At 45.9% G+C, this 423,323-nt stretch overlaps 26 protein-coding genes, 2 long non-coding RNA genes and 3 other non-coding genes across 75 annotated transcripts; 15 read left to right on the top strand and 16 right to left on the bottom strand.

Moving 5' to 3' along the window:
* The first annotated feature begins 5,939 nt into the window (after positions 1-5,939).
* On the top strand, positions 5,940-18,953 carry FAM163B (family with sequence similarity 163 member B). 2 transcript variants are annotated; one of them, XM_090121371.1, is made up of 3 exons: positions 5,940-6,066; positions 18,273-18,388; positions 18,495-18,953. In XM_090121371.1, exons 2-3 carry the CDS (start codon positions 18,296-18,298, stop codon positions 18,882-18,884), a joined length of 483 nt encoding a protein of 160 aa, XP_089977497.1. In that variant the 5' UTR covers positions 5,940-6,066; positions 18,273-18,295; the 3' UTR covers positions 18,885-18,953. The 2 variants fall into 2 exon arrangements, with proteins under 2 accessions (XP_089977497.1, XP_031457273.1); XM_031601413.2 differs by lacking the exon at positions 5,940-6,066 and adding an exon at positions 11,148-11,303.
* A 1,923-nt stretch (positions 18,954-20,876) lies between these two features.
* On the bottom strand, positions 20,877-41,174 carry ADAMTSL2 (ADAMTS like 2). 4 transcript variants are annotated; one of them, XM_090121157.1, is made up of 19 exons: positions 40,822-41,169; positions 39,590-39,799; positions 38,858-39,000; positions 38,223-38,298; positions 37,741-37,843; positions 36,132-36,277; positions 35,910-36,033; positions 35,288-35,368; positions 34,230-34,405; positions 33,405-33,744; positions 32,350-32,731; positions 28,418-28,521; positions 27,067-27,193; positions 26,029-26,242; positions 24,824-24,979; positions 24,060-24,230; positions 23,814-23,990; positions 22,677-22,821; positions 20,877-21,615 (listed from the first exon to the last, which is right to left on the bottom strand). In XM_090121157.1, the coding sequence occupies exons 1-19, from the start codon at positions 40,825-40,827 to the stop codon at positions 21,497-21,499; spliced, it is 3,000 nt and encodes a 999-aa protein (XP_089977283.1). In that variant the 5' UTR covers positions 40,828-41,169; the 3' UTR covers positions 20,877-21,496. The 4 variants fall into 4 exon arrangements, 3 of the variants coding, with proteins under 3 accessions (XP_089977283.1, XP_089977284.1, XP_089977285.1); XM_090121158.1 differs by having other exon boundaries at positions 33,483-33,744; XM_090121159.1 differs by having other exon boundaries at positions 39,590-39,701.
* Positions 41,175-47,140: 5,966 nt separating this feature from the next.
* MYMK (myomaker, myoblast fusion factor) lies at positions 47,141-54,326 on the top strand. Of its 2 annotated transcripts, none has more exons than XM_031601412.2 (5): positions 47,141-47,480; positions 49,665-49,779; positions 51,696-51,844; positions 52,449-52,565; positions 53,163-54,326. In XM_031601412.2, the coding sequence occupies exons 1-5, from the start codon at positions 47,346-47,348 to the stop codon at positions 53,307-53,309; spliced, it is 663 nt and encodes a 220-aa protein (XP_031457272.2). In that variant the 5' UTR covers positions 47,141-47,345; the 3' UTR covers positions 53,310-54,326. The 2 variants fall into 2 exon arrangements, with proteins under 2 accessions (XP_031457272.2, XP_089977390.1); XM_090121264.1 differs by lacking the exon at positions 47,141-47,480 and adding an exon at positions 49,437-49,610.
* A 16,297-nt stretch (positions 54,327-70,623) lies between these two features.
* SLC2A6 (solute carrier family 2 member 6) lies at positions 70,624-74,994 on the top strand. 2 transcript variants are annotated; one of them, XM_031601812.2, is made up of 11 exons: positions 70,624-70,710; positions 70,798-71,001; positions 71,382-71,544; positions 71,626-71,832; positions 72,404-72,503; positions 72,729-72,940; positions 73,076-73,228; positions 73,384-73,492; positions 73,702-73,875; positions 74,136-74,281; positions 74,367-74,994. In XM_031601812.2, exons 1-11 carry the CDS (start codon positions 70,628-70,630, stop codon positions 74,532-74,534), a joined length of 1,719 nt encoding a protein of 572 aa, XP_031457672.2. In that variant the 5' UTR covers positions 70,624-70,627; the 3' UTR covers positions 74,535-74,994. The 2 variants fall into 2 exon arrangements, with proteins under 2 accessions (XP_031457672.2, XP_089977282.1); XM_090121156.1 differs by lacking the exon at positions 70,624-70,710 and having other exon boundaries at positions 70,986-71,001; positions 71,264-71,544.
* A 113-nt stretch (positions 74,995-75,107) lies between these two features.
* CACFD1 (calcium channel flower domain containing 1) lies at positions 75,108-84,888 on the bottom strand. The gene is made up of 5 exons (XM_031601813.2): positions 84,486-84,888; positions 80,422-80,494; positions 79,950-80,075; positions 79,758-79,865; positions 75,108-79,341 (listed from the first exon to the last, which is right to left on the bottom strand). The coding sequence occupies exons 1-5, from the start codon at positions 84,607-84,609 to the stop codon at positions 79,248-79,250; spliced, it is 525 nt and encodes a 174-aa protein (XP_031457673.1). The 5' UTR covers positions 84,610-84,888; the 3' UTR covers positions 75,108-79,247.
* Positions 84,889-86,160: 1,272 nt separating this feature from the next.
* On the bottom strand, positions 86,161-105,388 carry ADAMTS13 (ADAM metallopeptidase with thrombospondin type 1 motif 13). 2 transcript variants are annotated; one of them, XM_090121597.1, is made up of 30 exons: positions 105,088-105,388; positions 104,718-104,784; positions 103,603-103,883; positions 103,259-103,400; positions 102,741-102,880; positions 102,248-102,331; positions 102,037-102,161; positions 101,551-101,697; positions 101,099-101,233; positions 100,399-100,549; positions 99,638-99,742; positions 99,070-99,221; positions 98,888-98,951; positions 98,220-98,346; positions 97,855-98,000; positions 96,862-96,982; positions 96,091-96,171; positions 95,663-95,844; positions 95,095-95,230; positions 93,319-93,448; positions 92,927-93,116; positions 92,087-92,204; positions 91,604-91,733; positions 90,829-91,008; positions 90,069-90,273; positions 89,441-89,753; positions 88,956-89,102; positions 88,306-88,482; positions 87,783-87,967; positions 86,161-87,507 (listed from the first exon to the last, which is right to left on the bottom strand). In XM_090121597.1, the coding sequence occupies exons 1-30, from the start codon at positions 105,160-105,162 to the stop codon at positions 87,349-87,351; spliced, it is 4,395 nt and encodes a 1,464-aa protein (XP_089977723.1). In that variant the 5' UTR covers positions 105,163-105,388; the 3' UTR covers positions 86,161-87,348. The 2 variants fall into 2 exon arrangements, with proteins under 2 accessions (XP_089977723.1, XP_089977724.1); XM_090121598.1 differs by having other exon boundaries at positions 92,087-92,201.
* Positions 105,389-105,709: 321 nt separating this feature from the next.
* On the top strand, positions 105,710-110,064 carry REXO4 (RNA exonuclease 4). The gene is made up of 8 exons (XM_031601804.2): positions 105,710-105,963; positions 106,188-106,645; positions 106,931-107,086; positions 107,282-107,475; positions 107,627-107,715; positions 108,006-108,080; positions 108,752-108,826; positions 109,568-110,064. Exons 1-8 carry the CDS (start codon positions 105,784-105,786, stop codon positions 109,658-109,660), a joined length of 1,320 nt encoding a protein of 439 aa, XP_031457664.2. The 5' UTR covers positions 105,710-105,783; the 3' UTR covers positions 109,661-110,064.
* Positions 110,065-110,191: 127 nt separating this feature from the next.
* STKLD1 (serine/threonine kinase like domain containing 1) lies at positions 110,192-121,267 on the bottom strand. 5 transcript variants are annotated; one of them, XM_031601800.2, is made up of 19 exons: positions 121,033-121,265; positions 120,863-120,955; positions 120,365-120,409; positions 119,975-120,049; positions 119,218-119,322; positions 118,721-118,791; positions 118,412-118,527; positions 117,810-117,922; positions 117,549-117,709; positions 116,938-117,068; positions 116,212-116,295; positions 115,137-115,253; positions 114,444-114,578; positions 113,696-113,824; positions 113,209-113,337; positions 112,217-112,345; positions 111,589-111,726; positions 111,175-111,254; positions 110,192-110,281 (listed from the first exon to the last, which is right to left on the bottom strand). In XM_031601800.2, exons 1-19 carry the CDS (start codon positions 121,045-121,047, stop codon positions 110,234-110,236), a joined length of 1,914 nt encoding a protein of 637 aa, XP_031457660.2. In that variant the 5' UTR covers positions 121,048-121,265; the 3' UTR covers positions 110,192-110,233. The 5 variants fall into 5 exon arrangements, with proteins under 5 accessions (XP_031457660.2, XP_089977726.1, XP_031457661.2 ...); XM_090121600.1 differs by lacking the exon at positions 115,137-115,253; XM_031601801.2 differs by having other exon boundaries at positions 120,786-121,264.
* An 88-nt stretch (positions 121,268-121,355) lies between these two features.
* On the top strand, positions 121,356-134,828 carry SURF4 (surfeit 4). Its single transcript, XM_031601810.2, has 6 exons — positions 121,356-121,975; positions 128,533-128,719; positions 129,846-129,922; positions 130,533-130,576; positions 131,476-131,662; positions 131,951-134,828. Exons 1-6 carry the CDS (start codon positions 121,928-121,930, stop codon positions 132,215-132,217), a joined length of 810 nt encoding a protein of 269 aa, XP_031457670.1. The 5' UTR covers positions 121,356-121,927; the 3' UTR covers positions 132,218-134,828.
* A 92-nt stretch (positions 134,829-134,920) lies between these two features.
* Positions 134,921-139,029, bottom strand: SURF2 (surfeit 2). The gene is made up of 6 exons (XM_031601806.2): positions 138,883-139,029; positions 138,471-138,625; positions 138,195-138,298; positions 136,729-136,932; positions 135,974-136,143; positions 134,921-135,197 (listed from the first exon to the last, which is right to left on the bottom strand). Exons 1-6 carry the CDS (start codon positions 138,967-138,969, stop codon positions 135,114-135,116), a joined length of 804 nt encoding a protein of 267 aa, XP_031457666.1. The 5' UTR covers positions 138,970-139,029; the 3' UTR covers positions 134,921-135,113.
* Positions 139,030-139,044: 15 nt separating this feature from the next.
* On the top strand, positions 139,045-142,590 carry SURF1 (SURF1 cytochrome c oxidase assembly factor). Its single transcript, XM_031601807.2, has 9 exons — positions 139,045-139,202; positions 139,483-139,561; positions 139,680-139,807; positions 140,180-140,262; positions 140,354-140,545; positions 141,044-141,116; positions 141,426-141,588; positions 141,871-141,952; positions 142,246-142,590. The coding sequence occupies exons 1-9, from the start codon at positions 139,140-139,142 to the stop codon at positions 142,310-142,312; spliced, it is 930 nt and encodes a 309-aa protein (XP_031457667.1). The 5' UTR covers positions 139,045-139,139; the 3' UTR covers positions 142,313-142,590.
* An 812-nt stretch (positions 142,591-143,402) lies between these two features.
* On the bottom strand, positions 143,403-147,131 carry RPL7A (ribosomal protein L7a). Its single transcript, XM_031601811.2, has 8 exons — positions 147,031-147,131; positions 146,460-146,580; positions 145,882-146,031; positions 145,383-145,523; positions 144,954-145,033; positions 144,508-144,638; positions 144,034-144,103; positions 143,403-143,572 (listed from the first exon to the last, which is right to left on the bottom strand). The coding sequence occupies exons 1-8, from the start codon at positions 147,031-147,033 to the stop codon at positions 143,468-143,470; spliced, it is 801 nt and encodes a 266-aa protein (XP_031457671.1). The 5' UTR covers positions 147,034-147,131; the 3' UTR covers positions 143,403-143,467.
* LOC116234444 (small nucleolar RNA SNORD36) lies at positions 144,715-144,787 on the bottom strand. The gene has a single exon (XR_004168122.1). It is a non-coding gene; the product is annotated as a small nucleolar RNA SNORD36 (small nucleolar RNA).
* Positions 145,194-145,270, bottom strand: LOC116234449 (small nucleolar RNA SNORD36). Its single transcript, XR_004168127.1, has one exon. It is a non-coding gene; the product is annotated as a small nucleolar RNA SNORD36 (small nucleolar RNA).
* On the bottom strand, positions 146,100-146,174 carry LOC116234451 (small nucleolar RNA SNORD24). Its single transcript, XR_004168128.1, has one exon. It is a non-coding gene; the product is annotated as a small nucleolar RNA SNORD24 (small nucleolar RNA).
* Positions 147,132-147,213: 82 nt separating the features above from the next.
* Positions 147,214-153,138, top strand: MED22 (mediator complex subunit 22). 2 transcript variants are annotated; one of them, XM_031601799.2, is made up of 4 exons: positions 147,214-147,399; positions 147,606-147,686; positions 148,039-148,247; positions 151,800-153,138. In XM_031601799.2, the coding sequence occupies exons 1-4, from the start codon at positions 147,277-147,279 to the stop codon at positions 151,990-151,992; spliced, it is 606 nt and encodes a 201-aa protein (XP_031457659.1). In that variant the 5' UTR covers positions 147,214-147,276; the 3' UTR covers positions 151,993-153,138. The 2 variants fall into 2 exon arrangements, with proteins under 2 accessions (XP_031457659.1, XP_031457658.1); XM_031601798.2 differs by having other exon boundaries at positions 151,794-153,138.
* Positions 153,139-153,554: 416 nt separating this feature from the next.
* Positions 153,555-156,296, top strand: SURF6 (surfeit 6). Its single transcript, XM_031601797.2, has 4 exons — positions 153,555-153,753; positions 154,097-154,306; positions 154,913-155,004; positions 155,449-156,296. The coding sequence occupies exons 1-4, from the start codon at positions 153,660-153,662 to the stop codon at positions 156,115-156,117; spliced, it is 1,065 nt and encodes a 354-aa protein (XP_031457657.1). The 5' UTR covers positions 153,555-153,659; the 3' UTR covers positions 156,118-156,296.
* A 128-nt stretch (positions 156,297-156,424) lies between these two features.
* CCDC180 (coiled-coil domain containing 180) lies at positions 156,425-175,071 on the top strand. 2 transcript variants are annotated; one of them, XM_031601794.2, is made up of 37 exons: positions 156,425-156,680; positions 157,043-157,182; positions 158,288-158,370; positions 158,728-158,840; positions 158,938-159,066; positions 159,223-159,333; positions 159,591-159,686; positions 159,947-160,110; positions 160,339-160,458; positions 161,219-161,298; positions 161,450-161,538; positions 162,070-162,192; positions 162,776-162,949; positions 163,197-163,312; positions 164,039-164,165; positions 164,322-164,361; positions 164,465-164,700; positions 165,606-165,823; positions 166,285-166,460; positions 166,922-167,102; positions 167,520-167,666; positions 168,111-168,255; positions 168,479-168,595; positions 168,906-168,992; positions 169,130-169,243; positions 169,564-169,748; positions 170,040-170,104; positions 170,420-170,552; positions 171,044-171,109; positions 171,311-171,377; positions 171,979-172,120; positions 172,433-172,593; positions 172,814-172,951; positions 173,752-173,863; positions 174,014-174,119; positions 174,419-174,557; positions 174,823-175,071. In XM_031601794.2, exons 1-37 carry the CDS (start codon positions 156,594-156,596, stop codon positions 174,952-174,954), a joined length of 4,659 nt encoding a protein of 1,552 aa, XP_031457654.2. In that variant the 5' UTR covers positions 156,425-156,593; the 3' UTR covers positions 174,955-175,071. The 2 variants fall into 2 exon arrangements, with proteins under 2 accessions (XP_031457654.2, XP_089977274.1); XM_090121148.1 differs by lacking the exons at positions 156,425-156,680; positions 157,043-157,182 and adding an exon at positions 157,584-157,755.
* Positions 175,072-175,168: 97 nt separating this feature from the next.
* GBGT1 (globoside alpha-1,3-N-acetylgalactosaminyltransferase 1 (FORS blood group)) lies at positions 175,169-183,321 on the top strand. The gene is made up of 6 exons (XM_031601796.2): positions 175,169-176,104; positions 176,825-176,887; positions 177,712-177,762; positions 177,850-177,885; positions 179,813-179,947; positions 180,488-183,321. The coding sequence occupies exons 1-6, from the start codon at positions 175,809-175,811 to the stop codon at positions 181,170-181,172; spliced, it is 1,266 nt and encodes a 421-aa protein (XP_031457656.1). The 5' UTR covers positions 175,169-175,808; the 3' UTR covers positions 181,173-183,321.
* Positions 183,322-185,637: 2,316 nt separating this feature from the next.
* On the top strand, positions 185,638-225,104 carry RALGDS (ral guanine nucleotide dissociation stimulator). 9 transcript variants are annotated; one of them, XM_090121646.1, is made up of 18 exons: positions 185,638-185,786; positions 217,681-217,791; positions 218,128-218,321; positions 218,446-218,520; positions 218,636-218,829; positions 219,143-219,264; positions 219,382-219,597; positions 219,709-219,812; positions 220,134-220,218; positions 220,795-220,872; positions 220,959-221,045; positions 221,418-221,450; positions 221,632-221,753; positions 221,833-221,928; positions 222,034-222,235; positions 222,432-222,758; positions 222,897-223,011; positions 223,099-225,104. In XM_090121646.1, exons 1-18 carry the CDS (start codon positions 185,766-185,768, stop codon positions 223,272-223,274), a joined length of 2,358 nt encoding a protein of 785 aa, XP_089977772.1. In that variant the 5' UTR covers positions 185,638-185,765; the 3' UTR covers positions 223,275-225,104. The 9 variants fall into 9 exon arrangements, with proteins under 9 accessions (XP_089977772.1, XP_089977769.1, XP_089977770.1 ...); XM_090121643.1 differs by lacking the exon at positions 185,638-185,786 and adding an exon at positions 194,275-194,892 and having other exon boundaries at positions 218,125-218,321; XM_090121644.1 differs by lacking the exon at positions 185,638-185,786 and adding an exon at positions 194,519-194,892.
* Positions 224,200-233,882, bottom strand: GTF3C5 (general transcription factor IIIC subunit 5). Of its 2 annotated transcripts, none has more exons than XM_031601789.2 (11): positions 233,483-233,882; positions 233,032-233,242; positions 231,987-232,185; positions 230,835-231,027; positions 230,263-230,367; positions 229,654-229,768; positions 228,931-229,011; positions 228,542-228,639; positions 227,884-227,966; positions 227,454-227,596; positions 224,200-226,731 (listed from the first exon to the last, which is right to left on the bottom strand). In XM_031601789.2, exons 2-11 carry the CDS (start codon positions 233,144-233,146, stop codon positions 226,574-226,576), a joined length of 1,290 nt encoding a protein of 429 aa, XP_031457649.2. In that variant the 5' UTR covers positions 233,147-233,242; positions 233,483-233,882; the 3' UTR covers positions 224,200-226,573. The 2 variants fall into 2 exon arrangements, with proteins under 2 accessions (XP_031457649.2, XP_031457648.2); XM_031601788.2 differs by having other exon boundaries at positions 233,404-233,876.
* A 1,271-nt stretch (positions 233,883-235,153) lies between these two features.
* CEL (carboxyl ester lipase) lies at positions 235,154-241,522 on the bottom strand. The gene is made up of 11 exons (XM_090121327.1): positions 241,155-241,522; positions 239,947-240,097; positions 239,598-239,720; positions 238,844-239,041; positions 238,622-238,752; positions 238,216-238,323; positions 237,768-237,885; positions 237,152-237,338; positions 236,426-236,629; positions 236,066-236,263; positions 235,154-235,599 (listed from the first exon to the last, which is right to left on the bottom strand). The coding sequence occupies exons 1-11, from the start codon at positions 241,185-241,187 to the stop codon at positions 235,413-235,415; spliced, it is 1,638 nt and encodes a 545-aa protein (XP_089977453.1). The 5' UTR covers positions 241,188-241,522; the 3' UTR covers positions 235,154-235,412.
* A 1,067-nt stretch (positions 241,523-242,589) lies between these two features.
* On the top strand, positions 242,590-262,957 carry LOC116234285 (uncharacterized). 4 transcript variants are annotated; one of them, XR_016458830.1, is made up of 5 exons: positions 242,650-242,733; positions 247,783-248,003; positions 254,776-254,946; positions 257,653-257,784; positions 261,643-262,957. It is a non-coding gene; the product is annotated as an uncharacterized LOC116234285 (long non-coding RNA). The 4 variants fall into 4 exon arrangements; XR_004168103.2 differs by lacking the exon at positions 261,643-262,957 and adding an exon at positions 257,874-260,231 and having other exon boundaries at positions 247,783-248,303; XR_016458833.1 differs by lacking the exons at positions 242,650-242,733; positions 247,783-248,003 and adding an exon at positions 242,590-242,649.
* On the bottom strand, positions 249,054-260,555 carry GFI1B (growth factor independent 1B transcriptional repressor). Of its 2 annotated transcripts, none has more exons than XM_090121333.1 (7): positions 260,257-260,555; positions 255,674-255,802; positions 254,042-254,194; positions 253,326-253,516; positions 253,014-253,151; positions 252,448-252,613; positions 249,054-252,076 (listed from the first exon to the last, which is right to left on the bottom strand). In XM_090121333.1, the coding sequence occupies exons 2-7, from the start codon at positions 255,786-255,788 to the stop codon at positions 251,898-251,900; spliced, it is 942 nt and encodes a 313-aa protein (XP_089977459.1). In that variant the 5' UTR covers positions 255,789-255,802; positions 260,257-260,555; the 3' UTR covers positions 249,054-251,897. The 2 variants fall into 2 exon arrangements, with proteins under 2 accessions (XP_089977459.1, XP_031457647.1); XM_031601787.2 differs by having other exon boundaries at positions 249,057-252,076; positions 253,326-253,588; positions 260,257-260,552.
* Positions 262,958-264,283: 1,326 nt separating the features above from the next.
* Positions 264,284-291,272, top strand: TSC1 (TSC complex subunit 1). Of its 9 annotated transcripts, XM_090121324.1 has the most exons (24): positions 264,764-267,366; positions 269,167-269,431; positions 271,099-271,161; positions 272,168-272,341; positions 273,141-273,244; positions 273,889-274,041; positions 275,376-275,520; positions 276,514-276,668; positions 277,000-277,073; positions 278,520-278,698; positions 279,146-279,255; positions 279,486-279,609; positions 279,999-280,111; positions 280,439-280,511; positions 281,810-281,908; positions 282,601-283,171; positions 283,843-283,886; positions 284,008-284,174; positions 284,958-285,140; positions 285,517-285,627; positions 286,142-286,264; positions 287,221-287,408; positions 287,527-287,685; positions 288,234-291,272. In XM_090121324.1, the coding sequence occupies exons 4-24, from the start codon at positions 272,236-272,238 to the stop codon at positions 288,727-288,729; spliced, it is 3,477 nt and encodes a 1,158-aa protein (XP_089977450.1). In that variant the 5' UTR covers positions 264,764-267,366; positions 269,167-269,431; positions 271,099-271,161; positions 272,168-272,235; the 3' UTR covers positions 288,730-291,272. The 9 variants fall into 9 exon arrangements, with proteins under 9 accessions (XP_089977452.1, XP_089977449.1, XP_031457640.2 ...); XM_090121326.1 differs by lacking the exons at positions 264,764-267,366; positions 269,167-269,431 and adding an exon at positions 264,284-264,338; XM_090121323.1 differs by lacking the exons at positions 264,764-267,366; positions 269,167-269,431 and adding an exon at positions 264,328-264,453.
* Positions 272,211-285,483, bottom strand: LOC116234283 (uncharacterized). 2 transcript variants are annotated; one of them, XR_004168101.2, is made up of 3 exons: positions 285,426-285,483; positions 274,866-275,010; positions 272,211-272,298 (listed from the first exon to the last, which is right to left on the bottom strand). It is a non-coding gene; the product is annotated as an uncharacterized LOC116234283 (long non-coding RNA). The 2 variants fall into 2 exon arrangements; XR_004168102.2 differs by having other exon boundaries at positions 274,926-275,010.
* Positions 291,273-293,328: 2,056 nt separating the features above from the next.
* SPACA9 (sperm acrosome associated 9) lies at positions 293,329-298,544 on the bottom strand. Of its 3 annotated transcripts, XM_031601784.2 has the most exons (5): positions 298,407-298,538; positions 297,789-297,951; positions 295,139-295,341; positions 294,605-294,752; positions 293,329-293,394 (listed from the first exon to the last, which is right to left on the bottom strand). In XM_031601784.2, exons 2-5 carry the CDS (start codon positions 297,930-297,932, stop codon positions 293,386-293,388), a joined length of 504 nt encoding a protein of 167 aa, XP_031457644.1. In that variant the 5' UTR covers positions 297,933-297,951; positions 298,407-298,538; the 3' UTR covers positions 293,329-293,385. The 3 variants fall into 3 exon arrangements, with proteins under 3 accessions (XP_031457644.1, XP_031457643.2, XP_031457642.2); XM_031601783.2 differs by lacking the exon at positions 293,329-293,394 and having other exon boundaries at positions 294,275-294,752; positions 298,356-298,443; XM_031601782.2 differs by lacking the exon at positions 293,329-293,394 and having other exon boundaries at positions 294,293-294,752; positions 298,407-298,544.
* A 26-nt stretch (positions 298,545-298,570) lies between these two features.
* AK8 (adenylate kinase 8) lies at positions 298,571-361,539 on the top strand. 5 transcript variants are annotated; one of them, XM_031601786.2, is made up of 13 exons: positions 298,571-298,732; positions 299,826-299,910; positions 303,856-303,905; positions 304,553-304,666; positions 309,627-309,695; positions 316,241-316,322; positions 317,947-318,018; positions 318,540-318,737; positions 321,491-321,622; positions 323,365-323,454; positions 336,276-336,417; positions 359,177-359,257; positions 361,285-361,539. In XM_031601786.2, the coding sequence occupies exons 1-13, from the start codon at positions 298,655-298,657 to the stop codon at positions 361,529-361,531; spliced, it is 1,440 nt and encodes a 479-aa protein (XP_031457646.1). In that variant the 5' UTR covers positions 298,571-298,654; the 3' UTR covers positions 361,532-361,539. The 5 variants fall into 5 exon arrangements, with proteins under 5 accessions (XP_031457646.1, XP_089977455.1, XP_089977454.1 ...); XM_090121329.1 differs by lacking the exons at positions 359,177-359,257; positions 361,285-361,539 and adding an exon at positions 350,337-350,611; XM_090121328.1 differs by lacking the exons at positions 359,177-359,257; positions 361,285-361,539 and adding an exon at positions 346,266-346,474.
* On the bottom strand, positions 336,438-341,781 carry LOC116234282 (uncharacterized). 2 transcript variants are annotated; one of them, XM_090121334.1, is made up of 4 exons: positions 341,366-341,781; positions 339,194-339,277; positions 338,673-338,808; positions 336,438-337,215 (listed from the first exon to the last, which is right to left on the bottom strand). In XM_090121334.1, exons 1-4 carry the CDS (start codon positions 341,415-341,417, stop codon positions 337,146-337,148), a joined length of 342 nt encoding a protein of 113 aa, XP_089977460.1. In that variant the 5' UTR covers positions 341,418-341,781; the 3' UTR covers positions 336,438-337,145. The 2 variants fall into 2 exon arrangements, 1 of the variants encoding a protein (XP_089977460.1); XR_004168100.2 differs by lacking the exon at positions 338,673-338,808 and having other exon boundaries at positions 341,366-341,767.
* A 4,355-nt stretch (positions 361,540-365,894) lies between the features above and the next one.
* Positions 365,895-375,252, bottom strand: GTF3C4 (general transcription factor IIIC subunit 4). Its single transcript, XM_090121332.1, has 7 exons — positions 375,114-375,252; positions 373,822-374,775; positions 372,281-372,411; positions 371,274-371,362; positions 369,924-370,377; positions 367,902-368,060; positions 365,895-365,995 (listed from the first exon to the last, which is right to left on the bottom strand). Exons 2-5 carry the CDS (start codon positions 374,713-374,715, stop codon positions 370,313-370,315), a joined length of 1,179 nt encoding a protein of 392 aa, XP_089977458.1. The 5' UTR covers positions 374,716-374,775; positions 375,114-375,252; the 3' UTR covers positions 365,895-365,995; positions 367,902-368,060; positions 369,924-370,312.
* Positions 375,253-375,840: 588 nt separating this feature from the next.
* On the top strand, positions 375,841-419,105 carry DDX31 (DEAD-box helicase 31). Of its 3 annotated transcripts, XR_004168098.2 has the most exons (21): positions 375,841-376,904; positions 377,835-378,091; positions 378,251-378,326; positions 378,789-378,832; positions 379,284-379,354; positions 379,958-380,022; positions 380,808-380,852; positions 382,328-382,369; positions 383,871-383,935; positions 384,685-384,804; positions 385,175-385,281; positions 385,893-386,128; positions 386,419-386,595; positions 388,689-388,748; positions 394,641-394,691; positions 396,432-396,571; positions 401,279-401,360; positions 406,873-406,984; positions 410,752-410,932; positions 418,672-418,882; positions 418,982-419,105. XR_004168098.2 is itself a non-coding variant. In XM_031601770.2 (20 exons), the coding sequence occupies exons 1-20, from the start codon at positions 376,458-376,460 to the stop codon at positions 418,826-418,828; spliced, it is 2,535 nt and encodes an 844-aa protein (XP_031457630.2). In that variant the 5' UTR covers positions 375,842-376,457; the 3' UTR covers positions 418,829-419,105. The 3 variants fall into 3 exon arrangements, 2 of the variants coding, with proteins under 2 accessions (XP_031457630.2, XP_031457631.2); XM_031601770.2 differs by having other exon boundaries at positions 375,842-376,904; positions 418,672-419,105; XM_031601771.2 differs by having other exon boundaries at positions 376,776-376,904; positions 377,838-378,091; positions 418,672-419,105.
* The last annotated feature ends 4,218 nt before the right edge of the window (positions 419,106-423,323 follow it).

The following is a 423,323-nucleotide window of genomic DNA, read 5'->3' as shown; positions in this document are numbered from 1 at the left end:
ACCCCAGCATGGCTCTATCTTTGTTACTTCTTTGCTTAAAGATACTTTTTGTGCCCCATTTCTTGCTTCTCTTTAGGTTATTATTTTTTCCACATTAACCACCTCAAGCTCTCAGATTCACACACACACTGCCTTCATTTGGACTCAGAGTTTGTGGTCCTTTTCTACTGATGCTGGCTCCTACAACCAGCGATGCTCTCCGTGCTGCTCAGGATCCCCTCCATCTCCTCACAGCTCAGGTTTCACTCATGCTCCTCGCAGCAAAGTCACTGGGGCAGCTCTGCATTTCCCAGCTCCGAGGGGAAACAGATCGAGCTCAGTCCCCAGGTGTTTTAATGGATCATCAATGTGTGCCCATTGGTCATGCTTGGTGATGTTTCACACAACTGTGACACAGGAGGAGAGGAGCTCCAAGGGGCTGCATCCCTCCTGTGGCACAGCTCAACCCAGCTCAGCTCAGCTCGGCTGCATGCTACAGTTGGAAGCAGCATCCCCACTGTGCTCAAAGCTCCTGGCCTCAGTCCTGGACGTGCTGTGCTCTGAGATCCTCAGCAGAAAGCATCAGATGGATGCTCCTCTTGTGCCAGCCCTGGCTCCTCGGGTGGATGTCTGGCTGCGAGAACAGATCGGTGCCTTGCCCCATTTCTAACCTCCAAGCACAGCCTTATTGGCTTCATCTCCTCTCTTGGCTTTGTTTCCTAATTCTAAGGGGAAAGAAGCTGAGCTGTCAGCACGGCAGGAAGAAAAATGATCCTCATTGGGGGGTGGGATGGGGTCTTTAGCTAACGAGTTCTATTGGAGATGAAACTCCAGGCTGCTGGCAAATGGAGTGCCTGAGCCTTCCTGTACAGAAGGAATTTGCAATGGAACAGGCAGGCAGGTCAGCTTGAAAACAGCTGAACTTTGGAGATAAGCAATGAGAATTTAGTTAAAGAGAAGGAAAAATATGTATATATCTCTCCCTTCTTTAGTTTGTCCCAGGTTGCTGCCCATAAATCCAGGCAGAGAGCAAGGATTCAGTCTTCTGTGTCTTGCTCTGGGGGATAATTTAAGACTCAAGCTAGAGGTAGCAATGCCAGTTTGCTGAGTTCAGCACCTGGACTGCTTGGGGCAATCTCAGAGCAGCTCCCATATGTCAGTTGGTGAGAGGGACACTGGAGGGCTGCATGTTCAGCCCCTATCCTCAAAGCAGAGCACAGAGAGAGCAGCTTTCCTCCAGTGCTGAGCTCTTGCTGGAGCTCATACAGCACTGCTGCACTGATACTACCATAGCAGTATGTTGTATCCTCCACAGAGCTCCTCTATTCTGCTCCATCCACCCCATCAAGAACTAAGAGAGCAGTACTGCACAGAGGATACCTGCGTAATGCCTTGAGCCCCTGGAGAAGGGTTCTTTTTAATGGACAGTCCCTTAGACACCAGCTGAGCCATGCTAGGTGCTGTCTGAACCCAGCAGCAGTTCTGCTTACAGGTAAGCAGGCTTAAGCACAACTGATGTGCTGAATTAGGGATTGAAGCAGGCAGCACCCCTCCGGGCTATAATCCATTGCCTTGCTAACACAGATGTAAATTCGATTAGGGTGAGGGAGGGCACAGAGGGAAGGCTGCTGTCTGCTCCTGCTGTGCTGGGCTGCAGCACGCACACAGCATCCCGTGCCCTGGGGCTCTGTCCGTGGCCAGATCCTGCCCTGTGCCATTGCCCTGATCAGATTTCCTGGGTACTGATGAGGTTAAGCAGCCTCTGACTCAGGCTGGCTCTGATGGGGTGGCAGAGAGGTCTGGCACATAGGAAAGATGCTCACAGGGGTGAGGAGGGTCCCAGGGATTTCTGCTTGATTCCCCTCTCTGGACAGACCCACCTCTTGCCCTTGGGTTTGTATCGTACCATTGCCAGAGGCAGTCATTATTTAACTCAAAAGCTCACGTGGGTGCTGGCTGAGGCAGGATGCTCAGAGGAGCCCATAACCCATCAGGAGTGGGTGAGAAAAGGCATTTCCTCCTCCTGGTGCATGTCTGTGTCCTACAGCATGAGGGCTGCAAATGAGAGCATCACCTTTGCCGAGGCTTTGCTCTTCCCAGCTTCCTGCCTTCTCCTAAGGTGTTTCCCTTTTTTTCCCTATTTTTATTTTTTATTTTCCTCAGGACCAAATGTACTCTCTCTTGCACCACTGGAGTAGTCTCCCCAGACTGGAGGCAGAAATGAACCTCAGCTTCGTGGCTCCCGTTGGAGGATCCTGAGCAGCTTGGGTGAACACCTGCGGCTCTTTGCAGCATGAAAGGTGAGGAGGATGAGTTGCAATGAGCACCACAGCATGGTGATGGGGTGATGTGGGAGCAGGGACAGGCCACAGCTAGCCAAAAAAGAGCAGCATTTCCCCTTGGGATGTGGGTGGGCAGCCAGGTCCCTGAACCAGAGAGACATTCCATCTCCGCTGCTCCCCCCAAACACTGCCAGAGCCGAGCCGCCTAATGAAATCCTACTTGCCTGTGCATGCTATATTAGGGTTACCATGGATATGGTGCCATAAACACTGGGCTGTGGCTTTGTTATATAAACAGGAGAGATTGCCACAAATACCCAAAATATCTGAGAAGGACAGGAAGAGACAAAAGCATTTGCCGGGTTTGTTTATACAGGGTTGTGCGATGCGATGGATGGTGCCAGTGGGAGGTGGGAGAGATTTGAGCTGGATCTGAGAACTGGAGCATAACCGAGCTGACATCATGGTGGTCTCAGGCTCCGTAGCTCTTGGAGATTCCCTCTGGGCTGTGCTCCCCGCAGACCATGGTGTGAACTGTGCCTTTCTCCATGCTCAAGCATGTCTGAGCTGAATGCTGTGCAGCTGTATTGCTGCCTTATGGGATGGGATTCTGCTGCCTGCAGAGGGAGGGGAACAGGACTGGTGATGCTGGAGACCTGCACTCAGCTGCTGGAGTTCTCCTCACCCAGCAAGGCTGAGCCATGCCAGGTACAGCAAGTCCCTTTGTGCAGCTGGAGAAATTGTGTAATTCAGAGCAAAAACGGCTCTAGAAATGGAGGTGGAATGTAAGGGAGATAGAGACATCACAGTGGCTAAAATTGTATTGCACTCCCACTCCCCTGCCAATAAAAGCACCATAAATAAAGTGGCTTTGCAATACCCATCTCCACGCATTGTAACACAGATTCACGTGTCCCTGCAAAAGATGCTCCAGGCAGGATCAGACGAGTTTCCATTCTCCATCCTTGGCCCTCTCCCGTGGTCACCTCACTTCCAGCTCCCTTCCCTGAAGCCCCAAAGTACTTCTGCATGGCTCTGCTCCCTGCTGCCAGCCCTCCTCACAGCTTTTCCCATAGCCATTGGTATCTGTAACAGGAGAGTTAGGAGAAGGTATAATAAAGAGTAGATTAGTGGATAAATATTAAATACATGAATAAATTAATGTGGCTCCAGTACAGACCTGTCCTATTTGGCTTCAGCTGTATCCAGCTTTTGTTCTGGTTGGTGGCCACATAATCCAAGGATCAAATGGAGCCACGTTTGGAAGGAAGATGTCACTCGTGTCACAGGCTTGAGCCTGCTCCTCCCTGATGGCAGCACATTGTGAGCAGTAATTTGGGGAAAAAAGCCTGGTTCAGATGCTGAATGATGCAGATCAAGTGATATTCCTGGGCAGTTTGATCCCAAACCCTGTGGCAGGTATGGGGAAACAAGAACGTGTGGATGCAGCAGGGCACTTATGCTGTGCATACACCAACGGAGGCATTGGGGGGAAGCAGCTGCTTACAACATTTGCACCTTACTTAAAGCCTACAAATGGTTTGGCTCCTGGCTGCTGCTGCTCTGTTTATCCCACAGCCTTGGCAGGCACAGGACCCCTTCCAAATGGCAAGGAGAGCCAATGGAAGTTGTCACTGGCCTGTGGCCAGCTCTCGAGGCTTGCGACTGGCTCCCATGCTGCAGCTCCTCATTAGCACTTCCCTTCTGCAAAAATGTCTGTTGCAAAGTCTGTGGGATTACAGCTCTTTGCACCCTGTTCTTGTTCAGTCCCTGGCACAGTGAGGCTGTGCTCACAACAGACTACAGAAATATGTCATAAAAACCTTTCTCTCCTTCGCAGGTTCGATAGCTGATCTCCGCAGGGCTGCTTTTAGAGTAAATGGATCTGGTGTTCGAGTTCCACAAAATAAGATCTATACTTGCTGAAGGCGGCTCAAGTATTCGCTAAGTCCTTGCTGTAACATTGCTTTTCCTTGCTGCTGTCCTGGGTTCAGATCAGTGAAGAATCACTTTGACATATTCGTTATAAAAGCAGTTTGGGAAGAAAGGAGGCTGTTTATTTCCATGCTGGGATACGAGCACCGAAACTGAAATGAATGGCCCAAAAACGAACCTCTATCTTTCACATTTCCAAACAAAGATACAGTGATAAATTGCTAGACAATGACGTTTGACCCATAAAAGTAATAAAAAGCTAAAACGGTGTTTTCTTGGCATAGCTTTCCAATACGTACTGCGCAAAGTCCAAGCAACCTTGAAGCAGAGCTGAAAAGGAACCATGATACGGACTGCTCAGTGCTAACCAATGCGGTCTGTGATAATTAAACAGTGATGGTCTGAGGAGGACCTTCCAAAGCTGAACTATTTGTTGTCCCCTTGCTTTCATTTCTCGCCATCAGACTTGTGCTCAGATCCCTGCTCAGGCGTTTGAACTGCGTGCAAAGTGTGCTGAAATTACCGGCGGTAATTAGTTTATTTAGGGAGCAATTAATTAAACGCAACTGTTTCCCTCTCTATAGATTAAAAGAGTGCTATAAGCGATAGCATCTTAAAAAGAGCAGATGTGCTCTGAGAGGACCAGAGACCGATTGTTCCATCAGTTGAGGAGGACAGGACAAGTAGCAGAGGGCCAAAAGGAAATACGAAGTTCAGTGTTAGGGACAGCAGTGCCAATAGCTTGGGGGGGGGGGCTCACCTGCTTGAGGAGTGGCCCCAAGCCACAGCTTTTCTCTGTTACCAAATGCTTTTGTTTTTTTGGCTTTGGGACACAAGAACCTTTTCCCTCTCCGTTCTGCGATGACCACTCGGATGAGGATGTAATTCTGTGCCACCTTTGCTCGTGCAGAGCGCGGTGTGCTCAGAGCCACAGTGCCGGGGGGGGTCTGCGGATGGGGCTGCCCGAGTCGCTGGGGTGGTGCTGGGAAGGGAAACGGGAAGGAGCGGCTCTTAACCAAACTCAGTGTTAACTCCTAGTGAATGGCACACGGGACAAAGCCGTGTAACGTGTGAGAAGCCACGGGATGCTTGTGGGGGTAAGGGGGGGCAGAGGGGTTGATCCGGGTGTTTTTCCCTTTCTGGGTATAGAGGGGTTAGGATGTGCCAGCAGTGGGGATGAAGGCTCCGTGCGGGACCACCGTGCTCTGTGCGGAGGCATCGAGCTCTGCAGGGGGGTTCTCGTCTCTATGAACCGAGGGCTTCCATCCCTGTGTATCCAACCCCCGTCCCCCCGCAGCGAGGTGAGGAGGAGGAGGAGGACCCGGCGGCGGCGGCGTGCGGTGGAAGAAGGGAGCACCGCGTTCACGCGCCTCAACCCGTGCATCCCCGGTGCGGGGCTTTGGGAAAGAAGGGGGAGAAGCGGAGAAGGAGGGGTGGGGGGGGGGCCGCGCTGCTCCGCACCGCCCTCATTGGCGGCCCCGTTGGCGCCGGGGCGCGGGGCGGGGAGGGAGCGGCTCCCCCGCACCGCCGCGGCTGCTGCCGGCACCGGCCATGTGCCGACAGGATCCCCGCTGCCGGTTCTCCCGCTCGGTTCCTTGAGCTGGCATCGGCCTTCTGTCTTGTTTATCATTCACTTTATTTATAACCCTCCCCCCGTCCCCTCCTCACAAATCACTGTTATTATTATTTTTTTTCAATTTATTATTTTTATTTGTTTATTTATTTATTTATTTCTACTCTTCTCTCTTTTTTTTTTTTCTCTTTTTTTCTTTTTTTTTTTCATTCCCGCATTGATGCGTTCCGAGCTGGAGTCTTCAGGAGACGACGCGGTCCTCACCTGAGCGATCCGGCACCATTCCCCCGCTTGAAGGTAAGAGGGGAGGAAAAGGAGAGAGCACCGACGCTGCACTCCTTCTCCATGCCCTCATTCTTTGCTCCGGGGGGGTCCTCAGCAGTGATTTTCCCCTGCTTATTTCTCTTCCCCCCCTTCCCCCCTCCTCTTCCTGGAGTGCTGGGGTAGTCCTGGGAGAATGCCTGCAAGGGGAGAACAGAGGACGAGCTCTAGCTGCAGGCTGGGGCTGGTGGGGGCTTGGAGGGGGGAGGTGGACATGGAGAATTGCACAGCATCTGTTCCCCGATAGCCTCTCCTGGGGAGAGTGGTCCAGCCAATGCTTTAGCCCAGGATGATAAACACCGGGATGCTCCAAGCTTGGTGCTGCTGGTTCCTACAGCATCTTTAGTTCTAAAGCTGTATCTACAAAGGAGGATGTGACAGCATCTCTCGGGGCTGGGGTGGGATGCTTTCCTCCACCTGAGCACTCAGGTCATGTCCTTGGCCGCTGTGGGGACAGCTTGTTCTCATTGCATGTGTGGTCTGGGGACAAAGCTGGCCTCTCTCAGGGCATTCACCCACAGCCATGCGGCCAACACCAGGGTCCTTCCTATCTGTTGTCCTGCTTCCAAAGGACATAGGAACCCCCTGCGTTGTCTGGGTCAGACAGCAGAGCAGCCCCAGAGCAGTGGGAATGGAGAGAGATCCAGGGTTGAATGCAAGGAAGGTGACAGCAGGATGATCTGCTGCTTTGAGCACTATCTGGTTAATACAGCAGCTGGCTGGGGCTGAGCACATGGACGGTGTTTGTTCTGCAGGATGGGGGGGCTGTGGGGGAGAGAAATCCCCCGAGGGAAGATGGCTTTTCATTTCCCCCTATCGAGCGGTTTCAGACAGGATTATTTATATTTGACATAACAGATCACCAAACTTGGAAGGTAGTGGGGGTGTGCTCATACTCATTAAGGTAGACAGTTTTCTGACAGAATAAATTAAGGGTAAGAGAAGACTGCACTCTGAGGTTCAACAGATTGTCTTCCAGCCTAAAAACGAGCAGTGAAATCAGCATAAAGCCTCGATGGTAAAATCGTGCTCTTCCATGATGGATGGCTGTCATTTTAGGAAACCTGGCTGACATCCCGATGCTTAGAGTGCAGACAGTGCTCCTGGGTGACCTCACTGGAGCATCCGTACCGCTATGACTGGGGTTTCTGTCATTGCATCTGATGTCCTCACTGAGTAAGCAGCTAAATTATAATGCAGTTAAGGGAAGTGAGTTTATGTAAATTGTGCATAAACTCAGTGCACGACTTGTCCTCACAGCTGCCTTTAGTTGCTGGCCCTGTTGTGGTGGTGTGTGAGTAACAGAATGCTGTTGGCAGCCTTTTATGGCTGTTTCTCTTCTCATCTGGAATCAGCAGCAAAATGCACTGTGGCTGTCAGTCGGTGAAAAGAGATTTCAAACACCTTAAAGACCGTGCAGCTGTAATTAAAGCTGTAACCTCCTTCCTCTGCATGTCAGTGTTCCTGTGCAGAGCAGTGACGAGGAGTCTTAGGAAACTGCTGGTGCTCCAAAGAGATAAAGAACGACAGCAAAATCCCCCCAAAGTGACTGATGCTGATTTATCACCCCGTAGCTGGGGGCATGGCCAGCCAAGAGGTATTTGTATCTGGCAGTGCTCCTGATGTGACAATGCTGAGAAAGAGCAGGGGAGGGATGGAGGAGAGGGAGCAGGTGTTGGGTTGAGCTTGCCGCTCATTCCTGTTCTAATTTACACTTTTCCCCACGTCGTTGTCTATCTCCTTCTCTCCTCGTGATCTAATTCATTACAGTTGGCAGGATTTGTTCACCTTTTGTTAAAAAAAAAATCATGTTCCAACATTGCAGTTTGGCAGAGAGACTAAAAATATGTAGGGTGATGGACTCTGACCCTGCCCAGACCTTTCAGCCCCATTGGAATCACAGCGGGGGCCAATCCAAACAAGAGACATCAGCAACCTCCAAGCCCCGCGATCCCTGCAGGAGCAGCCTGGAGCAGAGGTCAGCTGCAAAGGTTGGAGGAAGATGAAAAGTCGTGACAGCATTTTGAATCATCCTCAGACAGCTTAACAAGGGCCGTGACCCATTTAGGGCAGCTCTGAGCACCAGGGGAGGACCTGGCTGCCATGGATGGTGCGGGTCGCAATGTGCCCATGTCAGACACGGCGTGGGGACAGGGAATGGGGCTGAATCAGGCTGAAGTCACAAGGGCTGGCTCTGCAGAGGACTGGCGATGTGTTTTCAGCTGATGATGCTTGTTGGAGAAGTCATCCATCCGTGGGAAGGCCGATGCTGAGGAGCGGTGACGAAGCCACTCCTGGGGATGGGCTGCTCAGCACCCAGGTGCTCCTGGCTCCCAGCTCCTCTTCTGTTAGAGGAGGATTTTGGGGTTCGGCAGTGCCAGCACAGCTGATGTCACGCCATCCCTGGCCATGTGCTGATGCTGCACAGTGCAGACCTGAAGTGAGTCAGGCGTGGAGCTTTGGTCTCCCTCTCCCTTCAGATAGGGATCACACCCGCAATGAGGCAGAGCTGGTGCTCATCTTCATCCAGGCTGAGCCAAGGCTTGCTCCCCAAGCCCCCGCCGGCTGTCCCCAGTGCTTCTCTCTGCATTCCTTTTCCCCAACACCGAAGCCATTCACAGTGACAAACACCAATCCAAGCAGTCTATGAGCTCACCAAGCTGTGCTGGGCAGGAACACACGCATTGTCCCCCATCTGCAGAGCATGAGCTGACAGTACCTGCCCAGTACTGCTCAGGAAAGGAGCAGGGCTGCGTCCCACCACCCTGGGGCACACCACTGTGCTTTTATCACAGAGATGGAGACTTGTCATATTCTCTCTGTGACATTATCCAGGCAATCCGCCCTTGGTGCGTTTCCAGAAATAGTCAGGTCCACAGTAGACACGAGTGACATCTGGATGCATTACTGTTGAGTTTGGAAACATTCAGTACACAAGACAGGATCTATTGTTTAAAGGTTATTTCGAAAGACTCCGGGCGATTTATCCGGCCATGCAATGAGGAAAGCCTTAATGGCACTGTGATAATTGCCTTTTTCTAAGGGACCTTTCAGAAGAAAGTTAGCAGAAACCCGAAAGAAAGTCTTAGCCTGTCCTCGGGACGTGATCCAAACAGAAAATATGTGGATTTGTTTCTGTTTGCTTCAGTGCTGTTGGATCAAGGCTCAGCAGTGTGTGCCTGACTGCTGGCTCCTTACCTCGCCCTGAGGGCACTCTGCAGGGGATGAAGGTGATGATATCCCCATCAGCAGGGATGGAGCCTTCTGCACCACCAGCTGTAGGGATGGCTTTAGGCCACACCGTGGCTCTGCCCTTGGGCACAAGCTCATCACAGGGTCTGAGCTACAGAAGCCCATAAAACTCATTACTATGTGAATTGCAAGCGATGGACGCTCTGCATGGCTGAGATTTCCTAACTCTGTGCTGGAGGGGAGCGAGCTGGGAGGAAAAGTCTTTTGTCATTTTATATTTCCCTGGGCAGAGCAGTCCCTTATTCTTCTGCAGCCTGAGCATCTCAGCTGGACCGTAATGGAGCCAAGTGGCCCCTGGTAGCACTGCCCATTCCTCCTGCACCTGCAGAGCTGGCACCACGCTGCCCCTTTACCCACCAAGAGGTTCAGGCTGAGTTTAAAGCTTTAATGAAAGCAAACACCTGTGGTGAGACAAAAAGCTGGAGGGTGCACAGGGGATGCCTACAGCTTGCGATGGGCTCAGCCATCCCTGTGCCCCAGATCTTGTCCGAACTCAGCTTTCCCCTAGGAAATAGTGTGTGCACTGAGCTGATGTGCTGAGCTGCTTCAAGCTCCCGAGCGAGCATCCCCCTTTGAGCCAAGCATGCTGCACTGGCTTTGCCCTGCACTTTACATCCGTATCCCTTTTGCTCTTGGAGTGGATTTGGATTCATTTCAAGCTCTGTTGTGGGTTTTCCTGCCCGAACTCTGGCAAACTATTAACTCTCGTTTTTCTGTTTCTGTTGTCTGCCTTTCCAGCCAGACTGCAAGCTGCTGTGTGCAGGGAATCCCCCACCCCGGGCTGCCTGCAGTCCCACAGTGACCCTGTAGTGGTTACCCCTGCTTTTCCATCACCCCTCGCCCCCAGCAGATGCTGCCCAAGGTGCGGATGCCCGAGCTCTGCTCGCATCCCTCTAGCGGTAGCCACACTGCTCCACCAGCGCTGGGGATATTATGGGTTATATGGTGAAGGCTGGGTTGTCTTAGGGAAAACCCGGCCAGACCTTCACTGTTTAGGTTGATGAACACTCAGTAGCAGCTCTGCTTTGATATAAATAGTTGCTGCGATTTGATTCTGCTGCATCTTCAGTTGTAGAAATCACTCACGGTACAATGGAGCGCATATTGCTGCCCTTTAGTTAACAGAATATACGTGTGTTACATTGCAAGATACAGTGCCTTTAGTGGAAATGCAAGCCAGGCTCCCTCAGGGGAAAAAACCACAGTATTGATGCTGCTGGAGACTCAGCTTTGAGCAGGGATTTGAGATTTTGGTGCCCTGGGTGCTGGAGAGGCTCAGGAGATACACGGCCTCGAGGGTTGCGCAGTGCCTGCAAGCAGGGATTGGCAGGAATGCCATTTGGAATGCTCTCATGTGGAAGGAAAAGGATCTCTCTCCTTCTGATGGCTTTGCCTGCCGGGTAGCTCAGCCCTGGGAAGATCAGCAGTGGGATCTGGGGGAAAATAGCCGTGCTGCCTGCGTGGGAGTGGAGGTGGGAGCAGGAGGATAATGAACGTTGATTGGGGCTTGCCATTAGGCAGACTTCGTGGCTGGGTTGTGATTTTGCTGTTATTCCCCTGGTTGTCTCTGGAGGACTGATTTGCAACAGTTTAGCATTGCTGACAGCCCAAGAGTTATTCCCGATTCTCACAGTGGCTGGTGGGATTCAGCCCATAGAAAGTGGGGTTTTCTCGGTGGCATTTATTTTCCCTTGAGTTTCTGGCATCAGACTTTTGTTTTTGTTCTATGCTGAAATAAAACAGGGTAGGTTAGCGTAGCAGAAATGCTAAGTCAGGGCTTGAAGCAGTGATTGAGCACCTGGTGGAAAGGCAGGGCCAAGCCAGGGCAGCTCAGGTGTTTGCAATGCACTGAGTGACCAGAAGGAGCCAGGATCCACCCCTGCCCAGACCTCATTTAAGGGTTGGCAGTGGAGATGTGGGTACCTTTTTGGAGGTCCCTGCACACTTGAGGCTTTCTAAAGGTAAGCAAATTTTCCTCTTTTGTTTTTGTGTTCGTATCTACTGTGCTTGGAGTTGTCCTCATTTGTTGCAGCTGCAGACTTTGCCACCCTGATATTATTGCTGTGCTTTCCATCATGTTATAGCATTGAACTTACAGAAAATGCAAGCCTTTGATACCAGATTCTGAGAAACCAAGCACTGATCTCACTTGCTCTCTGGGTGCCTTTGTAAATAGTCAGAGGGCAGCTGGACTATTGTCTGAGATCATAGAATCATCTGAGCAGGAAGGAGCCCTTCAAGGCCATCTGGTCCCATTCCCTGCCGTGATCAGGAGCACCCACAGCTCCACCAGGTGCTCAGATCCCCTGACCTTGGGTGTCTACAGGGATGGGGCACTGCCATCTCTCTGGGCAAGCTGTGGTAGTGCCTTCACCACTTGACTGGAAGCAAATAAAGCCATAAATACTGCTGGGTTGTGGCAGCACTGTTGTCTGTGGAGTATTGGAGTTCTAAAGCTTAGAAATGGGTAAACCTTTAAATGCTGAAATGCTGTACCCAGGGCTTCTGTTTTGCTCAAAAACAGAGATTTGCAGATGTTTGGATGCTCAGGGGTCACTGGTGGACACCCATCCTTGGGCCTGAGAAAAGCCATCCCCAGCTCAGCCCACTTTGGCTCTGGGGATGTGGGGAGGATGCACGGGGAGCACTGCTGCATCGCTCTCCAGGGCTTCTCTGGATCAAGGAGTCATTTCAAAGGCAGTGCTTGCATCGTTCCAGTGCTGATGCCAGGCAAAAAGATACATCGCATGTGTTTTGATTTCTGAAAGATGCCATCCCTGGGAACAGTCGATATTTCAAACATTTGATCTCAGCAGCTCTGCTAAGCCCACGTGCTTTTAAGTAGAGCACTTTATGTGAAGGTTTTCCCTGCTCCTTTCTTCGCCTAATGATGGTTTTCAGCTGAGGTCTATGAATTACTTTATCACTTCTGCTTTTTTGATTGCGGTGGGTTTTCTCCCTCTGATCTCTCAGAAAAAGCTGTAGCAGAAGTAAGAAGAGGGAAATAAACGGGAAATTTACTGAAAACGGTTCAGCAGAGTTGCCAGCAGTCTGGAAATTACCCTCTCAGACGACGGTCTGTATTAATTCCCCTGATGCAGCAAAGATAAATCCCTATTAGAAATGAGAACATAAGGAGATTTTACTGCCCATAAGGAAACTCCTGATCACAAGCCATGAGGAAGCACATTGCCTTCTTTTCTCTCTGTTGATTCATGCACCATGCTAACTTGCTGGGCTGGAGTGGGAAAAACACCCTGCTTGCTTTCCCTTGCATGGGTTCAGCCTGAGCTTTTGTGTGAGCAGTGTAAGGCTGTAGCTATGGAAACTCCCTACGTCTTTTTTTTTTTTTTTTTGTGGGGTTTTGGTGTTGTTTTTAAGGCAAAAAGGTGTGTATATCTCTGTGGAAATCCCAGGTGCTGCTGCTCAAGCAGCCCTGGAGGTACATCCATGGCTGCTGCTCATCTCTCTGGGGCAGCCAAGATCAGCTCCCCTGTCCATGACACCCAGCGGAGACCCTACATGGGGTAACTCACTAAATGGGGTGAAAGCCCTTTCCTGTAGCTGGACAGAGGATGCTCCTTGGAGCTCCCAGCTTGCATCATTTAGTGAGCCCCAAGGAAACAGTGCTTCCTGCTGTCCCCAACCCATGGGCCCATTGGTCCTGAGCAAACAAGGCTCAATTGAGCTGTTCGTAGATCTTTTGCAGAACACCTTCCTGTCCTTCTGAGCTGCGCTCTCACCTTGTGGAAATGCAAAGCTGAGCGGATTTACTGCTTTGTGGAATTGTACCCTGTGTGCATCCTTCCTTCCTTCTTTTCCCCATCCTGATGGAGGGCTGAGCCTCAGCACCTGTACGGTCCTGGATGAGGTGGGACTCTTTGCTCCCCCCCCCGGCATTGTCACATAGAGGAGCACAGAGCTCACCACAGCTCAAGGAATCACTGTGACCTGGTGATGTGCTGCTGTGTGACAGCCTTCCTACTGCCTGGGCCATCCTGGCTGCGGTGTCACAATTCCTCAGAGCTTTGCCCTTGTCCTCTGCGTCAGCATCAGTCACTTGGTGAGAACTGCTGAAGACAGCTCCTGCTCCCAGCCAGGTGCTGTCCTCTGCCAGCAGCATCACACTCTCTGGGCAGCATTTGCAGAAGGACAAATCCCCCTTTTTTCCAACTTCGGTGCTCAGTTTTCTGCTCGCTGGGTCTTTGTAACCTTTCAGCTGCTCTATGCTGGGTTATGATGGAGATGGAGCAGTCCCCACTGGAACAGAAAGAAGTGGAAATCGAGGCAGAGATGGATGGCCAGGAGCAGCTCCTTGCTAGGAGCTCTCCCCACCCTCTCTCTTATTTCCCCCTTAGCACTGACTGCAGCTTATCTCAAGCTGCTAATACCAAAACCTGCTCTCTGATGCTAATATCTCAGGCGGACTAAGCCGCAGTTCAAGAGGAGATTAAATGATGCAGGGTGGAAAGACAGCCTGTCTTGCTTTTTGTTTTTTCCTTTCTGAAGGAGTTCAGACAGCTTAGGAGTGTTCTGGATGACAGCGGATGTATGGAAATAATTCTTGGTGCTTATGCAGAGCAGGGTTGTTTGGGCAGGGACAGATGGGATTGAGGAGGGCGAAGCTTTCCAGTGTGGCTTACCCTGCTTTATTCCAGGTGTGCTGGAGCAGCTGCCAACTCCTTCCCTGTTCCCTTTAATATGGAGTTGGCAACACCTTGAGAAGATCCCAGGGCACTGCAATGGCACCAGGTGGTGTTCCTCCTGCCCCCCCACAGCAGCACCACTGCTCTCCTTTTTGCAGCTGCAATTGCTGACATCCACGCCTGGAGTTGTGCTCCCTAAGCCTCAGTGCTGCTTTGATGAGCTGTGCAAATATTATTTTAACATCAGGTGTGATTTAGTTGTATTGAACAACATTATTGCTTCTTTATTGCTGCGTGCGTGTTCCCTCTTGCTCTGTGCTGGGGCTGGCATCCCCTGAATTGATTTGCTTGTGGGCATTCAGAAGTGAGCATTCAGAAGGCTCTCTGAGCTGGTTTCTGTTTTAAATCCTAATTAGGGTGGGGGGATCCCAAACTGTCCTATGATTGCCTGGTTGTTGCAAACTTTCCTGTGATATCTGGTGTAGAAAAACCCAAAACTCGGAGTGGCTGTAATGTATGTTATGTTTTGGGCATGCTGTGCTGGGTTCTGCTCTGATGTGTCACTTGTGGGGATGCAAACTCACAGCGTATGGAGAAGTCTTCCATCTCAGGATGGAAGGAACATCAGGAACACAGTGGCTTTTCTGTCAGTTTTGGGTCTGCTGTGTAACATTTAACAAAGTGCTTTGGGATATAAAATGGTGCAGGATGATAATGAGAACAGGCAGAAGGAGTGTGATGTTTGACTGTCCCCATTGCCCCAGTGTTGGCATTGCTCTGGGAGCATTAACCCTAAGAAGGGGCAGAGCAGAGAGGAGCAATCCTGGGGCACGGAGGACCATACTGTGAGCTATGATAGATGCAGTCTTTATGCCTGTGTTATCCTGAGCATGCAGGAGTGGTGCAGCCCTGTGCTCTGGGTGCTTTGCAGCTGGGGAGCCTCGTTCTCTGCCCGTATTGCTGGCAGCTGCCTGGTCCATTGGCTCCCTGTGTGCAAAGCCTTGTGCTGGCACTCTGCCCTGCTGCTCTGAGCAGCCCAGCTCTCGTTCATTGACTGGGTAGGATTACAGGAACTAGGAGAAATGCAGGAATCAGGCTGCGTTGGCCACCAAACGTATTTGAGCTGCTGCTTCCCCTTTTGGGTTCACCCTCTGGCAAAACCAAGGCACAGGCAGGGTGTCCCACGTTCCTCCTTTTTCCCCCTTGCTGATCTCTTTCCCTTTCTTCCAAAATGGGGTGTAATCAGAAGGATTGGCATCAGGATGTGCATGGAAGAGCTGGAAAATGGCTGCTCTGTGGGTTGGGTGTGCTGCAGAGGAGCAGATCTCAAGCTGGCAGGAGATGCAGGGAGCGTGCTGCAATAAAACAGGCCATGGGCTTACCTGTGTGTGGGTGAGGTGCAGTGTCTTTATGACTGGAACCAGTGTTCCCATCTGAGGTTCAGTTTTGGAGGCTTGCTGTCACGGCACCCCAAGGCTTTGGGGTGACTGTTGTGATGGGATGGGAAAGAATGGGATAGGGTGCAATGAGTGTAGACTCTGCTCATGGAAAGTCCTGATCGGAAGGCTTTTCCTGCCACAAATCCCACAGTCTGGTTTAACCAGAACTTGAGGATCTCCTAAAGAAATCTCAGTGTGCTCACCCTAGCAGTCCCCAGCTGTCTTCCTGCAGGTAGCAGCAGAGTCCAGTATCCAGCTGTGTCTGCAGCATTGCAACATCTGGAGCAAGGGAAGAAGCCATCGGTCAGGGGTTGGAGCCAGTGAGAGCTCTACTTCTTCCTTCTCCAAGCTGCAAGGAACACAGAAGCCCATTTTTCTCTTGCATCGAACTCTCTATCTGCTGCAGGCTGAAACTACTCAGACATAGATATCCCAGGCAAGTGGCACAGGGTTGTGCCTGCAGCAAAACAGCCTGGAGCAGCTGTGCAGGAAGGTAGCTTAGGTTTGAAGGGGGGCTCAGGTATCCTCCATAGCTTGAGGGCTCCTCACCTTCCCCAAGGACATGGAAGGAGCCAAGTGGCTGTAGACACGTCTGCTGGTGCCTGCGTTCCTCATAGTGAGGCTCCTGCATACCTTCCCCAAGACCACAGCGGAGCTGCAAAGCACTTCCTTTTACCAAGATATTTATTACTGAATATATGAACCTGGGAGCCTGCAGAGCGTGAAATTAGGAACAAATGTAAAAAGGAGGTCTAGACAGGAATTGTTCTGCTTATGGGCTTTTTTTCCCCCCCCCCCCCTCCTTCCTTTGCACGCTGGAGAGTTTAATGCTTCCAGGTACATGGTTTTAAGCAGACAAGTATGTTACGGGAGGAAAAATATTGTGATGCAAATGGTGTTGCTCCAAGTGGAGCATTGGCTGTCATGCCATGCATGGCTAACCACAGGGCATCAGGGCTTGGGAGGGAGGAATGCAGAGAAAACTGCTGTGTGCTCCCCTTGCTTGCCCCTGGGGCATGCAACCTTTAATTCATGGTGAGATAGCAGATGGGAGCAGCAAAGGTCCCAGGACTGGAGCACCAGGTGTGCTGCCTCATGCCCTTCCCTGAGCAGCTGATGCTTGCACATCGCTGCTGAAGTTTTGGAAGACTTGTTGTCTCCCTACTCTGAATCCCCACAGGGTTTTCATCCCAGGGATAGGGCAGGATTTGGCAGGGCTCTTACCCTGTGGCCGTACAAGAAGCTCTCAGCCATAACACAGCAGCACAAATTCCCCTGCTCCTACAGCTCTGCTCAGCAGCAGCATAAAATGTGATACTGCTTTATCCATTCAGTACTTACCCAACTTTAGCAGGACATTAAGCACCTGAAAATATGCCACAGATTTATTTTCTTTGGAAGCAAGTTAAATCCCTGACAGATACGGTTGCTTTTCCTCAGGTGCTGAAGTAATTTGGGTTTGGGGAAGCTGGTTTTTTGGTTTAACCTGATATCACGAGCTGGAGGCCAGCTTTGTTAAAGCACTTGTCGGGTAGGTGGTCACAGTTCGCTCCCTCTGTCAATTTATGTCACTTATCCCAATCTCAGACTGATGCCTGCAGCTCTTGGGCTATGAAGTGATGCTGCTGCAAGGAGGGATGTGTGTGCAGCTGTGACTGTCCCCATTTCCCCCCCCCCCCCCCCCTGGGTAAAGAGTTTGGCATTATTCTGCACAGGATGGTGGGAATTTCAAGCTTTTGGGATAGGGATGCTCAGAGCAAGCACTGCAGGGCTTGTGCTCATCTTGCACTGTGCATCTGCTCAGCTCAGGACCTGGGAGCCTCACACCTTTGTCATATCTGTGCTAGAACCTAGTTTCCCCTGTGGATGCTTTAGGGGGAGGGAGATGCTACTCCCAGACACAAGCGTGGGACTGCAGTGTCCCTGTGATGCTCTGGCCACAGCACTGGCTGCGATGCAGCTTTCAGAAGCATCATCTCATGTACCACCACGCTCCCTTGATTTCATCTTGGCCACAGCAAAGCAAGGAGACTGCACTGTGCAGCTTCATCCCATGCTGCTGCTTTGTGGGGGAGAGGAGTGCCTGGCCCTGCACTCCTTAAAGGCTCACTTAGCAGCTCCAGTTATTCCAAATTAAAATACCACATTGTTTTCATGAGGAAAATGGATTATAAGCTCAGAGAAAAAATGTGCACGGCTCCAACCCCCCACTTGCTGTGAAGCTCCAAGCAGGAGCCAGGCACGTGCCATAGGCAAGTCCCCATCCCCAACATGGAGCCAAGGGGCTGTGAGGCTCATGGCCAAACCTCATGCTGGCATCATGCAGGTTTTACTTCCCTGGGCCTCCCTCATGCATGCAGAGTAGCTTGGTGATGCCCAGACTGGTTGGCCAGGATGGGGTTTTTACATTGCAGGACCATTTGTACAACTCCCATAGAGTGCTGCTGCTGCTGCTCACTCTCAGCATCAATGTGCAGTCACTGGAGCTCAATTACTCAGCCCACCTGTGGGCTGCAATAACACTTAGCAAAGTTCTTCTGGGCTTTTTCCATCCTCCTCCAGCTGTCAGGTGGCACTGGGAGGTGTTGGGAGTTCCCCTGATGGCTTTCACAGTACTGGCATCCAGCCTGATCTCTTGCAGGAGGGAGACAAACCCCTCTGCTTGCAGCGTGCAGGCAGACCCAGTGGGATCTCTCTGCAAATGGTGGCAAAGTATCTCATCCTTTCCAGTCCAATCCCATCTTCCAACTCATCCAGTCCCATTCCAACCCTTCCCATCCAGTCCAATCCCATCTCCTCTTATCCCCTATCCCAACCCCATCACCCCATGTGCTCTCTGTTGCAGGCTGTTAATGGAGAAGAGGGCGAATGACAGCCGGGACCGTGGTCATCACAGGTGGAATATTAGCAACTGTCATTTTACTCTGTATCATCGCTGTCCTCTGCTACTGTAGGCTCCAGGTAAGGCAGGGTGATGTGGTGGGGATGGGATAGGCTAAACCAATCCCATCTCCCATGCATGATGTGGGAGCATTGGGATCCCAGCTGAGCCCCATCCCCATTCCAGTACTACTGCTGCAAGAAGGATGAATCCGAGGAGGATGAGGAGGAGCCCGACTTCGCCGTGCACTCCCACATCCCTCCGCTCCACTGCAACCGCAACGTAGTGCTGACCAACGGGCCATCCCTCTACAGCTCCTCACCCTTCAGCAAGAAGGCAACGCCGAGTCGCAGCGGCTGCCCGGGCTGCGGGCAGTATGAGCCCCCAACCTTCTTCTTGCAGGAGCCTCCCGAGGAGCTGCACAACGGCGGGGACCGGGTCAGTTTCCAGACCGTCAGCCAGGAGGAGCTCGACCTGCCGGTGAGCGTGGGTAACCTGCAGGCTCTCAACCCCAACCGGCTCTCAGCCATGCGTGAAGCCTTCTCCCGCAGTCGCAGCATCAGCACCGACGTGTGAGCCTGGCGCTGCACGGAGGACTTCTTATAATCCATCACAGTGTTTTAAAATAAAATTAAAAAAAAAAAAAAAAAAAAAAGCGGAGTTGGGGGTGGGGGGGGAGGGGGAAAAGTTGAATGTAATGTAATCTGCTGCATAGGCAGAGAGGAGCTAAACTTCAGTATAATGGAAGGGGAAGTGAGGGTGGCTTGGTGGCAGCTGGGACATGAGGTTTTCTAGTGCTGCGTTGCATTTCTTTTTTTCTTTTATAAAGAGGATTTTGATATTGTGCATCCTTTTATACAGAGAAAAATGCCCGTCATCCACAAGTGGCTGGGGGGCTGAGCTGGGAGGCTGCAAAGCTGCTGTGCTGTAGGGATATGTGGCACCTGGGGGCTGCTGGCCCTGGTGTGCAAACACACCCAGCCAGCACCATCCCCTGGCAAAGCTGGGCTGCTGCTGCCCATCCTTCTGCCACTGCTCTGTGCTGCAGCCCTGCACATCCCATCTCTTGCTCCTCCCATTCCTGTCCTAATGGGGCAGGAGCAGTGGGCGCAGACCTGGCCCTGCTGATAGAGATGGGTTATCAATCAACTTACTTAGGGCAGGGAGGGAAGAATGATTCCAGATGGAGGAATGCACCCGCAGCTGCCCTCTCCAAATAATGAGCCTCCCCTCTCCAAATGGTGCCATATGCTACTTCTAATCTAGGGAGCTGAGTGCTGGCAGAGCGGGAGTGCACCCATGTATGTGCACACACGCCCCTGCATGCACATTTCTACTTTAATTTTGAAGATTACCATAAGCATTACTTCCCATTATTATTAATTTATTTTTCAAATAGAAGCAGTCACAGCATCCTACCCAGCCAGGGACATGGCAGAACACTTCATTCCCTCCTTGCTGTCCCCTGTGTACAATATCTCTTGCACAACACCCTATGGCCCCAGGTTGGGCATTATTCAGGTTAAAAGCATCACCCTGCACTGGGGCAGGGCTTGCTGCTGCAGAGGAGGGGTGGCTACAAATCGACCCTAACAGCCTCAGTGCTGTGCTTGGGGGCCAGGCTTTGTTTTTAGAGATGCAATGAGAAGGAAGCGCTGCTGTTCCATAGCCCTCAGCATACACACGCTGTGTGCAGCCCATCTGGAGATGTTGCTTTCAGCTGTGAGGGCTTTTAATTCCCCCAGGAAACCTTGCAAAGCACAAGTCAGCCTCTGCAATCCAGTACCTTTGATAGGTTGGGGTTTCTGTTGGGGGATTGGGGCTTGGGTTTGGCCACGCTGAATGGCAGCACCTACTCCAGGCAGCAGGACCACGGCTGTACAGAGCTCACATCACTTTGTTTGAATGCATTCAGCCTTTGAGTTCTTTGCCTTTCTTGTGGACATTTTCTTGTTCCAGCTTTCCCCCATTTCCTGTTCTATTTTTGGGGGGGTTTTTCCTTCCGTTGTAGCTTGGAAACTAAGCAAGTGATTGACATTCTCTAACCTTCACCTGGTGAACTGTTGTACAGGACTTGGGGAATCATTGAAGAAGAAAAAAGAAAGCAAAAAAATAAACTACTTTACTTTGACACAGGCTTTGCTGCTGACCTTTGTGTACCCACATTGTGAAACAGAGGGCAGTGGTTGCAGAAGTGCCACAGGGGTGCAGGATCTCCTCATTGTGAGATGCTCAATGAACAAGAGAGGTACAAGCCTGGGTTTGGGCAAAGGCATCAAGGGGGGGATGCTCAGTGAGTCCTACCCATAGGGCTACAGAACCATAACCATCTTCAGATCTCCTTTTTTCACTAGTTCCCTTTCAAACCTCTTTGCATTCAGGCTCCTTTAGAAGCTTGCAGTCCCTCAATCAATGCACATCACCCCAAATCCCACAGCAATAGGTCAGGAAGGACCCAACTCAGGGACTTTTTCTCTTACATCCAGAGCTGCTGTGCTGCCTGAGGAATAGGCTCAGCACACAGCAACACCCACCCACTACAAACTGGAGAATAAAACAAGATACCACCATAAATATGACAACTTTATTAAAATATACATATGAGTACAAATTAATGATTACATGGATAAAGTTCACTGTCTGTAAACAAATATATTAAAAAAGAGCACGTCTTTTTTGTGATATAAAGTGCAGTAATGTTTCCATATTATATACAATATGTCAGCATTCAGGGGAGGAGGGGGGTTGTAAGGACTACAGCACTAACATTTGGTTACAAGATAAAATCCTCTGAAAAAGTATACACCTCCATATTACAAAAGAGGGCTTGGGCTTGAGTTCATTTAGCAAATGAAAAATCTGCTTCCCACCACGTTAAATGTGAAAAAGCATTGAGGATAAAGCAGGGAGGAGGCACTCACCCCCTCTGCTAGGGAACACACCTGTGCTTTCACTCCCATGGGTCCGTGCCCACCCCACACTTGCATAGGCAAAAGAAAACAAAAGGACAAGACCTTGTGAAACTACGTGAATGTCTGCTGTTGGGGGAAATCAAATATACACGATCCTATGTACAGCTCTGATAACCAATGTACAGCAGCTCTGAAAGCAAGCCGTGCCAGCGGAATGAGGAAAGGGAACATCCATCCCCAATGCTCACCAGCAGGGCTCTGGGCCCCAGCCCTGCACTACGAGTGGGGGGTGCGGCAGGAGCGGCAGCAGGCTTTGCTGTAGTACCAGTGGCTGCACAGGTTCACCTTGATGGCCAAAGCACAGTTGGTTCCTGCCTGGTCCTGGCAGCTGTCGTCTGTAGGGGAGAGAAGAAGATAAGCATGGATATGGAAGGAATAAAACACAAGTTCATACGATTCCCTTTGGCACCACACATGGCCCAATGTGTGGCTGTGCAAAACATCACCCCATCTGTCACCACCATGTCCCTATTACCAGGCAGAGCAGCCATGTGCTTTCTCTATGAATATTATCATCCAGCCAAGCCAAGGTTCACATCCCATCACACACAGTCTGACCCAGGGAGCCTCCTCGCTTGGTCCCACTCTGCAACTCAGACTCTTCCTTAAGGAACAGAGCTGCCCAGAGATCACCAAAGCCACTGAGGAATACTGGACTGAGCTGTCCCTAAGCAGAGGGGCTCCCATGGGAGCACAGAGGATAACCTCAGCACACAGCTCCTGTCCAAAAATCCTATTTGAGCTATTTGGGGCAGATGGAGAGAGGGAAGAAAGCAAAAACCACTATAACACACATCCAGCTCCCTCCAGAGTAGTATTTTGCTTCAAGTCCGTATATAAGTTGTAATTTTTGCATCGTATCCATAGGAAGCACAAGAACAGTCTGCTCTGGGGGGACCATGGGAGGACTCCAAAGTCCCACACCACATTCCTGACCCACAGGCTGAGCCAGGAGCTGCCCCAGGCCTGCCTGCTGTCTTCCTGCTCTTCTCCCACCTCAGCCTTATTCTCAAATCCTATTAAACATATTAGAACCTCGTGTTTGCTAAAGATCACAGGGGCTTTGAGCCAGCAGACGAGTCAGATAATGAGACAGTTACAAATCCCGCAGGACATTTGGAGACCAAAAATCATTAAAATAATGGCACAGACGAAAAACTTCCTAGACACGAGCTGGAATCACACAGAAGCACCACCCGATAGCTCCCTTTTTTCTTAAGGTCAGAACACGTTGCTTGTGAGCTCTCCCCTTTATTTAATGGCCATGTATAGAGACACACAATGGTACAGCACACAGTGCCGTTATTGGGGCATAGAGAGGGCAGATCCCAGGATGACCATCAACATAGCAGTGAAAAATGAAAGCTAAAGGTGTGCTGCTGAGGAGGGGGCTCACCTGGGGGCTCGGTGGGGCAGGGCTGCAGGTCACAGGTCTGCTTGCCTACCGGCTTCACCAGGGGGTCGCAGCCACGGACGATGTCCTTCCCCTGGTAGCACTTGACATCCCGCATCCTCACACCGATGCCGCAGGTTTTAGTGCACTGGGGAACAGAGAGTGGGGTGAGGTGAGAACCCCCACAGCACAGGGGGCTGTGCTGTGCGAGAAAAAACAACAACAACAAAAAAAAAAACACTGCAGCAGCTGGGGGCATGGCTGAGCACTGCCCTTTACTGAGCACTGTGTCCACACACCGCTCTGCTGGCCCCTCACTGCCTCACTGCTGCCAGCAGCAGCAGACGTCTGCAGCAGACTGACTGCTATCCATGGATGTGCTCCCACCCCTGGGGCTGCACTCCTCCCTCCTCCTGCTGCTCTCTGCAAAGGGCCACGGCTGAGCTGCGTGGCTCAGACACTGCTTATTGCCACCGGGGGGGCTGCGACCCTATAGCTTATAGGGTGCGGGCACTGGGTTTGGTGCCTGTGCAATGTGTCTAGGGGGGTTTTGCAGAGCAACTCACGGGCTGTGCTTGCTGCCTGCTGCCCTTTGGCCGCCTCTTCGTGTGGGGATTACTGCAGGGTTTCTTGGGCTAATTATAGGCTGCCACGACAGTTTTCAAGACTAAACAAAATGAGCTCCAGGCAGACAAAAGGGGCTGCATTGGGGAGCTCTTATGGGGAGCTGCGAGCAGCTCTGCAGCTCCTCGCAGAACTGGGGCATCCCATATCAGCCCAGCCTGGCCCCAGCATCACTCCCCAGCTTCCAGAGCCCCAGCTCTGCTCCCTGCCAACCTGCAGGGCAGCATCCATGTGCTGCTGGAAAAAGGTGGTGAAAAAAGGAGAAAAAAAAAAGAGGGAAAGAAAAAGCCGAAGCTAACCCCAAATAGCTCTTATTCCTGATCTGTACAATGAAGCAAGTCCTGTCTGCATTTTGTCAGAGCTGCTATAGCAAAACAAAGGGGCCCCTCTCTGTGCTCCCTTGCAAAGTTTCAGCCAGCTCCACGAGGTATTTTGCAGGTGTGCAGCCTTTGGTACAAGGCCACGTGCTCAAAGAAAGCATTTTCCTAGAGCTGTATCCCCTCTACCCCCACCTACCTCTGACCAGGGGGTGGTGTACCACTTGAAGCACGGCCGCTCAAAGCACGTCGTCTCCTCCACAGGCTTCTTGGCCACATCACAGTCAGAGGGGTTGTGAGTCTTGATCTTGCCATTAACAATCTCCAGGCAGAGCACAATCCTCTTCTTCACACCCCGGCCGCACGTGGTGTTGCACTGCAGGGTTCCCCACCATAAGCATCCTCCATTGCCACCGCCACGCATCACCCCATCCCCAGTCCTTACCCGCTCCCAGTCCTGTGCCAACCAGTGTGACGGGCAGTTCTTGTCCCCGCAGGGGTGGATGGCCAGAGGTTTTGTCTCCAGGTTGCACTGCGACTCCGGCACCACGCGCCCATCGCTGGTTTTGCAGTACACGTGTCGGATCATCCTGCCCTGCCCGCAGCCACCACTGCACTGAAACCACAGTGGGCACAGCAGGCGGTCACAGTGCAGTCCCAGCTCCACAGATAGGGAGCAACAACGCCTGCATCCTCCCCGCCCACCTCATCCAGGGATGCTTGGGGTTGCAATAAGAAAGCAAATGCCCACTTCGTTTCCTCTCGTAGGGAGCCAAAGCATCCCCATGGCAGCAAAACGGGCAGAAAGGAAAGTGCCACAAACAGAGAATCACAGGGCAGTTTTCAAAGAGTCTGAGTGAGGGGCTCTGGATGTCCCCCCCTTTGCTGCCCTACACCTTGGGGGGAGCAGCAGCCACTCCAGGCGAAGTGTACGGAGCTTCACAGCACCGCTGCTGCCATGGAAACTGCTTATTTTTAGCCACAGGATAAAAGCTGGGTAAAAATAGCTTGGGACAGAAAGGGTCTCTGTAGCAGAAGCATGCAGGAAGGGAAAACGGGGTGAAAAGGGAAAAAGGGTCATCATCTAGGTTCTGAGCATCAGTACTGCTAAGCTCAAGACCTCAGGCCCACCAAACCCCAGCGCTGCCACCACACGCTTAAAGCCACAGCATGACCCAGGTGGTGCCACCCATCCCTCCCCAGGCTCACCGGTCCCCAGTCAGACACGGTCCACTGGCGGTCGCAGGGTGGCCCTGTGCAGTTCTTCTCAGCCAGGGGTCGGGCACTGGCATCACACAGCTTCTCCTCTTCCGAGCAGCGGATGTCCCGCGTCACCACGCTGCGCTCACCGCACCGCGCAGAGCACTGTTGAGGACAGAGGGGACACACAGGATGGGTATGGGGTGATGGGAACTGGGAGATGCTTTTGAGGGTTTCGCATTTTTAGCCTGGAACGCTCTACAAACACATGATGAAACCACAGAGCTGAGACTTTTTTATCCTGCGGATAAGAGTTGGCACCGCACAGCCCAGTGACATTATTTAGAACCAGGGTTGAGTTACTGCAGTCCACCATGCACACGGTTGCTCTGTGCATGCTGTAAAGCAGGGAAGAGTGTCAACAGCACAGTGCTCAGACGCACCGTGCTGATATGTTAATCCTCAGATCTCCAAAACGTGCTTTTTTGGGGGCTTGTTTCCAAAGCCAACTTGGCACCCAGCTTCAGATGAGATCCAAATTAGATTAGCTCTGCTGCTGGCGCAGAGTGAGCGGCTCCAGGGTTGTCTCAAGCAATCTGTCCCTGACACATGCTGGAGGTGTAGAGGGGTTCTGGTAAAATAAGCAGCTCTAGTTCTCTCTGCCAGTCAAAATATTGCGAGAGCACGTGTGCAGGGAGCTTTGCTCTCCTGGATTGAGAAAGTCAAAACATCCTGCAACAGCAGAAAGGAGCAATCCTCCATCAGCAGCATGATGGAAATGGCTCACCCAGCCTGAAGAGGGAAGCAGATGGGGAATGATGACCAGTAATGGCTTTGGAAGGCTCTGGGAGGAAGGGGTTTCATTCATTCTACATGGGTTTCATTCTTCTTGTGGTGTGGTGCAACGGGAGGTGAGGAAAAGGTGCTGATGGCAACACTGTTTCCATGCCAACCTCATTCCTACTTCCCTGTGCACCAAAGGGGCAATGCACATCAGTCTCAGGGGCAACACCAGCACCGTGCGTGCTGGATTAATAAAATAAAGTGATTTATAGTGGTGGCTGCCTCATCCTGGATGAGATTTTCCATTATAAGGGAAAAAAATATATATGTTATTAACCAGTGTGCATTGGTCCAAAGACAACCATCACTACCAAAGTCCTAAGAGGTTCCCCTCTAATGACCACAGGTCATTCCAAAGCCCCAGAGCTTACCTCTGACCACTCAGACATCTCCCATTGTGGCCCACAGGCTGGGTTCTTGCAGACTTTGCGTTCGTCGGGCCGGGTGATGTCAGCTGACTCACAGAGGTCGCTGTAGACAGAGCTGTCAAAGCCTGGAGAGATCATCTTCCAGCAGCGCACGATGCGGAACTGGTAGCCCTCACCGCAGGTACGGGAGCACTCACTCCAGCTGCTTGTCTCCCACCTGTGGGAGAGCCAGAGAAAGGATGCAGTCAGCTGGAGGGGTGCAGGCAGCCTTTGGGGTGCTACAATCAGCCTCCAGGAGGGGCTGCGCTGAGCCCATTTGGAAGGGCTTCCTTCATTCCCCCCAACCTGCTGGGGTCACACAGCAGCTCCTCTCAGTGCTTGGGCTTGTGGAATGGGACCAGCCCTACTACTGATCTCCATGCTAGGAAATGATTAGGTTAATGCAAACAGAGTGTGAAATCCCCATAGTGTGTCCAGGATAAGGGAGCAGCACCATCCCCCTTCCCTGTGCTCTTCTTGCCTGCACTGGCACTTGATCTGGTTTTCAGCCTTAATGTGCAGAGCTCAGTGAGATCTTACACCCCAAACATTCATCCCCTCTTCCCTCCCCAGCACGGCTAGCCACACACTGCCATCAACCAAGCTGGAAAACAAGCACTCTGCATTTTCACAGGGCTATAACCAGCCCCTGGGATCACCCCACTCTTGCTTTGCACTGTGGATGAAGTCATTGCAGAGCGTGCACCAGGCTGTTCTACTTCTCTCTTTGCACTGCTCATGGTCTGACACTGTCACAGCCCTCCCCTTCAACAGACACCAAGCACTGCTGCTCCCTACAACAAGCACATCTCTGCCGTACACAAGTCACACATTTCCATTCAGGAGTGCAATCCAAATCATCCTTTTTTAGATAAAATGCTGCATCAGAAGGGACTCCAGCACACATTCCATCCCTCCCAACATCTCACACTTCTCCCTGAGCACAAGCAAACCTCAGTCATGTTTAGGATGCTGAAGAGGGCAGAGGGATGGGTCCCATACCTTGGCTGGCACTCTCTCCCAGCACAGAACTCATGGACGGGCTCAGGGCGGGTCATGGCATCACAGTACGTATCGTCCACTTCGATCCCATCATAGCGGACACACATAGCATACGTGGACATCACTCCTAGTTTCAAAGAGAATACACATACAAAAAAACTTCTAAGTCATGCTTTCAGCTGCATTTTCTAAAGCTTCCTCCTGAAGGAAAGCAGCAAGCCAGCCTTTATGCCCATGGGGAGGATGCTGGCCAGCAAGAAGGGCCATGGTGGCCACCAGAGCCAACCTAAGCAAGGTCTGAGGCTGGAAGTGGGTCCAACTGTTGTGCTCAGCACCAGTAACAACACACAACCATTGTGTTCACATAGAAAATGCTCAGGGTCTGCTGGGGTGCTCCCCACTTCCAGGCTGGTGGATGAGATGACATGGAAACAGCCAAGTCCCAACCATTTCCATGTCACCTCCAGCACTGGCGCAAAGAGAGCCTGGCTGCAGCCTAGCCTGAGGGACAGAATGTTATCTAGTCTTTCATCGGCTTTTGGGGACCAGCAGGCTGCTCTGGCTGCAGGAAACTGCAGATGCAGCGCTCAGAAATATATGATTTGCATGAAACTGAAAGACATCTACAGCTCCTGACATTGCATGGTTCCTCTGCAATATGTCATTAGGAAAAGGTAACAAGAAAAGCAAGTTTTAAATAAAACCTTCCCCTGCTAGCTGAAAACTGGGCATCCCTAGGATTGCAGTCTCCTCTTCACCCCTTGATTCTAATGCCAGAATCCCCATAGTGTCAGGATTATTCCTGAGACCACACTGGTGAGCAGTGTGGCACTATGGGACAGAGCAGGGTCCCTCCTTTCACCTGGGAGCCAAGGAGGAGGGAAAGCAGCGTCCTGGAGACAAAAAAGGGGAATTTAAGGAGCAGGGCCAGATTGGGGCAGGCATGTTGCTGTTCCAGGCTCAGTGTCACAGCTGACATCAGGCACAGCAGCAGCAGGAGTGGGAAACCAAATGAAAAAGCCAAATGCCACTTTGTTTCCTGCCAGAGCAGAAATATCTTTCTAACTCTGCTCTGTCAGAAAGAAGCTGAGATTTTCAAAGCCTTCTGAGCGCACAAAAGGGGAAGGAAAATAAAAGATGATGTGAGAGGGAAAGCAGGAGCCCGGCAGCAAGGATTTCAAGTTGCTCAGGTTGAAGGAGGCAAAACCCAGCACGAGCACCAGGACCCTGCAGGGCTGGTAAATGCTACGTGGGACTGAAAGATGGAGAAATCCCCTGTGCATCACCAGGTCCTTCCCATCCCTACCAGACACAGCGCGACTCACACAGCTGGGGCTGTTCTCGTAACTACCTGTGGTGCATGTAGAGCTGCAGGGTTCATGGGAGGAAAGCTTCCACCTGTACATGTCAGCAGCACTCACACCTTGGCCCTTTCTTAACAACTTCAATCTGTTTCTAGCGACAAGCACAAAAAAGAATAAAATAGTGTTTACAAGGAGAGCCGTGATATGCCACGTCAGAGAGACACATCTGCGAGCAGGTTGGGTTTGGGAGGGGATTGGCTTTGTTTGTCGGTTCGGGTTTGGTTGCTCTGATTTTTGGGGTTTGTTGGTTTGAATTGTTTCATTTCGTTTCACAACATACCTGTCCTGAGCCCCAAGTAGAATCCCCAGCCCGGTTAGAGGCAGAGCTTCCACTGTCTAGAAATAGAGAGAATGGGATAAAAATACCCACAAGTAGAAACAGTTCAGAATTTCACAAAAGTTTGCATTTTCTGCTCAAATACACCTGGCCCTCGGCGTACAGCGGCTAAAGGCGCAGCATCTCCTCCCGGCGCTGCTGGGCTCGGGCTGCTCCCAGCTCCTGCCTCGGGGTCTCAGCAGCCTGACGCTTTGCTTTGGGACACGAAGGCATGCCGCTCGCCTACCTGCTGCCTCGGCCACTCTCGCTGGGTTGTTTTGGTTTTGGATGCGCGATTCGCATCGCTCACGTTCACGCTACGGTCAAACGCGTAACGGCATTGAGGGGGGGAAGGGAGAACAGATTCAGCCTGGTGCGTGAAAAAGCAGCGTCAAACCAAGAACAACGGCTTCTCAGTGCGTCGTACATCCCGGAATGTTGTAACACGTCAGGGATACGGCACCTTCCCAACAGAAGGCTTCGGTCCTCAGACCTTTGTCCAGACCCTGGAGGTGCCTACGCTGATTGGAACAGGGGACAAGGCTGTATCCTGACATCCAGCTGTCTCTGGCCTGGCAAGATACACAGCTTTATGATTTCTAGGCAGCAGAAGCTCTGGGATTGCCTTATTTAGTTGTTCGTAAGTTCACATCCAGCCTATCCAATCCACTCTGACACTGAGAATCCAAACGTTCCCTTCCAGACCCACCCTCCTTCCAGCCATCCTCCAGGAGGATTACACGCAGTTCTCCTCTCCCCTGGTTATTTTGCCTCTCATTTTGGCAGAACAGTCATTTCCTGCATTCAAAAGGAGAACTGAAACAAACGTGGCTATTTTTGCCCCCCTCCTCCCCACAAAATAACCACCTTGACTTGCTATACATAGTGCTTCATCTCGCCAAGCAGCTCTGCCACCACCAGCCCTGACACAGCCACCAGGATAGTGTTCAGAAGAGCCATGGGAACAGACATCTGGGTTTTATATTGCAGTTTGCCTGGAAAAGGGGCAGGGACCTCACTCCACTGCTTTAAGGACCAACGCCAGCATCATGTTGCCCTGGGAGTAAGGCATCCTTGCCCAGCTTCGCAAGGGGAAAATAAAATAAGCATCTCAGGGCAGAAAATCCATCAGCACTGCCCCTTTCACATGATCTTAAAGGGCTTCTACATGTAATGAGGTCACAGGGATAAGTTCTTTCTGGATAAGTCAGACATTTGGTCACAGGTCAGTGCTCAGCTCTCGTCATTTCCAGAAAGACAAAACATGCTTTTGCTCTCTAAATGCCAACAGCAGCACATCATCCTGTAAACAACATGGGTGGGTTTTTCCTATTTATTACAAGCACTGTGATAACGTTTTCTTCCATGACTGCACTTTACTTCTGCTTTTCATGCAGGAGCAGCACCAGGCCATTAGTGCCAGGTGCAGGTCAGCCCTTGCTGCTGCTTTCTAGTGAAGCTCTTTCACAGGGCAGCAGAAACAAACGCCCCTTTTGGCAGCAACTGGTGCTCTGGCTGCCTGTCCTCCCAAAGCCAGCCTTGTAGCAGGAAGAGAAATCCTAAGAAGTGCAGCTGAAGAGGAGATAACTCCTGGAGCACAACAAGCCCCCGCTCCTGCTGGAGGAACAGGTCTGGTCCCTGTGCTACTCTTTCCACACCTTGTGCTCCAGCATCCTGCCCATGGCTGGGGAGATGGGGAGTAAGAGCCCCCCACTCTACTTTCACATTTTGTTTCCATACACACGCTCCACAGGGCAGCACAGGTTGCTAAGGGGCTTCCTGGATGGCTGGAGGGTGAGGCCCTGTTAAAGCACTTTTTTTTTTTTGGATGATGCTCCCAAATTCAGAAATCTAACAGCTTTTTCAGCCGTTATCATTTAGATCTGAAAAATTTGTTTCATTCCAGAGAGTGGTGAGAAGTAACATTGCAGAGCAGAGCCAAGGGAGGAATGGGAAGAAAAGCACAATGCTTGGTACTTCCACTGAACATGCTTAAATCCCTGAGCTGTGCCTCTGCACCTCTGATAGAGATGGTTGAGAATAATAAGAGAGTTGATGGTTTGCTTTGCTTAGCACAGGTAACTGCACTCAAGTGCAGTCAGTCTATTGGGGGCTACCCTGCAACAGTCAGTTGCTCTGAGTTTCAAAGCATGTGCAGTTCCTCCTGGGGAGGCTGGAAAGCATCAGCCACATTTAACAGCTCCTGGAACAGAGGCATAGGTTACAGGGTGCTGCCCAAGGCCACCCAGGGAGGGTGCAGGGAGCAGGGCAGGCTCCTGCTGGCCCCAGAGAGCAGCACTGCAGGGAGCTGAGGCGCTGCTCTCGCTTGTCAGAATGCTAACAAAGTGCTTACTTTGGCAGCAGAGGCAGGGTTTCCAAGCCAAGCCACAAGAAGAGATGATAGACAAGCCCGTGGCAATGTGTAAGTGTTCTTATCATTAAGAAGTCTGTTGATATGTTTGGCTGCACGGACATTTTCTTTAGCATAAGCTAGCATAAGTTCTAGATAAATACAGCTAACTATAACCAGAGAGCATTTGTGCTGTGCTTTTCATCTCCTGAAGTTCAGCATCCCAACCTACATTTTACCAGTGGGAAGTAGCACAGAAAGGAGCTGTGCACTCAACCAAGCCAGGAGGGACCCAAACCCATGGCTGTGCCTTTGATACCTGGATGGCCCCCGGGGCCATATTTCAGCCCAAGCTCCCCAAGGAATCTATGGCTTCATGCAAAGACTGCTAATTGCTGCTCTGCCCCATGCTGGGAACATGCTGCTGAGAGCCCTGCGGCACCTCAAGAGGTGTCCTCATGTCCATGCTGAAGAAGTACTGTCCTGAGACTTTCACACAGCCTTGTCCAAGTGAATTATGCTGCTAGAGACAGATTACGCTTCCTTTTTAAGCTTCCCCATTGCACTTTTGTAATGCTACCACTCAAAGCCAGCCATCAAAGGGATCCTGAAGTGCCAGTTCTATTATCAACCACTTTAAGCTGCCAACTGAGTGCTTTTGATGTTCTTATCAGAGCAGTGATTAATTGCACTGTTTCTTCCTCCATTAAGGCAACAAACCCAGGCTATTTCTGTAGGCCCTGCACAAAAGCTCTTGCTCTGCTGTGCCTCTGCAGCAGCAGAGAAGCAGCAGGATCAGCCCAGGGGAGGAGGACCATGAGCAGCAGTCAATGGGGTGCATAGAAAGGGCCCAGAATCAACTTCTGCTGCATCAGAACTAGGAGGAAAGTGCCCAGGGAAATCAAAGTGGGACACCAAAACAAGAAGTTTTGCTTGTTTTTATGAACTCTGATGATGTTCTATGACAGAGCAATAGGCAAGCTGACAGCCACCACTGTGGCCTCACCAACAGCCCCACTGAGGAGGGCAAGTTTTCCTCTCGCTCAGAGGTTTTCTCTCAGCTTTCTACTCAAACCATTGGCCCTTCCTTTCAGGTCAATCCTTAGTGGGAAGCTTTTGTGACATTCTACTCCCACTTACCTTCTGGCTTCCAAAGAAGATACAAATTATGCAATGGGTCTGTATTGCGTACAGTGCTATTATGAGTTGAAAACAACAATAGATAGGATTGACTATAAAGATATGTCTCCTACCTTGCTTTGTGAGTTCTGTTCCCTTGAGAGCTGGTCATGGTGACAGTGGCATTTGAAAACGGTGTCTCTGCAGATGAATTGATGGCTTTGCCATTGCTGAGCTCCATGTAGGTGCCATTGATGGTATAGGTCACAATGCCATCAGTGTCCTCGTAGTCAACGTAGAGGCTGTCGATGTGGGACCCCACAGAGTTGATTGGGTCTCCCTGGGCAAAGATGCTGTTCATGGTCATGTTGAGTACCAACTCCTTGGAGTCAGAGGCCTTGTCCAGCAGTTTGTCTGTGATGGCATTCTCCGAAAGGAATTCCCTGGAGGTGAACCTGGGGTCGAAGTCTCTGTCGTCATGGTCTGTCTGGTAAGTAGACCTGGTTACGTTTGAATCTAGATTGGAGCCAACAGGGGAAACAACAGTGACAACCACAAAATGCATTTGGGCTGGGAGGTGAAAGCAGCCCCGAGCAGCAGGGATACACCAGAGCTTGAGCAGCCATGTCAGGGGCAAGTAGAAGAAGTAGGGGCCTTGGGGCAGGAACCCCTGGAGTTGTGCCCACTTGGAAAGAGTCCCTGTGGGCCTCATCTTGCAGTTGTGTGGCCCAAGGAGGAGAGCCCAGCACACAGCAGCAGGGTCCCAAGCAATAGCAGAGGTAAGAATGGTGCCCAATGGTCCCAAGCCCACAAGCCATGCAGGGGAGGCCCCCAGGGCAGCTTGGTAATGGGATACCCAAGGGACTGGGGAGGAGAGGAGCTTGTTGGCGCTGTGGAAGAGTGGAAAGTGAGAAAGGAGGCTGTGATGGGGAGATTGGCACACCTACAGCTCCCTCCCTTCAGCATTAGGCAAAGCATCATGGAGCATCAGTGGGACAGCTTACCCACGGCATCCCCCACCCACCAGAAACCAGAACCTGAAGGGCAAAGAGGATTTATGAGCAGAGATGTTTTAAAAGAACTTTCCGAGGTTTCCAAACAAACCAGCAGGATCACTAGAGTTAGAAACAGAGCGTTTCTCCACAAGAGCTCTGAGAGCAGAACAGTGAGGCCCAAGTCTCCTCCTTACCTTTGGGTTGTTTGCCCTTCAGTTTTGGCTCACAGTCAATTGTTTCTGCTCTTTCATAGACCTCATTGGTTTCCTGACCTTTGCTCAAGTTTAAATCTTCCTCCGTGTCCTGTCTTCCAAACACCTGGTTCTCCAAGTCTATCCTTTCCCTGGAGATTTTCCCAAAATAGGTTGCGTTGTGTTGGATAAAACCCAATGGCACGTCTCCATCAAACTCCCTGCTCTCTTCGCTATCTGACTCAGAAAAGGTGTAGTAGATGGGCTGGAGATTTGAGTGTGGCTTCCTCAAAAGAGTGTATTCAAACGTGATGGATGGATTTTTGCCATTCTGATTCCAGACCTAGCAAACAGGACATTATTAACGGATGCAGCGAATATATGGCACGCAAAGTTTGAGATTCATCTTGGACTTGACAGTTGGTGAGTATCTACCTCACTGTTTCCAATCTGCTTTCCATCACATTGCCAGCTTCATACAATTGAAGCCCACAGTTTTCCAAGGGTTAGTATGCAACACGCAAATTCACAAGCAGCTCCCACCCAGCAGCTGAGCAACTGCTGAGGCTTGGGAGAGCTGTCTTCATGTGCACAAACCTCCTTTTTGAGGCATTACGGGGAAATGAGGAGCAGGTGACTAGGTAACCATCCCTTCCCTTACAGGCTAGCCCATGGACACAATGAAGATGGCAGGAGGGCGGGTGGGTGGGCACCAGTTGGTTGCCCAGAAACAAATATCTGGTTTTAGATGGTTTGCCCCTTCCTCCACCCGACACAGCTTCTCCCCCCCCCACTTCAGTCTCACGTACTTGAAAAGACAAAGCTCACCATTATGTTCAATCCTTGGTTTGTTGGTCCTTGTGCAACAATATACTCTATGCCAGTCTCATAGACGTCCATGGGCCGGCGGTACTTGAACACCGTGCCTGCAATGTTGAAGTTCTTTGGGCTGTCAACTTTGTAATTCCCATTGAAGAAATAGTACCCAGCTTCGTCAGCCACAGCTTAAGACAAGAGAAACAAAACAAAATCAGTTCCAAAGGCGAGATGTAACGTTGCCATTTGTTTGCTCAGACTATAAAGTTATTGGAGTGTCACAGTAATGAGACGTGTTTTCTCCTACACTCTAATGCATTTGGCAGATGTTGTGTTCCCAACATACATCCTGCAGGTAAATGCCCAGAACCCTGGGCTATGTTTTCCTTCACAGTGCAAGCTCCCAGGCACATCAGCTGACAGCACCAGCACAGCATAAACACAAAACAAGAACAGTTCTGCAGACAACAAGCAGATTGACAGAGGCTGCAGGTGGAGATGCCTCTCCAGGAGCCCTGAGCTGACTACGTCTCACCCAGCTCTGTCCCAGGACTCATCCAGAGTTATCCAGGACCTGTCCTTAATAAAGCCTGTTTGCTCTTGTGAATGGCCGTGAGCCTCTGAGACAGCAGCAGAGCACAACAGCAAACACGTGCCTCCATTGGGCAAGCCTAGGTTCTCAAACAACCCTACAGAACATCTATACCCTCTCCAACTCTGAGATCAGCCTGTGAGCCATCCCCATGGTGCTGTCAGGTGGCTTTTACTCACTGCCCAAGCTAGGAGAGATGGAAGGCATCACAGGAGAGGTGAGGTCACTTGATTGTCACCAGCCTATTCAAACTACACTGCAGCAGCAATGATAGCAACCAACAATTCTGCACTAAAGCAATCAGAACGCAGAAATACACAGGTGCTCAGGCTGAAGTGAGGAGAAATACACAGCTGTGATTTACACCAATGGATCTGGCTTGAGTCTGCAATAAAGCTACATTCATACAGACACTGAAAAAAAAATATATTAGCTAGCACACATGCATTCTAGGGAAGTACCAAGAGGTTATACACACCCAGAACATCTGCAGATTTTTTCCGTTCCACTATCTGGATATCCCTTGCTCCAGCAGGAATGTGCGTTACCAGGGAATAGCCTATGGGAAACTACAGATTAATGAAAGGAGAACTTTGTAACGAGTTATCTGAACACAGTGCTCAGCAGACAACGCTGTGATTCGTGAGCAGATGGGACAAATCCTGCTAGCAGCACTGCAGCTCACTCTGTCTCAAACTGATCTCCAGAGAGCACTACTCATGCCTGAATTTGGGAGCTGTATTTGGGACCAGTAGCTTCCGTTGCTTTACACTAATTTTGGAAATCCTGGTCTTTCAAAACATCCTCACTTCCTGTTATTACAGTGCATTTATTGCTAGTTTTAGCGGGTCATGGGTAAGCAAACAAACCTCTTGCATAACTATGCTGCTCCATTCAGAGAGCTCAGATTCCTGAGAAGGGTCATGGAAAGGGACTGTTTTTGCAGAAGGGTTTCCCTGCCCAAATCTGCAAGTGCATCAGCATAGAGGACACATGGGAAAAGGTGATGGAGGACACTCAGTGGGAGCCTGAAGCAGTTTACTGAAGAAATAAACGCAGCTAAAAACACAAATAAAGCAAAAGGACCCTTGGAGCCTTACCCAGATGAGAGTTTCCTTTCCTGTAACTCCCCGTCACATGAGTGCAGCTGCTCCCATCTCCTTGGCAAACTCCACATTTATCCAAGGTGTGGGTGGAAAAGAGAATGCCATCGCAGCCAATTGGCTAGAAAAGGCACAGAGTACTGCGGGTCAGGCAAATATTGCACCCCTTGTACCACTCTGAATGCTACTAACAATATTTTTGCTATAATGTTTAACAACCTCACATTTTCCAGACACGCAAACCCCTCGGAAATCAGTGTATTTGCAGGATGTTCCATCCCGAGCCTGAACCATTAATTGTCTCTGACCATCCACAGTGGTGCAATGGAGGTCACAGGGCTTGCTAGAAATGTGAACATAGTCATCTAAGGGGAAAGGATATAGAGACACATTCAAAACAGCAGAAACACAATAACTTTCATCCTACCAATGTCAATGAATCTCTGCCAAGCTAAACAACAGCAACACAAATTGCACAGCAGGAGCCACAACCTCTTGTGCCTGCAGGTTGGACAGGAGATTGTGCTCCTGGCAGCCTGCTGCTGCATGCCTCTGCACAGCTCCAGTGCTGGAATGAGATGCACCTGCTGCTGGCAAAGGTACCACCAGCATCACAGCCTCTGTGCTGTACAAGGGCGTGCAGCCACATAATACATATTACACATATGCACATTCTATATCAATATTTAATACATACATTAGTCGTTATAAACAGACATACAAGGCTATTCAAAAAGCTTATAACTCAAGATCTCTCCCATTTACGTTCTCCCAAGTGAGGCTCAGTTTGCCCCTTGCTTTCTGCAGATTCTTTACAATACCCACAGGAAGCAAGAGACAAATCCATGCGTGCAGCAGAGCCCTGTGCCAAGCGTTGCACTCCACAAGGAGGGAGCAGTGATATACCCACTGGCCCAAGGCAGCATCAATGGCAAAACATTATCCTGCCAATCCCCCAGGAGACACGTGAGCGCCTGCTAAAAAACAAAACAATTCACTGTCACTATTCTGGTGAATCATCATCTTGAAGGGTGAATACGTTCATAGAAATTGTCCCCCTCCTATGGCAAGGTGACAAGGCTGAGCAGAGCTAACCACATCCCAGCACACAGCCCTGCCATGGGGATGCAGGCAGGGGCTGGTGTCACTTGAAGGGAAGCAACAAGGAATATTATGAAGCATAACTGTTGGTTAGCATCTACAGACACCCAAGCAAGAAAATTCTGCCAGATCCTCTATTTTCAGACACCTAAGTTCCCAAAGGGAATCCCAGTATCCCCTGGCATTGGCTGGGATTTTCTTAAAGCTTGGTTTCAGTGGGAGTTAGGTGCCTAAAAATACACTTACAGTATATATATCCCAGTCTGACTCCTCAGTTATCCCTGCTGTTTCGTGTCGCTCACCCTATATGACCGAACTGACTCCATCTCAGTGACATTTGGCAGAGCCCACACATTGTGTGGGAGTGAGCAAACGTCACAGGAATGCACTGCAGCCAGCAGCAGCCCCAGCTCACCACACACTGGATGAGGTGGACGCTCCCTGCCAGCACAGAGCATCACCCCATGTCCTCATCCTCCAGCCTGCCTTTCTTGGGAACAATGACCAAAACAAGCTGGAGGATACTGTCACAAATATGTTTTGTTATTTTTTAGGTAACCCCGCAGCTGGAAAGCCCTCCTTTGAACCTGGGAGGCAGCTGATTGCATCCCTGAAAAAAAAATCACTTTAAAACAGCAGAGGAGGGGCCTTCCTGAACTCCATAGCATCATAACTATCAAAATATTTTGGCTAAGCATTATGAAACACACAAAGAATGTCTTGTTACCAGGGTATAAAGGTTTCCATTGATACGTTCTTCCATTATACACATGGGAGTTAAAGGATGAACACTGCTCCTCTCGAAAGCTCCTTCCGTTTGCAGGGCACTCCTAGAATGGGATGCATTAACATCCTGATGAAAATCAAATGTGGGAGAGGCTCCTGGCACACAGCACCCCATGCAAGGAGCACTTCTTCCATCACCTGCCCCATCCAGAGCCACATCCTCCTCCTCCCACTGTGGGGACAGCCAGGGAAGCCCCAAAGCAGATGGCACAAGAAGGATCCCACTGGGTTTTATGGCCCCCAACAGCAGGGATAGCAGCTAGAGAAGGGAACTCCAGCTGCTAGAGGGGCAATATGGGGGGCTGCTGCAGAAGTGGAGCAGCACCTCCACTCCAAGGGACTCAGGAATGCCATCATGTGAAGCAAGCATGACTTCCCAGTTTTTCCATCAAACATCACCAGCAAGAAAAAGGATATCCTTACTTGTACTTTGCAGAGCTGATATCTTTTGGATGTTCCAGTGCAAGTTTTATTAGCCAGCCCACTCACTGACTTTCGTCTGAATAAAGAAATAATGGTTAAACAGGGATCAGAAATACTTTTCTCTAAAGGAGCCATTTTTCCCTGCTTCTTCAAGACCTCACATAGCAAAGCCACACCTGAAGGAGAAACCTTGGGACCAGCACAGAGCATCTCACCTCCCAGGTAACAGCGACAGGGCAAGAGGTGATGGCCCCACACAGTGCCAGGGGAGGTTCAGGTTGGATATCAGGAAAAACAGCTTCTCAGAGCAGTGATGCAATGGCACAGCTGCCCAAGGAGTGGTGAACTCACCATCCCTGAAGGTGCTCCAGAACCGTGGAGACGTGGCACTGAGGAACACAGCCAGTGGGCATGGTGGGGGTGGGGGATCTTAGTGGTCCTTCCCAATCTTAATGGGAATTCTTTTCCTAATGGGGAGGACGCAGCCCCTCACAACACCACGCTCCAGCCACACTCACCTTCTGCTCACACAGGGTTTGCCAGCTGACCCCTCTCTACTTGCACTCACCCACTGAGCAACGACCTGGACCAGACCCACTCGGTGTGCACACACCAGGGTCTTCCCACCTGCATACCTCTGCCGCAGGCAGTGCCTCTCCTGGGACTTCACACCTCCACCACAGCTCCTCGTGCACGCCGTCCACTTGGTCCACTCACCCCACCAGTATGCAGTGACATCTGCACCCTCCTCCAGGCTGTTGGAGGTCTGAGGCAGGTCCTGCAAGCACCGGGGGGTTTGAGAGAGAAGCAGCATTCAGTACTCATTGCAGAGCCCATCCAGCCCCTGCTGTGACATCCCAGGGCATTTTCTTCCCATCTGAGGTCAAGTCTGGGATTCCCATTCTTGCAAGAAATTCTGCTTTCTCAATTGTGTTTTCATTACAAATTGGAATGAAACTGCAATATTTGGGATTCCTCGGGAAAGGAAATGTTCATTGTTTAGCCCAGTTGGCAAAACCAAGCTCCCATACAACCCACAAGTTCTGGCTCTTGCTCCACCACAAACCCAGAGAACCGATGAGCCGGCGGCAGCTGAGAGCTGAAGCAAAGCCCTGCAGAGCCACCCCACAGAGGCACAGCACACCCACAGCAGGCTGCACGAGTCCAGGTGCTCCCATTACAAACACCACCAGGTTTGTCACTTCAGGAGGATCCCACACCTCCCCCACTGTTGCAACCCACACCTTGGGGACAACGAGCTGCTCCAGAAGCAGCATCACCACCAACAGGTACCACAGAGGTTCCCATCCTTTTCCCAACCCCAGGACATTCACCAGAGATCGCCCCCCCAATAAGGTGACACTTACCTGAGCTATCACAAAGGCCATGTTGCCCACGACGAGAAGGGTCAGGGCAGCCCTCAGCCAGGACCATACACTGACAGAGACCCTGCTCCACCTCCACCTGAGCATCTTCATCCTACGGAGCAACCACGCCGTGCTGAGCAAGACCCCATGCAGCCCTACGGGAGGACCCCCACCACCAGTGACTGCAAGGGCTTGATCCAGAGGTGGTACCTGATTAAAGGAAACATCAACATGGCACAGGTTCCCATCCCATCTCAGCTGCTATCTGCCAACCCACACCTCTGCATTGGTTCCCAGTGGCTGCACTGGATGTCATCAGCGTGCCTGGCTTTTAGAAGACTTGTATATTTCAGTCTCACCAAGTATTCAATACAATTAACAGTGATTATTTTTCCTTTTCATTTATTCTATTCTAATTCCCAGCAATTTCTTGAAGCCTGCTCTTATAGAGAAGAAACAACATGCAACTGAAGTGCAGAAACACGGCATCCCAACTGTCAGCCTTCCACCTCTTTCTCCATTTGCCTCACGAAAGAGAATAACCCAGAATGGCATTTTCTTAATTAAAACCCAGCTCAAAGCCACAACATATTTCACTGTGAGAGCCAGAAACAGGCAAGCTTCAGGAAGTCATGCTTCCAAGCAATCAAAGCAGCTCTCATCTGCAAGAAAAAGCAGTGTAGAGAAGAACTTATGCTAACACCCCTTGAAGGGCAACTAGGCAATGCCTTTGGGAAACGGGGAGGTGGGAGAGAGGCTGCAGAGCAGCAGCACAGAGGCTTCTCTGCTCCTTTTGCTTCCTGCAATGGCTCTCGTGCAGCTGTGGAAGCGCAGACGTGCTGGCAGTGCCTGCACAGCTTTGGGATCTGCCTCGCACAGATCCCCATCGGGGCTCCCGGCTCCCAGCTCAGCTCCACTCTCGCCCCACGCATTGCTCCAGGGCACAGACGCGTTCCAAATCGCGGATCCATTGATTAATTGAAGCGCAGAGCTCTTGGCCAGGGATGCCGGGGACAGGTGGCTGAGCCTTGCCTTACACTTGGTTTTCATTAAGACTTCCAGACACTTCTGATTCCAAGCCAATAAAAGAGCTTGCTCAGAGTTTATCCTAGATCCAGCGAAAGAGCTTCACGCTTAAATAAAAGAAAGGGAAAAGAAAGGAAAGGGAAAGAGGCGGGGGGGAAGCCACCAGCGAACACTTCGGAACCGGGAGAGGAGGAAAACATACAGACCTGCATACAGAGCCGCCCGCCGCGGGGGGATACGGTCGGAGGAGCGCCGTCCGCACGGGGACAGCGGGGACCCCTCGGGCCGGGCCGGGCGGTGCAGCGGAGGCGGTATCGGTATCGGGCGGCGCGGAGCAGCGGAGCAGCAGCAGCAGCAGCCGCTCCTTCCGACTTCAAAGCGCTGCCGGGCGCTGGGCTCGCAGCGAGGAGAAGCCGCAGTGGCTCCCCCCAGCCCGAGCCGACAGCTCTTATAGCAAAGGGGGGAAGACGGGGCGGGGGGGAGCGGGCGGAATTCACACCTCTCGGCCCGGGATGCCCCCACCCCGGTTAACCCCTCGCCTCCCCCGGCGCCGGCCCGCGGCCGCCAGCCGGTTTCCTGGTTTCCTGCGGGGAGGCCGGGCGGGGGGGGGGGGGGGGGGGGGGAAGCGGCACGCATGCGTCCCCATCTCGGTTTTTTTCACCCCCCCCTCCCTCACGGGCAGGGTTGTGGATGGGCTTCTCAGCTGGAACGGGGTTTTCTCCTGCAAAAAGAGAATAAAATTCCTCTAAGCTGCGTTTATCGGTGCGATTTATTGGAAATCAGCGTCGTTCGCTCTGCTTCTGCCACGCCAAAGAAAGGCGATGGGAATAAGGTGGGCTCGATGCACCGCGGGGACCACGGCCCCCACCTCCCCCCCCCCACTTCCCACTCCATCCCCGGCTCGGTGACAGCCGTGCACGTGGCAGAGAGAAGCCAGAGGAGCACAGCAGCACGTGGGGACGTGATGTATGGAACCACGACACACGGTTCCCTGGGCTCAGTGTGGCCGATGACACAGCTGAGGGTGACATGTGGCTGCGTGCACATTCCCTGCACGCACAGTGGGGATATCTCATTGTGGAACCCACCTGAAGGATCTCCTGCTCCCAAATTCAAGGGGTGCTTCATCACCGAGTGCCATCCATGTGTCACCCAGCAGCTGTGGGGTGCAGAACCCCCAGGGGCAGCCACACCTCTTGTCCTTGTAAATTTGGACCCGGGGATGGCAGTGAGGAGCTGAGGAATCTGTCCCAAAAAATTTACATGGGAAATGAAGTCTCCTTTTTCTGTTTGGTTAAACGTCTGCCAGCCTGCTTTAATTCATCCAGCCAGGTTGATTTGCAACTTTTAGTTTTCCGTCGGTTGGCTGTGACCAGGACACTGGGAAAATTTAGCACTTGAGTTCACCCAGCTTCTGCGTTTCAAAATATCCCAGCTCGAGACACGCAGGAGGAAACCCTTTCCGTTTCGGAACAACCAGGAGGGAAAAGTCTGAACATGAGAGATTTTTAACAGCATCAAAATATTTCACATTGAAGACGCCAGCTCAGCTCAGCTCTGTGCGAGCTGCTGTGCGCCCAAAGCTTGTCCTGATCCTGCACCCCGTGGGTGGGACCCCAACCCAATGGGACCCCAATCCTGCATGACCCCATCCCACTGCAGTGACAAGCAGAGCTGGGGAGCACTGGGGTGAGGGACAGCTGTCCCCATGCAGGCGCTGGAGGTGCCAGCAGCAGGCGAGACACACTCGGTTTCCATACTTCACCAAAAGCCCACCGAAGCCAAAGGACTTTACTTTTTTTTCTTTCTTTTTTTTTTTTTTTTTTCTTTTCTTTACGAAACAGTTGAGATGACTCAGCGGTTTCTGACGCAATCCCCGTTTCATCGGAAAATTCCTAACCAGCTCCTAGTGGCAACTGATCGCTCCCATAAATCACGCCGTGTTATCCCTGGCCGCAGCAGAGCGGCTTACGCAGCCCCGGCCCCTCTGCGCGAAATCAGCAGGAGCGATGCCATCGCGTCACCGGGAGCAAAAGCAGCCCTGAAAGCAAAACGCGGCACAGAACAGATCCAAAGCACCACCCCAAAGCCGGGGGACGCGGTGCTGCTGCCGAGGCTGCCGGCAGGTCCAGCATTAATCATCGGCAGCCGGGCTCAGACGACAGGGTTTTTTATCTCCTGGTTTTTGGCGTGAGCGTTAGAAATGATTTGCAGATGTTATTGACTGCTTTTTGGGGCTGGAGTAAATTGAGACAAGATGCACCTGCGTGGAGGGTGAAAAGCACTCTCAACCTGGGGGTGGGTGCAGTGTGCTTGCAGAGGACGTTCCCAGAAAAGTCCAGGACTGAGCCATGGGAAGATGGAGCACCAGCCCCATACACAGCACAGTGCATGTGGGGCAAATCTCAGCAGGGGTGGGGCTCAAATGGTGCAGATGGCCGAATCTGCAGGAAAAGCTCCAGCTAACCCTAACCCGAACCTTAAACCTAACCCTAACCCTGTGCTTCGCTTTCCCTGAGGCCAGTTTTTCCATTCCAAATCCGTGCCTCGCACAACTCACAGTACAAATAAATGGAGCAACAGATGCTCCAGAATGTTCTCCTCCTGGAGCGGTGACCCTGGAGCAAGGAGCCTGGAGCAGGACCTGCTTCTGGTGGACTGAGCCACATCTTGGCCACAGGATGCATCCTGCACCACTTTTCAGGCAAAATTGTCCCTTTTTTGGCCCCAGTGCCATGTGGTGTGCTGCAGCATTGCTGTTCCCAGTCCCATTAAAACATCCAGGATGGAGGAGCGTGGTATGGTGTGTGCTGGTCCAGGACCTTGGCAGCTTTGGATTCACTCAAGGGTGACACATCTCCCAGACTTTCTTCTTTTCTAGGGCTGTCTTCAAAACTGACCCTCTTATTCCACAATTCTGCAGAGCTACAAGCAGTAAATACAGCTGTAAGGCAGTCACAGAGTGGGGTGGGAGCCCTGCACGGCCAGGACTTTGCCAGGGGGATCAAAATGTGACAAAGCCCCAACAAATGCCCTGGCAGACAGCCCTAGCTTCTTCTCCAGAGCTGTGGCTATGGCCTACCACTGTGCAACTGAACCAAGCAAGAGGAGACCAACAGTTGTCCTTTGGAGACACTCCCAGTCCCTTGCAGAGTGACCTACGGCTCAGTGTTAGGCAAGGCACTTAAGCTCTGCGTGCTTGCATGAAATGTGGACAACAGTGATTTATGTCGTGTTAGCATGAGGGTTTCATCCGTGGATATTTGCAATATGCTCAGTCAAACCAACAAGCCACCAAGCTGCTCTCGCCATCAGGTTCCTATTAAAAATGCCTCTGGGAAGTCTGAAAGCCACAAGTGATCGTAGTGTTCCCAGGTATGGTCATAGCCGTAGGGTTTTAATGCCTTTAAAACCACTTTTTTTTCTTTTGCTTTAGTTCTATCTGTCCCCAAAGGGCGTATATTCCTGCAGGAACCTGGAGGAGCCTTCAGACCCATCACGCTTGGTTGGAAATTTAAGCTATGCAAAGATTAAAAGGCAAAATTACAAAGCTTTTTCTTTTGGTGGAATGAGCCTTGCATGGAGGTTGTGTGGTATTGTGCTGAGGAACACAAGCTATGCAGCATTGCCAACCACAGGCATTCGAAAGTCATGAGTCAGACTCCCCCAAATCCTAAGATTGGTTTCATTCCCTTCTGGCTTCTGAGCCTTTAGACATCACAGATTCAAACTTTTCTCTTCAGAAAATAAGATTTTTGGCCAGGGGGGGCTGGAGCTGAGACCTTCCCATTGCCACTGTGCTCCAGCAGCTGCGAGTGCAACAAAACCCTTATGCCCCATGAAACCAGCAATAAACACCACTGCAAGACCCCCACCTATTTCCACTTCTGGCATCCAAGCAGCCCACCCTGAAGCAGAAGCAGAGGGGTGAGAGCAACAAACAACAAACAGGTGATAAAACATACATCCTCATCACTAATGGTGACATTGCAATGGGCAGTGACCAGGTAGAGGAGCAGGGAAGGGTGGAAAACCCAAAGGAAAAAAGCAAAGGTATCAGTGAGGACCACATACAACTGGAGACGAGAAGCAGGAATCATTAAGGGCAAGCACTAAGCTAAAATGGGGCCCGGCCTCACAGAGAACAGACATTTTAAGTGGCAATTTATTTCACTAATAAGGCTGCAGGTGCAGAAGGGAGTGGGTGGGCACTGCCCCATAGCCAGGAGCATGCCTGGAGGGGCCTTTCCCCACACCTGTGAGCTGCAGACCTATAGAAAGGATTGTGGTTCTATCAAAAGCTCTCTTTGCATTCATTCAGTGGCTCTGACAAAGGTGGTGGGAGGGAAAAATCCCTATGCTCTTCTCACTCCTGCTCCTTGGGGTAGGGAAGGCGGCTCCTTCACTCACCCAAAGGAGAATAAATTCTTCATATTCAATACTGGCATCCATCCCCACTCCTCTTTCGGTGCATTCTACACTCAACCTATCACCCTCACATTAAAAATAACACAAAACTCTCTGTGTCTCCTTTCCCCTCTGCAACGTCTGAGCTGAAACAGTAGAAGTGCTCACAGAGAGCCATGGTTAGTGTTACTCTGGAAGGATCCAGGCCGGCATACCAGAACCTGGTTTTGGCATCTGGGAACCACTTTTCAGCCATATATATCACCGTTCTTGTGTGCACTCTGGTCCACACAAAATTAGCCCTGTGGAATGTGAATGTGAAATTTGCTTTCCAGAAGCACTTAAAATGCAGGAGCTAAAATTTGCTCTTTCTAGATTTCCTACCTGTTTAAGAGTGCAGGAACAGAATTCTGGCCCTTTGTCCCTTGGGTTCCTTCCCTGGAAGATGTGCAAAGCCCATGTCTAGCACCGTGTGTTGAAACAAAGACCCCGAGGTGAGCTGCCACCTGCCCTGCACACTTTGCTTTGGGCTCTCTTGTTCAATCAGTGCTGGAACACGTGTGCAAACCAGGGGTGTTTTTTTTTTTCCTCCATGCCTACAGTGCTGGCTGCAAATCAAGCACCAGCCCAGGGCGTGCAGCTGGGAGAGACAAAACCCAAAGCACCTGAGGAATGTTTTCTTGCTCCTAAGAGCTCCAGCACTTACTGCCCAGGGCTGGCACGCACTGCAGCCAGCAGCCAGCTGGGTTTCCCTTCCCCTGGGCTCCAGCTGCGTTTTGGGCAAAGGAATGAGGGGGGTTCATGTGACAACGGCTTGATCAGGTTTTGAAGCTGTTGCATGCAAACGCCACAGTGCTTGCAAACGGTCCCAAGGGGCTGCCATGCACACAGTTGTGGACATGTGTCCACTTTGCTCCAGTTCCCACTCAGGAGAAGTTGGGTAGCTCCGTGCTGGCTTGAGGTGAGAGATTTTCATGGTGTAAAGGGATCACAGAGCTTTTCACTATTTATTTGCAGTTTTGCAGGGATTTGTGCTAAGCTTGTGCAGGCGGGAGGGCAGCTGAAGACGTGCATTGAGCAGCGCCCTGTGAAGGGATGCTCACCTGCAGACCTGACCAGTTACAGAACCACAGAATCATTCAGGTTGGAAAAGACCTCTCAGATCCCCAACCCACCCCACCATGCCCACGGATCTGTCCCTCAGTGCCACATCTCCACGGTTCTGGAATGGTAACCCCATCACTGCCTGGGCAGCCTGTGCCACCACATCACCACTCTTTCAGAACAGCAGTTTTTCATAACATCCAACCTGAGATATCCTGTAGAACAGGACCCCTACTCATCCCATCACACTGTGCCTGGAGGAAGGCTGCCAGCAAACCCTCCTGTGCCTACACCTTGATACTACTGGGCCATCCTGATTGCACCCAAGTGACTCTTCCTCCCTTTCCAGCCTGGCTGGAGGCTTTCACAGAGCCTTTTTCTCCATGCATGCCTGCGTTCCCATCAGAGGCATGGGCAAACCCATGCTATAGAGCTCACACACAGCCGGTGGCTCCCAGCAGCCCACAGCCCCCTCCCAACCCCACCAGCACAAAGGCGCTTGCTCAAGCTCAGCATTCCTGCTCCCTGCTCATGAGAACAGCTGGACCGAAAGGATGCTGAGAATCCCTGCAAGGCTCCAAGGAAAAGATATTAACCTAGGAGGAGAGCAGCAGTGATATAATAAAAAGGCATAATAAAAGAGAGAAGCCACTGAGTGGATTAGCAGCCCAAACTTTGCTTGGCTTTTGGTCTCCTTCCCTCCCACACCGCCCAGTGATCTGCTCCTATTCCTCTCTGCAGAGGGAAAGCTCAGTTCTTGAATTTCCATGGGGTTGAGTTTCACCCTTCCTGAGCACCCAAGCACACGCGTGGATAGGCAGCATTTCATACCAGATAGGATGCTGGCTCAGATTTGATGCTGCTCCCGTGTTTGTTGCACCCCAACGCCTCTCCTCCAGGGATAAAAGCCAGATTCAGAGCTCCATGGGTGTGTGCAATAAACGCATGTGCATTACAGCCAGCATTAAGCAAACCACAGCCGTCAAAAGGCACAAACAGCTGGGGCATTGCAGGGCATGGAGCATTTGCTGCCCCAAGAATTTTGTTATCCAAGAGGGAATGGAGTGCTTGGGTGGCTCAGCTGTGCCACAGCCCGCAGCTGTTCCCTGCCTGCAGCTCTCCGGACATTTAAAGTTTAAAGCCTTCTCTCTACGTCTGTTTTCTCCTCCATCTCCAGCAGCTCACACGGACCTAGGAGTCACCGGCCCACCAGGCACCCATGGGCTCACTGGTGGCCAAACTCCTCCTGCCCACCCTCAGCACTTTGGTTTTTCTCCCCACCATCAGCATCGCGGCCAAGCGGCGCTTCCACATGGAAGCCATGGTCTACTTCTTCACCATGTTCTTCGTGGCGGTAAGAGTGCATGTGTGTTTCCTCCCTCCCAGTGTCAGGAACAGGGGGGGTCTTCGTGGGGGTGAGTGGGGATGTCACCAAGTGACCACCAGAATGCCCAATTTCATCTATCTCCCACCGTGTGCAGTGCGTTCTTGAACGTCTCCATCCTTGGAGACACCCAAGGTCAGGCTGGGTGGGGATATGAGCACCAGATTGAGCTGTAAGCGTCCCAGTTCAGTGCAGGGAGTTGGACCAGATGGCATTTGAGGGTCCCTTCTGACTCAAACGATTCTATAATTCTATGGCTCTGGATTCTTTGGGTGGATGTGCTGAGGGCTGTCCTTAAGGGGACGTAGTGGTGTTTCATGGTGAATTTAGGAAGGGTCTGGATGTGAAACAGTGATTCATCACAGTGTTCTGGAGCGAATCCTCTCTTTGTTTTACAGCTGGGAAATAGCCACGCTGGACTGAGGGTTTAAATGCCATTCAGAGTATCTCACTATGCTTCTGTCCTCGTAGCCAGAAGCACACAGTCAAGTTCTTGATTTTGCAATTGCTAAGTAGTGGTGTGAGCCATGCTGGAGTCAGGGACTTTTGTAGGGGGGAAGGAAAGGCTAAAATATGCTGCTGAGCTATCGGGGAAAATAAGTTTTACCCCTCCACTGTGGCAGTGGTGTGAAAGCCAGCACCTCCTGCCTCCCTCTTGTTCGTTTCTCACCACCCATCCTAAGGCATTTCATGGAGCAATCTGTGCCCCCCACAGGGACACAGAGACAGTGGGTAGCGAGGCATCTTCCTGGTGCAAACAGCTCTTCTGCAGCAGAACTGAGGGTAAAGCCCTCTATACTTTTATTCCTGAGGATCCACCATTTAAAGCACAATGCAGGGGAAAACTTCTGCCAGTTCCATAAAGACCCCAGGAGCAGTCAATAAACCCATCCCCACCGAGCACCCCCTCTCCCCTCCCCTCCCCCAGCTCCCTCCCAGCTCCCCGGGGAAGCCAGACATCTACGATTTCATTTTGCACCGCTTCTGTGTCTGCTCCACCTTCCCCAGAAACCCGTCGGAAAATTGGCGTATGCCTGGAGGGGAGGCGGGACTGATCCTGACCGCGGAGCCGAAATCCTCGCGTGGGGAAGGGACTGCAGCTGCCACCCGGATGGGGCAGGGGGTGACAGCTGCTGCCGTCCCCATTCTTGTCACATCCCCTCCTGGGTTGCATGTGGCCGTGCCCAACAAGTGTCACGATGCCGGCCAGAAAGCCACTCTTTCTCCTTCAGCCCTTCTCCCCCCTGATCTCCAAACACAGCCTGAAGCAGAGAGAAGAACAATGGCCATCATGCTATCATTTCTAGAAAACACGGTGAGCCAAAGGGCTCAGAGTGATACCCATGATACAGAATGGCAGCATCCCTGCTCTGCATGGCAGTGGGGCTGCCCCAAAGGCACGGGGCCAAGCAGAGCAGTACTGGGACCTTTCCAGTGCTATGGTGCTTGTGTTGGGAAGTGAGTAGGGCTGGGAGCAGATAGGGAAAGGTGAGCACCAGGCAGGAGCATTGCTCTGATCGCTCTGCAGAATTTCTCTTGGCTTGGTCTGCATCTGTGTTGCGTGACAGTGATTCTTTGCAAATATCCCAATCGATGAGCAACATGCAGTGGGCAGGAACCAGCAGACATTAAGGGAAGGCACTAATGAGTGAGTTCCCCAGTATCCAGACTGGCCATAGGAATCCTAATTAGCCCATACAGTGATCTGGCATCTAGATATGTTTCATTGGGAAACTCATTAGGAATTCTTTTACAAGAATCTTTTGCAATTAGAATCAAAACTGTCTGAGCCCTGCCTTCTGCTGGAAGAAGGCAGCTGTGGGTCCCTGCACACAACAGCAGTGTGGTCATCACAGTGCAAATTCTGGCAGTGCCTGGAAGGCAAAGCAGAGCCGGTCTGCAGATAATTTATAATAGGACAGAAGGATGCTGGCACTCAGGTGGTTTGCCATTGGGTTTGGTGATATTATCTCTCCAGTAGATTCAGTGCTGCACATCAGCAACCCTGGTGGATCTGGGACTGTTCTGCTCCTATGGTTTAGCAGCCGCACAGAGTCTGTTTCAAACCAACTGATAAGAGGAGATACATTTTACCTGTGTGTGGGTAAGAATCTAGTTCTCTAATGTTTTCTTTTTTTTTTCTTTTTTGAATAGATTTACCATGCATGTGATGGCCCTGGCTTATCGGTGCTGTGTTTCATGCGCTATGACATCCTGGAGTACTTCAGCATCTATGGGACAGCTCTGTCCATCTGGGTGTCCCTGATGGGTAAGCACAGCTCAGGGTCCCTGCAGGTGGGTGCTGGTTGCAGGTGGGTGCTTTGGAGCTCCACCTACATCACTCTGCTCTTACAGAAGTCAACCCACGCCATGGTTTGGTCTTTCTTTATGTCATGGAATTGCAGAATGGCTTGGGTTGGAAGAGGCCTTAAGGATTAACTAGCTCCAAACTCCTTGCCATGGGCTGCCTGTGCACCACACATGCCTTGGAAAGTCATTGCACCTAGTGGATGGATGCACACCAAAACCATCCCGCATGGTAGTTGGGATGGCTTTGCTCTTGGAGACAAACAGAGCCCTGGAGCCTGCTGTTATAATCAACCAGGCATTCTTCTTCCATCATTATCTCTTTACATAAGCAGAATTGTTTATTTCAGATTGGCTCGTGCAGTCTTGTGCTTTGGTCCAAGGAACCAGCACTGAGGGTACTACAGGATGACTTGGTCTGAGACCTCACACAACAGGGAACCTCACTTTTCTCTTCCCTTTCCCCATGCTGCGCCCATTGGTTTGTGTGCTGAAGTTCTTCTGCCCATGGAACAGCTCACATCCCGACATGGAGGCATTCAAAATGCAGAACCTGCCACTTCCCTTGGTAGCAAGCAAACCAAAGTGGTTTAGGCAAAACAAATCTATCTCCCTGGTTATCAAGCCTGGTTTGGGCTGTTAGGAATTATTAGATCCGATTAGAAAAGGCAGAAAGGTATTCTACTTGCTTTTCATTAAAAATCCTAACTCTGACACATTCAGGTTTCCTATTCCTGCAATCCCTCCATTCTCTATTTTTCTCCTCTTGTTCCTCATTTACCACTGAAACGAGGCATAATAGGAATGAACACAATGAAAGAACTAGAGGAGGGTGAAGGCTGCAGACCTGCAGCTCCGTGCTTGCTCAGAAAGGGCAGCGAAGCACGTGGTCTGCAAAGGACATTTCTCAGTAGATGACAGCAATGTCAGGGAAGGTCAGCGCTGATCCAGACACTTCGGTTCCCTGCAGCAAAATTTCAACTCGATCTCTTCATTACTGCATTCAAAAAAAAAAAAAAAAAAAAAAAAAATCTTACAATAAATAAATAAGTAAATAATTAAATAAATAACCCCAGACTAAGATGTTTCAAATATTGACCCGCAGGGAAACAACAGAGAATTAAAATGCGGACATTATCCCTTAGCCAAACTCCCTATAAAAACCTGATCCAAGGACATGGAGGTGCACTGACTGCAGCCCAGGGAAGCCTCTGGCTGTGCCTTGTAAAGCCCAGGCGCACATGTGCGGACGCAGACCCTCGGGCACGCTTCCCGGAATGCAAATCCAGGACAGCCATAACACAGCTGTGCGAGCTGGAAAAGCATGGAGCCCACTGGGATCCATAACTTTTATCAGTTATTACCCCATTCTGTGTTAAACAAAAGCCTTCAATAATTCACTTGCACTGGCGACTTCCAGCTTGCAAACCCAGGCAGGTGCCGGTGTCGCCCATCAGCCTGGAGCCCCATCCCCACCACAGCCAGGAAATTTGGGAGGGCTTTGGGAAGAGCAGGAACCAAGCACAGCTCCACCAGCTGCAAGATCCCTGCTTTCATCCATGATTTTTCGGTTGAGGCAGCAGCAGGCTCTGCCAGGGTCAGCCCTACAAGTGTGCTGAGCTCCCTGCATTTGCAGAGCCAAGGGGAAGGGGTGAATGCACATCCCAGCACTGATGGCTGTAGAATCTTAATCCTAATCCTAACCCTAACCTAAAGCACAGTCCCAGTCATTAAGGTTGGAAAAGACCTCTGAGATCATCTAGTCCAACCAATCCCAGACCCAATCCTGGGGTCCCTGGGATGAGGCTTGGGGAGCTGCTCTCCCCACCACGGGAGCAGGAGAAACAGCTGAGCCAAATCCATGCTCTTTGCCCACAGCCCTGGCTGAGTTTGATGAACCAAAGAGGTCGACCTTCGTCATGTTTGGCGTGCTCACCATCGCTGTGAGGACCTACCATGACCGCTGGGGCTACGGCATCTACTCAGGACCCATTGGGACAGCTGTGCTGGTGATCACCGTGAAATGGGTGCGTCCAAAGGGCATCCCTGGGGCTTTCCAATTACCTGCAAGAGGTTTTCAAGGTCCAGCCCCAAGTTAAACTTGTCTTTCAGACAGAGGCTGGGTTTGCAAGGGCGCACACATCCTTAGCTCAGGTTTTGGGGCTGAATGTTGAGAATCCAGCATTGTGCAATAAAAAAAAAAACAACAGGCAGAGTGGAGCACATGGCTTGCCCAGTGCAGGCAGAGCTCACAGCCTCAGAGCAGGACTGCAGCTTTGCATGGCTTTGTGTGAGGGTGTTTCATGGCTTTGTGTTAGGGGAGATTTAGACTGGATATAAGGAAAAAAAATTTACAATAGTGGTGATGCACTGGCACAGGTTGCCCAGAAAAGTGGCGGTGTTCCGTCCCTTGAGAAACCCAAGGCTGGGGGATGGGGCTCTGAGCATCTGGTGGAGTTGCAGGTGTCCCTGTTCACAGCAGGGCATTGGATCAGGTGGCCTTTAGGGTTCCCTTCCGACTCAAATGGTTCTGTGATTCTGTGGTTCTTTGTGTTAGCATTAATGAGATCTGGGCATGGAGCCCCTGCGGGCTGCAGGTGAGGCTGCTCAGTGTGCTCTGTGTGCTTGCAGCTACAAAAGATGAAGGAGAAGAAAGGGCTGTATCCAGACAAGAGCGTCTATACCCAACAGATCGGTCCTGGCTTCTGCTTCGGAGCATTAGCACTGATGCTGAGGTTCTTCTTTGAGGTACCATTTGCACACTCATCCACACTCCAGGGGGGCACAGCCATCACCTTGGCTAACATTTGTGGCCCGAATAGATCCAAACCTTCCTCACGCCAAGGTGAAGGCCCCATTGGCTCCTGCGTGCACGCAGCCCTGCTTTCATCCTTTGCTCCCACCACTGCCCAGTGCCCCTGTTCTGCATGAGAGTTCACACGTCCCACCCACACCGTTACGGCTGCTGCGTGCATTGGGAGCTGTGAGATCCGACCTCGCCGCCATCCCCGAGGGTTATTTTTCAAAGCATGCAGTAATTGCACATTCTAGCAGAACATAAAAATGTCACTTTGCAGCGCGTCCCCCCCCACCGCACCCCATCCTCCCTCCCCAGCCTTCCCAGCCTCGTCCTTTGCAGGGTAATGAAACACTTCATTCTCCAATTGGGAAATGTGCAAATTGGAATGTGTTAAATCCACTTTGCCTTTTTTTTTTTTAAGGCTGGAAATCCTTTCTTCTCTGACAGCAGAACTCAGGATATCTTTTTTATCCCTTTCCTTTGGGCTACTTGCAGAACCCCCACACTCTGCACCCGCTGCCCCAATAATGCTCTCCCCTTTGCAGGAGTGGGACTACACCTATGTGCACAGCTTCTACCACTGCGCTCTGGCCATGGCTTTCGTGCTGCTGCTGCCCAAGGAGAACAAGAAAGCTGGGGGGCCTGGCAGCCCTGCCAGGCTTGACTGCTCCACGCTGTGCTGCTGCGTCTGAACCCCCCGCATGGTGCTTTGCTCCAGAGGATCTTTACCCACCAGCTCCATACACACCCAGGGCTTTTCTTCTGTGGGATGGTGTGCTCTTTCCACCATCAGCCTGAGCTGATGTGCTTTCGCTTTGCTAAATTCCCCTGGAGAAGCCTCTGTATGGAGTGTGCCCCTGTGCCGGAGAGCTCTGCATCGCCCTGTGTGCTCTTGGCCACGTCACCTTCCCCTGTCCCCTCTGCTGGCCCGGGAGGACCAGAGCTTCAGGCCCAGTTTGAGCACATAGTTCTCTGTTTGTAACACCCAGAACCTTTTTGTGAGATTTTTGTATTTTTGTCAGATATTTACTATTTTATTTATGCACTCTCTTGATGTAAATAATACTTATTTGCAAAGACTTGGCAAACGTGCAACACCAGCATTTCTCAAGTGGTGCAAAACCCCTCCCAGCTCAACCCTGGCTTGCTCCAGCCCCAAACACCTTGGGCACAGCCACCCCATTCCCTGCCCCACCAGTAGCTGCAGCTTTGGGTGCTTTGGCCAGGACAGCAGGTGCGCTCACAGCAAGCATCCTCAGTATTGGAAGCCCAAGGAAAATGAGAGGGCACAGCAAAGCTCTCGGAGAGGGGGGAGGGCTGTAAGCCTCTAACATCTCCTCTAACAGACTATTTACTATAGCAGAAGTGTATGATTTATTTAGACTGTCTGGGAAATACGCCAAGACTATATGTCATGGACAATTAGAGCAGTATTGATATACAGTGATGTCCACAGAAAGCCCACATTAAGCCTGGGTTCCTCTGGAAGAGAAATCCAGCCCGGTCATTCATCAGAGCCACTTCCTGCAATGGGGCAACGACCAAAGCTGTGCAGCTTTCCAACAAAAACACAAATGAATCACGGAGCCCCGCGTGTCCAGGAGTCACTGGCAAGCTGGTGGCACAACCAACCAGCTGCATGCAGAGCAAAGTGTGCCCAAAGGGCTCTGCAGGCACCTCGACCAACAGGACTTGCTGGAATACAGGCAGCCCCCAGAGCCCATCTGCAAGGTGCATGCAATGCTCTGCCCATCACTTGTTGAGCCATCCTCAGCACATCTGTGCATCCTGAATGCAGCAGGGGTTCATTGCTTTGGATTCAAACGCTCATCCAGCCTCCACATCTCTATGCACATCTTTACCACTGGCTGCAGCCATTGATCAGAGGGACTCGAACCCCGAAACACATTTTGTGGCTGTTTGGCTCTTGCAGGGCAGCAGTGCTGGGGATGTTCCCCATGGGAAGCTCCAGCTGAGCTCACAAGCATGGGGAGAGCCTCGTGCCTGCAAAATGCTCAGGGGGGAGCTGCTGATAAATGCAGTGGGTTATGGTGCCTAAATGCAGGTTGTAAAAAGGCTGACAGATCCCTTGCAAGCCAGGAGGGCATATGAGCTAAGGTCCAGCTGAGTAAATGAAAGCTCCTGCTCCCACCTGCTGTGTACTCAGGTGTTACACCAAAAAAAAAACCCAAAAAAAACCCAACCATCCAAAAAGGGTATTACACACAGCAAAATGGCAGCGAGGTTTGTCTATATTCCTTTCTCCCTATTGCTGCCCTCAGGCTCTGCTCCCACCACCCATCCCCAAACCAGCACCCATCCTCAGAGCTGCACCACAGCCAGGAGCATCCGTGGTGCCCACGGTGGGACCAGCATCCACGGGGCAATGCAGGGCACCCCACACCTGCCTGCAGAGACTGAGCTCGCTATCACCCGGCCAGGATATCCCATGCACTACAAATGCAAGGAAATATTATAAACATTTACAGCAACGTAGACAAAACAGTCTCTTGTAACCTTTTAGCGCTGCTGAGAGCTTTGCCTGTAAGAGCTCTTGAGCCCCTGCCAAAAATTCTTGCTGTTTTCATAAGACGAGGTGTTTTCGTCTAAGGTGCAGTCTGAGTGCTGTGACCTTTGTCATGTCTGCTACTGAAATTTCCTGCTTCTCTGTTATTCTCTTCTTTGGTAAGACGATATGAAACCCAAAACTTTTATTGCCCCTTTTAAAGCGTCTTTATAGCTCCCCGTCTACTTCATATACTGGGTTATTCTCCAATGCTGGGATATTACTTATGGGATCCAGGCTTGATGCTGCAAAAGGCATTTGGGTTTTGTGGAGCCGAAACCGCCCGGGCTTTTTTACCATCGGCCCAAGGGGGAAAAAGGAAAGAAAGAAAAAAAAAAGGAAAAAATGAATGAGAGGGGAGGGACTGTGTTTTCTGCTCTAGCCCTGCATCTGCTGTCAGCACAAGGCAGAGCAGCATCCCACTGCACACCAATGGGCACCCGCATACAGGAGGGCCCAGTGCTGTCCCTTTGCAGCACTCATGGCCAAAGTGTCCCCTTCACTGCCCCCTCCTGATGACAGCCACCCTGCAGGGCTGGGATGAGGGGATTTAGGACCTGCTGCTGCACGAGGGGCAGCTTCCAGAGATGTGGAGTGGGGCTGAGTGCCAGCTAATCTTCCAGGCAAACCTTATCCAGATCCCTTTGGCTGCAGAAAGCAAAAATCTGGCCAGACCTAAACATAAAAGCTCGAATTCCACTGCCAGCTGCACGGGGCACTCCAGAAAGCACCTTATCTCCATGGGATTCTGCACGGCAGCTTTCGGCTTTTTCCACTCACTGCTCCCCCTCTGCATGGTGACTCTCTATGCATGTCCAAGCAAGCAGCTCCACTGGGTTAGTGGTGACCATGGCTTCATCTTCCAACCAGTGCTGTGCCCTGTAGGCCATCCGTTTTGGAAAGCACCAAGCAAGGCTACCCCATTTTGGAAAGCACTGCGGCTCCTGCCTGAGCCTGGGCAGCTCCAGGAGATGCATCTTCCAGGACTTACTCCTCAGGTGTTGTCCATAGAAACTCGATTTTTGTGGAAATTCAGCAGTGGTGATTTGTGTTCAGGGAGCCCAGGGAAGATCTTGTGCTGGACTCTTCCATCGCCCTTCATTCTGTTTTCTTGGAGATGCCTGTGCCCTTAACAGGGCATGGCTCAGGGGGAGAACCTGTAGTGGCAAAGGCAGCCACCACCCATATCCTACCCAGCACCAGATCTCCCTGGGATGTGATACAGGAGCACCAGACTGAGAGCAGCCCCATCCACCAGCCTGGAGCAAAGGGCAGCAGGTTGGGATCGCTGTGGTTGGGTTTACTATGCAAAAACAACCCTCCATGCAGCAGCACTAGACATAGTCAAAGCAGATGCATAATATGTGTAGCAAATAGGTAGCACTCCCAGGACAGCCCACTTCAGTGCTGGGCATCCTGCAGGGATGCAGCCTTCAGCCCCAAATATGAGCACAGAGTCTTTGGAGGGGCAGCTGCAGGTTAGCAGGGCTCTCCTGGCTCCTGCCACAATGCTACAAAACTCTCACCCCAAATCCAGCTTAGGCATCTTTGGCCACCCCACTCCTGCAGCAGAGAGGTCTGAGAGAGTGGCAGTCCAAGGTTTTGGTTTAGGCCAATCCCCCAGAAATTCTGTCATCATGCAGAGCATCACGCACACTGCCGGATCCACATTACAGAAAGGATGGCCCCGAGCCAGCACCTCTTAAAGGCAGTGGAAAAACCCTCCCTTGCTACAATGGGAGCTGGCTCAGCCCTTATATGATCTGACAGATACCACAGAGCAAGAGGAGTTGTTTTAATCTGGGAATATCTCATGGCCCCAAAGCTTCTCCTGCAGACTGACAGGGCAGCGTGTCTGTGGAGCGTGTGCTGCTGGAAGGAGGGCCTTCCAATAAGTGTTGAACTGATGGTCTTTATCTGATCCATGTGCTCTGAAGGCAAGGGAGCCGCTTGGGTTTCCAACTGTACACATCATCTGATGCTCATAAAAGGAGCTGATGTGTCTGGGAGCCCTAGACCCAAAGAAGCATTCTTGAAACAGGGAAAAGTCAGTGTTACTCAAAAAGCACTGCACAGACAGGCAGGGCAGCTGTGTCTCCACTACCTGTGTTTTTCCAGCAATGATAAAACTCATGAAGGGTCCGTTTGCCCATAAAAGGGCAATCACAGCATCATAAAATCATAGAATCACAAAGGTTAGAAAAGCCCTCTCAGATCCCCATGTCCAACCCATCCCACCGTGCCCACTGACTGTGTTCCTCAGTGCCACATCTCTGCCATCCTGGAACACCTTTTCTTGGAGATTGGGGGGAAGCTTTGCACGCACCTCTCCCCTCTCTAAATGCCTTTCTTTGCATTTTTGCTCTTTCAGTAGCCCAGCTCATCGGAACAGAGCAGGAGCTCAGGTCTGCGCTGTGACCAAGATATCAGGTAGCACCTCCACATCTGGAAGGGATTTTGACACGAGTTCTCCCAGACTTGTTACAGACGGTTTAAAAGCAAAATCTGATAAATAGCAAATGTTTAACAAGTCAATAGGAAGCTGTGTTTGCTAGAACATGTGGCCTTCACTGTCCTAGCACTGCTGCATTGCCAGTGCTTTCTGAGCATGCAACCATGCAGGGCTCTGACCAGACCTGCTCTGCATTACAGTGGGAAGTATTAAAGGCAGATGTATCTTTTCACATCCAGATGTAACCCACAGCCCTCGTGCTGCCTTCCTGCCCCGCTGGTGAGTGGGTTTCTTCTGCTGTTACCAGTAAAGCATCTCAACACAACTCCTGTAGTGTTGCAACCCTTGCCTGCTTTTGGGCAATAAACAAATGAACTGCCAAAAATGTGGCAACAAGCATTAAAATAGACAGAATTATGCAAGGAGCAGAAGGGGAGACAGAGGAATAAGGAATGACCAGAAAAACCACCAGAAACCCTCCGGGATGCCTGCCTATATTTAAAGATAATGTGTCCAGCCCTCTTGCCAAGTCCCATTCATTTGGAGCTGGGCTCATGTTTTGGATTAATTTTAAGTCAGTTCCTAAAACATCTCACTCTCATGAGGAAGAATGTTTGCCTCCTTGGCCAAGGTGACCAGTTAAAAAATCTCACTCACTATTTTTCAGCCTCTCACTCATTTAACTTTGTCATCACCCAGAGCTCCAGGGCAGCTCACTGGGGACCATATGGCCCCAAGTCTGCTCACTGGGGACAGGGCTGCGAGGAGTGGGGGGGATTCTTCTGTCAGTGGGGCTCTTATCCTCTCCAGTGAGCACCTCTCCATCACACAGAGCAGAAATCACCCCTCCCGCATACCTGAGCCCCTTCAAAATAGTGGTCAGGTGCTGCAGTGGGCTGCCTGTGGAGGTGGTGGAGTCACCATCTCTGGAGGTGTCCAAGGAGTGTTTAGATGTACTGAGGGATGTGGTTTGGTGGGGAAATATTGCTGGGAGGTGAACGGTCTTGAAGGTCTTTTCCAACCTTGGCGATTCAATGATTCCATGTGCCCATCCTGGGTAGCCTGAGGTTTCCATGTTAACCACTGTTCTACTGAAAGGCTTTTTATAACCAAACTACTGTGCTGAGGACACATGTATGTTCTCCCCAGTGTGCTTTGCTTTTTTTTTCATTTTCTGGCCAGAACACCCAAGGCCTGAGCCATGCCCCAAACTCACCATGGAGGAGGCATCCAAGTGGTGTCACCCTCCATGTCCCTCCAGTCACAGACACAATCTGGGGACACTTCCTGAGCAGAAACATGGCAGTGATTACTGGTGTCCTGCTCCCATCTTCCCACCTAATCATTCTGCAGCATCCTAATCGCCTTGGAATTCAAAGCACGTCCACAGCACTGCCATCAGATGCTTCCCGTTCAGCCCACACGACAAGGCTGCAAGATGCTTTGCCACTGACTCAGGGTGGGAGCTGACTGGGCAGTGCAGGGTCACCTCTGTGGGGCACCTGGCAACAGATTAGGCTGAGCCTCTTCTCGGGTCCTCGGGACATCCCAGGAAAAGGCTGGATGCTGCTTCATTTCTTCACACCTCGATCCTTAAAGATCCTGTGTAAATGACCAAGTGAGAGCAATGATCAGAAATCAGCTGCAATGAAAATCATATTGCAAGGTCTCGCTGCGTTTGGGGTTTACAGTTAAGCACATTTCCTCCAACCAGCAAGAAAAGTTCAGTTTGAGTTTGGCAGGATTTGGAAGAAAAAGCCATGGATACACTCAAAAACTTCATTTAAACCAGTTCAACCAGCACTGCATAGCCCCATCCCAGCAGGGAATGCACAGACTGAAGGTGCCTCTTGTGCAATGGATGCTGCCCAGGAAGGTCTGGGATAGCACTCAGCATTTTGCTCCGTCTCTGGGCTGTCCAGGCTAAAGGGAAGACCACACATAACATGGGTTCAGAATGCCAGTAGCTGTGCAGAAAGCATTTGGTTTACATTAATTATGTCTGGATGGAAAAAAAAAAAAAAAAAATGGAGAGAGAAGGAGAGAACACAAGGCAAGAAGACAGGAAGGATGGAGGCAGGTTCTGCATCATCCCAGAAAGATCTCAGATCCCAAAGGTGGATGACAGCACACATGCTTAACACCTTCTGCCCCGAGGCAGTGCACTGCAGCCTGAATGGCTCCTGTGCAAGAGGCACAGGCACAGCCCATGTGCTGAAGGCTCCAGTGGGATCTTTCCTCCAAGCTCTGTTCCCTGCCCTCCTTCCCTCTTTTTATCCTTTTCCAAACTGAAGTGGTCCTAAGAAAGATTGAGGAAGGTGACACAAAAGCTGCTGCTGGCAGGATGCTGCTGCTTGCTGAGAAAGGAGGCAGAAAAGAAGAAGTGAGAGTGCATGCATGGGGGAGGAGGAAGATGGCAGCAGATTCATTAGAGACAGAAAAATCTCTGCTGTCCGCTGTTGGTGCATGAACCCAAGCAGCAGGATCAAAGCAATCCCTGCAAACCAACACTGGCACTACAATGCCACTCACAGCTCTTCACTGCACAGCATCACCCCCAGCACAACTCTGGGCTCTGCCACACATGGAGCCAGGGCATTCAGCCCAGGTGGCAAACACCTGCCTGCAGAGATGGGGCTGAACGGCTGCAAGAAGCTGCCTGTGAGCTCCAACAGCTGCACCCTGCACATCTGTATTCCATGCAGCCTTCTCCACAACCTGCATGCTCCCTAGCACTGCAGCAGTCCCCATGGCAGCACTTTGCAGCACCATGAACTGTGCAAACCCCAAACACATCCTTATCTCCCACGAACATTGGGCATGCAGCAGTTGGTCGGGGAGTGACGGTGCCTGGCCATGGGGAGCTGATGCAAAACAGCATTCAAGAGCCCAGCTCTGCATCCAGCCACTGTCCCGTGCCCTCACCCCTCACTGCATGATGAATGTGGGCCCCATCTCCACTCAATGGCTCGGGCAGCACAGGCTGCATGCGCCAGGAGCTGGACTGACCCATGTCCGAGGTGATTAATTTATCAGGCTTTTGGCACCCACCGCTCCCCGCCAGAAAAACAATATCCCAAATTCCAGGCCCTCCCGCCCAGCAGATGTGTCTGCAGTGAGGGCGACCTTTCCAGCTTCACTCACAGAAGCCTCTGCCTGTCCTCATGTCCCAGTGGGGTCTGTGTGCTGCCAGACCACAACCGTGGATAGGATGGGACAGGAGGGCAATGGATGCTGCCGGGTCCAGGGAATAACAGCACCACACCTGCACCCCATGGAGACACCCTGAGAGCATTTGACCTCAGCGGGTGATTAAGGCCTCATTAAATTTGCATTAATCTGTAGAATCAAGGAGTTACAGCAGAACTTTAAGGGACACAGGCACAAAGCCATTGGGGCTGGCAGTGGGGATTGGACATGGCACTGCTGTGAGCTCCACTGCTTGATATCCCCTCCTCTAAAAGTGAGAACTAAAGAGCGCAGTGATCTCACCCCAGTGCTGCGGGGTGCTGGGGTGTCGAGCAGTCAAGAAATGGGAGAGGACTTCCTCCCACCTCCTATGCCTCCCACAGCCTGGGACTCAAGCAGCCATCCATGGGGACATCTCCTGCCCTGACATCAATGCAATGGGACAGCAAAGAGCCTCCAAAAAGGTCACCAGCATTTGGAAGAGACTGGAACTGGACCCCATTGCCTTGGAAGAGGTTGGAGTTGGACCCCGCAGTCCTCTCCTCGAAGGAGAAGTTTCACAATTCATCCCGTTTGTTCACTGTGGCATTTTCATCACAGTAGTTTGACTTATGCAATTACATAAAAAACATCTAATGAAATCTCAGTGACACAAAACATGAACGTTTATATTGGCCTCCCCGTGCCGCGGAGTTGATCTTGGCCGGGGCATCCAGACAGACATTCTGCATTCTTCAGAGATTAAGCACTGAAATGCTCCGGAGAAACCCAGCTGCCTTCTCCCCCTGCAACCGCGGCGCTAATTCCAAACACATGGTAGCTGTCCGGGGAAAGGGGAACACATACATTACACACACACAAATATCGCTGTGTCTGCGCCGGGCGCACGCGGCCGCGTCCCCATCACCATCCATCCCCATCTGCAACGCAGCGAGAGCGATGCCAACAGCTCGGCAAGTGAAATATGAAGGAGAAAAGGTGCTTTGGGAACGTGGAGTAATGGGAAAGGGTGGCACAGCGCTGGGGTCTAGGCTTGAGCCTTGCCCGTGGCACCTCTCTGTCCCCCCCTGGGTTTTCTGCCCCTGGCCCCATTCAAAATAAACACGGCTGCGAGGCTCTGGGCAATGAAACTCGCTCCTGGTTGGGTTCCCACCTCCCCCCTTTAAAAAATTCTTCTGTCTCCCATTAAAAGTCAAGCTGATCTTTAACCAAAAGCAAAAAGGAAAGAAAGAGGAGCGGAGGGATTTTTTTTTCCAAGCAGCAAAGCCCACAGCTCGCGTGCCGGAGGCGGGGAGGGGCTGGGTAGGACCCGTGTGTGGGGCAATGCAGAGCCGTCAAACCCACATCCCGGTGCCATGGGGCTGCAGCATCATCCCTGCTCCCACTGCAGCAGTTCCCTGAGTTCAGCCCCAGGGTTCCTGCAAATCCCCACTGAGCACCATGCAGCTCTCCGTGCCCACCTCAGCTTGGGAAATGCAGCAAAACACCCATGGAAAAGCATGCTGTCCAGCAAGGCTGTCCTGTGTCCCAAACACATCAGATCTGCTGTCCTGATGGATGGCACTGAGGTGATAACGGTGCCAGCAAACTCAGCTCAGGGCTAATTTCACTGTGGGCATTGCAGGGTGAAGGAGAGTGTGCTGCCCAAAGCTAGCTGAGATTTGGGGCTGGTGTGGGGAGAGCAACCAGCACCAGGTGCCAGGGCTGCGTGCAGCCACTGTGTTCCTGCACCACGTCATCAGCTGCAGCCCTTGAAAAAGCACCAAATTGTTGTTTGCATGGACAGGGTGTGCAAAGTGCAAAGCTCACCAGAGTCCCACCAGCACCACAGGGTCCCCTTGGGCACATGTGGGAGCATCACCACCACCCCACATCTCTCGGTTCCCCTGTTCTAACAGCAGAACCTTTTGGACAACCGACAGACCATCAGCAAAACAAGATGTCAGGGCTGCAACCATTGCTGGCCGGGGCTCAGTTGGGTGTTGGGATGGATCCAGGAGCAGGGGGGGGGCACCGAGCAGCCCACAGGCCCCAGTCCTCACCTTACAGCTGGGTGCTGGGGGTTCCAGACCCACCAGGACACTGGAGATAGGGGAATGAGGAGAGGGGGAGAGAAAGAGAAGGAAGGAGGAAAATAGCCCCTTATTCCACTTTCATCAAGGAAGCATCCAGCCGTCCAAAAAATTTAATGTTGTATTTTAGCAAGAAAAACAGCTGTTGTGGTACTTGAAGGCCCAGCATATTTTGGCCAGGGCTGCATGTTGTGGATATTGGCTGAGTCAAGGTTAGCTGTTAAAAGGCAGAAATTCTAGACCCATACAAAGAAACATAGCGTTCCTTCGTATCCAGATAATATTTACTCCCAGGGCTGCTTTGTTTTGCTTTGTTCTCCCCCCTGGAGGGGGGCCAGGCACTCAGCCTTGCTGCAGGACTCATAGCAGAGCATGGAGGGGGGGAGAAAAGCATTAGGAAAAGATGGGGAGCCCCATCTTGGCAGCCTCACCTTGGGCTCTGCCCATCGATTTTTGTCATTGCCTGGCTGAAAGAGGTCATAGCAGGGATTTGTAGGACAGTGAAAACACCCCAGCACTGTGGGTGTTCAGGAGTTCAAATGATTCCCTATAGTGTAGCACAGAGAATGAGGACCATGAGATGATGATGGCTTTGTGCTCAGTGTCCCCAGGCTGTGTGCTGTGTGTCCTCAAAGCTCTGAGCACTCAGCGCCCCTAGTTGGGAAAGGTGCTTGGGTACAAGCATTCCTATTCTATGGAAATGAATCCCTCCCCCCCCTAAAAAAAAAAAAAAAATCTACCCAAAAATGGACATTGTGAAATTGAAAAATCCAACATGGTTTTCAGCTGCCAAAAGAATTTTGATGGGGAGCCCAACTCCTCCGAAGCATGGTTGGTTGCCTTTTTGTTTTCAGCCCGCTTCCCTTCACCCAAAGAAACATAACTCAAAGGAAAGCATCAATATAATGCTTTCATCAGCCACCGCGGCGGGGTTGGCTCGTCCTGCAGCAGACAGCTCCGTGGCAGGGCTGGCTCTGCCGACAGCCCCATTTCCCAGCACTGTGTGACATCCCAAGCACTGGGGACATGAGGACAGCAGAGGATACCGACGACCTCAACCCCAACTCGATGCCACACAAGCTGTGGGTGACTCATAAAGCTTAGGAATAAAGCAAAGCCATTGCCTTGAGACAATCCCCCCCAACGCCTGCCAGGCTCTGCAGGAGCCATCCGCGCCGTCTCTCTGTGTTGGCACCGATGTCCCCACACTGCAGGACCACCGCTGGGCACCCCAGGGTGTCCCTCCTTCCTCCGCCCTGGCGCCTGCCCAAAGGCAGAAGCCACCAAACCCAACCCCACAGACTTGGCCAACCTCAGGCGCTTGGATGGGGGAAGGCTGTGGGTGAAAAGGAGAAAAAAATGGGGGAAAAAAAAAAGAAGAAGAAGAAAAAAAAAAAGAGTCCAAGGTGGAACCGCAATGTTTATAAAATGGGTCACTGAATTATACATAAAAATATTTTCCTTGTGGATGCAATTACTTCCTGGACTTGTTATTCCACAGATGCTTAAGTTCGCCTCAAGCAACTCCAATAAATGCTTTACAGTCTGCTAGATCAACAGTAGCAACACTGGAGTGAATTGAATAGCACTGTTTCAAATTTGTCAGAAAACCACACAGTGTTTTCATGAGCACGTTTTAGAAACCCAAACAAAACGATTCCCAACCATCGTGCTCCCTCTCCTCACACTTTTAATGAGTTTCACATGAGCTCTGTGCAGCAGGCAGGGCACTGGGGGCTCCCCGAAAAGCACAGCAGCACCTCCCCATCCTTTCCCATACAAGCCTTGTTCCTTCTCGCTCCCACATTCTCCAGTCTCATCCCACAGGACCCGGTATGCATTTGGGATGTGTAGGGCTTAGGATGCTTTCCCAGGGGAAATGAGTTTTGGGAGCCCCCTGTGCATCACCTCCGCCTGCCTTAGAGGTGAAGGTGCTTTAATACATGCAGCACATCCTGATCCCCAAAATCTCTGCATGACCATTACGAGCAAATGAAAATATTTCGTGTGCTTCTCGTGACCTCGAATGATAAAGCACGGGGCACCAGGGGACACACCATGATGACAGGGCAGGGTGCACTTATGCCAATAATACAGGTGAAATCTGCCTAGGAATGCTGAAGATTCACCCCGGGATGTGGAGGCACTGTAACACCATCGTCCTGTTCATGATGGCCAGTGGAGCAGAAATGTGTCTTCATACCTCCAGATTCCATCCGCGAGATTTTATGAGAGGACAAAAGGGTTCATAGAATCATTGAGCATCCCAAGTTGGAAGGGACCCTTAAGGATCATTGGGGTTAAAAGGTTCCTGTGAAACAGAAAAGCTCCCTATCCCCTGCTCTGAGAATGCAGCCATTTTCTTTTCCCCCTGATGTGAGGATCCTAGCTCATCATTTTAAGACAAGATGTAGAAGGGAGGTTCAGTTTGGATAGCAGCAGAAATTCCTGATAGGAAAGAATGGTGCTGCACTGCACAGCTGTCCAGGGAGTGCTGGGGTCACCATCCCAGAGGTGTTCCAGAACCACAGAGATGTGGCACTGAGGGATGTGTCAGCGTCACGGTGGGATGGGAATCTGAGAGGCCTTTTCCAGCTTTAATGATTTTGTGATCTTTCCTTTCTACTTCCCCACGCACCGCAGAGCCCATCTCCGGCCACCACCAAAGACACCCAAATCCCCAAATCCAGAAGAATCCAGGGGAAAAAAAAAAAAAAAAAAAAAAAGAAAAAAGAAAACCTCATGGCCATGGTGGCAAGTCCTTTACAAGCCCTCCCAGCCTGCCACAGGTGAGAAGCACCGTGCCTGGCTTTCCCCAGCCCTGGGATGGGGACACATGCTGCCCACCCCACAGCTTAACCCCAGGGGGGGTGCACTGGCATTTTTATTTGGGATTAGGTCCCAGCACATCTTAATTTTCAATTCAACAGCTGCTGAAAAGAAACATAAAATAAAACAAGAGCCAGAGCCGGGTCCTGCCCACGGCCCCGAATTAGCCACAGAAAAACGTTAACATTCCTGCACTGGCCCCCAGCCAGCAGACGGAGCACTTCAGGAGACGGCGGCGGGCACAGCGCCGTGCTGCTCACAGCCCCCAGTAGGTGGAGGTGGTTTGGGATGCGGGACAGCTGGGGACAGCCCTGGGCATAGCCCCCATTGCTTTTAGTGCCATAAAGCACTTTAATTCCAGAGGAGAAGAAAGATGGGAGATAGCATGCGGGACGAGAGGTAACGCATCCCATGTGATGCTGCTGTGGGACATCACCCCAGCTGAGTGCTGGCCCCAAGCTGGTGGCATCCAGATTGGAGGGATGCAATGGTTCATCTGGAAATGCCATCGCACCCAAGTTGGGGTGAACGTGCAGAGGGCCAAGCGCAGCTCCTGCAATCCTATGAACATCGCCAGCACCCCGTGCCACCCCCAGCCCCACTGCAGGTCCCAGCAGCACCCAGCCCCATCCTGCAGCCCACAAGGTCCCACGCTGCTGGCACGCGCCCTGGCACCTCCCCATCCCGCCATCCGCTGGAGGTGCAGCGCCGGCGGGGGCTGCAATCTGGTCCTCATTATGAGGAGCAGACAGCCCAGCGCGGGAGTCTGAGCGCTAATCTCCTTTCCAGTTGGTATCCGTCAGCAGATGTACAACAAGTGGTTGGATACTTTAGAGGGCATTTGTGTGACATAGGCTTTAGCTTTTTTCCATCCGCGGGGATAAATCGCCAGGGCTGAGGCTTTGCCGGGCGCACGCGGAGCTGTGCTGGTTCATTTTACCCAACGTCTTTCTTGGAAGAAGCGGTGATGAAGTTAACAGCCCATGAGCCATAATTGGCTCACATTAAATCGAGGAAATGATCTGTTTTGTTTTGCCCTTTAAAAAAAAAAAAATTGTATTAAACGGGAAAAAAAAAAAATGCACACGGCCAAGGAAAGAGCAGGCAGCAGCTCTCAGGAATTTAGGGGGAGATTTGTATCCTAAAGAATAACGAAACGCAGCCCGTGCCATCAGAGAGAGCAGCTTCATTCCAAAATGCTCAGCCCAAGATGCCCACAGGCAAGGGAAGGGTCTCCAAAAACCCCAAATGGTGGCCCCACAATGGGCACCACTTCAGAATCCATCAGAGCAGCTCAGTGAATTAAACTGGATACCTAAAAGCTTTATGTATAAATACATACACACATACATTATGCACACATACCTTTAAAAAAATTCTTTATGGAAGTTATGCTTTCCTTAATCTCATTGCCTCTCAGCCAACACAGGGTATCAAGCTTGGTGTTTCCCTAGCACAGCTCTGGATATACAGAGTATTGCTGACAGCAAGTTATCTCTTCTTGTTGTTTTTCATTTTCAGTCCCCAAGGACGTGAGCCAAACACAGGCAGAGCATCCTCCCAAGGCTGCAGCTGGACAAAGCCACCAGGTGTTGGGAGGGAAGACATCCAATCCCAAAAACCTGCCATGCAGACACTCCTGCAGCCCTGTTATCTGCTATCTCACTTCCACCTGTTCCAGGAGTTGTGCTGGATTAACCCAGAGAAAAACCCATAAAGCAGGAAAAAAAAAAACACCCCAAAGAATCACAGAGACACAAAGGTTGGAAAAGTCCTCTCAGATCCCCAAGGCCACCCCACCAAATCCCACTGCCACCTCCCTCAGTGCCACGTCTCTGTGGTCCCTGGGCAGCCTGTGCCCCTATTCTGCTCTCAGTAAGGATGTGGATAAAAGGCAGCACCCGTGCTGAGCATCACCCACATCTGCCAGCTCAGCCCTGCTTCCACATCAGCCAGATTGGAAGTGGAAAACCAAAACCCCGTTAAAAAGGAGTGGGATCAGCAAAACCTTTCCTTGGTGCAGCAACCAGCAAAACCCCCAAACCCTACAATCTGTGAGCTTGGATGTGCTGGTGATGGGTTAACATTTGGACGTGGTGATCTTAGAGGTCTTTTCCAACCTTAACGATGCTATGATTTTCCAACACATTCATAGTGAGCATGTAATATTTTTCAAAACTACTTATCCTGTTTTTTTTTTTTCCAACACATTAAACAAATGCAGTGTTTAACTCCCGAGCCCACAGCACTCCATCATCCAGCTGTGTCAGAGCGGAGCAGATCCTGCCCAGCATCCATTCCTCAGTCTATTAGGCAGAGTTATTCTCTTGCTCTGTGTTTTGATACTTACAAAGCCATTACCATCTCTTGCATGCACATCCATCATCAGGGCTTCAAACTCCAGAATGTCCCAAAAAATTATTTTCCACTCACCAAGCAGCCTGCCAGGCTCTGTTCTTCTACTCTCCGTTGCTTCATCCATCGAAAGACATTTCAGCAAGTTCTGAGTCCAACCAAATAAACAGATGGCAGCCTGAGAAGGTGCTGATATTTTTTCTGAAGGGGGGGGGGGAGGGGACGGGGGGAGCGTGGTGAAGGATAGAGTAGAGAAGAGCAGACTTCTATCTGTCTGCTTGGAAGAGCCCTGCTGGGGCTGCAGACACCAATGCACATTTGGAGCAAGATGCACAGGACCCCATGTTGAAAAGCCCTCAAACTTGAGCCTGGAAGGCTCCATGGGGCACAGTGCTGACCCCAAAAATCCTCCTCCCCACCTCCCTCGAGGACCCCAGCACAGCTCTTGGAGCCCACAAATGCCATTCACCCACGTTTTGCACAGATCCCACTCACTACCATAACTCCACATCGCACCAATGCTCCCCCAAATACTCACCCAGCAATCACCAGCCCAGACTTACAGGGAAGATTTACGAAGGGATGCAGCTGGTTGAATGATGGAGACGGATCTCCTCGAGGAGTGACTGATTTCTCCCTTACAAAAGGGATAGAAATTAATTTATGAACTTGGTTAATCAAGTTGCCAAATGGCTTTGATGCAGTTTATTTTTTTGCACACGGTTGTGATCGATTGCACAGCTGTCAGAGGGGGGAGGAAGATCCCATTGAATCGGAGCAATGCATCGCTGCAGCCGAGCAGCCAGCAGCTCTCAGCAGCACCAGATCACCCTTCACACAACCCTGGCACTGCTGGCACAGCACGGACCCCTCATCCCTCTCCATGCCACCCTTGAGGACTTGGAGCCCCCCCTCCCCATGCCATGGCCAAACACAGAACCCATCAGCACCTTCTTTCATCCTTGTTGCGCTTTGGTAGGACCTATAGAAATGCAGGGAGGGTCACAGAGATGCAATCAATGCTGCATGCATTGCTCAACCAAACACGAACTCAGGACTCCTAACACATCACCAAGGGACCCCCATCTCCAAGGACACTGAGGGACAGGCCCTGCCCAGCAGCTCAGCCCCGGTTCGCCGAGTCCAGGCCAGCAGACAGCAGCTCCCCCGTGCTCGCAGCGTTACAGGTGCTTGGAGGGTTTTCAAGACACGAAGTAATTTCCTGCTTGAAGCAGTTGACAAATCTGCACAGCAACTGGATAGCACTTCGCCTTTCAGAGATCCGACTGCTTCAGGGCTCCTCTCCAACGTGCTTTTTTTTTGCCCCAGATAGAAGAGAGGAGGTTGGCTTGAGCATTCCTCTCTTTCCTCTGTCCAAGTGGTTCAGGCTTAGGACAGACACCACATCCTAAACGAGCTCTGCAGTAACCACAAGCAGCAGCCACCTGGCCAGGAGGTGCCTTGCACCCCCAAGCCTGAGGGGGTCCCAACCCCATCCCATCACTGCCAGCCTCATTACACTGCGTAGCTCTGAGAGCTCCAAACAGCAGAGAGCACAAACAGGGCTGTGTGGGGGGAAACCTGGTCATTAAGTTAGCACATGAAAGCAGCACTTGCAGATTTGCCACAGTCTGCATGGTGCAACCAGCAGCACTTCCTAACCCCCACAGTCCTGTGAAGGACCACAGCCTTGCACAGAGCATTACCACCATGCATGCAACAGCAATGACTGACAGTGTTTGCAAACGGAGGGGAGCAGGCCCAGGTCAGCTGCAGCTGACAGCATCCCACGCTCAGTGGAAACCACTGTGGCAGCCCTGTGAAGACCAACACAGCCCTGGAAATTTTGGGATGAGCTGTCCTACTGTCTCAGTACCCCCACCTCCTCTATATGACCTTTCTTGCTGCAGGGAATTCACAGTCTCGAGTGGCTGAGTCAGCTGTGAATCCCCAGCATTGATCAGGCACTAAATGCAAAGCTTGGTTGTTGGAGAATGGGAAGCAGAGAGCAGGGAGGGAAAACGCTCTGAGCTGAGGCAGCAAGCTCCTGAACCACCACTAGAGCTCCCATGTGGACTTAGGGTGTAGAAACCACTGCAGAAAGCCAATACTCACCCCTCTCTCCTACAGAGTGAGCCTGGACCACGCAGCCCTCGGAACCATGGCTACTCCAGCGCTGTGCTGCTGCAGGTCTCAGGGCAGGGGGGCACTGCCAGCCCCCAGCAGCTGCTCCCAATGTGCCAGAGCTGCCCTCCCTGCTCCATCCCCATCAGCACTCATCATTGCCTCAGCTGCTCTCACACATCCCCTGGGTTCACCTCCATCTGTTTTTGGTCCTTCTGTTATATATTGTAAAACCTTCCAAGGGCAGCTCCAATGGATGTAAATCACACCAGCAAAAAGAAGCAACCCTCAGCTGTTGCCGGTTCCTCAAGGGGAGTGCCATGACCTCAGCAAAGGGACTTTCGGGTGAACAGTTCCTGCAGGGATCAGCCCATAAATGCTCAGTTTTGGTGTCTTTTTCCTGCCCAGGAGGGACACTGCCAGATGCATGGTGAAGGCATGCAGAGCACCATCACCCCAATCTGCCTCTCTACCCCAGCCCAGTTCCCACTCCAAAATTTATCTGGGTATGAGCTCACGAGACACAGATTTTCCTGATTAAGCAACACTGGGTGGCCTCTCCCCTTTCGCTTTCAGTTGCTTCTTCCTCTCAGGCCCCTGAAACCTCCTCGAGCATCCGGCTCTGAGCACAGCAGTGCCTTCACCACAGCAGGCACTGAGCACACCACGACAGGCACCAGCTGCGTGGCCACCGCCATGGAGCCAAGCGTGCGGGAGCCGCTGGTGAGGAGGTCAAGCTCCTCATACCACACCTTCCCTGAGAGCATCAGAAGGGGGCTGACCAAGGAGTACCTGCAGTAAGTGCCCGGCTGTGGGGCTGGATGTGGGGTGACCATGAACCTCAATCTGGGATTTGGGAGCTGAAGGTGGGCTGTGACCCTGTGGTTGTGGTGAGAGGGAGCTCATCATGTGCGAGGCTCACGGTGCTGGGATCTGTCTGGGAGAGCCATGGGAATGTGGGGCACAGGGTGCTGCTGTGGGGTGGTGGCAGGGAGCTCTCTGGGGCCGCGGTGCTGCCCGCTTCCAGCTTCTGCTTTTCTGTTTGTTGAACTGGCTGAGAACCAGATGGCTCGACTGAAATGCATCCATGGGGGAAAGCTGCAAAAGAGTGAGCTGGAGTTTTCATCGAGTGCCATAGAGGTGTCCAACACATCCTTCTTGCTCTGCCCACCTCCAGGAGCCTCAACAACAAGCGGCTCTACATGGCAGTGTTTTCTGCCGTGCTGGGGAATTTCAGCTTTGGCTTCGCCCTGGTTTACCCCTCACCTGTGATCCCTGCCCTGGAGGCTCACCCCAACCCTGCGCTGAGGCTGGACCGCTACAGAGCATCCTGGTTTGGGGTGAGGTGCGGGACCGTCTCCACTGGGGGGAGATACAGATAGAGCCAGGCTCCACCAAAGCCCCTCTGTGTCTCCCTGCAGTCTGTGTTCATGCTGGGGGCGGCAGCAGGGGGGCTCAGCGCCATGCTCCTCAATGACCACATGGGCCGCAAGCTCAGCATCATGTTCTCAGCTGTGCCCTCCGCCGTGGGATATGCACTGATGGCCAGTGCTCAGGGCATCGAGATGCTGCTGCTGGGCCGCGTACTTACAGGCTATGCTGGTGGTGTGACGGCTGCTTCCATCCCGGTATGTGTCCTAAGAGTTTGTGTGATGGGAGGCGAGGTGGAGCTGAGCTTGGGATCTCATTCTGCTTCGGAGGCATCAGCAGAGTTTCAGGGCTGTGGCTGTGCCGTAGGGGACGGGGGTGCTAGAGGGGTTGGGGAGGATGCCCCAGGGTAGTGGTCTTGCAGCACATCTGTCCTCATCCTGCTGGGCTTTTCTGGACCACAAAAAGTGGAAGGCAGGCAGGTGCTTGTTCCTTGCTCTGTTCCTCCACAGAGTTGTTTCCTCCCTTTTTTACCAGACTTTGACCTCATGTCACATACAGAGAGGAAGGCAAAGATTGAGCAACTCTCGGCTGTGCCTTTCCAGTCACTGGAGTCTGAGCACTCCTCCCACACTGGGGCAGGGATGGGTGCTGCAGGGCTTCCCTGTCCCACTGCCAGAAACAGCCCCTCTGTGTCCCCCTCCCTAAGGATGTGTGTTCCAGCTTGGGATTCCCCAGCTGAGCTGTGTGACTGCGAGATGCCTGCAGGGAGGTTCTGTTCATTCTGGCTGTGTGCTGTAGATCAGCTAAGTGTGTGCTGTCCTGCTCCAGGTCTACATCTCTGAGATCTCCCACCCTGGGGTGCGAGGCATGCTGGGCACGTGTCCTCAGATCATGGCAGTGCTGGGCTCCCTCATCCTCTATGCCCTGGGCAAGTATCTGGGTGTGCAGTGGGAAGGCAGGATCGTTCCCTCACTAGCACAGGGAAGTGGTGAAGTCACCATCTCTGGAGGCATTCAAGAACCATGGAGATGTGGCAACTGGGGACAAATTTAGTGGCTGTGATGGGGGTTGGGTCTGGACTTGATGATCTTAGAGGTTTTTTGCAACCTCAGTGATTCTATGATTCTCCTCTCAACCAACCTGGCTCCTGCAGGGCTGCTCCTGGACTGGCGCTGGCTGGCCGTGGCAGGGGAAGTGCCTGTGCTCACCATGATCCTCCTGCTCTGCTTCATGCCCAACTCGCCCCGCTTCCTGCTCTCCCAGGGGAAGGAGGATGAGGCCCTGCGCTCGCTGTGCTGGCTGAGGGGCAGGGACACAGATTATGCCCAGGAGTACGAGCAGATTAAGGACAGTGTGAGGAAGCAGGTGAGGACCAGACTCACCTCCAGCATGAGATAGGAAAATGGAAAAACCCAGCCTGCTTCGGGCAGCTCCTGAGCTGCTTTTTGTGTGTTGAAGCTGTGCTAATGTATCAGCTTTCTGGCTTTATCCCCTCACCAGAGCCAGCGGATTTCCTGTGCTGAGATCAAGGATCCCTTCATCTACAAGCCCATCCTGATTGCTGTGGGGATGAGGTTCCTGCAGCAGCTCTCTGGTGTCACCTGTGTCCTCGTGTACCTGCAGCCAATATTCAAGAAAATGGCTGTCATCCTGGTGAGCCCCTGGTGCAGCCCAGTGCCGTGTCAGCAGACATGTCTGCTACGTCCCATGTAGATCCAAGATCCAAGATCCCGACCCTGCAGCCTGTTTTGAAGCACCTGGTTGGCAGGTCTCCCATCTCAGCTTCCCCATCACTTTTGCTGTTGCAGAAACCAGAGTACGATGCAGCTCTCGTGGGCCTGGTACGGCTGTTCTCAGTGGCAATTGCTGCTGTGTCAATGGATAAAGCTGGGAGGAAGATCCTTCTCTTTGTGTCGGGTATGTCTCTCTCAGGGTGTGCAAGGGAATCTTTTCTCTAAGGATTTCCATTGGCTTTGTAAACGTGCAGGAGTGGAGACTTCCACCATGCAGGACTGTGGAACGGTGTTTTTCCTTTGGCAGAAGCTCAGCTCCAGAGCATCACATCCAGAACTGTCACACAGTTTGCTCTCCCTTTCATCCTTCTGTGCTGTGTCATCTCTCCACAGCTGGAGTCATGTTGGCCTCCAACCTGACCATGGGGCTCTACATCCACTTTGTGCCATCTTCTGAGAACAGCACCATCGCCAACAGGACCCTGGGGAGCCTTGCCAGCCCTCCTGCTGAGCCCATCCACTACATCACCCTCATCCCCCTCCTGGCTGCCATGTTCTTCATAATGGGTAGGTGCACAGAGCAAGAGCCCAGGGCTGGGTATGAGCCTGGGGGCATGTTTCTCCTCTTGGACAAGATAAGGAAGAAAGAGATCTGGGCTTGGAGTTGGAAGGGACATAGACCTCCCTGTCAGGCTAAGAGGGCATCTGAAGTCACTTTCAGGATGGGTGGAGTGTGTATGGTGGGGAATAATGATGGACTGATCAAGGTGGGATTGTGCTGTGCTCATCTAATGGGCTCTGAAGCCTCACGACTTTGTCCCCTGCAGGCTATGCCATGGGCTGGGGGCCCATCACCTGGCTGCTGATGTCAGAAATCCTCCCTCTGAAAGCCCGTGGGGTGGCATCCGGCCTCTGTGTCGTCGTGAGCTGGCTGACAGCCTTTGCCCTGACCCAGCTCTTCCTTGGGGTTGTGGTGAGTACAGCCCTAGAGGCACCCAGGATCTCTTCTTTGGAGTCCCTTGCACCAGCTCATGTCTGCTTTCTGTCCTACTTTCCAGGAGTCCTTTGGCCTCGAAGTGCCGTTCCTATTCTTTGCTGTTATCTGCGCTGGGAATATTTTATTCACAGGCTGTTGCGTTCCAGAAACCAAACGGAGATCCCTGGAACAGATTGAAGCCTTCTTCAGGACCGGTCGGAAGTCATTCTTGAGGTCGTTCAGGAGATAGGAGCTGCTGGCTGCACCAGGCCATGTGCTCAAGGGCTAGAAAGAAAAGCGTTGTGCTGATAGAGGTGGACCCTGGAGATCTTTGCAAAGATGGTGTTCCCCCACAAAGGGGAGACAACAGGCAGCAATGACTGTATTGCTTTGGATGTTGAAATTGCCAGCTGAAGCTTTGAAGATATTCTCATCCCAAGTCAGTCAGCACTATGTATGGCTCTCCAGGCAGCACAGCAGCATGAGGTATAGGACCACATAACCAGCACCAGGCTGGATGTAAAGTTGTCCTGGAAAATACAAGGTGTGGCTGTGGACACAGAGCCACCCAAGCAGCCCAAGAGCCCCAGGCTTTGGCTGGAACAGAGTTAACAGCTGCTGCTGTTCTGGCAAGCACCCAGCATGTAGTTGCAAGAATAAAACTGTTTTGCCTCCAACTACAAGATGTTGCTTTGAATTGCAGAGAAGAGCTGCAGGTGGGATGGGAGAGGCAGATAAGGGCTGTGAGGGGGGATCACAGCATCCTGCTGCCTCCCAGGTGAGTCTCACTGCTTGAAGTCTTCAAAAAGGCAGAGCCCAATACTTTGTATAAAAAGCTGCCACATTTTATTGCTCTAAAAACACGTTACACTAGAAGCCTAATGAACAAGACCAACCACAGTTCACAAAGAAAACTCAGGACAAAGCACAAAGACTGGGAACAGACAGACATTCAGCTGTAGTGCAAGTGATTCCCTGCAGGAAAGACACAGTTGGTACAGACAATGCTTTGTAGTGGGGCAGGTCCTTCCCTCCCCAGGGTTTTACAAAGAAGGAAGGTGGATGTGCCTCCATCACAACTGTGTGTAGAGCCTCCACCTCCATCACTTTGAGATTTCAGCTGCATAGTTAGTAGCAAATTGCTCTTACCCCTTTCCTGATGTCCTGCGTGGTTAAGGTCTTATTTTAAGTAAAGCACAGTGCAAGAGGTGGTTATGGCTGTAAGGAACAACTGGCCTTGCTGAGAATTGCCTGACCTGGCTCTCCCCAGAGGGGCAGAAAGACATAACAACGTGCCCTGAGCCTAGAGATCATCTGCCCAAGCACTTGTCAGCCTGCTGAAATGCTCAGGGCAAGCTGAGAGTTGTGGATAAGCTTGTATCCTCCCTTCCTGCCAAGGAATCAGGAGGCAGTGCAGAGTATGTGACTGAGATCTCAGGAACTACTAACTACTTTTAGATCCCCTGCAGCAGGAGGTGCATCTCACCTAAGAGAAGATGTGCTTTATCAGAGGATTAATTTAAAGCAGCCAAGGACAGAGGAAGAGAGATGGGCCAAAATCAAAACACAGAATTTTCAGTATTAAACTCAACCTTTGCAGCTGAGATCTTTCCAGAAAGATGTCCAGACCTGGCTGGAGCATGACTGTTTCTAAGTATGGCCTGACATCTCAAGAGCCTCTGGTTTCCACTGACCTTCAGCAGATCAGGCTCTCTGGCAGCCCTGTCCTACAGCATTCTCCTCCTCACATGGCTATGGACCAGGTCTTGATATCCTTACTTCAGTGAAACCTTTCCCTGCAGACAGTGGATGTTTTTTCCTGAAGAAAAAGAAAAAATGACAAAGATGAATTGAGCTTCCCAGGGCCAAAGGAGGAAATGCCCAAATATGAATCGAGGTTGGACTCTCCAGGTCCTGAGAGAACCTCGTTGGAGAAGTATTTGCTGAGTGACCTTCTTTCTTCCATACAGAAAGTCTGAGGGGTTTTGCTGCATTTGGAGTGAGAAATCACAGTGGCTCTTTCCAGAGGTAGAATGGTCTTTTTATTCACTGCACACACAGAGGATCAGTTTGCTCTTACAAAATCAGCTGCTGCGTAGAGCAGCAAGGTGTGGGCATACAGCAGAACGAGAGGTTCTGCTCTTTGCATGCCCAGTGGAGAGCCCCTGGGGAACCTGGAGCACATATGCACAAGTGCAGCACTTTTTGTGACCAAATGGAGCAGTTGCACGCTGTATAAATGTGCTTGGTAAGAGAAGTGCACAGCTCAGACAGGAACGGTGTAACAGCCCATTTCTGAGTGCACATTTACTGCCAGTACCCAGCTGTCTTTCCATACTCACTGCAGTCAATGTATCACCTGCTCCTGAGGTCTCACGTAACAAAAATTCTGTCCCATCCTCCCCTCAAAGGCCTCTCTGAGACCTGGCAAGCAGAACCTCATCCATGGATGCCCCTTAGATGCACCGACTGAGCTGAGCCTATCAGATCACTACAGTGGTGCTTTTCACTTCCCACTCTTGCACAGCTCCAAGCTGGTGCCTCTAAACACAACTAATAACCACCATGCACTGTGAATGGGCACATTAACTACTGTGATACTACTAGTCTAAAAGTCTTCCTATTGCCACAAAAACAAATCTCTCACCCACATTGAGGAGAGAACATCCACTAACACTCTACCACTCCTGAAAGCCATGGGTGCAGCATGCAGACTCCACCAGGCTGTGGCCACAGCAAGAGCAGCATCTAGTTTGTGTTCTGCTGCACCACAGCCAGCAACAGTTCCAACAGGAGCACCCACTGCAGATGTGCTCACCCTGATACTGCTGCCTCTGTCTGCAGTGTTCCTCTACCAAATGCTACTAAACTACTGAAAACCCCCTGAAATCAAATGTGGGTGCTCTGCTCATGGGGCAGGGTGCTGCTCTGCAACCACTCCACGATGCTGCACGTGGATGCAAGGAGCAGAGAGGCCTTGGCCACTAGCAGGGGTCCCTGCAGTGCCTTCATAGCAAAGGCAGCATGGCAGGTTGCAGTCCCTGCACACACACACAGACAGAAAGCCAACACCCCGCATACTGCACACAGCCAAAGGACCAGCCAAGAGCTGGGAGGCTCTGGAACAGCAAAACTTATTAATCTAGGCTGGCAGTTCTGTGCCCCAGACAAGCTGGTGTCAGAGCAACTACAGCACAGAGACCGGGGGGAAAGGGCTTAGCACAAAGCAGCTGCCCAGCAAGGCCCTGTGCGTGCAAATCAACACACACCAGATTCCTGCCTGGTGCAAATCTTCACACCTCCTTGAACTCCAGCAAAGAACCAACAAGGAGCACTCGCTGACAGCTTAACCCCCTGGCCTCCAGGGACAGCATTGCTCCTGCTGCAATGCCCACATGCACCAGTGCCCTCCAGCAGCAGTTTTCCCGAACTGCAGTGTGACCCCCCTGCCCCCCCAGCACCCCAGTAACACAAAGGGGATCCTGAGGTGTGAGCAGGCAGCAAGCATGGGGCCAGAGCTGCTGCCTACTTCCACTGAGCACCAGGCCCAGCAAGGAGAGCCATCTCCTGTCACTGCAATCAGACAAAGGGATCAAAGGACAGCACGCTTTCCAGAGACCCCTGAAATGAGATGATGCACTCTGATGAGTCTCATCAAAATACGTAAATAAGTAGAAATAAATTATTCTCCCTTTTCCTAAGTAAAACAGATGGCCATCACGTAAAAACAAATAAATTAATCCCTCCCCTCCCATCCCCCAGAAGAAACTGTGATGAGAGCTGGGGGACCTGGACCCGATGAGCAGTTCTATTCTGCCTCAAACAAAGCAAACAGAATCCAAAGGCAGCACTGCTGATGGTGCGTGGAACAAAGCAGCACCCCACAAAAATGGGATTTTCCTGTTTGCAAAGCAAGGATTTGCCTCCTTCCCATACAAAACCAGCCCGGGACTGATGCAAAAAAGCATGAGCCCAATGAGAAAGGCTGTACAGACAGAAGCCAAGGGCAGGTCTCACGCTCAGAACAGACTGCAGGAGCAGACACAGGAAGTGAGAGAACAGAGCAGTGTCTGTCTGGGCTCAGAGGGGACTCACTTGCACATCAGCAACCATCCCACCTGCAAACAGCCTCCGTTTGCCTCAAGCAACACAATCCTTTTTCAGCTTTGCTTCTCTTCTTTCCCAATAAAAGAGTGAAGCTGAAGTACCCTTATTAAGACTACATAATTAATGCTTATAATTCAAGTAAATTGCATTATCTGCCTGAAGCTGTATCCAGAGAAAGGGCAGACTGTGCTTCTCTCCTCTGGAGGCATCACTGTGTTTATGCGTGTTTTTTTTTTTTGCTGGAAGTCCTTTACTGTGCAGAGATGCCTCCAATGTCCGACCTAACCGGACCCATATTAAAACCTGCATGATGAAAAACACCAAGTGCAAGCATCAGCAGGTACTGCTAAACACTGCATTCTTGTTTTATGCCCGGAATGAGCCACACCAGAGTGTGATGCATTACATGTCATGTGCAGCAGCACCCTGGGCATGAGACCTCTGGAGCCAAGGAGCTCCAAGGGCAGTCCTCAGAGAATGTGCTGCCCACACACAGTCCCCAGCAAAATGTGATGGGCATCAAAACAGAGAAAGGCTACGTATTTAGGCTTATACAGCAGCACTCAAAGGGCCAGCATCTCTGCCGAAAGAAAGAAAGAAAGAAAGAAAGAGAAGGACCATGAGATATTTGGTTCTGAGTAGGCAGGAGGAGGGAGCAGCCAAAGCACTGAGGTCCAAGTGCTGGTGTGTGAGGGGGGCACAGCCCACCCCAGCCCTGAGAGCTCCAGTTGTTGCTGTAGTGTCCAGAGAAATCGTGGAGTGGCAGAGAGGGGGTGGGCAGATGGGAGGGCAGAGTGGGTTTCCGAGTCTTCACCACCATCTCAGGGTCCAAAAGGTCAACCAGGGCTCATGCACTTCACAGAGCCTGTCCCTCCAGGCACCCCGTGAGCTTCTCTTCATCCATTTGCTTCTGCTGCTGATGGATCCGAGCGTAGGAAATGGCATCTCCCCTGCAGAGAGAAGGGATGTCAGGGTGACATGAGCACCAGGCACCTATCAGATCTGTGCAGCACACAGTACAAATGTCTCCCAGCTTGCGCCAAGGCCTTTCAATACCAAGTGACAACAGGAATGAAATGAGACTTGCTAGCCCTCCCCAGCCTCACCCTGGTTGGGACATGAAGGTTTTCCTAAGGCAAGCTACACTGAGCTCCAAAGGAAATGCTCAAAGGTTCAGCAGACCCCCAGTCTTCTTTCATGCGGTTTTGTTTGAAGAGAAAGCACGCCAGCAGGGACATACCCTGCAGCAGCATTCACACCCAAAAGCATGGTTGATACAAGAGGAAAGCACAGCCTTTCTTACAGCTGGAGCAGCAAATGGGGCAGGGCTGGAAGTCCCCTCCCCAAGCAAGCAAATCTTTCTTACTTCTTGCCAAGAGCTGACAGGCCATACAGCACCCCAGTCGCAAATGCAATGGCATTTCCAAAGAGCGTGGTGAGCGTCAGGCTGAGCATGACAGGGAACACGGCCATCCTGGAAGAGAGAGGCAGCCCTGAGGTGGCATGGGGACACAGCACCCCACACACCCAGCACGCCCAGCCCTGGCAGCATCCTCACCCGCAGTAGAAAGCAGCTTTCTGCCAGGCCCGCAGCTTATCTGCCCTCGCAGACACGGCGTTGGCGAACTCGATGAACTGGCAGCAGAATGGAGCCTCACACAGGAACAGGATGAAGGCGTTGAGCCTCCAGGGAAAGCACATGAGAGTTAGTGCTGCCCGGAGTGCGGTCAGCCAGCCCCCAGCCCCACTGATGCTCCAGAGTGGGCAGAAGCGTGTGGCAGGGCTGGAACCTGCTTCATTCTCTCCCATTCTTGATAATTCCCAAACCTCGATCCCAGGTTCCAGCCACAAAAGGGGTGGGGAAGAGGGCTATGAATAAAAAAAAAACCCATCTCCACCCAGTTAGTCAAACAAGACTCAGCAATTCACAGACAGCAGCATTTCACGCCAGCTCCCCGTGCCTCACTTCATAGAGCCCAATGGACAGAACCTCCCTCCCAGTGGAAACAAAGAACAGAAACTTCACTTACATCATCCACACACCGGCTGCTATGTTCAGTGGGTTGATGGTAACACAGTTCCAGAGACCAGCAACAGCACAGGCTGGGAAAGAACAGAGACTTTCAATGACACAAAGAGCAACCCAGTGTGCAGTGAGGCCATGCTGTCACCTCTGCAAGATAGGGTTTTCTGTGCAAAGGAATTCCTGCTTTGTCCCAGGATGAAGAAAGAGGACCCTGCAGGCACACGTCTGAGCAGTGCAGGGAAAAACTTAGGAAAAAAAAAAAGACTTGCAGCACCAAGGTGTTAGGACTGAAAACAGAAAAGGAGAGGTGAACCCCATCACATCCACACACTCCTAGTTCTGTGCATCACTACTAGAGATGGGCCAAAAAAAGCCAAGCCTGGGTCTCCACTTATTCAAATGGAAGAGGATGCTGACTAAAGCAAGGCTCAAAATAGCTCCTGTGCTCCTGAATTTGTAATGCAAGGAGGGGAACCAGCCAGCAGCATCCGCACACCTACCTCCTGCCTCATTAAACTTGCAGAGCGTTCCCTGCACTTGATATGGCTGCTCACCCAGGAACCTGATTCCCCAGTAAACAACAGCACAGCACAGAACACCAGCTAAAATCTTACAGCCTTTAAGCTGTCCTGGGATGTGGAGCTGAATAATGAAGAGAACAAGCAGCGTGTCTCTGAGAACGAGAGCAGCCTGGATGCAGGTAGTTCATGTTCACACGTGTTTTGCTAAGAGAATCCCTGTGCAAGGCTGCTCTGAGCGGTTCTGACCTTCACATGCCTGGCACACGTTTGCAAGATTTCTTCTAAGCAGTCACTGCTGAATCCTCAAGGTTCCCTTATTGACCATACTGAGAAACAGAGCTGCATGCCTAGGACAGGACCAGTGTGAGGTCATCCCACAAGCAAGCAGACTCCTCTTTCTGCAAAACAACAACAACCAACAACACAACTCTTATTTTTTAAAGGATTCTTAGGTCTATCCCACAGAACTCAGGGAGTCCTGCAAGAGCAAGGTTCTAACAGAGCAGAAATGCCAGAGAACACACAGCCAGCCATGCTCCAACAGTATCTTCCATCCTCCTGTCACAAAGGGACAGTGTCAGTGTCCCCACACTGCAATTGGGAAACTGAGGCACGAGGTTGGGATGATCTGCTCAGAGTCACACATGCAAACAGCTTGAGAGTTGGAAAAGAAGGCGAGCAGCACTGCAGGGAGCAGCAACAACACGTGGAGTTTTCTAACGAACCCTCGGATGCTCATGGAAGGAGAGCTCAGGATTTTTATCCTTAGTCATTTCTTTTTTATCGAGCCAATCAGCCCTATTTTGTCCTCAACCACCCCAAAACAACCCCTGAGCACTAAAGGTCCTTGCAGGAGCCCCAGCTAAGAGCTCATTGCATTTGCCAATGGACCCAGCAAGCCTAAGCCGAGCAAACCCCTATGTCAGCACAAACACCAACCAGAGGGGAAGGAGTCAGAGCTCTGTAAGCACGGGAACACTGCACTCCATGGTGGTTGCCAACAGCCAGAGATAATGATTTGGTGACCTTGGCTCTCCTTTGCAGCACAACACATCCTGCAGCAGCCTGGCACTTCCTGGTCCTGCTGGGCGGTATCAGCTCCTGCCTCCATAGCCAAAAGGGGACGGAGCTGCCAGCTCAGTGACTTCTTTTTGTAAAACAAAGGCTCAGAAGAGGCATAACATTTAGATAATGCTCGATGGCACATAAGCTATGGAAGACAGTCCTGCCATTTGTTTAACCGCGTCCCATCCCGAAAGCCCTGGGGAAGAACAAATAACTGGGAGCTAAAACAAGGAAGAAAAAAAAGAAAAAAAAGAATACCCCCCACAAAGACTCTATTCATTCTAAGCAGCTGGTCACTGTCTTCAATGCATCTCCATTTTTGCTCCTGGAGCATTTTACAAAAGCCACAGACACTCATCCTTATACAAACGGGAACAGAAGGGGGAGAAGGGACTCAGCCAAGGTCCCCAGTGAGTCTGTGCAGGAGCCAGCAGCAGATCCCATGTTTGCCTTGTTCCTGCTCCAGTCCCTGCACCTTTCTGACTTAATCCTGTGGGCCACAGTGTTTGCAAGCACCAAGCATTGCCTCCCACTGCTAATAAAGTTTCTCATCCTTTCTGCAGGGAATTTTTCTGTAAGAAACAACCCAGCTCTGCAGCAGCCACAATCCAGCTGCCCAAACTCCTTATAAATGAGTTCTGTTCCTTCGTAGAAACAAAAGGCAAACTGCAGCCTCACCAAGCTGTTAGCTGCTCCTTGTCCCAGCTGTCCAGCTCCAGCAAGGTGACCTGGACAAGGAGCTTGTTGCAGCCTGCACTGCAGGATTGCCTTCTTCCATGGCATCCATTTTCCTGCTCCTAACAGCAGCCATATCCACAGCTGCCATGCTCTGGACAGCCCTCGTGGAGGTTCCTGATGCCCTGAACTACTGGCAGCCCTGTGGATGGCTGCTTCTTTGCCCTGAAACACCCACAGATGTAAAATTCTTAAAAAACAAGCCAGGAGTTCTGCATAGTTTTGAACAAAAGGTTGCGTCCAAGCATATCTCAGCTGCTTCGAAAGCTGAAGAAGCTGAAGAAGGGAAAAAAATTGATTTCAAAGTGCTGTGCTGCTGCTAAGCCAGGGTTGAGCTGCTCTGGCACACGGGGTGAGCCAACAGCCACCATCTTGGGCTCCTCACCCCCCATCCTCACCCCATGAGGATTAAGGCCACGTGAAGGGTGATAAGATTCTGGTTGCAACCCCAGCCCACGGCAAAGCTGCTGCTCTGGGAGCTGCCCTCTGACGTGTCCCATCCAACCTCCTGCTTCCATGACAGGTGTGGGGCTGGAGGAGCCTCCACCACAGGCACGGGGTCCATGGCCAGTGTGTTTCACCTCTTAAGAGTGGCCCTGCAAAATCTTTTCATGCCTCTTTCAGCACCTCAGACGTAACACAGTGAGAGCAGTGTCCAGCCACAAAGGACCACAGGAGGCTGCGCGGAGATGGAGGGCTGGGTAACAAACCCCACGGCCTGGCTCCATCAGGTGGCAAGGCACAGAGGAGGTCAGGACCAGCCAAAACACTGCAGCAGAGGGAATAGATTTGGGCTGACTGTACTGGCTGAAAGACACTCTTGTTTTAACACTCAAGTCATGGACCCAAAGCAGAAGTTGTTCTCCATCCTGCGCTCTGCAGGAGATCAGACTAAGCAGTCATAACAGTCCCTCCTACTTTTAAGAGCTATTAATCTCCTCACAGAACACAGCTGATTCCTGGCAAAGGTGCAAAAAACTCTTTCCCTGGGAAAATTTTCATCAGCACCAGGTAATTCCCAGCCAGCCAATTCGCTTCGCTGTGCACTGTCTCCTGTCTTCTGCATATCCAAGACTAAACCCCTTAAAAAACAAACACTGCAAAGCAAGTTTGTTATTTGCCTTCAAAAAACACAGCCAGGGCCCCTGTGATAAACAGCAGGAGTAACGGGAAATATGCTCTGACAGTCAGAGCAGGGAAAGAAAATAAGTGGAAGGAACACGCAAACACCTGAGAGCCCAATAGGATGAATCAAATCCTGTGGCCCCAGTTCAAGCCCTGCACCTGACCCTACAGAGCCTGGTGCTCGCTGTAAAATCGTTGTCTGCTTTCTCTGCCCACAGCCCTCCCACAGGACCGGGGTTTGGCTGCTGCTCCCATCACTCCCAGTGATGGGAGATGATTTTTATCCAAGAATAAACTCGAGGATTTGCAGATCCCCCCAGTGACAGCCCTTCTCCCAGGTGCCGAAGTTCAGCAAGTTCAGCAAGTACAAAGCACATCACTCACACACAAACTAAAATCACCCTGCTTCAGACATGCCCACAGCTCTTCCTTCTGCCCGACACGCAGCAAAATACACCTGTAGAAAAGCTACAAACCTGCAATCCCAAATTATTATTTCTGGGCCCACCCTCCCCGTGCACAAACCTAACCCAAAGACCAGCAGCACGATCCCTGACTTAGGCTTTTGCATGCATGAACAGAGCCAATGGGGAACTGCTGGCCGTAAGGAGGGGATACTTACACATGCCCCCGATGACCCCGGCAATCCTGCAGAGCCACCTGTACCACCAGGTCATGCCATCATCAGCGGAGGAAGATGCTGGCTCAGGGGCTGCTGCTTGGAACTGCTCATCCTGAGAGCTCATGGCCCCACTGCTGCTGGGGGGTCAAAGGGCAGCACCCCGCTCCCCACCTGAGCCCCAGCAGCGCAGGATGCCCTTCTAGGTGACACCCCCCCCTCCAGCAGGACCAGGAGATGGCCCCTAACCCAGCCCTGCTGCTGCTGGACCTCTCCTCGCACCCCCATACAGGGCCGGGCCCCCCAGGGCTGACAATAGAGGGTTTTTGACCGCGGCAGCGATGCCAGCGGCCGTGGGAGCAGCCTCCACGTCTCCCTGCCTATTGCATTGTGGGTCCCCTCCTCCAGCAGGGAGGGCTTTGATGTCACACTCATTAAAAAGCCAGTGGGCAGAGCCCGCGTGTGCATATTCATTGGGAGCAGCAGCCTGGGCGGCACGCACAGCGTGCTGCGAGCTGGAATGCTTGGGGTGGCCGCTCTGTGCGGGACAAGGGCAGGTGGCTGCATGGGAATGCAGCAGCAGTGAGACCCAGCATCTCCTCCCAGCCATCAGAGCAAGCTGTGAACACGCAAACCACTGCACGGAAGTTTGGTCTGGGCTGATAATGCAGCTCCTTTCCCCACATCACAGAGGGAGGTGGTGAAGGTGCCTCATTTCTGAAAGCTGTGTCTGTTGCACCATTGCCTCAACTGAACGGCCAGTGTGAGCACGCAGCAGTCTGTGCTCTGCTCTTCCCTCCATCCTCACTCCCCTTTCACCTCTCTGAGAATCGAGCTTTTGCTTTGGGAGAAAGTGAAGTGATTTGTCTGATGTCACACAGTAAAGCCAGTAGCAGAAGCCAGCTCCAGGTTCCTGCTTTCTAACCACTAGAAGATGTTCTCCATGTGTGTGCTACAAGCAAAGAGAAATATGATTTTTTGAATGAACATGAATATAATGTGAATATTGTTACAGAAATCGTGCCCTCAAGGCAAGAGAGAATGACTCCCCTTAATCTGAATGGAATTGGGTTTTTGTCCTAGAAACTGGGAGCTGAAGTAGGACTTTGCATATCAGAGGTGTCCCAGTTGGCAACATGCTGGTATCCAAACAGCTGGTACAGTGAGACAGCATTAATTCTCTTAAATTATCAAGGCAACAGCTGCACATTTTGCAAATTAACATGGAGCACACAGCCAGTAATCACAGCCCATCTCTGCAGACCAGAAACTCTGCATAGTTGATCTGGAACAACAAATAGTAATGAGGTTTGGGATCCAGAGCAGAGAGGGAAGACAGATCCCATCTGCTAAAAGGTTACAAAAAAAAAAAAGAATTAACAAAAGGATTTACTTTTTTCTGTTACTGTTATGTCTCTGGTTAGGCAGGGAATAGAGGCCCAGTGCCTGTATCACCCACACACTGCAGTGGGACAGCTGATATATTCAGCTCCTCAAGGATCTTGCTTAAAGCTCTTTCAAGCTCTTCCAGGAACGGAATGTAAATCTGAAGGCTGGCAAGCAAAAAAAACCCAAACAAATCCAGGCAGAACTAGCAAAAATAATCACTAAGAAGACAGAAGAAAAGAAGATTTTGTGGTTGTAAAAAGACATCAGAAAATTCAATGGAAAGAAAGCAGAGGTAGCATTAAAACTGCCCAAGCAGAACCATTTATTGCATCTATCATGAAGTGTAGAGGCAGGTACATCCAGCCAGGCTCCAGGTTTGGAAAAAAACCTCTTTTGTAGGATATTGGGATGTTGATGAGGATGATAGATTGGTACCAAAGTAGAGAACTGTTGAAAAGGTTAAAAATATTAAATAAAAAGAACTTTAAATATATATATAAGACAATCTTGAGTGAATATTTGTTGCTACTCTAAAGCACATCTTCCTGCCACAACTTGTATCACACAGTTTCAACAGCCTCTCTTGACACAGTTCCTGTGAGATGCAGATACAAGCAGATTATTAGCACAGCTACTGTTATTATCTGAAGAAATATCTCTAAGCATGAAACTCATCACTAAGAGACAGGATTATTTCATTTTCCCACAGAAAAGAAGTACTAGCACCACTGTTAGATACATAAAAGCAGAATCATAGATGTGGTGGCTGGGGAGGGACCTCTGGATGTCATTTACTCCTCCCATGCAACCAGGCCAACTGCTCTAGTTAACCAGGCCCACTGGTTAGCAAAGTCCTGAAAATACTCCATGATGGAGATTCCATCAGCATTTTAGGTGAATTTCCCTAGTGTTGCACTATCCTTCTGGGCAAAGAAAGCGTCTTGCCCTCATACATTTCTCAAGCTGCTAGGACTCAGGAGGATTAATCTCCTTACACATCTTTGCCTTCTTTTTCATCTTCCAGAATTTCAATGGGCTTCATTTTCAGTGGGCATTTATACTGCAGGAGAGTAAACTTCACTGTTAAATCATCACCATAACTAACTTGTGGTACAGAGAGGTTTCTAAGTCACTGAGAAATGAAATGATTGTCCTAAAAAGTCACAGCATATAAACAGAAGCAGGACCTTGAGACTTCAGTGTCCAAGTCACTAATTTCAGCCAAATGAGATGCATTAATAATTAACGTAGAAAATCTACATTAGAACTATTTGTGAAATACTTGGAGGTTACATGCTTTTGCATAAATTTTCTAAGTATTAACGGAGATCCCAATGGAGTCAATAAACTGCTCTTACTCAATAGATGGGGAAATAGCTGTAAAAAGGTTAAATGACTTATGTGACATCAAGCAGTGAACAGGCAGCAGTGATTAACTGGAGCACAGTCTTTCTCAGTGGAGTGGCCCTGATCCATTTTATTTGGGTTCAGCAGCATGATATTCAGCCCAGAAACTGGTTTGGTGATCCTTAACGTTTTCATGAAATTCGATTTCAGCTTGGCTTCCTGTTGATTGCCAGAAAAATTGCTGTTTCCCACGGAACACCATTGTCTTCATGGTGCTTACATCACGGATCTGGATGAGGAAAGACCAAACCATTATATCACAGCAGCCTACATCTCAAGTACACACAAAATACCGGGGTCTTGCCAATTGGATACTCAGGGGAAAAGCTGCCCTATTCAAATGTTAGAGCAAAATATGGTAGAATTCAATATTGCTCACTCAATTCTACATTTACACAATAGTCTGGCCATCCTGGGCTTTGAAGTTGGCACCTGGATAGAAATCTCCAGTGAGCAGTTGGGTCCCCACCCATCTAAACCACCTCCTCTATGTTTCCAACTCACCAGGATGTAATTAAAGTTTGTTTGGTTGCTCTCATGGCTCAGGTCAACATACAGGCCTCGGATTGCTATGTGATGCTGAGGAGCCACGTTGATGAAGGTCCGACACACCACTTCTTGTTTTTGACCAGGTGATTGAGTAGGATTCACTATTTCACCATGGGGACCAAACAGCTGCTTGTCACATTCTGAGAGGGAGCAGAAGAGAAAATGATTTAGTGGAAATGTCCAGTATCTACAGGAAAAATATGTTTAAATTAAATGCAGGCGGAAAACATTCTCTAAGGATTTTCATCTGGGAACCTCCAAGCATCAGCAAACACCTGCAGAGAGCTTGCCTTTAAAACAGAAAGGTAGTCCATATACAATATCCATTCCAACATTCCTTGAAGAGGAGCTAATTAGCTCTTAGAGACAGAACAAGGCTTCAATAGACTTCCATAGACAGACATGACCTGTGGAACTCCGCAGATCTTGTCACGGGTCCCTTAAATCTAAAGCAATAGTAAAGCTTCCAGTGAAGTACCTTGGTAATATTTTTTGGTCGCATTTCTGCTGTTGTACTGAAGAACCACCCCATTTCCTGGCAGCAAAACACGCTGTTTCACAATCAATGTATTTGTTCTGGAATTTATCAGAGACAAAGTAAGCTTCCTGCAGCCCATCCGCCACATCATTCGTCCGGAAAACAGCACAACCTCACCTGGAATGGATGAGCACAGGGACTAGAAACACTTCTACTTCAAGTGAGACAGGTCTGAATGCAGTTCAGCTTCCCATATTACATGGGTCAAATCAAATAATTTCTATGTCTTGTCCCTATCTCATGAAACAGTTAACTAATCTATCTGTACTGATTCCAACAAGAGGGTACGTTGCAGAGTTTCTAACAGGCCAAAGTAGGAGGCATCTTTAACCCCATAAGGTACTTTAATCCCATATCTACCAACAAAACAAATAAGAAATCATCATGCAGGGAGAGGAAAGATATCATCTTAGGTTAATCTTATCTGGCAAAGACTTTGTGAAATTGAAAAACTTGTAAAATGGTTTCAGAGATTATGCAGGCTCCATCCAAGATAGCAAGAACTAGTCAGGGCACCAAAAGCCTGCAGGAAAATGAGTTGCACATTTCCCAACAGTTCAAGATAGTTCCCACTTAGCCCTGGGCAGTACCTGCACTGCAGTTGAGGGAGCTCTCCAGAACATTGATTGTGATCTCCTCTCCTAGAGGACGTCCAATAGCAACAGTGCAGTCACTGCTCTCTACACCTGTCATGTTGATGACCCCACTGGTATTAAGAAAGAGCTTTCCACAGATGCCTGTGCAACAGAGACAGATGAGAAACACATCCAGCCGTTAAAACACTGCACTCATTCCTCTCATGGCACTGTGAAAAGACGAGCATCACGTATGTCCATCTTCTGGGTAAAGCACAGTGGGAGTCTGCTGCCCAAAGAGTCCCAAGTCAGAAGAGCCTTGGGAAGCCAACGGAAGGCTGTCATTGTTCCTGGCTTAGATAGCATGGAGAGCTCATGGCATGCTGTCCCCTGTAAGCAGGAGCATTTCCTTCTGTGCTCCTGTCTCTGTATGCCCATAAGGTCACTGGAACCCCATCACACACTTAGCACCCATCTGTACCTTTTGGTAGTTTTCTCACCTTCACTGATCTCCTTCATCTGTTCCTGAGGGACAGCTGGCAGAGCAGCTGAAGGAAGAATCAGGCCTTTGTATCTTGCCCCTTCAGCATTTGCAGTAGTCATCAGATGCATGGCTGGTGTCACTGCCTGCAGTTCTGCTCCATGCAGCCTGGTGTCCACCCCCTGCTCAGGACAGGGCCCTGCAGAGCAGCCACGCAGCACAATGGCCTTGGGGAAGTGCCTGCAGAAGATGGGGCTCACGTGCTTACGAGTGAGCCGGTTGAGGCAGAAATCGTGCCGTGTCTGAACACCATTCCCACATGAAGTTGAACACTGCAGAGTAAGAAATCCATAGGTCTTTATGCGTGCATTTCAGTTAGTATTCAGAAATAAATAACGTTGGCTTGCTCACGCATGATCCAGAATTCTGATCTTTTGTACACTGATGCTGTTCTACCACTTGACTTTTCAGTTCTTTAGTTTCATCATCTGTAAGATGGAAATAATGAAGCTGGCCTATCTCCTAAGGGACTCTCTAAACTATAACCTTGAACTGCAGGACTGCTCCCCAAAAAAATCCAAAAAGATCTGCATTTGAGAAGAAAACATGCCCAAGGTCGTTATTACACAGCTGGAAAAACGTGATACCTCTGTCCATTCGCTGAAGCTCCATTCATAAGAACACATTCGGATGACACAGGGAATGGTGGTAAGGGGCTTCTCTGACACAGGACATGAATGCTGCTCCAGCAAAATCTCTTTGCCTTGCTGAATCTGCACACAGGTGACCAGCTGAACAGATAAGCCAAGCCCACAGCTGGAGGAACAGGGGCCCCCTGGGGTTACCTTCCATCTGACAAAGGACAAGGAGGAGAAAAATCAAGGATGAAACCCTACCCTCTACTGTTTCTCACCATAGGGAATGTAATGCAACTCCCTCATTCTTCTCTCCTTTCTGCTTCTCAGCAGCTTTCTTCACCCCTTTACCTCACACATTTTGCTGCCTAAGTACTTACAAGGCAGCCTCTGAAGCAAGGTTAGGCATTCTGGAATAGGTTTGGTGTGGGGTCCAAAGGAAGGGCACTCGCATTTTACAGGAAACACACAGACTCCAAATTGAGTCTTACTGCATGTCCATTACAATTTCCCTCAGGGTGACATACACAGGCTTAACAGCAAAATTAATCATATCTCCCTCCAAAATGCACACCACTCTGAACAGCCAGATCAGAAACCAACTTAGGGTCAGTTCATCTTGGGAGTGGCATTCTGTAGCATGCAAAAAAAAAAACAAACCTCAGATACCAGTAGCTTTCCAGTCCCCATTTTACAATCCTAAGCCATAGCCTAGATCACACCACACACATTTACAGACAATTGCCCATGTGGCCCTTATCATCATTTTGACCTTGGGGGGCACGGCTCCAAGTTACACAGTTCCTGCTCCTGTGGACGAGGCAAACCATCACACTGACTGTCTGCCACAATCTCTTCTTCCTTCTCTCTGGTTTCCCTTGCACAGTAGAGGACCTTCTGCATCACACCTCCTCCACAGCTTGCACTGCATGAGCCCATTTTGTAATGCCACCTAAGAACAACACAGCCACCAGTGAGTATCTCCAACTCTCACCCATCTTCCCTGGAATTTGAATCCAATTCTATCAAAGTACACCTGGAATTCTGCTAATGCACATGTACACACTTGCTAATATTTGAGAGATATCAGTCACCTCACTGATTACAGTCTGCATTGCTGTAGTTCCTCAGAAAAGTGCAATCAATTTCCTTTAGTTCTCAGAGCAGCTATCCCAGATTCTTAGAGTATATAATACTAGCTACTTTATTGTAGCTGGCATGTATGTCACCAAATTTTCCAGTTACAGATTTGTTCCCACTTTCTCAGAGTAAGAAAGGAACAAGAAGTTTTCAGGTTTGCCATGGACTCAAACTCCAAAGACTTCACTTAGTTCTTATTGAGAATTTACCAATCCAGAAAACACTCTGAGTTTGATAAGAATGGATCACTGCTACTGTTTTTGGAGCTGTCTGGCCAGGGCAATCTCTTGCTTTCAAAGCAGAGAAGAAGAAAATAACATCCCCAGAGTAGCTCAAGCCACGTCACTGGGCATACATAGAAGAAGGAAAAACCTCACTGGTTCATTGTCTCCTGGTAACTGCTTTACCTTGGTGGGCAGGGACTGAGATTGCAATCTTCCAACCTGCTCTCCGGCTTTGCTACTGGATGACAGTTTTCTTCTTGGGTTTTTTCTTTGGTGTCAAAAGCCACACACGTATACTGTATCTGAGTCTTACCTAGAAAAAGGGAAAAAGAAAAAAACACCCTACCACATTGCATACATGCAAATGTTTGAAAATAAGCACATAGTGATAAAAGTAGTATCACTCATATCTTTGTCTGTGAGACAAGAAAACTGTCCAGGCATACTCATTCCACCCATTTTCCCAACTCTGGCAGCAGTAACCACCCATTTCCCATTTGAAGCCAGACCTCCTTGTCTCTTTTTGAGATACAAAATAAATTGTGATCACAGCTACCCATGCACATTGATCTGTCGGGAGGAAATGATCAGCTCCCTGGGGTTCTTAGGTTCTGAGCTCACACGTACACCCAGGTAACATTTTCTTGCAGCACTGAAGGATCTCACCTCTACCACAGGACACTGAACACTCTCCAGCTAGAGGGCTCCAGACATAAACACTCTGATTTTCCAGTTGGATATGTCCAGGTGATTCTGCAGTCTGAAGCAAACCCACGTCTTCCTCCTCAGAACAGAGCAAAAAGAACCAGGCTGACACTGACACCTGTTTTCCCAGAGTCCTGATCTAATGAAGGCAGGGGATACCTCCAGATCAAATCCACAGAGGCATATTTAAGCACTTTTTCTATTTTTGCAGATCATACAAGTTCAAACATCAAGAATAGCTAAAGGCAACCAACAGCCCAAAGCCAACCTAATTCACACTACTTGAGGCTGAATAGAGATACCTGAGACTGAAGAGAGATGCCTAAAGCAGTCTCTTTCCCTCTGTGAGTGTAAGCCTGGCAGTGGTTCTCCAGAATGGATTTGGATCTGTGATCCACTGCTGAGAAGCCCTCTTCCCTGTTGGCAATCTTCCCTCTCACATCAGAACCTCTCTGTTTGACAGTGATGTATTTATCAGTGCAACAAAGGTTATTTGAGTTTCTGATTTTTTTTTAATTCTTTTTTTTTTTTTTTTTGGAGTCTGAGGAGAAACAAAGAAGGAATATAGTCCACAGCTGCCATAAACAAGCCACTGCTAATAACTGTGGAATCCAGCAGCATAAATTAAGAAGGACAGAGCTCTCTAAAGTCACAGAATTAACCTTTAATTGGACAAATTTCCTTTGTGTAAACCACCCTCCCAGACTCCACTGATAAAGTGGTTCCTTCTAACTGATAGCCTCACGTGGATCACAAGTGCAAAGCTCTTGGTTCACCCAAATGCCAAGCTAATAAACTCACTTTGTCCCATCCCAAAGGGCAGACATTAACCACACACGGCACAATGGAGAGTGGTTTTTCTTGTGCAGAACATAAGCTGTCATCCACAACAGTCTCTGATTCATTATGAAACTGAACACAGGTCAAATTCTGCTGGGCAACACCACTTCCACAGACAGCAGAACATTCATCTGTCTGAGATATCTTCCACCTAAATGGGAAGTAATTGTATCACCTTATTTCTCATCTGAATCATAGAGGTTTATTACTCATGACATTTGTTGCAGAAAAGGGCCAAACAAATATTCAGCTTCTCTACTTCAAGAGCCTATCCTGGATGTGACAGAGGATGGATGCTGGAAATTTAAGTCCTTGCACAGTAAGAATTCAGCTTAGCTTCCAGGAGCACTGACCTGTATGGGCATGGTTCCACAGCACAGGGTTCATACCCTGGAAGGGGTTGTAGGAGTTCCAGACACAGCTGATTTTCTGTTATTTCATTCTTCGTCTGATCAAAGCACACATGGTTCACCAGTCGTGTACCTTGGATGTGTAAGTAAAGGAAGGAAATTTACAGTTTACCTCTATTCTAGGAAGATCCTGTAATTTCACTTCAACCAAAGTATCTGTGTAAGAAAAAGAAATTGTATATCCCAGAAGATGAGAAGGGTGATGCATAATCCACTATTAAAATAGAAAGATTGCTTATACTGGCCGTTTGCAAGAACAAGGTTATCAATCATAATTTGATCTAATTACTTCTAATGATCTTGATGTCTGATTGATGAAGGAAAGGTTGCTGAAAAGATGCCCTAGCAGTCAGTCATTGGACTTTCTGTAGAATTAATCATGTCATACCATCACACAGCCCGTGTGTGATCATCAATATCCAAAACCAGACGAGGGAAAAACAGAGAGAAACTGCAGACTTTCAGTGCCTGTGGCATGCAAGTCATAGAATATTCATAATCTACTCCCATAAACAAGATTTTTAACAGTACTAAACATAAAAAGATGCCCAATTTAAAATAAACTTGCCCCAGATTTGTGGAAAGACATTACAGTACAAAGCTCAATGGATAAACTGCAAAGAGTCTCCATTGCAGTGGATGAGCTACCCACAAGGCATTCCTGCATCCCAAAGAACATGACTCTGTGAAGAAAAAGTCAAGAATCAGACAGCAATGTTATCTTTTCACTACCCTCCTGGTTTTCAAATGATGTGAAAAATATTGGTGATAGGTGGATGGGTGGACTGGATGATCTCAGAGGTCTTTTCCAACCTTGGTGATTCTACGATTCTAATGTTTATTGATGAGGAAGGCCTGAATTCAGCTTTCAGCTCTCAAGACACAATTTTCTCTTGGTTTCTCAATGTCTTCTGCTCCTTAAAGTCTTAGCTTTTTCATTTTTCTGTTTGTTACTAGGGCCGTGAGGGTTTTACACATTACAGCATTTTGAGTTCTCTAATTCAGCAGTCACTTCACCTACAGAATCTACTGCGGGATAAACAGTCCAGACATAATTAGTCTTAAAGTATGACTTCTTTAAGTGATCATTAACGTATTACTAAATTCTTTTCATAAATGTCTTGAGAAAATTGCCAGTGTCACATGCAGTGTGTGGTAAACAAGATGTCAAACCATCTACCAGAGTGTTCTGTTACAATCTGTGTTATGATTTCTACAGGGAGACAGGAAGGATTAGCCATGACAAAGGAATAGAATTCTAAAAAGGAAGCTGTATAATTAGCTCTGAGGTTTTAACTAGACACCAGATACCACTGTGGTCTCAAATGTTTGATGTTCAACCAAATTACAGTCTTCGGTAACTTTGAAAAATCTGAGAGAATTATTTAGTCTTAAAACCAGAAGGTAGGCCAAAACCAATCTAAAAATCCTCTTCTGAATCAAACATTTTCAATACCATTTGGATGATTCAGCTCATTTGCCAATCTGCTAATTTAATTCAAATCCTGTACTACTCTTTTCCTTGACTCACTTTAGCACTGGCAGCTCTAGTTCACTGTCAGTAATTCGCTTTACATTTAATTTCAGCCATTTAATGACTTCTAAGTAAGTATCTAACACTGATAAGTCACATTCATTTCTGAAGAACTGGGTGAATATCAGCCAGCCAAATTAAAAGCCTATCTAGACCTTCATAAGAAGTAGATACTCCTGCCTCACCTCCTCCACAGGTCACTGAACACGGCCCCTGCTGAGGAATCCACCTGTATGTCAGATTCTCTTTTGGCACAAAGTAGCTGAAGGTGATGTCTGGGTTGGTGGCATCACCATATTCTTTTGCATACCTTCTATAAACCTGATAAAAGAAAAGATGGTGGTCAATACACAAATCAACTCACAATCACTTCTCAGGAGAGACATGAGAGAAGATAGTCCTTCATTCTTATCCAGTCTTGAACCTCAATGCTACAACAACCAGTTCTTCCAAGGTACAGTAAGAGTGAATTCTGTGCACTAGGCAGTGAAAAAAAAAAGATTTAAGCCAAGCAACAGGTTTGACTTAGTATGCCTTTTCTCACACATACCCATTCCCTAGACCTGCAGAAAGCCTGCAGGAAGCACACCTCAGCACTACCCAGGAAGATGACCATTGCTCTTACTGAACTCCAGCTCCAGCAGTCTCGGGCACAAAGCCCACTGCATCTCTGTTGACTGTACTCAACAGAGCCACACAAACTCAGTATGGCCAGTTCTGACCAGCTCCTTTCCAACTCTGCTGTTTCTTTACCTGTATTTCAATTTCTTCTTGTGATGGCCCATCCATATGGATTTCCTCCAGGCTTGGCAGGTTGTCCTCGGTGAGAAACACTTTGTATTTGATCTGTCTGTCCTCCAGAACTGAGGGATAGGTGACATTCAATGAGATTTTTCCCTTTCCAGCAACCACATATTCACCTTTTACCTTCACAGCTAGAAGAACAAAAGTTGCAGTGAGGTTAAGAGATACGGTGCAGACAGAATCCCTCAGTGCTGGCAGCCACAGATTGCTCATTTGCTAGAAACCAGTTTGATTTAAATCAGATATCCCAAAAGAGAGCATCCCACAACAAACAAACTGCATAACCCAGAACTTCCCTCACAGATCCTGCCTGCTTGTTTTCACAAACTTGTTTGAGCTCTGCCTGTACTCCCACCTCTCCTTTTCATTTAACTCACCCAAATGTGCGAAGAGTGGTCTCTGATTGATAACATGGACAGAGGTGGCATTATAAGGCAGGGACAAAAATGTAACATACTCTGAAAAGGTGGAAAGAAAGAACATATGGTCATGATCCCCTCCTGTAGCTGTCTGAAAAAGGCAGAGGATTACAGATCAACCCAGCTTTGCCTTATTAGCAAAATATTTCTTGGAGGACAAGCCTTGTAGGCAGCAACAGGACTCATTGCAGGCAGGGGTTATATAGGCAATATTCATTCAATAAAGATACAACATCAAAGGCCAGCAGGCTTAAATTCACACTGACCTTAGCTCTACCAGCTTGAACACAATGGTAGTGATGGAAAGAGCCAACATAACAACTGAATTTTCTGTTCTGTTCTCATCTATCTTTCGTTCTTCCTACATTTATATGCTAGTATGTCTGTGTGATACTAAAAGAGCCAAACCAGTTCTCTAATGGATGTTTATGCTCTCGGGCAGCATCTGATAGAGCTCTCAGATCCCATAAACATGCAGGACTTCCAAATAGCTACATTTCTTGTCCCTATCCAGAGAAGAACTCTGAAAAGAAGTCACCATGCCCCCACGACAGCTATACCCCTGTTACAGACCTCAGCTGCCTTCTCTGTTGGCTACCCAAACTCCATCTCCATATGTTCCATAAAATGAGAACAAGCAAAACAGAAAGGGAGGTCACAAAGAAACTTAAGAACACCTAATATGCTCTGCATCTCCTACAGGTAGCACTAAGGCTGAGGACTACACACCTTTAGCTTTTCCTTCTGTGTAAGATCCAATCACTTCCATGCAGGTGGTATTATCACCCCCACAGACCTTGCAAGAGTCCATAGCCTTTTTGGAGTCCATTTGGCCATCACACCCAAATGCCTGAGCAAAAAGGAATGTCTGTTAAAAATGGCCTAATTCTGAAAAGAAAGCAAGCAATTGAAAGCAACATTACCTGAATTCCTCAAACTTTCTTTTTCATCTGTAATATGAATTTAAGGCACAGTTACATTTACACCTAAGTCTGCATTTGTACAGCAGCATACAAAACCAGGGATTGGAAAGTCTTAGCTAAGAGCACAAAAAAGTTTCATTAATTGTATGACATCTACTTTCCCATAAGAAGCAGCCCAGAAAGATTTCTCCTGTGACCTAAACCCCAAATCCACACCCAGCTCACATGCTTCAGCCTGGCCCTCAATCCCACAGAGCTCAGAGCAGAGATTTTATCCTCATTCCCACGAACAAGAGAAATTCACACAATGCTGCAGGAGGATCTCAGCAGGCTTAGCAGCAAAACACGTGCAACTGCTGAATTTATGCTAGAGGCTTTGGATGCTGCCATAACACACATATTTATCACTATTGCCAATGAAACGGCAGATATTAGAATAGATTATGCCTATGCCCTCTGCTGTTCATTAGCTGGAAATACATTACAAAGCATTAACACCAGGAGAATCTGGGGAGTGGGGGGGAAATTAACAAGTATACCTTAGGATTGTGAAGAAACAACACACAAAACGACATGGTCAGCACTGAGGAATTACTGAGATACACACACTGGGGGAATAACAGTGTGAAATTAGTAAAGTACTTTATCTAGAGAGCATTGGATCCAGTGACAAAACTACATTAGTAATCTAATAAAAAAATTCTCTTATTTTGGAAAGGACTCGGTGTGAGATCCTACTCAACTGATTCCTTTAGCACAGATTACATCAGAGCTTCACCTGGATTCCTCAGTCACTTACTCTGCAGCTTCCTGCTACACACAGATGGAAAGTCCCATCTTCAGAGTTATCAGGCTCACATCTGGTTCCATCTATGAAACTGTCCTCACGGCTTACCATGAACTCATCTTCAATTGCCTTGCACATGTGCTTGCACTGCGTGTCCCCTGGAGGAGGCAGACATGAGGAGCAAGTTGTTCCCCTCTCAGGAGGACATACAACCACCAAACAGTAAGAAGAAGCTAAAAAGAATCTGTCAAAGAGAGTATCTAAGTTCACCTGGAAACTAAAGGCATCATTGAAATGGCCTTTTGATTCAAAAATACAGCAAGGCTCATGAATGTTTTACTCCACAAAGAAACCAGGGTTTCTCAGCCTTTTCTTACCTTTGGCAAAGCCAACAGCAGAAGTCCAGGTGTAAAAGGATGGCACTCCTACAGTGAGATACAGTGGCTTTAAATTTGTTGCTGCACACTGTTCAGCCATAAAGTCAAGCTGGGTCATCGGACAGGCCTACATCCCAGAGAGAATTGTATAGATAATGAAAAGTTACCAAGCACAGAATCTTAAGCAGCATTTCACCCACTAGCTAGGGGCAGAAAGCAGTGGCTGATAAGTAAAACAGTAGAATGACTACAAATAAAGAGCACCACTTTAAAGTGAGGCTGCAGGATATGCAAAGAATTGCATTCAGATGATGCTCTTTGCTGCTTATTAAAAAAAAAAAAAAAAAAGATAAGGAAAATAGGACCAACATAAAAACATTCCTCCAAAGAAGATTAGCATTAAATGAGTCTCTATTTTCCCAGTGCTTGTCCTACTATAAAGGCGTAAAGAGAAATGCTTCATTACATGTGAACAATGCAATTAAATAATGCTGTTGTCTTCAGGCACAGTGGAACAAATACATCAGACAGAGGGAAGCAGCATGCCAGATTTTAGTTCTCCTTCCCACAGCAACTGGCTGTAAAAAGTACAGTCCCAATCCACACAGCTTTCAAAGGGTTAAGCAGCATTAAGAGAAAAGCTCAGAAGATGCAATCAGCTGCCATACCTGAGTATTGCATATCTCTGCTTGAATGCTGGCCCCCTGGCACTCCTTCCCTCCAAAAGCAGGCCTGAAAATGACAGGAAAAGAACTCTCCTACAGTAGCAGGCTCATGCCAAGCAAAGCTCAGACTCCTTGGCTCTGAAAGGGCCAAAAGCCTTTGCAAACTGCAGGTCCACACCTCTTACCTGGGGTTATTACAGAACCGCTGCCTTATCCGAACTCCACCTCCACAGCTGCGGGAGCAGGAGGACAATGGGCTCCAGCTGGACCACTGCCCATGGACTACAGCCATGGGATTTAGTTCTTTCAGAGAGCTGCACTGTCCCTTGGAGCACCACTAAGACCAAGAATACACAAAATTGGCAGCAGCACCTCATGAACCCAGCAGCTCTGGCATCTACAAGCACGACATAAATCTCCATCTTTAGGCAGGCCAGTCTGTCATAGAGATGAATGAGGCATTTTTTCACAAGAGTCCCATTTTTAATTATAGTCTAACATGAGGTTGGAGTTACAAAAAAAAAAAAAAAAAAAAAAAAAAGCTGATATGTTCTTTCAAGCAGAAAGCAAAGCCTTAGAGAAGAGCTGTTATCAGGCTATAGGACTGCAAAGCAGCTCCAGAGATACAGACAACGTGGAAACATCAAGATCAGCTGATACCAGCTTCATGGCCTTAGCTTCTTGGCTGAGAAAGAGCAAATCCACAGCACCCACATCCATTTTTGATTATTCCAGCATCAGGAGCCTCTTTACCTTATTGATGCCACACTCAGTACCATCCAAGAGGGGAACAAGAAGCCGGGTACAGCTGGATTTGTCTCCTGGTTGTACATGGCATGAGAGAGCTTTACATATATCCTGGTGTGACAAGAGAAATGAGGTCAGGAGGTAACTCATCAACACTGCAGTCCCAAAAGCTGCTCAGTGCATGTCCCAGATGTTGGTTACCCCACAGTTATCCAAAAATGCAAGCAAGTTCCTTAATTTCTCCTGCTATTAGTGAAAAGTTGTGTGCACGTCAAATGACCAGCAATATCAGCTGTAATGCTAGAAGAGGATCAACTAAAACAGTTAAAGTTTCATGCAAATTAGTGCTTCCTCATTAACAAAACGTGTCCAGATGGCAGCTATTAGCCATGTTGCACTTCTCAGCCATGTAGACTTGCACAACTGCAGGGAAGAAAGCTGAAGAGATCCAGCAAACAAGAGCTCCCCAAGACAGGACCCAAACCTCACCTGAGTAGCACAGCCAGTACTAGCACTACCAAACCCAGACAGAAGGTTCTGGGTACTGTGTAAACCTTAAAGAAGCCTTGTGTAGACAAAGGCAGTGATGGAGAGAAGAAAAGCATTTTAAAAACCTTTTAAGGTTTGCTCTTTGTCAAAACAATCTGTGGCAGAAAAGCACCTTCAATCCCTGCATAATAATAACATCCCTAGCCCTCTTCTCCTGAATGCTAGCTCCACAACACTTCCCAGCTGCCCCCAACAAGACACACAAACTTTCTACCTACAATATTGCTGTCAGTAAAGGTGCACGCAGTTGCAGCACTCCCAAAGGCTATTTTACATTGCTCATCTGCTCCATAGTACAAGCCAGGCTTCCATCCAGGGATGCTGCCTTCCATGTCCGGCAGGTCATTTAAGCAGTTTGTTTGGCCTGTGCTAATACAGACATAAAAAATATCACTTTCCCAGCTGTGCATAGTAAGGACAATGACATGTTTGCAAACTTCTGCTGAGTTTCATTCTGGGAGTTGGCTGTTGCTTTCCCAGACAACACATGCTTACTGTGGGCTGTGATAGATTTAGCTGCAGCAGCTGCCTGGAGATGCTCACAGTTCCCCGCTGCTGAAGTTAAAACAAAAATCCATGCTTGTTCAACCAGACAGCTCACAGCCTACATCGTATGTTTAAACCTAGATTTTCTGATGTTTTAAATAACATTTCCGAGCTGAAAAAGTGTCTGAGGAGTTCAAGACAGCCCAGGTCTGTTAGTCACTAACCAAACTAATTTCCAGCTACTTGAATAAAAGACTGGGTTTAACCTCAGCAACAGCCTCAAGTGATAAGAAACAAACAAACAAGTACATCACAGTTCTTCATTTTCTAAGAAAGTTCTGTTTTATTCCTTGTACTTCCCTGTTCTTTCCTAAGCTGGCAGCACAGGGAGGTGCTCCCACACATGCACACAAAACTCGACCATTCTCTTACCTGACAAAGGCCAGGAATTCTTCTCGGCTACACTGTGACCAGACGAGGTCAATGCTATTATGGTTCCCTGCTGAACCCATGATGTAACCACTGCTGCTGCATTGATTCCCCTCACCATCATGGGGGATGCCAAGACTGTAACAGAAAAAGCACTGTGCTCTGAGAAGGAACCCAGAGGTTTTGTGTTCCTGCAGCACGTCTGTTATCTCTAACTATCTAAGCAAGGGCCAAGCTCCCTCTTCAGAGCCTTTCCTACTACAATTGTCATAAAAGCTTGTAATTGTTCCAGAACTTGCAGAAATGCAAGGAAATCTTTACAAGAGTTTTAAATAATCTATAGGAAAGCCAATGTTATGACAAGAGATCCTTTTCTTTCTCTTGAATCCTTTAAAATAGGGATTGTTTTTCCCTGAATAAAACACATTGTGCTACTCTGGGGCATTCCTACTGACCTGTGCCCAATCTCATGGGCTATTGTGACTCCCAAGTCAAAGCCAGTGTCCTGGGTAATAACACAGCTCCAGGAGGAGGAGCAGACTCCACCTAACTGAGTCACTCCACGTAGCTCCTTGTTCCCATCAGGTAACTCCAGGTCAAACCTAAAATAAGGGAGACACATCCAGAAGAAAAAGCAAATAACCACTGCAACTAATAAAGTCAGGACTAGATATATAAAAACAACTTATTTGCACCTTCCTGACCTAATTTTGACTGCTAGCTAGCATTTTTCCTGCAAATATAGAACTCCCTGGGGCAGGATGGTAGGAGTAGAGTCCCATGAATGCCAAACTACACTAAGGACAGGAGAATCAGCTCCAAACAGAAGAATCAACCCATTTTCAAAGGCTCTGTGCAAATCAGTGTCACTGTGCTGGTGACTGGACAGCAGTGGTTTGACTTCCAGCCTCTGACAGGACAGGGGGGATTAATTACAGTACCTGGTCACATACAGGACAATGTCAGCATGCTGGGGATCAGAGTCATTCTGGGGGTTGACCTTCTTGCTCCACTCACAAACACTGATCAGCGAGGAGGTGATATTTGTTGTGATGTTCACATTCACCTACAATTAAAGCATACATTTGCACATTGCATAAAGGTTTAACAACCCACCCCAGACAACACTCGAGCAGAATCCTCCCTGCTCACCTCTGGCTCTCTCAAAACAAGCATTTGCATCAAATGAACCCTGAAATGAGCACCCAGTGAGGCGTCTCGCAGCAGTTCTGCCCCCTGTCAAGTGATAGAAAGATTCCATAAGGTAGTCACCTCTCTCAATACCTGTTCCCATTTACAGAGGTGTACTCACTACAAAAGTAACACATCTGGTAATTATAAGGACAAACACAAAACCAGGAAGTGACACATATAAACTTTTGCCTGATATTACATATGGAATTAGATCAGTAATGGAATGAAGATCTTCTAACGTTCACTTTTATCATGCAGCTCCTTCTACAAGGGTAAGCTTGCTGGACAGTCCCAAAGAGACACAGAGAGACACCCTACAAGTAAGCAGTGCCCTCTAATAGGAGCAGAGAACCACAAACACCCCTGAAAGAACACTCACAGAACTGAATCTGTTAGCAACAGTAGGAGATCTCACACTGGAACAGCAATCCAAACAGAAAGCTACACTCACAATGTTCAGGTTAGCAAGAATATATCGCTCCGTGTCCTCTTGGTGGTACATGTAAACATCAGGACCTGCTACAACCATCAGCTCCAGATGTTTGACAGTTCCATCAGCCCTCTTTTGTAGGCGAGGAGCAAAGTGCCTTGCTGAGCAACAAAAAGGGACACAGAGTTTAAAATGCCAGGCAGCACAGAAGATTCTATAAGTCCATTCTCTTTTCCTGAAAGACTAAAATAGTTCTGCTAGAAGACCATTTCTGTGCTTACTTGCCTAAGTTTCCCACTTCGGATGGTTTCTTTCACCTGTCTTCATCCTTGATAACAAGTTTTTATTATCAAAATAACAAACACTTAATTGAAAACTTGCAGTATTTACAACTCAGTAAGGTGAGTAACATTCATCAAGTATAATCATAGACTTGCAGATGCAAACCTTCCTCTCTTTCTCCTCATTCAAACAACCTCACTACCAGAAGACAGTTTGTCAAAGAAGAACTGCCAGAGGTTCCTCTCCATACATCTTACCTCTTGCTGTTTTTGCCCCTGTTCCAGCACTTCTGAAGAGAATGTGGGGACTGGAGAAGCCAAGATCCTTCAGCAGGGCAGTATCTTTGCTTTTGACAGGCCTGATATGAATCTTTTCTTCATCTGTAACAATGACTCCTTGCTAGAGGAGATGAAATTCCACCTCTGAGTTATTGCAGACATTTGCTACAACAGAGAACCGTGTGCCATATCCTTCCTGTTTCTTCTTTGTAACGCTCAGACTTATTAAATGGATGGTTCACACATGTTTGGGGTTTCAAGCTGCAAGCCTGCAAAGGCTGTAAATGCTTGCAGAAAAGCTGATAAGCTCAGTGCATACTCACCAGCTGCCCTTCACAGTAAGTGACTCTACACTCAGCCCCAGGAGGTGCCAATAGATTTCCACCTGCAAAGCAGTTGCCTGAGAATCGCTTTATTAAGCTAAAGGAAGAGTTCACCACTTGACTGATCACAAAGGAAGAGGAAAGAAGGGTATGGTCCTCTAGAAATTCGAAGGTGTACACTTCTCCCCAAGCCTTAATGGAGCAGCGTTGGATGCGACATATCAGCCCAATCTGCTCTTCTTTACAAGGGCAATTCAGCTGAGCAACAACAAACTCAGGTACTGAAAGACATGAAACAAACAAACAAACAAAAAGAACAAGGGAAATAGTCATGAAAAACAATGATACGTGGAAAAGAAACGTAATGATCTGTCTTCTTAGGAAAAATTATTCTCTGAATGACAGCTACGGCCTTTTGAGGTCATTCTGTCAATAGGCAAAGAACTTCTGTCTCTTCATCTGTTCCAAAGTGAGGTACTCAGACTGGGAACAGACAACAGCTCTGGAACTGGCTCCTGGATGATCTGTGCTTCCCTCCCTCGTCAATGAGAACAGTTCATTTGGCAAAGTCTGAGACAGATTTGCTTCCTCAGATGTTAAATATTACAGAGTGAGAATTACCATAAACTGAACAGAGACACTGAAAACAGCAGTAGGTAAACTCACAAATTGACAGCATCCTTGCTTTAAGAACATGACAGTTCAAAATGTACCTTTATGCTGAACTATCCAGAACAATCCAGACCCAGAATGCTCCACCTATGCATTTCAAAGTATTAATAAGTGTATTTGAAGCTATTCTTAGTCTACACCTTCCCATTCGGATGACTTAGGTCTGTTAATCTTGTAGAAAAAAATACTGATATAGAAAATAAGGACTACAGCTGAAAAAGATTTGTCATAGCTTCTTAAGTAGATTTTAAATGCTGGCCCAGTTCTTCAATCACTTACACACTGAGACATGGATTACCTCACTGAGCAATGCAACTCAGAAATGCTAAATGCATGTCAGACCAGGGTTAGTTAATACACGTTCTTAGTGTTATCAAATGTACAGGATTAGGAATAAACTGACAAATATGTTCCAAAATCAAGAAGGAAAGAGCTCTGCATACCATCAGACGCTGAGCTGGTTCCAAAATAAGAGAAAACATCATCTGCATCCAAAGCTCTGAGAAATCTCTGCAAAAGAAGGATAGCTTTACGTTTTTTAAGTAAAACAAATGGACACGAGGTTATTATTTAACCGAAACGAACCTGGAAGGAACGTCAGCAAACAATTTAACAAGCATCGATGCCAAGGTCTAATGGTTTTATTTTGCACTAAGTGTACGCTGCACAACGGCCACCCAGAGGAAATAGCTTTATCTTCTTGATTAGTGAGGTCTGATACATCTTGGCTTAGAACACGTCGTGTTTTCTCTTCTTTTTCCTAGAAATAAAAAAGGCTTCCTGGAAACGGAGCTTTCTGGAGGTCAGGCTTACCTCTCGGAGGATGGAGGGCCAGCAAAGCCCCAGAGGGAACATTATGAGCACTCGGATGGTCAGACTGATGATCATGCTGGAGGGATTGCAAGCAGCACCGCAGAGCAATCTCTGGCCCAAGGGTGATTAAAATGTTCGGTCTGAGGCATCACGTGGAACGGAAGCAAAGAACGCAGAGTTTAAATAAACAGGAGAGATGATCGACTGCAGAGGGGGACAGTCGAGGGGGAATTGAACTGCTGCGGGAGGATTTACAGGAACAGCTGGAGGGGGAGAGCTTTTGCACAACATTTGCAACTTCATTACAGCCAAAGAGCACAGCAATGAGAGCAGCTTCGGGCCAGCTACAGCAGCCAAATAAACAAGGAGCGATTTGTGTGGGGAAAGGGCTCTGACTTGTCGAACCGTGCGTTCCTGCTCGCCAAACCTCAGCCCAACCAGAGCCCCTCGGGGGGGCTGTGAGTCAGGGCGACGTCCCGCAGGCCGCACACCCCGCAGCGGAGCTCCAGCCCGCACAGAACCGCATGTGAGAGCTTCGGGCGCCCGCCCCGCCCGCCTCATGGTTCGCCCCGCCGTTGGCCACCAGGAGGCGCCGCGCAGCCCCGGCCCCGCAGCGGAACGCAAAGCGCGGGGCGCCGTTCCCCGCCGGGCGCTGCACCGCTCCCCTCGCACTGCCGCCCCTCGCCGCGGTCCCGCATGGCGAAGGCGGACCCCGAGGCGGCGGCGGCCTGCAGGAAGGGCCGGAGGAGGAGATCTCGGCGAGGCACCGGGCAGCACGCGGGGACGGCCGCGCAGAAAGGCCCGAAGGCGGCGGCGGTGGCGGCGCTGCCCCGCAGCCCGCAGGAGTTCTCCTCCAACTGGAAGGCGCTGCAGGAGGTGAGGGCGAGCCGGGCCGGCTGCCGTGCTCTTCATTAACGCAGCTCCAGGTGTCATCGTTTAAAAAGGTTCTTTGTGTCTAATAACGACCCACGGGGATGGGGCTTTGCAGCCAGACAGAGCCCTGCTCAGCTTCAGTCCTGCCAGCAGTGATGGCAAGGGTGAATTGAAGGGAGATAATCGCTCTCACTTCTGTTTCCCCCCTTTTTCTTTGGTTCTTTTAGCTACTGAAGCAGAAGGCGAGCACGAGCACCTCGAAGGAGCCCCTCCTTTCATCTCAGACATACACCAAGAAGCAGCATCCGCTCAAAGAGGGAAACAGCCAACAGGATCCAGCTGGCACCGGGGATGAAAACGCGTTGAAACCCAAATCCACAAATAAAAAGGACAGAGGTCCTGCTGCACACAGCGCTCCTTTGGCCAAGGAGAAATCCAAGAAGGCTGCAACTGACAAGAATTCAAAGCTTAAGCATACAGATAAGAGGGCCAAGAGTTCAGATGGCAACACTCCTATGGCTGAGCCCAAACCCAGCGGGGCTGCAAAGGACAAGAATTTAAACGGCACCAAAAGTGATGGGAAAGGCTGCAAAGAAAAAAGGAAAAATGGCAATATTGAAAAGGAAAAAAGTGATGTGAAGCATAAGAAGAGGAAAGCTGAAGATACAGCACAGGAGCCCAAAGAGTGAGTACTTCAAGCATCAGTACATGCACATGAAAATTTGTTTTAAGAGGTGTACAGAGAAGTATGCTCCTAATAGCTGTGCTCTTCCAGGCTTTATTTTGGGCAACAGAAGATGCATGCTGCCCCTCCTCATATACAACAATAAATCTACATAGATGACAGTATAGACCACTTTTCAGAGAGCTGATTTCTTGATTTTAAAAAATAAATCTGCTTTTTGCACAGTCTATGCAGAAATGCAGTCACTTTAAGACTACTTAACGGAATTAAATTTATACTTACCAGGGCTGACATCTGGTTTGATGATGTTGATCCAAAAGATATCGAAGCAGCAATAGGACCTGAAGCAGCAGAAGTTGCCAGAAGGAAAATGGGACTTGAAACAGGCCAATCCAAACGGTCTGTGGAGCAGGTGCTGGTTAAAGAGAAGTCTTCTGGAGGGTGAGTGGTGTTCCAGCAGGAAGCACAGGCATCAAGATTACCTTCTAATAACTGCAGACAAAGTTTAAGCTGATGTCTGAGTCTGCTGTCAGTCAAACTGCTGAGTTTTTCCTGTTTGTATCAATGTGTGAACCTCGCAGCTTTGCTATGTGATCCCCGTAAAGAGATGTGTCACTGAGTTGTCCTTTCTTTTAGTCTTACAAGAGCTGTAGCTATGGACTGTGAGATGGTGGGAGTGGGACCCAACGGCGAAGACAGCATTGTGGCTCGTGTGTCCATTGTGAACCGGTTTGGAAAGTGCATTTATGACAAGTATGTCAAACCTACGGAAGAGGTGACAGATTACAGAACAGCTGTTAGTGGCATCCGACCTGAGCATCTAAAGACAGGTTTGTACAGTGATTGTGCAGTACAAATTTATGTAAGCCCAGTCCCAAAAGATATAGATGTCTTCACAAAAAATATGCCATGTTTTAATTGTAGGTTGCTTAAATGTTGTATGTGACTAATGCAAAGTGTTTCGTTGCGTGGTGTCTTTAGGTGAAGATTTTAAAACAGTTCAGAAGGAGGTCGCTGATATCTTGAATGGAAGGATTTTAGTCGGGCACGCATTACACAATGACCTAAAGGTAACAAAGCTCTAAATACTGAAAATGAATGAATCTATAATTTATCTTCCAGGATCAGTCAGATAACACACCTGAACTCCTAAAAACTGCTGCTTTTTAATTGTTAGCTCAGTTTCTTGTCCTCTCACACTGTACCAAGTGTATCCCCGTTCACTGGCACACCAAGTTCTTCAGTTTCCACACCAATCTTAATAGCACTGATTTGGATACTGAAGAGCAGCAAACTGTACATTCAGCTATATAAATTTGTGTAGCAGCACTCCTTACACTGGGAATATGATTTCTTTCAGGTCCTATTTCTTGATCATCCTAAGAAGAAAATACGTGACACACAAAAATACAAACCTTTCAGACAGAGAGTCAAGGTAAGAAAGTGATGGAAAGGAATACCTTGATTAACTGACACCTGAGCTGCTGACTCCCAGCTTTTAGCCTGCTCACTCCTATGCTTGCCTCACTTGTCCTCGTTTCTTCTTTCCAGCCTGAAACAGAGGTCTCTACTTTTTGCTGGTTGAAAATACAGATCTAATTGAATGCTTGGTTAGCATTTAAAGTATGGCAGTGTTACTTTGTTAGTTGCAAATATTACATGCAGTACCTCTGCACAAAATTCAGCAATCCTCCTACTCCTTAGCACGTACATGACCTTCATAATGCTTTTCTGGAATAGCAAAATAAGATTATGCAGCTCTAGTAAGTTATAGTTATGGTAAGGATATGTAATACTCAATAGCGTTATTTGCATATGGATATTAAAAAATGGATGGTTTCAAGTTTCTACTTAGACTCCAGAAGATATAGGACCTTATTTAATATTTAATAATTATATACTGTTTGTTTTTCACAGTAAAGCACCTCAAACATAAGCCTTAGGGTTATGATACTACATAGAGAATCCTCTAAGCAGTGCATACAGATGTGCATAAGCCTCATAATTCATTAATTTTCCTTGCCAGTTCACCAAGGGAAGCTGTATACATACACATACATAATTTAAGCAGTGTGAGAAAGCATGATTCAATCTTTATATTTCTAGAGTTCACGGCCATCGTTGAAGCTGCTCTGTGATAGACTTCTAGACGTTCAAGTGCAGACATCAGAGCACTGCTCGGTATGTATCTCATCAATGTAGCCTTTTAGGGTAGGTTAACAACATGGTACACGTTGGTTCTGGGATCAGAGTTCAGTCCAGAGTCTCATGTCTTCATTCTCACCTCTCAATGAAAGTCAGCAAGCTCTGCTTGGATACAATCAGGTAAAAAGATTGCCATCTAAGCTTTCTTAGTGGTACATGCTTCATACCACTTCAATTCTTTATTTTCATAAACTTCTCTTGCACAAGTCAACTATATTTTTAAATACTGATTCTTATTTTAATTGTTATTTTAAGATCCCCAGGGAGAAAAGTAACATCAAAGTTCCAGTTGCTTACATTAAAAGCAGCATACTGCACTGTTGTGCTATGATGAATAGGATAGAAGTAAATCCATCAGTAGTGAGAGCCTACTCTCAGCAGTTTTATCCTCTTAACTGAAACTGAAGCTAACGGTAAAGGAGTAGGAAAAAAAAACAAGCAAATTGTGAAGGTATCTCCAAGATCCTGTAATCAAGACTATTTTTCATAATGATTTTCCAAGTCACAATCAGAGAGAACATTGCATAGCATTGTAGTGGGCAACTTACATGTTCACCTTCCTCCATTAGTCACTCAAGATCTGAATCTAGAAGGAGATTATGAAATGTTACTTGAAAGGATGTATTCAAATGAAAGATTTCACTGTTTATTAACAATAACATTTTTAAATCATATCAAGCCATGTTTTGTTAAGCCTCCTTTTCTGTTTTCTTTTAGATTCAGGATGCGCAAGCAGCTATGAGACTGTACACCTTAGAGAAAAAGAAATGGGAAACTGCTCTTAAGAACAAATCTAAAGACAAACCATGAAACTTGAATGATTCCACACTGTGTTCTTTAACTGCATTTGCTGCTTCATTGTCAGATCCCAGGCTACTCAGAACTAACAGCAGCAATTTGCTAAAATAATACAAACAAAAACCCAGCAGAGTACAGTGAATGTTGCCATACAAGAATACTGCTGAAGTATCCTCTTTCTGGACAGGACATACACCCAATTAAACAATACTTGCAAATGCCTGCATTTGTGAAGTACTTCATTAGTAATTGGAAAGGAAATAAATACTAAATGAGCAATAAAAAGAGAAAGTTTTTAAATTATGATGGATGCAAGAAGAAACTGATATTGCTTTACTATTACTCTCAAGATTAAAACCTTTATTTTGGATTTTTTTGAAGTCTACAAAGGCAAGTTCTTAAGTATTGCTATTAGTCTCACAATTGTGATAACTAAACAGAACATAGAATTATTTAAATATTGTTAATGGCCCAACATTAATCTTCCTGGTGAGAAATATCTTGTAAAATACTTCAGGGTGATCCAGGCTTTTATATCTGAGCCAGAAGTCCACAGGTCTTATTCTTATACAGAAAGCTTTTACTTTACTCCTGCAGCTTCAAAAGTGCTCTATCCACAAGGGTCATAATCTCCTGGAGAGAAATATGAGAACTGATAAATATAAGACTACCTTGTTGTTTCAATTATTTTTATACTTCTTTATTAATAAAGAACTGTGCTTAAAGTTGGCCTTTAAAACAAATGATGTTTTAAACATGCAGGGTTTGATTCTGCAAAATCCAAAGCAGTTGTAATTATCAGACTGAATACTAATGCTGTGCTTTAAATAATCTAAACAGTGGAAGGTAGCAAGGTACAGTTTTTGGAGAATTAGCAGTTGCATGCTACAAAGTGTACTGCTAGATTAAGAGATTCATGTCTTGTCTGTCTGCCTTGTCTGTCATCACGGAACATAGGGAACAACAAATTGCATTTACAACAGAGGAAGCTGCTTTCTTCTCATTTCTGGTTTTGTCTTTTTTTTTTTTTTAAATGCACTAACTTATAGCTTCAGCTTTCATTAATATGCTTCAGGCAGTCCCTGCAGGAGATAGTGGAGAACAAGTTTATTTGCATCTGTCTGAGACAATTTATGTAAGCAGACTAAATGCATAACTAAAAGAACAGTATTATAAGACTAACCAGTTATATTGGCTTGCTGGGAAAAAGACATCTAATTGCCTAATTGATGTCTGCCTGACAGCAAGCCAAAGGAAATTTTAGAATAACACATTAAATAGCTTGAATTACTTTTCTGTTATCTGTTAGCCATTTCTAGTGTTTCAACAGTTTGTTTTTTTCCAATATGACTGTGTTGGAATTTAACTTAACCCTTCAGGCAAACTATCAGAAGTGTATTTGTACAGCCTCACTGTTCACACATATACAATTCTTCTGTAAAGTTCTGCAGTAATTCCAACATTTGAGAATGACAAAGTCTGTAACATTAAGCAAGCACCCTTTATTGTCAGTGACGTTTACATACCATGCTAGATGGAAACCGGCTTTTGATTTCAGACAGCAGCTCTTCCATTTGCTGTGACACCATTTCCAGCATAATGTCATCTAGAACATAAATGAAAAGGATAATTTATGGTTACTAGTATAATTTCCAGTGGTTTTAGCGGGGACTAAAGGGGAGCAGAAAGAAAATAGGTCTACATAAATAGAATGCAAAGTGAAGTTAGAACTTTTGTACATTTACAAGGGCATTTGTAATTATTCAATGACAAGAAAGAATGGGATGAAGTCACAATTCCAATTCATTCTCCCTCATTAGATATATAGTAAGTCTTTCCAGAGAGCAATTTTAATTTACCTGAGTAGCTACTGCTTCTTCACTGTTTGTTCTTTTTGGGGGGAGTGGGAAGAGACTGGACAAATGACCCCACAGTCTTACCGTACTGAATCATCTCGTTGATCAGCACGCAGATACTTTCCACCACTTGTGGATCATCACAGTAGAAGTGGTAGGCATCTTTGATCAGGTTTATTCCATTGCCTTTTGAATCTGTTATAAATCTGAAAGCTGCTATTTCTGAAAGGGAAACAAACGCTGCTGGACTAACTGGGAGCTGCAGACTGTGCTGTTTGCTTTCTGGTCCCTTGCCCCTGTCAGCACACACATAACATTTCACCAGGAAGTCAAGTCCATTCTTTTCAGCATTCCTAAAAGCTATTCTGAAGATTATTTGGACAAGTAAAGAATCACATATGCAGCGTGATGCTGCATAGCAGAAGTAATATTTTTGTATTTATTGTTTCTCTGAGCTCTACCCATTTATAATGTAAATAAAGTGAGAACACTCAATGAGTCTGTGCTGATCTGCTTCTCAGACATGCATGCCACATCCACAAGAAGAAAAAAATTGTACTTCCAGTTTTACTGTCCCTCCTCCCTGTTCTGCAAGAAAGAAATGATTAACAAAGCGGAGCAGATGACAATCTCAATTCCGCTCTTGAACTGCACAGAAATGCCTACATCTGAGGTGATTTGCAGTTAACAAAAACTAATTGTTCAGTGTTACCAGATAGCCTTAGAAGGCTTGCTAATGCCAGGCAGGTATTATTCACCAGCATTGGTTTTTCCAGGTTCCTCCTAAGTGCATCCATCAGAAGTGCTGCTGTGGGCTCGTAGTCATTTTCAGTTAAAAAACCTTTAAAAAAAAAAAAAAAATCAAACCACTAATGTTTAAATCTTCATCTCAGTTTCTGCCTTCTGTATTTGAAAGGATATTTAACTAGGCATCAAAAGAAAGAAAGGGTGTGAAAGCCCATATAACAATTATATAGGCCTAATAAAGTCTTATTGTGGGTTCCTCTAGAAGTGTAGGAAAAAAATTGATGCATCTTTTATGTCGAAATTTCCTTGCACTCTCCAAGCTAAAAGGAACAGAGAGTCCCAAACACAACATATTCTACTGGTAGACACTAGAAAGGAGAAAAGATTGCACTGCTCAATGGGTCCTTTTCAGCTCCTCCTGGGGGAAAGAGTGTTAGGAGCATAGGGCAGTATGTAAACATATGGCAATATTCTTACACATGGGAGAAACAATAGTATTGCAAAGATACATTCATTTGTGCGCATGATGAAAGAGATACACGTTTTACATCTGAAACATTGCCAAATTACAAAGCAAATGGCCCTAAACAAAACCTGATAATACACGTACCATGATAGTAGCACATAACAGAGTAACACAAGTGGGATTCTTGGTCTCAAGAGAGAGGCCAGCAGGCAGGATGCTCTGCACAGCATAAACTGTTGTAGCTGTGGATCCTTGCAGTATCCACGCATCAACAGTATCTAGTTACATAATTCCATGGTTCTTCCAAAACAGTTTCATTACAGCAACAGGAGTGAGCACAAGGGGGTTTACTAAGAGGCTAAGTTTCTGACTCTGCTGCCACCTGCAGAGCCTGCTGAAGCCAAGCAGTCTATATTTCAAGAACCAGCTGACAGAAGTATTTGGCCTTTCCCATGCAGAGGGGACAATGAAAATACTTTGGGAAAACACACCTTGCAGTGACAGTGCCCACAAAGCCGAGCAAGCTGACTTCAGAACTGCTCCATTCTGGAGGTGCTCTTGAATGACCGCAATGATAATGGGGACAGCACTTTGCAGCATTACTTGGTCTACATCGTTCTCTAAATTACCATAACAAAAAAAGAAATGCATTGAGTTATTTAATCAAGTAATACTGTCATAAGCACAGTATATGTCAAATTATATCAGTAAAACATTAATGGATGATGGCACTGGAATAACACAACATTACTTTAGCACAGAAAAGGAACAAATTCAAATCGTGCAAATCAAATTTTACAGCACTACTAAATAATACAGGCTATTGCAGAAAGCTGAACTTCTCCAGGAATCAGTTTCCTCTGCCATTTAAATTACATTTGGACACCACAGCAGGAATCCTCCAAAAATAACAATTTTGGACTGAAAATAGTCCACAGGGTGGGCATTTCATATCTTAGTGTGCATATCTCCACTTACCACTCACAGCCAAGCTCCAGAGGACTGCACAGCTTGAGTGGCAGATTTGCTCATTATGAATAAAGTTTTGTAAAATTGACAGAAGATCTGAAATTAATCCAGCTTTCCTTAGATTTTCTGCAGCAACCTCTAGAGGGCACACAAAAAGAAATCCTATGAAATCTAGCATCTTTGTCCTGCTCGCTGTCCTCGCAACAGATAACTCTAACATATTTAAACAGTGATAACAAGAACAGTAAACATGTCACAAGAAAAAAAAAAAACAGATTGGATTCTTTAATGTGATGTACTTCAGCAAAGTCTTTAGTTTAAGTGACACTTTCAAGCAGATTTTAGCCAATCGATTTTCCTTACAGATCTGCAATTGACAGAACAGAAAAGGAACTGAGAGGGGAATAATTCCTCCACTGAAGTTGCAAACACTTATGAGTAGAAATCACCTCATCAGAGTTTGGAAACAACATACGAAGTTTGGTATTACTCAGTAACTTCACTCGTATAAATGTAGATCCTTCATGACACTTCGTACAAGCTAGCCTATCCCACTTCTGCTAAATCCCAGGACTATTAACAAAACACTCTTCTGAATGAATGTTCTGATGAATGTTGAACAGACACTGCAATGTGCCTACAAACATCTCATCAGTTTTGCATTTATCTCAGACTACATAACAAAAGTGGGAAAATAAGAATATTCCCTCCCCCCCCACCCCCCCCCCAAAAAAAGAAAAACAACAGAGAGACCAACCATCAGTTGAAATCATCATCAGTAATGGGCAGATCAATGAAAGAAATTCTTCATCTTCAGAGTGCCTTCTCACCATCTCTAACAGAGAGTTGGTCACATCCTCACCCAGAATTACCACCACATCCTGTTCTAGAGCTGTCAAGCATTAGAATAACATGGATTTCAGTGGCTTTGAATGAAGTTTGAACCTCCTGCTCTCGTCTTAAATAAAGCATTCAACTAACAGCATTTCTTCATGTAACAAATCCTAAAGCTACTTAAAATTCTTTTCTTTTTCTTGAAATATAACTCTTATTACTCTCAATCCTGTAACATAGTCAGTTATTACAGTGGTATGTTGCCAAGAAAAAGGCAAAAGGAACAGTCTGAGAAAGCAAGATGTGTGTACTTTCTTGCTTTGAAATTCCAATAGCAAAGCACTGAAAATCTCTTACTCATAATAAGAAACAGATTTAGCAACCTAAAACCAGTATCCTGGATTTAAAATTTACACTTCAGCACAGAATTGGTTTATGTCTACTCTAAAAAAAGCCCATGAGAATCTAGGCTTTTATTAAAGCTGGATAAATTCTTCTATTACCTTAAATTTAGACTCTAAGAATATTTCAGAAACCATTTCAAACTTTATCTCCTACATTTAACACTATAATAGGCTGCATTACCCAGCACTAATTGGAAATCTCATAACTGTACCTTGACTAAGAATTTCAAGCAATAATCTGCAACCATCTACTTGTAACTTGAGAGAATCTATATGACTCTTCATAGAGAAAGCAATCAATTCTGTGAATGCTAGCAGGCTGGGTAGAGCTGTGGGGAAGAGAAATAGCTTGACATAACATTCAGTTAGACAGTCAGTTGCTTAGATTGCTCAAAAGATGGTTAAGCTTCAAAACACAAGAGTTTCAGTTTCAAATAAATTTGAGTCCCTGCAAATGATGGGATATTTCAAAACAATACTGCTGAACCAAAGGGAATAATAAACTTTTCTTCAGTAAGAGTGTTCAGGATGAAGACAATTCTAAGAAAAAAAGAAAAGTTCTTTCCTCATTGTTCTCTGATAAGAAGCAAAACTGCTTCTGGCAGATTCTTGGCAAAAGCAGGCAAAATATCTGCAGGGAGGCCAATGCTCACATACAGAAAGGAGAACTGAACTCACTGAGGTGGTGAATGGGCTCTCTGGCTGCACAGCACTCCTCCTCAGGAAGCAGCCCAGCACCAAGAGATGCTCTCCCTTTCGTGTCTGGCCTTTGTATGAGTCCAGAGGAGCTGCACCCTGGGTCCACCCCTTCTGGTGGTCATCAGGGGAGCACAGGTGCAAACAATTTGCCTGTGCTCTATGGGCAGACACAGCCCTTCACCAGGTGCTCAATCACATGTTCAAGCCCTGACCTAACAGTTCCCCTACACTTACTAATTACAGATATTAAACACTTCTGTGGTTTTTTTTTTGTTTTTTTTTTGTTTTATTATATGAATTGCCTTCCTCAATTAATGTTAATTTGACCATTCAACTCGGTTCCCAATTTAAACATCACTATGTTTCCAATGCCCATTTTCCTTACCCAGTAAAATATCTCTACTTTTCAACAAGTACTTTTACAAACAAGTACCAACACAATCACCTCAATGAGTGGTCTGTTACAGCATGTTCAAAAGATCAGAAAGAGAGCAATTTCACTATCATTGCTGTGAGACTTTTTTCTTCTTCCAGTTATCTCAAAAGGTAAGGAAAGAAAAAGCATGAATAAACAAAGCAGTACCTTACCACTTTTATCTCCTGCTAAGCAGGCAAGGTGCTGCATGGCTCTAACCTGTGCTTCTTCTACATCCCAGAAAGCTTGCATGAATTCTACATTAAAAAAAGGAAATTCTTCTCATCATTTGAAACAAAATACTGACAAAAATCACTCAAATTTTATCTATTTTTGTGCAAGACACAAATTCACATAAATAGAAATAATGCAATTTGTCATTGTTGAAAGGGAAGCCCTTCTTCCCTAAAGCATCAATCATTAAATATTCCAGTGTGTTATGTTCCATCGCCGTGATCTCTGTATTTCACGCATATTTTGGGGAACTATTAGATTATTGAATCAAGGCAGAGCTAGGGGCTTTAAATCACTTACATGACCTTTTACATTAAGACAACCTCATCCTTGCTCACAAAAAAAAATAGCAGAGCAGATCTTTTGTTGGCATAAATGGGCAAACATGGCAGCATATAGGCAAAGTAAGCATGGTTCCCAAGTTTTCTGAGAAATTACTTCTGGCCCCCTTTGATGTGCACAGTACAAACAGCTGCTAAACTGAGCAGATTGCAAAGGCTGTACAGTGATGCTTCCACTAAAGAGCATGCCATTTCAATTGAAATAAAATGAAATCATTCATTTTCAAGTAGAACACATGCTGACTGGAAAAGACATTGGTTTCTTTCCTACAGAAAAAAAAAAAAAAAGCTATTTTATTAAATTTGTCTTATTTTCCTTATCACCTAGAATGCTTCCGATTCCTCCACTAAGGAACACATCTATTATACAGGAAGGCAAAGAATTCCTCTGTCTTATTAAAGATGAACCAGCAACAATCAGGCATTCCCCAATAAACGGCACATCGATCAGATCCCTAGAGTTAGGAGAGACAAGTAGTACCAATAAATTAGATCTGGTAAGTTACAGAGAAAGTTCTACAGGCTTCATTTCATTTTGGCATAAAAAGTTAAATAATACTGTTTGAAGAACAGATATGTATACATATTTTACAGAACCTACAGAATTTACTTAAAAGCTGCTGATGAAAAAGCTTACCATAAGCAAGCCAGACTTGGGCTTTAACTTAATGGCTTTTTGAAGGGATACATTACCAAAACATTCCATTGTGTATTAAAATGTATACATTCTCAAATTGCAATGTGTTGCCTGCAATATGATTTTACCATGCAAATCTTCAAAACAAGGACAACAATCAGGATGCCCATTTCTAAAAGTAGAACACCAAGACTCTCTCTCTCTCTTTTTTTTAATAACTTTGATTCAAATCCCTTCAAATAGTCTTTGTGAAGGTAGGTGGGGTGTAGGACACAAAGACAAAGCATCAAGAACTCACTCTGCTGTGGGTCTCATGCTGGGCTGGGTCTGTAGCATCATGGATAAAATTGGGAATAAAGGCAAAGAACTGTTATCTCCATTTTGCATTAGGGGCAGAACTCTTTCAAGATGGCTGGTATCTCGTCTTATATCCTGCAGTAACAAAGTGATTTCTTCTCCCTGTAAATAGTACAGTAACAGTAGAGCCTTCCCACACTCAGTTACAGATGTTCTGCAGCAGGCTCATATTTTAAATCTATAATGAAACATTATTACATACATTCAAAACAAAGCAGGTCATCATGTCAAGCAGGATACACCCTAGAGACCAGATGTCAGACTTATCACTGAAAGAAAAACTGAATGCTTCAGGAGCCATCCAACACTTGCAATCTGTTGAAATAAGAATCCCAAGGTAACGTTGCTGACATTGTGCTATGCACAGTGCTGCTTGTACAGGCATGAACTGCAAGCAATAGTTATATGTCTATGAGTTACAGAGACATGTAGCAGAGTGGCGTTTGTTCTTTCTTATTTTTTTTTTCTGTTGATATGCTGCAACAGAATGAGGGAGACACTACAACTAATAAATGATTTTTTAAGATGTTGCTGCATACATATCATGCTAAAAAAGGATTCCAACTGTATTTGTTGCAGAGGAGCTTTGAGATTTACAGACAGTTTTCAATTGTGAACACAGTTAATGCTCCAGGCAACTGACCATGAATATTCTATTCATATTTTTGAAGAACAGTAGTATAATGTTGGAGGAGGGGAAAGCTAGGTAACTTTGTGGTTTGTTTTTCTCCAAAGATTAAAAACATCCACCACAACTGAATCTTTTGAAAGTATTGTAAAAGCAAAGCAAAGAGACATATCTACTTTCTTCTACTCTTATTTTCCATTTCCATTCATCGGTCATAAGTGTTTCTGTACTGAAGTCACAAAGCTTGAAGGATGCTTCACCAGTCACAAGTATGTTTGATGGCTTGAGATTTCTGCAATGCAAATATTTTCCATCAGCATGTGAAATCAGGTTCTAATGATATATAACTACACATTTCCAACATCTCTGCACATTAGAAAGTAAAATTCACTTCATAATTGAGCAGCTGTACTGAGCCAACAGTCTCAGAACAGTGAATGAAGAACAATGACCCATCAAACAAAGAGAATGGGATTTCTGCTCACCTGTGAAAAATATCTTGCTTGTGTATATAAAACAAAGCATCCACCATCTGTCCCAGAAACTTCAGTACCACCTGTTGATAGGTATATACATGAAAGCATAACATACACAGAATAACATAACAGAGAAATTAGACATTCAACAAGAGAATACCATTGTTTGAAGTAAGGTCCAACCAGTAAGAAAGTACTATTTTCTCCAGATAGATAAACATTGCTCATCACACAATTGTGTGTTCAGCAGTAACAATTATTCCTATTTTTCATGGATAAAAATGTAAAATGGGGAAAGATGTAATTGCTTGAGAACAAGCTACACAAAGAGTTAGCGTTACAGAAATGCCACAGTGATTAAGGACAAAGATAGCTTCCAAAAGTACCGTCCAGCAAAACACTGCGCTTTGAAGGTCTTCGGGATAACTTTTAGAAAGACAGAGGAAGAAATATAAATGCAGTGAGATTCAGTCAGTTCAGCTAGATGCCTCTTCTGTACATTTTACCATGTCTGCTATTTTCTCTGGCTTCTGCCTTTTTGTCTTGATCAGAGATGAAAGATCTACTTGGCCTGAGTGCTCCATTACCAGACAGAGGAACAGAGATGATATCTGTAATAAAACATCACACCAAGATTGACTAATTGCTTGCAGATAATGACATATCCAGTAAGAAAGATAAAACCAAGGACTTGGCCAAGCTGGTAGATGTGATATTCACCAATACGAAGGCAGCCTGAGATGTTTAATTTCTCACAAAGCAGATAGTAAATATATTAAAAACAGAGCATCTGTTGTTCAAAACGTTATCAAGTGTTTCTTATATGAAACCACGTGGGACAATTCAAGTCAAAAACACATCCATAAAAGCCAACATGAATTTCATCTGAGTGCTAATTGTTCGTGCATAAAACCTCAGGATTTTTGCCTTCCTATAGAAGTGGGAATTTTTTTGTTCTGTTTTGTTTTTTTCCCTCTAACACAGATTTGCTGAAGATGGAACAAAAACAGCTTAAAACCAAGTATGCATTAGAAAACAGGACAGAAGCAGTGGAGACTTTATTTCAAAATCAGAGCCAGCATGCAATACTGCCACTGATGGACACCAATCCATACAGCTTCATAATTTTCAACATGTTTATTCAGAAATTAAAAAACAGGTTAATTTCATACTAAACAACCTTTTATTTAGCATCTTACACCAATGACCCCAAACATACCTACATGCCTACAACATTAACAACTAATCCTTATTAATTCTCACCTCATTATCCCAAGTCACAAACAATTCCTCGTAAGCACAGATGTTTGAATGATGAAGTTCTAGCAAACCCATTGCCTGCATAGAATAAATAAAAAATACTGATAAAAAAAAACCCTATATACTCCACTTACTTTAATCTATTTGCTGTTTTTGAAAAAGGTAACAGGAATTCAGCTTAGCGCCCTATAGTTTTGTTTGTGACTGCGAATCTACACATTCAAATATAGGAATATTTAATAAAAAAATCTGGCTTGAACTCAAGCAGATGGCAAGGAGAACACTTGAGATTGTCCTGCCTCTTGTTTACATACTTAATGCTCAGATAAGACGTTGTTCTGCTAAAGAGCTTGGTCTTTGCAAGTGAAGTTAGTGAAGAAGAATTGCAGATACCTCCTTCAAGGCCTCATTTGCTTGCTTTTCATCAACGCATTCAACCTGTACCAAACAGAAGACAAAGTTGAGGTTGTAATATAGTGAAAATGAAACTTCAAGGAAGTACAATCTTGCTGAGATTAGAACTGACAATTGAGTATAAATTGGCATAAGTTTAAAATGATAACTTGAATCTCTTATGATTGGAATGGTCTTGTTTTTGGGAGACAGACAGAAACAAAGCTATAAATGACTGTGACAGCAGGCCAGCCCTCCTGCACTGTCAAAGCAGCAGCACAGAACACACTGGATAGATCTACTTTCTGCAGTTCTACATCAGTATTCTGATAAGCTTTCTCAATATTCTGGTCATTCCCAGAAGCACAGCACCATGTGAGGTACAAGCTTACCAAACAGCCAAGCTGCCCACCACATTCACCTGTAGCTATCAGAAGGGGCCACAGAGACGAGCAACACGCAGAGGGCGTCTTGTTTTCCTAGCAACCGCCCTCTCACCTGCTTTATTACAAATCTCTTCGGGCTATTTTCCGCTTTCAGCCCCGCCACCAGCACGGTGCCCAACGCTCCGGGCTCCAACCGCTGCAGGACCTGCGGGGCACAGACAGAACGCCAGCAATCAGCCAGCCTACAGACAGACGGACACCGCCGGGCACCGGAGGCATCACCTCGTATTTCTCCATAGCGAGCCGAGTCCGGCCTGGAGCTTGAGGCGAAGACAGAGGCGGGGCTGCGCTACGCCGTGGGGCTGCGCTGTGGGACGGGCTGCGCTGTGGGCTGTGTGACGATTCCCGCGCCGCCGTTCCCGCCCAAACTGAGGCGATGGCGGTTGGCCCCCCTCACAGCGCGAGCTGGGAGCAGCACCTCAGCCGTTTCTTTTATTTATTTATTTATTAAAAAAAAAAAAAAAAAAAAAAGAGATGTTTTCCCGGATGAGGATTTCCAGTTAAAACAGGAAGAACTCCCCCTCAAAAAAAAAAAAAAAAAAAAGTACGGAACCAATTGAGGTAGCAAAGCCGCAGATGGCAGCGCAGCCCCGCGCGCAGGGACTCAGCCGAGCGGCTCCCCGTCGCTGCCCGCAGTGCTATCGCCGCTGAGGCGCAGCCAGGGAGAAGCAAATCACGGGCAGCTCTGTGAGGAGATAAGGAGCAGCGGGCATCCCGCCCTGCGTCCCGAGCCGCGCTTTTGAGCTGAAAAAAAAACACCAACAAAGCACAGCTTTAACGCAGTTATACAAAGCTGAGGGAAGACCGCCTGCCCTCAATACTGCGTACACCCATACGGACACACACACGCATCCCATCCCCTCAGCGGCCGCCGCGAGCCCTTTAAGTGCGGTGCCTCCCCTCCCGCCGGGCCCCGCCCGCCCCGCGTGTGTTGGCGCTGCCGCCCGCGCGGCGCCTTTAAGGCCTGGCCTACGTGGCAGCAGCAGCGGCGGTGCGGCGCGGCGCGGCCCGGCGCTCCCCCTCCTCTCCTTTCCTTCCTTCTTCCTTCCCTGCGGCCGCAGCCCCTCAGCGCGAGGCCGGGCCCGAGGCGCGCAGCAGCGCTCCTTTCTCCGCTGCGATGGGTCAGAACGATATTATGAGCACCGCTGAGGACTTCGCGGATCAGGTGGGTGACCGCCGGGCCCCGGCGAAGGCCTCGGGTGGGGAGGAGGGGGCGGTGAGGCGGGCTGGAAGCCGGGATCCGGTGCTGAGGGAGCGGCTGTGGGCCCTCACGGGGCGGAGAGGCCGCGGTGTTCCCTGCCCGCCGGATGGCTGAGCTGGAGCCGAGGCCGGCCGGCCTCCTCCTCCTGCTGCTGCTGGGTGTGCGGGGGGGAGAGCAGGAGGCCGAGGTTTGGCCGCGGGGTGTGTGAAGGGAGGGTGATGGGCTCCATTCCTGGTGGTGTGCGAGGCCCTGGCTGCTGGGGAGGCTCCGTGCGAGGAGGCCCCGGCCCTGGGGTGTTGTGTTTGGAGCTGGGGTGAGAGGAAAGCAAGCGAGCAGGTGTTGTCTCGGTGCTTCTTACCTTGATTTCAGCCATTACAGGCTACTGTGAAATAGAAGCTTATAATCACTACACGCGACAGCAGGAATGCTGTGTGTATAAGCAGCGATAGCGTCAGGAAGGCTTTCATTGCTGTAGCGATTCGTGTGATTGAAAATAAGATCTAACGTCTAATAATAGTTTATCGCGTTCTTTGGGAAAATCTTATTCTACCCATCTGTGTAGTTTAAACTTCTGAACAATCTGTACCGACAGTCAGTGGTACAATGCCTGCAGCTCCCAGGGCTGTGCTGTCACTGCTGGGCTCCCTGGGAAGACCTGCTCAGCACTTCCTCCCTGCGCCGGATGGAAGACTCATTTTTAGAGCTTGTGGTGTGCGGCAGCACCCAATTTAATGAGTGTTCTAATTATTTTCATCATCCTGTACTTACCCTGTTCTCTAAAGGTGAATGTAAGCTGTCAATTTAGCAGTCAGGTTGCTTGCCAAAATTTACACTGTTGTCCTGACCTTTTTATAACACCTCTCTGTTTATTCCTGTGTGCCTATTTCTAGATACCTCTAACCCCCACTTTTCGTAGTAGTGAAAGCTCTTTTGTCCAGCAAAAATATGACTTGCTCCCTTCTGAAATGAGTTTTAAATGGCTGATTTGATTTGTGTTTGAGCACATACTATTTAAAGACGAATTTTTCCCTTAGTCACAGAATTTGGGGTGTTTACACGCACTTACCCATCAGATTGCAAAATAACTGCTGCCTTTCAAGTAGCTGAAATGTTCCTGGTTCCAAATGGCTGCCTCCTTGCTCAATCAGACCATTTCAGTGCTGTGCCTGTTGCTAAAACTCAGTATCGCACCAGTATAGGAATGGAGAGACTTACCAAACAATAACCTTTGGTATATATTGTGAAGTGAGCACTTGACATCATAGAAACTTAGTTCATGTTTGGTTAAAAAAGATAATTAGAACATCTGGACTGTCAGTATGTTGAAACTCTTAGTGAGGGAGTTAGAGAAGTTGGACAATTACTGTGAGGGACCTGAATACGCTCTCATTGACAACCTTGCTTTCTTTGTTCCTTGTATTCAAAACCTGACAAGTCTTACTTTCTGTAACATAAAACACTGTGGGGAGAATGTTACAGCTACTTCCATGGCTTATCAGTAAGTACTGAGTATGTCACAAAAGCAAGAATCATATTTTCCTTAAATTCAAATACTGAGGCTTAATTTTTCTCCAGCACTTTGATTTCCATTTGAATTAAGAAAACTACCCGTTAAATGTCAAGATACTCATCAGAAGTTTCCCAGGAGGTAAAACAAGTGGCTCTTGATTCTCAGGTGAACCATCCTAGTAGAGGATAGCACTGAAGATATGGCCTTGCAAGGCAGCTATACTTGTGGGACAGCCACTGACCAGAGCTGTCCCACTTTTCCCAAGGCCATGTTTTGCTTTCCTTCTCACACGTTAGCACTTACCTGTCACTGGATTGGCAAGCTGAATTGGCTGAAAGAATTCAAGTATTCATTTTCAGTTGGCTCATCTATCTTTATGCTTAGGCACCAGCCCTTGCACAGGAGGATTACTGGAGTGGAGGACTGGGGTGATAACAAGGTGGCTAGATCATTCGTGGTGAATACTGGCCAGTAGTTTAGCTTAGCACACACCTGTAGCCTGTGGGTGTGCAGTAGTTACTTGTTAAAATATTGCATGTTAAGCTTGTCAGTGCAGTCACCATACACTGCTCTTATGCTGACAAAGAAAAGCTATATGTAGTGCCTGTAGTGGTTGTTTAAGCTAGAGAACTGTAGGCCTCTCTTTTGTAATCCCCATAAAGCAAAGCAAATCTCAAGCAACTTTTCTAATATCTGCAATAATCTTTAGGAATGTGGGTGCCTGGTATTTCTGCCATTTAAAAAAAAAGAGAAAAAAAAAGGACAAAAATGCAATGAGACATTGAGTCATTGTACTGCAGTGAAAGGACTGTAAGGGAGAACCAGGCTGGGGTTTTAGTTAATTTTCCTGTGTAAGTGCTGTTGCATGTTATTCAGGTAATTCTAACATCTCTGTATCCTATTTTGAAAGTAATAAAAGGGAGAAGAGAATATTTCATTGTTAGTCTGACCTTTATATTAAGGAACTGAATCTGGAAGCTACGGCTTAGTCATGCTGGTGTACTGATTCTTTATCATTCTAAACCAAATGCAGTCTATACTTCTCAGGCTGGGGAAGACTCTTCCCATGAATAGTGATAGCAATATGCAGTAGATGACTAAGAAATCTCATAAGGATTTGATTGAATAGTCTTCTTGAAAAGGGAATTGATATAAAGCACACTCTGTAAGTGAAAAGCATTGTCATGAGAAATCTTAGTGCAATTAAAAACGTGATTAACGACTAAATGTTCTGGTGTATCAGAGCAATCTTTTTGCCTTTTGTTGATGAGGCTCTCATACTTATTTCAATATTTGGGTTACACAGTTTATTTAAGTTGGTTAGCCTGATGTGATGGGTGCTACTGTCCTTGTGATTATTAGGTGAGGTCTCCACAAATTTTATATACAGATTGGTGAAAGCATAGCAAGCATCCTGTTCTTGAAAATCAGTGGTATCTACTAGAGCTGCTAGCTCAATTGAGAACAAAGCATTCCGTTAACCAAAATCACACTAGGTATTTCTAGTAGATCTTTATCAGAGGCTCTGGACTGGTAATGTTCTGAAGCCCAGAAGAGTTTTCTCTGTAGTAACAGATGGTTGTTCAGCACTGTGATCATAATGTATGATGAACACACATAAATGAGAAAAGTCTTTGTGTTTAGACTTTGGACCAGTCTTAATTGTTGAAGCATTTCTGCTAAGTTTGGTAAAATCAGACTAACAGATCTGGAGGAAAATGAGAATTCTTGCGTCCTGCACCACCCAGTGCGTGTGCTTGTTTACTTATCTCTGCTTATAAAATGCACCTTGGGGGCAGTGAAGTTCCACAATTTGGGCAGTGTATTGGTCTTATCTGTAATTGTGCTATGGGATGCACACTTATATCAAAACAGGGTAGGATGCTTACAAATCTGGGGGTGGGGATATATTTGAGAAAGTATAGGAGTTGAAAAACATCTCTTTGGGCCTATTACTTTCAAAGGTTTGAATCTTTCATGCCTCCTTTTGGAAAGACAGGTTTTGAACAGAGATTGGATATCGGTATCCCTGGATCATCCTGCGTGTCTTTGCGTGTCAAACTAAGAGGAGCATTTAAGTCTATTTGCTCTCCTAATCCCATTAGAGGGGGAAGTGGCAACACAGAGCCCCTCTGCTGTATGCTAATGACTTGACTGCCATCACAGCTCCAGCTGTTCTCCTGTCAGACAGTTTTACTTTGGTATTATGTTGTCTTTTCCCTAGGTGTTTGACTCTTGCAGGGAGGCAGCATGTGCTAAGAACAATAAGAATAAGCCATCTGATTGCTGCACATCAAGTCTTCAATGCTGTCACCTCTGTCCATCTCAACACTTTGTTTTTGCTTAAGTGTATTGTGTGTAGTACTGTGCGTTTTGAGACCCATGTATTACCTGGCTACATTTCAGCTGCAGCTGCAGAGTTTCATGCTGCTTTTTATCTATGTGAATCATACACAAGCATAGGAAGTGGGCTCAAAATGCAGCGTGTTCAGCAATGTTGTGTAGAGACAAGATTGGATTTCCGATAGCCTTAGTTCAGTCCCACTTCCAGAGACCTGTTTCTTTAAATTTCTCTGTCCTTGCCTACATTACTTATGTTCTCTTCTTATCATGTAACTGCCACACAAAACATCAAGTGAATTTTGACGTAAAATAATTCAGATATTTTTCCTCTTTCTGGATCTTCATCACCAGTATCTTGTTTTGGTTTTTCTCCTTGTTTATGCAGTCTGTTTCTGAAGTTAATTTGCTTTAAGCTGGCTATACATCATGGTTTCAGCTTGTGTGTAGCTAAATAAATGCAGCCCCATGACTTACGGATGTCTAGAGATGGCGCACGTCATGATAAGGTTGCTTAGCACTGCAGTTGCTTTAGGCCTCAGTTGCTCTGACTTGTCTTCAGCTGATTGGACGTTCACACTTGTGTTTAATAGATAGTGTTAAATTCCTGTTATATGCCAAGAGAACAGGTAAATGCTAAATGTCTTTTTGGCTCTATGCCCTGTACTGTTGGCAGCTCTTTTGGGGAAGAGGAAGATGAGATAAACTTACATGACCCACTTCAAAAGCCGCAGAGATGAGGTCTGGCAGTGAATATCCTCTGTGATACTTGCTTCTTTTTTCAGGCTTTCCACAGCAGTGTTTTATTTGTTTTTTCCTTCTACTTTTCCTACAGGTGCTCAGTCCCTGTCCTCTTGCATTTCCTTCTTGTGCTTCACCCCTCTAGACCAAGGTTACCTGTTTTGCAGCTTGGCAGGGAAGACTATTACCTTATTTTGTTTACTTCTGGTTTTTGTACTATTTCCAAAATAACTTCATCTGTAGGAGTCTTCACCTCAGGCTGTCCAAACACACAGTGAAGTAAGGGGGAGAAGAGGGTTGTAAACCAAGATGTTTCTCCTTCAGTGACAAAGATCACAAATTTTTTCTTCTGACTCATTCATCCAACTGTTACCATGGCTTTAACAAGTCTGAGGTAGCAGCCCCAAGTCAGAGTACAGCTGTGCTTAATGTGCACTTAGTTGACTCCAATCTTGACCCTTAGACTCTGGATGCATACAGTACAACTAATGTAGTTTGTTCTGATATTAACTGTTAAGCATGTTTGCTAGATCGTTTTTTCTTGTGATAATCTTCAGTTACAGAGTAAGCAAAGCTTTTAATTTCCATAGAATTTGATACAGCCTTTAGTACTTACTAATTAGTGTGATAAGTGAAAACTTGCAGAAATGGCTTTAGTGTCCCTTCCATTCACTTCCACGTGTACTGAAAGCTTCCGGAGCCTCAAAAAATATTCTGACCTGAAATAAATTTATTAGCTGTTCTGACTAACCCAAAGACAACCTGAGTTCTGAATCAGGAAAGAAAAGTCAGCTGTTTCTGTCCACTTTGTTACAAAGTTCAGTGCTGTCTGGCAAACACCTGTGCACATGTGGCTTTCCCCATGCCCTTTTCATGCTTCGTGTGCTTTACAGTGCCTCAAACTTTGTGTGGGATAGTGGTGTTTTACTAAATGGCTCCTTCTAATTCTGCATTGGGGATTTCTGGTAATTTTGGCCGTTCTGCATGAAGAGTTGTAACACAGGCATTGACTTTCACAAGTGTCAACCTGCCCAAACTGCTTCATGTGAAGGTGGAAAGCCTGCTGGTTGTTCTTGTAGAGTTAGTTTGAGGTTTATTTACATTTGTTACTTACTGGACAGCTTTTGCCTGAGCAACAGTGCACACTCACTTCACATGTGTCTTTCTAGAGATGTGGCCAAGCCAAAACAGTGTGTGCAGCAGGCAGCTGGGTGCTGACTTGCATTCAGAGTGATAATGCCTAGTGGAAATCTCTGTTAAGTAATTAGCAATAGGAAGCTGTGTGACAGAGTTGAGCACTTGTCATAATCCAGATACAGTATGTTTTTCTGTATATATAAGTGAGGTTCCACATAGACACATGCTTTGCAGTGGTGCTTCTATGAGCTGCTATAGGGAATTAGCTTGGCAGATGAAAGCATATTCATGTTTTTTAATCTTTCTGCAGTTTAGCCCTCTGTCAGCCTCACTCCCTGAATCAGTTTGTTACAGGGTGTTGAGTGCCTGAGCATGTGGGTGGGAGTAGGATTGCCCTTTCAGCTCCTGGCTATCTGATAGATCAGTTGAGCTGTAACATGAAACTGAGACAAACTAAAACCAAGGTCAGCCTTCCTCTAGTAAGAGCTCCATCAAAACACTGTTCTAGTTTCATGGGTGCTGCTGGAATCTGCTTTTCCCCAAGTCCTTGGCCAAAATGCTCTTCAGGCAGAACATGAAAACTGATTTTTCCCCCACCTCTCCCAGGTGTTCTTAAACTGGAGGAGAAATTCATTGAATTGTAGTGCCAAGTCTTTGTTTTCCTCTAGGTGTTGATGATGGTGTGTGCATGAGAACCACTGACCTCAGTCTGTGGACTGTGGATCTCTTATGCCTCGAGTATCACCTTGCCCTCTGTTGTCCCTCCCCTGCTAACTGTGCTGTCTGCCCATAGTTCCTTAGGGTGACAAAGCAGTACCTCCCCCACGTGGCCCGCCTGTGCCTGATCAGCACCTTCCTGGAGGATGGCATCCGCATGTGGTTCCAGTGGAGCGAACAGAGGGATTACATTGATGGAACGTGGAACTGTGGCTATTTCCTAGCCTCCATCTTTGTGTTCGTAAATCTCTTCGGACAGCTGAGTAAGTGGCTCTAAAGCTGTTAAGGTGAATGCCTGAGCACTCCAGTGTGTCTGCCACCCCATGGCTCATGCAAGCACTGTAAATCATGTAAGCACGGGACACCTCATTGATTTCTTAACAGCCATTGATAGCTTAGAATTGAGCTTCACAGGCTGAATGAAAAGAACTGACCTGCTTCATGTTTTCGTGGAAACCAACTGCAAGAATTTCTTGTGACCCATTACGTTTGAGTCAGGTGCCAGGAGTCTATTAGGACAGTCTATTTTCAATTCTGTACATCCATCTATAAAGATTCCCACAACTCTAAGTTGAATAATCACATTTTCTTAAGTGGGGCACTAATAAGACTTTCACAGTCTGCTTTTTTTTTTTTTTTTTTTTTTTAATAGAGATTAATCTCACTGGCAGAGTCTTGCTCTGCAGTTGGTACACCTCAGCCACAAGAGAGTGCTTATATCAAAGGTACTCAAAGCCCGGAAGCAGAACATCTGGATATTTCCTGAGTGAAACTGGTGTCCTAAAATTGAGAGGAATAAAATCTTATTTGTTTACATTACGTTCTTCATCTATTCTCCTTGATTGCTCTGCTAATTTCACTTTTTGTGCCTAGGTTTGGTTTTTTACCCTTCTATTTCCAGTTTAATTTAATGTAGTTAATAGTTCTCATGTCAGTGCTTTTTGTTGGAACACTTGAGGAAAGATCTAAAAGCTTTCAAAGCAAAAGAGTGCAGCATGTTTGCCCTAACAGTTATCATTAATAAAAGAATAAAAAATGAAAGACCAAAGCAGAATATCACCTTGTGATTAGTTGAGTTTCTCTGCAACTTCTTTTTTATGCTTCAATACTGACAGCTGCTCCAGAGTGCTGTATACTGTGGGCTACATTCAGCAGATGCTTACTCTTTGTGCAATAAATGGTATTATTCCAGAAATATCTTTTTTAAACATGTTCAAAAACACTGGCTCTGAAACCAATTTGTGTCAGTGTGCCATTAATCCTAGCCAACTCTCCTCAGCACAGCTGACAGAAATCAGATTCTGCTCAGTTCAAAACAAGTTAGCATTCCTGCATCATCTTTTCCTGTGCAAGCCAGAAGTGTAACTGTGTTCAATTTCCCCAACTCAGGCGGCTGTATCCTGGTGCTGAGTAGGAACTTTGTGCAATATGCCTGCTTTGGACTGTTTGGAATTATAGCATTACAGGTAGGAGGCTTGAGTCTTCAGACCTTTTAAACCACAGCTTTCAAGTCTTCTCTCTTTGCTGCAGTATGACCAGCATATTTAAATACCCAGAATTTTTATCCACCCTGGCCTAATGCCAGTCCTCAGTGACATTGAACTATTTTGCAGTTTCTGTTCTTCTGACATGCCCAACAGATCCTTGGATGTAATTGTAATTAGTCAGCTGGAGGTGTTGATTCAATACTTGACCTTGACCAATTTAGCAGAAGTGACTTGCAATTTACCTGTACATCAGTAATGTACCAAGTATGGATCTTGCAGTTGCTTTGGCCTTCAGCACAGTTATTCTGAAGGACTGTCCCCCATGACAAAGAATCTTTTAAGTTGAAACATTTCTGTCCAAAACAGATGGGCTTTGTGGGGGCTGAAGCACAAGTTAAATTCTGGCTTCAGTTCTCTGTTTTACGCTGACTCACAGGACTATGGTGGTGTAATTTAGCTTGTTTTCTGTAGTGTAATGTACTTTTAATTGACTTTTGCTATGGATAGTAGAGGTTTGAGAATATAACAAATATGCAGAACTTCAGTACAGTGTACATGGTGTTTTCAACTTATTTTATTCTTTGCCTAGACTATTGCATACAGCATTCTATGGGACCTGAAGTTCTTGATGAGGTATGACTACTTCAGTTTTTATCAAAGCACAACAAAAGCTTTTGTCTGTTGCTTCCATTCTCTGACAGAGTTATCTTTGTACAGAGTGCTGGAAAGATTTTACAGATGGTCTGCTTGTATTAATATCTCAGCACTTAATATATATATACAGCAGGTTCAATGCTGCAGAAGGAAGAGACTAATCCTAACCCACTAAGATCTAATTACTGCTGTGACATCCTTGCTGAGAGCTCGGGATCTGGATTGGATCAGCGAGCTGCTATCTCCTAAACAGTTAAAATAGCAACTGTGCTTACATGTGAGACCAAAGGTGTTATTTGAGAAAACTGAAAGGTTTAGATACTAGGATGGTTTCTGGGGTTTCAAGTCTATATCACCTTCCATAAGTAGAGGACAAGTTTATTGATAATGAACTTTCCTGTAAAATGTGGAGTGGTGGCTGTTACCTTTTCACCTCTCTCCCCTGCGGGTAGGACGGGGGTAGTAGCACAAGAACTGTGCTCTCAGGCTTACTACAACCCTGTAAATGTGTAACTTCTCATAGCAGTACTGCTCTTCTGTGTTCTCAAAGCAAACTCTGGACTTCTCTGGCATATATAGTTAAACCAGAGGCACAGAATAACAAACACTAAGTGGCTGTGCCAGACTTCTCTAGCAGGCTGTGTGTGTCTATGCAGGCTTGTGTAAACCTACCCTGTGTACAAAGCTGCTGTTTCAGCTGCAAATTCTCATGCAGGCACACAGTGCAGCGTACAGAGTAATCACTTCTCACTAGTACTCAGATTCTTAGAGTTAAAATTGTCAGATAACACTTAATAGTTTGTATTTATCTATAGATCCAGTTGTTTTGTTTTGTTCAAAAAAGAAAGCTTTTATTTTCCACTTGTATCTTTCTGTAGGAACCTTGCCCTAGGGGGAGGCTTGCTGCTGCTTTTGGCTGAGTCACGCTCAGAGGGGAAAAGCATGTTTGCTGGTGTCCCTACTATGCGAGAGAGCTCTCCTAAGCAGTACATGCAGCTTGGGGGCCGTGTGCTGCTGGTCCTCATGTTCATGACACTGCTGCATTTTGATATGAACTTCTTTTATGTAAGTATCGTGAGTTAAAAGTATGGGTTGAGGAACTGGAATATAGTACTACCTCCCAGGTTGGCTGTAGGTCTTACTCATTGCTTCTCATTAAAGTCTTTTTTAATTAATACTTAGAAAAAAATGTTACTAGATTATCTGTACTAAGACAACTTGCTCTGAACAGCTTATCTGTGCTCTGATGTCTGTGTATCTGTTTAAGAGACACAAAATCTTACTTGGTTTGTTGGTGGGAGTGTTGCTTTTTGAGTTTTGACTTCCATTTCTTTTAATCTCCCCTCCTTGCAGATTCTGCAAAACATTGTGGGCACAGCCCTGATTATCTTGGTGGCAATTGGCTTCAAGACAAAGCTGGCTGCCTTGACTCTAGTCATCTGGCTTTTTGGCATCAACATTTACTTCAATGCCTTCTGGACCATCCCAGCCTACAAGCCCATGCACGACTTCCTCAAATATGATTTCTTCCAGACCATGTCTGTAATTGGAGGGCTCCTCCTTGTGGTTGCACTGGGTCCTGGTGGAGTCTCCATGGATGAGAAGAAGAAAGAGTGGTAACAGGAGTAGCAACACTTCTTTGGACATAACATGTTAAGATCAGAACTGATTCTGTATGGATTCAACAAAAACTGCCAGCATTTTACACATACATGCCCCCTTCTTATTAAAGGCACAGATGTTTTGAATTTGATTTACAGTGGCACCAGTAATATAATAGATAAAATCCCATCTCTTCAAGGACTGTTGCCTAGACTTATCATTCTAACTTTCTAGATTTGGAACTAACCCAGCAAACGTGCATTTTGCTGGTACTTCAGTGAGTTGCAGTAGAATGGTTGTTCTCTTTAAAGTCAGCGTTGTTTTAAAATTTGGAGTACTGTGAGGAGTACGGCTGTATCACTCAGTGTGATGTTGGATTTTAGCTATAACTTAAAAGTGGATCCCCTTTTTCACCCTCATCAAATCTATCTTGTGTATAAGGAGTTCCACTGGTTATAGCATTGCTTATCAAGGTGGAAAGCAGTGTCAAAAGAACTCATGGCTATTTTGCTATTCAAAGGGCCTGTAAATCCATTATTACTTTCCTTTTAGCAAGAAGGAGGTCTTTCCTGCACCCAAATAGAAGGCAAAAAGAAAATCCTGAAAGTAACTGTAACCTCCTTTAGGTAAGAAAAGGGAGAGTTTTCCAACAAGTTACAGTTCTGTTCTTGAGGGGTGATATTCCTTCTTGCTTACAAGATTAAGAGGGAAGGGGCAAGGTACTCCTGAAGAGACAGAACATTAGATGCTGGTAGAATTCTGTGCCAAAAGAACTTACTCAACACTCTTTTCCCAGAGTTGCCCCCTCCTGGGTTCCCAAGAAAGCGAGCCTAGTTATGCTGCACGTTCCGTAATAAAAGCTCCTTTCTGCTATTAACCAGTTTCCATCCATCGTCCATCCGTATATGCTCCAAATTCACACCTGAATTGCAGGTTACTGGTGAAAGTATTTATCCAGAACCATGGAAACTCCTTTTTTCCCTGCACACAATACATGCAAGATGAGAGCAGTCAATCTTCTAATTACTATAGTGTTCTTGCTTTCTTGATTAACTTTTGTCAGTCTCAGCTGCAAAAGCCTCAGCTGACTGAACAGTGGAAAGGTTGGAGTGCTGAGCTCCAAGTCTAACTCTTCCCCCTGACATCTTGGGCCACACCTGAGATGCACAGAGAATGAGCATGGAAGTCAGCTGTGTGCTGCCATAGTCCCAGTTCTCAACTGTGTATTAAAGGCAGTTGTAGTTGAAGAATGCAAGTGCAAAGCCTGCATGGTGAGTAAGCAGTCAGGAGCGTAACTTTCATGTTCAGAGAACTCTTCAGAGGAAGGAACTCCTCAGCTTAAAAGTGAGGAGAGAGCAAGGCTCTGTTTTTACCTCAGTGCCACAGCCTCTGTGCCATGAACATGCTTAGTGAATGCTGCTTAGAGGAGGTGTTTTGTCCTCTGCTGGTAGATAAACCTGTTTCATTAGATCATGAAAGCACTCTAGATTTTTAGAGAGCATGAGCCTTACCAACTTGCTAACATTACCCTGATTTCTTCTTGTCTCCCTTGAGAAAGCTGCTCTAATATTTGTTGGAGGAGCAATTCAGCTGAACCATCTCCAGCAGAAACTAATTACCTGGGTTACCTGGTAAGGGTACTGGCTTGGACAGTTCTCCTGAACAGTTACTTATTAGGTGAGAAAACTAGGCTAAATAGAACAGATGGCAAATAGAAGAGTGCTGCTAAATGTTAAAGCAGTGATTCCATCATCCTAAGGGAAAAGCATCCCATGTAACAGCAGGATGTGCTGCTGCTGAAAGGGGGGAAAAGATTATTTGGGGGTAGATGAGAGGAAGCCAGCATTGAAGTTCAGGTTGCTTAGGCGGCTTCCTTCTAAATAGGTTTTGCAGGAGAGGTTTTTACCTCAAGTGCTAATTGCGCCTGTCTCTTTATAGCAAACTAAACTAGTCCTTTCAATTCCTAATGTGCAGCACAGGATGTTCTTTGCTCAGTTTCACTGCGGGTCCTATAACTGTTAGGCTACATCAAGGCAGCCATTCTCAGATCTCTCAACTGCTGTTGGTATTCGTAGTATTTATAAATTGAATTTCTGTAGGTAGCCCTTAGTTAGCTTCCTCAGCTTCTTCTTTGTGTCCTGTCTAACTAAGGAGCTGGATGATGGACTAGTCTGAAATACTGACCAGTTTCCCCTGTGAAAATAAAGAGTCCAACTTATAATAAAAGACCCCAGAAAAGGGAACTGTTACTGCCTCTTACAGAAGAAGTATTTTAGTACTGAAGAGGCACTGTAAGGTGGAGGGCATTATAAGGTATTTCTAGGCAGCGCAGTATGTGGACTTACAGCTGTGAGTCCTGGTACAGAAGATTCTGGTAGCTTATATACACTGCTGTATTCACACATCTCCCAAAAATACAGTGACCTCCCCCAGTAGCTGAGAAACAGGATGTCAACTATCAATTGGCTCTGCAAAGTGTTCTGGAATTCATTCTGAATATATTTTTGCTTTCTATGTGGAAAAAAATAAGTATAAATTCTCATTTTATGCTGTATTTTGTACCTTAGTTGTGTTTGAAAATGTTTTGATTTTTGAAACAATCAAAATAAAAACAAATGGCATCTTTGTATCCACTTGAAGTGTATGACTAGTGACACTCAAACATGCGTGCTTTTTCTCTTTGTAAAGAGTTCCAAGCAGTGCTTTGCATTTATGTTACTATAGTAATTCTTGTTTTCTTAGCAGTGGATGGAGAGAGAGTTTTAACATGCAGTTTATTTCCCCCTTGCTGTTTCTCCCTGCTGTAACAGTTAACTGGAATGGGCAGCAGGGCTTACAGATGAATACTTTGGTCTTGTGCACCACCTGGAACTGTCACACAGGATGCTACAAGCTGCATTTTTATCATAAAAATTTATTTACCATTGGTTGTTTTCTTGAACTTTTTGGGTTTTTGATGACAGCTCTTGAATTTTTTCTTTGAAGGGCCAGACTGTTTCTGTGGAAAGAAAAAGTCAATCAGCTTTTTCCAGAAAATAAACCCAGCCTTGCCCCAGACTGCTTAAAGAGAAATCAAGTGTGATCTCCTTTACCAAGAGACAGAACAAGCACAGCCCAGGGCAAGCCATGGTGTTTTCTTGCCCTATCCTGTAAGTTAGCATCTCTGACAGTTTCATTAGATGCAAACAGTGACCCTCTCTCCATAGAAATGAACCTAAACTTCATCCAGCCTTAACTTTTTCAACCTGATACAATCAGAAAGGCTCCAGCCCATCCCTCAGGGATTCCTGAGAGTGTTCATTCAGCTTTATGTATACAATGTGTCTGCTTCCCAAACTGAGAAGGATCTGGGCATACCCTCCTGTAAGTACACCCAAAGGCAGGACCTGGTCAGCTCCTCAGGTAGGAGCAGAAAAAGGTGTAGGAGGGAGTCCACAACTTTGGAAGTGTTTAGGCTGTGTGTTTGTGTATGGAGAAGAGGATTACAGAACCCACAGTCTCACTCTTAAGATGGTGCAGCAGGATTCAATCAAAGATGAGATATTTATACAGGAAGTAAGATCCCCAGTTGGAGAAGACAGGATAAACATTTACTGCTACTAATTCACACCTCAGGATGCAAGTCAATGGCTGGCACATGGAGAAAGTATTCTCCCAAATAGATTTACACCTTCTGCTGATTCTCAGACAGGAACAGATCAGACAACCACCTACAAGATAGCATGATAGCTGTTCACGCTCCCCATCTGCTACGCACAGCAAAGTGACTCCCACCTTTCCCCTCTTGCCAACTGCTCTGCTGACATCCATTCTTTCACCATCTCCATTCACGTCACCATTCTCCCTACTCAGCTTGGCCCCGTCATCCTCGCTGTCTGTTGCAAAACCATCGTTGGCCTCTGTGTTTTGTGGAGCTGCTGGGCTTTTTTCTGGGAAGAGTCCAGCTAAAATACAAAGGTTTAGCTCAGGATCAGTTCTTTGTGCACACAGGCTCTGATGACCCTTAACTTTGTTTTCTGCTCATCTGAGCTGACTCTGGCCTCCAAGGATTAGCCCATCATATACATCACTACTGAAATATTCAATAACAAACACACTGAAGTTTTATTAGAAAAACGCCTGGTGCTCTCATTAGCCCAGTTCTGGGAACCAGGCAACGGATGCAGTTCTGGGGTCTTAAAGCTCTGCTCTCCTACAGCAAGGCAGTGTTTTCCAGATGTGAGTGGAATGGCCTTACCAACTCCTGTCAGGCTGCAGGACTTGCTGAGAAATAAGGAAAGCAGTGATACCTAAAGCAAAAACCAGCAGACCCTGTATCCCTCCCCTCACGCCTTACAGGATCCAGCTCTGTGTGATAACTGCTATTTCACATTTGGCAGTGGGAAACTTTTACCAAATCCAAGAACCTCAAACTGGATGAAGGTCACGTCTCCAGCACACGAGCAGACAGTAGCAGTATAAAGGCACTGTGAGACAACGAGCTGATAAACTTGCTTTAAGACACACATGATAGCAATGTTCTTACTCACGTGGGTACAGATCGCTCATGCTGTCGTCTGTCTCCTCTCCATCCTCATCCTCATCTGTCCTGGGAGAGCTGGGCTCCCAGAATTCTTCTGTTCTGTGAGGCTCCCTGCTCCCATTCATTTGGTCGTCAGCACGCTGTCTCTGCTGTTGCTTCTGCCGCAAGCAGGCAGGGACATACTTCACCCCTTCCTTCTGGCACTTCTCATCTAATGGTGCAAGGGATTGAGCAGCACTTAGCAAAGCTACCCAGTCCCTGAGTCCTATTTACTTCCAGGTCCACTTTATATTAAATGCAACTCAGAAGCACGTCAAGCTCCAATACACGTTCACATAATCAACATGATACTGCAGACCATGAAAGATGTTAACACAGATACTCTGCTGGATGTGTTAACGCCCATTCTGGGGAATCTTTTGTTCCACTCCTTCCAAATAAGAATGCTCCAAAGTATCTGCTAAAGAAGCCAGCTGATCCCTACACTCAGGACCTTCCTTCCCAGTTGAGGCACACACACAGCAATTGCAGCAAACTGCTGTCAGCTAGAGAAAACTTAACCATTCCCTTCATATACAGCTACTGGAACTTCAACAGCTCAGGGGAGAAAGCAGCTTTTCTGAAGGACCTCGAGAGGCCAGAAAAGTGGGCCTGGGTGAACCTGATGAGGTTCAACACGGCAAAGTGCAGGGTTTTGCACTTGGGCTGGAGGAATCCCAGGCATCCATACAGACTGGAAGGAGAGGTCCTTGAGAGCAGCCCTGTGGAGAAGGACCTGGGGATCTTGATAGATGAAAAACTTAACATGAGCCAGCAGTGTGCCCTTGTGGCTCGGAAGGCAAATGGTATCCTGGGCTCCATCAGAAGAGGGGTGGCCAGCAGGGACAGGGAGGTGATTGTTCCCCTCTACTCTGCTCTTGTGAGGCCCCATCTGGAATGCTGCATACAAGTGTGGAGCCCCCGGCACAAAAAAGACAGGAAGCTGTTGGAGAGGGTCCAGAGGAGGGCCACGAAGATGATCAGGGGACTGGAGCACCTCCCCTGTGAGGACAGGCTGAGGGAGCTGGGCTTGTTCAGCCTGGAGAAAAGAAGGCTGTGGGGTGACCTCATTGCAGCATTTCAATACCTAAAGAGAGCCTACAAACAGGAGAGGAATCAACTCTTTGAAAGGGCAGATAACTGCAGGACAAGGGGAAATGATTTTAAGTTGAGGGAGGGGGGATTGAGGTTGGACGTCAGGGGGAAATTCTTTACAGAGAGAGTGGTGAGGTGCTGGAACAGCTGCCCAGAGAGGCTGTGGATGCCCCGTCCCTGGAGGTGTTCAAGGCCAGGTTGGGTGGGGCCTGGGCAGCCTGGTCTAGCATTAAATGAGGAGGTTGGTGGCCCTGCATGTGGCAGGGGGTTGGAGATTCATGATCCTTGAGGTCCCTTCCAACCCTGGCCATTCTGTGAAGGTACAGTCAGCCAACTTACATGTTTTCAGTGCCTTCTGATAGCGTTTCCCTTGGACGTGACGCAGGACGTGCTCTGGAAGCTTGTTGATGTGTCTGAGAGTGAGTTTGCAGAACAGCTGATGCCTGAGACACACACACACAAAAAGAAAGAGCCACAAAAAGACTTTAAGCAAGCTACCTAATAACCTTTCATTTACACATACTGTGCTTGAATGTAACAAACAAAAGACTTTCCTAAGTACCCAAGAACTCCCTAAAGCTGAGTCACGGAGACTGAATGCACCAGAATACCTACAGGTTCTTTGTGCTGGGCACAATATGGGGCTCGAAGGTGCCATAATCAAACTCTCTGGATGTCTTTATCAGCCGTCGGTACTTCCTGCCGTCGGTGTAAGCCTGCAGCTCCGACAGCCGGCACGGCAGCTCGTGGCCCGTCAGCCGGCACCGCACCTGAGAACGAGGAGTCCCGGTCAGAGAGCCCAGAGATGACCCGGAGAATTCGAGGGCAGACCCCAGCTCCTGCCAGGGCAATCCTCCCCAACCCTCCCGGTTTACACAGCGGGAGAAACCCCTCCGGGGTTGAGGAGGCTGAGCTCAGGCGGCCTCGTTCTCCTCACCGCCCCGCGTGGGAAACGCTCCAGCCTCTCCTCAGGTAACGCGGCCCCAGCACCCCCCCTCAGCTCCATCCGCGGATTGCTCCTGCCCACCTTGCCCGACTCCGCGAGGCTGAGCAGCGGGTGCTGCCGCAGGAAGAGCCGCACGTCCTCGGGCACCTCCTGAGCCACCTCGGCCATGACCACGCCGCAAAGCTCCACCTCACCATAGAGAGGCGCTGCCAGACAGGATCCTCCTCACTTCCGGTACGGGCCTCGCCGGGAAGCGGCGGTACCATAGAGAGGGGCAGCTAGAGGGGCGGCAGCCGGGGTCAGCCTGGGCGGAGCGGAGGCGCCGGCGGTGTTGCCCCATGGCGGCGTGGGGGCTGCTGCTGCGTGCGGGGCCGCGGCTGCTGCGGGAGCGAAGGGCTGGGGTGAGCGCTGAGAGCAGCGGGAAGGGCTGGCTGGGCTCTGAGGGGAGCGGGGAAGGCCTCGCCGGGCACCGAGCGAGGAAGAAAGAAGGAAAGGCGCTCGCCCGGCATTTATTTGAAAGCAAATGGCAGCGCTGTGTACGTGCCGTAATGCAAACACGTAACACGCACATGCTATAGCACGTATGGAAGGGTCGTTTGTGGTGCTGGGACAGCCGATAGCATCTAGATGGAACACGTACAATGCAGAGAGGCTGCAAAGGATGTTATTTGGTTTCCTTAGATACCGCATTGCTTGCTCAGAAGAACGTTGTTTGGGTTTCCCCAAACGAAAGCAGGTTCTGCTGTGACCCGGCAGAGAGGTGAGTGGATCTGTGAGGGGTTCTGTCGCTTTCAGCCTCACACTGAGGTGCCATTTCCAAAGGAATTGACCACCTCTCCCCCTCTTCCTGTCCCGTTCCTCATTCTGGTTCTCTGCAGATGTTTGCTTGAGGCTCTGCAGCCCACGAAGCTCCACAACAGCCACCAGTGCGCCTGGAGAGGACGTCTGGCTGAAGTGGGGCCTCCTCCTCGTGCCCCTGACTGCGTTCTGTCTCGGCACATGGCAGGTACCAACCAACACATGCTCCATTTCTTCAGAGATGAGCACTTTGGGGCTGTCAGGGTTTCAATCTTTGGTTGTTTGATATAAATCGTGCCATAGGCAGGGCAAAGATTTGCTAATAGTTTACCTTTCCGCTTTCCCACTGCACACTGGTGAGGTTCGTGCAAGTCATTAGTGGAGAGATTCATTTTTTTGACACTTTCGTTACAAATATTTCCCCCAGACGAAGTCAGCAGTCTCCATTTTCATATCTCAATTTGTTTTGTTTATGGTTAGGACAAACTTATGACCAGGAAATAGATTGTAAGGCTTGCAATGGTCGCTATATTGCTCTGGTCTACCAAGAGGAATTACTTTTGTGTTTGTGTACTTCCAGATTCAACGTCGAAAATGGAAATTAGATTTGATTGCACAGTTGGCATCCAGACTTTCCTCAGAGCCCATCCCTCTGACATTAGAGTAAGGAAGCTGAGAAGAGTTCCACAGTAAGATCCCCCCGTACAATTTGCCCATCACAGCTGTGATTTTCATTTCATCTTGTTCTCTGCAGCCCTATGGAGTTGAAGGAATTGGAGTACAGGCCTGTAAAGGTCCGAGGGCATTTTGACCACTCCAAGGAGCTCTACATTTTGCCACGGTCACTTGTGGACCCAGAGCGAGAAGCCAGAGAAGCTGGGAAGCTGACATCCCACGCAGAAAATGGAGCAAATGTCATTACTCCTTTCTACTGCACAGAACTTGGGTAAGTTAAGTGGTGGCTCACATGAGGAACTCATTTCTTTTTAAAAAGTTGAAAAGGTTGGAAAAAGCTTTGGGATCATCATGTCCAACCATCAACCTGGGTCCTGTCCTTAGTCCCTTGGTGCCACATCCACACCTCTCTTAAATACCTCTGGAGATGGGAGTCCACCACTCCCCTGGGCAGCCCCTTCCAATGCCTCTTTCCATGAAGAAATTCACCTTAATATCTAACCTAAAGCTGCAGCTTGAAACCATTTCCTCACGTCCCATTATGTCACCTGCGAAAAGAGACTGTCCCCCTCCTCACTGCAGCCTCCTTTCAGGAGCTGTAGAGAGCAATGATAGAGTTTGTATGTCTACCTGTCCCTTAAAATTCCTCTGTCTCTTAGGTGCTTGAGTCTTGATTCCAAATTGTATTTATGTTTGCTTATAGCTATAGACAGCAGCAAGAATTTCCTTTAATTCATGAGATACATTTGTTCTGTTTATGTAACTCTAGAGTCACAATTTTAGTCAACCGAGGATTTGTGCCCAAAAAGAAACTGAAACCAGAGACCAGGCTGAAGGGACAGGTAAGAGGGATACAGGGAAATCTTGCACATTACTTTCTAACCTATGCTTATTCAGAGATGCTTTTGACAAACTAAGAAGGGCAGCAGCCACGTTCAGCTTCATGAGTCACTGCACTTGTTAAAGGTGCCTTTTCTTGACACCCTTGATTAAGTAAATAAGGCATCTGCCTTTTTCCCTGCTGTGTTACAGCACAGTATAGCACAACCTGTTAGTTTACTATAACCAGACCCTGCAGGTGATGTACTACCAGGTCCTGGTATGCTAGAAATGAATCTTGAGAGATTCCTTTTTCCTCCTCTGCATTTCAGATTGAAGAAGAAATTGACCTCACAGGGGTGGTGAGGTTATCAGAAAAACGGAAACCTTTTGTACCTGAAAATAACATTGAAAAAAACCGCTGGCACTATCGGGACCTGGAGGCTATGGCCAAGGTGACTGGTGCTGAGCCCATCTTCATTGATGCAGATTTCAGTAAGTCACAAAGGAATCCCAATCCACAACCAATTTATATCAGTCTCCCCCTTTTCTCTGTGATGTATTTTCCTAAGGCACTTCCAGAGGAATTGTACTAAGTTTACTGTACAAGGTTTTGAAGGTACAGCAGCTGACTTTGCTGGTAACTTGGGAACACCACTGCCCAGAGAAGTGGGCTGCCTTTGGGACTTACCACACTCAGTGAGCTGCTCACTTAGCAGAGCATGGGCAGCTCAGGGCTTTGCAGACCAAACATTTGACAGTGTGCTGTACCTACAGGAAGCACAGTCCCAGGAGGGCCCATTGGAGGTCAGACAAGAGTGAGCCTGAGAAACGAGCACATGCAGTACATCATTACCTGGTAAGCTACCCAGCCAGCAATGTCTGACTTTTATTTTCTGAACACGAAGCCTTAAAACTGCTTTCTGTTGAATCCACTAAAAACAAGGAAATAACTTTTCCCTGGCATTCTTGCTTGCTCCTGCATCAGGAGACTGAGATCTTCAGCTGCAAACTGTTTGTACCTGAGTAGTATTTCCAAGATAGTCTGAAATAACTTTACTATTGAACTGCAGCTGACTTAAGGAACTTTAATCAATCTTGGAAATAACATGTAAACGTTTTGCATTATTTATTTTTTACTTCTTGTCACAGGTATGGCTTGTGTGCTGCAACTTCCCTCTTGTGGTACAGAAAATTCATACAAAAAGTACCTCTATGAAAGGAAGGATTAATTTCTGCTCTCCTATACTACAGTCAAGACTGCAGCCTGATCAGTCCTGAAGAACTCAGTTTCAGGGCACAGGACTTCCCAGCTGATACTGGCAGCAGTTTGGAAGCACTGAACTTCAGAATTAGTGATGGGTGTTGACACGCTTGCTTACATCAGCTTTCTGGACATGTGAAGAATGCATTTTTCTATTGTTGGACAGTTTGGTCACCAGCTACAAAACCTTTTCTTCTCCACTGCTATATTTTCTATATTAAGTGTAAGCAAATGAGGGCAAGAGATTTTATCAATCAAAATTTTTCACGTAGCAGTCATTCCTGAAGCCAAGACAGGGACACTGCAGTTCCATCAGGATAAATAAAACAGGCCTGTTAGCACTTGTCTTGTGATTTACGTTGCATATCTTACAACTTAAAGAGGGACATAAATGCCCTTAAATGTAACAACTACAGATTCCAGTTTGAGTAAGACAGTGCACAGTTTTGCAAGAATATTATCAGGGCCAGTAGAAATAACAGAGTTGCCCCAGTTTGGGCTGAAGGCCTTACCACCAAGCTTGGTTGCCTCCAAGAATGCCACAAGACCAAAGTCAGCAAAGAACAGAAGGGTAGAATTAGATACTTCCCTTCACCCCTTTAGTGTGCCTTCACTGTCTGGTCTTGTCATGGAAAAGGCATTACAAACCTTTAAAGGTCCTGATTTGCTTAATCCAGTGAAGTGTCACAGCTATATAAACATACCTTTACAAAATCATGCAGTAATTAAGCCTAGGCACTAATGATGATTTACAGCTATTTCCAAGTCAGATATCTGCATTACTAAGCTAGGCTTAAAGCCAGAAATAGGCTAGCTTAGCCCATTCACTGTAGGATCACCAGTATGTGCAGCTGAGGGGGCTATGCTTAAAGGAAAAGAACTTAGGGCTAGCATAGCAGCCAAGGGAAATTGTTCTATGGGAAGTAATGTGCTCTGTGCAGCCTTCTGTGCTGTTCTATCCGACCATTTTGTTGTAGGCAAATAGAGAAAGCAGGCAATGATCATTTGCGACCCACTGACTGGAACCCTCATTAATAGAGACCACTGAAATTTAATCTGGGGGTTTATTCTTTTTATGTACACAAACCATGGTACCAACTCAGTACATCTTCAGCCCAGCTTAGTAGCCAGTTCTTTAGCCTTTGCTTTTTCAAGCTTGGCAATGCGAGCCACAGATTTTGGACCCAAGACATTACCACCCCAGTGACGACGGATCTGCAAAGAAGAGAGAACAAGTTAAGAGTCCTCATACAATCAATTGTGCTCAGTTCCACTCCTTCATGCACAAGGGGATGAGCTCCCACAGGTAGGAACTCCCATGCAATTTTTAAGCATTGAATTACATTCTGGGAGCAGTGCAGATGTGACAGTTGAAAGTCTTTCCCTGTCTTCACATTAACTTCAGGACTTCAGGGAGGGAATTAACTCTAGCTGAAGTAGATTTCTTTACACTCCTCTCCCTCTGTTAGCCCCATTTGCCTCTAACTTGGTGATAGCGTTCACCTTGTACCCCACCATCAGGAAAATAATCTGAATACCTAGAAAAAACCTCGATACAATCTACACCCAACAGACTTTAAGCTGATCTCACTACAAAACAGCAATCTGCATCTTACTGAGAAGCTACTGGGGATGTTCATAGCATGAGCCTGAAAGACAAGGGCCACACATCTTACCTCATCATATCTGTCATTGTAGTTGGTCTTGACAGCCTCCACCAGCTTTGCAAGAGCACCCTTATCCTCCCTGTTGGGGACAGTTGCATTTCTTTAGAGCATCAGTTTCCTATTTTCTATAAGTCTTTTGTCTTGGAATTAAACAGTTCATAATACCAACATCATTTTTAAGCATAACAAAAAGTTAATCACACAAACCATCAGTGCTGTAGAACTTACAATGCTTATAGTTCAGCTTATATATGTAACAGCAACACACACATTTTAATAAGCTGAAGTAATCTCTAGCTTCAGGATTTGACAGACTGCTTCATATAAGATGACAGTTCATGCAAACTCAGTTTTAGCTCTTTACACTAGACAAACTCAGATTTTATATCCATCTGCCCTATGGATCTATGATATATGATCTATGCTTATGGGCAGCTTGTTTTCTCCACTACAGTGAAACAGATCAGCACACAGAATACTTACGGGTTAACTTGGGTGAAAGCAACACAGGTACAAGTTTTCCTGTGCACAAGTCGCCCCAGCCTGGCCTTGCTCTTGATGATGCAGTATGGCACTCCCATCTTGCGGCACAGAGCTGGCAAGAAGACCACCAGCTGAAAAGAGAGAGTGTGTGTGCTGTATCACTGACAGAACAGCTTAGGAGTGTTTCAGCTGGCCTGGGCTGTGGCAATTGCTCAGTGTTAAAAAGCTCGTTTTGCTCTTCATTGTTGATTCAGGTGAAGAAATTCATACATCATTGCAAGGGCCAAGCCTCATTCTTAGTCCAGAAAAACTTTGAACACGCACAAGCATTCGAGTTCTTATAAGTTGAAAGTTTGGCTTAAAATGCACCTTCACCCCAAATCCACTTCTAACCTCAAGTGGAGTTATACATGCAGGCTCTACCACGCACCATGGAGTGTGCTTACCTCAATGGGGTCTACATCATGGGCAATCACCACAAGCTGAGCTTTCTTGTTCTCTACCAGAGTTGTGACAGTGTTAACACCTAAAAAACAAATTAAAGAAGTCTGTTTCAAGTCAGTCTCTTTACCAGAGCTTTCATATAAGCCTCATAGAATCTGCTCCTTTCACAGCACACCTTTCATCGTGAGAACTTTTCACATCCATTCAGTAGCACAGAGAAGATATTCCATGGACAATTTGCTAAAGCTCAGGGTTAAAAAGCTCGTCTATTTTGCTCTTCACTTTGAGCTCAGGTGAAGAAATTCATACATCACTGCCATAGCATGTCCAATCCTGTTTGGCTGGAGCAGAGCACCAACTTTTCTCATCAGTTTTCCCTCCAAAGGACCACATTCCCATACATGCAAGTAGGAGAGTTCATATACACTTACCTGCCCGGAGAACTGGTGGTCTCTTAGTTGGAGTATCTCCCTTTCCTGCAGCTTTCTGCTCAGCACGAGCCAACAGCCTCTGCTTCTTCTCTTGCTTAGTTTCTGGCCTGTATTTGTGTGCCAACTTCAGAAGCTGCGTGGCTAGAAGTGAACATGAACTAATTAGTAAAACAACTTGGAAATCTCAGTGTTGCCTTTTAAAGGACCCAGTGCATCAAGAAGCACCTGCTGAGGAATTCTGGGTTTGCATCTTTAAGCAAGACCTCTGATACTTCCCCTACCTGCCTTTTCAAAACAGTAATTTAGGCAAGCAAACTCAGCAAGCTTGCTGATCATCAGTCACTATTTAAAGCCTCCCTGAAGGACTCCCAGAGACATTGCAGCTTCTTTTTTTTTTTTTTATTTAAAAAAAGAGTCTTATTTTGGTTTCTTTCCTGCCACGCACACATCAACCACCAATGACAGAAGTCAAAAGAGATTTGGTAGGTCACATCCTTACCTGTTTGGCGGTCCAAAGCCTGACTGAACTGGTTGATTGCAGGAGGCACCTTCAAGCGCTTGTACAGAATGGAGCGCTGGCGCTGCAGCCTGATGTAGCGGGGCCATTTCACAAAGCGTGTGAGGTCACGTTTGGGCTGGATATCCTGTCCTAGAAATACAGACTTGAACTCAAAACCGTTCCCAATCCACACAGTGAGAGCATGCAATAGGCAAGAGTGCATCAGCGATCTTGGTGGTTATGTATGTCAGCACTACCATTCAGATAGCAAGTATTTTTTCACATCATCTGCACAGGTAACAAAAGTAGCATTATAGAAACCTGAACTAGCTGACCACATCACGCGTAGAACTGTAAGATTCATCACAATGGGCATACATAATAAATCTTTTAGCTTGGCAAACCATCACTACCACTTTCAATACCAAATGGAGTACAGATCTACCACTGATGATGGTAAAGCAGCTGCCTTTATGGCTTGCTCCGCTCCATGGCTTTATCACAATACTCTTCCATCTACAGTTACATACAACAAAATAAACCAGCCCTTGAACCACTCTGTGCATCCCTTTACTCACCAATGCCAAAATTCTTGGGCCTCTTCTCAAAGAGGGGGTTGACAACCTTCTTGGCCTCCTGCTTCTTGACTACAGCAGGGGCAGGTGCCACCTTCTTGCCCTTGGCCTTTTTTCCTTTCGGCTGCAAATAAGAAACACATTTATTATTATTTTTTTTAACCTTAAACACTTAATGCACATTAAAAACGTGCATGCCACCTCAAAAAGACGTTTTTAAGATAATGAACAAACCCGGCTGCCTCCCAACCCGGTAAGAGACCAGAACAAAGCCTTCGACGTGACCTAAAAGCGTTCATGAGATGACCCTATATACAACAGCGATCTGCTCTCTTCGGCGCACCCGGGGCCCGCAGGGCTGCCCGGTTCCCATCCCGCCGAGGGAGCGCAGGCCCAGACCCGCCTCCCCCATCCCGGCTTCGGCTCCCGCAGGCCCGGCCTGAGCCGAGCCGCCCCCCACGGCACCGTAAGGCTGCTGAGCACCCGCACCGCCTCCACACAGCGCCGTGGCCGGCGAGGTGCGCGGATGGCGCCGGATGCCGGTAACCCCGTCCCACGGCCCGCTGCTGCTCACCATCTTGGATGGATGGTAAAAAAGGCGGAACGGGGCATGCTGGGGGATATCTATGTGGCACCAAACCTCGCGAGATGTTGGGCCGGAAGAGGTGGGTCCAGAATGAGGGTTTGGCCGGAAGAGACGTGATCGGAAGGGGGGGGCTGGCTGGAAGAAGCAGGACCGGAAGGGGGTTGGCCGGAAGAGGCGGGACCGGAAGGGGGATGAGACGGACCGGAAGAGGCGGCAGGAAGGGAGGAGGCGGCCATGGCGCAGCAGCGGGTGTTGCCGCAGAGTAAAGAGACCCTGCTACAGTCCTACAACAAGCGCCTCAAGGACGATGTCAAATCCATTATGGACAACTTCACCGAGATCATTAAGACCGCTAAGGTGAGCCAGGGTCGCGGAGGGAGCACCGAAAGGCCTGAAGGTAGGGTGTGGACAGCAGAGTTGGCCTGTGGGTAACGTGAAGGTGAGAGATTGGGCTTAAAGCCTGGGGATTATTGGCGTAGATTGAAATGAAATGCGTTGTGATGCAGCAGCTGTGTGTCAGCGTTTGTGTTCGTAAGGATGAATTTGTACGTTTTTGTCTTTAGATTGAGGATGAAACTCAAGTCTCTCGAGCAACCCAAAGTGAACAAGATAACTATGAGATGCACGTCAGAGCTGCAAACATTGTGAGTAGTGCTTTCATGTTCACTTCATTGGGGGGCACGTCCTTCAGGAGCTGTTTCTTTTGTTATTGTATGTAGATAAGCCTTTATAGCACTCAGGAGGGCTGTTGCCAAAAGAGTGACCTGATATTTGGGGCAGTGGTGTGGTGAATCCTTTCTGTGGGGCAAAGCTTGGTTGCCTGTGTTGTCAGCTACCAGCTTCTGTCAGAACTCTCACCTGTTGTGGGAGCTCCTGTGTAGTCAGGGTGTAGTCAGGGATTGAGCAGGAGGAGCACCTTGGGGTCCTTGTATTACAATTGGCATAAAGTCCTGTTGAAAGATACTCGTTATCTGTGATTTTTTTTCCTTTTACAAGGTTCGAGCTGGTGAGTCCTTGATGAAACTTGTGTCTGACCTGAAGCAGTTCTTGATCCTCAATGATTTTCCCTCTGTAAATGAGGCTATCAACCAGCGCAACCAGCAGCTGAGAAGCTTGCAGGAGGAATGTGACAAGAAGTTGATTGCGCTACGGGATGAAATCTCCATTGACCTGTATGAGCTAGAAGAAGAATATTACTCTTCCAGGTACAAATAGGGCAGTGGACCTCTGTCTAATGACTCCAGCCCTTCTGGGGCAGTTAGTCCAAACAAACAAATAGTGCTTATAGCATAGGTCTTGAGACTGTTCCCAACAAAATTCCATTTCTGTTCCTAATTTGGTCAAACTCTTTAAAGTTTAAAACAACTGCCTCTTTCTTGCAGGGTATAAGTGTCATATTGGAAGAAGTATTCTGAGCATCCAGCTCTAGGTGCTTGCCTTAGTTGGCTAGATGTGACAGATGATGACAAAGGAAACCTAAGAAATTATTGTAGAAGAAGAACAGTGTCCTTAGGGGGTGGTATCCTTCCAGAGCAGTCGCTATCTCTCCCTAGAAAAACTAGCTTGCTGAGCTGGGTGCTGATCTTAAATGAGATGGTGATGTCCCATGTCCTTCTTGCAAGTTCTTTCACAAGTGACCTGCTAACACAGTGTGCCTTTTACCTTGTAGTCCACTGCCCCAGTTGCCTGGAGTCTTTCTGAGGTGAACATCTGAAATGAGCAAAAATGATGTGCTCAGTTTCATTTAATTATGAAGTATCATGATAGGATTTTTTTATGAAAGATTTATTAGCGGTTTGTTTGAGGAATTTTTAAGATTTTAAAAAGACTTTTGCATAGGAAACAGGCTTTAGAGAATTCAGACACTTTATTTTTTTAATTTTTTTTTTGTCATGCACTCCAGCACTTCTGATTGATTACGCAGTAAATGAAAGCAGGAGTAAATAATTGAGAATCAGGTTATATTGGTTGCACTGTCCAAACTAAGTGAAGCCAGTGCAATAAAGGAGTGAATTCTAAACAAAAACTCATCTTTTCAAAATCTTACTAAAAATTCTTATGACCAGGTTTTCCACTTTTTCTCTCCTCTCTTTCTAAACATTCTGAGTGTCTGTAGCTGCAGATAAGTCACTTAAAACAATAATTGCACAACATACTTGGCGGTTAGGCCATTGTTTATGGGTAAGGTATTTTAAGAGTAAAAATCTTTTAACGAGTTCTTAAAGACTTAAGGTACTGATATGACATAGCTTAGAACCAGCTATGTTGTTTTAAGAAAATCTGAGATAAAAGTTTAGAGTTGTTTTTCCAGCTTTACTTAGTTTTTTTAGGGAGCTATGGCAAGGGGTCCTAGAAGTGCCTTAGAGAAGAAGAGTGATGATCACAAACCGAAGCATCAGTCCTGGCCTTACTAGGTCAGGGATGTATCTACTGCACAGACTGTATACAGCATGGCATAAGCTGCATCCAGAATGACAGTGTGAAGTGCTTCACAAGTGCCAGAGGTGCTTCTCTCATACTGGCACCAGGCTGCCATGGCTGTGTCTCAGTAGTTTTCTGTTCTGAACTAAGCAGTTCAGACCACGCTAGCATGGTCTCTTCACCTGATTGGCATTGCATGCCACCTGAAGCAACCCTTCATAACAGAATTGATATGAAGCACAAAGAGCTTTCTTTCCTGATACACTAAAGTGGATTTGCCTTTCTTTTCATTCTTGTGAGGGTGATAATGAGATGAGGAAACTTGGCTTGCCTACAGAGCTATGATTCTTCTATTGAAACCTCATACCATGTAGCACTTAATCATTGCTTTTAGCACTTAACTACTTTCCTATGCTCTTTCCTGTCTTTTTCTGCACCAAAGAATTTATGTGTGTAAATACAGAAATGGTGATTTATTGAGAGTCCTTTTATAGTTAGAATATTGTGATATTTTAAATGAAGTTTTATTGTCTAATGTGGGGAAGGGGTTTATGTTATGTCACATAGGATTAGAATGTTGATCATGTTTAAATGGTGATGAATTCCAGGTGCTGACCTGGGAGCCTGGTTGGGGTTTCCTCTCTGTACTTTATTACTTCCCTGTGAGGCTTAATCTCACGGGATTTATAAAGAGTCCTGTGAGGCCACGATGTTGGTTCCATACAGCCATCCTGCCAAACTGTTCTCTGATGCCCCAGATTCCCTGAAGGTCACTGGTGAGTTTATTTTAGGTTGTCAGATTGTCCCTCCAGGGAAGGCTGTAGAAAAGTGAGCTCCCTGGAGCAGCATACCTGCAGGTGCTGCAGAGTTGTAAGCTGCCCCATGCTGCATAGCTTCCTTTCTTCCTGTGTGTTGTTCTCAGAAGCTGTAGAAGGACTGTAAAAGGGAGTGTCTTATGCAGCAATCGCCACCACCATTGGTCCAGGAAACTAAAGCTGGGTAGGAATCTTCACTTTCAATTTCTGTTCAAGTATTTTCCTAGAGCTACTTCTTTGTGCTCCCTGAGAGGAGTAGAGAAGTCCCTTCTGCACACTAAGAAACCTTCAGTCAAAGGACAGAGCAGGAGGTTGAGTGGTAGTGCCTTACCACTTCTGGTACGAAGCCACCTGGGTGATGCTGTCAGAAAACACTAAAAATATTTGGTGCTTGCAACTAGCGCTGTGTGTGCTTATTCTGCAAAGCAGTAACCCCCAAGTCCAGCTTGCCTTTTCTCATTCTAAACCCCAAACTTGTATTTATGTTCCATTGCTCCCTCCTCTGAGATCACAGGAGCTGTCTTTGAGTGTGGACTTAAAGCTCAGCATTTCATGTTTGTGCAATTTGAAGTGTCTCGTATTTCTGCACTTAAAGTATTTTGCAATGCAACTATTCAAGTCCATACGTTAAAAATGTAAATAAAGCTGCAACAACAAAATCATTCGACCCACTGGGTTTGTTTTACTCCAATCACAAGCTGCTTTTTGCTCCAGCACTCACTTTGTCTTGGGTGTCTCTCTTGTATGTGCAGCTCCTTCCTCTCTTTGGAATTTGTTCTGGTTTTGTTCCAGTTTCTTCCAACACTTTCCTTTTTAGTTTTTGCCCTTCTACATTGTGTTTTCCTGGGACCACAGTCAAAAATTAGACTGTTTACTTTCCCACACTGCTGTATCATCTCATACTATAGTCTGCAGAGTCAAATCCAGTAAGCTGCTTTTGTAAGGACTGTGGTACTGCTGAAACCTGTAGAAGCTGTCAATGCTTCATAGGCTGGGAATTTTCAAAAGAAGACCAGGGCCTTTTGTGGGACACTACTGAGGTGGTAAGGGTGTAAAAAGACTTAAATTTAGAGCACGATTTGTATTGGTTTTTCCCTCACATAGGCTGTTATGTAACTCCTAGTGAAATAATTAGGGATCTGTGCCTCACTCAGACTAGTAGAACTCCCGTCTTTGGGGTGCCAGAACTTCAGCTCAGATCTATCTATGGACTGGTATTGTCTGGATTAGAGCTGAGACTGTTTCAGTTTGTAGCCATAGCTTTGTCTTTGAAATTTCCCTGATCCTTACTAAGCCTTTAAGATTGAACACCAGCTTTTCAGGGTATTTGGGAAAAACCAGTGTCACAAGACTTGGGATGAATATGTGAACACAGGCCTTATAGCCATGAACATTTTTTTTTGCCATTTTCTTAATGCTTTGCTTCTGTCTTGCTTTTCTCCCTCTCCTCTTTCCTTTCTCTCCTTTATCATTGTACTTGCTGCCTCTCCTTACTGTTTTTTTTGTTCTGGAAAGCTACAGTCTATGTGACAGCAATGATCTACCACTGTGCGAAGCCTACTGGAGAGAAGACTTTGACACGCTGTCTCCTGAAAGCCTCTCCATGCCTCTGACAACTGCCACGGCAGAGCAGAGTATTGCTACCTCTCAGAGCTCAACCCCATCACACCCCCACGTGAACGGGCATGGGGCAGGCCCGACAGACCACTCCTGAAGAGGATTCTTTGCTGCTGGACACATTCCTCCTGGTGGCACTGAAGAAGTCTTCCACCTGCTGTACTGAGCAAGCGTCTCCCCATCAGGACAACGCACTGGAGCTGTATTTGCAGGTTTCTGCTCACTGGATAGCCACAGTGCTTTCTCCATGCCTGGGACGTTGCCATGAGTGTTCCTCTCACTTAAAAGAAAGTGATAAGTGAATACAAAGCTGATTGTTCTAACAAATTAGAGTTAAGTTTGCTTTTCCGTGACACTTACATGTGGAGTTGACTAAAAATCTAGTGTTTGTTTCCATTTGAATTTCACAGTAAGTACATTGTGGAGAGCTGGCAGTTGAATTTGGTTGGTTTAGAAAACTTGAGCCAAATCTGGGGATAGTAACTGTTCTGGGCCTCTTTACTTTTTTATGTTTATTGACGTTCTGGCTGCTTTAAAGCTTTCTCAGGATGCCATCAGACAACCTGTAGTACTTAAGTAAGAATCTTGCAGTATTTTTTACTCAGTATTCTTCACTGTCAAAGTGCTTCACAAACTTGAACTTTTTGCTGTGAATCGTTTAGGAGGAGGCTCTCCAGGAGGCCTGTATCGAAGAGCAGTGTTATTCCTTTTGGGAAGCAGAAGGCAAAAGAATCAGGCTGAGGTGTTAATAATGTGACTTGCTTAAGGCTATGGATAGAAGCAGGAACATGCTTTGATTAGGCTGATTCCAATGGTTACAGAACAGCTTTCTATTAACATAGCTTGAACTAATGTTTATATTCTTGAACAGTTTCATCTATGAAATTTTGGACAACTTAGGTGCGTGGAGCAGAGGGGGTTGCTCAGTTTCCTTCCAGGTAATCTTGGTGCTTTGTCTGCAGCTGTTGGGCAGCTTGGTTTTTCTGCCCTTTATCTCTGCAGTTATTCTGAGCTGACCCTAAGTGTGCATTGAAGGGGATAGAGTTGGGCTGAAATGTGGCTGTGGCAGCTGTATTACCAACAGACAGTTCAGTGGAGCTTCTACAGCATTCTGCTGTAATGTCTTGTTTGTGAGAATGTGAGTTTGGTGTACTTTTTTTGTTCTACTTTCCTTCCATTCCATTATTTTTTTTTCCTTTTTGTAACCAGGTGGTTTAATAAATAACTCTTTCGTATCACTAAATTGTGTGTTTTTTAGCTGCAAATTTTTCTGACAACATGAAGCACGAATGTGTGCTAGGATGAGCGTTCCTATATGATCTGAAGAAAATCACTACTCTTGCAGCTTGTGCCATACATGCACTCCTATTCACCCTGCAAAGCATCACAAACCCGTAACAGCACCAAAGCTTCTGGAAGAGCAGCTATCTGGGAACCGCCCTTAGCGTTTCGCCTCCTATTTGCAGAACTGGCCCGGCCGTGTCCTGCTCTGCCACCCCAGACTGAGGGTTGCGGCTTCCCAAGCCTAAAGGCGGACGGGGGAGGCGGGGCGGGCGGCCTTCCGCAAGCAGCGGGACGGCAGAAGCAAGATGGCCGCTCTGCTGATGCTTCGCGCCTCGTCGCGCAGCTGTGACGTCACTTCCGGCGGAAGCGCTCGCTCACTTCCGGGTCGCGCACTCACATTACTTCCGGCGCTGTGCGCGGCTGTTGGGTTCCTCCTATCGCCCCGCTTCTCTCGGGGGCTGCCCGCTGCGAGTAGCGGCGATGTCCAGCCTGGCCGCTCAGGACGCCTACCTGCAGGGCTTGGCGAGGAAGGTCTGCGCGCAGAACGCCCCGGAATCGCGGAAGAGGAAGTTCGGTAAGGCTGCGACTCTTTCCTGTGTGGGAACGTGGGCCTGCGGCGTGTCTGCCTCCGCCGGGTGTTGGTTTGTGTTGGTTTTAAGCAAAACCTGTGATACGGGGTTTCTTCCCTCGAAGTTAGCGGTCTCATTCATCCTTACACGTGTGAGGATGGCACATAAGTGAATGCGGTTTTTGCTAGAGTGCCTGAGCACGTCTGGCTCTGCTTAGGTAACTCCTCAAGGTTGCTAAGCACCATTACAATGTTATACAGCGTGGTTGTACCTCAATATTCAGATGTAACTGAATGTTACTGATGGTGGTGTTGTCCTGGTTTGTATATTTTTTCTTTTGCCTCCTAGTATCGAAGCCAGGCCAGCCAGACGATGTCAAGCTCAAGAAGAAGAAGAGAAAGAAGTCCAGGAAGCAAGCTGAGAAGACAAATTCTTCCGCAGTTAAACAAGGGATCTCTAACACCAATAAACTTGCTCCAGGACAGAAAGCAGCCCCACAGGCCAACAAATCATCTCCAGTGGGTGTTAAGCAGAACAAAAATGAGAGTTCTGTTACGGGTAAGAATAGCAGAATTGTCTGCAGTTAAAGTGAGCTGAGGTGGCCACATTTCAGTTGGTTCGCATGTGTATTGTTTGGAAACCATTTCAGAAATGCAGTTCAATTGAAGACACTTGAGTTTATTCCATGTACATAAATGTACAGTGTGACCGCTGGGGGGCTCTCTAGAAATATGAGCACTTCATATGAATTGCTGTTTGTTTGTTTTTTTTTTTAATGGGTTTTATTTCATGGGTTTTATTTCATGGGTGCATATATATCATCATATGTCCTCTTTTCATTATAAAGCAGGAAAGCCTGATTACAAGCTGAGTGGAAAAATGTTTTTGGGCATCTTTGTTTTCATTGGTGTTTGCCCCCTTTTTGTTTGGGAACTACAGGACATATCACAGGGCTACCCTGGGCTGGCAATGTTGAATGATGATGTGGATAAGAAAAAGAAGAAGAAACCAACAAGATTAAAGCTCTTGGGTTCATTAGAATTTCGTTTCATCCTTTCATAACATCTAAAGAATTCCCATAGCTTTTCCCGTAGCTTTAGAAAATTCCTCAGTATAGCTAGTGCTTTATTTTAAGTATTTTTATTTTTTTCCTCTCATTTTCAGGTGCCAAAAGTGAACTTGGTTCCACTTCTTTTTCTGCAATAAATCTCTTGCGTCAGAGACTACATGAGAAGATTAAGGAAGCTTCTGGGCGGGTATGAGAACTCTGCATGCCCTAATGTGTATGTGGGTATGGTATGAATTATCCCTAAGTCACCACATGCCTTGGGAACTGTGATGTTCCAAGGTTTAGGGCTGGAGATAATTCCGTTCCCTAAGGAAGTGCCTGTAGGTATTGTTGGGAGTCCTGTTTGTTTTCTGCGGTCCAGAAAAATGCATGTGAAAAGGTAGGGCCTGGAGGAGTGCAGAAAAGGCACTGAAAATCTGAAAAAAGGGGAGTATAAGTACAGGATTCTTGGTGAGAGTAAAAGGCTTGAAATGCATCTACCGTCTGTGTTTGGTATCTTTAAAAGCTGAGCTGATTGCTTCTTAAATGCTACATTTCTAGGGAAAAGTTTGAAATCGGGACCTTGAGCACATCCCACTTTTATTTTTGTATTATCCCTGTAAAGCTCCTGATTCATATCTTTCCTTTTTAGGATGATACCAAAGAATTACCCCCTTCAGTCCTGGAGAAGAGGAGACGAAGAAAATATGAAAAAGAGAGAAAGAAGCGCAAAAGAAAGGAGTTGAAGATGAAGGCAAAAGCAGTGAAGGAAGAAACTGAGGAGGTACCTATAGAGCCACAAAGCAAAAAGGAAGAGAGCAAAGCTGAGATTATCTTCAACACGATCAAAGTGCATGAAGAGAATGAGCTGAACAAGATCCAGAAGAAAAAAGAGAAGAGGAAAGGAGTGAAGGGGAAAATCACTCCTCTGACAGGTAGGAATTACAAGCAGCTGCTGAGCCGGCTGGAGATTCGGAAGAATAAACTGGAGGAGCTCAGAGAAAAGGACCAGAAGAAAGCTCAGGATCTGGAGATGAAAATGAAATGGACAAACGTTCTGTATAAGGCAGAAGGTGTGAAGATCCATGACGATGAGGAGCGTCTGAAGGAGGCTCTGAAGCGCAAAGAGAAGCGGAAAGCGCAGCGCCAAAAGCAGTGGGAAAAGAGAACAGAAAAAGTGGTAGAAAGGATGCAGCAGCGACAGGAGAAGCGTCGCAAGAACATTCAGAAGAAGAAGAAGGAGAAGATTGAGCAGAAAAAAGCCAAGGCCCGGAAGAAAGGTCGTGTTCTGCCAGAGGACTTGAAAAAAGCTGGCTTGTAGTGGCCCAGGAGGCAGCTGGACTTGTGGCCTGGCCGTGGAAGCTGCAGTTAAAGTCAGCTGATGGGATTCTTCTGGCAGCCTTTAATGGGGCTATTCCAGCACAGCAGCCTGCAGCAGTCCCAGCCTGGAATTGAGGTCTGGGGATGTCACTGTCACCTCTTCCCAAGTCAGTAATAAAATAAAAATAAAACAAAAAACCCACAGCTGCTCATGTGTGTTTGCTGATTAGTTTTCCTATCCTGCTGAAGCATTCTTTCTAAGGGTTCGTTGCTCAAGGCGTTCGCTGCCGTTTGGTGCCGCGCTGCACCCAGGGCTCTTTAAGGCGGCGGAGCTTCGCGTTCCCACCCGAATCGGCAGGAGCGTCCCGTGCTGCCGTGGCAACGAGGCGGGCTGTTGGCCACGTCCCTTGGCGTTGCTATGGCAACGGGCGACGCGGAGGGCCGTGCCGGGAGGATGCGGTGATGCTGCGGGAATGAATGGCAGCTGCGGCGATGCGCGGCCGGGGGGGGGCGGTGCGCTTGGTTCCCAACGGCGGAATCTACCGACAGCTCTTCGAGGACGAGGTAAAACACGAAGAAACGGGTAATAAGTGGGTGGGTTCATTGTGCTGCTCTGCTGTTGTGCTCGCTTTAGTAGAAAAGAAGTGTAATCCTGCGGTGAGCCCGGCTGGGGCGTTCCGGAGTGCTGCCTGCAGCCATGCACGAGGCACTGCTTCAATTCCCTTCATAGGGAGGAGAGATCACGTTCAGACGGGGGGAGAGGGGGAAGAAAAAAAAAAACACCTCCTGGATAAAACTTTGTACATACGCTTTATTTTATTTTGCTGTTCTGCTGCCTTTCCCATCTCTTAGCAATTAATTTGTCGTGATTCTCTGCTCAGTAGGTTTGCAGGTGATTCCAGCCTGTTTTGCTGTGGGTTTTGCAGGCTCGCTGGGTGCGATCGCTGGGCACAGCAAGGAGCGGGCGGCTCTGTGTGCACGGGGAACCGGGCTGCATGGCTCCTCTGGGGCTGTGGCTGTGCAATGGGATGAAGGAGACTGCAGGAGCAAAGCCGCTGCAGGGCAGGTAGAGAGCAGAAGCAGAAATTCCTGATTGCATGTCGGTGTGATTCTGTGGCTATGGGTGTGAAGTTGTAATGCTGGGAACCTCGTTTTTTGGTCATGGCGCTTGTGACAGTCGACCTCCTTTCCCCCAGATGTGAAATGAGTGCACTGAGCTGCTGTCTCTTAAAGCACAGATTCTCAGCTCACCCTTAAGATTAGAAACTGCCACTAAGAGCATCTAGTCCAACCATCAGCCCCTCAAATGTCTGTAACAATTTACATGTGCACGACTTTTCTTTTAAAAGGCTCTTGGATGATTATTTTGTTGCTCAAAACCACCTGGGTGTAAGCCTGTTTGTATGACTGGTACCACCTGATACACGTAACTCCAGCAGAAATGCTAAGTCAGGGCTTGAAGCAGTGATTGAGCACCTGGTGGGAAGGCAGGGCCAACCCAGGGCAGCTCAGGTGTTTGCAATGCACTGAGTGAGCAGAAGGAGCCAGGATCCACCCCTGCCCAGACCTCATTTAAGGGTTGGCAGTGGAGATGAGGGCTTCTTGCTGGAGATCCCTGCACATCTGAGGCTTTTTGAAAGTAAGCAGCTTCTTTCCTTTATTTCTGTGCTTAAGGTTGTTGCATTTGAGCAAATTCTCTCTTGCTGCAGCCTGGGACTATGCAATGATATCGTTACTCTTAACTATGTTAGTTTCCCATATATTTGGGAACTCTTTCCTTCAGTTTAGTTTACTTGAGCTTTATATTAATGGGGAGAGATGCTATGTGGCAGTAATACTGCTCAGCTCTACTCTGAGCAATTTTCGTAGGCAAGAAAGTAAATTAATGCCTCCATCCTTTACACAATAACCCTCGTGCTCAATAAGCACACCCTCATTCCCCACTTCTCCCAAGTAGAAGCACAGCACCCTGATAGGGAGAGCAGGGGGCAGGTAAAAGCCATTTCCTTCCATTTGAGAAGCAGCTCCATTAATTCTATGAGCCATCTTCTTTGAAGCTAGAAGCTTTCATTCACTTAAATGTTACATTGTGCCAGAGAAGTGGAGTACTGTGCTAATTAGAAACCTGTGGTCTCACTTAGTACAAAGCGAGGCTTTATGTTCTGTTTCAGAGAAGCTACAGCATCTCAGGCATCCTGGAAAAGTGAAGATGTCATTGCAGCTGAAGAAGTCAGAGCCCTACCTGATCTTGTTGGTAAAATCTATTTCCCTTAATGTCAGATATTTTTGTTTTCATTTTGAGGAGCCACCATACGTCCATCCATCTTGAGCTGGATAAGGTATAATATTGAGTTCAGAAATGATCTGATGTGTTTTATAGTGATTTGCACATAATTCTGGCAATGAAGAATCCACATGTAGGGCAGAGAAAGAAGTGAAATTGTCAACCAATACCAATTAGTGTCCAGAAGGTAGTGATGATACAAGCAGATTTAACTCGCGGGAGCTGCTGTTTTCCAGCATTGTGCCAAATGGCAGAGCTCAGAGCTTTGATTTAGCAATTTATTGTTCCAAACGGCTCTAAGCTTCATCGTCCTCCTTTTCTTCTCAGAGGTTCCAGAGGAAAGCAGGCACAACCTCTTGGAGCTCGTGTCAGAACGCCGGCGAGGCCGCCACGATGCAGCACTGACCTCAATGCACCACGAGCTTGCTTGTGTCTCTAGGGTGAGGCTGGGGTTGGCAGTGCAGATAGTCTGGAACATTAAGCAAAGCTGAGAGCCTGATGTGCAGGAGATGGAGCCAACTTCTTTACTGTTTTCAGGAAATCGAGCCCTTTGTTTTGGAGCCTGGAAAACTGCTTTTGAGAAAACTGATGGAATCTGATAGAAAAATGGAGGTGGTTCTTACAAAGCTGGAGCTCACAGCCACTCCTGAAGGCTTCTCCATTGAGGTAAGGCACTTCTTGCCACTGTCAGCCCTTCCATTGTTGATTCCTGTTGTTCACAGTCTGCTCTGCAGCACAGCAAAACACCTTGCTGCAGTTTTCTGATGTGAATGCATTTGTTTTCATTTTTTCACTGAGATTGAGATTAAATCCTTCTTGCAGGATTTAGAAGAACTGTGGACAACCATCCAGCAGGAATCCCTGACCAGAAAGGAGTGGATTCGGGAATGGGATGAAACCTTAAAGAAGGTGGAACAGAGCCGAGCTGACAAAGTGAGCTCAGATCTTCAGGAATGGCAGACACCAGAAAGAAATCAGTCAAACAGTAACAAAACTGATTGATTTTTGGTTATTTTTACGAATTGGTATCTAATAATTTAGAGTCAATATTTTAAGATTCGCTTCTCAATCTGTCAACCAATTGAATTTATTTGGGGGAAAAAGCCCATTAATATCATTGAAGTGTCAGTTCTCTAAGGCAAGCTGTTCTGCAGAGCCCTTTGTGCCTTTTTGGTTCTTTTGTTGTACAGATAACAGATGTGCTGAGGAAATATGCTGCAAAGCTGGAGGAAATTTCCTTCTTCTTGTCAGCTGATGTTCACAGGTTCATTAATAATGAGGCCATGGTAAGTCCTTCTTACTGGGAGACAGTTTTACCTGTAAGAAGATAGTGATCTGAAATTCTCCCCCAGAATTTAGTTCTTTTTCCTTTTGAAAATGAGAAGAAAATGATCATTTCTACCTGTCAATCCCTGCAGTGTAGGAGAGGGGTTTCTATACTGCCTATCCCTTGTCATTTCAATTCTTCATCCTTAGTCTGACATCGAGCTGGCACTTTATTCCTGTCAGATACTGTTTTTACTCCCATCTTTGTTTTCGTACACAGATGATTAACAGAGCGTTGTTGGCGAATCAGAGGGCAATAGCCAAGCTGTTCTTTAATCTGATGAAATCAGAGATGAAAAGGGAATTATCGCTTCAATGGAAGTGGCGAGATAAAGTCAAGGCCTGGAGGCTCATCCAAAAGAACTGCATCATTCAGAGCTTCAGGTCTGAAGTTTGACAGCAGGTCATATTTTGAAGCATGAATAGCATAAAGTGACCAGTGTTCTTTCATGTTTTCTCCAAGAAGTACTATTTTGGTATTTTTCCCCAATAAAACTAAAAATTTGCTGTTCTTGTTTTCAACTGGTACCCATAAGACACATTTTGTTTGTGTTTCAAGCATTCAGGTTTTCCCAACACAAAATCACATCAGTGTGTTCTTCCATCCTACAGAGAATTTATGGCAAAGGAAGAAATACAGAATCCCCAAACGGTGGAAACAGAAAAGGGAAATATGAGGAACGGCCAGATTCTGCTTAATGAACAGAGGCTGGAATTGCTGCAGCATCTTACGTATGACTGAAGAGAGTACAGTAACAAAAGTAGAATTCTTGGTGTATTCAGTGAGGGACTTGTGGTGGCAACCCTGCCCATGACTGGAAATGGAGCTGGGTGGCCTCTAAGGGCTCTTCCAACCCAAGCCATCCTTGTTAGTGTTTGATGTGCTGAATGCTCTTTGCTGCATCTCAGTGTGCTGTTGTCCAATGCAGCAGTAAGCAGGGCTTAAATCTCTTCTGTACAGCTCTTTTTAGTGGAAAAAAAAAAAATATTTGTTTTGATTTTCAGTGCACGTGTTGCACTACCAAGGGGCTGTGTAGGGTGAGAAATGCAGCAACACAAAAGTAAGCCTTACTGATGTACGAAGCTTAGTAGGAAGAGGTGGACGTGGATGGGTGTATATGTAAAAATGGATGATGCTGTCCAGTTTCTGGATGGGAAATTGATGTGTATAATGCGTGAAGAAATGAATGTTGGAAGGAATCTTACACTGCTGCTTTTGAATTCTGTCCATTCTGACAAAAATAAGATGGGTTGGGTGCAACGCCGTGATCTTCAAATGCAGTTTTTCTTTTATAACGGATGCAGAAACAATGGGGGTTTAATTCCTTGTTGGTAAACAGAGGCCTTGAAAAGCAGCATTCATCTTGTTTTGTTTTTGTTGCTGAAATGGCTGTAAATAAAGCAGAGTAGTCTGGTTATGCTGATTTATAGTGTTTACCCTCTAACAACAGATCTCTCAAGAGATCTGATATATTGTTTCCTATTTTGATAGTGATCTGTTGCCTCCAAAGAGCACACGAGCTGAGATTGATGAGTGGTACAACTCCTTGGTGGATTTAAACAGAAGTATAGGTATGTTGGGAAATCAGCAAACCAATCTGGAATCCAAGCAGTTCTTTCTGTTGTCTTTTTTTTCCCCTATCAGTAACAAGATGAGTGCTTTGAAAGTATGCTTGGTGTGTTCTGTGAAATAGCAAAGTGATGGCGATGCCCTGTTTTGCAGATGCCCACAATATGCAGTGTACAATGGAAATTCGTGCCCAGTATGAGAGTGTCCAGCAAAAATGTTTGGCAGAAGCAGAGCTGTGCAAGGTCAGTACCACAGCATCATGAAGTCTTGGAAGGGTTCTTGGTGACAGTAAGCAGTGTGTGGTTGCTATGGGTTTGAGGATTGAGATAAGAAGATAAAATCATATAATTTTATGATAAATCGGATCCAACCAGTGTTTTGTTCTGCTAGAATAGCTGCTGTCCATTTCATTTCATGGTAGCTTCAGTACTTGAAATGCATAGAAGCAATAACAACTACCAGTGATGAAGGAGGTGCTGTCCTATGCTTAGCTAGAGGGCTCAGGTCAGAACCCTCAGTCTTGTCCTCAATCTGTCTCATCTTAGGGGAAAAAATGCCACCCCTCTGCTCTGTTTCTCCCCATGTCTGAACTGGGTTGTTCTGCTTGCTTTTGGGATCTGGGAGGCTGAATCTTTTGCTTCAAAACATGTTGAATAAACTGGATGCTGAAGCTGTAGGAAGTGCAAATCATTTTAGTCCGTGTTCATTTTCTTATAATCTAACACGACATCACGTGGCTTTATGTATGTCAGTAACTTCTTTTTTCTGTTCAGAATAACCTGCTGAATCTGAAGGTATGCACACAAAAAGAGGCTGAAGAAGTGGTGGCTTCTGACTTGCTTCTGTTGACTGAGGAACTGCGATGTCGCTTTGAAGAAGAACTGGAGCATATGGTTGTATGTTTATTACATCTACTCTTATTCCTCATCAGGAAGTGTCTATTATTCGTGTGCCATGGTCTGAAATGAATGAAAAGAGTGCATCTTAGGCTATTGGTGCCTTGCTGTAGAGTGATTGAGTACCTGTCCCATAAGTAATGCAGGTAGGATGTGATTTGAGGGAAGAGTTTATCAGTGATGGTTTTGTAATGGATTGTCAGGGATTGGATGGGTGTAGCCCATCTGGCCTGGAGGTGGAAAGATGGGCTCCCAAATTTCTTCCAGTCCTACCCTAGATGGTCCCATACACGATGGTGACTGAGTAATTGCTCGTAAGATAAAGGATGGCAAAGTGCTTCTGAGGTTGTGCAGGTCTTGGCCATTCTGTGCTTTACAATGCCAGAAGAATAAATGGAAGGTTTGATGGTTCAGCTTCTAAAACTCAAGTCCATATTCTTATCTATTTTGGGCTATTTGTTCCTCTCAGAGTAGAAGAGACTCTGAATGCTGATCACCTTTTATCATGTCATTTGTCCCCTTACTCTTGTATTTCACCTTTTTGCACACAGGTGCATGATAACTAAGATCTTTTTTTTTAAAGAGAGGCTTTGAGGAGCTGGCAAAGCACAATGAGCAGAACTGCAGAGACCTGTACAGCTACTGCCAGGAGGCCAATGTTCTCTGGGACTTCCATCAGCTCAAACTGTCCCAGCAGGAGGGTGAACTGCAAAAGAAATTAAATGAATGCAGATGGAAGCAGGATAAATCCATTCAGGTATAAGCATAAAAATAAGGATACAGTATGATGTAAAGAAAGGACTTTAATGCAGAGAAGCCTTTGGAATTCAAAATGCTTGACATAAGCATGTAATAACTGATGTTTATACTGGATTTTCTATGTGTTACTTTCATGCTATCAAATATGTTTTTGGCTTTGTTCCAGTAATCTATTTTTGAAGCCTAAATAGTTATGAAGCGTTTTTAGTAAGAACCCACTTTTACTGGGTTCTTTTTATTTTTAGATGATGGAAACTAACCTGGATATCATTTTGGATAAAATGAGAACAGCGAGCTCTGAAAAGAAGCTGAAGAAATCTTTTGAGAATGCCCTTTCTTGTTTGGATGGCATCAGAGCTGGGTATGAATATTGTAGTGCAAACTTAATCAGTGTATGTGGAAGTTGGCTGTACAGTTTGGGCTGTGTTTCTGCTGTAGTATTGATGGTGTGGAAATGCACTGCTTGGTGCTTCTCATAAGGACATAAAATGAAACAATTTCCATATTGAGCAGCGTTAAGGTGAGCAATTCCTATGTTTAAGAATCATATCAAAAGAGGCACATACAGTTCTACGTGCTGAAGGTTTTACCCAAAGAAAGACTGAGCAGCTGGAGAGGATGCGGTCATATTTTCACACCCAGATGGTCTTTCTTCTTGGTCAGGTCTGATATATGTTAGAAAGCCATGAGGACCTGAGAGGCAGCTCTGTATGAACACACCCCACACTGAAACTGCTTTTAAAGCTGTTGGTTCAGTACTCTTTATATCCATTAAGACCATTAAAATCAACCAAACAAAAGCAAAATACCTTTCAACGTTAGTAAGAATATCATGAGAAGTGGTGGCTTTTGCTCTATGTTATTATATGATTATTCAGTATAAACACTAATGTGTTTGTACTGAATTAATCCCCTACTAACAAGCCACGATGTAATGTGTTCAGGTATAGCAGAATAATTGATCCCAGCTTGATGCATTTATGACATTTTTGATCAAAAGCATTTGGATTTAAGGGCATAGTAGTCGTATTTCACTTTATTTCTGTACATATTTAAATCTCTTAAAAGACAGCTTTGAATTTAACAGGTATGAGGCATCCAACAAAATTCTCGTGGAGAAAGTCATGAGTTACCCAGAAGCCATTTTGCAGGAATTGATTTCTTACAGTGAATCCCTCAGCCAATATTTTAATGTAAAAGAAATCTTCAAACAGGTACGAAGACAAACTTGTTTTGGAGTCTTCCAGGTATACTAATTTTTTGGGGACTATTGCAGCTTAATGAAATAGATCTATTTTGGTAAACAATCTGCATCTCTTATAAGCAAGCCAGTCCTTACTTTAGAATTGTCCTGTTGTTGTTCTTTCTAGAACTTGGATGGAAAGATAGACTCCACATTTCCAGGTCAAGGTAATACTCTAATAGTACAAATAGACCTTTTGTTTGCTTGTTTTTCATCTGTGTTTCTCTGGATTGTGGTCACTAAAACTCTGCTTTCACTGGAAATGATTAGATGAGGTTTTGGATGCTGAAAATCAGGGGGAACAACAAACTGAGAGTGTTGTGCAGGAGAATGAAGAAAATCAAAAGGCTGAGAGCTGTCAACAACAGAATGAAGAAACAGATATTCCTGAGAACGAGGAGGTCTTTGCACAGGAAAGTGAAGAAAGGGAGGAACAAGAAGGCAGAAGTATTTTTCAAGGGAGTGATGAACCAGGGGACATAGAACAGAGGATGAGCTTTTTACAAGTAAGTGAACAAGAGAATGAATATACTTGAAAGTGGTGGAAGGTTTTTGCAAACTCATAGCAAATAGAAGGTCATCTTCTTGCTGAAATCTCTTAAATACATGCTAAGGAGTTTAATTTGTACATAGAGCTTGTGTCCATGATTACTAAACAATATTTCTGCACCATAAGGATTTTCAATGCTGCTTCTAGGTGAAGGGCATAAAACAGTTCATAACCATTCTTTACTGTAGCAGAAATGCTAAGTCAGGGCTTGAAGCAGTGATTGAGCACCTGGTGGGAAGGCAGGGCCAACCCAGGGCAGCTCAGGTGTTTGCAATGCACTGAGTGAGCAGAAGGAGCCAGGATCCACCCCTGCCCAGACCTCATTTAAGGGTTGGCAGTGGAAACAAGGGCTTCTTGCTGGAGATCCCTGCACATCTGAGGCTTTTTGAAAGTAAGCAGCTTCTTTCCTTTATTTCTGTGCCCGCTGCTGTTGCAGTGAATCCCCACTTGCTGCAGCCTGGGATCTTGGTGCTCTGCTGTTGTTGCTGCACTTTCCATCACGTTACACTCATACACTGCTTTTATCCCTGTAAAAACCTGTAGCACCTTTAGCATGTGTGTCTGTCTTTCTTCCTGGTATTCTTAACCTAAGGAGAATGATTTCAGCTCTATTTGTATCTGTGTTACTTTTTCAGATCTTTAGTCCCATTAATTCAGTTTATTACCATAACAAAAGCCTTTTAAAGCATTGATTCTGCCTGTTCAAACTTACAAACACATTCTGTGCGAGTTTGTCCAAATTTGGGATCAGAATGTTGTTCCTAGTGTCCGTAGGTTCCTTCCAGTGCACTGTTGATTATTCACTTAATTTAATATAATATTGTTTGAGGCAATGGATGATGATTCCCAGTTGTTTCCTAGGATAAGTTCAACAGCAGCAGGGTGGAAATCTCTGAACTCACTGTTGAGACCTTTTCCACTTCCAGTGGAAACACCTACACTGTTCTTGGAGCTGAAGAGGCAGGGAAACCTGATGTCCTACAGACATTTCTTACAAAATATGATGAGAAAGGATCACTTCCTATGTGCTTGGAACAGGCACTTATCAAAGAAACGGTGTTTGTGGAGCTGAAGAAAAGGTTAGTAGGAAACTGTTTGTTTTCTCTTTCCCATTAGGGAATAGAAACATTTCAGCTCTTTGGGAGGGATGTCAAAATAAACATGCAAAAATTATCTGAATATTTTGGTGTTATTCCTGTTTTAATTGGCAAAAAGAAAATTTTCAGCAGTGCTCTTCACATGTGGCTCCTGGATGAACCACACAAGCAGGACATTTATGTTATAGAAAACTCAGTGAGCAAACAGTAATAGTGACAGAGCATTTTAATAGCAACATTATTTCAGTATTATAGATATGTAAAATACAGAAGTGAATTGTTTATAGCAGTAGACAAAATGAGCAGTGCTAACATTGTGCAAGTGTTTGTGAGACCACATCTTTCTGCAGCCAGAGTTAATTTCTTACATTTAACTAACATGTATGGTGCATTTCTGTTTATTACTCAGTGTTCCTCGCTGTAAGAATGTATTTAAACCATAGGATTCGCCTCTCCTTCTTTGAACACTTGGAAAAGTGGTTTGCAGAGTCCTTATCCAACTCATGGGCCGCTGTGGATGCCAAGAAAGAGGAGCTGAGTTCAGAACTTCAGCAGCATCTTCTCTCGTGTGAACTGAGAAGGGAGAAGATAGAGACAAATGTCTACAATGTCAGAGCTGGTACCTACCTCTTCACTCTGAAACACTCTGTCTTCATCTGGAGATGATCATACAGGGGTGGGAAAAAAATGAACAAGTGCTGGGAGACACAAAATGCTGTGGAGGGTGACTTCTGAGTACAGGAGGTGGAGGAATTACCTGTGAAATACCACTGTGCTGCCACAGATTGGTCAGTAATGAGAAATCGTGTATGAGGAACATCAAAAATATGGGGGGGGAAAAACGTGATTTAAGGCAGGTTTGTTGGTCTTTAGCCAACTGTGAAGAAGCCTTTTTGAGGAGGACAGGAAAATAGATTGTAAGTCAACAACAGGAGAAAAGTCAAAGAGTTGGGTCTACTTTTTTAGTAGCTTTAAGCTCCTCTGAGTTTTTTGTTTCACTGATCCTTCTGGTAATGGTGGTCATGGCAGTCCATAGCAAACAGAATAATGACCGTATTGTAAGTCATCTTTTCTCATCAGCTGAGCTGTTACTTCATGAAAAGCACCTGGAGTGCCACTGTGATGAGCTGGAAGAAGCTCTGAAGAAGGAGAGAGCTGAATTCCTCAGATTTTGTCATCAGCAAAATGACCGCATCCAAAACTTGGACTCTCGGATCCGTGACATGGAGTCAGCATTCCTCAGGGCTCCTGTGGCTGAGAGGTTGGTGTGCCAGCAGCAGAACTGCTCTGCCTGCTCCTGGCGTTGTTCTGAGCCCCTTCTGTCCATCATGGAAATGACTTTTGTTCCCTTTTTCTCTGAATGGATTACTTTTGAAGGGACACCAATCTTAAAGTAGATTATATTAGATTATATGTTTGATTGATTTAGACTTTATTCAGCTTACTGAATCTGCTAAGTAATAGGCTAATTGGTTTTGAGGGATGCCCTATGACTGCACCAGCTGCTTGCTGGTGTGTGCTGAGTGTTACCAAAGCAGCCACCATTGGGTAAGTTGTTTCTAGAACAGTAAAATACTTATGTGTTCACGGATCTCATGTCATAAAGCCAGGAGTTTCCAAACCATAATGCTTGCTCCTCTTTCTACGTGTTTTCTCTGCCTTCTCCTGCTCTCTGTAGGTTAGCTTCCTCCAGCAGCAGTGTGTGCCCAGAGCTCCTTCATCACTTGGACGTCATCCGAGTTTCCCTGAGGAGTTATCAGAACTATCTGGAGGAAAATTTGGGAAAACTAAGAGATTCAAATGTGGATTTTCTCAAAGGCTGCAGGTATAGAGATATAGAGGAATGTTGATAAAGTTATCATCGCTTGTTCTATTGGCAGAGCAGTAAAATTAAGGTTTCTTTGTTACTCACCTGATTAGCTGTATGTTCCTCTAAAGAACATTAGTTGCTAAGCCGCAGTTGCTACACTCTTCTCATCACATCTGTCTCGATATCTGTGCAGTAGGACTGCTCAGCTACCATAAAAAAAAAGGAAAACTACTCCAAAAGAGCAGTGATGTGTTGGCATGGGCTGCCCAGGGAGGTGGTGGGGTCGGTGTCCCTGGAGGGAGGTGTTCCAGAGCCATGGAGATGCTGTATTGAGGGATGTGGTCAATGTGGAAATACTGGTGGTAGGCAGACAGTTGGCCTGGAGGATCTCCAGAGGTCTTTTCCAGCCTTGATGGTTCTATGATGAGTGATGGCTTTCCCTTTGCTGTCTGCTTTCAGGTTATTTGTGGAGGGAGGTAATTTTTCTCCTGAGGAGGTGCAGTCTTTCAGTAAGCGTCTTCAGAAAGAGAGCAAATGTATTGACTCTTTTGAGAGGTTAATTGTGGCTGATTTGGAGAAAATGGGATCGAGATGCTTGGAGCAGGTTTGTGCAGCGTTTCACTCTTTCAAATTGTGGCTTGTATTGGCATACGGAACGGGATTTATAACCACCCTGGATTGGGGCTTTAAAACTGTTCTGGTTAATTCTGTGTGACAAATACGTGATGGAAGAAGAAGTAGAAATGGTGACTTCTGTTACTTAAGCTGGGAAAAAAAAACAAGTGAACGCAAATGAGTTTGTCCCTTATTTCTGGGATTTTTTAAAGGCCACTGAAATTATCAACCAGGCTGAAACAAGGCTCCGTTGTCTCTTGATGAATCGAGTCTTTATGGAGAAGATCCAACGGCTTCTGACAAACCTACGGGTGCAGCTCAAATCCGAGGTACGAGCAGAAACATCAAAGTTTTGTTTGAATGAATTTCAGTCGTTCCTCTTTTGTTGAGTTGGAGAGATTTCAGACTGAATTCTGAGCGAACTGGCTGTGAGCAACTTCTTGTGTCAATTCAAAACTGATTTTTGTCATTGTCCTCTGAAACCATGGCCTTCCTGCAAATGCTGTAGCCTTGCAGCCATGGAGCTTGTTGGTTTTGGTGCTAGTGACTGAGTCTCTTACTAGCAAGTCTTGTGTTTTCAAAGATTCTGAAAATCCTGTGAATGAGATTCTCCTTCACCAATATCTGCTTCTGTTCCAGGTAGCAAATTCCAATTTGCAGGCAGCAGCATTAAAATCCTGCCTGCAGAAGCTCCATGCTTTTGCTCACCCTCCAGCAGATAAAGAAGTAAGTTCTAAACAGATGAAATATTACTTTGACCACATTTTGTCTCAGACTAGTTCTGTATCTGTTTTCCTATTTGCAATACAGTCTCATTGCTCCTCCGATGCAATAAATGCCATCTGTATTGCTGTGTCTTTCAGGCTTTGACTTCTGAAGAGTTGTATGACTTTATCAAAGTAGTGCTGAAAGAACTGAAGGCAAGGAGCCAGTACCTCGATTGCCTGCTAGCAGACACAACAGGACCAAGTGATAATGTAGGATAATATTTGTTCTCTCCCTTTTATTTAATGCTGAGTGGTATTTTAATGTGCATCTATTTTAAAAGCTTTCCAGAATCTTTAAGAGTACACATTTAGATGGTGCTTATGATGGTTGTGAGGATCTACTCATAACCACTTCTTAATGCCACAGAGCTGTACAGCTGTAACAACACTTCTGGAGTTACAGAAATCTTTTTTTTCCAGCCTGTCAAACAAAATAGCATAAGTGTGGAATATCTCTTTTATAACTACATGTATTGCTGACACTAGCTGCCTGCCACTACTGACGTGGTTTCATTTTGTGCCCAATTCAGGAGCGCTTTGCCCCTCCTGCAGCTGAGGTTACATTACAAGGCCCCATTGCTGCTGCCATTCGAGCTGAGCACAAGCTGACGATGATGGGGCTGGATCCTGGCAGATTTCCTTTGTTAAATCCAAGCAGAATGGGAAAATCTGCAATTGATGATTTATCAGTAAGCGTTATTAAAAACTTACTGGGGTAAGTACTTGTTTGCCTCGTTATGTTTTTCTGTTCCTGTCTTTATTTACATTTACCTTGCTAAACATATCTCATCTCTTCACGAGGCCTCTAATAATTAGATGAACAATTTAATGCACAACTATGCAATTAGTTACTCCAGGAAGGTACTCCCATTTACACTGTTGGCTGTAAATGTGACCCTATGGGTTGAACACCGTCTCAACAACTGGTCTGTGCTGAATACTTGGCTGGACAAGGGAGCTTGTGGCCAGCTATTCCAAAGCCAATTAGCTCTTCCTTTTGTTCCAGAGTTCAGTCAACCAGGAGAAAATCTTCAGGCCGAAATCAGGACAGCAGGGTTTCATTGGAACCAGGTGTGCTGGAAGTTCTCTTAATTTATTACATTCATCTCAACTGTAGTTCATAGCATGTTAGGGAGCAGGTTGAGCTGTTCCAGCCCAGTGGCTTACACGTGAATCCTGAGAGGGCTGTGCATCCTTACTGTCACCTTAGCTGTCTTCACCTTGCACTATGGTGTCTTTTTGGCTCTTAAATGAAAGGTGCAGAATAAGATGAGGTGGGCTTTTCTTTGTTTTTTTAATGTAGTACCCATATTTATTATAGCAAAAGTTGTGGAAGAAAGCTGGCATTTATACTTTGCTCTTCTTCTTCCCTTATTAAATACAAAGCAACTCTCAGCACACAGAGGAAGAATTCTCACTTAAGTGTATCTGATGAAGGTCATCGGAGCTCTGCTACTTACAAGCATGCAGCTCGGAGCACCAAGAAGGCAGCTACTAAAAAAAGGACATCAAGAGGAAGGTGAGATGTTGCATACTTGTGTGTTCTGCCTGTTCTTGGAGAAATTCTTCATTGTTATTTGTGTTAGCCTTTCTGCCAGTGCTTCTCGTTTGGGATCTTGTGGTTTATGTCCTCGTGATCAGCACTTTGCTTCATTTCAGACTTTGGGTGGAAAAGTGCTTTTCTCCTGTTCATTGGCTGCTGATCTGTATGATGAATTGTTGAAATGCAGACTTAACCCTCTGTTAAACCAATGTGGCTTCATTTCTAGCTCAGCATCTGAATGGTGCATCTTGAGCTAGATGAAATTGATGAGATGAGTGAGTCTAATGGTGAGAGCAAGGAAAGTTCTGTAAAGCCATTGAGGAGAGAGTCATCAACAATAGTTTCCATGTAATACTAGTTTTAAAGTTACGTTTTCTCATTCTTTAATTTCATATGTCACATCACCAACTAGCTCAAACAAGCAGAGAAACAAAGACTTTAGACCAATATTTTTCTTGCCTTCTTAGCATGCAGAAATCCATTCTCAGTGACAAGAGATTCCAGATATTTGGGGAGATGCCTCCTGAATCGAAGTAAGTTGTGTGTATCTTCAGAAAGAAACCCATCCCCTCAGGGGGTGTGATGTGTTCTTGGGCTCACTGTTACATTTACAAATGAATTAGAACAAACCATTTCAGAGATGATTTTTAAGTGGTTCCATTCTCCTACCCTATTAGAACTGACTGATCTTTATACAGTATGATTGTCTTATTATTATTTTTGTTCATTTGCAGTACTTTTAAAGGGATTGTTATGAAAATTCTCTGGATGGGTAATAACAACTTGCTCTGTCTTGCTGAGGTAAGAAAAGTTTCTCCATCACTTTTGCTGCTGTAGGTGTCATGTGTCAGCTAAATGATTTGGTTGTATCACAACGTTTGGGTGGCTATCAGAAAACTGCTTACTTCATCAGGCCATCTAATTTTTAATAATCCTTGATGCAGAATGTTTCTAATGATTAAGTATTTCAGAACCTCAGGTGGTGGTTTAATATCTGGGGGGACATCAACACCTGGATCTGGTTGTATAGCAGCATGTCTGCAAAGCCAAGGCAGCCCCAGTCTTCTTCATTCTAATGAATAAGTTCCTTAGTAGGACTATAGTACCTAAACTAATATATAATTAATGGTTGAGGGCATGTTACCAAGGCTAAGAGCAATACAGTAGTAAGAGGACTGATAATGTCTTTTCAGAATTGGTAATTAAGCTGCACTGTAGTCTTGGAAACACTCCCTGTTCAAAGGGCAGATAGGAAATAGAATAAAAGCACAGGCAGAGGAAGATAACTGGTATAAATGAGAGAGATTGACAGCCTTCTGTATCTCTGCTACTGCTATATGCATAGATATGACTTGTTTATGTGTTACCAGCATCTTTTCTGTCTTGTCTTGAACTCTTGAAGGAGTTCTACCACAAAGAGAAGCATCAAATCACAATGCCTGAAGATTTGCCAGAGACGTTTGAACGTTGTGCAGAAGTTATCAGACAGACTCTGCTGTCGTATCAAAGTCAGATAGATGATTACTACAGTTCCTGCCTTAAAGGTAAATTAATTCAGCCAAGACTTTGAATTTCACTGAAAATTGCAACGAATCAAGAGTAAAATAGATAAGTGGAAAAACTGTTGATTTTATTGGGCCAATAACATCTTTAGTGTATTATCTGCAATATAGAATGTGAGGAAAGAGCCATTGACTAAGCTGATAGACCTGTACAAGGTCACATCTTTTAGCAAGTGTGTTTCTGTAGTCATGGGGCTCAGGAAAAGGAATGTCAGGAATTGAAGGGAGGGAATTCCTACATGTTTGACCATTGCAGTGCACATTCACCTCAGCTGAATTTTCTTTGCTTGCAAGAATTTTGGGATCAGCTGAAGTCATTTGAAGAGGAACTCCCTTATGTCTCCCAGTTGGCAGTTGATGGTCTTTTAAAGGAACACGAGCAGAAGCTCAGCTGTGCCACCAGTAACATTCAGCACTCCTTCAATCAGCAGCTGGAGGACTGGAGGGGTGTGAAGGTATGTGTCATGGATGCATTGGAATGCTTCCAGTCTAAGCAATGCTGAAAGCATCAGAATTGTTCATAGTTTCCCATTCTTTAGGATCTGTAACACTGTATGAATCATGCCAGTATGCTTTTATATGAAGTGATTGGTTGTACTACTTTCTCATTATGACTCCACTGTACCTTCTTTATAGGAAATATTTCTTTATTTTCTATAAAATATTTGCCTGCAGGCTGCGCATAAGAATGAATTACGTCCCTCTCTGGGACATCCAGACAACTTGCTGCAACTGGAGGCTTTGTGCCAACGGGAATCAAAAGAGCAAAAGGACCACGTTGATGCTATTCACCTCCACACCCGGATGCTTCGGGTAAGCATAAAGCCAGTGCTTAATATCTGGGGAATGCTTGACAGATATTGCATATGCAAAGGAGAGTAGCTCTTGGGAACGTTTTTCTCCTGTGCCAACAGTAAAGTGGAAAATGTTTTCAGTTTTATGCAGTGCTGTTCACACGGTATCTTCAAGTTGTGTTCTGGCAGCATTTGATTGGTGCATGCATTAATGCATACATGTATGTGTGCACATAAACCATCATCTGTATTGTTCATTGGATGTACTGAGAAGGGGTGGCTCATCTCTTAGGGATAGAACAGTTGCATATGAGTTTATCTGAAGCAACAGTGATGTTCTCTGGTTATTTTACTTGCAGAGGACAGGCCTGGAAGGCTTGCTTTCTGTGTGTGTTTCATTAGGGCAGTTGGTATTTGTGCAAACGCACATGTACCATTTCTAGAGCAATATCTGAAAGCCCCTCTGCTCAAAGTACACGAATTCCATAATGGCCTTTGCTTTGAATGGAAAGGTTACGTTTACAAATTTCCTTTTTCACCTATTTTGGATGCTTAACCCAAATATACAACTACATTGCAACCACACGCTGTACTCTGTAGGCTTTCATGCTTTATCTGAGGTCATCAGAGTGTTTAGAGCACTGCATAAGGCACTTCCAGATCCTTTTCTGTGCCGTTTGCAGCCCCGTGGCTGTTATCTGCAGCTGTTGCAAAGCATCGTGGTTGGAGAGAAGCATAGTTCTTAGGGAGCTAAGCTAAAATGAGAAGAGATTGAGCTATCAGAGGAACTCCTCTTAGTGGTATCCAATGTCCCAACAGGACTGTGCTGCTGAGTGCACACAGAACTTCGTTTTGGCTCTGGCTGCCTTCACAGAAAAGCTGCTGCTGGAATTAGATGACAGCATTACTATTGCTGACATACAAGCAACAAGTAAGTAATGGTGGAATTTGTTGTTCACGTGTGATTGCACATGCAGAACCATTTCTTGAAAGTGATGAGCATCACGTGGAGTTACTTAAAAGCAACAGCATGACTGCCTCTGTTTGGTTCCTCCTGAGTGTATCTTATATCATCTTCCAGAAACTAAAACACTGAAGGAGAAGACATCCATGTTAATTCATCATAAACAAGCTGGTCTTCCTCTACAGACCCATGGGGCTGAGCAGTTGGTTGAACGTGGGAGCAGGTAATACTGGATCATACTGGACACCATTGTATTCCATTTCTCTTCCCTAGGCTGACATCAGGTGTTATCCTCATTGTTTTTTGGGTTTTTTGTTTTTGCTCCAGTTGTTAAAATTGCTTGGTTGTTTTGCTTTACCACTATTTATCACTTGCCCATATACCGTATTCCATAGATCTGTGTGTTTTTCCTCAAAAAAACATGAATTCTGTTTACTGTGCAGAGCTCCTGGTTGCTTTCTTCTATTCCAACTGCCTCTCCTCTGGATATTTGTTGTTGTTTATTTGTTTTGTTTCTTTAAGGACCTGGCCAGGAATACCTATGACCAAGCTTATGGACGATTCAGACTGCATTACAGTCAGAGAAACTGCATCAGTTACAACAGCGAAGACCACACTGGGCCACATAGCAGCAGTGGAAGCAAGAGATGCTGTATATAAGGTTGTTAAGGGCTTTATTGGAGGGTGTGTGGATGGGATGTCTGTTATTGCTGTGGGTTTGTATAGATATGGACAAATTTTAATAACAAGAGCAATATCAGTCCTTGAAGCAGTATTCTCCATGCATAAAAATCCACTCTTATGTCTGCATGCAATCATTTAGGCATTCTACGATTCTAGGATCTGATGGTGGGTCAGGACTTGGGTTTTTAGGAATTATACCCGATTTCTACCAACTTTAACCTTAATTGTTGTTCTTTGTGCAGAAATACATATGTAAAGTTGAGCAGCAGTTAGCCCAGATCAAGGAAGAAAGTACCTCTCAGCTGGTAACAATTCAGCATTGGGAAAATTGGTGGAAGCAGTCTGTCCAGAAAATCAAGCAACTGTATTCGTGAGATCAGTCAAATCTTGCTCAAGTCCTTGTGTTCTACCAATAAATATCCTCTTTAACATAAAAATAATAATTCCTATACTGCATCTTTACTGGAGTAATTGGGGAATGTGGGTAAATAGTTCATATGTGCCTTTTCAGCTGTCATAGTTTGGGCTGGTTTTGCAATAAAGGGGTTAAGGAATGTTTTCCCAAGATGAGGAAAACAGTGACAATGAGCTGAAGGAAAATCTAAAACTTTGTTTACTAAATATATTAGCTATATTAGCTACTACATTCAGTATATAGCTACTATATTTGGGAAACTAAGTTTTCTGTGGGTCCCTTTGCCCCGTTGTCATGGAAACCAGGCCAAACTGTGACAATTCTGGCACACTGCCTGGGATGCAAATCCAGGCCTCATGCATAGCAGGCAATAATTTTACCACTGAACAACCTCTACGTGATTTGGAATACTGATGGAAAAAACCATGAAATCGTGACATTGGCCCATTCCATTCTAAGAAGAATTAAATCACAGCAGTTGGAAAGGACCTCTGGAGATCATCGAGCCTCTAAGTACGATGTTTTTTCCTTGTAGTGATGACCATCGCTACGAGGAAGGCTAAAAGGAAAAAGTTTTCATTGAATACAGGGTAATTCTGCACTGCATGCTGTGGGATTGCTGATATATTACTGACTGTTGTCACGGATCTCCATTTCCCCCATCCAATCCAGTTTAAAGGGTGATGAGCCCAGTCAGCTTGCTGCCTGTTACATCCTCACCCTCCCAGCCAGCTGTGGCCCATCCAATGTCAACGTGCCCACCTCTTGAAGGTGCATCCATACCCATAGTGCACAAACCGTGAGTGTGACACCATGACAACACTTGTGCCCGTGTCACTCCCAGCACAGCCCTCAGGGCTGTTGGTCACTGTGTTGTTTCAAGTGCTGCTCTCTGCTGCTGCCCATAAAGGACGAGAACGCTCCGCCTCGCACGGATGTTACGCACTGCTCTGCTCGGAGTGCTGTCATCTCTGGTGGCAGCAGAGCCGTTCCCACAGCTCCTGGCACCAAGCCTGCTGCTCTCAGCTCGCATCGGAAATTCCTCTAATGATTTCCAGGAAGGCGTTGGGATCTTTAGTCTGCCTGTCTGCTGTAACCACATTAATCTGGTAAGCATTTGCTGACAAATTGGTTAATGTTTAAACGTGAGTTTCTCTGGCTGCAGCCGGAAATGTGACAGCAGGTTGGTACAGGCAGAGTGTTTTTCAGGAAGTTCCTCTTAAGGTATAAAATTAGCAAAAGACCACCAATCCCCTCTCCCACCCACATCCTAACGGGGCAGCTTTTCCCCACCCAGCCCTGGCTGTGCCCATCACTCAGCAACCTGATGGTCCCTCCTTGCTCTGCACTGCCCATGCACACCGCTGTGACCAAAGCTGAAGGGAGAAAGAGATCTGTGTAAACTCTGCTCTGTGATTTACGTGTGGTTTACCCAGCATCTGTGCTTCAGAAATCATCGTTGTGGCACACTGCTGTGACTGCACGCTTCTCAGTTTTTAATGTTGCCCCGCTCGTCTCCATTTGTGCATCCATTTTGAAAACAAGTGGAGCTCAGTTTTGTAGATCACTTGATGTAAACGATATTGAATCCTGATGTTTTGAGCTCAGTGCTTCTGGACTCCTTTTAACATGAGCTTCTATTTATACCTTAGCAGCCCTGTATGCTGTTAAAAGCTGAATACAGCGTATGCTGCACTAATGAGTAAAGAAGCTGAGCAGTTAATTACTTATCACAACCTATGCCAGATTCTGAGAACATCTTGGGAAGCACCAGGAATATATTTTTCAGTGCTGCCTGTCTTAAAATATTTCTTTGCTATTGCTTGCAGGGTTGCAGTTGGGAATTGGAAAGTGCAATACCTCCCATATTACCTTCCTTGCCCTGGAATCTTGTAAGTCTCCTGTTCTGTATGCAACAAGCATCATAGATCACTGCTACAAGACCTGAATTTTGCAGACAGTACACCTGAGTTAATAAGCACTCTCTTATCTTTTATTTTATGCAATTATGAATCTATGATCAGTGTTTCTCAAATGAAACGATGGTGATACACCCCTTTCTGTTCAGTCTGCTTCCCCTCTGGACCAGCCTTGTGTTTGTATAGTGTGAACAAAGGTCTTGAGGTCTCATTTGTTGTATCATCACAGAGTTGGGTTCGTTGTCAGGGTGTGATCACACCATACACCTGTACACACATGATCTTGCTGCACTTTGGGATGTGTGTATCCCAGGTTGCTGGATGGAGCAGTGTAAGTCAGAGGGGTGAGGTCGCATAAGGAGTTCAAACAGAGTCATTAAAAACATTGTCTCATAGGTTACTAATTTCTCTGACTGCTGTTCTGAGTGTGATGTATTTTGAGTAGCTCAGCCCTCCTGGGGAACAGGAACAAATGTGCAGGGGATAAACATGTACGTGACCAGAACTGGCAGCCCCAACAAGTGTGTGTTTCACTGGTTTTTGACCACTGCGCTGATAAACTCACAGACTCAAAGGGCTGCCATCCTCTCCCCATCCTGTTCTCTTCTGTGCTTAGCTGTGATTTGCCTGGCAGCCCTTTAAGATGTGCACAGGCAATGCCCAATTGTTTATAGCAGTGTGCACAGCAACTGGAGTGAAAACTGGGACAACTATCTGTACACCAGCAGGTCCTAAAGTTAAACCTCTGTCCTGTTAAAATCAAAGCATCAGAGACCCTTCATTTTCCCATTATGCAGCTCCAAGGAGCTCCTGTATTTGGAAGAGAAGCCAGTCCAGCTTTTCCCACAGTAAGTAATAGATTTTTATTTCCCATTGTTCCTCTCCTATGGGCCTATTTTGTGTATTATTCATTGGATGTTTCTTCCTTTTTACAGATTATTTTATCAGCAACCGAGAGTGCTGGCTCCAAAGTAAGCTTCTTCATTTGCTGTTTGTTTCTTGATCCTGCATGTTACAGAGCTGCTGGCTTTGGTTTGGGTGCTTTGTGGCTCTCAGACATTCAAAGATCTGCTAGTGGGAAGAGATTGTTCTCAGAGCAGTCAGACACTGGCACAGGCTGCCCAGGGGAGTGTGCATTTATGTCCCTGGAGGTGTTTGAAGGATGGAGAGGTGTGATACTTGGGGATACAGCTTAGTGGGCAGTGCTGTGGTTGGACTGGGTGATCTTAGAGGTTTTCCCCAACCTTAATGGTTCTGGAGTCCTCCTCACTTGTCCCACGAGGAGCCCAGCTGTGTGGGTATGCCTGCAGCTGCCCATGATGCTTTAAGATTGATCTCAGTCACTGCATATTTGCTCTAATACCAAGCGTATTTTCCTAATTAATACATTAGCACAGTCAGCCCATCTACATATTGCTGGTAGGGACTCTGAGATGTGAAATAAATCTGTTTTCTAACTACTATAACTTCTAGAACTGTGCTGTAGCTTTAACCAGCCGTGAGTGAGCTCTGAATCCGTTTCAGGACAAAAACCAAGCAGGTACCTTGTATGACCTTCAGCAACACTTTCAGCCAACCTGTTGGATCTTACCCTGGAACAAATTACAGGCGCTCCTGCAGACGAGTCTGGCTGGGAAGCAGTCAGAGCAGTGAGCTTGAACAGACAGGGAGGGTTTTGGGCAGCAGCAGCAGCAAGACGTGGCTTAGGCAGTGCTCCTGTCAGCTCGTGTTTGTCAGTGGTCTCCTTTGGGCCAGCTCCCACGGCCTGACTCTTATCTCAAGCAGCTCTGCTTCGTCAGCTGTTGTTAATGAGCACACCCTGTAGGGAGGCTTTACCTGGCTGTTGTGGTGAGCTGTGCTGTGGCTGAATGTTTCACGCCTCCAAGCTGGAATAACTTAATGTGCACAATCAGCCAATGCATGATGGAGTAAGTAAGGAGAGAGCAGCATAGCTTTGAGCGCACTGCTTCTTAAAAGGAGGTGTCTGGGTGCACTAAGTGGGTGCACACCATTTTGTAATTGTGTGTGTTACTATAGGAGAGAGTTTGGTCTTTCTTGAGCTGCCATTGCCTTGGGAGCATGACAGGTGGGAGACTGCTCTGGCCTTCAAATGTGACCCTTCACCATGTGGCCATCACCAGCTTTGTTAGCAGAGTGACACAGATTGTGGCCCAGGGGAATGCGAACAGGCGAGGGGAAGGCTGATGTTGTAAATAACATTCTGCATTAAAAAAAATCAAAGATGTAGGTAAGGAGCCCTGAAATGAAGGAAGAAAGTGGAAATAGCATTGCATAACAGTCACTGGGTACAGTCAGGCTCTGCTGTGTGTATATTCAACACTTCCACTTCCCCCACTCAGGAGATCAAGGATTTTCTGTAGCTGTTACGTATTTGAACCAGTTCATATAAAGAATCTTAAATTCTTTCTGAATACGTTAAAGCTATATATAAATAGTGGGAAAAACAACTGTCATGCCACAAGCTGTGTTTTAATAATTCCACAGTCATGGAGCATAGTTCCATAATGATTTATATATTAGTGCTTGCATTTTAATCCGCTCGTAGCCATGTGCACCAGAGTGATAACAAATGTGCATAGCTTCCCATTCTGTGAGTCCTGAGGTCATTAAACTCCCCTCAGCAGATAAGTCCTGTAGGCTTAAATGAGATTTTGGTGTGTCATCACTTCTTTTTTTTTTTTAATACTAATTCCATAGGCAGTGCTGAATTTCAACCCAGGAACTGAAATTCCATGCTGTATGACATTAAGAGCATGGGGAAAGAGATCTGAACACAGTACTATCCATAAGAAGCCAATATCGATGTACTCTGCAATGTTTCTTCCCTGTTGGCTTGAAACCAAAGGTCATGTTTTGTTAATGTTCCCCTTTTTTCAGGCGTCAGGATGTGCTAACAGTCACACCATGGTTGGCCCCCATCGTTTGGGAAGGCACCTTCAACCCTGAGATCCTGGACAGTGTCTATATGCCACTGAATCTCACCATAGGGGTAACAGCCTTTGCCATTGGAAAGTAAGTGAATCATCTGGGGGGACCCAGTTCTTGGCTGCTTGTGGAAAGGTACTTTGGGCTCTTTTTGTCCTCAGCAGAGCTGAAGTCTGTTCCAATCTGCAGCAAGTTTTTATGTCTATGTAGAATGCTTCCATAGAATGGTTTGGGTTGGAAGGGACCTCAAGGATCACGAATCTCCAAGCCCCCTGCCACAGGCAGGGCCTCCAACCTCCATGTTTAATACTAGACCAGGCTGCGCAGGGCCCCATCCAACCTAGCCTTGAACCTTGAATCCATCCAACCCAACCTATGTGCTGTGTTCATAATCATACAAGCCTGTAAAATAACCTCAGCACTCAAGATATCTGCAGAAATTAGAGATGTAGAGAGGTGGTTGGTTGGCCAAAGTGGGGACGATGGACTTGTTTCTTGTTCTCCACTCCTCTTCACTGTATATATAACATATGCATCCTTGCAGCAGTACCCAGTAACACTCCCTTTTCTTCATTCACTGAAGTACCCTCCATGACCCACCATGCAGCCCCATGTTTGTCTGTACAGATACACGAGGTTTGTGGGCCGCTTCCTGGAGTCAGCAGAGATGCACTTCATGAAAGGCTATCGAGTGAACTACTACATCTTCACTGACAACCCTGAGATGGTTCCCAATGTCCAGCTGCGACCTGGCCGAAGATTTGATGTTGTGCACATCAAGAAATACCCCAGCTGGCAAGAGATCTCCATGCGCAGGATGGAGGCCATAAACCTACACATAGCAGAGAGGAGCCATCAGGAGGTGGACTACCTCTTCTGCCTGGATATTGACATGGTGTTCCATGATGCCTGGGGGGCTGAGACCCTCGGTGACATCGTAGCAGCCATACACCCTGGTTATTTCAATGTCCCTCGAAGCCAGTTCCCATACGAGAGGAGGAGCTCTTCAGCAGCCTACATCCCAGAGGGAGAAGGAGACTTCTACTATGGAGGAGCTGTGTTTGGAGGGCTGGTCAAGAAGGTCTATGAGTTCACCAAGACCTGCCACATGACCATCCTGGCAGACAAAGCCAATGGGATCATGGCAGCCTGGCAGGAAGAAAGCCATCTCAACAGGCACTTTCTCTCCCATAAGCCCTCCAAGGTGCTCTCTCCAGAATATATATGGGATGACAGGAAGCCAAAGCCCCCTGAAATTTTCCACATACGCTTTTCCACGGTAGATAAGAACTACCAGGAGGTAAGAAATTGACCTCCTGATCATCACACAGAGATATCCTCCACGTGATCCAACCTGCTGAATGTTAGCTCCCAGAGAAGATGTCCCACTGTGGGTAGTTTCTCTAGAGAGTGAAAGCCTTAAAGCATTTCAGAAGCAGCAGCCAAAGTGGAGGTGGGAATGGAAAGGTTTCTATGTTCCTAATCATTGTAAATACAAGTGCAGCTCTGAGGGTTGAAGCGTACCAGAAGGTATACAGAGGGTTTGCTGTCAAGTAGAAGGCTGTCCTCATAGCAAATGCTGTTGTTTGTAAGTTTTCCTGAAGCTTTGCAGAAACTTCGGATCAAAACATGCTTTGGCATCCCTGTGGAAAAAAGAAAAATGCAGATAAAGACCTTTCCACTTCAAAAAAAAAAATACTTCAATCACCCTGCTTTTTAAAAAATTATTATTAATTTTCACATACCGTACTTCAAACACTTTGTAGGGATCAGCTTGCCCTCAGTGCAGGTTATCCCTGATTAGTGTGCATCAGTCACGGACCTCTTCTCAGCAGTGAGATGCAGGAATTCCTGACAGACCAGCAGTGCCATTTCACATAGCACTTACCTTCCACTTCCAAGCTCTGTTTTGGGCACCCAAGTTCAGACTGAACTGGCACAGTTCGGACCCAGAGAGCGCTGTGGGTTTGTTCCAATCACAGATGTGCTCTTCACCTTCTTGCCAGCTCACACGTCTCTGAGGCTCATATAATCTTTTCCATGGTGTGAGAGGTCCACATGCTTACTCTCTGCTTCAGTCCTCTCCAAATTTTCTGAGAGCTGTAAAACAAATGGGCCAGAAGCTGTTGGAGCTGACAGCGAGAGCTGGAGCATTTCCTACAGGCAGAGTGGCTTCATTCCATAATGAGATGCTCTCTTGGATCTGTTTGTTCAGCTGGGAGCTGGAGGTAGGCTGGGGTTAACCTTTTCTTTGCATGAACGTGATGAGAAGCTGACCCAGGCACACTGCAGCCTTCTAAGCCTGCGAGCTCGTGGGGCAAACAGGTGGGGAGGGTGTGCAAACACAGGGGAACAGCTGTGCCTCGCCAGCAGCAGCTGCAAAATGGATCATCAGCTGTGGTTACAGGGTTGAGGTCTGCGTGTTTCCTCCCTGTTACAGCACACGGCTGTGAGCATCTTCCCTGTGAGCTCCTGAGGAATGCTGTCAGTGGGCACTGCGGGTCTGTGCCAGCCTCACTTGCTAGGAATATCTTTATCCCAGTATTTCTAAGGGCATGCCAAAACCAGGATTGTTACTGACCATCTTCTAGTTCTAAAATGATTGTGTCCAAAGCCCACACCTGACTCTAGGGTCTCATTATGTCAGTGGCTACATATAGACATATGGAGCCTTTTGCAAGCCAGAAGGAGCTGTCTGGTTCGATCTCCTGCACAGGGTTAGCCAGATAATTTTATCTCCTGCTGTCAGTATCAATGTCATAATACAGGGCTGAGCTGTGCTACATCTCTTAGAAGAGAACTCAGGCCCAACACAAACATCACGCGATACAGAAGCCACAAAGCCATGGTCAGCTCCTCCTGTGCCTTAATTCTGCTCCAAGTCAGGCTCTCTTTTTGGCCATTGGACTTTCTTCTGCCAATGCTAGATTATTCAGATCCCTGTGCTGATATTCATAGTCACATCACAGTTCTGCTCACCGGGGCTGTGATTGGAAACAGTGCCCAGAGAGCACCCATGTCTTTAGGGAGCAGGAGAATGTGGCTGGAGGAGGATGCTGCACTCCCCATTGCGGCGTGGGAGATGCTCTCTCAATCAGCACATGTCTCTAATTAACGAGAGCCTGGTCTTCTGCCATCACCTCCTGCTGATTAATTCCCTTCTCCCAGCACCAGCAGCATGCTTTGCTTCTCGCCTTTGCATTGTGCAGCCTGAGACCCATAGGCTGGGGAGAATTTCACAGAGCTCACTTTCTGGTCTTAATTTTTCACCAATGCTCACAGGGAAATTGGGGCACATAGTAGCAAAGCATAGTATGGTGCTGCTGTGTATGGGGGCTGCAACAGGGGGACAATGCTGTGTCTCATGTCCTTATGTCAAGGGAATTTAGACTTGGAAACATGCTTGCTGTACTGCATAGAAAGTGAATCAGCACATACAAATAAATCATCACCCAAATTTACGTTGTCTGGGGGTCTGATCATGCTTTCAAGGTATTTCTGACTCAAGTGCTGCTTGTCCTTAAACAATCATCACATCATAGCTTGTTGCTTTCCCAAGGGTTCTTTGTTCTGTCCCCTTCTGCTTGGCTGGATCAGACCCATCATTCATTGTCCATCTAATTTAAGAACGCATCTGACAGCCTTCTCTCCTTGTTCCTGCTGAGGACAGACATGATGCAACCATCCCAAAGGAAAACCTGCTTTGGGGAGCAAGAAACAAAACTTCCAGCACTGAAAATGATCCCAGGTGGGAGAAGGACAAGAATCATTTGCACGGAGCCACATTAGCACCTTTTTTGCTTTTTGGGTTTTCCTTTATCCTCCCATAGATGCAAAGCAAGTTTCCTCCCCAGCGAGGATTTGTTCTGATCCCAAAGGGCAGCTGTGGGCACTGGGGGTCCTTTTTGCTCACTCACACTTCCCCTGCTCTGCTTCAGCTCTCCATCTAGTGAGGGATCCCTGGGGAGAACCACGCAGAGAGCAACAGCTGCTCTCCGTGTGACAGTGATTGGCACTGGGAGACTGCAGAAACCAGAGGGCTCTGCAGCAGTGGGTTGCACTTCACTCCCACTAAATCCCCACAACTGCTAGCAAAACTCATCAGGGCAGTGAGTCCTCAGTGCCTGCCCACCCCCAGCTCCCTCCTTCCCTGTGGGTAAGAGCACTGCTGCACTGACTTGACTTTTCTTGGGCTATATTTAGAATAAACACAGATCCACCAAATGTCACTGTTTCAAATCGAACTGCTGTACAGCCACGCTGGTAGAAAGGCAGCTTTAACCAGCAGCCACTGCCTGCCTTGCCCCCCACTCTGAGCCCTCAGCTAATTTACAGCAAGTCAGATGAGTCCAAATGATTTTTTTTTTCCTAGTGAGTTTTGCCTGTAGCAAATTACATCGTTACAGACCTTTTGAAATATGTATTTTCCCCACCGTTCGGCACTGACAGTGTTGCTATAATTAGAAGGACTGCTCTGTAGCAGCATCTAGTGCCAGAGAGAGAGCCCTCGCAGCGCCTTTTCCTTTCACGGCTGTGCTGCTCATCCAGAGCAGCTCTGGTTCTGTTGGTGTGAAGCCACAAAGCCCTGAGATGCAATGGGCTGTGCTGTGCCACCAGCTCCTGCCATGACCCTGATGAGGCTGCTCCTTGGGGCTGTGTGCAATGGTTCCCAGCAGCACGGTGGCCAGCTCAGTGTCCCCAAGCCAGGAGCATCACTTGGCTCCATCTCACCTCCATGTTCACTTGCCCATGGAGAGTGGCATATCTCTCACTTCTGACATCACTCAGCAATAGCACATGTCATCAGCCTCATCAATATAAACTATGAGCACTGGAGCCTCACTGTTTCCAGGGCAACCCCGCTCCTCTCAGCCTCCGCTGTCTCACCAGCTGACGCTCCATGGAGCTGTGCATAGAGACTTCCAGCAGCTTTTTCCTAGGGTTCCTCCATGCCCCCATTTCGGGCGCTGGGCTGAGCAGAGCTGGGGACTGGATACTGTCTGCACAGTGCAGTGCTGCGCTTGCATCGTTGGAGGCGTTGTGCAGGGCACAGCCTGGCAGCGGCGCACGGGGGATTCTCTCCCAGCAATGACCCGTTTCTCTGCCCTCAGCTCTTCTATTTATAGCTTTGCACAGCGCTGCCAAAACCCTGCAAACCGCCGCTCGCTCCACGGCGAGACCTGAGAGCCGTTTTCCTCTGCGGCACCTGCAGCTCAAACCTCCTAAAGCTGAACCCGAAGAGCCGTGTGATGCTCAGGGCACGGGGATGAGGGTGCAGTGGGAACAGATGCCCGCACCTGCCCCCGCACCCAGGAAACAAGCATGCAACCATGGAGCTGCAGCCCGAATGCACAGGCCTGGGGTCAAGTCTACATCCACAGGGGGTTGGTGCACATCCACGGGAGCTGACGCACACACTCGGGAGCGGTTCTGCACCCCCGGCGGGCTGATGCGCATCCACGGGGGCCGCTATTTGTGTGCCCGCTCCCGAGGCAGGTGCAGAACCATGGGAGCAGATCCGCACGCAGAGGGACGGGCATCCATGCGCACAGCCTGAGAGCAGAGGTGCAGCCCCGAGGTCGGCGTCCTTGCGCGGTGCGGGGGATGCAGGCACGCAGGTACCGCGCACATCCCCGCTCCGCGCCCCTCTCCGGGCGGAGCCGCCGTTCCCCGCCCTCCCTTCGCAGCCCGCCCGCCTCCGCCCCGCACTCCGCTCCTCTCTCCTGGTTGCGCTGCGCGCTCCGCGCTGCCGGTGCCGGCGGCTCCCGGTGGGGCTGCGGGGCCCCATGGCCGGCACGGAGCGGCCCCGGCCTCCGGGCAGCGCGGAGCGGCGCTGAGCCCCGCGGAGCCCCGCAGCTGGACCGGCGCTTCTCGTAGCGCGGCCCGCGGAGGCTATGAGCGGGGCATGATGATGATCGACAGCCAGGTGAGCTGAGCGCTTTCCTCTTTCGGCTTTGTCACTTTTTCCGGTGCCCGCGGTTCCGCAACAACGGGGGTTCCCCTTCTGCACCCCGGCTGCGGGGCTCGCGGGGACCCACGCGTATGCGTTTGGTTTTCTGCGTGCGGAGGGGACGAACGGAGCCGGGAGGAGTGGGAATGAAGGAATGAGAGGGAGAGCAGCACAACCCGGGTCGGGTATGGGGGTTGTTGCGGTGCTGTGGCCGTTCCTGGCTGCGTGCGGGGCTGCAGCGCTCAGCCAGGTGGCACCAGGAGCTCCATGTCCCCGCTGCTGTGTTTGAGAGGTTGAACGAAGCCAAATCGGGCCTAAAGGGGCAAAAGCTCTGTGCTTGCAAACCCCGTGTTGCTTCTGAGGCAGGAGAGCGTGAACCAAAGGCAAAAAAATTCGATGGAAGGTTTCTCATCTTCTTTTGCTCCTGATGCTGCTCTGATTTTATACTTTTTATTCCCCGCTTTTTATTTATACTTATACTTTATTTATTTTTACTTTTTATTCACCTGCTCTCTGGCCCTGCAGAGAGATGGGGTCAGTGCCTCCAGGGCAATGGGAAGGGAAGCGAGCAGTGATAGCTCCTGGGAGCCTGAGAATGGAGAAGGGAAAAGGCTGATGCTGCGATGGAAAAGTGGGATGGGAGCCATTTTTGGGCTGAAAAAAAAAAAAAAAAACGCACATCCCAAAGCTGCCTTCTGCACCGAGTGGGTCAGTTTGGTCCAGGCCTGGTTTGCCTTGCCCCAGCACTGAGAACAGAAGGTGAATTAGCTCTGGTGGACGTGAGCGTGTGAGGCAGGAGCTGTGCCAGCATGTGTGTGTGTGCTGAAGCGTGGCGTGTGCCTTTGAAAAAGGGCATTGGCAGCCAAAGTGCGGGGTTTGCATCCTGGCACTGCCAAGGGGCAGAAACAAGACTGCGTGGCTGTGGGCTGGAGGGAGAACCAGAAAGTCAGAGGTGTAAAATCGTACGGAAAACGATGTCCAGAGCTCAGTCTCCCAGCTGTGCTGCAGAATGAACGTTGCATTCCTATGGAGTGCATCATATGAAAGTCCCAATGTTTGCCTTCCTTCGCTGTGTATACTTACCTCCATTTTGCATATGGGTAAACTGAGGCACACGGCGGCGTTTGTCACCAATCCCAGGGGTGTGTGTGGCACAGAGTGCAGGCCCTAGCTCCCATTGCAGGCCCTGCTGGTGGGGGTGAGCACTTGGCCGTGTCAGGGGTGCAATTCCTTCAGCCCCATCATTTTTTGTGACTACCAGCTGAGAGGAATTTCCAGCTGCACCCACAGCCGCACCCGGCCAACGTGGCTGCACAGCGGCATTCTTTGTGCCTTGTACGTGTTCCTCTCCCTGGTTGCTATGAGAAGGACCCACACAAACAACCGAGTGCTGCAAATCAAACAAGCTGAGTAAACAAGGAGGGTTCCCCCTCCCCGTCTCTGATCTAATCGCTGCAGGTGTGTTCCTCAGGGAGTCGTAACACCTGGGTGGAAGGGTTTGTGAGGAACTGAAGGTTCCAGCCTTCAAACCAAAACTTGCAGGTGAGCGGGGTCAGAAGGTGGCTTCCAGCTGGCAGAGAGATGCGCAGTCCCTCTCCAGCGTGGCTGGGCTGCTCCATCTGGAGCTCCCACTCATGCTTGTATGTGTGTCCGTGAGCAGGGGATGCAGCAGCTGCTGCAGAATGGATCCCAGTGTGGGATGCTCAGTGCAGTTTGTTGTCCGGAGTCAGTTTGCTTTGTAGGGGCCCTTGGTGTGAGCAAAGGAGGGGGTTTTCAGGGCTATTTGTTCTGGGCATCCTTGGGATTATGTTTTTCAGCTCCTCACAGTGCTTTTGCTGTGCCATCGCCTGTATGGTACCTGGCTGTGGGACTGTGAGGAGCAGGGGTCCTGATCTTGCCTTGTGATCTTAAAAGTGATCTGCGTTATCCATCGGTGCTGGCTTTGCATCTGATACCTTTCCCATTGCTATAGCAACACATATCTCACAGAGGATGCTAGCATGCTTTTCCAGGCTGAGAAACTGATTCACCTGCCACCAATCTGCAATCCACCAGGAGCTGGGGTGGCTGACTGGCTGCTGCCCACAGCTGCTGGCTCTGGGAGGAGCTGACACGGGCTCGCAGCAGCTGATCCTGCTCTTCCTACCCCCTGCCTGAAGTTCCCTGAGATCTCAGGGTCAGGGTTGCATGGCATTGTGTGCTGGGATCTGGGACTTCTCTCCAAGGGGGAAGATGGGGGTGGTGTCAGCAAGCTTACTGAGTGTGTTAGGGTCTGTCTGTGTTCTATCTTGCCTGTAGAGGCTGAAAGTTGAGCTCCAGCTGTGGCATGCTGTGGGGCAGTGGGGTTGTTGGCCTGCTTTGCCTTTTGCTCTGTGTCTTTGCACACTGTTGTCACTGCATGGGCTCTGGGACACTCCGTGGTCTGTTACTCTTCCATGCAAACCAGAGCTCTCCCCAGGCGTGCAGTGATTGGTGGCTATTGGGATGGCTGCAGGGATGCCTTCCCTGTCTGGTGATGGTTGCTGCTGCCTTCATGCATCGCTCGGTGCTGGTTAGGGATGCATTCGTGTGCAGTTGTGACTGTTGTGAGCTGAGTGAGCCCACGTGCACATTTGTGCAGGCAAGGCTGCGCAGGGCCGAGCGGAGCTGTGCAGCAGATGGCACTGTTGTTTTCCCTGTGAGTTATTGGGTTCTGCCTTTGTAGGTGGTGGAAGGGTCAGTGGATGGATGGGGGGTGCACAGCTCTCGTGGGAAACAGCGCTGGAGCCACGCTGTGCTCTGGACTGGCTGAGTCCAACCAGCAGTGAGGCTGCACCCATCTTCATCCCTTGGGGATTTACACTTCATGTTCCATGGTGTCCTGACCCTTTTTACTCCCAGCTCACCCTGGGAATGCCTGCCCTCCCCATGCTGCTCTCCTGGGGCTCTCCACAGGATGCCGGATATTTGCTTTCTTCACCATTATTTTTTTTTTTCCCTGTGCTTCAACTTTTGGCTCTGGGTCAAAACCAATGTTTGTAGACATGAGCTGACGTCAAAGGCGGTTCAGCAGAGGCGTGTCGGGGGATCACGGGCTCACAGGACAGAGTTCCCAATCCCTGGAGGCCAGGAGGTCATCCAGCAGAGAGATCTCGCTGTGCTCCGCTGCTCTGCGTGGCAAATGAGAGGAGGAAGAGATGAGGGAAGCTGCCCCAATGGGTTGCTCTCTTGCTGCAGATCGGGGAGGGGAAGAGAAGCCCGCTGGGCCTGAACTGATTCTGCATGGGATCAGGAGAAAATGAAAGGCACTTTGCATACACACCAGAGCTTGGGGATGCTGGGACATCCCAGCTCCACACTTCCATGTCTGGAGAAGAAAGGCTGAATGAAGAGAGAACAAACTGCCCAGAGTTGTGGGTGCCCCATCCCCAGAGGTTCTCAAGGTTGTGGATGGAGTCCTGGGCATCAGATCTGGGTTGGAACTGGATTATCTTTAAGGTTCCTTCCAACCTAAACCATTCTGTGGTTCTATGTGATGGGATTCTCCCGTTACCCATCCATAGGGAGCACGAACCCATTGCTCCCCCTCTGAGTGCCGTGGGCTGTTGGCTGCCTGAAGTCTTGGTTTGCTTGGAGGAGGATGAAAGCCCCAGCTGGCCCCGAGCTCTCTCTTCAGCATTTCCATGGTGATGGGCAGGCACTTGTGCACAGCGACTGGAGCAACAAAATCCACCTTTTTCTGTGAAATGCTTAAATTGTTGTCTTTTGCTGGAGAACTTCTCCAAGTGCAAACAGGGTGTTGGTAATTAAGGATGGACTGAAATGCAGCGATACGTTGATTTTTCTGGGGCCAGCTCTTGCAAATTTGTATGCCTGGGCACTGCTGTTCTGTGCAAGAGCTCCCAGCTCCTGTGCCAATGACCTGCTTGGTTTGTGGGTCAGATCCGGCACCACACCTGCAGATGTCACAGCCTTGCATTTGGTGACCCCCCAGCATTCACAAAGCTGTGTGCTTCACTGGGTGGCTCCTCCTGCTTACACGAGTCCCCTTGGTGCTTCTGCCACTGCTGCTTGAAAGGGTGTTTAGTTAATAGGATTATAAAGCTTTCCCGTTGTTAGGCAACGGAAATCAATGGTGGGCCTCCGGGGTTGAGCCTCATCCGATTTGCAGCGGTCGCTCGATGGCTGTGCATGGTGTGGGATGGAGGATGAGCACCTCCCATACTGTGTCCCACTCCTGAGGGATGCTCCTGTCCCGTGGCACTGGCTATGTGTTTCTCCTGCTGTGCACCTACTCCAGAAATATGGAACTGTAAAAAGGTTGCCCAGAGAGGTGGTGACACCCCAATCCTGGAGACACCTAAGGTCAGGGGATGGGGTTCTCAGCATGCTGTGGGTGTCCCTGTTCATTGCTGGGTTGGATCAGATAGCTTTGACTGGTCCTTTCCAACTCAAATGGTTCTATAAAATTGGTCCATGCAACAAGTGTTGTTCTAGAATGAGCTGGTTAGAGGGCAACCACACATGGTGGAGACTTCTTTCAAGCTCCTTGGCCATACAGCAGTGTGAGGAGGGAGGGCTGAGGGAGCCCTGGCTATTTGCATGGGGCTGGGAGGCTCCAAGCTGTTGTTGCAGTGGCTCTTATCTCTGAGCCCACGGTTTGCTGTCTGACAAGTGACACGGAACAGAGATGGGGACCTACAGATAACCCCTTGGCCACGTGTTGGGTAGGGGAAAACGTTCACTGAGGTGTGCTTGAGCTTCAGATGGTGAACTGCTGGATGCTCCACCTCTGTCAGGTCATGCCTTGTGCAGTCTGTGAGTCCTGTTTGTGTGCAGGTCCTGATGGACGTGGCCATATGCCCAGAGAGCCACCCTGCTCCTGCTGCCAGCCTGGGCTCTCTCTGCAGACGGCTGCTGCTCCAGCCTGGCTGCCAGGTGGAATAAACCCTCACCAAGAAATAATCATTGGTGACAGCAGGGCTGTCGCGCTTGGCCCGTGCCTGCAGCTCTCCGTGCCCTGCAGCACTGCTGTCTTATCACACAGACACTGTGTGCAGCAAGGATCTCTGTTCCTGTGGGGCTGGCACAGGGATGGGTGAGCCCTGCTGCCCACCTGTGCACACCCAAAGCTGCAGCACGTTGCCCCCAGCTCAGGCTCCATCCCCATCTCTGATGTCGTTATGGAAACCCAATCAGCCCGTTGCCATAGCAGCCTCCAGCTCTCCTCCCTCCCATTGCCATCCCCCCTGTGACAGCTCAATGTTAGCAGCTCCCACAGGACCTATTCCAGCAGGATGAAGTGCTTTCAGCGAGGGATGCAGCAGCAGGATGGCAGCACTGGAGCCTCACTGTGCTGCTGATGCAGGGAAATGGTCTCAGAAGCAGAAGGGGGGCTGTGGTTACCTCCTAGTTCCTGCCTAGGGGGAAGGTCCTTCTTTGCATCCTCCCCGGCCCTCCATCCCTGCTACTCTGCGTTGCTGCAGTGACCGTTTCCATGGAGACCGCATCCAGGGACTGCGATGGAAAGCATCCCTGTCCCTCCCCATGGGGCACGGGAGCTCCCGGGGTGTGCTTCATCCCAAGGGGATGTGCTGCTGGAAATCCCTCAAGTGGAAAACGTGTGGAGGAATCCCAAGATGACTAATTGGCTGCCTTTTTTTTAATAGCTGGCATTGGTAATTGCTACTCCGTGCTGTTAAAGGACTGTTTGTGCTTCATGCAAACTGGTTTTGCATATGTTTCTATTCTGGGGGAACTGGGGAATTCATTCAGCTCAGGGTGCTGACCAGCTGTGCTCTGCTCAGGCTTAAAAATGAGTCGAGTTTATTCTCTTAATTCATCTGGGACAAGACAGACAGATTTCAAATGGGACACACAGAAGCACCATGAGCTGGATACCGAGCTGCCTTGGGTGTGCACAGAGGAATTGATGTCCCAGCCCTGGAAAACCCACGGGGCTGCATCCATGTGTCCCAGCCCATGCCCAGCCCCCATCTGTACCCATGGCTCCCTGTAAATGCACATTTCTCTCAAGGGATGCTGCCATGTTGGGATTTCTGTGCTTTCCAAAGCAGATTTCCTCTTTCTTTTACTGATAAGCTTCAGACGGGAAGAGCTGCTGGGATTTTCCATTTGCCTTCCGTTTGTCACACTGCTTTATTTCCCCTTTGCCTTTCCATCAGCCTCGTGCTGAGAAAATAAACCAGTCAGGTTTGCATCATTTCTCTGAAGCAGAGCATTCTCTTCCATGTGCAGGATGCAGCGATGTTTGGGCTTGTGGACAATACTTGGGGTTGAAATTTCCTTGCAAAAACAAACTCGCCATTGTTATTTGTGGGAATTCTTTAGTTTTATGGAAGCCTTTGATGCTTGAATCCACCAAGCATTGAGGCTGGCTTTGCTCAGTTGAGCCTTTGTCGCTCGGTGTCAGTGTGACCGAGGGGTGGCCACTGCATTTTGGAGCATTCAACATGTTTGTGCCATGGCAGTTGAGCTGGGTGCCAAAATCCTCCTGCGTGGAATTGTGTCATTGAAACCTTCATCCACCTATGCAGAGACTTAACTGTGCTCCGTAGTAAAGTGCCCCAATGATGTGCGTGTGGGGAGCAGAGACAGCTCCATTTATTTGCCCTGTAGTTGCTCTGTTCCTGCCAAGGCAGAGTTACAGCTGTGAAGCAGTGAGGTCCTGGCGTGGGTTTTCCCTGCTGAATCTGCAGGAAGCAATAAAACCCCCGTGTAAAGCAAAATGGGGAAGCACTGGTGTCTGTGCTGGCATTTCCCACTCTGCTCAAGGGCTGCGGGCTGAGATGGTGCTGGAAGGGGGGGGGTTTCTTCTGCACATCCTGCAGGGTTGCCCCACACTGTGGGCTCCAGCAGTGCGTGGGACCTGCTGCTGCTGGGTGTGGGATCACAGCTTCCACCCGTGCCAGCCAGCCTGGAGGCGGAGTGGCTCAGTGCTGCTGTTCTGATGTCTGTGTGGGATCACCCTGTTGAGACTGCTGAGGTGCTGGAGGAATCTCTGCATTCTGCTTCAGCTGAGTGGCAAGTTGTCCCAAAGCATCTTGTGGACTTCTGCTTTAGGAACACAATGTCCCTCGGTGCTGTAGGTGAGGATAGGGGACATTTAATGCCATTTCTGGGGCAGGATGAGTGCCCTCACTCTGCATTTTTGTGTGTGCAGCTGTGCATCCCATCACCCAGCCCAGTGCTGTGGGTTTGAGCTGCTTTCAGAAGCAGCTGTTCCTGCATCCAACCCCATGTGCTTCTCTGTCTGGTGCTCCCCCAGCACGTTGTGCTTGGTGTTTGGCTTTCCTTCATGGTCTTCCTGTGGGGTTTGTGGTTTTGCTGGAAGAATGATCCCTCTGGCATCATTAGAGCTGCCTGGCAGGGGTGTAAGGGATGAGACACAAGGGGTTGCTGGTCTTTGGGGATGTGCCAGAAGCACATATGGGACAGCCACAGCTGTCATCCCTCCCTTGTTGCTACCTGAGGGCATCCCATGGACCCAAGCACCAGTGGGAGATGGGAATCCTACAACTCCTTCACATGGGTTTGGTGCAGCTTTGAATCACCTTCCTGGAACCAGAGCTGTGGGTGCTGCCCATGCTGGGTGCAAATTGCACAGCCAGTGAAGGCAGCATGAGGCATGGGGCAGCCTCCCATGGGAGCACGTATCACTTTGAGTCACTGGGACGTGGTGACTGTGCCAGGATGTTTTCTGGGCTGTGGCATTGCCTCGTTAGTGTGGGAGGGGCAGGTCTGAGGTGCTGCCAGCTGGGGGACAGCCCTGGAGGCAGCTCCCTATCCATGTGCTGTGGACAGGAGCCTGTCCCAGAGCTCCCATGCAGGCTGGGCTCCTCTGTGCCAACTACCATGAGCATCTCCCTGTGTCATCACTGCAAGGCCCAGCAAGAAGGGCTGCAGTAAGGATGGAAAATCTGGTTTGCTTGAGGGCAGTGGAGGTTTTCATTGGCTTATTCCTAGAGTCTTGCATGGCCTGTGTGCTGGGCACTGCTGCCCTGCAGTGAGGCACCAGGATGCTGCATCTTTGGGACACACATCTCGCTCCACCTTGTCCCACTGACACCATTGGTGCAAATCCTGCAGTGTCTCTCTGAAGCAGAACCACCCCGGTTTGTGCCACTCTCTTTCAGGAAAACTCAGTTTTGGAGCTGTGAGGAATGGAACAGGCAGCCCATGCCATGCTCACCCAGGCAAAGCTTCTCATGCAGAATTGACCTCTAAGCAAAAATCACCTCTGCTCACTGCCTTAATTGAGTGGCAGCCTGCATTGCCAGTGCCATCAGGTTCCCGAGCGCTCTCTGGGTGTGAATTATTTAAGCCTGGCTGTGGTCCTTGGAGTGTAGGACAGCGCTGATCCGACAATGGGCAGCAGGGATGGAAGAGGAGAGGGAAAGAAAAGGGGAGGCTCCAGCCGGGCTCAGGCATGCTCCCTGTCTCACACCCTCTCATCCTACCAGCTCTGCCTGTTTGCTGCCACAACAGCCAGCGGGAAAGGCTGTAACTGCCACAAGACACAATCTGATCGCAATCAGAAATCAACAGCCGGCACGACCTGTTGTGCCTCGGAGACAATGCGCGGGGGTCCGGAGGTGTTGTGCATGTAGATGAGGCTGGGAGCATCACACCGAGCCAGCACCCAGCTCTCCCCGGAAGAAAGAAAGAAAGGAAGGAAGAAAGAAAGGAGCGGTGGAAAGCGGCGTGCCGCGGCATGCTGGCACAGGGCTGCTCCGCCAGCTCGGGAGCATCGCCCGCCGCACGCACAGCCGCACACACCGCCTCCCGGCGCAGCTCCTCGCAGCCCTTTGATTTGCGGGGAAGGAAATAAGAGCTCTCGGAGCGACGGCAGCTGTTGGCAAGATGCGCTGAGAAAACCGAGCAGGGAAAGGTTTTTGCTCTGCCTCCCCGCCCGGGTTGGAGCTGCTGCTGGAAGAGGGGCGGCGGCGGAGAGAGAAGAATGAGCAGCCCCTCCGTGCCGGGGAAGATGGAGGCGAAACCTTTGTTCAACGTGCAGAAGGCGCTGGTGCAGCCGGTGCAGATGTGCATGTTGGACATCCCTCTGAGCGTGCAGGACGACGACGTGAGTGGAGGCGAGGTCGGGGCCGGGTGGGTGTGCGGGGGGCAGCTGGGAGCCGTGACCCCACCCCGGGGCTGATGAACTCGTAGCAAAGTTGAAGGTGGTACCGCCTCCGGGTGCAGCCGTTCCTTCCTCAAGCGCCGTGTCTCGATACAGGCTGTTCGATGCTCTTGTAAAATGCATCGTGGAAGGAGGGGTCTGGGATGCAGACGAAGCCTCCCTGCGTGGTGGTGGTGCAGAAGGGTGGGTTGGCTGCTGGTGTCCGGGCTCTGCTTTTCTGGCTGCCCTGCCCATGGCGCTGACACACAGCAAAGCAGCAGGGCTGCAGCACCCGGGCAGATAAACCCCAACGCTTGGATCCGCCTCTTGTCACCTTAACTCTGCCCATTGCAGGAATACACCGGGAATCTGACTGTGGGGGAAAGGCCCCCGTACTAAAGCTGATGGAGAGTCCCAAAAAGGGTCAAATGCTTTCCAGAGCTTACAGGGGGTTAGTGGGCAGTTCCCCAGCTGCGTGAGGGCTTGGGATGTGCTCCAGGTGCTGGTAGCATTGAGACAAAGCCGGTGAGCAGGGGAAGCCCGTGCTCTTACTGTGCTCTTCAGTGTGTGTGTGTCCCCCACAGGGGCCTCTAATCGGCAGTTTCTTGCTGGTGAGCAATTAGTGCGCGTTGGAGAATGCTACCTTCTCCTCTTCTCCATTATCTGTGTGCTCACGGGGATACAATGACACGGAGAGAAGCGCTGGGAGCAGGGAGGGCTCCCTGCGAGCACCTTGTGGGTGTGTGCAACCCCAGCCTCTCCATCCCAGCAGGGATGGGGCTCCTATATTTAGAAACAGCCTCGGGCTTTTCCAGCACCTACAGTGCTGCTGTGCTAATGAGGATACCTGTGTCGACCACTGCAGAGCCAGTGGGGCGTGGAACCTTGGGAAGGAGGAGGGGAGGCAGTGAGTGATGCTAAGGAGGGGAGGGAGCTGCTGACCTCTTGGTTGGAAGCTTTATTCTCATTTAGCTGGGTTTGTCAGCAGTTTGCACCACACCATAGCGGCACCTGGGGCTGGGTTTCCCTGTGGTGTGGGCTACACAGGGATTGGTGGAAAGCAGATCTGGAGAAAGGAGCCCACTTGGGCAGTGGTCAGGATGGAGCAGGGGATGCCTCCACGCTTGGAATGACTTCCCCTTGCTAATCATATCCATGGTTTTATTGCAGAACAATAATAAATAATAATAATCAAGGGGGTTGGGCACTGTTGGAGGGCTCTTCTGGCTTGCCTGGGTTTTTCACTGTTCAGCAGTGGGTTTTTCACTCAGCAGTGTGGTGGAGCATCCCTTCCCTCAGCCCCCACTGGGCATTCGCTCCATTGTGCAGAATGGAAAGGTTGAGTGCATTCTGATGAAAACTCTAACCATGGAGAGCACATTCTCCATATTCTCTTACACTGGGGCTCTGCCTGTGTGTTTGTAAGAGGGAAACCCATGCGAGGGATGCTCACTTGTTTTGCTAGCAAGTGGGGGTGAGGTGGCTGCACCCACAGAGCCAATGCCTCACTGTGCTGGTGCAGAATTTGGGAGAAGTTTAGGTATGCATTACACTGGGATTTTGGATGCACACACCCCAGTAAAGCCGAAATAACTGAAAGGGTCCAGGCATTGATTCCAGCAGAGAGCAAGCAGCTGATTATTGCCCATGCTGCAGGGCTGGCCCCAGCCCAGAGCTGCCTCAGTTGGGAAAATCAGGCAGGTGTGCAGGGATGAGAGCAGACACTATGGGTCTACTTTATGGGAAAGGATGCAGCACTGTGCCCTGTCACTCTTCAGTGCACCCAGTACATGTCCCCTGTTGAATTTGCACTTTGCAGCCCATGATGTGAAGGGATGTAGTGATGTGTGCTGCCCATGCCCACATTTGGGTACTGGCAGCTGGATGGGGAGCATTGCTGCAGCCACCCCCAGGCTCTCATTCCTACCTTCCCTGATGGCTTTCTGTGGGATTGTCAGTCCTTCCCTTTCATAGCCCAGCCAAAGCAGTTGCAACATTTCCCTGAATGCTACTCTTGCTATTATGGGTAGGGATTTCCAAAGCTTTGCTAATAAAAGAGTAACAGTTTCTATATCTGGGAAATGGGGAAATCAATGAGCGGACTGTTGTAAGCGACATAACGGCTTTTTGTGGCAGCTCAGGCAGTTCTGTAACACGATGGAGCTGGAGGGCAAGTTGGTTGGTCAACTTCATCGGCTACATCCGCTCTCATGAGTGATGAGACAATGCCAACATGGGACTATCTCATCCCTAGGGGTGTCCCTCTGGGGCTGTGTGTCCTGGAAACGGTCCTGGCTGTGGGAATTGTGGGGTGAAGTCACCCCACTGCTGCCCTCTCCGTGCCCCCCAGCCCACCTTGGTGCCCCCACATCCCCTCTCCTCAGTGATGTCCTCGTCAGCCCAGTCGTTTTGACTTCAAAGCGGTTCACCAACATTTTCCACTCCAGTGGGCTAATGAGTCAAATTACATTTCGCATGCTAATTTATTCTTCTAATATTATATTTTTTTCCCAATGTACTGGCATACAGGGGGAGATAAAAGCTTCATTTGACCTTAAAGCCAGGCCTGGGGGAGCTGGAGATGGAATGAATGGTTCGTGCCCAGGTTTGCAGTGACACCGCTCCTTCCCTGCCTCTTTCAGAGATCCCATTCAGGCTTTACGTGTTTTAGCTGACTGTTACCTTGGGTGTAATGCACATGGAAGAAAATCTTTCAGATCAGTGGTAATGAGTTACTAATTTCTAGCTTCATTACTCGGAAACGCACCGCTCTGCAGCACCGGTTGCACCATGGAGTGCTGCGGAAATGGCAATCAATGAATCCTGGCTGGAGCTGATGGGAATGGAGCGATCTTCCCAGCACTAATTGGGCATCAAAGCTGCTCTGGGGCTTCAGGCTGACAGAGATGGCTGTGAAGGGGCAGGAATTGAGCCTTCCTCCCCAGATTTTGAAGGCTGAGTGCCCCCGGCATCCAATGGGAGCCTTTGGGCAATGGGTTGAGCTGCAGACACGTGGCATGGGAGCCTCCCATCCCATTGGGGAACCCTTGCTGATGGTCAAGCACCCAGCACCCATCCCTTCAGCGCTTTGCCCCGCACAAGGGGCTTCCACCTGGTGGGAGGGGGACCTGGTGCTTGTGCAGGTCATGGGGCAGAGTCAGGTGCTGAGGCAAAGCTGCCGCTGCAAACAGCACTGCAATGAATCAAAGGCTTTGTCGTGTTTATATCAAAGGCTGTTTCTTTTCCACTGCCTGTGTATGGTAGATGTTATCGAGAGGGAGGAGCTGAAAGCAAGCACTGGGACTGTTTCCTGACCACAATTACAGTCAAAAACAACAAATCCCTCCATCCCCGCTCTTGGCCAAACTTTCTACTGGGGTGAATCATCACTTGGCTTCTTGAGGAAAGCTGGAAACTGTGCAAGAAGTCACCCAGGCTGAATTCTCATCTACAAGGGCAGAGATCCAGGAGAGCACTGTAAAATCCCAGGGATTCTGGGAATTCTCCCAGCCAGGCTGTGCCCATCTATCCAGTAGCAGCATTCCCCTATTCAAGGGATGGGGCAGAGGGTCACCAATCACTGCTGCCTTTGGCAGCGCTGCTCCCTAACTCACACTGAGGATGTGATGTGGTGTTCAGGGTGACATCCTCAAGAATTTCCCTGCTGCTTTGCTCTTTCTCCTCCCCGCCACCTCAGCACCAGTTCTGTCTGACGGCCAAAGGCAGGAGGCCCTTCTCCTTGCAGCTTTCACTCTGCAGACGTGTCTCTGCAGAACAGATGCACAATTAATTGCCTGGAGCCAGACCCTGCCCTGCCTTCAGATGTGGCTTCCCCAGTGCCCTCGTTTCCTGCTGACATACACTCCGCTCTGAAATGTCCCAGCATCATCACAGCAAGAGTGCAAATTAGGGCTGAATTTCACCACTTGGGCTGCAAATAGTGCTGAGGAGCTGCTCAGCTTGGAGCCCTGGCCTCCACGCAATGCAGACAGCCCCTTTGGTCTCAGTGCAATGTGCTTGCAGGACAGCAGAGTGCTGCAGCCCATCACGGAGCACAGCTGGATGCAGCCAGGGCTGGCTCTGATGCTAACCCGGAGTGATTTCATTGCGTGATTTTTGGTATTTATGCAGTGAGGGTTGGCTCCATCCCGCCTGGCGGAGGAGCAGCTCTCACTCCATCATATGACCGTGCTGTAATGTGCTGGTGGCTCCGTTTGGGCAGAACTTGTGATATTTGGTATTTTTAACTGCTGGGGCCACGTGTGTGGGTCACGCAGGCTGTCTGAGAGGGGAGCTGCAGTGCGCGGCCGAAACCTTCAGGTGTTCCCTCAGTGCTGATGGTGGCCAAGAACAGCATCCCCAGTGCTCCTCTTCCCCTGTTCCTCCATGGTAAGAATCTTACTCTTAAAAATAATCCTAAAAAATACCCCTCCTTCTGTTCGCCCTTCTCCCTTTGGGCTTCTCTGTGCATTGCTATCGGAGTTTGGGTTTTTCCTTTTGTCGTAGCAACCTTCCCCCTGCACTTCTGCTTCCCATCCTTGAAACGAGACACAAGTTAAGAGCTGCAGATAGGGAGGATGGAGGAGAAGTGGCCTTTCATGCCAGCCTGGGGGCTGTCAGACCTGCACAGCTGGGGCACCTGTGGGACATTGGGATGGGGTCTGAGGGATGGGAAGTCCCTGTCTGTGGAGATCACACTGAGGCAGCCCCCGAGCTGCTGGAGCCAGGAAATGGAGACTAATCCCTAGTGAAAAGCAGCAGAAAATCCCGGATTTCCCTTCTCGTTTGGCAGAGGGATGGGGGAAGCATGAGGCAGGAGACGGACGGGCTGCAGGGCACAGCTCCAGCTTTTCCTACTGCACGAAGCCTGCACCCCACCCTGCCCTCTATCCTTGGTTCTTTTGGGGTCAGCTCAAGGCACGGCTCTGGCAATTCTGCTGGCTGCATTGCAGCAGCAAAGCCCCTCCAAAGACCTCTAACCAGCCTCCATTTCCAGGCTGCACCAGTAGAGAGCTTTGCAAGTGGCACTGAGTGTCCACTGAGACTGGAAGGGGAAGCAGAGCTCTGCTGGGCTTTGGCTTTTGCAAGAAGGTGACTCAGTGCATGCCGGGCTGGTGTTGCACCTGCGTGCTGCCACATTGCGTGTCATGGAAACACTGACACAGCTCCTCAGCAGTGCATTGCAAATAGAAATGGACTAATTAACCATGTGGACGTAATAGTGTGAGCTGCTGAGGTGACAGAAATGGATGATGGCTGTGCAGGATAGGATTGATCAGCGTGAGCCACGATCAGAGGTGGGAAAAGCTCTCGGATGCTGCAAGAATGGCATTGAAGGTGGACCCAGCACATAGGGAGCAGCTTGTGATGCTCGCCCTCTGCTTCCTGACCCTCCTGCAAACACCTGGTTCACGTTCTCTGGCCTTTCTTCCTGGTGGGTGTCTGTCTGTCTGTATCTGTGTCCTTCCCCCTAACGACTTCTGAACCCACATCATGCAAATTTGGCGGAGGGCTCGTGGATAATTAAATCTGTGTGAGTATGAGATGGCTGAGAGGAGGTAGGGAATCCTGTAGATTCCTCCGAGCCTCTGCAGCGTGAGGTCGTGTGCTGTTCAACACCAGCAGGTCCACGTGGGAGGCACTGCTTACAAACGCTTCAGTTGCAAAAACGTTTTCGCTCTCAGTTTGTGCAATTTTAGGCTCACAGGATGGCAATGTTATTTTAATGGAAACCGAAATTCTTTGGTGCTGAGGTGGGCAGGAGGAGCGGTACCTTCCAAGGGATGGAGGCGGCCAAATGGGGTCGTGTGGCCACAAAACCCCCACGGAAATCTGGGAGGCACATTGGGATGACTTCCCCTTCTGAAACAATGTGGGGCGGAAACCTTTAAAGTGGTCATTACCGAGAGAGGAAAATTTTTTATGTTAAAGCATCCTTTGTTCTGAGGGTTTACCAATACCTGCGGTGGCCAACAGACTTCTGCAGTTCCTAATTGACTTTTAAGCCATTTGGCTGTATGTGTCATAGGGGCAATACCGGGGTCTGGGCTTCAAGGTTTCCCTTCCAGCACTTCCAGGCTCCTTTCCTCCTGCCCACTCGGTCAGCACTGACAGACTCGGTCCATATCTGCTCTCCACATCCCAGCCTGGACAGAGAGGAACTTTCCCTGGGCTGTCTCTGTCAGATGCTGTCCTTCCATCAGAGCTCTGCCTCCCTGTGCTCATGCCATACCAGCTTCTACTGTACGCTTTCCCTGATGCAGAAGCATTGTGGGAACATCCTTTTCCATAGCTGCTACTGAAGGGCTTTGTTCCTGTTTAACTGGATTTCTCTGAGTACCCTTGCTTGTGTACTTGTAGCATTAACACTGTGTGCTGGTTCCAGGATCTGAGACCTTAATGCTGCGTTTCCATGATCTGAGATTTCAATATGCACCACCTCAATCCTGTTCTGGGCTAACTGCACCAAATGGGCTGGAGGAGGGGCGAGAGCAGGGCTGGAGAACACACTGGCAATGAGCAACGTTTCTTCATTATCCACTGGGAGTTCTCTATTATCCGGTGCCAGATCCTCGTGTTTCTGAGAGTCTCCTTTTACACAATTCAGCTGAACGCGTCATTTTGGCTATTTACCATCACTGGAAAAATGTACTCCCTGCCCTTGAGTGTGGGTCTGAGAAGCTGAGCTCCCATCCCATCCATGTTCCTCTATGGATTCTGTTCCCTTTGGGAAGCAGTGCAGAGGGACCCCGCAGGGCTCAGAGCACTTTGTTGGTGCTGCAGCGATGAGCAGAGCTGTATTTCTGTGTAAGTAATGGCATCTGATGATGTCACCCTATTTTTCTATTACATGTTTTGATTTCAGAGAAGAATTTATCCTCTCTTCAGGGGTTACACCCATCCATGACTTTCCCAGCCTGTTTCTGTGGCTTCGTAGCTCTTCTCTTTCCTACCAGTGCTTTGTCCTTTCCCTTCTATCAGCCAAGCAAAGGTGGAAGCTACAACTCAGTGCAGCCAGGAGCCCCAAGCTGGCTGTATGTTGATTGCTAAGCAACACAGAAAAAAAGGGGTTTCCTGTTTTCCTTTTGGTTACGAGTACCTGAAGTGGTGTTTGTTACATGAGCTGACCAAAACACTCTGGCAAGAAGGCAGCAATGAGAAAAACACTGCCTTCAAAGACACACAGTGCAAGAAATACGCATCAGTGTCTGCAGCATGTCAAGCTTCAGCTGACCTTGGAGCCAGAAGTTCAGTGAACACTCCTCAGAAAGTGCTTTGATTCCCCTTGCTGGCAGCATTCTGCTCCATATTCAGAAGACTGCAGGTCTGAAAACCAGAGGTTGAAGTTATCAATCCTGAACAGAAGGTGCTCCAACACCGTGGCAAAGTGGATTGGTGTGAACCATGGAATTACAAAGGTTGGAAGAGACCTCTAAGATCACTTAGTCCAGCTGTCAAAGATGAGGAGTGGGATGGGGTGGAAATGTTCTGCAAGCTGCTTTGCCTTCCAGATCTGTGGCACAATTACTCTGTATGGCGAAGCACAGAGGCTCTGCAGATGCTGTGCCCAGCTGTGCGTGGGGCTGCAGGTGATGAAGTGCAGCAGTGTGGGGTGGAGAGGTTAACTCCTAATGCCAGGGGAGTTGGTGTGATTCCTTCGTTAGGCACTGATGATCGTTAGGAGAGCTGGCTGGGATCTGTTGGTTCCTGGATTTTGGGAGCGGTGCTGTAACTTCACATCAGAGTTAGGGTGTGCTGAGTGCGGCGGTGACATCAGGTTCCCTTCTTGCACAAGGTCTGAGGGTTTTTCCCTGGAATAGATGAGGAAGTGGTGCTAGTTCTTCATTTTATGAGAAATGCTAGTAATGATCATCATCATCATGATCATCGTCACCTTTCAGCTAAGACTGGGCCTTGGGAAAGCAGCTTGGGGAGGGCTGGATGGAGCTGGGAGTGCTCCTGGGCTGTGGGATGAGCTTGTGTATGCTGGGAGAAAACTCAGGGCATGCACTGAGCCCTGGTGCTGAGACAAACGTAGGGTCTGAGCCTGCAGTGCTGCCCAAGGGGCGCTGAGCTCACCCAGGGCACTGGCTCAGCATTGGCACAAGTGCCCATTTGTTGCCTGTTCCGCATCATTTGCCATGTGGGGAAGCCTGTGGGCTACAAGCTGTGGCAGATGAGGGCAGATCTGTGATCTGAAGGGGCACCAGTTTGTGTTTATTCAGCCAAATGCTCACTGCGGAGTGATGGGAAGGAACCAAGTGAGGGGTTTCCCGCAGCCTGTGTCTGTCTTTGCTGCTGATGCTCACATCAACATGAAGTGCTCAGCATGTTGTGAAAAGCTTTTGCTGAGTTTGCCAAATATGAAATGATTATTTTTATTGTTATTATTATTTTACTGAGTCGTTCAATGGTGGATGGTTTCCTTAAATCCCCAGTCCCGGAGTCACGTGCCTGTAAGACAATCCTAGAATCACAGAATGGTTTGGGTTGAAAGGGACCTCAAAGATGAGAACTTGCACAAATTTTTAAGACCTTCACAGCTGTAGGGGAGGAACCCAAGGGTGTTGTCTGATGGTTGCCCTTCAGAGGCAAAGCAGAAGGCTTGAGCATGTCTTTGCTTTGGGTCTCACGGTGCTCAGCAGCACCAGCCCCAATGTCTGAGTGTGTGGGGTTGGCAGTGCTGAGCAAACATCCTGAACTGGGGCTCCTGACCCCGCTTGGAGTGTTTTGCTTTTCAGGCCCAGAAGGTTCCCAGGAGAGGGAAAAGGAAACTGCCTGGCTATTTTTAAACCCTCACCATTGCCTTCCTGCCACTATATTATTTATTATCCATTATCAGAAGTGTTTCTCTCCTGGAATCATCTTTAGTGGTCAACCAAGGGACGGATGAATACCACCCATCAAACAGCTCCATAGCTTTCTGTAGAGGTCAGACAAAGCTGGGGGTTCTGCAGAGGTTTGCAGCTGCAGACGAGCAGTGCTGCTATCTGTTCTGTGCACCCAGTGCTGAGCCATCCCAGCTGTGGGGCCACAATTTCACCTCCCGAAGAGCTGAACCCTGGCTTCTCTCCCCACGACCCCGCAGCCCTGAGGGCAGCACTGATTGCTCTGGAGGTTCCCAATCTCTGCATGCACTGAGCTCAGCTCTGCATGTGACCCATTGCATTGCAGAGCACATCTCGCTGCATCACACGATGCTGCACGGCATGTAGGGTCAGGATTGGCATCACCCCCATAGAGCATCCCAGAGGTGTAGGGTGTGTGCAGCCCTTGTGCAGGGCTCTATTCCCTTTCCCATAGTGTAGCCCTGGAGGTCCCGTTGACCCTCTGCAGCTCCAGATAAGCGGGACAATAGCTTGCATTGTCTTCCTTCATCCTCCTGCCTGGTACGTTTTCAAGTTGAGTATTTCAGCTTTGTTAATCCTTTCCTGCCCAAGCAGGAGGTGCCCTGGGCAGAGCTGGATGTGCAGCCCCTATATCCATGCTCTCATTGGAAATAAAGCCGCGGGGCTGCACGGCTGGGAGGCTGCTGTTATTTCAGCTGTGCAGAGAGCTGAGGCATAAGCGTCTGGGTTTTGGTGGTGTCAGCAGCAGCTGCCATGCATTTATCGGCAGGGAAGGGGAAGGGGCAGGGAAGGGTGAGAGGATGCTGAGCTCAGTGCGTGCAGTAAGTGTGGAATGGCTCTGCCTGTTCCTCTGAGCCTCTGAAATGTTATGTTATGTGGTTTCAGCATCAGCCTGAGTGCTCAGAGACACTTTAGGGTGAGATCGGCAGCCCTGCTGAGCCCCAGCCCAGTTCCCCTTTCCCTGCATGGCCACACACTGCTGCTCTGCACCCCACCGCACCCCCCCGGTGCCTGCACATCGGGGCCAGCACGGGAAGGGGCCCGGGGTTCCATGGGCTGTAATTTTGGGTCAGCACCGGGAGGGGGCCCAGGGGTCCGTGACTGCAGCACCCCATAAATCTACTGGGTCTGGGCGGTGCTTTGAGCACAGATGGCACCTTGGGGGGCTGAGCTCGCGGGATGGGAAGCAGCCTGGCTGAAGCACTAGGTTAATACTTAGCGGTGGGTTCGAGGTGGTGCGCTCTGAACATCAGAGCTGGATGTTAGGAGCCGTATGAACGCTTGGCGATATCAAGACCCTCCTCCGGGACCGGCGTCCCACCCCGCACGGCTTCTCCCATTACCGCCCACCTCAATCCCTTTTCGCTCGGCTCCGCGTTGCCCCATCCCGCACTCCCCCGCATCTCCCGGCTGAAGCTCTGCCCACTCCGCCCGCTCCTTCCCCCCGGGGGCCGAGCCGAGCCGGGCCGGGCCAACCCCCGGGGCGGGCGGAGGCTGCGGGGGAGGAAATCCAAGCGCCGCTTTTCTCAGCCCGGCCCCTCCGTGGAGTCGTTTTGCTCCACCGCTGCTCCCTCCGGCAGCTTCTCTCCCATCCCGGGGGCGGTGGCGGTGCTGATCTCCGGTTATCCCGGGATCCCGGTCCCCCCGGGCCGGCCCGGGGATGCGGTGGCTGTGCCGATGGTGAGCCGCCGGCACCATGCCGCCCCGCCCGCCCCCGACATGTTCGAGGGCTGCCGGCGGGCGCGGAGCCTGTGGGGCGGCGTGAGGTTGGAGGTGGCCGGGGAGAACAGCCCCGTAGTGCTGCACAGCTTCACCCAGCTCGACCCCGACCTGCCGCCGCTGGAGGTGAGGATGAGGGGGGTGGTGGGGGGATTTGGGGGAGTGGGGGTCGTGCTGTGATGAGTTTTGGGTTGGGGCTCAGCCCGCTGCAGGAGGATCGCGGTGCTCGCCCTCTGGCAGCTCCCGGCGTTAAGTATGGGGACAGCTGTGGGACAACGCGGCGTTGTTTCGTTTCATTTGTTAAATAAGCGAGTGGCCCTGCTTGGTGTTTTTGCTCTGAGCGGCGGGCAGGCTGCCAGACAGGGCTCTGTAAACGGCTGCCCTTCTTCTAAACAGCAGGGGAAGGGGGCAGACCTCAAAATAAGTTTTTTTTTTTAGCGTCTTCTTAAAAATCTTATTAATATCTCAGCTGCTGCAGGCAGGGAACGGCTCTGATCTGTCCTTAAGGACTTCGGGCTTGTCCAAACCACAGAAGTGTCCTCTGGGAAGGTTATGGGCTTTGCTGGAGGATGCAAAATGTTGGTGTTGCTTTGGGTTCGACCCCGCGCGGCTCAGCGCTGGGCGCCTGGAGCTCAGCCCGAGCGGTTTGTTGCACGGAGGTGGAGGCTGAGGCACCCAAAATAACGTGAGTCAGAGCTCTGGCTTTTTTCTTCGGAATGGGCGATCGTCTTCTGCGTGCCAGGAATGTCATTGATTCGGAGCGAGCGGTGCTGGGAGGGAGGTTTGGGCATTCCCAGCAGCACGGAGCCCTGCAGGCCGGAGGAACAGGGGTTAACATCGGCGAGGTCAGGGGCTGGGCTGGGTGCAGAGCCAGCTGCAGATGTGCTTCGTGGCTCTGGATGCTGGTGAGGGGGGTGGGGGAGAATAAGGGACGCCCCGCAGAACCTCTGAGTTCCGTGCAGATATCCGGCACCGCTTCAGCACGGCGATTCCATTCCTACCCCGTAACCCACAGTGGAAATTCCTGCTCAGGCTGTACGGGATCAGTGCTGGCTCCAGCCCTATCGCTTCACCTCTGGCCTGGCAGCAGGGATTTGTCAGCTCATGAAAACCCTCTCCAGCTTGCTCTCTCAACCACCCCCCCCCCCCCTTCCCCTCCTACTCCCCCCTCTCTTCTCCCCCTTGCTTCTCTCTCCTGGGGGTGGGTGTGCTGACATTGTTCGCAGCACATCATCTGGTTCATGTTATGTCTGGCAGGAAGTCCAGCCCCTGCGGCCTGCTGCGCTCCGGGAGGCTGCATGGGGCCACGGTGCTGGCAGGGATGCAGGAGGAGCGGGGAGGAGGCAGAGCGGGGGCTCCTGTGCTTCTGCCCTTGGGGTCAGCCACCCCATGCACCCCAAAGGAGGCAACCCTGGTGCTGCAAAACAATGTTATGAAGCTGAGGAGCAGCATTGCACGGCCCCAACTGGTGCTGGGTCAGCCTCTGAACCTGTGCCCAGAATCATGGAAATCATTGAGGTTGGAAAAGATCTCTTAAGATCATCAAGTCCAACCATCAAACCATCCCCCACCATCCGTGTCTACTGGCTGTGTCCTGGAGATGTCTGTTCTGGGCCATGATGTGGCTGTGTTAGGGCAGAGCAGCCCCAAAAAGCACATCCTGGAGTGGGATACATTGCTCACAGAGCCACGTGCAGCAGGATTGGCTTGCTGTCACTGCAGCACGCAGCTGGGGAAAGGCACGCTGAAAGGAGACAAAAATTAAATAGAGTTGCTGTGGCAAATGTGCTGGCAGCAGCCTGGCTATAAGGCTCGGGTGAGGTTACTCTGCAAGATGGATCTGGGGAGAAGAAAGTGGGTTATTCAGATCCTCCCCATCCTGTATTGCTTGGAGATCTGAGGGCTCTTGAACTGGTTTTAACCGTGGGGAATGGCAGGTTTAATCCAACGATCTCCAGTGCTGCTTCACATGCCTTTTACTTGGACTTTCCTGCTTCCAGTCCAGCCCAAATCAATGCTGTGAGTTCAGGGGTCCTCCTGCTCCATGCTGCACACACAGCTGCAGATGGATGACCCAGACTGGGGCTGGCACTGCCCGACCTCCCTGTGAGTGGTGAGGGCTGATGCCTATTGAAAACTCTTGGATTGTTGCTATTTTGGCTCTGTTTGTTTTCTGAACAATTGGGAGATTTCTCAGTTGCTAAACACATCTTCGAAAACTTGAATTGCTCAGCCCAGATGCCTCGGAGGTCAGTGCTGGTGCTTTACAGCTGGGAAGGAGGGGTGAAGATCTCACTTAAAAGCCATTTTCTTTCCACTTCCAATGGAAGAGGATCCTTTTCTCATAGCCCATTCCCCTCCCCGAGGCACCACCCGATATCCCCTGTGCAATCTGCAGGATGGACATCATCTGTCGGTGCTTCTGGAGAGGGACCTGCTTGTGGCTCCCGGCCAGAAGGGTTGGGTGAGCTGGGAGCTGGCTGAGATGGGAGTGCAGGAAGGGAGTGAGGAGGTGGGAGGAGTTTCTGATGATTGTTTGATATCGCTAAGAGAAGCTGGAGAGAGCTTCACCATGTGTTTGGATAAGGGTTGTGTTGCATACCCTGTTTCCATAGGGCAGGAAACCCTCTGGGACTGGGATCTCAACGAGGTCTTAGCAGTTTTGAAATCCCAGATTAGCAGCCCTGGTAACTGAAATCTTGTTTAGCCCTCCCTGGCCCTACAGTCTCCACTTGTGCTGCTCCAGGGCCCCACGATCCTACTATGGCTCTGCTACGGCCATTTGTTTTCCAGCTATGGACAAGGGGTTCCCAGGCAGAGCAACTAAATGTGAACTTGGAGGATTCCTGGGCTTCCTTGTGCTCAGATATAGGTGTGGAATGAGCTCAGATTCTGCAGGAAAAGAGCAAAATGACTGCAGAGCTGTGGGGTTGTACTGCTTGTCCAGCCCTTGTGTTTCAGTGCTGGGGGCACAGCAGCAACCACCCCACAGAGCAGGACCAGAATGAGTTGGTCTGGCCATAGGATGGGCTCCATCACCCTTCTGCCTCTAATTGCCAGCCATCACATCCCCCCCAGGGGTGTGTAATTGAAGGAGCACAGAGCTTATTTAGGTCACTCCAGACCACATGTAAGGGTTGGGCATCCCCTGCTTGTGCTTTTCTCCAGTGCTGTTATCTCCAGAGCTGCCTGAGTGGCAATTTTTCAAGTCATGTTCCCTTTATTTGAATGCATACTTGCAGCCAGGCTGTTTCAGTTCTCAAATATTTCTCTATCTCCCACAGACCAGCAAAAAGGGGGAGGGAATGCCATTTCCAAGGAGCAGAACTTGGACTCTGAACTGGCTACAGCGGGGTCCATGCACTGATTTATTTATCCTCTACTGTTACTGTGCAGTGCTGAGTTAATCCCTGTGGCAGCATCCTTGTCCTATCTCAAATAGGGCTCCTGGAATTGCTGGAGTTTGTCTTGTTCCTGTCCCAGCACAGGGACTGACCCACTCATCATATCAGCCTCAATGCTTTGCAGTATTGTTGTGTTTGGACTTTGCTCATGGGCTGTTAAGAGAGGGAAGCCTGGAGCCCTGGGAGCAATGAGGCTGCTCCCTGGGGATTGGCTCTAGGGGGGGAAATGAGGGACAGGAGTGTGGATGGGGCAGAGGGGGGTTGGGGTTGGCATTGGGGTTGGGGTCAGTGCTGCTCTCCTTTGAGGCAATAACGGGCATGGTGGTGATGGGTTGATGACTGGACTAGATGATCTTAGTGGTCCTTTCCAACCTTAACGATACTGTGATGAAGCAGTGACTGCAGCACAAAAATTACTGCGCCTCCTATGGGGTTTGGTTTGTTTGCTTGCTGCTTATGGCGTTGTGCAAACAATCCCTTACAGCTGATAGCTACGTTCATTGGTATGGATTCATACAGCACAGCACTTCTGTTATCTGATAACCAGAGTGCTTGGTGTGTCTTGTGGTCAGTAGTGAGTTTGCTCCTGTTATGCCACTGGGATGTGGATGGGTCCTGTGGATGGCAGAGGTGGGATGGAGGTGGCTGAGGTGTTTCCCAGGGCTGGTGGTGAAGGAAAGGAGTTGTTTTGGCTCACAGATGGTGCAGACTGGGGAGGAAAGTCATCGGAATCTGGAATGCTGAGGCCTTATTTTTAGCGTGGCTTTTCTTTCTGCTAACCGCGCTTTAACAACGAGCAGCTGAGCTGAGTGCCTGCGTGCAGACCTGGCTTTAAAGGGTTTGCTACCCATCTTACCAGAGCTGCTTTTCATGTAAGGAACAAAACCACGATGCATTTCCCTGCTCTTTGCAGCGGTCGTGTCTCCATGGTGACCCGAAAGCTGAGAGCCCGTGCCCGCCTCGCCTCTGAAGTCGATGTTTTGGTTTGTGAAGTGATGTGGGTTTGACTGGGGCTGTTTTGGAGTCAGAGCTCAGCTCAGGAAGCCACGCTGGGGAGAGCACAGCATGGGGCTGCCAGGGGCAGCACTTCTCTGCGGGGAGCTCTGGGGATGCTGCACGTGGTCGGTTTGGATCCCAAACTTCACCTTCCAGTCTGGGCCAAAAAAAAAATAAATAGGGTTTCGGTGAAAGATGTTGCATAAAAAGCTCTGTGGGTGGCTGTGTGCACTGGGGTTCTGCTGAGGGACGTGTGTGGCTCTGTTATGGGGGACTCAGGGCCAATGCTCTGATGGTCTGGATGACACAGGTTGCTACATCCCATCCCAACTGCAGCAGTGGGAGCTGGCAGCAGGACAGCCTGTGCTCCTGCAGCTCTGCTGTGACTCAGAGCATCGCCCCACTGCCTGGGGTGTTCTTTGGGGGGTGTCCCACATCCCACACACCCCCTCCCTCCCCATCCTGCTCATTCTCCTGCAAAGCTTGGCTCTATAGGGGTGGGAGTGTTTGGGGGTTGATCCCTCTTAGGTTAGGCCATGGTAGGAGTTTTATATGGAAGGAGCTGGTGTACCCCTACTGTCCCACGTCAGATTTGTATTTTCACTTTGAAGGGGAGGGCTGCATGAAGCTGCCTGCGCTCCACCTCCAGATTTTGGGGAACTCTGACAGCAGGGTTTGCTGCAGGTCGCTGTGGCTGCTGCTCAGACAGGGGCAGCTGCAGGAATGGGGTTGAGGCTCTGCTGGGGGGGCAGAATTGGGGCTGCGGGGGTTCACCCATCCTGGGATGAGAGATCTTCATCCACCCCTTCCTCCCTTGGGATGCACACGCCCATTTCTCAGGGCAGGGCTCCAGAGTACAAGTTCAGGCACTTGACAGCAGCTTGATTTTTGTTTTTTTTCTTCTCCAGTTGTTTTCTCTCCAAAGGTGCCAATTAAAATTAAACCCTCAGTGGCTTCAGCTGTGGAAATAAAACCATGTAGTTGACTTTGCATCCTGACTGCAGGCCCCCCAGGTGCCGGCATGTTGACTCCTGCCTCTATACCTGCTTATGTAGCACCTCCTTCTCATTGACACTTAGTTAAGTAATGCTGTGAAGCTGAGAGTTCCTTGATTACAAGGCAAAAGTGTTGTTCTTCCCCCTTCCATCTTCCTACAAAGCAGCAAAGCTGCCGCAGGGAACCGTGCAGAGGGAAAATGTGCAAAAGGAAAAGTTGCAGAGGGGGAAAACGCACGAAGGGAAAACGTGCAAAGTGAAAACATCCCCTGTTCAGCTCCCCCCCGAGCTCAGGGGAACCATGGCTGGGCATCCATGGGTCGGAGGGAGGCTGGGAGCAGTCGGGGTCAGCCTGCGGCTGCGCAGCAAATGGAGGCTGCGACGTCACACTGCAGGGTGGGAGCTGGGGGCACGGCCAGAAAACAAAGCACTGCTTTTATGCCTTTTGCCGGCAGCCCCTCGCCCTGCCTCCCTGCCCTGGATTGTTCATGCATTTTCTCTGCTTCAGCTGTTTACTGGGTCAGCCCGCCGTGGACACGCACGCACAGTGGTAGCATTGAGTTGGGTTGGGAGAGAAGCCCAATGTTGTGCCCTTTGCAGGCTGTGGGGGGCATTGGGAACCCAGTGGCATCTTCCTCCTCTTCCTCCTTTGGGATTTTGGGCATGGGGTGATGTGGGCTCATTGGCTGCGCTCATGTTTCAGTCTCTAGATAGGGCTGTGGTTCTTGGACAGCCTCCAGATTGTCCATCCCGATCTGCACGCCTTAGAAATGATGGAACTGCAGAGCTCTGTTTTTCTTCTTGCAAGCTGCAGCCATTGAGTTGGTGCACAGCTATGTGGGAGTTAGCCGGCCTGCTTGGGAATGGCAAACCCCAGCCATCTCCCCCAGGTGTGTGCTGCCTCCATGTGGGTCACCCATGTGGTGGGGATGAGGGGAGGTTTGGCAGCAGAACCTGATTTTGGAGCAGCTGATGTTGCTTAAAATTACATTTTTGGCTGTCTAGACAGGCACACAGCCTGCAAACCGAGAGCGGGAGGATATGTATTTGTGTCTTTGTGTCTCTGGGAATGCAAAGACTTGGGGTAGGTGAACTGTCTGGTTTGTAAGTGTTGATATAGACCAGAGACAGGCATTGTGTTGGAACTGAGACCACTAAGAGATCTGTGCCCTGTGCTGGTCCTGTAATCAGAAACACATGGGATAACATAACTCAGAATTCAGTGAGGCACATCCCAAGTGAGGTCAGTGTGCTCTGCATGCCGACCGTTTGCTAACGCCTTTGGGATGCAGGTGGTGCAAAAAGGGGCACGTTTCAGCATCAGGATCAGCAGGGTGGTATGAAATCCTGTAGGTTTGGGCCTACCTGGGGCACACGCCTGTTTTTCTTTGCATTCAAACAAGGCATTGCAGGGCTCTCACACTGCGTGGGACTTAAAAATGCATTTCACTTTTTGACCTTGTTCCTTCCAAATTCCTCTGTTCCCTTTTAGTGAAACACAGACCTTTGTTCCCAGCTTGCTGCGAGCCACTCGAGCTGTGCTTACTCTTACAGAGTGCTACGCATTAATATTTTATCCACCAGTCACACAGTGCTGGTTTCACTTCCAGCAATTACCCCGCGGGCTCCAGGCGCCTTCACAGCCATTGCTCTCCCAGCACAGCCCCAGCTGTGTCCCTTGGATGCAGCCCCAGCCACGTGGGTGTTGGTGCTGAGCTGGGATGCTGCAGAAGCGCACGCCGGAGTGCTTACGAACTCACAGCAAAGCAAAGTGGAGCAAGAGCTGGAAGTGCTGCGTCGGCTGGATGCTTTTTCCATGGATGTAGAGAGGAAGCAAAACCTGCTGCAGTCAGTTTGCTGCTGTGCTTCGGCACGTCCCTGTGTAGGAAGCGTGGGGTTACGCAGTCACCAAGGGTGGCAGATGGAGCTGTTGTCCCAAGGGCTGATCCCATTGAGGTTGCTGGGGATGGAGTGGGCATGCAGCATTTTTACCCAGCTTTTGACTCTTGATTTCCAGACCATAAAAAGAGCAAAGTTCCAACATGTGGGAAGGCTTGTAGTTTTCTTTAAAAGCAAAACAAATGCAAACGGAGGAGGAATTCTGCATATCTGCTCTGTCTCGTTTCTGGACTTGAGTGCTGAGCTCCTAATCCTCTCTCCAGCCACTGACTCACTGCGTACGAGTCACAAGATGCCTTTGTACCAGATCCTCTTTTCTCTTCTTCCTAAACCAGGCAGGCGGAGGCAGCTGCCTTTGAGCATTCTCTGCAGCCACGCTGGGTTATTGACACCAGCACGGCGAGTGGGATTAGATATGGCACTTGGGGATGGGTTGGGGTTGGACTCGGTAATCTTAGTGGTCTTTTCCAATCTTAATGATTCTGTGATTCTGTTCCGTGTGATCTGCTACCTGGCTTGGGCAGACCCCAATGGAAGAGGGGGTCGAACCCTCCTGGAAGGCAAATTGGGGTGGCTGGGGATGCCCTCCTTCTGCCCACCCAGCTGCTTTGGGATGCACAGCTGCTCCCCGTTGCAGCTTCTCCTGCTTCAGCTCGTGGAGCTGAGCGTGTCAGGGAGCCTGGGCTGCAGAGCCAAGCAGCTGATGGGTGAGAACAGCCCCCCAGCTGTCGCTGCTGTCCGGGTGTCCTGGCAAAAACAGCCCCTTTTCACAGTCGGCTGAAGCTTCGCTTCTGGCCCTTTTTCTGTTCTTTTCCTGTTTCCCCCTTTGTTGTTATTTTATGTTGGAACCGTTCCTGGTCTGAAGTGGCTCGGAGCAGGCAGGAAGGAAGGCGGAGAACGTCAAAAAGTCAAAGAAGAAAACACATCCATCTGTCTGCCCATCACCCCAGTGCTGCAGCACTGTGTGGGGTCAGGAGCAATGCAACACAGCACAAGAGGAAAGGACACAGCCTGAGATCGACCTGCCGAGGTCTGAAGGAAAGCCTTGGTACCAGCATAGCACAGTGATGGTGTTGGCAGCTGTGGATACTGCAGCACTAGGCACCTTTCTCCAAATCACAGCATCACCCACCAGCTCTGCGGGCTTCCTAAGCGCAGCCAGGGAAAGGAAGTGGCTGAGGAGCAGATGGGATGATCCCAACCTGCCATGGTGGGGGCAACATCTGCCGAGGTTTTGCACTGGAAGTTCCCATGAGGAAGGGTGTTGTGCTGCATGCATTTTGTGTGGGCAGGTTGGGTGGGGGGGGGGAGGCACTTCTGCTTTTGTGGTCTTTCTCTGTGGTTCACGGAACTGAAGTTGTTTTCCTTTCACTAGATGGGGGTGGCTTTTTGTTTCCAGTTTCCTTTACATAACGCTGTCCGTTTTGGTTTACATAAGAGGCCCCAAAGTTACTGCTGTGCATTGCGTGGGGTCAGGATCTGTTCCTGGGGGTGAAATGAAAGTTAACTCAGAGCTGTTGGAAACCACGAGGGTATGTCCTTGGTTTCTTTTCTGAAAGAGCCAATTTCCCGTTGCTGGTGGAAGGTGCTATTACAAGAAGGGACTGGAAGCTGCAAAACCCAACCTCCAGTATCTTTTTGGCTTTCATCTGGCTTTCGAACCTGTGCAAATGCAGAGCTTCCATGGGAAACTTCAGCTCAAGCAATTCCCTGCAGGGTCAGGGGTGTGCTATGGACAGGTCCGTGCTGCACTGTGCCCACCTATAGAACTCCAGTTCTGTGTTGCAGAGCCGAAAGGGAGCCGAGCAAAGCAGCCATCCTGAGCTTTCAACCAGCTGTTGCTGAGGGAGCATCAGTTAAAGCGCTTTAAGCAGTTTTGTCTCTTCCACGTGTGCTGAAATTAATACCTTTTTCCACTAACAGTTCGTTATTTTGTGTCTTTGGAAGCCAGCATGCTAACCCAGGGCCACGTGGGAGCGGAGCTCTTAAGACCTGGTAATTGTGGGGTAATGGCGTGCGATGCACAGGAACGTTGTCATGCTCACACTTAATCCTGCAGCGCGCTCCTATCTTACCAAAACCACCTCCGTGACTCATCTCCAAGGCTTTCCAAAACATAGTTTCCTAGCCAGTATTTTCTTTGCTGTTCAGGTTTGGCGTTTCCCCGCATTGTGCCGATGCAGTCAGGCTCCTGCTGCTCCATGCCTTGTTCCTTGCACCGCAGCCCTTCCTCCAGGCTCTCAAACCTTGCCTGAATCCTCTTGCTCGTTATTAAAGCCCCGTGTGCAGACGTGGGCTCAGCGCCGTGCTGTGTACCAGAACACGCGCTCGAGAGCAGAAGAGTTTATTGCACGGAGCAGGAATTCCTCCCCGCTGTAGTCAGCAAGGCTTTGAACCGAGGGCCAGAGCTCAGCATTGCTCACACAGCCCAGGGCAAAATGCAGCTCCGAGGAGCTGGAAAAGCAGGCGGGCCATCTGGTGCGGCCGCCAGTTCGTATTTCAGGGGGTGAACTCCCACAGCGTTCACTTATGGCTTTTGCAAAAGTCTCTGGTTCCGTGCAGAACTGCGTGCCTGATTTCCACCTCCCCCCCCCCAGGTTAAACAAGAGTGGGGTTTTCTTGTGCTGCCTCCATTGGAATGGCTGGAGGTTCAGGACTGCTGAGCTGCAGACATGGTGGCCAAGCGATCGTTTTTGCTGCGTTCCCATTTTTTTGTGCTTTGGATCTCGTTTTACGCTGTGCTGAGCCCCTGCTGTATGACTGCAGTGGAAGGCACAAATATCATAACCATCAGTGGAAGTGGAAAGGGCTGTTCGCCCATCTCTCTGCTGTGTGCTATAGGTGGAACTGCTGATGAAGGAGGGTTTGCTTTGGTGCCCAGAGGCCATGTCCAACAAAGCAGAGATGCACGCTCGGTGTGGATGCTGAGGTGTGCTGCACAGCCTGGGCCCTGCTGCTGCTTTTTGCTTCGTTGGTTTTTAACGAACACGTGCAGAATGCACAATCAGCATCTTGGAGAAAGAGTGGTAGGAAAGAGGAAGCTCACGCAGAATATAAATAACCAAATTGTAGAATGTAGCAGTGTAGCAGCTCGCCCGGCTCTTGGCGTGAGCCAAACTGGAGACCGCTGGGAGCCGCGTGCTGTGCGTGTGGTTTGCAAAAGGGGAACTTTGGGGGATATCACACGAGTCAGCAAACAAAAAATGAATGAATCTGACAGTCTTGGATGTAGGAAGGAAATGAAATTTGCCTCTACGCACATCAAAATTGGGTGCGCTTTCTGCACGTGATGTGAAATACAAGAGTGGAAGCCCTCGCAGTTGTGGCAATATTTTCCACTGTAGTTGCACAGCAGCTGCCAATGATTCATGCATTGATCTTGGGACATTTTGTCCTCTCACATGATTTGATTTCTTAACTAATTTAACTGCACCTCTGACGAGCATCTGTTTTTTCTAGATTCTTTGTGTCCAGGCTTTCCAATGGCCTGGCCAAACCTCTGCTCAGGTTTTGTTTGGAGCTTTCTGCTCAGCATCTCCTGATGTGTGCAGCACCTCCTGGACCCACGGTCCTCACATCCGTGGGCAGAGGACTGGGAGGAGGATGTTTTGCAAGGAGCTGGGGTGTTCCTGGGGTGCATGCTGAATCACAGTGCTCAGCTTCAGCCATGGTGTGGCTTCATGGGAAGGACATGGGAGGGATGTGTCTTAGTGGGCATGGTGGTGATGGTTGGACTGGATGATCTTCACCATCTTTTCCTTGCACTGTGATTCTGTGAAGCACTGGGGCAGCCATTGGGAGCAGTGTGGGATGGGGCACCCACTGGCAGCTTTAATCCTCAGCAAGCTCTGAGCAGTTGCCATTTCTCAGGGGTTTTTCATGCTCTGCAGAGTGCAGGGAAAGCTGCAGGCTGGCATTGGCTGTGGGTTGGCAGCATGCTGCACCCAGTGCGTGGCTGCCTTCCCCTGCTAACCCCCTTACTGCTTCCAGGACTTCTTCCCATCTGCTGGGCAGTGGGTTTTTAACCACATGCTATGTCCCAAATGCTGTGGGTGCTGGGGGGAGGGGGAAATCCCTGCAGTATGCAGAGGGATCTGCAGAAATCCTCTTAGAAGAGCTGCTGACTCAGCAGAGTGTGGTGGGAGAGGGCCAAACTGAATCTGAGGTGGTTTTTGCATCCCCAGAACAGAAACATAAGCCTCGTGGCTGGGTTTGGCAATGGCCCTGGGTAAAACCACCTGTTCATTTGTCCCCAAGGGCACCCCGCTGCTGCTCCCTGAAGTTTTTCCCCCAGTTCAGGCTGCCCAGAGAATTTGAGGACACCCCATCCCTGGAGATGTTCAAGGCCAGGTTGGGTGGGGACCTCAGCAGCCTGATGTGGTGCCTGATTTAGTGGTTGGCAACCCTGCCTGAGCCATGGGGGTTGGAACTAGATGATCTTTTAGGGCCCTTCCAACCCAACCCATTCTACTCTATGATTCAAGCTTCCCCCTTGACTTTCTGCCCAGCATGCTTAGCCAATACTGCCCAAAGCTCATGGGCAGCTTCATTCCCCAGTTGTTATTTATTATGAGGCTTTGAGTGCTTGAGATGCTCAGCTGAAGCTGGGGCAGATTACTCAGATTATGGTCAGAGCCAGCAGCAATGTCACCTTATGTCCCATAAAGGCGCAGAGAGGAGGATAACTGGGGTGTGGGTGTGCAGAGTCTTGGCTCTGCTTGGGTGTAGGTGGGTACTGGGTTCAGCTGCCCCAGGAGGCTGGTTCTGCCTGCTCTGTGCTTCTGAATGGATGAACAAATTGCCTTCAGGATACCCCATCCAGGTTTGGGAGAGCATCTGTGCCACCTGTTACCCTCCTTATCTCATGATGTATCTTGTTGTCCCATGCAGAGCTCCACACAGGAGATTGGAGAAGAGCTGGAGGATGGTGTAATCTACAGCATATCACTGCGCAAAGTGCAGCTCCATCACACAGCCAACAAGGGGCAGCGGTGGCTGGGGGTAAGCGGGGTTTTTCTGCCCAACAGGGTGAGCTGATGTCAGGACTCAGCAGAGTCTTTACTGGCCTACATCCTGCCCTCTTTGTGTGTCCCAATGTGCTCATGTCCTGGGAGCTCCTTCCAAGCATAGTCTGAAAATCATGTATTTATCTGGGCCACCCTAAGGCCTTTTCTGGACTTGCCAGATGCTCAAGTCTTCTCAGTTGGTTCGCTGGCCACTTGGTGCCCAAGACAACCTTCCCTCTCCCCAGCCCCATCACATGAGGTCCCATCACTGCAGGAAGTTCCATGTATCCATCTTCATCCAGCCTGCTGACTTCTGCTCCTGTCCCAGCAGTTTGAGAATGAGTCGGCCTTAAACCTCTATGAGACGTGTAAGGTGCGGACGATAAAAGCTGGGACCTTGGAGAAGCTGGTGGAGTACCTGGTTTCGGCCTTCAAGGGCAATGATTCCACCTATGTCACCATTTTCCTGTGCACTTACCGAGCCTTCGCCACCACCAAGCAAGTGCTGGATCTGCTGCTCAACAGGTGAGGTGGCCGTGCCCCAAAACACAGATAGAAGTGGCTGATGTCTGAGCATCCTCAGCCAGGACAGCTCCAGCATCTTATGCCATGTCTTGGAGGTCTGATGGGCTTCTTCCAACCCCCTCAGGTATGGCAAACTGCACGTGCAGACAAACGGGGACCACGCCAGGCACGTTGTGGATGAGAGGATGGAGCTGAAGAAGTAAGTCTGACCATGCTGGGGGTGATTGCTCTCCAGTTCTCACATGAAGGCATGTGCTGTCCCATGTGTTTCTCATGACACCATCCAGTTCTCCCCTCTGTTCCCTTCCCCACAGCACCATCTCCTCCATCCTGGGTGCTTGGCTGGACCAATATTCAGAAGACTTTCGCAAACCCCCGGACTTTGCCTGCCTCAAGCAGCTCATCTCCTACGTGCGTCACAACATCCCTGGTTCGGATCTGGAACGCCGAGCGCGCATCCTGCTGTCCCAGTTCCAGCAGCAGGAACAGAGCGAGGCCGAAGCAGAAGGTGGGGATGGTTCCCTGCTCATGGGGATGTCAGGGTCTGTAGGGAGCTTCAGGTGTCACCACGTGGCTGGATATGGAGGTACACTGGGAAGCTTATCCAGCTGAATTAGAAGTGGGATTTCTAAGCGGATTAGTTAATCTGCCTTTAATCCTCTGCAGACACTTGCAACCAGGTTAAATACGCCTGTTAATTTATCTGAGCCTTATCTTGAGGTGTGAAAGCACAGCAATGGAGATGGGATGTGGTGTGGGATGCAGCGGGGTTCTGTGCTTGTGGCTGCACTGCAGTGCTCAGCTTTGTGCCATTTTCACAGCTGTGGATCATGGTGGCTGCACGTTCCAGCTGGTGGAGGAGAATGGGGTTGGGGATGGGAAGTCAGATTTCCTCTCCTTCTCCCCTGAGATGGTGGCAGAACAATTCACACTAATGGATGCTGTGAGTACTCATTCAGCATTGGGTCAGTGCTGCTGCTCTGGGCAAAAACCACTCCGTTCCCTCATACCCCGCTCCATCTTTTCCCAAAGAGACCCATCCCATCTCTTTATCTTCTAGGAGCTGTTTAAGAAAGTGGTGCCTTACCACTGCTTGGGCTGCATCTGGTCCCAGCGAGACAAGAAAGGCAAAGAACACCTGGCACCCACCATCCGTGCCACGGTCTCGCAGTTCAATAGCGTGGCCAACTGTGTCATCGCCACGTGTCTTGGGGACCGGACCCTGAAGCCACAGCAGAGGGCTAAAGTGGTGGAGCGGTGGATCGAAGTGGCTCGGGTAGGGCAGTGCAGCCCCACTCGCCTTGCCCCCGGGGCTGGGGTTTTGTGGTGCACAAATCCCTTGGTTTTGTTTAACATCGAGCCATGCTGTCCCCTTATCTGCCCCCAGGAATGCCGCATCCTGAAGAACTTCTCCTCGCTCAGAGCCATCCTTTCAGCTCTGCAGTGCAACGCTGTGCACCGGCTGAAGAAGACCTGGGACGAGGTCCTGCGGTGAGCAGCACCTGGGGGTCCTGGGGCTGCTGGGAGGTCTTTGGGGGGTGGCTGTGCTGGAGCTGTGGCCCTTCAGTGTGTAGATGGGAGATGTGTAAATGGGATCATTGCGGCTCTGGCATTGCCCAAAGCCAAGGGATCTGAGGAGAGTGAGGAAACAAAGGCAGTACTGTCTGCTTCTCCTTTCTATCTGAACACCCTGGAATAACCCCAGTCAGCAAGGCCTGCTGCAGCTGTGAGCTTTGCTGGGGTCATTTGGGTGCGCAAGGAAGAGACCCAGTGTGGCACCATTGCTGACTTCCCTGTGTTTCCCCTGAGCAGGGAGAGCTTCCGCACTTTCCATGAGCTCTCAGAGATCTTCTCCGATGAGAACAACCACTCCTTGAGCCGAGAGCTGCTTATTAAGGTATGGGGCACCTATAGTCCTGACAAGGAGCTTGGGCTGGTGCTGGCAGAAAGGTCCCCGTTGTTCCAGCTGCCAGACAGATTGGGCATTCTGCTTCCCCACCCCAAAAGTTGTCATTGCATGAAGGTCTCAGAGCAATTGAATGGGTAGAGACAAGCAATGGGATGTGTTCTGGTGCACCTGATGATGGCCTTTCCCCAGATGCACGTGAACAGCCTGGTGCAAAGTACAGCTCTCCAGAAGCCTCCTGGGTTAAGGTGGGGCAGTGGGGTTCGGGAAAGGCTGAAGCCAGGTGTCCTCACAGCTTTCCAGCTCCAGACTGGGGGCTGAGATCACATGAAATATAAAAAGGAACAAAACAGCCCATTGAAAAGCTGTTTGTACAGAGAGCTGGAAATGGGAGCAGCGTTTCCTATTCATTAAGCCTCTCCTCCCTGTTTAGCCCTGAAAAAGCTCAGCTTAGATTTCCTTCTCTTCCTTTCATTCCCTTTATGAGGAAATTGTGGCAGTAAAAGTGGTGTGAATTTTAGCTCGTGTTTCCCACTCATGCTGATGCTGTCTTTCCCCACCATCCAGGAGGGCACGTCCAAATTTGCCACCTTGGAAATCAACCCAAAGAGGGCCCAGAAGCGGCAACAGCAGCAGCGAGAGATGGTGAGTGGCTGTTCCCATGTCCCCATGTCCCTGCTGGGTGGCTGCCAGCTCTCTGCTGACCTCAGCCATCCCTCACTGTCCCCCAGGGTGTGATGCAGGGCACCATTCCTTATCTCGGCACCTTCCTCACGGACCTGGTGATGCTTGACACTGCTATGAAGGATTTCCTGGACGTATGTACCTCTATCTCTGTCCTCCTCTTTTCCCTCATGCCCAGACATCCCCAGAGCCTGGCATTTCAAAGTGGAGGGTTGATCCCCAGAGCACCTGTTGCTGTCCCTTTGGGCATCTCGTAGCCAACGCTGCACCTATGCATCCCATAGCCAACGTTGTCCCGATGTCCACGTGCGTCCCGTGCGCAGCTTCGGCGGGCTCTGGCAATGGGCCGCTCTCGCAGCGCCCCCTGGCGGACACGGCACGCACTGCAGCGGCAGCAGCCGGGCTGCCGGCGTGGAGCGGAGCGATGCCCCTCTTTATCCCTCTCTGTCCCTCTCTGTCCTTCTCTGTCCCCGCTTCCCACTGACGCCCGGCTCTTTCTTTTGCAGGGAGGGCTGATCAACTTTGAGAAGAGAAGGAAGGTAAGAGTTTGCACAGCTGGGTGGAGGGAGGAGGCTGGTATTGTGCAAGCCCAGGCTCTGCCACTCTCTTTGGGGGAAGATTTTGGTCCTTCCTAGGAGTCTTGGTGCATGGGGCTGGGCTGTTTGCAGAGGGCTGTGGGGCTGCAGACAGAAGGGGTCTGACTGCCTCCATTGGCTGCAGGAGTTTGAAGTCATCGCCCAGATCAAGCTGCTTCAGTCAGCCTGCAACAACTACAGCTTCACTCAGGAGGACCATTTTGTGGACTGGTTCCATAGCCTGGAGCGGCTCAGTGAGGCTGAGAGGTGAATGCAAGCAGGGCTGTGCTGCTGCTCGTGCATTGGGAAGTTGCAGAGAGTGCTGAAACCTTTGTCTCTCCCCCAGCTATGGGCTGTCATGCGAGATTGAGCCACTGTCTGAGTCAGCCAGCAACACGCTGAAGGCGAAGAAGAACACAGGAATCATCAAGCGATGGAGCGAGTGAGTCTGTTTGTCCCAGTGGGATGTGGGTTGGAGACAAGGGTCAGCACCGTCGTGTCCTTCCCTGGACCTGCTCTCTCCTCACCCTCCGCTATCTCCCTGCAGCCGGCAGCCAGCCAGCACTGAGCCCTGTGCCAGCGGCAGTTCCCACTCCAAGTCCTTCGACCAGCTCAAGTGCGGGCAGTACCTGTGCAGTGGGGATGCCACTGACTCAGTCAGCGTCACCTCCGCCGGCTCCAGCAGCTCCGATGTGGAGGAGATCAACATCAGCTTCATCCCTGAGTCCCCAGACTGCCAGGAGAAGAAGGTATGAGGCAGCTTGTGGGGCCCGTGCCTCACATTGGGGCTGGGGAGCTGGGACTGCTTCTGCTTCTGGGGAGCAAGGGAGGTCTCTTTGTGGTGGAGCTGGGCTTGCCTTGGCACAGCAGGGTCTGGCAGCTCTGGCGGCTGTACGTCCCCTGCTGGCACAGGGCAGTGAGATCCCTCTGGCCTCCCTCCCCCAGCACTCGTACACCCCGTCTGTGGCTGATGGAGAAGCTAAACCCACTGTGTCCTCCGCATCCCCTCTCCTCCCTGCCCTCCAGTTCTGGGAATCCACCTCTCTCTCCTCCCTGGACACGTCGGGCATTGGCTCAGGCTCCAGCAGTGCCTCATCCTCCTCCGTCTCCTCCACACCGGTGACAGCATCCCGCACTCACAAGCGCTCCGTCTCCGGCATCTCCAGCTACTCGTCCCTCTCGCTGCCCCTTTACAACCAGCAGGTCGATGACTGCTGTATCATCCGTGTCAGCCTGGCTGTGGACAACGGCAACATGTACAAGAGCATCCTGGTTAGCACCCAGCACCCGGGTCAATTTGGGGGTTTGGAGGCTCGTCACGCTTGGATGCGAGCATGTCTCACACTGGGAGGATATGGAGGTGGGAGATGTTGCACCATTTTGGTGGTTAACAATGCTGTGTGCTCATAGGTGACGAGCCAGGATAAGACACCGGTTGTTATTCGTAAGGCCATGGCCAAACACAACTTGGATGGGGACCGGCCTGAAGACTACGAGCTCGTTCAGATCATCTCAGAGGAGAGAGGTGAGAATGGGGCTGGGATTCTCTTCCTGGCCTGGGCTGTGGGTGGGAACAAACTGCCCAGCTGACTCCATCCTTGGTCCCTCCCAGAGCTGAAGATCCCCGACAACGCCAATGTCTTCTATGCTATGAACTCCGCTGCCAACTACGACTTCGTGCTCAAGAAGCGGGGTTTCTCCAAGGGGGTGAAGATCAAACACGGCTCCAGCTCCACCCTGCCCAGGATGAAGCAGAAAGGCCTGAAGATCGCCAAAGGCATCTTCTAGCCTTAGCCCCACTGCCACCCCTCACCGACGGGGCCTTGGGGGCAGGCTGTAGGCAGGCCTGGTGCTGCTGGCAGAGCCAGGAGTGATGCTCGCACACACCAAGAGCCGCTTCGGCGCCTGGCAGCCCTTCCGCCTCTCTCTGCACAAGCTCCCGTTTCAATCAGGTCTTATGTTTTTCTACACAGGAAGGCAGCAGGGAGGAATCTCTCTCTTTTCTTTTTCTTTTTAAACCTTCCACGGTGCGACACTCGTCCAGTCACCGGCCTGCCCAGAGCAGGAGCCCACAGCTCTGCCGTAGGTGCCTTGTGTCCGCGCGAGCCGGGGAGCGGCGGCTTGGAGGGGCCCTTTGTGAGGAGCAGCACATGAGCCACTGCCACGTGAGCTGGGATGGATGCTCCCCTTCTTCGGCACTGGTTTACCCCCACGTCCTTCCCTGGATCACCTGGCATTGCCACCACCGCCTGTCCGTGACCTGGGAGAAGCTGTGCTGGAAAGGATGCAGCCCCACGCCGGTGCCTCATGGACCAAGGGCTGCTGTTGATGACTGGAAGCCTCCACGTGGTCTTGCTCCTCTCCCCAATCCAGCTGCCGGCCCGCGTTCAAACCTGCACCAAAGATCAAATGCCAGTGTCCCTTCTGCAGGCAGGAAAGCTTTGCGTGCACCCCCGTGCCCCCATAGCTGCCAGCCGAGCCAGGAGGAGGAGGAGGAGAGCAGACTGCTGTCCAAATTTGTGTAAATAGAGACCTTGTGTCTGCATGGGCAGGCAAGGAGTCAGAGAGCTGGGGATGCTCCGGCTGCCACCGCCTGACCCACAGAAAGTGCCACTCACCTTGGGCTTTAACCTGACTTTTTCAAACACTGACTATGGGAGAAGCAGTGATGAGACTTCTTTTGTACAAAACAACAAAAAAAAAAGGTTTACTGTTTTTTTTTGGTTTTTTTTTTTGCAATATTTATTGGTTGTAAATAGAAGAGATGAACTTGTACATTTTACTAACCCAGAGTCCCCCGCCGTGCAGCCCAGTCCCTCTCCTGTTCCCCCCCTGCTATTTAAGGCTGCTGGGAGAGATACTCACAGCAGCAGTGTTGCTCTGTCCTGCTCACACAGCACCAACCCCTCTGGCCTCCTCCCTTCCTCGTTTCTTTACCACTAGTCACTCAAGCAGGGGCAGAGACGCTTGTTTTAATGACTGTAGGAAACACTAACCAAAGGGGGGAGTTTTTTTTTCTTTTTGCCCCTGGACCTGCTGGCTCCATTGCATTTGAGCACTTCCTCCCAGCACATCTTTTGTTTCCTGTCTGTCTGTGCTGCTGGTTAAGGGGGGGAAATGTGTTCCCTGCCTCCAGGAGAGAGGCTGGGATGTAGCAACACTGCACAGTGCCACTCAGAGGAGCAGGGCTGGTGGCAGAACCAGATGGAGTGAGGCTCCTTGTTTATGAGCATGGCTGGCATTAGTTCTGCCAGCCCTCTGTCCCCTTGGGTGGCATCACCTGGGTCACTATGCCCACACTGCACATGATGGGAGCCCTTGGCACCCTGACGCAGGGGCTGCCTCCTGCCTCCCACCCTGCCCAGAGCCAGGCCCCTGCCTTTGGGTGCCAGCACTCCTGGGCCTCCCCCTGGCTCCATGCTGCTCTGTGCCTGCCAGCTCCTGCCCACCCCACTGCCCCCCTCCCCTGCTGTTGGTGTCCCCTGGAAGCCCAGCATCACCGGAGGGACTGGCTGTACCATATGTATTTTGTACCACTTCAGTGAAGGAGCACACTGCCCAGTGTGACTTGTATACAGCAATGTAATTAGTCTTTGCAATAAAATGTCAATCCTCAAACATCCCTGCCCTAAAGCAGGGGCTGTTCTGTCTTCCTTCCTGAATTGCTGGCCTGCTCCTAGAGAAAGGGGAATGGATCTGATTGTGGAGGTGGTGCTTGAGCCTGTTACTGTATGGTAACCGTGCTGAGCTTTGTTTTGTGCTTGAACGAAGAAACAAGGCTTTTTTGTTTGCAGGACCAGTGCCTGATTTCAAGCAACTCTGTTCATGTGAATCTGTGTTGTTGAGACTGATGCCTTTTCTGGTAGCATAAATGTGACATCTGATTTACTGGTTTATTTCTTTTTATATTTGCAATGGCCATAAGAGCAAATGCAGTGATCAGTCCTTACATTAAGGAGATAGCAATCTGCTTTGGCTTGAGCCATCATTCCTTCACTGTTCAAGGGCTCATTTCCTAGCACAGCCAGCATGTTTATTTTTTATAATTGCACAGACTTCAGTGGAAACTGCCTGGATGGTGTGGTGCCTCTGGCTGTAGCTATTAAGGGTGAAGCTCCAATAACCAGAATTTCTCTGTGTTTCTACATAGATTACTTTAAAGCTGAGTGTTTTGAAGATGAAAGGGTTATCTTATACAGATGGGGCTGTTAGTGCCATTTCCTGCTAAGTCAGAATTAAGTATCCAAGTAACTGCAGTCTTCCCAGAGAGAAGAATTTCAAAAATAGCTGGGAAATAAGTAAACCCTGACATAAGGTTTCTTTGGCCTTAGGCTAACTGTTGATAACAAGTTTGGTTTTAGGTGTTTTCCTCACATTTCTAAGAGTGCTTATTCTTGGTGCCTGATAATACCTTACCTGGAATTGGAGCACCCACAGCATTAGAACAATTATCAGCTACTAATGATGAACCTTCCACTTGTAACACACTGGGGAATGCACAAGACTTAGAACATGCCAGCAGTTCTTTAATTTCTATAACTGAATGGTAACTTCTTCAAACCATTTTTTTTTAATTTTCCACATGGCCATCAACCCAGACAAGGTGTATTTCTTACAGAGATTTGGGAACATAGTTTCTCCTATTTTAAGGTGTATTGCCAGCTGGTTTCAATTCTCTTTTCTTGAGAAACTGTTGAGCTGCTACAGTAGATACCAGTTGGAGCCTGGCAAGAAACCTGTTATTTCCATGGTGGCAATGTTCTGAAGGCTTACTATCCAACAATTATAAAAATAGAATAATAGAATCACAAGGTTGAAAAGAATCATGTAGTCCAACTGTCCTCCCATCACCATTACTACCACAGCTACTAAACCATATCTCAGAGCACCTCACCCAGACACTGTGTGGGCCATGGTGCCTGAACATCCAGAATGACAGCCATCAGCAGGCACCACAGTCAGTGCAGACAGGTAGTGAGCAACTTAGTGCAAGTTCTGCTCTCACACACCCTGTGTATGGTTACTTAAACATCAGCACTGAAGGAACAAGAGCCAAGAAAATTCTGTCCAGCAGCTACTCACTGAGTTCACACATAGTCTAGGATTTCTGTCTCCATTTCATTTTCACTCCCATCAGAAGGCTTGAAGTCTTCTTCCTCCTCCTCTTCATCATCCTCATCCTCTCCAGACTCATATGCCAGCTGTTCTTTGCCATCTTCACTGCTTGTTGTACTTGAGAAAAGAGCTTAATTAGGAAGAAAGAAAGGAGGACATGATGACATATCTCTTAGTGCAACCTGAAGAAATTTGCAGTAAAGTTCATACATAAAACAATGAGAGTAAGGCAGAAGCCCGAGGATCACAGAAAAGGTTGCACATGTGTAATGGAAATGCTAAGTCAGGGCTTGAAGCAGTGACTGAGCACCTGGTGGGAAGGCATGGCCAACCCAGGGCAGCTCAGGTGTATGCAATGCACTGAGTGACCAGAAGGGCCGGAGCCAGGATCCACCCCTGCCCAGACCTCACTTAAGCACTGGCAATGGAGGCAATGGTATCTTGCTGGAGATCCTGCATACCTGAGGTCTTCCAAAGGTAAGCAGCTTTTTTTCTTTTGTTTCTGTATCCATAGCTGCTGTGTTTGGGCTTGTCCTCATTTACTGCAGCTAAAGACTCTACCATCCTATTATTGTTGTACTTTTTATCACATAGTTTTACAAATCTGAAACCTATGATACTGGAATAGTGAAAAAGAAAACCTCTACTCTTAGCTATTCCTAGTCTCCAACCCATGTCATATGGCAGGACAACAGCCTCAGCTCTCACACTGTAATGCATGAGAGCATGGAACACCAGAGGTGGTGAATACACTGCTACTTCCCCAGCACTGACAGGATCCTAATGCAGTCTCTGTCATCAAATAAGTGGTAATACGCTGCCTGGTATTTTGAGGTTCAAAAGCATCCATACCAGGTCTTGTGGATCTGATTATCTGCTTTATCATCAGGGACATGCTATCTCGCAGATCATCACTAGTCTTTGGAAGGCACCATCCATCCCGCTCCGTGCATTCTGACTCTGTACCATCATTCCGATGGATGATTTTTTGTAGGCTAAAAAGCAACCAAAAAAAAGGTGAAATGTTAGCCTTCTACACTCAGTTGCAGGCTTCAAATAAGACAGACTGTGGCTTACTTTGCTTTCCTTGAGTTGGAAAGCGTATTTGGTTATTCACCTATCATATGGGAAAGGAAGTTTAGGTGAGAAGCCTGTCCTGTTTTTATTCAGAAGCCAAATACCTCTTAAATTTCTGCTCAAGGAGAGTGAAAGTAATGAAGTGGATATAAACAGGCTTTGAAATCTAGTTCTAACAGAGGATTCAGCTGGCAGTGTGTAGTACCTTTCCACGTTCAAGTCACAGAGTTGATAGAACATCTGGCGATAAGGGGGTAAGGCTCCTTCTCGGAAAACATAGACTGATTCCTAAGAGGAAAGATGGAAAGGATTTAATGTGCATTCTGAGGTGTAACAGGGCAACTCTGCTATAATAGCAGAGTACTGAGTAAACAACAAGGCACTTCCTGCACAGATCTGTCCCTAGTCACGAAATACTTGGTATCCAAGCTACAGCTTCATTAGTAGCTTGTTACTGCATATCAGCAGTTTTGTTCTAGCAAAAAGGAAGAAAAAAACCAAACAGGTTCCTATTTAAATATTAATTTTACCCTGCTTGTTTCTGCAGTATGACCTGATAAACACATGGCAATGTTTTGCACTTCATTGCCCTTTAAGTTCTCCAGTTTTCTCAACTGAAACAAAGTGCTCATTGCATTTAAGGCTGGAGCAAAAGTACCAATCCCATGTAAGAAATACACTGACAGAACAGCAGGTGAAGTTCTGTAGTGACATATTCAACTAGCAGCTCTCCAGGTAAACTTTGTGACCTTCATCTCATTCATGTCTCGAAGAGAAACCCGCACCCTTAATGAATTCCAAAACAGAAAACAGTTCCTTTTTACAGTGGTATTTCAATATTCTGGTAAAAGAGTAATGCTTACCTTCAGTTTATACCTGCTGGAGGCAGGCTTTTTTGCACCAGGTGCACCAGGAGTACCAAGTCCCTGCTTCAGATCATGTACACTGACTGTATGACTTACTGAAAGACAACAGAGACCTGATTAGGAACAATTTCACTGTAGCACTGTACTGTTGCCTCCCAGTGTTGATTCAGTGTGGCTGCTCAGCAAAAAGCAGATCAACCCAGCAATTGAACGTGCATGGCTGATTCTTCAGAGATGTTACCAGACAGTAAATCAGTCGTAGGAAATGTGTGAGTTCTAATTTTGGCTCAGCTGGAGCACAGGGAGACTTCTCACTACCTGAGAGTAAGATGGAGTAAAACAAAGAAACAGAAGAGTCAGACAGCCCTTCAGCTGGCACGACATACCTGGCTTTTTGACAGTGATGGGCAGGCTGTAGTTATATGTGCTGCGTTTTGCTTTCACTGGCATATCATTAGGGGTGTAACCTAGAGGTGAGAAAAGAAAACCAATCGTGAACTGAGGATAAGCATCCCACAGGACATGCCCAGCTCAGTAACAGAAGTGCTGGACTACTGTGTGAAATGAAGGCTGATTTTTGGGATATGCTGACTTTTGCAAGATAGAGAGAAGTATCAGATAAAACCTTTTTGGTTGAAAAGAGGGGAAGATGTGATCTGATCATAATAACGAGATGTCAGCTCTCTCAAGCACTTATTATATGACCTCAGAAAGTCCTTTCCCTCAACTTGCTCTGTACAAAATCACAGCAAAGGAAACCTATGTTCCACGGCCTGAGTCCTGGTGTCCTGCATATGCAAGCAACAGAATTTACTGTTTAGTGCTTCCCCTGAGCAAGACGGTCTGCTGACACACACTTGGGCTCTGAATGCATGGAAAACCAAAGTCAGACAGCTGTTTGTAAGGTTTGAAATATGCCAAATGAGGGAAGAAATACTGCTTAGTATAAAATAAAGTTTAAAGGAGTTCGTGGAAGAACTACAGGAAGGAATGAACTCAAAAGATGCACTCTCCATCAGAGCAAAAGAGTTTGAAAACAAACAAAAATAAAAGAACTACAAGGATTAACCATACAGCAGAGGTGGTTTCTGTGGGTCAGACCCTTTTACCATATTTCATTCCACAGCGAATTCGGAAGTCCAGTACTTGATAAATCTTTGCTTCAGGGTGTTTTCTAGGGTCATACCCAAACCTAACCCATAAGCTCCTCCAAGGACCTGTTATCTGTGTAAACAAATAGGAGGGACAAGTTGCAAATATAGTTGTATTGCAGTTTCTTAGAAAATTCTAATGTTTTCCTGCACTGTCCAAATCTATTTCCTTACCAGTTCCTTCATCACGTTCTACAGCTAGTATTTACATACCAAAACTGGGCAACATACTGAAGCCCAAATATTTGTGTGCCTTTAAAAATAATCTGCAAGGTTACAAGAATCTGTTTGGAAAGAAATCTGCTATCGTTGCCAGATGGACAATCAATGGACAATCAGTTTGAATGCCTGACTGTACAACAAAGTAGACCAGATCCAACAGAGCTAACAGCTGCTGAATCCTCCATGGTTATAACTTCTGTTCAAGAGGAAGATTTACTTTCCCTCTTCCTCTTACATTAAGCTCAGCTAGGACCTCAGAAACTGCAGAGAGCAAGGAACACCCAGGTGATCCACCCATGCTTTCTGCTAACTGAGACAGGAACAAGGGCAGATACACAGACTTACCATGTAGTAGGCCAAACAAGGCAACAGAAGTTTCAACTTGTCTGGATGGACGCTGATATTTGCTTTAACTGCATTTCGAGACCAGACTGGACGAACCTCAAAGAGCTAAAATAATACATAATAACTTCAGATACATGCCCCACATTCAATTGCTTGACTTGATGGTGTCATGCCTTGACAGATTTTTATCCCACCCATTATTTACAAGAAGTGCAGCTGTTCTGGACACCAAACATTCTAGTATCCTGAGAAGTATAGCCCCTCTCATTTGAAGGATCAGAGAACAGAAAAAGCAAACGTGTTGTTTGCCAAGATTTCAAATGGCAGCTGATAGTGAACAAGAATCAAACCCAATGGCCTGGATTTGGAATCCTGGTGTAATTCAACAGACCACACCATCCTAATTATCTTATACACAGAACGTCACAATCACAAAATCTACAGAGGAGCCAGCAAGTACTTAGGATTGCAGCCATCTTCTGGGAAGTCAAAGAAAAGGGCTGAATGCAGTCCTTTCCTACACAGCACACCAGGGCTGAGTGCCCAGCACACCTCAGGAACATGGCACGTACTTTTCTCAGCTCTTCCTCCACCTTCCTATCCACAGGATTGGTGCACACTTTCTTCCAGGCCTGTGCAGCAGCATCCAGTGGTTTGGTTGGCACTTCATCATCAAAGTTCACAAAGATGGCATTGTTGGGGCGCCGGGCCCTGCTGAGGCCAATGAGGTTCTCAGCTGATACCTGGGGATTGTTGTAGCCATCCCTACGAGACAGGGCAGAGGACTGAGTTTGCTGTCTGCCTATGGCACACACAGGCATGTGGATTTCACGGGAACATGCAAAAATGAAGTTTGTTTTCCAGATGACTGAGGAGCAAGGATCAAGCTGTATGAGCAATGGGTTTTACTTTGGCTGCAGCTCCTTGTGGATTTTGGAATCATGTACTTGTAACCACGACAGACTTTTGCAAAACTACCGAGGAAGGGAAATTCAATTTAAAAAAACACCATAAAAATGGCCAAACTACCTCTGATGAAAGAGATCCCCTGTGCTACCTGAGAGAAATCCCACAGGCAGTTTATCACTTATTTGTATGACGTGGATTTGTTGCACAACAGGCTGCACATCCTCTCCTTGCTCCACTGTAACTCTTGGAGTTCAGCAGGGTACAGGAACAACATAACATGGAAATGCAATTGTTAAGATCTTTTTTTGCCCTACATGCTGATAAAGGATTGTAGTGAGAAAAACAAAAGCTGTTTCTTGTGGGAGATCTCACAGAATGTTCTTCTGGCACAAATGACCAGAGGCCTGAAGGGAACAGATCCAGCGGATGTGGTCAGAGGAACATATGGCATTGACTCCTCATGGCCTCCACACAGCTCCAGCCCATGGGAAGCAGGCAGAAAGACACACTTGTGCATCCCATGCTACATGTTGATTCCTGCAGGAAAAAGTATCACTTCTACTGAGCACTCAGTAGCAAAAACTAATGAAATGCACGAGCCATGTATTTAATGCTGGCCTGATGCTATAAGAGCATAGATCCTCTAACAGCACTGATGTGAGAATGGATTCGATTCATCTTCATATGATGAAAAAGGAAACCTTAACTTGAAGGTTTGCCTGTTAGAAGTATATATCAAAGCAGAAAAATGTGTCACTGTCTTTCCATTCAAGAAGCAACATGGACTATTTATTATAATGAGAAAGGGCACTAACCGGTGTTGGACATCTGGCCGATAGAAATAGTCAACAGGAGTGTCCAGTCGTGAGAAAATTGGTGGAGGGATGTACAGAGGTAATTCCCTATTGAAAAATTCTTCCTTCTCTGGCTTGAGCATTAGGACTTTGTCATACATGGAGGTTTGTTTGCCATCAGGACCAGAATGCATCGCTAGGTACTGGAAATCTGACATTCCTATGGGAAACAAGTCATACAGAATCATAGAATTATACGAGTTAGAATGCTGTGAAGTGTATTGTGAAGATAATGCTTCTCCCAATGCTCAGCTTTCAGGAGCAGGAGTCTGACAGGTCTATGCAAAGGTTTATACAGAAAGGAGGCTGTAATAGGTGTGATTTCCCTTCCAGCCTTAAAAGGAAACCTTTCTCTTTCCCATCAGCCTTTAAGCCTCGAGGGCTCCATCAAAAGAGGGGTGGCCAGCATGGACAAGGAGGTGATTGTTCCCCTCTACTCTGCTCTTGTGAGGTCCCATCTGGAATACTGCATACAAGTGTGGAGCTCCCAGTACAAAAAAGACAGGGAGCTGTTGGAGAGGGTCCAGAGGAGGGCCACAAAGATGATCAGGGGACTGGAGCACCTCCCCTATGAGGACAGGCTGAGGGAGCTGGGCTTGTTCAGCCTGGAGAAAAGAAGGCTGCGGGGTGACCTCATTGCAGCATTCCAATACCTAAAGGGAGCCTACAGAGGGGAGGGGAATCAACTCTTTGAAAGGGTAGATAACTGCAGAACAAGGGGAAATGGTTTTAAGTTGAGGGAGGGGAGATTTAGGTTGGACATCAGAGGGAAATTCTTTACAGAGAGAGTGGTGAGGTGCTGGAACAGCTGCCCAGAGAGGTTGTGGATGCCCCGTCCCTGGAAGTGTTCAAGGCCAGATTGAATGGGGCCCTGGGCAGCCTGGTCTAGCATTAAATGAGGAGGTTGGTGGCCCTGCATGTGGCAGGGGGTTGGAACTTCGTGATCCTTGAGGTCCCTTCCAACCCAGGCCATTCTGTGATTCTGTGACAAAAATACAAGCATTACCTTGAAATTTGTAAACCGTCGTGACGATCCCCATAATTTCCATTTCAAACTGCACGTCCTGCTCCTCCGCACCCATCCGCTTCCTCCTGGTCTTCCTCTTCACCTTCAGCAGCATGGCAGAGGCGGGGAAGCGGTTGGCACACACGGGATGGCAGTAGGGGTCCTTGGGGCGGAAATACAGCTCCAATCTTTTGCCGGGGTCGGCGTAGATCTGCGTCACAGACGGCACACCGTCAGCTCCACACCTTCACATCGCCCCGGAGCCTGGAAGGCCTTCCTTCCCACCGCCTCCAGCACAGCGCCGGACCGCCCCGATCCCCCGCGTAACCCGCAGCCCGCCTCCCTCACACGCGGCCTCCGGCAGCCCCTCACCCGCGACACCCCTTCCTCTCCTCCCAGAGTCCGCAGCATCGCGCCGACATCCCGCACCAGCCCCGGATATTCCACGCACACCAAGCGCGGCGCTCTGGGCAGCTCCAGCACCCCCGAGCCTCGCTCCGTGCGCTGCCCGTCCGCCGCCATCGCTGCCCGGTCCGTCCCCCAATCCGTTCCCGGTCCGTTCCCCGTCCCTTCCCCACAGCTGCAGCGCAATGGTTCCGCCGCACGAAGGTTCCGGGCCGCCCTTTGGTTCTACGGCGCGCTGTGCTTAAAGAAGTGTGAGCTCCTGCTTGCAGGACGCCTACCATTGCAATCATGAGTTAAAACATTTTCACAAGAGATCTGGTCTCCAAGAAATTAGTTATTTCTCACTCCCACCATCCAGGAGAGCAGGGCTGAATTCAGTACCTCGGAATCAACTTGAGGAAAGCTCAGGAGCAGCAGCAACAGCAAGAGATGGTGAGTTCACACAATCACTGAATGTCCTGAGTTAGAAGGGATCCATCAAGATCATTGAGGCCAACTCCTGGCTCTACACAGGGCCATCCAAAAATCAGACCATGTGCCTGAAAGTGTTGTCCAGATGCGTAGGCACAGTTGTGCCCACGTCCCCTTCCCTGTAGTTTCGGCACCCATCCTGGCTCCCTGCTAACCCTGGTGTCCCTTGCTGTCTCTTGCTGTCTCCCAGTGTGTGATACAGAGCACCCTTCCCTATCTCAACACCACCACGGGGTTATGCACCTCCATCTCTATCCTCCTTTTGTTCTCTCGTTGTTCAGCCTTCCCCAGAGATTGAGGGTGCAAAACAGAAGGGTTGGTCTCCTCAACGACTGATGCTGCTTCTCGGGCATCCTGTATCCACCGCTGCACCCTATTCATCCCATAGCCGACGCTGTCCCCGGAGCATCCCGTACGCGGCTCCGGCAGGCGCTGGCAATGGGCCGCTCTCATAGCGCCCCCTGGCGGGCACAGCGCGCACTGCAGCGGAATCTTCCCAGATAAAGAACGGAAAGCAGCTGGTGAAGTTCTGGTGAGTTCTGCACAGATGAGTTCTAGTTTCTCTGGCCTTGGGCTTCACGTTGGTCACGTGGCTTTAAGTGTTTCTCTCCACGTTTTTAAGAATATTTTCAGTGTTTGTTCTTGGTGTCTAATGCCTGAGCAGAAATTTTTACCCAAAAGTAGAGTGCCTGCAATGTCTTTCCTTTTCTCCTAGTTCTCTGCTTGCATTACATTTGTAAGACCACAGCTGTCTTTGAAATTTCCTTTCATTCCTCACTGAACAAATCAGATTGTGCTCACTGAACGCTGGAAAATTACTAAGTGGAAACAGATGAAGAGTAAATACCCTTTGATACGGCTGCCACGGTGCTGCATGCAGCTGGCCATGGGCATGGGGAGGATGTTGATATGGGACAAAGTTGTGAGCATCCACTGTGTTGTAAAGTTGGGAATAGCTCCAGGCACAAATCCTGGGTGACAAATCCTGATCCTCTCCTTAATTCCTCAGTTTGGAGCTGTAGCTCACAGCTTAGCTTGGTTTTTGTGAAGCAGAGACTTGTGGTCATAAACCAGTGCAGAATAACCTCCTCACATTTATTATTATTATTATTAGTTAGTTAGTTAACTGGGCAACAGTTCTCTAAGAGATTTGTGTGCATATATTACAACTGTAATTATCTATTAGATGTTTGTTATTAGTGTGGATGATTAGAATCTGGCAATATCCAGAGGTACAGATCAGGACTGGGTTTGTCCTGATAGGGATCATGCAAGGCACAAGGAAAAACAAACCTTGAACCAATGATGCATTTATGCATCATTGTCAGGAGAATGTGCTTTGCTGAGAGACTAGATGCTGCTTCCTGCTAACTGTAATATTAGGGAGTAAACCATTATGACAAAGACATTCAGAAGCCAAAATCCCTCAGTTGCAAACAAGCCTTTAATGAACTTGGTCTGTCTTTAAAAGGTGGTTTTGCTTGGGTTTTCAGCAGCTCCACAGTCTAGGACGTGCTGGCAACCTGTGGCAGATTTAGATAGACCAAATTCCAGTAGTTCACATATGGGGTTCTCAGATTCTGTTTCACTGAATTATAGTTTATGTTATTGTTGATTTCCAGGTAGTAACCACCCTCAGTGGTGTAGGCTGGCCAGGTAACAGGCACCTCTGAATTCCCACTGTTGGGGTCACTGGGAAAAAAGAAATAGAAATTTATTTTTATCATGGCAGATTTGTGTTCTCTGCAGATCTTATCTGTGCTCAAGCGAGGTTTTAAGTGAGTGCAAGGAGAGAGTTTGAAATTTAGACAGGTGATAGCAATTCTGCCTGCTAGGAGCAATTTGCCAACCTGCATTCTCCCCCTTTGGTTCCCACTAGCACTGCCCCTCGCTGCACACAGCAAACTGAACTCCTGCCCCAACGTCATCAGAAAGTTTAAGCAGAGATCACAAGTTCTGAAAACGCTTCTGCTGTTCCCAGGTGTTCTTTGGATGAGGAAGGCTCAGAGCAAACTCTACCACTGGGAGACATAGAGCCAGGTTTGCAAAAGTCCAGAAGGCACCCTGCTTTTGAGAATTGCTTCTGAGAAGTTAATAGACAAAAGCAACAGGTTGAAGTGCTGCAGCAAGCTGCAGAGGTGAAACCAAAATCACTTACCCAGTCTTGGCAAAATTGGTCCAATAAGCAATCATGGCAGATGAGACTTTCCTGTGCTTGGGCAGGTAGCCTAGAGGGGTGGCAAAGGGTTTCCCAAACACGTACTGCAAGTCATCAGCGTGGTCTGCCCCTACCCAGCTTGGATAGATGGGCATTCGAGATGGCTGGGAGAACAAATAGCTGTATGTCTTGCCACTCCTGGGGAAATAAAATAGACTTGATAAACAACTGTGAGTGGAGAGCAGGAAAAGGAGTGTGGATTTGTAACTATGCTCCAAACACTGGTGGAGCCCTTCATGCTGAGAGTAGCATTTTGGTTCTCAAACAACTCTGAGCTCCTACCAATGCTGTGCTCCTCACCGGGCATTCTGATGGTGCAGGTTTAGTGTCCACTGCGTGGGAATCAGAAAAATGTAGTCAGTAGTCAGGTCCACCACTGTTTTCTTCATGACTTGTTGCTCTGGGTTGTCACCCCACGACTGTGTGTAGAGATCATACGTCAGGTTGGCTCCTCTCTCACCCCTGTCCGCAGTAAATCCTTTGACCAAGTTAAAGAATTCACTCCTGAAAAGACAAGAGGTATGAACTAATTAAGGACCAGCAGCTCGAAGAGGAGTGTAGAACTTGTCCCAACCCCCTTTGATGTTCACATCCAACCTCTGTGGTTGGCAACTGTTTGGTGAAGTAAAAGCCAGGAGTTTCAATCCAGGTCTTAGATGGAGAGCAGGCAATCCAGAACTTTCTCAGCAGAACCGCTGAGAAAGGCCATAAGCTCTTTTAGTCCTGAAAGAGGGGTCTTATGGGCCAGGCACCCAGCCTTTCTGCATGAACACACTTCACACAGAGAGCATCAGGGCTGCCAAGCTTGTCTCTACTGCTGAGTGCAGGGGAACCTTAAAGATATTTGGGAAGGCCGCACCACTAAACTAGATCTTTTCCTTGAAGGCTCTGGGCTTGGCAACACATGCCTTGGGCACCCCAGCTTGGAGTGACATCCTGTGCTGAAGATAGTGCCCCTTCCAGTCTTTGGTGTTTGGGAATATGTTACAGTTCCTCTTGATAAGGGTTTTAGGAATGTCCTCTTACGGAGTGATTTTCTGAAATGGACGGTTGATAGCAGGTAAATCAATGCCAGCAAAGAAATGTCCATCCATGTTATTGACCCCAGCAATGTAGTCAATGTCAGCAGCATTGGCAAAGAGGTTCTCTGGCATGTCAGGGAGGAAGTCTCCATCCACAACAGGAGTGATGGAGAGTGTATGAACCAGGGGACCTGCAGAAGGAGGCAAAACCAGAATCTGTTAGGAGCATGGAAAAAGCAGATGTGTGGCCTGGCATATCATATTGCTTAAGGAAAAAAATAGAAGGAAGTTGTCAGTTTGTTGTTGTCTGTAAGCTGTATTCCAGAATTCCTCTTGCTGGTTTCATGAAACATTGCAAAACAGAAAGCTACTTGTTCTGGAGCCAAGGCACAACCCCTAGACAATTGATCTGCCACCATTGCCATTGCACAACCAACAGCATTCACTCAGCACAGTGTGCACCTGTCTGTGGAAGAGTGACTGCCAAATCTGTCATTGTTGTCCCCTTACTGAATGACACAAGCACTGCTTAAATACTTCTGGCAATCACCCCAGTACCCCTTTGAAGGCTTAGTGAACCTTTTGTGCATGGAAGATGCAACATAGGCTGGGGGACATACCAGGCAGGGAGATGAGTTCCATGTGGAAGGCCAGTGTCAGGGATTTGGGGTCAGTGGCACGGATGCAGTTGGCCAAGACTGTGGTGTTATCTGTGGGGCAGCCCACTTGCTCTCCAATCTGCAGAAGGAGAGAGAGACAAAGCTCATGGCATTACTCTCTGAAGCCATGCCGCATTCCCAGCTTCCCAGAGGAGAGCTTGGTTTTAATCTCAAAGATTCATGTTTCCAAAGCTCTGTGTTTGGCAGCATGGCTCCTGCTAAATCCCATACTTGCTATGCTCTCTTCTATGAAATCTCATACCCTCAAGTAAGACTTCAGCTTCAGGATTGCTGCCTGGAGTGACACAGCCACGGTCCAGCCAGCCCAGGTAGGTGTGCAGGCCACCTACTGTCCCATGTACCAGCCTCCCTCTGTAGGTTGGGGTCCCTCTGCAGAGGTGCATGTTACCTTTTTAGCCCAAGGAAGTGGGTCCTTTTGGATGGCCCAGCTGCACAAGCTGACACCACTTTGGCTGATGGCTCTCTTGAACAGACCTGCATTCTTTGGAGAAAGTATCTGCAGTACAAAATAGAAATAGGAAGGTTTCATTCATGAAATCATGAAGAAACAATTACATGCCAGAGCTGGCTGATCCCCCTCACAATTTGTACACAAGGTCCAGGGAAGGAGCCAGCTCTTGTGATACTTAAGACTCAGTAATTGAAGTTTAAAGGTGATATGGTGACAAGGAGAGAAGAGGAAAGCAAGGGGATATGGCATGCGTGGAGGAAAGCATCAGAGTGCCAAGAGGGCTGTTTTTCCCATTTGCGGAAATGAGAAGCAGCTATAGTGTAGTCTAACAAGGACAACAGACCTGCAGGGAGACACTAGCACCACCAGCTGACTCCCCAAAGATGGTGATGTTGTCTGGGTCGCCTCCAAAGGCCTTGATATTCCTCTTTACCCAGGCAATAGCCATGTGCTGGTCCTTCAGCCCATAGTTCCCTGAGCAACAGAAGGTACCCACCATTCAGTCAGGGCACAGCCAAAGGTGGGGAGTTGGGCAGGGTCCCCTAAGAGGAAGCAGCTGTAGTACCTGGCATGTTTTCATCTCCAGTGCTGAGGAAGCCTAGGGGCCCCACACGATAGTTGAGGGTCACCACAATCACATTGCCCCGCACAGCAATCTCCTCACCATCATAGAGGTAGTTGTCAAGGAAGTTGGCTCCTTGACTCCCTCCAAGAAGGAAGGCACCTCCGTAGATCCAGACCATCACTGGCAAGTTGGTGGAGACTAGGAGGTGAGGAGGAAAAAGCAGTGTGAACCACTACACAGCCAGAAGGTGCTACCTACTTTCATGTCCATTCACTGAGCATTGCTCCACTTGGGTATGGACCTACTGGGGCTGACACAAATGCCCCTGTCATCTTCATTGTCATCTTACCCCACCTCAGGAAAAGCATATCCAGGACAACAAACCTGTATGGGTTTTTCCTATTGGCTGACATCCCATGCAGATTACTCTCTTTCCTTGACAAGAAAAGTACTTTTGTATCTCTACTAGAGTGTAGGACAGTTATTTGTCCAGAAAGGGTTGTCTCCAATTCAATGACATGATGCTTTGTGATAGTCTATGGCCAAGAAAATCTCTGCTCTGTAGATAAGGCTGCAACTCCCAGTGGGATGCAGCTGAGGAACAGTGGCTGAAATCCCTCCTTCCCTTCCCACTGGAACCAGTGCTTCTGTGCTTGCTCATTATGGAAGCATAGCTGTTGAGGGATGCCCCAAAGCAGTTTATCCACAGAAGGCAACTGAGAATCTCCTCCTCAGGTCTCTGCCAAATACATACCCTCTCTCCTCCCTTGAGGGATCCAGATGTTCAGATAGAGACAGTCCTCCTTCCCACGGACATCAGTTTGTGTAAGCGTCGTCTGCATGCAGCGGTTTTTAAAACTTTTTGCTTTCAGCGTTCCTGAGAGAAGAAAGGGAATACAACAGGTCCTGCTTAGAGGTGTCAGCTCTTTTGTTGTAGGCTCTGTCCACCCACCTTCCCCTCCTGTAAGTCCAGCAGAGGCAGCAAAGCCTCCCCATCCACTGTTACTGAAGGAGTGGGACCCTTTCCTGTGTGAACTAGCTCCTGCCAGCAATGGACAAAAGAGACAGAAGTTAAACAAAATAAACCCAAAGCTCAATCTTACCTTCCCAGCCAGGATGAGGTTGGGGGTCTTGCAGTGTCTTTGGTGGGGCAGCAAAAGGGATCCCTCTGAAGATATCCACATAGCTCCCAAAGAGTCCCCGCCGTTTACTCTCGCCTTCCACAAAACCTCCCTCGGTGAGCACCACACCCAGCTAAACCATAGAGAAGAAAGTAAATCCCTTGCAATCCTTTACGGCTGAGGCTTCTCATGTTGCCAGCACCCGCACCTTCCCCTGGCTGGAGGATCCCCCAACACAAAGCGACTCACAGCCCGTCTCCCCATCCCTGGGATTCCTTGTGGGAAGCCCACAGGTCACTGCTGCCAGAGATGTGCCCACGCCAATATCCTTCATGTTGCCCTTTGGAGCAGACAGCCAGCAGCAATTTCTCTGCTTTTCCATATGTACGTGGTAGACTGTGAGAACCTACAGCCTTAAGATTTAAACCAAGCCAGATCTGATAAAGAACTGTGCAGGGCACTTTTGTGAAGACACCAGTGAGAGCCTTTTCAAGAACAATACCCTGCTTTTGCTGTCACTGTTTGCAGGCCTTTCTCATGAGCTCCAGAACAGACATTGGAGAAATTTGCTCATTCGGGCAAGAACAGGCAAAAAGTCTTACCAAGCTGTAAGCAATGCCTCTGTACTTACTGTTGCAGCCTGTGCTACCCCGAGGCAGCAGCACAAGGCAAAGCTCAGAATCGCCCAGCGAGCCATGATGTGCAGCTGAGGAGCCTGCCTGCAAACGCAGGCCAACGTATGTATATATAGGTAGCACTGCAGCTGTGTGTCAGTTTTTGCTCTGAGTTGTGCTGCGTAAGTCCTTGTACGTCAATAGGCCTTGTAAATAGGCCAAGGCTAAACCATGGCTGAGGTAGGCTGGTGTCACAGTGTGGGAGCCTTGCAGGTGTTGCTTCTAATGGGATGAAGGCCACCCACGTGTAGGGAAATATCTCAATCTGACAAAACTCAGATAGTGAAAGAGAATTGAACGCAATGGCCTGGATTTGGGATCCTGGTGTAATTCAACAGGTTACACCACACTAACAGTATTATACACAGAACTTCACAATCACAGAACCTACAGAAGAGCCAGCAAGTAGGACTGCAAAAATCTTCTGGGAAGTCAAAGAAAAGGCTGCATGCTGTCTTTTCCTACACAGCACACCAGGGCTGAGTGCCCAGCACACCTCAGGAACGTGGCACGTACTTTTCTCAGCTCTTCCTCCACCTTCCTATCCATAGGATTGGTGCACACTTTCTTCCAGGCCCGTGCAACCAGTGGTTTGGTTGGCACTTCTTCATCATCGAAGTTCACAAAGATGGCATTGTTGAGGCAGAGGAATGGGTTTGCTGTCTGCCTATGGCACACACAGGCATGTGGGTTTCATGGGAACGTGTAAAAATGAAGTTTGTTCTCCAGATGACTGAGGAGCAAGGATCAAGCTTATGAGCAATGGGTTTTACTTTGATCTCAGCTCCTTGTGGGTTTTGGAATCACATACTTGTAACCTGTAACTTAAAGGCTTTTGTGACACTGAGGAAGGGAAATTCCAGTTAAAAAAACAACACCATCAAAATGGCCAAACTACCTCCAGTTGTCTGATGAAAGAGTTATCCTGTTCTACCAGAGAGAAACCCCCCAGGCAATTGATTGCTGACTTGTATGAGATGGATTTGTTGAACAAAAGGCTGCACGCTTCTGTTTTTGCTCCACTGTAACTCCTGGAGTTCAGAAGAGGACAGGGACAATGTAAGATGGAAATGCAGTTATTAATTTTTTTTTTTCCCCTCTAAATGCTGATAAAGGAGTGCAGTGAGAAAAACAAAAGCTGTTTCTTGTGGGAGACGTCACAGACTGTTCTTCAGGCATAAGTGACCATGGGCCTGGAGGGAACAAATCTAGTGAATGTGGTCAGAGGAACATATGGCATTGACTTCTCATAGCCTCCACACAGCTCCAGCCCATGGCAGTGGCATCACTCCAAAATCTCACATTGATCTTGCTGAGACTCAGCAGCCTGGGGAGGGGTTCCTGCTGCAGGGTCACCCCCTGCACTCCTCTGGCTGGGGCTGAACTCCTGGCCCTATGAAGGCAAATTTTCCTGTTTCTCACAGTGCCCCCCATCACCTGGTACCCCATACATAGCAGTGTTTGGGACAGCTGCAGCCAGGGGTTTGGTAGTGTGTGTGTATTTGTGTTACAGCTGCTGGTTTTCCTGCTTGTCCCAGCAGTGTAGGCAATAGAATTGTTCATTGTGGTATGGGGCAGAAGCAGAACTGCCAGCCCTAAATGTGCAAGCATCCTGATCCAGCCTCCATCTCAAAAGTGATGAGCCTCATTTGGATCCCGTGAGATATACGTACATACATATACATATAAAGAATGATTGACTCTCTATTTTCAGCCTGTAGGGTGCAGTGGCATCACATTTTCAATGCTCTCCCAGCAAACATCAGGCTTAACAAATGTCTTCATCTCTTGGCTCTGACACTCGAGCTTTAAGTAATACAGCTGATTATCATTAGACTTGAGAGGAAAGCTTCCAGACCTGTGAAAGCAGGTGGCATAACTGCAAAGGGAAATTCTTTAAAAGGAGACAGATGTGACTTCAATTGTAGTTCAGGTGCTGTTAATTCATAGAATCATAGAATGGCTTGGGTTGAAAAGGGCCATTTAGTTTCAGCCTCCCTGCTATTGCTCTGTAAGTACCTAAACTGAAATCCTGTTCCCTTTAGGAGCCCATAGGAAAGGGTCAAGGAGTGCTTCTTCTTTTCTACTATCACAGGTCTGTTGAAACCCTGGGGAGGAGTTGGCAGATAAGTGGGTATGAGGCAGTTCAGTACTTCATGGTTGCTTTCCTGAAGGTTTTGCTTTACTCTTGCCTTGTCAACTGTCACCCTGGTGTGCCATGGAGCATCCCCCTGAAGCAACACACGTCTGCTCTGACTGATGTCTTTTTGAAGACATAATAAGTGGCTTCAGTAGGCTTTATGAACTGTAATTTCACGTTGGTGTGAGTACATTAATATTCATAAAGAACATACAAACCCGTAGGGAGGTAAGTCAGTCCTCCTTACTTATAGTTCAGTATTGAAATATGTATGCGTGCTTCTTCTCTATGTTTTCTGTTGTTGCTGCATTTAATCTAGTGGAGGGGTGCATCTCTGTCTCACAGACGTTGGAGGACCCACTGGGTTGAGATGTTCCATAAATGTGACATGAGTGCTCTGTGAATTGCAAACACTTTTGTTTTCATTAGAATTTCATGGCATTTCTAGAACAGTGGGCTCTGACTGGAGTATCTAGGCTGAATGCTATTCAGGGAAGTACTACGCTTTCTGATTGATCTCTAGCTGTTAAGTGTTTGATAACAGGCTTCTGAGCCATTGAAAATGTTGGTTATGGTGAACAGAAACTCTTTTTGAAAGTAGTTTGCTTGTAGAACTTAATTTCAATGTAAAACAGGATGGATTTTTTAGCTCTAAGCGATGCCACAAAGACTCCATATCAGCCCTGTGCAATGCCCAGATCACAGAGGGCGGAATGTGCTTCATTTCCTTTCATGCTGTGTTCTCATTTAGTAATATTTTAAGGGGTAAGGACCCCAAAAGACAACTATGTTTTATATTTTTATTGCTACACTCCATAAAAAGTCTATCAGGCATTTCAGCTCTTATGCCATGCGATTTCACCAGCTTTTATCTCCCTTTTTTTGAGCTGCAGCTTTTCCCCGCTCATCTCTGTAATCTGACATTGTGATTTGTTCACTTGTATGCTTGTTTTTCTCCTCAGAGAAGATTTGCTGAATCATTGGGGAGGAGGCAAGGGTTGTACATGCAGCTGGTGGACCACGATAAAGCCGTGGTCACATCCAGCCATCAGGGTTTGCAGATGACAACCCTTCAGTTGAAGGGTCTGAGTCACATTCCCTTCGGAGCTAAGATTGCTGGGGACTTGGGAACTGAGGAAGTGGGGCTGGGGAGCTAATACCAATAATTTATTTTTGGGACGCAAAGTGAACTGTTGATTCTGGTAACTGCAATTTTTTTGTTGCATCTCCTGAAAATTTCTAATGATGCTTTGAGAAAGCTTGCAGACAAAGGGTTAATCCTTGCCGACTGTCATCGTTGGGAATATTTGTAAGTGGAAAATTCATATGGGGTTGGAAGATCACAATGCATGGAACCTTGCTTTAATGCTCTGTGTATTTTCTATAGGATTTTTTTTCATAATGCCAGGTTCCATCCCAACACATGTGCAGCAATTCTACCTTGCTCTTATCTGTTGATCTTATCTGTTGATCTCAGAGTATGTCTGTGTTATTTTGTGGTTGGGAATCCTGAGACAGAGAGAAGGATAGTGACTGGCTCAGATCAGCTGACAGCAGCAAAGATAGGAGAAAAGTCTTTTTTGTTTGAGTCTTGTGTTCATCACTCTCCATGATGCCTCAATATTAAAAAAATAGACTTGCAGTTTCTAGATGCTCACACCTAGGTGTCCATTGAGCCAATTGATTTACAGACAAGCCACTACAGGCTGGATCTAAATAAGGCACTGGGGCAGGAATGTATGAGTGACACAGTGGTTCACCATGTCCATGCCCTCAGGATGGTGTCTTTGAAAGAACAGGAATGTATCATCATCTGACTTCCCTTTCCCCAGCTGAAGGAAGAGATAACTTCTATTATATAAAGAGAAGAAACCAGCAGTCTTGGCCACTGCTAAAAATCCCACCAAAGTTCTTAATATAGAAGAGCCTAGGATGTAAGATAAAGTCCATTGCTTTAAAATTCCTCGAAGGGAAAGTAGAATCAACAGTAGGTGGGTTTTTTTGATTTGTTTTTAACTCACAAGCCTTGATGAGGAAGCCTTGAACCTCAGAAGTGCATTGGCCACTGCTAAACATGGATGTTGTACTTAGGGCTTGGTTAAGGACCCTTGATGCACCAAGCAATTAAATGGCCATGAACAACCTCTCTGCCTGGAGAGCAGTAGACTACAGACTGCAACAGAATCAGCTGTGAGAAACATGGCCTGAGAGCAGTGCAGAAACCACAAGTGTGTGACTCATCCCACGTAACTTCAGATATCTGCATGTACTAGGTTCCCCTTCTGATCAGTGGCAGAACAAGGTGCATTAAGGACAGAATTTCTCTGTCCTATTTTAGATGCATACTTTAGGAGGAGCTGGATCACGCTCTGCATGTATGTGTGTATTTATTTATATATATATATATTTATATATATTTATATATATATATAGTGTTACTTCCCATAAAGGGAGCCTTTGAGTGACTAGGTCATGTAGAAGATACCTAGTCCTGCAATGCTGCTGTCCCCAGCCCTCTATGATATATACAAGCTGCTCACTTGTAGGCAGGTAGCATGTTCTTCTGGGATAGGCTCAGGGCTTTTACTTGAGCCATCTCTCAGCAAAATTTCCTGCTACAGACAGGACCTGAGTCCCCTGTTTCAACCAAAAAACCTGAAGATGAGCCCAATGCTCTGCATGCATTCCACTACTATGAGCAGTGACGTGGTAACAGTATGGTTAGAGGGGCTGTAGGAATGCAGTGTGTCTAAGCTGATGGTCTTACACTATTTCTATCCTGCATGGCACATCCTCAGCAAGGAAACCAAGCAGGAAATGTGCTGTGCAACAATTTTTTTTACCCTCTGTCATGACTGAGGTGTGCAGAAAGGGAGTTTGCACAGGCTGCACTTGTCCAAGGGGGTTCATCCAAACATGGGAGAGTCTGCTGTATAAATTTGGGTATTGCTGCACTAAAGCTACGTGTGAAGGGTATTTGCTGGTCCATGCTTTCGCTGCTCAGAAGGGGATGAGAAGGTTTTTCTTCTATTTACTTATTTTCTTAAAAGGAGAACAAAACAATTCTTTGTATGATGAAATTTGGTGCCTTAGCGTTAGCCTGAGCTGCTGGAGCTCAAGCTCCAAGCCCAGGGCTTGATGGCAGCCTGACAGATCAGCTTGTGCAGTAAGTATTCAAACTTCTGAGTCTGACTCTCCCCTTTGGACAACATTCCTAGGAAAGCTTTCCCCCGCACCTTCTCTCAGGCCTCTCTGTCCAAATTTGCAACTTTCCTACTGCACTTACCAGTGTTATTTGCATGGCCAGGACTCGTGGCTAGGAGCAGCAGGCTGACAGGCCCTTCCTGCCAATCTGTCTGCTCTTCAGATGAAGTGGTTGGAAAGTGCTCACTCTCCAGTTCCCGCTTTGGCTTAGGCACTCCGATAAGGCTGGGGCTGTTCTATCTGACCCCAGGAGCTGTTCCTCCTCCCTAACAGGCTCACTTTGCTGGCTGACAGTTAGCAGCCGGCAGTGCCTGATAAACTTATCAGGCTAAAGCTGAGCCCGGTGCATGCTCAGCTCCTCCCTGGCCTCAGATTTCCCCATTTCTGGGAACTCTTTGCTCTCTGCCTGCCTTGCTGTCTGGTGAGGTGAATGACGATCACCCTTGGGCCACCAGGTCAAAATCAGCCCAAGGGCCAGATTGGAAATGCCTGTATTTAGGCAGCATCCTCAGAATGAGGGGGGGTCAAGTAGGATGTCTGTAGCATCAGTATCCAGCTCTGTCTCTCTCTCTCCCCCCCCCTGAAGTATTATTTGCTGATGGAAATGCTACCTGTCTGATTTATCCTTTGTCTTTCCACTTGCTTTGTTTCTCTGATTATGTGAAGTTTAAGTTTTAATTTGGTGTTCTTGTTGTGCTTGGAGGATTTCTTTCTAAGCCACTAACAGAATTGGGTTGCTTTGCTAAAGTAAGTTTCTATCATTCGTTATTAGGATCACAGTAGTACTAAGTAGGTTCCAGCTGAGATCAAGGCTTCATTGTGCAAGGCACTGTTTGTAGGAGATAAGGAGGGGCAGTCCTGTGTCTGATTATCTTACCGTTGGGGGGAGGGAGGGAAACAAGTGAAATAGAAGGGAGAAGTGGAATTATCCTCCTTTTGCAGCTGGGCTGAAGTTTTCTATGAGCACATTCCTATGCACAGGGTGCTGAGCCAATTTCACAAATCCAGAGCTAATGTCTTGCCCAAGGTCATGCAAGAGATGTGGCAGATCTGGCACCTCAGGTCTGGGTTGTGAGCATAGATCAGTGTGTGTCCGTGGTGACTGTTAGCTAAGTGTGCTGGTTCTGTAATTGCTGCACAGGTCTGCATTTTCTTAGGTCTCACCTACCACAGAAGAACTGACTGATTTAGCTGTCCTGGGATGGTTGGTGTGGTGGTTTGGTGTTTCCCGTGTGGACGTGCTGCTCCAGGGCAAAAGTGGGAAAACATCTCTGCTTTGTAAGGAGAATAATTGATTTTAAAAAAAAAAAAGTTTATGTAGTATTTCCCTACCCGTGGCCAGGCCCTTTTAATGGCAGGCAGGAATGTTTGTTCCATGCAAGGAAACATGCTTATGCAGCTGTTACTGAGAGACTGTGTGATGCTGTTACGGTTAGCAGCACAAAACTACTGGCAGCTGGGAGTACAGCTGCATCCCCTTTACCTATGACAGGCTGTGCAGCACTGGGGGAATGGCCTGCTGCAAGGGCTCTGCTTTTAACCTTTCACTGAAAACACTCTTGTGAGATCTAGGATGGGAAGCAACTGGACTCAGCAGATAATTTTTTATCCAATGCAACCCATACCTGTCTGGATCCAAATTCTTCCCCATCCTTTCTCTCACTTCCACTCAGACCTTCTCTAGCCTTTGCCAACACACGTGAAAACTTCAGTTTTGCCTTCTCTAGAGGTTAATACAATCTGAAGATAAGTTCCAGTATAATGCCATGCTAACTAGGGGTGCACTTTTTCTTCTTGCAGGGGTCCCGTGGCTGTCTTCATTAGGAAAAGATGGACCCTATGTCCAGACTTAAATCTACGCTTGATTACAACATTTCTGGACTGTTCCTCTCAATACCTGAAGGCTCTGGAAGACAGAGGCTCACCTCTGCTCAACAGGATTGCTTTGCATGTCCCTCATTTGCTAAACAAAACAGCCCAAAGACTGAGGATTTTCTTTCCCTGGCAATAAAGGAATGAAGGTGTGAAGAGGACTGGGGAAGTACAGGGTTTATGGTGGGGCTCAGGGAGAGGCAAAAACAATCAGCTCTTTCTTCAGCCACAAAGATTAGTTGAGATTTTGCTTTTTGTTATCTATTTCCTTGATTGACTGACCAGAATGTTTCAGATGCAAGGGGAGATGGTGGGAAAGGGGCTACTTTCAGAACAGTCAGAACTGAGGAGAATTTGCATTATTGGAGAACAAGTCTAGGTGTGTTTGGAGTTAGTGACGCCAACTGCCTGATCCTGACAGGTGCTGAGCATCCTTGGATGCCTGTTGTGTGAGTTCAGTAGTGAGGATCAGGTTGGGTTTGAAGCACATGGGAAGGACCAGACCTGCTTCTTTCCTCTCTCCTTCATGCCCAGGGAGGTGGTGGAGTTACCATCCCTAGAGGTGTTCCTGAACCATGGAGATGTGGCACTGAGGGATGTGGTCAGAGGGCATGGTGGGATGACTTGGAGTTGGGCATGATGATCCTAGACATCTTTTCCAGTCTTAGTGATACTATGATTCTATGCAGCATGGATGGAAGCTTGGGGAATGGTGCAGAGTGCAGCTTCCAGCCCCAGAGTATGGGGGTTTCCTTTCAATCTGGTAGTGGGGTGCCAAACACTGAACAGTTCCTGCTCCTGCCTTGGGAGGTCTATTGCAAGCAGGCTGAGAGGTTACACTGCTGTGTTTGTCATGCTGGCTTTGCTGGGGCTGTTCCTCAAGATCTTTACTAGGATCTTCCTGATCTCTGACTGCTGGACAGATTGGAACTGTCACAGCATTTCTCTTTGCAAAGAACAGCAAGCAGTGAAAACCCAAGGTGGGGGTCCCTCCAGCTTCTTGCTCAAAGGACATCTCTCCCTGATCTGAGGAGCTGAGGATCCATGCTTGGTTTTCCTCTGGGCTGCTGACATCCATTGCTCCTTTAAGCACAAGGTGGTGTTACCTGGTGGCCTGAGTGAGAGAGGCTCTTTAAGAAGAAATATATATATATATTTTTAATTGTTTTAGTGCAAAACTCTGCAAGCTAATTCCTTCTTCCTTCTCAAGCCACCTTCTGACTTGTTTTTCTGTCTTGCAAGCACCTTTGCCAGCTGGCCTCCTTCCACAACCTGTGTTTGTGGAGATATGTTCACAGAGCTGGTGGGAGTGGGCTGGTCTGCCCACCCCGTCCTGTTGCAGCACAGCATGCTGCCCATGCTCACCCAGCATTTCTTTACCCACTGCCTTTACATCTCCAGGGGGAGGGTTTGGCTCCCATCAAGTAGATGGGTGAGGCTGGCACTGCCTGCTCTGGTGTGACTGCTCCTTGGTAATCTTTAGGCTCAGGAACAAAGACAAATAGTTAAAACTTTATTTCCCAATGTCTAGGGAAAATAAATGAAAGCTTTTGGGTGATCCTCTCTTTGCCAGAATGGAGAGGATCCTAGCCACCCATTCAAGGCTGTGACTTCTCTTTGCATGAAAATCAAAGACAGGGAGGAAATTTACTGGATACAGTTAGACCTTGTTCTGCAGGCTCAAAACTAGCTGGCTGCTTTGGATTTGAGTGGTTTTGCTGGCAGTCTTGCTATGGTGCTGATCAATGTATACCAGCATTTCCCTCAAAACTGAGGAGCTTCTCGTGAGTCAGAAGCACCTGTTGTGCCACAGGACACGGACTGGGTGCTGGTGTGCCTGTTGTTTTGGGGCTGGAGGGTGTTAGCTACAGAGCCGTTCAGATGCTCTTTGTATATCTCTGTTTGCAGATTTGAGGAGGACGAGGGAAATAATAAACACAATTTGCGTTTTTTGGCAGCAGTTTTAATAAGCTAAAATGGTTTTACCTTATCTGAAGTTCGTGCATGTGTGTCTGGTGTCACAGATAGGGCCTGGGCATTGCTTCCTCCCTGCGTGCCCATACCCTGACCAGGTTCTGGCATGGTAAAATACAGAACAGCTCAGCTTTAACAGGGGAGCAATGCTGTGCTCTCATCCCACTCCTTTCCCCTTCTGCCCCCACTGTTGGCATCTCCAGAGCTGAGCACAAGACTTTCTTGAGATGAATGTTTTTAACACAAAGCACCCTGTGTTGGCAGAGCTACTGAGAGCTAACAGGTTTATCAGTTAAATCCCTGCAGGCCCGTACATGTTGTCACTGTCTGGTGTATTGCAATAAAAATATACATTAGAATAAGTATAAATACATATTTACAGTGTGCAAGGCAAAGCCAGGAGTACAGACTCTGTTTCAAGTTGCCAGGCTGTGTATTAATGAGTAACAGCTTCAGCAAAGAACAGGGGCAAGTATGTTTTAAATCTTAGTAGGGAGAATGGCTTTGGATTTACAGCAGTGTAACTGAGGACAGGATCAGAACTCTTTTCTCTGGGCAGTAAATGAATTTCCCACTTGGACTGCTGCTTCTTTGCCCATGGGGGCAGCCTTCCTTAATAAGCATTTGGAGTGAGATGGTGAATGCCACAGCCCCTTCTGCAGGCTGCTTCCCATAGGAGTCATCGTACGATGCTGTGTGTTCAGGGATGGAGTCACAGAGTGGTCTGTGCCCTGCTGCAATGCCCCACTTAACTGCAAGCACTTGTCTTTTTAATGCTGTAATAATACTTTGTCCTTCCTCTCAAAAGCTCAAGGGACTTTACAAACCTGAGCGAATGACTCCTCATCACCAAGAGGTGTGGAGAAATAGAAGTCAGAGCAGTGCAGTGACTTGCCAAAGGTTATGCACTGAGAACACAGCAGAGCTTAGACAAGAGTCAGCTATTTACTACTTCTAGTGCTTTGCTTCAACCTCTAGACCTGGAAGAAGGAGGAAATACCACTGCTATGTTTGTGTAATATTTGTGAAGTACTCATATCATGCCAGTGTATATGGGTTAGGCCACTTCCTCCTGTAAGAGTGAAAGGAAATCCTATTTCTTTGGCCCTTCACATCTATATCCATGGTCATTCCTGACCATGCAGTGACACAGGGCTGTCCAGGACAGATTTAAGCCAATAAATCCAGCACACAGTGCAACAATGGGGAACGTCCCAGCCTGGATTCTGAGAGCCAGTCTCTCTCCCATTCTTTCTCACAGGATACTGAGATACAGGGCTTATCCCCAGTGCTGTGGCGTGGCTTTCCCTGGAGTTCATCTGATTGTCACTTCCTTAGGGATCTTTGCTGTAGGATGTGGATGTGGAATGCATGCAGAGACCCTTGCTATTAGTTAGGGATAGAAGCTATTTTTTTCCCAATATTTTCCTCCTACTCCAAGTTAAAAATAGGACACAGTTAATTTGTCACTTGATCACAGTAAATGCTCCACTGAAAGAAAATGACTTTAGGTGTCTGTTGCTGGAATTTATGACCTGGGCAAGTCTCTGCAGAAGCCCTGTCCAGGTTAAAAACAACTCACTGAGCACAGTCTATTTGCATGCCCTATCCTTATCTTCCTAACCATCAAAGCAGAACATGGTTACAGCAGCAGCTTGGCACAGATTGTGGCTGCCACTAGTCCAGGTGTTCCCACCTCACTGCTGGTCAGGTCGCTCTGATGGACTGAATTCTGCACGTGGTGTAAATCCAGAGTAATTGTGACCCTGGAGGAATTCCCCTGCATTTACACTTGAGCAGGTGATATCAGATCTGGCTTGATACTGCTGTATCCAAGAAGTGAGAGCTCCCACAGGTTTCTTTGTCACGTACTGGGGTGTGTAAGGCTCTGGGGTTGCAAGAACACCAAAGCCAATGACATGGCATTGTCACTTCCCAGGAAAGTGCAGGAAGCTGTGTGAGCTGAATGAAATGAGAGCCCCCGTGCTGCATGGAAATGCTGGGGAAAGTCTTTTTCCACAAAGCATGCACTGGCAGTGGGACCTCCAGCAAAGACCTGGAGCCACCCCTCACTTGAGACTGTGTTGGGTCTCGCGGTGCCTCCGTAGGTCCACCTTACGTTGGAAGCCCTTGGCACAGAGCTCACAGCTGAAGGGCTTGAAGCCGGTGTGCTTGCGGCTGTGGGTGATGAGGTTGGAGCTCTGACTGAAGGCTTTGCCGCATACCTGGCATTTGTGGGGCTTCTCTCCTGCAGGGCAAAGAAGATGGTAAGAAAGATTGCAAAAAGGGGGGGAAAAATATGCCTGCCAGTGTGGTCTCCTTCAGGAGCAGAGGGGGAGAAAAACCAGAGGCAGCCCTCCCCATCTTGGTCCCAGACCCTGTCTGCATCCAGGGCTGGGGGTGAGCATGCTGTGGACCAGAGGCTGAACAATGAGTGGCTCCTCATTAAACAAAGGAGGAGGTGCATCTCAGGGATGCTCAGACTTTTTGCTATCTTACCACGTAGAAAAGAATGACTTAGTTTCCAGTCACAGAGAAGCTGGACTGAGTGTGTGTGTGCGTGTAGACATGAGAGAACTCTAGTTTGTATTTATTCCACGGGAATATTTTGTTTCTCACCAGTGTGGATGTAAGTGTGTTTCTTCATATCCGACTTCTGGTGGAAGCGCTTGCCGCAGTATTGGCAGGGATAGGGCCGTGTATCGGAATGGATCAGCAGATGTGTGGAGAGGGTGGAGGAACGCTTGAATGTCTTCCCACACATCTTGCACTCAAAACTTCTTTCCTGGTAGGGAAAGAAAATCATGAGGTGTCAATCAGTGGTTGCAGAACATGTGACAGCTTGAAGAGTATGGTAGATATGATGAGCAAATCTTCTCAGCTCATGGGCTGATGTGCTAATATAAGGAGGATGAAAGGAGGATTTGGGGAAATAGCTGGCATCTTGTCCTGCACCCTTTAAGAGAAGGTGAGGCACAGGAGAACTAGTAGCGACAATCCTCCCCATGCAGGACTTTCCCAAGGACAGTCTGAGAGTGGGAAGGTGAGAACTGTGATCTGTGGTCTTCAGAGCTGGGTGCTGCAGGAAAGCCATCGCATGTGTAAGCTAGGAAGCATCACCACCCTCATCACAAAGGTCCAAGCACCACTGTGCTCTGGAGGGCATCGGGAAGCATGCTACACACCTGGGAGTGAATGTTGGTGTGCTGCTCCAGGCTTACAGCATGTCCAAAGGTTTTGCCACATACTTCACAAGCAAAGGGCCGGGTTCCACTGTGAGACCTTCGTACGTGGACCTCCAGGCCATGAGGAGTGGAGAACACCTGAAAAACAAAATGCCATTGATTTTTTTTTTTTTTCCAGGAGGCAGCTTTGTTTTCACCTCTCTTTACAGTTCCTACTCTTTATTTGATTCTTCCCTCTCACAGACTGTGTAAACTGTACCATTCTTAGCCCTCTCCAGCCCCAACTCATGGCTGAGGTTCTCAGCCACACACCTTGTTGCACTTCACACAGTGGTAGGTCTCCATGTCCGAGGAGTACCGCATGCTGTAATCCAGAGGGGGCTCAGCACTTGGCAGGAGATGGCTTCCATACAGGCTGACTGGGTGCTCCAGGAGGGCTGACTGCATGGTGGAAGACATCTGTCTGTAGCTGTATGGCAGTTGGAAAGCATCCCAAGAAAAGCCTGTTTTGTAGAAGGTAGGCGTGCTCGTTGGGCTAGTGCAGTCTTTGACTTGCAGACCTGAGATGGTCATGTCTGAGTTTGTAAAGGAGAGGGAGAAAGTGAGTGTCATACCAATGCCAAGTTATCCCCAAGCTAAGTCAAGTCCTGGTGCCCATGTGATGTTTGATTTAGGACTTTGATTTCAATCTGAGGAAATGTGAATGGAGAGGGGGTGCTAAGGGATTATTTTTTTGAACGAGTATCATGGGGACACCCATATCACACAGTTAACATTAGTTGCTGAGATTTGGAGGCTTGCTTGCTGGGAATCATAACCCTGGAACCATGCTTCAGGGAGATGCTGATCTAAACCAGAATCATGAAGAGAAATACAGAAAGGTCTTAATGAGATCTGCCTGGGGCAAGTTTGACCATTGGTGTCAAAATAAGAGCTGCCATTTACTGAAAATCTGGACCCAGTCATAGGGGCCCCCTAAGCTTACAAAGCCCTGACCTCTTCTGCAATTCTGGCTTTGGTTAGCAGACCTTGAGCTGAAGGTCCTGGCAGCATCCTGCTCAGGTACGGGACAGGGACACTTTCTTCCTTTGGTTGAAAAGAATCCTTTTCTTCTTTTGGAACCACCCATTCCAGGTCTTGTTTCTTGCCATCTTCTGGTGTCTTGTCTTTGTCTCCTGCAGCTGCAATCACAGTAGTGTCACACTTTATTCTAGCCAGTAAGAGAACAGTCAGTGCACTAAGCATGTGAACTCATACTTGGACACATAAATCACCCACTCAGTTCCCTGAGTTGTTGAAGAGTGGCCCAATCAGCATGGCAATCAAGCTCTGTCCATTGCTGGCAAAGGGAAATTCTAAGCAGAATGAGATATGCAAGTTAGAGAGGGGCAGGATATGATATGGCACTTGATGCAACATACAGCTACAGCAAGTTAACCCTAGGCGGCCACGTTTCTGTAAGAATAATTTCCTTCTTTAAAACCATTTTCATTTATGAGGGTAACTAACAATCACTAACTTATTAACTTCCCCATCTCTCCCATCAGAGAGTTCAGTAGACAGCCAAGTAAGGAAGCTGAGAGGGGAGGTAACTGCTTGTATAGCTGCAAAGGTTGCCACAGAGCCTTGTGTCCTCCTGCCCACTCTCATTTCTCCATGCCTGTCCCTGCCCTTTAATAGACCAAGCAGTGCTTGTAAGATGTATAATTTATATACAAATCTAAACCAGAAGTCTAATACATGTGCCTCATTTCTGCTGCAGACAGCACTGGGCTGCTGAAGGAGAGCATCCACATGTCATCCAAACCATCTTGTGCACTGCAAATGGCCAAGGGATGATGTGAGGAACTGACACTGGAAAGTTGCCTCCATTCTTCTATCAAGCATATCATAGGGCTGGACTCTAGTTCCACAGCCAGGGCTAGAACAAAGGGTAAGTTGATCCTAGATTTGAATAATGAAAATTTGAATGGTGCCTGAAGGAAGGAGATAATTGTCCCAGCCCTGTTATTGCACAGATGGCTGTGGGAGAGCATGACCAGGAGCAGGGATGGCAGCAGGCATAGGCAGAAGCAGCATTAGGTTGTGTTTATCTAGCATACAGTAGCTGGTCTTTCCTCTGCAGTGCACAAGATTCCTTTCAGTCAGTGTTTGGATATCACTATTTTCTCATTCTAATTGTAACCTTCCTTGCAAATGGTCAGAAGGAGGTGGTAACACTGAGGTAGAGAAGATAATGTTGAATGGAGATGGGAGTTAACAACTGGAGCAAGAGCAAAAAATAAAAGGCAGAATTCTGTCTAATTCCCACACAGGTAGAGTACTGGCCATCAAAAACTCTGTGCTTACTCAGGGCTTCCAGTGCTTGCATCTGCCCAAAGCTTGCCAGTGTAAGGGATTCTCGCTCTGCTGGAATTATAATAGCAGCAGCCCAACAGGAAACAAAGGAAGGATCTAAATTCATTTCCAGCATGACAATGTGGATTTAGCCAACAGAAAGAGGGTGCACACAGAGGGACCAGTTTGTCCTCAGACAGCCATCCCTGCATGGGAGCCCTTAGTAATTCTTTAGCTCATTCATCCAGCTCCCCTAGCTTGCTTACTGAATTATTTATTTGCCTCAGTGTATTCTTACATGCCCAGTGGATGTATTGACTCACCAGTGAAAGCAGAGGTGATTGGATCCCATGTGAATTTAGGCAGATCATCTTCCACGAAGCGATGCTGATGATAGGTATGAGCCTTTTTGCTCTTCACCAAAAAGGAACGTGGCATTTTCCATTCACCGCCTGGGCAGAAGCATGGAATAGCAGCATGTAAATCCCTGCAGTTTGTGGGGTTATTTCTCCTTGCTCCCACAGCACATCAGCTCTGCATCCAGCAGAGGTGAGAATTAAAACTGGTTAAAACTTATCTGCTGGGATAAGAGAGAGCCCACCTCAAAGGACCCCCCACCCAGCTGAAGGGATGGGGGTGGTTGCTTGGCTTTAGGTGCTCAATGGGCCTTAACTCTGGAGTGAAAACACACAGCTGTGTGTAAGCTGTTACAGACCAAAAGTGTTCGTGTGGCAGGGATACACCAGAACTCAGAATCTCCTTGACATCATTCTTTGTTCTGGCTGACAAAGTCAAGAAGAGGCTGAGCAAAGAGAGGTTACCTTTTTGGACCCGACTCCGATATCACAGACCGTTGAAATGACGGGTTAGGAACAAACATAAAATGCTGAAATTTAATCATACAAAATTCTCTTGCAATGCATCTGTTATCTGTGCTACCCAGAGCCCAGCCCGCCCTGTGCCCGCTCCCCATAGCCAACAACTGTTCTCATGCAGACAGTGTGACAACAGGCTCAATCCTGCGTATGGCAATATCAGCTGGTGCATTATTTGCATACGTATTTGCATTTTCCCTAGCAATTGTTCAAGATAGCAGCACTAAAAGCAAATCTTGCTATATTTCATATGGAAAGTCAGCAGTAAGTCCCAGCTCTCAACCGATGGGCAACTGCATTATGTTATTGCTTGGGTTCTTTTTCTCAGGAGCAGTCGAAGCATAGAGTACTTATTTACTGAAAAAGAACACAGTTTGTTCCTGTTGAGTAGGAATGATGTGAAGTGTCTGCATAAGTTAGGACAGAGCTGTGTGAGCTCCTGGAAACAGCCAGGGATGGAAAAGCTCTTCTCTGGCTGCTCTCTAGGGTTCAGAAGTGTATGTGCTTACCCCCAAATGCTAAATGTAAGCACATAGCCCAGTGGTGTTTCATTTAAAGGTCCAAGGGACAGATTTACACCAGATCTACGATGGCAGCTTTGGCTACATTTACACATACAAGGGCACTCATGCAGCAAAGTCTGCTGTGGCCAGCTAGGTTGCAAAGCCCACTGCTGTCTGTGGGAGTCAGGTGCTCACCAGCCCCAGTGCCATTAGAAATCCCATTATAGCTCCAGCTGTCTTTTTAATTCTGGCCCAGGATTCCCATTTTCATGTATGACTTTAGCCATTTTTTTCTTCTGAAATGACTCACCTGTTTTTATCTTCTTCCGAGAAATGTACATGTGACTTGAGATGAATATGAGAAAACAAGCCAAGAGTGGATGTGTTAATTTAATTTTAGTAAGAGAACAAAATAGTACTGAGAAGGAGCCATAAGTATTCACACAGGAGAAGGCATGCTGAAATACACTGCTGTCTTTACATTTCTGTAACTCTCCAGTGGGGTTCTTTGAAGTATCATGAAATGTATTGGCCTGACCTGCATGCAGAAGCACTCAGCTCAGTAGCACAGAAGTGCTCTGGGATGGCCACGAGCATTGCAGCAGTGTGCTCTGCCTGGCTGTGTGCCTCACACCCTATGGAAACGCTTAGCTCAGCAGCCATGCTGGGAGAGTCTCAGTACCCTTGCTCAGCCCCGGGTGGGATATATGTGCTTGGAGCTGCACTTGACAACACAGACGTGCCCCAAATTAAACTCCTGCCACAAGCCCTTTCTACATGGGATTTCCACTCATGTCAAAGGGATTTTCCCATAGTGGGCAGGACCATACCATCTACAATAGAGAGTATTCAGATGTCTAAAGCTTGTTGGTATGCGTTGTCTGCCTAAATGAACCAGTTAATTTTCCTGGGCTTCCCACACAGTGGAGGAAGAGGCTCTGGCAGCAGGTGAAGGGCAAGGTGAAAGCGTGTGCTCAGTGCTCCTGGAAGAGCTGCTCTCCCTGCCCATCAGCTGGAACATCCGGAGGCACTCCCAGATAAATTGGAGGACTGCAGGTGGGTGGCAAAAACAGCCTTGCTGTGTTTTTACTGTAGTATCCATGCACTAAGTATATGAAGGTACTGATTCCAGCCCATCTTTTCAGGTGGCTGTTGAAAGTAGCTGCCTAAGAATCACCAGGGTTTTTCTGGATGTATTTGCCCCAGCAAATGCAAAAAGTCAAATTTGGGCCAGTATCTTGGCTGCTGATAAGGGCCTGTACTGAGCAACACAATCTTTAATGCACTACTGAACGTTGCAAAAGGAAGTTACCTTCCCCCACCCTCATTTTGCAGAGAAAACGGGAACTGGAAGCCTGAGCATAGTTAATTAACGACTGCATCAGACTGTCTTTGTGATTCACACACCCAACTTAGAGGAAAGCTGGGAGCACAGATTGTTAGAGAAAAAATACTCACTCTCTCTCTCTCTCTCTGAAATTCAAGATTATCAGCAGCAAGTGTTGAGCTGCTACAGACAGCTAACTGCACCTCACAGGGAATGCAGTGCTGTGGACAGCAGGGCCTGCTATGGCTTGAACCATCGCTGAAGCTTCCAACAGAATTTAGCTTTGACCTTTTGCTAAAAGCTGGACTTGTCTCTTATGGAGCCTGTTCTTGCCAGCCCCAGTGGCAATGGTTTCTGTCCCTTCTGATAACTGCATGGCAGAGTTCATTGCCTGGGCAGGAGCATCTTTCCGAGGTGTACATTGATGGGTTGGGTCCAGGATCCTAATTTGTATCCTAATCCTAAATTGTAAGGGCTCACGTTCCTCTTGAAGCCCCAATTCCCACCTCAGCGCACAGCAACTCACAGTCCCCAAAACCACAGGATTGGCTCCTTTGGTATATCTTAGAAGAAATTGCTATTCTCTCTTCCCTATATGAGGTTATGGGTCTGTTCTGTCAGCAGTTCCTTCAGGGACACAATTAACCCCAAATTACCATATTTTGGGGGCAAGAGTTTGCAGAATTGTGCCATCCTGAATCAGGAACCCAACGTGCAATGTAAGCTCCAGCCTGAAGCTGACTCATTTTCCTCGAAGTCTTTCTAAATTCAGGTTTCCCATTTTCAAATTTACAATGTAAACTGTAGCAATGAAGCCCTTTCTCCCACGGCACTCAGAAGAAATACTTAATTTTTAACTTAAAGTTGATGCGTGGCTTTATGTAAATTGATGAATATATAAAGTTTTAGCCTGAAAGAGGCTTGTTTCCTTCCTCCTGTTTAATTTATTTTAAACCTTAATATTGGTTTGTGTTTTTTTTCTTTTTCCTGGCAAACTTAATCTATGAAGAACAGTGTATCTATTGGAAGACTGTATTTTTGAAGAAAAAAAGCACAAAACATAACCTGTCTGTGACATTTTTAAGAGCCCAAGTAAAATAAGAAGTTTTGTGGACTTCTGACTCTTAAAATATAAAATACTTCAGAATTCCAGTTCTTTACACTGAGATCAAGCCAGGCTTGTAAAATTCATTGTACTTGGGGCAAATAATTTGAATGTGGCTTTTTGCATGGGGAAAAATGCACAGAACACTTTCCATTCCTGCAGTAAGAATGGGCAGATGGGCATTAAGCCATTGCCTGAAAATTACAGAGAACACTTTGTCAAAGAAGTAGATGGGAAATCCATGGAGATCTTTATTATCTAGACAAAATGCTAATAATGTAATTGCAGCATTTGTCCTTCAGAAAGCTCCTTTGCTCCTAGTGATGTTGGGAATGCCAAAGGTTTTAGCAAACTGCCTTAAGCTTCCATTTATAGACTTACACAGTACAATCTAACACATCCTATGTCCCTCTGTAGATGCATTTAGTTTGTGGACTTGTAAATAATCTGTTTTCCTGCTTAATGCATTGAATCAGCCAGGTAAATATTAGATATTTATAAATACCAAATTCCGTATGCTGAAAATTGTTACACTAATTAGCATGTGCTTAGAAAGGATGGAGAGGTGATAGAAATTATAGGTTGGAAGCAAAAATCCTCAACAGGAGAGACTGAGTTCTCACCTAGAAAAATCAGCATCAAAACTGACGCAATTAATCGTTTAAATCAGCAGAGATGCACTTTTATCTGAATCTGAAAGTCTGCACAAGAGCGACTAAAAGGAAAAATACAGTATATCCTCAATGCTTAAGTACTGAAGTCTGCATCTAGAAACTGCTCCTGCTGCGCAGAACTTGCTGGGATGCAGGTATCTGAAACCATGATACGTCTTCTGTATTTTATTCTGCTATTATCATTTTCACACATGCGTGTGAGAGTGCAAAATAAGTGTACAGTGTGTCACTTTTTTAACGTTTGACCTGTTTGATATAAGCAAAGCATTATCACAAAGGAGTGCTCAACACAACTGACTTAGCGGGGAACTACGTTCCATATTTGCAAACAGAAGCAAAGGATGAGACAAAGGGTGTGAAACGTATCAGAGAAACAAGCCAGACAATGACATTTCAAGCGTTAAAAAGGATAAATAAATCACCTGTTTAGGGTACTCTGCTTTACTGGATTTGCCTTGATATCTCCCCAGACAAGCCCCCAGTGAGACGTAGTCCTCTCTCCGGGCTCCTTCTTCCACTTTTTCACTTAGTTGCAGCCTGCTGAAATAGATACTTCTCCTTTTTTCTCTCTGTTTTTTGCCCCCGTTCCCCTCCCTGATTTTTCAATCAGATTATTTGTGTCAAAATCTGGCGGTGAAGAAACAGCCAATAGAGAAGCAGAGCCCAGAAAGTATTTGCTTATCAAAACTTCCCAGGACTTTGAAAACTTGAAGAGAATTCACAATGCCCAGCTGCAAACCCTAGAAGCAGCACCCTTAAATTTCACTTTCTGCAGGAATACTCTTCTGTCATATTGACAAAGAGCATGGGGAGTAGCTATCATCTCACAAATAATGTACAAATCAGGCATTTCTATGCTTTTTCTTATACAAATTTTTTTTTTAAAAAGCTCTCTTTTCACACACGTTCATCCATGCATCGTATCTTTCCCAAACAGACACACCATCTGTCTCACATACACTCACATACTTCAGTTTCATCAACAAAACCGTACAGCACATGTGTACAAAATTATTTTATTCCAGGATGGATCCTTTATCTCTCCAATTTCCAAGGAGAAAAAAAAAAAAAAACAAAAAAAAAACAACAAATAATTTCACAGTAATAACTGAAAAAGATGTTTGTTAATCAGCCTTTGTTTTCCTAGATGTGTGTATGCAGTCTATATGCATTTTAGGCACTGCTCTTATCTATATACAGCTGTATAGAAGATATAAACTTAAGACATAACAAGCACCTTTGTAAAAAGTTCTTCAACTGAAGAGCAGTAATAAGAATTTGTATTACTTCTATCGCTTGCTTTCAAAAAAGGTTTGAAAATGGGTTTACAGGTGTGGAATAACTGATTGCATGTAAGGGTGGGTGAGAGAAGGGAAAGCAGAGCAGGGCAGAATGATGAGGAAACTTTCCTCATCACCTGGTGGCTCTCCAGCACAGGTGAGATGGAAGCTGAAGAGCAGTGATTTTCTTTGGAGAATCTTCAAACACAACTCTTGTTTGGAGGAAAACAAGGAGAGCTGATCTTTCCATAGGCTTGGAGGGGTGGGGGGAAGAAGTGATTCTTTGACTTCATTTGTTTTCTGATTTCCACTGCACCACTGTGCAGTGCACGGTGTTGTGCTGCCTGTGCCACTGGTTAACCCCTCCTGCACAGTTGGAACAGCAAAGACACCTCCTAAGTTTGTAGCTTCAGATGCACAGAAGCACGCTGCCAAGCATTCAGACTTAGCTGTCAGAGGAACTGCCTTCACGTCATGGACTTTTCTGTGTGTTGTGAGCCTTCAAGCACATCTCCCTGCTTCCTACAGCCAGCTGCACTACGCCAGGATTCAGCACGCTCCACTTTCCTGCTGTAACGGTGACAGCACCAAGAACGAGTGGCTGCTTCTCTGCCATGCAGGAGGATCGGCTGCAGGGTGGTGGTGTTCTGTGGAGCAGATGCGGTGCAGAGGAACCTCAGATTCATCGTAGAGGTATTTGTGTGTCGCTGGTGGCCCGAGCGCTCCCTGCTGGGACAATCACAAGTCACAGCTCGTGGCACCGCGGTGCCCCACGGCACCGGACAGGCTGTGCATGCAATAAGGTTTGCTGCAACTGGGAGATAGGAGCGTAGATTTCACCCACGTTGAGAAAGAATCAGATTTTAATCTTTGCTCATCTTCGTCCATTTACTGGACCATAATTAATTCTTGCTGTTTACAGAAGCAAACGATCCCTTTTCCCTCTCCCTTTTCCCTCCCTTTATTTATTTAGCTGTGTTTTGCATGAAAGAAACGTTCCCAAAGCATTGTGCTAGCAAGCTGATTTGCATCCTCTTAAACACAGGCATTTGAAGGATTACGTTTCCCACTACAAAAAAACAAGCACTGTAACAGAAAACCAAGATGTACATTGCAGCTTCGGGGTGTCATGTGAAGACAGTTACAGGAATTAAACAAAATAGGAAAGAAGACAAGCTGCTGAAAGGACTGAGATGTTATTCTATGAAACACTGGAGCTGGCTCCTGTCAGCACCTTGAGCACAGTCTTCCCATTGACATGAAGTGCAATTGGCTTCACTTGGCTTAAACTAGAGATAATAAAACCAAGTCAGCCACAGAAACAAAATCCTAGAAAAGACTAATTACACAGCACAATCTAACAGCATGCATTTCACCAGCCAGCTGGTTCCAAAGGAGATCCAAACAGCACTGGGCACAGTCCTTTGGAGAAGGAGGATGGCTGCATCTCCTCATTTCAGTAGGCTGTGCAAAAAATCATCTGTATCAGCCAATCTAGTTCCCCAAGTAGCTATCATCTCACAAACCACCTATATCACTGAATACAAATTGATCCCTGAGATACTCTGTATTACTATTATAACAATGCTAGAATGCCTGAAGAGAGATGGGGGACAGTGCTGTATTTGATGAGGAGCTCTCGTTCACCCCTTTTTACTTTATTTTATGGCAGGAGTTCCTTTGGAGCAAATAGCTGCAGGACCGGAGTGTGGTCAGGAAAGCTGTCACTGTGGCTTCTTGTGACCTTCTGTAAATCTCTTTTTGTGGCTCCTGTTAAACTTATCACCTCTCCTCTTCAATGAAATCATTAGCAAAAGGTGATTTATGCAAGCTGATTATACAAGGAAAATAAAAGAATGTCAGAGATGCATTTTAGCCTAGAAGGACCTTTGAGGTGACCCTTTGTGTTACTCATATTTTATGTTCTTATTGATCCAGTTTTCCCTTTTCTTTCTTCACATTTCAGGGCCAGCAGACAAAGAGGAGAACCAGAGAGGGCCTGGATTCAGAACCTTGTGCTGGCCCTGACCCACATGGGGGATGCACAGCAAGTTCACTTTGCAACTGAAGGCAATTTAATTTTGTGTGTTGCTGTGAGTTCTTATTACATGTCACATGCTCTGGTGCATCCTAAGTGAACAGATGATTACGTGCATAACTCAGCAAGAACAAACAGGTTAATTATAGTGCATCACGCCCGTTCTAATGGTGCTGTCTTCCCTTTCAAATCTAGCAGCAAACCTCTCCTGTAGCATCCACGTTCTCTATGTCATATTTAACGGTACAGTAATTAAGTCACAGTAAAATAACAAAACTAATTGTTCTCAGTTCTTTTCTGAAGCTCATCCTAGCTTGAACTCTGTGACAAAAGAAATAAATATGTCTGCACAGCTGGAAAGCTGCAGTAAACATTAACCACGATGCATGCAGCAGAAGCAGGCTGAAAGCACGCTCACACCAAGCAGCTCCATCTCATCCAGAAGCAGAATGACCCGCTGCAGGTGCAGCACAAAGGAACTGCCGTGTCTGCAGCAACGAGAGCTGCAAGAGGGCACAGCTGATGCCGCAGAAGTTAAAGATCGACTGTGACTTGTCGCACGGGGGCTCTCAGCTGTGTTTTCTTACACCTGGCTTTTACTCCAGTCTCTGTAATTCTCTCTGGAGGGCGGTTCTCACAGGTAGAATTGGATCAAACGTTTGCTAAGGGTTGTTGGCGCATCCCTGCTGAACTCATCCTACGGGGAACGCTGAGACCCCGCTGGGCTGAGGGCTGAAACACGGACCTGAAGAACATGTGTGGCACACGACGGCTGGAGAACCTTCCCTAAGCCAACGTCCTGGCTCCTCCCCTCAGCCCTATTTAACCACAGGGATAAAAGAAAAAAAACACCTAAAGAAGAAGGATCTTTGGCTGCTGGTTCAGCACGCGGCCCGGGCCGGCAGCGCGGTGCTCGCAAGCACAGCTCTACCGCAAAAGGGCCAAAGCAGACGATCATCAAACGCAGTATCGCTCCTTCGGGACGGACCGCACGCGGTGCCGCTTTGCGGGGCCGGGCCCAGGCGGCCGGGCCCAGGCGGCCGGGCAGCGCCGGGCCTTGTTTACCGGCCGCACCCCGCCCCGCCCCCTCACGTGACCGCCGCCCGCGGCTCCGCCCCCAGAATCACGCGACCTCTCAGCGGCCGCAGCGCGCACTATTCCGGATCCCTCCACCGTGAGAGACCGGGTGGGTGCGGCCATCTGTCCGTTCCCTTCCAGCTTCCTCAGAGGAGGAAAGGTTCTTGAGGGAGAGCAGTCGGAGAAGGGCGGTGTGGGACCGGCGCGGCGCGGGGGGAAGGGCGGTAGGAAAGCTGCGCGGGATTACTTTCTATGGCGGATGGATTCCGGTGGAGAGGCGGTTCGCGAATGGGAGGGGGAAGGGGGAGGCCGGGCCAAGATGGCGGCGCCCTGTGGGCCAGGGGAGCCCTGAGTGGTAAACAGCTGAGGGGAGGAGAGGGTGAGGTGAGTGCCGGGCCTGCCGCCGCCCCGCTGGGGGAGAAAGGAGCGGCGGCGAGCGGGGGGCAGCGCGGGGCGAGAGCGGGGAGAGCGCTGTGGAGGAGCCGGCGGGAGAAAGGGAGGGGGCTGGGGGGCGGCGGTGCGCGGAGCGGGGCTGGGGGGCGGCGCGCCTTCCTTTGCCTTCCTCCGCCTTTCTCCGCACCCCCCGGGGCCGCTCGCTGAGTACCGCCGTGGTTCCACTCCCAGCGGCGGTGTGCGGCTGCCCCCGGCCCTGAGGGGCTGCCTGGGTGGGGGCGGCGCCTCCGCGGCTCCCCTCGTTCGGGGCGTTGTTTGTCGGAGCACAAAAACGTCCGGCTTCCCGTTGTCACGTTGAACTTGGGAAGCTGCAGCTCCGCAGTTTTCACTTCGAGAAGGCGCTCCGTCATTGTGCTGTCTGTTCAGTCAGTGCTCCTCTTTCTCTCTCTTTTTTTCCCTAACGAGCCGTTTACAAGGCGGTAAGTGAGAGAAAGATGTGCCTCAGGGCAGTGAGTGATTCAAACCCCTTAGAAATGACCCGGCGTGGGGATCGGGCCGTGTGTGTAGAGCTGTTTCTAGAAGTGCAGGAGCTTTTTGTTCTTCGGTCCCATCCCGGCCTTTCCTCTGCGACGAGCTGTTAGAAACCATCGCTTGGAGCTGTGCTGAAGTGATGCCATCAGGTGGGGAAGGTCCTCAGTGCCCTGTGTGAGCCACAGGGAACTGGTAACTGAGGGACTGGAACTGCCTGAGCATGCAGCAGTCATTGTGAGCACTGGGAACGTGGCTGTCTGAAGTTTGCTAAGCAGCAGCAAGGTGCCAGATCTGCTTATCAGAATGAGCTACGTTTAAGCTTGAAACCGAGGTTTTTATGTCCTTTACTCAAACAGCAACAGAAAACATCTCTTTTTGTTCCGTTTTTTAGTTAATAGCCTCATCAGCCTTTGGCTATGTTGTATTTACATGGAGTGACGTGGATTACTCAGATGAAAATGTAGTCAGAGCGTCTGGTGTGTCATGAGATAAGCTTTAATTAAATGCCTTTATCTTTGTTTTTCAATCTCAGCTACCTGACTCTGTTACTTGAGAAGTTACTTTACGGTGACTAACAGAAAACAGTGCTGCTGAAGGGTTCTCACATGAGATGTGCTGTCCCGTGGAAGATGTTCTGAACAAACCAGTGAATGTTGTCTTGGCTCCATACAGAGCTGTAGTGATCCCTGATATTCTGTTGGCTGTCAGATACCTTCTCCTTAGGTCTGAAATGACTTGGTGTTGTGGTCAGCACAGTCCTCAGTTCTGTAAGAGCCAAATAACCTGCAACACAGATGTGTCTCTGGAAAAGGTATTTTCCATGATAAGCAAGTAAAATAAATGGTCAATGAACTTTTTAGTGGCAGAAGTGAGGGAGAGGTACCAGATTTTATGGTATGTTGTAGCCAGATAAGTGGCTTTTTGGAGAGACTGTTAGAGCTTGGTCTGATGTGTAGCTGCAGTGTTTTCACATAATTTAAAAAAATGTGATGAAGACAAGCAATACTACTTTGTTATCATAAGCACCTCTTTGGGTATCACATTAAAACACGGAGCAGAATTTTGGAATCAGTGTATCCCCATTTCACTTTCCTGGGTATTATTCATTGTTTTTAACTGAGAAGTTTGACAGCATTTGGTAACGGTTCTGTGCAGTGCCTGCTTTAATTTTGGGGTGATTAAGATGACAGTGCAGCACTTAGTTTGCAGTGGTTTCAAGGTTTATTGGATTGCAGTGTAACCCCTGGGATATGCTTAAGCGTTCTCTTAAGGGCAGACAAACCTGCAGCAGTGGTTCAGGAGTCTCACTTGTGTTGCTCTGAGAACCAGAGCTCTCTGTGCATAGTTCTAGAAAGATTCTGTATCTAAACTTATTTTCCTCATGTGCTGTTGATTAAATTGGCGTAGAGAAGCAGTGCTTGTTTATATTTGTTTGTTGTTAGTATATATGGTTATATGTAAGGAGCTGAAATCACTCCTTGTCAGGTTGGTAACTGGCTTGTTAGCATGGCTGCTGCCAAAGGGTTGTGTGTCATCTCTGCTGTGTTTGGGCTTTTTTTTTTTTTTTCAGTATGAATTGATTTTAAACAATTTTCTCTCTGTCAGAAGTTTGATGGGTAGCAATTAGTGTAATATATTGGCACAGCACAGTTTCAAAAGAATCTTTAAAGATGCTGAATGTGATTCTTTCTTTATTTGGAGGTGCTGGTTTTCTTGGATCTCCCTGCTTCGTTTAAGCACCTGTAACGAAGTACATGAATGTGAATGTAATATTGAATTACACCTTATAAAATAATTACTGAGTTTAAGAGCGGGATCTCGTATTAGATCTTAAAATAACCAGAAAAAATGTAGACTATTAGGAGAAGCCAGACACCTGCATTCTTATAAATGAATAATATTTACTGTTTTGCCTGTTGTAGTGATCAATTCAAACTGATGTTCAACGTGTTCAGGGTTAATATTTTCAGGAGGCAAAAAAGGACACTATGAGTTGCTTACTGCCCTGTTGCTTTTTATTCCTACTCTGTTTTCATTCACTTTTTTTTTTTTTTTGCAGGCACTGTGACTTCTGTAGAGTAGTGCTTAGTTTGCTTGTGAAGATATTCTAAAATCAGGTATTTCTAGGAAACCAAAGCCAGGATTGTGGTGTTTCACATTGGAGGGAGTGAGGCGTGTCCTGTTTGACCATAGAACATCTGAAAGTTTGGAACGTAAGGGGCTCCTTTCTTATCAGTCTGAGGTTTTTTTTTTTCAGAAATAACAATCCCTGTGCAATACTTCTGTCCTCATTCGTGGCCTGCTTTGCCTGCAGTGAAAATCAGACAGAAGAATGTAAGCCTTGAGTTTCATTTCATGGCTGTCAGCAGTGCTCTTACATTGTTAACATCTCCCTACGTGCTTTTGGTTGGGGGTAAATAACCATTTCCTTATATGTCTCAAACTGTATGTAATGAAAAGGGATGAAATGCTGATATGACCCCAGCACTAAGTGCTTCTGAACTCCTGCTTTACTGTAGCAAACGTGAAGGACATTATAGAAGGAGGAGGTGTGTATGTTGAGTGTGTCCCCCTCCTCCCCACCCCTCACAGAGGCATAACTGGCACTACCAGCTGCCTTTTCCCTTGGCTGGAGATAAAAATACACCGAACCGAAGAACTTCTCTTGACAGAAATACTTACAGAAGTCATCATCTTTTGAAATACTTTTTCTCCTTCTCTCTGTAGCCTTTTCCAATGAATATTTGTATAGTCTTTCCCTTCGTCGTGAGTTTGTTGTTTAGCTGTGTTGTGTTGTGGTTAAATTAACCACTGAAAACTTTTTAATTTGGTTCTTTACTTCTTGGCTTCTTTGTTTTCCCTTGTAAACTGGCTCTGAAGTTGTGCTGGTACTTAAAGATCGCACTTCGGTTAAATTTGTCTTCATGAAAGGTGTTGAATATAAGAATAAGTATCTTGTTCTTGGTGTTTATATCTTCTGATGAGAAGAAATGTTGTGTGTTAAAAGGTAACGAAGCAGAATTTTTTCAATCTTAATCATTTAGCACATTGGATATTTTGTATAAAACTAATAAAAATAGTAGTGAAGAGCCAGTGCCTCAAACTGCATGGCGAAGTTGCATTGTTTCAGTGCTGTCAGTTCTGAGGATTGCTGTGTGGAAATCCTTCTCACAGGGGATTGATTGCAGCAGCTAGTGATGGAAGAAGTAGAGACTTGTCGTTATGCTGTGTGTCTGAGAAGCAAGACACAACCATGATATGATAGTGCAAAGATCTAAGGGAGACCTGGTCACCACAGGTGCCATACCAATCCCAGGTGCAAACTACTGTGGCTTTCAGTGGATGATTTGTTTTGTTCCAAGGTACTGGACTTTCCCCAACCTGGTCTGTCTTGAGATCCTTATCTAAAGATTGGAAAATCACATCACAGGTTACTGTGGGATTAGTCAGAAATCACAGCTCCTGGGAACTGCGCTTGTTTTTCATTCTTTAAAGCATGACATAGTTCTAATGCTGTTGCTGGATTTTCCTGGTTTGTTCATTTCCAGAGTGCATTGTATGCTCTTAGGATTTCAAATCTCTTCCTCACAAAAGGCCTTCAAAGGAAATGTTGCATCGAACAGATTTGCTTTTTAAAAGTTTTTTTTTTTTAAAGACTGATTGTGTGTAGTGGTGTGACAACTTTGTACTGGTTTTTATTCAGCTGATCAACTTTCTCCTCTAGTACCATCCCACTGTTAAACCTGGCTTGGGATTCTTTTCATATTTTTGAATGCTGGTTTCTGGAGCATGGCTCCAGTTCATGGCAAGTGCTTTCAGTGCACAACTGACTGAAAGGCAAATTCATTTTGACTGTGCTGAATTTATTGGCACAGGGTTGCTTGAGCCATCTGTTTTATTTAGTTTAGGGGGCTTGGGAAGTTATTAGCTACCTCTGCATGTAGTTATCATGAATTAAGCTTGCATTGTCCACCTTGCTTTGGTCTGACTGTAGTGTTTGTATGTGCCAGCAGCATAAAGTTTGAAATCTTTGTGCCTACTGAACACTTCAGCCAGAGTTCTTCCCATCTGACTGCAAGGGTAGTGCTGAACCTGGCTACCAAAACCCAGCTACTGCTGTCTGCATAGGTGTTCCTTGATTCCACCACGCTGTAGCTCTCCTCTGGCAATACCAGGCTTAGGAAAACCTGCTGTTGACCTTTTTACTGGTGTCATGACAATCTGCTCCAGCACAATGATATTCTTGGAGGAAAATCAGAAATAAAAGCATTTTGAGTGGTGAGTTGGTTTCAGTTCTGTATGTAAAAGGTGCTTTGGCAATGGTGGGTGTGGGAAGCAAAGAAAATACCATTGACAAGGTCTTGATGGGATAAAGAAAAAAAGAAAAAAGCAGAGGCTGGTATTTATGCCACTTGAACTCTCAAAACAGGTTTTGCTTGCAGCTCGTTTGGGGGTGTGGTCATGCATCTCTTTTGTTAACAACAAGACTTTAAACAATTAATTCGTGTTGCTTAGGAAGCCCATGAATCTCTTGCTTAACCAAAGCTGAGGCTGAATCCTCATGGGAACTGAGAGATGTATGTTAGCAAGCCTTTGGTGATCTCAAAGATAATGTTCTCAGATATAATGGAGTTGGTGACTTGTACTGAATTATTGCTGGGACTGTGTGAGTTCTGGGTATCTCAGTATAACTGTAATTTACTAAATGAAATATTTTAGTGATTACTAGAAACTAACAAAGCAATTGGCTCCTGCAAATGAATAATGAAGTAGAAGATTGACTACTTAGGTTGTGTAGAGGAGTGACTTTTAAACTTTTTCAGTGGATGATTTCCCACTTTGAGCTTTGCTTCTCTCTGACCAGCAAAGCTCTTTGAGGAAGAAGTTGAAGCTTGGAAGTCTGCACAACGTAGAGTCAAAACAAACAAACCCAACAGGAGAACAAGTTCTGCCCCTCATCTTTTTGGAAAGCATACTGAGCTCTTATGTATTCGAGTAAAATGCAGCACTTTCCCCTCCACCCCCAACTTTCTCTTTTATTCTTTTCAGTTGAGATTCTTGCTTACAGTACCAGCTGGTTTTTAAGTCCACTGTTTTTAAGGTCATGCCAACACGGGCTATGAAATGTCATGTGAATTGTCAGGTAGCAGGCTGCTGGCTGCTTTTCTTTGGGCCGCTGATCCATCTATGATCATTGAAAATCAAGGGTGATTTTGTGTTCTGGAACTGTGATTGCTGAAGCATTTTAAGAAAGTTTGTTGCTATAGAAATGCCTGTTGTGTGCGTGGTGCTATATTATCACCTTTGAAATTGCAATCAGTGCCAAATTCAGTAAGCTGATGGCTTGTGGCCCCAGTAAAAGTGACCTTGGGCAGTTCTGCAAATGGGAAGTGATATGTTGCAAATGACGAAGATTACTGGTGAACAGGTTAACTCCTGCAATCCACTAACTGTAAAACGTAAGCTCTAGAGAAAGTAATACCTTCAGAAGTAATGATAACATTATTTCCCAAAATAGAACATGGATACATAGTCCTTGGCTAATGTGTAACAGTGTTTTAGCTAGAGACTGAGGACTTTAATATTATAGAAATCTTGCTAGGTTCAAAGTTTCCTAGGTAAGAGAAGAATTTTTTTTGTAAGTTTTTACCTATTAAAAAAACCTTTTTTGGCAGCAGCATCACAGTAGAAAGCTATAATCTTGTGAAAGCCATCTGGTTTGAGGCCATCATGCAGCCTAACCTATGGACAATTCCAGAAGAGGCATAATTGCAATACTTGGTGGTGTTTTCCAAAACTAAGGGCTGACTCCTTACAGCTATAGGTACTCCTTACTGCAGTACAGAACATACTGAGCTCTGCTGTTCTAAATTTACCAGGTTTGATAAGGAAGAGATAAACTTTAACTTTTGTTAACCTTGTCATGTTTTTTTCCTTTATTTTAGTGATCATGAAAGGTGTGTGGTTGACAGCATTGCAGACAGAAGCTCAAGGCATCCACAGAACAGGTACAGTATACACAATTCCAGTAAAAAAATAATAAAATTCTTGTGTGTAAGCTTGGTGCATTTCAGTCCTGCCTTCCGTAGAGTAAATGAAAAATGCATGCTAGCTGGTAAAGAAAGAAGAAAACTTTACTAACAAAATTCAGTGTGATTTGAAGCCATATTCCTTCTGCCATTTGGAAGAGTTCAGCATAGGAATCTTATGGATGAAGGAAAAGTTGATGTATTTTGTAGTAGGTAGGTGTGATAACTACACTTTTCCCTCAGTGCTCCTTGGGAGGAAGCCACCTAAAAAGACTGAGATGGTTTAGATTTACTCTTCCTCAGTACTGCAGAGGTGACCAAAGTCATTTAATCTACGCAGTGTTGTTTGTAATAATCTATACAGCTTGTGTGCTGTGGAGTTTTTAATATAGAATGCACAAATTATACATGTGAAATTGAAATGTGTTGTACTGCAAAGCTTGTAATTTAGTATGCGTGGATGGCCAGGCAACAGCAGCTGTAGTAACCCTAACTGAGTTTTTGAACAGCTGCAACTTGGCCACACTGCAAATATTAAAGCACAGATCTGTTAGTATGCAATAATGAAAGGCTGAGGGCAGAGAAATTCTCATCTAGCCACAGGAGTGGTAAAGGATCTTGAGCTATGGATTTCTTCCAGAATGTAGACCACTATGCAAAGTGCACGAAAGGTTGGTTGGAGAGGAATTGCTGTTAAGAAGATAAGTGGTTTCAGGGAGTAAGTATTTTTTTTTTTAAATTAACAGAATGTTGTGACAGTCATAGTCAATATACACTAGCCAAAGTCTTCCATAAAAGACATTAATATCTTAAAAACAAACAAACATTAAAAAAAAAAAAGCCCCAAACTCTTCTCTCAGAGCTTTTATTGCAGTCCTTTCAGTGTGAAGCTGTTAAATGGGCAATACTGCAGAAAAGGGAAAAGGAAGTGGTGAGAGATCTAAGAAAGGGAAAAAGGAAAGCTCATTCATCTCTTCTCTCCTAGTCTGGTAGAGGCACAAATGAGGAACTTCTTGACATTTTAACCTCCACATTCATGTTAGTACGTGCATCATGGCTCAGCAAGGGAATGTTGGTGAGCTCCTCTCAATGCTGGATTCTCCAATTCTGGGTGTTCTGGAAGACATAACAGCTGCATTCAAAGATAATCTCATCTGTGGTATGTATCCTTATGGTGGTAGAATTTTACTTAGGTACGAGTAAATGTACAATAATGGTGTTTTTTCTTTTTTTCTATCAAATACACTGTTTTGTGAATATGACTTGAAAGAAACTCTTAGTATTTGAAATTTAAATGGCTTTAAGGATCGAGTCTCCTCTTTGGTCTGTTTTGCTTAATGGCATGCCTCTCCAAAGGTTTGTTATATAATTGTTAAAATGCTGTTATGAAATGACTGGAGTTTCCTGGGGCATAACCTCAAGTTGCAAACTGATGAAACTTTCTTTGTGGATTGTATCTAAAAAGAATGAGGTGTTATGTACGTTATGGGAACTGGTGGAATTCCACTCACTGAAAACAAAAAACCCAACCCTGAAGAAAATGCTTTCTGTTACTAAGGCATCCCTTATGTTGATGGAGCCTTTTTAGAGAGTGAGAGCACTGTTAAAGCCCTTGTAGTAAAGGGAGTGAATATAGAATTGCTCCTGAACTCTTCCCCTACTGGGTAGAATTACTCCTGCAGTTCAGCTACCTCCAGGTTTTTAAGGTTAGACAGTGCCACAGTCATTGCTATTAGAACAAACAAAAGAGCTTGATAGTTCATTTCCTACAGAGCTGAAAGCAGTTGCTCCATCAATTGTAGCTGAGAGGATCTTCTCTTAAAGGTCTGGTAACAGTTAAATACTAGTTTGTGTCATAAATTGTGCAATAGTTGTTAAAAAGTTGAGCAACATTCCTGTAACAAATGCTTCATTTCTAGTGTATTGAGAATGTATGTTTTCTTTTTTTTCTTGTTAAGACCGTGGACCTATGCTTGTGAACAGCCTGGTAGACTATTACTTGGAAACCAATTCTCAGCAGGCACTGCATATACTGTCCACATTGCAGGAGCCTCATGACAAGGTAAAAAATAAAAGTTAAAAAAATTGCTATAATAACAAATGTTAGCCTCATAATTAAAGAAATCTTAATTAACATCTGCTAGAATTCAGCTTATACATTATCATATACAATTGTCTTGTAGAGATACAGTATCTCTGTAGTAAGAGCACTGTAGCGTTTTTTGTGAGTTTTTTTTTAAGTCTTCAAAAGACTCCATTCTAAGGATTGTTTAAACTGGCCAGGCTACTCTGAAATTTAAAACCTTGAGGAGTAATATTGTCTCTTGGAAGTGCTACTGCAGCTTGTTCAATGCTAGATTCCTTAGCCTAAAAAAAAAAAGGGTGTTTTGAGAGCAAGTAAATGTTCTTAGATTGAGTGGAAGGCACTGGAAATGTTTATTTTGCCTGACCAAATTATGTAGTATCATTTTGACCAAATTATATTATATCATTTTATATATGTATGTATGTATCATTATATCATTTTAATCTTTGGATCTGTTGTTAGATGCTGTGTATGTGTAAAGTCACCTTAGTTTCCATAACTAACAGTAGCAAACTGCTGAATATAGATTGGTGGATAAGAACATATATCAGTTCAGCATTTAATAAAAAAAAAAAACACAAAACTTTCCTTTTTCTGCCACTCTGCAAATCTTCCATCAGCACCTTCTGGACAAAATTAATGAATATATGGGCAAAGCTGCTACTCGTTTACCCACTCTGTCGCTGCTGGGACATGTGATAAGACGACAACCATCATGGAAACATAAGCTTTCTCAAGCACCTCTCCTACTCTCATTGCTTAAATGTCTCAAGGTAAGAACTGTCACTCTTGTCCACTGAAACACTTGTACACTTCAGGTAATCGTGCATACTTGCAATGCAAGGTATTTTTCTGCTTTGATGTCATTTAGTTAAGCTGTGAGAAGAGATGCTGATTAAAATATAGAGTTTAAAAAATTTCAACTGAATACTCTGTGCTGACCCTGTTGTTACTGACAGTCTTCTCTTTAAAGAAGGCACTGCAGAGCTTTGTGTTAGAAAAGTTCACCAAAACTCTTCTTTTGGTGTTATTTTTAACTGTGTCAGAGATTGAGAGCTAGTGGCAAAACTGACAGATACCTTGAATGTGAACTTAATAAGAAATAAAATAACTTTTCACTAGTGCATTCTGAAATGCATACCTCTAAGGCAATGTATTCCACTCTCCACGACATAGGTGAACCCAACAGTAGCAGAGCAACTGCTAAGGAAAACGTGCTGAATTGGGGGAGCAAGTAGGCACTGCACAGGGAAAGAGTTTGATTGTGTCCTGGTCATGCTTTAAAATTTGGTTCTTGATTGTATCTAGTTAAAGGTTTTTACTCCCACAGCCCTTTTTCTCAGTATAAGCCATAGAGTTCTGATAATTGTTTGAGTTGCTGCTTTTTGAAATATCTAGCAACTGGAGTCATCAACCAGGCATTATTTATGCTTGCATGCCATACAGCAATGCCACCCTCAGTTCTAAGTGTTTCAACAGTATTGAATTTTTTTTGTTGTTAAACATCTGAAACTGTGAGAAGCTAGCTTTTGATTTAGTGAAGATTTAAAAACACAATAATAATCTATCAAGTGAATCACTTATCCTGCAAACTTACTGGGCACTGTCACAAGTAACGTGTTTGCAGGAATTCACATTTGGTAGAAAATCTTCTGACCTTTGTGTTGGTAGTTGGCCAACATCCTTGAATGCTGTGGTCAGGTTTGCCATTTCTTAGATGCTGGAGTGCATTGTGCTTGGCTCTGGGGAAGAAAAACAGGCAGTACATAAGATACTTCACATTCCAGTGATTTTTTTTTTTCCTACCCAATTGATTGTAAATCAAGAATTGTACAGAAGAATTGTAGTGACGTTCCATTCTTAAGTGAAGGTGTTTTCAACAGAAAAGCAGCAGGCAAGTGACAGGTTAAGAATAAGAACTTAAAACATTTCTTAAATTTATTTTGGATGAAAGAGACAATAACCTTGGTCCATGAAGTTGTGGAATGTTTTGGAGAGATTGTTTCAATCTAGAGGACATTTTTCATGACGACGATGATTCCAGCATTCACTTCATCCTTGGAAAAAACCTCTAGTCAACTAATGCAAGTTTTTTCCCTTCTTGCAGACTGACACAGATGTAGTAGTACTCACCACAGGTGTCCTAGTGCTAATAACCATGTTGCCAATGATTCCTCAGTCTGGCAAACAGTACCTCCATGATTTCTTTGGTATCTTTGGGCGTCTCTCAGCCTGGTGCTTGCAGAATCCAGGTGAGATTTCAGTTTGGTTGCATGCAGTTGCAATGTAGCAGTATCCTTGAGATTCTTACACCCTTCCTTTTGTGAGATTCCTAATGGTTTCAGATTATTTAAATGCAGAAAACGTTGCAGCTCACAAGATATGCTGTTCTTTGACAGCATTGGGTTGTACGTCTTTACTCAAAAATTAGAAGTCTTAGATTCTTTAGTGTGATGCTGCTATTAATGAAGTGGCCAGAAAGGCTACACTGATGGCAGTGAAAAAGTAGGGGTTTATGTTAATTAATAGAGAAGGAAAAACTGCTAATATTTGAGGCAGATATTTAGGAATTTGAGATTCTGAGGTATGGATGGATAGGAGAGTAAAACAACATGCGTGGGTTTATTTTAATATACAACTATCAGTAGTATTGAAATGTCATCAAACCTAGTCATCTTAGTTACAACATTGGTTTTGCAGAAATCCTGAGTTATCTGAGATGTAACACTGTGGTTACATATGGATGTCTTAGGGCTGTGTGATCAAAGGCTGGGTTAAGCACACAAAAGTACTGTTCAGAGGGCCATTTCACACTGGCAGTTAAGATTGGAATTTATAGGAGGAAAGATGGCTGCTAAGAGTCGAGTCAGAATGCTTTGTGTAGAGACAACCTTTCAGTTTTTACTTTTGAAGTGAAGCATACCTTGTCTTTTTTTAATCATTTGGTCAATCTTGCAAGCTGTCTTACTATCTAGAGTGTTTCAACCTTTAAATTTGGATAGAAGGGACAAATTCCAACCAGCATCCTTTAATTCTTAATAATCTATATCTATCGTGTTAGCTGTGATTGGATGAGTATTTGCTTGTTCACTCTGAAGACTTCACAGCTTTGCTAGGGGATGTTCATAACTCTGAAGACTTTTTCCAGTTAGCATTTCAAATTTAAAAGCACTTTGCTTGCCTTCTTGAAGTGGTGTTCTTTACTCCAGTGTACTGAAAAAATAAAATCTTACTGCTTGTTCCAGGTCACGTGGCAGAGATTTATCTTGTCCATCTTCATGCCAGTGTTTATGCTCTCTTTCATCGGCTTTATGGAATGTATCCTTGCAATTTTGTCTCCTTTCTGCGTTCTCACTACAGTATGAAGGAAAACTTGGAGACCTTTGAAGAGGTAGTCAAGGTAAAAATGCAGATCATCTCTACATTATCTGAGACAAGGAATTGATAGCTGTTCAAAGGCAGTTATGTGCCACATTAGTACACTGTTTTATTTAACTGAGTGCTACTCAACAAAAATGTATAAAGACAGGGTACTAAAGGGATGAAAGCTCATTTGGGAACAGGATCATCTCTTGGATCTGGCAATGTGTGTAAGCTTTGAACATCTGTTAAATGCAAAAATCCCATTGATTTTTATGATCAGGTGTTAGCTCTCAGCTTTGTGTAGTTTAGAGAAATCAGAAAAAATGTTTTAATTAAAATCTGTATTTTTTTTGCTCTTGCTCATTCAGCCAATGATGGAACATGTGCGAATTCATCCAGAATTAGTGACTGGATCTAAGGACCATGAACTGGACCCACGAAGGTACATATGTTCTCTCTGCTACTAGGAAAGACTGCAAACTAGCAGTTTTTACTTGACTTATTTCTGAAGGCTTACAGCAAAACCTTTTCTCTTGACAACAGTGTGTGCCAGTGGTGTTTTGCCATCCATTTTTCCTAAGTCCACCAGGTAAATGTAAAATTTCTTCATCCAGGCTCACAGCTGGATGAATAAGCAGCCTTTTGTCGTGAAGGGCCATTAACAGCAATGTTGGGGCTCTGTGTTCATTTTGTATCTGGGATAGAATCTGTCTCTTACCCAACTGTTGACTTTGTCTTAATTTTATGGCTTTATAGTCAAACATTCTCAAAGTTCTAAGAAAAAAAATCCCTTATAATAGGAAGGAAACAATGGCGTAAGTTTTGGGTTGTGTTTTTTGGTCTGTTGAAGTACTTGGTGGGATTTGCCTGTTTGAAATAGCTTTGGTGTGTCTTTGTTTTGGTACCTAGACATTGGTTCCATTAACAGATCAGTTCTTTTAACAGGTATGTCTTAACATCAGCTGTATTAGTTTTCTTTAGAAATAGGCTCATTTGCCTGCAGCAGCACCACTTGCTGCTTTTCTCTTGTCTCCACAGGCCCAGCCAATGAAGAGGAGAAATTGACTCTTGTTGCTGCACAGTAGTGCTCTTGCCCTGCTTTTCAGAGCCACTAGGAAAACACTGCTAAATGGGAACCTATTGAATATCACAGTGCTCAGTTTTGCAGGCTTCTCTCAGACAGGGAGGAGGGGGATGGAGAGAGGGTGGCACCACTGAGGAATTCAGTTGGCACAAAACTACTATTTGAAGCCTTCTGATTTGGTATCTTTCACATGTCTTTATATTCAAAAGTAACTCAGCCTTTAATAGACATCCTAGTAGACAGCCTTCTGTGCTTTCTCTTCTTTACAGTGAACTTCCATCCCCTGAAATATTGGGCAGATCTAATGTGGCTGCTAAATTTAGTGAGAAAAGATTTCCAAGTGAAGGTGGTAGTAATAATAAAGGACGTTCCCAAAACTTAGGAGTCAAAACACAGACCTGAAACTGGCATTGCAGGTGGCAGTTGCTTAAATAATATGGTTCCCTGACTGCTGGCATTTCTAAATTTTGGCAACCGACATCTGAGTCTAAATGAGCTGATTTCTACAGCTGCTGAAGCTCAGGATCAACCGAATCTTCATATGCTATTCCTCCTTTCCAGAGTGCTCCATGGCAGACCTTTATGGATCTCTATATCAAAGCTGTTTGTCTCCTATCTGAGACCCCCTTTCACAAGTCATCTGGTTGCAATTTCTGTATGATGCCTTGTTCTGCATTTGGGAGCATACAAGGCTGTTTGGATCAAATGAGCCATCCTACAAGCCAATTCCTGAAATCTCCAGGAACCTTTGTTCGTAGCAATAATTGACTAACTTACTCTTTTGGATCCAAAAACTGTCTGCAGGTGGAAAAGACTAGAAACTCATGATGTTGTGATAGAATGTGCCAAAATCTCCCTGGACCCTGCAGAAGCCTCATATGAAGATGGCTATTACTCTGCGTCTCGGAAATCCTGTACAAACTTAAAACATCATCAAACTGACCCCAGTGCCAGCCATTACATTGACACACAGAGCAGCTATGGTAAGATCTGCCTGATGTCTAATGAATACCCATTTCCAGGAAGAAAATGGCCCCGATAGCAAAAGGGCATCTTAACTAATTTATCTCACTTGAAGTCCAATTCTTAAGCACTGGAAAACAAACTTTCATTTAACATATGTATATAATGTTATATACATGTATGTTTATTTATATATGCATGCATGTCTGGTCATGCAGAAGTACAGAACTTTGACAAAGTTACCTTTCCCTACTTCTAAAACACCAAACCAAACAAAAGCTGTAGTATATAATATGTTCAAAACATATTTTCTTAGGTTGGAATAGAATTTTCTTGTTTGCCAGCTATGACTGTATATGTTTAATGGACTTAAAGGTTTTTAAATAAAACGTTTCAATATTAGCCATAAGAATAATTGTTTTGTATTTGGTATGTAGGGTACTTTATTTATCTTTTTAAATTTTCAGGGACATCTACCCCATATTCCACTCCTCGGCTAACACTATCACAACTGCCAGGGCAGCTACCTCAGATTCTGAGCCCGCAGTCAATAAAGCTGTCAACTGAGCCACAGCAGGTAAAGCAGAGGATCACATGCAGTGTGTATTCAGTGCTTTGCACTTTGCATGTACCTTCTTGTGACAGTCTTAAAAAAAAAAATCATGATTTTGAGAAGTAGTGTGAATTGGTCAGAGCTTTGCATATGTTTCAGATTTTATTCCCATCTTGGTTGCTGTGTCAGAATCTGGATATGTTCCTTTTATGAGCTTTGCTGACCTATGTTGATTGTGTATTACTTTTGCATAGGTTACCATCTGGAGTCCTTCTGCAGTTTGTGGCATGACCACTCCACCAACTTCCCCTGGAATTGTCCCATCAGAGTCATCCCAGTCAGCATCACAACCTTACAGCAAAGCTTTTGGCACATCTGGTACGTGCTGTGTTTTTGAATTAGGCCCTGAGGATTTACTAAAATAGAATCTCTCACTATAAATTTTGCTGTCTGCTTCATAAATTGGAACTGCAGCACTTTGCTATTTGATAAGCTTGAGCCATTAATTCTGTAAACAGAGTACCAGGTCATCCAGAGTAGTACTAGTGCAAATACTGAGAGAGGAAATAAATTCCAGTGAATTGAGTGCCCAGGTCTGAAATAGGTCCATTGGAAATTCTGCGCTTTTATCTGAATTGCTGAATAGTTGAGAGAGATCTAAAAAGTGTTTGAGATACTGTTTAAACACACAATTCTTCACGTACAATGTTCAGCTGAAATGAGGAAACGGGAACCTGACTGAGAAAAGTTTTGCTCCCACTTTTCAGCAGTGGGGAAGGGAACACCTTTGGGGACACCAGCCACATCTCCTCCACCCTGCACTTCAGATGACTTTGTGCATGTCTCACTTCCTTCAGCTGCTGCCACACCTCCTAAAAAGGTACAATGAAATTCTTCTGCCAAATGAATACAATTTGTCATTGACTGATCATACATGCAATGACCGTAAATGAGAGAGAAAATCAGAGTAACAGATTTAGTGTTATATTTCATTGCAGAATCCCAATTTCTAAGGTTAGAAAATTTTTGTCATTTCCAATTACATATTTTTGTGTAATGGTTTTACACAGAACTGTTGTGTTGCTTTGCTATTTAAGGTATCTATCTGCAGGAATTTCCTTTCTATGAAACTATCCAAGAGATTTGTTTCCCACAGATATCTGATGCAAGGAATCTGTATGCCTTTTTTGTGTTTCTTTTCTAACAGGAGGACAAACCAGATTCTGGGAGGCCTTCACTGTACCGACAGCAAAATGTCATAAGCAGCGATAAATCTTTGGGTAAACTCCAGTTTCCTCTCCCCATTTTCCATAACCTATGTTAGACAAATCATGGTTTTGTTGACACATTCCAACTGCCAAACACTTTTCCACAGGTTTTTCTCTTTTTCTCTCCCCTGAATTCTTCATAGTTCCAGGATCCTGCCTTAACCTGTGATTCAGCCTAAAACCTTCCTGTGATGCTTTTGATTCAATTTTAACTATTCACCTTCAGAAATAGGTTGCAGATATTTTTTTTAACTAGCCCTCTTGCATTCTTACACACACCTAAATATGAATATCAGCACTGAAAACTGGAAAAGGATTAAAAAAAAGCTGATGCTTTGAGGGTGATTTTTTTTTTTTTAGAAGCAACAAATTTGAAGCTTTTACTTGAATAACTTTTATGTCGTGTGCAGCCTTACAATTTGATCCAGACTTAAGGATAGATGCTTCTTTTTAAAGGCTTTTGAAAAAATTTTGTTTGCTATCTACAATTGTAGTGCTGTACTTGAACCTTTTTTTAAAGTCCTGTGGAATGTTGAAAGCAACAGTGGATGGTTGAGGAACTCAACTTCTAATAGGTAAATCTAGATTTCCTTTTCCATTCTCTATCATCTACATCTGTGACGGCTATAAAAAGGGATTTTGACTCTGTATTTGAGACTTCTATACTGTGCTTCTGTACTGTCCTCAGGGTGGAGATGGTAATGAAAGTTAAGTTTATTTTCCTGGTGAGGTTGTAACAGCAACCCTGAAATCTGAACTTCCTGAACTACAAGTGAAGACTGTGCTAGATTCTTCACTTGGTTCATAATCTGTGACTGAGCTTTGAGCATGAGGTTTCTATCCTGCACAGTTTGTGTGTGTATTCCTGGCAGCTATCTCAGAGTCTTTATCAGTAGTGTAATACATCAGTTTACTGTACCTCCTTCTCAGGGAGTAAGTACTGTGTTTCTGAGTAGCCAAATCAGAAGCTGAGAGGGAATTTAAAGCTAATGTGGAAGTGTAACAGTCACACTGCGTTTTGGCTGCTTTTCTAACTTACGTAATGGTAACTGAACAGTTGAATCCTTCTTGGTAGAAGAGGCCACCTGCAATAATAGGTGTTAAGTTTACAAAATGAAATTTCTGGATCAGGAGAAATGTGTGACTCGTCTCTGAACTCGTTTCCACAAGAAGAGATGCTTCCTTAAGAAAGGGATGCATTTAATCTAAGGTCCTTACAGAAGTAAGAGGCTCCTGTTTTTTGCTCTGATGAGACTAGACAAGACAACTGTACAATCTGTACAACTAACTTCTCTTTTCTTTTTTTTCAGACACATCTGGTAGTAAAAGTTCAGTAACCTTAAGTGATCTTCCAGAGTTTTTAGGAGGTTTGTCTTTTGAAGATAGTGCTGAAAAGGACAGAGAAGAAGGTAACTTCTGTCATCCTTGTATACATCTTAGCCAAGGAAGTATATTTAATAGAAATATAAGATTCATGGCTTGTTTAAAGCATCTTGTCCTGTATCAGTGTTGTTCACCATGCTCTCTACAGTAGATTTCATATGGTTAAAGCACTTCTTTTCAAATACAGCTGTTGCTTATAAATAGTGAAAACAGTAAAATTTGCAAAGTTAATCTTCAGAAGGTTACTGAAGTGAGTATGATTTTGATGTAAAAAGTAAACTCTCTAGAAGGTATTTTGGCTGCTGTAAATCTGTGTTGCCTTCAAAGCAAGTTGTTGGGGGTTTTTTGTTTAAGGCAAATTTTTTATTGCCCATTTTAATTCTAGGATTTAAGTTTTTGAGGAAAAGTTGACCAATTTAAAAGCTAGAGCTGCTTGAAACAGAAGCAAATCACTCTTCTACCTCAAAACCATGAGTTAGCTTGCACTTTTCAGTTCTGAAGCATGGTCTGGTTCTAATTTTACATTAGGACACCTTGCAGGATTTTTTCCCTGGTTATAATGAGAAGTTCAAGCATGGATGAGGTAAATGGATGCCTCAGGTGCTTTGAGAACTGGTTAGGATGCAGCACAGGAGCAGCAATAAGTATGCTGTACAGAAACAAAGCATACTAAGCTGACCTGGCAAATAACTGTGCTCCCTCCTCCAATCCTTTTCAGATGCAATATCTAAGGAGATCTCCGAGATCACAACTGATGCTGAACACATGGTGCCTAGAGGAGGATTTGACTCTCCATTTTACCACACAAATGAAAATCTGTCAGGTTCTCAGAAGAAGACCCACTCAGTAGTCTCTAGTGTTCAGGGACACAGTCTGACCTCTGAGCCTTTAATATCTTCTCTGGACAAGCCTGGGCCTGAGAGTGTGCTGGAGACACCCAAACAAACATTTACTCCCATAGACAAGCCCTGCGGAGGCTCTGGTGAAAGCCCTGCTGGTAACAGGGAAGGAACCTCTGGGGAGACAAGTATTCTCACTCCCAGCCCTTGCAAAGCATCAGCACAAGGAAGAGCAGTGTTTGGGAGTGGACAGCCTCCCCTATATGAGCACCTTTTTGAGGTTGCATTACCAAAGACTGCCTACCTCTTTGTTGGCAAGAAGACTGAGGAGCTGCTAAAGAAAGCCAAGGGAACCCAGGATAAAGACTGTATGTCCTCTACTTCTCCTGTGGAAGTACTGGATAGACTGATACAGCAAGGGGCAGATGCACACGCTAAGGAACTGAACAAGTAGGTGACTGAAAGTCTTACTCATGCAACTTTTTTGTTCTGGCTTTATTTTAATACTTCTGCCTGGAAAGCACATGTGCTAGGAAACCTGAATGAAAGCATATTCTGTGAAGTGTTACTGTTAACTGTGTTAGATTCTCTACCCAGCAATCCTTTATAGTAACAACTAGTTTAATATTTTTTAAAAAGTGAGGGGCGAGAGGTGTGGTGGGGAGGTCTGTTAGAGCTCTTTATACCTTCAGTAACAGAGTTTGGGATGAAGAAGCAGGGCAGCTGCGTGTCTTACAGACCACTGTTGTACATACTTTCTTCTTTCTAATAGAATGACACTAAGAACTGAAGAATCAGATTTAAGGGCTAGATAGATGCATCTACTGCATTCCTTCTTTTCATCTCGTTACTCTGTATTCTACTTTGTCCTTATGCTGTTTTCTATGCCTGAGAGAATTATTCTTGCTGAGTTCCAAGAAATAATATGGCCTCTTTCACCATCTGCCCTTGCAACCTGCTTCTTGCACAACTCCTCTTTATTCTCCCCATATAAATTGATCATCATCGTGCTTAATTATTAAGCTGTAAGCTCGTTTGAGGTGGGGATTCCATTTTGAAGTGATTTTCTTAATGTTTGCATATTTAAACTTACTGGTTAATGCTGCGTTTTCATTTTTCAGATTGTCTCTGCCAAGCAAATCTGCTGACTGGACTCACTTTGGAGGTGATGATGTTTCTTATGTTTTGGCAATCTGTTCCTTTATTATTAGACTTGTTTAAACAATGACCTGCTACTGTCTTGGGTGTGTGTGTGTGTTCATCTCTGTCTTGTAACTCCAACCCAGGTTCTCCCCCTTCAGATGAGATTCACACCCTGCGTAACCAATTGCTATTGCTGCACAACCAGTTGCTGTACGAACGCTTCAAAAGACAGCAGCATGCCCTTCGCAACCGGCGGCTCTTGAGAAAAGTGATTAAAGCCACAGCATTGGAGGAGCACAACGCTGCCATGGTGAGGAGGGGTACAAATCTAGCAATGATTTAAATGCACTAGAGCTGAGAACAGGAGTTAATTGGCACCTCTCTGTACCGCTGAGTTAAAGAAGCCTAGTAGCTCAGCATGCTCAAGTCGGTGTTTGTGGAATGGCACATGAATGAGTTGTATGTGCTGTGATTATTTCTGTTAACTGTAAGTGACTGAATCAGTGGATGACTGCATGCTTTACAGTTACCTTTGTTAAAGGCTTCACAGTTAGCGTAGTGGTTACTTGATGCTCCTCAGTTAAAGAGTGGAAAAATAAAAACCGGCTGAAAAACTCAGATGTTCTTTGAGTTATTTACTGTGATGAAATTCCAAGTTGTAAGTGCACTGAAGAATGTTTAATTCTGTACCTCTGTATTGTAGCTACTTCCATTTACAATTTCACTTCTCAGTAAATAATTTAAGAGTGAAAAAGCTTTCCAAATTAGTTTTGGAAAATAAAGTGTAGCTTCAGCTCTGAAGTCTAAGTCCCTGTCAAGAGCATGACAGGGAGAAACATGCTATTGCTCACTGTGCCTTTGGATGCGACTTTGAGTTATCAGCCAGTCCCCTCTAGCACCATTTAGTCTCTCTTTAAGTTGAAGAAACCCCCACAAAACCATACATTACACAGAATGTTCCATGTATGGAGAAGTGTTCAGCCTGCATGCTGTTAACTGATGTTATTGCTTTACTTAGCTAATGACATTGAATAGATGTTCTAACTAATAAATCAGATGTCTTATCTAATGCTTTGTATGGGGTTCTTAACAGAAAGATCAGCTGAAATTACAGGAAAAAGAAATCCAGGCCTTGAAACTGAGTCTGCAGAAGGAACAGGCCAGGTACCATCAGTTTCAGGAGGAGCATGAAAGTATAGTGGCTCAGCTTCACAGCCAGATCAGACAGCTGCAACATGATCGTGAGGAATTCTACAACCAGAGCCAGGAATTGCAGGTATGAAGCAGAACACTGAACAGTATTGTGTTATCTCCTTACTGTGGTTTTAAAAATAACTTTTCCAATGACAAGGCATGAAATACCTAAGAGAAATTTACTGTCGTCTTTGGATGTATTGTCCTAATTCAGAATAAGACAAAGCTTAGTTGGAAATGCCTGGTTAAACAGTCATTGTCCATTTGTAGCTCTGTTTTATTCTGTCTTCTATTTGGAAATAGGAAAATGCAGTTTCTTAGCTGGTGTGTTGGGACTTTCACAAGTGCTTTACATAACTTGACTTACAGCCTTGGTGGTTCTGGCCTTCCAGCCATGTGGCACTGCTGGTCCTTGCTGAAGTTCCAGAACCCTGAGCGAGTTCTTTTTGTTTGAACAGACCAAGCTGGAAGACTGCAGGAATATGATTGCAGATCTGAGGTTAGAATTGAAAAAGGCTAACAACAAAGTCTGTCACACAGAACTGCTGCTTAGCCAAGTTTCTCAAAAGGTAAGAAATCACAGATTCCAGGGTCCCTTTGTCTTTTTTTTTTCTTTTACTTTTGATGATTGCAATTGAGTGCTTTTTCTTTCTTGTCCTGAAAGCCTAGATCCATAGAATCTGATATTCATTGCATAAAAACAACACAAGTATATTGTGGTGATGAAATTCTAAACAGTTACAGACTCTTGAAACTTCTCATTTTGGCTGCTCTTCATGCAGTAGGAATTCACAGACTGAGCAACATAAACTTGTATTAAAGCTCTGCTAAATCTGAGCATTAGAGAGATCTTGTTAAGTTAAATGGGCTTTTCATCTAAGTGGAAACGTGGTTGAAGGAAACAATGCCATTGTGGTGAGAGCCTGTATGAATTGTCACTGGCTTTATGAAAATTCATTTCTTTAGCACCTATGACCTTTGTCTTTTTTAATAAAAATACCTTGTGAGCAATGCTGGTCAACTGTGGCTCCTGCTGAAATGTTAAATCCAGTGTTTAATTCTGTTTAATTTCTCTTTAAAAAGCTTTCGAACAGTGAGTCAGTGCAACAGCAGATGGAGTTCTTGAACAGACAACTTCTGGTTCTTGGAGAGGTCAATGAGTTGTACCTGGAGCAGCTGCAGCACAAGCACACAGACACTACAAAGGTACAGTTGCAGACAGTGCCTTCTGGGAAGACTTGGCTCACAGTCATCATCAAGCTGAAATAGCTTGATGTCAGAATAAAAGAAATGATTCAGAACTTAACATGTTTTGTTGGCCTTCTGTTCAGATATTTTTATCCACTGTGTGGTTATGAAATCTCTTCAGCATGCTGTTCTTGAAAGCTAAGAATGGTGTGTTAGCATACACTTGAAGTCAGTTTTAGCCACTTCATATGAATCCTTATTAATTTCTTGATGCCACTGCTGTAAGTCCCAAACCCTTCTGTGCTCCTGCTGTAATTGGTAGCAGACTGTTGGAGATAAAGTAACACTGGGCTCTTATGTTTGTGGAAGTGTATCATGTAGAATAGTATTGCATTTGCAGGAGGATCTTAACCAGGATTTAACTAGTTAGTGTAATATGCTGTTCTAAAACAAGCAGTCTTACTGTTCTCCCTAAGTTGCTTTCTTCGTAGGAGTGCTAACTTTACTCAAACGCCTGTGGTTCATGTGGTTTTACTTCCTGACTTCAAATAAACCTTTTTCTAATTAGAAGCAAGCAGCTTGCCCAACAATAGAACAGTTTCTGCATGACAGTGAGTAATTGAAGAAGGTGAATAAGCCAAAAAAAGAACTATTTTTCATGTTATTAGTGAAAGTCATGTTAAAAAGATTGTTTTAAAATTGAAGTTGCCTAATCTGCAGAGCTGACAAGTTTGCTTTGCTAAAAAGTTTTTTATAAAGAACAGCAATGTGCTCATAAATTCCAGTGATGTAGAATTGCTTTCTCAGTGACTGTGTGTACGTCCTCTCACTATCTGGCTTTCCATATCAACTTCTAGAAATGCATCTTTTATTTTATCCTCCTTAAGTTGTGCTTATTTATAGTGTCAGAAACATGTCTAAATAAAAATAACACACAATCAAATTACACTTAACATTGTGTTCTTTCCTTTGAGGAGGTTGAAATGTTGCATGCTGCTTTTCGAAAGGAACTGGAGAAAGCAAAACTGTGTGTTCAGCAGCAAAGCCAAAGGCTCGATGCTTCTCAGAAACGGATAGCTGAACTGGAATCTCAGCTTTCTAAAAAGGACCACCTCTTCTTGGAGCAAAAGAAATACCTGGAGGATGTCAAAATCAAAGCAAGGTAGAGATTTCTAATTAAAAAAAAATATATTGTGAGTGCACTGAAGATGCAGTGTTATATTTCAGGCAGAATTTGGAGATACTGGTCCTAATGGGTTTTGATTTCTCTTTCCATTCAGAGGTCAGTTGCAAGCAGTAGAAAGTAGATACAGGGCCCAGAAAAGAATCACCCAGGCGTTTGAGCTGGAGATCTTGAACCTGTTTGGCCGACTGGAGAACAGCCCACTGAAAAAACTTGAAGATGAAAAAACAGAAGCAGCTGAAGCAGCAGAAGAAAGGTGAGGATGATGCAAAATGTGTTAGACTCACAACCAGCTCTTGGGGATTTTGTATCATTAGGGAATTCCTAGCACTTGGATGTATCATTTCAAGGTATTTCTGTTATTCCCCCTTTTACAGAAGTTGCTGTACATAAGTATAAAACAGTTGGGTATTGTTTTCCCTCAGATCATACTTACTTGTTCTACACCAGTCTTCTATAGCATGAGGATAATTTTTTGCACTGCGTGCAGATTTGCAGCAAAGACTTGTTCTTGGGTTGCAAATCTTTCACCTATTCCAAGGACAGTGCATAGCTTCCTCCATTTTCCTGTTCTGATCCATCAAGGATACAGTTCCGTTTTGCTTTAGGATTATTGTAAGTTGTTCCCTTCCTGTTTACTCACTATCAGTTCTGCTTCACTATGAAACTGCAAAAGGAAACCAGATGTAGGCCTCCTGAAGTGTACATGCAGTTCTAGAATTAGAAAGTAATGAAACTCACCTCCATTCCTATTTTAACAGTTACCATTTCCTTGATGCTGTATCCTCTCTTGTTCCAAAACAGGCTGGATTGTGGTAACGAAGGTTGTGCAGATACTGTGGCAGGATACAGTGAAGAAACCATTGATAGAAATGGAGAAACCAAACCTCCCAGCACTCGAGGTAGCAGTAGCAGTAAAGGTGGCAGCAACAGTGAGCTCTCCACCCCAGAAAAAAAACAGAACCAGAGATTCAGCAGTCGCTGGGAGACCTCCATGTTGCGGGAGCCCTCCACTACTGTCCCACTGACTGTAGGTTCACTCCCCAGCTCCAAGAGCTTCCTTGGTATGAAGTCACGAGAGTTGTTTCGCAACAAGAGTGAGAGCCAATGTGATGAGCATGGTGTAACCATCAACAGCCTTTCTGATACTCTAAAGACTGAACTATGTAAAGATCCAAGCATGGAGACGAAGGCTCCTCCAAGCCCCGATAACCTTAGCCTCTCACCTAAGATCCAGGAAAGCAGTGTTGGACAGCTTCATATCATGGACTACAATGAAACTCATCATGACCACAGTTAAAAAGGAAGATAGTCAATCAGTGTTATTTTCATATTCTTGGCATAGAACAGGAGGCGTGAATGCAAGTTTAACTAAAAGCTTTTATGTTTCTTTGGTCTGAGCAGCTAGCTCATGCAGTGGAATAGGATTGATGTCCAGTAACAGAAGAAGGCTGCTGAATGAATGCAAGGTGGATTTTTGGGTCTGCAGTTGAAATGCCCAGCCTAACTCTTGCTTCTTTTTCAAATTCAGTCCTTAGCAGCGTGTACTAATTTGAAGGGACAACTGTTAGCATTTACAGATATTTTTTTCCCTTTCTCCCTGTCCGCAGTGAGTGGCTGCGTTTATGAACTTGAGTGCAATATGAGGCCAAATTAACGTTTGTGAGTCTACTATGAATGCTTTGTATTTCCTTGCAAGCTTCCAATTTAGAGCAGTTAATTGTGCTGCCTGTCTGGGTGATTCTGATTGTTTTCATCACGGAAAGGAGCAACACTAGAATTTCTGGTGTGTTCATCTAAGGGTCTCTATTTTGCCTGTCTGCTGCCCCACCTTTCTCAGAGCCCAATCTTTAAGTTGGACTCCAGCTGAGTACTTAAATGTTTAAGGAACGGTGTACCTCTGCAAAATGATTCATTCACCCTAATTCATAATCACTGTTTATATTGTCCTTAACATTTCTTGGAAAGTTTCTTTTGAACAGACACTTAACAAGGAACTGGAGCTTGTAATGCAGAGACCATATGTGAAGACTTGTTAAAACACTAGCTTCTGATTGTATTGGAATTGTGTTTGTTTGACAGACTGGTACTGACCTCAGATTGGTTCATAGGGGAAAGCAATTAGGGTGGGAGAAGAGGGGAAAAGGAAGCCTTAGTCACATAAGGAGAGCATGCAGAACGTGTATGTAGAATGAAGATTTGCAGCTCACAAAGAGCATTTCTTTCTCTAATCAGGGAAATACTTGTCCTGCCTGGACTCCTTCATGGTTTTTGTTCCTGATCTGAGCAAGATCACTGTGTTCTGATGTCAAGAAATCGGCTTCTACCTGGGAGTTTGTTTTGAGGCTTGATTTGCAGAAAACAGTTTCCTTTGAGTGCTGCTCTGTACCACCTGCAGCACGTTTTTCAGCTCAGCAATGTCAGTTTGGCACTAGACATATCCCCTTCATCCCCATTTCCTTAGGAGATGAGACTGAAGAAGCAGCTTGCTCGATCAAACTGAGAATCTGATTGTGAAGCCTTTCTATGTTAATCATGTTTAAGCCTTCATTGAAAGAGGATTGCAGGGTCAGGGCTTGTCAGTGGTCTGACTCAATCTCCTTTGTGACAGAGCAGAGCCTGTGGTTAGGAAGGCAGTGTGCTTGTTTCAAACCGTAGGTGTGTCTGGGTCCAAGCATACGTGGCCATATTGGGCTTCACAGGTACCCACGCTGCACATGGCCTCTTCTCAAACATTCTGTGGGTGGCAGCTGCTGGTCAAGAATTGTCTCAAGTATTAAATGAAGGCCACATGAAATCAGTTCCCATCCTAACCTGAGGAGGAGCAGGAGTCTGCTGGAAGAGCTGGCAGTCTGATAACTTGTGTCAGACGCTGCTTTTCCTGCTGTTTTGTCCATAACACCTTGGGTTGAAATACATTTCTGCCTGTCTGCGTTACTCTGTGTCCTTTTGGTTGGTCAGTCCTAACTCTGAAAGTAAAGGTGAACTTAAGTGGTTTTGTCAAAGCTTGAATCTGCATGGAATAGAAAATAGAGAGTTGGTTGTAAGTGACAGACTGGTTTTGTCGACATGTCTATAGGCTTTCTAAGACTTAGTGGTAGCAAACGTGGTAGCGTATGTTTTGGTAAGGTTTGGAGGTTTCCTGCCTCTCATCCCACCTGGTCCCGGCATGGGGAGTGGAGCAGTTTGCACATTGCCCAGCAGGCAGCTCTGCTCGTGGAGCTGGAGGTGTTGCAGGGCTTCCTTGGAGCACCCTGCTGTGCTGAGCCCCAGAGGAGAACCCTGCTGGTGTGGTGGCCTCGCTCGTTCAGAGGAGAGGCAGCTTTTGTTGTCGGTGACAAACATGCCCTGGTGGTAATGCAAGCTCATTGAGGTGGCTTTTTTCTTCTTTTAAAAAGGACTTTAGCACCAGGATAGTAATAGAAACCACTTTCGGTTTGTTTATGGACCACAACGATTACGGAGGAACAAATTTTGCAGTTTTTTTTTTTTGTAAAAGTTTAAAAATCATGGATCTGCTGTATGTAGTTAACTTGCAGTTTGTTTGAAGGGGTCCCATCAGTGAAGTGGAAACAGATATTTTTTTTTTCTAACTGACTGCTTTTAGTTAAATCTAAAATTGCTGTCTTTGTCAAGTTAATCTGTTCCCTGCCTCGCTCTTTGTAAGCATGTTAAACAATCCACATTAAATGCCATAAATATGAAATATGAGGAAATGGTACAATCCTAAGCTAAAGAGAACTTAAACCAAAAGGAGGTTTTGCTGTCCTTATTAGAATGTTCTAAAATGTCAAGGCAGTTGCTTGTGTTTAACTGTGAACAAATAAAATGTATTGTTTTGCACTACTAAGTGTTAAATTCCCTGCAAGCCGATCTGTTTGGGACCAAGCTGTGCTGAGGCAGAACGTGCAGAAACCAACTGAAGCATCCTCCAAGATCTGCGAGCAGAACAGCATTGAGCAGATAAGTGGTTCTGCCCCTTTTTTGCATGGTGTTCATTTGTTAGAATTTGAACAGCATGCATGATGGCGTGGCACAAGTCAATGTGCAGCTGTCTGTGAAAACACATTGGATGAATGGGAGAATGTTGTATAACCCTAAGCCTCATTCTAGATATTGGGTGATGGGCAAAGCTGGTTTTGGTCCTCCTGCATTGCATAAGAAAGCAGAAAGTTCATCTGAGCTCGTTTTGAATCCCTTTTGCACAACCCTTAAGAAGTGTGCTGCTGGAAAGCTGAATGTGCCAACGTAAGAATTGCAGGTGTTACCCACAGAACTGTGGTCCCAAGATACAGCAAGAAGAAACAAAAGCTACCATGTAATAGCTTGGTAGTTTGTAAACCTGGCTGCAAACAGTAAATACGCAATAGGCACCAGGGAAGGAAAATCACCAACTTTATTTCATGTCTTTTAAGCACTTTTGCTGGTTGATCTTGATTTATTTCTTCTACTTCGCTACCAGTGCAATAGGCTGGAGTTTGAAAGTTACAGAGCTGGTTACAGAGCTTTCTGGGTGAAGCATTGGGCATTCAGAGCCCCATATCTCAGCATTTGGGGCTGTAAGGCTGGACGCTTAACTTGCACACTTAGAAAAGTCAGAGGTGAGCCTTACCCCAAGGCAGTGATAGGTGCTGGGATCTCCCTAAGCTCTGCTGCCCTGCAGCCCTCAGCGTCTGAAAGAAACACAGCGTTTATTTTCTCGGCGTACATCAGCTCAGTGCCAGCAGTCTCTTGAGATTTCATGCTCTCAGAGGCTAAAGTAAAACTTTATGGCACTTCTGTGCTTGGCATTCACATCCTGTTTATGTAAATGCCTCAAACAGCTTGATTTGTAAGAGAGAAAAACAATTCTTGCTGTATCTTTTTCTCTTTTGAAGTGTCCATCCACTCTGGAAGAGGAGAACTTGTATGGAAATTAAGTAATTTGTCTCTCTGTTTTTGTGAGGTTTAACTTTGTGTCTTTCCAACAGATCCTGGTCGTGTCATTACCAAACCCCAGACTGCAGTTTTATGTGCTCATTTTCCTGCTTGTGTCTTCAGATTTTGCTTAAGACTGATTGAAAGGATAAGGCCAGGTTAGAAACGACTGCTAAGGTCTGTGAATTGTGTTTCTTGTGTGTGTCAGACCTCTGTCAAGCACGAGTGCTAACAGCGGGGCTGGAGAGGCAGCAGCTCTGGTGGCACTGCTCTGACATGCAGTTTGTGCTGTCGTGCTCTGTGGGAACTGAAAGGAGCTCTGGAGTGGAGGATAATTGCAGTCTGATCAGAGCCTGCATATTCAAACTGAAATGTCTTGGCAGCTGGCACTGGGACAGCCAGAAAAGAGAGCTGGGAATTGTATCCCTGGCGTCCCAACACTTGTCGCCCTGTAGTCAACATAGCTGTGCTGGGTTTGGAAAACTTTCCAGGCCAGAAACTGTTATCAGACACTTGTCTTTGCAACACGAAACACAATGAGGCAGCTGCAGACAGCTTTGATTTCCCTCCCCGAAGCTGCCTCTGCAACACAGCTCTGTAATGAAGCACATCTTGCTGCTGTGGCCCCGTTAGTGCCCAGGAGTCGGTGTCGTCTCAGGAAGATTCGTTATCATTTTGGAGTTCATCATGTTTCAGTTGGATTCTAATGCCTCATAAAAATAGGCTTCTTCTCCAGATGGGTAGATGTATTAGAGAGCAGCACATGGAGACAGGGGAGGAAGGAAAGTAGAGAAGAAAAAGAGGGGATATATGAGGAGTAACAGTGCTCCTAAAACTACTTCTTATTTCATCTGAGCTATCATTCCTTACTATGTTCCCTCCTCTGTGTTGTGTTAATTCTCCCTTCTTTTTTGGCTGCTTGTTGCCAAAATCTGGTCGTAAGGCAACAGCTTTTCACAATTTTAGCAAACTGAGCCAAGTATGCAAGGGGAAATTGTTTATTCAGGAGTGTCTTCCAGCAGGAAGCAAAGAACAGGAGCTAATTTGCCTGTGGGAGGGGAAAAGAGCAGTCAGATACAGGGAAGACATTGCATTAGTGAGATCCTAAGTTTGTAGCTAACTGCATTTGAATAAAAGCACCACCACAGATGCATGTCGGCTGCAGGGAGTGGGGGCTCTGTGACTGCTGAGCCCCCCTATGAGGGCTGGGAAGAAAGCTGCTCTCAGCAACTGGGGGAAAGGTATTGTGCTGGAATTGCAAAGTGCTGTTATAAAAGCAGTGTGAGACTATTTCCAGTGCCTTTCAGTTTTAATGAACTAGGTGTCATAACGCCCTTGAAAATCAAGGAAGCTGGGTTTTTTTCTTGAAAAGGGGGAGAGACATTTTTTTATCTTGCAGTTTGTAGAGAAGGGAACTATCTGAAAATGGCCACAGCTTTCTCAATCTCTGCTTCCCTTAGATTCCCATTAATCATGCTTAAAGGACCTCCCATTAGCTTTGCAGAGGTCTGGGGAGGGATCCTTTATATTTCCAGCTCTGCTGACAGCAAAGGAGTCAAAATGGACACAAGGAAAATATTCTGGTTGGTGTTACTGGTGATGGTGTGAGGATCTGCAAGGACCCAGCTGAACCCAGGCAGTGCAGCTAAACCATGCTGACCCTTCCTATAGCCAATGGCATTACAATCCTGTCGACTCTGATTCTTTGGTCCAAAAAGCTGGTGATTTCCATGGGATCAGCTGGGGTGGGGAAATCTTAGGGATAAGCCCAGTATGATTAGAATCTGATTACTCCTCACTGTTACTCTCACCACAATACTTGTCAAAGGAACCTGAATGATAAAGCTGCTTCTGTTGAGATCTGGCTTTCAGGAGGAGAGTGGAAATAACAGCAAGGAAGAGGAAGATGTATCTGCCAGAACTAACTCTTCAGATCTTGGATTTCCAGTGTTCATTTCACTATCTTTAATCAGCCACCTGATTAAAGGCGGTTAAGTGGAAGATACACAAACTTCAATCCTTTAAAAGGCATGTCTGCCAGGTGGTTTCCAGGGGCCTTTAACTTTCCCACAGTGATTTTCTCTGTCAGTCATGTGCTTCTTTCTGACATACTTATTCCCCTGCAGTTGTACGCAATCTTTGTTACTAACTGGGGTCTGAGCTTCAGGGTGGACAGAAGGTGTTTTGGGGGAAACGGCTGCCCTAGATGCTGCATCTTGGGGTGCCCTCTTCTCAGTGACAGCATTTCTATCACTCACATTACACAGCATGTGCCGTGGCAGCTTCTCAGTGTGGGACAGCCACTCCTTCACTCCATCTAGGACAATGGGGATGAGGCTCACCACACCTCCAAAGTGATTCTTTGCTTCGTCGCAGCTCAGGTGATTCACAACATCGTGAGGGTATCTGTGGGACAGAAGGAAGCATTCGTTGAGTAGTCCAAGCACTGCAGCCCTGGTGAGTCCAGCAGAGCCACCTTGAGGCCCATGGGGAAGGGTGGAGATGTAGAGACAGCAATGACCCCAGAACAAAAGGGCACTGATAGAACTTGAGAAAGGAGCTGTGCCACACACGGTGTTGTGGCTGCTGGACTCAGCCTGCAAGAGTTCAAGAGCAAATACAAACATCTTCTCCATGAAATTAACTATACACAGAGCAGGAATAGCAGCGAGGAGCCAGAATGGTGTTACAACAGAAATCAACAGGGATGTCAAGTAGGAATATGCATTCTTGCAACAGTCTTCCTGTATCCACAATTGCTGCCATAGAACTCAGCTGATGGAAAAACGTACTTAGCTCGGATGGTGCTCAGATCATTGCTGTGGTTAAGGAGCAGCTTGCATCTTTCCAAAATTTCATTGGTTGTGCTGTTACCAGGATGTACAGTTTCCAGCTTGTGGCAGAGATTGCTCAGGTCATTACAGATGTTTAGGAACATGGTGAGGATACGCCTGTCTGTTAAGTTGTTACAGTGGTGGTCCATGTAGGACTGTACCTGCAGAGTGCAACATGGGGAAAGGCAGGGTCATACATGTTAAATTACACTGTGATACGCTGCAAAGTTGCTTAGGTTAGTGATCAGCAGATACTTTCTGGTGTGACTGAAGGAAAGCCACTATGGAAAATGATACAGAGGCAAGCAGCAAGCTTTCTAGGGCATGCCTGAGATGTTTGCTCGTCATTTATCACAGCTGAAGTGGGCTGGGGTAATGGATCTGTTTGTCAGCACAGTGGCAAGCCTTCCTTCCCTCTTTGGAGAGAAGTATGGCAATACTGCAGCCAAAAACACAGCTCTGCTATGAGAACTGCAGAAATGGGTTGGGTGTAAGCAGGGGAGTTTTCTGTCTTCTGCAATGCCACAACTGCTTGCATAGAATGGGGTGGGAGATAGGGGTGGTGGCCAAGCTGGGAGTGTTTTGGAGTAATAGCATGAATGTGCTTGCATACGTGCACATTCTTCATGGTTTTTTATTTGGCACTATTAGCTGTGACAGCAAAATTAAAACCATTTAACCCGAGTTGTCCTTAGTAACCTATTATAGCAATGACAATTCCCTATTTGCCTTGAATGGTTTTGTTACTCAGAGTAAATGGCACTGCGTGGTGAAAGACACTGCCAAGAGATTCAGTATCTGCTCCAAAGACATTACAGACTCTTCAGACTTGAGTGCTTGAGTGGTAGGAATGTAAAACATGGGGGAGGGGAGGGTTGGCAGCCATGGCTGGACTGTAACACCTTCAGTGCTTTCTGTAAGACTTCAGCATAAGAACGAAGGAACCCCTCTAACACCAGCATGCTCTGTGCATACAGAACAGCCATGCTATACACCAGGGCAAATTCTCAGCAGGTTTGTAAGAGAAATAAAGAAGGCCCCTAAGGATCCATTTCCACTACACATTTCTCCTTCCTTTGCGTTCATGGTGTGTTGTGTCCACATGAGTGGCAGGATTTTTTTTTATTGCTGCTCTGAGCAGAAACAGTCCTAAAGAGAATAGCATTCAACAGGATTATAGGACTTCTTTCTGTCCATATCAACAGAAGAGAGTTAATGCACCTACATATCCAGGAGGGGACCAGGACAACATGTGCAACAGCTTGCAGTGACCACCGGGTTCTGCAGCAGGCAGTTGCTGGCTCTTAAGCTGCAGCATGGGGAGCTCAGGGACAGCTGGACTGAAGCCATGAGCACAGCCAGGCTGGGTTATTTGAGTCTCTGATCGAAGCAAGTGACAGCACAGGTATTTGTTGTTTTTATTCCTATGCCCTCCTCTATACAATTAAAAATAGGATTGGGATAAGGCAGAAGAATGGCAGTGAAACTAAACGCATGACTGTTTTTGTCCCAGTGAAATTTCTTTGTTTCAGTTCCCACATGAGCCCACCACCACGTGCTGTACCAATATTCCCTGCTCTCCCCAGTAACAATCTCTTCCTTTTTCTCTCCTTTCTCTAAGGTGACATGGTCATATCCCTAAGACTGACTACCCATGCAGTATCGTTTGCCACCACTGAGTCCACATCACTGTATCACAGTTGACACCATGGATCAGAGTCACGTATGAAGTAGTTGCTAGGAGGTTTCATCCCTAGAAAAAGCAGGTCTTTCACCCCACCAGGAAGCAGAGTCTAAGCTTGCTCTATGCTTCTGCAATATCTGTGCTTTTCATAATGCTATACAAAACTTCAATGTCTATTTTTTGGGGAAAAAAAAGAAATTAGCTTAATGTCTGTGTGAATCCCCTTCAATGTTAGGAACAAAGCCTGTATGTTAGAACAAAGTCAACCCTCTTCTGTTTCTTAATCTTAATAAGAGCTTGGCCTTCAGTCTGGCTTTGGCATGCTCCTGGTCTTTGTGCCTGGGTTCTGCTTTCTCACATCCACTATTCTAGTTCTGTTTGGATTTTTCTTCCCCCTTTGTCTTCCAGTGATTGAAGTTTGCACTACTTAAAACATCCCCTTATCAAAATTCCATGACATTTCACTTACCAGCCCAGAAAACACCTTAGCCCACTTGGGACTTTCAGCCCTCGATCCATCATACTATCTCTGTAATACAGCCATTATTTTTAATAAGCACTACAGAAACATACAGTAGCACCAATACCAGGGGAAGAGGCAAGCATGCTGGTTACTACAAGTTAAGGATTACAGATTCCATGTGTGGCTGGGGAGGGAGGGCTGGTTTGCTTGTAATACCCTGTATTTCTGCCTATGCCTCAGCAGTGAAATGGCAGCATTAAGCTAAATCCTACAGCAATGCTGAGTGATGTAATTCCTTTTCTGACAATGGGAAAGTCTAACAGAGGTGTTCCTTTCCTCTGCTTAATCTTTTGCCACTGCTTCACAGTTATGCAGAAGCATTAGTAACAAGTTTGTGTGCATTCTTTCATTACTGTGCCCCCTTCCCGTGAGCAGAGATCTTTGTGCTGAGCATTTTGTACCTGGCTGATGCTCGCCACGGGTCTGATCATGTCGTGTGCGTTCTCTCGGGTGTGTTGCAGAGCTCCAACAAACGTGAACTGCTGCTGCAGGAAGAGCTTGTAGTTGTCTTCTATGACTTTTAGGGTATCCCTTACCTCATTCATCTTTTCCCTCTGTTGGAATCTGGGAGAAAAGGAGAGAAAAGCAGCTCCTTTTTAGAAATGACACGATTCTATGTGTGTAACTCTGTTTTTCAGCAGAGTTGGAAAGCAACAGCACCACCAGAAGGATAAAAAAGCAGAAGATATACGACGTCAAAGCACGGCGGTCCCCGGGCCCCAGGCAATAAGTCATGGCAGCGGTAACGATGCTGGAAAAGAGGCAGAGAGCCCGGGGGGGCCGCTGACAATCAGCCGCCATAAACCCGAGCGGGTGTGCTGTAAACAACGCAGCACTGCATCAGTCACGGCGCTGGGAAAGGGCCGCAGGGAGAGCTGTCGTCTTTTTGCCCGTGTAAAACCACTGCCCGAGGGGCAGCGCGGGGCAAACGGAGCGCCTCTGCCCGCAGATGGCTCCAACGCCCTCACCCCTTCACCGCCGCAGAGAACCGGGCCGGGCCTCCCCCTGCAGCTCCGTACCGGCGTGTGCGGCCGTGCGGGGCGGTGGGGCCTGGGCCGGGCTCAGCACGCACCGCGAGCCGGGTCCCTAGCAACCGCGGCCGCCGTCTCCGTAGCAACCGTCGCCGTTCGATGACGTCACACCGCGTGCCGCGCAGCGAGGCGGCTGTAACGCCTCTCTTACGTTCCGCGGCGCGTGTCGCTGCGTCGCCTTGCAGTGACGTCACTCCATAGCAACGCAGCGCCGCGGACGGTTGCTAAGGGCGGCCATGGACGCCCCCGCCCGGCCGTGGCCGCCGTCGGTGGGCGACTACGCGGAGCAACAGGGGCTCTTCCGGCTCCTGCAGGTGAACGGGGGCGGGGAGGGGCCGGGGGGGCCCGGCTTTCCTCATAGCCTCCGGCGTCACAGGGAAAGTGGGCACGTATGCCTCCAGTGCCCGCGTCAAACTGAGCCCCGATGTGCAGAAGTGAATAAAATGGAGGGGAGGCGGGTGAGGATGCGGGCACGGAACAGCGAGGGTCCGTCGCTGTCGGCCCGAAGGAGTTCGATGAAGCTCGCTTTGCTCTGTTCAGTCGGGGCTCGTAGCTCGAACAAACGCTGCGAAGCGATGGCTGTGGGCTGAACTTCCAAGAAGCCGGCTTTGTGCTGTGCTGTTTGCTGCTGATAGAAACGGAGATAGATCGTTCACTCAGCACTGTTTGAGGTTTCCTGTTAATTACAGAACTCCCAGCTGTGCTGAAGTTCCTGGTGAGAAAATGGATGGAGTCGTGTTTGCCCATAGAGCCGCAGTCAGCAGAGATCTGTGCTGCTGGAGGGGCTTCGGCTCAGCTCCCCCCCAGCCTCCGTTCTGCAATAAGAGAACAGGATCCAAAAGCAGAGTTCAGAAAAGGGCTTTACGTCCCTTTTTTCCCTGCTAGTTTTCTGGCAGGACAGAGAGCAGTAAGGTTAAAGCAGCGAAATGTGCTGCTTTTGTGGTTTTGATTGGTTGGTTTGGGGCAGTTGTGTGTGTTTCCTGTGAGCCCCATCTATCCCACTGCTCTCTAGGCTCGCTGGGCACTTGTAGGGATGTGCCAGAGGTTTAACTTGCCCCAAAAAGGCACTAAGGAGGCTGGTTTGGTGCTGTCTGTGTGGGTTGATGTCAGTGCTGGCTCAGCTGTTACAACACTGGGGCAAAACCCTTCAGGTCTCTGCATGTATCATAAATAAGCAAAAGCAAATTGCTGTGGGGTTTTCATTTAATTCATTTATTTATTTATTATAAAACCGTATTTCACTTTTTCAGCCTCTAAAATAGGGTTTCTATTCCCTGCTTTGTCTGTTGAAGGGGACCTAAGAAAATGAGTGAATAAGATCCTCATCACCACCTTGCTGTAACATTGCATCGTGTTGTGACTGAGAGCCCTTTAATTTTCCTCTGACTTTGTCCTGTTGTTTTTCAGAACATGCTTGAAGAGCTGCTAATTCATAAGCCGGAGGACCCCATTCAGTTTATGATAGAGCATTTAAAGCAGCACAATGATGATGGTAAGTGAAAATTGAGAGACGTTGCAAGGCCTTATTTGCAAAGAGCTGCTCAGAAATGGCATTTTGGTTGGCAAAGGGTGGATAAAAGGTTTCAGACCGTTCCTTGGAAGGAATGAAAAGGATTGAGCATTATGCAGTGGTTATAAGTAAAGTGCTTTTAATTTCATCATCTTTTTTTTTTTTTAAGTGGGTAATCTAATAAAAAATACACTTATAACAGTTATAACAATGAAACCCTCTAAGGGAATAACAAAGAGTTCTATTGTATCAATTATTAATGTGTTCCGTGCCCCATCTGATATTTCCTGTTGTCTTTAAGCTCACTAATTACTCCTTTTGTCAGGTGTAAATTTGGTTTCCCATTCTACCTGGGCTGGCAGATTCTCTGGTTTTTGATTAGTTAGTTACTAGCTGTTGTTAATGAGTTCCACCGCTCAGTGGCATCTCAGATGAAGGAACAGTGAGTGTGCCTACTTGTGTGGATAACAAAACCTGGTAAATTGAATGGGAAGGCTGTACTCTGCACAATAAAAGCATGTACACTCAATCAAATTATTTGATTTACAAACTGTTCACCCTTAGGCAGATTCTATTTGGATATGCACAACGGAACTCTAATTTTTGTTCTGCGTGAGCTGTCAGGAATAGCTGGTGTCATGTTGCTTTGATGTTTCTTTAAAACCGGAGTAAACCATTATGAAAGTTCTGCTGCAGCATCAATGAAGTCATTATCACTGGAGGTGCTCTGAGATCTTCATACATCGTGGTAGGGATCAGATGGATGTTGATTGAAACACCGCTCAGTATCAAAACCAGAAAGAAATATCCAATCCTGCAAATTATGCCCTACCCTTCCTGATGTGGGCAGCACCAGTAATCAATCTGTTTTATTGGCCCGTGGGCAATTTGCAGAGGAATTTCAGCTTGATAGAATGCTGATAAGATTTCTCTGCTTTACTCTAACATTTGTTGTGGAGCCCCACAGAATTGTTTGAGCGGATTTAGGCGGGCTTCCATTTTGTGGCTTCAGTTCTTGGAGGCTAAAGATAGAACTACAGCAGTTGTTTGTCAGAGGAAAAATGCTGTCTGCTTTTGGTCTGGAATGAGCTATTAGGAAGGGGAAGGCGCTCCAATTAAAATTAGAGACTAAATGTTGTTTTAGAGATAAATTATATGGAAAATAACGTAACAGAAATCTGTAACAAGGTTGATTTTACCTTTTTGATCATGGCAGAAGGTGCTGACTATTTAGAAGAAAAAAAACCCCTTATTAGAGCCATCAGTAAAGCAATGAATTTTCATGATCCTGCCTTGCTAGACAGCTTTAGCCCTAGAGAAAATTTCAAACAGAGACGTGTGGAAAAGGAGTACTGCATCTATCCCAGGTGTGAAGTTAGAAACCCTTTTTAATTAATAATAAGATCTAAAGTACTCTTAAAAATATAAACAAGTCTAATGATGATTATAGCTCACAACTGCCTCGGAAAGCTCCTAGGTCAGATGCACACCAATGGGTTTGTGCTTCCAGTTCTGTGATATTCTGCTTTAGTGTGATCCTTCTTAACGAACGATATGAAGATTGAGAATTCTTTAATATACAGAGATGTGAATTCTGTACGTTGTATCTTGTTTTTTGTTAATAAATAGAGCCTTCAGGATCCAAGCAGCATTTCTGTGGGCTTTTGCTTTACAATTGTACTTCTAAAGGAATTTAACAAAGTTCTGTAAGAATGTTCTTCATTTATTGTGTGCTGTTCCTCTTTGACGAGGAATTTCCCTTACAAATTAAGCAGATTTTATTGCATTAATATTAATTGTAGACTCTTTTAGACCTAAATGGAATGCAGAGAGTCCAGCCGTATTTCATTATTCCAGAATTCATTTTGTTTATTGCTAAAAGCATCCTTGGATGTTAAAACTTAATAGTGCTTGGAAGAGTAAATCCTGTAGCATTGAGACTAAACACAGAATGAAATATGATTTGGTACTGCAGAAAAAGTCATTTTCCAGATTTTTCTGACTTCGTTTAGGGACTGGAGGTCCGGACCTGCAGCATTAAGCACCAACTGTCTGCTGATTGGAGGGGGTTAAATATGACATCCAGCCATGTCCTGCTTGTGCCCTCGTGTCAGATGTTTGGGGAGAATGCTTTAGAAGAGCCTTACAAGTGTGCAAATGAGTAAATCAGTGAATTACGCTGCCCCATCTGCTGCGAGTCACTAAGCAGAGAGAAAACCAGATTTAGTACAAAGTGAGCATTTACAGTAGCCCTGGGCAATATTAAAGCATGATATGGTGTATATAATGGTATGTTTCGTTTTTTATCAAACGTTTGTCCAAGAAAGCTGTGTATTAAAGCTTCAATACCTAAGGGTTTTCTTGTGAATTTTAAATCATGCTCCTAGTTAAACCTCAAAAGGATCTGTGGATGGAAAGGTTTTTTGATTTTCTTTGAAGTGGTTTGAAGAAGTTGATTAGTGTTGGCACCCGAGCACTCTTTTATGACGCTGTTTATAAATAATTCCTAAGTATCGGGCTGGAGTTTCAAGGTGTTAGATTAAAAAAAAAAAAAGCCCTAGGATTTAATCACATTACATTTGAAAGAAATTAGGTGATAAAAACAGCTGATGTATCCTTTTAAAGTATTTTTCTACATTGTGTACTAGTTCTGTTGCACTTGCAAGAACCAATAAGGGGGAGTTTTTTCTTAAACCTTCCGAGTCAGATAACTTTGTAAAGATGAATCTGTAATTTGGGTTTCATGTATGTTTAAAAATTGCACCTGCCCAATAACTGTTAAGGCCTCATAAAAATACATTTCACATCCTTCTATGTCTGCTGTCATCAGAAACTGTATTTCCCTCGGTTACCAAGAACTGAAGAGGTTTGGGGGTGAGCAGATCCCTCCTCTGTGCTGACCTGTGTTATTCCTGGTAAGCCCTTGTCAGCCCTTTCTCTAGATGATCTTTTTTTTATTATTATTTTCTGAGAAAACATCAAAGGCATTAATAGAAAATGACAGCTCCAGGGACTGCAGCCCAAAATATGGTTGTGCAAAAAGTCCCAAATACTTTTCTGAGAGTTGCTCCATTTTCCCTTTTTTTTTTTTTTTTTTTTTTTTGCCTTGCCCCTGCTCTGTTCACATTACAGCTATCAGTGACAGGATTGAGAATTCTCCCCATCTTGGGTGGGGGACGTGCAGCAGAGAAATACAACATACAGAGAAGGGGGAAAAAAAAAAAGGCCTTTCAACACTGACTTGAGAACATGAAGGCAGCTGTCAAAGCGTAGAGGAAAAAGTGCTTAGTTTTGCAACATCTAAATCTTCTTTCAACCCTGACACAGCTGTTTAGTTGCAACTAAAATGCAAAGTCTCATTTTTTTTTTTGTGATGGGAGCCAAAAGCTTTGCCAAAGTTTCGTGGTTTTGCTACCATACTTCATAAGGAAAATGAGAAGAGATTAGATGATCTCCAAAGATCCCCTCCAATGTCACCAACTCTATGATTACAATAACAGTCACTTTTAAGTAGTCTTGTCCTGCAAACACAAACTATCTTCTTTTTTTCATTGCAAAATATGCTCTAAATCAATCTTTTGGGAATAGAAGTCAAACTGAAATAAGAAAATGTTCCTGCTTATGCACTGGTTCACCCCATAAACTATTTATCTGTTGGAATAGATAGAAATATGCTTAAGTGACATGTTTAGTTAGGATATCAGTCTAATTAGCCCTGGAGGTTAAAGACAGACCAAGGTGGCACTGAGTGTTTCCCCTTCTTTCTCCTCAGCACAGCCCAGTCCTGAGCTTCACATTCAGGCAGATTTCCTACTGAAATAATTGTTTCAATGTGCTTATGGTTATGTTGTGCAATAACAAGGAAACAAGTCTGGATTCTTCTTTGGATTCCACATCTTAACATTCGCATGTTTTCTCATTTCTTAGCTCCAAGGATTTGCATACTTGGTCCACCTGCTTCTGGTAAAACCACAATGGTAAGTATGCTGTTTTCAGGGCTCTGACACTCCCTGTGTACCTTCTTGCTTTTTTTACTCAGCACAGCACTTGTGAAAATTGTCAAAGTTATAGAAGAGCACAAGGCACGTTGAAGGGTGGCATTCAGAGGGTTATTTACCATAACCTGTATGTTAAATGGGAGCATGCAAATGAGCTCTGTAAGAACTCATTTGCAGGGGTAGTGGTGGTGCTACTGCTGTAATGCAGCAGAGTTCTGCATGCCTTTTTAGCAGGGTTAGTGAACCTGGGAGGAGTTTGTGGTGTTCCCACATTGCTTTGTTTGCATGGCCAGCTGTCTTTCTTGTCCACACTGAAAATGTCAAAGTTGTGTTTGAGCCACAGAGAGAGCTGAGCACAGAAACTTCACAGATGATGGTGCTGTGTGCATGCTAGGAAGAATGCTTTCTTCTTTAAAATCCATGTTATGGTAAGGTAGATGAAAAAGGCCTTATTCAAAGCTGTAGATTCTTGAACGTCTTTGTATGATACTGTTTAAAGTTACACATATAGTCTGCTTGTTTAAATTGAAGGTGAGGAAAGCTCCCTTTCTTTCTCGAGTCTGCTGAAAAAATGCTTCATTTTCTTTCCAGATATTTCATCCTGTACTTTTTTTATCTTTCCTCAGGCAATACGGCTTTGTAAACATTTGGATGCCATACGTATCTCTCAGGAGACTTTGCTTTCCAAGGAAACATTAGCTCTGACAAAGGAAGCAAAGGCATATAAAGAAAGAAAACAGGTGTGTAAGAGGATATAATAATGGTAGCTCTCGTGGTACAGAAGGAGAATTATGTGGCATTTCCATGATTTCCACTGCTATGAGTTGAGCAGATCAGAGTAAATATTCTTGTATCTGGGGGGGTTTATATATCAGTTTATGTTTACGTAGGTGCAGGGTCCTTCAGAGAAGAAGGGTAGCCTCTGCTTGATAAGAAGATATCTACAAGTATAAAAGTATGTCAGGGCATAGAATTAGGGGCAAGAGAGGAAGAAAATGTAGAATAATGCAGATCTTGAAAACATGAACTTGGACATGAGTGACAGAACTGAGAGAAGCCCAGGAATGCTTGGTACCACTTAAAGAGTGTCTCATTATATCATTAAACAAAGCACCTTCTGGTTTCAGCATATTTGGTAATCTCCATAAAGTAAGCATTAATCTCTGAGGCTTCTTTCAGTACAAAATATGTACGCAAAGAACTCTTTTTTGATCTGACAGAGCTACTTAGTCGAGCACATTTGATTTCTCTGTAGCATGACACGAATAACTCAGTGCATTAGCTCAAAAGTTGAATGACAATTCAGTCAGTTGTTGAAAGCTATAGAAGCTTTCAAACTGAGGCAATAGCAGTAGACTCAGGAGATCATTCCATTCTCAGGTGGGTGCACTTTGTCCAACTGTGAGTGCACCATTTGCTCTGTTCCAGGTTTTTCATTGAAAGCAGTATGTTTTTCTGTGACCGTCTCTAGCAAGTCCACCACTCTGAGTTGCTTTTTTTCTTTATCACTTGTTTTTATAAAAACTGAAAGAATTTCATGTCTGGAAGAATTCCGTATCCCTACTAAATTTGATTTGAATTGGTCAACAGATTCAGAATTTGCTGAGGTGGTAGGTAGTGTAATTTCATAATTTTGGCTTCCTGAGAAAACTAAGTTGAAAACAGAGTAGTGTCTATTGCACAGAATTTATGAGTGAAGTTTGGAGATACCTCAAGTGATGCATTTAAAGATCTGAGAGGAAAGACATCATTGAAATCATGGAACTTGCTGGCAAAAAGGTTTGCTTTTGACTGGGATGATAGAAAATGATTATTACTGAGCATATATACTTTGAAATTTTAGTTCTAATTATTAGAGATTGTTTTACTAGATTCATAAATTTCAGCTTAGATGGGGGAGAATTTAAAACAAAAATTCCCGTTGGTTTAATTACTCTAATTATTAATGTATTTCAGACTATACAGATGTACTTTCAAGGGTGTCCTTTTGGGCTTATTTGGTTCAGAAAGATGGATGGTGTGGAAGATGAAAGGCAAAAATGTCAAGGCTAATCAGGTAGTGAGGGCTGTGAGGAGTGCCTGAAGAGCAGAATTTGTTGGTGTTTCAGCACTGTGCAGTTTGCCTTTGTTTTTGAGATGTTAAATGCTAAATATTAAATCACTCACTCATTTCTTTTGTTCTTTTACACAAATTTGAATCTTCATATGTAACTCCTAAAACTGAGAGGGAACTCCTTGCTTCCTCTACATCAACTGAACCTTTAGAGTAACTTAAAATGTAGGCAGAGTATCATCTCAAGAGCTGTATGTTCTCTTCCTGTCTCATGGCTGCTGGTTACATCTACCTTTGCAGTAACTGACCCTAGGTTCTTCTGAAACAAGCAGTAAACTTGATTCCTCTAGCATACGTAACATCCATTAGCACTAATAGGTTTTGAATGTCTGTTCAGGAACAGAACAATAGCTGTTTATACAATCTTTGATACAACCAGGGCATTTAAAATGTTGTACAGCTGGCCAAAGCAATTTAATAAATGGAAAGAGGAAAAGCATGAACTAAGATTGGTTCTGAAAGTCTAGTGTGAAGATCACATGACACAATTTAATGTTAGAGGAACGTTCAGTGTGTATAAGGTTTCTGGGGCTAAATTAACCCCATTGCCAAAGGTCATTTGTTTTTGGGTCAGTAGGCCAATGTTACCAGATTTGGGCAAATGCTACAAAAAGGTCTGCAAATATTTGTTCTCATATTTTACTTCTCTTTAGCTCTGCTTTCATCTCTTTTGTGTTCACTTTTAATAAGAGAAAAAAGCACAGGAATTCGTGGTATTTAAAGTGTGTGATTATTCTCTTTAGCTCAATTTTTAAATTTGGACATGCAATCATCTACTAACACACCTGGCCACTTACTAATGAGCACAGCTGAAGTAGTGAATTTTAAATATTGACTGTTCAAAGCAAAACGTGATCATTCTGCATGTAAAAGTATTCCAAAAAGAAGTAAAATATTTGAATATTCAATAAATTTGAGGAACCATGAGCTACCAATAAATATTCCATGAACAGAAAAAGAGGCTACATTTTTTGATAAATCATTGCAAATTATTCCCTCATCTCTAGTTATTATAATGTTAATAGAAAGCACCTTCAGGTTTTTTCCTATAGTGGAGTCTAATGATGTGCTACTGCATGTTTCACTTCTCCTGTTAGATGGGTAAAATAAGAAGCTGACACAGCTGTGCTAGCTGAGGGCTTGTGAGATGGGTGTGCTTTTAATTCAATACTGAGTTACAGGTGTTTGTGTACTACTGCATCATTTAGAACTGCTCTACAGTTGCATCGTATCCTCATAATTTCTTAGAAGATACAGAAGAGAGGAAAACCCAGGGCATCCTTTTTTATGCATGGTCAGTGTTCTATTCAAGAAGTCACTGTGAGCAAATGAATAGGAACTGTTCCACTCTTATGTATGCATTAAAAAAAAAAAAAATCAAACTAAAAAAAGCCCATCCTTTTTGTGTATGTTTCTCTAAACAGGCTAAATGTACACACTCATGATTTTCAAAATGCTAAGCCAAGTTTCTTGTGCCTTTTGGATGGTTTGACATTTCAAGCAGCATGTCTTTCCATTAACTGGATTTTGGGAAAGGCTCAGAGTGCCTTCAATCAGATGCATTGCTTTAGTCATCAGATGTATATGTATCATTTTCATTCTTGCAGATTCCTGGGAGGAGAAGTCCTACTTTATCATGATGTATTCACATGGTAACGTGTAAATGTGCTTTATAATACCACATATGCTTTGGACTTGATGGTTTCTAATGCAATAATCAGGTGTTCTACAAGCCAGCTGTTCAAAGTGGTTTTGTAGGCTGCTGCTCAGTGGGAGGAAAACTGCCCAGGAAATGAGGCTGGAGTTTGAGCCACAGAGAGCAGAAGTAGCTAAAGCACAGAAATACCCGTGTGTCACCTGGATTGTTTTTGTGCAATAAACCCTGCTCAAAAGAGTGCTAAGAATACCGCTGCACTGAAAGAAGGTAGTATAATTTAAATTGCTTTGGCAGAGCTTAGCAGACTGGACCCCTGGCAGTTTCTAGCCCGTCTTGACATGACACATCAAAGAAGTAAGCAAGACGCTGGCTGTTTCTGATAGCAGCATGATGCACCTTTGGAAGGTGACAGACTCAAAGCCACAGACCCAGGTTCCAGCAGTGAGAGACCACGGGAGGCTTTGACACACCATCCTGTGGGACCTGCTGACTTTCAGGAGATGCAGCGATTCCTTTCCCTTTCTCTCTTTCACCTGCTCGAATGCTGCCTGATGAATGGCTGACACTACCACAGGTGCTGAGGCCTGGGGACAGCAGAGATGAACAAAACAAGGAAAGCACTGCCTGACTGGGCCACCTTGTTGCTTCCACTGCTGGGAGAGGACTGTTTTCTGCAGTGCTTTCTCCATTCTACTTTAAAGTAGGAACTCGTGTGGTGGTGTGTTCAGTGCTCCTGGTGGAAGTGTTTTGTGATTAGTGTGCTAGGAAACCTTCTGCCACGCTTCCACCATATCTATTTACATCCCTCAGTACGATGTAAGCCTACAGAAATGCTTTATTTCAGGATCATGTCCATCAGGCTATTTGGTTAGACAAAGAGATGGGAACCCACAAGTCCAGTTCACAGTGTCAGGTGAAAGATAATTCCACACCTTGAGAGGGAGAGAATCTGACAGCAGCATTTTTTCTAAGTGATGGCAAAATGAATGAGGCTGAGGCAGAGCATTCAGCTGAATGGTCATTGACTCAGACTGCCAATGCCAAAGGTTTATATTTTATCAAGTTAATCTGGCTAATTTAACTGAGTTTGGCACTGGATGAAGGCCTGAGTTAACAAGATGGTGAAAACTATTTCCTACAAGGAGAGTGTTGTTAATTAGTTGTCAGGTAATTAATGTAACAGTGGAATGAAATATCATGGGTGGGAAAATAATCAGTCTGTAGAGGAGGGTCTTTGTTCTCGTGCCCAATAATAGCAGATACCGTGTTATAAAACATCCCTAGGTGTGGGCAAGTGGAAATCCCAGAAAGAAACTCCACAACAGAAAATCTTGGGACGAATCATTTCAATTCCATTTAGAACTTCTGCATTGAAAATTAAACTAACGTTAAAACGAACTTTTTAACATTACAATTTGTTTTAAATAAGCTTTCTGGAAGATGAAAGAGAGTTAACAGAAACTGAAACAAACTTCCTGAAAATTTGACTATCTTCATGTTGTCTGTGGTTGACGTTCTGCTGAGCTCACACGATGGCTGTTCATTTCACTAATGCTGTGTGCTGACGTGATGCAGCAGGTCAGATACTTGCAAAAGTGGCTGTGATATCCTTGTGGATCCTTTTGCCAGTTTGATATCCAACATGGTAGTCAGTGTGCAAAATTTGGCACCGCTTCCACGTTGGTGTGCAAAGTACATGGAGGTGGGCTTGGGCAAGCAGAAGTGTGCTCAGCTTACCTTCATTTGAATGCCTTTATTAACTCTCTGATCTATTATGTTAACGACTTGGGGCTTACACAGTTTTATTTATATATTTATTTCAAGAAGACATCTCAGTTCACCTTTAACCGGAATACGCCTGCATGATAAAATTCCTTTTGAACTCAATTGTGAATATGCAGCCTTTTTTTTTTTTTTGTTCTTTCTTTAGAAAATTCCCAACGCGCTTTGGGCCAATCTGATCCGGGAACGTCTGTCAAACGTGGACTGCATCAAACAAGTAAGAATTGCTCCTCAGAGGACCAGTGGATAAGCACTTACACAACTCGTGCATAGTAGTTAGCATTCTGAGTCCTGAGCAGAGGAGGGAATGGGGGCAAATCTTTGGGGGCTCTGGAGCGGATTGCTTTCTTGAACATCAGCAGAGGGAGTTTGGAGCTTTATTAACAGGATAAAGGGGAGGATGAGAGTATGCATATGCTAATCTTTTAGCACTGAGATGATCAAAGGCTGAACAAGCGTAGCTTTGTTGATTGCCTGGGGCAACTGGCAGAGTTGAAGTGGACAAAACAGATAAACAGAAAATATATAAAAATCAATATGTTAAGGCTTTAAGTCTTATTGAGGAAAAGAGGAAAAAGAGTCTAATGCTATTCATTTCAATTTTTTTTCTTTCTTATTGCATCTTTTGTTTCTTCCTGCGCAAGTAAACACTGAATTTGAATATATTCTCCTCTAGGTAATAATTAATATGTTCACTGCTAATTACACAAATAGGCAACTGGATAGTTTTGGTTGTACCCACAGATGGGTGGCTTTCCTTCCCCCTTTCCACTCCAGTATGCTCAATCTTAATGTAAGTAGAGACTATTAACTTAGAATCAAAAGAGACCTTAAGTAGATTAATATTGGTTGAAATTAAATGTCTGGACTCAACAAAAGCAAAACCTCCTTTTGTGTGTTTCCTTTAAAATCTCAGCTGTTGTTATGGTTTATTGACTCCATAGTCAGACCAATATAAAGGATTATTGGTAAGTCTGTAAGGATAAAAACCTCTTTCCAAACGGTGCCAAAATAATAATGTATATTATTTGATGTACTGTTGAGAGGAAAAAGCCCATTGTCCACAGCAGGTGTTGCACTCATGAAAGACTGAGCAACATTTCCAGAAAACAGTACATGTGCTTAGAAGGGTTGCTCTGTCTCTTCAGCTGTTGGTCATAGGCCAGCTGGTACTTCTGACCTTGCAGGGATGTGGCAAGCTCACAGCTGTACTGAAATGTGTTACTCCTTGACATCATTCTCTACCTTGTTGCTTCAATAAAGCAGGGCCAGTAATTAATATTTCACTGAAGTGTGAAAATTGCTTCTTGAAGTTGTCCCAGCACCACGTCCAAAAGAAACTGAACATGCTGAAACCTTATGTCCTGTGCTTCTGGACCTGTAAAATTAGCAAGGAAAAGAAGCAAAACTAGCAAGAACTCAGATCATTGTTTTCTGCCCCTGACTGAAAGTTTCTGCTTTACAGCTCAGGTGATGTAAATGATTGCCATAAAGGTCTTCTTGTGCTGCAATGCAAAGTCAGTTATTTCAGCTTAGGCCACTGGTGGAGCTGCCTTGTGTAAGCTAGATCAGATGGTCAATTACAGTCTATGAACTGTGGAAAGGATAACTTGATCAGGATGGTAATGAATAGCTGGAGATGTAATCTCTTAAATTGTTCTTGCCTGGCAGGTTTGCTAGGGGACATCTGTCTGTGTTACATATCTGTTGCAGAAGTATAGCTGTAGCAAAATGGGTGGCATGCTGCTCTCCTTCAGCAATGCCTTAGGACTAGCAGTAACTAAACTGTGACCTATCCTGTTAGATAATGCACTTTATGTATGGGAATTGAATTTAAAATTCTGCCTGCTGGTATTTAATGTTATTGAGAAAAGGCATTAAGCTGAAATAAAACTTGCCAGGTTTGGAAGAAGCTCACATAGTGCCCTTATTTGCATGACAGTGCCCTTATGTGTGGAGGGAGAACCTCAGTACAGAAGTCCTTCCCATTACATCTGTAGAGAAAGCTGTGAAAGAGTAAAAATAAATTAGGATGGGTGATTTTTGAACATTTCATTGAATTTTTAGCAGTTTACTGAGAGACTTACTGTAACAATAAGCTGGGGTGCATTGTTGGTTTGCATAAATATTTACAGATGACAGTATGACAGTACTTCTCCTCCCCCAAAGAAACACATGCAATTGTTTTATGACTGGTAACGTATGAAGCAAAGACCTGGCTTGTGTCTAGGTTATAGTTTTCTACCAGGTATGGATCCCACTGATGGTAATGGGGCTGAATCTCTGCAAATTGGAGTGATGAGTTGAACCCTGCACTTTTAAGTTACACCAATATTTGCTTACATGGAGAATTATTTAGATACTCTAAGCTGCTCTAAGTGGCTCTTATTTAAGTACCAGGTCATGCAAAGTCTGAGTGAGGTGACAAGATGGTTCAGATGTCAGCAGCTGCACTCCTGCCCACGTTTTGCTCCTGCTGTTATCAGAGCAACAAGGAACTGGCAGCACTGTTACAGGAGCAACAGAAGCAAAAACCTTTATTTCTAAAGTTTCCCTGGCATTCTGAAAGAATGAAATTCTTATTATTAGACTAAGTTAAGATTTCAGCTATTTTTAGGAAATAAGCATAACCATTTTGTTTAATAGAGAGTAATCTCTGTTCACTAAAACTTCCTCACATTGTGCATGTCTCCTCCGTGGGAGAGGGGATCTAGAGATTTTAATTGCCATATTCCCCCTGTATGATTGCAAGTAATGCAGTGGATTTTATTCTTCGTTGAGCAAATTTATGCCATCTCTCTCAAAGCATGAGTCAGCTTTTTTTTTTTTTTTTTTTTTTTACTGAAAATGTTAATAGATGAGGAGCTGGATGTTGGACACAGTACCACCAGCTGTTTGTTTTATTTCTCCTTGCGGTGTCATTGAGTTGGCATTAATTGCACAGCTTTCATCCCACTGACAGTAGGAATACGGGATTTTTTGTGCCATTGTTTTGACACTCACAGGTTTATAGATGTCACAGGCATTCTCTAAGGAGAACATTTTTATTGATCAACAGCTCTGCTGGAGACTGTGTTGTGTGTTCTTCTAATACAAATGTCGTTAGGACTGCGAGGGATCAGATGGGTAGGTCTTCCAGCACACACAGAAAACTTATTGCAAGCATTATGTTAGAACCTGGGACTTGGGAAGTTGATAGGAAAACTTTTCATCTTTCAGGGTTAGTACATGTTGGTTATGGCACCTCTGGCTGTTGTGTAACTCCCAGTGCTGGGACTGCGGAGGGAAATCACAGAACTGGGGAAGGCTGGTGAGGAGATTGCTATATGATGAATTGCTGAGAGAGAGCTGAGCAGCCTTAATCCTGCCTTAAACCACTTAGAAACTAAACTTAGGCTGGCGATGCACATGAATAGTGGCAGAATTGCATCTGATTGGTATTAAACAATTCAGAAGGGTGGTGGCTACCATTGGAAGGGAAGGAGAAGAGAGCAGTGGCTTCTGGTTCTTCTGATCTTGCCATGATCATCAGATAAAGATCATCATGCTGTCTCTGTGAAACTCCATACAAACATAGTGAGGATCTATTTCTTTTCAAGAACAATGTGGCATTTTTATAGCTTTGTAGTTAACTAAAGCTAGAAAAATACTTTGCATGTGGGAATGAGGGGTTTCTTCCTAATGGAAAATTCAGTAAAGTTGGAGCTTCTTCCATCATTTGTACTCCTAATGCTGACAGGCTGCAGGAGCTGGGTTGGCAGTTTGGGATCCATCCTGGCAGAGCTATTACTGATATCATTTTGTTGTGTTATTTTCTGTCTCCTTTCTTCAGATGGCAGAGAAAGATGGAGTACTTTTTCACAACTACTGTATGATGATGATGTGGAGAATCTGTTGCTATGATCTGTTTTCCTAAGGGCAAAGCTGGTCGTGCCCTTTGGTTGCCATGCTTGTGGTTAAGATTTCTTTCAGAGGTGCCACGTAATTCAGTGCTACATCTGTGTGCTGTCCCTTTGCTGTTCTCATTATTCCAACCCAGTCTCAGTTTTGTCTTTTCTAAAACATTTTAAGGCTGTGCTGGTCAAATAACAAGAGAGAATTGAATGTCTTGGTCATTATTATTGGGGTGGAAGGTGTGAAAGTCTGGAGGCTTGGTCTTACAGCTGAGAGCAGTGTGCCAGTGAAGGAATGAGATCTACATTTCAGAATGACCTTGAGGTTTTCCTTTTTTCCAGATGCCTTAAATCTGGAGAGGAAAGTGATGGCTTTGAGCGTAGTTCCTTGTCACTGAATTTTGGTGTGGCGTGGGTCTCCAAGGAGCACTTCATTTGGCATTAAGGCATGAGCAGAAATTTGTATTTACAGCAGTCTTCATGGGGGAAAGGATGGAGGTTTGCAGCCGGTGACCACGGAGTAAGGCACCATGGAATTACTTGTTTTTAGCTTTTGTTCAACCCTTGATGTGATAAAGTACAATCCGTGCTTGGATGTAAGGTTACTGCTATCAAGAACAAAAAATAGATGACTTCTTAAAGAAGCAAATTTACCATGTGAAGTTACTAATTACACTTTAATGATAGTCAGGAGGGCAAAAAAGACCAGTGTTTGCATAAAGCATGATAGGCATATTTTAAGTCAGGTCTTGCTCTGCTGTGTGTTGCTTCCTCTTGCTGGTTCCCAAGCCACACTCCTTTTTACTCTTTTTTTTTTTTAATAATATTTTTTTTTTTTTTTATCTGTGACATCTGCTTGGAGCTTGTCCCTCCTGTGATACCATACTACTTGCAGCTGTTCAGACCTCCAGCTCTGAGCTGTGCACGGGGTGCCCTGAGCATACGGCCTTTTTGATGTGTGATAAAACAGAACCAAGCCACTGGGGGTATGGAGAGGGAATGCAGCAGAATATCAATAAACCTGTTCTGAACAAAGCTGCAGCTCTGTGGTGGAATAGACATTTCACTGAAGTGTCAAGTAGATGGATAATGTATTCTAATTAGGGACTGACTGGTACCCTGGAACTCAGAGACCTTTGGAAATAAGATCCAAAATGCTAACTATTTTTGGAGCGTGTTTATTATGCATTTGTTTAATGCCTTGAAATGCATTTGTTGCAGGAAGCTATTTGTTGAACTATGTTTTACTGCACTGCAAAAACTTTCGTTTATAAAATTCCTTATTGCCTGCCTTAAGGACCTTTGAAATGAGTATAGAAGCATCTTGAAGCTTACACTGTTTAAGAAAAGGCTTCTGTATTTACTGCCTCTTGCTCAGGATTTGATTTTGAGCAGTAAGCTGTAGTGACACCAGAAGCAATGGTTTTGTGGCATGCTGGATATTTTTGTATTTTTTTTTTTCCTTCTGTTTAGTTTTCAAAAGCATTGTGCTTGGAATGAAGAAAATGAGCCAGATTTGTAGTCTGTGTAAATAGGCATAGATTTATTGGCTTCCAACCTCTGATGCCATTTCTCCTAAGAAGAGGATCAGGGCCTATATATACTCCATACAAACACAACATATTCAGGACTAGCACTGAAGTTCCTTGCATACTGCTAAAAATACTGTGCAGCCTTGCCTCCTGCAAGTCCCAAGGGATAAATTGATTTCTTAGCACCTGCGTGACCTCAGGCAGCGGTTCATTCTAATTCGATAGAGCAAACACTGGGAGTGGCAAAAATGGCTCGCGGTTTCTCAAGGCTCTTATTTTCTACAGCTATCAGCAGGATGACATGTTCCTGAAACCAGGCTAATTAAAGAATTTGAAGTAGTCTACTCTATTTTCGTGTATAATTGGAATGTCCCAATTTCCTCTTACAGAAGTCATGGAGATATGCGAAAATACTTCTAAAACCTTTGGACCCCATACTGGCAGAGCTTCAAATTTATGTGGGAGATGAGAATGATTGCTAGCTAATGCAATATTTAAGTGTCTTATTTCAGCACAAAGATGGTTTTTCCCATTTACTGTAGTATCTCAGAGTTATCTGGGGGTATGGGATGTAGCGACGAGGACGCGTGGTTCAGGCACTGATAAAAATGAGAGAACGTCCCAAAGATTCAGCCTTGAGTCTGGGAAGTGATTACTTCTCAAATACTGCATCACACAGAAGCAGAGTGAGGCTGCTGCTCTTCTCTGCTATTTCGCAAATCCGTAAATGTTTTTTTAAAGATGCTCAATCCAACACTTAGCTGGCTATAACAAGGACTTAAGGGAGCAAAAGGCTCTTTTTTCTTTTTCCTTTCTTTTGCTCTGTTGCTTCATTAGCTTTGGGAATGCCGGTTCCATTACTGTGAGTTTCCCTGTATAATTTAAGAAAATAATGAAAGCATGCATGTTTTCCTTAGTGTTCTTTGCATTAAATCTGTCTTTAGATTTGTTTAGCCTCTTTTTTTATCCACAGTGTGGGCTGGTATCCTTTTGAATATTTCAAAACTGTAGAAATTGTTTTGGGGATGTTTTTATTCAAGAGAGAAGTTTCCTTTTATTTAAGACAAGTATGGGGGAAAAAAAAAAACCAACAAAAAACATTTTTGCTGCAAGACAAACGTGCCCATTGCACTGTGGTGGTGGTAATAGTGCATGCCACTTCACAAAAATACCAGTGCTCCATGTTTGTGTTCTTCTCTCATAGGCATCTGTAACAAATACGATGCTGTTGTGATAGAGAATGGAGCAATTTGTCTGCGAGTAGCACTGGTATTTAATGCTATTTTTTGGGTTTTCTCTTCCAGTACCAATAACACTCTCATGGTTTTGTTCACTAGGGCTGGATTTTGGAAGGCTTCCCTGAAAATCAGGAACAGGCACGGTTGCTGCAATCATCTGGCATCATTCCGAGGCACGTTGGTAAGCAGTGCGAGGTTTATGCGTGACTGCAACCAGCAGGTGAAAGCTTTCAATGTTTTTCCCCAAACATCCTCTTTAAATTCAGTATCAAAATTGAAGACAACGGAGTCACCAGACAGCCAAAAGATGTTTCTGTGTAGTTCAGTTTCACTCAAAACCTTGAGTTAACCTGGAAATCTTGAAATCCTGTCTTTCATACATGAACCCTTGTCTTCCTAAATGTTAGAGAGAGAAAATTCCTCCAAGTATCTCTGAGCAGCTGTATGTAGCTTTGCTTCAGTACTAGGCATGGGTCTAAATTTTTTATGATTTCAATCTCTAGATCTCTAAATCAATCTCTAAATCTGTTTGGTGATTCTCAGATCAAAGCAATTTCCTCATCCCCTAAATACAAATTCATTCTTCTGCCGAATCAGAGAATACAAACTTAGCAAACTGCACTGCACTGAGTGAAAAAGAAACATCGTGATTTTAAACTTGATCTTCACCAGTGAGGATGAATTATAACTTGATTTGAGAGGAGCGTTTCTTTACTGAAAAAGAGCTCACAAACACCACCTGTACAGCTGCCATTGCCATCTAGAACAGCCAGCTGTCCCAAAGTCATACAGTTAGAGAACCTACTTAGGATGTAAAATTGCTTGGAGTACAGTGTGAAGTGATAGATGTACTGCTTTTCAGTGGATACTGAACTTAACACAATGTTAGAGAACTCAGATTGTCACTTTGGATTTGATTTGGATGAGGTTTGACTGTTCATGAAAAATTTGGAATCACTGCAATAGAATCAGGCAAAAATGTTTAATGTCTGGTACTTGCATGTATTTTTAATATAGCTAATAACATTTGAAGTCAAGTTTTGCTCACAATTATATCTGTGCAACCACGACCTGAATGAGAATCTTAAAGCTCAGTCTGTCTAGTTAATCAAAAAGAAGATTGAGAGGAGATGAGATTTACAGTGTATGAGTACCTTAATAGGGAGAAAAGTGTCTGAAAGTGTTATTTGATACTGTGAAGAAACTCTTAAGAAGAACTGGTTTGAAACTTGTAATCAAATGCACTGAAAACAGTAATTAAATTACAACGTTTAACTGTGAGAATGATGAGCTGAAAGCAACGCGGGAAACTGACAGATTCTCCATCTTTTGATGCTTTCTAATTAAGCTTGAACACTTTTCTGGGAGGTATCCAAAAATAGGTTTCACTGGTTTCACTACCAGAATAACTGGGTGTAAAGTAATTGCTCGTGGTGCAGAAGAGAATCAGTATTGGGTGATCTGTGGGTGCCTGTCTGTCCCAAATTCTGGCTATAATGTAAGTGAGGAAGAGCCGTGTTAATGGATGTGGTGGCTGGGATAGCCAGTGCTCTTAGGTTATTATTATTATGTATTTTCTCCTGCTATACTATTTAGGAGATGGAGGAAAACTCTGATTAAAGTGAAACTAATTATTTTCGGTAGAACATTGGGAAAAGATAATGAGACAAGTGGAGACAAATGCGTTTGAAATGCCTTTACCCATCTTTAAAACTAGAATACACTGACCAGCTGCAAGAAATAAAGCAGATAACTACACTTCTTTTCTTTCTTTTTCTTCCTACTGTTTTTTGGTGGGGGTGCAGTTGTGCTCTATGCTGCAGACACTACGCTGATTGAACGGAACAGTGGGAAGAGGCTCGATCCCCTCACAGAAGGTGCAGTGTTTGTTTCTTCCTGTTCTTGATTAGAAACTAGGCTAGGATAAGTCTTTTAATACATCCCTTTAAAAACGAGTAGAAATCTATAATTATAAATGTGAAATGTATAGAGTTGGGAAAAAAATGCGTTCACTTTATGTTATTTTCTGTGCCAAAAAAATATGGGAAAATGTAAAGCTCACTATTGATTTTGTAAACAGCAGAGTATGGCAGTACAGAATGATGCAGGTTAGGTCTGTCCATATGAATTTACATCATGCATCTGTGCTGGATCCTGATTTTTTTTCTGAGCTTCAGGCATGCTTTTGTGTGTCTTCCATTGAATGACTGTCACATAGATTTAGCTCCACATCATCTCTTGGGTAGCTGTCAGTACAGGTAAGAAGTGTGTTGCACAGATTGTTGCTTGTGCTACAGTTTGAAGCTTAAACGTAGACCTTGATATTCTCCATGAAACTGGAGCTGAGCAGGACTGATGAAATCATCCTCTTAGCTCCTAATTACTCTCTAACTTTCAGAGGTGTACCACACGACCTTTGATTGGCCAAGTGATGTGCAGATACAGCAACGTTTGGTGAAGCCAGATCTGTCTGAGGAGGAAATGTCAAAGCAATTGCTGGAATACCATAGGAACTTCCCCGGGGTGTTCCAGATCTACCAAAAAATTTTGAGATCGATCAATGCAGACCAGCCTTGTGTGGATGTCATATCACAAGGTAATTGTGCATCTGTATGACAAATGGTAGTTGATTAACTGTTCTCTGAAAGGTAGCTCCTAATTGTTTTAGGATTAAAATTAGTCAACACGGATGGCTCCCAGCAGTCGTGTTCTCTCTATTGCAGAGTTTGGGCTGTTCCTGATAATTATTTTCATAGGATTGGGTAAATGCAGACAACCAGAAAGTCTTGTTTGCACCCCTCCTATCAAGGAGCAGCTTGATTAGCACAGCAATTGTCAGTGACTTCTTTGAGAGTCACATAAGGCTGCACTGTGTTCAGCTGCTGACCCCCCAAAGGGCCAGTGCCTTCCACAGGTCTGAAATAAGAAGTAGGAGTCATTGAAAGCTGGTAACATTTCATGATTTAAAAGCTGCTTGTGCTTGTAGCTTTTCTCTTCAACAATCCTCGTTTGCCTTTGCTTGACTGTAATGCAATCTGACTTCTAGTGTTGATACTTCAAGAAGAAAAGAGGGAAATTGCCAGAACAACCAGCTGATAATGTACTTTGCAGCTGCCAGTCTGTAGATGATCTGTTATATATCTCAGTAATTTTGCATCTCATAAAGGTCTTTTTTTTTTTACTGACAAGAGCAGCACTTTTAAGATAAACAAGTAGGAAGTTTATATTCTGAATTTACGCATTAATTACCTCTAAATTACTTAATTAAATTTAAAAGTTCATATCATAATTCATAAAGAATTCATGCCTTGAATTGTAAATAAAAATGTGAGTGCCTGAATATTAATTATTATTAATTAATAATGTAGTGAGATAAATTGAAAATTGGAATGAAAAAATCCTCTCAAGATCTTTTTTTCTGTAGTGCATCAAGCAGCCAGATTTTTTTTTTTTTTAAGAATAATTAGATGTGGAGACTGTCTAGGGGATCATTACTCCTAATTAACTTGGTTATTTACTGCAAATTAAGCATCATTTGTAAGCAGGGTGCTTTGCCTGTAATGTTTGTGCTTTTCAATACACAGGGTTATGGAAAATGTTCAGAATAACTAGAGCACTCCTTGGTTAGCTGATATTGGGCTCTGCAGCAAATAGACTTTGCTGCTGCCATTTTCCTGTTTGGTTTTGATTCTGTGGCAGCTTTTCTTAAAGTCTTTGTATTACTGCAAACAGAGGTTAAAAAATACAGAGATCTCGACAGCATTGGGATTTTAATGGATCGTTTCATACAACAATGAGATTTTGCAGACTCCTGAATTTTAATGGAAGTACTGCTAGGATATGTGACATCACATCCAGTTGCATGTTGTAGTATCTCAGTACAGCTGGTAGGGCTGGAAAAAGAGATGTGTCATCCTATGTGTTGCAGTTTGAGGTAGCTTCTCAGTTCTCTAGGTTCTCTAGAAATAGCAGAGTGGGAGCTTTCTCGAGCTGCTGCTTTATTAATTAGTCCATAATGATACCTACACGTCTAGATGAGGGTCCTTAGAAAAATTGCTGGTATGCAGCAGCACATTGACAGTAGTAATTCAAATACTTATCCTGATGATGTTCTTCATCGATCCTTTTGTATTATTTTAACACAGAACTATGATTCACACAAATCCTAATGGCTGCCCTAATAAGATTCTATTTTATTGCATTTAGTGCATAGACCTTCTGGGATTGGAGATGCCTGGGCTGACACTTGACTGCATATGCTGCAGGTGCAGAGTAAATTGAAGAAGTGCAGGTGTGCTTATGCAGCTTTTAAACATGGGTAGCAATGGCAGTCAAGGTGCAGTGGCATGAAGTTGGGCCTTTCTATGTGGATCTGTGATGCTGGAAAGCTCACGTAGCTTATAGTGCAGCTTTAGCTACTCTCAGTGTTATTTTTGGCCAGAAGATGGGTATGGAGAGTAAGATTCCTTGTTGTGTACAAATACAATCCTAATTTGTCCTCACTGTCAAGCCACCTTGTGCTATAGCATCTTGGTGTCTACCAGGTTCTATTCTGAGACTGTAGCAGAGTTCAGATCTCTTCAATGCAGCTACAATTATACTCTGTGCATCCTGTGGTCCTTCCAAGCTCTTGTAGTCTGTACATTGATATGACTGTAATTTCTAATATGCAGTAGAAAATGTTGAAGAAGGAATACCATCCAACAGAACTGAATGAGTCAGAAGAGATCAAATAGCCTTTCCATGTTATGCAGGAATGATGGACAAAGAAAGAAAATTGTGCTCAATTATGTGTTGTCAATGCTATATTGTGACATGATACATTACAAGCCTGTGATAATGTAATTAGGAGTGTGTTAATCACAAACGATGCTCTGTAAATGTCATATTAATTTAACATCCTGAGTTTTTACAGTTAAATATTTGTTCAAAAACTGCAGAAAGTATTAAATGTAATTATCTCCCTCTGTAATTTGCATGGTAAAATTGTACCTATCGAGCAAAAAAAAAATGACTTCTGCTAAAAACAACGTGGTGAAAGAGCAATTATTAATTGAATCTGCTCTTTAAAATGATTTGATGTCTGCTGATGAAAGGAGGTTCAGGAGCCTAATGATGGTAAGATTTCTAAAGTGCTACTCAGTGTAAGTTGCTGACACAAGAGTTTTATGAGAGTCTTGATTTGGGCTGCAATCTCTACATGTTTCCGTGGTAAAATAAATGATGATGATGATTACAGCCTTCAAGAAAAAAAAAAAAGAGAGAGAAGTTAACGTTTATATCATGAGTTAAAAAGACCTTAAGAAATAAGGTATAAACACCATTTCTTGCCTTTCTGTCCTCTTCTAGCTCTTACCTACGTCCAAACCCAGCACCGATCAGCTGCCCCTTTTACTCCACGTATTCTCTTTTGTGGCCCCCCAGGCAGTGGGAAGAGCCTGCAGGCAGCACTAATAGCTCAGAAATACGGCATTGTCAACAGTAAGTTCTCAGTAAATATGCACTTTGCTCAATTCCTCCTTTCTGTCTTTTTGATCATTTATCTTCTGCTGTCTGTCTTTCTTACTCACACCTAGAATTTCTCTGCCCATTGCTACGGATGTCAAATTTTTTGAGGGAACTGAAAAATATTTCAGTGTAGAAGTATATTCCAACAGAACATACATTCTGTGACAAACCAGCTCTAATGTTTTTTTAGTCATCATTTTTTATATCCTTTACATCAGTGCTTTTTCACATGTTGGATTCTTGTAGTGCTGTGAATTCTTCAGTGGATCGGGGGATTGTGAGTGATAGCATTGTAGCTGCAGCTGTCTGACTAAATTTGGGGCACTTTTAAGAGAGAATTTGCTCTGAAAATATCCATTTTCTTTCTTTTCTGTCAGAAAATTCAGTTTGAGGCTTGGCTGGTTCCTGGTTAACATGCTGGTGTTAAAAAGTGCTATAATACAGATACTCAGCTATGTGATGGGATCAATATAATGTCCACATTCTATAGCATTTTCTAATGCTGGAGTAGCCATCAATTATTTTAAACAAATGTCTGATTTCTGTAAAATTTGCCAGCTGGCAATATCCTCTTGTTGAAGTAAAATGCTGGTTTGTTTCACTAGTCTTCTTTCAGCATATACCAAACAACAAAGAAACAAACCAGAATTAGGGAGGTAGTGGGGTTTTTTTGCAATTTTTTGTTTGCAAGTTTGGCACAGTGTTTTCATCTAGGTCAAAATTTGCATTTTTAAAAATAACTACTATGTAAAAGAGTTGCAGTTGTTTTTACTAAATACCATTGCCACTGCTTTACCCACCCATTAAATTTTATTGTTAATATTATCAACTAAATATTGTTAAGAATTGCCTATTTAAGACAAAGTCAGAAGACCATCATTCTTTTCATCAAGTCAGTGGTGCTGCTGATGTTGGTGCCATTGATTTCAGGGCAGAACTGCTCTACAGTTGTTGGTTGAAAGGCTGTGCAATAATGGATGCTGTTAGCTAGTATTTACCAGAAATGAAGTGGAATTAGGACATGCTGTGATATCACTTAACTTCTCCATACCTTGGTTCCCTCTCTGTAAAACGAGGTAACATGAGCTCATATGGGGCAGCCAGACACAATCACTCAATAACTGGTCCAAAAGTGCTGTACAGTCCAAAGTAGTGACATTTCATGTACTGCTGTCCTGAATGGAACTTTAAAACTGTGTCTCCTGGTGTTCTGTGTATTTGAAGTCAATGATAATATTGCATTAGCACAGTTTTTTTAATATAATTCTTGCATGATCATTAAATGACCCAGGGAGTCACTTCCTTGAGCTGCATATTATCCTGCACCCCCAGCAGTGCGGTTCAGATGCTGTTCAGCAGGTGAAACTTTTTTCACTAATTATAACTTTATAAGAAGTGAAAAACACTAGCAATCCCTTGAGTTACTATTTCAGTAACATATTTGATTAGTATCTTTCTCTCTGTTTTTAATATGATCTTTGCCAAATGTATTCTTTTTTATTCAGTATTCTCCCCTGCTCAGTCTTTTTGCTTTTTCCTCTGCTTGGCCAAAAAGAAAATAATCCTAACAACAAACCCGAAGAACCTACAACTTTTATTTTATTCAGTGACCTTATTCCAGTATGCAGCTTCTGTGTTGTGCTTTTTTTTTTTTTTCTTTGTTGCTTCCTTTTTAAAATTTAACCTTGTGTCTTTTTGTTCTTCCTTCCTCTTAGTTTGCTGTGGGCAACTGCTAAAGGAAGCTGTTGCAGACAAGACAAAACTTGGAGAACTCGTTAAGCCTTATATTGACAATGGATACCCAGGTAGGGCACCTCGTTGTCTCATTACACTGTAGTTACAAATTAATGGAAGAAGATAAGTGATGAGTGATTTTTTTCTTGACTGGAGTTTGCGTTACATCAATCTGGAGGCTGCTTAATTCCATTCATTAGATGTGACTTACAGTACCACGCAGTTAAAAAAAAAAAAACAGAAGTTAGATTTTTAAGCTCCTCAATATCTTCAAATAGTCCACTGTTCAAGTGAAATTCAATATTTTTTTGTACACATTCCAAAATTTGAATTCCATATTTTTTATATCTAAATCAAAATTCTGATACAGCTGTGCAATTTAACAATATTTAAAGTGCTTTCTAAAGCATAGTATCCTGTTTCACTTTTATTTCAATTTCAAGCAGATGATAATAAGGACTGCCTACTTTTATACAGGTAGGTATTGACTTATAAAATGCTACTGTAGATTCATCTAGATTCACACAAGCATTTTTAACTCAAAAATAAAGTTTCCGTGTACTTCATTTCTTATTAGCCTCTATGGTGGTAGGAGGGGCATACCACAAAGAATATTTAAGTACATATTGCTTTTGGATGATGGTTCTGCAAGTGATTTCAGATAAATCATAAATACTGTAAGCTCCTTAGGGCAGCAGTTTAAACTTGCATGTTTGTTAGCTTTCTTGCACAAAGATAAGTTCTCTGTGGTGGATATTAAAAATCAAAAAAAGATCTATAGTTCTAAAATATAAATTGCATTTCAGTACGGTCCAAGCATGTTTATTTTGCCAAATTACAGTGGCCTGGAAGAGGAATTTTTAGTCCTATTTCTAGCAACAGGCCACCTGGTTACCAATGAGACAAATGCAGGGGGAAGATCTTGTTGAAAATTGAGCAATCTCAGTTAAGTTTCAATATTGACAGAACTTTGAACAAAAAAAGTCTTTGTCTTTTTTTTTTCTTTTTGGCAAGCTAAGCCATTTGGTGAGATGGGAAGCTTAAAAGTCTGTCTCTTTTTTTTTCTTTCTTTTTTTTTTTTTTTTTTTTGCACAATAGTTTAATTCTGTGACTGAATTACATAGATCTGAAACATGAGCCTATAAAATTAACTGACGTTCTCTCAATACAATATGAAGAGATTCAGTGCTTTCCTGAGCATTTCAAAAAGACCTTTGGCAGCCTGCAGCTTTGGGTATTCTATCCCTCCATCAAACCACAAGGTAATATATTTTAACTCTAAACCTGCTCGTGGATTAATGGCTCATGGCTGCCCTTTCTTGGAGAGAACATTCTGATCTAGAGATCCAGCTAACCAGAACGCCTGTTTGACCCACAGGCAAGTGTTCTCCTTTCTTATTTGCAGTGTATTCAAGGTCTTCAAGTATGGAAATAGCTTCTGTATGGGTGTAGACTGATTGACTCTGGACCCGTGCCTGCTTGGTATCCTTTAATTTCAGAATCTTACATAAATACCCTTGTTTCACTTTTTTCTCATCCCTATGGAGTGAACTCTCTAGGAGTGTCCAAGGCCACGTTGGATGGGTCCCTGGGCAACCTGATCGAGTGGGTGGCAACCCTGCCTGTGGCAGGGGGTTGGGTCTAGGGGGGATGTAGGGTTCCTTCCAACCCAAACCAATCTGTGATTTCTATGATGATTCTATGGGGTGGGGAGGACTGCCACTGCACCTTTCTCTCTAGATTCCAGTTACATTTGAGACTGGAGTTTGGATGATCTGTCTATTCAAAGAAGCCCTAGAAGGGCTTTCTTTACTGTGTGTATTTTATAAACTTCATCTAACCATTGAAGATCCTAAAAGGGGATATCAAAAGCATTCCCAGGAGAGGAGGATAATTGCACACGTTGTAGTTTGCAGTCTTAAAAATACGCACATCCTTAGTCCAAGGGAGCTCCTTTTATTACAGGAACATGCAGTTGAAGTGGTAATCCATTTCTTCCTCCAAATTAGAAATTATTTCAGATTTAGACCAATTTTTTAATATAATATGCAAGGATAAAACTATATAGTGCTTTTGAATGTTAATGGGAATCATAACTATATTTCAGTGTATCGTGCTAAAAAAACTTCATCTCTTTGGCTCTGTATGCACATATATTTTATTTAGTTGGACACACTACAAAATTAATGGATGAATAAAAATAAATATTATCTAGCAATACCAGAAATAATAAGTTCTGTCACTTTGCTAATCCTCCTCTCCTAGGGATAACAAAGAATGAATTTACATTCGTAAACACTAACAAGAATTCATTAATGCCCTCACAAGAGCCTAGGAGAAAATGAAAGAACATAGGATGCTGAGAAGGAAAGATGGGCCACAGAGTCACAACTAGGTTAATATGAGGAAAAAATTCTTGTGCTATTATTGACTACGTTCTGTTTCAAGAAAATGACATTCTTATAGAATTAATTTAGCAAATAACAGTAAATGAGGATAAATACTGACTTTCACAGTGTTATAAACGTGAAAACAATTAAAACTTGAAAATGTTCAGTACATTTCTAGTCACAGGTAAGCTTAGTGCTTCTTTTGGACATGGAATCATGGCAGTGATTGCATCACAGAATAACCTGGAAACAAAGACAGACCAAGAGAAATGTGACACTCAAATCATTGCTAGTCAAAATCAAACCAGTGCCATAAAATCCTGAGGCATGCCTCATATATTCTTAAAATACTTGCCTTGGGGACAGATCTCAGTGTGGTTTCCCTTCTTTTGGACCATTGCATACAATTAGTCAGTCAAGATACACCAATGGAATATGTCATGGTGTCATAAAAAGGTTCAACAAAATAGCTTATTCAAATCTAACTCATTATGGAGTTACTGAGGCTGTCCACTGTCTATTCTGTTCTAGTTCTGGATGACTAACTCAGATCTCTCCTTGTTTTCAGGACTCACAAACATTCCTTGTTATTGTTTCTTTCCTGTACTGCTGCTTCATGTATACTACATGTATTTCAAGAACAGCTCAAACAATTCTGTTATTCATCCCAGAAGGCAACTCAGTGCATTCCCATTTTCAGTGTTTTCTAGCGTTTGTTTTCTCATAAAGACCTTAGCTCTTGTTTCATCAAACTGATCAGATTTTTGTATGGTGATTTATTTTGCTTAATGAAGGTAGCATGAGCATTTTTGAACCCACTCATTTTTTAATTCCCAGAACACTCTTTTTTTCCTGTGCTAGATATTTTAATATGCATTTTCAGTTAAAAGTTCAGCAACCAGACAACCTTCTTTATATTACACAGATTTATTCTTTGGACAACTCATCAGAAATGTGCTGATTTTTCCTTTAGTACATTGTGATTTTCTCTGAATGCTGTGCAATTATTGCTAAATATACTCTGGGTAGAAAATGAGCAACCTGGAATCTGATACCAGTTTCCTGGTCCCTATCTCCTGTTAGCTTAAACCTCGGTCAGCAAAGCTGGATTCAACACTTACTGTTTGTTTGGTTGGGATGGGAAGACTGATGTGTGTGGGGTGAGATGCTCTAAGGAGCCTTTCCCAAGCCATGACCCTTCCCTAGGCAGCAAGACGACTCATATAAATGAATTCTTTCCATTTGGCTGCTACTGAAACATTGTGAAAAATCTGTTCCTTGGGCTGGTCCTTCCCTTCTAGGATTTCAGGGCAAATGTGAACAAATAATGCATGTATAGACAGCCCATTCACAGACTCCTCTGGCTTGATGAAGACCTTGAAGGCCTTTAAGCAGGATTTGATCCAGATTGCTGTAATTCTGAGGGCTATTCTGCATCTTAGTAATGAAAATAGCAGAAGAATTTTGGCATGAAAAAGAAAGGCCATCAGTCAGCTGAAAAGAAATTTGTTCAGTGTTCTACATCTGCTCAATTTTATATGTCTTTGTGGTGAAACAGCACGGAGTGATCACTGTTACTTAACGTGTTTGCAAGGCTGCAATAAATGGAGCCAGGAAAAATGAAACGACAGGAAAACAGCACGAAGGGCAGAAAAAAAAAAAAAAAAAAAAACCAACAACAACCCTGAAGCAGAAAGATTTTGCTTTTCAGCTGGGAGAACTGCTATTAGTTTGGGTAATGTTGTTGTTTTTTTTTTTTCCCCCCACCAAAATAAGCATTCAGGTGGTAAAGAGATTCACGGAAGACAAATAACACGGCGCTGTGTGCAGCCTGTTAGGATCCAACGCACACAATCCGTGTTGGTTTTTTTCCTCTTCCTTTTTCAAGTAGTAACATACGAAGCTGTCCCCAATGGCAGCCTTTGTGTGTGTGTGTGTGGGGGGGCACAATCCAGAATTCCCTAATTTCTCCTCTTTTCTAATAACAACTATTACCGCACAAACGAGGATTTCTCCCCTTATTTTCAACTGGAATGGATTTAAAGGGGTGCTTTTTGGTGCCACCTCTGAAAGTCAAGGTCCCCTGGTGACAGCGATCACAGTCTCCCTGAAAGCACTTGTGGGGGGTTGTTTTTTATTTTTATTTTTTATCCACATCAAATTAATATCCTCATCGCTGAGTGCGAAGCACAGGTTTGACAATAGAGCAGCTTCCTCTTTGTTTAAAAACTTGCAAAGACTTTCGGAGTTGAAAGGCTGAGTAAACCCTTCTATCTGAGGAGGTAAGCTTCGTGTTATTTCTTGTTTTTAGCAGCTCTGTACTGGCGAGCTGCAAGCTGTCTGAACATCGGAGAGAGACCCTTTGGGAGCTCCATTGGTTTTCAGCAAGTCTTTGCATGCAGTGTGTTTGTACTAGCTGAAGACAGCGCATGGCTCTCTAAATAATTTACAAGTTGATTAATAGACTCACATGGGTATAATTAGAAGAGGGAGAGACAGCAGCTACAGTAACGGGTACAGTGCTTGGGGGAACTAGAGACTTTATTTTTTTTTTAAGAAACTTTCTAGGGTGCTGGGCGTTTGAAGATAAGTTGGGAAGAGCTCAGTGCCTCTTCTCTTTTGAAGTGGAAATAGGACAGTTTGAATCCGTCGAGTTTAATTTTTCACAAGCTTTAGGGGCCCTGCAGTGCAACTCCCTTTTTATTATTGAAAAAAACTCTCCATTTTTCTTTCATTTTTCACACACATGCACACACACACACACACACACACACACACGGATGCTCAGAGTCCAAACAGTACCTAATAAACAAATCGATTTCCTACTTTATTTAAGTTCATTTTCTAACAAGGGCGCGCATTCATTTATGTACACATCTCACTCACACACACACCATATCAAGTTATGAAGATATTTATGAATACACCCTCCTTTAATTTATGCATTTTTAAGAAACCTTCACCTCTGTTTGACAATGCTTTTGAAGTAGCTCCGTTTTTCAAGTCAAACTTTTGACTTCTCCTCTGGGACCGCTACAAAGGTTTTTTTTATGGAAAATAGGTAGCAGCCTTTTTTCCTACTAGGAGAAAATTGGTGGTCAAGAGAACAAAATAAAATTTAAATATCTATTTTTTTTTTTTTCTGGTTTAGGTGTCCGTATTTTAGTAACAGATGGAAGGTCGTAGAATAGAAAGCTTCATATGGGGGCAGGTGGATGGTGAGTTGTCATCTCCTTTTCTGATTTTTACTTTTGTTCTTTAGTGCGTTGAATCATCACGGTGTGGTAAATCAGAGCTGTCCCCCATTTCCTTTATTTGGAAATTGCAATATGTTGACTTTCTCCTGCACAAATGCAAACAATGCAAACCTCTGCATGTGGTCACCAGATCTGCCAGGTGACACTGGGGAGACCTGGGCACAAAGGTATTCTTTAATGCTGCCCCATTTGGGATTAAGAAAAACAAACAAAAAGAAAAACCAACAACAAAACAAACCACACCAGCACCAAACAAACAAACAGAACCACACACACACAGACAGGAAGGCGGATCAGAAGCAATCTGTAGAGGCTGTGTGATTTTAGAAGCTGGTGAGGCTGTGTTCTGAGCTGTGAGGATGGCACTTAGTGGGTATGGCTCTGCCCATATAAGTGTTGCCATCCTCCTGGTTTTGCAGCAGCGTTTGCCACTGTCCTTGTCACCAGAGTATCAATAGGTGCCTTCATTCACAGAGACACTGCTGGGGTCTGTGGGTTTGCATGAGGGAGGGGCTGAAGCACTTTGTACATGACGAGGGATCAGATGCCCACAGTCACCCTTTGGAGTCACCAGGGGTCATTGTGAATCGACACAGAGCCACAAAACCCTTCTGGATTGGAGGGAAGCTGTGGCCATCCTGGGCTTCATGCTTATCAGGGCTTTTAAACAGCAAAGCAGAATATCGATTCCGAGCACTAATGTTTTGTTTATTTTGATCTCTATTGCTGACTGTCATTCTTAGAAAACACAGAAATAAGTTCTTTATTTTCTTCCTGTCTGCTCTTCTTGCAGCTGGGCTGCAAGGCAAGCTGCTGGGCAAAAAGCTTGAATTGTTTGTTCTGTTGTTTGGGGTTTGGGGTGGTGAAAACACAGTGTTTTTATAAGATAAGTAAAAGGGAATGCATATTGGCAGCACCCCTTTCTAGGATCTTTGGAGTTTATCCTCAAATTCTGGCTTTGGCTGTGTTTTACTGGGAGCTGTATGAATAGAAACACTTTATTATGACAAGCAAAACGTTAAGTAGCTCTTATGTATCACTCTACATTTTTGAAACGTGACGTTCATCCACTGTTTTCTACCTCAGTATGGTGAGCTGGGGTGGTGTGAGGTGCTGGTCTGGTGGTTTGTGTGGCTGAGAGCCCCTGAATGAGGATGGTGGTTGGGGAGCAGGCTGGTACCAGGCATCGCTGCTGGGGGATGACAGACCCTTTAGCATCCTCCTCCTCATATGATGAAATCTATATTTGGTATAGAAAGCCAAGGTGGTTTTTCACCAGGGCTGTCAGAGTGAATTTCTTCTTCATTTTTAATATTGTCAATGTTAAAAAAAAAAAAAAGGATTTTATAGCCCAAATTCTACCACAAGCCCTGCGCTCTTCAGTAGAGCTGTTGTAGAAATAAGGAAGAGATAGGGAGCTTTGTTGATTATCCTGGAAATGATGCATTACCTGGGTGAGAACTGTGCTTGCTGTCTGACATTTAGCTGTATTCTCTCTGCAGAAGCTGAAGGAGTAAGAAGCAGTGGTGCAAATACACGATTTCCTGCTAGTTTTAGAAACTTGCAGGTTAGAAACATTCCTTTGAGGCAATTCAGAGCAGCTTTTATCTTGCAGGTGGTAAACTGAGGCAGAAGACCTAAATCAGCCTTGAGCTGCAATCATCCTATGTTTGGGGATGGGAACCCAGGCGTGTGGATCTGACCTTGCTGTCAGCCCAGTAGATCATCCCATGGTTCACTGATGGCTTCTGCCATTAGGCAAATACGCAGAGATGCTCAAAAACACCTAAAAACGTGGGGCCTGTTTTTAGAGGAGAAAAGCTTTATTTGTCGTTGGCATGGTGGATGCAGAACTTGGATTGAATTTCCACTGCTAAACAGAAGGTGCCACTGGCAGGTAAAGCAACACAGGGCTGAGAGCTTTCAACCATCCCTGGCTGTGAGCAGGGGGAGATCTCTGCCTCGGTAACTGAGAAAGAACGATGCTCTGCTTTCACTTCATCATACGTTTCTGAAAGTCTGAATTTGTCACACATCATCTGCTATCGTCTGATTGATGATTTGGGGTTGTACCTGCTTTAAAAATGTTGCTGTCACTTCTCTTCCAAACGTTTAATTTTTATTAAATGACAACAAAACTCGGGGAAAACAAAGAAGAAAAAAAAAAGGAGGCTCTGCTATGTTAGAAGAGATGAAAAAAAAAAAAAGATCTAAAATGCTGCCTTTTCATTGTATTAAAATAATTCCTGTTCTTACGGGGAGTCATCCTCAGGCTGTATTTCTGCACGCGTTTTTCCATCCGATGATTCAATAAGCGTTCCCAGCTCTTTGCAAACACCACGGGCCGCTCTTCTCCCTTCCATTCTCCCCTTCCACGCTGCCAACGCAGCAGCCTCAACGCTCGGGAAGGAGCTACGCGTGCGGCTCTCGGGCTTCGAGATTCCGACAGCCCCGCAATTCCGACAGCCCCGCAATTCAATTCCGACAGCCCCGTTCCGAGGGCCGCGGTGCAGCTGCAGTCAGGCTGTTCTCCGCGGTGCCGCCGCGGCCGCCAGGTGGCGCTGTACAACCGGGAGCGGCGCGCCGCCCTCCCCGCACGGTGCTGCCCCGGAGCGGCTCGGATTCCGAGCATCGCCACCCGCAGTGGGGATGGTTGGTTGTATTCAACTGTGAGATGGAGGAAGAAGTCACTGTGTGTTGGAGGTGTTGGGGGAAAATTTCGGTCGGGCTACGCCGCGGAGTCGCTGAGGAATCGAATGTTATTAAATCGAGGCAATGTGAAGATTTTGACGTGGGGGTGAAAATGGAGTGTTTCTCTGAAAGGTGCAAATAAAATTAACTAATGTGAATAATGCGGAGTTTATAGAGCAATAAAAGAAGCAAAAAATGGTGTGTTTTGCTAATTTTAGGATTGACACCACAATCTGGGAAAGCAGCCTTTGGCAGTAGCTTCTACTCAGGGCAAGATGTTAACTGTCAGGTACTGGGATCGAGCCTCAGGCGTCTGAATTAGCAGTGAAAGTCTTCTGCTAAAAAAAAATCTCTGAGTGAAGTATAAAGGGCAAATGGACAGTATTGTCGAAAGGACCTTAAAGTTTTTACGGTGCAAAGCTGACAGAATTTATGCCTGCAAATGCATTTATGCCCTCCTTAAAATCAAGGGTTTATAGCATTGGAGAAGTGAGTCAATACGCTTCAGACGTCTGTTTTAAAGAGAAATAGGTGGAGGAGGAATCCATTTAAATATGATAATCGTATAGCTTGGAGCACTGACAGCACTGAAGCTATTGGGGAATAGTGCCCTGTAAGCTCTCAAGCACTGTTTTTGCCTCTCAGTCTGTGCCTTTAATGTTCTGTTACTTTTGTCTTGAGCAGATGGTATGATTTTGTCAACTGATTGCCTGATAGGGTTTTCTATTAGTCCTGCAGATCTATGGGTTGGGTCAGAGCTAATAGGCCACACTCCTGTGAGTTTCATGAGAAAGTGCTTTTCATGCGAAATACCTTTTACCTGTGAAAAGCTTTGAAGCTCTGGGAAGTAAATTTATTTTTTAATGGTCTGCTGGAAGGTGCTGATTGACAGTCATGGAGACAGGAGCTCTCCGGGTGTCCGTGCAGCAGTTCCAACATGAGCAGCAGCACTTCCAGCTTCTGTTCCCGTGCCATGCATGCCCTTACCCTTGGGCTGCTTAGGGTCACAGCCAGCCGTGTGGTCTAGACCATTAACACAGCCAAAACAGGCTGAGAGATAAAGGAGATGTGCTGTGTGCTACTGACATTAGGTGAGAATAGAGTTCATTTGTGCATATAGTTCTATATGAAGCTGATTGTGGCCCAGTTCTGCCACATGTGCCATTTTGGAGGCTCACCGTGCCCCCACCCCACTGCTCTCAGCATAGGGTGCCATTGGAGCTCTGAAGAATTACTTCTGAAGGTGGGTTTTAGTCCTGTACCTTAATTTTGCTCCTTAATAGAGATGTGCTTCCAACTGCCTAGTGTGGATATCTCTTTGTAGCAAACTGTAATTTTGACAAGAAACTTATCTTTGGACCTCTCTAATGATAAAGTAAAACCTCTCTAGAGCCTCATTCCCCCAACTTTCAGAGTTGGAAACTCACACAAGCTTATGTTGAAAAGGAATTGATTATTCAAAGCTCTCGTGCTTCATAATCTACTTAAAACATGTAGATTGACTGCCTCATCAGAAAAGCTGTAGACTCTACTTTGCTATATAGCCCTCTGGGTCGTGTGCTAAAGGCCAGGAGACCTATGGCTAGTTGCTCACAGGCTGTGTGCCACTCCAATTACAGGTTATTAATTTCCCTTGCATTCCAGAGACAGTTCCACATGAGTGAAAAGGAATACCATACTGCAGCGTTCTTCATTACTTACTGTCTGTACCACAGCAAAATACTGATTTCTTTCTCCCCTCCTCCCCTTTTTTTGTTTCCCTGGCCTGTGGAAGATGTTTTACAGTTTTAACGCAGCCGTTTTAAGTGTGACTGTTCCTGTTCAAGGGCAGCTGATGTACTTTGTAATGCCATTGAACAGCCAACAAGCTATGTTCCCCCATTGTGTTGAAGTGATAGGTATGTTTGCTAATCAAGAGGAGAGCAGAGCTTGCTGTCTGACTTGTTTATGTTTTATTTCTCACCATCAAGCTTTAGAAGGAGGCACAGAAGTATGTAAGCATCTATATTATTCAGTGATATATAGATGAACACGAGCACACAAGCAGTGTGAAGAGTATTGCTGATCTCTTCTCATCAGTCATCACCAAAATTAGCAAGATATCAGGGTTACCACGTAATCCCCAGTACTCCTCAAAAGAACCATCAACCTGGTGTATTGTTGGCTATATTGTTAATTAATTGTTACTTCAACCTGTTAGATTTTTTTCTTTTTCCTCTTGTGTTGGCTTCAGTGTTTTTTTCAAAAGCAGTCACGAAACGGGAGGATTTTGATAGAAAGTCTTCATAGTCTTCATAGAAGACTAATGGGAAGTGATCAGATGAAGAGATGCTGCCTGGTTCCCATCACAACTGCATTTTAACTGCTTGTAGGCCGTGTGTTTCTCCTCCCCTTATGCAGGGTGGAAGCAGTTTGTCTCCTGGAACTGGAGAATCTCCTAAGATGTGCTGGCAGCTCAACGGCAGAGTGCACCCACTTGTGCTTCTGTGCCATTCCCAGGGCTCCAAGCTCTTGCCCTGATTCCCTGGAGTTCATCTTGCAGGGAATGTGGGATTGTGCAGAGTCCCACCTTAGCATGGATTTATGCATGGCTTTGGAGGTCTCATTCAGCTCCCTTGCAAAACCATCTTTAAGCATTCTGCAAGTTTAAAAAAACCACACGTTTTGGCATCTTTGCATCCATTCCAGCAGGAATCATGATAAAACAGTATGCAAGAAGACTGAAAGTTTCATGTCACAGCCAGACATTCATGAGTACTGAGAAAATTCCACCCATCTTTGCATGGGAATACATTTTCAGGAAAGAGAAGGTGGGATTTTGTTCTTGTTTTCCTACTGGGATGGCTTGGTTTTGTGTTAGATCCTGTAACCTGGAGGGCGGGGAGAAGAGCTGACCTGCAAACAGCTCTGCAATGCTGCTGCTACTCCCAGCCTGCAGCTCAGCTCTTGGGTAGCTGGATAGGTAACATCTGCTTAATAACATTCCTGCCTGCTGTTAGTTTTATCAGTCCCATTTTTAATGCAATGCCGAGTTTTGCACTGTCATTTTACCCCCTGTCAAGTGACTGGTAATGATTTTATTCCATACCTTTTTTTTTTTTTCCCATCTTAGCAGATGGAGAATAGTGCTCTTTAACTTGTTGGGTTTTTTGTTTGGTCGGTTGTGTTTTCTTTTGTTGTTTGTTTTTAATAATGTGAAACGAGTACCCTCAGTTAATACACTAATCTGTTTGGTAATTAATTCCCTGTGGTTTTCCTCCATTTTTGCTGGTACATTGAATTCTGAGTGCAATTCTGTAAACTCAGTAATTTGATTACTTAAAGGAGAGGTAATGAATTTCATGATAGAGGTATAAGTCTTTAGGAAATATTAAATTTCAGGGAGCAAATGGATTCTATTACTGTAGTTCAAAACCAGCTTGTATCCAGGGTATAAGCGTGCACTGACAATAACATACTCCTCTAAAACACAGCCACGTTGCTGTCAGTTAGTCCTAAAGCAAATTGCATTGTCAGAAATCTGACACACACACCCTCCTACAAAAACCTGTTGTATTTCTGTATGCAGATGTGATGGCAGTATCAAAACATCAGCATCCCACCATGTGGATTTATGTTTTTTATTGCTTGTTTCCAGTAGAGGCAACAGTGTATTAAGGCACAGTGCACAAATGAAGAGGAGAGACTCTCATTGCTTCTTGCAGATCACTTTGGCTGCTTTTTGGGATGCAGCTTGAGGTGGTTTTGCTGCCCTTTCTTTGCATTATTTGACAAGAATTCCAACACAATTCAAGGCCTCTGGAAAATGAAGTCATGGTTGTTGAAGCTGGTTACTTAATTCTCCAGTTTGTTGTTTAAAAATGGTAAAAAAAATATTTACAGTAAAAATATTTTACTTTATGGAGTTTGTGTATGGTTACCTAGAATTTAAAAAGCTACATGGTAATTGTAAGCCCAGCCAGACTCTTGCAGGTATTACTCTCTTGCCTAAAAGATAAATAATAACAGAGGAAAGAAAACTTCTATCTCTAAAATTAGAGTCATCAGTGCTGTAACCACAGTAGTTGAAATACGTTTTGGAAATGTATTTTTGGTTGTAAAAGCTTCAAGCCTTTGGGCAAAATGGAGAAGTAGCACATCCAGCCTGCTATTGCAGAACCATTATCATCTCCAAAGTTAAATAGAGAATGCTACTGATATTTTTTTTCCCCTGATTTTAGGATCAGGTCATTATTTTTGCATTTTTATAAGATTATGTCACACATTTCATTGTGACATCATCCCAGTGTGGCTGAGAGAAAAAGGACAATGCAGAAGTATCAAGGCATCAGTTCTCACCAAACACTGTGCTGTAATCCTCTGGTTTCTTATGATTTGGGGGTTTCTGTGACAGCACAGTGGATGCACAGGCTCAACAGTGATCCTGTCTCCAAAATCCATCATCTGTAAACACGTTTGTGTTTTTGTTGTTCCTTTTAACCAGAAGTAGTGGCATGCTTGCCTTCTTAATGTGTACTGAGTGTACAAAAATGTCATCTTTGGAATCCTTTGCAGTCCCAGACAACATGGTTATGAAGATCCTGGAGAGACGCCTAAATGCACCAGACTGCATGACCAAGGGCTGGGTGCTTCGTGGCTTCCCAAGGGACATAGAGCAGGCAGAGAGGCTGCAAAAAGCATGTATTATTCCAAACAGGTAAGATATATATTTAGCACATTACATACATTGCAAATAAGCCTGTGGAGAGATACAGATCTTTACTGACATTATGTAGGCAGCTGCAACTTCTCTGTTTATTCTTTCCATGTGTAGAAAGGGGGTCTCACTCCCAAAGAGCTGGAAATAGAGCGTTGGCTTTACAAATCCTTACAAATTACAGATCAGATGGCCAAACTGTGGAAGAGAGGAGAGGTTGTTCTGCTCTTTTGTCTGAGTTGCTTCTAAAGGCAAATGGTAAAACCATAAGAAATGGATTAAAGTTTGGATTATATCAGGAGGTGTATTTTTATTTGCAGCAGGAGGGGGATCTACATCCTCTTGCTTTAGCATTGGCATAATATCATGGAATATATTAGTGCTGCAAGGACTCGTTATGAGAGTTTTGGGTTTTATGAAATAATTAAAGACAACATGAGAATTATATTTTATCTGAGCCATAAAGCACTGCTCAGAAATGCAATATAGGAGAAAAGAGCATCAAAAGAGAACTTGTATGACAGGCAGATACAGTGGGGTTACTCTTCACAGCTGGTCTGAAGGTGGTGAGCATTTGAAATGTTGGTAGACTCATCTATGCTGAGAGGCTTTTCCATTCTGCTCCAGGAGTTCCTGGTTCAGTTTGTACAACTGGGGGACACAGTGGCCACTCCCAAGGCACACGGTGGAAATATGTGGTCCTTATGCTTCTAAAAACTTGTTTCTATCTAAGAACTAATGGTGGAAAAAGTATTTAAGTTGGTGAAGGTATTCTTCCTGTGTCTTCTCTGTGGCTGCCTTCATCATGAAAAAAAAGTGAAGAAAGAATCTTGTTAGCAATCTAGCGATAGTTAAATAGCATTTCCCATGGATTGTTCTTCCTGTGCACTTAAAAAGTAGATCCATAGTCTCTGAACAAGTATCTGAGCACATGAGAGCACTGTGAATGCTCCAGTGTGTGCAGCGTGCTCCTTTACAGGGCTGGGACCTCATCAAGTGAGGAAGAACAACTCGTTTTAAGATCTTCCATGTAGAAATTTTGCACTCATCCATTTCTTCAGCTTCCATTTTCTTTAAAGAGGGATGCACATTCAGATCTGACTTCAGAATTTGGCCCTTACTATTTTACACATGGCTTGAAGTAGGGGACAAAAATAGGCATCATGCTACCTGATTGATTTTGGAGCTGTTATTTTCCATGCAGCTGAAGCAGTAGGTGTATGAGGGAGGGAGGGTGATTATAAACAAAAGGACATATTGCAGCATAGGATAGCAGGGCAGTAATTCAGTTGCAGTTGTGATGCTAGTTATAAAACACTATCTGCAGAGGTGGTGTTTCTGACATCAGGAGAAAACCCTGATAGAATTATAGCCCTGAAATCAATCTGGGAATAGGATGCAGAAATCTATAAATCAGACACAGAACAATCTGCAAAGTCTCATTTTTAGGAGGACTCTGTTGATGAAATTAGATTAAAATAAATTTACATATATATCAAGTTTATTATTAAAATCTAGTCACATCAGTAAACAAAATTATTTGTGAAAGAGTATGTTACTCTGTGTTTTGAACTCAAAGTAGACCTCTTTGGCTGATCAGAACACAGAGTTATTGTCTGGTTGTCAAGTCATAAATCTATTCCTTAGAGCTAATAAATGGTTAGTGTTCAAATACTATGTTTTATCTGACTCCCACCTCATAAAGCTAGTACACATAATACTAAATTATACAGCATGGAGCAGGATCAGTCTCCTGACTCCTCCATCTTATGGAAAGAAAAACAAACCCAGTAATTGATGGTAGAAAAGAAGGAAAATAAAGTTATTTGAAAACAAACAAAATGGGCCATAAAGTTTGTTAAAATGTAACAATAAAAAAAACTCATAGGGAGTCAGCCACTGCATCCAAAGAACTGCCCTGGAACAAAAAGGAAAATAATTCATCTTCTACTGAAAGAGGAAGGTGTAAGGTTTTGTTTAAATTAGAATTTGCAGTAGAGGAAAAGCTGGCTTATGGGCTGGTGCAAGAAGATCTCCTTTGCATCAGAAAAAAACTTGTCTACCAGAGAACTCCTCTTCCTATACTCAGAGAAGAGCCTTGTACTGCTTTCTGTGTTCTTCCCCATGAAGCAGTACTGCTTAAGTGGACAGGATCCTAATCGCATTGAACTGTGGCAGCCTTTAGGGCAAATGAGAAGCTGAATCCATTAGTGGTCTCACAGCTATCTAGTAAAAGAACAACATTAACCACTTACTGACTGCGGTAAGTGGGACTCCAAGCACCATTACAGGTTGCCATCTGAAGCTCAGAACTTCTAATGCAAGAGACTGAATGCAGTTCCTCATCCAAATGACCATAAATAGGCATTTTAGCTTTCTTCATTGTTAATGCTAGAGCAACAACAAGAAATCCATAGCACAGAGCTGGGCAGTTCTAATATAAAGTAAACTCTACTTATTATTTTGCAAAATCTTTCTTGCCTCTTTCTGCTCCCTCCCAAGTATAAATAAAACAGCTCAGCAGCAACAATCTCATCTTTTATTTTTCTCTAGTCATTAGCTTCAGCTCATTCATAAACCTTTGGACCAAGTAGGAATGGGTTTCACTTGTTAATTTGGCATTATATGCAAATGCTTTGCTGGGGCTTTTTTGGGTTGTAAAAAGAAACAGTTGTAAGTATTTCCTGCACATCCTCTCCTCACACTCCTGTTTTATATCCTCTTGTATATCCCAGTTCAGCCTAGGTTCCCCATAAAAGGATCTTGACATGTTTACCTGTTCCTTTTTTGGAAGTCATTTCACTTTTCTGATGATGCTGTTCACTGTTCTCTTCTTGTAGTTCTTCTAGCTGTTCCTTTTCTATGATGGGACAACCAGAACCCATTCAGCTTTCAACCCAGTGCTGTGTACTGGATATGTATATATAGGGCACAAATACATTCTTATTTTATCTCCATTAATAACCACTCATATTCCATTAGATGTTACTGTGATGTATTTGGGAATAAAGTCTCGTGTGTAGATGGTGGTAACTGTACAGTGTTTCTTTCATTGAAAACATACAGGAAAATGACAAAGTGTAACCAATCTCAACTGAATGTACAAACTCAGCAAGAAGGAGCCTGAGGACCCTTTAACTCAAGATCTCTGTAGTTAAAATTATAGCCTAGTCTGTGTTAGAGTCCCCCTCAAGAAGATAAAACGACTCTTTCCATCTGTTCCAATGGGGGCTACTGCTAAGGGTGTCCTGAGATTCTCATTTCCTCTGCTACACCACTTGCTTTGTTCTTCCATTTATTCTGAATCCAGGACTGATTGTTTTACATCTCAGTATTGATTAATTATGTTACAGTAGTACCTACAAACTTCATTATTAACAGATAACAACGTTGTCAGTTCCCATCTCATCTAATATGCAGAAAATTCACCCAGCCATACACCATGTGGACAGACAAAGCTGGGGAGGATGCTGAACTTGAGGGATGATGTAGCACTACAATGAACCAAGTGTGCAATACACTTCAAATACCCATTTTTTCCAATACTAAAGGTTTTTCTTTCCCAGTGGAGAAAACAAACAGCAGTAGCTTCTCCAATACAAGTTTTCCAGTGCTGTTTTATCTGGTCTTCAAAAGGATGTGGCTGTATCTCCAATTATATGATCTTTTTACATAATAGATTTAAAGCTTCTTTTTCACCAGGCTACCAAGAACTTGTGTCCAAACAGATTAGGATAATGAAGTTCCTCATTTCTAACGTAGCATATGTGAATATGTTGAGAACAAAAAGAAAAAAATCAGAATGGGAAAAAAAAAAAAAAGATTTTTTTAAACTATTTGGTCTTTACATGGGGCTTTCATATTTCTGCAGCTGATCCCAGTGTGGATTAGGGATAATAAACAGCCTATTAATGAAGGCCTGAACTAGGAAATGGAGTTTGAATCAGCAGCAAAATTCAATGGCTGGTGAAGGTTAATAACTCCATTACTACCAGCTCTATTTTTTAGCCGTTTGAAGAGCTAGGTGTTAGCCTTATCTTACTCCTCATTAATTGAGCTAATAGAACCCCAGTGACCCCGCCGTGCTGCCATTATCTGAGAGTTTACCAGACATGGACTGGAATACTTATTGCTGAATATGTATTCCTCAGATTCATTTTTTATATCAGAAATATTTTTGTTAAAGATTGGCTGTCTTCTGGCTCTTTTTTTGTGTTTTTTCTTTTCCTTCCTGCCTTCTGTAACAGCTACATAGTTGGAAATTAAATGTAAATGACTTAATTAAAATCCTATCAAGCAACAAGCTAAGTCCCAAAATAGTTGCATCAAGAAAACATAACAGTGATTGAATTATTCTGACATGGAAAATCTTACAGGGCATTTTTAAAACTTTGGCCTAATTTAAATGATAGCTTTTTAGTTGTGTATCTTTTTAGTTGTGTTTTTAATTGATGGCATGCAAAAACCTTATGAGTAACAAAGAAAAAACGTTGTAACAATCTCTTATTTTCCCCTCATTTTCATGGGCAAAATACAGAAAGATTGTTTGTTAATTAAGGTACTAAATCAATACACCACAATTTGCCTGCACCAGGGACAGAGAGAAACTGCATGCAAGTCCAAATGGCCTATGGCTTAATTTTAAAAGGAAGTAGTAAAAATAATGGGCAGATCAATTCCCCGTTTCAATCATTCTTGCTTTCTGTCTCTTCTGATTAGAAAGCAGCTCTCTCTTACCAGAGCTGTTTTCTGGTTGCTGGCTTGCTGACTGTTGTCTTCACTAATGCTAATTGGTTTCCTTTTTATTATCACTTCTCACATCAGTGCTTCCACCCCAGCTACTCTCGTCCTTCTCCTCTACATATTCAACACCAAACAGACTTGAGTGGCCTGGTAAAATCTAAGGGGTGAGTCAATAGGAGCTAAGAGGGCAGGACAGATCACTTACTTTTCTTTTCCTGTCCCATCTCTATTGCAAGAGTTGTCACTGAGCTCTTCATAATGGGCAGAATGTCTCAGGGAAGTGTAACTATGCCATTAACCTTGTACATAACAGCTGTGCATGGAAAGGCACTCTTTGCTCTGGCATCTGGGCTCTATCCAGCAGTCACACCCACAGGTTACTTCATAGTGACAACTAATTCTCCGTGTTTATTCCAAAAGCAGCACACCCAGTCTTTGGCCCTACACGAAACTGACAGAAGCATCTCCTCTAACACACGTCTGATGTTTGGTTGATGGTGGAGAATCCTTGTTCTTCTTTCTCCCTCTCTTCCTTAGCAGACTCTGTTATCTCTACCCTCATAAAACAACAGTAATCTGAATAGATGTTATTGCTACTGAGGGATCCAGTAGATCACTACAGAGGAAAAAAAAATAATTCAGTCATTACAGGAATAGGGTTATGATGGCAGTGCTGCAGCCTTTGCTACCACTGAGCTATAGTGGTACCATGTCCTGGAGAGAGCCATTCCTGTGCCTCCTGAGCCAACAGCAGCAAAACATCAAATGCAGTTGTGAAAGTCTTCAGTGGACTTTCTGTGGGATGCTGCATTTGCTGTCACAAACATCACTTCTTTCTTACTCTGCTCCAGCAAGAATAAGAGAGATATTTGGCTTCAGTTGTGGGAAGCAGGTATTAGTTGTAGAAGTTTCCTCTTCCAGGCTCCTTTTGATTGTTGAAGTTGGTTTGGTGAAGTCCTGGGTCCAGCAATTAAGGAGATCTCTGATCTCAGCAAACTTCCAAGTCTCCAGGAAGAGAAAGAAGAAAAACTTCTACTTCTAAGCCAAGGGGATTTTTTTTGTTATTATTTTTTTAAGGGCACAAAACCACATGCAGAATCCTTTCATTCTTTTTGCTGCAGAAAAAAGGGATGTTTTTCTGTAGTAGCTACCTCTTGCAAATGAAGAGACATTAGGAAACCTGAAGACTCTCTACCCTGATAAAATGTGTAGTCTGGGCTACTTTTCATGTCTTTGGCAATTGTAGCAAGTGTTAGACAAGACAAACCAAACCAGAAAAATCTCTGCATGGGAACAGACACAGTCAAACTGTGGAAGCACTGAGCTTAATATTAATGCTTTCAGTGCTTCTTCGCAAAGTAACATGAAGTATCCACACTGCCAAGGCAGTGCCAGTGCTCCTAGATCCTCCTTTGGCTTCCAAAATTAGATGCCTTTGATCAAGGTGACTTTGAATAGGTGACATTGGGTAGTAATCTCTAAAATCAGCAAAGACAGTTCAGGATATTCACCTACAACACAACTTTTGTTCAAGGAATGAAAGTCGTGGGATATCAAAGTGTTATTGCTTCTCTGATCATACGTGCTTTTTCGCTCCTGAATTATTTTTGCTTTGGTGACAAAAATGGGAATAAAAACCCTAACAACATCCCTAGGAGCTCACTGAGCTCACAGAGCCTGGTCCCCTTGGGTTTCTCAGCATGCTTTCCTCTCATCCTGCTCCCTGGGCTGACTCTGCAGGCTGGGATCTGGCAGCAGCCTACGTGCTGTGAGATGGCCATCCTGCAGCCCTTGGCTGTTTGCTATAGAGCTACTTTTAAGTAATATTTTGCTGAGATGGGTATGCAGGAGAAGATGGAGCTGCATGTGGCCATGCACCCTCAGTCACATTTTGTTGAGTGTAGCACTGATTGATCTCACCAAGGTATGATATGCAGTGTCAATTCTGATTGATTCTTCATGGACTGAAGCACCTGTTTTTCAAAATTTTACCTTAATTTCCCCAGTAGTTCACACACAAAAGAACCAAAATGCAAATCTTATCTTAGGGGATGTAGGAGCTTTTGGTAAGGAAAATACTGGTTTCAAGAAGAGATTGGAACCAACAAGCTGGAGGAACTAAACTGGGGGAGGAAAGCTTCAACTATAATGGTGCAAGAGAATTTTAATATGCACTGGAGAAAAGACCATATATTGATAAAACTGATGAGAGTTGTACGTGCCTGAGGGCTGTGGGTGGAGATGGTGTCTGAGAAAGCACAGGAGGAAGAGGAGGGCTCTGCAGTGTTGTCAGGCATCATTGATCTCTTACCATTTATTTACTTCAGTGGTGTGGTGGCAAAAGTTGGCTGAATATTATTCTGAATAAATGTAGAAAGGTTACTGTTACATCTGTACATGTGAAAATTTAGTTTATGAAAGTCCCTTACTGTGTTTGCTGTCTGATTTTGCACCGGTTACATTAGAAATGTTCCTTACCTTTGAACTCTGTGATTACTAAAATTCAGGAATGCTGGAATAAAAGTGTAGCACAAGGCATTGCCAGCTGCCCTCTGGTTTAGAATCTCTTTGGGCCTGAGCCTGGTCCCAGAGTAAGAAAGCTGTTACTCGGGTAGCGTGGCTGGCAGCACTGGGCCATGCTGAAATCCACAGGCAGAACTGGCATTATGCTGCTTTTGCTTAGATTCTCCATGCTGAAGATCTGGGAAGACAAGTGCATCAGTCTGTAGCAAATGTAATACGGCTTGGGTGATTAAAACTGTCAAGTAATATTGCATATTGAATGGAGACTAGTTTGTCATTACCATGAGGATTAGAAAGTGTAATCTTCATTAAAACATCAGTGGATTTACTGCTGTTTGCCTTGGAACAAGATATTTGCTCAGAATTTTCTAGTTAGTAAATTTAGCAAGTGCAGGGCAATTTGAGAGAGCAGAGCTGGATGGTGTCATAGCTTATCCTGCAGGAAAGGTGTTGGAATGATCCTGTGAGTCTGACAGATGCACTGGATCTAATTCTATTGGTCTGGATCGTGTGCAGTCACATAAATGTATTAATCACCATCACTTAAATTGGCTTCCCTTGGCTCAGCTGTAAGTGGACACCCAGTGTTTTTGTGCTATGAAAGGATTATAATTTCTGTCCCTAAATGCATTGTGTTTACATATTTGTGTATTACTAAAGCCTGTCCTTTGTGAGGCCTGAAACACATTTTGGGTAAGGCTCTCATCTGTCCCACAGAGGCTTCTTTCTCCTCCTTTTCTAACAGATGCTGTATTTTTGAGCTCAGACAGACCAGTATTAAGTTTTGCACGTGGTCAGAATTAAAAAAAATAAAAGATTGTCTGGTAAAGTTGTTTTGCTATGAATCCTGATAAATATCCCATTGATATGAACTGCCATGATCCAGAGAGCAGTTTGTTCTTTTGGCATAACTCTCAAGAGACCAAGGAATGGCAAGTTAAAAAAAAAAAAATTGTTTGATTTAACCTTCCTAGAAATGCTGCTAATTTTGTGAACGTAATTCAAACTGGTTTTCTATGAATTCCACCTTATGTAGTTGCAGTAAAATCAAAGGATTTGTATTGGCTGTGAATTTGCCCCAAAGTTGAAGAGAAGAGAAACAGAATAAGGAAATCACGTGGCTTTTCAGCCCCTTGAGTCTTCTGGGCTTTTCAGGTTGACATATATTTTTCATGGCTGTGTTTCCAGTAGACTGCTGAACTGTCAGAGCTAAGTCATGGGAAAGGCAAACTTGCTACAATTTTGTAATCCTAACCCTAACTGCCATGGATGAGAGTGCATTGGTACAGCCAGAATAGGAGCAAGTCCTTGGCTTTCATCCCAATGGATTACAGGGCAAATCTAGGACCAGATTCAGCACTTAAGGTCTCATCTACGTCCTTCCTTATATTTGCCTTACAAACATAGGAAGTTCAGTCATTACAGCTTCCAAGTTGTTCTGTCTGCAAAAAGTTGAGAGTAGCTCCCTCTGATTTATTAAGCCTTGTGTTTCAGCGCTAAGTGTAGGAAAGCTCAATATTCAAGCTGAACATTTGTTTTTAGTTCCTGCCTTGCCGAGAATTTCTGCAGCAGTTCCTAACCACGCCATCTTCCTTTCTCCCACCCCTACCTGACCCTGCCATAGATCTCAACGGTTGTTTTACCTTGTTGATGTTTTGTCTATATTTGCTTTAACCAGATGCCCCTCTTTGCATGCAGCACTGGGACTCATCCCCTCTCTCCTATCAACAATAATTAGCCTTGTAAGACTAATGGAAGAAATCGTGTCTAATTACCCTGTTGAAGGCCCAATTATGTTATTAACATTTGTGGGCTATAAGGTAATGATGAGGAGAGCCGCTCATTTGCATAGCATTAAGTTAATTGAGCTGGAAGCTATGGGGTGGATAGCGGCGATGATAGCAGGATTCTGTTACAGAATGGATAATGATGACCAGAGCAGGACGATTCACCTGACAGGTTTATTAATTAACAGCTATCTGATTACCTAAAAGAAATGGCAAGTGGCAGTCCTGAAAGAAGCGGTAGCATTTCTTTTTATTGAAAGATTCTGTATCACTGTTGATGTTCTGGGATGATTTATGGTAATGGCAGTGTAAGCTCTTTCCTGGAAGCCTACCCAAAACTCATTTGGGTCCAGCCCCACGTCTTTATGAAAATGAATGTCCCATAATTCTAAATATGCCTAATTCCTACGTCGTGCACCAAGTGGGGCTGTGCCAGTGAACTCGTACAGCTCTGAGAACAGTGTATTTTGGGAATCCTTAATGATGATACAGTCCTCGAGTTTTGGCCCTTGGAAGAGCTGGATGGTTTGATTTTGTAAAAGCACTTGTTAGCTGTGGTGTTGGGAGGGATCCTCAATTGTATCAGGGAGAAAATAACAGTAAACTTTGAGCTTTTCAGATTTCCCTGGTACAAACAAAGCACAAGTGAAGGTGAGTGCCCTTACCTTCAATTTATTTCTAGGTACAAAGAGTTGTGCAGTGCTGTTGGGCCTGTAAGAAACTGGATTTTTTTAATTATTATTATTACTTAAAAGTGTAGTAAGTATAAAAATCTGTCTTGTCTTTTCTGATTAGATGTCAGCTTGTCTTGTTCATTCCAAACACGTTGTAATTCACAACAGCTTCAGACAGCCTTCTTTGAACCGCAGTATCCTTTAGATGAAGAAAGCCCACTCTGTTTAAAAGTTGCCTGCATTAATGATTCCAAAGGAGAGCTGAGCTACTTGCTACGCCGTTCTTCTTTCTTACAAATCCTCACCTTAGTGCTGAAGGTACCCACATGTCAAATACACCTTCCAGTCAACAAATGTTCTTAGATTATTATTTTTTTCTACTACTTCGAAGGGGCCATTATTAAATCATGTGAACTTCAGCCCTTACCTACTGGCTGGGACACCGGTTCATCCTGGAATGACCTCTGACCAGACTTGTTCCAGGCAGAAAGAGAACACTGCCAATTTTAACCTTCCAGAGAATAACCTCTTATCCATTAAGATGGCACAGTGATTAGTGTTTCGATAGTAAGGGATCTGTGAAGAGTAAAGAGCTATGGTTAAAACGCCATCACCATTATTGTGCTGTCAGAGAACCTGCATTCATACAGTTTCCCTTGGTTCTGGGACTGAAATTTGTTGGATACCAAGAAGTAGATAACGTTGCCTTCACCAAATGTGATAAGGAGTCCAAAAGCTTTGTGTAATAGATACTTACAAACATTCACAAATCAGCACGGGCGCATTTGGTCATGAGGAGAAAAAAAGTAGAAAATCAAATATAAAGGACACAGTCTGGGAGAGCAGCTCCTGAGCTGCTACATCTGATCTGTTCCTACAGCTAGCAGCTGCCAGCAAGGAGAAAGTCCCACTGTTAACACTGACTGAGGGACAGTGACTCTGTGGCTGCAGAAACCTGTGTGATATGGAGCAAGTGAGGGTAAAATGTTTGTCCAATATTTACAAGGAGCATCTTCTCTCTCCTCCTAGTGATGGCACAGAGCCTGATCTGCACAATTGTGTTCAAATTACCTAAAAAGGTTGCTCAGGAAACGCAGCACAATAAACGAGTGCTGGAATTTAAACCCTACGTCCTCCTGCTCCTCATTATCTTTCTGTAATCACTAACCCATACAGTCAGTGTTGGATAGAAATATCTTTACTGTACAAATTAGTTTTTCTGTAAGGCATTGTGCAGTTCACTACAGTGCCTTGCTGAATAAAATAGACAAACGCAGCATCAAGCCATGATCCAATAGATGAGGAATTATGTATTTAATTCAGAGTTCTGTATGGAGTGCTCATAAAAGCTTGATCATGATAGAGGGGCCAATAAACATTTGGGAACATAAATATTTCTGTAGGAAATGGCTTTGTGAAACATTTAGTTGTTGAGTAATAAGAACAGAGAAAATCAGAGGAGCAGAAATCTCTAGGTACTAATCTGATGGGTTATATATGATACAGTGATAATAATGTTGAGAGATTTTTTTTTTTATGGGACCAGTAGCAACAAATACATTGAGTCCTGCATTTTCTACTAACATCTTCATCTGTTTGATGCCCCACTTTCTATCTCAGCTGCTCCAAAAGTCAGCTTTAAACCTAAGAAAGCAGTAGATGAGACCTAGGAGTGCTGAGCTACTGTGGACACGACCTGTAAGTTCTCTGAATATACAGGAGTGGAGTGCTTTGAGCAGACAGAGCAAAGCCTTGGAATCTCAGGCTCACCCAGTCCCACCCAGCAGCCTCTGTCAGAGGGGACCTAGAGGGATGTGGTAGCAGATCTGGTGGCAGCTTCTACCAAGGGACAACCAGCAGCAAGCTGGGTGTGGGCTGGAGGCAGGTACTGGAGGTGCTCTGCTGGCAGCTCACCTGCTGTTGGCACCCTTCAGCAGCAGAAGGTGATGGAGCTGGGGGAACAAATCCGATCACACAGCTCACAGATTGCAGAGGGGTGGGCAGCGTTTGTGGTCAGGGATGGGCTGTGAGTGGATGTGCAACTGCCTGAGGATTTGGGGAAAAAAATGCTCGCAGCATCTCTGTCTTTTGGCTTTTTTGGAACATCCATTACTTGAGTGTTTAGGCATCAATCCAGATGGACGACACAAGGAAATATGTTTTTAGAAAATCACCCATTTTAAATTGTATTTTAAATGATCAAATTGTAGAACAAACACTCTGGCAACACAGCTGGTGCCTTTGTCAGTGCGTAGGCTCAAAAATAAGAGAACTGGTAAGAAAAATAAAACCAACATAGGAACGGCTCACCAAACAAGAAGCAATGCTTTGGCTGCAAGGATTTTTGAGGGCTACAGAGAAAAATAGAATAAGATTAGGAAATGTTTGTCCAGTCCGGATGACAGATATGTGAGAAGATGTTATCATTTGCTACTTCTCTTTTTTCCTCTGAAAACAGCAGCAGCAATGAGCTGGCAGGCACAGTGAAATGCAGTTAGCAAAAGTAATGGGAGTTGAAAGTTTGACCTTTTGTGATGGAAATTTGATATGAAAAAAGGGTCTTTTGATAATTTCTCTACCCAATCAGATATTGGAGATGTCTTGATCCTGTTTCCTCATTTGCATGCTGACTGATCTCATTTGAAAACCCAATCATTCAGAAATATTGGGACGTCAACAGAAATGTTACAAGCAAGGAGCCGTTTTATCTGAAAGGTCTGCAGGATGTCATCTCTTGTTTTTCACTCCAGTGGCCTGATCTCTTCTTCATCATCCCATGTTTTTATTGGCAGGATAAGTTGAACATATTGAAATGCAAATAGGCTTTTCCACATTGAACCAAAATAGAGAAGTTTTTTTGCTGTATGATTGATTGTATCCGAGGTACTTCAAAAGCAACAAAGAAAATACTTTCTGCTGGATTTCGTGACATTGCCAAGTTTTGACGTTTCCTGTCAGTAATCATGGGCAGGACATGGTTTCTGGGCCCCCATCTCACCTCTGTTTTTCCCCCTCGTAAGGCCCACGCTGATGCATTTCACTGTTTCTGGGACAAGGCTGTGAGGTCCTCCCATTTCTCTCCATGGACTCACACACAAATGCTGTCCTCTATGTATTTAATAGACTTTCTGAAATTGTAGAGCTACATTACTCCAACAGTGGTATAATTCAAAGCCTACCAATATTGCATATTGACTTTCAGCTGTGTTAACAGATCCCTGATGCTGAGCACTGCCCAGTCAAGTGAGTTGAATCTCACCAAGAATTTAACCTTTTTATTTTCTAGAGCAGGCAGTTCAGTTTTCATTTCACTCAACCACATGGTGGGTTCATGGCATGTTCTTATACTGTGCAATTGGAATCACTTTCCCTTATTTCAGAGAATGCCTGCTAATATCTTAAGCCAAAATTCTCTATTTGATAAGCCAGAAGCTAAGAACAAATGAACAATATATAGTAGTTCCGAATAAAGAAAGTGATTGTCAGGGACTTTTTGGAGACATTCTGCTTTTTAGAAAAAAATAAATGCTCACTGACTGTAAGTCTCATGCCTTGTGCTGGTGAACACCTGCACTGGACTGCAAAAGTACTTTGCTTTTGTGCTTTGGTGTAGCTTTTACTCAGAACAGAATGATGCCAGCAGAAGTGAAGGATAGAGATGAGATGGATGTTGTTACTTTAACTCTGTGGCACTCAGCTGGGAGATAGTTTGTCACTGGAATGCCAATGGAAGCTGGCACATTTTAAAGAGTAATCCTGTGCACCAGCTCCTGGTTGTCCCTCTGTAACAAAACCTATCTTAAAATAGTGTGTTTGTAGAGTTTTGCTTTTGGCAGATTGGCACACATCCTTGGGTTCTCTGGAGCCCATAGGTTCAGAGAGGGTTCAGACTTGATGCCCTGTGCTGTAGTGTGGGGCATGTGATAGGGAGAGGCAATGCAGGAGAGAGGGGACGGATGGACCAGATGATCAGCTTTACATTTTTACATTTTAGGATGTTCTGAACATTGTGTAGTTGGTATTCATACAATGCTTTGAAAGGTAAAGCTCTAAATTAGACAGGAGGTCAAGAATTACCACAGTGTGCCTCGGGTGGGTGACAATGTGTCTGATTAGAGACGTGTAGAAGTTCAGTCTGCAGTTCTGGCCTGCAGAAATAGTACGTTAACCCAACTTGTTTCTTACTCAACAGATTTCAAGGGCTGACCACAATGTAGCGCATCAATTTGTGGTACCCATCTTCCTCCAGTTTCTCCAGCAGTAGATGTAGTTCTGGGTGCAGGCTGGGGGCTTCACTGATGGAGGAATGCAGGTGTGGGTGACTGAGGACAGGAGCACCCCGACTGACTGATGGGCCTCTTCCATCAAACCTGTCGGCCAGCAGAGAGTGCTCTGTGGGATGGCAGTAAAGGTAAACCTCCTGTTCTTTGAGCAATAAAGGCAAACCCCCCATTCTTTGGGCACTAAACTGAAGCTGTTGGTATGAACCCCGAGTGCAGCTCTGCGTTAGACACCGAGCGTTTTTCCAGGTGGGAAAGCATCTCTCTCTCTTTCATCTCTCAGTATTCTAGAGTATCGAACCACGGAAGTTAAAACATGATGTGTTATCCTCAATAACCGCAGCAATCAAACTCCTCCCTGCTGGATTCTTTTTTTATAATATATTTCTCTCGCTACCTGTTTCTGTTGCTCCTCAGCGTTGAGAACAAAAACGCAGCTTAGTTTACCAATATTTTCTCTGTGGTGAAGTCAGCATAGAATATTAGTGTCCAAAAAGTTGTAAAACAAAAGACTATCATATGTTGCACCTTTTAATCATGTAATTGCTGAGTGACATTTAACTCTGCAGCTTTAAGTTTCTCCTTTGTCAGCCAGCCTTCTCCTCCTGCCCCTCTCATCCCCTCCTCTCGAGGCAGCCTGCTTTTGCAGAGTAGTGCTTTAACTACACTGAAGTTTGGCTGGGCTTCTACATATTACAGCAGCAACACGAAAGCAAACAATTGAAGTATTTGAGAACAATGAAATATGTATGGCTATCTGTGACAGCCCTATAAAGCAGAGCAATTAGCCGCGTAATCCGAGAAAGCCAAAGCGCCCGGCAGCCCACGGTTCCCTATTAGTTAAATGCTTTTTGTACGTCCTCTTCCCATCAAATCAACTAACACTTCCTTTAATTGGTTCATGAATTATACAGCTTGGCTGCATTATAATTTAATCACCAGTAAACATTCCTGGGGCCCGCTGTAAAGCGTATAGCGCTCATTAATTCCTTAATTTCAGCAGATGGAAGGGGAGATCGGATGAACGGTGGCAGTACAGAGCGCCTTGGGCAATGGAAGAAGGAAAAAAAGGTGGGGGGCCGTTTAGGTTTTTTAAGGGCTGTCAGAAACTCAATCTGTGAGCTGTCAGCAGCTTGGACCCGCTTCCCCCCGCCTTCCCCTGCCTTCACCCCACCTACCGCTGCAAGTGACTGACGGATTCATATGGAGCCTTGTCAACCCGTCTTTAAACATCAAGCCAGCGGGTAAACCAAGCCCAATGTAAATTAATTCTTGTCTTACGGGCCCCCCTTTCTCTGTCCCCATGAATATTTCATGGCGGGCAGCATAAATATTAATTCTAATAGCTCTGCACAGTGGTTATTATTTCTGTTTTATGACAAATATTCATAAAATATTCAGGACCCTTTTTTAGAACATTTACACACTTGATTGTGAAATTTTCCAGCTTCCTGGGGACACAGTAAACATATTGGGGTTCTCTTGATGGACTTTTTTCTCTCTTAATTAATACTACGCCGCATTAATATTTAATCGGATTTAGTTTTCTTTTCCCCAGAAGTGAACCCTATTACATTTGAGGATTTATTTGACAGTATTTAAACAGGGAATTTTTATTCCCTATTATGAAATTGGTTTCCTTTGACACACATATAAAATGACACATAATAATCCATTCTTTTATTCCCTCCCCTCGCCCCCACATCGCACACTTTTTGGTGTCGGTTCTTTAATTTATCTCATAGACCAAATATCCTGCCAGCAACAAAAGTTTGTGTTTAAATGGTGGAGTGGGGGGACTCCAGTGTAGCTTCTTATGAGAACGCTTAAGATTAAACATCATTTGCTATCAATTTGATTCCGTTTATTTAAAAGGAAGAAAAGCGGAAGGAAGAAAATTATAAGGAGGAAAAGTGTTTTTTAGAAGCCGTTGGTAGCAGAGAAAAGCAGCAGACAGGCAGCGAAGGCATCGCTTCTGATACGAGTTTCCAAGTGCTTAACCCCGGAGTTAAAATTTGCTCAGCAGAATGTAATTAATGCAGGGAAGGCTGCAGGCATCTGAGGAAACGGGACTGCGCTGGGGGGAGTGGATTCAGGCTCCCAACCGTGGGCCTCTGGGGCTGTGGAGGCTTTCGATTATGGGAGATGGATCTGACTTACCTTATGGATGGTGGGAATCGTGGCAGCCACATTACTCCGAGGCAGTGCTGGCTGCCATCTTATTCTGTGATTCATAAAGCACCGCTGGAATGAACTCCAGGCAGAATGCAAAGATGCTCGGATAACAGCTGAGAGTAAGGAGGAGGCAAAGAATGAAAGCGAAGGGAGAAACGTAAAGCAGGTTTGAATGGAAGCATGCATACAGAAAGAGTTAATATTGCCTTCTGAAGAGAAGCTTTAAAAATGCACGGAAGCCCCTAGTATGAGTGTGTTTTTCACTGTGCTTATATAGCACTTACACTGCTGGCAGCTCGTCTTGCGTGGGATGGCTCTGGGTGTACATCTGTGTGATACATCTCTGCTTTCTCCCAGCTGAAGACCCAGCCCATGGTTCTGCCCTGTAAGGCTGTGCCCAATCCTGTGGGGTGAGCCATGTGGCACCTGCAGAGACACTGTGATGGCTGGAGGGTGGGCTGCCCAGAAACCCCATCCCTGCGGCTGTTGGAGGCTGAGCACGTCTAACTGCTGGATGGAGGGCACCTCGTGGGGTCATTGCTTCATATTGTCCACGAAGAGAACATCTGCAGCTCTGAAGGATGATGTTCCTCTCGCTCCCCTGGCCTGAAGCCACGTCTTGGGAATTGTGGCCTACTTAGCTGCCTTTCAGAGTTATCCTACAGAAATGCATCCATTTGAAAAGGAAGATCCGATGTCTGGAAAGAGCTTGTTGTCAAGTGAGTCATTGAAGGAGCTCAACTTTTGTGCTGATTAACCTGTGCTTTAGTCTTTATGCAATGTATTTTCCCTCGTGGTCCAAACCTAGAGGGTGAAATTACTTCCCAAAATAGAACTAAGCATCCTTCATCAGAAGAGATCCTGGAACTTGAAAGACATTGCTGAATAAAACCTCCCAACACCTCCATCCATAAATAAGAGATAAGGTTCATTTCATCCTCTGCAGAGAGATGCAAAAGAGGTATTTAGGGTAGGAGGTAAACTAAGATCCACATTCAGTCAGTAGTTCAGCCTTAGAAGATCATTTGTAGTCTGGGTACCCATGGGCAGAATACCTGGTTTAGAGCTACACTGAGAGGAAGCTGAACAAGACTGGGGAAGAGGTAGGTGGGATCTACATAACCAGACTCTATGATGGAGTTTGGAGATGCAGAATGTAATTATGGAATAGGGTGTGCACAGAGTCCTGTGCATGGGCTCTTGAGAGGTGGCTTAGCCAAGGTTTCAGGTTCAAGCTGTGTCTGTACTACAGGAAAAGAAACATTCTAAAGGGAAACTGCTTGATCCAAGGCTGGTGTCTGGCTAAAACACCAATAAAGACAAGGTGACCAGGGTTTTAGCTGAGAGGATTCACTTGGATTCAAATCTGAACCTTTTTTTCCCTCTCAGATTGAACCACTAACTTGATCTGCCGTATTGTTGAGAAAAGTCAGTGGTGCTAAAAGCACTTTGCAATGCAGATTTTACTTGTATCTTGACCGAGCCTGCTGCCTTACCCCTGCTTGGCGTTTGTTTTGGTTTTTTTTTTGTATTTTAAACAAAAACAACTATGGTCAGTTTTAACAGTGGGTCTGTGGTTTAGCCATGGTTCTTCTCTCTGCCAGGCCAGTCCATAACACCTCCAAGGGCACTTCATCCTTTTGTGAGAACTGTGTTATTTCCTCCTCCACCTGCTTTGGCTCTGTTTTATGAACCAGAGGGAGGAGCCTGCACTGAGCCAATGATCACACAAGGATTCGACCTGTGGCAGCCCTTTAGGGAACTGCTGCATCCACACACTTCAATAGCCTCATTTCTTTTCCACCTTTGTGTCTCAAATACAAAAATTGAAGCTGTTGTGCTGCCGGAATGAAGTCCTCCAGGTGAGTTCCTTTCCATAGGGAATTATGTTGCAATATCAGACAACGTTGTGTTAATATCTCCAGATTGTCAAAGATGTATCACACCCTATCAAAGACTCCATTTTCTCACCTTGAGCTTAGCGTTTTCTATTTGTCTGCCTAAAAAAGAGCGTAGTTTTGGGGTCCTTCCTTCTCCTTCCTCTTCCTTTTGCTCTTTCTCCCACTCACTCCTTCCATTGTCTTTTGCTCCTGTTTAGCTGGGGCTTCTGTCAAAGTTCTGCCAGCAAAGTGTGACGTAACTTTGAGATCACACAGGCATCTGATCTTCACATTCTTTTCCTTTCCTTTTTTATTTAAAGAAAAGCAGACTGATGTGCTATGTTGTAAACTGCCAGGAGCACTTGCTAATTTAGTAGTTAATGACAGTCACAGAGAGTGTTTTTCTTGCCCCTGGAGAGGTTTTAGACACAGCTGGGGTAGATTTGCCACTATCAATTATGCACAATTTTAAACAAGAATTGGCCAGCAGGGGCCTCTTTTTTTGCAGAGTGCAGAGCGTGAAGAATGGGAGCATGGCAGCTGGTACCTGCCTACACGGGAGAAGATATATAGGAGTCAAGGAAATAAGGGAAAGATTAATAGCTTACTATTTTTAAAGTTGCAGTTTCAACTCAAAAGTTTAAATGCTGCATTAGAAGCGGCCCAGTGCTGTGTTTTTGGTGTTGGCTTTTTTTTTTTTTTTTAATTCAAGCATCCCAACTTTCTTGCAGAGGCTGTTCTGGCCATAGCACAGCCACAGGTGAGTCAGCACTGCCTGTTTTTAAATGCCAGTTAGGGAGTCAAGATTCTGAGGTCAGTGTTCTCAGATATTATGTCATGTTCTCTTTACATCCTTAAATGCAAACGAGGTATGAATTCAATTAGATTTAGTGGTGTAGGTCGGATTTCGTTGGCAGTTGGCTTACAAAAAGGGCTTGGCTTTGTGTTCCCCTCCACTGATGTAAATCCAGAGTAACTCCAGGTAACAGAAAATGCCAGTGAGAATCTGACCTAAGTAAATAGCTCAGGTCCAGAACAGTCAACATCTGCATCATTCCTCCAGGTCAGCCTCACAGAGCAGCAATGTTGACATTACAAGACCAAGACCTGTAGATGGCCTTGGTCTACAGGCAGAGCTTTGCTTCTCGTGGCTGTGAAGGCAGCTGGAAGGGCAGTGGGGCCATCCTGAGAGGTGGCTGTCAGGACCTACCTGGGGAAGAGAAGCGTGCCCTCATCCCCAGCTCGATGATGTCTGGTGCAGGCATACAACACTTTTTTTTTTTTTTAAATGGCAACACGTTTTTCTGTTGTACGTGCTTTGAGACTGTGACATTATATCCACAAAACAGGAAAACCACCGCCAAAAAAAATTCTCCCGAGGACAACTCTCAGCACTGTCAGTTGTTAATAACTTGGGTTAACTAGGTTGCCATCTGGAACAAACGCGTTGTTCACGATTAGAGGAATGCTGCTGTGCAGGTCAGAAATGCTTCCTTCTTACTTACTGCATTACTGTGACATGTTTCTCCAAAAACCTCTGCCATCACCACCTTTACCTTCTCTGTTTGTGAAGGGAAGCCATCAGGATGCTCCAGTGGCAGTGCTGAAAAGCCAGAAGCGATTGGAACACTGTTTTGGAATAGCAGATGGCTGGTAGGAAAACAGCATTATATTCCAGCTGTTGGAGGCCCCATGTGTTTCATCATCATCCAAAGGCAGATAGTTCTCATAACAGGGCCTTTGACTACGTGCACAGTGATGGTGTCATCAACATTATTAATTTGTTGGAGTTTAATGTCTCGAATGTATCTGAAAGCTGCAGTAGATTAGATGAGTAGAATCAGAGAATCGGGGGATGGCTAATGTTGGAAGGGACCTTAGAAGTCACCACATACAGTGGGAAATAAGCAGGGTTTCAACATAAGATTTTTTTCCTTCTGACATTTGTTCCTGGTTTTATTATCTATGTAAGCCAACTGATGGGAGTGGACCTTCTCTCCCATCCCTCTCCTGGAACAGAGAACAAAGGAGAGAGGACAGAGCTTTGCTTACACGTTGCTTTGTTCACTCCTGCATCTGGCAGCAGCGTGTCCACTCGGTTGGTTTGGGCTGAGTGTTCTACCAAGTTATATTCCACAGAACAGCCATCTGTAACTGGGTGTCGAGGATTTGGGGCTGTCCCCGGGCAGGGAGCTGAGCTGTGGTTCAGCAGGGAGGATTCCTGGAAGGTCTGTGCCCAGCCCATCCCAGAGCAGACCTCGTGCTGCTGCTGATTGACGTTATTCACCTGTTGCAGAGCTGAACGAACAGCTTGCCAACTCTGAAAGAGAAGCTGTGCTAGATGCTAATCTAGCAGTATAATGTAGTATCCTTTGATATGAGGCTGTGTTTCCTTGCCTCCCTGTCTACCGATTCTGATGACATCTGTTTCATATTTCCCCTTGATAGAAGTTGTGACACATTACAACATACAAAGCCTGGCTGATTCCTAACGCAAGCTTTACAGAGGATGCATTGATGTGGGGAAGAAAAACAAAGCACTGTATGCAGAAGGGGCCAAGCTCTGAGCCCAGTGCTTGCCAGGAGCTGCTCCCATTACAGCTCTGAGCTCTGGGGTCGTGGATGCATGCAGCCCTCTGTCTCAATGCAACAAAGGCATTACCTGGACAGCTTGACGCTCGAGAAATACCAGAAGACCAATGCTCTGTAGAGTCACTCTTGTGAGTGACCTCCTGGGGCTGTGTGCAGTACATACTCCTTCAAAACAATGACAACACTTTCTAATTGGAAGCATTAAAAGCATCCCTGATAGCTCCATTGTTTTTCCCTTTCTTTTCCTGCTTCAGAGTGGCATTACTCAGCCAGCCCTGAGGCTCCAGCTGTGTTGCACCTCTGGGGGCTGTGTGGTCCCTCCTTCTGCTGGGCCACATCAGGAGTTTGTGCTGTGTGTCCCACGTGCACCTTGTTACCATGCATTGGGGGAAAAAAGAAATCCGTATTAGCAGCAGTGTCTGTTCTCTCCCACATCTTCCCCCGACACTTCTCTTTAATGGTGACACCAGACTGGATAATAAGAAGCATCTTGTGTAGAAAAGAAGGGAATCTCAGACAAGGCTTTCAGAGTTCATTTTGTTGGCAGCTTTTTAAGTGGAGTTTTTTAGGCTCTTCTGTTTCAAACACCGTAATACTTCCTGAGTTGCTAACTATGAATTACGACAAGCTTTCTTGATACGCCAGGTTATAATCCTTTAGTGGTTTTGTTTATTTCAGAATATAATGGGAAGCCGTATCAATTATCATGACTGCATAGGTGTTGTTCCTCTCTACTAGAATATTCATCTCCAGATGCATCATCAGATGTTACCTGTTCTGACAATCACGTTTTTGTGCCATTGTTGGGCAACGGAAACAAAGAAAAACAGAATGTTAAGAGTGTATGGGATAAAAGAGTGTTGAAACTGTTGTTCTCTTCCTGTCTTTGGAACCTCCAAGATCTTGAATGTTTTATTCCTGGCTGTTGTTTTGTTACCGCGGTGTGAAAGGAAGTCATTATCTGTAAACATTTGAAAAGAGAGATGATTTTCATAACTTTAAATCCTACAAAGGATTCTAGTAATCTGCTCTGTGCATGCCGAGGCAAAGCTCAGCCTTTCATCTGGTTTGATCCCACCCAGTCAGTGTAAAATGTTCCTTTGGTGAATGTCTAAAGCGTGCCGCATCGCTGCGAGAGGCAGACAGCCGAAGTAGGAAGCCGGGCCTTGCAGGCAGCAGCAGGAGAAGGTATATAATAAAGAAAGACACGTGTACAGCCTTCAGGCCTGTTCAGTTGGTAAAAGTTTGTTTTCTTGAGTTTTCAAAGGAAGCTTTACTTTTGTTTTGCTCTAAATTAACCATTAAATGTGACCTTTGTCCGGCTTTGTGCCGGTGGTCTCTTCCAATGACTGTGGGATTCCCCCAGCCCAGGGGCTCACAGCACTCAGTGTCACTGTGAGAATTCAGTGAGAATTTCCTGCTGAAGTGTCTTTGAACCAGAATATAAAATTGACAGAACTGTTGTGTGGAACCAACCTGCCAACGAGGGGTCACTGTGGGATGGGCACAGCAGCATGGCTGGGCTCCATAGCAGTGCGTATTGAGTTCTGGTTGTGCATCCTTGATTCAGATCAGGGCTCTCATGGAAGGCAAATGAAAGGAGCTGACCAGTTCCACCCCGTGCTCTGTTCACACTATGAAACCCACATATGAAACCTGACACTGGGGGTCAGATGTTTTAGGGTGCTGAGCAACTGTGTCTCGTACAGACTCGATGAGAATTGCAGGCTTTGATCTTAAAACCAAGCATTAACCTTTTCTCTTAGCAGCCTTAGCAGCAAGGCTTGTTGGCAGAGGGGTCATGCCACTCTGTGCTGCTTTCTGTGCCCTGGCATGGGTATATGCTGAGCTCTGACACTGCACTGTGCTACTCACTCCTGCCTTTGACATGCAATAATTGCTCTCCTAACCTGGAGACTCAACGAGATGGGAGAGGAACCAGAGAAGACTGTGCATATACTACTGCCTTCTGATACACTAATGCACGATGGACATTTCCATGTTTGTATGTCCTATTCCATTAGGATAAGGATTAGCTCCTGCTCTGAAGGTTGCCAGTGCTGTTCTCAGGATGTTAATGCTCTTATTCATTATGTTCTCCACAGGGTATTTTTCTTCAATCTTCCCTACGAATCCATCATTGAACGACTGTCTCAGCGGAGGATTGATCCAGTCACAGGGGAAAGGTTAGCACTAATATCTCACGTTTAACTTTTTTTTTTTTTTAAGACTGCCAGCAAGATGAAAGCAGCAAGTAGACTTCATAGAAATCTAAGGAACCTCAGGAATATTGTACTCATGCTCAGGGATTCCTTAAAAGAAAAGTTAAAATTTTCATAGCTACTCAAGTACCAACCCACCCATCTGTTACTGTATGCTCCTCTCCACAGAACAGGGCATTTTAAAATCCCAGAGACTGAAATGCACAGCAGCAAGTAGCTTCATTCTTAACATTTTAATGGCAACTAAATTGGTCGGTAAAAATAATGCTGAGGGAAGATGTCTGAAACCTAGCCTAAATGCAGATGGTTTTCAGACATTCCCATGAGAATTCTGAAGGCTTTCCAGCTGGGGAAGATGGAAATCTTGCTGTGTTTTACTTCCCCTGCTGCTGTGATGGTTCTGCCTACCATGAGATATTAAATCATTTCCCACTCAGTAGAGCAAACTTGTTTGAGTCGCAGAGTCGCTGTAAAATGTGGTTCTCAGATGTGCTGGTTTGTCTCACGGGTGCTCACATCACCTCATTTCACTGGGGACATCGGGTTACTGCCTTCCTCACCCTTGTGTCGTGAGGGACCACCCTACATCTCTGCTGGAAATGGGGCTGCAACTCCAACTCTCACTTGTGCTGTTTTATTATGTCCAGTGGATAACTGCCCACACTGAAGTTGTACAGCACTGTTTCACATTCTTAACATGCAAACGCCTGAATCAAAGACAAACACAGAACCCTTGAAGATAAAGCCCTAAACATTGGGTCTGTGCCAAAGCCATGCGATTATTCAGACATCTCACTCTAGGTGCAACATTAACTGGTGACAGCAGCAGTGATTTGCAGTAAGTGTTCTCTTTGTTTTAGTAATAAGTGATGCAGTTGTTCAGAAGAAATGAACGGCACGAAGCAAATCATTCACACGTCTTTGCATTTCTTATCATTAGGATTAGCCTGTTTGGTATCTGCTCCAGTTCACACGCTTCCTTCTTCCAAAGTCTGGGTTTTATTCCTTCCAAATTCATTGTGAATTGAATTGTTTTAGATGCTGTATCTAATCCTCATCATTATATTAAAGCTGCACCACTGGCTGCAATGCAGTGAGGAGGGCGGGTGGCCTTCAGCTGTGTCCTAAATAATCCTCACGTGGAAAGAATTTTGTTCCCACATCGTGGTACCAGCTGGAGCTGTAATGCAGTTCTATGCAGAGGCTCTGCTTTCCTCCTTGTTGTTGCGTCTGTCCCAATGGTTTCAGGAAAATTGGCTTTACTGCAGAGGGATGCAGTGTTTCTGTGACATCAGGGGCAAAGGGCACAGGAGATGATCAGTCAGAAGCAGAAATACTGTGGCAGAAAAATTAAATACGTGTTTGCAAAAGAGCTTTTAGCAATTGCTGGGAGCCTCTGGCAATACAGAATCATTGTCTGAATACCTTCTGGCATCAGCTGTGTGGGCAGGCTGGGCTGGACTCTGCTGATGGAAATCCTTTGCCTCTGTGAATCCACAGCTGTGGGTTCAGGAGAGCCAAATTCCAGCATTTTGGAAATCAGAAGTAACTAAAATCTACCTCAGAGTGAATCAAGCTCTTTTTATCTCCAGCTACTATAAAAAGATACCAAGAATTACATTCTATCTTTTATCCTCCCAGAAACAGACACTGGTAGGAATCAAAGGTTACAGCAAAACTGGTAATCAGGAGAGTGGGGCTGGAACAGATCCAGAAGTGCATCTTAATTTGCAGCACTGGGCACAGGGCAGTTTATCTGCACCTTACGGGAAGCATAGAGACACTGGCAGCAGTTTCTGCATCACCTCAAGAGAACCCCTCAGTTCTTGAGTATCTGACATTCTTGAGAGCAGGAATGCTGGTTAATTTACCTTGAAATTTCCAACTTGAGCAGAAAGGCACAGGAGTAGGAAAACCATGGAGTGATTCAGGCGATGGCTGCTGCGTCCTCAGACTGAGCTCAAGAGGTGGCCTTTGTATCCCATCTGCAGATACCACACGACACTCAGACCAGCACCCACTCCAAAGATCCAAGCCCGCCTCAAGCAGAACCCCAAGGACAAGGAGGACAACATTGAGAAACGCGTGGACACCCATCACAGGAACGTCAGGGATCTGCAGGAGTTTTATGAAGACGCCTTTTATGTCAATGCTGATCAAGACCCATATCCTATCTTTGAGTTTATAGAAAGCTGTATCATTAAGCCCCTTCCGTGCAAAAAAATTAAATGCTTCTAATTAATTAAGGTTGATTTCTTGGATAGTTGGTTTAAATTTTTCCTTGTAATGCTTGCAATCCAGTCACTGATGTGGCACATTCCCAGGGAAACAGGAATTCAGTGTTAGATTCAGAGCTCACCAAGGCAAAATGCAGAGTAAGAGATGGTGCTTTTAGGCATTTTTGTTTGGCTTTTGTTTTGCGATCCAAATTATGAAGGGTGGCAGCTGGGGAATCTCCTGTGTTTGATTCAGATGTCCTTTCCTGACTCTGCAATTGAGCAATTAGCAGTTTTATGTTAACTGTGTGATACCCAGCTAACTTGCAATAATAAAGCTACTTTGGTTCTTCGGTTTTTTATTCCCTTGTTCACTCAACTTGCTTAAAATATTCTGGCAAAGCAGCAGGATGGTCCCTGTGACCTGCTCTGCAATCACACAGCCAGGCAGAAACACCCCAAACAACAGGAGATAGTATCTGGAGTCATAGAAAACTGGTAGCAGGTTCATCACGTTTAGAACCCAATTAAGGGCATAACGAGGCTCTCAGCCTGTGGTAGAGGCTCTTCTGCAGCAGCCATTCCCATCTTATTTCCTGCTGGCTGGGGCAGTGGGTGCCTGGTTGGTTTGCTCTGCTTGGGTTGGGTTGCCCTAAAGATTCAGGTAAGTCTTTCTTAACCAGAAAATCATTGGTGAGAAGTATGGCACTATTAACTAGAGCCTGGCTATGGGAATGTGCATCTTTAATGTTTCTGAGGAAGGAGTGTGATTTGTTGTAGTGATTCAGACAAGCACTAAGTTTGATGCCTTTATTATGACTCTTATTTCTGCTGTGTACGTGGGTGTGAGCTCCCCTTGATCAGGGGCTGAGGATGCCTCAACTTTCTCCTTCAAGTCTTTATGTCTAGGAGGAGGTAGGATGCATGTGCCTCCAGGAGCCTTTTGGTTTTGTGACTTCTCTGCTCCTACTGTTATCAAGTGTGTCTCTGTTGTTGTCTTCAATCGAGTATATGGAGTACCATAAGGATATATGTGCTCAAATTCTTCCTTACACCTACGGAGTAAATTTGGTTGGGAAGGCCCTGCTTAGCTGGATGGCTCAGGTGGTACTGTGTTATTTGGGGTAGGAATGATGAGAGTTTAAGGTCAGAGTTTTTAAAACCTTTGGGAGGTTTGATGAGTGGGGATTTGCCAGACTGAGGGATAGCATTAAAAAATCTCAGGATAAATAACTTAAGTCTGTAGTACTGGCAATGTGAGTTGAGTCCTCTGTGCCTCTTGCACTGAGAAATTCAACTCATGGTGCCAGGAACAGCCACACAGGGCCTGACCACAAACCCTTGTGTAAAGCTGGGCCGGAGCATTTATAACAGTTTTACCTGTTACAAATGTGCTGTTTGGTAACCTGTTTGGGCAGCTGTTTTTTATGCTATTACTATAAAGATATGCTGTAGCATTCATGCATAATTGGGAGCCCTTCTATTAATAAAACATGGGAAGCTCATCTCGCTAATATCACCTTCATCTGAGTGTTCCAACTAAATATTTTGATAGATGAAATGGATAGAGAGTGGATTTAAATACTGTTTGTACTGCAGCTAGGGTACAAAAGGGACGGCCTGTCTTTAATTAGACAGGTACATCTGCTTAATTAATTTAGCTGTAAAGCCCTTTTTCCTCTTCATTCTTTCATCTATATGCGGACGTTATATTAGTTCCGCTCTGCTGGTTCCATAGAAACTGAGAAAAAGAGCTTGTCTCATTGAGATGCACTTGGCATGTCTGGGTACGCAGTCTCAGGTCAATGGTCAACCCCCAAGGGTTTGCAGCAGGCCTGAAGAGCAGAACGTAAGGGTTAGCAGAACATGCTAATACTCGTGTAGAACTCTCCCTCGGAAACAACTAAAACAATTGACATTCATTTAATTACTGTAAACGAAACAGCCCCTGCATCACTTTGCATAGTAAAGCCTGTTAATACCAAAAAGGTTCAGCGGATGGGAGGAAGAATTAGGTTTTTATAATTGGAATGCAACACTTGAAAACCAATTTGGTAACTGTTCTTGATTTTATTAGCATCTTATTCTGGCAAAACAAATGTTAAGCAATGAGAGAAACACGGTAAAGAGGAGATGGTAAGAACACAGCAGGGAACAGACGTTACTTATTGTACAGTGCGCCCAGTCCTGAAGCAGACATCTTTTATCAGTTTTCCAAAGACATTTTGCAGAGAGGGCTGTTTGGAGGTTGTGCTATACTCAATATATTATGCTGGTAATGATGTAATTCAGCAACAAAATGAATGCATTCAGCTGTTCCACAAACTTCCACATCCTCCTGCTCCAGAGAGCAGATCCTTCATGTGCTTTTGTGGAAGGATGCTCAGGTGCCCATGGGTAGGAAACCCAATCCTTCAGCATGTCTCTGCAGGGGCGCCTGTAGCCCTTGAAGGATTTACCCTGCCTTTTTTGGTTTCTCAGCTTTCCTTTAAGGACTTAGGTGCATACGTCTCAAGTGAAGATGCCAGCATAGAAATCTTAAATGTACCTGGTTTTACATCCATTCATGGGTGGTTGTAGAAGCTGTATGACTGTAAGGAAGAAAAGGAGAAATTCTAACAGCTCCTTAAGTTTTTTTGTTCTGTGCCTCAGGGTCTGTTCTCAGAGGTGCAAACTGTAGTTCTGACCCTGTAACTGCCCATCTGTGCCAAGTTACAGAGCCTCAAAGGTGACTTCTGTATTGCTTTGTCTCATACAGGAAAGTGTCTATTCCTCTCTACAGGCAGGCTGTCCTGGGTTATTCTCCTCTTTCTGCAACCAGAACAGTTTCTTTCTATGGAAGAAAAGAAAAAAGTGATTGTCAGACCCCTTTCTTGGAAGCAAGTTGATTCTTTAGTGTAACTGTGGATCTGGAGAGCTGCCATGCAGCACTCAGGGTGTTGGGGGAAAGGGGCTGAACCTACACAGGTGAGGAGGGAAGAGCTCTATGGCTGAGGACCCCAGGTCCTCCCTCAAGCTTTACCACCAGTGTTGTGGTACCTAGGAGTCAAAATTGCAAGTGCTGTAGCTGGGAAGAGCTGTCCAGATCCATGGAACTTGCCTCTAAATCAAGTCTCAGGCTTCCTACTTCTCCCTTCCTCTATGTGTAACAACAGATGAATAGTGCTTATTCACCCCCAACCTGGTTATTTGGGTGTTTACAGCCATAAAGTGCTCAGCATTTTGTATTTGTTTTAACCAAATAGTTTTCATTGTAAATAAGTAACAGAATTAACTAAATGAGGCACACCTGTCCCATTTCTCCAGCAAGCCGCTCTTTTAGGGCTGCAAAACTAAAACTTTCTTTTCTCTTCTTCTCATCTCTTTAAAGATTAAAATCAGGAGCTGATCTTTTTATCCTGTTTCGGGCAGCCTAGGCTAAAAACACTTATCCTTTCATAATACAAACGAGGCCCAGGGTTACAGCAGTCAGAGATTGAGAAGAGCTGCCTGTCTGCAGCATAAAGCTCCCTTGAATAAACAGCCCCTGGCTCTGCATTCACCTTTCCCATAGCTCCTGTATTTCAAGTCTTTCCTATGTCATAGCTGAGAAATCTGACTTTCAAAAGGCACGGGGTCAAATTTGCTGCTCTGTTTTGTCCTTATGGAAGTGAGACTTTTATTAAGTGTGAAGCCTTATGCTCAAAGACCACGTGCTTTACATGCCTCACCCTTCTCTTGTCCCTTCCAGCTTTTGCCAGTCTGTGTCCCTCCCAAGAAGTCACTTCCTTAAAATACAGACGTTACAAACAAGTACTTTATTTATTTATTTAGAATTTTAAAAAAGGAGCAGGATTACAATGCAGTATATAAAACATTCATCCAAGTTTGCTTCACGTTTACAAAATGTGCCAGATACATAGCATCAATATTCACAGCAACTTTGTCAGGCCCTCCCATGAACTAAATCTCAAAAGAAAAATCCAGAAACTGAAGATGAGAACTCATCTTTGCTTTTCATTTAGCTTGGACCACGCAGTCTGCCAGCTACAACACTCACACCCCAGAACAGAATTTGAAGCAGCATGAAGAGATCCATTAAATTAGCAGAGCAATTAAATTAAATCTTATGTGAACTGTTCTGTTTGGGTGGCTCTTCGGTTTTCCCCTTTGGGGGTTGGCTTATTATGCTTAGTGTTAAATAAGAGTACTACAGGAATGATGTGGCCCTGGAACTCCTGCTCTAGGCTCTCAGCAGTGCATGAGTCCTTCTGTGATGGAGGTGCTCCAACTCAGATGCACACACTTGGAATGATTTAGCTGAAGCCTAAGACAGTGCAGGAAATTACTCCATTTGCTGCTCTGGACAGTAATGTTAGTTAATGTTAGTATGGAGCCCTGTGTACCTGCTGCGTTGCAGCAATGGAAACAGCTCTGGTTAGTCACATAGAGGCAGTTGTGCCACTGCTTAGGTCCCAGGTGACAGAGCAGCAGGAGTTCTGGGTATCTCAAATGAAGAAAAATAAAACCTGAATCAGCAGTGATAAAATACAGCTATGGAAAAAGAATATTCCTACTGACAGCAAGGGTCTGGAAACAACTCCAGTGTAAAGTATTAATACATACTTTGTATGAGTTAGAACTGAGTATAGCAAAGGATTAGCACAGATTAAGTGACAGGGTGGATACAAGGCCCTCCTCCACTAGAAGTGAGAACAGCAGCTCTGCACACACTGCTGTGCAGCCGTGCTGACCTCTATGGAACTGTGAAAAGCAGACTGAGACTTCCAGGAGAAAGCTGAACTCTGTCTTGTCAAGATTCCTCCATCTTCAATAGGCAGAGTAGGAATCTTGGTGCATAGAGCCAAGCTCACGTTCTCCTTTTATACCCACCCAGATGGGAAAAGCAGCTTTGCTTGTCTCACGTAGCAGCAAAGCAGTAAACTAGCAGGCACCCCACAGTTCTTGTTAAAGGATAAACCTTTCCCTTGTCAGTGTACATTTAAAATGCAAGTGTAGCATGTGCATTTACAGGCCTGATAGAGAAAAACTCAAAAGGGGGTTGAGAACGAACAGTGCTGATAACTACTTAGAGCATTTCACCTCTATTTACTGAGATTTCATCATCTTTTTCTTCCAGTTTAGAAACTTCTTATAAATCTCCCTTCTGCTGCGACTACCAGCACTTTGAGGCTAATTCTGCTGTTGCCCTTGCTTCCAGCTGCATAACTAAACCAGTGCACAGCAACAAACTGAGGTTTATTGTGGTGGGTGCTACACAATAAGTGTAGTACTGCTATCAGCTGCTGCTGTCAGCACACTTATCATATGACTGCCAGAAAAGATGATGTGACATTCCTCTCCTGGTTCTCTCTGATTTCCTATTTGGAGGTGGTTGCTGAAATGCCAGCATTTGTGCCTTCAAGGCTGCCCACTGTTTCACAAACTGGGTAAGCAATAATGAAGGGCTTTGTATTTGAGAAGTTAAACTTGTGAAACCAAGCCTCCTGTAAATGTTAGTTTAGGACGTAACAGCACAAGTGTGATTTCTTTAACTAGGACTCTGAATGTTTGCATTCAGTTTTCCTTTAATGAAACCTTTAATGAAGATAGAATAAATAGTGTTATGCTGCCCATAATCACTGATGATGCATTAGCCAGTGGAAAACTTGGCAAGTTTATGGAAACTGGGGAAAAATTTATTGCCTACTTGTATTAGCAACCGTAGTATTTCCTATCTAGAAATGTACAATAGGATTAATATGATCATGGAATATAAAAAAGGATCATCACCCCAAACTGTCACTTAGTTCAAACAATGGTACTTAACATCAAGGCAAAATAACTGTCCAAAACCAGTCCAAAGCTGTTCTGCCCATCTCTTGAATAGCCTGGATTTCTTCACTCCATGATAAGAGCGATGAACTCTCGTAATTGGCAGGAGAAGCACATCTTGGTTTCTCAGACCAGACTGGGTCTTAATGCAGAACTGCTCTATTAGGTACCAGTTTGGGAAGGCAGCTCTGTTCACAGCAAAAACAATGCAAGGACCCAGCAGCAGGTGTTTGTACCTCCTTCATCTGCTTCCCTTCTCTGTACGTAGGGTGAAAGCAAAGGTTTTGATAAGGGAAAACATGAAGGATGATGCATGAGGGTGCAGCTCTGCAGGCTGTTACAGTACTTTAACAGGAATGGGATTAAGCCTCCCATTCCTAGGCCTGCAAGCTATGTGTCCAAGACAGATAAAAGGTTTCTTGAAGTAAGTTTTAGCTGGTAGCTGGGAAAAACCCAGTAAGATCAACATGTGAGGTTTAATACTACTGGTCTGAGGCTACACTACTCAATCTGCACTAGTTAAAAACACGCTCAGGGATCAATGATTGTTTAAAAAATAAATGACAATACCTCTTTACCTGTTGTGAATGGGTCAGGGTGAGAAGTGAAAGCTTTGTGCTAAAGGATCTCCACTGGCATGCAGACAAAGCTGACATCAATGGCTTTAAAATTCCATTCTCCCAGCAGTCATAAATCAGGTTAAATAAACTGGCAATGGTATACTGAGTATCTACTGCCTTGAAAGACAAGGAAAATAAACATTAATGCTGAAACATTAGTGCTAGGTGTACTAGCTTCTACATGTCTAAAGCATTAAAACTCTAGGGAAATTCAGGAGAACCGCTTGAAGTAATAACCAGGTTTTCATCTAATGAGAGCACAGTGAACCTTCCAGTCAGCCAACGTAAACACTTCAGCAGAGCAGGGCATTAAACTAATATCAGAGTTCTTCCGTGCAGCTCTGGAAAGCTCTCTCATCTCCATCATCAGGTGAATTTCTGAATGGGGATATTTGTTCACTGAGAGAACTGGTCAGGACTGCCCAGGCAAAGTCTTGAAGCTTCTACTGAATGTGGTTTCCCTGTCACCAGCAATAACCCTTCTGTTCATATCAGAAATAAATGTTGCGCTCCCCCCACGCCCTGTGAACACTGGGAAGAACATAAATGCTGTCTCAGGTAGATTCTGCCTCAGACTGCACACAAATTAGGCAGCAAGGTTACTCTGACTTTGTTGTATGAGATGCTATCACGTTCTGCCTTTTCTTCCTTTGCAGACACACCAAAGTCATTTCAATTTTCAACGCACAGCAATAAAAAACTAAACATTTCTTTAATACAGTTATGGTATCACTTCCAAGGATATTTACAAATGAGACTAATTATTTTACAGATGAATGTGCTTCCGTTGCTCTAGTCTACTATATCAGTATTATTCTCAGTCAAAGCACTGTCATGCTTAATGCACGGAACACCAAATAGTGAGGACAGCCGACTTGTTTTAATGTTAGCTGCAAAACATTTGCTCCTGCTAAAGGTTAAGGAACAAGAAGAAAATATGCATAGTCATTAAATCAAGGAAACCTAAGCACCAATCCACACATGCACTGTTGGAGACTGATACTGTCACAAACAGAGCAGCACATCTGAGGGTCCAAATTCATATTCTGAGGAATGTAAATACATGAACTTTGTATTATTTGACACTGTTTTTTTTAACAAGACAACTGTACCATATAACCATACGTATTTCAGAGGTATCATTCCTCTAGCACTGCATAGGAAGCTGAAAAGGATTCTCCTGCTCCTTGTGTGAACTAGATGCAAAAGACATTTTTTTTCTGAAAGCAGAACGGATTTCTGGGCTCAGCCATGCTACATCACTGCCTTATTTATGAATCTCTTGATGAGAAAGTCAGGGTTATACAAGAGCAGCTTCACCAGGCTCCAAGACCAGCTGTGAAAACTTTACCTGGAGTACATGAGCCATGTTGGGGTTTTTGTTTTGCTTTTACTGTATTATCGTGAAAAGAGAAGCTGTCAGCTGGGAGTGATTACTTATGTCAGATTTCTGTGAAACAACGTCTGTATGAGGGGACTCAATTCATTTGAAATTAAGGTAAATTGGTGATGGTTTTGGTACTGACTGCGCTGGAAAAGATCATTCTTGTTGGTAAATTAAGGGAATTGAAAAGTACACACATTGGGAAGTAGTCAGAACTTTTTTTAGAAAAAGGAAGTCGGGCTGGAGACCTGAGATTGGAAATTTTATATATATTGGTGTTTAATCTAATTGCTAATAGTTTAAAATTCATTACATTAAAGACTCTTCTTACTGATCTGTATTTGATCCAAGCAATAGTTTACTCTTCTAACTGCAACACTGTTATGATAGCTCAAAGGCAGTTATTCTTCAATACTTTGGGTGAAACTAATACGATGGCCAATTTCTTTCCTATGGCTGCAACTGACATTGGCTTTGCTCTTCAAGACATTAGAACCACAGAATGTTTTGTTAATTTAATATTCTGCAGCAAGGGCCCGTATTGTGGGGAGAAAAAAGGCAAACAAGCACTACAAGTTAAAGCCTGCTCTACCCACCAAGGCTATTCAAGAGGCAGCTCCGCCGTTCCCTCCAAGCTTTTGGGAAATCACACAGTTGTCCTGCAGAGAGGACAGTTCACTCTGTGTGCTTAAGACTTCAGTTTGTTTTCAGTAAAAGGAAGCATGTCCAGCTGCTGACACATCAATGGGGTGCATTTCTAAACTGCTTTATGAGCTCACTCTTCCAGATGTACTTCTGCTTCTGGAGCATGGAATGGCCTCTGGACATAGGGAGTTTCTAGAACATCCAGCGTTCTATTTACAGGGTCATGGACAGAGTCCTCCCCTTCCAGTAAAGTTTATATTCCTGCACTTGGTATCATTCTAGACTGTGAAGGGAGCTTATGCAGTTGAGAAAATAGTTTCAGTCTTTACATAACTCTTCTCTAGAACACAGGAGAATCGCAGAACGTGCAGGGTCCTTGCAATAACCTCTTGATCCACTCAGGATCTGCAAATAAGAAAACACTCTTTAGAACTGGAGATGCAGATGAACAGAAATGATGCTGAAATGGACAAACTAAATAGCAATCCTGAAAGTCTGCGTACATTCACCATGCAGGATTAACTGAGAGTTCAGAGAATCCAATTCCATTTCTGACTTGAAATTCCAAATAATGACAGCTTAAATCTCTTTTCAGCAGGTGACAAAACTAAGGTGAAACAGTCAATGTTCATCATTACAAACTCAGCTAAGCAGTCTCAGATAGGAAAAAGTCACACACAACTCGAACAGGCAAAAAAACCTGAAGAATCACAATGCCAGAATTGAGCATCCTTATTTTTAGATGAAATTACATGCACTGCTTGCAGTCTGTAATTCTTTTTTCTTTGTCCCCCTCCAGCATGGAGGAAATGAAGGTTACAGCCTCTCTATAGAGGTTTCAGTTCTGTAATTGATCCTTAGTGATGACAGGAATTCTCACACCTTATAGAGAGGAAAAGTATCAGCAGAATTTGGGGCCTAAGCCAGCAGGCTGCCCATTTTTTCTTAACTTGTGCTGGTTTAATACAACTTGCATTGAATGTCAGAGACATCCCACATCTGCAGAACTGTGTTAATTCATTTCTTTAACTTGAATATAAACTAACTGTTGTAGCACTCTACTGTAGTTTACGTGTTTACCAGCTGTCATAAAATACAATGCTAACAATTCCCATAGTAGCTATTTTGTAATTAACATCTACCAATAAGGCATGCCAAAACCAGGACAGCACACAGTGCATTACTAGTACCTTCATATAGCTGCCTGAAAGAGAAAAGTCAGTGAAATTAATTCAGGTCTTCATGCAAATAAGATGTAAAAATACACAGTCCTGCCCTTTTGGGCCACAGGAATGATTTACCTTCTGGGGTTGGATGCCGTGCAATGCTGTCGTGAAGCAAACACCTCCTGTATACCAAACTCTGACAGGACTGGTAGGTTAGAAAGCACCTGTGAAAGGACAAGTTGCTTTTAATCACAAAGCTTGGCGTTTGGTAACCTGCTCACACACCCTGCCCACAGGCTGGTTGGGTTCTGTTCCCAACAGACCTTGCCTCCTGAGGTAAGGGCAGTGTGAGCCACATCAAACACAAGAATTGATAGTTTATTCATTCAAATAAGTGAAACTTCACAAGCACACGTAATTAAAAAGTCCAAAACCCAGCTTTCTAGGGAAAAAAGGTTCATTATTGGCCAAAGAACTGTAGTGGACAGTAGGAGAGGCAAAATGTCCCACAGCCACTGCACAGGGGAAGAACCACAGTGTCTCCAACCAAAAGCAATGACCATTTAGCCAAAATAGCTCTTACATCTGTTAAGAAAAATGTATGTGGGAAAGGCTTTTCCAAAGTGAGACTGCTGCCATGCTAAGGTTCCAGGGACCAACAGCATCCTGATACATTGATGTAGAAATATTTCCTTTTCTAGATATTCCAGAATATCTCTGACATCTCAGCATGGCTGCTGCCTATCATTTTTCACTTTGTTTTCAGTGCTAAGTAGCTAGAATTCTTTTATGTACTGTTCCAAAGGATGACATGTGCTTCATTTCTCATCCTCCCCCCACTTTCTCCCTGTCCCATTCCTCCCCGTGCTTGAAGAAAAGAGTTAAATGATCATAAGCATTTTATTTTGAAAACGGTATACTGATAAAAGATCCAAGTCCAAACTACAGTGTCTTCTATTTCAGGGATGAGGACAGATAAGAGCCAGCAAAAGAAAAAAAAAAAAAGCAATTAATTGCAGTATGGCAACACACTTCACGACTTCTTACTCCAAAACTACAAAGTATTTTATGTTAGCTATTTAAACGTGTTTAATTTATGTAGGGGAGGAAGGGGAAAGGCAAAAACTCTAAGAACAGATTACCTGAGCCAAATATGTCCATTGGAGCAGACTGCCTGTTTGCGATCAGTGAATGGCAAGATCTCCTTACACAAGCTGCAGTGCTCTGGAAAAGTCTGTTTGTTCATTTTCTTTAAGATATGCCCAATCAGCACCTGGGAATACACAGCAGTCAGCATCGTTTATACAAGACAGCTGCCTACTGAAAGGTAGAGGAGTCTCTCAGGATATAGTGATTTTTAGAATATGATACAGGATGCAAAGATCTATCCACTTCACTGGAGCATATCCAGAAGTAGAAACACAAGGCTGTCAAAGAGATTTATTCTTGCTTTATCATAATCTCCTAGATTAATCTGTCCTGTACTAAAGGGGTACAGAAAGCAACAGTGTTAGGTTGATTATAAATGTAAATGCCACTGCAAAAGTTGATGTTGTAGCACTTGAGAAGATATCAGTGATGGTTACAATGATGTTTTCACGTGTATCACAGTGAATGTGCTAAAAAAAAAAAAAAGAAAAAAAAACAACCCCAAACACCTATCCAACACCTAGTGGGATGTATGTGTTCAGCAGTCATCACAGAGGATACATAGTGTTTACACTAGAACATCTACATGATCAAATTTGTCATTTCAATGTAAAGTTTGTAAACCACATCCCAAGAACCTTTAAAATGTGACAGCAAACCAAATAGATAAAATAGAATTTGGAAGTCAGCTTTTAATCACTGTAAGAAGTAGACTGAAGAAGCCTTCAATTCATAGTAATTGGGTACTAGAAAAGCACAGCAGTTCTGCCAGAACGCTTTTCTAGTGAAATACTGAAGAGCCCACTGTGTGCCCTGATTGCTTGCAGAGAATACCACGCTGCATCAGTAACAGAAACCATGCTTGTCTGTCCTTCTGAATGCAATGTAAAGATTGGTTTTTACAGTTCAAGTGGTTTGGGAATTTGGGTACAGAAAAGTATTGTTCTCTGCTTGTACAAAGAGGCATAGACAAATTGTGAGACAATCTTGTCATCCAGTCTTAAGAGAAGGGAGGCTGAGGGCAGCATTCCCACTGAAGCTTCCTTCATCTGAAGGAAACCTCACTGCCCAGTGCAGGAGTCACTGATCACTGATTTCCTGCCACAGAAATGCAGGCCTCCAAAAAATTACAACTGCAGATGTAACCTTCTAGAGGATAAGTTTAATTCTGTAGAGATGCTAAATTAAGTAAACTTAGCCCCCAAAACATTCTTCTCAATCAGCACACCTTCTAAACCTACCAACAGCAGTGGAATCACTGAGCCTCTCCCATGTTCTGCCAAAACTGTGTTTACATGTGTTTATTCTTTATTGTACCTGATCCAGATTTCAACACCTGTACTTCCATTCCCTCTTGTTCCATAATTTCAAGGAAGCACAACTTAAGATGTATGCACTACAGGAGCTGTTTAGTGGGGATTACGTGATTATAGTTTTCTTTCCTACCCAAGCTGTGTTCTCGTTTAAGGTTGTGGAAGGGGGTGAAAGAAGTAACTTGTAACACCAAATCCCCAGAGCATAGAGGTGCACTTACTCGTGCTGTTCTGTCATCATATCCATCATCGGACATTAAGAAATCACAGACTCCTCTGGTGGGAATACTGGTGTTTTCTGTAATCCATGTGTGTAGATAAACTTCTCCCAACACCCGTTTCATGTGTTCTCGTGTCAAGTGCATTTCTACTGCCTCAATTTGTGCCTGTATTTCAAGAAGCTTTTCTTCCATTGGCTCACGGCCTCCTATGTCACTCGACTGAGGAAGAGAATCATCTGCAGTGTCATCTATGTCCATACCTTTGCCTGTGTCACATAGGCTCTGCTTGCTGGCTTGTTTAGAGGTTCCTTCCTCTTGATCATCTTCAGTGCTGCCCATTCCAGGAGAATCAGATATCAGTATTTTTGCATCCTCGTGGGAAGGCTTCCACATCACCTCTGAGGGAGCTTTCTGCATTGACTGGTATAAAATCCTCAGGAGAAACAGCTTAAACCGCCAGAAATAAGTAGAACCACAGCTCTCAATCTTTTTATCCAGTGCTTCCTGTAAAAATTGAGGAATATGCTTATCCTTCAAGATTTTCCAGCGCACAAGATCTGTCAAGTCCACTTGCCGGAAAAGGTTCTGTACAGAAGATTCCAAGAGCTGTGCAGCTGCCTCCTCAAAAGTCTTAAGGGTAACAAACTGAACTTGGTAGTTTTTGTTAACAGGGTGAAGGCCGTTAGTCATGCCCTCGGTCGTAATAACTGCTAAGTATGCACCGCAGGGGCTAACAGCTATTCCGTGAGTCCTTACAGAGCCAAACACTTCTGAGAGCTTAATCAGCTGGTGCTCAAACTTTAAAGCAACATCTGTAAAGATAGGAATCAGCTGCCTTACCTTTCCATCGTTGGAGCACGTATACACTGTGCCGTTCTGTTTGTCCGCCGTCATAGATACAATTGGCAAAGAATGTAGCCCTGTCACGTGGGAATTATGGACATTCAGACCTGCCTTGGATATCAACAGAAGACACCAAAACACGTAAGATCCTCTTGCAGCCACCACTAAGCTACAACTACATTTCTGGTAGGGATGGTAAAGAGGAATACATTTGATACTATGCACTGGCAACTGGTCCATTTCTTGCCATAAGACTACGGGCTGTCTGAGCGTAAAGTAGCCTTTGACTGCTTTTAGATTGACGGGAAGGATTTTAACTGGTCCAAAAGCACTCCCTACAATAAGTCCACTCATCTTTCGGTTGTTATGTTCATATTCCCACCAAGACAGGACACTCGGAGAACTTATTCCGGACTCTATGGTATTGCAAGAAGTAATTGATTCCTTACCCAGAAACGGAAGCTGAAATTGCCAAACCGCAATGTTACTGTTTTCAAAGAGCACTGCTAAGAGCACGCTGCCAACATCCCGGCATTCGTTGTTGTGTTTGACCTGCTGAGTGGTACAGATACCCGACCACTCCATGCGTACTGGGGTCTGCATGCTGTGCCGTCGCTGAAATTCAGAGAAGTCTTCTAATTCTCCCCTTGGAGTGTCAGCCTTCGTCAGTCTGTAATTGGCTTCGTACAAACGCTCCCCATAGATTTCCGTCAGGTCCACCAGCTGCACCCACTGCAGCCTGTTGAGGTTTGCGTGGATGGTCAATCGATTGTCCATGGTTAAAGCTGCAAGCAGGCACCTTCCGTTGGCATCACAGCCCAGTGGTGACCAGCTGGAATACTTGAATCCTCGCATCGGCGGCAGCGACTTTCCCTCTGGATTGAACACACGATCCAGCATAAAAGTTTGACTAACAGTCGGATCCATGGAATTGGCAAACTTCTCTTTGCATTCTGCTACCTCCTTTTTTGGGCCAACCTGAAAGATAACATAAAAAACTTAAGGTTTAGAATGTTATTTGAAGAAGGCTTTTTTGGAGTTAATTACCGTAGAACCGTTTGAGTTGGAAGGGATCTTTAAAGGCCATCTGGTCCAACTTCCTGCAATGAATAAGGACACGTACAGCTCAGTCAGGTGCACAGAGCCTGCTCCAGCCTGACCCATCTGAAACAGAGCATTTCTATCACAACCCGTGCTACAGCACTCAAGTTATTTGACGTCAATCTTGGCGACTGAAGCATCTCTGTTGGCCAAAACTTGTACAAGTTCTGACTTAGAATCATTAAAGTTAAAAGAGACTGCAAAAAATCGCATCCAACCATCAGTTTTCCCTCTAAGCTGCGTCCTTCCAGGACTTCAGGCTTCTGAATCTTTGTCTGCTGAACCAAAGAACGTTTTGCAAGCTGTCCAGAGAGGGATCTGAACAACACTGAGAGTGGAGTAACATGAAATATGAGGTGCTTTACTTAATCTAAAGTGTTGTTTTGGAAACACACTATCAATAATCGGAGTGACACCGACTGATTACTGAGATGCTCAGCCGGAGCTGAGTGCTGTGCGGGTGAGGAGTGTAAGAGAAACGCGGAAACCTTTCCGCTCAGACAGCGAGGCGAGCAGCGTTTCCACTCGGAATTACACTCGTAGCTCTCAGTGCCGGCGCCGAAGCGGTTCCTGGAGCAGCACTTCGTCCTCGGAGCCGTTCCGTACCGCGTCCCCGCACGGCTCTCGGACCCTCGCAGCCGCTCACCTTCAGCAGGCAGGCGGCGCCGGGCGCGGGCACGGCGGTGCGATGGATGACCATCTCCTGCCCGCCGCTGTGCACGTCGCTGAGCTGCTCCAGCACGGCGATGCTGCGGGCGGTGCTCACCGACACCCGATGGTCCTCCGACCAGGCCAGCGGCTCCAACCCGCTGACCCCGTGCTGCAGCCGCACCGCCGGTTCTCTCCTCACCGCCGTCAATCTGAACCCTGCGCTGGCCGCCGCGGTCGCCGCCGCTTCTTCCACCAGCGAATCGAGTCCCAGCGGCGGCTCCTCCTCCCCCGCCGCCGGCGCTGACGGGCCGCCCCCGCTCTCCGCCGCCGCCGCCATCTTACCGCCGCCTCGCGGCCGCCCCGCCCGCACCGCGCATGCGCCGCCGTCGCCGAAGGCCCCGCGTTGTGCGGCTGTCCCGGCGCTGCCTGAGCGCGGCCGCCTCGGCGCCATGCAGGAGGACGGGCCGCTGCTCCTCAACCTCGGGCGGGTGGGTGCCGCCTGCTGCCTGACGGGGAGTCGCTTGGGAACGGAACCGCGGGGGCGGCAAAGCGGGTGGGGGGGGGGAGCTGAGCGGGGTTCGCTGTGGGTGAGCGAGGATGGCGCTGCTGATGGGCGGGGTGGGGGAGAGCCTGAGGGGGGCTGGGGGCTGCGGGGGGGTGAATCCCTGTGTGGGGAGCGCTGAGGGGAGCGGGGGGTGGTCGCGCGGTGTGCCGGGTGCGAGGCGTGCGGAGCGCAGCTGGGATTCGGCCGGTGTGTAAAGAAAGCTTCGAGAGCACGGAGTCCGAGCTGGGAGTTGTTTAGTGCCGAACGGCGTGAATGAAGGGAGGGGGGGGGAATGAATGGGGCTCGAGAACCGGGCGGCTCGCAGGAGGACGGGGAGAAGCGGGGCTGTGCGGGGCGTTGTGCGGGGGTCGGGCGTTCGTTGAAAGAGGGCTGAGGAGCGTGAAGGAGCTCTAGGGACGAAGGAAGCGAAATGAGTTTCTTTCCTCGCTGTTTGTGGAGGGAAAAAGATTTCCTCAGATTGGGAGGTAAGGAAAGAATCCGGTTGTGGTAAAAGAAAAAGAGCTCGGAAGCCTTGAAAGCTGGCAGGAGCAACGGGTTGGAGCGAAGGATGGGGTTCTTCTTCCTAAGAGAAGTGAAGAACCCCTCTGAGCTTGGTTTGATGATGTGAGGAGGTTTGCAGAGCTTTTGAGAGTGATTTTTCTGTAGCTGAACGGTTCCTAGTTTATTTATGACTACGTATAAAAATCTACCTTTTTTAAATCTCTTTAATTAAGGTGCAGAGGGTTTAAAAAAGAAGGGATCCATTTTTGGACTAATATTTCTGTTGTTCACTGTGAATGAAATATGGTACCATTTACTTAATCCTCATTCATTAACGCATTCTTGCTCTCTGATCTGTTTGCTAACATCAAAGCAGCCTAATGCTCTGAAAAGGAAGCTCCAGTCGTCACCACATGGAAACCCACCTCTGAAACGTAAACCGAAGCCATCAGTAAACAACTTCAAGAAACATGCTGCAGAGACTGGCACCAGGGAAAAGGGAAGCTCATCAAAAAGGTCTCTTCCTAAGAAGCAACTGACTGCCAGCCAAAATGAAAGCCAGAAAAGCAAACTTTTCATTAAGACATCCAGCCTGTTTAGAAACAACCCTGACATCCCAGAAATTCACAGGTATCTTACAAATTCCAGTGTTTGAGATTCAGGCTTCAATTCTAGCCTTTGCTTTGGCAAAGCAATTGCTTGGCATTTGGTTTCTTTGCTTTCTACATGAAATGCTAATGTGTAATTGTTAACCATACCGTATGCTTTGCTTTGTTTTCCCTAACTCAGAAAAGCAGTGCAGCAAGTGCAAGAAAACGTTTTCACTACAGACTCTTTCAGCCAGTTGGACCTCCATCCACACCTGGTGAGTGTTGTGGAGGCTTTGTGCCTTAGAACGTGCTATTTGAGGGGGGGTGACTTTTGAAAGATGAGAGATGTGCTTATATTCATGGCAACTTGGACAGACTCAACAGTGCTTTGATTGTGTTGCAGTCCCTTAGCTCAGTGTGCTGACCAGTATCCTGACATATCCCTGCACACAGTGACTCAACACTCTTTGCTGTTTCCATCTGTAATGTGGAAACCACTTAAAACTGTTTGAGAATTTCAGTATTTTAACAAATCTGGTATTTCATGTTGTACCAGCAATGGTGTAATTCTGATGAACTGGTAGAAATATTTTGAGGATATTGAAACTTTTCCATTTGGTTGTCCTGGGCTAGTAGAGAATGTGTTTTCTGGTTTTTGCTTTGTCTTGTGCTACAAAAGTAACAAAAAAGACAGTTTGACAACAAAACCCCTTTACTCCTGTTCGTTCTCTCTCTAGATAGCCACAATAACTACAGTTCTGAAGATATGTAGTATGACCAGGTAAGCAAATACCATATCAAAACTTCACATTTCACTGACTCTTAAAGCCAATCGTATGTGATTGTTTCATTACATCTAATTGGTTTGTGAAGGCAGCAACAACTGTTAGGCTGACCCACTTTCCACAGGGTTTGTTTCTTTCACATTTTGGGACAATAAATGATTCTAAGTTACACAGCAATTCATTGTCATGGGTAGAGATGAAACCTTGGAGTCCTAGCTCCTAATTTGGTACTTAAATCATAAAATCATCTTTTTTTGTGATTTATCATACCTAACAGGTATCTGTAGACTTTCCTCAAAAGCCACCTTCACTGGTGTAGCTATATAGCAGAGATGGACATGTGGAATTAAGGGTAAACAGTTTTGAAACAGTCACTGTATGTTATAACTTTAGGTTTCTATGCTCTCTTGCATCTGTATTTCCTGACCTGTTTTGTTTGTTACACAGTGTTCAGAAGCAAACAATTCCTGTGCTCCTGCAAGGCAAAGATGCTCTGGTGAGATCTCAGACTGGTTCAGGTCAGTGTTTAATTGCCAGTTTTCATTCCTAGGGCGTTTTAAGTTGGATCTGAAAAAAAAGAACCAAAACATCATGTTTCTAGTACAGCTTATGAGAGTGACAGGCTCAGAACCCTGGGGTGGGACTGCTGTGGCACAGACAGATGCTGTGCAAACTTCTGGAATGACACAGTGCACAGTGGTGGGACTGAATGATGATGTGCAGCTGCCAGCTATTGCACATGGGCCAGTTCCAAGGCTTGTGCTGGGGATGCCAGTCCAGGAGGCCAGTGGAGCTAAGCAGCATGCTCTCATCAAATAAACTTATGTGCTTGCTCTACAGTTAACTGTCTTGATGTCACGTTTTCTTGAGTGGATGGAAGTATTTATTTAGATGGATCTTAGTTGGATTCTGCTTTCTCTCCTTTTTAATTTAACCCCTGAGTGTATGATCTACCAGTCTTCCTTCCTGGAAACATTCTACTTAGTTAAGACTTTTCCAAGTTCTGATCTCAGTTTAAGAATAGTGAGGTGAATTATACTTTTATTTTCTGGAGTACCACAATTTCCTTTTTTTAAGTTTTTTTTCTTGGATATTTTTCCAATTTTCTTCCTTTTATGAAGGTAAAACTCTTGCCTATGGAATTCCACTTGTACAGTCTTTGCAAGGAATGAAATCCAAAATACAGGTAGGTGCAATGAAGTATGTTTGGTTTTGATACTAAGATTAATAAAAAATAAATTCTATCTGTTATCTTGAAGTCATCAGTGCCTATTCTTGTTACAAAGATTAAGCAGTCTCACTTTTTTCATTTGAATGTGGCTTATGTGATTGTCCTGTACTGTTGAGGTACAGATGATGTAAGAAAAATGTTCTTATACGTAAAATGTTGCACATTCACTTTTACATCCTGCAACAGCTAAATAGGCTATATTGTAAAGCTTGAAAGCAGGTGGGTTGCAGAAGAGACAACAGTTTGGAATCTTGGAAAACTGAAAACAAAGGTTACTGCCATGTCCTTTGAAATAATAGGCTTCTAATTTTCACATCAAGTGAGATTTATTATTTGCTTCCAATTTGGATCATCTGGTTGACCAGAGAACGCTGCTGCCTTCATTTGTGCATTGTGTTTTCTGGAAAGCCTTCAACCCATAAAAAAGTTGGGGTGATGCTTTTCCAGCTGTTGGAATAAATGGGTACAGTGGAATAAATTCCAGTATGTGGAATAAAACCTTGGGTATGACTGTGGATGGGTGTCAGAGCAGAAAAGAGGTGGCAGTGAGATATTGATATTTGAAAGAGTGTTGGTCTTTTTGAGATTTTTTTAAAAGAGGAGGGAAATACCTCAAACCATAGCGTGCCAGTTTGTACTAAAACCCATGAGAACTTGCTTTGTCAGCTGTTAGGTTTCAATAGTGGAAATGTCATGTGTATGAGCACTGCATTCTTCTTAGCAGTCTTCTCTGTTTGCAGCGAAGTGATGGGCCTTATGCACTGGTGTTAGTCCCAACAAGAGAGGTAGGTGACCCTTTACCTTTCAGTCTTGCTGAGTGTTTGAATGTAGGGCAGATGTGGATCCACAGGAGCCTAAAAAGTCTTAGGAAACATTTGTCCTTTTGCCCTCACAGAAAGAAAGTTTGCTCTCTGGATGTGTGTTAGCACTTTTGCTTGCTGCCATACTGAAATAAGTCATAAGAAGTGTCTAAGTTTTTCCATGCAGTGAGATATCAATTGGCAAGACTGGAGAAACTCTCTAGTTCAGTGCATGGGAGGGGAAAGCTTGCTTAACTCATGCAGGGGTTGTAAGTAAAGCCATTGAAATTAGCTTTGCAAGTGCATAGGTTTATACAAACACATCATTTTTGAAGCCTCTCTTTCAAATACATAAGTGAATGCTGAAGATGAGGCTATCAACAGTTGGTTTCTCCACTGAACTGTCTTCTGTTTGATTTATGTGATTTGCAAGTGCCAAGGCAATTTCAGACTAAGGTATCAACCTATTTTTTTTTGTGCATGAAATAATAATAACTTCAGTGTGGAGAATTGATTACAGGTATCCAGTTTGGGTCACAATATTTCATAGAACCTGCAGTGCAATATTTCATCTCAGTTCCCTGAAAAGATAAGGATCTGAAGCTATTTTTAAATTTTTACTGCAGTAAGCTCTCTGTCTTGCTAGGATGCTCCAAGAATACTAAGCATGTAGGAAACTGCACATGAGCTTATTTAAAGAGCTTCAATTAAGTGCACTTACGCAGATAACTTGTAATTACAATTGGTGTCATTTTTACTTTCTGTTGAAGGCAATGGCCTTTCTGGAGAGCTCAACAAATAATATGTGACGTGTAGTCAGAGCATTTAAAAAAACTTTTCTGTCATAACTAAGTCCTTTTCACTTACTGGAGTTCCATGAGTGAGTCAGAGTGGCACCACTGCCATTTTCTTGCAAGCTTTGTGTATACCATCTGTGCTGTGCTTATTGGGATATGAAGAGGTGCTAAAATCCAGTGGTGTGATCAGTCCGTGGTCAGGGGAGGGAATAATGTGGTCTTTCTTGACTGCTGGAAGACCCCTTGTTTTAACCTCTGGGCTCTGCATTTCCTTTTTGTAGTGATTTTCTTCCAGAAGTTGCAGAGCTTTCCTTTTTACTCCTCCAGTGGAGCAAAATCGTCTGTGCCTCCAACTTATTTTCTCCCTGGGGCGTTCACAGAGGCCAACAGAAGTCTGTATAGTCCTCAGAGCTGCCTTGTGGACCTGAACAAATAGGGAGGTTTTTGAACAGGTGCAGATATAATAGAATTATTATTTAAGGTAATAAAATAATAGGCAATTTCTTAAAAAAAAAAATAAAAATCAAGGATTCTGAAGGATTCTTAGGGTTCTGAAAATATATGAAACTGGATTATTTTACAGGTTTTTTTTTGAGCCTGAAAGGAACTTATGTCCACTAGCAGGCTTTCTCAGAACTCACTTTCTCATGTTGATTTCCTTAGCTTGCACTCCAGACTTTTGATACAATACAGAAACTACTCAAGGTAAGAATTCAATTCCCTGCTGTTTTCTTGTTTGGTTGTGTTGTGTTGTTTTCTTTATCCTTTGATCATCTTGGAAATGCTTACCATGACACATCCCATTTTACTGAAACTTACTAGACTGATGTGTTTCGGAAGGGGAGCAGAAGTTGTTTTGCCAGTTGAAAAGCTGGAGGAGTCAGAAGGCTTTTTGAAGTCATTAAATGGTGATGTGTTCCTTTTTGCTGAGGCAAAGTGTCTTACAATGGGGTTAGAACGTATCTAAATGGTTTATCTGATCCATATTCCCACTCCATCTTCTGGTTTTCCTTGAAATAATTATGAACTTTCCAAATCTTTTTTAATGCTGAAATTAGTATTTGTTTGTATCATGGTGAGGTTTAAAGTACTTCAGTCTTTCACAGTAGTTACAAGTTATGATGAGCAGTCTCTTGGTGTGGAATTTGCATCTTTTAATACTGGCCAGTAGCATTCTTTCATGACCTCAAGTGATTGAAGATGAACTGCACGTATGAAGTCTGATTGCTGCCCTTCTCCCCTCTAATTTTTTGCTTGGTTACATATAATATGTCATAACTATCAATTGCCATTTGTGACCCAAACCAAAAGATGTAGATCATGGTCTGACTGGACCGTGGAAGGACTGGACAAAATCCAATTTTCTTGGGTGATCACCAGGGGAGAAAACGACCAGTTGTTCTCTTTTTGGCACTCTTACTCTGCCAGCTGCAGAGATGGTGGATCTTGCTTAGACATCTTTCTTATTTTAAACCTTACAAAAAAGTGCTTTTTGTTAAAAACTATTTTGTTGGAGTATTTTTGGCAAGCAGTGATCCATACAAACTGAAACTTATTTACCAGTCATGCATTTGTGCAATCCTTACAAGCTGTGCTGTGTTTGTCCTGCATTTCTTCTCAAGTGAGGCAATAGCAGTCCTGTGCTTTGATTATCTCCCCTGTAAATATTGGGCAGTGTTGGATGTGATGAAGAGCTGGGCCTCATTAAAGTAAATGGCAAAAACTCCTGCTAGTATCAATGAGACTGACATTTTATGTGCAGACATGGTGACTGTGTGCCTGTAGGGCTGTGTACATACAAATAAACTTCATAGGTCCTGCGTCTTTCTTAAGTCTTTCTTGGCCACAGGAGGATATTGCTTAAAGGCAAGAAAGAAATAGCAGTGTAGTTTGTCTTTGAACATTTAGACTTCATGGGGAGAAGGAAAAGAAATATTATTGTGTGAGTGGATGTGGTGCAAAGATGATTTCATTTCTATCTTCCTAGACAATGTGGGGAGTAAGTTACATGCCTAGAACTAGAGGTGCCATTGATATTTAGCTGTGGGTGAGATAGTGCATGTAGATTGGATCTGTTAGATCAAATCAGGCACGCTCTGCTGCCAGCCCTGTCTCTTCTCTTTTTGCCAAGAAGAATAATTTTTTGATTAGGCTCTGTTTCTTTATGAAGAAGAACCTATGTTGTTCTTGATTTTCCTTTCTGTAGCCATTTACCTGGATTGTGCCTGGAGTGCTTATGGGGGGAGAAAAGAGAAAATCAGAAAAAGCCAGGTAGGAAGCCAACTTCTTAAATTGCATTTTGGGTTCTTCTGCTCTACAGCCATTTTATCAGTTACTCTTGTTTGGAGTGCTTTTCTTACTGAGCAAGGGGGTTGTGAGTATGGTTCTAGCTGTGATCTCCCAGGTTTTTACACAGATACAGTGGCTGGGTCAGCAGGAAGCATTCACTTTCCTCAGTTGGATCTATTTCTAAAGTGTTGATGAGCCTTCTGAGAAGATGATCTCTTGTGTCAGTATTTTTTCTCTTCTGACAAACACTTATATTTGCTTACCACCAAGTGCTGCCTGTAGTATTTGTTACGGGGGAAATTGGTTTCTGGAGAAGAGATTTCCTGGTGTTAAAAATCTTTCTTTTTCCCTTTGCAAAAATTGAACTGTAAGCCAGTAATCCAGAATGGAGTTTTCATTTGTCTATGTATAAGCATACACAAAAAGAAGTTTACTCTTGACAGTAAAAAGTACTCGATTTGAAAGAAAACCTGGCTTGCATGCTGTAATATTACTGATATTTCTTTCCACCTTGTCTGTATCACTGACTGTGCTGCTGTGAATATCAGTGATGATTAAAGGTGAAAGTTGGCAAGGAATTCCAGTTTTCATCAGTAAGAAAGTACTGTTCTGTTCATCCTACTGTGGCAATGATTTTTCCTCTGTAGGTTCAGTTCCTCATTCCAGGGTCCTATTCCAGAGTTTCTGGTGATCTGTGTGTTGTTCTTTTTCTTTTCTTTTTTTTTAATCAGATTACGGAAGGGGATAAATATCCTTATTTCAACTCCTGGACGCCTGGTTGATCACATCAAGTCCACAGAATGTATTCATTTCCGTCGCACTCAGTGGCTGATCATTGATGAAGCAGACAGGTAAACTTACAGATGTTTAGATACAGAAAAGAATGAAAATACCCCCTGCATCTTCATGGATAACGCATTTAAAACAATAAGGAAACCATTCATTCTCAGTGGCCTCAGTCAAGCAGCAAATGCCTGAGATTAGGAAGAAATGTCCCATTTGGACAGAGTATTCTATAGTTATTCAACTGCAGAGATTCTCTCAGTGTCTTCTGACATATCTGATTCTGGCAAAATGTGAGGACGAGACATGAAGCTAGATGGGCCAAAGATCTGATTAGCTCTAAGACTTCTGCTATTTTTAATTGGATTATGTAGGCTTAAGACTTTTTTTTTCTCATTCCTTCCTTACAGTCTTTTGTCATTTCTGTTGCTTTTGTAGGATCCTGGACCTGGGCTTTGAGAAGGATGTAACTGTGATACTTAATGCTTTAAATGCTGAGAGGGAGACGCGTCAGAACGTCCTGCTCTCAGCCACGCTCACTGAAGGTAGGTTACAGACAGATGGCCAGCTCTTTTAGCTGAAAAATTTGCAGGGAACTACAAAATATTTGAGTCTTGCTAAATTATAGCCCAATGAGAAGCCCTTTGCTGAAGTGGAATAATGCCTGTTGATTATATGGGGTTTATGACACTTCTTTGTTACTGAAATTTCTGTCAGTATGTTTATGTATATGTCACACATGTTCCAGAGCCATGAACCTGGCAAGCACTGTTTTTTTATGATATTTCTTTCCTTAAATATGAATTAAGGCAAAAAGAAGGACAGGGCAGGACAGTTCTGTTGTTTGCACTGTATCTTACAGTCAGTTGGGTGGAATTGAGCCAGGCCTAGTGACTCTTATGCTCTTGGTAAGTGCAAAGTAACACAGTTGGCTGGAGCAGGGTCTTGTGACACTTTTGGTGGAATCTGCAACAACTATGCTTGGCTAAGGCCTGAAACATCTTAAGTTTGTTAAGTGTTCTCTCAGTGTTTGAAGCATTACACATTAGTTCCTTGCCCTTCACTGTTTTTCACTGGAATTGCATTGTTGTATGATCACCTTCCCCAGCAGCACACCAGATTGAGCCTCATGTATTTTTCATTTCCTGTGCTTCAGGAGTAACACGGCTGGCTGATATCAGTTTGAATGATCCCATCAGAATTTCCATAGCAGATGAAGTCCGAAAGAGTCTCAAACCAGCATTACAAATAGAGAAAGAAGCCAACAGTTCCTCAAACTGTATGGACCAGGAAAACTTTGCTGTTCCAGAGAAGCTTAAGCAGTATTTCGTCATGGTCCCCAGCAAATTGAGGCTTGTCACGTTAGCAGCTTTTATCCTGGAGAAATGCATGGTGAGACTTGTTTGCATTTATGTTAAGTAGCCTTTTGCTCATTTCAACTCTTACATCTCTTAGTCTGTCAAGGTTAGTGTGGATTACATATAAAGCTTTGAATTTATGTCTTTCGTGCTGACAGTGAGGTAATTTCTTCTGTGGCTTAGCCTTTGGCTTCAAACTCCTTAATGTATCCATTCCTGGGTAATTGTATCCACAGAAGTGGAAGTCAGGTAGATAAATGAGCTTTTGGAGTTGGGAGAGGCCTGCAGGAAATGGTTAAATGCAATTTTCTTATTTTCTTGCAGTGTGAAAAGCAACGTAAGATGATCATCTTTTTCTCCAGTTGTGAACAAGTAGAATTCCACTATGAGCTCCTTGTTAATGTCCTTTCAGGAGAGCTAGAGTCTGAAAAACCTAAACGTTCATCTGTCTCCTCTGTGCAATTACAGTTTCTACGACTGCATGGCAACATGGAACAGGAAGTAAGTAGTAGCAAAATGGCTGGATACAAAGTTTTGTTCCTTATTCACTGAGATTTATTTTGTGGTTATTTTTGGGAGGAGGGCAGAAGAGAGGTTAGAGAATCATTTCACCTCTAGGGGCCTCACTCTTCCATCTGCTAATGAGAATAAGGATATTGTCCTACTTCTGAGAAGTACTTTGGTAGCTATATCCAAAAAGCACAGCTGAAGAGGAAAGAGGTACTATTTCAGCAGGCTGAGGCAGCCGTTCAGTATTCCCAGTGGGCATGCTTAAAGCATTTATGTATCCATGCTTCTTTTTCATGCAGTCGAGAAAGTCTTTTGATGCCAGAGGCAAACTTCATCCAAGCCCCAAAATGTTACTACGTGATAAGTTGACCTCCATTAGATGTGGATGGAGCAGTTTGGCACTCATTTTAAAGAACAGTGTCTTGACAGGCTACTCTTTTCACCGGGCTGGAATAATAGCGAGATAATGATGATTACCCCAAAATAAATGGGTTTTAGCAAGGTGTGCCTGGATGATGAATTTGGAGTTTGCTGCAGGGAGCTGAGAGGCCAGGAGAAGAGCACCAAATAAGCTGTCACTGCAGTGTTTTTCTCAATAACTGAGAGAGCTCCCTTGAAACTTCAGCTCCTGATCTTGCCCTTAGCCTGTGATAGAGAGAGCTGCTGCTCCGCTCTGAGCTGCACAGCAGAGATGGTAAATGAACAGAGCTTTTCTGATGAAGCAAGAGGTGAAGAGCCATTGTTTTTCTCACTCATTCCCATCCTGTGGAGACCAGAAACATGTGCTTTGCTGTCCCTGCATTCTGGCCTTTCCTCAACCTGCCTGTCTGAGCGAGTGAGCAGGCCTGGTCTGGCCCAACTCTACCCTGACCAGCTGTTAAGGCAACAGAACACCACTAAGTAGCTGGCACCAGGGGAAGGGTTTTGCCTTTTTAGTACCCAGTGTGTAATTAGTGCTTGATGTCTTCAAATTAAGAGCATTAATGGAGCTAAATTGTGGATCCCATATGGTACTGCTGAGCACGGCTGCTGTCATTGTCAACAAGATACAGCGTGCTCTCTTCTTTAATTTTTGTCAGCAGAGGGTTCAGCATGTCAGCAAGGCCCAAGTTTCCCTTCTTTCTTAGAACAGTAAGTCTAGCTGGGAGTCAGGTGTGTAAAGCTGTTTCTATAGCATCAGTGTAGCAGGCTGTTCACTTAGCCCCTAACTCTGAGGGGGAAATCTTGGAACATGGAGGGTGAGGATATTTTGGAAGAAAGAGGGAAAAAGACACAAGAAGAATGTGGGGATGGTATATTAGAAGCCAGAGACAGGACAAGAGTAAATGGAGTAAGATCAAAGAAATGTGAGTGTAGTGTTGTTTCTTACAGCTGGGGTGGGCAGGAGCAGCTGAGTAGGTGTTACTTGTAAATGTGACCAAATGCTGTTGAGGCCTTCAGTTACTGGTTGTCAGAGGTTGACTAATGTGACAGCAAATACATCTGTGATGTCATGTGGGACTGCTGGCAGGGCAGTGTGTTGTCTGGGGCTGTGGCAGCCTTACTTTGGAGGCTGACCTCAGTTTAGAAGTGGAGTAGCAGGAATCGTGTTGGTACAGACTAGAGATGGGGACACAGCTGTGGAGCTGATACTGGGGTCCCATCCCAGTGTCATCAGTCCTGGATTTCAGGAGCCCATTGGATGACCCTGACGAGTCCAAGGGCCCTCCTCATTGCTGGGGCCACGGGAGGGCGCCCAGGGATTCTACAGATGCTGCCTCAAAGGCTAGGAGCTCACTTCCTCCTTTCTCCTGCACAGGAGATTCTGACCAGGGTCTCCTTTCCCTTGTCCTGTTGCTTTGGAAACTTATCCTATGGTTCTCATGTGCAGCTGAGCATTTTTGGGACTTAATAATCTGATTTGCCCCATTGTGCCTTCCAGACCACACATCTGTACCATTACTTTTTCATTTGAGCCTGACTGCTCTTGAAGCCATGCATGATAGAGTTGAAAGAGCCATGGTTGTTGTTACTCTAGCTAATTTGCTTTGAAGTTGATTGTAACGTGCATATATATTCTTCATTTTTCTGTTCTAATCCTCTAGGAAAGAACAGAAGTCTTCCAAGAGTTCCTAAAATCCAATACTGGCATCTTACTTTGCACTGTAAGTATCTTAGTCTCTTTGTAGCACCATGCTAATGGGCCTGCCTGGTAATCTAATGGTAGAACAGAGGACTTGGCACTGAACTGTAATTCCAGCTCGCTGTCTGACCTTGAGGAAGGTCATCTCCTTTTTCTGCATCTCACATGTTAAATAAGGGCTGGTGCCCTCTTTGCAAACTATTGTGTGATCTATTACAGTAAGGCACCATATGCAGAAAAAAAACTTGTATCTTATACAAGAGCCTTTAAGTATGTTGCATGGCCGTATGTCTGCAAAAATCTGTTCATTTGAAGCTGGAACCTTGCCCTCTGTGTGCAGTCCATAGAAAGCAATCCTAATTTGTAGCATGCCCCGTAACTGCCAGGTAAATTGGATGTGGTGTGATATTTTCCATCTTAATGACTACCCCAAGGTTAAAAACAAAAACCTGCGGGGATGGAAGGGAAGCCCTACCAGAGAATGGTGTCATTAGAAATGCACATGCTCTGCTGCTCTCCATAGTTTGCCCTTCAAGCTTCCTTCACGGGTGCTGAGGGAGAAATTCTTGTCCTCTACTGAAGTTTGCTGGCACCCTTGTGTTATAGTGGCACCTTCTACTTCTCGTTTCTGACCTGTCGGTGCCACAGCTAGCCTGCTGCAGTGGTGCAGAAGGCTGCACGATTTGCTCTCTAATAGTGGCAGCTGTTGATCTGAAAATGTGTGAATCTTGGCGATTTCTACCCACTGCAAACTTGTAAATTACAGCGATCGGGAGTAATTAGAGCTGAGAAACCCTCTCTAGCTCTGAAATGACTCCTGTTCTTGCAGCACATTGTTCTTAAAGGAAACTAGTTACAATTTTTTTTTTTCAGAGAATGGGGGCTGATTTTTGTCTTATTTTTAAGTGCACAGTTATGAACTGGGACTGCCACGTACATAGGAGCATTTGACTTAGTATTGCCAAATTATGTTTATCTCTTGTAAAGATGTAGGTATCACCTGCTCCTCTTCTGTGTGAAGTCTTTACAACAAATTGATCAAGGTCAAAATGCATCTTTGCAATTCATAAGTGTAACTATTACTTGATTTTCCTGTATCTGGAGATAATACTTAAGTGTCTCAGGTGAGGAACATACCAAGATTAATCATTCACTGGTGTAGATAAAGTATTTTGAAGATAAGTAGCATATAGTAAATGCTGTGTACCAGATAGGTAAACTGTGCTATCCTTCATGCATGCTTTAGCTGTAACTGAGAAATTTCAAGGACTTATTTTGTTACAGAAATTTCTATTTAAGGAGTTCACAAAGATGCTGAATGTTTGGTTTTAGACAAAGATAAAATAGAATCATTGCAAACACTCATGTCTTTCATTGGGATAACAGTTACTGGGTAAGATGATTTGGAGGGGGAAATGCAGCCTGTGGCAGGAAAAATATGGCAGAAAACATACAGCTGATGACACGGTAGGAAAAAAAATAAGTTAGATAAAGAAATCCCAGTGGATGGGATTCCCTTCTTGAGACACTGGAGATGTGGCTTGATTTCTTGCAGTGCCACAGGCTCCATACAAGTGGACGTGGAATTGTGATGACAGGGCAGGTAGCCACATGTCAACTGAGTGATGATAGTTGTGTGTTTGCTCCTGACCTGTCATAAATGGGAGTTAATGTGTATTAGCTTCGATTGCAGTGAAGAGAGCAGTGTAAGGTGATGCATTTATCATAACACTTCTTCATTTTCAGTCTAAGCTACTTTGCATTTACTGCAAGGCAGGGATGCAAATCCTGACAGTTACAGTTACTATGGCTCAGCTGGCACATGGTTAGCATGTTAAGTACAGTAAGTTGTATGTCTAGGTCCAAAATAATCTGTGCACTTCAGTTCCCCATCTGTAAAATGGGGATAGTAGCACTCTTCTATCTTACAGAGATGTTGGGAGGACAAATGCATTGAAACCAGGAGGTGGCCTGTTACCACAGTAATGGGGACCATATGGACACCTTAATATAGAGATAGGCTTTGCACTAGTCCCACATTACAGGTGCCTCCCCAACGCAGATGTCCAAAGGGCAGCCAGGCACTATGACCACCTCCTGCCTCCGAGGGCATTGCTTTTTTTTTTTTTTAAATGCTTTTATTCATATCAGCAAAAATCTGCAGTGAGATGGTTCTGCTATTTCACTGCAAAACCATGTTTTGTGCCTGCGAAATTTTGAAACTTGGCTCACAAAAGAGCTGCACAAATAATGTTACTGTCCTTCCCTTGTCCCTTATGCCATGTTCTCCACCCATCTTTCCGCTCCAGTAAGCAATGGGACCTGCTGTTCCTTTTATTAATTTGCTCTATGTCATATGTATATTAGTATAGTGCATGAAATATTTTCTGCAGACAAGAAAATAAAGAAGGGCTGTGTATCTCAGAGGGTCTCATCCAGATTTATTTCTCTCCCCTTCACCGAAGTTCTTTGCAGCTTCCTTTGGGATGTGCCTTTTAAACAAGTTCATCTCTTCCAGGGAGAGAGGAAAGATCATTTGGAGATTGTTTGCTGTTTACTCAGTCACGCTAACTCATCTTGCCAGTTTTCTGGCGGCCCCAGCCAAGAGCTTTCGCCTCTGACAGCTTCTGTGCTCTCTCCTTCCTCCTCTGATTACGCAGCCCAATCTGTCACCCTGCCGACGGGGGTCTCTACCCTGCTGATGGCTTTCCACACTCGGCAGTAATGACTTTTGGCAGGCCGGGAAGGCGCGAGAGCTTCTTCCCCAGCTTGGAGAGCCGTTAGGCCCTCTCTGCCTGTTAGCTAAAGCACTTTGTGAGGTTCTTTGGTAAATAAATGAGTCATTTTAATCCAACTGACAGCCTGGCACCTGAGCAAGCTGCCTTCCATCTGTACTTCTAGGCCTCATGTAGGCAGCCAATTGTCAAGCTCAGGGCCTTCAAGACCTCACCATTGAGTGTCTTTCAAAAGCAACTTTAGCAATTTCCTTTGCCCTAATTAGATTGTGAGCAATGAAGGCCACTGCAAAAGTTTTGTGGCTGTGCTGTTTCTGATATTCTGCAGCGATACCCTTTGCTCTCTGCATGGGGTTTTTGCCTTTTGTTCCCTTGCATCCAACCCTTCTCTCTCTCCCTCACACCTCTGTCGTGTGCCATGAGGATGGGCTGCTGATGTGCATTGTTAGTAGCAGGAATTTCAGCATTTCTGCAAGTCTTCAGGTAGGGTGGACTTTTAAATCGTGCCATTCTGTGACTTGCAGTTGGGATCAGGGCAGGAACGTGGTGAAGGCTTTGCATTATTATTTGGTTGGCATCAGGGTTTTCTTTAAAATTATGCTGGAGTAGTTTCTTTCTCCTTGCGCCTGTGAGATGGGCATTCAGTTCTTCCTCTCACTGCTCATTGAGAGGAAACAGCAGTGATGTCATCAATCAGGTGTCATATTCTTCATTTCCCTGTTATTAAGGAATGGTGGTGTGAGAAATATATGGGAGGGATAATGCTGTCTGGGACAATGGGGAAGAAGTGAAAGTAGCGAATTGGAAATCTGTCAGGTTTCTTGAAAGAGCATTGGCAGCAGGTTAGTGCTTCTGTGTAGGAAATAAATGTAGTGCTAGTCAAACAGGATAATTGTTGTTTGAGCTGTATTCTCTTTCCTGCTACAATGACCCAGAAGTGTTTTTCTAAAGATGTGAGAAGCGAGAAGCTCATGCCTTCCTCAGCAGAGGAAGGCAAATCATCTCAAACTTTTTATCCTAATTCTACCCTGCTGCTGCCTACCAGGGTCTTTGTGAAAAAGAAGCTACAGGAGACGCAGGTGGACTGATACTGAGAAATCTTTGAGAGTTTGCAAAACACTCCAATTACCAGCGAATCCCAAGATACTTCTGAAAGAAAGCCAAGTTAAACCCCAAGAGAATAGCTGCTGATACATGTCAGTAACAGCTGAATGGAGTTGGTGGCATTGTGAAAGCAGTAGCGAATGCAGGGCTGATGATGGGAGAGAGCCTCCTCCTGAAATGTCCCTGGCTCTTTATCATGATTTTGGTTAACCTTTCAACTTTTCTTCTTCCTTTGGCAAATGTACTTGGGAACAATGCTGTCTGCAGCAGTGGTTTCCCAGCCAGACGTGTTGAGAAAAGGTATGGTAGAAGAGGAGGGGAATGGTCCTGCTGGTTGAGAGGGGAGGTCCCTTTCTCTGCTGTTGTCCCTGTGTTGGGGATGCGTGCTTGTGACCACAGGGATAGCTTGGTTTCAGGTAAGCTGCCCTTGTCCCAAGGTCAGAGCCCTCTGCTCAGCTACAGCCTTTCCTATACTGCTAGGTGTGAGAAAGAGCACAGAACAGGAGAAGACCAAAGACTTGTCAGCATGGAAGTACATAGCAGAACCAGCAAAATCAGACATCAGCACTCCTGTTTGTTTGTGCTGTAGAGTTCATAATCTTGTTATCCCAGTAACTGCTGTACACGTTCCCTGACTTCTCTTGATTTATTTTCTCCAGCCTCCTTTAAATGGCGTTTTGTACATCTGTTCATCTGACTTTGGGAACAAGTCATTTCCTAATGAGCATGTTGGAGTGGAAGTACGTATTATTTCAGAGTGGGCGCTGTGGAAACTGTCTCCTCCTTTACTGCAGTTGGAGCCACAAAGCAGCCTGGCTAGTGCTTATGGAAAGGTCTTTGCTGCCAAAACATCAGCTTCCTCGTCTTTTAACATGTGTGGGAGTCGCATGAAAACACTTCAGTGGGTGGCTGACACATTTTTAGTACATTAAGCTCCTGCTTACATTCTTAATATATTCTATTTTGCAACTAGCTAAAAGATACACGTGTTCCAAAACATTACCTAACAGAGTTAAATCTGCACACCTGCTCTGTTACTGCGCGTGGTGAATGTAAAATCCAAGGAGTATGTGAGGACGTTGCTAATGAACAGAACATCAAGAAGGGAGATTGAAGCACGCTTGTGCTCTCTCTCCATTTTGAACAGTATTTAAACTGTTTCTTCTCTGACAGGATATATTTTTGAGCTGCATTTGTCTGCAGATAACTAAAGGGTCTCACTCAAGCCCTTCTCCGAGTTGATGGGTTTTCTCACCAGCTGGCACATCAAACCATGTGAATGTCAGTCACTTCAGACTGTTTTCTTCAGGGCTGAGTTTTGTTTCTCCAAATTAAAAAGGCTGGTGAAAATCTAAGGCATGGCTGAAGTCCCCTCCCCTTGGGCTGTCCTTCAGCTTCTTGCAGATTCTACCAAATTCTTTGCTGCCCCTTTTTTATTTTTTCTTTTTTAATCACAGCACCAGGTGACCAGCAAATCTTCTGCTCCTCAGCTTCTTATCATCACTTAGGAAATTACAAATTAGTTCTTGGTGGAGATCAGTGCACTTTTGGATGTTCTACTCTAGGCCTAGGTTCACTGATCACTTGTTTTGTGGCTGTTTTCCTTTTCATCATTAGTGACCTGGTTTTAGTTCTTAGACTTGCAGAAGAAGTTAGCTCAGTGGCAGTATTGCCTTCCAGGGGTTTAATTCTGCCTCTCTTGTTGTTTGGGTGGTATGTGCTTCAAGTGGGTCTGTTTCATCAATGAAACAGACTGAAGAACCAAAGGTATCAGTACCATTAAGGTAGTTGACACTCTGATGTCATGTAAAGGGACTGTTATTCAACACCACTCTCCTGAAAGAGTTGTTTTTATATTCTCCAAGCTTTGGCCCATGGTAGTGGAATGCTTTTCATTGTGTTAACCTGATAACAGTCTCCCTTTTAAAGGATTAAAGCCCATCTCACCCAAAACCAGACACGTAAAATTCCTATTTGTGTAGCCAGTTGGTTCTCAGCATAATCACTGTCCTGGCAGAGTTTTTAATTTGCTGAAATCTGTGATTTACTTGGTAATTTCCTTGTTAATTTTAAAGGACGTTGCAGCACGTGGACTAGACCTGCCTCAAGTGATGTGGATCGTGCAGGTAGGTTTGCTGTGTATGTATGTGTGTGTATGCATTAAGTGCAGTCCTGCTTAGATGAGCTCCCTTTCCAGTCCAGACCCTCTTTCTGCAGTTGGCTTGTTTTTGTGCTGATGCCTCAGGTGTGGGAGACCCATGTATTTCTGACTGCATCTGTGCAGTGATCTGAGTGCTTCAGGTTGGGCTTTGCTGGATTGGGGCTGGGTTAGGTGTAAGCATTCAGCTTTCAGTAGAACTCCATAGTTCAGATTTCTCCTTTAAAAACAAAAAACCCATACCAACATTGCATTGCTGTTGACAGAAATATTGTCTTTAAAAAAAAAAAAAAACTTGAAACTAAGAGAGATGGATTGAACCTTAAAAATAGCAGCCTGTCACTTCAAAGAGGAATGTGGGGGCATGAAGCATTTCATTTTTGTAAAAGATCGATAATTAAAAGAAAGTGAGTTGAATTGGGGAAAACTGATTTAAAGATCCTCATGTATCAAGTGACGCACGGATAAAAAGAACAGGGCACAAAGCATCAGTGAAACAACCTTTTAATTTCTACCTCATCAGGTAATAAATTTGATTTGAATTTAGTGTTTTTAAAAATGAAAGATTTTGTAGCAGCTAGCTATTCGGAGAAGGCTGGGGAAGTAAAGTCCTTAATTCCCAGATCTGTATATTAATATAATTTACCAAAGATATAGTTGCCAGTGTTAGAACGCAGTGCAAATTACCTCAAGCCCTGGGAGACTTCTGTGTGTCCAGAAGGCGAAATCTCAGCTGTCCTGAGAGCTGTGTCCAAGAGCAAGGACCTGCAGGGAGCAATTAGATTGCTCACAGCATCTTACTCACACCTCTAGCCAGTAGAAACTTTGCCAGAGGGCACAGGTATAAACACTAGAGTGGGCTTTGGTTGTTGGTTTTTTTCCAGTTAAACTGCTGAGGGCTCATTTCTAAGCAGTATCTCTGTGCATGTTCGTTTTTCTAGGAAAGGAGGGGGGAAGGAATGGGGGAAGGCTAAAGGGAGGGAAATATGTCACCCTTTATCAGATCTTGCAAATAGCTGGGCATTTTTTCAGTCAAGTAAATGAGAGGCACTGCTATACTGGGGTTGGGTGGGGGCCTTTAAGCAACATCTCAGTTTGGACTCACAGTCATAGACGGAAAGACAACTGCTACCTGTATCACATGCTGCACAAAGCAGCACATCTCTCTTAGGTAGTTATTGGATAGAAGAAGCCTAAGATTTGCTTTAATCACAACAAAAACATAGCCAAATTTAGATTGGCCATATTTAATTGCATGGCTTTTCTCCTAAATGCGGCACAGGTGGCATCCCACTCTGTATGGGTACTGCTGGGCTTTGGTTGGTTGGAGGATTTAGTGAGAATTTTTTTATTATTTTTTTTTTTTGAGAGGGAGAAGCAAACAGATTCCTGATGTGCCTGTATAGAAATAAAATGTAAAAGGCAAAGAGAGACACTGAGATGGGGAAAACTGTCCTATTATCTGAAAGTTGGCCAATGTGTCACATTCACATGTCAAAAAACTGCTGTGGCTGAGGGGGTTGAGTGATGGTTACAGCGATGAGTCCGATGGGCTCTTGATAAACAGACTGATTCCGAGGGAGGTACAGCAGGTGGGTTTTGCTGAGATCCCCTTTGTTTCAGACGAGCAAACCGAGTGTCTCGTTTATAATTAACATGCTGTGTTCTGTTAATTCCTCCCTTCCCTTCTCATGTTCTCTTTTTGAAGTATAACGCTCCAGCTTCACCTGCGGAATACATCCACCGGATCGGGAGGACGGCTCGGATTGGCTGTCACGGGAACAGCCTGCTTGTCCTGGCACCTTCGGAGGCAGAATATGTCAGCTTGCTGGCTTCTCACAAGATTAAGTGAGTCAGAAACGCGAACAAAAGTTTCAGCTCATCCTTGCTAATTAACCTTCCGCGGCACTTTCAGCGGGACTGTAGCTTCGTGCAGGTTTTAATAAGAATTTATTAATTCTTGTGATCCAGGACCAGCCCCAGACTGGCAAAAGGAGAGGGGGATGCGTGTGGAAAATCATCTGGCTGGCAGATTGTGTGTGTGTATGTGGGGGATGAGGGGCACCGAGGAGATGGGAGTCGAAGATCCTTTGCATTTGGTTGTTATCTCCGTGGCCCTGGGTTCAAGTTGTGGCTATGCAGAGATCACAAGTCAAATGAGCCTGTCAAATGCTAGCTGGCCATCTGCCTGCATAGCACCATATTGTCAGAGATTGTGCTTTCTCTTCAGGAGAGATCCGGCAGAGAAATAGCTGGGGAGCTGTGGGTCATATCTGGCAGGTAATTGGCCCAGATATGTTGTGTAAGTGCCTTGTGGCAAAAATAGAAGAGGTTTCTGTGAGTGGTGAGTGCCCAGTATGGTCCTGGAAGGCAAAGGGCTGGGGGGGGACTCAACAGACCTAAAGTAGGGTTTGTTTCAGGCTGGCTGAGAATGCTTCTCTCATACTGGCCAGAACTTGGGAACGGGCAGTAAGGAGAGCAAAGCCAGGCTGGTGAGGGAGCTGACTGCTCTTTGGGCTGCTACTCAATGGCTGACACGCTGTGATATTTCAGTCCAGGTCTCCTTGCACACTGGTCCCTTTGTGGGGATAAAAAACCTTCAGTATTGCCAGCAGAGAGCATTACCAGGTCCCAAGCCTCCCCAGCAGGCAACTGGAGATACGATTCCTCTTGCTTCCTGCATTGCTGTCTCTTTGGCATTTCAGAGCAGCAGCTGAATAGAGTCCCTTTAGTGTTGTTCTTGTGTTGGTGGAGTCCTGTAAACTCATGCACAGATTAGTTCTCTTTTATTTGTTGTGTTTATGTCGGGTGGAGCTGCTTGGAGCCAAATTTGGTTTTGCATCCTTGAAACAAACAAATGTTGGCAGTAAATACGGGCTTATTCTAGGCTGCGAGCCATTTAGTGGTCTAACAAAGAGCCATCCATCATCCCAGGTAACTATCTATTAAGCAGACACCAGCAAGACATGGAGGGCTAAGCTGACAGGGTTTTTTTTCATGTAACAAACAGCACTGACATTTAAAGGTGAAATCCCACATAATTGTGAATTTTTAACTCCAAGTAGAAAGTTGTATTTTTTCCATTTTATAATATTTGGGAAGGGTTGGAGGAAGGAGAGGAAAACTTCCCTTTTTTTTTTTTTTAATTGTTAATGCTTTTATCCAATTTTGTTGGATTTTTTTTTTTAACAAGTTTAAGAAGCAGTGTCACTCACTCACACTGCTAATTATATCTGCTGAGAAGACCTGTTGTTGAGCTAGCCACCGTTCTTCAGCAGTCTAGAAGACTCTGCTCGGTGTGTAAGGAGAGCTTTATGTGAATATTTTTTCTCTGCTTCTCAAATCAGTGCGTCCAAACAACTCCAGGGATTGTCTTCTCTTGTTTGTTTTATGTTCGTCGTAAAACTTGCTGCCCTGGAGATAAGGGACTGCCGAAAAAAAAAAGAGTGTGATTTTTCTGCCTTTGACCTCTGTCTTAGATGGGAGAAAATCAGTGTCTAATTGGCATGGGTGGGCGATTCGGCCTGTTTGCAGTCATGTGTCCTCTGCTCTTCCTACGTAGCAGCACACGGTGTGAGAAGGGACAGCGGCAAGAAGAGAGAGCTGATGAATTACAGAGAAGATGCAGGAAGGCAGCTCGAAGCTAAAGGCAGCGAGTGCCATCAGCACAAATTGCCGTTACCCTTCATAAACAGAGCATTATGGTGATAATCCTGACAATTTAATTCAGTGCGAGGCTGAAAGACAGCATGTGTTGGGCTGTCACCGATCCTCTTCAGCACTGATCATTTTTTTTCTTTATCCTGGGTCTTCACAGCTTTTGACCTGGGCTGCGCAAGTTACCAGAATTTGTGTCGTTTTTAATTCTTAGCCTTTTGTTTTGTGTTGGGTTTCAGTGTGCGCTCTGAATTGTTCTTAATTTTTTTTTTTCCTTTTATAAATGAAATTCCCGCGAGGTTTATTGAAATGTAAATACTTCATAAAATATGTATTTCTAAGAAGACAAAGCATGAGACAGGTCCCTGCCATCTTCAGCTGGTGTAAATGAGTAGTGCCACACTGATTTACAGGAGGTGAGGATCTGACCCAGAGGTTTTTTTTTTTTAAACCCCTCCACCCACCCCAGCATGCATGGGAGTAAGTCCAGAAGTGTTGAGAGTCGGAAGTAATGAGAGCAGACGTGGCTTTGTTCCTGGATGAAAATCCACTTCGGAATTAGGGATGACTGCCTTTGAAATTGGAAATCGCTCGCAATTAATTTTCACCAGTACCTGAAGCCTCTCCTTGGCTTCCACTGTGGAAAAGCAGCTTTAGCCGTTGCCAAAACGATCTCACTTTGGCTCTGCTGAGATCAGTAATTCCCAACGGGTCTCAAGGAAGCCGTGTGCCTCTGTAACTTTCTTTTCAGTCTTTGTGTGGCTTGAAGTTGTGGCTCCTCTGTCCAGCTGTATGTACATGCATGCTGATGTTTTGTGTGCATTTCCCCATTTTTCTTTTTAAAGCTTAGACTCCAAAACGTTCTGTCTCAGCATAACTAACACGTTTTCCTCTATAGGGAAGAGGCAAGGAGCAGCAGAAAGTCAGTGAGGTTTACTTTTTTTTTTTTTTTTTTTTTTGCTTATGTCTCTTTTAGTTCCTTCAACTGCAATCTAGCAGCGCCTGCCTCGACAGCTATCAGATAATTTCTTTATCTCCTAACGGCGGCCTAACTAATTTATAAAGGAGGGTGCATCACCGTGAAGGCACGAGTCATTTCTCTCCCTTCTCCACGTTGTGCTCCCCCCTCCCCTGCTCCCCTCACATGCTGCTCCCCGCTGAGAACCAGGTTCACATATCTGTTAGGCTGCGAGCTGGCAGCGCGCCGCGAGAGGGGAGGATCGGCGAGGGGGTGACATATCAGACAAATCAATGTCAAAGGTTTGACGTTTTCATTCATAGCTGTGTCAAAGGAACCTTGGGGGGATGGGGAGGTACACTTTTCACTTGCTTAAGCGCTTGGCGTTTATGTTTTAATTTACTGTTACACTTTTCAAAAACAAACAGGAACCCTCAGTTGTCATTTTATGCTCCATTTGCCTTTCTCCCCATCTCTCCCTTACTCCTCTCTGCATCCTCTGTGGAGGAATTTGTGTACTGAGAGTCCCAGCTGCACGGATATGGGGCTCCTCTCCCATGTAGGATATCTTATGGCCACGTTGGCCCGTAGCTCTGAGGCTGGGTGACTCTTTCTGCAGATCATCTCTTTTCCTTTAGTTACGTTGTGATGATGAGCCAGTGGAGGTTGGAAGTGCAGATTGCAGGGAAAAGATATTTGTTGCTTGAAGTGGAAAGGACACAGCATCCTGTTGTAATACAGAACATGGCAAAGAATTATTCATTCCTCCTTACCAGGAGTTTTGAGATCTCTGAGTGAAGAGAAAAGGAAGATCCTTGTTGGTACAATTTGTTTCTGTGCTTCGTAGAAAATCATCAGTGCCTCCTTTCTGAAACTGCCTGCATCTGTCTGACCATGTGAGATCTTGGAATCCGAGGAGTGCTGGGCCCCCAAGATTTATCTCTTCCTTACCCTATAGTAAACCCCAGTGAACTCCTTGGCTTCTGTGCAGTATTTATGATTTACTCTGGTATAAAAAAGGGAAAGAATCTCTTTTCTAGAGATGACCTTTGCCCACTGCTGAAATGCAGCGACTCGAAAATTTGGACCCACAAACTTCAACTTTTATTATCTGAGTAATTCCCTTGGAAATGGGACCCAGTTTGGATGCAGCCGTAATATTAATTGCCTGAAGCTGCACAGCTGTTCCTGTGTTGTGTCACCTGGTGTGTGTGTGCCCCACAAGACTGTGTTAAAGAAGACAAAGGATATCCAATCTCCTTTACATGCATCTCTGGATGGGACCACTTGCATGCTTTAAAATGAAGCTGGCTCTTCAGATTCATTGGTATCTAGGCCATAGCAGTGGGCCAGCAGTGTCTTGCAAGCGAGCAGGACTAGAGAATAAATCATCTGGTTGAAGCAACAGGAAGAATGTGAGTTGACAGAATGGAAATAAATGCCCAGTGTGAAACGTGGCTAGGGATAGCTAACTGAGTTGCCTTTATTTAAAAAATACGTTAAAAAAAGATAAAGTATTTTAAGTCCCTAATGTGCAGGGCTTTGGTTTTACACTTGTGCCGAGGGAGAAGGAGGGTGAGTCCTCAGAATGGAAAAGAAAATCAAACTGTGTGTTTGGTATCAGAATTGGCTTTTCAAGCTCTAAATGAATGTGAGAATATGTCCATCAGGAGAAGTATTTTTGGGCTCTGAGTCCAGCAATGGAGCAAGAGGTTGGAGTGACATAAGATCTTGTGGGAGTGGGGTGTGATGTGACTGGGAGGAAACTGAGAGAGAGTTGGCTTCTTAGGAGAAGTTCCTTTTGATCCTGTTGTTTCCCCATAAACACTTTGTTTCTTTGGATGAGGGTTGAGCATCACCTCCCATCTTGCCATCCGTTATCAGCCTTTAGTTTTTTTATGCGGAATAAATTGCAGGTTTTTTTGTCTTTGCTGCTTCAGTGTCTCAGAGATAAAGATGGAGAAGATATTATCCAGCCTGATGAAAGACGATCGCTTCAGGCTGCACAGACCAGGAAGCAAGGTGAGTTATTCTGCTGATTTGGAATTGCTGCCATTTTCATTTACCAGTTAAACATCATAAATATTCCTCCCTTAGCTTCCATCTTTGCATTGTGAAGGTTGGTATATCCATCATGTCAGGCAATGCAAATAATCATAGAATTGCCTTATGTCACAATTGTCCAATCTTTAACCTGCTGTCCAAAAACCAGTTCTTTCTAACTCTTCAGCAAATATTTTGTAGCAGACAGTAAAGCTTTCTGGCTGCAAAAGTATTATTTTTTTTTTCCCATAATGCTTCTCTTCTTCTTGGCTTTTCTGCACTAAAACTGTTGGAGATCACAAATAACATAAAATCGTTCTGAAGAAATGAGCAAAATGTATTTGGTGATGTGCTGTGTAGGCTTTTTAATTATTACCTGTATTTACTTGGAGCCTGAAACAAAGCTTGCTGGGCTGACAGACATCTTTTCATTGATTTCTGCAAACTTTGGGTCTGCCATCATTTGCTAATTCCCAGCATTCAGTCATTTGCAATTGAGGGCTGAGGTGTTTCTGCATTCTGTGGAATTAAATCCTTGAGGAACTTTCATTTTGAATGGAAGTCAAGAATGCTTCAAGCATTTTGCAGAATGCTTTTTTCTTTCCTCTTGTTGCAGTTTTGCCTGCTTGTTCTTTCTGCTTTAACATACATGAGCCTGCAGCCTGTCCACTGCCTTCTCATTTCCTGCAGATGGCTGTTAAGAACTGTGTTGATTTTGGTAGATATGCTTTTGAAAGATGCTCTGTTTTCCTTAAAGCCCTGTATTTCACAGAAAGCTCCATTTGTGGCTGCTGTGAGATGCAGCTTTATTTCAAGCTCTTACCTTTTCACTGAAATCACCATACATCCTATATTTTAGATGTTTGGAACATGCTTATGGTATGGTCTGTTAGCTGGTTCAGCAAATACATAGAAGGGTAGATGTGCTTTGTTAATGCAGGAATTATTTAAAATAGCTTTTTGTGTCCTTTTCTGGCTAGTAAGCCTGGTTGCTAGCAGGACTGATAGAATTTATATTTCTACCATGCTTTCAAATTGCAACATACTCTGCACATTTAAATGTAAAATATTCTGACTTAAATACTCATCTTTTGCCTTTCTTACTCTTCTCAAAACAAAACCAAAGGAATACACAAGCAACAACAACAACAAAACGTATTTGGAAAACAGTTGTTACTCTCATTTTCTTTTTTATTGCTGGGTGCTGCTGCCTTGCCATGCCCTGTCATGCCAGGTACTGTGCATAAGCAGGAGCTGGTTCCTTTCACCTGCAGACAAAAGTAGGATTGAACTTCTCTCTTCCCTCTGCCTTCAAAGTGAATGGTATTTTGCTGTTGACAGCACTGGAGCTGTGATAGATCCACTGTGGCTGTGGGATGGTCTAAATCTGCTGTGAGGACTTAAAAATACAGAGTTATCAATTTTAACGTGATTCGGAATCTTACAGAATTGAGAGTGAGAAATAGTTGATGGAAAAGAAATCTCTGCAGTTTAATGGGAATGAGATTGCAGTAGGCTTGTCAATATCACATAGGCTTCTTGAGGAATTACTTGAAAAATATACTAAATGCAATCAAAGATGTTCAAGTTCTATTTTATTACCATCAGAGGCTCTATAAGAGGTCTCACGCTTTCTCAGCTGTTGCAGGGACACGTTACCAAGTTTTAAAGAAGGTTAATCTCTACTAAATTCCCTAAGTTTGCTGTGAAGGCAGCAGAGTAAGCTGGGAATGCAGTGGACACTGCATAGGACAGAGAGTGATGGAGGACTTGTTATGAGGAGCTGAACCTGATCTATTTGTGATGTTCCCATTCGAGAGAGAGTTAGCTTTGCTTATCAGCTCTCCATGCATTGAGTCATGTATATATTATAGTTGTGCACACAGGAATCTCATTATGATGCTCTTCGGTTCTCATTGCCTCAACTGAAGTCCATTACAAGAACCCCGTTGGAACATGCATTTTTTGGGCTTCTGTGTGCAACCAGGGAGCAAGCTGAAGTGCCTGTAAAATGTATATTTTATATTTAGGTGTATAAAATATATATGTGGCTATGTCTGGGTGTGTGAATGTTCACCTGCCTACAAAGAGAATAAATTTGATCTTTCAACTTTTATCGAGGGGGGCAGGGGGACTTGGTGAGTTCTGGAGGAGGTGTGTGGAGGTTAGTAAAAAGTTGTTATTAAAACAAAATCCTTCATTTTGTTTTGAAGTATAATGGAAGCAGGAGATGTTAAAGCCAGGGTTTTGGGCTGTTTTTTTTTTTTTCTTCCTTCCTGCTTTAAGAAAGAATTTCTCCACCTAAGTCTGGTTTTATTGAGTTTCTGTCCTTTCCACCGTTAACAAACCCTCCTAATGAAGTAAGAAGCTTTCGGTTCTTACCCTCACCTCTCAAACCTGAAAGCTGCAGTCTTTATAATCACAAGTTTTTTCTGAAAGAGGTAAGTGTGCCTTTTCCAAGAGTAACTGTGGGGAGGTCCCCCAGTGTCCTGAGCTGGTTAAGTCACGTTATGGCCAGGCCTTTTTCTTCTTAGAGATGATAGATGCTGTTATTGATCGCAGGTTATGCTGGTGGTTAGGGATCTGCCAGAATAGGTTCATTCCAAGCAAATACAGGCTAGAAGATGCTCTTCTATCCCACTAGTTCTCCATAATGACAGTGATGCGTATTACTTAATGATGTAACGATTCATCTATGTAGAGAGCAGATCAAGCAAACCTCTGGGGTTGGCTTTTATCTTTTGGGCCTTGGAAAAGGTGTAAGGGTCTCAAATTAATTGTCCTGCTCACCTGAACCTGGACACAAGCAGGATTAAAGCTTGTAAAGCATAGGGGATGGCTTCCAGTACACTTCCAGTAGCACTGCTCTGTTTGATCTGCCCAGACACTCGCATGGTGCACTGATTTTCTTTTCAGTTCGACTCTGAGACAGTTTTAAATTTAGATTTTTTTGTTGTTTTTCTATTATTTTTTAAGATGATCCTCTCTGGAAGGCAGGAATCAAACACAGATATTTTTTTTTCATCCCCATTAGGGGGCAATTTTAAAATGAGATCTGTCTCAAAGGGCTGGAGGGGATGAAAGACAAGGTGGAGACGGGAGGAGGGGAGAAGCTGTTTTCTGAGTACATTATGTTTCCTGCCATTTGCTTTTTTCATTTATTTCTCTTGGACTGACCTCACACTTTGGAAATTATGCACCTAGTTCTTTATCCCTCATTTTTGTCTTACTTTTTTTTTCCCCCAGCACCAGGAAGAAGAGATGCCTCATTTTGAAACCTAAAGGGGGGAATAAGAAAAGTCCTTTGTAATATATTGCCATATTATCACTAAATCCCCTGACAGTTGTGACACAGAAGCAAGTCACCTGTCACTTAAGCTTGAGGTCTCTTTAATTTTCTCCTGGAATTCGCACCAGGCTGTCTTTAATTTGAGGCCTTTATTGGAATTCTGAAACCTTTCTGCCTCCCCGGTGCTCAGATCTATTCTGAGTGCTGTTACAGAATGTATACAATAACCAACAGAGGGATTCAGAAGGGGCTGAAGCACTGTTTATTTAACACTCTGGAGGGATTTTCGTGCTTATTCGGTCCAGGCTACCCGGCTTTCAATATCGCTTTGACAACCGTTATGCCCTTCTCATTAATTTTAAACAGTTAAAACACAGGAAAAAGAGAAAAAGTTTTCATTATTAAAGTGCTTTACTTTTTAATAACAGAGGATTCTGTCCGCCAGGGGAAAGGGCAAACCTCACTAATTTCACATTCATATTAAAAAACGCTGGGAAGGTGACACTTTGTGCTGCCAGGAGGCTTAACAAAAGGAAAGTGATGGGGGCTAGGAGGAGCGGGCGGGTGGGAGAAAGTTTTATGTTTCACGTCAATGGAAACTTGTTAGTCACAGTGACGAGTGTCCACTTGGAGAAGGCAGCACTACTTGTAGTTTATTAAACCCTTACAGAGGCCCCTCGACTGGAAACTGTCTCAGCTGATTAATAGGAGCGTGTTAAGTCAAACCAGAAGATGACGACGAAGCAGTCTGCGTTGGCCATCTCTGCAGTGCACTGGGAGATGGAGAGCAGAGACTGGCAAACTGGGAGGCTCTTACAAGGCCTTAAAACACCAGCGTCGACTTTACTTGGAGGTACAGGTAGTTGAGGCAGTGAGAGTGCAGGAATTCTCTTCCCCATACGTGTTTGTTTCGTTGGAGGATAATGCAGTGGCTGGGAGCTGTGGGATCTCAAGTTGCAAGGAAGGCACTGTGCAGGGACTTTGAACTGCACTTGGGGTCTTTCTCTGGGTAGGTTTTCTGTTAGGATACAGAGCAGCAGATCTGGGTCAGCAAAGCTTTTTGCTTAGGGTGTCAGCTGCATTGCCTGGCTTCCACAGTCCCCAGGGTTCCCAGTCAGTGTGACGTGGCAGCCCTGGACTGGCAGCAGGGCAGGGGGAAGTGAGGGTTTAAGCAGCATTAGATATGCTGGGGAGGAAGATGAGGAGTTTGACCAGCATCAAATTACTGCCTTGGATCAAGCGCTCCAGCTTGGATGCTGGTTCCTCTCTGAGTAGCTTTTGAGAGTTGTGGTCCTTTCTTGAGGGAGGTTCATATCCATGGATGCTTGGCTTTGCACTTTGCTGTCAACTTGCCATCAAAAATGTTTTCTCCTTGTCCACATTTCCTCTATCTGCCTTGGTAGTTCAGAAACAGCCAACCTCTTTTCTCCTCCTAGTAATGGCTTGTTCCCTGCAGTGTTTGCTCTCCATTTCCTGAATCAAATCCTACAGTCCAATGATGGGAAAGCTTGAGCACATTCAAAATTGCTTTTTTGGTTTCAGGAAGTCTTCTGTCATGCATTTGCTGCAAGGGAATTATCTTACCCTAGAGGAACCATGTGATAACAATTAATTACATATGGCTTGTTGACAGTGAGGAAACTTCATGTAGACATCAATAATGAGAAGTTCATTTTAGTTAGGTTTGTTCTCAGGTGCTGAATTTGGTCCATTCTCTCGGGCATGGACATGAATGTAGATCTCTTGCCATGTGCATGCTAAGAAGGGGCCAGGTGTGTGGGGAAACATCAATCTGAAAGTCCTAAGAAAAAAAAAACCTCAAGTCTGGTTGGGCTGGCATGGAGCCTGAGGAGAGTTACTCCAAATAACTGCAGGGGAAATGAGCAGTGGTATCTGACCTGTTGAATCAGAGGAGAAAAAAAGAAAAAGGAAAAAAAAAAAAGGGGGGGAAAAAGATACGTGAAAGATGTTAGAAAACACAAAATTAAAACTGATTTGCTCTCCTCACCATGGAGTGCTTACTGGCTGCTTTGACTTTAACGTCTTTATCTATAATTTTTTTTTTCCTCTAGTAATATTGAGAGGATTACCTTTGTTGGCCCCTGGGTGGTTACTGTGTGATTTTACTGTTATTAAATCTATTGTAAACTGCTTCATTATTCCTGACTCAAATTCTCTCTTTCCTCTAATCCTCCCTTGTAGAAATCCTCTGGTGTGGACCCTCAGGAAGTCCGGGAGCGGGCCACAGTCCTGCAGACAAAATTTGAGAACTATGTTCACTCCAGTGAGGGGACCATCCGGTGGGCAAAAAAAGGTCAGTGCATTTCTTCTCCATTATTCCATTATAGGAGTAGGGCTTATAAGCTGCTATGGTTTGCTTCAGGGAAAAGGATTGGAAGAAACCTTTTTTGGTCCGTTGGGCCCTGCAGGGGGTTGGGATGGACCCAGAAGGCTTTGTGATGATATTATATGTTAATTTCTCACATTCCCATATTAAGTGCAAATGAGGTTTAATCTTGGCTTTCAGCAGGATTCACATCTGAGGGCTCTGACCCAATCACTTGAGCGAACAGAGAGCGTGTTGCTCTGGGAAGGTCAGCCTGTGCAATACCTGCTTGGTGCTTTCAGTTTTGCACCAAGGGTGTTTGAAAGCTGTATGGCAGGATGCCTTGGGAGCAGTTCTCAGACTGGTTGTTGCTATGTGGGATGGGAGAAAAATGGGAGATTGCAAAAGCAAGCAGGAAGTAGAAAAAAAAAACAGGGTGGATTTAATAATAATTGTACCTAGGAATAAATCTGGAGACTGTGTATCCATCTTTGTCTGGCCAGATATGCAGCTGCTGTGACTGTGCAGCCCCAGAAGCTTTTTCCTTCTGCTTCTCCAAAAAGAACTAGTGAGCTGGATTTGGGGAAGAAGGTGGGAAACTTGACAGGGATGTGGTAGAGATTCTTCTGCATATACAACATAAGTCACATACTAAGTGGTCCAGAAACAAATGGGGAAGCTGGCCTTTGAGCTGTACAGTGTCATCGTGTAGCTGAGTATGAGGCTGTTCTCAGGATAGAATTTACATTGAGCATTACAATTATTTGAAATCAAGAGATGTGATTGGACCTGTTAAAGGGGTCAAAGGGGCTTTTTTCTTCTGAATGTTAGTAAAACATTTTTGATTGCACTCAGAAAACCTCTGTAGGCTGTTTATCCAGCATATGTCACTGCAGGTAAGCACACACAGGCACTCCATATGCACTTGTTGCTGACCTCAACACTAAACTTTTTTAGTGACAAACTAGAAGTGCAGAATGTATGTCAGGAAATGCCGAAGTGTTGTGCATCCCATTTGTCTTGTGCAGGAGTACTCCACCTCTTTTCCTATTCCACTATCTACATATGCAAATTTTCCACTGCTGAGTGGCTTCCATAAACCCCCTCTTCCTCCTCTCTGCGCCAGGCATCATGAATAATTAACATGGCAGCTGGCTTTTGCTTTCATGGCAGACAATCAATTGGAAACTGTGCCAGAGATGCATTTGTTTCTCTCTTTTTCTCTTTTTCCCCATTTTCTGACCCAGTCAATGTTAATAAGCAGTGTTTTGATTGCAGCTTGCTTTCAGAAGGCGAGTGGCTCCCTGCCCGCTCGTCCCTTCTGCCCTTCAGATCCATATTTTTCTAACTCACATAGTTTAGGGAAAGAGCTGCCCTTCAAACTTGATTGACTGACCAGCAGTGCGATAGCATGGGAGGAGAGCTATGGCTGAGCCCTGCTTTCTGAAGGACAAACTTCATGGAGTGTGGAGCCCTTTTTGGAAAGCTGAGGTCTTACGTGGTGAGAGGTGTGCTGCTCTGAAGCTGCAGTGACAGGCAGAGCTCAGTCTTCGGAACCTTCATGCTGCTGTGGTTACAGGAAGGTAGGGAAGCAGACCACTGTTTGTGGTTAGTCGAGCAGCTGCTCTCACCTTCTCTGTCCTCAGCACTGTTATGTGCAGAGGGACAGCAGGGTTACAAGAACCCACTGCTGTGGCACAAAGCCTGTTTGGTGATGGTTTTGGTGCATTCTTTCTTCCTATTCCCACATACTCTAAACACTGGCAAAATGTCCCCACCAGCTTATCCAGCCATTATCTACAAACCTATCTAACCTCCATCGTGTGTAGTTCTTTGGTTTTTCCCTTTGTCTTTCCACAACTACGATTCCATTAGAAAAGAGAGGAGAAATGGGGAAAGGACCAGCCTAAATCCATTCTCTTACATCAGTGCAAATCTGAAATCTCCCCAGACCAGCATGCATCTCCTAGGGCTACTGTTGGGTCTTCATTTAAATCTCACGGGTGCTGTGATGAACGTTAGCAGCTCTGAGCTCCCCAGAGGTAAGACAGTTACATGAGCTGAGCTTTCACCCTGCTGATGTGGCAGGGCTGCTAGTTCAGATTTGGATTAGTCTCTCTTTCACATGCTCTGAGTCAGCGCTGGGGCTGGCAGTTTTCTGGCTGGACTTTGGGAAGTGGGGGGCCTTTGGCACTTTGATTCTCAAACGATGATCTGGGGAATGAGTACCAGCAGCCTTTGCCATCTGAAGAACTGTGGGAGATGAGCTCAGCCTTCATAATAACAGGATCTTTAGTATCAACCATTTCAAATGCTGAAAGAAAGACAGCTATATTAACTCCAGTGGGACTGGATTCAGTGCAGGAGCAAGCTTGTGTTGTTCTTTTGAGGAGTTGCACCCTCTCACAGCAGGTGAATTCGACCAATAACTTTGTGAAAAAAACAGCGGCAGAACAGGTTTGTTGAGAGCATGTGAGCAGGTTTATAAGCCCTCAGAGGGATGGCCTTTAGATGAGACAGGGAAACTTGGTGTTTGGAATTTAACATTCTCTTTTTGGGAAAATACAGGTCTCTTGATGTTCAGATGCCTCTAAAACAGTAACGTTGTGAAATTGGGAAGAAGGTACAAAAAAACTCAATCTTTTCTTCTCATCGATTGGGAAAAGGAGTTCGCTTTGCTCAGTAAACAGAGCTTTGATGGATTCCCTGGGTCCTTCCAGGAGCTGATCTGCTAAAATGACATTTTTATTACTGTTCATAAACTCCAATCTCCTGCTGCTGCCAAGAGATTAGACATAAGCTGTGGGCAAACTTGCTGGTCCGGTGGCTCAACAGGCAAGGGCAGGAGAGGTTGGAGTTTAGAGCTTGCTGCTGTCAGGGGCTGAGAGGGAGAGAGAGATGAAGGTGGTGGTTGGGGTGAGGGCTGAGAGGAGGCACAGGAGGTTTAGAAGCAGAGGAGCAGTTGGGGGATTGTGGGGAGGCATTTTCTGAGCTGTAGTGTTTCCTTACTAAAAGTCCTTGTATTCCCTATAGCAAAGAGGACAACCTGGGTATAATGTTACAGGTACATTCAAGAGCAGTGCTGGTGTTCGTATTAGTGGATGATTGTCTTTGGAGCAATGAGTCCTGAGGGAAGGGCATTACAGGAATATAAAGATGTGAAAGAGAAAATTTGCACGCTATCCTATTATTTTTCCCTTCTGAGAAGGTGAGCTCTGTTCTCAGTGCGATGATGAGTCAGGAAATCCATCTGGTTCTCATATATTTATAAGGGACTATCTAGTAACTGGTGAAAAATGCATGGACTGCTGGGATTGTAATATCGGAGGAGTCTTCCTGTGCCACTTCCATGCTTCCATTTCCCTTTCTTCATCCCTCTATCCCTCTATTCCCTGTTTCCGCCTTTCTGCTACCTTTTGATGTCAACACCTCTTCATATGAGATGTGCTGCAGACATTGCCCTCTGTGGCAGAAGGGGCATCCTTACAAGAGGCAAACATAATGCAACTTAATGTAGTGTTGTTTCAGTTCCTAACCCTTCTTCACCACCTTTCTTCTCCTTACGGGATTGTACCAGTGCTATATACAACCTTCACAGATTTTTAACATACCAACCTTATTCACCAGCTGCTGACCAGAAGGTGTCCCAAAGGACAAGACCAATGTCCTTTCAGCTGGAACAGCTGAATCTTTAAGTATTTATATATAAAGATGCAGTAGCAAACAGAATTCACTTTTTTTTTCTCTCTCCCCAGCGCTGCAGTCTTTTCTTTGTGCCTATGCTGCCTATCCTAGAAGCCTCAAGCACATCTTCCACATCAAATCTATCCACCTGGGTCATGTGGCCAAGAGCTTTGGCCTGAGAGATGCTCCCCAGAACCTGAATACTCTTCCAACTGCTAACTCAAAGAAGAAAACCAAACCAAGAGCAAAAAGGTAGGCCAGCTTGATGTTCTCAAGCCAAGGGATGCCATGTGCCAACCCAGGGTATGCATTGCTCCCTGAAGTTCTTGTGGCTGCTCCAGGAGTTCATATGTGATTGCTGAGAGGCTAAATCATGCTGAGCCATTGGCTTAGGTTGTGCTCTGAGCTATTGCTTAATTCTCTGTTTTTCCCCAACGGCTGTAGAATGCCTAAAAATTATGTGTATTAAACCAGCTTGGTTAAACATTTGAATGTGAATTTAGTTAAAAAAAAAAAACAACCAACTCACTTTGTAGTTTGGCTTCTGATAAAGATGATCTTTTTTTGAAGGGAGGTGTTAAGTGTGGAGAAGTGCCTCCATGGACTAGCCTGGGTTTTGCTGCACCTTTTCTGTTTTCTTAACGCTTGAGACACAAGCAGAAGCAGCCTAATTTTTATTTATTTATGCTTCACTCCAGAACTACTTTGAAGGATCAGGAAGGGCACAGGCACTGTTCCAGAGCGAAGCATGAGATTTCCCATATATTGGAGTGGTTCTCTGCCTTGCACAGGTCGTGGTTGTGATAGAGCTCCAGCAGCAGTCCTGTTGGAGCCAAACATTTCTGCAGTAGAAGCTGCCAGGATTTTCCATTCACATCCTCATTTCCAATCACACAGTCCTACACAGATCTGTGATTCTTGGCCTGGGAGCAACTGCAGTAGCATCTCTGCCCTCATCCCTGACTAGGGAAAGTCTCTCAGACAAGGCTGTGTGCATAATTGCTTGCTGTTGGTATATGGCACAGAGCGATAAAAACATCAAGGAAGCTGCAGAGGAATGAGTATTTTCCCTTTTTGAGTTTGACCATTCTTATTGCAATCCAAGGCAGTGTGAGTGGTGATTTATCTCACAATACACTTCTTCCTTCCTGGCCCTGACAAATGCCAGTTATTCTCCCCTGTCTTACATCTGTTACAGTCTCCTAGGTAGGTTCACCTTTCATGCATCAGGAATCTGAGGTTCCCTGTCAAACCTGGAGGAGAAAAGCCCCAAGTAGTCTCCTCTCCCTGAGATGGAGCTGCAAATACTCAGTACCTCTCACCCTAGGTGCTTTGAGGTGGTTCCATGAGACAAATAGTCCTCCCTTCTGAGATCACAACATTAAGCTCTTGCAGTCTTCCCCAACACAACAGAGGACTACAAACTTCTGGCTTGCCTGTAAAATCACTGCAATAATTCAAAGGAAGAAAAATCTTCCTCCTTTTCCTGGTATCAGTTGTGACTCCTTCCATATAATTGTTGCTGCAAACCCCATTAGCCATGCAATTAAAGCACTAATCCACTTAATTGTTCCTAGGCTGGTGACATCTCTTGCACATGTATGTATTTTGGACAGGGGAGGGGAAAAAAAAAAAAAAAGGAAGAAAGAATGGAGAAAGGATTTTAAAATAAAAAGTCGGAGACAGCATTGTCCTGCTTTGAGAAGCCACCAGGGACAGAGCACCGATCTGCCTCCTGCTTCAGCTGACCCTCACCAGCAGATGGGCAACAGGATGGGAATGCCCCTGTGAGGGGGGATTTAACGGAGCTTTATTTCAGGAAGAATAGCCTGATTAGTTGATAAAGAGCATGTAAGATGGTATGGGGTGGGCTTTGATGTCTTGCTGGCCCAGCAGGGTGTCAAGCTATGACTGACAGTAGCGTGTCACAGGATTACTTGGCCTGCAACAATGCCTCTCTGTGTTCCTATGATGTTGCTATTCTGTTAGAGCTACTTTTTCTCTTGTTACGCACCTCTTCTAGACAGCATTCCTCCTCCCCAAGTCTTCATCCTATTATAGCACGGACAAGCTCAAGATACAGTAGGTAGTTTAGGCACAGGATGCATGGGGTTGGGGGATGTGGAAGCGTTGGAACAAATGGTCAGAGTGATTTGAAAGCTCATTTGCACATGGCTCATACAATTGCAGCTCAAGGCAAGTGGGCAGACTTTGCGTGGGTTTGTTGCTGCTCAAGCTCTAGGACATCTGAGAACATCTGGGAAGTTAAAATGCTGCAAAAATAGTGCATTGTCATACAACTGTTATTGCCTGTGAAATTTATTTCTAATTAACTTTGTTTTAAAACGAAAAAGTATATTAGTATTTAAGGGACAGCGTAGGAAAAAAAGCGAATATAGATTCAAATTCAGTATCTGCTAACGTAAATTCAAGATAGCTCTGTTAATTTACAGAGAATTAAATACAGAGAATTGCTTTCGAGTTCACACTGACATAGCAGAGAGCAGAATTTAGACTGCTATAAAAAGACAAACGGTTTTTAATTGTAATGTGTGGGGCTTGAAATGATAGCATTGTAGTCACGGGGCAATCTTTTTAATTATATTTCTCACGTGATACCATGAGTGTTGGTTGTATTACACATTGTCTCCAAATATCTGATACTTGTTTTAATCAGTCTGCTCACTAAAGCCTTATCTCTCAGCACCTGCCCAGAGAAGAAAGAACAGTTGAAAGTGGGGTAAAGGCAATCATTAAATGTTTCTTTAAGAGGACAAAGAAAAGTTGTCCTCATTTCTTTTGAAGTCTCCTTTTGTGCTTGGTGCCTCCTTAGGGAGCCTGGCTGGGGAAGGTGGGACAGGAAAATGTGGCAGCCAGGTGTGTGATGGTTCAGTGCTGGAATGTGGAAGCAGCCCTCTCCTGAACAAGCGTGTAAAACTTCCATGTATTTTTTTTTGTTAATCTTTTTGTGCCAAAAAACTGTCCCCTTAGCCACAGCAGGCTTTGGAAAACCCAGTCTGAGGATGGCAAAATCATGTGCTCGTGAATTCTTTGGAAGTTGGAATGCTGTATTTATGTAAGCCACATAAACCAGATACTGTATATTGAGTTACAGTACATCAGCTTACTAAGTGCCTGGGCTCATGCTTTTACTGAAGGGTAGATGCAAGGAAGCTGAGCTCACTTCCATTGAGGGATTAACTGTCTTTCACTCACTGCAGAGAAGCAGCTTGCACAGGAAGCAGCTGACATGCCCAATAGACATGTCTTTTGACTCCTTCACAATGCAGATGCTGAGGACCTATTGCCATTCTCCCAAGCCTCCCTGTGCTGCTCGGTGTTTTGCACTGTGAATCAGCAGGGTTTTATGGGATTCTGTGGGGTACTGGTGGCCTGTTTCTTTTCCCTATTGATCTCTCTGGAAGCCAAAGGGTTTCACCATAATGGGGAGTCACAACTTAATTTGCCTGTTTGTGAACTCATGCCATTACAAAGAAAGAGGTAAGTCCTTAAGTTCAATGGATTCTGTGGAACTCATTGCTGCAGGAAAGCTCAGAAAGACTGAATATTAAATACAGTCCTTGCTGCTACAGCATGTGCATTTAAAAATATATATATAAAAACTAAGGTGAAAATCCCCTCCACTTCAAGGTTAAGTCAAACCTTAGGTAATACATGATCAAAGTAAGGCACATAGGATGGCTCTGTTTGAGGGGATTGATTTACATCATTATTACACCAGCATTGCTCTGGATATGAGTATTGTTAGGCCCTTAAGGTTTTGGCTGCAAGATTGTTATCCAGTTTTGTCTCTCTGTGTTGCTGAAATAATTGACTTTGGTAGGTGTGCAGTGAACTTTACTGTTTGGTTGTCTCAACATGAATACTGTACTGCAACAGCACTTGATGCTCGATCTGACCAAGTAATAATTCTGTGCATTCTGCTCAAGCCAGTGGTTATATCAGCAGATGAGAGTCCCTACTCTGTCTGTTGGGAGCAGTGTGGGATTGCTGATGAATTTCTTGCCCCCACTTCACTAAAAACAGCAATGGAAAAACCAACACAAACAGGGTTGCGTTGGCTGCAGATGGTTTGTCCAGCTCTGTAAGTAGAAAAAGCAGGTGTTGCAGCAGCCTTGGCCCAGAGGTAACCCAGCTCTGCTGCTGGCACTGTTTCAAAGAGCTGTTGGAGATGCTGTCAGGCAGATTGATAGCGTGCTCCATGTTTAAATGCTTTCTGATAAATGAAACAACCTAGCTCAGTCTCCTCCAAAGGCACACCATGAGTTCTGGGACTGTGCGTCAGAACTTTTGACTCTGTCTTTCTCAGCTGAAGCAATTTGGGAACCCTTGGTTGCTGCAGATGCTGCAAGTTGGTTAAAGGTCGTCACACTTGCTGCACTGCATCACACCAGCATTCCACAGAGCTCAAGACAAAGGAACAGCCAGCAGTATTGACCAAGAGGAAGGAGAAGAAAAAGCACGCTCTCCATTTAGGTAAAAAGAGGCATCTTCTCAACCATCAAATGATGTCTGAGAAACCACGCACACGTGGGTGCAGTGCTCTGACTGTGGGAGTTTTTAGTTGAGAGATCAGCTTGCGATTCAGCTCTGCAATGAAGCAGATATGTCAGTGTGATGCACAGACTGGAATTTTGGTATGAAAATCAAAAATGGCTTCAGATGCTCAGTCCTTTTCTTAGCACTGTCCCTCGGTCCTTTCACACCTGATAATCTCCACATCCTTGATGAGGTGTATGGTTTAGTAAGCATGGTGGTGATGGGTTGTGGTTGGTGTAGATGATCTTAGTGTTCTTTTCCAACCTCAGTGATTCTATGATTTGAACACGTGTGTTGCAGTCATGTTAGGAGCTTTTTTGTTTGTATTTGATGTCAACAAAGATTTGTGTGGATGGTTTTTTGTTTTTTTGTTTTTGTGATACTCTGAAGCAGAGCAATGAATTGAATTATGGAATTGAAAGGAATTGCAATCCAAAATTGTTAGGATTTCCATTGGGTGGAGGGCTGGGCAGCTGGTCACTGCAGACAGTGACACGGGGAAGTCAAATAACTCGTGTGCAGGGATAAGTTCCTCCTAATGTGCACGTTGGGGCTGCTTCATTTTCTGAGTTATGATTTCTCTATTCCTGTCTTGCTTTCCCCCAGCTAATAAAACTAGCTATTTTCTCATCCATTTGAGCCTTCCTTTCTCCTTTAAGCCCTGCTGAAATCTTGGCACTACAGCACATCGAGATGGTCAATCATTAGTGAATTTTTTTTTTTCCTCTGCGAGTTCCCCTTCGTTTCAGTGTTTTGTAGTTCCCCACCAAAACACTAACTGTTGTTTGGGAGGAGGAATTTAAAGGGCTGTGGATTTCTCTGCCCGTTATCAACATGATGTGTTCTCATTAGAGCTCAATACAGCATGATATCTAGACATGAGATCACAGAAAGAGATGCTGACAATCCATGTGTTTATCCAGTGATGGGAACATGGGTTCTGTCTGTGTTGCAAATGTGTCTTACGTTTCCAGCCGTTCTGTGAAGCTTTTTGCCAGGTATTGCCACACAGCTCTGTTCAATTAGCATCACACCAGCCCTCGGCAACAGGGAAATACAGACATCCTGGGTTATGAGATGGGAGAATGGACACGAAGGACAAAGAGGTTAAATACTTTGCCCAAGGATGCTCAGAGAGTGAGTACTGAGGTCTCTCTCCATTCTCCTGGGCTTTGTGTCATAACCACAGGGCACCTTTCCTTGTTAGCTTGGCTCCTCTAGCAGAGCCCTGGAGACTTTGGCCGGTTGAGCAGAGAAGGGAATGCACAGTTAGCAGCAGCACAGCAGGGTTAAGGATCTGGACAGGGATCCTGACCTGGTGCACTTTCCCTGCGTGCTGTCACTACAGCCTGTCACTGTTGCTGGCTCTTACATCTTGTGGTTAATAGAGGCCTTGACAGCTGTTTTTCTACTTTCAGTGATCAGCACAGGTTCCACAGCACAGCTCCATTGATTTTTGTGGCACTCGTTAGAGGGAGAAACCTCTCTTTTTGTCCCCCCCTCTCCCCCCACATCTTTATTTTCCGTGTACAGCTGATCACCCCAGCAGGGGGTATTGATTTACTAATTGGGCAATGATTTCACCTGATTGATAATAAAGTGTTGGACAACCTCCCTGCTGAGCTGAAATTCAGCCTGGCAGCTACTGGTGGATTACTTGTCCTTTTGCAGCAGGTAGTTCCATGTTGTTGAGTAAACTGATCTGTTGCTTGGTAACCCTGAATTACTGTAGTAAACACTTGGAGACACAACGAAAGTGTCAAATAGAAACTTTGTCAAGTGATGGAGGGGTCTGGGCAGGGAATGCAGCTGCAGGTACCCTACAAAGTTATTCCAGCATTGCTGAGTGGCTGAGGGCACACCTTGCAGTGGTGCTGTGCTGCACCCCCTGGAGCCCCTCCGTTCTGCAGTGCCACATAGGTGTAGGAAGGCAGTTTGACAAGGTGCATCTGTGGAGGTACTGTAGGTAGGGCTTTACCAGCACTATAATTGCTTCACTAGAGCTGATTCTGTCTTTTTCCCTTAGTTTCTTGTGGTTTCAAAACAGGCAGTGGCTGTGTGCCTTATTTCTCTGCTATGTCCAGTTTCTAAACCTTCTGCCAGCACAGAGTTTGGGTCTTAAATTAGTGAGAGAATGGAGGCTGCACCAAAAATAGCAGTCTTCTCTCCCCTGTCTTCCAGGTTTATATCCTAGAGAAACCATCTTACAGAGGTAATCATCACCATCCTTCTTACCATTCAGAGCCTTCCTATTGAAAACAATCCAGCTGTGGGAACTGCACAGGGATGGAAAATGAGATGTGGAAAAGGGGCAAGCAAGTATTGCAGGTAGCCAAATGTTTGCTTCCCTTCCTTGCACATTGGGCCTAATGAATGAGTTCATCTGTTGCTGCAGCAAAGGATCTGTGGTCCCCACCATGGTTCTGCACACCTGAAGGAACTGTGAAGGGCAGTGCTGTATGACTGCACCCTTTAGGACTGCTGAGATCCACGTGTTATCAGTGATGCATGCTGGAGTGCTTCTGTTGTATTCCTTCATTGTACTTAGGTGGACTCCTGTTTACTTCTCAGGAAAGGTTTGAGATCTGGTTCTGGTCTTTGTAATAAACCAAAGATTGGGATGTGCAGACACCAATAGCTGTGGATGTCCCCTCGTGCCCAGGACTGTGGGAATGCTGTAGGGAACAATGGGTCCTGTGCTGAAGAGACTGCAGTTCAGATAGTTAAGAGAGGAAGACAGCAGCAACGAGGATGAAATTTGCCCAAGGTCACAGAGCAGGACAGTGGCAGAACTTGTGGAAAAATGCTGAGTGGGGTTTTTATATTTATAGCTGGCAGTTTAGGGCTGCAGGGAGATCCACGTCGGAGTTTAGAGGCTGGGCAGAATGTGGCTTCCCTTGCAAAAGCTGGTCTCTGGAGAGGGAGTGCTGCAAGGTGCATGTGATGTCTGCAGGACAGTGCAAGGGAAGAGTCTGCTGTGTTACGCTCTTGAAATCTTTTTTTTGTTGATTGTTTGTTTGGGATTTTTGCTTTCAAGCTATGGATTTCAGCTCTGTTTATAAAATGTTTCCATTGTTCGGTGTCTTAGAGCTCTTAGTCTTTTTCATTATTATTACAATTTTCAAACTGCTGTGTCACCTAATTCATCAGCCTTCAGCACAACCTTCCCTCCTTCTCCCCACCACCCCTGCAAGAGCATTTGTACAGAACAAAGGCTTGCTTTTAAAAACGGCATGATATTTTGCCACCTTTGTGAAAACCTGTCACAACAATATCTAATTTTGCATGAGACGGAATTTCAAATCAAGCCTCAAGAAAAGGAAGCTGTTCTTCTGCTAATCTGCAAATGTCACTTTCCTCAGCTGTAAAATAAGTAACCCACCTAGCAGAGCAAAGGAAAATCTAATTCCTCTTCTCTTCCTCCTGCCCAGGTCTGACCTTCTCAAGAAGACCCATGGCAAACATCGCCTGGCTGACATCTTGCGATCTGAATATTCCAGTGGGATGGACACTGGTGTATCCAAGGTCAAGAAGAAGAAGAAGAAGAAAAAACAGAGGAAAACCGGCGACCAGCAGATCCCAGTATGAGCCAGGACCTCCCAGTCATTTGCTGCACAACCTGCTGGAGTACCTCAGCCAGAGGTCAGGCTGACCTGCCAAACTGACTGACGTGGTTCAGTATGTCAGGCAAATATGGGGAGGGGTCTTGGAGATGCTGACCTCCTCCTTCTTATCCCACAGTTCCAAATGGAATTGAATCCAGACGTGTCCTGTTGCACTGCTGCAATTATATGTGGCTTCCTGAGGATGCAGCTTGTTTCTAAGGTGATATTTTGTGAGAAAAATAAAAGAGTTTAATAATGGTTTTCTGAGAAATGTGGTGTCTGTATAACCTCAAAGTGAGACAGGCGTGTTCAGAAAGGAGGAGACACTTTCCTATTTAAATGACCCATAGAAACACTCTACAACATGTTTGCTTGCTTATTTTTAGCCAGAGAAACAGTGGTGGAGGAGGTATTCAAGATGCACATTTAGGAGGAGGGAGAGGAGGCTGCTGCTTCCCCTGCTGCTGTCCAACAGGACACTTCTGCTCCTGTTACAGGTAACACACTGACTCACTGCCACCTTCCCTCTGTGCATGGGGGCAAAAGCTGTCCCTGGACACTGTTACTCAAATGCTGCCACCTCCCAGGAGCGTCCCCAGTTTCAGTGAAATTGGTCTGCTTGTGGAGAGCTCTTCAGTGTGATGACACATGGTCCCTTTGGGGCAGAGCTCATGGGCACAAAACTTCATGTCAAAAGTCTGAGTTTGGGAACAAACGTTGTCACCGTAGGAAGGAGCCAGAGTGGAATCCAGCAATCTCCAAACTTCTCCTTGCCTGCAGCGTATTGTCATACCTAATTATGAAATGCAGAATATGTATGAAATGTCTCACCTCTCTGAACATGAAAGCCTTTGCAGAGCCTTGCTAACGCTTCCCACTAGAAACCCAGGCTTTCAAGGTTCTCCCTGCTTTGGCTAGGCCTAGCACTGTGCTTTATTTCAGTGTGTCCCAAGCCAACAGTTTTCATTCTGTGCCTTTACCGTGTGTTGTTTTGGGGTTTTTTTTTCCTCATTCTTCCTTCTCTCATCAACCAACCACTGAGAAAAGGGACACAGTGTCATCCTGAACACACCAAGGCTGCCACTCATTCCCCATTGCCCAGCATGGGGAGACTGAGTTCTGGTGGGTCAGGAGTTTGGTGTGGGGCGAGCAGGGTTCCAAGCAGGAGACCTGCAAACCCCTATAGGTGCTCACCCACCTCACCATGCTGCTCCCAGCAGTCCTGAGCCTCTCTCCAGGGTGGGGACAAAGCGCAGCCCATCCGTGTAATGTGGGGCCAGAGGGGGGTTCCAATCCAGCAGCAGAAGGGGACAAAGTCACGAGAACAATACCCACTTTGTGAATACAGAATTGAGGGCACCTGCTGTTGGGTTGTAGTGAGTCATGCTAAAGGCTGTAGGAGGGAATAAATCAGTCCGAAAGTATTTAATTTCTCAAGTGAATGCAACTCTTGAGAACCAAAATGCTTCTCCTTTCCTCCCAGGCAATTACCAAACAGAATGCTGATTTTACTGCAGCACATTTCTGACTGCTTAAGAAAGATGTTAAAAAGACTCAAGCAAAAAATTAATTGTATTTTTGCAGAGAGAGAGAAAAATTAATAATATTTATTAGATTAAGAAAAGAACAAAACCCACCTGACTCTGTGATTACTGCTTGGCAGAGCAATCAGGTCTAAGCCAAATGTCAGCTTAGAAAACAGAGAAGAAACCCCTGAGGATGAAAATGACTCAGAGAGAGCAAAGCAGAGAGTAAGTTTGGGAAGAAGTGATCTTGTGCATGAGGGGAGAGCACCTGAGCTTCTGGTTCACTGTCAAACACGAGTTAATGGAGACCATTGGTAAATTCATACTAATAGCAGCTATGGCCATCAGCACATCAGTGAGACTCCAGGAAATCACACTGCTGTTGGCATTAAGTGGGCACGGTAACGTTACAAACACGATGATGAATAATCTGACAATGTTTTTTCAGCTTCATCTTTGTTAGCAGGGGGGTCTGGGTTAACGGAGTGGTTAGGGAAAGAAGGAGGAGAACAGGAAAAAGAAAGAGGTAGTGGGCACACCTGAAGCTAAGCCCAGCTGGCTTGTTCTTAATAAACTTCAGAGCCAAAGTGCAGGAAGTTGTAGCTGAGACAGCAGGAGCCCAATTCTGCCCTTATTTACACTTCAGCAGCCCTCTGTCTGCTCTGAGCTGCCTTTATCCATGTACCTCCCCTAATTCAGCTAGAACTTAGTTACCTATTTGCAGTTAATTTGTGCTCAACACCCCCTTAACAAGCTGGGGCTCTGGACATGGGGCCAAACTGCAGCTCTGCACCCAGACCAGGAGGACCTGCATGGTGATGTGGCTGAGCTCCAGCAGCACCGTGCTGGCGCAGAGCAGTTGGACGCAGCACTGAGGTATGTGTGCATGCTGTGGGGTTTGGGCTGGAGAGCTCACGAGTTAGATTGGCTCACTGAGGTGTTCAGTGGAAGCACGGCCTCGTGTGACTGTTGGCTTTCAGGCAGGTTGGTTCTGGTTGTGGTGACAAGCAGGATCTGGTTGTCATGAAGTTGGGTCTGTAACAGCGGCACTATGGAGCCTTCCTCGAGCTCCTCTCCAAATGTGGGTTTGCCTTCCCTGCTGCTTCTCTGCACCCTTCTGGCTCCGTGTCCTTCCCAGCAATGGAAGCTCACATCCTCTGTTCCTTCAGGCCAGACTCCTTGCCAAAGCACCCTGAGTGTGGAGGCTTTGGGAGAGGGAAAAGCAGAACAGGGACCTCAATGTGGAGGGCACAGCTGAGCAATCAGACACCAGGCACCCCGTGCCCTGCTGCTGAGATGGCTAATTAGGGGAGAAAGCAACAGAACCTCCCTGCTACATTGGTTTATGTCCTCCATCAGCACAGTGAGGGGACAGGAGCAGCTCTGAGCTCTCCATTTTGGTGTAGCATTGCCTGCGTTCAGACAGAACAGTAAAACAGCAGCTAAAACCACTTCTGGTGGTTTCCTTCCATTTGTGTGTCTCTCAGTGTGTTGGCAAAGCAGCTCTCAGCCTTCACCTGCTCCCCATGCCCTGGTTAAAGCTATGGGGCCAGGAGGGGTCAGCAGTCAGGAATGGATCTGGGGGTCCTGGGTCAGCACAGGGGCTGCTGAGCTCCACAACAGACGATGCCTCAATCAAAGCAGAGCCCACCAAACACAGCACCTCTCCCGACCCTTTTCTCTTTGGGAGCTGCCTTTGTTTGACTGCCGGGAGGTCCTTCAAACCCATCCTTCCAGATGCGAAAAGGCAAATTGGGATACCGCAATTACCGACGTGTAACGAAGCCTTGTACTTCGTTAATGTCGGAGGAGGAATCAGCCACGGCTACAAGGACAATTAAATCTTAGATAGCTCCTTTGATTCGCGTTCCTGCTGTGCGGATGGGAGGAAGGCTGCCTGCCCGCTCCTCGCCTTCCCTTTCGCCCCACGGAAAGCACACCCACTGCAAGTTGTCCTTTGATCGATTTTTAATATGATTTTAAAGAGTTTTGTTTGGGCCTCATTCTTATTCAATGAGATTAATTTAAAGCACTTATCCCCTGGGTTTAAGTCAATCCATGTCGGATCGGGGACGGGGTTTGTTGCCCGCGGAGGGGGCTGTTTGCAGGGCGCTCTGAAAGACTCCTTTCCCACTTCATTAACCCGGAGCTGGGAGAAACACCCCCCCTACCCCTTCACCCGCCCCCCCCCCAATTCCTCCTCCTCTCCGAGGTCCGGGGATTTACCAAACTCCCCCATTCACATGCAAAGGATCCGCTCCGGCCACAAAAGCCGGGGCTCTCCGCTCGGAGCGTGGCCGCGCATTTCTCGGATCCCCCAACCCAAAGCTCCGGGGACGGGGCGGGGAGCGGCGCGGAGTTTTGCTCTGATTGGGGGGGGGCGGGGTGGGGGTTCGGGGCCGACCGCAGCCCATCTGTCGGCTCCCGGAGCCCGAGATCCGCTGCCCGGCTGTCCTGGAGCAGCTGCCTGGCCCACGGCCTCAACCATCTGAGCGACACTTTTCAAGGGTGGAAACAATCCATTTTCCAAAGCGATCATTTAAAGCACTTAGGCAATTATACGCTTAAGATTAGCGTTAATAATTCACCGGGCGGATGCCGGCAGTGGGAGCGAACCCCGCTTTCCCCCGAGGAGGGGGTTTGGGATGGGGGGGGGGGGGGAGGAGGGGGCAGAAAGCCCGGCGCAGGCTGGAGCCGTTCGTGTGTAAAGAAGTTTATTTCCACATTTAAAAAAGGGGGGACGGAAGCGGGAGCTGCCCCCGAGCTCCCCCCGCCCCGGCCGGGCCGGCCCCGGGATACAGACGGACAAAGCATCACTTACACAAATACGCCCTCAGGGTTCACAAATAAATAATTCATATACATTTTGCGCACCGTATTTACATTCGCCGCTTTTTGTTTCTTCTTCTTCTTCTTTTTTTTTTTTTTTCAATTTTCTTTTTCCTTCCCCCC

The sequence above is a fragment of the Phasianus colchicus genome, chromosome 19 (assembly GCF_987193195.1).
Source record: "Phasianus colchicus chromosome 19, bPhaCol1.hap1.1, whole genome shotgun sequence".
NCBI lineage: Eukaryota > Metazoa > Chordata > Aves > Galliformes > Phasianidae > Phasianus > Phasianus colchicus.
The sequence above is the reverse complement of the archived record's forward strand: the minus strand, read 5'-3'. Positions and strand labels throughout refer to the sequence as shown.

Bases quoted from the DNA above. Each gene is read 5' to 3' on its own strand.
- FAM163B (XM_090121371.1), top strand. From the start codon at position 18,296: ATGACAGCCGGGACCGTGGTCATCACAGGTGGAATATTAGCAACTGTC. The intron at 18,389-18,494 runs GTAAGGCAGGGT...TCCCCATTCCAG, and splicing joins TCTGCTACTGTAGGCTCCAG to TACTACTGCTGCAAGAAGGA.
- ADAMTSL2 (XM_090121157.1), bottom strand. The intron at 35,369-35,909 runs GTAAGGCTCCAA...AGTTTCCCATAG, and splicing joins GAAAGGAAACTCTCATCTGG to GCTATTCCCTGGTAACGCAC. The intron at 26,243-27,066 runs GTATGGGACCCA...GCTCTCCCACAG, and splicing joins GGGAGAGAGTGCCAGCCAAG to GTGGGAGACAAGCAGCTGGA.
- MYMK (XM_090121264.1), top strand. From the start codon at position 49,437: ATGCTGGCACTCAGGTGGTTTGCCATTGGGTTTGGTGATATTATCTCT. The intron at 49,611-49,664 runs GTGGGTAAGAAT...TTTTTTGAATAG, and splicing joins GAGATACATTTTACCTGTGT to ATTTACCATGCATGTGATGG. The intron at 49,780-51,695 runs GTAAGCACAGCT...CTTTGCCCACAG, and splicing joins CATCTGGGTGTCCCTGATGG to CCCTGGCTGAGTTTGATGAA.
- SLC2A6 (XM_031601812.2), top strand. From the start codon at position 70,628: ATGCATGGTGAAGGCATGCAGAGCACCATCACCCCAATCTGCCTCTCT. The intron at 71,002-71,381 runs GTAAGTGCCCGG...GCCCACCTCCAG, and splicing joins CTGACCAAGGAGTACCTGCA to GAGCCTCAACAACAAGCGGC. The intron at 73,876-74,135 runs GTAGGTGCACAG...TGTCCCCTGCAG, and splicing joins TGCCATGTTCTTCATAATGG to GCTATGCCATGGGCTGGGGG.
- CACFD1 (XM_031601813.2), bottom strand. From the start codon at position 84,609: ATGAGCTCTCAGGATGAGCAGTTCCAAGCAGCAGCCCCTGAGCCAGCA. The intron at 80,076-80,421 runs GTAAGTGAAGTT...CTTTCCCTGGAG, and splicing joins GCAGCCGGTGTGTGGATGAT to GCTCAACGCCTTCATCCTGT. The intron at 79,342-79,757 runs GTAAGAAAGATT...TTCTCTCTGCAG, and splicing joins CTGTCAGCTCTTGGCAAGAA to GGGAGATGCCATTTCCTACG.
- ADAMTS13 (XM_090121597.1), bottom strand. From the start codon at position 105,162: ATGATCATCAGTCTGACCATCCGAGTGCTCATAATGTTCCCTCTGGGG. The intron at 98,347-98,887 runs GTATGGCAGCTG...TCTGGGATGTAG, and splicing joins CAGAGATATGCAATACTCAG to GCCTGTCCGATGACCCAGCT. The intron at 96,172-96,861 runs GTGTGTAGTCCT...CCACCTTTTCAG, and splicing joins CACAGAAGGAAAAGCTAAAG to AGTATGTTACATTTTTGTCC.
- REXO4 (XM_031601804.2), top strand. From the start codon at position 105,784: ATGGCGAAGGCGGACCCCGAGGCGGCGGCGGCCTGCAGGAAGGGCCGG. The intron at 107,087-107,281 runs GTGAGTGGTGTT...CCTTTCTTTTAG, and splicing joins AAAGAGAAGTCTTCTGGAGG to TCTTACAAGAGCTGTAGCTA. The intron at 108,081-108,751 runs GTAAGAAAGTGA...TTATATTTCTAG, and splicing joins CTTTCAGACAGAGAGTCAAG to AGTTCACGGCCATCGTTGAA.
- STKLD1 (XM_031601800.2), bottom strand. The intron at 118,528-118,720 runs GTGAGCAGAAAT...TTTGCATTGCAG, and splicing joins AAGCAAGATATTTTTCACAG to AAATCTCAAGCCATCAAACA. The intron at 110,282-111,174 runs GTATGTAAACGT...ATTTCTCTCCAG, and splicing joins GCCGGTTTCCATCTAGCATG to GAGATTATGACCCTTGTGGA.
- SURF4 (XM_031601810.2), top strand. From the start codon at position 121,928: ATGGGTCAGAACGATATTATGAGCACCGCTGAGGACTTCGCGGATCAG. The intron at 129,923-130,532 runs GTAGGAGGCTTG...TTCTTTGCCTAG, and splicing joins TTGGAATTATAGCATTACAG to ACTATTGCATACAGCATTCT. The intron at 130,577-131,475 runs GTATGACTACTT...ATCTTTCTGTAG, and splicing joins GACCTGAAGTTCTTGATGAG to GAACCTTGCCCTAGGGGGAG.
- SURF2 (XM_031601806.2), bottom strand. From the start codon at position 138,969: ATGGCCGAGGTGGCTCAGGAGGTGCCCGAGGACGTGCGGCTCTTCCTG. The intron at 138,299-138,470 runs GTAGGTATTCTG...TGTGTGTCTCAG, and splicing joins GTGCCCAGCACAAAGAACCT to GCATCAGCTGTTCTGCAAAC. The intron at 136,144-136,728 runs GTGAGTAAGAAC...TTTGTATTTTAG, and splicing joins CATGAGCGATCTGTACCCAC to CTGGACTCTTCCCAGAAAAA.
- SURF1 (XM_031601807.2), top strand. From the start codon at position 139,140: ATGGCGGCGTGGGGGCTGCTGCTGCGTGCGGGGCCGCGGCTGCTGCGG. The intron at 139,808-140,179 runs GTACCAACCAAC...GTGTACTTCCAG, and splicing joins TCTGTCTCGGCACATGGCAG to ATTCAACGTCGAAAATGGAA. The intron at 140,546-141,043 runs GTAAGTTAAGTG...ATGTAACTCTAG, and splicing joins TTCTACTGCACAGAACTTGG to AGTCACAATTTTAGTCAACC.
- RPL7A (XM_031601811.2), bottom strand. The intron at 146,032-146,459 runs GTGAGTAAAGGG...CTGTATTTCTAG, and splicing joins GCCCAAGAATTTTGGCATTG to GACAGGATATCCAGCCCAAA. The intron at 143,573-144,033 runs GTAAGATGTGTG...TCTTCTTTGCAG, and splicing joins ACAATGACAGATATGATGAG to ATCCGTCGTCACTGGGGTGG.
- MED22 (XM_031601798.2), top strand. From the start codon at position 147,277: ATGGCGCAGCAGCGGGTGTTGCCGCAGAGTAAAGAGACCCTGCTACAG. The intron at 147,687-148,038 runs GTGAGTAGTGCT...TCCTTTTACAAG, and splicing joins ACGTCAGAGCTGCAAACATT to GTTCGAGCTGGTGAGTCCTT. The intron at 148,248-151,793 runs GTACAAATAGGG...TGTTCTGGAAAG, and splicing joins GAAGAATATTACTCTTCCAG to CTACAGTCTATGTGACAGCA.
- SURF6 (XM_031601797.2), top strand. From the start codon at position 153,660: ATGTCCAGCCTGGCCGCTCAGGACGCCTACCTGCAGGGCTTGGCGAGG. The intron at 153,754-154,096 runs GTAAGGCTGCGA...TTTGCCTCCTAG, and splicing joins ATCGCGGAAGAGGAAGTTCG to TATCGAAGCCAGGCCAGCCA. The intron at 154,307-154,912 runs GTAAGAATAGCA...TCTCATTTTCAG, and splicing joins AAATGAGAGTTCTGTTACGG to GTGCCAAAAGTGAACTTGGT.
- CCDC180 (XM_031601794.2), top strand. From the start codon at position 156,594: ATGGCAGCTGCGGCGATGCGCGGCCGGGGGGGGGCGGTGCGCTTGGTT. The intron at 158,841-158,937 runs GTGAGGCTGGGG...TACTGTTTTCAG, and splicing joins AGCTTGCTTGTGTCTCTAGG to GAAATCGAGCCCTTTGTTTT. The intron at 160,459-161,218 runs GTATGACTGAAG...CTATTTTGATAG, and splicing joins GAATTGCTGCAGCATCTTAC to TGATCTGTTGCCTCCAAAGA.
- GBGT1 (XM_031601796.2), top strand. From the start codon at position 175,809: ATGACAACACTTGTGCCCGTGTCACTCCCAGCACAGCCCTCAGGGCTG. The intron at 176,888-177,711 runs GTAAGTCTCCTG...CCCATTATGCAG, and splicing joins CTTCCTTGCCCTGGAATCTT to CTCCAAGGAGCTCCTGTATT. The intron at 177,763-177,849 runs GTAAGTAATAGA...TCCTTTTTACAG, and splicing joins CCAGTCCAGCTTTTCCCACA to ATTATTTTATCAGCAACCGA.
- RALGDS (XM_031601792.2), top strand. From the start codon at position 205,455: ATGGTGAGCCGCCGGCACCATGCCGCCCCGCCCGCCCCCGACATGTTC. The intron at 219,598-219,708 runs GTAGGGCAGTGC...ATCTGCCCCCAG, and splicing joins GGTGGATCGAAGTGGCTCGG to GAATGCCGCATCCTGAAGAA. The intron at 222,759-222,896 runs GTTAGCACCCAG...GTGTGCTCATAG, and splicing joins ACATGTACAAGAGCATCCTG to GTGACGAGCCAGGATAAGAC.
- GTF3C5 (XM_031601788.2), bottom strand. From the start codon at position 233,553: ATGGCGGCGGACGGGCAGCGCACGGAGCGAGGCTCGGGGGTGCTGGAG. The intron at 227,967-228,541 runs GTAAGCATTACT...CTTTCCTCTTAG, and splicing joins CCAGCAGGTATAAACTGAAG to GAATCAGTCTATGTTTTCCG. The intron at 226,732-227,453 runs GTATGGATGCTT...TTCCTAATTAAG, and splicing joins AATCAGATCCACAAGACCTG to CTCTTTTCTCAAGTACAACA.
- CEL (XM_090121327.1), bottom strand. From the start codon at position 241,187: ATGGATAGGAAGGTGGAGGAAGAGCTGAGAAAA. The intron at 240,098-241,154 runs GTACGTGCCACG...TCTATGGTTTAG, and splicing joins TGGAGGAAGAGCTGAGAAAA to CTGGGTGTGGTGCTCACCGA. The intron at 236,630-237,151 runs GTAAGAGGACAT...TTGTCTTTTCAG, and splicing joins CCATTTCAGAAAATCACTCC to GAGTGAATTCTTTAACTTGG.
- GFI1B (XM_031601787.2), bottom strand. From the start codon at position 255,788: ATGCCACGTTCCTTTTTGGTGAAGAGCAAAAAGGCTCATACCTATCAT. The intron at 253,589-254,041 runs GTCTGCTAACCA...TTACAAACTCAG, and splicing joins GCCAGGACCTTCAGCTCAAG to ACATGACCATCTCAGGTCTG. The intron at 252,077-252,447 runs GTGAGAAACAAA...TTTGCCCTGCAG, and splicing joins ACACACTTACATCCACACTG to GAGAGAAGCCCCACAAATGC.
- TSC1 (XM_090121326.1), top strand. From the start codon at position 272,236: ATGGCTCAGCAAGGGAATGTTGGTGAGCTCCTCTCAATGCTGGATTCT. The intron at 285,141-285,516 runs GTATGAAGCAGA...TTGTTTGAACAG, and splicing joins ACCAGAGCCAGGAATTGCAG to ACCAAGCTGGAAGACTGCAG. The intron at 287,686-288,233 runs GTGAGGATGATG...GTTCCAAAACAG, and splicing joins GCTGAAGCAGCAGAAGAAAG to GCTGGATTGTGGTAACGAAG.
- SPACA9 (XM_031601782.2), bottom strand. From the start codon at position 297,932: ATGAATGAGGTAAGGGATACCCTAAAAGTCATAGAAGACAACTACAAG. The intron at 295,342-297,788 runs GTACAAAATGCT...TGCACTCTGCAG, and splicing joins CCGTGGCGAGCATCAGCCAG to GTACAGTCCTACATGGACCA. The intron at 294,753-295,138 runs GTACGTTTTTCC...TCTGTCCCACAG, and splicing joins CTGAGCACCATCCGAGCTAA to ATACCCTCACGATGTTGTGA.
- AK8 (XM_031601786.2), top strand. From the start codon at position 298,655: ATGGACGCCCCCGCCCGGCCGTGGCCGCCGTCGGTGGGCGACTACGCG. The intron at 316,323-317,946 runs GTAAGCAGTGCG...GTGGGGGTGCAG, and splicing joins CATCATTCCGAGGCACGTTG to TTGTGCTCTATGCTGCAGAC. The intron at 336,418-359,176 runs GTAAGATATATA...TGTTCTCCACAG, and splicing joins GCATGTATTATTCCAAACAG to GGTATTTTTCTTCAATCTTC.
- LOC116234282 (XM_090121334.1), bottom strand. From the start codon at position 341,417: ATGAAGAGCTCAGTGACAACTCTTGCAATAGAGATGGGACAGGAAAAG. The intron at 339,278-341,365 runs GTAAGTGATCTG...GTCCCATCATAG, and splicing joins GATGGGACAGGAAAAGAAAA to AAAAGGAACAGCTAGAAGAA. The intron at 337,216-338,672 runs GTAAGTGGTTAA...TTCATGATGAAG, and splicing joins AGTCCCACTTACCGCAGTCA to GCAGCCACAGAGAAGACACA.
- GTF3C4 (XM_090121332.1), bottom strand. From the start codon at position 374,715: ATGACGGCGGACAAACAGAACGGCACAGTGTATACGTGCTCCAACGAT. The intron at 371,363-372,280 runs GTAATCTGTTCT...GTCCTTTCACAG, and splicing joins AATGGACATATTTGGCTCAG to GTGCTTTCTAACCTACCAGT. The intron at 370,378-371,273 runs GTAAATCATTCC...TCTTATTTGCAG, and splicing joins ACGGCATCCAACCCCAGAAG to ATCCTGAGTGGATCAAGAGG.
- DDX31 (XM_031601770.2), top strand. From the start codon at position 376,458: ATGACCATCTCCTGCCCGCCGCTGTGCACGTCGCTGAGCTGCTCCAGC. The intron at 378,092-378,250 runs GTATCTTACAAA...TCCCTAACTCAG, and splicing joins GACATCCCAGAAATTCACAG to AAAAGCAGTGCAGCAAGTGC. The intron at 378,327-378,788 runs GTGAGTGTTGTG...TTCTCTCTCTAG, and splicing joins TGGACCTCCATCCACACCTG to ATAGCCACAATAACTACAGT.